At 40.6% G+C, this 461,830-nt stretch overlaps 14 protein-coding genes across 26 annotated transcripts; 4 read left to right on the top strand and 10 right to left on the bottom strand.

Moving 5' to 3' along the window:
• Positions 1-10,852: 10,852 nt before the first annotated feature.
• Positions 10,853-22,348, bottom strand: samhd1 (SAM domain and HD domain 1). Its single transcript, XM_075476886.1, has 16 exons — positions 22,007-22,348; positions 21,842-21,908; positions 21,608-21,680; positions 20,648-20,808; positions 20,258-20,373; positions 19,899-19,969; positions 18,812-18,970; positions 18,296-18,396; positions 18,081-18,189; positions 17,894-17,985; positions 17,677-17,792; positions 16,931-17,070; positions 14,759-14,854; positions 14,526-14,630; positions 14,238-14,375; positions 10,853-11,692 (listed from the first exon to the last, which is right to left on the bottom strand). The coding sequence occupies exons 1-16, from the start codon at positions 22,185-22,187 to the stop codon at positions 11,534-11,536; spliced, it is 1,884 nt and encodes a 627-aa protein (XP_075333001.1). The 5' UTR covers positions 22,188-22,348; the 3' UTR covers positions 10,853-11,533.
• Positions 22,349-29,550: 7,202 nt separating this feature from the next.
• LOC142390976 (deoxynucleoside triphosphate triphosphohydrolase SAMHD1-like) lies at positions 29,551-38,724 on the bottom strand. Its single transcript, XM_075476887.1, has 17 exons — positions 38,565-38,724; positions 38,072-38,115; positions 37,963-37,990; positions 37,190-37,350; positions 36,830-36,945; positions 36,247-36,356; positions 34,021-34,200; positions 33,836-33,936; positions 33,528-33,636; positions 33,348-33,439; positions 33,148-33,263; positions 32,148-32,251; positions 31,506-31,550; positions 31,357-31,428; positions 30,964-31,068; positions 30,708-30,833; positions 29,551-30,383 (listed from the first exon to the last, which is right to left on the bottom strand). Exons 2-17 carry the CDS (start codon positions 38,086-38,088, stop codon positions 30,369-30,371), a joined length of 1,497 nt encoding a protein of 498 aa, XP_075333002.1. The 5' UTR covers positions 38,089-38,115; positions 38,565-38,724; the 3' UTR covers positions 29,551-30,368.
• Positions 38,725-108,232: 69,508 nt separating this feature from the next.
• On the bottom strand, positions 108,233-122,430 carry LOC142390137 (deoxynucleoside triphosphate triphosphohydrolase SAMHD1-like). Its single transcript, XM_075475506.1, has 17 exons — positions 122,414-122,430; positions 122,302-122,329; positions 122,018-122,178; positions 121,704-121,819; positions 121,122-121,231; positions 113,764-113,922; positions 113,579-113,679; positions 113,288-113,396; positions 113,110-113,201; positions 112,883-113,025; positions 111,119-111,222; positions 110,927-110,959; positions 109,959-109,991; positions 109,810-109,881; positions 109,417-109,521; positions 109,161-109,286; positions 108,233-108,988 (listed from the first exon to the last, which is right to left on the bottom strand). Exons 1-17 carry the CDS (start codon positions 122,428-122,430, stop codon positions 108,974-108,976), a joined length of 1,524 nt encoding a protein of 507 aa, XP_075331621.1. The 3' UTR covers positions 108,233-108,973.
• A 10,483-nt stretch (positions 122,431-132,913) lies between these two features.
• Positions 132,914-146,442, bottom strand: LOC142390974 (NUAK family SNF1-like kinase 1). Its single transcript, XM_075476884.1, has 8 exons — positions 146,342-146,442; positions 145,828-146,224; positions 141,329-141,449; positions 140,283-140,434; positions 138,965-139,030; positions 136,964-137,083; positions 135,819-135,951; positions 132,914-135,688 (listed from the first exon to the last, which is right to left on the bottom strand). The coding sequence occupies exons 2-8, from the start codon at positions 146,149-146,151 to the stop codon at positions 134,478-134,480; spliced, it is 2,127 nt and encodes a 708-aa protein (XP_075332999.1). The 5' UTR covers positions 146,152-146,224; positions 146,342-146,442; the 3' UTR covers positions 132,914-134,477.
• A 4,034-nt stretch (positions 146,443-150,476) lies between these two features.
• LOC142390302 (bone morphogenetic protein receptor type-2-like) lies at positions 150,477-157,593 on the bottom strand. Its single transcript, XM_075475697.1, has 10 exons — positions 157,356-157,593; positions 156,975-157,139; positions 156,697-156,789; positions 154,627-154,730; positions 154,283-154,504; positions 153,683-153,797; positions 153,293-153,450; positions 152,748-152,904; positions 150,785-150,921; positions 150,477-150,690 (listed from the first exon to the last, which is right to left on the bottom strand). The coding sequence occupies exons 1-10, from the start codon at positions 157,579-157,581 to the stop codon at positions 150,574-150,576; spliced, it is 1,494 nt and encodes a 497-aa protein (XP_075331812.1). The 5' UTR covers positions 157,582-157,593; the 3' UTR covers positions 150,477-150,573.
• Positions 157,594-158,763: 1,170 nt separating this feature from the next.
• On the bottom strand, positions 158,764-164,023 carry LOC142390301 (kelch repeat and BTB domain-containing protein 12-like). Of its 2 annotated transcripts, none has more exons than XM_075475695.1 (10): positions 163,894-164,023; positions 162,684-162,977; positions 162,376-162,557; positions 162,106-162,238; positions 161,591-161,824; positions 161,124-161,482; positions 160,767-161,040; positions 159,989-160,136; positions 159,581-159,778; positions 158,764-159,177 (listed from the first exon to the last, which is right to left on the bottom strand). In XM_075475695.1, the coding sequence occupies exons 2-10, from the start codon at positions 162,852-162,854 to the stop codon at positions 159,029-159,031; spliced, it is 1,848 nt and encodes a 615-aa protein (XP_075331810.1). In that variant the 5' UTR covers positions 162,855-162,977; positions 163,894-164,023; the 3' UTR covers positions 158,764-159,028. The 2 variants fall into 2 exon arrangements, with proteins under 2 accessions (XP_075331810.1, XP_075331811.1); XM_075475696.1 differs by having other exon boundaries at positions 162,684-162,906.
• Positions 164,024-172,874: 8,851 nt separating this feature from the next.
• slc26a6l2 (solute carrier family 26 member 6, like 2) lies at positions 172,875-183,145 on the top strand. The gene is made up of 19 exons (XM_075475505.1): positions 172,875-173,014; positions 173,584-173,723; positions 173,946-174,056; positions 174,149-174,321; positions 174,446-174,610; positions 176,365-176,517; positions 176,730-176,812; positions 177,212-177,359; positions 178,507-178,620; positions 179,007-179,084; positions 179,165-179,260; positions 179,368-179,474; positions 179,599-179,668; positions 180,081-180,173; positions 180,324-180,434; positions 180,514-180,864; positions 181,003-181,057; positions 181,259-181,389; positions 181,498-183,145. The coding sequence occupies exons 1-19, from the start codon at positions 172,875-172,877 to the stop codon at positions 181,522-181,524; spliced, it is 2,346 nt and encodes a 781-aa protein (XP_075331620.1). The 3' UTR covers positions 181,525-183,145.
• A 44-nt stretch (positions 183,146-183,189) lies between these two features.
• LOC142390973 (sodium- and chloride-dependent creatine transporter 1) lies at positions 183,190-199,247 on the bottom strand. Its single transcript, XM_075476883.1, has 14 exons — positions 198,683-199,247; positions 197,125-197,427; positions 192,836-192,967; positions 192,388-192,724; positions 191,936-192,068; positions 190,636-190,770; positions 190,389-190,492; positions 186,474-186,598; positions 186,257-186,369; positions 185,105-185,245; positions 184,699-184,801; positions 184,509-184,609; positions 184,261-184,431; positions 183,190-184,163 (listed from the first exon to the last, which is right to left on the bottom strand). The coding sequence occupies exons 1-14, from the start codon at positions 198,711-198,713 to the stop codon at positions 184,035-184,037; spliced, it is 2,058 nt and encodes a 685-aa protein (XP_075332998.1). The 5' UTR covers positions 198,714-199,247; the 3' UTR covers positions 183,190-184,034.
• A 1,299-nt stretch (positions 199,248-200,546) lies between these two features.
• On the bottom strand, positions 200,547-212,452 carry LOC142390970 (transmembrane prolyl 4-hydroxylase-like). The gene is made up of 9 exons (XM_075476881.1): positions 211,731-212,452; positions 211,271-211,352; positions 205,982-206,178; positions 205,756-205,846; positions 204,726-204,888; positions 204,437-204,622; positions 203,064-203,154; positions 202,285-202,408; positions 200,547-201,548 (listed from the first exon to the last, which is right to left on the bottom strand). Exons 1-9 carry the CDS (start codon positions 212,094-212,096, stop codon positions 201,334-201,336), a joined length of 1,515 nt encoding a protein of 504 aa, XP_075332996.1. The 5' UTR covers positions 212,097-212,452; the 3' UTR covers positions 200,547-201,333.
• Positions 208,553-210,516, top strand: LOC142390972 (secreted frizzled-related protein 5). The gene is made up of 4 exons (XM_075476882.1): positions 208,553-208,770; positions 209,244-209,419; positions 209,498-209,584; positions 209,714-210,516. Exons 1-4 carry the CDS (start codon positions 208,592-208,594, stop codon positions 210,031-210,033), a joined length of 762 nt encoding a protein of 253 aa, XP_075332997.1. The 5' UTR covers positions 208,553-208,591; the 3' UTR covers positions 210,034-210,516.
• Positions 212,453-213,859: 1,407 nt separating the features above from the next.
• On the top strand, positions 213,860-254,771 carry LOC142390969 (cyclin-dependent kinase 17-like). Of its 10 annotated transcripts, none has more exons than XR_012770506.1 (19): positions 213,861-214,184; positions 219,488-219,648; positions 223,944-224,108; positions 235,239-235,372; positions 240,710-240,835; positions 245,344-245,400; positions 245,486-245,600; positions 245,760-245,854; positions 245,954-246,016; positions 246,121-246,244; positions 246,964-247,084; positions 247,520-247,617; positions 247,731-247,836; positions 248,114-248,156; positions 248,256-248,346; positions 248,439-248,516; positions 250,494-250,615; positions 251,082-251,128; positions 251,836-254,771. XR_012770506.1 is itself a non-coding variant. In XM_075476875.1 (19 exons), the coding sequence occupies exons 3-18, from the start codon at positions 219,519-219,521 to the stop codon at positions 250,595-250,597; spliced, it is 1,650 nt and encodes a 549-aa protein (XP_075332990.1). In that variant the 5' UTR covers positions 214,391-215,789; positions 216,909-217,109; positions 219,488-219,518; the 3' UTR covers positions 250,598-250,615; positions 251,836-254,771. The 10 variants fall into 10 exon arrangements, 8 of the variants coding, with proteins under 8 accessions (XP_075332991.1, XP_075332988.1, XP_075332994.1 ...); XR_012770505.1 differs by having other exon boundaries at positions 250,921-251,128; XM_075476875.1 differs by lacking the exons at positions 213,861-214,184; positions 251,082-251,128 and adding exons at positions 214,391-215,789; positions 216,909-217,109.
• Positions 254,772-257,004: 2,233 nt separating this feature from the next.
• Positions 257,005-260,078, bottom strand: parapinopsina (parapinopsin a). The gene is made up of 5 exons (XM_075475504.1): positions 259,847-260,078; positions 257,892-257,982; positions 257,552-257,789; positions 257,230-257,472; positions 257,005-257,130 (listed from the first exon to the last, which is right to left on the bottom strand). Exons 1-5 carry the CDS (start codon positions 260,076-260,078, stop codon positions 257,005-257,007), a joined length of 930 nt encoding a protein of 309 aa, XP_075331619.1.
• A 1,487-nt stretch (positions 260,079-261,565) lies between these two features.
• ddx20 (DEAD (Asp-Glu-Ala-Asp) box polypeptide 20) lies at positions 261,566-267,566 on the top strand. Its single transcript, XM_075476871.1, has 11 exons — positions 261,566-261,789; positions 262,879-262,973; positions 263,421-263,589; positions 263,686-263,800; positions 263,974-264,116; positions 264,401-264,539; positions 264,672-264,730; positions 264,996-265,078; positions 265,189-265,294; positions 266,013-266,114; positions 266,226-267,566. The coding sequence occupies exons 1-11, from the start codon at positions 261,594-261,596 to the stop codon at positions 267,356-267,358; spliced, it is 2,340 nt and encodes a 779-aa protein (XP_075332986.1). The 5' UTR covers positions 261,566-261,593; the 3' UTR covers positions 267,359-267,566.
• A 1,911-nt stretch (positions 267,567-269,477) lies between these two features.
• On the bottom strand, positions 269,478-379,010 carry LOC142390967 (A-type voltage-gated potassium channel KCND3-like). 3 transcript variants are annotated; one of them, XM_075476869.1, is made up of 9 exons: positions 378,921-379,002; positions 378,719-378,812; positions 376,698-377,877; positions 293,536-293,704; positions 277,797-277,898; positions 275,049-275,081; positions 274,802-274,894; positions 273,607-273,866; positions 269,478-272,755 (listed from the first exon to the last, which is right to left on the bottom strand). In XM_075476869.1, exons 3-9 carry the CDS (start codon positions 377,798-377,800, stop codon positions 272,581-272,583), a joined length of 1,935 nt encoding a protein of 644 aa, XP_075332984.1. In that variant the 5' UTR covers positions 377,801-377,877; positions 378,719-378,812; positions 378,921-379,002; the 3' UTR covers positions 269,478-272,580. The 3 variants fall into 3 exon arrangements, with proteins under 3 accessions (XP_075332984.1, XP_075332983.1, XP_075332985.1); XM_075476868.1 differs by having other exon boundaries at positions 378,719-379,010; XM_075476870.1 differs by lacking the exon at positions 378,719-378,812 and having other exon boundaries at positions 378,921-378,996.
• Between the last annotated feature and the right edge of the window lie 82,820 nt (positions 379,011-461,830).

Below are 461,830 nucleotides of genomic sequence, written 5' to 3'. Positions count from 1 at the left end.
TGTTATAAGGCTATTTCACTTGTCACTGATGTGAAGAATCCATGCTGTTTTGTTCTCAAGTACTCCAAGCAGAACAGCCATACGATACAAAACTCTTTATCTGCAAAAGACAGTTCCAAAATGCCAGAAGTCTTGCCAAATACATGAGGTAATATAGCTTAGCTTATGATTTTTGCTCAGGGATCATCTCTCCAGACCTTAAAGTTGGTGAAAGAAATCATTTAAAGCGATAAAATGATTATCAGACCTTTGAGGAAGACCCGCAGTTATTGAAAATGGATTTTCCTTTTAGCATTAGTGCGTGTGTTTGTGTAAGTGCCAGAGAGAGTCAAAGAGAGAAAGGGAGGGAGAGGTCAAAGCAGCCTGAAGGCCATTGTAAATTCCTCGCTGGCTAAACCAAAGACATTCTTCTCTGCTGTTTTTCTTTCTAATCTCTATGCTCAGATTACCAGCTAGAGGGCCCGAACAGATGAGAGGAGAACAGGGTGGCATGCATGCACACACATGTGCCAAAGCACACACCAGCACACACATAAATCTCATTTACAGGGAACTTACAAACTAACACACATCACTTGCTGTCGCTGCACATTAATAGAAGCTATTAGATCAGTCTGATGCTGCTATTTGTGCTGAATTTGTTTAGCACAAGTAAAACAAAGACTCACTGACACACTGAAATCATTACCCAAGATCTTGTGTTTTTGAAACCAAAAGAAAACATCACCCCCGTGGAGAATGCTGAGAGGATTCCCACACGACAGAGCCACCCCCTCCGTGCCACCCAAACACACCAAAAATACAGCATTTGGAACCAGAAGTTTCCCAGAAAGCCTTTCCAGATGTGTCCAAGTCAGTTCAACCAGAATGATGCCACATCTGAGATTCACCATCTCCGTAGTTAACAGAATGATGTTGCCAGAGTGTAAAGTGGGTCTGTGTATTTTACAACTTTATATTTCAATTTATGCATTTTAGTGTTATGATTAAACTTAAATTTATAGGAAAGAAAGTAACATTTTCAGTCTCCCTGACATTAATTGCTATGTGGAAATAACATCAACAAAGCCTGTAAAGCAGATGAAGCGTTCCGTTTTTGTTTAAAAATGTCACATGGAGGTAATAATATGTTTTATTTGTACACTAAATTGCACCATGTTGGCTTGTGCCAATAGCCAACAAGATACGAGTACAATTTACAGACTTCTGTGGGGGAAAAAAGGCGCATACATTGGCTTTAGCCAAAAATGTTTTGGAAACTATCATTGTATTAGCGAAAATATCTGATTCTTGTACTATATTAAGCAATAAGAAACTTGTGTGCACAGTGGTAACATAGCTGTGTCATACTGTCATATCTTGATGATGTGTCAGTAAATAACATACATCTTAACAGATTAAAAAAATGCTTTACAAATTTGTCATAAACCAAAGTTAAGAATTAAAGAACACCAAATGCTAATTTACAGAACAGTGTCCCTGCAAAGCAAAGACTTTGTTTGTAATGAGATTTTCACACTGATTACTTTTAACTGCATTGATGTCTGGGTAATTTTGAGGTTCATATGCTGTGCTTTTAAGGAAATAACTCAATCTTTGATTCTGATGTGATTCTGAAAGTTAAATGACAAAACTGTCACCCAATTTTAACTTTGAGAAAATGTTATTTTTTCCGAAATTCTCCTCAATTAACTACAGTGTAGCCCACATTGATATTTAAACTTAAAAAGAGAGGACAAGTGTAACAATAAATAAAGCAGCGCACTACAGTATAACTCAACTCCTTGGCAGTTATGTTACACAATATTTCACTTACTGACTTAGGCACTACAAATCATGGCTGTTTCTTTCCAACAACAGAACACTAAAAGGGGCAGTTGTGAGGGAAGACAGGTCTTTAGGGGAAAAAAAGAAGAACTATGGCTACAGGCCATTACAACACAAACTATCTGTCTTCATCAGAGTGGGAGGACTTGCAATTGAATGGTGGTTGATATTAAATGACACTGTCTGCCAATAATTAATGTTTGCAGCGAAGAGTCACTGTGGCTGGAATTACATGAGCTAATCTGGATAGCATTCAGGTTTTTGTATGGTATTAAACAACAAGAGGTTCATGTGCAGAGTGGTAACATAACTGTCTCATGCTGTCATATCTTGCTGATGCATTAATCTGTATAATCTCTTTTAATGTAGAACTGAGCAAATGAGATAAAATGCTTAAGAAACTTGTGTTTTAAGACAAGTTTAGACGTTTTAGTTGGATCAAGGAATCATAAAGATTTCCACACATCTCTGAGGTTATTGCCCACTGTTTTGTCTTTCAGTGGACCCTGATGCTCATCCGTAGAGCCATAAATCTAAAGTGAATTTTCTTTCTCCACACACACACACACACACACACACACACAAACACAGATCCCAAACAGCTGGGTAAATCTTGATCCCCTATTGTGGGAACAGACAGGGGACTTGGGGCTTAATGTTGGCCCAGCGAGGTGCACTACCAGGGGGCAGAGACCATCAGACCCCTCTGGAGTTGTCAGTCAGACGAGAGGAAATCTCTGGAGATTTGAGGCCTTTTTAGTTTCTATTGTAAGAGACCTGCAGCCGTCAGCTCTGAGCAGATGACACAGATGTAATGTAACAAGCTGCGTTCCATTTAGTTTTTATCCACGAGTAACCTTATAACTTACATAAAGGAAACTTTTTCCACTCCAACAAACTCAGCCCTGTCGCTCCCCCCTGTTTAGTCTGGCCTGATAAAAGACACACAACTAATCAACCCAAAGGTAACACCTGATATCAAAAGCGGGGACTGACAGGGAAGCAGAGGAGGGTGGGAGCAAAGCAGATAAAACCTACAAGTAATGCAATTATCCACACTTCAAATCAGCCCCCCACTGTTTTGGCAGAGCTCAGTGTTGGCTGAGCTGCTTGGGTGAGTCAGCATGAGTCCTTACTCCTCAACAGGTGTGGAGAGAAGAAAAAAAATGGTAAAAGAGTGAAGGATGAAAAGAAAGAAAGAAAGAAAGCTTGAGCACCTGTTTCAGCCTTCTTTTTGCAGGCTGGAACTTGCTCAGCCCCGCCCTAAACAACGCATTCATGTCTTAGTGCCTGCTCAGCTATTTGAAAAAGTGCTGGGGTCAGTTTTCAGGGGGTACACAGGCACCGAAATGGGAAAATAGTCACACAGGACTAGTAATTATTGTCGGTAACTACTGATGGCCAAGGCAGTGAATCAGACTCGTCTGTCGGTCATTTGCTTCATCTTCCCCTGCTGAGGCAAGTGCATATCCCACAATTTTGTGTTGAAACGAATGATTGAAGAATGAATTTGTCCTTTGATGTGTAGTTTATCCTATGTGCGTAAGATATCCATACTATTTGTTGCGCGTTATACATTTTTCATTCAATTTGAGAGAAGTCCCAAATCAAATGATCGCATACCAACACCAAAAGAATTTTTAGATTTATTTTTTTACGAACACGGATGGACAAATTCCACACGAGGAGCAGGTGCAGGTTTAAGAGTTTCAAAGATATTCGAACATAGTTCTGCACACCCAAACATACACATCGTAGTCATCTGATTCCGCCACCACAAGGGACAACAGTAGGCCTATCAGAGCTGTGGAGAAATCTAACTGCGCACACACATATTGCCAGCATGAATTCAGAGCTCACTGGAGGCTCATTAACCTCCTGGTGGGGGGTGTGGGGGTCAGGGGCATCAAAGTGGCCGGATCACTGCAGACTCACCCAGCAATCCTACCATGGGGGTCTGGAGCCGCAACGTCTCACCCCCTAATGAGAGGCCGTGACATGCACACATCCACACACAATTTGACCTCTTAGGACCAGCTGGAAAAGAGAGTTTGACATGCCTGTCCCCACCCTTCCTCTCCCCCCCTCTGCACCTCCTTCATTCCTCTCCAAAACTCGGTGCATTCCAGCTATAGTGCAGGAGCTCACAGTCACCACTGGCCTGCTTACGTCTCACCTCCCAAATGTACCCTAATCCAAAAGAGGAGAGAAAGATGTGGGGGAATGTACTTTAAATAGTTTCATGACTTCACTGCTGATCTGTCCGCCAGTTAATTTATCAGTTTTGTGGTTAATACTCTAACCAAGGATTACTGGAACATATTGGCCCGTGTGTAAACTTCTTGAATAAGATGTTTCTTCAGATTCCTTTTGTTCAATATATCATCGAGTTATTACACATGAAAGAACAGTTGGAAATCTTGGAAATCCATCAGACCAGAATGAGGACTGCAATAAAAGAATGTTTGACAGAAGCTATTCTGTCAAATAGTTTGATTTCTATAGTTGGAATTCTGTGTGACCTGAGGGATAAATGACACATCTAAACACAACAACCCTATCCAGAACTCCAACAAGGTGGTGGTTATGTGCATCATCACAAGTCTTTTTGCTCCGTTTTGGGTTTTCAGTTTTGTAGCATGTTTCAGTCCTGTGATGGGGTAGCTGAAGCAAAGCGAGAAGCTAAAATTCCCATGACTTCATCGTCGAAATAGGTTCATGTCAGTTCTAGTAAGATATCAACAAGACTAGACTGAAAAACACACCAATTTATCAATCAACACAACTGATTGCAAACAATCTAAGAGGCATGTGGGAGTGTGGAGGGTGTGAGTCAGGACATTGAACGGGACGGGACGGGAGGGGAGGGGGGCTTTGGATTAGCTTTCTGCCACAGAGGCAAGTGCACCACCACCAGCAGCAGCAGCAGCAGCAGGGTGAAGGGGGTGGGTGGGTTGCAGGGTCAAAGGAAGAGGCACCTTGCAACAGCTGGTCTCAATTATCCACGGAGGCACTGCTGAGTGTACAGGAGCAGTGCACATATGTGTGTGTTGGAGGCTGACTGAGACCACTGGCGCCAGGAGGGGTGCAACAGGTCAGGGAGGATGAAGATTATAAAAATACTTGCAGGCAGTTGGCCTTGGTCCTGCCGGTGCACAGTGCAAGTGTGTGGTGGATATGTCTAGCCTGCCACAGTGCCACAGGATATGGAAGAGTGTGCAAATGTGTGCCCCCCGTTATGGGTCAGATTGGTGTGTTTCTCCTGATATCCGTTGAGGTGATATTTCAGTGTGTTACCAAGGACTGAAATTAGTGACTCAGTAAATCAGTAATTCTGATAGATTTGAACAATATGTGGTATTCATTTATGGTTTTACTGATGATACAAAGTCTAAAAATCACACACACACACACACACACACACACACACACACACACACACACACACACACACACACACACAAATAAGAAATAAGACTTAATTCTCCCTTAGCAAAAAGACACAGCTTTGACAATTGAGTCTGTGATGCCCTCTGGTGCTACACAGAAGCCATTACAGGACACAACTTACAATTTTGATTGTTAACATTATTACCATCTTTTCATATTATAAGACAGTGATTCTGGATATTCACTGACCGACCAGCATTGCTTCGCGCTACAGAAGATGAAACGTCGGCTTTGTTTGAGTGACGCAATGTGTGAGCTGTGAATGTGAGACATGTATCAGTGGGCCTCTGAACTTGTGAGGTTTATGTGGGGTATAGTTCATACTGCAGACTCTACATACACACATTGTACATCTCAGTTGAATATCAAGTGTTTTGTCATTTAAGCCTTTATGCCCACCACTTTACTTTACTAGATTAAGTGATGCACTTTGTCAAAGCTTTCAAATCAATCCGTTTGAACTAAATCTGAACCAAAAATTAAGTGTCAGAAATTCCTACCCTGATAATTCAACAAAATGGCTCTGATGCAGGCTGAAAGCTAAATTTGGATAAGTGATGCAAAAAAAAGTGATCCAATGTTAAGTATGACTTAAGGATGCGTTTAAGTGTACAACTCATGTAAAAGACTTCTTTATATTCATCAGTTATTTAAAACGTTGGTTATTTTTTTTTATTAATGTTTAACTTACAGTTGTAAAAATAAGTTTAACTAATTTTATATAGCAAGTAAGCAATAAACTTAATCTCTTTTTTTGGATGGGTCAGTAAAAGGACGAAGTATAAGACTACTGAACACTTGGCAGAGGCCAAGTACCTATATCCCTGCCAAATGCAGGACCTGATCCAACCACTGACAAGAAAGTACTGTAGTTTAGTTTCTTTTTCTTTATCAGCAGATTGTGCGGTACTCTGCCGCCACCTACTGTTGACGCACTTAGTACTGCAGTCTGTGGCACAAACTACATCTTAGTTGGGCTTCCTGGTGAAATAAACAAACAAAATTGACATATCTATGCTCTTTTGTGTGTCCCTATTATACTGTAAAATAATCTGTTAGGCTTTGATTATTTGAAAGCTGCAGTTCCTGTCAGGAGGTGTCACCATGAAGTCAAACCTGGAACCACCATCTGCTTGCAGTATCTTTCTTTGCTGATATTTTACCTGCGTAGAAGTAAAGGTACTGCTGTAAAATTCCAGTTCATTCAAATTCAGCACAACACATTTATGGACACCTCGGACGAGCTGTGGAACTAAATTGAAAACATACAGAAACAGTACATATATGTATATATATATTTTATACTTTGAGGAATATCAATTCCAAATATAATAGATAAAGAAGGAACGTCACCCACTTACAGAATTGTGAGCATATCAATCAATTCCACCTTTGCTAATAAAGACATGAGTTTAACTTCTTTCATGCGCCCAAGATACACACAACACTAACCGAAAGAGTAAAGTTACATCCTCTCTGTTTTTTGTTTATAACCATCCAAAAAAGACCTAGTAGCGGCCAATTTCTAGTTCATGCTGGCGGCCACAGACTGCAGTGACAACAAAGTGAACAGTAGTTACGTTCTAAACAGAAACATGGACAAAGAAACACTTTTCCAGTTTGCTTCGGCATCTTAGTCACAGAAGCATGACCAAGATGCATGAGTTGCCGTCCTCTCATTTACTTCCAAAAGGCTGCTTGGTTACCACTGTCTGCTTATCTAATTTTGGTGACTGAAAAGTGGATGAAAAAGATTTTATGATTAAAACATGGTTTACATAAAGAAATAATGAGTAAACTGCTTAGGGGTAAATGTAGTCTCAATTTAGATGAGGACAGATATTTATGCCTGGATGAGGTACGATACTAGATGTATCATTGAAATCATGTCAAGGGCTCATTAATCCAAAAAAAGTTGCAGTTATGGGAATGTGTTGGTGATGGACAAGAGGCTGAGTACTGTGAACTGGTCGTCCCATACATGGCATGGAAACAATTAGTTTATCTTGAATGTCCGAGCCAGTGGCTCAAAGAAACTGAACTAACTAATAAAGAAGACTGACTTTGTGCTGGGTACTGCCCTGGAGCTGGTTGTGCACAGGAGAATGTTGCAAAAGCTGCTCAACATAAAGAACAACGCTACACGCTCTCTTCATAGTAATTAAAGAGTGACGTGCGTTCTGTCAGAGGCTTCTTCAGCTTTGCTGCAACATGGAACGATAGGGGCGGTGTTTCCTGCCAACAGCAATAATTTCATGCAATGAAACAACAACATTAGAATTTCACTCTTGTGTTGATAAAATATCATTTCATTCTATTCTGTTTTATTCTATTCTATTCTATTTCATTCCATTGCATTCCATTTCAATACAAAACTGGGTAGCCAGGAGGAAACTGCACAAAGGACTGATAGAAAGCTGGAAGTCTGAATACAACTGGGGATGATCAGGTACGTGGATGCAAGCATGCTGATTTCAGAACATGTAAAAAGTGAGGGAAGCGGCAACTGGGGACAGGGGAAGGAGACAAGGACAATGAAAACCTCTTTTAGGTGGAAAATAGCAAGACAGAAGAAAAGAAAAAGAATAAAAGATCATGACCAAATAGGTGAGATGATAAGCCACCTGTATCCTAACATGGTACGGTCAGAATGATCACAGATTGAATGGCTTTTGTACAAGAAAAGCCACTTTCAGTCACCTTCAGACAGAAATACTAATACGACACGGCTATCCAAAAAAAACCATCCTGCTGATCGTTGTTTTATATAGAGAAAAACAAAGTTTACGAGGACATACTTGGCTTTGTCTTTATAACAATAGAAGACTTTATAACAGTGAAGACCATAAAGATGCTCAAAGCTAAATTCAAGAAGTAACATTAAGGAAAACAGACTAATTTTCTCAGTTCTCTGATTTGAGTGATAATTGTTGTACTGACAAATAAAACGCGAGAGGTCTTACTTAAGAGTGGACTTAAGAGTCTTCTGAACAATAATTGAAGCGTGATGATGAATTGGCACTGTAATGAAGTTAGCCGGATCTTTACGACTACAAATACTAGTCATGATTGTATTTTAGTTCAATATTTTTAGTATTTCACTGAGCTGACAAAAGAGCTACTGTAAAGCAGATATCAGAAATGCACTGCTGATAAAGAGTTGTGTTGCATGAATTGTGACAATGACAAACCCAAGCGACAACCACACAGTAGTGCAGACTCAGTACTACTGAGTTTTCCCATCAAAAGAACTTCACTCAAATGCTTAGCCAACTTTACACCACATTTGCCATACAATACGTGCCTTAACACAGTACTTAACAGGACAAACAGATACGTGGGAAGTCTTTCAAAGCAGCTTCAGAGCGGCGTTCTGAGAGGTTATTCAATTTCAGCTTTCAGTACTATGGACAGCGCAAACAAACAGCGCTGTCCGTGGTTCTGCTGAAACCCTACTCCCTTGATCCGAATATCTAATAAATTACATGCAACATGCGCAAACATCTTTACAATAACCGAGGATAACCGATAAGAGAATAACAGTACAGATAGACACGAAGTTGGAATGGGGCATTTTGTTAGTAACAAATGAGCTTCTTGATCCTGTCAGACAGCGTTTATGGAAGGTCTCGGATCCGTTTTTTTTTTCCCCTTTTGTATTTTTCCCTCTAATTCCTCATCATAAATGCCAAAATTTCAGCAACAATAGCTCAAGCTTTTGGCTGCTTGATTTTCTAAGACCAGAGATGATATTGAAAAGTTGCATGCTCTGTGCCTTAAAGGGATACGCCACCCCCAGGCCAAATTAAGTGTATCCCCGCATTCCCGAGCGTTTTCCTGGCGACCCAGGCATTGTCCGAATCTCACAGCACTGACCACTGCTTGGTTGCGTGAAATACATACATGCTAGCGTCGCCAGCGTCGCCAATCGAAATATTTCGCCCAACGTGAATTAATTTACTTGATTTACCTTCTAATTACTGTGTGAGTGGTGTACTTTCACATCGAGTGCAAATGACTGTGTAAATCTACACAGAAGGTTTGGTTTGCTCATGTCGGTTTGGGAACTAGTTTCCAGTGCGGAAAACACAGCCGAAGCACACTCCCCGCTACGTCTTTGGGAATCCCCACCCCCGACTTCCTCAAACAAACCAGCGTGAAGCAGCCAGGGGGCTGTTGGTTGCATGGCCCCAGAAGTCATCCTGGGCCTCCCAATGGACGAAGGTATTGACTTGTGGTCTGTTGGCTGCGTTTTGGCCTTCTTGTTCATTGGCCAAAACCTGTTTCCTGGGAACACATATGGTGTCATTAGAGCTATTGTGCAGTGACTAGGGATGCCTCACAAGGATCTTCTGAATGAAGCATTGTACACAGAACCGTTTTTTACTGTGACCCAGAACTCTTGGAGGCTGAATACATCAGCGGAATATGCTGAAACAACAGGGGTAACAGCACGTCTGGGCTTTTGTGATAAGATAAGGACTCTAGATGAGCTGCCAAATCTGCACTTTGGAGTTGAAGATCTCAACAAGGACAAGGACACTCACGCTTTCATTAGCCTCCTCAAGCAGATGCTACATATAAATCCAAGGAAAAGGATCATGCCAAGCAAAGCGCTTGGTCATCACTTTATAACAATAAAACACCTTGCTCACGGCTTCGATGTAAGCCGAGCACACACAAACATGATGGAGTCCCAGCCAGAGAAAGCAACAGTCGAGTGTCATGTAATAGCCACGAAAAGTCTAAGTATGAACGGAGCATCCAGTACAAACTTGAAACGAGCATTTAAAGGTAACAGAAAGGTTACAACTGTCAGTAATGAACATGCAACAAAAGTTGAAAAGTTGAAAACTATGAATATCCCGCAAAGGAAAGAACCAAGGAAAGAAGCAGATTTAGGAAAGGCTAAAACTGATGGACACTGTAAGAAATCTCTTGCCACAAAGGACATAGACAAAATCACCCCTTCTAAGACAGAAGACCCCTCGCATCCTGTTGAGGTCAAATCCAATAGAAAGTTTGTCAAGAGGATTAGAAAATTCTTTTCCAGGATATTTAAGGGCATAACATGTGGACTGTCACAATGAACTGAAAACACAATGCTTTCTGCCACCACACAATTGATCTTCCATTTAAACTTTAACATGCCATTCCAGCTAAATTCTTAAAAACTAAATCTTAGATCAAAAGAAAAAAAAGACTTACCTGAATCTTTGTTGTACATAAAAAAAATAAAAATAAAATATGGTAAGCACTTTAAAGCAAGCTTTTCTGTGCTGTGGAAATAGGGACGTCTGGGTTTCTCTGCTCAAGCTGCTGCCCCCGCGACCCGATCCCCGGACAAGCGGAAGATGATGGATGGATGCGTACAAATGCGATTAATCGTGATTAATCAGGGAAATCATGTGATTAATTAGATTAAAAATTGTAATCGTTGCCCAGCCCTACTTTTTACTTACCTTACATATTCTGTACATCCATAGTCTTTATACAAATGCAAGGTGCCTTCTGGTGTTTACCAAAAATTTAAATCATAGATGATGTCAAAGAGTTCGCCGAGACAAGATCTTCTCAAACCTTTTAATAGGTTTCCACTCGCATCATTACACACTTTCAGAATCTTATTTTTCTTTTTCAAATACACATTGAGCAAAACATTTTGATGAGGATACACCATTTTTTGGGTAATAGGACAACATTTCAAAGATATATCCTAAATACCAATTCAAATGTTGTACAGACCTGTGAGGTGAAGCCAGCAAAAGGGTTTGCTGAGGTATGGAGCAATAAATAAAGCACATCAAAACCAAAAGACCAAAGAAACCAAAAGACCAAAGAAAAAGAGATACAAAGGGATCTGAAACCAAATCTTCCAAATAATCATAAATAAAAACTCTTAAAACATGAGAAATTGTTTAAATGGTAGCAGTCTTTGAATTGCTTATGAAATAACAACTGAAATATTTGTAACACATCAGCGGTACCAGTACAATAATAATAATAATAATAAAAAAAAAACACAATACCCATAAATATACTGTTTTTTTTTTTTTTTTGTATTTAGGCAGTGATTTGTCGTTTAGAACATAATCGAAGGATTCTGAACAGCATAATTCAAGGGGTAGGGGTTGTAATAAAAACAGTTTACTGTGCTCATCAACACAATCACCTCGTACAAAAATATACTCCTGACCTCACACTCATCTTTTCTATCTCTACATGTGCAATATGGGCTGTTCTCTCCGTCTCCTCCTTACTTAAACAGCTGAGTTTTGGCCTTCTTGTGTCCATTCACAAGAGCACAGTTTGTTATTTGGGAGCCACCTACGTCAGCCTCTTCGCCTTCGTTGTTGTTGTTGTTGCACCAGCTGGCTTTCAGAGGGGTCAGCTCAGGTGCAATTATGTCTCCATCCTGCATGTGAACAAAAAACAACGGGTGCTGGTATTGAGACAAGAAATGCGGAGCGTGCTCAAAGGCAAACGTAATATTACTCACAGAGGCCGTTACTCTGCAGTCACTGCTGATACCAACTCGGCAACAGCAGTAGAACATCAATATGAACAGCAATGATAAAATAAAGAAAAAAAAAGATCAACAGCTTGAGTAAAAGCTATATCAAAAAAGGTACAGTTTTAGCTTAGTCTTAAGAGCAGAAAGGGAGTTTAAATCCCGCAAGTTTAACCGTATGTTTAGATGGTGAATCTCTGAGGTTCTTCGGTCCAAACACAATTACCGCGGTTTTGTCGGAATTGAAAAGCAGAAAATCACTAGTCATTCAGGCCTTAATGTCTTAGACAAGCCTGTAACTTCAGCAACTGCTTAGGTTTCCTTGATAGAGCTGGGTGATATCAGCATAATAATTGGATATTATACGTCGTGCTTCCTGACGATATTGTCCAAAGGAAGCATGTATAGAGACAACAGAATTGGTTCAAGTTCAGAACCCTGAAGATTACCGACATTGTTTCGGGGGCACGTTAATAGCTGTAAAATAGTCAAAGTGAGAGTCAGAATGAGGGTTTTAATAACTTTTCAAAGGTCAAAGCATCTGCTGGAGGAAAAAGATTAGTTTTATCTCTATCAGACACATAGCTGTCGAGAGTTCAGGGAGCACAAGGTTCAACGAGTTTTAGTCCTTTGTAAAGTGTTTTTTTAACATGTTATAAAGCCATCCTTCCAGGCTAAGTAACATTCTTCGGCTTCAATGTAAGGTCTTTTTGTCTCCACTTTTCTCACCGATTCCATTTCTATACGCAATTGTGTATTCTACTACAGAGATCTGCTTTGAGTCAAGACATTCTTCTTAGATGGAGCAATAGTACTAAAAGTCAACCACAGAGAGGCTGCAGCACTGTCAGCCACACTGTCCAAGGGGGGGTGATAATTAGGGATGTCCCGATCCGATTCAGAAATCCGAGTCAGAAACCACGTGATCGGACGTTTCCTCCCGATCAGGGATCGGATATATATCTATATATGTATATTTATTCTCATTATTTATTTATTTTTTAATCAGAACTATAATATTTCAAAACAAATGGGAAAAAATAACAGCTTAGTATTTAGTGTTATGTGGTGGTACCGTCAGACCGTCTCAAACATAGACATAATGTACATAGACGCCTCGTAGACTATTGGAGCTGACATCAGCGCGGCCGCCATCTTGGATGGGTCTCCAATAAAAAAGCGAAGCAGAACACGGCAGCAGCTTGAAGCTGGGGGCGTCAATGTCCGCGGTGTGGAGGTATTTTAAAGTGGATGACAAAAATGTTGCGATTGCAAACTGTGAGATATGCAAACTTGGGATTTCAAGAGGCGGCAAGGACAACGCTAACATCCTTAATGAGAACAGCAACAGGCTCAAACCTGACAAGGTAGAGATGTTGGTTTTCATCAAGAAAAACGTACATTTCCTTCTGTGAAGCTAGGGGAGGAGAGTAAGAATGAGGAGTGCAGTTCCTAAAAGCACATTACTGGCCTTACTTTATAACACTGTGGCACTTTTATTTGCTTATTTGTTTACATGCCTGCCAGGTATTTCAAGTTGAGCTGCTGCTCCTTTTTTATATTAGACATTGTTGCACTAAACTACAATGTGAAGAATTTGTTTATTACTTGATTACTTTTTTTGTTCAAGCTACCTCATAGAAGTGCTGTTTATAAGTGTTAAATGATAAAACAAGTTATAGAAAATAAAAAAATTAAAATCGGGAATATCCTGGATCTGTTTCTTTTTTTAATGTACTGAAGAAGTATCGGATCGGGACTCGGTATCGGCAGATACTCAAAATCAAATGACTCGGAGGCAATAAAAACTTGATCGGGACATCCCTAGTAAGGTTGCAATATATGGGGAGCTGCCCTCCACAGTATTCATATATGGGAACAAAGGAAGTAAAGACGGTAATAGGCTCTTAAATCGGATCACAGTATAGTCAGATAGGCACCTGGGATGATGTCGTTGGCCTTCAACAAACTGCAGGGATTTTTGGGTCTTTTGATGTAGGTTGGAAAGACCGAGAATGAGACATTCCAGGGACTTGCATTTGCTTTTTGTTGTCATCCTTAGTGAAACAAAAGGATTTATTTGAATGTGTGAATTAGCTATGGCTGCCTCTCCTCCTCGGCAAGCACTACGAGGGTTAAAATGAAAGTAGAGGGACTAAAATCATTCAAAGTAAAAGTATTCAGAAAGAATAAATCTATTCTTTGATCCGTGACAAGACCGTTTGATATCAAGGGTTTGGAGGAAAGACATCTTATTTTGCAAGAGACGCACTGAATGACATTTTGGAACTGGTTGTGAGTAATTTTGGGACTGTGGAAACATGTACCTTGCCATTAAGCAGAATGATTTTGGGGTGTCTAGTAGAGGTTATTACAGGATTATGGTGAGTATCAACAGTAGGGTCTTAATTAGTATCTTTTTCATGTTATTTCCTTTCATAAACAATACCTGAGGCTTTGAGAAGTTTCTGTTCATGCACCACTGAACAAAGTGCTTCTTGGCAGCCTCCAGACTCTTATCGTCCGTCTTCTTGCAGTAAACCCTGATCAACTCCTCAGCAAATTGCTCCGGAAGAAGTTTAGACACCTGACAAAAACGACAACAGCATAACGCTTATTTTGAGCCTTAAAGGAAAGATAGAGGCAGTCTGTGCATTTCGAACAACAGGAGGAAATGAACATGTGTAGTTGGAGTTGACTCAAGACTGATTTCTGAAACCGGTGCTTCAATTCTGACCTGGTTTTTGCGTATCTGGATGGCTTTGGTTAGGTCATCCTTGCAGTAGAAGCGCACGTTGTTGATGGGGTTCTTTTCCTTCATCCCGTAGTCCATAAAAATGACCTAAAAGAGATGGAGATGATTTTAAGACCTGAAAGTGCAGTAAGCCACAAAGGAGAGGGAAATGCCTCACTAATCCAGAGATTAATATCAAAGCTAACGTCGCAGTGAAAGTTAACTCAAAAACTCACTCTGACGACAAAGTCCTCTGGTTGCAGGTTGACATCCTGAGTGCCACTTTGAGGGATGGATCGAGCCAGATCTGCCTCCCAGCTGTGAATGGTCTCCTATTCGAGAACGAGAAGTGGCCGAGTCACTTTCACTAATACTTATATACTTCTACAGCTCATAAATCTCACCAAAGCAAGTGGTATTCCACAATAATAACCAGGGGCCTCATGTACAAAATACACACAAAATAGCGGCGTACGCAGCTTTTCATGTCAACGATCAGATGTATCAAGAGTGAAATGACCGTGGAAATGTGCGGTGCCTCATGCCAACTTCAGGGCTGGCATACGCACTTTTCCACTTTCAAGTAAGCAAGGAGTAAGTAAGGAAATCCACGCAAGTCTTTGTACATGAGGCCCCAGGTCTGTTACAGCTAACAGCAGTTGTTTGATTAAGAGAGCACATCATTATTTAACAGCATTTTGGACAATCGCTTAGTTGACATGGCATGAAATTTTCACTTTTTAAGGTTGTCTAACATTAATATGAGTTCCTCTAGCCTGCCTGCGGTCCCCCAGTGGCTAAAAATGACGATAGACCTAAACCATGCAATGGAAATTATTCTCCGCCTTTGGAAATGTGACCATGCAGATGGCCTGATCGGGAAAGCTGCCGCTTATGACGTGGAGGTTGTTTCCTCCCAGAGCCCATATATGGCTATGCCAAAACTGCCTTTCCCCGCCCACAGCTCTTTGGCCAACTCATTGCTCTGTACATGGATGTAAAAAAATCGGTTTAGAGCTCCTGCATCAGAGCCTCTAAAGAGCCAGTGGACAGATTTTGTTTTTTTCTGGGAAAGTGATGACAGAACCGAAGAGATTTGTGTGTGCGCCAAATATTTCACCGATGAATGTTTCCAGAACTTGGGCTAATACAGAGTCCAATAAGGGAGAGCCCAGACACCCAGCGGAGGAAACTCATTTGGCCGCTTGTATTTGCGATCTCGTTCTCTCGGTCACTACCCACAGCTCGTGACCATAGGTGAGGGTAGGAATATAGATTGACCGGTAAATCGAGAGCTTCGCCTTCTGGCTCAGCTCCTTTTTCACTACGACGGGCCGGTGCAGAGCCGAGCCCGCATCACTGCAGACACAGCACCAATCCGCCTGTCAATCTCCTGCTCCATTCGTCCCTCACTTGGGGAAGGATCTCATTCCCGAGAGTAAGTAATTTAACGCTCTATTATTGTGTTGCTTTCCTGTATGTACAGTATAGTTACATAGCTTGTTACCACAGGAAAGGGTTTGTATCGTTAGCAGCTAACGTTAGCTAACGGTTAGCTATGCAGCTAATAGCATCTGCAAGCTCTTATCTCTGCCAACTGGGCTGTTGGAGGTGTTTGCATGCCCATGAGATGGTTAGCTCGCTCATTTTAGACCAAAACCCCCTACTTCAAGCTTCCTGAAGAAGAATGAATCCGCAAATTCAGTGCATTTCATCAGGATAATGATTCATTCATGGTTCCAGCGCTAGTGCTACGTGCTTCTTTGCAAACCAGAGCAATCAGATGAGAATGTCAAAATCCTCACTCCTGCTTTCCCCTTCACGCACGCCTTTTTTGCTGTGTCTTGTGTAGCACTTGCTTGATGTTTGACTGTGTTAGGAGAGTTGTTCAGTAACAAGTTCGTCATATTGTCAAAGTAAGCTCATATCAACAGGTTTCGCTAGTTTTACGGCATAGGGCTGCCATGCCATCTACGTGCCATAGCGATTCACAAAACATTTGCGCAAGGTACCACGGGCGTAAGTAAGGCCACACCCCCACTAAACAGCTCATTCTGAGGATCCTAAGGAAAGCTCATTTTTGGGACTGGCTGTAATTCTGCACCAAGGCAGAATTTTGGGGAAAAAAACTCAGATACAGTATTAGGGGATCACTAGAGCCTATAAAAATATATAAAAGCCTCCATTTATTTTCATGCCATAGGACCTTTAAATAATTGAAGCAGGAAATGGTTCATTTTCTGAAATTCACCAAGTACGGGAATACCTGAAAATTCTTCAAACACACACAAGGAAAAAATGTCTCACATAGAGACAAACAACACACGTCACTCAGAAACATCCACACCATCCGGAGTACATTTAACCCTCCTCCTTATAACGCGCTCATACAATCAGTAACGGGGTACCTGTGTGACATTCAAGGCTTTGTCTGGCTGAGTTTGCCCCAGACACTTGTAGAGGTGTCGACAGATGATGTTACGCAGTATCTGCCTTGCCTCAGCAAGTTCTTCAGAGGAGGAGTTGAGAATCTGTTCAAACACATGATCTACAGGGGAAACAGAGAAACAGAGAGAAGGTCAGTGAAGCAAAACAAGGACCCTCAAAAAACACAAATGATTCAGTTTCACATATCATATGACTTTAAACGTTAGAATACTGAGGGAAAGGAAAATGTATTTACGTAGCACAGTTAATACACACAGGTAAGCGATAATCTAGTAAATAACAATCGTCACCAAAAAAAAAGTTAATGAGATCTTTTAAGCTTATATTCCAGCAAATCATAAATAAGTCATCTCAAGGCACTTTCCACCGTTAGGAAACAGGTTGGTTTGAGCAGTAAGAGAAATTGGCTGTGATATTGAGCATTTTGGATTTGGGGGAATGCGTTTTTTCCTCATTAAAATGTCCATATTGTTTCATTTACCAAAACCAGCAGGGAAAACTGTACGTATACGCCGAGCCGATGACGGCAACAAGACCGTCAAAGTGGAGAGAGGTTGTTTATCACTCTTTTATTTAGACAGGCTTTAAAAAAAAAAAAAAAAAAAAGAAGAAAGTAATGAAAACATCCAGCATTTGTGTGGAGATGGAAAAAAAAAATATGCTGCAATCCTGTGTATCCCTTTGTCTTAATGTGCCGTTTACTGACCCGTCAGCTTGGTGTAGGCCACCATGTCATCTATGGCTGTGGAGAGGGTGAACATTTTCCCCCCAGAGCCTTCAATCTGGATGTGTGGATCTGCTTTCAAAAAGGCCTCAGTGATCCTGGAGAAACATTTCCAATATGTCATTCCTGGAAACATCTCTCTATGTACAATACAAGAAGCTACAGCCGCCGTGCTGCCGCAGCGGGATGAGCTACTCACATGGTCTCTATGATGCTGCCCACTTTGTGCTGGTAGGCTCTTCTGTGCAGGCAGTTCCTCGTGTGGAACATGTCATACAGATTGCCAACCTCCTGTTTAAAAGGACAATCTGAGTGTCAGTTGCGAGTTTTCACTTAAAAGGGATTGCTGCTTAACACTTGGCAAAAAAAAAAAAAAAAGTCGGCACCTTGTCTCTGGTGCAGATGAGCTTCTGTCCATCCACCTCACAGACCCTGGCAAATTTCAGGAAGCGTCGATAGTCAAAGTTGTTTTGAATGCCCAAGTGGTAGCAGTCCCTAAGAGAGCGCAGGAGGCAGAAAGGTGTGGAGAGTGGGGTGAAAGATTTCATCAGGAAATGGAAATCTTGGGAATGGAACAAACAAGCGTTAAACAACGCCCCACCTGGCAAAGTAGTCCCACTTATCCACGTCGATGCCGTTCCTTTTGTTGGCCACAATTTCATAGAGGAAGGACTTGTCTTCAGGGCGGCCTTTGTACGGCCACTGTAGAGACAAACAGCAGAATCAGCTGCTCTCATTGTTTTCACTAAACCAAAAGTAAATATAAAGCAAAGTTCAATATTGACAGAGCTTTTATGAACCCGTTCCCCTTTTGCATGCACGGCACTTATATGATTCAAATGTAAGAAGTTCTGAACATTGACATACAGTAAAGTAATACAATGTTGATGTTGTTTTCTTATCAAGACGGATGTGTCATAAAATTCTCATAACTCCCACTAATCCTAACGTCAGGGCTTTTTCTATTTCACTGTGAATGAGCAATCTTCCAATACATTGCGTGTATGTGTGAGGTCGTTTCAATCGGGTTACAAAAGGTGGAGGTGGAAAGTTTGTAGACAGTTTTGTCAGACATGGTGCTACTGACAGCTTCCACGCAGGCATAAACGATGGGTACCTTCTGGCCTTGAGCTGCATCCCTGTTGAGTGGTCCAGCGATTTGCTCTTTAATAAAGTCCAGGTCCTCCGGGAGCACCATGCCGTGTTCCTCCATCACTGGCTTCAGGCCGTTATCATCCACCAGGTAGTCAAACATAGCCAGCGAGGCAGTCTCGTGCTGAAAGGTAATGAGGGAAAAAATGAATAAATAAATGAAAATGAAAGCACAGTTGCTCCCGACTCAAACAGAAACAGCTCATCTCTGGTTAAACATGACGAATGTTGGCCTTATCGCTCACGTTTGGCAGACTGCAGGCTTGTGGTTACAACTTAGAAGTAGGACCTGAGCTGGCGTAGTGGTTCTTATCAGTTGTCATTATCGATAATAGCCATCTTATCTCAACTGTTTTCTTATCAAATCAAATGACGTTAACTGCTTTATGCAGAAGCTCTGGCTGGCAGGAATTTACACTGCCAATAAAAAAAAAAAAAAAAAAAAAAGTTAAGAAGATACAAAAAGAAAGTAACATTGTTCAGAGTTCTTATAACTCAGGATGTATTAAAAAAGAGTTCGTCTGAATATGTGATTTGCGATAAAAAAGAACTTTCCAGCATATTTATGGGTTTAGCACCTATTTTAAAGTAAACCAAGTCTTCCGGCTGTAGTAAGCCGGCACTCCAGCTTCACGGCATCTACAGTCCGCGGCTGAAAAGTAGCTAAAGGCTTTCCAGGTGATTCTCAAAAAAAGCCTTCCCAAAGACTGTCTCCTTTTCCAGACAGCACTCCTTATCCCTCAACCAGTCTTCTGCAATTGTTCCCTTATTTTATAAAAAGCAGAGACTGTGTGGAAAAAAAAAAGTTAAATGTTAAAAAAAAAAATTTTAAATAGCAGCCAAAGGCACAGAAATGAGGAAGGTGCCGCTCTTTGGCATGCAGGTCTCAGGCTAGTATGTTCCAGTTATTGTGTTTCTTTGCATCCTCTTAGTCAACAAATAGTTTTGCGAAGAGTCACAACCTCAACAAAGCAGGACATGTCAATGACTCAGACTTCATTACAGAAAAAGGATTTAGATGATTTGCCTTGGCAACTAAAAGAGTCTCTTACCTTCCAGGTAATTTCGGGACGTGCTTTTGGGATAAACATGCCATCAAACATATGGGAAAATGGTCCATGTCCTGAAAAGAGTAAAAAAAAAAAAAACTGTTAACTCAGCTTCGTTTTTGTGTGACTTTGGTTTTTCATGCCTGGACGCCTGACCCTAACCAACCCTTTAAGGCACAAATGTTAATAAAGGAGCAAACCAGCGGCTTCCTGTGTCATCTTGTGTATAAACCACTTTGGGTCTGCTGGTTTTGAAGAGAGCAATAAAACTGCTTCGCTCCTGCGTCTGACCTTTTGAGGCAAAGGACTGGAAACACTCTGACCGCCTCTCTGGAAAGCTGCGTTTCCGAGACTTAACTCACCAAGGTCGTGACAGAGTCCGGCGATCTGGACACACAGGACGTCTCTGCGAGAGATGAGGAGCTCTGGCTGCCTCTCATTCAGAGCTTGAACAAGTTGTCCGGCCAAGTAGCCCACCCTAAATCAGCAGAAACAACATTTACTCCATACAAGATAGAAAAAAAATGTGCAGGGATGAGCTCTCACATTGACCTGCTCAGCTACAGCGATAGAAAACGCACTGTAAGCAGAGTCACTACTCAGTAGCAGTTCGGTTTTACTCTTTACCCTCTCACATTAAAAAATTTCCTCACAAGCTCCTAATTTCCGGCCCTTTTACTGCCTTAAGTGTATCTAACAGCAAACTGAGATAAACCCGGGAGAATAAACGGTGAATCTAACTGATAGGGTACCCAATGCTGTGCTCAAAGCGGTTGTGGGACGCTCCCGGAAAAACGAAGTACGTCCCTCCGAGCTGCTTGAGGTTTCGAAGTCTCTGGAACTGAGGCGTGTCGATGATTTTGATGAGGAGCGGGTGCACCTCTATGTGCCCGTGGATGGGATCATTGAACACCTGACAGCAAGAAGAAGAGCAAGTAGGTTTGAAAACAAAAAAATAAACAAATTCACAATCAATACAGGTAAGTGCCAAAACCATCAAGACAACACAGATGTAAAAGAAACAAAGTTAAATCTTTTCCTTAGGTCATATTTTGAAACCGTTTTAAAGATGAAGGGAAGATTTAAACGCAAAGCAAACAGCAGCGTGTAAAGAGGAAATGACCCCTCCTCTTCTTTCTCTAGAAGTCCATTAAAATCATGGTTTGGGGTTGAGGGAACTTGTCTTTGTACATGTCACACCATTCTGTTCTCTTCATCTCTAGCCCTTTATCACGTTTAAAACCGTTCTTATTTAAAGTTGTGAGCAAAGAGGGCACAACACTTATCTCTATAGCCTTGAAAAGAAAGCACTGTGAGTAAGGCTGCGGCTACACGGAAACGTTTTTCACTGTAAACGATACTTTTTCTTATCGTTTCGCTGTCGCGGCCACACGGAGCCGGCGTTCCCACTACCCCAAAACGATAGTTTTTGAAAACGGGTTCCAGAGTGGGAAAGTTTGAAAACGGCCTCGTTTCGTTTCCATTGTTACAGCGAAAACGTTTTTGCGTCAGTCACACGTTGACGCTGTGAGCCAATTTTAACACTTCTCTATTGTCTCACAGCGTGGCGTGACACAGTGGCGTGTGTACTGCATCGTTTCATCGTTCTCGTCTGGACAGCAGCGCGTTTCCGTGTGGTCGCAATAATTTTCGTACCCGTTTTCAAAAAAAACCTCGTTTCGTTTTCGTGTAGCCGTAGCCTAAGTTCATACCTTGTTTGGCTCAGTTTCTATCTGCCACAACTTCCTGAGGCTGTGCAAGATCTGCAGGCGGTCACCGAGACACCTAAAACGGGGAAGGAGGTGATAACAAGATACTGTAAAGCAAACTGAGAAATATCAAGAGAGCCCAGTCCACTGGGTCTTTGAAACCACTTTTAGGGCTACCGTTTCAATGGAGAAACTGTTTCCCATTTCACTGTATTTAGGACGCGGTGACGCACTTACTCGATGCCAATCTTTTCCAGCTCAGCATCCTTGAGATATCGCAGTCCAACACCTGTGACTTTTTGGGCTTCTCGACAGAAAAGATAACTGATGTGAGATAAATTGTAACAGCAAGCATCAGGCTGATAACTCAGAGGGTTTTACATGTCAAACCAGAAAACAAACCTCTAAATGCATCCTCCCATTGTCCAAGACCTTGCCTCCGCAGATATTGGCACGTTTCTTCCACTCCCCATCGCATGAAGTCCGAGTCCGGCAGCCGGACCACCGACACCCCTTTTTCCGGCGTTCTGAGGCGGTCACTGGAGCTAAACACGTCCTTTAGTGGCCGCTTTCGATTCGACATATCGAGGTGACAAACGGGCGGTAATATAGTTTAATATACGGATTAAAGCCACAAACTATAAAAACGACAGCGTTTGGCAGCGTTGGTTGAAACAGCTGATCAGACAGTCCCGCACAGAGAGTGTTCGGGCGGTGAAAAACACCCGGGTTTTGTCTTTCCGCCGGGCGCATCAAGTCCGACATGAACACAAACAGTTTTCCGGTTTTGATTTTCAAACTAAAACTACACAATATCTTGTCGATGGTGAGGTTTTAATAGAAAACTACACGTTGAACATTAGAATTATTTATGAATTTTAGATTAGATTATGTGATCTATAATATCAGATACAGGGAGGGTTGGAAAGCAGTTTTAAAGCCGCAGAAATAGATTATGGTTCATGATAACGCCATTGTAGGGAATCATCGTAAATGGTGTCAGATTAAGGGCCTTCTTTCTTTTTTTCACATAAATATATATATATATATATATATATATATATATATATATATATATATATATATATATAATTTAGTTATTTATTTAAATGAAATAAATAGCAATGAATTATACATTATAAATAAATAAATTATATATATATATAATTAATTTATACATATGTATGTCTGAGTATGTGTGTGTGTGTAGATTTAGTTTTAGTAGGATAATGTTACATGTGTTGTGTCTTCAATTTTTATATCATATATCATTTTTATCCGCCAAATTGAACACTTCCGGTATTTTGTCTGCCAACTTGAATGACACGCGGAGCAAAATGTAGACAGCATGAATGCTGCATTCCCTGTAGTTGGGACATGTGAAATTCAAAATAATCTTAGGTTAAATCTGCATCGTCGATGCAAGGGTTGTAAAACACGTCTTTCTCCAGATTTATCTCACTGATTTACTGTCAACACGTTGATGTCGTTCACCGTTCACAAAGGAGACAGATGAAAGTTTACGCTAAAGGCAATTTGTCTAATTTAGTATTAGTTTAGAGTACCAAAATAAAGATTTAGCCTTTACTGTGTAGTCTGCCTTTTGTGAGGCTTACATAAAGGGCAAAAGTAAATGAAGCGCTTTGCCGGATATCAAGATTTATCGACGTTGCGATCGGATTGGTTTCGTTGATTTCTACTGGCGAGTATTCGGAAACCCCAATTTCACTGTTGTCTTCGAATGCAGCAGAAACTGGAGCTCTGACAGCGTTACATAATGTAACCCGTCATCGCAAAGCCTGTAAGGGCGGCTTTTTTAAAAGGTTGATTTCTATCAACATACTCAAATAGTTTTTTTAAGTTAGTCAATAATGGCCAGAAAGAGACCAGAGGTCCGTTTCAGGTAGCAGGTTTAGTGAAAACTCTGAGTTGGTTAACCCTGAAATGAGGGAAACCCTGAGTTTTCCGTTTCACAAAGGGAGGTAACTCAACCCCGAGAAAGAGGGGTAACTCTAGCCTGTTTCACAAAGAGAGGTAACTTAACCTCACGGTCAGTTACCGGAGTAACAGACTCTCTGAACCTAACCTGGTCGGGACCAGGTTTTATTCAAGAAACCTCGAGTTTCTTTCTGTCTCCGCCCTCTTTCAGCCACACACGCCATTTGATTTCCTCATTCATTCAGTCAGCAGAGCGAGTTCTTCTACTTCTATAAGTCATTAGGCACAGTAGGAGGCAACTTTTTTCACCAACATGTCCTTTTGACAACGATCCCGTGGATGAAGGTGCAGCATTATTGCGCAGAGAAATAAATATTCGTCGGAGATGGTTATCAGACCGCGCATAGATTTTTGCATTTACAGACAATTATCTTTTTGAGCGGCACCATCAGAATGTGTTGGGACAAAAGAAAAAAAAAGACATAAAAGACAAATAAATATTTGTATGAATAGGCTTAAAAAAGACATATATAGGCCTATTATATTTTATAAAGGCACTCGTGTCTTGGGGGTGGACTCCCTCCGGGGATTCCCTCAGCCACTGCCCTCCCGTTAGAGGTGGTGGCCACCACCCGTTTTACGGGCATCTGCCTTCTTTCTGTTGGCTCAGTAGAAGTCTGTGTTAGCTTAATTATTTAACAGAACATGATATAGATGATGACTCTAAATTGTCCTTCGGAGTGACTGTGAGTGTGTATGGTTGTTTGTCTCGTTTGTCTCTATGTGGCCCTGTGATGGACTGGCGGCCTGTCCAGGGTGTACCCCGCCTCAAGTCCGGATTAACTAAATGGGCCTGCGGCACAGTGCCCAGGGGCACCAACCATTCACAGCCAGTGGGGGGGCACCACACGACAAACTTTAAAAATAGTTTTTTCATGAATGTTTGTACACTTAAAATGATTACACTTGACATAAATATTCATATAAAATTCATTCTTAAAACTAATGTGATAAGAACAGCAACGATATATCATAATTCTGAGCAATAGTGGCCTAATGTGAACATTAACCCCCCTCCCTCAACCTGTCAGTTGAGCCATTCCACTTATGGTGAAATGCATCATGTTTTTTAAAAAACGCGGTAAAAATAAAAATAAATGGATAGACATCAATTGAGTGGTTGTGCGAAGAGAAAAATAAAAAGACTCCAGGCGTTTAGCGGCAATTAAAAATGTTCCAGTGTTAGATCGTTTCTTTATAAAAACATCGACAACTGCTGACAACCAGCTGGCTATTGCTACAGTGGCGGAACAAGTCAGAGCCGGGCCCGGGGGCGGGGCAGATGACCGGGCCCTTTATGAAACTCACCATAACATAATTTTACAACATACACATTGCCGCAACAGCGGGTCTTAAAGGATAAGACCGGTTTTTTGACTTTGGGCCCTTGATTTCACATTATAACATGATGTTCTACTCACCCCTGCTTGTTGTTGGTCATTTGGAGCTGTTCCGAAGATATTCGCGAGGCGTCTGGCTGCTCTCTTGAGATATTCGGCCATGAAACGGTTTCCTATGGGCAAGCTTATACAGGCACAAACTATGCTGTTTATAATTTATTAATTACTGTACACTAGCACTGATAACGTGGAGGTGCGTCGCTTACTTAAAAAAATCCGGGTTACTGTAATTTTGATTTTTTGTCGTAAAGTGGGTGTTACTGACGTCCTCGTCGTGCTACTGCCTCAGACAGCCCACAGACCTGCTGCCTATTTATTCATTCGGCTAAAATTCTAAATTAGTAACCCGGATTTTTTTAAGTAAGCGACGCACCTCCACGTTATCAGTGCTAGTGTAGAGTAATTAATAAATTATAAACAGCATAGTTTGTGCCTGTATAAGCTTGCCCATAGGAAACCGTTTCATGGCCGAATATCTCAAGAGAGCAGCCAGACGCCTCGTGAATATCTTCGGAACAGCTCCAAATGACCAACAACAAGCAGGGGTGAGTAGAACATCATGTTATAATGTGAAATCAAGGGCCCAATGTCAAAAAACCGGTCTTATCCTTTAAAAGCTTCAACGCCACGGAGAGCAACTACGTAATTTTGGGTTAGTTTTACTCCATCAAAACACTGATGGCATTTTGCAGAAGAGTAGATGCTTTCAGAATATCCGCGTCCCTAGCTTGCAGTAACTGTGAGGCAACGTTTATACATTCAAGAATCTTGGTTTGCATGTTGAACAAAAATATGAAAGAAAATTTGCTTATGGCATTCTTGAGCGCAATTGCTTCACCACGCTCATCTGTTTTGTCACTTGTCAGAGATATTTTTACGAGGCCTTTTATAATATCTCTATATCTGTGCCTTAACACAAAAAGCGCATCATGTCGAGAAACACGCTCTGACCCGCCCACAAAAACTCAAAATAAAGAGACATCTGTCGGCACATCAGAGTGAGACCTCTGTAAAATATGAGATCTTTGTCCGGGCTGCTCCACGGAAACTGTTCGTAGTGAGTCATCTCGCGGGTAAAGGATCTTTGATAGCCCTTCAGTAGAATGGCAGCAGGCAGCGTGTGGAGCAGCGGCAGGGCTTGATGTAGCATAATTTCTAAATATCGGCCAGGTCCGCCGCCGGCCCGGGCCCCGTAGGGGGGGGCGGGGGCACCGCTTGCACCCCCTCAAGCTCCGCCGCTGTATTGCTAACAGTCCCACCATCTACCACAACCGGGCGGCTAAATATGCAGCATCAGCACGAAACGACGGTAAGATAACCAGGTTTCTTACAAATGATCTCTTCCAATGCCAGCTGCCGAACAAACAGTCAGTGTCTAGAGATTGGCTAATATATTCCCCTTCAACCGGCATGGTGTATTGTTTTGCGTGTAAATGCCTGGCCGGGCAGCAAAATGCTTTCACCGAGGGGTACAGTGACTGGAAACACCCGGACAGAGTCACAGCCCACGAGAAGAGCGCAAGCCACCGCGAGTGTCTGCTCGCACTTCTCAGGAGGTCACGGAATGCGTGTACGGTTGATGTTGTTCTCATTGGAAGTATTGGAGAGAGGTGTTGCGACGCATCGTGGCCGTGATGAACAGGGTGCTTGCGCAAGTCTTGAAAGTCTTAATAAGTATGGAATTTTGAAGCACTGTTTTCCAGACCTTGAAAAGTCTTGGATTTTGTGTGAAAGTCTTAATAAAGTATGGAAAATAAATGTATGGTAGAATGTTACAGTATGCTCAAAGGCATTTTGAAATGAGAAATAGGAAGGTAGGCAATAAAACTATAATTTTACTAACTGGTCACTTACTGTATTAGTCTAATGGGATGAGATGTGAGTGAAGAGACTGAATTCTACATACATTCATCCATCCATTCATTTTTATAGATAGTTTTTGTGACACTTGTTTGATGTGAAATTCATGTACTTGTGATTTTCATGTTTTGAAACGTTTTCATCAGTAAAAGCACAATTTACTGTGAATAATGCATTTGTTCATTGAATACTAGCCTATGAAAATGAACATTTCTTATAAACACAGTTGGTACAATCTGAAGTAGGCAGTAGGCACACAAGTTACAAGTACATAAAGTTAAGGTCCTGGGGAAAAAAAGTATCAGTTTTAAAAAAGTCTGGAAAAAGTCTGGAATTTTGATTTGGAAAAAGAGCAAGCACCATGATTAAGTTTTTAAGTGTGCGTGGTTTGGCATTCCGGGGAGACAACTTATGGTGCTCTGGGACGGCTGTGGCAATGACGTCCCCCCGGATAATAGGAGTGTTGTTAGTGCTGCATAGGTGGATGCTCTTTGAATTGATAATATATTTCAATATAGACAAATGCTCTTCAAATTGATACACATTTTGAATCTGTGAATATATGGATGCTGTTTGGATTGATACTGAATTGAATTGATTGGTTTTAAATGGAGATATTTGAATAATCCTACATACTGTATATAGATGGATGCTGCTTTAATTGTTACTGATTTTGAATGAATACGTTTGAAAATGTAGCCTAGGGGCACTTGAGGTTTAGTGCCCAGGGGCAACACATTGACTTAATACGGCCCTGCCCCGCCTCTTGCCCATTGACCGCTGGGAAAGGCTCCAACCCCCCCTGCGACCCGACTGACGGATTCAGCGGTATATTATAGATAATGGATGGATGGATGGATGGATGGTATAGATGAGAAGACATAGTTTATGTGTGTGAAAACAGCATTATGTTGGGAATAAAATAACTGCACAGTCAAATAGCCACTTAATATTCATTTTACAGTGTAAAACATGATCAAAATGAGGTACCGCCATGCCGAGGTCTCACCTGTTTGAACAATGTTTTTATATTTCATCTTAAACTGCTGCCAAGAGCGCTTCTCCCCTGCGGGATTGCACCTAAATGAAATAAATGAATGGGCTACCATTCAAGCAGTTTCCCTGTAATATTATTGGGATTGCTAAGGACTACATTTAAACTTACACTTTTGCTGCTGCAGCGGTGTTGCACTTATTTCTAAAAACGTATTGAAACTCGTATGAGCGCATTAAGATTTCCAATTCGAGGTTGGTGAAAAACGTAGCCCCTCCTCTTCCCCGTTACCATGGTGACTCGTTGAATCGGGGCTCCATTGATGCTGGCTTTTTAAAGTTGTGGTGCACTCGCCAAACTCAAGGTGAACTTACTCAGAGTTGATTAACCTCACTCAAATCAGCGTTTCTGGAACCGAAAACTCAAGAGTTTTCTATCTCAGAGTAGATCAACTCAGAGATCAGGAATAGACTCAGAGTTGGTTGAACCTGCTACGTGAAACGGACCCCAGCACAGACACCGGTCCCTACCAGAAAATAACATGATAAGCAGTTAACAGAAGGGAAAAAAAGCTGAAAGATAACGTTGAATGACTGAAGTGAAACCCTTTTTATTAAAATGTGGGGATTTTTTTTTTTAACAAACTGTGTGGGAAAAGTTAGAGTCTCTGCAACAGGATAAATATAATCATTCATCTGTCCACAAAGTCAAACAGTGTAGTTTAGCTAAAATAAAGAGTCTGGGTCTGATAACAAAGCACAGTGACCGAGGTAAGGAGCAAACTACAAGCAAAATCAGAGATGATGGAAATGGATGGTCATCCATGACTCTCTGGCTCTATCTGTTCTGCTTGTACACTCACCGGCTAAGTTAACAAGACAGTGAGTTGAAGCAGGATGAATCCTGATTTTGTGTGATGGGGGATCATCACATAGCAGTCGCACAGTATACCCACACTGGTAAGAACCACCTGACAGACTGACAATGCAGATATAACAGATGGCCCACATTGTCATGATAATACCAAGAAAGTCCATGGGTACTAAATGGTAAGCTGCATTTTTTTCGGCATTTTTTTTTTTTACATGACTTGTGTTTTACTGTCTCTGAAAATACAGCTCTTCTCCAAGTCCTACACCTGCACACACTTTCTGACGGAACATGCCGGTATTTGCCTGCTCATATTGGAGAAATTTACAGTTTTAATTTATTAATTTTTATTAATTTTTTTATTTAATTTTCTTCTTTTTCATGTTGCTCCAGACTGACTACATGATGTTTGCCTCAGGGCTCTGTGAGGGTCAGGCTATCTGCTCCAGGACTCCTCTTCTCCATGCATGTTATGTGTGGCTGTCCTGCTGCAGAAGGAATGACAGCAGTACCTGATGGGGCTGCATGACTGATAAGAATTTAAACTTTAGAAGTAGTAAAGGTAGTACATTTATTTTATCACTCTTCCCTAATATGAATGAGGGAATTATTACGTTGGTATATTGTTTCATAGAATTAATAAAACACTTACACAGAGTTAAATGATTTCTAAAGAAATAAATCATATGAAAAGTAGAACAACAAGGGCGTAATGTAGTTAAAATTGGTATGCGAATGATCTGAGGTAATTTCATATAAGCAGTATTTATGCTGAATTACAATTTACCCTTTGGCAAAGTTCAACTCCACAAAGATGCAAAACAGAGAGAAAAAGAACTTTATTTAAAATGGACACCTTGGAATATGTTCACAAACCATCTAAACAGGAACACACTTCTGTTAACCTTTGCTCGGCTCCCATTAACAGACCCAATACATACAAGAATATAATGAATGTTCACACAATCAACACAACACCACAACACACCATCTCTGTCTTTGCCACAACCACCTAACAGCAAGTTTGAGTTATTTACTGAGACTACATGAAAATGAATCGTATATTTTGTGTAATTGTCGTACCTATAAATGATCTATTCCAAATGATTTTATATTGATTCAACATGTTTCCCAAGAAACAGATAAAAATGCAGAATATTCAAAACCAAACCACCAACATAAATGATTCTACCAGTAACCAGATGGACTAACCTTCCTTACTAACTAACATAATTAGGATTATAATTATGATAAGAAAACAAAATCCACTCAATATTCATAACAGCCAAACACACCATAAAAACCCATAAAATCAGTAAATGACAGACTTTTACTGTGGTTTACAGCTTCCACAGTCAGCTGTCTTTTAGTTTGCAGGTTTCATTTACTTCTTGAGAAAGAAACATGGAAGCCTAACCCTAGTTAACCCTAAATACATATGCAGATTACATATAACACAGCCTGAATATGAAACAATTAATTCGTTACACACTTGTGTCATCATTTCTTTCTGGACATACATGGTGTTGGTCACTATAGTCTGCTAAACCTTTTCATTAAAATTCACCACAGAGCAGCTGATTGTTTCCTTTCCTTTTAATCTTCTTGTGCCATCTTTTGCTTCATCACCATTTTCAATGCGTCACTCCATTGTGTGCTGAAATAAAGACAGCGAAAAAAAAAAAATACATAAGTAGAAGCAAAAAGTGTCCATTGAGAGATTCAGCAGGGAAAGACTTCACTGTCGCTGCTAATATTTGCTGTTGCTTTGTCTAAGAGTAAATAGATCATTTTGTGTTTTTGAACTGTTGGCTTGGAAAAAAACAGATATTTTATCAGATCTGAAATGTGAAACTGCTCTCTGCCTGTTCTTTTTACAATATTGCTTCTAAGTCACTAAAGCATTTCTGTTGAATCTAAATTCTAGCCTAAGTACAACTAACTCCTTTACTGTATTTAACAACTTTAGCCCAAATATTACCGTAAAGCCTTTGCTCTCACACCAGCCTTCAAAGAGTGTTTTAGGGACTGCAGTGTCATCATCCGGCTTTTTCCAGTAGACCCTGATGATCTTCTCAGAAAAGCGTTCTGGGAGGAGTCTTGACACCTGACAACAATGATGACATTAACATTTGAATTGTAACCTTACCCAAGGTTGTCTCACAAAGAAATACGCACAAGTGATGAACAGCTCCTGCCAACAAATACTAGCATCACATTTTTTCTGTTGTTCTGACCTGAGCTCTGGGGATCCTGGATGCTGTGGTCGGGTCACTCTTTGTGTAGAAATAGACGTTTTGGATGGGGTCCATGTCTCTCATCCCATAGTCAAAACGGACAACCTAAAAGAGAGGTGTTGGAAAGAAAACTGTTAACATTTACAAATGGATAATATCTCTGTGGTAGTAAAGAAACATCTTTCACATCACGTGCTAAATATAGCAGAAAGAGGCAATGATCAGGATTCAAGCAAGTGGAATTTGGATTGTTGAGAATTTCTTGACCTCAGTGTGCAACTGTGATTAAATCATGAAAAAATGAACTAAATCACATCATTCTGCTGGGATTGCTTTTGGGAATTAAAAGATTTGAAGGTCAGTGTCGTACAGCCAGTAAGACAGAAAACTCACACAAACTTCGAAGTCTTGTCTCCTGTCGGGGATGCCCGATGTCAGCGCAGTTTTCAAAGTTTCAATTGCTTCCTAAGAGATGGAACACTTATTTTATTGCTATTATTGTTATTTTTGTTTTATTATCTTCACTCTCTTCTTATTCTTACCGCTGTTATTTCTTCATTTTGCTCTCCTGGTTGATCTGGATTCCTCTTTAAAAGAAAAGTGACATTTTCTTCAGTTCAAATGTTTACTTTAATGATTGTAATAAACAACTTCCACTTTACCCAATAATGACCAAATTAAATATATGGACTGAGTCCGCATCCCACATTCTGCAATACATTTTCATACAGAAGAAATCCTTGAAACCAATTTTGAGATGTAATCTTTTGTCATTTCTGCCATTCCCTCATGGTGAAACTCAAACACGTGTCTCAGTTTTTAAGTAATTTATGTATGTGTTTGTGATTCACTCTAATTTTTTTAAATACAACCTATGTTGGGACATGGGATTGGGATATCAAAACAGCTAGGTAAACTGTGTTGTGTTTATGCATTTGGCAGACGCTTTTATCCAAAGCAACTTATACTTGTAGGCAGATAGGATAAGGGGGTCTTCTTTTCTTTCTTCATTTTCTTATTTGGTTGGTTTTCAATGAAAAGTGAAAAAAACAGTACAAAGATTTATTAAGTCTTAACAACACACAGTATATTCACAGCATATTATATATTATATAATTTCAGTGTGAACAAAAATGACTAGTGCAGGCGCAAACAAAATCTTTTCCTCCAAATGTTTGACCCACCTTGGCTTGACCCAGATACTTGTACAGTTTTCGAGAGAGGATCCTCTTCAGAATATCACTAGCTCCATTAATTTCTTCATGGAGTATTTTTTCAAACACTTGATCTTCAAAGCAAAAGAAAATACAGTGAAAGACAGGTCAGGATACATAAGAGCAGGTTAATATTTCTTTAGTGGTATAAATATAAGTATCATTATATTGCAGAGCAGTTTCCTAATAACTTGTTAGGGTAGGTGTAGGTATAAAAGAAACACTGACAGTATAAGGTGAGAAATAAAAACAATAACAACTGGAGAACAAATATTTCAGGCCGACCTTCCATGAAATCACATGGCTTCTAAGCATAAGCGTAGTTCAGCTTGAACACACTTTCCCTTTTTCATCCAGCTGACAAAATAAGTTTAAATGTTCCAGCAACAGCTTATCAGCCTGAAACTTCCCTTCTGAGAGAAACACAAGCAAGAACAGGGCGATTCTTTGGGGTTTCAGCACGAAATACAAGTCTAACAGGAGTTTAGAAGGCCTCAACTGACTGATTCTAATACAATTCAATAGTGCAAACAGACAAACACTTCAACACTACTGTTTCTTCATTACACAGACACAGAAACCTTGGTCTGTTTGCACTATTAAAACTTTATTCGAACCAGTGAAAAAATTAATATCAATGACTAATCTATTTACAAGGTGTGCCAGATACTTCATGTACACTGTCCATAACAAGGCCTTTATCACCTACTGGATTGAGAGGGCCAAGAATCAGAAAAGTACCGCTTTGATTCAAGTTGTCCAATCCATGGCTCAACTCTTGCCCCACTCTGTCTAAACTCACTCTATTTGATTCCACTTTGAATGTCCAGCTTGCTCCGTTATGTTCCTGAGGTCAAGCCTCTTTCTTGAGCTCCTGCTGCTTACACCTGCCGTGATACTTGTACTTACCAAAAACTTGTAAATAATCTATTCTTGGTTCAATTCATCTTTAAATTTGGCATCCACTGACCTGTCAGTTTGGTGTAGGCCTCCATGTCATTTTTGGCTGTAGAGAGAGTGAACATCTCCCCGTTTGATCCACTGATCTTGATGTATGAATCAGCTTTTAAGAAGGCATCCTTGATCCTGGATAGGAATCAAAAGCTTTAAAAAAAAAATTCAGGAACATTTTACTGCATAGTACCAACATTGGGAAGACTAGGTACTCACATAATCTCTATATTCTTGTTTACTTTGTGCTGGTAGGCTCTTCTATGGAGACGATTCCTGGTTTGGAACATGCCATACAGATTGTCCACCTCCTGTGAAGATTGTTGCCTTTGGTTAAGTAACATCCATTCAGATAAACCTCTTTGTTTTTTTCCTAGCTTAAAAAGCATGGGTATACACCTTGTCTCTGCAGCAGATGTGTTTCCGCCCATCCACTTCACACACCCTGACACACATGAAGTACCGCAGGTGGTCAAAGTTGTTCTTCATGCCAAGGTGGTGACAGTCCCTGAGACAAGACAGAGGGAGGAAATGCATTAATAAAATAACACTTTTACCCTACAGTCTTCAAAGACTGAATAGTCTTCAAAGACTTATCTATAGTAGAAGTAATCACGGTGATACTGTTATTGTTCTGGGGAAGTAATACATACAGTTGTAGTTCCTCACTCTACATCAGTAACTGTTTTAGTTTAAGCAAACTCCACCTGGCAAAGTAGTCAAATTTGTCCACATCGATCCCATTAAGCTTGTTTGCCACAATCTCATAGAGGAAAGACTTGTCCTCAGCTCGACCTTTGTATGGCCACTGTGGAGATGACAGCAGTATTGAGCATTAGACATTAGACCTCTGTAGCAAAAATCAAACTGATTGATTTCAGAATACTCATACAGGTTCATCTTTCGTAGAAACTGGTGCATCATTTTCCAGAGTGCTCAAAGGCTTTCCTAGAATCAGCTCCTTGATGAAGATCAGGTCTGTTTCCTCTTCCAGCCCGTCGTTTTCCATCTCTGACTGCAAACGATTGGCTTCCACCAGGTGATCAAACATGCGTATAGAGGCATCCTCATGCTGGAGGATACACACGTTCATCAGTATATTTATATGAGAAGCTGAATAGTCACAACTTTCAAGTGAAAATCTAATTTCTTACATGTTCACCTTTACCATTTCAGACACCACATACTCAGCATTTTTGTCGTCATCAGTCTTTTTAAGTGACAGGATTAGGGCTGTCGCGGTGAGGGAATTCCCACCGCGGTGACTCATAGCCGCTCAACAGCGCGGTATGCGGTGATATCGCATTTTTGTTCATTAGGCTACTTTCCACGACATGCAATGTTAGATGAAAATCGAGCGCATAATCCGTCTTTTTCCCAGCGATTCTGACATTTCACTTTGCTTTGCCTGTCATTTACTCGCTCACAGACCAACATAGCGGAGATCAAGCAGCGCATACCCCAGTTCTGCAACATTGTTGCCAGTGCCACATGGCAAATATCAACATTGTTGCAGACCTGCGCACATTTCTTTTAGTAATGACGGAGAAAAACGAAGCAGATCAGCGCAGCAGTTGAGCTCACGTGTCCGGGATACAGTTTTTTTTTAACAGACTGCCGCCGACCAACCAACCCCGGCACATTTTTTAAACTTTTTTTTTTTTTTAATAGTTTCACCTACACAGTTTTGTTGAAATGATCAGGTATTTCCCAACAGCAAATGTGCACACCAAGCTGTGGTTCTGCGGAAGCTAGTTTTTTGCTGATATTAGACGGTCGCATTTACAACGTTAAACATGGATAATAAGGAAAGATTCAAAGCCATAAAGTGTCCGGACTAGGCAGAGGAGTAAAGCCGAGATAAAGGTAGGCCACTGCATTTTATTTTAACTTCTATTGCTTCGACACTGAGTAGGCATATTCTTGTAATATCAGCTGCTGAGGGAGAATGAGACCACAACGAGTAGCATGCAGACGTGTGTGCGTGTGCGGTGCCTATATGCAAAGATGACGACAGAAACGCGGCACCAAGCTGTGTTAATGTGTTTCTCCTGCCTTGCGGGGAATATACAATGTATCATTATTACTGTGCTGGCTTAAAAAAAAGTATCAGTTCTTTCAGTCGCTTTGTATCTACTGTGCAGTCTTAAAAACTTGTTTAGTTTCTCGAGTTGTTCTGCGCGCGCAAGCGGGCGTGCGGTGGGCGGTGGCCTGGACACGCACCGCGGAGGTCCTCTCAGCACCGCGGTGATTGCATTTTGCGGTTATCGCGACAGCCCTAGACAGGATTCTGATATTCAGACATTCAGTGCTGCTTTAAAGTTGTTAAAACCCTTTAATCATTTCTGCAAAAATATGACATTTTCATGCTGCAATAATGTAAAAAAGTGGAACATTTAAGAGTGAATGTTTTCAGCGTCTGCAGTTAAGTAAAACTATTTCAATTTTTGAACTTCAATTTAAGTAAAGTAGATCAATATTTCAAGTGACGGATTTATTTGTAAATATATTTTTCCCTCAGCTCAGGTTGGTGACGAGATGTATATGTACCATTTATTTTGATAACTTAATATTATTATTAATTATATTGATAGTAATATTAATATCAATAATACAGTCTAAATGACATTAATTTAGATTATTAATATAAAAATTAGTATGAACCATAAAAACCAAGAACCTGACAAGTGCTTCACAAATTTTACCCCAAAACATCTCAATTTGGCCTCTTAAGTAATTATGAAAACTGATACTGTTCCAGTAATTTTTCCAGAAGACATTTTGAGTACAACACATTTCTATTCTCATCTTGTCACATTCAGCATCTCTTGTTCACCAGCTGCGTCTTGATAAAAACTGAGTTCAAGTGGGTGCTATATCTGCTATAAAAATGCACGAGTCTTGTGCTCAGTGGGTGAGACAGACGAGTTGATGGGATGGGTCCATATCCTAGATATGGGGAAGTTTGAAACAGCTAATCGGTGAACCTTTACTTTATTGCTGTTTTGTCTTTGGTGGGGAATCATACCCAAAGCAATGTTAAGGCCATATTTTATTAAAAAACAGAAATGAATGTTTAGGGGATTAATAGCAGCTGGAGTGGCACTTCATCTCTTACCTGCCATTTTTCATCCTTTGGGTCCTTTGGGTCTTTTGGGTCATCCTTTGGTTTTTTGAGTGCTTCTGGGATAAACATCGTATCATACAGATGAGAAAAGGGTCCATGTCCTAGATATGAAGAAATGTGAAATAGCCAATTGGTTAATTGGAATGACCTGTTAAAGTGACCAACAGAATATTGTGTAAAAGTTATGTGAGTGTACCAAACTTGAAATGAGTTAAAAAAAATTAACTGAAAAAATTAACAAAAAAACCCTTTGAATTCAATGTAGCACACAATTCAAATGAACAAATTGATTGGAAACTTTAGTAATGATGCGATTGTGATTATGAGAAAAAAATGTCCAAAATCTTGAGAAACCGCTGAGTGTGGAGGAAACCATTGAATATCTGATGAGGAAGTACATAATTAAATGAGGAAGCCATTTATAGATATGCAAGGAATTGAGTAAATGAAGAAAAATATGGTCATTAATTGTTTATTTCACTCTGAAAAGGTAGAAATAATTTGAAAAGCAGGGTACTTTGTAAATTCTCATGTAAGCTGAATCACTATAGAGGAAAGGATGTGTTCCACTCACCCAGGTCGTGGCAAAGACCTGCAATCTGCACACAGAGGATGTCACGATCATCGATTTTAAGTCCTGGCTGTCTTGATCTCAGAGATTTTGCGAGTTCTCCTGCTAAGTGCGCCACCCTGTATCATTAGATACAGCACACACATGCATCCGCATGCACACACACACACACACACACACACACACACACACACACACACACACACACACACACACACACACACACACACACACACACACACACACTGTTTACGTTAGTTTTTATTTTATTTATTTATTTCATTTGTTCATTTGGTGCTTTTCTATTATCTTTCCTCGGTCTATATGTTTTACAGTTTTTATTTTAATGAAATGAGAACATACCCAATTGAGTGTTCAAAGCGGTTGTGGGATGCTCCAGGGTAAACATAATAGCACCCCCCAAGCTGCTTGATGTTTCGTAGTCTTTGGAACTGAGGTGTGTCGATGATTTTGACAAGAAGTGGATGTAACTCAATGTTGCCATGGATGGAGTCATTAAACAGCTGGCAGCAGAAGGCAAAACAAAAATCACACACAGTCATTTCAGTGCTTACCCACACACAAAAAAAAATTGAAATAATTTTGCAATCAAAGGTGGAACAAAACTCAAATGAACAGATTGATAATAAACTTTAGTCATGATGCGTGATGAGAAAGTAATTTATGAATGTACAAGGGATTACAGAGCTGTAAATGGCTCTGGGTGAAACTAAAATCATATCTTTCATCATTTACTTGACAGTAATTGTTTCGTAAACACAGCTCCCTATGGCTCTGTGGGATATATTTCTTATTCAATGCTGAAGGTAATCTTTTTTCTTTTCCTTCAGCAAAACGCTTTCATTTTTAAACCCCAGCCAACTTGCCAGACTACTTTTGTCAACGCCAAAACTCACCTGGAACTCGACTCACAGTAAGCAGCAGGGGGTAAGAAAATGTTCATGAATGATATTGCTAGTTTGGGATGCCATACAACTTCATGTCAAAAGAGGCGAACTATCCCTTTAACTAATCCTGGCATCTTTCTTTCCGTTTGTCTGTTGATTTCTTTAACTTTGTATATCTGTAGCTTTTAAAAAGTTATAAAATGTACAATCAGAGGCAAGTTATATCACCTTTTTTGGGGGATCATTTCTGGTTGGGCTAAATATGAAAAAAAGGAGAGAAGAGAATTTGTAAATGAATCAAATGACAAATTAAACATAATTCAACCACAATACTTACTCTTCGCCAGTTGCCATCTTCTTTTGGTCAGCACCAGAGATTTTCTGGAGATAAGAGAAAGCAAGTCACATTAGGCCCATAATACATATTTACCCATGAAAGCTGTTATTTGAAGAGTTTGTTTGCTTATCTAGCTATCTCTTTTTTCAAATTTGCCTTTTTTAAAAATCATATTTTAAAGTAATGGCTTTTTATTTATTTATTTTTACTTTATTTCCATAGAATATTAATCAAAAAGATTGATTTTCTCCTCTATTTCAAAATGACTTCACTCTCATCATGTTCTCTTCTTTTTTTGCAGTCAAAGGATCAAACTGTTATTGATTTATTCTTTTGCTTTTTTTCTACTTATAGCAGTCTTGACACACACCCAAACTGTATCTGATCTGATGAATACAATCTAATTATTCAGAAAACTAACCTCTAAATATATATATTTTTAAATATAATATATATTCCCATACTTAAACTCCTTTATATTTAAGGGACTTACAGGCCTCCTTCACTCTGCAATCCTTGTTGTTCTCTGGCAGCGGCTGCAATATTGTCTTCTTTAGTCTGTTGAAGCTGTTGAAACGGTGATAAGTTTAACACGGAAATTCTAAACGTTGATCTGACAAGTATGAGTATGATACTTCAGGACTGTCACACAGCCTTTTATGCTGTGGCCACACCTATTAGATTTGGTTCCTGCCCTCTGATTTATAACCTTGAATACTTTCAGTTTAATTTGTGACGTCTTTTTGGACAGGAATTTGGATATGAACATAGTTTGAGGGAAGTCATGTAGAAAGGGAATGTGGCTCTGTAAATGTTCAAAGGAAACTCCTTCACAGTATATTTATATAAAAGTAAATAATCATGACTGGTATTATATCAAATAATATGCATCAATAAATTTGTTTTTATGCTGATGATCTCTTTTTTTTTTTAGTGCCGAAGAGACCAGAGGTCCGTTTCACGTAGCAGGTTTAGTGAAAACTCTGAGTTGGTTAACCCTGAAATGAGGGAAACTCTGAGTTTTCCGTTTCACAAAGGGAGGTAACTCAACCCCGAGAAAGAGGGGTAACTCTAGCCTGTTTCACAAAGAGAGGTAACTTAACCTCACGGTCAGTTACCGTAGTAACAGACTCTCTGAACCTAACCTGGTCCCACCAGGTTTTATTCAAGAAACCTTGAGTTTCTTTCTGTCTCCGCCCTCTTTCAGCCACACACGCCATTTGATTTCCTCATTCATTCAGTCAGCAGAGCGAGTTCTTCTACTTCTAGAAGTCCATTAGGCACAGTGGGAGGCGACCTTTTTCACGAACATGTCCTTTTGACAACGATCCCGTGGATGAAGGTGCAGCATTATTGCGCAGAGAAATAAATATTCGTCGGAGATAGTTATCAGACCGCGCATAGATTTTTGCATTTACAGACAATTATCTTTTTGAGCGGCACCATCAGAATGTGTTGGGACAAAAGAAAAAAAAGACATAAAAGACAAATAAATATTTGTATGAAAGACATATATAGGCCTATTATATTTTATAAAGGCACTCGTGTCTTGGGGGTGGACTCCCTCCGGGGACTCCCTCAGCCACTGCCCTCCCGTTAGAGGTGGTGGCCACCACCCGTTTTAGGGGCATCTGCCTTCTTTCTGTTGGCTCAGTAGAAGTCTGTGTTAGTTTAAACAGGCTTAATTATTTAACAGAACATGATATAGATGATGACTCTAAATTGTCCTTCGGAGTGACTGTGAGTGTGTATGGTTGTTTGTCTCGTTTGTCTCTATGTGGCCCTGTGATGGACTGGCGGCCTGTCCAGGGTGTACCCCGCCTCTTGCCCATTACCGCTGGGATAGGCTCCAGCCCCCCCGCGACCCGACTGACGGATTCAGCGGTGTATAGATAATGGATGGATGGATGGTATAGATGAGAAGACATATAGTTTATGTGTGTGAAAACAGCATTATGTTGGGAATAAAATAACTGCACAGTCAAATAGCCACTTAATATTTATGTTACAGTGTAAAACATGATCAAAATGAGGTACCTCCATGCCGAGGTCTCACCTGTTTGAACAATGTTTTTATATTTCATCTTAAACTGCTGCCAAGAGCGCTTCTCCCTTGCGGGATTGCACCTAAATGAAATAAATGAATGGGCTACCATTCAAGCAGTTTCCCTGTAATATCATTGTGATTGCAAAGGACTACATTTAAACTTACACTTTTGCTGCTGCAACGGTGTTGCACTTATTTCTAAAAACGTATTGAAACTCGCCGTATGAGCGCATTAAGATTGGTGAAAAACGTAGCCCCTCCTCTTCCCCGTTGCCAAGGTGACTCGTCGAATCGGGGCTCCATTGATGCTGGCTTTTTAAATTTGTGGTGCACGCTCTAAACTCAAGGTGAACTTACTCAGAGTTGATTAACTTCACTCAAATCAGCGTTTCTGGAACCAAAAACTCAGGGTTTTCTATCTCAGAGTAGATCAACTTAGAGATCAGGAATAGACTCAGAGTTGGTTGAACCTGCTACGTGAAACGGACACCAGGTGAATCATTCAATGATCTCCACTAATTGTCAGACTCCTTGGTGAAATGGAATAAATGAATGATCTCAGTGTATGAAACAAGGTATGCTGTGTCTCTGGAAGCACAGGTTTGACACACACATATGTACACAAAAGTAAACAAACCACAGACACAAAAGGCTTTGGATTGTGTGGCCTAGGTTTGATCATTATAATTATTAGAATAATAATAAAGCAAGTTCTTTGAGAGATTAAACTATATTTTGAGTGTTGCGTTTTATCATGTAAAAAAAGGTTTTAGCATTCCTTTTCTTAAGAATAGCCTGATATCTACAATACAATTTGCATTGTTTCACTCACAATTACACATTTTATCACACCCAACATCTAGAATACAAAAACTTGAACATGCACTTATGGAAAGGTACAGTGTTTCACTTATCCAGATGAAACCGCAATCAGCAGGTCTCGTAGTTTAAATTTTGCGATGTGACTGTGTCATTACTCATTTGCAAATATGATAAAGCTGGGACTATTTTTAATAATGCAAAATACAAGCTGTGCGTGTCAGGGTTTGGGATTGGGGGTGAAGGTGGGGAAGGTAGGACACGGATGCGGACTTCAAAAGCAAAAACTGGGTTTTATTATACAAAAACAAAGTAACAACAGAAAGCCGGATTAAAAAAACTACTGTGGAAAAAAAAGGACTTGGCATGGCAAGAATAAATAAATACTTAACTTAGCAAAGATGTGGAACATGTGAAGCAAGGCAGGCAGTGTAAGAATCTCACAAAGGACTGAGAAATAAATTGGGAGTGAGAATGATTGGGGACAAGGTGCAGCTGGTGGGGAATAAACAGGTGCAGTGAATGAACTGGTACGTGACGTGAGGGGAAAAGCAATGGCAAAACTAAAAACCAAGACATGAACCCAAACACAAAAACGTGACCTAAAACATAAAACTAAAAACAAGAGTCCATGGGGGTGACAGAGCCCCCCCCCCCCTCAAGGGGCGGATCCCAGACGACCCACGAGTCCGAGGGAGGGGCTCGAAGCCGGTCAGGCGGGGGACCAGAAACCCGGCGAAGTGGCTGCGGCGGACGAACAGGCATGCGGCTGAAGTACTGGCTTCGGGCAGCAGGAGGCGGTGGTCTGGCAGGCGGCCAGACTTCCGGCGGGGGGGAGCCCCCCCTTTAAGGGATGGATCCCAGACATCCCCAATGTCTGGGGTGGGAGGGAGGGGCTCAAAAAAGTGAATCCATGGGCCGGGGCCCCGTGGGCTCTGGGTCAGGCTCGTGGTCAGGCTTGTGGTCAGGCTCGTGGTCAGGCTCGTGGTCAGGCTCGTGGTCAGGCTCGTGGTCAGGCCCTGTGGCCTCGTGGTCAGGCCCTAGGGCCTCGTGGTCAGGCCCTAGGGCCTCGTGGTCAGGCCCTAGGGCCTCGTGGTCAGGCCCTAGGGCCTCTGTGGCTGGGGCCGCTGGGTCTCTGGACACTGTGGCTGCTGGGTCTCTGGACTGAGAATCTGTGCAGCTTATTTGTTGCCTCCAGCCTCTGCCACGAGGTGGTGGTCCAGAAATCATCCATTAGGTCCCAGAAACGGTCAGAGTCCGCCGCGTCCATAGCTGGTGAGATTCTTCTGACAGGGTTGGAATTGGGGGTGAAGGTAGGACACGGATGCAGACTTCAAAAGCAAAAACTGGGTTTTATTATACAAAATCAAAGAAACAACAGAAAGCGCGGCTGAGCTGGATTAAAAAAAAACTACTGTGGAAACAAAAGGACTTGGCATGGCAAGAATAAATAAATACTTAACTTAGCAAAGGCATGGAACATGGTAAGCAGGTCAGGCAACTTGGGTAAGAAAACATGGGTAAGAATCTCACAAAGGAACACAAAGGACTGAGAACTAAATAGGGAGTGAGAGTGATTGGGGACAAGGTGCAGCTGGTGGGGAATAAACAGGTGCAGTGAATGAACTAATGAACTGGTACGTGACTTGAGGGGAAAAGCAATGGCAAAATTAAAAACCAAGACATGAACCCAAACACAAAAACGTGACCTAAAACATAAAACTAAAAACAAGAGTCCATGGGCGTGACAGTGTGAGACAATGTGCTACTCAGTCCATCAACTTCCTGTTTCATGGGGAAGGACTTCTAACAGGAACCTATTGTTTATCAAGCCGTATTCACATCTTATGCAAACACTTCTGCCTGTACATTAGATCATGATATGGGTGTAGTTTCTGGGTACTGTCATAATTGTGCCAGCTGGTAAACAGCTGGTGGTTGTACCTGTATGATATTACTGTCAGACTCAATGAGACACTTAGATAAATGCAAAGACAGTGTAATAAGTGATGATCTCTATTACTAACAACAACTCTTTCCTAATAAATGGAGACATTACACCAAACCAGGAAGCAAATTGATTTTATAACCTAATGGAAAATTGGTGAATTTAATATTCTATTAAAAAAGAAAAAGTCAATTGAATAGATTTTTCGTTTCTTGAAGTTGCTTTTGTCTCAGGAAAAGTTTTCATTGCTAATCTGCCAATTACTAAGTGAATATTTCAGAAAGGTCATACAGTAATACAAAATGATTGAATTAAACTAAATCTAATTCAGCTGACATTAATATTTTGCATCTTTCTTATTGTCTTGACTAGCTGAATGCTGAAATACAGTGTTGAGTATGACTGCCAGTCCTGTTCAACACATGCTATAAGTTCGGGAACCTTGTTAAACTCAGTGCGACTGTGTTTAAGGCTAAGAGAAAGTATAACCAGCTTTACAGTAAGCCCATTAAAATATATTTCTAATGGTAATTAAACAGGGTGGCTCCATTTGTTGTTGGTATGCATCCAACAATCTGTTCTTTAATACGCCTGGTAGGACAAAAACTGTTTATGAACACAGACAGTGTGCCAACTAACACATTCTCAACAATCTTACTGAACAAGTTCTTCACTTTCTTGGGGTGTGTGTAACCGGTCTTTGTCTCTGTCATTGTGTGTGAAGTCCTGCTGTGTATGGGAATCTGAAAAAGTTCTTGTGTGTGAAAAATAAAGGTTCCAGCTCATCCCTGACTCTCTTCATTTTGAGTATTTAGGATTAAGAACACACACATAGTTTTGGTGAATATAATCGAAGTTCCATACACATTTGCACACAGAGTTAATACAACCTCTTACATATATAATCTTGGACTAAATAAAAGATTAAGCGAGTGCAGAGCCACTCAGAGTTGCTGCATTGGTATAATTACAGTAATGAGCTGTGAGTTTTAAATGCTGTGTGTTGATTTCTTTAAACATTGTGAAGTTTTATTGAGTGCGTCCTATTATTATTGAATTCTTTCCAGGACCGCTGTGATTTGTTTTGGGTTTTTAAATTCTGTTTTCAACAGGCTAGTTGGATTTGTTTGGGTTTCATGAGGGAGAGCGAGGTGCTGCGGGTGCACGCCGTTTGTCCTTAACATTTTTATGCTGTTTCCATACTCACAAATGTTTGTGTGTAATCACATTTTCTTTCTTTTTTTCCAGAGTACTACATTTATAATTAAAGTTTATAATTAAACTGTGATAGTTATTAGTAATGTGCTAATTGCAGAGTTGTTATCAGTCGAGTAAATGAGGGTTTCACGATTCTTAGAGGAGAGTTTCTGTCTCTAACCCATTGTTTGTCACGCCATTTAACGTGATTGTTGACATTCCTGATATAGAAAGTTTTTCGCTTATGCATCATTTCTGTATTTTTAGGTTTGTATAAAATATAAAATTGAAGATAAAAAGATAAAATTGAATTTCTTTCTCTTTCTCAAATTGTCACAGAAGTGTGACAAACGCCATTTTGAGTTGAAGAATAGTGTGTGTTTCAATTGTTATGTTTTGTTCATAAGATTACAGATTGGGAGGAGTTACGAAGAGCCTGGGAGGTAGGCTTAGAGGTGTGTTCACATTGTATTGGTCAGAATTTACGTGTTTCATTGGAGGTAGGCTTAGAGGTGTGTTCAGAGTTCATTTGTCAAAATTTTCATGTCATTGGTCAGAATTTACGTAGCTGTGACGTGCATTGTATCATCTGGATTGGTGGAGAGACATTGGCCCTCATTTATCAAGCCGTCGTAGAAAGCATCGTAGATATGAGCGGAGAACTCGTCGTACGCAGAGGCTCAAGTGAGATTTACAGAACATGCGTACCACACCAATCCCATCGTAAGACCGAGCGGCTGTTGATAAATCCGGCGGCTGAAATCCATCGTAATGATCTAACCACGCCTTCTACAAAAGGCTGCACCTCTAGAATTTGCGATATGGAAAGACGAAAGGCGGCGATGTAAATCGCAGACCGGACGAGTTAAAATATTAAAATGTGATAAACTCTATTAAGGAATTGAAAATCAACCACATGTCCTAAACTCCAAGATTGGAAAATCCTGATGAGTGAGGCCACCTCCTATGAGGTCATGTTAGCAAGGATAAGGAGTAAAGGTCCCGTGGAACTGGGGCATTGGGATTTTTTCATGGAACATCTTACTTCTAACTAGAGCCAAAACTGTGAAGCCTGACCTAAGAAATATTATTTAACTTTATTTCAGTCATTTACTGTATTACTGCTACATTTTTATCCCAGTTAGTGCTGAGTAGAGATAAAGTCATTGTTGTGGGTGACTTTAATATTCATGTAGATGTTGAAAATGATAGCCTGAATATGAACTTTAATTCTATATTGGACTCTATTGGATTTTCTAAGAGTGTACACAGACCGACTCACTGCCTTAATCACACCCTTGATCTTGTGCTGACTTATGGCATTGAGAGTGAACAGTTAACAGTGTTCCCTCATAACCCTGTCTTATCTGACCATTTTCTGATAACCTTTGAGTTTACATTACTTGACTATACAGTTTCTGAGAAGAAATTTACATATAGAAGGTGTCTATCAGAGGATGCTGTAACCAGATTTAAAGAATTAATTCCATCATCCTTTTCTTCAGTGCCATGTGCAGATATGACAGAGGACGACTACATAAACTTTACTCCAGCAGCACTTGACTCTCTTGTTGACAGCACTATAGTTTCAATGCGTACAGCACTGGACAATGTTGCCCCTCTGAAAAGGAAGGTAATCAGTCAGTAAAGGTTGGCTCCTTGGTATAATTCACAGCTGCGTGCTTTAAAGCAGACTGCAAGAAAGCTGGAGAGACAGTGGGGTTCCTCTAATTTAGAAGAGTCTCAGTTAGTCTGGAAAGATAGTTTAATAACGTATAAGAAAGCCCTTCGTAAAGCTAGAACTGCTTATTATTCATCATTGATAGAAGAGAATAGGAATAATCCCAGGTTTCTCTTCAGCACTGTAGCCAGTCTGACAAAGAGTCCGAGTTCTGTTGAGCCAGGTATTCCTTTAACTCTCAGCAGTGATGATTTCATGAGCTTCTTTATTAATAAAATTGTTTCTATCAGAGAGAAGATTGATGGAGTCCTTCCCACTATTATCAGTGATGTATCATCAAGTACAGCAGCTTTAGAAGTATCTTTAGAACCTGATTTGTATTTAGACGGCTTCTGCCCAGTTGATCTCTCTGAACTAACAACAGCAATAGTCTCTTCTAAACCATCAACTTGTGTTTTAGACCCAATCCCAACCAGACTGTTCAAGGAGGTTTTCCCCTTAATTGACACTTCCATATTGGATTTGATCAATCTGTCTTTGTTGACAGGATATGTACCTCAGACTTTTAAGGTTGCTGTAATTAAACCTTTACTTAAAAAACTTACTATTGATTCAGAAGTGTTGGCTCATTATAGACCTATATCCAATCTCCCTTTTATGTCTAAAGTTCTTGAAAAAATAGTTGCAGCTCAGCTTTGTGATCACTTACACAGAAATAATCTGTTTGAAGAGTTTCAGTCAGGATTCAGAGTGCATCATAGCACAGAAACTGCACTGCTGAAAGTTACCAATGATCTCCTCTTAGCCTCTGATAGCGGACTTATGTCTGTGCTTGTCCTGTTGGATCTCAGTGCTGCATTTGATACGGTCGATCACAGTATCTTATTACACAGACTTGAACATGTTATTGGGATTAAAGGAACTGCATTAGGCTGGTTTAAATCATATTTATCTGATAGATTTCAGTTTGTTCTTGTAAATGAAGAATCTTCCTCACACACCAGAGTAAGTCATGGAGTTCCCCAGGGTTCTGTGCTTGGACCGATTCTTTTCACTTTATACATGCTTCCATTAGGTAACATTATTAGACAGCAGGCATAAATTTCCATTGCTATGCTGATGATACTTAGCTGTACTTATCTATAAAACCAGATGAACCCAATAGGTTGGTCAGACTACAAGCATGTCTTAAGGACATAAAGACCTGGATGACTCAGAACTGTCTGCTTCTAAATTCAGACAAAACTGAAGTCGTTATCTTTAGACCTGAGCTTTTAAGGGAGAAATTGTCTAGCTATATAGTTACTCTAGATGGTATTTCCTTGGCTTCTAGTTCTACAGTGAGGAACCTTGGAGTTATTTTTGACCAGAACTTATCATTTGACTCGCATATAAAACAGGTTTCTAGGACTGCCTTCTTTCATCTTCGTAATATTGTTAAAATCAGGAACATCTTGTCTCAGAGTGATGCAGAAAAACTAATTCATGCATTTGTTACTTCAAGATTGGACTACTGTAATTCTTTACTATTGGGCTGTCCCACATATTCTCTGAAAAGCCTCCAGCTGATCCAAAATGCTGCAGCCAGAGTTTTGATGAGAACTAACAGGAGAGATCATATTTCTCCAGTTTTAGCTTCTCTTCATTGGCTCCCTGTTAAATTCAGAATAGAATTTAAGATTCTTCTCCTTACATATAAAGCTCTTAATGACCGAGCTCCATCATATCTTAAAGATCTCATTGTAAGATATTTTCCAAACAGAGCACTTCGTTCCCAAACTGCAGGTTTACTTGAGGTTCCCAGAATTTCTAAAAGTAGAATGGGAGGCAGAGCCTTCAGTTATCAGGCCCCTCTCTTGTGGAATAAGCTGCCAGTAAATGTCCGGGAAGCAGACACCCTTTCCACTTTTAAGACCAGGCTTAAAACTTTCCTTTTTTATAAAGCTTATAGTTAGGTCTGTTGAATCTGATAGTGTGTCTGCTAGTGTGTCTTGTCCTGCCTCCGCCTCTGGCACCCTCTATACTTTCATTACCCCCTACCCGAACCAGGGTTTGAAACCCTCTATACTTTCATTACCCCCTACCCGAACCAGGGTTTGAATCCCATTCCTGCCTATCTTACCTCTTTTATTTCTACCCCTACCCGAACCAGGGTTTGCATCCCCACCCCGCTGTGACTGGTGTGCAGTTGGTGAGAGTGAGTTGTATGGCTTTGTTTTTGCTGGTATTTTTAGTGATTATAGGACTGTTAAGGTGAGTTTGTCTGCTGAATCTGCTAGTGTGTCTTGTCCTGCCTCCACCTCTGGCACCTTCTATACTTTCATTACCCTCTACCCGAACCAGGGTTTGAATCCCATTCCCGCTTATCTTACCTCTTTTATTTCTCCCCCTACCCGAACCAGGGTTTGCATCCCCACCCCGTTGTGACTGGTGTGCAGTTGGTGAGAGGCTGAGGTAGCTTGTGGCTGTAAAAGATGGTTCTATATATGGATCTATATAGGGAGTATAGGGAATTACTCACTGAGTCTGGTCCTTTATTTATTTATTTATTTTCGTTAGCACAAGTTTCTTGTGTTTACCTTGAATAGGGATGGCTCAGGTGATCCTGAAACATCCCATAGTTAAGCTGCTATAGGCCTAGACTGCTGGGGGGCCTCATCTGTCACACCTTTCCTCACTTTACTCTCTTTATGTATATGTGATATTATTGTGGTCATTAACTCGTGTTTCCCTGTTCCAACAGATATCCTTTGAATGGTGTTACATTCAAAGGATGTAAGACCTTTCTGTCTTCTCAAACCCCAGCTGGTCGAGGCGGATGGCCACCCTTCCTGAGTCTGGTTCTGCCAGAGGTTTCTTCCTGTTAAAAGGGAGTCGTTTCTCTCCACAATCGCCTCAGGCACGCCGCTCAGGCCGGGAGATTGGACCGAAAAAACAAAAAGTTTTCAGTGCAATCTGTTGGTTTTCTTAGCTAGGAAATTGTTTTTGAATTGGCTCTATATGAACGAATTGGATTATTTTATGAATTATGATTATTATTAATTAATTGAATTCCAATTGGCTTGAATTGGACTTACTATCTAAGTGCCTTGAGATGACATTTGTTGTATTTGGCGCTATATAAATAAAAATGAATTGAATTGAATGTGCAATGTTGTTGATATTCCTTTCTATTTTATTTTTATTTTATATATTTACTTATTGTATTTCATTTTATTGGACAGGAACTACCTAAGCCTTTGAAAATGTGTCCTTGTAATGATGACCCATCTGTCTATTTTCTGTATGATGTACCACTGAAAGATGTTACTGAGCATGTTTAAATAAAAAAAATTGAATTACAAAAAAAAAAAAAGTGTGATAAACTCCAGATTAAATGAAATCTAAAATTGAACAATGTTTTACTTTTTCTCCAATAAGATCAGGAAGAAGTGGTCCGATATGAAATTTGCAGCTCTCCGACGCAGCATGTCACAAACGGGGGGGGGGCTCTGATCCAGGTTTGGATTTGAGTGCCTTGGAGGAGAGGGTGGCTGGCCTGATCGGAGCTACGTCTCTTTTCCTTGAATAACAAAATGCTTACCAAAACTCAGAATCGCTGAATAAGTTCCTCTCTCCTCCTGAGCGCTCTTGGCTGTGCAGGCTGGTGGTAGGGATCTCTGGGTACAGGGTCCTCTGGATGTACATCTGGAAATGGCACTCCATTTTTTTAGGCAATGTATGGAGAACCCAGCATGCAATAATAATATTGCATACCTTTTCCTGCGTATATAGAAGGGTTCCCCCCGCAGCCGAGAGACAGATCCACCTGCCCTTTAGGAGCCCTAACCTCTTCACCAGTGTTCGAACTATGCCGAGATTTTCGGGGGGTCCCATTTTCTCGGCGGCGGCGGCGTTGCTTGCGCTTGACTCATAGCGCGGATCTCGAAAACACATGACAGCGGTGCAAACGACGCGCCTTTTGGCGGATGCTGCCTTTTTCACAGCTTTCTGGGGGACTTGTGTGAATCATGCAGATCCGATGAGTTTTTTTTTTTTTAGGGGGTGGGGGGGGGGTGTTGTTGTAATGTCTGATTATAATTTCATCAAAGTTCAGCCCCGAATCTTTCTGGGCTATAATAGAGACCAATAAAAGAAGCGGGAGAGTATTTATTTTATGTTTGCATCGGTAAAGTTTAATGTTCCTGTTGCATTTGAATGCACCGCACAGTTCGTATGACACCACGTGGGGAGTGCCTCAACAGCCAGGTGAACTGCAGGCGCACGATTTTTACGTTATTTTCTGACCTTAACCAGAGAAGTAAAGCGCAGCTACTTGTGAAAAGCACAGAAAAAGGAGAAAAATCCCGAGTTACACTGAAAGAAAGTCAGAACACATACCGATTGGAAGTCCGGAGACAAGTACGCCGGTATGACGAGTCAGGCTAGGCGTCCACTATTCCGGCACGTCAATGTAACTCGCCGGATTGGATGCCTAGTTGTCGCCGTGTTGCTACTACAGTGGGTGTGTGGGGCGTGTAGAATGGCTCCGGGGGAAGGTAAATAACTTGTGATTTTAACCAACCAAAGTTTCTCCCTCTAAAAATTTGAGTTTTGGAGGGAAATTAATGTGTATAAATCGTTAGCAATGGAACATTATTTCATATTGTACCATGGATCCGGATCTGCGAGCGAGGAGAGCTGCTGTGCTGCTGCTGCTGCGACACAGGAGAACACATGATCTACTGTCATTGGGTAACGCACTCCGTCTGCCGTGGCAAATTTGCATAAAGTCCGGCCGAGCCCAACTTTTTGACGTGCCGCAGGTCCGCCGCTCGCCGTGCCGGAATCCCAGCATGCTTTGCGAGCACGGCGACAACGATCGGCCGGATTTCATTGAAAATGAATTGAATGCGTTGGATACGGCTTGACGTGCCGGAATAGTGGACGCCTACCGTCAGTTATCAAAATAAAGGCTTGTTAACGCTTACCGTCATCCATGCTAATACTAGCTCTGTGTCTAACAGGCTAAAGCTGGGCATACACTGTGCGATTTTTGGCCCGATGTCGACAAGATTTTCACTCGTGCGACTATTTTGGAGATCGGGCCGAGTTTTGGCTCAATCGTGCCTCTCGCATCGTGTAGTATACATGGGGTAACGACAAACGATTAAGCCCTCCCGACCACCTCCCGATCGATCGGATGAAAATCAAACTTGTTTGAAATCCTGGTCTCTCCTCGTGAGGCTCTCGCACAGTTGAAGCAGCTGGACGAGCCAATTGACCTCATCCTGTCACACTACGCATGCGCAAACATAGGCACGGAAGAGAAAAATGTCAACAGAGGAAGAAAAAGACAACAGAACAGCATGGCAGCGACCGGCGACCGAGTCCGACGTGTCGTGTAGTGTGAGCAGCCAGATCGCATCAGACCATCGGGTCGTACAGTGTGAGAACAGGAATCGTGAGCTGTGACGTTTTAACCCTTGCGATTCACTTGTACAGTATGAGCAGCAGCTGAATACCGCGATTGAAAAAAAATCGCACAGTGTATGCCCAGCTTAACGCTCACCTGTCACCTGTAGAGCCGCTGCAAGCTCCGATATCGGCGTAATTTGAAATACAGAGAGCAACGGTGAGAAACTTGTCTTTTTAGCAGCTCTGAGGCTATTTTTCTGTTTCTCGGTGTGCTAAAGAAAGTTGTGGTGATATAAAAGTCTATGAGAGTGAACTGAGGTTGTTAATGGTGTGATATTTTGGAACTTGTGTGTATTGAGTCATATTCAAAATGTCAGACTTTTTAAAAAAAATTGAAAAAAAGGGGACATGCCAAATGTTTCCAGCGTTGTCTCAGTATTCTTTACTTTTAAGAATTTCCAAGGAACTGGGACAGTGTATTTTCATATAAAGAACATTTTTGTGTGAATAGGGTGAGCCCTGGATGGCAGAGGTGGTGGCAAAATGTAATTATATGATAATTCCTGCGGGGGCGTGGGCTTCGATAATCTCACTCCTTTTTGACCATACCTCTGTTTGCACCCCTGCATGAGAAGCTGTACAGAATCATACGCGGCGGACAGCACAGCTTTATGCCAATTACCCACACAGGCTCCACACCTCCACACCTCCACACACACATTGCGTCTGCAATCATAACTCATCAGGGGAAATCACATTTTGCCAATATTTTAGAGACCCCCCAACATTTCCCAAATTATGTTTTCGGGGGGTCTCGTGTCAGTTTCAGGGGGTCTCGGATCCCCGAGTCCATCACTCTTCCAATCACGGAGTTGTACTTGTTTAATTTATTTAATTTGCATTTATGTTTATATTTATGTTGAAGTCAAATAAAACATGGGCCTTCTTTGAAGTGATAAGTCTGTAATTTTAACCTAGGGATTTGTTGCGACTCATGAGGCACGCACTAGTAACGCTGCTGTTTATGTATGCTATTGCAGTCACCGCAAGTCAAAATGGAAAAGTGCATACACGGAATCAGACCTGTCGTGGCGATTTCATCTTTCCTGCGCTCACGATGGATTTGAAAAATGCCAACCTTTGCGCAGAAAAGAACGTACACACGACCTACGCATGTTTTTCGTCTTACGCAAGTTTGATAAATGAGGGCCATTGTGTATGGATCTGATCGGAAGCATCTGGGTAGAGCAAAAGTTGGGGCAACGCCTTTAGCCTGAGTCACTTTAAACAGTTTAAGCATGAACTGAGTTTTCAATTAGCAATAAATGAACATAGTTTAGCATTAGTAATACAGCTAGCATTGATTAGCAATAACTAGCATTGATTAGCGTTAATTAGCATTTATTAGCATAATTAGCATTAAGTAGCATTGGTTAACAAGAAAGCTAGGATTGATTAGCAATAACTAGCATTGATTAGCATAATTGGCATTAAGTAGCATAATTAGAATTAAGTAGCATTGGTTAACAAGAAAGCTAGGATGGATTAGCAATAAGTAGCATTGATTAGCATAATTAGCATTGATTAGCATTGGTTAACAAGAAAGCTAGTATTATTATTAGTAATAAGTAGCATTGGTTAGCATTTTGTTAGCAATAATTAGCATTGATCAGAAATACAATTAGCATTTATTAGCAACAGTTAAGAAGCTAACATCAATTGGCATTGGTTAGCAAACATTAGCATTAGCAATAAGCTAATAGTAACCTAACTCCAAACTAGAAATCAAAAGAGCAACAAGCTAAATTAGCCTAACATTGAATTAACATTGGTTTAATTTTGAAACCAACCTAGAGCATAAGCTTTCAAAGCTAACATAGGCTAACATTAACACTAGCATTGACAATATCCAAGCCAACAATTAGCATAATTAGCAGCATCTAAGCTAAATTTAACCGAGCATTAAATTAGCAGTGTTTAGAGTTAGTTTAATTTCAATTGACTTTCAAGAGTTGTGAAAAATATTAATAAAATAAAAAAAAGGAAAATAATAATAAATAATAAAATAAAAAATAAATAAATAAGTAAATAAAAAAGTCAAAAGAAGGGAACTAACTAGGTGAAACAATGGATGAAACACCAACAATAACCATCAGCGCCAAGCATCCAGAACATTCCAAAGATATCTTTTTAATATCTCAAAAATGGGAAAAACGAACAAAAAATAAGTTCTCACCCTGGCCAAAAGGTGGCACTTTCAGTGTACCTGCCTGTAAGATTATGGAACAAAGAATTAAAGTTTACAAACCAAAGGACAAAAGCAAAAAGAGACAGGAAAAGAGAGAGCTTGAATTAAAAGTTTTACATTTCTTTGAAAATGCAGAGCTATATCCAACACTGCCAGGAGCAGCAACTATGCTGTTTCTAATTTATTAATTACTGTACACTAGCACTGATAACGTGGAGGTGCGTCGCTTACTTAAAAAAATCCGGGTTACTAATTTTGAATTTTAGCCGAATGAATAAATAGGCAGCAGGTCTGTGGGCTGTCTGTGGCAGTAGCACGAGGAGGACGTCAGTAACACCCACTTTACGACGAAAAAAAAAAATCAAAATTACAGTAACCCGGATTTTTTTAAGTAAGCGACGCACCTCCACGTTATGCCATATAAATAGTAGGGGGTCCCTGCTCCAACTCTCCATCAGTTTGGGGGTCCCTGGCCTGTAAAACGTTGAAGACACCTGAACTAAATGAATAAATAAATCAAATTAAAAATAAAACAATTCTGATCTTTTTGGGGAAGATTTTGCAATAAAATGTGCTTCCTCTGAAAGGAATCATGGAAAAATCCAAAGATCAAAGGTTGAAAGCACCACTGGAGAGGACAAACGAGGCTAAGTTAGCCTTTGAAAGTTTGAAACAAGATTTGCAAAAGTCCGCCAAAACGGGCAACACTAGACTATGAGAAGCCATTTTTCTTATATGTCTTCAATAGACACCATAAGATTTCAGAACTAATAAATCAGAGAAGGTATATTGTGACTCAGACAGGATGTTTGCAGATTATGCATCTTTTGACACATCCAGATGTGAGAATACAGAAGTGTACTACATCGGATCCTGCAGATGTCATTCCACAGGAGTTTGAAGGAGAACCACATGAGCGAGTAGCAGAAGCTGTGAGATACATTAAACTGAGACCTGACTTAGAAGCAACTCCACTTGTGCAGGCTGACATCACTTGTGTTGTGCATGGTTCGTGTTTTGAGATCATTTGGCTAATCATGCAAGTTTTGCAGTTATGAAACAGGAAGGTGGAAAACTTTGTGACGGTGAAAGCTGAGAAGGGTGAACAGCCATGTTCGGCACAGTTGGCTGAACTGATGGCATTAACGGAAGCATGTCTACTGGCGAAAGGTAAGGTTGCAAATGTGTACACAGATTCTGCATATGCTCATGATATTTGCTATTTGTTTGGAGAAGTTTGGAAGCAGAGAGGGTTCAGAAGGGCAGACAGGAGTCCAGTGCGACATGAGGTCCAAATAAAGGAGCCGATTGCAGCCATGATGCTCCCCGCGAAACTGGCAGTGATAAAGTGTCAAATAATCGTAAAGGTAACGAAGTGGTCAGTAAAGGTAATAATGCGGCTGATGAAGCAGCAAAAGTAGCAAAGTACCGACTTGCTGTTTTGGTACCGATGGTGTCACTGGAGCCAGATGTCACGCCACCACAAGGATATTGGTCATACATATTGGATAGACAGTCTATTTTTGGTAAGAGAAGTGATTCCACGGTTTGTCGTTCCATCAGAGATTAGCTCAAATAATGGTTCAGTGTTTGTTTAGAAAGTTGCAAAAGGCAGTCTGCAGCAGCTGCGAATCAAGCAGTGCTGTGGGGCCGTTTATCATCCGCAAAGTCAGGGGATGATTGAGAGAATTAATGGAACCTTGAAAGGGAAATTGAATTAAATCTGTGCTTCAACTAAACTAAACTGGATGCTTTGCCGCTTGCACTAATGAGCTACCGTATGCAGACTCATAGGCTACGTTCAGACAGCACACTGAAGTGACCCAAATCCGATTTTTTTGGCCCTATGCGACCTGTATCTGATCTTTTCATGACAGCATGAACAGCACAGATCGGATTTTTTCAAATCCGATCCAGGCCACTTGGATATGTGGTCCTAATTCCGATACGTATCTGATCTTTTGCCATGCGACTGCAGTCTGAACGGCCAGGGCGCATTTATTCGACCTACGCGTCTGAAAAGCCACTCACATCACAGTCCCACCACTCCTGGCTACGACGACGCACCCAAACGTGTCTTTGGATAGACGATGCCACTGCCACACAAAAGGCCAGGGCCAAAAGCCTAGCTCTTTTTCTTTTTAATATCCTCTTTAAAATTATGCCGTGATTAATGTGCTGGCTCCGGCTGGACAACAACTTTAAAATCGCTTGTAGATGGCCAAGTCCTGCACCGAGCCACAGCAGAAAGTCTTGTAAGATTCTAAAGATTTGTGACTTTTAAACTCCTGCATAGTGTAGTAACTTACACCAAAGACAAGAAAATTTACTATGTCCATATATGTGCACGGAGGTAACTGGTCCAGGTCTCTGTGCCTGTAAGGTCCCTTTTCTTTCGCCTTATCTTTCTGCATTGCTTTGCTTTCTTTTTTTTTTTTTATTGTATTCATCTCTGTCCTGCCGAAATGATAAATGCGGGAAATTTAAAGATATCTGGAATATATTGGCGCGCCTCCGTTAAGTTCTGATGGCGTTGCCCCTGGCAAGCAATAGCGTCTCCTGCCAACATGGCCGACCGGCTCACGTGACTCCTCATTCTCAATATGCATTCCTACTCTTACCATCCATGTTTACTTCCGCAAACACTGGGCCCGCTCATGACATATGACGTCATCGTACGCTCTTCTGCGCATGCGGGATAGTATGGGGGGGTAAGCCGTTCACACAGCAGGCCACATACAGGTCGCATTTAAGTCCAATGTGAACGACCTCACAAAAAAATCCGATTTCACAAAAAAATCGGAATTGAGCATCAAGGCCTGCAGTCTGAACGTAGCCATAGAGTCACGCACTTAACACCGCATGAAATGCTAACGGGTCGACCCATGCCGGCACCTCAGTTGAGAGGTCCCTTTAAAGGGCCCCCACTTGAGCAGTTGCAAACATAGTTGAAAGCTTACATGAAGCAACTAACTGCAATCCACAGAACAATCTATCTACAGGAGGAGACCAGAGACTCAGGTCTCGAACAGCTGGTTGAGAGACCAGTGGTGCCAGGCGACCAGGTGCACATCAAAGTGTTCCGGAGGAAGTGGCTTGAGCCAAGACGAGAAGGACCGTACACAGTGGTGCGAGCAACGCCGACAGCAGTTCAAATGGAAGGTAGCAACACATGGTACCATTTGAATCACTGCACTAAGGTTCGGACTAAAGTCACAGACGGAGTTAAGTCCGAGGGAAAGCATGAACAAAAGGAAGATGTTAAGATTTCTGACACTAATGAGCATCCAGGTGTGGGTGTTGGCCGACAGCATCGGTTCAGGAGAACAAAGCCTGGAGATGTTGGACGGGATCCCACAAACAGGAGAGGCTGGAAGGGTCCCGTCATGAAGCCACCCCGCAGGGGAAGTAGCCAGCCTGGGGCAGATGAGTATGATGCAACAATACACACCCACTCAGGCCATGCCACGCCACGAACTTGGCCAGCAATACACAATAGTCGTGAAGAGGTATCGGTTAAGCGTGAATTTAAGTACGTGGGAATAAAGGATGTTGGAAGTGTGAGGAGGTGTGGATCATGGGTCCGGAGGAGGAGACGACCAAATCACCGCAATCATGAGTAAGATTGCCAACCTGACTGCTGTCCAGAAGGCCATCATTGACACCCTCAAGCAAGAGGGTAAGACACAGAAAGAAATTTCTGAGCGAATAGGCTGTTCCCAGAGTGCTGTATCAAGGTACCTCAGTGGGAAGTCTGTGGGAAGGAAAAAGTCTGGCAGAAAACGCTGCACAACCAGAAGAGGGGACTGGACCCTGAGGAGGATTGTGGAGAATGGCCAATTCCAGACCTTGGGGGACCTGCGGAAGCAGTGGACTGAGTCTGGAGTAGAAACATCCAGAGCCACCAATGCCTGAAGTCCAGTGTCAAGTACCCACAGTCAGTGATGATCTGGGGTGCCATGTCAGCTGCTGGTGTTGGTCCACTGTGTTTTATCAAGGGCAGGGTCAATGCAGCTAGCTATCAGGAGATTTTGGAGCACTTCATGCTTCCATCTGCTGAAAAGCTTTATGGAGATGAAGATTTCATTTTTCAGCACGGCCTGGCACCTGCTCACAGTGCCAAAACCACTGGTAAATGGTTTACTGACCATGGTATTACTGTGCTCAATTGGCCTGCCAACTCTCCTGACCTGAACCCCATTGAGAATCTGTGGGATATTGTGAAGAGGAAGTTGAGAGACACCAGACCCAACACTGTGGATGAGCTTAAGGCCGCTATCGAAGCATCCCGGGCCTCCATAACACCTCAGCAGTGCCACAGGCTGATTGCCTCCATGCCACGCCGCATTGAAGCAGTCATTTCTGCAAAAGGATTCCCAACCAAGTATTGAGTGCATAACTGAACACAATTATTTGAAGTGTAGCACCTTTTGTCTCGACTTGAGATTTGGAGAGATACTCACATCGCTCTAGGTTCGGTAGGAGTTGCACCAGAGAAGGACTCAGAAGAATGAGTAGGTGTTGGCGTTTGAACATGTGACATTTTAATATCAATTCAATAGAAATAATGAACATTTACAGCTGGGTTGTCACTTAATTTTTTAAATACGCCGCCGTAGAAATAAAGAAAATAATAAAATAAAATAAACAAAGTTCAAAGGAAAAGTCCAATGGGAAACCAAGCTCTCCTGCTCGGTGTCCTGATGAGTTTAGTTAAAAAAGAAGGATCCAATAGTCCAGGCAAAGTAACTCATTTTTGAGCCAAAAATGGAACTAATTGTAAAAGATTTTTTTTCAGCATAAATCATTTCTATGGAGTGTCCAGAACAACATACTAAATGTCCTAAGAAATCCCAGTTGAGAAAATATGTTAAATTTTCATCAATCCAAGATGTGTGCCAGTAGGGCCAAGCAACAATACACCCCAATGGGGTTATTTTTTCCCCTTACTCCTATCAAAATGAAACTTTACACAATGAAAGTACCCATGAACAGTAACATTTTTTGTATTACAAGTTTCTTTGAAAATAAATTGTAATATGCAAATGAGCTATACACTAATCGAATATGCCCGTATCATGTATGCATGTATCCGATCAGGTGTTACTCCTGGTGTAACTGTACACTTCTCTGGTGACATGATCATCCAATCCAAAAAGGACCAGTTCCTTAACAATAAGGAAAACAAACAACGGTTCTTGGTTTATCTCAGTGAAAAACTTGAGAGGGCTGGATGTATCACAGACTATGCAAAGCATGACGCAGATGTGCTCATTGTTCAAACTGCCATTGCCTCTGCCAGAACAAAAGACACAGTCTTAGTAGGTGATGACACAGACTTGTTAGTACTCTTGTTGCATCATGCTGATCTGAATGCACAGGAGCTGTTTCTGGCAACAGAACCAAAGAAAGCAACAAAAGCAAGACGGATATGGTGCATAAAGCAAATGAAGGAGTTACTTGGTCCCAAGGTGTGTGACAATCTCCTCTTTATCCCTGCCACTTTAGGCTGTGATTCTACATCTCGTCTTTTTGGCATAGGAAAGGGAATGGCACTGAAAAAAGTCAAGAATGACACTAGCTTTCTTGAACAAGCTAAGGTGTTCAGCCAGTCACAGGAATATGTGGGAAAAGGCATCATTATTGCAGCAGGTGAGAAAGTTCTGGTATCACTGTAAGGGGGCGAAAAAGATGAATCACTGGATATGCTGAGATACAGGCGATTCTGTGAGAAAGCCACTCAGAACTCGTCTCCAGTGGAACCTCAAACTCTCCCTCCAACATCAACAGCTGCAAAGTTCCACAGTCTTCGGGTCTTTTACCAGATAATGGAGTGGAAAGGGGAAAGTGAACATATGGACCCAAAAGACTGGAGGTGGTATGTTTTGGATGGGAGATTTACGCCAATAATGACAGATCAGCCTGCGGCACCACCAGAGATACTCGATGTAGTCCGCTGTAGTTGCAGGAAAGACTGCAGCACAAAGAAATGCACATGCAGAAGACATGGACTCCCTTGCACTGCCATTTGCGGAGAATGTCGTGGTACTAGCTGCACAAACTCACAGTTGCCCGATTTATCAAATGAATAAGAAAAAAAACTAATAAAAAATAAGTAAATAAAAAAATCTAGAAAAACCAAAAAAAAAAAAATTAAATTAAATTAAAAAACACAAAAAAAAACCCTCCCCTGTTGTTGCTACCTTGTTGTGGTGGGGAGGCTTGTGTGCCTCCGTGACACTGAAGACTATACTGGCGGGGGTTATACCCCTGGCAGGTACTACCAAGCCAGGCAGTTTTCAGGTTAGAGGCCAGTCTAAGAGCAGCATTGCCATCACCCATTGGCAGTAGGATGATTGGATGAAGATTAGGCCGATGTATTTGTCATACATGAATGGTGTTTCTGCCTGTGCAAATTAGTATAAGGGTGGAGCTCATGTGCATATTCAAATTCATTTTCAAAGAAACTTCTAATACAAAATGTTTTACTTTTCATGTACACTTTCATTGTGTGAACTTTTATTGTGGTAGGAGTAAAAGAAAAAATTAGGCCTATTTGGATGTATTTTGGGCATATTCGATTAGTGTGTAGCTCATTTGCATATTACAATTTATTTTCAAAGAAACTTGTAATACAAAAAATTTTACTGTTCATGGGTACTTTCATTGTGTAAAGTTTTATTTTGATAGGAGTAAGGGGAAAAAATAGCCCCATTGAGGTGTATTGTTGCCTGGCCGTATTGGCATACATCTCAGATTCATGAGACTATAACATATTTCCCCAACTAGGATTTCTTAGGACTTTTAGTATGTTGTTCTGGACACCTCATAGAAATGATATAAGCTGAAAAAACTTATTTTACAATTAGTCCGTCGTAAAATGCTACTTTGCCTGGACTACAAGGGGTGTGTGTGTATTCAGTGTATCAATGTTCCAGTTTCTTCTTCTTCTTCGACTCCTTTCACTACTACTCCCGAGTAGGTGAGAAGTGTGTGTGTTTCTTATCTGTACTCAGCGTGTGAGATTCAGATGATCTGTTCAGATGATCCAGAGTCGTCAAGGTAGGTTATGCAGCTGGCCACACTGCATCTCCAACTCTCGTTCTCTCAGAATCGCTGGGCTGGGCTCGCCATCTCAATCAATCTTTATTCTCGGACAGTAGATCAGACTAGCAGGAACACAAAAAAACCAACCTACACAGAAAGTGCAAAGTTGTAATGAACTTCATCGGATTCTGTCTCTGTTTCGTATGAGATCTCATCAATTTCTCAGTACAAAATATATCACCAAAATATTAAGGAAATATATTTAAAACACAATAAATGAAATATTGTTAAAGAAAACCATTAATTTTAACCATAAATGTATTAAATTATTCATGAATTATCACAATAAACACTATTTGTAAACAGACACATGCTTAATGCATCTCTTTTTCACCACTATTTATCTTTTATCAACAGTTTTTAACCATTTTAATTCACTTTTTAAATATTTAACTTTTTAACACGAAATGAATTAGTTTTACATATTTAAAGGATAAGACCGTTTTTTTGACATTGGGCCCTTGATTTCACATTATAACATGATGTTCCACTCACCCCTGCTTGTTGTTTGTCATTTGGAGCTGTTCCGAAGATATTCGCGAGGCGTCTGGCTGCTCTCTTGAGATATTCGGCCATGAAACGGTTTCCTATGGGCAAGCTCATACAGGCACAAACTATGCTGTTTATAATTTATTAATTACTGTACATTAGCACTGATAACGTGGAGGTGCGTCGCTTACTTAAAAAAATCCGGGTTATTGTAATTTTGATTTTTTTGTCGTAAAGTGGGTGTTACTGACGTCATAGTCGTGCTACTGCCACAGGCAGCCCACAGACCTGCTGCCTGTTTATTCATTCGGCTAAAATTCAAAATTAGTAACCCGGATTTTTTTAAGTAAGCGACGCACCTCCACGTTATCAGTGCTGGTGTAGAGTAATTAATAAATTATAAACAGCATAGTTTGTACCTGTATAAGCTTGCCCATAGGAAACTGTTTCATGGCCGAATATCTCAAGAGAGCAGCCAGACGCCTCGCGAATATCTTCGGAACAGCTCCAAATGTTCAACAACAAGCAGGGGTGAGTAGAACATCATGTTATAATGTGAAATCAAGGGCCCAATGTCAAAAAACCGGTCTTATCCTTTAAGTGCAAATTCCTTTATCAAAAATGAAATAAACCAAACTTTAAATGGTACCTTTACCCACAATTAAGGGTTAATAACTCAAAACGAGTGGTTCAAATAACATAAAATAAATAAATAACCACACCTTTTCAATGCAAAATGCATGATAACCTAGCTTTAGCTTAGCGGTTAGCACAGCATTAGTGCAGACATCACGCGATATCTGACCTCGGGGTCAAAAGGAAAGTAAACACTAGTAGGGGAAAACTGCCCTCTACTGGGGATTTACTAGAACTGCCTAAATGACAAATATAGGATTAGTAACCTGTTTTTTCATGCTGGTTACAGAAGGTTGACTTTTTTTGTATTAAAAACACTTTTCTTTTATTGGTCGGATGAAATATGCTAATATTTTGAGATAGGGATTTTTTTGGTTTTTCTTTACTTTTTTGCCAAAATCATCAATATTAAAACAATAAAAGGCTTGAACTACTTCAGTTGGTGTGCAATGAATCTAAAATATATGAAAGTTCCATTTTTATCATTACATTATGGAAAATAATGAACTTTATCACAATATGCAAATTTTTTTAGAAGGACCTGTAGATGGGCATGGTACACTACAAGAGAACTGATAGCGACGGAGTGTCTCATATGCGCAGACGCTCCAGGAGCAATCTTGGGGAAGAGAAGATCACGGCAAATGCACTGTTCCCCTTGGAATGATGATGTTACTAATTGCTGGCCAACAACTCAGGAGTAACGTCCCGGTTGCCCCACACCCCAATATTACCTGTGCTGACTCCCATTTCACCCCGACTAACATGGTGTTTGAAGTTCCCTTACAGCATTCAGAGACTTGTGTTTGTTCAACATCATCATCAGGTCCTTACCTAGGCCAATCTAGTTGTCAAACTAGAATATTTATGAACACTATAGCACCTACCAATTGTTCTCATAGATGGACTAATAACACCCTGACGAAATTTGCCTGTCCCTTTAGACAACTGTCATCCCAACCAGGAATAATGTGGACTTGCGGTAAAAAGGCCTATCATGATTTGCCATCTTTGTTTCAGTGGTCTGGTTGTTGTCATCCGTCAATTGTTGCAACTGATACAAAAGTCTTCCATAAGAAGGCTCCTGCTACCAACATTCCATCCACCACCCATTTCCGAGCTCGCCGAGATATTGCTGGTGTTCCTTTCAAATATGATGGTTATGTGTTAGCTAATCCCCATTATACCCATTCTGAGAAGGTGGTTGCTGCAAGTGATGTTCAAACAAAGTGTGGAACAAACCAGGAGGCAGATGACCATGCGAGACCGGTTCTGAGGACCAACGTTATCAACGGACGGTTCACAAGATTCTTTCCTCGGGTGTGGAACCAAGTATAGCCTGACAGGGAGTGGAGATGGTAAAGATCTCTTTCATTGGGAGCGAAGTGCTGGCAACCTCTCCTCCCATGAGTTAGCTTAGCAGTTCCAGACCCAGCCGGACGGATGTTCGGCCAGAAGCAGACGACACCAGAGTACGGGAGATGGGACGGGACTGGAAGAGCTGCATTACATTGCATTTTATTACTATTGTTGTTTGATCATTCATAATTTTCTGTATTGTACTTGGTACAAAACTGTGATTTATTCATTTGATGATGGTTGTGAATTCATTCTATGTTTATTATCAATCAGAACTAATGACTAATATGTCCATTGCCAGTTGTGTCAGTCAACTGTTTGGAGTGCGACCTTTGGTACTGAAAAAGTAATTAAGTGGTCGGTCGCCAAGTGGGGTGGGGTCGTAGGAGAGTTTTCCCAAAAATAAGAACATGAGTTACAAAAGTAGCAGCCAGTGGGTTTTTCGCTCCTATGCACTGCGAACAGTGGACAATTTTGATGGCAATGTTAAAAATTTAAATGATTGTTGAATTCAGTATCATTTAATGTGATTTGGGTACATATATATATTCCTTTTCATTTATTCAATATGTTCCCTTTGACTTAGAATGTAGAATTATTAGAATAATTTAGTGTTGATTATGTTAATTAATTATTAATTAATTAGTTATGTTAATTATGTGGGATGATTTTCTTTCCTTTTAGATTATTTCTTTATTAAATCACTGATAAGTGATTTCAGGGGGGATTATGTGGGAGAGAAATGTCACGACATGGCCTAATTACATCGTGTGCCTTGTGGTCTGGTTCATATGAATATTGTTTAAGGTTAGAATGAGCTTGTTTACGATAATAGCGAAAGCCAGGCGCCTTCAGAGAAGATTTGGCTTGAGCCACGTACGCATTGTATGATACAGATCGGTATAAAGGAGTGTCACAAACTGAGGTCAAAGGGAATTTCCGGACATTCTGAATGCACATGTCTCTGTGATGGTTTGTTCAATAAAATTCCCCATGAGAGGCTGACGACGGCGCTTCTGACTCCTTTTTCTCCACAACAGTTCCAGCAAACCGACGTTTCAGCTGTAAATGTTCATAGTGTTGGCCAACCACATCAAATGGCCACAAGATGACACCATTGCTTGCGTTAAGGTCACTGATCCAATATTCTGCTATGTGATCAACTGAGTCCCGATTCTTCTTTTGACGTCCCTCTTTTGCTGAAACTAGATGGTCATTTCCGCACATTTGTACTCTTCTTAAATTACAACACACACCAACTTAACACATGCTGTAATGCACAGCATCCAGCATGACGGGACTGCAAAGTAAAACTAGTTGTGTTTTTAAATGTGCACAATTTTCTTGCAAATATATCCATATTTTTTTGTTACCTTCGCAGAATTTCAACAGACTACTTCAACTCAAACTCTGCTGTGTTTAACCACTTGTAGTACTTTTTGTGCATGCACTTAATTCATGGACTTGTAGCCACAGCAGGAGTGCAATTAGGGATTTAACTACTCTAATGCCACCGTTTCTGAACTGCCTGAGCCCCAGTAAGCACCCTTTTACAAGTAAAGTCTGCCTTCTTTTGTTCACTCATCAGTACCTTTATCCACACGTGAAGGAACACAAAGAAAAGCTTCTTGGCCTGCAAGACTTAGCTGTTAACTCTTTCCATTGTGTTTGCATTAGCAATTACAGGAGATATTTGGAATACTTCAACATCTATAAAGTCCTCGCCTATTAAACTGATGCTGCTCTGGGAAACGCTCAATAGGGCTGACAGGGGTCCCACACACTACTTTAATACTATATGTTCACGATGACACTCCTCAGTTATCAACTTCTGACTTTGGACAGCACTTGAGTCAAAACCTCTTTCGTTCAGAAAACCATGACTTGAATTATGTACCTAATGGTCAATGGAGGGAATATTTGAATAAACTGTTGATAATAATAAATTAATACGATTTCACAAGTACTGTTGGTTCATTTGACCTCTTTAAGGCTGCAGTGAATGAATTATTTCATTGAGATTATTCAAGAAGTTTGGATAGAAAATGTCAAGTTCACAAGGTAGGGGATGTTTTTTTATTGCCACAAGTGATAAAGACAAATAAAGATGTTTATCATGTCAATACTTCATTTTTGTTTATACTTTAGTCTTTTTGGAAGATTCCAACTCCAGCAACATTTACAAATGCAGAGAAACTTAGATTTACGTGTTCCCAAGTATCACGGGAACTGCAAGTAACTAACGGTTTGTGTTACAGTGCATTTACAGCCAGAGATATGTTGCCCACATTTGATCAGCATGTGTTAGTAAAAATAATATAAATGTAAACCTACAGCTTATCTAAGAATATACAGGCATACATCAGGAGTTTTTGAATAATGTGCTCTGGACAGATGAATTGAATAGATTGTCTTGTCAACATAGTAAAGAACAGCATCCATGTTTGGTGGGGATTTAAAAAAAAAAAAAGGCTTTTGTGGAGAGGACCTTCATGCCATGCTTGTGGAAATTTTGTGGATTGGGTGTGGTTCACTGTCTCAGGGACACCAACTTGCAGTCACAGATTCAACTCTGAATTCTTCATCACATCAAAGAGTGCTTGATAAAATTGTGAGCCCATATGTCTGTGAGCTGAAGTGCTAAAGACCTCTCAGCTGAATAATGATCCCAAACAAACAAACCAGCCAATGCCTGCTAATAACTACACAGGAAGAAATAGTATGTGAGGACTCTTAGAACAGCAAGAGGGCTGGTTGCTTCAGTTATTAGTTTCATTGTGCCTCAGTGAGGTATGGCTGTCATGTGGTTAAATATGCATGCACTTTCCGTTATATACTGTATATTAGAAAAATCCTGTATTTAGAGACACTCAGATGGAGCATATCTACTCATCTAGTTGCTTGAATTTCAAATGTTTCAGCCAAATTAATTCAAACTCTGCTGTAGGTCTTTCTTTACCTGACTCCCGCCCTCTGGTATTCGCATACCATCTGAGACGAGCCCACAACCAACAGGGTTTCAAATGGGGCTATTTTTTATAAAACTCGTGCATGTGATTGGATGAAGAATCTGTCCGTCATCTTGACTGACACGCCACTTCAGCCACTCCCAATGACTCAACCCGTGACGTAGCTCAGAGTTTACCTGACTCCCGCCACAGCCCTTTTACAGACAGCCGTTCCACTTCCTATTCGCCCCATTATAAAAAATTTGGCTGCAGTTCAGTTGATTTTCTCTGGGGGCGCTGGCGAGCGAGTGCAGAATGACCATTTTCCATAGGGCTGGCGCTAATAACTCAAAAAATGTCCCCGCTAGCGACTGAAACCTGAAAATATTACTGTGATTTCTGACAGCGGGATGTAGATTTATATCAAAAGTACAATAACCTGGGAGTTATATCTTTCTGTTTTCTTACAGGTCTGGCATTTGCGAGTCAGTCTCCGCTAGCATTTTGCTAACGGAATCTGATGAACGCACGGCAGATTACGACCGGCTGCTTTACGGCACTCGTCCACTGTGCCAGAGTGCTAACCTGGTGCTGCTAACAACAACCAAAGCTAAACCAGAGGCTAGTCAGAGAGTATGTAAAAGGGATGTGCTGAAATCTGTAACTATTTGAGCTAACACCTCTCTGCTAGCTCAGCGCTAGGACTGACCATGCCGTAAAGTGATGCCACATGCCTGACGTCACTCGTGAGGCAATACTGACAATAAATGTGTATTTTAAAAAGATCTAGCGAGTCTAAAAAAATCAAACCAAGTGCCGTTTGAAAGGATAATTTATCCTTCCTTTAGGAAAATGAAAATAAAAAAATATAAAAAATTCTATCCAAAGCAATGGCTGCATCTAAGGTGGATTTCATAGTACCACCATAGAGTTCGGCGTGCTCTGCACTGCTTCGTTGGCGCCCCTAGAGTGCAGTACCACCCGGAAATAGCCGCCAGTTTTCAAGTACCCCTGACCAGAGTGGTGTAAAAAGATTACTGTATTACTCTATAGCTCTGCCCCTGACTGCAGACCGCAGATCGGGGCGGAGATCAACGTTGAGGGGGCGGAGCTAAACATTGAGGGGGCGGAGCTCAATGACTCCTTTGCGGGTGCCATCTGGTGGCGGAGACCATGCAGCACATTCACAAACAGCAAGCAGCACTGAGTTAAAAAAATAAGGAATCAATTATAACTATATATATAAAACAATTATAATAATATATATTAGATATATAATTATACATATGAAACAATTATGTATATTAGATAGATAATTATATATATATATATATATATATATAAGCACACCGTTTGACCAATCAACTATCTGCAGACTGAGATCAGCTGATTATCTGAGTCAAGACTGTCATACTGTTGCCTGTTTGGGACGAAAACATGCAGCTGGTGATGGAAATTGAATCATTTTGAACCATTGTGTCATAAAGTGGTTCACTACCCGAAGCTTCATTCAATTCCCTTGGGTTACATCTACTGGCAGTAGCGATTGTTGCACCAAATAAAGCAAATATGATACATCTCTTCTGTATATAATAACACAATAATTTAAAAACAATGTGAAAATTTTTGGTTTGTCATTCATATTTTCTTTGGAAGTGCGCTTGGTGTAATAAAGAGAGTGCTTGTGTTACTTCACGTGTTTTTATTCAAGAAAAGTAGTTCACGCATTTCTAGATAAAGAAAATTGCCTTTTATGCCGTCGATTATTGAGATTGTTGACAATGTTCTTCAAAATGGGGAATACTTGAAAGAGTTGTGACTGGGTGGTATAAAGAAACCCCATTGTTTATGCTAGCCCTCTTCACATCTAAGCTAGACCTGCTGGCATGCTCTGCTTTTTTCCTTTTAGGAGCGGACCGGCCTGCAATACAAGAGGATTATGTTAAGGACTAGATTTATTTTTTATTTTTGCACAGTTGATTTGTCAATTCGTCTTTCTGCAAAATGAGCTGGAATGTAAACAACATGAAATGAAGTCAAGTTACAAGTTAAAAGCCTTTTCTCTCCTTTTCCATTTCCTAATTCTATTGAGGAACACAAACCTTAATGCAACCAGTCTGTGTTGTAAATACAACTCAAATGTTTACGGAGACACAAGATGTGGAATATAAGTTAAACAGATGGCTCGATGTCTTTCATTTGAAATGTTCCCTCAGTTCTCTATCTTGTGTCACGCTTTTTGGAATCCAAAGCTTGTGCATCTCATCCAAAGTACAAACTCTGGTTCACAGGAAATCATCTCTTGCTCCTTTCTCTGGTCACTCAGCAGTGAAACAACTAGAAACATTCAGATTCACATAATTTATTCCCTGCCCCCCAAGACAGTATGAAATAGTAGAACACACAAACAGAATCATTTTCTCACAGTATCAAAATGACAGATTTAAAACAGGAAACATCTACTGCAAACATCACCTTAAACTTCCACAGCAGCACAGGTGGTGTCACTGTAAAAAGCAATGCTATTGAACTGCTAGTCACACTGTGAGTGTCGGTGCAAAGGAGCAAACTGCGCACAGTACAAAACTGTGAGGAATAAATATACTTGATAACCAATAGTGAAAAAGGTAACACTTCAGCCTCTTTCTTCCCACAGCTGTTAACAGCTGTGGGAATCCACAATGTATGAACATTTGCAACACGGTGCTGAAAGAGATTAGAGAGGAAAACACAGTAAGACAGCTGTAATAAGATATAATGTCTTCATAACGTGTCCCTGTATCTACTTGCAACTAAATTTCAGTGTGCTGGAACCCATTTATCGATGTTTATAGAAGACTTATAAGAAATGAAGTATCACAAGTACCAAAGGTTGGGTAGCAGAATTTTCACCACAGTAGGACAGTCTTTCCCACCAAACAGCAAAATACTAAACTGAATTCCTAAAAAAAAAACTGTCAACAACAAATTGGAAGTTGGAATGGGGCCAATCCAGATAAACTATCCATGGTGTTTATTCTCAACTTCAGCGCAAGAAAAGCGTGCAACAAGATGGTGTAATTACAACAGCATCAGTCAAACCACAGGGTGTTAAAATGTGCGGGAAAAAAGGTGAAACTGTGATATTTCTAGTTGTTTTGTGCATACACTGAACATTAATAAAGTGGTTCGCTTATTGTTTTCTCACGTGCTTCATGCACAGTAGATCATGATTAATTTAATAAGCAGGTTTCGCATGCACCTTCCTGTCATCACTACACACACAATAATGAGTTTTCTTTTGTCTTAACCTTTCTAGTTACCTTCCTATTGTTTTATATCTGCAAAAAAAGCAGGTGGATGAAAACGCATATCTGTTTCACTCACTCGCTATGCATAGATTCATATTTCCAAGATGGTGCTTTCATTGATCACAGCATTGAGACAAAGATTTTCAAGGCTTGCCAGAGCAGAAATCAGCAAAATCCACAAAGAAGATCTATTGTATAATTGTGAGGGTATAGTGAGTCCATTAAACAGAGAATTCTGTCACAGTGGCAGATAGTGGGTCATGTTTAGTTGTGTCAAGAGTCACTTTCTGTATTGGCTTGAATCCAGAAGACAGTAAAGCCTTCAAAAAGCTATACTTTAATTTGTCAGTCAATGCAGGCAGCACATCAAGAAATGATGCTGTTCATTAACAGTGCAACGCTCAGAAGAGTCAGTGGACCTCAGAGTTCAGTCTTCACAAATGAACAGGTGATGTTTTATCCCAGAAATGTGAACAAAGGAATAGGCATTAAACCCGGCTTTTCACCACACTGTTTTTTCTGCCATTTCTTTTACTCAAACTAGCATTTTTTTCTGTCCCTCGCTGTCCTCACGCACCCCGTCTGCCTCAGTTCTTTGCTGCTCCAAATTCTCCTCAGAGTTGCAATTGCTGTGCTGCATCCCCCGAGAGAAAATCCTACGGCGTGACTGCTGAGCACTGAGATCCAGCAGATCAAAGGAATCAGAGGAGAAGAGGCTATCCTCGCTCACCACACTGGAGGGGCGGCTGCGGTGGCCCTCAGCGTCTCCCTTGGCCTGCAGGAGCTGCTGCAGAGCCTCAGGGAGTATTTTAGGGGAAGAAGAGGGAGATGAAATGGGGTTGTCAGGAAGATCCAGACTGCGAGAGAACTTGCCGTTACGTTTGAGGATACCTTTCCGTCTCCTTACTGCTTCTGTGTGCATGGTGGGACTATCTTGTGCTGCTGGGAGACGTGTGTGATGTTTGTGGGAGTCTGACTGACATGCATCACCCTCTTTAACTCCCAATCCAGAGTCTCTTCTTTCATTGGTTGAGTTATAACCCGTTTCCCCAAACGACATTTTGTACTGGATGTTCGTTGATATTACTCCGCCACCGCTAAGAAAATAGTGCGAGCATGAACGAGCTGCCAAATAAAACACGACAGAAGCAACTTTTCGCCACGAAATTTGATATGGATTACCAGTGCACACCAGTAACCACTCCGGTGAGTTGATTATTTTGAAAACGGACGTTTATGGTGCTTTTACGGACCTTTTAGGACATGCATATGACTTGCCATTCTGAAGCAGGTTGAGATTAATCAAAATTAGGCAAATACCGGAGACAGTAGTAAACATCAAAAAAGCGGCGAGGGGGGTTCTAAAACATTGCAGATGACTCAGAAAAGAGGCTTAATGTTGAAAATACCGGAGTTCCCCTTTAATGTTGAAAATACCGCAGTTCCCCTTTAACAGGAGATATGTGCATGTAACAAATCTTACGTTTCGAAGATTTCTTTTTTATAACATTTTCGGTCGAAATTTCGTCTTCTCCGGTACTGCTGGATGATCGCGCTGCTACTGCGGTGCTGTTTCTGTTTACCAGCTCAGCTGACATACCAGCTATCCGATTCGTCCATTCTGATGACGTCTCAACCGTGGCACCTCTCGCGAGCCAAACTGTTATTACGCCTGCCGAATATGAACATACGCCTTGCCAGGCACTAGTTCTTCCTTTAAAAGTTGCGAATAAAAAAAGTACTGTGTTCTGAGCGGCAAAACTTTTTTTTTAAACCTCAACATAACTCAATCTTTTTATGAGCTGAAGCGTGTTTGCTAGTGATGTCAAAACGAGGCTTTTTGAAGCATTGAATCATTTTGAACCATTGTGTCAAAGTGGTTCACTACCCGAAGCTTCATTCAATTCCCTTGGGTGACATCTACTGGCGGAGCGATTGTTGCACCATACGAAGCCCTGCGAATGTGATGCATATAATAACACGATAATAACACTTATGTATGTATGTGTGTTGTACGTATGGGTTTGTAGTACCTCATTAAAGATTGATTAATTTACCCATGAAATAATAATTTGCCCTCTCCGGGTCGGGAATGAGACCCTTCCCCAAGTGGAGGAGTTCAAGTATCTCGGGGTCTTGTTCACGAGGGACGAATGGACCAGGCAGGAGATTGACAGGCGGATCGGTGCGGCGTCTGCAGTGACGCGGGCTCTGCACCGGCCCGTCGTGGTGAAGAAGGAGCTGAGCCAGAAGGCGAAGCTCTCGATTTACCGGTCAGTCTATGTTCCTATCCTCCCCTATGGTCACGAGCTGTGGGTAGAATACAAGCGGCCGAAATGAGTTTTCTCCGCAGGGTGTCTGGGCTCTCCCTTAGAGATAGGGTGAGAAGCTCGGTCATCCGGGAGGGGCTCGGAGTAGAACCGCTGCTCCTCCGCATCGAGAGGAGTCAGATGAGGTGGCTCGGGCATCTGGTTAGGATGCCTCTTGGACGCCTGGTGAGACACGTCCCACTGGGAGGAGACCCCGGGGAAGACCCCGGACACGTTGGATCTCGGCTGGCCTGGGAATGCCTCGGCGTCCCACCAGAAGAGCTGGAGGAAGTGGCCGGGGACAGGGACGTCTGGGTTTCTCTGCTTAAGCTGCTGCCCCCGCGACCCGATCCCCGGACAAGCGAAAGATGATGGATGGAATAATAATTTAAAAACAATGTGAAAATTTTTGGTTTGTCATTCATATTTTCTTTGGGAGTGTGCTTGGTGTAATAAAGAGGGTGCTTGTGTTACTTCAGGTGTTTTTATTCTAGAAAAAACTGTTTTTGCACAGTAGAAGGGCTCAAACGGGTTTCTTTTTTTTGTCACAGGGAACAGAGGAGGCTGGTGTGCTGAAGGAACTGTTTAGGTCGAAATATTCCCACACTTTAGAACGCTTCCTCGATGGTTGCTCCATGAGAGAATAATCCAAAACTCCGAATATCAAAAAAACGAGAGCCGTTCGTAACGTATAATACGTGTAAAACGGGGACGTGAACCGGGGCTTCAGCCATCTTGAATACACTGAATCGCGGAAAATGTTCAAAGCTCCGCTATCAACTCGAAGCAGTTAGCTGACTCGGTCTGAATGAAGCAGTGAAGTGGTTCAAACGTCATCAGTGACGTCACACGAAGCAAGCTCCGGCCCCCTGCTTCACTATAACTACCCTGTCGAGTTTGAAGCGTGCTTCGGAGCTTCGGTGTTGGAGGTAACATCACTACTGTACAGGGCCGGTTCTAGCCCATTGGCTGCCCTAGGCGAGATTGAGATTTTGCCCCGGTGAGGGTCTCTGCAAAAATCTCTGTAGTGCACCTAGACATTTTAAAATATAAAATAATATGAGCATAACACACCACTCAACAACACAATCACATTTATTACAATTGTGAATTCACATGTATCTACTATTTACATGACCGTAGTGGATTCTATATAAGCCATTTTTCCATAAGATTTCCAAGCAAATTAACAAATTTCTGATTACTTTGAATGTTTACCTAGCTGGAAGGCCCGACAAATGTTAAATGATAAAACAAAAGAAAACTAGCTAGGGTATTTCTTAAAGTAGTTTGGCTTACAAGACTCCAGGTTTTTAGTTTCCTTTAAAAAAAACGATTTTTTTGCCTATGAAAGACAGCTTGTGGATTAAGCTAGCAGGCTAAACGATAGCCCACAAGCTTTCTAGAAATAGCTATTGCTAGCGGAGTAACGTTATGCAGTGATAGCTAGCTTCTACAATGAAACGTCAACCATGAACAGTGACAGAAAACACAATTTTGATTAAACTTTAGAACTAATGTCTGAGATGAAAATACAGACCTCTATACTGGGCTTTCTTCTCCTCCTCATCTTTTCTTCGTTTTTGCCCCTGTGCACCAGACAGTTTTTTCCTTTTCATGTCGCTAGTTGACCTTCTACGACCGTTAGCGTGATCTAGTTCTAGTGTGGCTGTAACTTGCAACTGCATTGTCATGACGACACCCATGCACATATTTTATGTAATATAATATTACATTTTCATTCGAAATATGGGTTGGGGCATGTTCATTTAATTCAATGAGGGTTTTATTGCCCATGCTTTTTAAAAAATATTTCGTTAATCAATGTTGTTAAAACAAAGATGTATGCTTAAGGGCGCCACGAGGGGGCGCCCCCTGCCAATTTGGCGCCCTAGGCAGCCGCCTTGGTGGCCTGTAGGAAGAACCGGCCCTGCTCTTACAGGTTCTAATTTATCAAAATTCAACTAGTAGAAACAAAAAACGCTCTTTCGAGGATAAATACCAATGGGTAAACTTGGAAACAGGGCTTGGATTTCAGGCTTGGAAAAAGGCGAGGATGATGCACTTCATTCGGACAGATACAACAAACTGGCACAAGACAGGGGGAGACACAGACTCTTAAGCACACCGGGGTAATGGGAAACAGGTGGAATCATTCATATGACAATCAGACTGGAGCACGAGAGGAAAGGCAAGTGACCTGAAACGAGAGGGAAGTCAATCTTTCAAAATAAAACAGGAAATGACGAAACAATACATGAAACGAGAAAAAAACCCAACTTGACCTCACCGCGGTGTGACACTGACAGTACATGTCAGTTTTTCCCTGCTCATATTGGAGAAATGTACACAGTTTTTAATCTCGGCTTCTGTTTTTTACATGTTGCCCCAGGCTGCAAAAGACACTAAGGTTGGAACAATACCAGCAAATTGGCTGTGGCCACACCTATCAAATTTGAATATTCTGTTAAATTTTTACTTGCAAATATTTTTTTGAATGCAGAAATTGGGACATTAACATAGTCTGAGGAAAGTAAAGTAAAGAAGGGAATGTGGATCTGTCAGTGTTTGAAGAAAATACCTTCACTACATGTCAATAAAATAAAATAAATAACCATTTCTGGTATTATAACAAACAGTGGGAATAATTAAATTTGTCTTTATGCTGAAGATCTTTTTTTTAATGAATTTTTTGCTAAATAGCCAAGTTGAATCACTAAATCACCTCCACTAATTTTCTGACTACTCATCTAAATGGAATAAATGAATTATCTATCCAGTACAAGAAACAAGCAGGTATGCTGTGTCTCTAGAAGCACAGATTTATGTTACCGTACAGATAAACACACACATAGACAATATTAGACAATATTATTGTTGAAAAACTTTTGCTTTTGTGTTCTGAAGAATAGCATGTTGTCTATGATTTGTGCATAGTTTCACTGACAATTACACATTTTATCCCACTCAGCATCTAAAATACAAAAACTTGAACATGCACTTGTGGAAAGGTACAGTATGTATCACTTATCCACATCATGGCAAAACTGTAATCAGCAGATCAATATGTCTGTTGCGGCTTCCAACACAAACCTTTTAGCCGCTCAGAGTTTGAGGTTGGGTCCTTAGGTTCCTTTATTTGTGACGCGCTACTGGTTTATGGCAAGAGATACGCTGAGATCCAAAATATGCTTTTGTTGCATTTATTATAATCAAACCGCACAGAGTTATCACAGCGCAGCAAATATGGATTAATGTAAAGATGAAAACCAGCGGATTAAACGGATACATAAGGTGATGAATGAATAAATGTGGCGTGGCGTGGCGTGGCGTGGCGTGGCGTGGCGTGGCGTGGCGGTCAACAAAATTATGGCTACTCCCAACCCTGACTCTCTCACACCTGTGTCACCTTTACGCACACACACCTCCGCACGCACACACGCCTACTCCCATGTGTACCTCCCCCTCTGCAACACACACACACTCAAACTCATTGTGCTCCTCAAATTCAACCTATATGTCCCTTACACACCAGCCCCGAATTATTAGGTCACACATAATAATTCCCATTTCAAACACAATAGGGGACATAAATAAATCACATAAATTTCAGAAAATGCAAAAATGTCTAATAAATTGTTCAAGTCCATGAATAAGCCATCACACAGAATATTCCTTCTTCTGGTCATTTCTATGACCGATTAGTACAAAGTCCAGTTCAAGTCCGGAAAACACAAAGTCCTTAGAGGTCAGCTAAAGCATGATTTATGGTCGGTGACGCAAGACGCAACGCAAGATGCAACGCAAGACGTAACGCAAGACGTAACGCAAGACGCAACGCAAGACGCAATGCAAGCCCTTGCGCGGTTGCAAGCCCCCCCTTGCGTGCTTGCGTGTGTCACCTCAAGTTTCTAAACTTCACGCAAGACGCAAGACGTGAGCCACTATCTACATCACATCCGGCGGCGTGTTCATCTTCCGGTTTCATCCCCTAATAAAAGACCGCTGTTTTCAAACGCCAAGATAGAAAGCGAAGAAGAAGAAGAAGAAGCATGAATCCACTCGAAGAGAGACTTGCCGATGAGGTCATGGCGGTGAATTTCCTTTCATCGTAGTAGGCTTGTCGCCGACAAAGCAAAATGAAGCATAAACGTCTCGAGCCATTAACGCAAGCGCAAGACGCAAGACGCAAGCGCAAGGGCAGTTAAAAGAGGTATAACTCAGCCTTAAGTCCTCATGCTGCCTCCTCCTTCTCCAGCAACAGACACACCTTGGATATGGGTCTGTCCAAGCAACTGGTTCTTGTCTTAATCCGAATTTGACGCACAAACCCCTTTCGATCCGGAAAGGTTTGCAAAACATGTCCCATAATCCAAGAATTACGAGGTGCAGTACTGTCCATAAGCAAAACTAGATCTCCTGCGACAAGGTTTCTCTGGACCCCAGTCCATTTCTGTCGTTCCTGTAACAGAGGCAGGTACTCCTTTGTCCAGCACTTCCAGAACAGATCAGATATGTACTGGACTTGTCTCCATCTTCTCTGTGCATACAGGTCTGCTGCTTGGAACTCTCCAGGTGGTAATGAAGGCCGGTTTTGTAAGCAGTAACAGATGGTCGGTGTCAGTGCTTCCAGGTCGTTAGGATCCGTAGAGGCCTTGGTGATGGGCCTGCTGTTAATAATGGCTTCCACTTCACATAGAACTGTGTGGAGTCCCTCCTCATCCAAGCGCTGTACCTTTAGGGTGGAGTTCAGGACTTTCCTCACCGATCTTATCAGCCTTTCCCACACTCCTCCATGATGTGCCTGGTTCCACTGCGCAATTGCTGTTTTTAGCTCACGTTCTGCACCCACAAAATTTGTCCCATTGTCCGAACACAGCTCACGGACCTGTCCTCTTCTGGCTACAAAACGCCTTAGTGCATTTATGAAAGAGTCAGTGTCCAGAGAAGGTGCCACCTCGATGTGAATAGCTCTCAATACAAGACAGGTAAATATGACACCATACCTCTTCACTGTACTCCTCCTGCTCCTCACTTCAATGGGTCCAAAATAATCAACTCCCACACAAGTGAATGGGGGTTCATCAGGCTTGAGCCGGTCTGTGGGCAAATCTGCCATCTGCTGGTAAACTGGAGTAGCATTAAGTCTTCTGCAGATGGTGCATTTGGACAGAACTCTCCTAATGGCAGTGCTTACTCCTGTCATCCAGTATTTCTCCCTGAGCTTGGACAACATGTGGTTGCGGCCGCTGTGTCCTACCTCTTGATGTATATTTCTCAGCAGCAGGGTAGAAATATGAAGGTCTTTCGAGAGAATAATAGGATGCTTAGACTCCAAAGGCAGTGCTGCTTTACTAAGTCGTTCTCCCACACGCAAGACTCCATCCTCCAGCCTTGGACACAACTTGTACAGGTGACTACTTTTCTTGACATTTTGTCCCTTTTCCAGACACGAAAGCTCATCCAAAAACTTTCTCCTCTGGCAAAACTGAATTATGGCCAGCTCAGCCTTGTCAATGTCCTCCACTGTAAGAGCACCCAGGACAGCTGCGCTTTTGCTCCTTTCCTTCTCCATTATTCTCTGTTGCCGCATGCTCTCTTCACTGTGATTGGCTATCAGCCTTTTTCTCTTCCTGCTACAGGACCACAACCATTCCTTGTATTTCAGCCACCACGCCACAGCTTTCTTTAATCGGATCCATGAGGAATAATGATGGATCAGGTGAGTAGTGGGATCCTCTCCAGCTTGTACAGCATTGACAACAGCACTTTTCTTCACCTCTGGATCGTCCTGGGGGAGATGGCTCACAGGCTCGGGGTTCACAGGCCATTCTGTTTCAGGTTGGCAAAGAAACGGAGGTCCCGTTAACCAGAGGCTGTCCTTCAGAAATGCCTCCACTTTGACACCTCTGGATGCCGCGTCTGCTGGATTTGAAGCTGTATCCACGTACCTCCACTGGGCAGGGCGAAATGATTTCAGTATCTCCGAAACACGATTAGCAACAAACACCTTGAACCTGGAGCTTTCGTTGTTAATGTATTTCAGCACAGAAGCACTATCAGTCCAAAACACAGATTCTTTAAGACTCATGTGTAGCTCTTTCTCCCACAGGACATTCATGCGGCTGGACATTGTTGCAGCAATCAGTTCCATTCTTGGAATTGTAACTGTCTTCAGTGGGGCAACATGAGCCTTTCCCATAATGAAAGCACTGTGCATTTGGAGGTGCTCATTCTGTAACAGCAGGTAAGTGACTGTACCATAGCCTTCCTCAGAAGCATCGCAGAAATGGTGTAGTTGCGCAGTAATAACATCTCCAAACTCCAGAGGTTTAAGACATCTGGGTAGCTCAAAGTTGTCCAACAGGTAGAGCCCTTGCACCCACTTAAGCCACTCTTTGGAGACAGTCTCTGGTATGGGGTCATTCCAATCAACTCCTCTTCTGCACAAATCCCTCAAGATCCTTTTTGCTGTCAGAACAAGGGGACTTAACATGCCCAGAGGGTCATAAATAGAACTTACAGTAGAAAGGATGCCTCCACGGTTGAGTGGTCTGTCCTTCCATACAATTTTGAATTTGAAAGTGTCTGACTTGATGCACCACTCTACACCCAGCACTCTTTCCATGGGCACAAACTCCCGGTCCAGGTCCAACTGCTCCACGCCTTTAGCTCTGCGGGGCTCTGGGATGGCCTTGAGCACTTCAGATCTGTTGCTGTTCCACTTGGTCAAACAGAATCCCTCTTTAGTGCACAGAGACATGAGCTCATGACTGAGGGTCAGTGCTTCCTCCTCTGTTGCAACTGCCACCAAACAATCATCCACATAAAAGCAGTGCTGCAGCTTGTCTACCGCCTCCTCCTTATGCTCATGACCAAAATCCTCTGCACATTTCCTGAGGGCAAAGTTGGCGCAGCTAGGAGAGGATGTAGCTCCGAAAAGGTGTACCTTCATCCTGTATTCACATGGTGCTTGGTTCAAGTCTCCTTGTCGCCACCAGAGGAATCGCAGCAGATCAGGATCATCTGGGGGCACTTGCACTTGGTGAAACATAGCTTCTATATCAGCCATGATGACCACATGTTCCCTCCTGAACCTGGTCACAACTCCAATTAGTGAGCTGGTTAGATCGGGTCCTTGCAACAGCTCTTCATTCAGAGATTGTCCTTTGTAACCCACAATCAAACACAACTCTGAGTTTTTCCTTTCTCGGGTGGTAAACACTATGGTGTGGTATATACCAGACCCTGCCATCATTTCTTTCCAGCTCTGAATCAGGAACTCTTTCAGCATAGCCTTTGCCAAGTAGATCCTTAATAAAGGTGTTATACTCCCTGTAAAACACTGGATCCCTCTGGAGCCTCCTCTTCAGATGGTTTTGACGCTGTTCCACCACTTTTCTGTTATTTGGCATGCTGAGGTTTGAATTTTTCAAAGGCAAGGCGACCTGGTAATGACCATTGACGTGTTTGGCTGACTTTGTGACCATGTCCATGAACCTCAGGTCTTCCCTGGACGGACCCACTTGTTCCTCCACAGTTGATTCTGGAAAGTCCATCTTAAATTGGTGTTGCCACAATTCATCCAAATTCACAATGGACACACGGTTCACAGTTACTGCCTGCTCACAGTAATTGGCCCTTCCACCGTTTCCTGTCAGTGGTCCATTTACCGTCCAGCCCAGCACTGTCTTTACAGCATAGGGTCCATTATGCTCACTGCGGATGACTTCCAGCGGTTCCATGGCTCGTGGGACATTCGTTCCAATCAGCAACTCAATTCCAGCCTCAATCTGTGGTAAGCAGATGTGTTTTAAATATGGCCACCTTGTCAGATCCTTATTTGTGGGTATGTTTGCTTTGTGTACTGGCATTGATAACTGAGTGCACGCTTTTGACAACTCAATGAAGCTGTCCTCTTCAAGTGCTGCCACCTCCAGCTCTGGTACATTGTAGCTACTGACCACCTTCTCCTGTCCCATGGTCCTGAGAAGAATGTTGGCTCTCTTCCCAGACAAATTGAGCTTCTGCTTCAGACTCTCAGTACAGAACACTGCAGTACTTCCCTGGTCCAAAAAGGCATATGTGAGAATGATTATATTGCCCTTCTTCGCCTTCACTTGGATTGGCACAATAGGAAGCTTGCAATCCATCTCACCAGCCCCTGTAAGCCCACTGGAAACCAAGGTGTCGTCCACTGTAACCTTGGCGCTTCTCTCAGCCGGTTCTGCAGTGACACTGTCCTTATGGAGCACAGTTGGATGTCTTTGGCCACACTTCGAGCAGGAAATCTTCCTTTGGCAATTTCTGCTGATGTGTCCTATACACAGGCAGTGAAAACAAGCACTATTTTCCTTTAGGAAGTCAATTTTCTCTTTGTGTGGCATTTTTTCCAACCGTGCACACACATCCGATGTGTGTCCTCCAGTGCAGCAGGGACAGATCTTCTTGGCTGGTGGTTTTATGTCTGTAGCTTTATTCACAGGTTGAGCTGTTCTCTCCACACGATTCACTGTGGTAGCGAAGCTGGTTCCTCTGATGCTGGAGCGAGGGTGAGGTTTGTGTTTCATTTGTTTAGTTGTCATAACAGTGTCCTGAATGTTTCCAAACACAGGGTCAGTCAAAATGTTCACCTGTTTTCCAACAAAGTTGGCAATATCCATAAACTTTGCTCTTCTGTTGTGACTTTCCTGCAGGTCACATGCGTGGCACCTCCAGCGATCTCTGAGTTTGTACGGCAGTTTTCTGATGATTTCCAACATGTTTGTGGGTGTGTCCAGATCATTTAAATACTGCACATCCTCCATAGCATTACAGCATCCACGCAGAAAGAGGCCGTACCCCTGGAGGGCCTTCACATCTTCCATTTTAATAGTGGGCCATGACAAGGCTCTCTCCATGTACGCTGCTGCCACCTTTTGCTCATTGCCATAGTGCTCTTTCAGGAGAGCCTTTGCCTTCACATAACCTCTACCCGACTCAATGTGCTGACAGCTCCTCACTAGCCCTTTTGCATGCCCTTTGGTGTGCTGTTCAAGGAGTCTGTCACAGTTGTTATTGGTGTTTCGCTCAACTCCATTTTCAAAAGCTTTAATAAATGAATGATACTTGAATGGGTTACAATCAAAAATGGGAATTTCCCTTTTTGGAAGTGCTGAAAGGCATTGTTGTTGCATTAAAAGTGTTGAGATTTCATTTTGTTTCCTCATTATGTCCAGCACACTGTCATTTTGTGATGCATCAGTTTGTGTAACATTGGTCATAGGATCTTCAGGAGCCATTAGATACCGTTGGAGCATGTACAAAGGACCTGGGAGATCTTTTATTTCAGGTAAGTGAGTGACTTTAGGCTTCACAGCTATCTGTGTGTTTTCAATTGCATTGGGTTTTAGTTCAACTGGCAGTGATGGGACAAATTCAGTGGCTTTGACATTAAGGTGTTGTTTTGAGCATGTCCTTTCATAGTATGAGTTCATCCCATCTGAAACCTTTGACTTTGCTTTACTGCCAACACCGCTTTGTGATTTTATAACACTTAGTTTTGCCATTTCCTCAGCAATTTCATTTTCCAGTAAATTTTGTTCTCTTCTTTTGCGTAGCTTTAACTCCTCTTCATCCAATGCATGCTTTTCCTTTAATGCCTTTTGTTTTGCTGCCAAAATTGCAAGATTTGTTTCCGTTGTTAAGCGAACAGATGAGCGTGATTTCTTGGTTGCATTCGAGATGCTGTCACAGGGCTGTAGTTCATCCTGAGGATCAGAAACAGACAAATCCTTGCTTTTTTTCGACAGGAATTTGTACTGCATGGTTTATTTCCTTTGTTGGTTGTTCAGAAGTATTTGTCTGTAGTGGTGTGCAGGATACCAAGCAGTACAGAGGGGAAGACACAGGTGTTGAGTTCAAAAGTGGGTTTTTTATTTACCCAAACATGAAAAAATATTAACAAAATCAACAACTGAACCGGCATGCCAATAAAAGAGGTCAAATCAAGATACCAAGTCAAAAAACATCACTAACAGGACTCAGACAGATAGACAAAAAACTGACCTAATGAAATGACACATAAAGGCCCTTAAATACTGTTTAGCTAAACCATTCACACACAATAGGGGAAAACAAAAAGGCTGCCACATAACTACTAACACAACCCCACTGAGATACATCTAAACACCCCCTTCAGTTCCCCCCACTTGACATGAAGCATTGGTTCAGTCCAATCAGACCATCAGCACATCAGGCCATCAGCACACCAAGCATAAAAACCTATATATGATAGGAAAACATCAGTCAGGGAAATGTGAGTGTGGGGAAGATGAGACAATTGAACATGTTATGTTATATTGTAGGAATTATCAGGCTCAGAGAAATTATTTAATTAGAAATCTTAGTAGGATGAAAATGAAATTGGATATAGTAGATTTATTGCAAAAAGAATCAGGAAACAGAGGATATCAGGTTATTCTTTATTATTTAAAACAGTGTAGGTTGTATAATAGAATTTAGTATATATAAAGTATACAAATGAGTGTATATGAGTAGTGACTATGGAATTAGGGATGCACCGATACCACTTTTTTTCAAACCGATACGATACGATACTTGGATCTGAGTACTTGCCGATACCGAGTACCGATGCCGATACTTCTACCACAAAAAAATTTAATGAATTTGAAGACAGGCGTCGGTCTTACTAGCCCAGTGGTTCCCAAACTTTTTGTGCCCAAGGCACACCAAAGGACAAGTAAAAATCTCATGGTACACCTATTGTGCAAAATAGTCCTTATAACACGTGTTATCACTCATATCATGTAAAATATCTGTAAATGTGCATAACTATTTACTAATGCCAAATACAATGTGACAAGACAACTATTACTCATGAAATATTTATTAACAAAATATTAAAAAAATTTATTTGAAACTTTATCAAATTAGGCTTCATCAAAGCAGCAACAGTCATTTAAACCAGACAGGTCACAAAATTAAAAATGAGGCAAAGGAAACTCAGCACGCAGAAATTTAGCACAGAGAACTGTCAATGCAAGGAAGCTGCATTGTCCATGGTCCTAAACTACAATTTATCATTGCAACATTTCAGCAATCAGTGAAACATGTGCTATTACAAATATTTAGCCTGTCCGATGCACAAGACTTAGCTAACTAGCAGTTAAGTTAGCATTAGCTAACTTCTCCCGACAGGACGAACTCGGGCTGAGGATTGCTGACACCCCCGGTCCAACTGAAGCCATAAGACGGGTAACTTTAATGATACTGTCGACAGTTTTTTTTCCTCTTTTCTATCAGTGGTGGGTTGTCAGCAGTCTCTGCACTGGTGGTTGGTGGTTTACTTCGCACCAGAAAGCGCTCCATTTTCCCTCTTTCTCTGTTTTCATGTTGTCCTTCAGCCTTTGATGTGTCACGGTCTCATAATTCCCACCTGCGCAACTGTGTTAACAACGAAATATGGGGTTCTCTGAGGATTTTATTTTTTTTTATATTCTTTTTAGGAATATAGTTTTCCTCTGTTTTATGAAACGAGTACATACAAAGTAGTGATATAGTAAATAAAAAATATATATTTTTGTGTAGTTGTATATTGCACACCAGGACTTGGACACCCTCTGATCGCGGTCTTCATGGTATCGGTTAACTTTAACGAGTACGAGTACGAGTATGAGTATGTTAGAATAGTATCGGCCCGATACCCGATACCAGTATCGGTATCGGTGCATCCCTAATATATATAAGTATATATAAATATAGGTATATATAATTGTCATGTGATCCACACTCCTTACCAGTTGGTGGCGGTAATGCTTCTATAAGTTGTTTGCCAACCGCCAATAAAAAAACGAAATAGAGAGAGAGAGAGAGCACACCAAGCACATTGAGTTGCCTGTAGTATGAAATGCGCCTTGCCTTGCATCAGGAGTACTTCATGCATCTCAGCCTGTAGCCACGCCTTTTGCCCATCAGGAAGGGGAACCCAAACACCAAACCCAGGTAACTCAAAGAAAGAAAGAAAGTATTAATACAACATAAAACTGAATTTACCTTGCAGTGTCAATATGTGTGCACTCCATACAAACCCTGCAAGGCAATAAAGTAACAAACTACAACACATTATATAATTAAAGAATATTCAAAGTAATAATTACAAAGTAAATTAAAGAAACCAAATTGTGGTAGGGTGTGGCTCTTACCCTGTGTGGCTTGCCATCACAAGTGGTAATTCATTTGATTTTTCATGCGGATTTTCCTTTATCCATTTTTCCACTTGTTCCTTGAATGAATCACTGTAATCCATAATACTAGAAAACCACTCATTTTGTTTTTTATCTTCATCATAAGGAAGTAGTGGCAATAATTCGTTGTGCAGTTCAGTAGCCTTTTTACACAGTGCAGTCAAGTTATTCAGTTGTGAGGGGATTTCAGTTACATTTTGTTTTGAGTTCATGTGCGCTTTTATTTGCGGGATAAGCTCTTTGATTTTATTAACGGCACTTTTGCGCTCATGCTGCAACCATGCGATTTTATTTTCCAAAGCTTTGACCGTCAGTTTGCTTTCCCTTTTTTCGCGTTCCATGTTTGAACATTCAGCAACAGCGTTTATTTGACTCATTTCCTTTAGATTGTATTTCGTATGAAGCAACACAATCACATTTCATTCAAGAGCGTATTCAAATCCATCAAATAGACATTGCATTTTAAATTCATTGACAGTGCAGATTCGATCCAAGCAATTTCAACAAGCAATTGGCCTTTAGACAACTTCAGCCGCCACTTATGCCACCAAGTCCCGACATCAGAATCCAATCAAGCACGAAGAAGTTGCGCCACCATCAATGCGTCTTGCAACCAGCGTAACATCCATTTAATACATTGTCCTCATTTCACACAATGCATTCCAATCGAAGCGGATTCCTTAATCTACAAACAATGAACAGGTTCAGGCCTACCTGTTCGCAGGTGAATGGATGGCGGGGTGTGGCACTCCTTTGTTCTCGGGGTAGTCGGTGTGTGGTGAGTTGTTTCCTTGGTTCCTTGGAGCGGCTTGATAATTTTCACTTTTTTCTTTTACGCCAGTTTTTGTTGACAAATGTTGCGGCTTCCAACACAAACCTTTTAGCCGCTCAGAGTTTAAGGTTGGGTCCTCAGGTTCCTTTATTTGTGACGCGCTACTGGTTTATGATCCAATATATGCTTTTGTTGCATTTATTATAATCAAACCGAACAGAGTTATCACAGCGCAGCAAATACGGATTAATGTAAAGATGAAAACCAGCGGATTAAACGGGTACAAAAGGTGATGAATGAATAGATGTGGCGTGGCGTTGTCGGCAGGATTATGGCTACTCCCAACCCTGACTCTCTCACACCTGTGTCACCTTTACGCACACACACCTCCGCACGCACACGCGCCTACTCCCATGTGAACCACCCCCTCTGCAACACACACACACTCAAACTCATTGTGCTCCTCATATTCAACCTATATGTCCTTTACAGAGGCAATGAGTGAATGAAACCAGATGTGACAGAGAAATCAGAAGTAATACTAACAGAAATTAACAGAGACAGGAATTACTTAAACAGCAAGCAAGGAGACCATACATTATAAACCATACACCAGCTAAATGAACTGCACAATGAGTTGAGTTGAATGAAACCTGATATTGTGTGATGAGGGATCATCACATAGTAGTCAAGCCCTATGATCCCATTGGAATAGGGGAAAAACCACCTGATATATTGACAATACAGGTACAACAGATGGCCCTCATTGTCATGTATCTCCCTCATGATGTCCATGATGCATCCCAAGACTGTCCATAGGTGCAATAAATGCAAGCCTCATAATCATTACATGACTTGTGTTTTACTGTCTCAGCGGATACTCGCTGCTTGCTTGATTTCTTTTAGAGAAGAGTTGCATAAATTGTGTTTGTACAGTATGTTAGATTCGGTTCTTTAATTGGAAGCTCAAGAACGGACTGGAGTAATTCAAGTGAAAATGAAGTGTTTATTGGTAGTCACACGTCAAAGCATATCAGCGCTGGGCTCAGTGGAACAGAGCTCCCGCAGGAAGTCCGTCAGACTGAACCTCGACTTCCGGTTATCATTTGTATTTATAGCCTCATAGGTTGGACTCACACTCGACCGAGTATGATTGGACATGAGTAGGTTCAACATGCTTCGTCATATTCTCTGGATCAGCCCAAAACAATGGGCCTCATGCAAGAATCGTTCGTACGCACAGATTTGTTCTTAAATCGTCCGTACGAGTGATTTAAGAGAATCTGCGCATTCACCAATCTTTTCGTATTTTACGTTTTCTTTCAGGTACGAACAGAATTTACGAGTGATCCAGACTAGAGTTCTCAACGGGTCGGGTCGGCCCGAAAAACCCGACGGGACCCGCGGGTTCGGGCCGGGTTCGGTTCGAAAATATAAGCAGATGACTCGGGTCGGGTCGGTCCTCGGGCTTAATCTTTTCCGCCCAGTGAAAAAAAAAAAAAATGTATTAATCATCGCTGCTGTTTACCGTGAATCATGGTGAATTTCCCCTTGGGGATCAATAAAGTATCTATCTATCTATCTATCTATCTATCTATCTATCTATCTATCTATCTGAAAGTCTGCATGGAGCGGGGACAGACATGACACCGCTGCGTGCACGCCTTTAGCGGAGAAGAAGATGGAGTTGAAGTTGAAGAGCAAACTTGCTGCAGGTGAATTCACCGTCGCTACAGGAGTGGGAAAATCAGAGGTGTGGAAAGTGTTTGGAGTGGTGCTGGATTCTGATGGAAATTCCACAGGTTATGTGCAATGTTCAAAATGCAAGGTGCTGTTAAAATATGACAGGAAAAAAACAGGGACGTCCAGCCTGAGCCGCCATACAGTAAGCTGTGGGCATTCGGCCACCACCACGACGCAGCAGCTGCAGATGTGCGGATGATTCTGCTTTTTTTTTTATAGCAAGAACAGTAAGTTTTCCCATTCATATCATGTTTCTATTGTGGAAAAAATATCGTTTCACTAGGTTTTTACGTGGGTTAGGCCACTGCACATAAGTGCCGTAACGACCCACAGCCCGTCAGTCTCCATAGGATAACATGGGAAAACTCGACCCCCGGCGTCGGGCCGTGGGCCGGGTTCGGGTCGATAATTCATATTGATGTGTCGGGTTACATCGGGCTCGGGCTTTGAAAGCCAAGGGCCGGGTTGGGTCGGGTTGTAATTTTCAGGCCCGTTGAGAACTCTAATCCACACCTGTCGTAGGAGTTTCGTAAAATAGTCCGCTGTTATTCCAATCAAGTTTGCTTGACTAATGGATTGTATATTTAATTACTTTGAAGAAAACATAAATAAATATATACATTATACCCCATAATTATGCTGACATTATTCTGTTTGACTTAAATTGTGCACTAATTGAAGGTTCATTTGAATCTGTAATGGGAAGCGCAGCGGCTGTCTTGCTATTTTTGGATGCCTTAGTGCGTCAGGCTCTTGGAAGAGACCGTGTGGAGACAGACGAATGGCTGACATCGCGATTAAGATTCCCAAGGACTGTGCTGCTACAAATATGCAGCTTGCTAGAGCCACGACTCCAGAGAAAAACACGCCGATCATACCCAATTCCACCACACGTCCAGGTCCTCACCACCCTTGGATTTTTGGCCACTGGAACCTTTCAGAGGGAGATTGGAGACGATCGGGTGTGTCCCAGTCCTCTGTCCCTCTGTGAGTCGTGCGTTCCCCTTGTTCATCAAAGCTCTCATCAGTTTATCACCCGTGGTACATCAGATTCCCATACGCCGCTGTGCAACAAGTACAATTTAAGAGGGACTTTCATGCCGTGGCTGGACTGCCAATCATAATTGGAGCACGAGCAGGCCCGTTTCTAGGATTGTGGGGGCCCTAGGCAATGGGGTTGTTGGGGGCCCTAGGGCTTTTTTTCTTACGGGGGGGTCTAGGGGTCCCCCATAAAATTTTGTATTTCCTACATGCAATTTCGTGCATTTTAATCACAAAAGAGGTCAAACATACTCTGAAAAGTAGCCTTTATTTTAAAAAAAAGTAAGTGTTTCATAGGGATGTGGCAGTCTTGAAATTGCCGAGATATTGGTCACATGAACATAGATCAGACGCACCATTACAAAGCCAACGGGGTCACAAGAAATGTGTTCACCAACTGCTAAAGACTGCTAACAAATAAAGCTTACCAGAAAACTATTAGCCTACCATGCAGTCCTGTTGTATAACAGAACTAAAACCGACTTAGATGGTAATAGGTGGTAATAGATTGGTAATATCTGACCATGGTCATAAACATATTTGCCGTTTGTTTAAAATAGTTATGATTGGCTCGGTATGGAACAATTTGAATGTGCCCTCGACACAAGACACAAGCTATAATAATGCACATAATGAATAATACCTTAGTTCCTATTGACATTTTTGATGAGCACGTCCCATGCTACAAGTGCATGAACTTTCCCATGCTGTGGGACAGCTCAGGTAAGCTATGCCCCTTTTCCACCGAACATTTTTGTACCAGTACAGCTCTACACGGTCCCACTCTACCCTGATAGGGAGCTTTATGAAGCTATTTATTATGAAGCTATATTATGGAAAAGTACTGAGACTTATTTAATTTATAATGTCTAAGAACAAAGCCAATTTTTACAATTCCCCCTTTTGAAGTGATTTTATCATTTCAACTAATTCAGTCAAATAACTGAGGTAGGAATGTAATCTTCTGTATTGTGTCACATCTGTTTTAGCAGCAGCAAGTTTTTAGCAGTCCCCCCAAGCTGCAAGAGCCACTTACCTTTTGAGATGTAGCACAATCAGATAGGAGATTTCTGCCATCTCCATTTTGAAGTGACTTCATGTGTTATTATGTAAGCTTATGTGTAAGCTGTTCTTCTTTGCAATTACAGCAGCAAGCAAGTCTTCATTGCACAGGCATGTGGAAATAGTAAAAATAATTCTAATGCTTTAGCTAAAATTTCTATATCAGGACTATTCCATCATTTTACTCGGAACAGAAACTCTTTCCGAGAGGGTTAAAACCTTCATAAGTCACTGATTATAACTCTGCAAATGAGCACATTTAGAAAACAATTCTAATGCGTTAGCAAAAAAACCTTCTATATCAGGAGTATTGATCAAGATTCTAGAAATATAGACTCTTTTCTAGTAAGTGTAAAACCTTCCTCACTCAACTGATAATAACTCTGCAAATGAGCACATTTCTTAATAGATTATATGTAGAAAATAATATTTTGCTATATGTATTGTGTGTATGTGGCCCCGAACCCATCCTCTGTGTGGACTCTTTGTTCATAATGGCCTAAAACTCTATGTGGTTTGCAAAGCCTTGCTCCCCCATAAGTATCATAACATCACAACACTGATTAATTAAAAATTATCACATCATTTCTAAACTACTGACACTCATACATTGCATAAGGCGATTAACATTACCAGCAGGCTCGTCCACCGCTTGCAGCGAATAGGAGCGAAAACCCGATGGCTGAACCGGGAAAAATTCTCCTATGGCCCCATTTCCATTTGGCGACCGACCAACTCATTACCGTTCAAAGTCTAAGGTCCCGCTCCAAACAGCCGAGTCACCCCACTGGCAATGGTCATACTAATGACTGGTTGATTTATAGCCACAAAATGATTAATCAGCTTAATGATTACATGAAATACAACAGATGAACAAATTTAATTTTTTATGATGTCCACGTGACGAGTCGTGTAGTCTCTTCTGGTCCAATCCTGTCACTGCTTGGTGCTCGGTTCTCCTCTTGGCTGAACGTCTGTTCAGCATTCTGATCCGGAACTAATCTTGGAAGGAGAGGTCACCAGTACGTCGCTTCCCTGAGGGATCTTTACCATCCCTCTCCCTAACTAATTTTCTTTTGGGATAATTTTGTTGTGTGGTTTTTCACCATCATCTTGGCATGATGGGCAAGGCCTCCCAGAACTCAAGCTTATGAGTCCTCCGGCCGTACGTCCTGTAGTGGTTCTGAATCTGTGGAATAATATTAGCAAATCGTGCAGCGCAGTAGTGCAAAATGTCATTTGCACTGTATTTTTATACTTAGGGCATGTCTCTTTGAAAGGTTCAATCCTAATGCCCAATTCATCATTTATTTATTTATTTTTTCATATGGACCCCAAACCAAAACAAAAGAAAATCAAATCAAATCAAAGAAATCATAAAATAAACATAAACCAAAACAAAACAACTGGCCAGTTGGTATAACCTTTGCTTTTAGGAACCAGAATAGGAATCAGAATAGGAACCAGAATCATCAAGCTGCTGTGCAGCCTTAATGAGAAATCCAGTACCATCACCTTATTTTGCTGTGAAAAAACTTCAAATCATTTAGAGAACACATCAACACAGATAACCCTTTTTTTTTAAGACAATACGAGAATTCTCACTAAGTTGCTGTCCAGCATTCATGAGAACTTCTGTATTATCCACTTACTCTGCTGTGGAAAAATCGTCAGACAGTTTTGGGATCATGACAACACACAAACAACACTCAACACCAGACACCACAGGTTAGGACAACAGATGACAAACACATATCGCATTTCTGGGTTTGCTCAAGCAAACCTCATGTTTTCATTGGGGCCTAAGTATACAAACAGTGGTCTGAGTATGATTCCATGTCTTCCTCTTCCAGGTCCGGGAAGTCTTCCAGAGCAATTGTCTCATCTAATTGTTGAATTGATTAATAAGAGGGCAGTGCAGGTAACTTATTATCATCCTATGCATCCTAGACAGAGCTGTTGAATACACGGTATGCGGCAACAACCACACAAGGTAAAATGCAAAAGAAGACAAAAACACAGAATTTTTTGGGAAAATTTGAGAAGTTTTAGTAAACCATGATTAATTGTTAATTAATTGTTCATTAATTGCCGAACTGCTCCACTGCAGTTTCTCCTCCTGTGTTGTTCTTTGCTGCAGGACAGAAATGTTTGTGGTTAGATCTCATCTTGGCAGCAGCACAGCATCAAGAAAGCAGACATTTCTTTTCAATGACTAACTGATTAACTTGTTTAGGATAAATATTGTCTGTCCTCTCTTAATTCAGGTCAGAGCGTTAAAAATAAAATTTCAGCATAATCTGCTTAATTCTCACTTATTAGTTAGTAATAATGTTGTTTAATTCTTACCAGTGGCTGTGTTTCGTGATGCTGAGCCGTCCACAGACAGTTCAGGATCAGCATTAAGTTTTTTCCGGTTCTAATTGAATTAGAAACACCTCATGTGGTACCAACGGTGTGACATCAGAGCTGTTTCTAACATCACAGGATACCATAACATGTTTCCATACAGATATTAAAAACATAGGTTCATTTTATTTCTTTATTTATCCTAATTCATCCTTTATTTTTTTCTTTGAGGTGCACGTTGTGGCCCTGTGCTCCTGACTTTCCTTCCAGTATGTGTGGCGTGTGCGTGGCTGTATTTGTGAGTGTGTTTTTCCCCCTTCTGACACCCAAGTGGAAGCACGCATTGCTGCGTGCCTGGCAGACATCTCGGGGTGGATGTCGATCCACCACCTTAAGCTCAACCTGGACAAGACTGAGCTGGTGTTTCTCCCGGGGAAGGGCTGCCCGTTCCGAGATCTGGCCATCACCATGGATGACTCTGTGGTGACATCAACCCGGACCGCGAGGAATCTGGGTGTGACCCTGGACGACCAACTGTCGTTCTCGCCAAACATCGCATCAGTGACCCGTTCCTGCCGATTCCTCCTCTACAACATCCGGAGGATTCGCCCCTTCCTCACCGACAAGGCAGCACAGGTGCTCATCCAGGCTCTTGTCATCTCCCGCCTGGACTACTGCAACTCCCTCCTTGCTGGCGCCCCGGCTTCTGCCATCAGACCTCTGGAGCTGGTTCAGAAAGCTGCTGCTCGTCTGGTGTTCAACCTCCCAAAGTTCTCCCACACCACTCCCCTTCTCCGCTCTCTACACTGGCTCCCTGTAGCTGCTCGCATCCAGTTTAAGACTCTGGTGCTGGCCTACAGGGCAGTGGAAGGAACAGCTCCTTCATACCTCCAGGCTATGGTCAAGCCCTACACCCCCGCCCGACCACTTCGCTCTGCGGCCACTAGGCGCCTGGCTGCCCCGTCACTCAGGGGTCCCTGCGCACGATCGACACGGTCACGGCTTTTCTCTGTTCTGGCACCCCGATGGTGGAACGATCTCCCGACTGATATCAGGACAGCTGAGTTGCTGCCCATCTTTCGCCGTAGGCTGAAAACCCACCTCTTCAGGAAAAACTACCCTGATCCGCCCTCTTAGGACAGCATCTGCGCCGTCCTAGTTCCTTACGCACTTATTGTTTCCTCCACCACTGGCACCCTCTATATTTTCATTACCCCCTACCCGAACCAGGGTTTGAATCCCAGTCCTGCTTTTCTTACCTCTTTTATTTCTTCCCCTACCCGAACCAGGGTTTGAATCCCATTCCTGCTTTTCTTACCTCTTTTATGTCTTCCCCTACCCGAACCAGGGTTTGCATCCCATTCCTGCTTTTCTTACCTCTTTTATTTCTTCCCCTACCCGAACCAGGGTTTGCATCCCCACCCCGCTGTGACTGGTGTGCAGTTGGTGAGAGGCTGGTTGGTTATCGCACTTACTCTAGCACTAGTTTTGCTCTTAGCTGTTTGGTATTAGAAGGAAATGCACTTATGATTTCTTGTGACCTGAAGTTCTTTTGCCTACCGATGTTGAACGCACTTATTGTAAGTCGCTTTGGTTAAAAGCGTCTGCAAAATGACCGTAATGTAATGTAATGTGTGCATGTGTCTGTATGTGGCCTTGGGTTTCACTGCTTTGTTTTATTTGAACGCTCTTTGTTCTACATTTTCTTGGATGAGAAGTGCTATAATGCAGTCCGAGGTAAGGACATGTCTATAGTTTACAATTATGCCATTCTTCAGAGATCGTATTCCTTCGCGCCGTTGTTGACGTTTTTAGAACCAATCAGAAGCAGAGTAGCTGCTGTGGCCAGAGCTGCTTCGTACGCTTGCTTAGCTGTCCGTCAAACACAAATAAGCCAATAGGAATGCCCCCGTCGAGGCGAAGGCAAATATTTTACACGATTTCAGTTTTTTTTAATTGCAATCATGTATTTTTTGTTTGAATTTGTTTTTTTTGTTTGACTTTTTTAAATTTAGTTTTTGAATTGATATATTTTGCTTGCTCTTATAAAAGTCTTCTTAAAACTTATTGACACAAAATAAACTCCATAGTTCTGCACGAACCATTTCCCTCATTCTCCGTTTCTTGTCAACATCAAAGTAATGATCCTTATATCGGGGGTCAAGCACACTTGCTATGCAGAACAGGGGCTCTGTGTCTGTCTGGCTAAAACGTCTGTCCAGAGCTTCTAAAAGTGCTTTATTGTTTTCACCCCGTGGTCGGTTTCCACTTCTTTTTTCAGCAGACGCGTCAGTGCTGCAAATGAGGGGATGACATCTGCAGCGGATGCTTTGGCTGAACTAATTTCTCTCGTCAGCTGTTCAAATGGCGCAAGGAGAGAGAGAACATTCTCAATTATTTGCCATTGGTAAGGGGTGAATGTCGCCGGCAGATCGTAATCTGCAATGTAGGCTGCCAGGGTTCGCTTTTGATCAAAAAGGCTCTGTAGCATATAGAACGTACTATTCCATCTGGTGCTGACATCTTGCTGGAAACGTTTAGGATACATGCCGAATTGTTCCTGGATAGCCTGGATGCGAGAATATGCTAAAGGGGAGTGTTTGAAGTGGCCTACGAATTTCCTCCCTGATGATACTATGTCAGCAATGCTCCGCTGGCTCAACACACCTTCATTGACAGCAAGTTGCAAAGTATGGGCCACGCATCGTATTCCTCTCAGGCCGCTATCATCCATGGCTTTAACCATATTATGAGCGTTGTTGCTGACAACTGCGTGCACTCTAGTGCTGTCTATTCCCCAGCGCTCAAACATACTGTTAAACACGCCCGATATGGCCACTGAGGAATGGGAGCCTTTGAATTCCTGGCACTGGAGTACAACACGCTTTAGCTGGAAGTCTTCATCCACCCACTGCGCCGTCAGGCTCAACATACTTGTTGGGCTGACGTCGGAGCTCCATATATCAGTCATGAAGCTAATGTAAGGTAGATCGCTGCCTTTGGCCAAGAGCTCGTGCACATGACTGGTGATGCTGTTGTACAGCTCTGGCAGGCAAACATCGGCAAAGTAGCGTCGGCTAGGTAAGGTGTAGCGGGGCTCGATGTGTTGAATTAGTCTCCGAAACCCCACATCCTCCACAACACTGAATGGTTGGTCATCTAAAGCCATGTATTCCATTACCTTCTCAGTAATTCCCTTTGCCTTGACACTGTCCTTTGTGAATTTCCTGCTCTTTTTAAAGATGTCAGCCACTGATGGAGTTGTGCAAGCCGATTTAGCTGTGTTAGCTTTCCTCTTGGTCTCCCTCGCGTACTTCTCATATTTTGAAGGATGGTTGGACTTCAAATGATTGATCAGACCTGACGTGCTGAAAGTTTTAGCACTGAGACCCCCTCTAGACACTTTAGTCTTACACTCCTCACAAACCGCAAATCTATTCTCGCCCTCATGAACTTTGAAATATTTCCACACCAATGACATTTTTAAGGATGCGCCAGTTTGTAGCTCACTCGCCTGTTTGCCCCTAGCTTAGTTCCCGCGGTTCTGTCATTGTACGTAAGGTAGGTAGGTGTGTGTGTGTGTGTGTGTGTGTGTGTGTGTGTGTGTGTGTGTGTGAGTGTGTTTGAGAGAGAGAGAGAGAGAGAGAGAGAGAGAGAGAGAGAGCTGTCTGTTTTACGCTTCACTCAGTCACTGCACGTTGTCTGCTTGGATAATTTTGCGTCACCACTATTCGGCCTCCGATTCAGCCAAATGTGTTTTTTTTGCGTTATCGGCCGAACATTTTCGGTTGCCGAATATTCGGTGCACCTCTACTTATAACTATAGTCAACCCAAGGAAGCACTACCGCAGCATGCGGTGCTGCACAAGCAGACTGGGAGCTTCTTTCCACAAGCCATCAGACTCACAAACACTGAAAAAACATATTACATATCCTTACATATTGTATCTACTACAATACTGAACATAACCTATAAGACCACCGATTGTACTTTCTGATGCTGTGTGTGTGTGTGTATTTATTGTCTAGTATGTATATTACTCCCCCCACCAACCTGGCGGGTCGGGAGACTGGTCAAATGCAATTTCAAACTTGAACTACAACAACTTAAGCTTAACTTCCTGTTTACTTTGTTGGAGGAATAATCAACGAGTGCCTTCTCTGTCTCTTAGTGGCAAAACGGTCAATTATTTTGCCGTCATTGACCTGACTGACTATGCCATTTTCAATGGCCATGACTGCAAGGTTATGAAGGCTTTTTTGCCCCATTGTTTTACGCAGCCAAGTGTGCAGTCGGCGCAGAGCACTAAAGGACCTCTCACATGAGCAGCTACTTACAGGCACAGTCAGAGCAACTTGGAGGACTTCTTTCAGTGAGGGGAACCTGTCTGCGCTGAAGAGATTGTGGACAGCTAGCATATCTTGGGGTGTATACCCAGCATCTGCTTTGCGAGCAAGAAAGTTTCTGGCAACAAGGACCTCCTCTGTTTTCAAGTCAATGTTATAGTGCCCAGCAAGCTCTTTCAAATTCACTTCATTCAAGAAGTTGTCAGATTTAGGGCTGCATGCCTGTATTCCTTTAAGGAGCCCTGCATCTACACTGGCAAACCTTTGTTCAAGTTCACCAACCATCCTATCCAAACAGGGGAAAAGCAAATCTCTTTTAAAGACCTCAGAGTTCACTAATTCAGTGCGCAATCCAACAGTTGTGTCACACACAAAATCTTCCATCTTTCTCTGTTTCTGCCTTTTCTTGGCATGTGGTTCTGGAATGTCATGTGTGAGGCACAGAGCCTTGGTTCTCTCGAACATTTCTGTTGCAAATGCATCAGTGCGTTTACCTTTAAGAGTGTCGCACACAGCATCTTTTCCAATCAGTGCTTCAGCCAGGTCTAATGTCTCCTTCTGAAGGAGTTTGTGGAGGCCTTCAGTGATGGACAGAAGTGTCTGAAACATCAGCAAAGCATAGATAGTCGAGAACCTTGCTAGCTTTGCTTTGATACCGGTGGCCTTGGGAGACCCGGTGGCTGACAGGCACTCAAATATGGCAGGTAAGGTCTCAAGCACAGCATTGATCGACTGAAGCCTACATGCCCAACGAGTGTTGGAAAGTTGGACTAGTTCCACTGCCAAACCAAGCTTCAGCTGAGCATGTTTGAATGTGTGGTGATGTACAAGGGAGGTGGTGAAAAAAGAGTACAGAGACTCCAACAAATCAAACAGCTCCACAGCCTCTGAAACAGCCCTGCAGGTGTGGCACAACACTAGATTGAGCTGATGTGCATAGCAGTGTATATAGATAGCCTCAGGATGAAGCCCTCTAAATCGTGCCTGCACGCCTCCCGTGGGTCCACTCATGACGGCGGCACCGTCATATGTCTGTGCCACACACTTCACATCAGCAATGCCATTGGTTTGGAGCTGCTCTTGTAGCTTGTCTGCAATAGACTGTGCTTCAAATGACATCAGCTCTGCAAGTGCCAGAAAATGCTCCTTTACCTCCCCCTCTGACACATATCTAACACAAACAGCCAGCTGCTCTGATCGACCATCTCTTGCCTCATCCGCCATGATGGCATACATTTTAGAGCGTGTGATCTCAGACACAAGGACACTTGTCACTTCCTGAGCACAACACTCAATCATCTCATTCTGAGAGACTGGTGAGATGTATGTGGAATTTGATGGAGGAATATGGTTTTGCAAGAATGGATCAAACTTCCTAAGAAGACCCATGCAAGCCAGAAAGTTGCCTCTGTTTGTGCTCTCAACACTTTCATCATCCCCACGAAAGGGTAGTCCCTGGGCCCCTAACATTGAGGTGACAGCAACAATTCTCTTCAGATACTCCCTTCTCGCCGCCATCTCATTTGCCTCTGCAGACATCATCATTTGCACCACATCTCCCTGCTGGGTAGTTGCCTGGTACCCCCTCCATGCAACAACACTGTCCTTATGGGACTGTGCCAAGTCATGTTTACTGAAGACGGCCAAAGCTTTTTTCCAATGTCTGCAACCACTGAATGAATGCAGCATTCCGGCTAACTGAATACTCTAACCAATGGTACTTAGCAAACCAGCTGTGGTTAAATGCCCTTTTCTGTGCACCAAAGCTGTCCTGTGGATAGCTATTCAGCTTCACCTGTCTGGGACCTGTGTCTTTATCACCTAAATCATAAAGGGGAGCAGCAGCTTCTTGATCATTTTCTTCCTCGTTGCCTGCTTGTTCACCTTCTGCCTCTCTCTCAGATTCCTCTATGTCTCCCTGCAGATCTATTTGCTCGACCTCCTCTGAATCTGGACTCCCTTCCTCACTCTAGTCCACAGTCTGTCTTTCTGCCTCACCCTTCATGGAGTTCAAAAACAAAAACATGGTTAAACCCTGAAGTTAATTTTATATCTGATCATATCAATATAATGTATGACGTCGTATTTTTCCGAAACTACAGCATAGGGAAGGGAAGTAAGTATATGGCTGTTAAATTAAATGATGTTCTAATAATTAAGTTCATATTTTGTTGGCATAGGTCAATTTCCACATCTATGTAAAGTTGGCCAGAATAAGGGCAAGATACTCTAAGAGGAAAAACGCCTGAGTTGAGTTTGGGATACATTGCACCAAGGGCGAAACCATAGTGAATTTAAAGTGAATTTTGTACAATTTTCATATAGGTCTATTGATAAAGATGTGCTTGTATAGAACATAGTTTTAAGCAATGCAGTATAATGACCAAAACGGGAGCAAGTATGAAGACATTCAACTTTATTTGCACCTATGCACTAGGCCATGGCTGCCACTCTCATGACTAACATTATCCATTAACCTCACCTGTGAATTTCCAGCCTCTGTCTCTGCTTGTCTTCCTCCCTCTTCAACTGTGGGTTCTCCTCCACTACCACCTCCATCCTCTCCCTCAGCCTCTGCTCCTCTATCTCTTCCTGCCTCTTTTCCTCTACCTCCTCTGTCCTCGCCTCCATCTCCTCCAGCCTCTCTGCTGTCTGTCACCTTACAAAAATATGTTGATGCATGGCATACAAACAGATTAGGGATATAATTTCATGGTAAGTTAAGTTAGGTTACCCGAGGTAACTTATTCTTTGGTGTGACAAATAACAGTAGTAGCATTAATTGATTGTATTTAAATGCAAGAATTTTCTAAAGGGAAAACAACAACAACAAAACTCTGGCTAGCAGAAAGGCCAAATGGTTGGTGACGCGGGAAAACCACTAGCCACAGTGGCCGGTGGGCAAAAAAGTTAACGTCAAGCCTGGCTTCAGACACTGAGATGCTGAACACGATTTAATAAACTACTATGGCTCTTAAAACAAAACAAAACAAAACAAAACAAACAAAAAAGTAAATGGTAACTTAGTGGCCACAACGTTCTGAAACGTCTGCAACGTCTTTAACTCAAGGAATGAGTTGCACAATGCTGTGGCCAATATACATCGTTGTTTGTAGCTCTTTACTGACCTCTATTGAGACCTCATCTTCTCCTCCTTCTCTCCTATCCTATTCCTCCGCTGTGCCCTCTTGATCCTTACTTGGTTCTTCTACTTTCTTAAAAAATCTTTGTGTATCCATCTAGCCAACGAAGAGACAGACAGTTTACACTTCCATGCCAAAACTAATGCTAGTACAACATCACGTTTTCCCGCTAAGTTTGTTCACCAAGGTAACGTACGTGCCAAATTTACTGTTGAAATAGACAAGCTACAATATTGTCTTTCCTCCCTTTACGTAGCTCAATATACCCCAGGTAAAGTTAAGCAAATGAAATCCGCTGACATCAAATTGCAAACTCACCGCGTGTATCTTCATACGATATCATAACTCTCTTTGCTTATCAAGCTTGACACCTCTGGAGCTTCAAAGGACACGCTGCTGCGGTGCTTGCTAGAACTATCCAACAACATGGTCCAACTGATGCACGCGTACCACGTGACGTGAGACGCTGGACGCGGAGCCAATGAGGAATATGAATAGGCCTAACGATAATTGCATTAAACGATAAATTAGTAAACAGGAACTTGTGTTCAGATTAACTTGCCTTCTTGGTGGCTCGTATTCAGTGCTTTACTGCATTTGTTTTTGAAAAAAAAAAATACATATAAATAAATTTAAAAATTGCAAAATAATTATAGGATTTTCTCAAATGAACTTGATTTGCACTCCCAACCGTAGCTCTTTGCTCACATCCACCATGTCATCTTTACTCTTCTTAAATCTTGTTGGACCCCCCCTGGCTAAATTCAATCCAGTCCCGTACGTGAGGTCCTGGGTGGCCAAAGCAGGACACAGAACTGCCACAGACACACGCAGTAAAAGCAGAAAAAAAGAGGTTGAGGACAATCCGGACATGCTCGTGATGTGGGGTGTTTTAAACAACTAAATATGGTGAGCAAACATACTGTCTATTAATAGGACGCCGTGCCAATCTTTGAATAATATTTTTTTTACACGTTAGACCTGTTGAGAAATTAATTGCTGGCTGTATAGGCCTACTGGAGTCCCACCTGTGGTGATGTGGGCATTTGCCTATGTTTTGCGTACTAGCCTTAAATAATTACAAATTATCGTCATAACATTTATACCATGGATATTATTTGAAATTGAGGCTTGTAAGTCCCACAGCGTTTCAAGTGGACATTTTCATGTTGTTTTCAGCACCTTTTCTGTATACGTTCCGGGACCTGTACGCGTCTCGTCATCCCTGAGCTGTCATATGTACTTTGCGTTCCGGCACCTTATGATTTACAAATTAAGCACTGTCTCTAATGGAACGTCTTCTGATGAACCAAAACACCTGATTTACACTGTTCTCACAGAACATTTCATTCATCCCATTCATGTCCTTTTTCTTTCAACCACATGTTATGACTAAGCACAGTTCGAATTTCCATCACGCCACCTATTGGCGTCCTCCTCCTCCCCCCTCAGGTAGCCCTTGTCCCCCAAGCCGTTAGTGCCCCCATTGGGATCTCCCCAGCCCCCACTCACCATGGCCATCGCTTGGTAACCGAACCACCACGGAGGAAAATGGGACAAACAGCCAAGACTTCCGGTTGCTGTCAAGGTAACATAAAAAGCTGGAGTCTGGAATGCGTGCGCGTGTGCCCTCACCTGAGATTCAGTATTTTCTGTTTGCCGTAGCTGCTCTGTGGGCCGGTCTGTGTGCTGCTCTGTGCACTGAACCACAGCTCGTGATGAGTCAAGAGAAGCCTGCACGCGCGTTCTCCAGTCCATCGGTTCCACACTTCACCCGGTGAACAGGCGGTGGAGGTGGAACGGCGTTGAGCTTCGAATTTAACCATACCTTTACACAATCTGATGTAGCTTCTGCTACCTTGTATGATCCCGTCCACAGAGGAGAGGACCAATTACGTTTGTTGAATTCATTCAGTTATTTCACACATTCACACAAGTCCTCATAATGTCCTAAAAAAGGGTATGGACAGGGTATTTTCTCCCCGTCCAGGCCTCATGTGGGACAACCTGAAAACATTCATATATAGGTCATATATTATATATCATATAAAATATTAGGTTAAATAATGCATAATACAATGCATAATAGGGATAGTTTCAGCCAAAGTTAAGTCTGTGTGTCTGCACAAATTTTTGTTTTGGCTCACCAAGCTGGTCTCTGCTAAATGCGCCATAAAAACAAACCTTGACTTGACCTGTTATTCTCCTAATGCCCTAATTTATTTAAACTTCTATGAAGCACTTTGCTGCTTTATTAAGTTAGCATATTAATTGTTTCATAAATCTGTTGCAGTTAAGTAGTTAAATGATTTAGTTAAATAGTCAAATGGTTTAGTTTGAATCTAAATATTGGTGATAACTATTGACTCAGAATTGGTGAAAAGAGGCAGAGGAAAACTATTTAGGGCAGCTAAAATTTTAAAGTCACGTTAATATCTCCTAATAACAATAAAGGCTAACCTTTAATAACTTTAATATGTTTGTCATCTGACTGTCTGGCTGTGATATTAAATCCTAAATCCTGATAGTTTAACGTCATGTCATATGGTCTGACTGTCTGATCTCAGTCCTGCTTCAGGTGGAAATCATAATGTTTCAATTTGTAGAACATTTTTTCAGATGTTTTTTTTTTTTAATTAAAGAAGCAAATATCCTAAACACTCTGCTTGTGTATTTGACTTTAGCTCTTTAAGAGAGCTGTTAAATCTTATTTCAGCAACAATTTGTATGAATGTTTTTTTTTTTTCTAAACCCAACCACCACCCCCCCTTATGGGGGACCTATGTTTTCTTTCTTTCTTCTCACTCTTTAATAATTTCTTCCATATTTTCCTTCGTTCCTTTTCTCTTTCTTCATACAATCCTCAAGGCACAGAAATAAGGCAAATTATAACATATATTAGAGGACAATAATTGGATAAAGAAAAAAAGAAAGAGAAAAAAAATACAAAAAAAAAACAATATGTGTCCCCCAACATTTCAAAACCATATATTAACTACCCCCCCACCCCCCCCCCCCACCCCCCACCCCCCTCCCCCTACACCACCCCAGGAAGGAATTGTGACATATGTTTTGTGTGCTGATGTACCTTGAAATTATACCTTAAACATTTAAGAAATGAAATGAAAATCAAAACAAAACAAAAACCTAAGGCCATCCTTCTCCATCTTTTATCTTAAACCACCTGTCTGCATAGATTATTTTACCTGTCTCCCATGCCATTGTACACTCTATTTTACAATAGTGTCTGACATAATTCTTAAAGGCTCTTAAATTGAACTGTTTTAAATCCATCATTTTATTTATAAAAACTTTTCCCAACAAAAGAATGATATTATGTATTGCCTGGCTTTCATTTGCCAACTCGCCCAGGAGTACTGTAGGGAGATCTAAACGCAAGTTGATATCATATTTTAACAGCCAACTTTGTAATTCAAGCCAGAATATAACAACTGAAGGACAGTACCAAAATAAATGTTCTGTGGTCTCTTCTTCTTCTAAACAAAATCGACAGAATGGATTTGCCTCTATACCCCAAATATGCAGCATTTTCTTTGTGTTTAAGTATTTAAAAATTAACTTGTATTGAAAAAAACATATTTTTATATCCAGTGATGCTTCGTAAAAATTATTGAATATTTCTTTCCATGGAAGAGGACAATCTATCATTTTTTCCCAGCTATCAAAAACTTTACATGGGAACTCCACCAATTTATCCGTTTGTAAATAAAATGTGTATATTTCCTTGTTAATTTTTGTTCGGTTTAGCCATTTGTACTGCTTTATATTTGGTCTGCACACTAAATTATTGTCACAGCTAGTTTTAATTTTTTGTCTCCAACTTAAAGGCAGAGACGCAATTAATTGATTATACTGTTGAATAGTACATACCTCCCCATACATAATTCTTACTTGACTATATGGAAGGATCTCACATTTTTCATTCAAAATGTCTTTAACAAAAATAATTCCTTTACTAAACATGTGCTTAAAAAAGATTACTTGTCCTCCACTTAATATATTTGAATTAAACCATAACATTTGTTGTAATATTTCTTCTGCTTTTTCAGGAGGGTAATACTGGAAATGTAGCCAGCTTTGTAGTGCTTCCGTTAAGAAGGTAGAAGCTTTATAACTAATGCTTACCATCTTATCAAAGTGTGTTGGGCTAATCTGTAAAAATGGGTACAGTTTTTTCTCAAACATTGGATGAATGTTTTCAAGTAACTTGCTTGAGAACCAGTCTGGGTTAAAATAAATTTTTTGTATGAGAGATGCTTTTAATGATTTGTTCATTGACCTCAGGTTCAACAGTTGCATACCACCTACCTCATAATCATTGTAAAGATATGCTCGTCTAATTTTATCTTTTTTGCCATTCCAAATAAACTTAAATATTTGTTTTTCATACTCTTTAAAGAAAACTTCAGGTGGTGAAGGAAGTGCTAACATTAAATAAGTAAATTGAGACACAACTAAAGAATTTATAAGTGTTACCTTACCATAAATAGTTAGATTTTTGCCTTGCCATGGCTGTAAAATAGAACATATCCTACTCAACTTGTTTTTATAATTAATTAAAAATATGTCTCCGATGTTCTGGGGTATGTGGATACCAAGAATATTAACAGCTCCACCTACCCATTCCACTGGAAGATCACAGGGAAGATGGAAATCACTATTCTTCAAATTGCCAAGTCTCAATATGCGACATTTCTCATAATTGGGTTTAAGCCCTGATATTTTTGAAAATGTATTCAGATCACTAATCAGATTATGGAGCGATGCATTGTCTGGTTCTAGCATAAAACTAGAATCATCTTTGTATGAATGTTTCAACCTCTATGTTCTTCCTGGATTTTTTTTATTTTTATTTTTTTATTATGATTAAACATTTTATTGTTTCTTATCTCATCACTGCGATTTTTGCATTGTAAAGCTGTTTTCAGTTTATCTACATACTTTGGTGTCTCTCCCAATCATATGCATGTTAAAATAGATGGATGAATTAATACTAATTGCTCTAGTACAAAACTATACCCCCATTATAATCATTATATCATTATAAATTCAGGCCAATGATCACTCAGAGTCTGTTTGGACTTTTTCTCACTCTCAGGGCTGAATGAGAGAAAAAAGGAAGCAGGGTTGAGAAGAGACAATCTTAGGGTGTGCACATTTATGACAAAGAGAACAACTATAAACTTAAATTGGGAATATTATGGCTCAAAAAGCGTTTGAAGCTTTTCATTATTCATTATTCATTATTTCCTGTAATGCTGCTGCACAGCTGATCCTTAGTTAGAAACCTCAGGCCTCAGGCCAAGCCTCCAACTGTTGATTTTTTTTCTTTTTCTCTTATAGGTCTTATTAGTGCGTTGATGCTGAAAAAAATTATTAATTTTTGTCAATGAACTTTGGGATCAAATATATCATAAACTTTTTCCTTCTGTATTATGCATTTGCTTGATTCTTAGTCTCTCGTTTGTTTCGAAAACATTTTGAACACACACACTCAGCCTCAGTGGAGCAAACTCGCACACTCTTTTTTTCTGCATTTCTCCAGTCCAATTTACAAATGTATCTGTCCCTCGTTTTTCTTCTCACCTCGGGACCATTTTCTTCCATCTTTCCAAAGTGTCAACAAGCATCGACCCCAACGAGCCGGGTTTACATTTTTTCCAGTCGTCAATCAATTTTTGTGACCTATTCAAAAGTTATACACGTGTTAATCAAAGTAGATGGAAGATGTATTTGCCCAAATGCTGAAAGCAGGTGAAGAAGCTTCTACGCAGAACCTATGCGTTCTGTGCGCTTCACCTCTCGGAGTTTATCCCACTTGTCAAAGCATTCGTGTTATTCCATCACTTTGCGGCACACCATAAAAATACTGTTTTCTCCCCCCTTTCTATCTATGCCAAACCCAAATATTGAACAGAAACCTCTCGAGATCTGCAGGAGCAGTCCAATATCTTCGAGCAGTCAATCCTCCCCACAGTTGCATGAAATTAAACAAATCTGACCCTGTGTCCTACAGTATAAATTTGTCCAGTCAACCCAACTCAATTTCGGGAATTATAGACCGCTTCGTAGCCCGGAGTCCTCAATCCTTCGTCCCAACTCCTGTCAGGGGAGAAGACCTTCCGTCCCGGAATTCCCCTAATTTTATTTATAGTCGACCCAACTCAGTTTTGGGATTTTATAAACTACTTCGTCCACGGAGCTCTTCGTGCACGGAAACCTCTCAATTTTGAAGACAAGTTCCCCAAATGGGATATTCATTTATAAAATGAATTCATCTTGTCTTTTATTTGTTCGAATTCACCTGTCAGGACACTTATTCACTTTCCCTGTGTGAGGCTATGTGTTTATACTTGACGTGTTACCATTCAATGCAAATATCAGACAGTACATTCACACTTGGATTTAACATGATCAGAGGACACCTTAATTCAGACAACTTCATTTAGGTTACCCAATATGCAGAAATTTCACATTTAGTCGTACAAGAGGTTTTCTGCTCACCTTTTTAGTTCTGGCGCCTCAAATTGTCTGAAAAAAGCTGTCCTTCCGATCACCTCCAGCCGTCCTCCCTCGCACGGGGGTCTATGAGTCAGCCAACCACGTGGTCACGGGACCATTTTGTTAGATTCGGTTCTTTAATTGGAAGCTCAAGAACGGACCGGAGTAATTCAAGTGAAAATGAAGTGTTTATTGGTAGTCACACGTCAAAGCATATCAGCGCTGGGCTCAGTGGAACAGAGCTCCCGCAGGAAGTCCGTCAGACTGAACCTCGACTTCCGGTTATCATTTGTATTTATAGCCTTCATAGGTTGGACTCACACTCGACCGAGTATGATTGGACATGAGTAGGTTCAACATGCTTCGTCATATTCGCTGGATCAGCCCAAAACAATGTGTGTGTGTGAATCTGCCCTTGCTTTCCCAGGCTTTCCCAATTGTTTTGTCTTCCTATTCCTGGATCACTTTAGGTCATCATGGAAAAGTACTGAGACTTATTTCATTTATAATGTCTAAGAACAAAGCCATTTTTTACAAGTATAACAAAGCTATGCATATGGAAAGTTATCTGAGAATACTTGTTGAGTCCCTAGTGTGAAAATCTTTGCCTTTGAAATGCAGCTGTTCTCCCAATTACACCTGCACACAGTCTCTGACGGTACATGTCAGTTTTTCCCTGCTCATATTGGAGAAATGTACACAGTTTTTAATCTCGGCCTCTGTTTTTACATGTTGCCCCAGGCTGCAAAAGACACTAAGGTTGGAACAATACCAGCAAATTGGCTGTGGCCACACCTATCAAATTGGAATATTCTGTTAAAATTTTACTTGCAAATTTACATAAACATAGTCTGAGGAAAGGAAAGTAAAGAAGGGAATGTGGATCTGTCAAGAAAATACTTTCACTGCATGTCAATAGAATAAAATAAATTATTTTGGTATTATAACAAACAGTGGGAATAATTAAATTTGTCTTTATGCTGATGATATCTTTTTTTATGAATTTTTTGCTAAATAGCCAAGTTGAATCACTTAATCACCTCCACTAATTTTCTGACTACTCATCTAAATGGAATAAATGAATTATCTATCCAGTACATAAAACAAGCAGGTATGCAGTGTCTCTAGAAGCACAGATTTATGTTACCGCACAGATAGACACACACATAGACAATATTAGACAATATTATTGTTGAAAAACCTTTGCTTTTGTGTTTTGAAGAATAGCATGTTGTCTATGATTTGTGCATAGTTTCACTGACAATTACACATTTTATCCCACTCAGTATCTAAAATACAAAAACTTGAACATGCACTTGTGGAAAGGTACAGTATGTATCACTTATCCACATCAGGGCAAAACTGTAATCAGCAGATCAATATGTCTCTAAGTTTGTCAAGCTCAGGTCCCCCATGTATTCACAGCTTATGCAAACACTTCTGTCTCTACAATGAATCATGAAATGTGTGTTGTTTCTGGGCGTATTGTCATACTTTCTGCAATCCAGCTTGTTCATTTGTTTGGAAAGTGATCACATTAAGGCACTTAGGTGTCAGCTGGTAAACAGCTGGTGGTTGTACCTGTATGATATTACTGTCAGACTCAATGAGACCCTTTGATAAATGCAAAGACAGTGTAATAAGTGATGATCTCTATTTCTAACAACAGCTCTTTCCTAATAAATGGAGACCTTACTCCAAACCAGGGAGATATTTGATTTTATTACCAAATGGAAAATTGCTGAAGTTATTTTTCCAAAATAAAAAACAAAACAACCTGTAAAGTGAATATATATTTTTCCTTTCTTGAGGCAGTTTTTGTCTCAGGAAATGAATTATTCCTTCTATTCCACCATCCTCGATGTTCAGTGTAAACAGCTCTAACTGAAGTTTTCATTGCTAATCTGCCAATTACTACGTGAACATGTCAGAAAAGTAATGCAGTTAAAATTGTCTCACATACTTTGTGAGACAGTGGTTTCATTGCAAGTTACTTTCTGTGAATTCCTTACAATTACCTTTCTCCTCCAGTCCATGTCTCTCTAGTCCCCTCTATCCGTTGTCCTGGTTTCCTCGTGCTTGCTTCACTATTCATGTTTAATTTCCTCTTCAGCTTGAGTCACCTACCTGCCCGCTCGCCCCACCCCTGTGACTGTTTCAGGCCAAAATGATTGCTCAACTTTTGTTTCATCCCATCCATTTTCTATGGCCACCTAAGCAAATTCAGGGTCACTGGGGTGCTGGAACATATCCCAGCTGCCATCAGGCGAGAGGCGGTATACACCCTGGATAGATATACGTTCTCCTCCCGTATTTACTTTAGTAAGCCTTTACATGAACCCTAAATTTTATTTTTTATTTTTTTTGCAAAGCAACAGGAAACATATAATCATTCATCTGTCCACAAAGTCAAACAGTGTAGTTTAGCTAAAATAAAGAGAGCACTTAAAAGTCTGGGTCTGATAACAAAGCACAGTGACCGAGATAAGGAGCAAACTACAAGCAAAATTCAGAGATGATGGAAATGGATGGTCATCCATGACTCTGTGGCTCTATCTGTTCTGCTTGCACACTCACCGGCTAAGTTAACAAGACAGTGAGTTGAAGTAGGATGAAACCTGATTTTGTGTGATGGGGGATCATCACATAGCAGTCGCACAGTATAGCCACACTGGTATGGGGGAAGAACCACCTGACAGACTGACAATGGGTTAGGGTTAGACCCAATGCAGATATAACAGATGGTCCACATTGTCATGATAATCCCAAGACAGTCCATAGGTACTAAATGGTAAGCTGCATTTTTTTTTGTTGCATGACTTGTGTTTTACTGTCTCTGAAAATACAGCTCTTCTCCAAATTACACCTGCACACACTTTCTGACGGAACATGCCGGTATTTGCCCGCTCATATTGGAGAAATTTACACAGTTTTTAATTTATGCCTCTGCTTTTTCATGTTGATGTTTGCTTCAGGGCTCTGTGAGGGTCAGGCTATCTGCTCCAGGACTCCTCTTCTCCATGCATGTTATGTGTGGCTGTCCTGCTGCAGAAGGAATGACAGCAGTACCTGATGGGGCTGCATGACTGATAAGAATTTAAACTTTAGAAGTAGTAAAGATAGTACATTTATTTTATCACTCTTCCCTAATATGAATGAGGGAATTATACGTATATTGTTTCCTAGAATTAATTAAACACTTACACAGAGTTAAATGATTTCTAAAGAAATAAATCATATGAAAAGTAGAACAACAAGGGCGTAATGTAGTTAAAATTGGTATGCAAATGATCTGAGGTCATTTCATATAAGCAGTATTTATGCTGAATTACAATTTAGCCTTTAGCAAAGTTCAACTCCACAAAGATGCAAAACAGAGAGAAAAAGAACTTTATTTAAAATAGACACCTTGTAATATGTTCACAAACTATCTAAACAGGAACACACTTCTGTTAACCTTTGCTAGGCTCCCATTAACAGACCCAATACATACAAGAATATAATGAATGTTCACACAATCAACACAACACCACAACACACCATCTCTGTCTTTGCCACAACCACCTTTAAGCAAGTTTGAGTGATTTACTGAGACTACATGAAAATGAATCATATATTTTGTGTAATTGTCGTACTATAAATGATCTATTCCAAATGATTTTATATTGATTCAACGTGTTTCCCAAGAAACAGATAAAAATGCAGAATATTCAAAACCAAAACACCAACATAAATGATTCTACCAGTAACCAGATGGACTAACCTAACCTTCCTTACTAACTAACATAATTAGCATTAAAATTATTATAAGAAATTAAAATCCACTCAATATTCATAACAGCCAAACACACCATAAAAACTCCATAAAATCAGTAAATGACAGACTTTTACTGTGGTTTACAGCTTCCACAGTCAGCTGTCTTTTAGTTTGCAGGTTTCATTTACTTCTTGAGAAAGAAACATGGAAGCATAACCCTAGTTAACCCTAAATACATATGCAGATTACTTACTGTAGAACAAAGCTGAATATGAAACAATTCATTCGTTACACACTTGTGTCCTCATTTCTTTCTGGACATACATGGTGTAGGTCACTATAGTCTGCTAAACCTTTTCATTAAAATTCACCACAGAGCAGCTGATTGTTTCTTTTCCTTTTAATCTTCTTGTGCCATCTTTTACTTCATCACCATTTTCAATGCGTCACTCCATTGTGTGCTGAAATAAAGACAGCGAAAAAAAATGCATAAGTAGAAGCAAAAAGTGTCCAGTGAGAGATTCAGCAGGGAAAGACTCCACTGTCGCTGCTAACATTTGCTGTTGTTTTGTAAGTACAAATAATTGTTGTATTTGTATTTATTGTATTTAACAACTTTAGCCCAAATATTACCGTAAAGCCTTTGCTCTCACACCAGCCTTCAAAGAGTGTTTTAGGGTCTGCAGTGTCATCGTCCGGCTTTTTCCAGTAGACCCTGATGATCTTCTCAGAAAAGTGTTCTGGGAGGAGTCTTGACACCTGACAACAATGATGACATTAACATTTGAATTGTAACCTTACCCAAGGTTGTCTCACAAAGAAATACGCACAAGTGATGAACAGCTCCTGCCAACAAATACTAACATCACATTTTTTCTGTTGTTCTGACCTGATCTCTGGGGATACTGAATGCTGTGGTCGGGTTACTCTTTGTGTAGAAATAGACGTTTTCGATGGGATCCTTGTCTTTCATCCCATAGTCAAAACGGACAACCTAAAAGAGAGGTGTTGGAGAGAAAACTGTTAACATTTACAAATGGATAATATCTCTGTGGTAGTAAAGAAACATCTTTCACATCACGTGCTAAATATAGCAGAAAGAGGCAATGATCAGGATTCAAGCAAGTGGAATTTGGATTGTTGAGAATTTCTTGACCTCAGTGTGCAACTGTGATTAAATCATGAAAAAATGAACTAAATCACATCATTCTGCTGGGATTGCTTTTGGGAATTTAAAGATTTTAAGGTCAGTGTCGTACAGCCAGTAAGACAGAAAACTCACACAAACTTCGAAGTCTTGTCTCCTGTCGGAGATGCCCAATGCCAGCGCAGTTTTCAAAGTTTCAATTGTTTCCTAAGAGATGGAACACTTAGTTTATTGCTTTTATTGTTATTTTTGTTTTATTATCTTCACTCTCTTCTTATTCTTACCTCTGATATTTCTCCTGGTGGATCTGGATTCTTCTGTGCTCCCCCGTTTAAAAGAAAAGTGGTATTTTCTTCAGTTCAATTGTTTACAACTTTAATGATTGTAATAAACCTTTACCCAATAATGACCAAATTAACTATATGGACTGCAGAATGGATAGTATAGAAAATGAATGGCAGAATGTGGGGTGGAGTCCAATTTTGAGATGTAATCTTTTGTCATTTCTGCCATTCCCTCATGGTGAAGCTCCACTTGCTTTTATATGTGTGGTGAAACTCAAACACGTGTTTTAGGTAATTTATTGTATGTGTTTGTGATTTTAGTCCAAATGTTCAAATACAACCTATGTTGGGACATGGGAATGGGATACTGGATTGGCATTTTAAATAAAAAAAAGCTAGGTAAACTGTATTGTGTTTATGCATTTGGCAGACGGTTTTATCCAAAGCAACTCACACTGGTAGGCAGATAAGGTAAGGGGGTCTTGCCTAATGACCCATATTTGATAAAGTACTTTTGATGCAGGAGATTTGAACCCAGGTCTCCCACATGTAAGATGGCAATCTTACCACTATACTATCCAGGCAGAGTTAACTACACTGTTCTTAATAAGCCTACAAAAGTCAAAAGTTTGTCTAGTTTTTATGTCAAGTTTTAGGGCCTGAATTGAAGAAGAACTTGTGAGTCATGTCATCGAGTGTCAGTCTCTAAATCTTTGAAAGTGTTCACATACACTAAAAGAATAAGTAGCAAAAGCAATTGGTATCCCAAATTTAAAAAAGTTGATCTTGATTAAGATTTTAAGATCATTGTAATACAGCCAATAAGACAGAGTTGTCTTGCTCTTGCTGATCTGACGTGGCCAAGTGTTCTTTCTAACTTCTAACTGTTTGCTAAGAGATGGAACACTTATTTTATTGCTTTTATTGTTATTTTTCTCTTATATTCTTAACCCAGTTCTTCTACTTACGTCTGATATTTTCTTTTTTGGTTGAGCTTCTCTCTTTTGTCAGTGAAAAGTGAAAAAACAATACACAAATTTATTAAGTCTTAACCACACACAGTATATTCACAGCATATTATATATTATATAATTTCAGTGTGAACAAAAATTACTACAGCAGGCGCAAACAAAAAATTTTCCTCCAAATGTTTGACCCACCTTGGCTTGACCCAGATACTTGTACAGTTTTCGAGAGAGGATCCTCTTCAGAATATCACTAGCTCCATTAATTTCTTCATGGAGTATTTTTTCAAACACTTGATCTTCAAAACAAACAGAAATACAGTGAAAGACAGGTCAGGAAACATAAGAACAGGTCAATATTTCTTTAGTGGTATAAATATAAGTATCATTATATTGCAGAGCAGTTTCCTAATAACTTGTTAAGGTAGGTGTAGGTATAAAAGAAACACTGACAGTATAAGGTGGGAAATAAAAACGATAACAACTGGAGAACAAATATTTCAGACCAACCCTCCATGAAATCACATGGCTTCTAAGCATAAGCGTAGTTCAGCTTGAACACACTTTCACTTTTTCATCCAGCTGACAAAATAAGTTTAAATGGTCCAGCAACAGCTTATCAGCCTGAAACTTCCCTTCTGAGAGAAACACAAGCAAGAACAGGGCGATTCTTTGGGGTTTCAGCACGAAATACAAGTCTAACAGGAGTTTAGAAGGCCTCAACTCACTGATTCTAATGCAATTCAATAGTGCAAACAGACGAACACTTCAACACTACTGTTTCTTCATTACACAGACACAGTAGTGTGGAAGCCTTGGTCTGTTTGCACTATTAAAACTTTATTAGAACCAGTGAAATGAATATCAGTAGCCCCTTTCACACTGCCGAATAACCCGCGTTTAATTCGCGAATTTAGCGTGTCCGCTGTTGTGTTCACACTGCCGACCCGGGCTGCCGCGTCAACTCGACTCGCCTTTCGACCTGCGTCGGACCCTAGTCTTTTTGCCGAGCCGAGTTTGATGTGAACGCAATCGACGCGGGTCGGACGTGGGCGTGACGTGAGGAGTTTAAAAGACAGAATGGACAGCTGATTCAGAACAACAGCGACAGGTGAGGACAAGTTTTACTCTGTTTTAGCCTACATCAAGTTCGAGACATTTTTTAATATGGCCAACTGGGGAGACAAGGAGGTCCGCGAGCTCCTCAGCCTCCGAGCAGAGGACGTTATTTACCGCCACATTTCGGGGACGGTGAAGGATGGACCTCTGCTGGAAGGGCTGGCGAGAAAGAGAGCGCGGTTTCCCATGCACCGTAAAGTAACATCTCCATGAACTGCATTGCAAAAACGAGTTCTCAAGGTGTCCCGCCATCGTTTGTTTGAAAAATTTGATGCAGACAGGTGTATTTAACCCTACCTCCGACGCATGGCTTGTGCCTACGTCATTGTACACGCCCAGCATTTTATGTGTTTCGTGTGACGCTCTGCCACTAGGCAACTCCCCCTGAACTCGGCTTCAGGCGACACGGGTCACCCTGACACGCCAAGCGTTCACATTGCTCGACGCGGGTCGAAGGTGCAATTTGGACCCGCTAAGGTAGTGGGTCGCAGTGTGAAAGGGGCTAATGACTAATCTGTTTACAAGGTCTGTCAGATACTTCATGTACACTGTCCATAACAAGGCCGTTATCACCTATACTGGATTGAGAGGGCCAAGGATCAGAAAAGTACCGCTTTGATTCAAGTTGTCCAATCCATGGCTCAACTCTTGCCCCACTCTGTCTAAACTCACTCTATTTGATTCCACTTTGAATGTCCAGCTTGCTCCGTTATGTTCCTGAGGTCAAGCCTATTTCTTGAGCTCCTGCTGCTTACACCTGCCGTGATACTTGTACTTACCAAAAACTTGTAAATAATCTATTCTTGGTTCAATTTGTCTTTAAATTTGGCATCCACTGACCTGTCAGTTTGGTGTAGGCCTCCATGTCATTTTTGGCTGTAGAGAGAGTGAACATCTTCTTTTCTGATTCCCTTCCATTCTCTTCCCTTTTTGATCCACTGATCTTGATGTATGGATTAGCTTTTAAGAAGGCATCCTTGATCCTGGATAGAAATCAACAGCTTTTTAAAAAACATTCAGGAACATTTTACTGCATAGTACCAACATTGGGAAGACTAGGTACTCACATAATCTCTATATTCATGTGTACTTTGTGCTGGTAGGCTCTTCTATGGAGACGATTCCTGGTTTGGAACATGTCATACAGATTGTCCACCTCCTGTGAAGATTGTTGCCTTTGGTTAAGTAACACACACTCAGATAAACCTCTTAGTTTTTTCTAGCTTAAAAAGCATGGGTATACACCTTGTCTCTGCAGCAGATGTGTTTCAGCCCATCCACTTCACACACCCTGACACACATGAAGTACCGCAGGTGGTCAAAGTTGTTCTTGATGCCAAGGTGGTGACAGTCCCTGAGACAAGACAGAGGGAGGAAATGCATTAATAAAAATAAAACTTTTACTCTACAGTCTTCAAAGACTTGGAACACCATCTATATTAGAAGTAATCACAGTAATTGTTCTGGGGAAGTAATACACACAGTTGTAGTTCCTCACTCTACATCAGTAACTGTTTTAGTTTAAGCAAACTCCACCTGGCAAAGTAGTCAAATTTGTCCACATCGATCCCATTAAGCTTGTTTGCCACAATCTCATAGAGGAAAGACTTGTCCTTGTCTCGACCTTTGTATGGCCACTGTGGAGATGACAGCAGTATTGAGCATTAGACATTAGACCTCTGTCGCAAAAATCAAACTGACGGATTTCAGAATACTCATACATTTTCATCTTTCGTAGAAACTGGTGCATCATTTCCCGGAGTGCTCAAAGGCTTTCCTAGAATCAGCTCCTTGATGAAGACCAGGTCGTTTTCCATCTCTGACTTCAAACCATTTTCTTTCACCAGGTGATCAAACATGCGTATAGAGGCATCCTCATGCTGCAGGATACACACTTTCATCAGTATATTTATATGAGAAGGTGAATAGTCACAACTTTCAAGTGAAAATCTAATTTCTTACATGTTCACCTTTACCATTTCAGACACCACATACTCAGCATTTTTGTCGTCATCAGTTTTTTTAAGTGACAGGATTCTGATATTCAGACATTCAGTGCTGCTTTAAAGTTGTTAAAACCCTTTAATCATTTCTGCAAAAATATGACATTTTCATGCTGCAATAATGTAAAAAAGTGGAACATTTAAGAGTGAATGTTTTCAGCGTCTGCAGTTAAGTAAAACTATTTCAATTTTTGAACTTCAATTTAAGTAAAGTAGATCAATATTTCAAGTGACTGATTTATTTGTAAATATATTTTTCCCTCAGCTCAGGTTGGTGACGAGATGTATATGTACCATTTATTTTGATAACTTAATGTGGGACCCATAATAATGTTGGTCATGTTGAGACATTGAAGAGAGTACACCCCCCAATATAATGCATTTAATGTTCTACTTTATTAACTGAATTTAATTCATTTGTTCCTGAGTTTATTTTTGTAATATTTTATTTAATTCACATTAGCAGCTAGATTTGGTCAGGTACATTTGGGGTGTCTATAAATGACATTTGTACAGGCACTGTGGACAGCACAGGGGTCCAGGAGAAGAGACAGGAAGACCGTGCGTGTCGAGTGAAAAATGTAAACAGTGAGCAGTATGCTAATGTGCTTGTGTGTACGTGAAGAACGAACCCAAGTAAAAGTTTAATTTTGAACTTATGCACGCCTGGCATCCCTTTTTTTGGTGTCCAAGTGTGCAACAAATATTGGAGGCACCGCTGGGATGATTAACGTCGTGCTCAGTGTGACAAACGAGGACGGAATTGCCTAAATTGATGACGACGGGAGCGCGCAGTGTCGGGGCTGCAACACACACGATGGATCTGGAAGAGTTTGCAGAAACGGTATCACAGAGATTGTGGCTTTTGCAACTTGATCAGCTCAAAGAGGTGTGTGTGGAAGTTAAAATCCCGAGTGGAGATGTCACAAGCAGGCGAGCGTTAATCCGACAAATAACAAAATACATTGACGATGTAATTAATGACGAAGAGAAGGATGTTTCAACGGGTTTTCTAAAGAGGATGCTGAAACTTGTTGAACAATTGATTGGAAATCCTGGAAACACAGAATGTGAAGAAAATACAGAGAATACAACAGAGACAACACAGATCAGCCAGGAAACAGAGGAAGAAATGAGCTTAGCAGAAAAATACAGACAGCTTCAGATCAACAGTCAAGCTCTGCAGGATGAAGTTAGGAGGCTGAGTGAAAAAGTGAGCAGTGCATCAGCAAGTAAAGCTTCAGCTCCTCAAAACGTGTTGCCTACTGCTGTGAACAGACTCCCTGAAGTGACAATAAGGAGAGAATTCAAGATTTGTGGTCAGATTGGGGAAAAGGGGCAGAAGGACAGACTGTCATACACGAACCTGATGCATCAGATCGACAGAGGCCTGAGTAAAGGACACAGTGAGGCTGAGGTCATGGAGGCCGTGATCAAGTCAATCAGTCCAGGTTTGAGTATTCGTGATATGCTTGAGATAAAGAGTGGCCTTACCCTTCCCCAGCTGAAAGGCATATTAAAGGGACATTTCAAAGAGGACAGTTCTACAGACTTGTACCACAGACTAATAAACATTACACAAGATAGTCGTGAGTCTCCTCAAAACTTCCTCTTCAGAGCTATTGAGTTGAAGGAAAGGCTGTTACTTGCTTCAAGAGAAGTGGAATCAGATGAACAGTACAGTGCCGAGCTCATCCAGAAGAAATTCCTGAGGTCAGTGAGTACTGGACTGTTAAGTGACCATATCAAGTTTCAGCTAAAGCCTTATCTTGATGATCAGAGGGTGACAGATGAAGTACTCATCGACAGAATGAATGAAGCTGCTAGTGTTGAATTAGAAAGACAGTCCAAGCAACGAAAATACACAAGCAGCAAGGCTCCAAAAGTAACTGAACTACAGACGGAAATGCAATTTAGTCAGCCATCTCAAGGTGCAGCTGAAGACAGAGTTGGGATCCAAGAGCAGTCAGCTGAGGTTGTGAAGCCCAAGAGCCGAAAAACACCGACAGTCACCAACTCAAGAGACTCGGAGCTCTATGAAACAGTCAGACAACTGAGAGAAGAAATGGCTGAAATACGGAAAAGCATGATGACCCGGCAAGTCAGGACAAGCGCTCGGAGAGGATGTAAAGTCTGTCAGGAGCAGGGAACAGGTGACCAGTGTGAACACTGTTTCAAGTGTGGACAATCAGGGCACTTCTCCAGGGGCTGTAGAGGACAAACGAGGCCGGCAGGCAAACCTGATGGCAAGCAAGTGACAATTCAAACAGTCACTCCACCAAAAATGTTGACTCCAAGCCAACCTGAACCAGACAACAAGGTGCACGAGCTTCTGTGTGAGAGAATCAGGCAGCTAGAGGCAGAGTTAGAGAAAAGTGGGAGCGCTGAACAGACTGTGGGTGACACCTACGCCAGCCACCTCTCATTACGTCGCCAAGCCAAGCTGAAAGCCCTCATCGGAAAGAAGTGCATGGTCGATTGTTTCTTTGAGGGAGTACCAACGCGAGCGCTGTGGGATACAGGCTCACAGGTAACAATCATAAATGAAAACTGGAGAAAATCCTGCCTCCCACACATACAGTTACGGAGCATGGATGAACTTCTGAGTGAAGATGAGACTCTTGTTGGCAAAGCAGCAAATCAGACACCAATACCGTTTGCTGGCTGGCTCGAGTTAAAGTTCAAGCTGAGATCAAGTAAGCACCTGCAGCCAGAGCTACTGGTACCTGTGTTAGTCTCTAATGAGCCAGAAGTAGCAGAGCCACCGATCATCGGCTACAATGTGATCGAGCAGCTGGTTATGAATGGAATGGAGCAACATCCAGAAGTTACGCCTGCTGTGGTAGGAGAAGCCTTTTCCATTGACTGTAAAAAAGCAAATGTGTTGGTCCACATCGTGAAGAGCTGTGATCAGGATGACAAGGAGGGTGTGGTGAAGGTTGGAAGAGTGAAGACAGTGATTCCAGCTGGCCAAACTAGGGAAGTTAAGTGTACTGTGAGGACAGGTCCACTCTCCACAAAACAGGATGTCCTCTTTGAACCAGCTGAGATCCCAAAATGGCCAGAGGGCGTGAACATCACAGAAACTGTACTCTGTTTGCAGAAAGGAAACTGGTCTAGGGTGGCTATCCCCGTCACCAACTACAGCAACCACGACATTACTCTGACCCCTCGCACAGTGCTGGGACAGCTACAGCAGGTCAAGGCTATTTACCCAGTGGATGTAAGACCTGTAGCCAGTTCCAGTGAGAGCACAGCCAGTGCTAGTGAAAACAAAGTTAGCATAGACAACACACCTGAAAATCAAAAAGAGGAACATGGACAGTTGGAAACATGCAAACATGACTCGTGGGACCCTCCAGTGTCAGTGGATCACCTCACTCCAGACCAGCAGAAAAAGGTGAAACAGTTGTTACGTGAAGAATGTGCTGCATTTTCAAAAGACGAGAGTGATGTAGGTTGCATTCCATCTCTGCAGTTAAAGATCAGATTGCATGACACAACTCCAGTAAAGCGCACCTACACCTCAGTACCCAAACCGCTTCACAAGGAAGTGAAGGAGTATTTGGAGGACCTACTGAACAGAGGATGGATTCAAAAGTCCAGGTCCCCGTATTCCTCACCAATAGTCTGTGTCCGAAAGAAGGATGGGAGTTTACGTCTGTGCGTGGATTATCGAGAGTTGAACCAGAAATCCATCCCTGACCGTCATCCCATCCCTCGAGTGCAAGATATGCTGAACAGCCTGAGTGGGAGTGCATGGTTCTCGGTGCTGGACCAGGGCAAGGCGTACCATCAGGGTTTCCTCGAGGAGAGCAGCAGACCACTTACCGCCTTCATAACACCGTGGGGCTTATATGAGTGGGTAAGGATCCCCTTTGGCCTGTCCTCAGCTCCAGCAGAGTTTCAGCGCAGTATGGAAGAATGTCTGACAGGTTTAAGAGATGAATCATCGCAGCCATATCTGGATGACAATCTTGTCCACAGCAAGTCTTTTGAGGACCATCTGCGTGATATGAGAGACGTGCTACGCCGTTATCAAGCACATGGAGTAAAGCTGACAGCTAAAAAGTGTGAAGTGTTCAAAGACAAAGTGAAGTTCCTGGGAAAGATTGTGTCCAAGGATGGTTACTCTATGGATCCTGCTGAGTTAGCGCCAGTCCAAGCACTCAAAGACCGAAAACCTGAGACTGTGGGAGACCTGAGAAAGATGCTAGGGTTCCTCTCCTACTACCGCCCTTACATTGCAAACTTCTCACGCATTGCAAAGCCACTGTACAATCTACTGTCTACTGAGAAGACTCCAGGTAGTAAAGTTAAAGGAACAAGTGTAAATAAAAGCAAAGGGAAACGCAAGAAGTCGGACCAGCTACACTCGAGCCAGCCAATCACCTGGATGGAAGAACACCAGAAAGTACTCTGCCAGCTTATAGAGTACCTGCTGAGTCCACCACTTCTAGGTTATCCAGACTTTGAGAAGCCATTTGTGCTGCATTGTGACGCCTCTCAGGAAGGGCTTGGTGCAGTACTGTACCAGAGACAACAAGGCAAGCTGGTTGTTATCGGTTATGGGTCCAGAACACTAACTGCTCCAGAAACCAACTACCACCTCCATTCTGGAAAGTTAGAGTTTCTAGCGATGAAGTGGGCCATCTGTGAAAGATTTAGGGAGTATTTGTATTATGCACCCTCATTCACTGTCTACACCGACAATAACCCTTTAACCTATGTTTTGACCACAGCGAAGCTGAATGCCACAACACACCGCTGGATTGCTGAGCTAGCGGACTTTAACTTTTCAATCAAGTATCGCCCTGGAAAAGAAAATGGTGATGCTGATGGCTTGTCACGTATGCCACTGGATATGGAGCAGTACATCGGCACATGTTCACAGGAGATGGAGCCAGAGGTAATCACAACTGTCACACAGGCACTTCAGCTTGAATCCCATGAACGTCAGCCCTGGATGTGTCCAGCCACCATCAGCACAGCGTGTGATGTTGAACAGGAGAGGATAACATCCCCGGTGGCAGAACTCTCCACAGAGAAGTTAAAGAAAGCACAAGAGGATGACCCAGTCATTGGCAAAGTGCGAGAATATGTCATCACAGGACAGTGGCCTAATCTGAGAGAGAGAGACCGGCGTGATGACACCTCTATTCTGATGAGAGAGAGAAACAAGTTGTATGTCAACGAAGATGGCATCCTGTATCGAAAGTCAGTGGGTCGAGCTCAACTGGTCCTGCCTACAACATTCCATCAACTGATCTATAAAGAGCTACATGAGGAGATGGGACACCTCGGAGTGGAGCGGACACTCAGCTTGATCCGTGACCGATTCTATTGGCCTCACATGCAGAGAGATGTCGACCATTATGTGACCAAGGTGTGCAGCTGTCTGAAACGGAAGCGTCCAAACAAGCCAACTAGAGCCCCGCTGGTGAATGTTGTAACGACATATCCGTTTGAGATGGTCTCAATAGACTACCTGCACTTGGAAAGCTGTAAAGGAGGGTATGAGTACATCCTGGTCGTCGTAGATCACTTCACTCGCTTTGCTCAGGCATACGCGTGCACCAACAAGTCTGCAAAAACGGCTGCTGAAAAGATCTTTGGAGACTTCGTGCTCAAATTTGGATTTCCTGCAAAGTTGCACCATGACCAGGGAAAGGAGTTTGAGAAGACAAGAGTTCAAAGTAGCATTTGAAGCTAAAGGATAATGTTAAATTCATGCAGAATAGTACAGTTAGTTAATGAGTAGAGCACCAGAATCCAGACCGCAGACACATAGGAGAAGACTGTGACATATGTGAAGCATACAGTAGTATATGTGGGTCTGTGTAATGGGTTATGGGGTAGAAAAGTGGTTAAAACCTTTCAGTCTGAGATACATTATCTGCTTCAGCGGCAGAGGAGCACGTCGGATATCACCTGGCCAGTGATGTCTGCGGCTGACACGTGGCATGAAGAGGGAGATACATGTCATGTCAAAGACTGTGGTTCTACAGACAGTATCCCAAAAGACTGGCTCCCATATAACCTACCGCTATGACTCAACAGTTTAAGACTTGAGAATTCTGGGAAATTGATAATGTCGGGACGACATTCATTTTGGAGGGGAGAGTGTGGGACCCATAATAATGTTGGTCATGTTGAGACATTGAAGAGAGTACACCCCCCAATATAATGCATTTAATGTTCTACTTTATTAACTGAATTTAATTCATTTGTTCCTGAGTTTATTTTTGTAATATTTTATTTAATTCACATTAGCAGCTAGATTTGGTCAGGTACATTTGGGGTGTCTATAAATGACATTTGTACAGGCACTGTGGACAGCACAGGGGTCCAGGAGAAGAGACAGGAAGACCGTGCGTGTCGAGTGAAAAATGTAAACAGTGAGCAGTATGCTAATGTGCTTGTGTGTACGTGAAGAACGAACCCAAGTAAAAGTTTAATTTTGAACTTATGCACGCCTGGCATCCCTTTTTTTGGTGTCCAAGTGTGCAACATTAATATTATAATTAATTTTATTGATAGTAATATTAATATCAATAATATAATCTAAATGACATTAATTTAGATTATTAATATAAAAATGAGTATGAACCATAAAAATACAAGAGAGGACAAGAACCTGACAAGTGCTTCACAAATTTGACCCCAAAACATCTCAATTTGGCCTCTTAAGTAATTATGAAAACTTATACTGTTTCAGTAATTTTTCCAGGAGACATTTTGAGTACAACACATTTCTATTCTCAACTTGTCACATTCAGCATCTCTTGTTCACCACCTGCGTCCTGTTAAAAACTGAGTTCAAGTGGGTGCTATATCTGATATAAAAATGCACGAGTCTTGTGCTCAGTGGGTGAGACAGACGAGTTGATGGGATGGGTCTATATCCTAGATATGAGGAGGTTTGAAACAGCTAATCGGTGAACCTTTACTTTATTGCTGTTTTGTCTTATGTGGAGAATCATACCCAAAGCAATGTTAAGGCCATCTTTTATTAAAAAAACACAAATGAATGTTTAGGGGATTAATAGCAGCTGGAGTGGCACTTCATCTCTTACCTGCCATTTTTCATCCTTTGGGTCCTTTGGGTCTTTTGGGTCATCCTTTGGTTTTTTGAGTGCTTCTGGGATAAACATCGTATCATACAGATGAGAAAAGGGTCCATGTCCTAGATATGAAGAAATGTGAAATAGCCAATTGGTTAATTGGAATGACCTGTTAAAGTGACCTACAGAATCTTGTGTAAAAGTTATGTGAGTGTACCAAACTTGAAATGAGTTAAAAAAAATAAACTGAAAAAATTAACAAAAAAACCTTTGAATTCAATGTAGCACACAATTCAAATGAACAAATTGATTGGAAACTTTAGTAATGATGCGATTGTGATTATGAGAAAAAAATGTCCAAAATCTTGAGAAACCGCTGAGTGTGGAGGAAACCATTGAATATCTGATGAGGAAGTACATAATTAAATGAGGAAGCCATTTATAGATATGCAAGGAATTGAGTAAATGAAGAAAAATATGGTCATTAATTGTTTATTTCATTCTGAAAAGGGAGAAATAATTTGAAAAGCAGGGTACTTTGTAAATTCTCATGTAAGCTGAATCACTATAGAGGAAAGGATGTGTTCCACTCACCCAGGTCGTGGCAAAGACCTGCAATCTGCACACAGAGGATGTCACGATCATCGATTTTAAGTTCTGGCTGCCTTGATTTCAGAGATTTTGCGAGTTCTCCTGCTAAGTGCGCCACCCTGAATCATTAGATACAGCACACACATGCATCCGCATGCACACACACACACACACACACACACACACACACACACACACACTGTTTACGTTAGTTTTTATTTTATTTATTTATTTCATTTGTTCATTTGGTGCTTTTCTATTATCTTTCCTCGGTCTATATGTTTTACAGTTTTTATTATAATGAAATGAGAACATACCCAATTGAGTGTTCAAAGCGGTTGTGGGATGCTCCAGGGTAAACATAATAGCACCCCCCAAGCTGCTTGATGTTTCGTAGTCTTTGGAACTGAGGTGTGTCAATAATTTTGACAAGAAGTGGATGTAACTCAATGTGGCCATGGATGGAGTCATTAAACAGCTGTCAGCAGAAGGCAAAACAAAAATCACACACAGTCATTTCAGTGCTTACCCACACACACACAGACACACATACACAAAATGTTGTGAAATGTAATGTGAAATCAGAGTGAAGTTATATCACCTTGCCTGTGTGGTTAATGCTGGATGTGCTAAAGAAAAAGAAAGAACAGAGAAGAGAATTATTAAATTGATCAAATGGAAAATTAAACATATTTCAACAAGGAGACACTTACTCTGTGCCACTTGCCATCTTCTTTTGTTCAGCGCAAGTGATGTTTTTTCTAGAGATAAGAGGAAAGAAGTAACATCAGTCCTGTAATATATATTCATAAAACCTATCATATAAAGAGTTTGTTTTGCTAAAGAAGTTATCTTGTTTTCTCTAAGTCATGCTTTGAAATAATGGCTTTCCATAGAAAATTAATCAAACTGACATTGAGCATTTTGAGAAATTATTGATTTTCTTTTATTTTTTTTTATCACTTTCTTCAAATCACGTTATCTTCTTGTTCTGCAGTCAAATGATCAAACAATCAATATAATGTAATAAATGAGAAAACTAACCTAGAATTTTATATATATATGTAATCCTAATCTTCTTTATATTTCAGGAACTTACCCGTTTTCTCCACTCTGCAGTCCTTGATGTTTTCTGGCAAAGGTAGTTATATTGTCTACTTTGGTCTTCTGAAGTTGCTGAAGGGGAAATGAGCTTCTCTTAGTGAAATTCTAAATGTTGATCTCACAGGTGATCAAATCAGACTGGTGCAAAAGATACAAAGGTTGAAACGACACCAGGCTTTTATGTTGTGGCCACACCTATTAGATTTGGTTATACCCTTCTCATTTTTAATCTTGACTACTAGCTTTCAATTTCACTTGTAAAACTTTCTCAACTCAACTCAACTCAACGTTATTTATAAAGCCCTTTAAAACAGCCGTGGCTGAAACAAAGTGCCGTACATGAATACAGCACTTTGTCATTCATGTTCTGAGAAAAAAACAACACATAATCTACAATTTGTGCAATGTTCCACTGACATTTACACAATAGATCACATCCAGCATCTTAAATGCAAGATATTATCCATGGACTTGCAAAAAGGTGAATATGTCTCTAAATTTGTCAAACTCTGCATTCACAGCTTATGCAGCTTGTTTGATGCAATCGTGAGTCAATACTGATTTGCAAATGTGATCAAGCCTGAAATGTTTGTCGTGCAAAAAACAGAATCTGAAAGGAAGGTGAGAACTGGAGATGTGAATTTAAGCTTTAATACGTAAACTAAATATTACCAAAGCAGGAACTGAAACTACAAACTTGATAGAAATAAAACAACAAAACCACAAATGAGACAAGCTACAGAATCAATACATACATGCAAACTTAAATTCCATAATCTGGCAAGGAAGACCTGAAACCCAGGAAAATGTATACTGAGGGAGTGATTAATAAATGGACAACAAGTGAGGCAATGAGTGAATGAAACCAGGTGAGACAGGAATTACTTAAACTAAAACAGCAAGCAAGAAGACCATACATTATAAACCATACACCAGCTAAATGAACTGCACAATGAGTTGAAGAAGAATGAAACCTGATTTTGTGTGATGAGGGATCATCACATAGTATTCAAGCCCTATGGCCACATTGGAATAGGGGAAGAACCACCTGATATATTGACAATACAGGTACAACAGATGGCCCTCATTGTCATGCATCTCCCTCATGATGTCCGTGATGCATCCCATGACTGTCCATAGGTGCAATAAATGCAAGCCTCATAATCATTACATGACTTGTGTTTCACTGTCTCAGCGGATACTCGCTGCTTGCTTGATTTCTTTTAGAGAAGAGTTGCATAAATTGTGTTTGTACAGTATAACAAAGCTATGCATATGGAAAGTTATCTGAGAATTCTTGTTGAGTCCTTGGTGTGAAAATCTTTGCCTTTGAAATGCAGCTGTTCTCCCAATTACATGTGCACACAGTCTCTGACGGTACATGTCAGTTTTTCCCTGCTCATATTGGAGAAATGTACACAGTTTTTAATCTCGGCTTCTGTTTTTTACATGTTGCCCCAGGCTGCAAAATACTAGCCTGGGCGAAAGCTGAACCAAGAGGAATCCGTTTCCATGGAGGGTGGGACCTTACTCAGCAACTTAAATTCATTGGAAACATGAACCGCAGCGGCCCCCTGCTGGTCATGTAGCGTAACTGACGGCGCTCGGTTAGAAAGGCGTGTGCTCTGACGAGTCCACAGAGTGAGGATCGAGCAGTTAATTAACGTCCCGGCAAGTGGTGTGTGCGTGTATGAAACAAAACCACACATGACCTAATTGCCTGCAAAGGAAAGAAATAAACCACCTGAGCCATCCCTAACCTGCCTATTCATTTGGACCATCTGGGAGTCTGATTGGCCTTAAGGTGTTCTGGCCGGCACCCCAGTGTGAACTTTGTGTTAACCCCTGAACTAACGCCTGATACAGTTTAGCCCAGTGTCTTCACTACACACACACACACACACACACACACACACATATATATATATAAATAAACACTAATATATGATAGAGAAGCAGATTGTGTACTACTCAGCTATTTTATTAAGTTGAAAAATGAAGAAATAATACATTATACATAGCCTATAAGATAAAACACAATAGACAGAAGTTATATATTAGAAAAAATAATATTTATATCAACATATATCTCAGAAGAAATGAAAATCTATATCTATATCAGGATTGATTCAAATTGTCTTTATTAGATTTCTCAGAATCTGCCAGCAGGGGGCCGCTCCGCTATGAACTGACCAACACAATATCTATAAACGTCACACTCTAAACATAACATGTCTCAACTTTGGAGCCTTTTCTACAGTGTGTGTGTGTGTGTGTGTGTGTGTGTGTTATATTTTATATATCGTATGTCTTTTGCAAAATAACCTATCTTACATGACATATGTTACCAGGGGTCCGTTTCACAAAGCAGGTTCAACCAACTCTGAGTCTATTCCTGATCTCTGAGTTGATCTACTCTGAGATAGAAAACCCTGAGTTTTCGGTTCCAGAAACGCTGATTTGAGTGAGTTTAATCAACTCTGAGTAAGTTCACCTTGAGTTTAGCGCGTGCACCACAACTTCAAAAAGCCAGCATCAATGGAGCCCCGATTCGACGAGTCACCTTGGCAACGGGGAAGAGGAGGGGCTACGTTTTTCACCAACCTCGAATTGGAAATCTTAATGCGCTCATACGGCGAGTTTCAATACGTTTTTAGAAATAAGTGCAACACCGTTGCAGCAGCAAAAGTGTAAGTTTAAATGTAGTCCTTTGCAATCACAATAATATTACAGGGAAACTGCTTGAATGGTAGCCCATTCATTTATTTCATTTAGGTGCAATCCCGCAGGGGAGAAGCGCTCTTGGCAGCAGTTTAAGATGAAATATAAAAACCAGTTTAAGATGAAATAAGATGAACCACCTGATATATTGACAATACAGGTACAACAGATGGCCCTCATTGTCATGCATCTCCCTCATGATGTCCGTGATGCATCCCATGACTGTCCATAGGTGCAATAAATGCAAGCCTCTTAATCATTACATGACTTGTGTTTTACTGTCTCAGCGGATACTCGCTGCTTGCTTGATTTCTTTTAGAGAAGAGTTGCATAAATTGTGTTTGTACAGTATAACAAAGCTATGCATATGGAAAGTTATCTGAGAATTCTTGTTGAGTCCTTGGTGTGAAAATCTTTGCCTTTGAAATGCAGCTGTTCTCCCAATTACACCTGCACACAGTCTCTGACGGTACATGTCAGTTTTTCCCTGCTCATATTGGAGAAATGTACACAGTTTTTAATCTCGGCTTCTGTTTTTTACATGTTGCCCCAGGCTGCAAAATACTAGCCTGGGCGAAAGCCGACTGTTGACTCCGTCAAACAGTCTGGAAAAACCCAAGAGGAATCCGTTTCCATGGAGGGTGGGACCTTACTCAGCAACTTAAATTCATTGGAAACATGAACCGCAGCGGCCCCCTGCTGGTCATGTAGCGTAACTGACGGCGCTCGGTTAGAAAGGCGTGTGCTCTGACGAGTCCACAGAGTGAGGATCGAGCAGTTAATTAACGTCCCGGCAAGTGGTGTGTGCGTGTATGAAACAAAACCACACATGACCTAATTGCCTGCAAAGGAAAGAAATAAACCACCTGAGCCATCCCTAACCTGCCTATTCATTTGGACCATCTGGGAGTCTGATTGGCCTTAAGGTGTTCTGGCCGGCACCCCAGTGTGAACTTTGTGTTAACCCCTGAACTAACGCCTGATACAGTTTAGCCCAGTGTCTTCACTACACACACACACACACACACACACATATATATATATAAATAAACACTAATATATGATAGAGAAGCAGATTGTGTACTACTCAGCTATTTTATTAAGTTGAAAAATGAAGAAATAATACATTATACATAGCCTATAAGATAAAACACAATAGACAGAAGTTATATATTAGAAAAAATAATATTTATATCAACATATATCTCAGAAGAAATGAAAATCTATATCTATATCAGGATTGATTCAAATTGTCTTTATTAGATTTCTCAGAATCTGCCAGCAGGGGGCCGCTCCGCTATGAACTGACCAACACAATATCTATAAACGTCACACTCTAAACATAACATGTCTCAACTTTGGAGCCTTTTCTACAGTGTGTGTGTGTGTGTGTGTGTGTGTGTGTGTTATATTTTATATATCGTATGTCTTTTGCAAAATAACCTATCTTACATGACATATGTTACCAGGGGTCCGTTTCACAAAGCAGGTTCAACCAACTCTGAGTCTATTCCTGATCTCTGAGTTGATCTACTCTGAGATAGAAAACCCTGAGTTTTCGGTTCCAGAAACGCTGATTTGAGTGAGGTTAATCAACTCTGAGTAAGTTCACCTTGAGTTTAGCGCGTGCACCACAACTTTAAAAAGCCAGCATCAATGGAGCCCCGATTCGACGAGTCACCTTGGCAACGGGGAAGAGGAGGGGCTACGTTTTTCACCAACCTCGAATTGGAAATCTTAATGCGCTCATACGGCGAGTTTCAATACGTTTTTAGAAATAAGTGCAACACCGTTGCAGCAGCAAAAGTGTAAGTTTAAATGTAGTCCTTTGCAATCACAATAATATTACAGGGAAACTGCTTGAATGGTAGCCCATTCATTTATTTCATTTAGGTGCAATCCCGCAGGGGAGAAGCGCTCTTGGCAGCAGTTTAAGATGAAATATAAAAACCAGTTTAAGATGAAATATAAAAACATTGTTCAAACAGGTGAGACCTCGGCATGGAGGTACCTCATTTTGATCATGTTTTACACTGTAGGCTAAAGTAAATATTAAGTGGCTATTTGACTGTGCAGTTATTTTATCCCCAACATAATGCTGTTTTCACACACATAGGGCCTAAACTATGTCTTCTCATCTATACCATCCATCCATCCATTATCTATACACCGCTGAATCCGTCAGTCGGGTCGCGGGGGGGCTGGAGCCTATCCCAGCGGTCAATGGGCAAGAGGGGTACACCCTGGACAGGCCGCCAGTCCATCACCGGGCCACATAGAGACAAACGAGACAAACAACCATAGGCTACACACTCACAGTCACTCCGAAGGACAATTTAGAGTCATCATCTATATCATGTTCTGTTAAATAATTAAGCCTATTTAAACTAACACAGACTTCTACTGAGCCAACAGAAAGAAGGCAGATGCCCATCACCTCTAACGGGAGGCCAGTGGCTGAGGGAGTCCACCCCCAAGACACGAGTGCCTTTATAAAATATAATAGGCATATAGGCTATATGTCTTTTTTAAGCCTATTCATACAAATATTTATTTGTCTTTTATGTCTTTTTTTTCTTTTTTCCCAACACATTCTGATGGTGCCGCTCAAAAAGATAATTGTCTGTAAATGCAAAAATCTATGCGCGGTCTGATAACCATCTCCGACGAATATTTATTTCTCTGCGCAATAATGCTGCACCTTCATCCACGGGATCGTTGTCAAAAGGACATGTTCGTGAAAAAAGTTGCCTCCTACTGTGCCTAATGGACTTCTAGAAGTAGAAGAACTCGCTCTGCTGACTGAATGAATGAGGAAATCAAATGGCGTGTGGCTGAAAGAGGGCGGAGACAGAGAGAAACTCAAGGTTTCTTGAATAAAACCTGGTCCCGACCAGGTTAGGTTCAGAGAGTCTGTTACTATGGTAACTGACCGAGAGGTTAAGTTACCTCTCTTTGTGAAACAGGCTAGAGTTACCCCTCTTTCTCGGGGTTGAGTTACCTCCCTTTGTGAAACGGAAAACTCAGGGTTTCCCTCATTTCAGGGTTAACCTACTCAGAGTTTTCACTAAACCTGCTACGTGAAACGGACCTAAGGTGAATCATTCAATGATCTCCACTAATTGTCAGACTCCTTGGTGAAATGGAATAAATAAATGATCTCCTCAGTGTACGAAACACGCAGGTCTGCTGTGTCTCTGGAAGCACAGGTTTGACACACACATACGTACACAAAAGTAAACAAACCACAGACACAAAAGGCTTTGGATTGTGTGGCCTAGGTTTGATCATTATAATTATTAGAATAATAATAAAGCAAGTTCTTTGTGAGAGAAAACTATATTTTGAGTGTTGCGTTTTATCATGTAAAAAAAGGTTTTAGCATTCCTGTTCTTAAGAATAGCCTGTTATCTACAATTTGTGCATAGTTTCACTAACAATTACACATTTGATCACACCCAACATCTAGAATACAAAAACTTGAACATGCACTTATGGAAAGGTACAGTGTTTCACTTATCCAGATGAAACTGCAATCAGCAGGTCAATGTGTCTCGTAGCTTAAATTTTTTGTGATGTGACTGTGAGTCATTACTCATTTGCAAATATGATAAAGCTGGGACTATTTTTAATAATGCAAAATACAAGCTGTGTGAGACAATGTGCTACTCAGTCCATCAACTTCCTGTTTCATGGGGAAGGACTTCTAACAGGAACCTATTGTTTATCAAGCCGTATTCACAGCTTATGCAAACACTTCTGCCTGTACATTAGATCATGATATGTGTGTAGTTTCTGGGCGTACTGTCATAATTGTGCCAGCTGGTAAACAGCAGGTGGTTGTACCTGTATGATATTACTGTCAGACTCAATGAGACACTTTGATAAATGCAAAGACAGTGTAATAAGTGATGATCTCTATTACTAACAACAACTCTTTCCTAATAAATGGAGACATTACACCAAACCAGGAAGCGAATTGATTTTATAACCTAATGAAAAATTGGTGAATTTAATATTCTATTAAAAAAGAAAAAGTAAATTGAATAGATTTTTCCTTTCTTGAGGTTGCTTTTGTCTCAGTAAAAGTTTTCATTGCTAATCTGCCAATTACTAAGGGAATATTTCAGAAAAGTCATACAGTAATACAAAATGATTGAATTAAACTAAATCTAATTCAGCTGACATTAATATTTTGCATCTTTCTTATTGTCTTGACTAGCTGAATGCTGAAATACAGTGTTGAGTACGACTGCCAGTCCTGTTCAACACATGCTATAAGCTCGGGAACCTTGTTAAACTCAGTGCGACTGTGTTTAAGGCTAAGAGGTGAGGCACAGAAAGTATAACCAGCTTTACAGTAAGCCCACACAGCAAAAACTGGAGTGTTGAAATTTCAGGGTTAAACATGTCAGAGTTTTTTTTAATGCATTAAAAAATATTTCTAATGGTAATTAAACAGGGTGGCTCCATTTGTTGTTAGTATGCATCCAACAATCTGTTCTTTAATACGTCTGGTAGGACAAAAACTGTTTATGAACACAGACAGTGGCAACTAACACATTTTCAACAATCTTACTGAACAAGTTCTTCACTTTGTTCCAGCAAACCGACGTTTCTGCTGTAAATGTTCATAGTGTTGGCCAACCACATCAAATGGCCACAAGATGACACCATTGCTTGCGTTAAGGTCACTGATCCAATATTCTGCTATGTGATCAACTGAGTCCCGATTCTTCTTTTGACGTCCCTCTTTTGCTGAAACTAGATGGTCATTTCCGCACATTTGTACTCTTCTTAAATTAACACATGCTGTAATGCACAGCATCCAGCATGACGGGACTGCAAAGTAAAACTAGTTGTGTTTTTAAATGTGCACAATTTTCTTGCAAATATATCCATATTTTTTTGTTACCTTCACAGAATTTCAACAGACTACTTCAACTCAAGCTCTGCTGTGTTTAACCACTTGTAGTACTTTTTGTGCATGCGCTTAATTCATGGACTTGTAGCCACAGCAGGAGTGCAATTAGGGATTTCACTACTCTAATGCCACCGTTCCTGAACTGCCTGAGCCCCAGTAAGCACCCTTTTACAAGTAAAGTCTGCCTTCTTTTGTTCACTCATCAGTACTTGTATCCACACGTGAAGGAACACAAAGAAAAGCTTCTTGGCCTGCAAGACTTAGCTGTTAACTCTTTCCATTGTGTTTGCATTAGCAATTACAGGAGATATTTGGAATACTTCAACATCTATAAAGTCCTCGCCTATTAAACTGATGCTGCTCTGGGAAACGCTCAATAGGGCTGACAGGGGTCCCACACACTATTTTAATACTTTATGTTCACAATGACACTCCTCAGTTATCAACTTCTGACTTTGGAGAGCACTTGAGTCAAAACCTCTTTCGTTCAGAAAACCATTACTTGAATTATGTACTAATGGTCAATGGAGGGAATATTTTAATAAACTGTTGATAATAATAAATTAATACGATTTCACAAGTACTGTTGGTTCATTTGACCTCTTTAAGGCTGCAGTGAATGAGTTATTTCATTGAGATTATTCAAGAAGTTTGGATAGAAAATGTCAAGTTCACAAGGTAGGGGATGTTTTTTTATTGCCACAAGTGATAAAGGCGAATAAAGATGTTTATCATGTCAATACTTCATTTTTGTTTATACTTTAGTCTTTTTGGAAGATTCCAACTCCAGCAACATTTACAAATGCAGAGAAACTTAGATTTACGTGTTCCCAAGTATCACGGGAACTGCAAGTAACTAACGGTTTGTGTTACAGTGCATTTACAGCCAGAGATATGTTGCCCACATTTAATCAGCATGTGTTAGTAAAAATAATATAAATGTAAACCTACAGCTTATCTAAGAATATACAGGCATACATCAGGAGTTTTTGAATAATGTGCTCTGGACAGATGAATTGAATAGATTGTCTTGTCAACACAGTAAAGAACAGCATCCATGTTTGGTGGGGATTTAAAAAAAAAAAGGCTTTTGTGGAGAGGACCTTCATGCCATGCTTGTGGAAATTGTGTGGATTGGGTGTGGTTCACTGTCTCAGGGACACCAACTTGCAGTCACAGATTCAACTCTGAATTCTTCATCACATCAAAGAGTGCTTGATAAAATCGTGAGCCTATATGTCTGTGAGCTGAAGTGCTAAAGACCTCTCAGCAGAATAATGATCCCAAACAAACAAACCAGCCAATCCCTGCTAATAACTACACAGGAAGAAATAGTATGTGAGGACTCTTAGAACAGCAAGAGGGCTGGTTGCTTCAGTTATTAGTTTTATTGTGCCTCAGTGAGGTATGGCTGTCATGTGGTTAAATATGCATGCACTTTCCATTATGTACGGTATATTAGAAAAATCCTGTATTTAGAGACACTCAGATGGAGCATATCTACTCATCTAGTTGCTTGAATTTCAAATGTTTCAGCCAAATTAATTCAAACTCTGCTGTAGGTCTTTCTATTCATTCACAACACTATGAAAACTACAGCTACAAGAGAGACCTGAAAGTGAGACTATTTGTGGTTTGATAAAGGATGAAACTTTTACAGACACTCGTCGTATAACCTAGTAGCCAGTCCTGCAGTCTGAATCACATATAGTCATTTTTATGCCTGCTTTACATGTTTTGTAAATGGCACATGGTACTTTTTACATGACAGTCGCCGCTTTCTTACTGATGGGATGTAAAAACCGTTTTGAAAAATCACCATTAGACATCTGCTCTGTACTTCACGCATTTCTAAATAAAGCAAATTGCCTTTTATGTCGTCGATTATTGAGATTGTTGACAATGTTCTTCAAAATGGGGAATACTTGAAAGAGTTGTGACTGGGTGGTATAAAGAAACCCCATTGTTTATGCTAGCCCTCTTCACATCTAAGCTAGACCTGCTGGCATGCTCTGCTTTTTTCCTTTTAGGAGCGGACAGGCCTGCAATACAAGAGGATTATGTTAAGGACAAGATTTTTTTTTATTTTTGCACAGTTGATTTGTCAATTCGTCTTTCTGCAAAATGAGCTGGAATGCAAACAACATGAAATGAAGTCAAGTTACAAGTTAAAAGCCTTTTCTCTCCTTTTCCATTTTCTAATTCTATTGAGGAACACAAACCTTAATGCAACCAGTCTGTGTTGTAAATACAACTCAAATGTTTACGGAGACACAAGATGTGGAATAAGTTAAACAGATGGCTCGATGTCTTTCATTTGAAATGTTCCCTCAGTTCTCTATCTTGTGTCACGCTTTTTGGAATCCAAAGCTTGTGCATCTCATCCAAAGTACAAACTCTGGTTCACAGGAAATCATCTCTTGCTCCTTTCTCTGGTCACTCAGCAGTGAAACAACTAGAAACGTTCAGATTCACATAATTTATTCCCTGCCCCCCAAGACAGTATGAAATAGTAGAACACACAAACAGAATCATTTTCTCACAGTATCAAAATGACAGATTTAAAACAGGAAACATCTACTGCAAACATCACCTTAAACTTCCACAGCAGCACAGGTGGTGTCACTGTAAAAAGCAATGCTATTGAACTGCTAGTCACACTGTGAGTGTCGGTGCAAAGGAGCAAACTGCGCACAGTACAAAACTGTGAGGAATAAATATACTTGATAACCAATAGTGAAAAAGGTAACACTTCAGCCTCTTTCTTCCGCTCCCTATTTAGCATTTGCGAGTGAAATAAAAACATATTAAAGTTTCATAACTCTTTCAAATGTAGTCATACACAGATGTGCTTATCAATGAATCTGTTAACAGCTGTGGGAATCCACAATGTATGAACATTTGCAACACGGTGCTGAAAGAGAATAGAGAGGAAAACACAGTAAGACAGCTGTAATAAGATATAATGTCTTCATAACGTGTCCCTGTATCTACTTGCAACTAAATTTCAGTGTGCTGGAACCCATTTATCGACGTTTATAGAAGACTTATAAGAAATGAAGTATCACAAGTACCAAAGGTTGGGTAGCAGAATTTTCACCACAGTAGGACAGTCTTTCCCACCAAACAGCAAAATACTAAACTGAATTCCTAAAAAAAAAACTGTCAACAACAAATTGGAAGTTGGAATGGGGCCAATCCAGATAAACTATCCATGGTGTTTATTCTCAACTTCAGCACAAGAAAAGCGTGCAACAAGATGGTGTAATTACAACAGCATCAGTCAAACCACAGGGTGTTAAAATGTGTGGAAAAAAAGGTGAAACTGTGATATTTCTAGTTGTTTTGTGCATACACTGAACATTAATAAAGTGGTTCGCTTATTGTTTTCTCATGTGCTTCATGCACAGTAGATCATGATTCATTTAATAAGCAGGTTTTGCATGCACCTTCCTGTCATCACTACACACACAATAATGAGTTTTCTTTAGTCTTAATCTTTCTAGTTACCTTCCTATTGTTTTATATCTGCAAAAAAAGCAGGTGGATGAAAATGCATATCTGTTTCACTCACTCGCTATGCATAGATTCATATTTCCAAGATGGTGCTTTCATTGATCACAGCATTGAGACAAAGATTTTCAAGGCTTGCCAGAGCAGAAATCAGCAAAATCCACAAAGAAGATCTATTGTATAATTGTGAGGGTATAGTGAGTCCATTAAACAGAGAATTCTGTCACAGTGGCAGATAGTGGGTCATGTTTAGTTGTGTCAAGAGTCACTTTCTGGCTTGCGTCCAGAATACAGTAAAGCCTTCAAAAAGCTACACTTTAATTTGTTAGTCAATGCAGGCAGCACATCAAGAAATGATGCTGTTCATTAACAGTGCAACGCTCAGAAGAGTCAGTGGACCTCAGAGTTCAGTCTTCACAAATTAACAGGTGATGTTTTATCCCAGAAATGTGAACTAAGGAATAGGCATTAAACCCGGCTTTTCACCACACTGGTTTTTCTGCCATTTCTTTTACTCAAACTAGCATTTTCTTCTGTCCCTCGCTGTCCTCACGCACCCCGTCTGCCTCAGTTCTTAGCTGCTCCAAATTCTCCTCAGAGTTGCAATTGCTGTGCTGCATCCCCCGAGAGAAAATCCTACGGCGTGACTGCTGAGCACTGAGATCCAGCAGATCAAAGGAATCAGAGGAGAAGAGGCTATCCTCGCTCACCACACTGGAGGGGCGGCTGCGGTGGCCCTCAGCGTCTCCCTTGGCCTGCAGGAGCTGCTGCAGAGCCTCAGGGAGTATTTTAGGGGAAGAAGAGGGAGATGAAATGGGGTTGTCAGGAAGATCCAGACTGCGAGAGAACTTTCCGTTACGTTTGAGGATACCTTTCCGTCTCCTTACTGCTTCTGTGTGCATGGTGGGACTATCTTGTGCTGCTGGGAGACGTGTGTGATGTTTGTGGGAGTCTGACTGACATGCATCACCCTCTTTAACTCCCAATCCAGAGTCTCTTCTTTCATTGGTTGAGTTATAACCCGTTTCCCCAACATATAAGTTCTTCAGTATCCCCTTCTTCGGCATCTTGGATGAAGGCTGGCTGAATGTAGAGGGTGTTGTAAGGCTTGTGGAAAATGCATCCACACGTGTGTGAGCCAGTGTTTGTGTCCGATAAGGCTGGGGATTGGTGTTACACAATTTGGAGGAAGAGTTCTCCTTAGGAGAGCTGTGGAAGACAGAATCTAAACTTCTCTGGTGTTTCAGTATGCCTTTGGGTTTCCTTCTTTCAGTGTTGGAAGTGGAGGAAATTGCAGTGGAAGATGCCACCGTTGGACAAACACCACAAGCCCCGAGTGATGTCTGGGGAATTGCATTCTCTTTGCGTGACTTCCTGAGGCTCAAAATCCCTCCACGTACCCTTCCTTCTTCTCCTCCTCCTGCTCCGCTGTTGTTCCTCAGAGGAAAGCTGAAGTAAAGTGAGCTACAATTGAGCTGAGGAGGACAGGAGTCTGACGACATGCACCCTGGGTCGACAGTCATGTTGCCAGGAGCAGTGACCCGATTCTGCCAGTCGATGTAGCGAGCCAGCAGAGGGGAAGGGCATTCTTGGTGAGGAGAAGAAGGGCAATCACACACACTCTCTTCATAACCCCAGTTCACCCACCAGTGGTTGGCCACATCCTCTATTGTGGCCCTTTCTTCTACGCGCACTGTCAACAACCAGTCAATGAGAGCACAGGCGTCTGGAGGAAACAGGGACAGCAGTTATTTAAAGCAACAGAACTGGCAAACACAACGTAGATAACACCCCAAGCAATGCTGTTGGGCACTATTTACTAAGTTAATCGGGGCCTGGATATTGTAAGAGTTTACCTGAGGGGGGGTTGGGTCTGCGATAGCGGCCTTGGGTTATCTGCTCTGTCAGCTTGGTGTGACTGGCCCCATCAAATGGCATGCTGCTGTACACCAGCGCATACAGCAGGACCCCCAGTGCCCAGCAGTCGACCTAGAACACGCACACACAAAAACAAAAACAAAACATAGACAGTGACATAGGATTTTTATTTACTTCTTAAAACATTGTGTTTTTAGTATTGGTGGCCTTGTAGATGTTTATCAGTTCATCTGACTGCTGTTTCATTGCTTGTTCTCTTTTGCACATTTCATTCACCTCCTTCCACTCACAGTTGGATGAATTTGACTGATTACCACTATTAGCATCAATTCTTTTAACAAGGATAAATATGTAGTGAAAACTTGATATTGTGACAACCAAAAAAGGGTCATTCTCCATTTAAGCATTGAACTCTTTGGGTGTTATTTGTTATGCAAGTAGGAGCTGATGAAAGAGATTTACACTTTCTAAACAAAACCAAACAGATGTGGTGACAACAGCAGATGATGTCATCTTAGTTAGAAAATTAATTAAACACACACTGGTCCCTATTCATCCATTATGTCACTGTGAGTACCAAACAATGAGATTTTAGGGTTGATTTCTTGTTGAAAAGTAGAAATGGTACTGGGTCCGGACATCTTTTAATGCCCTTTTTATCCAGATATAATGCAGTTACAACATCAACTTGTTCTAAATCTATGTGATAATTTTCACAGTTTGCTCAAGTATTAATTGAAAATGAGATGATAAGTTATGATGTGATCAGACATTACTTTAAAGTCATATAGCAGTTCAACATGGCAGCGGGCAACAATCTTTTTTTCTACATATAATACTTGTGTTTTATTTATAATATAATGTTGCGTTGTTCAGGATGTTGAGGGATCCTTGTATTAAGAGGGCTTTGGATTCAATTGAAAGTTGGACTTTTATATTTCATACTGTACATTTTTTGGACAAGGAAAAAACTACATGTGAGCAATGATTAACATATCAAACTAGCCAATGGGTAAAAAAAAAAAAAAACCTAGCTGTATTTTAAACAGAAAAAACAGGGGGAAAAACAACTTAAAATTCACTGTATTTGAACAGAGTTTTTCGAGCCAATGTGTTGACTCACCTCTGGCCCCTGGTATGGCAGCCCCTTTACTATCTCTGGGGCAGCATAGAGCGGACTTCCACAATAGGTCTGCAGAAGAGTGCCCCTCTGGAAATGATTCGAAAGGCCAAAGTCTGCCAGCTGCGGGTGAAAGAGCGTACAAAACAACTTATTTTGATTATACTTATTTGCATTCCTTCCCACTACTACTATACACACAAACCATATTATGGGAATGCATAGCGTGGCTCTGATGCCTATGAGTCTCCAAGTGATACGGGCAGTATTCACTACAGTTGAACAAACAAAAAGTAAATGAAAGCGATGGACATGCAAATGGCAAGAAAATGCGACAATTTGCAACCCAAATTTGAAAGAAAACAGCTGAAAAGTTTGTGACACTGTCACAGCTGACAGTACAAAACACAGTTCCAGCATGTGTATCTGTGAGTTCACACACTTGTGTTAAGTGAAACAAAGTCAGTTTAAGTCTGAGATAACTTAACACTAGGGTAGGACAGACCTCAGTCTGGGTCCTGGGTCTACTTCAGCTCCACCACAGAATGATTAAACTTCATGACATAATGGTTCAGGTAACAATGAGTCCCGCGTTGAATTCATTCCCTCACTCTCTTCCCCATGAAATCCGGATTCCTTTTCAGTGAGCATGTTCTGCAGACTTCAAGTCATGTGGTTAAAGCAAAACAACTCAAAGCTATTTCTCTTAAAGAAGCCAAAAATAGGTATGCTGAGCACTTGCCAGTGTGAGTGCAAGTGAGGAAAGTGAAGTGGAGCCAAAAAACACGAGGCTGCTCACGCTCACGTAACGGAGCAATCAGTCACTTCAGGCTGCGAGGAGCCACGCACGAACATACTGCGCCTCCTCTTTATCTCAAGAGATTGTTAACATGCACACCAGCCCACTATCAGAGGCTCTGGTGTTAAAAATAATCGCGATGACAGCTTAATTTCCATTGCACACAAGACAGAGGCCTCACTTACTCACTTGTGTACACAAGTCAGCTACTGGTTATTATTTATTCCAAGGCAGCAACTGTATCCAGTATGAACATACATCCTACTCCCGCTGTGCGTTTGTGTGTGTGCTTCTTGTAGCATGTACGGCCCATCTCCAAAACATTAAGTAATATGCAATATTTTTCAACGCAGCTTTGAGCTTCTCCAGTTTGCTCGGTTAAAAAAAAAACACGGTGCATGACTCAATACTTGACCAAGACCCAAAATTTTACATAAAATGTCCCACTGTTCCTATCCTCTTACACAAGCCATTTGGCAGCTTTTGTGCTAAAATAACGCACACATGCATTACAGAGAGCCTTGATCATTTCCTTGCAGTAGACGCTGTGGAGAAGCTGTGGTGATTAGGCAGGCAATGAATGAAAAGCTGCTGAGAGGTCTGCACATAGTGTTTTGTTTTGTCTGTCAGACTGAGCATATGTGTATATATATATATAAAACCTTCCGAATGGCACTAGCGCCAAGATGGCCTGCTGAATTCCCGGCATTCCCTTTTCACCATGCACAGTTCCCATATAAGGACAGTAATATCCAGACAGGGCTAAACTATCCACTGAGTCGTCCTTGCACTGTGTTTGTTCAGGTTCCGCGTGCATGGTTGGAAAAATATTATCATTACTGCGGGTAGAAATTGCCCCGATGTATGTTCTGAATGTGCACTGTGCAGTTTATTTTGAAGGTGTAAAAATATTCCTTGGACTGCCCTGTGGAGCTTTATTCTTGCAAACTAAACAAAGAAGCAATGCTTCCCGAAATGTATCAGTCATTGTGTTGTTATCAGATCGTTTACAAATCTCCAGAATGTAATTATTAATGATAAAAATATAAAAAAAGAACACATGATGTCTTTAACTCTCTGGCCCTGCAGGCTTTTGACAGAGGACATAAATAAGTCATAAATATTTACAGAAATACTTTGTTTTTGAAAGGAAACCCCAAAATAAGCATGGTTGGTGTTATGATATGGAGGCTCATCGGTCTTACCTTTACATTCAAATCTTGGTCTAAAAGTATGTTCTCCAGCTTGAGGTCTCGATGCACAACACCATTCTGCAAGAGATCGAATGCACACCATGAGGTTCTGTGTTGGGAGAACCTGGAGAAACATTTTCAGACAGAGAACCTGCTTTGTTTGAGTTATTTTTCATCTGATGATGATTTGATCCCCTGATGGCTTTAAGCACTTGTGTGCCAATGAGAGGCAGACAGCTGTGGAGCCTGCGGAGGCAGAGCTTAAGCTCCAACGGGAAGAAAAGTCTGTTGCCGGATCAGGTTTTTCCACTGATTCTGAGTGGGCAGTAATTCTTAAGAGGGGACAAAGCCCCTGTAGATAAATGTGGCCACCCAGGAAGTTGAGTGACACCGAGAAATCAGCTGTCTCAAAGAGCCTCCTTGTTGTATTAATCACATCCTCCTCGGGGCACTTTTGTGGAAGAAATGGCCCATGACTTCAGACACTGTCTTACACACCACAGACATAGACAAAATAAATATGTGTGGCAAATCAGATTGTAATTCTTGTTTGGTTTTCTTTCCTTGTCGTATGTTTGTTAGATTTTCTTTTGTGTGTGGCCTGGCTATAACCTGATTTGGACAACAGCAAAGTATTTTCATTCTTCTCTCATAGCCTTGGAAAGTTCACCATGTGTACTGCATGAGGCACATTCAATAATTCATCCATGACAGAACATGCATGTCTATTTTGGGACAGTATTCGAGGGCAGTAGGAGCAAAAAATCCACCTGCCCTCACACTACAGAGCTGCAGGAGATGGATAATAATCCTAGTCAAATGTTTCCCATCCATGAAGAATCCAAACAAACAAAACCCCATCAGTCACCCCTAGATCAGCTGACTGTCAGGCACAGCTCCTCAAAGCTAATGTGTAATAATAGGATTTATGCATTTCCTTGATAATTCTTGCTTTCTGGCACAGTGGTTGATTTTATGTACAAAACAACAATAAAAACAAAGGGGGGGAAAAAAAAGGTACTCCTTTGCCAAGGCTTACAGTAATTTGGAAGAAGGAGGCTAAATATGTCAGTGTGTCACTGTGAAGAACACTCAAAGCTTAATGCACTCTTAACCCAGAAAGATCTGAAAACTGAAGTCAAGTTTTTCAGCAGTATAACGATTGAGATTTAGTGGATTTAGCAGCACAGTATTTGCTTATGCTCAAGTGAACATTTGGCACGTGCCTACATGTGCTGCCCTAATTCAGACTGAACTCCAGTGGCATGTTTGCAGAGAGTACAGTGTGTGTGTGTGTGTGTGTGTGTGTGTGTGTGTGTGTGTGTGTAACCTTGTGGCAGTAGTGAACGGCGGAGGTGATTTGTCTGAAGATGCCTCTGGCCTCTGTCTCTGGCAGCCGTCTCCTCTCTTGTATGTAATCATAGAGCTCTCCTCTGCTAGCGTACTCCATCACTATCACAATCTTATCCCGGCTCTCGAACACTGTCAACAGAGCACATTTACAGTCTATCTTTACACAGATATCAGATAAAACACGGTTGTTTTGTTTGACACATCTGCAAAATGTACGTAACTGACACTCTTTTGGTGGACACTTTAAAGGGGGCTTTTTAAATGTCTTCGAATGTCCATATGTGTGGCTATGTGGGTCTTTTACTGATTTAGATGGTAAAATCACTTCATACTTCACCCAAGACTCTATTGCAAACATAAATAGAAATGCACTATCACACTGGGATGGCCAAATGCCAACCATGGATCATGGACCAACCATTGCTTCTAAGCGATGGTGTATTGCTTAGAAGACAGAAATCCCTTGAAGGGACAGAAACAGTTCCAAAACATTGACTTGAACTTATTTAGAAAATATTGTAATTTCCTTTAAATCAGAATAGCACTGACTGGGGACCATTTGCTGCTGCAGATTGACCACTTTAACGAGTAGTTTGATGGTTAAAACAGAGTTGGCCTAAAACAAATGACAGAACCCATGTTCGTTGTAGGGTCCGCACATGTCACCCATACAATGATGCGTCACTGATGTTCATTTTAATTTGTCATGGACAAAGAAGCAGATTTACTGCACAGAGCAAGAAGCCACATCAGACTTTAGATGCACAAAGAATACTTAGTTGGATTAAGTCACTGCTGGTTTTGGTCTTCAAATGGGATTTGTGAGCTTTGCCAGTGTTATCCCTTATTCTCGGGACAATACTCCTGTACAGTAAATGCTGTTGTGTGTGTATTGAGGGAATAGAACTCAATATGAATTAAGCACATATCTTTTCACGCAACTCTCTTTGTTGATTACACTGTGGAATAATTCATTATGATTTTTCCAGCTTGTGTGAAATTGCGTCTCTTTTGCAGTCTTACCCTCGTGGAAGCGTACGATGTTGGTGTGTCTGAGTGAGGAGGTGATCTCAATCTCTCGCTGGATGTGGATTCTATCCAGGTCGTCGGTGATGCGCTCTTTGCGGATGGACTTGATCGCCACCTGGGATTGAAAGAAAGCAGTTGAGTGTAAACATATATTACTAAGCCTTGTGTTCAATTCCCACATAAGATGATGAATCCAGTGATTGAGGGTGAAAGTTTAACAAGGTAAAAAAGTTCAAAAGTAAAACATAAATAAGTGCGGATTTCTTTCTGGAGAGCTCATATTCTTCATCTTGAAAAGAGTATTGGGTCATTAAAGAGGGGCGGGGGGGTACTTTGTACAACATTTGTTTGTGCCCATTATCACAGAAGACACAGTGCCACACAGACTCAGAAAAAAAAATGATACTGATAATTGACATAGTTTGTGTATCACTTGTGTACATCCCTACTGTTCTAACAGAGACATACAGTGCATACATACTGTTAATACAATTACACACTCATAGGCAAACCAAAGCTCTTGGGTATTAGAGGTGATTATGTGGCTTTTAAAGGCTGGTGTCCTGTGATGTAGACAAGTTCAGAGGCAGTAGGTTGACAGCTGCACTGTTAACACTATGCTTTGTTTAATCCCAGGCACACGCTGTACCCCAATATAACCCTCCAACCCCTGAGTACACACACCACCAAAACAGACATCTGGACATGAGCCCTAAAATCTCTTTGAATATAGAAACTGTCACAGAAATGGCATTATGCAAGAAAAAGACAGGGGTAGACAAACAGACATCTAGGTGTTCAGTTTAAAAAAAAATACTTCGGACGAAAGTAAATAATGGACAAGAAGAGACAGAGAGGTCTTATACAATAAGTCAGTGCAGGACATCCAAACATAGAACTGATCATATTGCTGTATAATCTTTTTAACCCTACAGGATCCCTATGGTTGGCTGACTTCTCCCAAAGGTCACAACTGCAGCATTCTCAGCTGCCGGAAAAACGTCTACAAGACACTTGAAGACACAATTCACATGCTCCATCAACTGCAGTGGTTACGCAACACAACACAAACACACACCAGTGAACTCCTGGGACTGGTCTGAACTTCTTTTAACTGATGTGGATGCTATGCAATAGATTTTCTTTTCTTTCTCTTTTTTTTTGTTGGAGTGTATTTTCCCAAATCATCAGACAGTCTAGTGCTGATGTGGCATCTCCTTGAAGCTCGGAGCCACTTTCTGGCACTCAGTGGGAGATGTTGTTTCTGCCGAGGCCAATACCCTCTCTAACAGTTTTAAGTGGACTTTTCTGGATCTTTTGGTTCTTTATTTGTCCATACAGTACCTCCCCCATACATTTCCTAAAATGTGGCCAGGTATTTTGGTGTAATCTTGCTGTCAGATTGACAAACAATCAGCATTGAAAACAAACTTCTGCCAAGGATTAGTTGATGCAAGAGGAATCTAAAAGAACAGATGAAAGGAGTGGATTAAGTGTGCATAAGTATGTGGAAGTATTTTACCATCACTCTAATCCATGATCAACCCCCCCCCCCCGAACTTCAGCATCAATGCATGAGCAGCAGAGCACAGAGAATAAATTAGACATTCTGGGCATTGCTCAACCACCAAGGCACTACGGACATTGTTTTAATGGAGCGAGTGCATGTGGAGGAAGTTTCAGCACTTGTGTAAATGCATGAGCTCACCCAAGTGTGTGCAAATATCTGAAGTATTCCTCTTACAAACAATGTCCCATTGTTTGGCCAAATAATGCTCAGCGTGTGAAATATTAACCTAAAAGCTGTTGCTTGACACATGTAGGAAACATGAGAAGGTGCATGCATTAGTCATGGGAACGTAATCAGATATTCTAGAGAGTGAGAAAAAGAAGAATCCACGGGAATCTTTTTTTAATGGTACAGAGAGAACACATATGCACATATGAGAGATGCACAGCCAAACAATGTAGAACATTTACACCCCCCCTCCTCCTTCTCCCCTTCATATTCATTGCAATAGCTCCGGGACACTAACTGTTTATTGACAATAACATTTGTTTCTTGTATGCCCAAATCTTTGGATAGCTGAGCTGTTGTATGCGTCTTCTACGTGAGCTCATGTGTGAAGTCATGAGGAGAGTTGATGATTTCCTGTTCTCTTACCCCTGTATACGCATGTAGACAGACACAAATATGCATCCCAAGAGATGCTAAAGCATCACTAAAGGTCTCTGCAGCATCTGTGAAAGATTTAGCAAAAGGATTGCATGGGTTGCTTGCCAAATAGACCCTGAACCTCAACACTCAGCCATACACAGAGTCGGAAGTTGTCCCTTTCATAGCCAGTAACTACAGAACTGTGTCATGAGTTGCTGAATGGGAACTGGACCAAGACAAAAAGCCATCTCAAAGAAATAATCTGACAAATTAGGAAAGTTGGATCTGCTTTAGATCGAAAGACTGATTCTACCCGCACACCTACTTTCATAGCACGTTCCGTATGGATCGAGTTGGAGCAAGCACCTCGTTATCTTGACTATACTAAAAAGATATTACTTTAAAAAAGTTAGTTTGTTGGTTTTTTTACAGAAAGGTTGCGTGATTGGTCAGACTCAAAGACTTCTCAGAGTCTTCAATGACAGGCTTTACACCTTTGAAGAATCCCTCTCCTAGAAATAAGTGCTACTGTGAGTACTGGTTCAAGAAGCAGTCCTCATGAAAATGTTGGGACCGCAGTTAAAGGCTAGGTTTGTACTGCTAAGTTTCTTTGACCTTTGATGAAGACGCCTCTTTCAACTGTATATCTTAAGGTGTCCCAGGCCAGCCGTAAGTTAAGCATTAGGGTATATGTGCCACAGAGTCATATCGACAACTTATGGAGGAAAAGGATGTACCGCCACCATGGCAGTTCAGTTCAAAAACACAAACAGGATAATATGTATAGTTAACCAGTTTACTCAGTCAATTGAATTTCTCTCTTTAGCTCACTTAGAGTAACCTTTTCTATCTATACTGCTGAAAAAAAGAGAAGTACAACTTTATGCACTGAAAGCCTGCTGAAGTCTAAACTCACGTATTCTTTTTTTTTTTTTACTATATTCCAACCTTTAGAGTTGCAAAAGATAAAAATCTGATATAACTATGGAATGAAATAAAAAAAAAAAAATAAATCAGCACAATGTAAACTGCACCGTACATATTGTTTTCATAATATGGTTCAGCTTTAAAGACAAAAGAAGATCGCAGTGAGGCAACAAGACTCTGCATTTCTCATCCCGTCCATCCATTCTATCCTATAAAGCAGTTATGTTCAACTCCAGTCGAACAACACAGAACAAGCGCTCAGACAAGTTTCTGGGACAATCTCAAGTCAGGCCCTTAATCCAAAACCGATGCTACTGCCTCCTCTTCACTTTGCTCTAAAACTGTTTCCTCCTCTGCCTCCTCCCCAAACTCAGACAACAGCCCACTAGTCTTGTTTCCAAAAATAATGTCCGTTTTGTTTCAAAGAATCTCTGGTATGCGCTGGCTAATAGCTCAAGGAATTCAGCATTTTCCCCTCGTCTTACCAAACCCCCTCACCCTGCAGACAAACACATGCAACACAAAGCTGCAATCCTGTCTCAGTGTATTCTTCCTTCAGTCTTTTACCTGTACTTTTCACTTACTTTCTCTGTTTTCTCTCTCATTGATGTAGGCCTTTGAGTCTCAGTAGAAGCAACAAGCAGAATAACTGTGAAAGTCTTGCTTCCAAGATCTGATTTTCTAAAAAAAAAGTATGCCTCTTGCCATGTGTTTGTTTACTAAAAGAGTAAAAGGGGAACTCGGTGCTCTTGAGGCCTCTCTGTCTTTGTGCTCGGATCACAGGAGAGTGAGGGATTAAGGCCTCACTGTAGTACATAAACCTACGATTATTTAAACTAATCTGACGCCACATTCTGTTTTTAACCCAGATACTCAGAACTAAACATTTTTATAAGAACATATACTTTCGACGTTTGTGCATGCACGCGCGTGCCTGCGCCTTTTACTGGGCTTTTGTTAAACGGGTCAAGCTGCTGGTGAAGGAGACCTATTGTAATGAATTTATCCCTTTCTTCAAGTGCTGAGTGAGTCAGGCAAAAGGCATCTCAGCCTGGCAGCACAGGAAGCAAGAACTGGGTTCAGCATCACACAAACACTAGCGCACACACACATGCCACCCAAGAGATTATCTCTACCTCCAAATCATCATTGAATAACCAGTGGGCAACATTCCTGGCAGCTTGGGCACATCACTCTTCGAGGAGAATGGCGAACATAAAAGCATGAGCAGCACATCACATTGTCTATAAAAAGGAAGCTTTTGTATGGGTGAGCAGAGTAGGTTAAGAGGTCAGTTATCTGAAAACTGGTCTCAATTTCCCCAAATAACAACATTTCATTAACTTGATATCATATGTCACTTTAGAGAAGAAGCCACATGGGTCATGTTCACCAGCACACGACTCACCGTCCTCAGACTCGCTCTCTCTACCGCTTTCTTCACTTTGCCATAGGTGCCTTTCCCCAGCGTCTCCATCACCTCATAACGGTGTTTCAAGTTGTGTTTGTGCTGGTGCTTCTTCACTTCCTCTGGCGCTGCTGTGGCAGTCGATGCCCTGCCCGTCGCGCCCATGTCTGCGTCTCTTTGCCGCCTCTCCGCGCTGCAGGGATGGCGGCCGCGGAGCTGCTCGGCGCCATGGTGGCTGCCGGACGCCGCGTCCTGCAGACAACCGAGCTCGGAGCGCTGGCTGGGGTTCATTGCGCCTCTGCTGTCGGCCTCACGTCTGCCCATCCTCCTCGCGCACAGTGCGCACCTGTCAGGAGCAGCCTTCACGGGAGCTGGATCCCCAAAATGTTTTCGAGTTCTGAGTAAAAGTTGCAACAAAGGAGCTTCACGTCTCCCATATAGAGCGTTATCACAGCAAGGAACTAATTGTACTGAAAACGAGGACACTGAGGAAAGCCACCCGTTGCATATTTACCTCTGTCCCGTTCTGCTCTGGGACGCATCAACAGGAGCGACGGGGACCACATGGTGCGGAGCGATGGGTGGAGCCTCCTCAGCTGCAGCTCTCTGAGCATCATCCCTGCGCGTCACACTCTCTCGGGATCATTTTGGGTTTTCCGACGGCACATATTTAACCGACTGAGCAACTCAAGAGACGGGAAGAAGGCATCCAAGGAATGTTCTACCCGGCCGATCAGACTCACCATGTTCTCTCCACTTCAGTCAGACATGTTTGTTGATGTTTTGCCATGCGGTCACCTCAGAAAAATAAATCCAGTGAAAGACGACTTTAAAGAATTTGGTGGGAAGTAGACTTTGAAGTCAGAGGAGGAGAAAATGATTCAAGACTACAAGATTACGCGAGACTACATAGAATCCTGTTTTTTAAAAGGCTTGAATAATGGGTATGTAGCACACTGCTTAGTAATTAGACTCGTCCTCTTATTTACTAGACTTAGATCCTGTGTTTTCTTTGGACAGGTGGTTGTATGATTAGTTCAGTAACGACTGGAGTGATACCCATAACCTTGCGGACACAATAATGTTTCCAGGTTTGGCTGAAATTGTGTCACCTTCACTTTCAACTTATTGATAAGAGTGTCTGGTCCCATAAATTCAAATAAAATCTAGACATGCTCAAATTGAAGCGCAAATGGCTGATTCAGTTAGGTCTGGTTTGCTAAAAAGCCCAAAGGTTATGCACCAGAGGCTGTTCATTTGTTAGGAAAAAATATGTAGAATTTTGTCCATGACTGGATTCAGATCCTCAAAGGTGATGTTGATCCAAATGCAGTATGGCAGTGTTGGGCCTACAATGAAGGGAATGAGATAGAGTAATACTGGGGCATCCTCTCTACGCCTTCATTCACAGTGTTTACTGTAGTGGCACAGTCAGCAGCAGTGATTTAAAAGCGGCTTTAGAGAGAAAAACTAAACATTTTACTTAATAATCTTTCAGAACAATTAAAGCAATAGCCTATATAAATATGTACAAAAACTACACTGCACAAATAACAATTCTGGACAATAGTAAGTCAAAGGACACCGGTTATCTCCTGGATTAACTTTCTTTCTTTTCTGGGTTGTTTAATATGCAAGGGTTGGGTTATAGGTTTGACCCAACATCCGCATACTGGGCAAAAGTTTTTTTTTACCAAAAAACGTGGGTTGAAATGACTAAACTGTACGCTAAAGGCTGCGAAACAGTGGGTCAAAAAGAACTCTGAAAACGTATTTACTGTGTTTGAATAATTGTGTTTGAATAATTAACAAGGGTATAAATTATTGACTGTCTTTCAGTAAACCTCTACATTAAGAAGTTAAATAATTACTGAAGCACATAAGAGACCACTTACGCAAGCAAAACAACCAAAAATTGAAGAAAAATACTTTTATCTCTTCATTTTATATGCCTGCTGAATCCAGTTTAGGGTTGCGGGGAGGCTGGAGTCTATCCCAGCTGCCATTGAGTGAGAGGCGTGGTACACTCAGGATGGGTCCAGTCCATCACAGTGCCAACACAGAGACAAACGAGACAAACATAATCTCACGGTCACGGAAAGAAAAATACTTGAGTGGCAATTTTATTCTCAAATATTTACATTTATGTCATCTGCATATCAGCCACAGACAGCTGGTACTGATCAAGCTTTTTAACACAGGATCATCAATAATCATGCTTTGAATTGGCCTTGTCAGTAAAACACCGCACTACAGAAAGGAATGTTGAAGTAATATATATATGTTTATTTATGATATGTATAGGCTAAATAAACCTTAATTTCTCTCCATTTCTCTTACTCTGGTTCAAGGTTTTAATTGCTAAAGTTAAGAATTGTTGCTTACATGTGCAAGATTTTATTGATACTCAAAGCTTTGCTTTAGTTGTGGCAGATATTACTATCGCTCATGTACTATCCTGCTGATACTACACCAAATAACATACAGAAACTTGGAATATCCAACATGCTAACAAGAAGTAACATTTTCTCAAATAAGGTTGATAGACCCACAGCAGAAAGGTGGCTTATTTAGTTAACATATGGCCTTTAATGTAACATCTTCCATCTTATAAAACATTGAAAAAAGTACTGGTAGAGCATTATCAACTTGTTTTTTCCTTAGGGAAGTATATAACTGCTGATATGAATTTGCCATTAATAGCAAAGCAAAAAATAAAAAAGAGTTCTGACTTCCCACTTCAGTGAATGCAGCATGATTTGAAGTTGGAGTGGAGGTAAATATGGAGAGGCTTGATAATTCTATTTTGAGCTGTGATGTAACTGTACCCTGCATATCTGAACAGCTCAACAAATGACATAATCCAGATCCAGGTAGTCACAAACAAACAGACAGGTTGGGTTTTGTCAGAGTTCTAATCACTTCAGATGAGCAAATTATGCTCTGAATCACAGAGAAAACTATTCAATTTATAATATGTCCCCTTTGACGAATAAACTCATGATATCTGAAGGGGAAAATAGTCGTTGTTACATTCTTGTGACGCTTTTGTTCACATCAGATGTGCCAGCAAAACCCATTTCATCACACTGACTCCATGAGCGTCTTACAGATTTAACAATGCTTTACTGTATTTTTGATGTGTTGTTTTAACCGGCTGTTTGCTTGTGCGAATACATTGAAATGTTTGTGTGTGACATTTTGTTATTGCTTGATTTGACAAATGAAATCTCAACGAATATCCAGTTTTTTTATTTTTTCAGGGTTGATTCATTAATTGATTGTTTGGTCTGGAAAACATTTTTTCACTTTACCCTCTAATTAGCCAAAACCAACACATTCTTGGAGAAGTTCGAACCAGTTGTGTCCCTTACTGTATTGACCACTGTCATTAGAATACACTGCCAGCCACAACCTTAAAACCACCAGTCTAATATTGTGTAGGTTCCCATGGAGCCGTCAAACCAGCTATGACCATAAGAGTGCTGAAATGGGGTGACTTGCAGTGTCTGGTAGCGAATCCTGTGGATCCTGTGGGTTGCAGGCTGAGGCATCTGATGTTCAGGCTTGTTGTGACACATCCTACATCACAGAGAGCCACTCTCATGGGGTGGGGGTGTGGCTAGTCTTTAGCTATGTTTAAGTGGGTGGTGCCTATCAAAGAATCATCCAGATGTATGCCAGCACCCGTGGATTCCCAACAGAGCATCACACAGAGATAATGACTGCTTTTCATGTCAGTGCTTTTAAAGCTTTGCCTGATCAGTGTGTTTTTGAAATTTTAAAGAAAGTTTCAAATTTAAATTTAATCACACTCACAATCTGGGACTTGACAAGTCCCATTTTTCAGCAGTGAGTCCAGTTCCTCGAAAGACTGTCAGAATTAGCTCACACTGTACCAAACCTTAGGGTGGAGCAGAGCATTGCAGAGTATATGCAAAGGTGGCACTTTATCAGCAAGTCAAAAGTCTGTTTATACAGGTGATCTATGTGAGTATTTCTATAGGACATCTGAGTCAATTCAGGCCCAGGTGGCAATAACTACGTACATGTGCAAAGTACTTTTAGGTAGGAATTCTTACAGGAGAGTTAAGCTAAAATCTACCCAAAACAGGGACTCCAGAGAAACATGTTTTTGCCAGCTAAAACAAAACAAACCTCAAAAATGTCATTGCGGTCGGAGCCAATGCCATATAGGCTTGAATATTTTACACTGTGTCACTTTTGCATCAGACCATTGTTTACTTTGTCACACGTTTTCGAAACCAAAGACTATCTGGGTTGCTCTGAGTCATTGTAGGCATGATAGCCAGCCAATTTATGGAGAAGTCCGCTGGTCTAATCCCAAAATTTCCAACCAAGAGACTGTGAATATAAGTGAAAAACCTTGAATAGCACAACCACTCACAGTATTTTAAATCTTGGCGAAAGTAAAATCCAGCAATAAGCTATCAAACAAGTCTTTAACAACTACTGATGGACTCAGCTGATCAGGGACAGGATGCAATACGCTTCTGATAGATAAAAATAAAGGTATAAATTGAGGCTGAATTGAGTTTAAAAAGATTTAGAAAACATTCTTTAATTGAATATTTTTGGAAGTAGAATACATAGACTCACAAAATGTCTAGAATGCAGTGTGATGGAAATTAAAAGCTACAGCATATAAAAGTGACATAAAAATAGTACAATCCAATTCTTATGTTGATATACAAGTCTGTCAAAGAATAGAACAAACAAAAAAGGTCACGGTGAGTAAGAAGACAGAAGAGACACTAATCTGTTCACAACACATGGAGCTGTCAATCTGGCGTCCATGTCACGATCCCAACAGTCTGTCAGGAGCTCCTTCAGCACAGATCCCTAAAATTGTTTTGTATTCAGTTAGCATACTTATAAAACTAACTGTTGCTACTCAGTCAAGACAACTGTGTGTGCAAGAGCACAGCCAAAATACCTGTGGCAGCAAGTCCCAGTGTTCTGGTATGAAGGGCCTCTTGTCCATCTCAGACACGTACAGGATGAGTCTCTCCCGTGTTACATTGGCATCCAGCTCCAATTCATAAGGCAATAGATGCTGTGGAACAATGGCACCTGCAGATTTAAGCGTTTATAAAAATAATTCTGTTAACGCTGATCTTAAATTTGCAGCATTAAAGACAAGACCTAGTGAATTCAAAGCATGGCGCTGCACTATTGAAAACTCTCAGTGGCTTGACAGGCCCCAGAGGCTGGGCCAGCCCTCTGTTCCATATGCCTTCAAGATCCTAAAAACCCAGCTATGCAGCTATGAAGCTATGCATGTGGAAGCATAGCAGCACTTTAGGCAGAAGCTCCTCGTCCACCACTGAACAGTTTTTGGGTTTCTGATTCAGATCAATAATGCCTTCTCAGCAACAAACCTTCTTAAAAGCTAACTCTTAAAAACCGACCTCCAGCACCCACAGTTACTATGTGGCGCCAGAATAATATTGTAAGGGGGTAATTCAAGTTGGTGGTAACAGCAAAAGATCACCATGATTAATTGTAGTTGTGCTTTGTCAAAACAGTATCAGACTACAGATTACTCTGTTCCCTTGCCAAGTCTGATCAGTGGTGATATTAAGATCCGATTTATTGGTCATGCATACACACAAAATTTGTCCTCTGCTTTTAACCCATCCAGGTTGGCACCCGTTGACACACACACACTCAGAGACAGATGCCAACCTGGAGCAGTGGGCAGCCATGAAGCATGGGGGTTACGGTGCCTTGCTCAAGGGCACCTCAGCCATGACAATGAGGTGGACTGACAACCCCTCCAGCTATCAGTTCCACCAATCCTTTTTTGAGTGGCGAGAGTGGGAATCAAACCGCCAACCTTCCAGTTATTGGACAACCGACTCTAACCACTGAACCACAGCTGCTCAGTGGTTGATCTCACGGTATGACTCCTAGATGATTAAATGGTGCTGGCCATGAAATTGGAAACATTCAAAGAAAAACCCAATCTGATTAGCATTAATTTGCATAATGTTATTCTAATATCTTGGAACATGGCTCAATCTATGTAATGTATGCCAGAATTGAGACAAGATGAAGTGTCTCTCATCAACTCTTACCAAATCCAAATGGAAAAAAAAAGTAAGTGAAGCAACAATGGTCTCACAAGGAACTCAAACCTCTGTCAATCTCCAGGGTGGAAGCAGGGTGATCTATGTAACCCCTTGAGGGTTGGCATTGAGTCGTGAGTTTTTATCAGCTCTGGCTCCATTGAGGAGAACACATCTCCCGGGTGCATACTTTTTGAGCAGGGCGCTGCTCTCAAGGCTACAAGAGCTGATGTGATTTTTCCTTCTCAGAAACACACTTTTACCAACCTCAGTGTCTCATAAGGAGACTTATCTTGGAATATTGTCCTACCAGCTTTTTCAATTCAGGTAAAACTATCCTCAGACCTAACTGTTAACGTTGATCATTTGAAAGCCTCCCTCCCAGCCTCTCACTTACTAAATGGAAAACACAAAACCAGTTCTATGTGAACTGTCCACAAATCTGTTACTGATTTTTACATGGATTTTATATTTTTATCTGAATTACTGCTACATAAAGATAAAGCAATAATAGTGGATGGTTTTGAAAAACTATTGTGTAAAACTCGAACTGAATATGATCAATCTAATAATTAATGCATTTAAGTTGAAAATCCCGAATCCTATGACAAGCATATATGAGTCACTGGCTGGATTGATGTTAGATGCATACAATTTCACCAACTATCCCTTCCCTTTGATATAGAAAACCTACAATATTTATTTGGCTGCTGTTGTACATTGTGCCATTGTGTTGTGTTTGGTTCTTAAAATCTAAGAAATCAACATCTAACCATGCAGTAATGGCATTGACCAGACTATATTCATTATCTAATCATGGTGACTTACCCTCAAATAAATCTGAGCAGCGCATCCAGATCTCCCACAATAGCAAACCCAAGGCATAGATGTCCCCCTGCATGAGAAATAAGCTGCTGCTCAGGTTTACGGAGCCCTCCAGGATCTCAGGGGACATGTAGTTCAGTGTGCCGAGCTGGGCATGATCCTACAGAAAATTGAACTGGTTTGTTCAATGTATTGGATTGTGCAATAATGCATGTTTCATTTCAAAATTTCATTCTAGTAGACATTTTACTGGCTACAAAAGAAGACTCCTTGCATTTGCATACTGTATAGAATCTCAACTCAACTCAACTCAACTCAACTCAACTCAACTCAACTCAACTCAACTAAAACTTTATTTATAGAGCACATTTAAAAACAACCGGGGTTGACCAAACTGCTGTACAGGTTAAAGCAGCATGGATGATAAGAGAAAGAAATTAAGATAAATTGGAAATCTTTTTCACTTCACTGGATTTTCTTTAAATGAGATGATTTCACTTAAACATAAATGACCAGCAGTGCTTTTCAATTGCACAAGAATGTTTTACCTTCATGTTTGTGGTGTGTTGCTGCCACAGGCCACGCCCAGAGCAAGAACGCAGGATGGTGGAGCATCCAAAATCACACAGAACGCAGGTGCCATCTGCTTTGACCAGCACATTGGAGCTGCTGAGGTCTCTGTGGGCCACAGGCGGTTTGTGCTTGTCTGCAAGAAAGACACACACACACGTTCACACATGAACAGACATATGATCAATAGTTGGGAGCGTTGGCCTGCTTCACACTATGGATATATTTGTGCTTTGTGCTTTCCTATAATCAGTGCATTATCACATATAAGTGTTAAATTCTCTGCACACACATAGCATGCTATCTAACATGGCTGTGATATGTAAACGCTCATACATAATTGTTTTGTGTATAATTCTGGCCAATACCATGGCTGTGGAGGTCACAGTGTAGATAGGAAAGTCCCTGCGATAAGGACTGGCACAACTTCAGTGTCTCCTTCCAGCTGGTGGTGTGTTCACACAGAAAGGAATGGAGAGAACCCTGAAATCAAAGGAACACTGATTATCCATGTCTGAGGTATTTGGCCACACAGGCTTTAATTTGAATACTGAACAAAGAAGGCACCAATAATCCAGCTCTTAATGGTCGAAATTAATCATCTACTATTATCTGTCGGTGTTTGAATGTTAATTTTCTGCATGGAATATTGTCAACTAACCGAAATAGATTGATTTAATGACTAATTAGATTCAATGCAAATTACATTCAAGAGAGCATTTAACTATCAGAAATGCTATTGTTGGAAAGGTCCCAGAGTTTGTCCCACTTTCAGTGACTCTTGCAAACTGCATTGCAAGCACTAGGAGGAGTCAGAGGAACTTTACTTACAGACCCATCTATCACCGTGAGGCTATAGTGACAATTTAATCAAACGTGACTCATTCATTTGATTCAAGTTATCATGTTCTGCTGTAATGTTAAACGTGTCATATAACTAACCTTAAAAAAAAAAAATTTTCACTCACATATTTAGCATATTCCAGCACAATGAACCAGCCGCTATCATCTGATTTCCTCCCAATTCCCAGGAAGTGGGTAATCCCACCATGTCTCATCAGTGGTAGCTCATAAATCTCTTTTTCTGTGGTAAATTTCTGTTTCCAGCCTGTGGGGTACACTTTCACTGCCACCTCAGATTCTTGGTATTTCCCTTGAAAAACAGTTGCAAAATGCCCTTGGCCCACAACCTGTAACACATATAAACAAACGTGTTATCAGGACCTTGCTGCATAGATTAAAACTACTTTAAATGCACAGGGACGACATTGCAATTTAAACAAAAATTTAAATGTAAGATCGTAGGGCTTACCTGTTGTATTTCAATGTCAGTTATGTAATTCTGGGAAGTTTTTGCCCCACAAGAACAAAGTGGTTGGAGGCTGTAATCATGACAAGAGGATTGCAGATTCTCCTCTAAAATAAGATATTATATTACACTCAGCAAAGTTCATGAGAAAAAGTAATACAGTCCTAAATCATATGAAACTAGCAGTGCTTAATATCCACTAAAATGTTGCAGAAGAGTTACAGTGGTAAAAGGGAGTTGTGTGACAGAGATAAAAAGCAAGGTCAGTTTAATGGAGTGAACACAAGCGCTTCAAGGTTAAGTAAAGAGATCATGAGAACTTAATTAAAGTTTGGAAAATGTTGCTGTCAACGTAAAATGTGAAATGGGTGATTCTATACTTTTTCTGCCATTAAAGAGCAACATTACAGTTAAAAGCTATAAAATTCATCGATCGCCATAGGATCAACTCAAGAAACTCTCACATCAAAATCAACACAACAACAGTTACCAAACTGTAGCGACTTTAGACTTATTCAGCTCTGCTAATCCATTCAATGAAGCAAACCAGCACATTGTCAACATTATTCTTTTTAAGATTATTGTCTTTATTTACTGTTAGATGAGATATATAAACAAAGTGGAGGAGCACATTGTCCAACCAACAATCTTTCACTATTCAAGAAAGTGATTTGGATCTTCATTAGTCGAAACTAACATACTTAATAATAAAGAGACATGGAAACATGATTTTTCAGAACATGATACCAAATTGCCTCCACTACTAAAACTTCAAAACTTTCTTTATGCAATTTTGTTACACGCAGGGTTTTAAGAAAATCTTAAAAAAAAAAGCATGATTGGTGTTGTAAACTGTTGCCTTAGCCTACATCTTGTTGACAACTTGGAAACAAATATTTACCTACATATTTGAAGTATATTTCACTTTAATAATCTACGTCTGAAACATACTAAATCTTTAAAATCAATGCACCAAAGTGTGTGACCCAAAACATGAAAGATTAGATAAAAGAAGGCCGGTAAACCTCCATCGTATGACAATGGATTTCCATACAAGGATCCTGCATCAAGATTGCTACCGTCAGCTCATTTCTTTGTCTTTTCTCTCCTGTAATCCACAATAACAACTGCAGTGTTGCTCTTTTACAATTATCAGTGCCAAACAACATAACTGTGAATGTGCACAGGCTTTGAAATTCCCATGAAAACAAATGTGAAGTTTTTGAAAGCCCAAGGTGTGTTCATCCAGGTTTTCTGAATCATCTGCAGTGTTAAAATGATGCATTATCTGCCTCGCCCCCTCAGCAAGCTTACAGAAATTTGACAAATAAGAAGACCATTTAGTCAAATCCTCTCCTCTCTGACCAATATCTGGCCCAGCACGACAAAAAAAGTCAATTTCTAGGTGTTATTCATGATATCAAATGGAGACTCATTCCCTCAAAAAAGATTCATGACCCATCCTGTGCTTAGGCCATATCAGAATTTGTGCATTCACTGAAATGCTTTTTCAACTTTCAGGAGAACTCCTACAGTCTGACAGGCAGTGCCTGATCAAGCGGATTTTTACTGGGTGTAAACACTGTGGCAGTCAGGCAGAACATCTGTTTTGTAATTTCAGTGTTAGCGGGAATCTGTATCATTCTATTTTCTAACTCAAGTTCAGCCGTAGAAGTTTTGCCGGAATGCCTGGAGAAGTTGAAAACATGCAAATACTAAAGACAGCTATCAGTTACCGTATTACTAAGCTAAATACTGTAAACACTAACAAAAGAATGCACCTGAGATCATATGCATCAGTAAAGTTGTAAACCTCTTCTCACACCAACCTTCCATGTGCTGTGGAACAGATACACTTACAAATGAGTATAAATGACCAAAAATCGATAGTGTCTCAGCGGTGGTGTGACACATTGAATCCGAGTTATTCTTGTTTGAATTAAGTATTTAATTAATTTACATGTCATGAAATTGCTGGCTGTATGTGATCCCAAATTTCCATGGACCCCATGGACCCTCTACATACAAACCTCAGAAAGCATGGTATGACCTCAAATACATAAAGGACCTTACTTTTCTTTTTACCGATGCTTCTCCATTTGATAGCAATAACTGCAAAGCCCATGACTACCACAATCCCCATCACAGCGAGTAAAGTGGTTTCAGCTAAAAGAGAAGACATAAAGGGAGTTTAGAATTGAAGGTGAGTCAAAGGTGGTTTGCTGGTAGATGATGGACAAAACTGTCGTGTTTTGTTACACTAACAATGTTGGGAAAAATAATACTTTGAGTGTCTTTGTAGTATATACAGGAATAAGTTAACAAAATAGTGCAAACTTCTATCGATATACCTGCAAAATAGGAGTTGGTGTGTGGAGGCTCTTCTGAATGTGGAGTCAACGTGATGTTGCTGTTGCAGAGGTCCGTGTTGCACGTACACACAATGAAGGGATTATTGAGGTGTGAGTGTGCCTTGCAGGTTGCATCTGGGCAAGACATCCCTACTTTATCACAAGCTACAACACAAAAAACAGTTTCATGATAACGATCAAGCACTAAACACCAACATGATCAAATATTGCATAGAATAGATTGTAGGAAATTATGTATATCAGCTAAAATTGGTTTATTTTAGACTTGAATTAAAAGCATTGCTGCTATGCTAAAAATGTCAATAACAGCTCAACTTTCTAACACGTATAGGTTCGGATTAAAAAATTCTGCTTTCTTACCTAGAGTGTCAACCTTTTGCTGGCCATTTATGATAATGTAAATGCCCAGACAGCAGGAGGTGTTCTCACAGACCTGCACTGACCCGCTAACATTGCCTGCAGAAGTATATCGGTGGCCTTCTTTGTGGGTCACTTGGAAAACACACCGTCTCTTCTGAAGTAAAGACTGCTGGGAGATGCATGTAAAGACGCATTCTAGGATGAGTTGGAAAAACAAAGGTGTCATATAACAATGTTGATTTATGAGTGAAAAGTATGGGGATTATGTGAAAAGCTTGAAAATATTTCCGTGATATTAAATTTAGAAAATTTAGATATATTCCCTAAATACAAAAAAGGACAAATCTGAATTTGTTACTTTACAAATAAATGATAAGAACTTGTGAATGTCTAACCTTTTCAAATTTGACAGATTCTTAAATTAATCTTTTCATTTGTAAAGAAATTGCTCCGTTTAAGTTAAATACTTAACTCCAATTTCTGTACGCAATTTGAATCCAGTATTAGACACAGTATCGAATAGGGTCGGTTAACTAAGTTCACGGTATCAACTGAGTTTCCATATACTGTCCCAGACGCAATCACATTAGACAAAGCCTTAGTTACACAATAACTAACAACAATTGGCTATGATATTGAAAATTAAGAATAATCAAGTCAACAAAAGTCTACCATGAAAATAAAAAGACAGTGTGAACACATGCAGGTTAACAGCTTAAAAAGAGGAAGCAGGTTTTAGTCACTCACGCACAGCCAGAACCAGCACCCACCGCAGCATGATTGTTTAGTGAGCCCAGTGCGGCCAAGCTGGTATCATTTCTGGGAATGTGAGGGGAGTTTCCCACGTTTGTGTACATCACTCCCACTGGCACACCTGCCCTCGTATTGTTGCAGGAGGACACTTGTTGTTTTAATTATGATTCAATTCAGATACACCCCAGTACATAGTTATACTTATACATAGTAGTAATAATATAGTAGATACACAATGTATCTACATTTGCATCTTCATCAAAGTCTCACAGAATCCCGAAACTATATCCGAAGAATTTTGCTGCGTTCTCACGTGCTATGTTTTTGGTCCAGGATTGGTGAACACTTGATAACATTGTTATGGAATCCAAAGATGTGAAAATGCGTCTTCAAAGCTTTTGGTTTAAAAAAGAAAAAAAAGACTATGTTTTTTTGTTTTTTTAACCAAATTTGTTTATAATCTGTCGTTAGAATTATTTGAATTTTAAACAAGATATTTTAATCTCTGTTTTGCTCCAGATTTATTTTTTTACCATTTGCATGAACTTGCATTGACACCATCCATCTCTTACAGTATGTATAGAGAGACAGCCTCCTTCCTGATCAGCGCTACACAGTACAAATGTGACAATGGGACAGAAGGAGAGACTGCTCTTTGATGAGGTGCAGCTCAGAATCTGCAGTTTGCATCCAACGTTTTTATTGTTTTCTTATTTTTAAGGAACATGAATACAAGAAAAGGGTGACAAAAAACCCGACACATTAACTGGAACCAAAAGAGCACCGACAAAACTACTGCTTGGAAGGCAAAAGGAGAAGGAAGGAAAGTGGATATTGGCAGATAATTTTTGGCAAAAAAAGAGAAAGATTTCAAAGGGAATATATTCACTTTTCACACTTATTTGTCATAAGGGGGTCCATTAGGGTGTGAAAAGGTCTCGAGGATTTAGATTAGCAACTAGGCAGACATCATAGCTGTCCTGCATGGCTGCTCGTCTCTCCACCACCGTCCACACATTGTTTGCAGGGTCCAATTCCAAGATCTCCTTGGTGATGATCTCATGACGGCCTGCAGCCATGAGAGAAAGTATGTCAGTGACGGCTGATCAAAATCTAATTTCCAGAGACAGTCTCATCAGTTAACTTGAATTTTCTAACTCTAACTCAAAATTCTTATGTTTGTGCAACAGCAGGAACTTCAACCTTTAGGGTTAGCCTCTCACTGCAGTCTACAGGAATTTGGAATTGGATCATCCAACTCAGTTCCCATAGAGTTCATTATGTTAACTTAGAAGCTACGCTCACTAACCCATAGCGCTGCCTCCAAAGCCTAACCAGACATATTGGATGTCAGCAAAGTTGCATGATCCAATTGCGTGTCATAGTCAGACATACTTGTACATACCACCTTCCCAAATCAATGTGGTGGAAATATACCCAGGGACTGCACTATATCAGCTGAATACACTGACCGGCCCCCTTGTAGTATCCACAGAGGTAGAGCCTTCCCTCTACCACTCCTGTGTTGGAGGCGTTGCTTCGAAGGGAAAGTAGGGATGTGGGGAGCGTCGGTCCTGTCCTCCAGGTGTCTGTATCTGGATTGTAGACCTCCACAGAGCTCAGACAGCAACGTGATTGTCCGTGGTCCTCTCCATCACACCCTATACCACCTGGAAAACACACACACCCACACACACACACACACACACACACACACACACACACACACACACACACACACACACATACACACACACACACACACACACACACACACACACACACACACATACAAAACACAGGTTCTCTGCTCACATGGGCAAAGCTTAATATCAATCAAATTGCATATTTGGAAATGTAACATAGTTTTGCAGTCTGACCTAATATGTAGATTTCTCCATTTAGGACAGCTGTGCCACAGCGGTACCTGGAGTATTTCATCCTGGCACACTCTGTCCACCTGTCTTTGCCAGGGTCATAATGAAACACTCTGTTACTCAGCTTGTCAGGCTCGTCATCTGGCTGATACTAATGGATGAGAGGAGAGATTTAGGGCAATGAAAGGAAGAAAAAGTCAAGACACTTTATAGATAATTGAAAACTCAGAAGTAGCACCAAATGTAACAGTGTCACACTGGACATTTCTCCATGTCTTTTTTAGGTCAGTCAGCAGATTTTACTGTGTTGTGTGTCGGATTTCTGTATAAAGTCCTTCATGAAATTAGCGTTTGAAAAGCTTTTTTTTAATGTTACCAGTAGATGGTGCCAAAGTCTTGCCATACCAAATTCACATTGTTAGGGAATTTAAAGTAAATGCATTATATTTCCTGCATTAAAAAAATATTGGTTTTACACTTTTAATACCACTGTTTTTACATGTTAGAAATGGAATGGTTCCTCAGGGCTAATCAGGACCACAAAATGAAATCCTTTCACATAGAACAAATCACAGAGAAAACAGAGCACATGTCAAGACATGGCTGCCCTGACCCTGTCCATCTGCAAAATATTTCAGCGGCATCGAGAATTGATGCTGCCATTGTAGAAAGACAGATTTTTTTATTCAATAATTAAGCAGCATTTCCTTGGTCATGGGCATAACTCTACAGCATTTATATGACCAAGAACAAAACTACATTCCTTGATGGGTCTGGGTACCTGTGGAGTCCAACCCCCCAGAACGTAGATATGCTCCTTCAGGCTCACAGCAGAGTGGCAGGCTAAAGGAAGTGGTAGAGGAGCGAAGCTCAGCCAGCTACCTCCTCTCTTCAGTGACCATCTGTCCACACTGTCAGTAATCATATAGTGATTACGCACTTTCATCTGACCACCAATCAAATAAAGGGACTCCCCTACAAGCCCTAACGCATACATGTCCCTGTAGGGTGCTGAACACAACTCCACCCAGCTGTTCTCCTCTGAGTTACTGTACCTGGAACATACACAGGCAGTACAGATTGTCAGAGCAGGGCTATTTAGAAATATGCATTTGTTTACCTATTAGCAGTTACACACCTGAAGATATCAACCCTCTTCATTCTGCGTTGATCTTCTGCCTCTACGGCCACCACTATGTTGTTATCTCGGGTCACTGCCCCTGCTGTGATCTGCGCCACACCTTCACAGCCTCTCAGTGGAGAGGAGATGTAGTAATTTTTTCTGCCACGAGGGGAAAAGCAAAAACTGAGGTCAGCAAGTCCCCCACGTCGAGATGGCACACCCTCTGTATTTACTCCACCCAAACAGAGCAGCAAGTCAGTAGTTTCCATGCCATATCGAAGTGGCGGGCGAGGTGGAGCTGATGTCTCACAGAGACCTGAGGTCTGCAGAGCAGCATCAGTCATCCCAAAGCACTCTGCATCCTGTAGCAGCACCTAGAAGGTTCAAACAGACATGAAACTATGTTTAATTCTCTATTTTTCTCTCTCTTTAGATGACAAATGTGGACAAAGCACTGTGACTTTGATAATTGGTTCTCTCACAGGGTTTCTCCTTCTTGCTTTCTGGAGAAATCCAGGGTCCACAAGCTCCAGCCGTACACGCCTGAGTAACTCCGCAGCCTGGGCTTCGCTCTGCGTGTCACCCCTGCGCCTCTCAATCCAACGCAGCACCAGTTCCAGCACAACCCCTTCCTGCGATATGTTGAGGTTATCTGAACCCAACAGATCCCCAAGACTTTGGGCATCCAACTCCAACACTTCTTCTTCCTCACAAACCTAAAGACAGCAGGACATAAATGCAAAAAAAAAAAAAAAAAAAATTGGTAAAAAAGTGGAAAAGTGAGGAATTACTACAGGTTAATAGTAAAGACTAATGGAGAGGAATGTTGTATTAAAAGACACTTGTAATTTCCAAAGTACCTGTCTCTACACTTGAGCATGGCAATATAAATCTGAAGAAGCAAAGTGATAATACGTATAAAACATGTTTTATCCTGGAGCCAGAAACTAAATTTGATTGCCCCAGTTGGGAAAATATTTGACACTGAATGTCAAACCTGTGCAAAGTGTTGACAGAGGTATTTCAAGGCACAGTCAGCGAGACCAGTAGCCCCAAGATCTCTGGCCCAGTGGTACAGACCGATACAGTTTGATGGGTCCATGCAAGCCTCCATGTGACTCTGACACAACCTTGAATAATCGACAAGATTGTAAAAAGGGAAAAAAATATATATATCATCACTTTCTAATTATGCTTAAACATTCTTTAATGTGTTTATTAGTTGTTGGAGAAATAAGTCACCCCACTTTAGAGTTTCTTTTCTCACCTAAAAGCTCCGTCTACATGGAGCAAGAAGGCAGCAGCAGCCACTCCCTGTATATTGTTGTTGGAAAGGGGAAGTTCAGCGCGGTACATGTAGTCCAGTAACAGTTCCAGGCTCTGGGCCGGTGTGTCCCTGAGAGGCACCTCTCCCCCTCGGGTCTCCCTTAAACCACATGTAAACATGGCCTGCACACCAAGATTAATCAGAATATAACGCACAATCTACATGCCTGCTTGTAACATGCTCTGCAAAACACAGGTTGTATCATGTATTATCCTCAATGATATTAGTATCCCAGAAGGGCATTTTACCTGGAAGTAAGGGCTGAATGCGGACAGCACCACCTTGTGGCAAGGAAAGGGAATCCCTTCAGCCAGCAGCACCACATCGGTCAGTTCCTTGGCTGCTCTCATTCTCTCCAGCTGCCTGAGAAGAAGTGAGCCGTGTTCTCCCTGAGCAGAGAGCTCCCCCCCAGTCTCCATGAATTTTTGTTCAGGTTGTCTGCACCACTTCAGTCTGCTCAGAGAGAAACACCTTGTGGTGGTGCCAAACACATCAGAGAAAGAATTAAGAGAGCCCCTGGGAGGCAGATACTCCAAACTGACCTGTGAAACATAAATGTATGACTCATAGAAATCATATAAAACCCATATCAAGTGGACAGATAAACATTCTGCTCACGACTTTGACACATTTTTTTATTGAACTGAAACTGATTTCTCTTTTAAATCTATTTCAAGAGGGTTCCTCAGTTTCCAAATGTTTTACTGTGTGTTGTTAAAGAGAGGGACGGAGCAAAGAAACACACAGGATTGCTGATGAACAGTTCTGTGTCTAGAAAACAACAACATTTATCATTTTCATTTAATTAAAGGGTTTGAATGTTTTTTTTTCCAGCTGAGTTGCCTGGTTGTTACCTAGGTAACGCAGGTGAGCTCTTTCGGTTGACAACACGGACAGCAGAAACTCACAGACAACAGTTCAACATGTAGGGTGCAGTCGATGCTCCTTCTCAATGACTCAGGATTGCACCATCTGTTGTTAACAAGCACTGCTTGTTATAACTGAACTGTTTTTGCAAGTTTATCTCCACTGACGGATATCGTTCCAAAACATGAACATACTGACGCACAAAACTTTGTGGAGACATGTCAGTTTACTGGACAATCAATGTGCTGCCAGAAATATTCATGGGGTCGGCGCCTCTCTCACTTTTCATTGAAGAAATCAAAAACGAATAGATGGTGCAACTGGGGCAACGCAAAAAAATGTGTTTCTGATACGTTTTATTACTGATATATTAACAAAAATTGGATTGCAAGGATCCCAAATGGTCTCCCTCATGCTGAACGCTATCTAAAACTGAATCCTCCCCTGAGCCGATAGTCGATCATGACACAGTCAGTGTGTGAGCTAAACATACGCAGATCACCTCAGAGGCATGCACAGACAGCTCAGTCTGAGAGATAGCATTTTAGCATGGACTTCAGAAAGGCACAAGCAGAAAAGCAGTTGTCATACCAGTTGTGTCCAAACGCTATCCAAGGCCAAGATCTAGAACTTTCCAAACTGATTTTACTTTAGATTTAATATCTTAAGCTGCATGGCAGGCTGGTTTATTTTCATGTGCTGGCAGATCTCTCTTGCGTTCTGTGCTATTTACTGTTAGGGAGTGCAGGAGGGGGGCAAATGCATGCCCCCAAGTAAAATAAGCTTAAAATAGAGCAGCAAGTGCGAGTGGAGCTGTTGGTCACTTCAGGTTTCTGGAGGTGGATATACTGTAGTTCCTCTCATTCAAACAGTTTGACACTCTGTTGGAATTTGAAACGTATTATTTTCTCCACAATTTTGTTTCACAAAAAATGGACAAATAAAATGATTTTCAAAAAGATTTAATTCATGAACAGCATTTAAAGATCCTCAAAAATTTGGTCAGTAGGGGGTCACACACACAAAAAAAGCAAGAAGAAAGAAAAGGAAAAAACATCCAACTCAGACCTCCTTCAAGTCCTCCAAGACTGTTAGAATATACAAATCTGGGAAACCAGGTTGGTATCAAAGTGGGTAAATGGAAGAAATATTTGAGTTTGATTATCACTTAGTTACAACATATTTACCTGTTTTCCATGTGTTATTTGATATGAAACCTGATAACCTCCTTGTTTCCAGTTATATTTCAAAGCCATTGTCTCAAGTTAATCAATTATTTCAATTTAATAGAGCTTCTATTTTTGCCACGACAAAGGGTTCGTTACTGTTATCAGACGTGCCATTGTTTGATGCCATGCTTGCGTCAAACAAAGCTAAATTTGTTAGCTGGCAGTCAGGCCTGATGTCACCAGTTAAATCTGCCACATTAGGTTTGATTTGAGCAGCTCAGCAGATAAGTAGTACTTGGTCAGCCATTCATCTTTGCCTACTATGTAGGAATGTTCTACAATAACTTGGAACAAGACAACATAACTGCAGAAAACAAGACATTCCTATTTAGTCCTACTGTTCAGTTATTAACCCTCCCATACATGATACAGATCTTGAAAGTAGAATGTGGTTTGATAATAAGTTCATTCAGCTGGTCCAATCAAAACTCTTTTGAGATGTGTTGCTGCCATCAGATTCAAGATGAGCCAATGTTATTTGGCTGACACTGTAAAATGAGCCCCCCCATGAGCTTTCACCTTACCATGGTGGGGGGGTTTACGCACCCCAATGAGTCTGGGAGCTATGTTTCCAGGGGCTTTAAGTCCCTGGTAGGGTCACCCAAGGCAAACAGATCCTAGATGAGGGACCAGACAAAGAACAGCTCACAAAAACCCCCTACGATGTATAATATTGTTGGACAAAGCGTTCCTTCGCCAGGACGCGGGTCATCGGGGCCTACCCCCTGGAGCCAGGCCCAGAGGTGGGGCCCACGGCTAGCGCCTGGTGGCCGGGTCTGTGCCCATGGGGCTCGGTCGGGCACAGCCCGAAGAAATGACGTGGGTCCCCCCTTCCGACAGGCTCACCACCCGTGAGGAGGGGCCAAGGGGGTCGGGTGCTTTGTGAGCTGGGTGGCAGCCGAAGGCGGGGACCTTGGCGGTCTGATCCTCGGCTACTGAAGCTGGCTCTTGGGATGTGGAACGTCACCTCTCTGCTGGGGAAGGAGCCTGAGCTGGTGCGCGAGGCTGAGCGGTTCCGTCTAGATATAGTCGGACTCACCTCAACGCATGGCTTGGGCTCCAGCCAGCCTCCTCAAGACGGGTTTGACTCTCTTTCACTCTGGAGTTGCCCGTGGTGAGAGGTGTAGAGCAGGTGTGGGCATACTTATTGCCCCCCGGCTGTGAGCCTGTACATTGGGGTTTACCCCGGTGGACGAGAGGGTAGCCTCCCTCCACCTTAGGGTGGGGGGACGTGTCCTGACTGTTGTTTGTGCTTATGCACCGAACAGCAGTTCAGAGTACCCACACTTTTTGGAGTCCCTGGAGGAGGCACTGGAGAGTGCTCCTCCGGGACACTCCCTCGTCCTGCTGGGGGACTTCAATGCTCACGTGGGCAATGACAGTGAGACCTGGAAAGGGGTGATTGGGAGGAACGGCCCCCCCATTCTGAATCAGAGTGGTGTTCTGTTATTGGACTTCTGTGTTCGTCACAGACTCTCCATAACGAACACCATGTTCAGGCATAAGGGTGTCCATATGTGCACTTGGCAACAGGACACCCTAGGCCGCAGCTCGATGATCGACTTTGTGGTTGTATCGTCGGACTTGCGGCAGTATGTCCCGGACACTCGGGTGAAGAGAGGGGCGGAGCATTCAACCTGGTGGTGAGTTGGCTCCGCTGGTGGGGGAGGAAGCCGGTCAGACCTGGCAGGCCCAAACGTATTGTGAGGGTCTGTTGGGAACGGCTGGCGGAATCCCCTGTAAGGAGGAGTTTCAACTCCCATCTCCGACAGAGCTTCAACCATGTCCCGGGGGAGGTGGGGGACATTGAGCCCGAATGGGCCATGTTCCGTGACTCCATTGTTGAGGCGCCCGACCGGAGCTGTGGCCGTAAGGTGGTCGGTGCCTGTTGTGGCGGCAATCCCCGAACCCGCTGGTGGACCCCAGTGGTGAGGGAAGCCGTCAAGCTGAAGAAGGAGTCCTATCGGGCCTTTTTGGCCAGTGGAACTCTGGAAGTAGCTGATGGGTACCGACAGGCCAAGCGGAACGCAGCCTCGGCGGTTGCTGAGGCAAAAACTCGGTCTTGGGAGGAGTTCGGGGAGGCCATGGAGAATGATTTCCGGACGGCCTCGAAGAGTTTCTGGTCCACCATCCGGCGGCTCAGGGGGGGGAAGCGGTGCACCGTCAACACCGTGTATGGTCAGGGCGGGCTCTGCTGACCTCAATTAGGGACGTCGTGAGTCGGTGGGGGGATTACTTCGAGGGCCTCCTCAATCCTACCGACACGCCTTCCGATGAGGAAGCAGAGTTGGGGAGCTCGGACGTGGGGCCTCCCATTTGGATGTTGTAGGGCTGTCTTGGTTGACACACCTCTGCAGCATCACGTGGACATCGGGGGCAGTGCCTCTGCACTGACAGATCGGGGTGGCGGCCCCCCTCTTTAAAAAAGGGGACCAGAGGGTGTGTTCCAACTATAGGGGGATCACACTCCTCAGCCTCCCTGGTAAGGTCTATTCGGGGGTACTGGAGAGGAGGATCCGCTGGATAATCGAATCTCGGATTCAGGAGGTGCAGTGTGGTTTTCGTCCTGGCCGTGGAACATTAGACCAGCTCTATACCCTCCGCAGGATCCTGGAGGGGGCATGGGAGTTCGCCCAACCGGTCTACATGAGCTTTGTGGACTTGGAGAAGGCGTTCGACTGTGTCCCTCGGGGACTCTTATGGGGGGTCCTTCGGGAGTATGGAGTGCCGGACCCCTTGATGTGGGCTGTTCGATCCTTCTCCCAGTGGGACGGGCCCGGAACACCTCACCAGGGAGGCGTCCAGGAGGCATCCTAACCAGATGCCCGAGCCACCTCATCTGACTCCTCTCGGCGCGGAGGAGCAGCGGTTCTACTCCGAGCCTCTCCCGGATGACCGAGAGCCCAGACACCCTGCGGAGGAAACTCATTTCGGCCGCTTGTATTCGCGATCTCATTCTTTCGGTCACTACCCAAAGCTCGTGACCATAGGTGAGGGTAGGAACATAGATTGACCGGTAAATCGAGAGCTTCGCCTTCTGGCTCAGCTCCTTTTTCACCAAGACGGGCCGGTGCAGAGCCCGCATCACTGCAGACGCCGCACCGATCCGCCTGTCAATCTCCTGTTCCATTCGTCCCTCACTCGTGAACAAGACCCCGAGATACTTGAACTCCTCCACTTGGGGAAGGATCTCATTCCCAACCCGGAGAGGGCATTCCACCCTTTTCCGGCCGAGGACCATGGTCTCAGGTTTGGAGGTGTTGATTCTTTTCTTATTTACATTTTACATCCCAATATTTATGGAACTGGGGTTTTAAAACGAATGACTGCAGACATGGGCAGTTTTGGCTTGCATAATTTAATCATGTGAATGTCTTTAGCTCTAATCTACAACATAGAAACAGTAAAATACTGGAAATCTCCATAATAAGTTGCTGTGTCAAAGACTGTCTTCTCTTTTCTTTTATTGCTGTGCTTTTTGTCCCCTGTTCAAAAAATCTAGATGAATCAGTCACTCGGTCAACAATAAAAAGGGTTTATACATTTTCATTCACAAACCATTGCATTCCATTGTTAACTGTTTCAGACAGTTTCAAAATAGCACAAAGTTTCAGAATAGCACAAAGATTACAGCTACTATAGATGCCCTGCCCCGCACTGATATAACTTCTAATCCCAAATCACAGTTTTATTCAACTTGAATTAACTCACCAACATGGGCATTAGAAATACCTGAAGTTACAGAACACTTCAAAGCAGATTTTATGGTTATATGGTTGTCTTCCTCTGATTATGATGGTGGATTTCGAAAAAGTTATAGGGTTAGGACAAAAGAAGAACACACTTAAAGATCCACAAAAGTGGATGAACACAAAGCACATGATGGGTGTTTATAGCAGGAAGTGTGTCTTCCTCCCAAGTGAGTTGTTTGGGGTTTTATTCAGTGTTATTTCGGGCTGATTGCTGTCTCACGGTGTTTTTATGCACAGTCAAGCATACTGCATTACACAACCACAGGAGCAAAGTTTATGGGCAGTTTATCGGCAGCGTAGATTAATCAATGACACATGTTCAGGTGGTGTTTCCGCTTGTGAAACGTGCTACAGGCACCAGTGGAACTGTCAAACCTGTCAGCTCTAAACCCACCCCTTCATTGGCACCTTTGGCCAAACGTTTACCTCAAGAAGATTTCAATTTCCACATATGAATCTCAGTGTACCGGTTGTTCCAGCTGAAAGGTTTCAGACATTTTCCAGTTTTTCAGATGTTTTGGTTTTAGTTCCCGACTACTTAGTCAAAGCACCTTTGGAAAAAAATGATCGTCTCAAGTCTTCCCGTGATTGATCATACGAGCATGGCACATTTTTTCTTTGCACGTTTCTCCAATATTTCTTTGCACATATTTTTACCTTCAGCTTGGTTGGATAGGGAGCATCAGTGCTCAGCCAGGTTCAGTTCTCTCTCTAAACGGCTCCACTGTCTTACATCCAGACTCTGGCTGGGTCTCTCCCCAACTTTCATTGAGTTTTACTGAAATGACTCCTGTGCTGGGCATTCAAACAGAGTAATGCCACCTTGCTTGACCGTAAGGATGGTTGAAATTAATTCCTGATCAAGGCCTGGCAAATAGGTCAGTGTGCTCAACCTGATTTGTTTATAAGATGGGAGGATTTTATTCTTCATGGCTTGAGAGTCATTGAGGAGGTTTTTGGCAAACTCCCAGTAGGACTGTCACATGCTTTCTTTATGTGGAATGGCTTCTGTCTGGTCACTCCACGCATGGAAACTTAATTACTGGAGTGCTGAGGGTTCAAGACACTTAGTTCCTAATTGCTCAATCCTTCTGGGAGGCCATCAGTAGTTCCAAACTTCTTCTGTTTAGTGTTTAATGATAAGGGGCTGCTGTGATTTTGATCACTGCAAATTCTAAAGAAATGTTCTTGCATTCTTACCCACATTCCCACACTTTCACACATTCCTGTCCTGCAACTGAGGACAGTTCTTCACAGACTTCTCTATCCCCTGCATCTCTTACCTTTTCGTTGTTTTAATCATCCTATGCCACAGTGTAAATGCTACATCTAGCTTTCTTTGCTGTTTTATAACATGAATTTGAATTCAATGTTGAATTTGGAAAATAAATTTTGGAGAGGAAGTTAAAAAAAGAAGAAGAACTGATTGATTTCCAAAAGGTTTAACACATAACACAAAAAAACTTTAGCTCTTCATTCTAGCAGGTGAAACACTTATCTCTCTATTTACTTTTTGATAAGAGATAATGCAAGCAAACAGGTGTGTGGCAGCATCCTATAGTCTGAACACTCAGACTGCTTCAATCTCAAGATAACAGGGAGTCCGTTTTAAGAATGTTTGAGTGTGTGCGTAACCCAGTTTTTCCGCTTGTTATTGGATCCAAAAGAGCAGTATATAGGATTATTCATGTGCCCTGCGTAACAATGTGTGTGAAAACAATCTTCAAGCTTACACTAGTTGTGCTTTCAACTGTGCTTGGTCATCAAATGCGTGTGTGACGGGGCCAAAGTTAATATGGAAGAGTGTTTCCTTCAACAGTCATCTATTGCTGTTAGTTATTTTTGTCATAGTGAAATGTCCTCCTTTGAATAAGTTGTTTCTCTTTGTAAATGCTGATACTGTGGCAGTCACAAGAATACACAAAAACTTAAGCAGGCATGGTGACAACAAGACAACACAGGATTGATTCTAAAGTGCAAAGTAATGCGTTCTGAACAGTGGGGCTGTCGGGCTGAAGCATAAAATAAATGTATTTAACAAAATGTATCATTATAGAAACTGTGTTCACAAGCTGCTCCATATAAAATGAAATTAAACCAACCATAACTTGGCTTTACAACTTAATTTTCTACTTATATGGATATGTTGTCACTGCGTTAAACTCTTATCAGTAAAAATTTCATAAAGCCTTTTAAGAATGTTAAACCATAAGCTGCTAACCCAAACCACATGCAAAGCCATGTGTCCTACCGAGCAGGTTTCACTGATACGCAGTGCTGCATTTGAGGAAAGCTGTGATCAAGTCAAGTCAACTTTATTATCAAAGCTGCCATATGTACAGGGCATACAGAGAATTGAAATAGCATTTCCCTCTTATCCCAGGTGCAAACAGCAATAAACATGAAAGAAAATATAAAGTAGAAGATAAAAAAATATATATTAAAAAATAAAACAATATATACAGCTAAAAGATGTAAGAAAAGACTGTGGCAAATCTTTAGAAGTATGGCACAAGACAGTAAAAGCAGAATTAACGGTATGGAAAAGTGAGCTATAAACAGTGAGCTACGTACAGTTAGTGTACAGCAAGTGACTGTACACAGTGTACAGCTGTAAAGATAAGTGCTCAATATGTTTGAAAAAAATAAAGTTTCATTGGATTTTTTGTTTGTTTGTTTTTGTTTTTTCTCTTTACAAAAGTAACACATTCCTGCAGGGAGAAAACATGCATGTGTTAGAATTTCAGCATGTATTTTCCTATTTTTAACAAGAAACTAGTCCATTTTCCAATCGTTTAGCTGGTTGTGCTGGTCTTGTTAAAGACTCCAGCATTCAGCATTGCTTTAAGTATGTTTCCTTTTACTTGTGGCTAAGCAGAGTCGTGTTTTTAATCCCGTTTTCTGCACAAAGATGCCGTTTTCACATTTCATGGTGTACCCAACTTCAGTCAACAAGGAAATTGGTTTTGACAAAGAATTTATCAAACATTAACTCACTCAACATAAACTTCAAATAGATTATCTTAAGCAGACCTGCCACCAGTGATTGATGTGTTTGTGTTTTAAGCTCACCTGATTTAAAGGTAATTGTCTTTTTTAACAAGCTCTTGTGCTACAGTCATACATTAGCCCCTTTCAAGTATCAAGCGCATGTTGGAGTCGACATGAAAAAGTGTAAGGTTTGAGACTGCTCTGTCAGCGACAGTGTATCAGTCAGCTAATTTCACCTGTTCATTTCTGATCTTTAGAATCAATTAAAGAGAAAATGACCTCATGTGTTAAATCATGGTACAGTTGTAGGCAAAGAATCGGGAACAGTTTCGTAAAATATGGAGATTTAAACAGATCTCCAAAAGGCATACATTTAAACATTGTATTCATAATGCTGAGCAAGATAAGTCAATAATCTTTACACTTGTTAGTTTAAAGGGCAAAACGAGAAAAAAAATGACATAGGCACCAACCAATGTCAGACAACTAAATAATTGTCGGTGTGTTTTGTTTTTTTCTTTTGAAATAGAAGAGGACGTCTTCGACGAGACAATCCTTTTGCAGAAATAGTAATTAAAAACATAAAACATGCCAGCCAAGAACAGGGCAACAGATAGCTGTCTTCTTGGAGTGTTTACAAGTTGTGAAATTAGCCAAATACATTGCATGCTATGGAAAGTAAAAGGTAATCTTGCTTAAAACATTAAAGAAATGATTGATCTTTAACTTTATGCTCTTTGAAATCAGGTCATCTCTCACACATTTGGCATTGGTACCGTAAAAGCTGCGTTTTAAACTTTTGCAAGAGAAACTGGGGCATGACTATTATCATTATGTTAGCTTAGGCTTCCATTTAAAGCGGTGGGGTTTCTCTTCTCAAAGTGACAAGTAGAAAGAAGATTTCTGCAGTGCAGGCGGACAGTAGATTTGGTAAAAGAAAAAAAAAAGTTCCCATTTTGATGATGAGTCAAACAGTGTGACTGTAGTTTGGGAAATTTATCTTGTTCAGGGTTACCGTATCAAGTTAAAGCGTATCACAACTGTGCTGCTGACAATGGAAATGCTATTACTTTGTGTCCTGAGAAAGAATGGTAGACAGCTGTAAAGATAAGATGCGTCCATGCTTACACACAAATAAAACCATCGTAGTGTGTCTGCTGCGCAGAAAAGAGATACTACAATATGCAGCAAAACTAGGCGATGATTACTACATGTGTAAATGCATATGCATTCAGTGTGTAAATGTAGACTATTTGACACGTGGTGTCTGTGTAAGGTTTACAAGATTTGAGCATTTATCAAAGTTTGGCCTCTCGACTTGTTTTCACCAAGTTAATTATATAAAGCCTACACACAAACACGTTACCTTAGGTGTGCACATGCAGAGCAGAGACGTGTGGAGTGGTGGTGTCTCTTAGAAGGACAGGAAAGGACGAGTCACTCCCACAGTTCAAAAAACAAAACAAGCGCTGTCAGTCAGTACAGAGCTACGCAGCAGTGTCACCTGCAGTAATCTCTTCCATATATAAGGACTTCAGACAGCAGCAGGAATTCAAACGGAAAGCAACTGTCCAGAGATCTGCTTAAGACAGACGTGGACATGGAGGAGATGGACTTGGCATCTGGGGAATATGTTGTGCGGAGGGAAGTTCTTGATGAGTTGCGCCTGAACGAAGTGGCACAGAAAGGGACATGGTCCACCAAACCAACTCTGAGTGAACAGATGAAGGAGTCGTTGAGGTAAAAGTAGGAATAAGAGGAAGCAGAGAATGGAGGCAAAGGAGAAAGCACAGGCAAAAAAAATAAAAGTTTGTGATGTCAGTACTTTGGAGTGGCTATAAGAGAATTTAGTTTTCTGAATGAGATGTTTTAATGTGTGTGTCACTGTGCACAGCCTATGAAAATTACTCAAGAGTCATTGACACGTGAAAGAGCTTTTCTTTGGATGCTTATTTATATGAGTTTTACCAGTTTTGTTATCACAGACCAGAATGACTTGAATAAAAAAAAGACCCCAAAGAGAGAAAAACCTTAAAACCCATTTTAATTGAAGAAAACAGAAGTGTATAAATATACTTGTGTTTTCCAGTGTTGCAGCTTTACAAGGCCAGCTGATAAAACTTGTAGCAGTTCACAAGTCTCATTTGTCTTCTTCCTTATACAGTGCATTGAAAAGCATGTTATATTATTCAGTGACTCATCAGCAGGCACATTTGAAACACAGTCTTCTTCAACTTGGACACAAAACAGAAAACTACAGCTGAAACCCCCGTAGCCTGAGTTCTGTATCTCTGTGATGACTGCTGCAGGTGTTCGGTGCCCAGGCTGAAGCAAACACTTCTGAGCTGGATTCCCGTTCTCAGCTGGTTGCCTAAATACTCTTTCAGAGAAAATGCAGTCGGTGACCTGATGTCTGGCTGCAGTGTGGGCATCATGCATCTGCCACAGGGTTTGTATTTATAAGTATGCGCTTTGGAATGAGTTTTTTCCACTCACCAAAAAAAAAAAAAATTTGCAGACTTTTTATTCAATCCTGTCCTGTCAGCCTCACAACCACAAAATGGGAATCAATTCCATAAACATTTTAACAGTCAAAACTGTGTCTACATTATCTACAACTGAAATGGTTTTGGTTAAGGGGCAGGCTGTCTCACTTCATTTGTTTCCTCAGGCATGGCGTATGCTCTTCTGGCTTCTTTACGCCCAGTGTTTGGCCTTTACACCTCCCTCTACCCAGTGCTAATCTACTTCATCTTTGGTACTTCCAGGCACATCTCCATAGGTGGGTGGAAACATGTGAGTGAGCAATGTTGGAATGGGGAATGAACTGCTTCATCCTTTCGTCTTTGTGCATGAACGTGTGTGTGTGTCCAGGTACGTTTGCTGTGATCAGCATCATGGTTGGGAGTGTGACCGAGAGGCTGGCACCAGACAGTAATTTTATGGTAAATGGGACCAATGGCACAGAAACGGTGAACATCGATGAAAGAGACGCGTACAGAGTGCAGATAGCCTGCTCCCTCACAGTCTTGGCAGGGATCTTTCAGGTGTGTGTTTCTCTGTGTGTCCATTCTGCTTACAACTTTAAGTCAATCTATTGCAGCGAGACAAAGTCTTCGGTCAAATTTCTCTGCTTTTGAGTAATTTGCCCTCTAAATTTCTCATCTCAAGATCCTGTTGGGGATAGTGAGGTTTGGCTTTGTGGTCACCTACCTATCTGAGCCTCTCGTTCGTGGCTACACAACAGGATCCGCATGTCACGTGTGTGTCTCCCAACTAAAGTACCTGTTTGGAGTGACACCAGCTCGCTTCACCGGTCCTCTCACCCTCATTTATGTGAGTATATCGCGGTTCATCAAACTCATACCTGAATTTCAGACAGATCCAGCACCGGCTAAATGATTCATTCAGTTTAACTAACCAAGTCCCAAAAACGAATGGAAAAGAAAAGGTGCAAAAAAAAAAACAATTAAAAAAAAAGAATATTAAAATAGCAGTGGCACATTGTCCTTCACTGCTACTATATTCAAGATCTGCAAACCAACTGGAGCATCCAGGAGTATAATATGTTAAGTGCTCTGAGGCTTAGCCAACATAAAGAAGGCTGAGTCACCTCTACAAGGATTCAGCCACCAGTTAAAGCCAATAAATAACTAAAGACATAATATTCTGAGGTGTCATAGACAGTTGAAACTGACTGATGGACAATAGGCACCACTTTGAATCAGGCAGCAGTGGGGTGGAGTATGTGTATTGATATGTGGTGCTATCATCAAGGACGAGCTTCTTGGATATCTTCAAGTTGAAAATGAACTCAAAATAAAACTCGTGCCAGATTCTCAAAGAGATACTTTTTTTTCAAGCTAAGTGAAACAGGAAGACGTCTGCATTATTCCAAAAGACCCTAATCATTATTAAGTACAAATCCTCTACATTTAACCAAGTTCTCTGCTGCTTGGCTAACCACCAAAAGGCACCTAGCTGATCAAATAATGATGTTGTTCTGTTTCTCACCTGAGATAAATCCTGTTGACAACCTCTAAAATTAAAGTGAGAGTAGAAAATGACCCCTTTAGACAGGAAACTGGACACTTTAGTAGCTGCTGAAAATGACAGATTCCATATATGTAATACTATAGAAAAAGTGTTTTTTGAGCTTACTTTCTAAAAGGCCAAATATGTTAATTTACTGTTGTTTTGCATTCCTTAATCATCTAATGAGCAAAAACAATAATAATTGAGGTGCTCAATAAATGCGCAAACTTATAAATGCATTGACTGGAGGGTGTTAAACAACAACAGTGGTAATAATAGTGCAGACAGTGTGATACTCATTCAAAGGCCCTACACAGCTGTTTTCTGTCTGATCTGATGGGTGCAGCTGAACATGTGAGTGCAAGTGTTTCCCTGATATTTCTGATAAAAGTGGAACTATGCATGCTCACACAGTTTTAAACAAAATCATATCAGGCAGCTTAACTACACCCACATGGACTACAGTATGCACAGTGCTGAGCAATCAATTTCTGTGTGCAAGACTAAGTGATTTACAGCACTGATCGCATTAGATGGTGTTGAAATATGATAGATTTCAAAATGTTCTCCTCCTACACTACAGCTAAAAGTTGCAAAAGTGACTCATATTACATTAGGATCCAACAGTAATTAGCAGTATACCCCATGAGTCAGCTTTGAATGGACTGCGTTTATTCACCACTTGTGAATGAAAAACTTTTCCTCACAGGGAATGAGCTCATCATGGTGTTGTGCTGCCCACCGGTTAGGGCCTGCTTTACCTAAAGTTATTTTTTTCCCACCCTTTTTAAAGAAGACAAGGTAACCAATCAATGGGAAAGCTGTATACTTGCAGCTGAATTGGTACAACAAAGGTTTTGTGGAAACCTGAACAAATCAAGAGAGACAGTACGAATAGTTGAGAGGCCTCCATGTCATATCAGCGAGTCCAAATGAACAAACATCAACACCCCCAGATACACATTTACTTTGCGGGTTTCACTCTGCATCAATTATTTGTTTTCTACTTTTTCACCAGTGGTGATTTCTTCTCTGTCGCACTGCTTTCCTCACAGACCCTGGTGGATATTTGCAGACTGCTGCCTCAGACTAGGGTGCCAGAGCTCGTGGTGAGCCTTGTGGCGCTCACTGTTCTCATTGTGGTCAAAGAAATCAATGCCTGCTACAGCAAGAAGCTACCTTTGCCCATCCCTATTGAGCTCGTAGTTGTGAGTCCTCCCTCTTCTTTTTCCTCCATTCTTTCATTTACACTCGAACAATAGACGTAACCATTTAGGCTTCCAGCAGAGGGCACAATAACCACAGTTATCCTACTGGACCCAAGGAATGATTGACTCAAAAATGTTTGAGTGTGGAAAATAATAATTCACCCAATGTGCTGATGCTTAATTAGAATCGTTATTGCCCTTTCCACTAACAGATCATAGCAGCAACAATCATAACACACTTCTGTGGACTCCACAATGAATACGGAATTGATGTGGTTGGAGAGATTCCCAGTGGGTGAGTCCATCTTTGTTGTTGTGAAATATACGTGTTGACAGAATAGTAAGAGAAAGAGAAGGAAATGGGCAGGGCAGGGCAGAGAGAACTTACTGACACACATCACCACGTTTCATAGCTGTCGGACGTTAAGGTGAAAAGAAAAAGTAACACGCTGCCCAGAAACACGATCAAAGTGTTTGTAAGTTTCTAATTAGACTCCTGGTTGAACTCCGGTGGTGTTGAAATCCCCAAGTGAGTTTCCTCAGAGGCTTGGCTTTGAAGTAAGATTCAGAGAATTCCATTTAGGCCTTTTTTTTTTTTTTTTTTTGGTGCAAAAAAGCAAATGTTGACAATTGGGTGTGGTTCTGTGTGTGAGTGATCAAAATCTAGACCATTTATCATTTTCTCCTGTTCCAGGCTCAAGCCCCCACGTGCTCCAGATGTCACTTTGTTCTCAGAGGTTGTCGGTGATGCTTTTGCTGTGGCCATTGTGGGCTATGCCATCAACATATCTCTGGGCAAAACATTTGCCCTTAAACATGGCTACAAGGTGGATAGCAACCAGGTGAGGAAAGCATGCACTCACACTCGCACTGTGGTAGCTTAAAACAGTCGATGCTCTTCCTGACTGAATCACTGAGTGAAACTTTGATCCCGATATAAGACTTTGCTCTCCAGTCACTCACAGTTTGTCATGACTGTCACGCCAGTGGAAAAATGACTCTGATCAAGCCACCCCTAGAATGCAGAGACAGGAACATCTCCAAAGAGTTATGCGCTTAGTGCTCAGTTTATTTTATATGAAAATAGTTCAGGTAATTCTTACTGGCCTTGAAGGCAAAAAGCAACACATTTAATAGTTTGATCTGATTGGTCAAAGAAGTATTTGGGAGAATACCATCACATGAGAAATGTTGCAGTTTATCTGAATGACAGCTGAGTTTTTGCCTCGGGTCACTTTTTATGCATCAGACAAAACAAATGAGATGTGAGTAAATAAGAGTTGATTGAAACAATTGCATATGAATGGAATCACAGAAGAACAAGTGTCCTGTCTTGCCTTGTTTCTGCACTGTCTTCTGATTTTGCATTCTTAATGCAAAACCAAAGCCTGGCTTTAAACTGCCCTTTGCTCATAAACCGAGTCATTTTTTCAGTTTGTTGTACAAATGATTGATGTTCTTTTGAGAATAGTTTCATATAAAGAAGCCACCTCAAACAAACTGTGTTTTATGAGTTTTTTCATAAAGATTTTGCTCCCTCTCGCTCATTGCTGTCATTGCTCATAGTTACATGCTCCAGTGTGTATGAGGCCTTTAACTGGGATCTTTGTGCGCTGGATAGACATCAGTTAGTAGCAGCCTGAACCTCCAAGAGCAACGCTCGCTAAATCATTGATGCCTAACAAGCTTTATGCAGTCAAGTGTATTAAAAATGCCGACAGCTGCTCTCAGTGTGGCAGCAGCTCAATGTGTTGATGTGTACACCATAAAGGTAATGAAAAATACACCTAGGTCATTGGCTCAAAAGTTACAAAATCAAAACAGACAATGTGCAGGGACTAAAGGCATGTTAAAATCAAGATCCAATTATAGTCCCTTCAGTGGACCTTTGTGCAATCAAATGTTGTTTTCACTGTCAAAGATCATCCGTTTCTTATGATTGAATCTTGACATCTCATTCAAATGTTGTTGCTGTTTTTCTTCTTCCAGGAGCTGGTTGCTCTGGGTCTTAGTAACACGGTTGGCGGCTTTTTCCAGTGCTACTCAGTGACTTCCTCTTTGTCTCGGAGTCTTGTCCAGGAGAGCACGGGGGGCAAGACACAAGTAAAAGCAAAACGCTGACACAAGACTTTGCAAAAGCTTCAGGCCCCTGAAGCAAAGGGGGGATGCTTTAAAAAAATAATGCTAGTCTAATAATAGCTTTTAATTCATCGGTCATCTATATACAAGTTGCATAGGAAAACCTAAATAAGGTCTACTTTTGAAAGAAAACAATTAACACAGTTAAGCCCTTTGCAGGCATTTTGCTTCTTTGAGAACAGACGTTCTGTTATGGAACTGGCACCAATCTGACGCTTTTTTTTTTTTTTTTGCAGAATGAATAAGGATTTCAATCTTCCAGTTGCCTGAAATTTTTGCAGTAGTTTACTTGATTACATCTGATTTGGCATTAGCTCATAGCCCATCCATTGTACTGTGTGTCTTGCCAGGTTGCAGGTGTGATCTCCTCTGTCATTGTGCTGGTCACAGTTTTGAAAATAGGTTCCCTCTTTGAGGATCTTCCCAAGGTAACGCTCTCTGCTTTCTGCACCATTTAACCAATAAAGTTGTGGATACGTGTGATTTAATCTGTGTGTTTGTTCCTCAGGCCGTCTTATCCACAATAGTGTTTGTGAATTTGAAAGGAATGTCTAAGCAGTTCATGGATGTGGCCATGCTGTGGAAAACCAACAAAGTTGACTTGGTGAGACTTAATCGGCTTTAACTGCCTTCCTGCTCAGCTGAACACTGCCTGGACTTTACTGCATTGACGAAGCCACTCACTGTCACATTCCTGTTCTGCCCTGTTAGCTGGTGTGGCTGGTAACCTTCACAAGCACTATCCTGCTGAACCTGGACCTGGGTCTGGTTGTCGCCATTGCCTTTTCCATACTCACTGTTATCTTCAGAACACAACTGTAACTACACGCCTCCAGTTATCAATTATTTAAGTAGAATGTGCACACGTTATGTAGGGCTTTAATGGGTTTTCATGGGGCTGCAGGGCTGTGCTTCTTGCAATGACATTTTAATATCTTTCAGACCCCGCTACTCTGTCTTGGGCAAAGTAGCAGGCACTGACCTGTATCTGGACACAGACACCTACAGGGAGGTAAGAATATTCTTTAAAATCATATACTTGTATATTCACAGTTAAAAGACTATGTTGACATATGTTGACTTCTTTAAGAACTCATGAAGTTAGCTTTTGAGTTATTTATCTTATATTCTGACAATTCAAATGGTAAAATGCTTTACAGAACAGTACATATTGCGGTTGCCTTTTTGCCCCAGAAAGAATAAAAATGTTTCCAGAGCTTTAATGTTTGGCAAACGTCTATCCTAACCTCACCTCAGTTGTACTCGGCCGATTCTAGCATGCTAAGTCTTCCCATTAGTCCTGTGTACATGGGGTTTCTTTATTTCTGTGACTACCACAGGAAAAATTCACATCATAATGGATGATGCATGTTGGCAATTATATATAATGTGCCATTTTTTTTGTCTGTATTTTTAAAATACAGTCTAAAGAAATTCCAGGAATTAAAATCTTCCGTTCATCTGCAACCATCTGCTTCACAAATGCTGACATGTACTTGGAGGTCCTTCAAGAGAAGGTGTGTGTAACTGTGTGTGTAACTGTGTCCATGAATGTGCGATGTAACCCTTCTGCCGTTTACAGCACCTTAAACTGCTTTCGTTATCGCTTCCTCTTGTCTCACTTTCTCTTCTCTTTCTTAACTCTGACGCTTGGCCTTTTTGCGCAGAGTGGAGTTGACATCGGGAAGCTGCAGATAGCAAAGAAGAAACGAGATGCAAAGCAGAAGCGTAAAGAAAAGAAAGAAAAAAAGAGAGCCAACAATGAGGCACAAAAACAGGTATGACATCTGAAAAGACACAGGAATGGTGCTAATTTCATTTGGTATGTTTCTGATCGTTATTTCCCCCTTTTGCCAGAAAAAATCCTTGAACCATCGGGCCAACGCCACAAACTCTTTGAAGGATTCAGAGCTGAATGAGGGGACGGACTACACAGCAACAAAGGAGACGAGTAATCAGAATGGCGTAGCTTTAAGTTCAGCAACAAATAGCCTTAGCAAAGGCCAAGTAAACTGGGCTTACCAAGCTGACACACCCATGTCAGACTCAGATTCAAACAAAGGTGGCCATGTTTATGAGAACATCCATGTTGCGCATTTCGGTGATGAAGAAAAAGGAAAGACCTTCAGATCAGACACGCACAGCATCATCCTAGACATTTCTACAACCAGCTTTGTGGACACGGTCACTGTGACGACGCTGAAAAATGTATGTGTCTGTAAAACGATTAACTGAATTATTCCATATTTAAATAATGTGAATCTTTGTGTGTCACTAGTAAGGAAGCATTTTCATATCTGATAAACAAATGTAAAGAATTTTATTTTATTTTTTTTCCCCTGCCAGATCTTCAGGGACTTTGGGGAGGTTGATCTGGATATCTATCTAGCTGGCTGCCAAGGTAGGGGACACGCCAGACAAAACTGAGACAGAGAATCAAGGCACTGCAGCTTTTGATAATGAAGGCTTCATGGTCTCAGCCTCAGTGGCGCCCCTTTGTTCCCTTTTGTACATGACAGTCAAACATAAATATATAATCATGCAATGCTTTCCCTCTAATCATCATGCACACTTTCCTGTTTGTTATGTGACCATATTTTAGCCTGTGTGGTGGAGCAGCTGGAAAGGGCAAACTTCTTTTCAGAGTCCATCCCAAAGAGCAGGCTCTTTGTCTCGGTTCATGATGCAGTGCTTCATATATTCAAAAAACTTGGCCAGACAGACTTCATGCTTGTAAGTGGCTGTTGCTGATATTTCAGAATCTTTACTTTTTCATCATCACTGGCGTACTGTACTAATTTTTTTTATCCTCAGGCCTGAGTCTTCTTTTTTATTCCACAGGATGTTTCTTGTGATACCCAAATGTGACCAGCAGGGGTCACCTCGTTCAAGCTCAAGCAATCTTCCTCCCCCTCCTCCTCTTCTTCCTCTCCAGCAGACGTCTGTTCCATTGCACACTATTGGCTGTCATAGTCTCCTCCCCTCTCCGTGGGGAGAATGCACCACCTTGACATGGCGGCTGGTTGCCATGGGAATACAGGGAGCCGTTGTTGTGGCAACAGGCTTTTTATGATATGGTCTAATGAGATGACCAGCATTACGTCATTGCAGCTCTCTCGCTCTGTGTTGTGTGTGAGAGACAGCGAATGGGCGGGGGTTGAGTGGGAGAATGTAACACTGGACTAATAGGAGTCTGTATTTATAGTCTGTTTGAGAGGGTAGAGAGTTGAGTGAAAGGCTCGGTGGCATACATATGAGGGGTGTTGTTGTTATGGTCATGCCTCAACAGTGGTGTCAAAAGTACACACATTTGTTACTTAAGTAGAAGTATAGATACTGAAGTTTACAAACACTCTGGTAAAAGTTGAAGTATCAACTTGACCTCTTTACTCAAGTAAAAGTGAAAAAGTATGTGCTCCAAAACCTACTTAAAGTATAAAAGTATAAAGTAACCTTTAAATGAAACATTTATTTATTTATTTTTTAAAAAAACCCACACAAAAAGGTAGATGCCACTATATGAATTGCAAGCTTAATTTGAAAACTGATTAGTTCTACACGGGGGTCTTGGGTGTGCAGAGTTTGCATTGCATTTTCCACGAGTCATTTTTGCACCCGACTATTTCGAAAAATTCTTTGAGATAGGGCCAAGGATGAGGAAGGTCTTGCTGGTCTCCGTCTCCATCTCCCGATACGCTCTCGCCTGTGTCCGACCTTTCAGACATTTTGCCATCTTTTTCTGAATCCGACATTGTGGCGTGGCACACACTTCACACAGCTTCACGTTTGCAGTTTGTAGAACACTTGCTTGCTTCTGACGATTTCCTTGTGTGTCAGCACAAATTTGACGAATAGCCTAACCAATGAGTGTTTGCGTTATATGATTCATCCAATTACACTCGTTCTCACTAGGTGTGGATGGCGCCACTGATCTGTATTGGATGGCGCACATGACGTGAAATACATAATCATTAAACTGAAGTCAAGAGTCACTAGTATTTGTCACTTATGTGGGTGTGCCACTCTCTCTTGGAGGTTCTCCTAATTACCCCTCATGTACTCCAAAGTCCTGTGAGAATCTGCTGAATGGCAGATAAGGTATAATAGCTGCTCAATCTAAATAGAGCATAACATGTGCGAGTCCTCTGACATCTTGAGCTTGAATTTTTGGGATTCAGCGTCATCGACCACTTCACCTATCAGAGGCTAAACACCGTTAATTAGGTACATTACGTATTAGATGGCACACCAACAGTAACAGCTCTAAGCTGTTTTAAAAAACAAAACAAAAAAACCACTTTTTTTTTACTTATTAAAAAAATATTTGAAGGCACACTACGCTTAGAAAGTCTTAAAGGCGCTTCTGTGGACTGCAAAGCCGATAACGTCACAGATCTATTTTTCTTAAAGGTGTAAAATATCTTGTGTGATTGAAGCAATTGTTTCTGTGCATATGCACAGTTTCATTTGCCATTTTCAAAAAATGAAACCATGTAAATAAATACCCTTAAAAACACATCAAATACATCTTCATCTGGTCATTTATTGCTTCTCTCTTTCCCCTCCCCACAACCCAGTCTCCAGCTTGTTACACAGTTCAGATGTTTTTCTTCTTCTCTTAATGTGGAAATAATGATCACCATCCCCTCCAAATATTAACACTAATTCACAGACCTACAATACACAGAATACTTAAGATAGTTTATAATACACAGCTGGAAGTCGTGATGCATTGTCTCATTGTGTTTGGATTCTTTTTCTTTTTACAAATGGAAGTTGTTTTTGTACGCTTAATTCAATGTCACATCTAAATGAGGATAACACTGCCATGGTCCAACACGCACTCCATTCAAACACATGCACATGCCCACACATGTACAGATATATAGGCACAGGCATACATACAGCGACACGCACACACATTCAGACGATGGAATACCAGCAGCAGATATGAGGTCTTTCATTTAAGAGCTTTAACCAGAATCTTTTAGGTTTCTGCTCATTCAGGACAAGATGGCAGATGGGACAAATGAGGCTGTGGAAACATTGACAAAAAGGTGAGGAGAGGGAGGATATTGCAACTACGGCAGACAAATCACACCCACAGGACCAGACAGGACGACGCAGCACGAAGGCAGGGGGTGGAAAGTGAGGGGCAAGGCAGCGAGGTAGAGTCAGAAAACAGAGCAGAGGGTATGACTGTATGGGTGAGGCTGTATTTCGTTTTTTTTTTTTTCCAGTGTATTCTTTGGTCCATTTGTCCAGGGATTTTTCATAGCTTTAAAGCTGTGGGGTGTGTAGCTAAACTCTTATTATTATACCGGTGTAGGGTGTGTGTTTTTTTGTGTATGTGTGTGCTGATGTCAAAGCTCAGCTCATCAGATGACACTCTCAAAGTGTAGCGTACTCTTGGTTCCTGCAGGGGGCAGCAGCTTGGCCTCACTCTCTGGAGCAAGGTACTCCAAGTGATGTCTGCCCCAAACTGGTGTATTTAAGTGCTGCCATCGCTGCAGAGGAAAAGATAAGGAGGTAATGAGCTATCAATCAGAAATCTGCGCAAGATAATACATACGAGCATGCATGAGCGCACACAGGAAAACTGACCTCCCGCAATGATCCTTTGCAGCGCAGCAGTTTGTAGAGAACGGTGAGAGGAATACAGAGCATAGAGGACAGGGCCAGCGCCCAGCCAAGTGCTTCACCCCAAATAGGGTATGTGTACACTGTGTTGTAGGTCAGGGGCTTGTAGTTCACCACGTGAAACAGGAACACTGCCTAAATGAACACAAAAATCTCATTACTTTTCCACTGGCAGACAAAGCTTACTGAGAAGAATCCAAAGCAGCACGTACCACGCAGACAAAAGGTGTGATGTAAGACCAGCACCACTTCATGTAGGGTAGGGGCTGATAGCCAATCATACGAGCCACGTCGTCCATGAAACGATCTGCGCCTGACAGGTGTGACACAAGGATGTTGTGATAAGTAGCTGTATTTTGCCGTTTGTATGGATTGTACTGTGATTGTCGGGTGGTCACTCACCATAGACCCACGCAATAACAACACACTCCCAGAAGGCCTGCCACAACAAAGTGATGCCACTGGCTGAGTAGTAGTCAAACAGCTGGAATACATACATCCCTCCCTGACAGAAACAGTGAGAGCAGTCAGCATCAACACCATCCTGGTAATACTTTATGTGCCATCTGTTTCCGGCCTTGTCTACTCTGTTCAGGCATGCAGTCCAGCTCATGTCAAGCATCAGTTTACTGTTTAAATTACAGCTTTAAAAATCAAATGCTTTTTTTTAAAGAAACATTCAAATGTAAACAAGTGTCAAGCTTTCAAGCTGCAGTCAGTCTACAAAGATTTATTTCATTATGATCCACAAAAAACAGTTGTCCGTCTTAAGTTACAAGGATATAACCAAATGACATCTTAACTCTACCTCGGTGACCATGGACATGTCAATGAGGAAGCAGATGAAGCAGCAGATGGCAGCAACCACCTCTCGTCGCAAGGAGCCCAGGGCAGATTTAGGGGGTAGCATGTCCATGATTCCTGTTATCAAACCTTCTACTCCTACAAACTGAACAGGAGAGTGAGGTGGGGGGGGGGGATGAATGTGAGTCCAGAAGACAAAAGGACACAAATGTGAGGGAGTGAGCTAAGCTATCAAACATGCTCCTTACTGTGTGTGAACGTGTGCGTGTTGGACACAGAAATTAGAATTTGTATCTAATCAACACATTTCACTTGGAGATAACTTTAATATGCTCAGAACCCAAAGTACTTTATACAGCTAAGAAATGGAAAACAAGGAACGTCATATAAACGATTAAGTGTTACAACATACACAGAGTTCTTTGTTTCAGCGCAGGGCTGGCTTCTGGATCAACCTGAACGATTACTCAGTAACCCTCCCTCTTAAACAGTCATAGATGTGCTGCAAGATGCATTTAATTGCAAAAACTGCTTGACACATAATTGAGATTTTGTTGGTAAACCACAGCCCTCCAAAGTCTCCCTATGAACATTTAGTGGACCTTTGAAGGACAATGTTTCGGCATTCGGACTGAGTTAAGAGAATAACAACGGCACGGCTATTCTAACATAATTTCACACAAGTGCCTGCATAGTCTTCAGCTACGTGGCAATTGCGGGAAAAAAAAGAAAAGAGAAAGATGGATGGAGGAGAAATGAGGCAGAGAACGGAAAGCGAGACTAAATGAATGAATTGGGGAGTAGACAGACGCTCTCTGTGTGAACCAGACAGAAGGTCATTGACAAATCCCTGGGCTGTGAAACAATGGATGTAGGCACTGGCTCAAACAGACACACAACAAACAGGGTGCTAAGAAATGCAATTCTAAAACTGGATATGATGTATTTCGCCTGTTGGTGTCCCCCTTTGGGTGAAAGGAAGTGAGTATCAAATGAGGAGACAAATCTAGATTTGTTTTGTATTGTTCGAAAATAACAAACGTGGCACAGAACAAAAATGACACCGAAATATTGAGGAAGGTCATATGTCACATCAGCACACATTCCGCCCAGGTTAAAATCTTTGTGCAATATTAAAAGTGGATCTCAGCATTACCTGACTGTCCAGGCCCAGTATGAGCAACATAAAGAAGAACAGTGCTGCCCAGAGCGGCGCCAGAGGCATTAAAGTCACAGCCTTGGGGTAAGCTATAAAGGCCAAGCCTGGACCTGCACACAAAGAAACAGTCAGAACGTTAAGAGCAGGCTGCTCTCACCTTCAATACTTTACTGCTTACACGGGGTGACGAATATTTGACAGGGTGTATTCTTACCACTCTCAGCCACCTTACTGATGTCCACTCCTTGTTCTGCAGCCATGAAACCCAGTACAGAGAACACCACGAAGCCAGCGAAGAAACTGGTCCCACTGTTTATAAGGGCCAGCACAAATGCATCCCTACAAAGAAATAAAGAGAATTGAAAAAGAGAAAAAAAAAAACAGAACAGGCAAAATGCACATTGTAGGATAATTTGCATAGCAATTTGATGCTACATGAGCTTATGTAAGATACTCAAGACAAACACATGCACAGAGGAGATGGACTGGGATAGTAAATTGGGGATCAATAACCATTTCTCTGAAAGCTGCAGCTGTCTTTTTAGTCGGTAGTTGAGAGAGAGCAGGCTGCATGCATCCGCCATCAGTCAGTCAAGTTGCACTTTGCATCCATGCTCCCATTTTGTCTATGAAGGAGAGCTGATTACCATCTCAGTCAAGGGTCTTAGGAATAGAAGATTTTGTTTCCTGTACAGATCCTAAAGCCCCTTGAGGGGAATTTTCTCATTCAATATAAAAGAGTGTGTGAATAAAATCAATGACTGGACTTTGTTAAGCTTTGTTGTTCTTGTTTATCTGTAAGTCTACTATGTCATTCACAAGATAATGACATTATTGCAAGACAATATGGATACTGCTAAATTAAAGCCTCACACACATATTGATCCCAGCAGCATCAAAGAGAGTTTCAGTACAAAGTCAGCAACGTCCCTGTTGTCTGTCTAGTTGGCAACACTCAACAAGACTCCAGTCTGCCATGAAGAATGCATAAACAGCAGATGGATAAGCTATTTTAATATGGCTACATGGATGTATTCAAAAGCAACCTCCTCCTAGTAAATGTCAACATCTATCTAAAGCAGCACTCAAAGGAATCTGTATGAACGTACATGATCAAAACAAGAACAAGTGTTTGACTTAAGACAGCAAATGCCAATAAAGAAACAATAAAGTCAACATTTTTGCTTGTCATTTTGGCTGCCCTATAAGGCTATAATGCTCATCTCAAACTCGATGATAAAACGTTTAACCAAAAGACTCCAGCTACCCTGATAATTAGACAGTATCAACTTTGAAGCAGCAACCATCTGTTTAAGTTTTCATGATGGCTCTTGTACCGTGCCGTGGACAGGGTCCAAACCCAAAACCTTAGTAATTACAGTTTTTTATATTAAGTTGCTGTACTCTTCAAAAACTAAACACAGTAGGGATGAGGTGAAGCTAGATTCCTGGCCTGTCTAAACTACATTCTGGTTGTTTAGATAACTCCTAAAAGGCCCTCCCCACAGACCTCTCAGATGCAGGATAAGCAGTGTCCGTACTTTGCTGATTGACAGGGCAGGTGTGTGGAAGCCAGAAAACAGGTAGGTTTCAGTCTTCTTCCTCAGACGTTGTTTTTTTTAATTCCTTTTGCAAGTTCTTGTTACATTTTTTGTATACAAATGTGAGCCCAACACCATGAATGCCCTTAAGGAGATAATGTCTGAGAATGTGTGCTATTATACTGGTTTATCATCAAAACAAGAAAGACTCACAATTCCCAGAAAGAGATCTGAGCTGAGTTGAGTCACAATGCCACAGAGAAATGAGAGAAGAGGATAGGAATTCATCTTTTTTCTTTTTGAAGAGGAAAACATGCTCTTAGTTAACAATAGTTCATTACAGTATCACTACAGTATGACTTAAAATATTTCACTTTGGCCCAGAGTACTAACAGATGGACAAATAGATATGATATTTGATCCCTGAAGCTAAACAGCCAACTTGGCTAAAGATGAAACTATCAGGCTGTTTGGCATTTAAATAAGTCTGATTACCCTCAAAACCGACTCCTCAATTTACTACACATGGAATTCTAAGAAGAGTTTAAAATGAAGACCTTCTTTCTATTTCCTGAGCTACTCTGTGTGTGAGAGACAACTCAGACCTAACTCAGAATGAACTCATCTTGTAACTTCCAATTTAGGTCATGGGAGTAAAAATGGTCTGATGATAAGATATTTATGAGGTCCCTTATATCGTGAGCATTCCAAAGATGCTGGCAAGTGCTGAGACTTCCCAAAACAAAGTACCTACTACCGCTTTGGAATTATGTAACTATCTCATAAGGCTATTGATACGTTTACATATCTGTTGCTTTGGGCCAAACACACAGAAGTGCATGAAGCAGCCAAACCAACTATAATGAGGCCAGTTAGAACCAGACAACTCTAGTCTGCACGTTTTCCGACCACATGCTTTGTACTCCCTGTCAACATGCATAATGTAATAAGCTTGGAAATAAAATAGAACTGCTATAGATTCAGAATATAAGGTGGAGACTTATGTCCTTTGACAACCATTCAGTGTATTCAGGTCTAATGGTTATTGTAGTATCTAGTTTAATTTAGTTTAGTTTAATGTTTATTTAACAGGGACAGTGCACAACATACAATTGAGCCAGATTATAGCCACAAGGCTAATTTTCATGTGTAGTCCCTGACTATCTAAAGCATAGTACAGCACTTAGAACAAAACATTCAAAGCTGGATTAGGGGGCTGTCTTTAGAAGAAAAGAAACTGATTTTTCTGTTGAGTCATGTGATCACTAGTTAAGGTAGAGTGAGACAGCGCTTCTTTCATTACGTATGTGGTGAAAGAAAACTGATTTCTTGCAAAAATATAAACATAAACATATTCAGTAGCAGCTGAATCAACAGTCCCATGCAGAAGGATTCACAGTAAGACCTTGTCAGTGTGTCCCACAGATGTGAAGGCAATGTGTGGTGGGCCACGGGGGGGGGGTAGGGGAAATAAAAATTCTTCGAAATAATTCCTTCGTTAATAATTGGTCACACAGAACTTTATTGTATTAACCCATAAGAGCCCAGACCCATTTCTACTAAAATGAAAATTAAAGGGGTTATAACACAGACTAAATAGACCACATAGAATCCATTTCAGAATTTTTTTCCAGAATACCACCCCCCACTGTCAGATCTGTAATGTCACATATGTCACATTGGGACTTAAGAACCTGGATAATTTCTCCCTCAAGGAAAATTATGGGGGACGTAAGGATGTGTGACACCTGTGTCACGGTGGGTAACACAGGTGCGGCTTATCTGCAGATTTTCACATCTTCATTGTAAACAAATTAATAGCATAGCTAATTACACTGGTCGGACTGTTCAGCTGTTTCAGACTGATACCTCCGGTTCAGGCTGGTCCTCATCCTCAACACGTCTCTTTTTCAATCGCGGAAAATATTTTTCAATACTCATCTGGATTGAAGCAGCAAACATTCAGTGTAAGAGTTTAAAAAAACTACTTTATTTGATTCACAGCTGCTAGTGTTTAGACCTTGACAACCCAACTACATTTTTTATTTATTTATTTTTACGACAAACTTGCGACTAGTTAACTTTATAAAGAAGGCGTAATCGCTTGTTTGCTATGGGTCGGGACGGGACAACATTGTATTCAAAATATAAAATATTTTTATAGGACTTTTTAATGTGTGATTTTATAAAGGTGCACGTGATACCAACCTTTCGTGAATTTCGCCAGCTGTCTTCTTTCGGTTGAGCCAGAGCTATAGAGCTAATCTAACGCGACGCTGAAGCTAGCAAGCTTCCAGGGAAGCACGGAGGGGAGGGGCTGTGTGTGTGTGTGAAGGCTATGCGAGAGAGACGCGAGGGACAGAGAGACTGAATGAGAGCAGGGAAAGGAAATGCAGCTTAACGAATACGAGTATTTTTTTAAATAGCGTTAAAAAAATAATAATAACGAAACGCAATATGTGGCGGCCGGTGTTTAATCTGTGGCGCACCGCCACAAATTAGTCTATGTGTGGGAAACACTGCTTGTGTTGATGTTGGCCTGCTTCCACTGACAGTGGTATCTAATTTTATGCTGTGTGTAAACTCACTGGTAACAGTTGTTATGGAAGCGATTGTAGCTGCCCAGCGCAGTAAGGGCACCAAGTCCGATGGCATAGGAGAAAAAAATTTGAGTGCCGGCATCAATCCACACCTGTCATACAAAAACAAACATGCATGAGTACTGTTACACACACTTTTGATCAAAGTTTGTTGGATACTGAAGTATAAATCTGTCACAACTCCTTGTCATTACGCTGCACTGACGCCAATGGCAAGCTTATGCAAAAGTTAAACCTGTGCTTCTCCAAGTTTGGACCAGTCTGGTTTTAGGTAGTAAATAATGCCATCCAAAGCTCCAGGTAGAGTGACTCCATGGGCCAGAAGAACAACCAGAACCAGGTAGGGAAACAGAGCTGTGAAGTACACAACCTACAGAGAAAGGGAAAAAGAGTGCTATGAAGTACAGTTCGATAATGCTGGGCCAGTTTGTAGGATTTATTTGGCTAGGGAGGTGATGTTTGTGTGCTATGTAATAAGTGAAGGAAGAAGATTGAACAGTTACCACTTAAACCCCTCACATTACATGAAGTAAGTACATCAAAATATGTGGTTATATGGTGAAGGCTAGCTGGTTTAGTGCTTATTGGCTACTGTCAAATTTAACTGCACCGAAGGATAGCCTAAGTATGGTAGTTATCACTTTGATTAAGCAATTACCTGCTTTGCAAATACTCAAGTCATAAGTAGAAGCCCATTAGGTCCTTCCTGTTGTAGATGTGTAATGGGGCCTGTCATGTAACTTTGAAGAAAAGGTAGCCTGTAAATGGAAAGCCAGACAATTTGTAAACCTCCTGCAATAGCAGGGGTTTTTGGCAGACCTCTTCAGAGGGTAGTCTTTGTCAAGATATGCTGAGCAATGCATCCCCTGCTATCAAGTAAAAGCATCAAGTCCCAGCCTCATAACTATGGTAAAAGTAAATTAGTGAGAAAGCACATATTTGTCTTGATCAAAGGGAACATGGGCAGAAAAGCCCCTTTCCAGCTCTCAAACATCTACATGGTGGAAAGTTACTAATCAGCTTACTGATGGCTGGCTCAGTCTCTTTCATTATTTTTCCTCACGCTCTATGAGCTTAAGCTCGTCTGGAGACAAAAGTATGCAAACACAGCCATTTTCACATGTTACAAAATTAGGTTTTGTTTTATTATGTCGATGTATCGATGCGAAGAGATCTAAAGAATTATGAGTGGTCACATTTCTTCGCTGAAAAATGTGAATGTAGAGTATTACACAATATCAAGAGATCAGTAAAAGATTATGGCTTTATTGAAAAAGAAAATATGGATATAAGTAGGCATTCACGTGCCCTTACTGTATATTGTGTTTATATCATTTGAGTCTAGACGCTGAGCTCTACTAAAGCTGATTTGGTCAGAGGACAGACTGTTGCAAATACTCAAATCTTTGCATGAAGCCATGCAAATATTAGTCAGCAAGCATGAGCCCTGACACAGTATACAAATAAAGCTGTAAATGATAATCTGTATACCACAAACCGAAAAAAATAAATCGATGTTGTGGGTTGTGGGTTACCTTGCCTGTAGATTTAACTCCTTTCCACATGCAGAAATAAACAATGATCCAGGTTGCTATAAGACACAGCACCATCTCGTAGCTTATGACACCGGGCTCGTGCAGGCCTGCAGACAGACGAAGCACTTTACGTCTAGATGGAGAAACAGAGAGGCGTGCTAATAAGATTTTTTAAAAATGAACATCACAAATGCACCAAATACTTATGCATGACAAGTAATATTAGTTAGTAACTTAGACAGAGCTGAACTTTGTTTTTTTGCAAGTCAAATCAGGCTTGTGTGTGGCTTTAAAAGAAGAAAATTATTAATTAAATTATTATTAATCATTACATAGCACACAGAAATCCTAATCTGGTTGGAAGTAAATGTTTTTAATCTGTTATAGCCTGGTGTTTAGATAATTAAATGTGTTTTAAAGAATGCAGATGCTCAAGTCAAGGGGTAACATACTCCCAGAACTCAATGACTGGAGAGCGCATGCCCTCAGCCTCCACGCAGCTGCCATTGAAGAGGAGTTGTGGTGAGGACAGGTTCAGCGTGGACATGGTGGAGGGGAGGTCGGAGGGGGCGGCAGCAGATGTCGGCAAAGCAGGCTGGGCAGCACTGTGGTTGTGGCAAATGCGTCGGAAATCCTGTGTACAGTTGGGGGTGTTCCAGGGGTGTCCACAGGTGGCCCAGGGTAGTGGGGTAGTGAAAGAGTGGAAGAGAAAGTATAGGCCCCAGACCAGGATCATAATATAGTAGGTGTTACAGAAGAACACTATCACCATTGATGCTAGGCCCAGACCTGACAGAGAGAGGGAAGTAAGTGGAGATGTTACATTCAAATAAAAATGAGGAAGAAATTTAAAAGCCATTTTAAGAGAAGTAACATTGATGTAGACGGCGGCATGGGTACCTTTAAAGAGGGGTGCGATGTTCCACGCAGAGACCCCTCCCTGCTTCATGAACTGGCCCAGTGCAATCTCCAGGAAAAAGACTGGGATGCCCCCGACGAACACAATCAGCATGTAAGGGATCAGGAAAACCCCTGCAATACCCAGGACATGCATTCATCACATAGTATCTGAAGTCATAGGCAAGCAGAGGCACGGTTTCATACTGGGAAATACTGTTCAGCATATGTATCAAATTAAACCACTGGCGCAGTTTCAATAACTCACAGGAAACATGCTACTTGTGAGTATAAATATTGTAAGAAACACATTTTCCTCAAAGTTTCAAGATGTAACTGGATATGCATGCATGTGGCTTTCATTTCTTACACATATACATCATTTTGTCCGTCTGCTTTCCAAACAAAAATCGTGAAAAATGTGAATGATAGACACAGCTAGGCTCTTTAAATGTTTGCTGAAGCCACATTACAACTGTGACACTTGAGCAGACAATAATTCTGTTTGAAGATTTGAAGGACAGAAGCATTTCAGACACCAACGTGGCTCTTTGTACTCAAGCACTCGACACAACAAACAACAAACAATCAAGAGGAGGAGGAAGCAATAAAGGACAAAAGACAAAACCCAGTTAGGAGGGAAGGCAAGGCTACAGATAAGAGACACATTGACATTTGATGTGGGAGATCACCCCTTTGTCTCCCATTCCACAAGCGTTTGAACATTTTGGCAAGTGCAGTGTGGGCCTTGAACTGGGGCCACAAAGGATTATCGAATGGAGACAATGACAGACAATACACTCAAGTAGAAAACAAAGAGATTGTTCATTTTGTTAGTTGGACTGAGTGGTTTGTGAGTTGCGTTTTCGCCCGTCTCCTTTTAGATGATCATACTGTGGCAGAGGCACATGCTGACCAGCTGAAAATCCCATAAAAGTCTGAGCCATTTCACTCACTAAATGGAATTTATAAAATAACTGAGTGATGCCACCACAGTGCGCAGATGGAAAGGAGTCATGTGACCAGCTATGACGCAGAGCAGAATGAGGCCAAGAAGAAAGGAGGGAAAAGTGGATAGATGGCAGAGGAGGCAGGTAGAAAACTGGGACTACACTGTGGTAGAGGAGCTTTGACAAATAACGCAACCGACACACCACGGCGTTAACCTTTTGAGCTCTGCAACAGTGTTGCCGCTTGAAAGCTTATGTCTCATTCAGCTCACCATTCTTTATGTCGGCCTGTGAGAGTAGAGAGCTTTAGCCATATAAGGAGACATTTGTGAGTGTGAGTCTAAGAGAGAAAGGGGTGGGAGAGCAGGAGATACAAGGAGGAGAGTGAAAGGGATAGAAAATAGAGAAAAATGCTTGCGCTGACAAATCCAAACATGTTGAACAAATCTAGAAGGAACAGCGCTCTTAACAGGCTTAAGTAAATCCTCTTTAATCAGAAGCGGTCAAGACACATCAGGGCAAGCAGCTGAGATACAGAAAAACAGATGATTTGTAGTGCATTAATTCCTTACTTTTAGAGCACTTTCACCTACTACTATCTTAACTGGAGTGTCTACTTGATCAACTTAGAACAGGTGTGGGTAAAAGTCCCAGCTCTTATATGGTATCTGCACTGTGCTTGTGTACCCTTGGCTGGTCAAGGGCATAACTAGTGCGGTGGATGAAACTGTGCTGATGCCGAGAGGGGAAAGGGATTGGCACAGTCACAGGACGGTTATTGTGCGACATATCCATGTGCCTCCTTATCAGGACAGTATCAGGACAGGAGGAGGGTTGCAGAGAGCACCTCTGTGTGCCTCATGAGTGCTGGGCAGGCGCACAGGGGGTGGACTGTGTGAGGCAGGCCATTGTTATATGATACCAGAAGGTGGGTATGAGTGCTACTGGTCACAAGACACATACACATGAGGGAGAGGGAGGGCTGGACTCAAGCACATTCACAACTAACGCATTCAGTTGAATTTCGAATGAACACCATAAAATCTGTTAAGTGGGTAGGGCCGTGATAAGAAAATCCAAGGCCAAAAGCTGCTGTCAGGTGAGGTTACTGTAGGATACAATGACATAGCCTATTAAAAAGAAGAGACGTAATACAGCTAAACGACCTTGTATGCCAATGAGAGCAGGAGGAACACCGCGGGGCAACTTGCACTAAGTCTGTCTGTTGAGCAACGGGTGACTACAATAAATAAAAAGCACCACGTGAGGAGGCACAGCGTTTGGAGTACGTGTTCACAGACACGCAGGCTGTGCTTACAGTACTGCGTCTCCCTACGCAGCATTCACTGTTGCCCTACATACAATCTGAGTTATAATGACTTTAAGGAAGCACCAAGATATATCATTGATGTTTAACATTTGTTTTAGTCATTTAAGGTCAGCATTTAACACAATCAGCTTTATTTATATGGTAGATAGGTTAAGTCCTCAAGGCTTCAGCTACAACCTGCTCTTGTGGATAGTGCACTTCCTCATCATTGGACACGGGACAGTTGGGACTGGCACTCGAAAAGGAGAAGTTATCGCGCTCACTGAAATGTGCAAGCTCCCAAAGTTGTTACGGTGGCTAATAACATATGACACAGATGGCTGCGGAGCCTCACTGCATCTACTAACATATAGGTAATTGAATCATTTTGTTTGCCGATGACATCAATATCAATGCAAAGATTTTAAAAAACTAATGTTGGATCAGAAGTGAAGGATCAAGGACCTTTCAGAACGCTGCACTACTGACACTAGCTGCCAGCTACTCATTGAAGTCCTCATATAAGTCCTACTCATTAAACTACTAATCTAAGGCTTCATTTAAAATGAACATGATTCTAATTAAACATTGGTATGTTTGGTGATCTCCAGTTCCCACTTCACAACATTTTAAGCACGGTGCTCTAAGAAACGTCTCAGACGCGATTGAAAAATAAACGCAAACTAATTGACAGCAAAGCATGTTAAGAATAGCATGGCCTCCTCAAACAGGTCCGTCATTAGGAAGACACAGGTGGCAGAGTAATAATAAATGCTTTGCAAACACCCACTAAACAAACTAAGATGTCTGTGTGATAAGAGCAAAATGTCAGTTGTTGAGAGTTAAAATTGTTGGTCCTAAACTCAGCAGGGACACTTCCCGAGCTCAGCATGGAGTCACGGATGATCGCGAAAAATGAAAAGGAAAAGTAGCGTCGATACAGTAGATTACTTTGATTTTGGTTAAGTTTTTTTTTAAATAAATTCACTATAAATCTAATGCAGGCAAGATAATTCATGTGAATAAAACAGCTCCTCTCTTAACTATCTTGCATATTCATTGAATAAGAATGCTTTCTAGCTGATACATACTATAGATCCCAGATGTTCTGGGATGGGTCTGCATCACTTGATGAGGTACACTAAGTACACTAATGTCATGTTCCAAAATGATTAGTTCAGCTCACTTTGGGAATATACTGAAAGACCGGCTTTTTCCATCAAAATATTTTCCTTCTAGACTGTTTTTCCCTGATGGAAATGTCATCCCAGCAATCTGTCCTGGCAGAAACAATGCCATGATTCATCAGGCTCAAATTGTGAAAGAGTGGAGCATGAGCTATCCTTTTCACACAAGGATTGGCCAAAACAGAATCCGGACCTTAATCTCACGGAGAATCTTCGGGACGTGCCGGAAGAGACGTGCCGGAGGAGACGTTAGTCGCGTCCAGCACTCCCATCATCGTCGTGAGAAGAAAAATGAATGCAACTTTGGATGAACATGAATACTGTGGGATTGCATGAGTTTATATGTACAATTCCAGAGCAAATGCACGCTGTAATCAAAGCTAAAGGTGGTCCAACAAAATATTAAGTGTGGGACTTTTTTTCTTTTCTTTTTTTTTGGACATGCGGCTTGTTCTGCAACGAATGTCGAGGAATAGAATAAATAGGGTGCAATGTTTCTTAAAGACAAAAGTTACGATAAGTTGGGAATAGATGTAGATTTAGGCATAAGTAGTTATCAATAGAGTGTGTGGGTTGAAAATCATAAGTGGCCTTATTCTTCTTTATAACAATTCCAAACATATTCATGGATGGGTTTGTAAATTCACTGCAATACAAATTCATTTGTAAAGGCATAGTGTGTATAAAATGTGTCAGAAGCCACAAGATTTGGTCTTTTATGAACAAAACTTTTCTCGGAGGGGGTACAGAACTATCACATTTGTTTGAAACTTTCTATATTGGTAGTTTTTGTCCATTATTGTCTTCATTTTTTGGCGCAGATAAAACAGTACCCTTAAAGCTCACCTCCTCCATTCTTGTAGCAGAGGTAAGGAAACCGCCACACGTTGCCCAATCCAACAGCGAAACCCACGCAGGACATGATGAAGTCCATCTGTCTGGTCCAGGTTTCTCTCTCCACTACCGGTCCTGAAACAGCCCCATTTCCGGTCGCGGCTGCAGCCCCGTCCTGGCTCTGCGGTGGGCCAGCTCCTCTGTTCTCACCACAACCGGGGCCTGCACCAGACACTGGCATCAAGGGGCGAGCTGACCCCCCGCCCTCCTCCTCAGACAGAGCCCCAGCCTCCAACTGGGAGACACTGATATCACCTGGGGGGTCAGGTGAGAGAGAAGAGATGAGGTGAGTCAAAAAGATTTAAAAAAATGTCGGAGTGCCACAAGTAAATATCCAGTACTTTCACATCAAAAAAAAAGAAAGATAAGCAGACAATACTATGACACTTCATACGTCAGCACTGGAGACAGACAAAGTCGTCTCTCGGTCCAGACTTGCATTGAGTAGAAATAAAGAGATGCTTTTCATTTATTGTGAAGAAATGCATCTGGCCGTAAACGTTCACTGGATTTTCTTATTGTTTCTGTGAAAACTACCCACATTGTGTTGCAGAATAATGTCACCACTGAGCCCTCCCCCGATTTTCATTCCCTCTGTCTCCGTCTCGCAGACAGAGTGATTAGTGTGCTGCACCACAACACAGTGGAGATCTGCCTTAAGGTACATACGAAGCCCCTTTGTTGCTCACAAAGCTCTCATTTCCTCTATCTAACTGCTGAAAAAAAATCGCAGACATTTAACGTCACGTCAGTTCATTTACGTCACGTTAGTTCATTTGTAGCATTCCATAATATCAGTATCAGCCGCTCTGTGATGGATGGACGGCAAGGCAGATGAATCCAGATCAGAGCAGTTTGGGGGTGTGTGTGAACCGAGGGGAAAAGACTGGGGAAAGGGATGCAAGTATCTATGGACCAGCTTAATAAGAGGATGCCTGTGGTTTCGGCTAATTTGTGTGAAGAATAGCTGCACACTGTATGCGATTTCTCCCTGATTATCAAAATAGGTCACAAGCCAGGTTAAAATAAACAAGACACCTGGTGTTCTGGAACAAAATGGGGTGAATCTCAACACTTAATAATGGCATGGATGTTGGGAGCAGGCTGATAAGTCACCTTATCAAAATCTGGATAAACTTTAATATAGATGCCCTGAACACCAAGTGATTTATTTAAGTAGAAAGTATCTTCTGTATTAAAAAAAAAACCCACCTGCAACTGTTCAGTAATGGTAGCTTCAATATGGCACTAGCACTAACTCTGGGCAGCTTCAGAGTTAGTGCTAGTGCCATTTTCATTATTGTTATATTCTGTCTCTTAGTGTATGCACGATGTAATAAGCAATATTGGAGGCTGAATGCAGGCTGAATGGAGCTGAGGGCTGTTTCATTGCCACTGTGGAAGCAGTAACAGGAAGACTTTCATTCACCAACATACGTACATATTTTTCCAATCATGTGGTAAGTCGAAAAGTAATCACACAGCACTGCAGATGCCACGTTAGACTCACCTTGGCTGTTCTCTTCCAACTCAGGGGACATATTCTTGGATAGCGGCACAAAAATACGATCTCAAGAGCAAGCTGGTGGTTTTTGTTGAGTCAAGGGGCAGCCGAAGTTTGAACAATGCCAGGCTACGGAGGGCACCCGGCGGGCTCGGAGAGGCAGACAGAGAGATGTAACCACTATATTCACTGCTCCAGTCGTCTTTGTGATTTTTTTTTCTTTGAGTTTGTTATTTCTTCTTTGAAATGGGGAAGAAAAAAAAAATCGCAGTTTTTTTTTTTTTTTTTATATCACACTCAGCTCAGCCAAGAGATGGAAAATATCACAAAGCGCCGCGGTCGGTTCAGCCGTTGACAGAGGAGATTCAAAAGCAGTCGACGAAGCACTTGAAGGTAAGCCTGAAGAATCTCATGGATAACCGTTAGATGAAAATGATACTACGCCTTGGAGTAAATAGTTTCTTGGGTTGTTCGATTCAACAGCCTAGTCAGAAGTCCATGGCCCTGTCCGGGATACCGCGGTTCGACGACCGAAGAATGTGATCTGCTCTCCTCAACGGTCCGGCCGTGACTGACGCTCCCCCCGCCTCCTACCTCCCAACCCCCCTCGACCCCTCCTCCTCCTCCTGCCGCTGCCCGCGGACACGATTGGCTGAGAAGAGCCCAGTGCGGTGCGCACAGCATCAGCAGCACGGTCCAAACGAGAAGTCACAAGAATGGCTGCATTAAACGGCACGTCCTTGACCTGAAATCACAAATAAATGCAGAAAGACGCACGGTGGCGTCAGATTCGCTCTGTTTATTTGTTCTGTATCAACAGGCGCCAGTGTTACGTAGTATCTGTCTGGCAATGGTGGAAGAAGCGTAGCTGAGGGAAAAGTACCAATACAACGCTGTTAGAATTTTTACATGACAAGTAAAAGTAAAAGACAACAACTTTAGAGTGAAACACATGCCAACAGCAAAATGTAGGCTAGTGAAAGCAAAAAGTACCAAACTGTTGATACTGTGGCTGTTTCAGCCTTTGACAATGTGTTGTATTTCAAGAGTTTATGTGCCATCTGTTGTGCAAAATCTGGCTAATGAAAAAGTGGCTACCTTTTTTAAAAGACAAATATCGGAGGACAAAGTATGTACTTCCCTTATGAACGTAGTTCAGTGGTAGTTTAAATCCGCTTAAATGGTAAAGTTTAAATAAAGTACCTAATACCTGGATTCCAGTACAAGTACCTAAATACTTTCCAACACCAGCAGGCAGGGTGGCGGGGAACCCTGATGGCACCAAAGTGCCCACCAAAAACACTGTACTGTATTACGAATTTAACTCATAAAAACGTATGATACAAACTTTTCACAGTATTCTACAGAATTTAGACTCCTTTCTACAGCAGGGCACTCACAATTACAGCAATGCCGTTGATGCACCCATCTGTAATGTACTCTTGAATCCACCACATCGTTCACCTTAATAGTTACATCACTATTTTACAGCTGCTAAAAGTGCTATAGCCAGATTCTAAAATGTAACTTAATGTTAAACCTCAATTTATCCATGTATGGGCACCATGCATTTAAATTTTGCTTACACGTTACTTACCAACACAGATCCAGCAACCATTTGTGATGATTTGTGAATGAGATGAGCCATCAAACTTTGTTCTTATATAAATTATTTCATAATACTTCTAAACTTACAGATATATTTCTCTTAATTCTTGTGCTCATTTTGCACTTAATTAAGGTCTCTTGAGTCATTGATTTTCAGTGCTACACTTGGTGTCGGGTGACATCTAGTGGTCATCGAGCACAACAACAGTAGAGGAAAACAATCACACAACAGCACTAATAAAGCATAGGTTTATACAGCATATTCCATAGCATTTCAAAACATGTAAGTACAATAAGACACAGTGACAGATCCAGTGCAACGTCAAGCTGTTATAAATACGCATTCCTTTAACTCAAATAGTGGCAATAAATAACATTTAAATAAATTAAACTTAAATAAATAGTATGAGACAATAAATATGTTTCAGTTGTGGGGATTAGAAACACACAAGTTCGAAAAAACTAAAAGTAGGTATAACATCTTGTTAAATAACACTTCACGATAAAAGTTAATTCATTCTGGAAACTAACTGAGGAACAGCTTACATACAAAGTCTCACAAAAATTCCCCTTAGAAACACATTTGTATGGGACTGTTGCGGCATGGCTTTTAACAAAAGGCTTTAATTCCCTAACAATAGATGCCTAGTGAAACTACATGGAAGGCTTGTAATCAGGCTCATCTCAGATATGACTACATCCTTAACAAATCCCATGATGGTGTCAACATATAGTATATTCTAAATATGTTTTATGCAATTAAGGCGCAGTTTAAAAAGAATGTCATTCATTCTGTTAGATAATGATATGTTACTCATGGCTTAACTGCGATGAAACTGGTCAAACCCTCCCCTTGTAGTTTATATCAAAAACTAAATCAAAGTTTTATTGAAAGGAGATGATATGTGATGCTATAGTGTGCAATTTTCATTTTGATTTCAACATTCGACATTGTGGAAATACCATCCAGACCTCACTGGATTCATTGATATAAAAAAGGACTCAGTTGTAAAAGTAAACTTGCTTTGTCATGTCAGTACAACACCTGGCTATAGATCTTGGTGGAGGTCACTGTGTGAAAGAGATTGATAATGGTCCTCCGTGTCAGATGAAGCTTGTTGCCTTTGGGCAACTAGTCTCTGGTAGCGAGCCTGCTGTTGGTAATCTGGGTCCACATTTACCCAGCTGTTGGCCACCCACTTCACCCCTCGCTTCATTGGGCAGTCGCCATGCAGGGAATACTCATCTAGCTCACCCATCCAACCTGTGGAAGCCAGGGGGAAAAGACCAAAAGCATTTACGGATGTAGATTTGGACAAAAAAAAAAAAAAAAAAAAAAAAAAAAAAGGACACTTTCTAATCTTGATATACGGTGGCTCTGTCTACCCCATGTAGACACTCAACACTATTCTTTTGGCCAAAAGCAGCTGCCTTACAGTATATAAGACGGCAGTGATACTTTAACCCTTGATTGTGACACTGGTACGCTTGGAGATGACATTTTTTGACTTTTTAATGGGATTAGACTTAGATTGCAGGGGGGACAGTTCAGTGTCTGAACTCTCTCGCTACACAACCATGCTAATGATGACAAACAATATGTGCAGAATTTACTATTGGCAGCACAGGTATGAGTAATATAGAAGGAATACTTCAAATGTAGATTTTTCAGGACAGGACAATTTCCCCCTGCTATCCGTCTAAAATCAGATTATTTTTTGTGTGTATATAGTTTTCTAAAAACTATCTGGTTCCTGAATAACATGACCTTTCAGTATTGGTTGCCAGCTTTGTCTGCTCTGTACAGATTCTACAAATATACTAGTAAATAGTTTTTTGTTTTTTTTTCCATACGCATTACGAGAATTTTCCTGTGTCCTGTCAGTATTAAACTCCAAATGAATATTTATTCAAATAAAAACTAAAAACACTGGGATAAAGAAAAGAACACTTGCATGTTTGGGTGCGCATATGATACAGCTAAAGCTTTCTATTCTTACCTCTACCGTCAGAGAGGTGGTTGTACCAGAGGAGGGCCGTCCCAGCAGTGGGTTTCATTCTCAGATTCCCTCTGCCGCATGTCTGCTGGGTGTCTGTCAAATCAACTCCATTCTGGACCAGTGCCTGAAACACGCAAAAACAACTAAAAGCTTGTGTCTGTGATCGTCGGCATCCCATGGAAACTGCTGACAAGTTCAACATATCCTGACAACAAAACGTTCAGTTCTTTTGTTTGAAGCATTGTACAAAAAAGAAAGAGTGTACACACGAACAACGCCAAAAAACGAACATTTCGACTTTCAATAATTTATGTAACGAAAATGTCAATTGAAGTGACTTTAATCACTGGAAAAAGTAAATGCACCCTCCGCTTCAGAAGCTAGTATATACCCAAGAATAACTTTTCTGTGGAGGTTAAGCACAAGTGTCTACCAGTCTTTGTCACCGACTCTTTCAAGCAAAACCTCTTTAGTTGTAAGATGCTGAAGTTCATTCGTTTCAAATGTGAAAATGCACGTTTGCAACAATGTTCTTTTTGAATGACAAAAGATTTTGTCCAGTATGAACCCCATAAAGGTAGAGCTGAAGGTGTGGTAAATGTATAAGCGTGTACCTCATTTTTACCTACAAACTCCCTATATTTCTATATATTCAAAACATGGTAATGTTTGGTCATCATATTACTGCATCTTCAGAAGCAGGACGGTCAAGTATAGTTGTCATGCTTTCAAAGTGGTTAAAAAAAAAAGAATATAACAGATCATGAAAGTAAATTCACCTGCTCTTCATAGGTGCGATTGTCTGCCACAGGGAAGGTGATTTCACCACCATCCTCTACAGAGCTGAGGTAGAATAAGACGGTCAGATATCTATGACGAGAACAAGAAGTAACAAATACGGGTGACTCTCAAATGTCTCCCATAACCAAAAGGGACATTGTTTTGTTAAAAGAAAACGTTGTTTTCTGATTCAGCGAGCCCACCCATATCTGGACAAAGCCGATGAGGACCATGTTCTTTGATTTCCCCGGTGCTTTTAATATCACTCAGTTTGTACCGTTATGTAAGAAACTCCAGAAAATACAGGTGGATGCCTCCACAACAGGCTAATGACTACCTCGCAAACAGACAGGTTTGTGAGAATCAAAGGTTGTGTGTCTGAGAAGGTGGTCAGCAGCACAGGAGCACCACCGAGGACTGAACTCTCACCGTTTCTCTTGACTCTGTACACCTCAGACTTCCAATATAATTCAGACTCCTGTCACCTCTGCAGTTGTTGGGTGTGTCAGTGATGGATAAAAGGCTGAGTATAAGTGAAATGACCAACCACTTTGTGGCATGGTGTGGGAACAATCACCTCATCTTGAATGTAAACAAGGTAGAGGAAAGGACTGTTGATTTTAGGAGGAGCAGGAATAAGCCAAACGGATGAGGTGGAGGTGGTTCAGGAATACAGATTCCTGACGATTTACCTGGACAGCAGACTGGAATGGAAATGAAACTCTGAGGCTGTCCTCAAGAAGGGACAGAGCAGACTAGTTCTTAAGGAAGCTTAGGTCTTTCAGTGTCTGCACCAAGATGTTGAATATCTTTTATAAGTCTGTGGTGGAGAGTGCAATCTGCTCTGCAGCCATCTGTTAGGGCACCAGCATTTCAGTCAGTGCCTCAAGGAAAGTTAAACTAATTTTAAAAAGAAAAAGCTGGCTCTGTGTTGGGGATTGCTCTGGAATGAACATAAGAAACAACACTGCCCACCTTCTACATAATATAGCGTTGAAAACAAACAAAAAAAAAAGAATGTGTTCAGGAAGAGGCTCCTTCGTCACCTCCGAAAGAGGAGACTGCTCCTGCCGGCCACTAATAACCGTACATAATGACAGTTTATACCGATTGTCGAGGCAACATTACAATTTCCCTTTGGGGTAAATAAAGTATTTTTCCTTTCATTTTATTAGTACTCAAACACTAACTTTCTAAAGCATGGCATTGGAATAAAATTACACTTAAAAGGAGGAAACTTAACAATGAACCCTACAACCTATTAAAAACACCTCACAATAATGAAAACAACAACAAAATATACATATGTATAACTTGAAAAGTAAATGGAATATGAAAAAAAATAAGAAAATAATGCATAAATCATAGATACCTGCAAGAGACCTCTGTGAGAGAAGATGTGTTTCCTGCCAGTCGTGTGTGCCCACAGGTGGTCTCTGAGCGGGAAGGGCTGCTGTCATAATGGGCATTGCTAAAGTCTCCGTGCTCATAGCGGATTACCTGCAGTGGTTCACTCAGTTCAGCCAGAGCAGAGGGCAAATGTGTCAAACCGATGACTCTGAGTAAAAAAACAGAAGAAAGTGAAATAGGATGTTTCATTTCAATTACAAGTTTATTGGTGACTCAGAGCTTGACAAAGTGGGAATAGGTACAGTAGTGACCTCTTCCTGAGTGTCTGCAGCACATGATGGGATCCGGGCCCTTGATAAAGCCAGGCATGCTTGCTTCTCTGTTTGAAGTGAGTGTGGAGCTTCTCACTTTGCTGCTCTCCTGGAAGTTGGGACACATCATAAACATGCCTAAAGTCTCCCAATGTCAGCATCCCTGTCAGAGATACAAAAGTAGAGAAAGCATTAAACCAACTTGTCCCGATTTAAACACAATAGAATGCACACTTGAGTTCTTGTTCAGTGAAAAATATTCTACTACAGCCTCTTTCTCCCCCTATTTCTTCCCCTTTTGTTCAGCCATGTGCTAGTACTCTCAGCTGAAATTGTCTGGCCTCCATCAGTTCCCCTGGGAGGCCGCGCCCCAGCCGCAACAATAGCTCTGGGGTGCCAAAGTAGAGATGGTCGGGGAGGGGGGGTGGGCCATCCAAAGAGAGTGGAGAAGGGAGTTGTGGGAGACAGGGTATCCGGGGGGAAATTAAGGAAGGGGGTTAGAGAATAAACAGGTTTTAATGAGATAGGACAAGGCACATCCGGACTGGGATGTGTAGCACGCCTGGCACAATAGCATCAGGTCAAAATGGTGTCACCCCTCTTCCTGCCTTGCCACTCACAAAGACTTGCACGCAACCACAGCCACCAGTCAGCAGTCTACTGTACACTTACCAGTACACAGCCATGGCACAAACACACACAGACACACACACACAAAGCTGAGGTCCACCAGTCTGGTAGATTCATTAGTTAAAAATGTAAGTGGTAGCACAGAAACACGAGGATGAATTTCAACCATCTTAAAAATGTGTCTTAATTTACTACCTGCATCTAAACTGAAAATTAACAAGGTTTCTGGACTGCTGGATAAGCATCTCAGAAAAAAAAAAACCTATTCAGCAAATTATGAAAACTTTCAGTTTTTGTTTTGTTTGGTTTCTCAAAATGAATTATACTCTTCCCTAAATGGAATCAGAGAGACCAGTCCCACCTGTATGTACAAACCTAAATGTACCGCAGGAGCACAGACCTGTAGGGCAGGCTTCCAGACCCGTCAGTATCTGCCGTAGGTTGTCTGGGCTCAACCAAGTTCCATCTCGAGAGCGAGAATGACTCACAATCTGGAGGAAAGACCACAATGTTTTTCTAATTTCACCAAAAAGTAAACAATGTTCTGACAGCTCATGAAATTTGTTCCAAGAAATCAGTTTTTCTCCTGGAGCTCTATGGGATGCTCGGTGTTTCTTTGTCGTCACCTCCTGCTTCTGAAGCAGCCCATCTTGATTGAGATCCAATAGACCGAAGACCTCCTCTGTGCTGAGAGAAAGTAGTGGCTGGTTAAATTCCTCTTGTCTCTGGCTCGGCGCTACTGTGTGGCTGTCCATCAAACCCTTGAGCTGAGCCAGCTGCACCACCACCCGGCACTCCTCTTCTGACAGGAAGCCAGGGATCTCTATCAAAAACATGAAACAAGAGCGGCAAATGCTGTGAGGGACTACATATCGGGCAACACGCATCCAAAAAGCAGACATATTTAGTTCATATTGTCACTGAAATCAGTGAAATCAACTGCGCAGATCTAGTTTTATCATTACAAATCCCATACAGTATAGTGGGATTTTTCCATGAGTCACCTTAACTCGATCACAAATCCCTAACTGAGATGAAAGTGTGGATAAAAGATTTATGATAAACCAAAGAAATTGGTTTAGAGATTAGGTAAGGCTAATCAAAACCAGATAAACTGCGCTTGACTTCCTGAGAGTTGCTGTTGTGCATGATGTCTCACACGTTCACACCTTGAGATTACACATGACTGTTAGGTAACAATAAAGCTACTTAGAAACATTTCAGCAATTATGAAAATGCCACTTAAATTCATTTTGGAACATTTTAGTTTGAAAAGTAACACTTAGAACTTCTGCAGACACGTGAGTAAAATGGTTCCTTAATGAACGGGAGCAAAGTTAATTGACTGATTAGAGTTAAGTGGATCAGAAAGATCTCTGTCAGCTGTGACTTGATCTTTGACTGATTAGAGTGTAACAAAACCTTTTGAGACAGTCTAATCAATGCAAGCTGATAAAAACCCAGCAAATCCCACTAGCCCTTCAGCACCTTTGATCAAATATAATAAAAAGATACATACAAACACATGTTGTAATAATTGAGCAAACTGGAAAATATAGGTAAACATAGGGCTTTTTTACATGATTAAAATGAACTGCCTTAAAACAAGGCTCAAGAATTGAATTGTATACGATGCACTAATACCTGTCCTCCCTGCTGTTTTAGTCGGTCTTTAAGCAGAAGAACTCCATAATGGCAATGTACATAGCTTTATGTAATAAATACAAGCTACTCCCTTGTGTCTATACATACTATTCACAGTCATTTGCAGTTCAGCCTGTCCCAAAGGCAGTTTTAATGAGAGACAACACTGGGTTTCTTCCACAGAGAGGACAGCGCAGTCCTCAGGGAGCCAGGAACTGCTAATATCATTTAGCACAAAGAGTAACAGAGTATCAGATTTTTGTTGTGCTTAGTCTCATTACACATTCTAAACTTACTGGAAAACCTGAACCAGTACACCCCACAGTTCTTCATCTTCCACACTTTACTTTTATCTTAAAGTGTGAAGATAGTACAGTTCCACGATTTTCCCTTTTTCATCGGCAATCCAACCGTGTCTGTCAGTCATGACCCCCTCTAATGAAAGGTTTCCGGCAGGTTGGCGCCTTGTACAGTAGAGGCCTTGTTTGTCACATGTGTCTCTTACACTGTACCCTTGGTTAATCCCCATTGTCCAGTCAAGCCTCATTAATCTGGACAACTGATATGAATGAAGAGGGACTGAACCTTCCTCTTCTCCCTCCCACCAACTGTCGGTCCTTCTCCCCCGGAAAGGAAGTGACCTGCTTGTCAGAACAGGAATCAGGCCATGTCTACACAGCAGGACAACACAAATTTTGTTTTGTATCCTCACACACATACAAATGCCCATGCAGTGTGCCCCTTTTTTCTACCAACGGGTCTCGCAAGTTTTGCTGTTTCAAGAGATATTTTGATTAACTTCTCTTGAAGGTTTATTTGACCTGGTGCGCAGATATTTGTTATCTTTACTACAAAAGGCATAAATGTGGGTTGAAAGGAAATGCTGAAAGGAAAATGTGGAGTTTCACGACATGAGGGAAAGCATCTTCCTCAGTCCAAGCGGTGGACAAAATTCAATTAATTCACTTAGTAAATCTTCAGCTATGTCAGATACTCATAAATGGAAGTGAATGCAAATTACTCTTAACATTACAATTTCTACCCCACCCCTTCTTCCTACGGCTCTTTACACCTCCCCTTTCCCCTTCCTATGCAAATCCGTTCACTGCCCACTATAAATACACCTATTCTGCCATCCTCTCCTCCACTGTCACACAGAGATCATTATTACTTCAGCATTTCTCCTACTTTCAGACTTCTGTCTCAAGACGACAACATTTCCTCATTCTATAACCAGAATGTCCTCCTATTCAGCCTCTCTGTTATTTCTCTTTCTTCTCGCTGGGCCTTGCAGCCCATCAGCACTGAGTCCTGGTAGAGTAAAGGGAGGGCTGGAGAGACACGTAAGGACAGAGGGCAGGAGTCGATCAGGACTCAAGGACAAAGCCAGGGACAGGACAAGTATAGCGAGCAGCAGTGAAACGGCATTGGGAAATACTCATCCATCTAAACCAGGAGCTGCTGCGAAAGATGATGGTGAAGGGTGGGGAGAGCTTGGTGCTCCAGCCAACTTCAGGTCGACACTTTCAATCAGTGACGGTGGACTATGGGAACCCCGCAGCTCCTCTCGCTGTGTGCCCATCCCGTCGGGCATGGCCTTGTGCCAAAACATCGGCTATGACAACATGAGGATGCCCAACCTGCTGGGCCACGAGTCTCCAGCTGAGGCTGTGCAACAGAGTGCAAGCTGGCTGCCACTACTTGCAAGAGAGTGCCACCCTGACGCCCGCATCTTCCTCTGCTCTCTTTTCGCTCCCATCTGCCTTGACAGGTAAGTTTGCACAAAACGGGTCAAAGTTAAAATAAATTTGCTTTTTGTAGAAAATGTGACCGTCGCAAGCCGTCACTTTTTCGCACTGCAGTCGTGCTGTAGACAGGGTCCCAATATGAGGATTCTAGTGGGAAGAGAACGACAGATAAAGCCCAGTTTTAGCTACAGAAACCTAAACAGTAAAATGTTACGACAATGTTACAAAGACCCACGGTCATCAAGGGACAAAACCCTTTTGACATCTCTCTAAATTGGTGCAAGCCTTGGTGGAAAGGCTCTGGTTTCACAGATTTCAGACCATCAAAGCACCACCACCTCCACAGGTCACATTGACACCTTTTAGTCGAGAGAAACTAACAAAAAACACCAAATGTTATCTACCACTAAGTTAACAATTCAAATCAGTTATCTAATCCTCCCCCTCCCACTCCCACTCCACCCCACCCCACCCCCGCCTATTGCTTCATTGTCAGGTTTATATCACCCTGCAGAAGTGTGTGCGAATCTGTGCGGGACAGCTGCGCTCCAATCATGAGTTGCTATGGCTACCCCTGGCCTGAAATTCTGCAGTGTGACCAGTATCCCGCAGACCATCTCATGTGCATCTCCTCCATCACAAACACCACTGCTCACACGGGAGGGCGCAGAGGTGAGAAGCTACAGAGACACACAAGCTTGAGTTGACTTCATTAAACTAGTCATCTAATGAGTGCTTTGACTATTTCAGTGCCTCAGGCAAGCTGCCGGGATTGTGAGCTGGAGGAGGCCTCTTCTTCAAGAGACACGCTGGAGACCTTTTGCAGGAGTGATTTTGGTGAGTACCCACATTCCTCTACCGATAACCCCTCTCTGCATCTATTCTTGTTTATAATTATCACACCAAAGTCCACCGCTCCATAAATAGATACTACTCAGGCATTGTGCTTATCTGATGTCTTCCCAGTTGTGAAACTACGTCTAACGAGGCTCAAGTACAGTCCAGTAAGTCTATCTCAATTCTCATTGGCTGGTGAACTGGATGTCCTGAAGCATGGGCCCCTGTTAGGTGGGCAGATTCGCTCGCGCATTGAGCTGTGGCTGGAGAGGGATGCCACCTGTGTAAGGAACATGACAAGGCAGCATCCACGAGGCGGTACCTTCTTAGTGACCGGTACGGTGCAGGGGGAGCGTCTGGTGGTCAACAAGGCTTACGCCTGGCAAAGACAGGACAAGAACCTAATGGCAGCCGCACGCAAATGGAAACGTCACACATGCAGGAACTAACATTGTGTCAAGTTAAAAAAAATAATAATCAGACATAACCGAAATAGAGAAACAAACTATGGTTAGGGGAAATAGCTTAGAATTCAACCATAGACCTCCAATTGTAAATAATACTTGCTCTGTTTTCTTTCCTAATAACTTTTAAAACAAGCTGCGATGGAGGAAATACTATGTTGGTCACAAAAGAGCATGCCAAACACCAACACATATGGCTTTGGAAGTTGATGTAATAATGAAAAAAAAAAAGAAGTTGTATATACTGTATTTGTAAACCTTAATTTAATATTGCTGGTCTTGAATTGCATGGGTTTGAATTTTCTGTTCTAAATGGGGTCTCGACCGTTGCTGGCACCAACCCCAATCTGGTACCTGTAGTACGCTCGATAATAGAGTTAAAAGAGTGCACACTGTTTATAGTCAACTCAATCAATCCACTGTTTCTGCCTGACATTTCAGTAAAACTGCAATGAATAAATAAAAAAATTCCTGGATTCTTTGTTCTTCCTATTGTTTTCTCTCACAAAGAAAGCAAACTAAAACATGTCTGTCTAAATAGCTTTCATCTAATCACCTCATGGGATAGTGGAGCTGTGATTTTGGAATTTTGGGTTACATTCGACATTCCACAATGACCAGGAGCAAAGACCAACAGCAGGCGAATCTCACAAAAGACCTGGAAGGTGGCCACCTTGTTGTAAAGGCCTTGGTGTCTGAAATGCAGGTATGACACAGCTGGGCACACTGTGGCTGGTGGCGATGGTTTGAAAACCTGAAGCATCAAACGGTTAGCCTCTCTTTAAAATTGATAGCCCTGTTGCTGTCTGAAGGAAATCTCCCTCCTGTTTAAAACAAATCCTCCAGTGTGTTTTGCTTTCAGCGCAGCCATTGCCTGAGTTACTGTCACTCACTTCCAGTGTTTTTTGTTTTAGGTGCCATATCGTAGCGGTATTATGGAACACGGCTGAAATGCTCCCTTTTGCAGACATCATCAATGGACTGCTGTTGTTTTTTTCAGATCACTGACAATTCAGCCGCGATCTACAGTCTACAACACCTGTGTGTCAGCTAATGTAAAAACAAAGGTTTACTCTTGTGCTGAAAATGACACAACACTGATCGGTTCACAAGATGCCTTGATCTGACTTTGGACAGGAGTATCCCTCCTCTTAAATCCCACTGAAATGCCATCCTGTCACGAAAAGCAGTTAATATAAAAAAAACATGACCCTGCACTTACCAAATAGCAGAGGCTTCAGGCTGAGAGTCTTCATTTCGTGCATCCTGTCTGGTTCAAGGGACACCTGCTGAACATGTCCAACCTGTAGAGAAGGCATTTAGAATGCATGCTGAAATTCGACATCTCTTAGTGGTTGTTTGTATGCAATTCAGGTTGTTGTGCATCCCTCAGCAGCCATTCTGTGACACTCCTGGACAATTTCCAATCTCTTTCTGATTGTTTTTTGTCTCACTGTGGATCTATTTGACCGTCTCTCTTGGGCATATCATTCTGGAATGGGACAAGACTGCCTGGCGGCCTCGTTCAGTAATCTCCCCGTAACTGTGACCGAATGACTCTTTAAGGTAATGACAGTTGTGCGTTTACAAAGTGAAATTACTGCCACTGCACTTCGGGACTCTTTCCATCAGGGAGGTAAAGTGTCATACTGATTCATACCGACGTTACGCCCGTCTCTTACCCGTATCCCCTCAATGCGAAGGAGGCTGAAACTTTGACTGTAGTCCTCCGCATGGAGTTCTCTTGGCGGCGGTGCAGGTTGGGGCAGGCTGTTTCCGCTGTCACTGACGGTTACCGAGGAACCTCCGTCTCCACCGACTAAATCCACGGGGCCGTTGTTATAGTGCACGTAGAGCAGTAGGGCGATAATGTTTATGATGTACACATGGAAGAAAACCATGACAACAACGAAATAAGCACGAGAGCAGACATTGCTCCTCTGGACGTGCAGTCGGGTGGACCGACCACGGGGATTATACGGTATTGATAGTTTGCCACTGCTGTCGAATTCTTCCTCCTCTATGAAATTTTCCAGAGCGTCTTCCATTTTTGGATCCCACGATTTCAAATCAGTCGAACAAGAAATGTTACAAGGTAAGCTAAAAAATCCAACGGACTAACCGTGTCTCCTGAACGTAGTCAGCCGTTTAGCGTTAGCAAATCTGAGCAGCTTGGCTAGCTACGGAGCACACCCCACTGCAAACCTTCGGCTGTTTGGATAGAAAGCGACGCTGACGTCTCTGCAGTTCTGACCCAAAGAAACGGGAAGGCTTCGAGCAAATGTGCTGACAGTAGATTTCTTTGATGGAAACATGTGTCATCATTATTTAAAGTCCCTTAATCCCGTGTGAGCTAACTGGTTGATGTGCTGCCCTGACAACCTACCTAACAACAAAGACAGACAAGTCAAGCAAACGACTCACAACCGCAGACGCCGCTGTTCAGGTGCTGCAGTGAATCGCTAGCGGCCTCTAGCGGTCAAAATTCAAACGATAACGTTAAACGAATTTTTCTCTCATATGTATTGCGAATTATTGCACGACACTCTTCAAATACGTATTTATTTGGATACAACTTTACAAGAAACTCAGAGGGAAAGGGTCTTGAACTCTGATAGTCACACTTGAACTCTGATAGCCCACATTACTTCGGAATAATAGACGGCATATGATGGGGAACCCGGACCGTCTTTATGGCTGTCAAACAAATATCCTCGATGTGGCTTATAACTTCACTTTTGTGGGCACTTTGTGTTAGTTCAATTGTCAAAGGATCGCCACACAGATTTAAAGCAGCAACGGCTGCATTAGAATAGAATATAAAAAATACTTTATTCATCTTGGTCGTATATTGCCGATAGAATAAATGCTGTCTCATGATGTTATTTTCTAGAAACGTCTTTTATTGCCTTCTAAATGGTCCATATCTCTTTAAAATAAGATGACGCAGCTAACGGGGCTTATCCTCTAATTTCATGTTAAAATGTCATCTAACTCAGTTGCTGAACTGGACCAGAGCACATCTCTGTCCCAGTCCCAAAGCTTCACAAACTTCTTCTCCCCCTATTCACCCGACCAGCTTTAACAGTCCCTCCTGTATTTGCTCCAGTGAATGAACTTGTCCTGTGAATGAAATTATCGTTTCAGCTTCTTATATCAACCACACGGTGGCGAAGAAGACCAGCAACTAGAAACTTCTCAAACTTTGCTGTGTCACCTGTGATTCCCAACATTCATTGTTGAGGAGTTCAAGTAATCCTCATAACAACGGCTTTACTGACGTCTTTTGACTGTTTTTTTTTTATCTTGAAAAGCTCTAAAACCTGGTGATGTTGGGATAATCTCATCTCTAGTCCACAGTATGAAAAAGAGGGCGATGTTATCTCGTATAACAAACTGTAAATAGCAACCACAGGGCCCAGTTGGACATCAGCATAAGGTTGGCCAGTAAAGTTGATCTATTGTATCAGAATATGAAACCCACTCCTTTTTTTTGTAATCTTAGGTTGGTTTGCTTTGACGGGCAAACCGAAACTTGGCAGCTACTGTGTTTTCTCCTGTTGGATCATGCTTAACACCCATAATTTCCATGCATCATTTATGGGAGTTTTCTCTGAACTGCATTGTGAAAAGGGAATGGATAATGAAAGATAATTTCCCCTGTGACGATGCCCCCTCCAAAAAAAAAAAAAAAAAGATTTTATCTGACCTCACATTTTACACGGGGGCTGTTGGAAGTGGGGGTGGATGTCAAATGGTCTGATACGCACACGGACACACACACACACACACCCCTTGCGGTGCTTTCCGGGATCACGCCACTGCTTCCACTTGGGATCCACACAGCGGCAGCGATATGGCTGATCATCACGGGACGGGACGGCAGTGGTTATAAGCGAAAGTTGCCACAAATAATGTTTTATTACAGGTCAGCAATGCACTTTGTCCGACGACAGGACACCGCGACATGCCGTGCAACACTGGGATGAGCGATATCTGACGGGTGGCCACTCAATCTGGTGTGTTTTACGGCGAAGTTGTTGGAGGAACTTGTCGCAGTGGCTTCATCCCAGCGTGCTGCCCGGATTACCACACACAAGTGGAACAATAGTCTTCTTCAGCAGGAACACTAGCAGGTCGGTGGCAGCGGTATGTTTGGTTTATGATCGACCTGTCTTCACTCCTGTAATGATAATGTTGGAATAACAAGCACCGAAACCCCGATTGTCCTACCACTTGACATTGCAGGTGTGCTTATTTTTGGACTCGCCGAAATAAGACGCATTTTACGTGTAACATCCCGCAAAGGAGCGTCTATTTGGAACTGACGTGAACACTCTGACTGGGACTCTTCGTGGAATGACGCGGGGAACATTAAAGCCACAACGGGGCAGATTGAGTCGATAAATGGCGATACAGGCACGAGAGTCCAATCCGAATCAAAGTGCATTCACAATGCGTTTGTAATTCTGCGACAATTTTCGTGTCCCGTCGCGCGTAAAATACACCGAAGCGTCGGGATAGTCTCTGAGATTGCCTCCAGCTCCTGTTTCCACGGAGTTTCTGAACCCGCCGGGCGGCTGTGCAACTTTTCTTTGCCCTGCCCGATTCTCCTCCTCCCGGATACTCGCGTCAGGAAAACACGGGGAGAGAGGAACTGACCTCAAACGCAAAAGGCCTGAAAGGTAGAGGAATCTCTCTCAGCCAGGCCTGGCGTCGAGCGCCGTGTGTTTGGTTTGTGTCCCGCGGGATTTTTCGTCCGGTTTGCTTCCCACTAATGTGCGCGCTGCCTCTGGTCGTGTCTACTTAGCTCGATTCTCGTCTGGACTTGCGCTCGTCAGTTTATACTACGGGCAGTCCAGTGCTGCGGGTCACGCAGTGCTGTCGATAGCCTCCTGCATTTCTGTGTACAAACGTCAAATCGTCTGAGCGGTGTATGCATCCGGACATGTCTCAGGGCATTCGATTTAAGCTCTGCGAGTTGGGAGTATCATTTAGTGGTAAATTATTTAGCTAAATCTCACTGTGGGATGCCTAGATTGCATGCGCCTCTGTCAGTTCCTTCGCCCTTGTGATGCACCACGACTAAAATATCAAACTAATCTCCCCTAAACAATAATAATCCGTATACACAGTGATGGGATATACTGGAATCAGGGCAACAGTTCTTTATTGCAGCCAAACAAGGTGTCAGGACCTTTGCACGGACATTCTTACTTTTTGTGTGCAGTTGCACGGGCAGCATCCTTTTGAATGGACATTAGCTGTACATCAAGTCACTTACATCACTGAGCTTTACAATTTCTTACAGTTGTGTCTTGGTGACAGTAGGCTAATGATGATTGTGATGTGTGATGTATGTAAATTATTATTGTGCTTTAAGGGGCTGCAGCTATAAAGGTCTGGAGATTGCTCCACACGTCACATTTGCTTGTTGTGGGGAGCAGACACCTCTGGAGTAACAAAGTCAACTATTTTTTACATTCTTAAAAAGAAGCACAGGCCGGTTCATCGACACAAAAAGGCCTCGACGACAACAGAAGATGACAACAACTCTCTCCTTATTGAAGAAAGCCCCACTTTAAAGAGCACTGCTCGGAGGTGTCGGCGCAGCATTGTCAAAGTCTGCCATCAAGAAACGCTGTCATGGATGTAAATACAAAGGATTTACCTCAATAGGCAAAACACTCAAAGACCAGAATAGACTTTGCTACAAAGCAAGAACTTTGGATGGATAAAGGGTCAGTGGTGTTTACTGATGATGTGATGTCTGACAGAACTAGCTTTATGAACTCTAAAGGGTGAAGATCTGTGCTTTCTACTCACAGTTGCTGTGAAATTGACAGGACTGTGTTCAGTACAGGTGGATGAAGTAATAAGTAACAGTGGAAGACAGGTTACTGCACTAAACAGAGGTTTGAGTTTTTCTCCATGTGGTCCATACAGCTGCCACTTATGCAATGCAAAATTATTCCTACTGTTGTGATTTTCATTGCTACAGTGCTTGTTCTTCGTCCAATCCACGCGAGCCAGGCGCGACCACAATCTTGGAGCCAGACACAACTATCTTTCTCTCTTGTTGTGGTGGAAAAATGGCATTTCGCAGCATGAGATTGGTTTTGACTATGGTTCTTCTGCTTGTTCATTCATCTTCCTTCCATTATTTCCTCTTTTCATCCAACTTTGGATGTTCAGGTTAAGTTGTGGAAGAGATGCTCAGGAGAAGCCACCAGGTTTAGAAGAAGAGTGGACTATTTTGTGGATTATCTGGTTATGTGTGTGGGATTCTGTAGTTGGGCAGACTTGTGCATTACTCATGCATCCTCAGGCTGCTGCGCAAAAGCAGTGTTTTGAGTGCCACTGAGTGCCCGTCCTACTCTGCCACATTGCATGTGTGTGCAAGCATGCGTATGATTCATGTGTCAGGGAAATGCAGAAGAATGCTTGTTTGTTTGTAATGAAAGGGAAATAAAGAGAGGTGAAAGATGTAAGACAATATGGCTGAAACCAAATGTGACCTTTGAAACAAAAGCTGTCAAAAAACATTAGTTTGTCTGAAAAGTGACCGTGTCATTTAAAGCTTGTGCGGTTGTGCTCGGCACACACACACATACCTTAGGTCCATTCATTCTTTTGCTTACCGAAAGGGATTTAATTGGCAGAGGAATCCCAGAGAGAGGCTGGCAAGGATTGCATGATGCAGTGCTTTGTGTAGTCTTAAGAACTAGAGGGGTGGAAGTTTTGAAAGCTGATATGAGCATGTTTGAGTGTGTGTGTTGGCATGCGGGACAGCTATTGAGAGATGTGAATTGTTAATTCTTAGCTCTCAGTCTCTTTTCTTCTTCTTCTCTTCACCTCAGAGACACAATCTGTGGTTCCAGCCCAGGCTTGTAACCTAGCAACCCAAATGGTGTGTGTCTTGAATAAATCAGACTGCGCTCCTCCTCTGTCCTCCTCAGGGGTGTGTCGCTTCACCTCACCTCCAAGCTACCACATCCGTGCAGCCAACCTGCACATGCACGTGCTCACAGGACGCTAACAGACCCAGATGACTAGAAGAGGTTTAATTCCTTTACTCTTACGTGTCACTTTAATTGACAGCCCATATTATAATCCTTGTGTATCAAGGCGTTGTGTTGAAATGCAACTGAAGCAACAGAATGCTGCCCTAGAATGTCTCACGGAGTGAGTGCAGCCTCCATCACATGTTGTGTGTCCCTCTGTTTAGTGGGAGCAATGTCTTAAAGTCATTCGTGGTTTGCCAAGTGTCTGCTTAGTGTGGCTTGCACATGTTGCAGCCTGGAGCCACATGTCTCATCCCACTCACCGATGTGCCTCTGCCAATCTCTTCACACTCCAAAGTCCATCTGCGCCAGACGAGCCGCAACATTCTGCTTACATTTATAACACCTCATTTCCTGAAACTTTTTGTAAAGGTGCCCGAACGCCCTCTGTGTAAACACCACACAAAGGTAAAGCTTTCCAACTACTAGTTCAACTAAAAGAAATGTGAATTCTACAGCAAAACGGGGACGCAAGCTAAGTAAAAGCCTTTTCGGGCTGATGTCAGAAAGAAATGGACATCCTTTAGAGATGCAGTATCATACTAAAAGTTTGTAGGTGTTTCTGCCACTTCATAAAGAATTTATAGAAAAGTAAGTAAATGTTTCCTAAAGTGCATGCTGTTTTTCTGTTCTGTGTTGAAGTTAAATAGGGACTTTAAAATCCTCATATCATAATCTCAACTATATATGTAATATATTGTCGCATCCTGAAGTGTTTTTTCCTCTGGGAAATGAGACTCCCATTACCGTTGGTGTTGGCTCAACTCCGATAGGATTTAGACTGTGAAATTAGTTATTATTGTGTGGCTGTGTGTGTGCGTGCATCCCTGGATATGAGTTTAAGTGTGTATTGATAAGATTGCTATGTATTAACTAGGTAATAAGCAGACTAGCCGTTTCCTACTTTGTGACACAGTTTTTCCTGAAAATATGCATATGATAGCTGCATTCAGAAGGTCTTCTCCCCTATAGAATAATTCTTCCCTAATGAAGTCTTGGAAAATATGCAGATGAGGGGGGAGGAAGGTTTGTAAGGGGCGATGTGAAATAAAGGAGAGCTGCTCTCTTCTTGCTCTGTTGTTCCCTTCTTCAACTTTTCTCTTGTCTCTGAGAAAGACATCTGAACAAACCCATCTGATCTGACAGAGGCACAGTGGTTATTCTCACATCTTTTGGTGGAGATGGGACAGTTGGCCTGAGTGAGGATGTTTGAATTCCCCTGGAGCACTAGTTGTCTGTAATAGGCCTGAAAGACTGAGACCCTGGAAGGATGAATGGCTTTTGTTGGAGCCTCCCAACGATGGACACAAAGAGAAAGGCAGTGGGTGCGAAATATATTGGTGCGTATTTCTGTGTGTGCGCTTGTGCACGTCAGTTCCAGAGACCTTATGGGTTAGATAGAAGGAGCAGGAAGTGGAACGGAGACAGAAATACTCTGCCATAGCTGCCTCTACCTTCAGGCCATGAAGCAGAGTGTTGAGGACCATGACAAACAAAGTGACTTACGCACATGAAAAGGCGCATGTACAAAGACACTTATACTGTACACTCCTTAAAAAGCAGATATTAAGTATCTGCTGAAGGGCACTCTAAAGAACTTTTGAAAGCTTTGTGATGCTAAACACAAATACACTATCTTGTAGTTAGGTCATCACTGAACACACTCAATATATAGGGCACTTAGCTGGAGAAACAGTGTATATGCTCACCCCAAATTATTTCAAGGATGTGCTACTTTGCTCTGCTGCAGCTGCATATATAATATACCATGAAGTCTTTGAAACCAGTTTTCCATCATAGTTTGGTTGTGGTCACATGGACACCAGCTTGGATTGGACCTCTTAGGAACAGACCTAAAATAGCACTTGTGCTGTAAATAGCATTTGGCTTTGAACTACTTCAACCTGTAGTTTGTATCCCCTGGATTCAGTATGGGTAGTGGATGTAACAGTCAGTGTCAATGTGTGTCAATGCCAACTCATTTGGGAAAGCTGCTCTTGTCTAAAATCTCCGAGGAGCTGCACAGTCAGCCATTTGCATGTATATTTTTGTTTGTTGTTCTCTTTCCCTCTCGCTCTCTCTGGCTCCCTGGGTTTGTCTGTCTCTCATTCTTTGTCTTTTATTCTGCAGTGTTTGCACTTGGGACACATAACAATGAGAACACACGCTGCGTGAGCAAACACAATCATCGGGAACCCAAAGAACTTTAGAAAATGCGCTGTACAATGTACAGTGAAGACTAACAAGGTGGTGTGGACATAGCTGTTGCTGCTTCTAATGAGAGACATGGCCCTGATTATGATGTTTGAGTTGTGCTTGTTGTGTACTTGATGATAATGATAACGCTGCTGGTGTTTTTTTTCCCCCCTACTTAGGCCTTTGGGCCCCAGTGGTGCAGTTGAGAAAATGGACAGGATGAAGATAATCAAGCGGAGACTGTCCATGTCTCTACGCAGCGCTCGGCCCGTCGATGACTCGCTGTCTGAACTTGCAGAACAGATGGCTTTGGATGAGCCAGCCGCGGCCAGAGACAACGGTGAGACATGTTCATTCACACATGTATAACCAAGCAGAGCATGTGTGAGGGGACATATTTTTCATTATGGAAAACAACCACATTTTTTAATAAAAATGTGTGCAATACACATTTAGAATACATAGTAGGCCTTATGTGCAACCACTTGCACGCTAAAGTTTGGGCTGGTCAAAAATGTTTTCAGTGACTAGAAGAGGAGCTGATCTGAACCGACCTGAAGGGATAAAGTAAAAGATGACACATTATTTGCAAAATTGTACAAAATGATGCTTCATACAATTTTCTAACGATAAAAAGGAAAGAAGCACTATAAAAAGGTCCGGGCTTCGAAAGAAATTTGAGTTCTCAGTCAACGTTTACAGAGGTATCAGACTGTAATTAGCCTGTTAGGACTGTAGCTTCTACACAGTAATGATGAGGTAAGGCCCAGTGATGCAAATTTCAAAGCTTTGGATAAAACCCTCAAACCTCGTCTCGTTAATCATCAAGCGTGGGCTCCTCTAAGCTGCCTAGCACTTAAAAAATTGAAATAATCAAAGCCCACTAAACTGGAGAAAGCCATGAGAAAATAGAAATACCTTTTCGGATAATCACAAATGACATTTGTTGTGAATTGGTGCTATAGAAATAAAACTCAATTGGATTAAAATAACATTGTTTTAATTTTATATTGTATTTAAAGATGTCTGTTAACAGGAATGGTTGAGGTCAATTTGAAGTCTGGAAGTTTAAGAAAAATGTTGAATAACTGCTAGAAAAGTCATGCAAAACTCCACGTTTGTATGCAAAAGACTTTGAGAACTATTTAGCAGCCTCTGAAATGTTGGTGTTCCATTTCACTGTGCACCCACACCTACAGAAATATCCTCTCCATTGAAGAATCATCAGAGGATGATGATGATGAAGGTTTTCCTCCACCCTCGCCTCAAAATTCAACACCAGAAGTGTGCAAATGAAACAAGCCTCATGTATTTTGGAAACAAGTGATGCCAACTAATGAAGGCAAAGTTATGTTTGGAGAAAACAGGTGCAAAATGAAAGTAAAAGAGCACCTCTAAAACTGTTAGGGATGATGTTGGATTGATATTTCTGTTGACTTCCGTTGCCATGAGTGCTACAGAAAAGTTTTCAATGGCAGGAGGAGGAGTGGGTTCAATTAAATATTAGAGAAGAAGCTGAAGAAAACGACATTTTCAAACTCTAAACATTGTAAATAAGAAATTCTAATGATTTTACATAAACTATTTGATTAATGTGTCATCTTTAACTTTATGCCAGCACATATTTTAGTCGAGGTATATTCAAGCCATGCCACAGTATACAGGAACAGTTTTCTGTAAGGATAATTAAAGAAGCTTTAGAAAAGGCAGAAATGCAGCATGTGACGCTATTATGTTCAAAAGTTATCATGTGGCCTCCATAAATACCCTGCAGTTACTCAGTGATTAGTTAGGGCTGTGTCTTCCCACACGGAAACCAGTTGGTGAAGATGAAATGTTCATGTTCTCTAACAGTTCAAGACCTAACAATTTCATTTGGAGACTTTTTTTCAGAAAGAGGCATCAATTACTGTAATGTTGCGTCTGTATGCTTTTTTAATGTAATATTTTGCTGCTTCCTGGGTCACCCCAGTAGATGCATAAGACTTATTCAAAACTAAGGCAGCAGATATTGTGCTGTCCTTCTCTTACAATAATTCATTTTCAGAGATAATGTATTTATTGTGCAACTTGCACATATGCATGCATCTGTTATTCCAAAATATGTACGTAAAACTGACACACATACAGAGAAAGTTTCACCTGGGCTTTCAATTTGCTGTAGCCATGCTGTCTGTCACTGTCTTTATCTCATCTTCAGCTTAAACGCAATTAACTTCACTTGTCACCAAGACTAAAAAGTGGCATATGGTGGAAATTTGACTTCCCCAAGTTTTTTGGTGATCCAGATACAATATTGTTTTCATTAATCTTCCTCTCTCTGGCATGTTTCTAGCTAAGTGAGATAACCTGGACGTATCTTAGTGGCAGCCAAAATGAGAGCCGGTTAAATTGTCTAAATGCTATAGAAACATGTCTTTTATAAACTCATTTGGAATAGGAACCACTGGAGCATCCCCAATGAGAGAAAAATCGACAATTCTGTCCCACCATTCTTTCCAACCACCACAGTAAAAACAATGCTCAATTATTTTAAATGCTATGTACTTACCGGACTTCATTTAAATAAAGGAGGACTGGAGGGTGAGTTGCCTTAATACTTTGGCTAATGATGCTATGCAGCGATTGAATAATGTTTGGTTGAGAGGTTGCTCAAGCCAGTTAGGATGGGCAGACAACCACTGATTTCATGACAAAAAGCCCAGATGAATACTAAAGAGAAAAAGCACAGTTTAAAAGAATGGACAACAGCTGCAGTGGATAAACTTTATTATCTTGCTTAGTTTCACTTACAAAGCACATCTTTGTCCACTTTGACTTCTGTCTTTCTATAGCAGAGCAAAGCTAAAGGACCAGCAACAGCACTGACACAACTAAAAGCAGCTGACAGCTAAGATCTTCCCAACAAGTGGCTGCAAAATGCTAAAACTTGTGTTTGTGAGGCAGGGAAAGTGCTTTGAAGAAGACTGTGGGAGGTCATTTTTTTCTGACTGTTTGACCATAACTAATGTCTCAGTTTCTAGAACAAAGTGAGGGAAGCAGTGTCATTGTTTGAAACTCTGGGTGCCATCTGCTGGGTATCTTAAAGGATTACAGGTCCAACGTCAGATAAATCTGAGACCCAGCACAGAGACAAATTTGATCATCTTTATGAGCGCTCGCATCGTTTTCTGTCGGGATGATGGCTTGCCTCTGCCTCCCGACTCAGAGAAAAAAACAGAAAACAAGAACAGAGCTATTGTTAAATTACGGCTAGTTTGGTGGGGTTTTTTTTCTGTTTGTTGTGGATTCAAGGAGTGATGATGTTTACTCCTTGTTGCTATTCCAGATCCAGGGCTGCAGCATCCGCACCTCTCCCTGATTAATTTTCCTCCCTGCCATCTCCCTACTATTCCTGCTATTTTTACATCCCTCTCTTTAGTCTTTAGTGTCAGAGAGCACAGGCAGCTGGTGAAGGAAGGAGAGGGGTGGAGGAAGTGATGTAGAGAAGAGGGACATTAAACTTTAACAAACGCTCTACATCACCATATTCTATTTCCACTTTTCTTCGCTGTATCACCACCTTGCACACACACACACACACACACACACACACACATGCGCACAAACACTCACGCACAGAGAGAGACTCATACGTGGATATTTCGGTCAGATTATGCAGAAAAAGGTGAAAATATTTCTCACCTTTTTCAAAGTGCTAATGTGAGGCAATGTCTGAATTCGAGTCTGTTATTCTACAGTATTCTTAGTGGACTTAAACTTGTTAAACTGCAAGCGAGACTGGGAGGGAATCATGTGAGGACTTTATGGGAACACTAAACCATAATCCTTCATGATCACAGTGGAATTTCAGGTGTGATGTGGAGTAAATGGAGGATTATTTGAAAGATAAGAGGGGGTCCACATTCTACAAAAAGAGATTAATTATTGCTAATGATTCTGAAATATAAGGGATGACGCATGCATGTTTACAGTGCTAACATTTCGACACATTTTGAAGTTGTGGGATTCTTTTTTGGAAAACCCAGTGAGCAGATGATTATCCATAACTCTCATCAGTGGCTACAGTCGGCTAAACCGTGTTTTGCGGCTCATCGTTCCCATACGTCTGTGGCCTGTTTTCTTCTGTTTGTGTGCTTCTTTCCTGTGTGCATGTCTGCCTATGTTCCTCTCTGCTCTTTGTAATCTTTCTTCATCACGTGTGACTCAACATATTTTTAACCGTGCAACCTCATACACTTTCCATTTCACTTTCCATTGCTGTGTGTGCCGCAGCTGTTCCATTTTCCTCTAACATAAAGACAACAACTGTATGCATCCCCTGCCTTTGATTTATGAAACATATAACTACTACATATTGTACTATTCCCACATGTTCTGCTACCTTTCTGTGTCTGGTCTCTGTGTGACTTTATATCGTCTTTTACTCCTCTTTCTCTTTCTCTGTTTCTCTCATCTTGTACTTCTACCCCCTCTCCTTTTCCTTTATACTCATAACGTTCTTCTTGCTTTTGGCCCTTTCTTTCAACCTGCTGCCCTTCCTTAATTTTCTTCCCCCCTTCTCTGCCATTCTTTTCTCTTTCTGCTCTCTTTTTGCCCCTTTCTCCGGCTGCCTGTGTGCTTTGTGTATCTCAGTGCCCGTGGTGGTGTGCTCTGTGCACCCTCCTGCCTCCCATAGTGCTCCCTCCTTCCTGCGTCAATATGCTGGTCATCTGGGCCGTACCGCCCTGCGCAGAGAGCCAGGTGGGGGGCTGGAAAGAGACAGAGCCTTTCTGAGCCTGCACAGGACTGGATCTCTGGGTATATGAACACACACACACATGCACGCACACACACAAACACACACGCTGGCATACCCGTAAGCACACAAAGAAACATCAAAAAACGGAATATTCAATTTCTCAGTACTCTGGGTACCATTATAGACCATGTTGTCTCTTTATAGCATTGCTTAGTTTTGCTTAAGAAGACACTATTCATTGTTTAATGCACGTGTATAAATGAACTTTCCTTTAAACAGCAGCACCCGACTGCATGCAGTGCAATGAAGCCGTAAGACATGATTCACAAGGACATTATGGGTTAGCACTCGGCGCTGGGTGTGCCTGACGTTTTACCATGGAATTATAGTGACAATCAGTCATGCGGTCACTTATGGTGCCTCCGCTGCTGCTTGAGAAGTTAAACTTTTCACAACTTTCCACTTCAAGGAATATTTACAAAGAGAAGCAGCAGACTCAGTTCGGCACAGCCCAATGCTGTTCCACTCACATGAGTGGAATGAGAACTGACTGAGGCAGCTGAAAGCTGCCCAAGAATGATCAGATAACTGTCACCTTGAAATGAAAAAGGTTCTGTCTGACATTTTTGACAAAACTGAGTTATTCACGCTCAGTAATTTTATTCTATGATAACTTTTTTCTTCTCCCCACATTAGATGGGCTGCTTCTTTTGACGTGGCATGCATTTATGGACTTTGTTGAGCTGTTTCTATAGCATTTCTAATGTTAGGAAATCAGCACAACAAACAACCTTTGTCACTGCAATGCTTAGTGAAAACAGGAAAAGGAACCGAGAAGATACAAACCTGTTGAGATTTTAAAAATGTCTTGTAAGGTGTTTGTGATAAATGTGATGATTGAGGATTTCATTGATCGATTAGTTTTTTTTAATTGCCAATCTAAATGTAGAGGTGTTGTTTATTGTTTTCATTTTAGCCATCATGCTAGTCAGCTAATGAAAGTGTTTTGGCATTCAGAGTCAACCGTTAATATTTTGACATTTATTCTTGCCACCTTCTTTTGGATCTAAGTTGCATAAAAAAAACTTAATTTTAATTGCAGTTTTCTTTTCTTCTAAGAGAAGTTATTTTTGATGTGTCAGAGTCAGCATTTCTGGTATAGAATAATTATTCTGCTTTTACTCTGACCTACTGCACTACTTACTTGCTGGGACATTTTCTTACCCAATACAGATTTTATTTGCTTACAATGTAATTTTCATTAAGTGGAACAAATTCCTGCCAATATTTATTATGGTAGCTGGCAGCTGAAAACCCCAAAAGAGACTTAAATGATTCCTGGAATAAAGTGTTTCAGAATAAACCATATTGACCTCTGCTGTGGACCAAATACATAGAAATATTTAAATATCTACTGTAGTTATCACTGATCTTTGAATAAGAAACAGATTATTTGTCTTAAAGCAACAGCGTGTCATAAGAAGGTTCCAGAAGACATTCATTGAACACAAAAAAAACCAAGTGAACTGATTGCATTCCGCTTTGTTCAAGTTATATAAGGTAGAATCTTATAACTGTCATCCAAAAGTGAACTGTTGGATTAGATTTAAGGGTTGTATTGCATTTGAAATCACATTTACAAAGATTTTTGATATATAATTAGGGTGCCTCTCATTTTCACGGATGTATTCTATGTATTGTTTTTGATTTTCTCAAAGAAAAAACCTTGAACCCAATTTCTCAAAACTACTCAGAAAGCAGATAGAACATTATGATTTTAACCGCTATGATAAGATTAACCGCATACAGACTCGGTGAGCACTGTTGTTTGAAAAGTTTAACTGACATAATTCTGCTCCAGTTAAAATGTGATTGCAAAAAAAATGCAATTTGAAAAAAACCTTTGCATGTTATTCAGTATTTCTCACTTTGTTGCTACAAGTGGCTACTTGCTTCTAAAAAAGAAAATCAAGTGAAACAGCCACTCTGTCTCGTGTACACAGCTCGTCCCCTACGGTTTGTAATGTTACTGTTGTAACATTTTCTGCCCACTGTCACTGCTTCTGTGTGTCAGCAGTTTGATCAACATGTCAGCATCTTTCTGTGCTTAAATTTATTGAGAATTGCGCATTATTCGGTAGTTTGTGTGTGTATGTGAATCACTGTTGGGGCTGATGGATGTGTACATTTTAGGGGGGGGGGGGCTTGGACAATACTGCCACCTGTGGGTGGAAAACACTGAGATTAGTGTTTTTTTTTACTAGAGGGAGGCATGTGCATGTGTGTGTGTGCATCTTAGAGTTTTTTTTCACAGAGCCTAAATCCGTATTTACAGACAACTTGACCACGCACCCAACATTTGCTACAAATGTGGAAGGATAACACTTAATCCAAAATACACAAACACACACGTGCACACACTCACATGCTCACACGATCACTTTTTCCTTCTGCCTGCGTTATGTAATGTTGTCTGTGGCTATATGGATCCCAATAATCTCATTTGCCAGGGTTGCTGGACAGCTTATATCAGAGGCAGTAGAGAGGGATGCAATGTGGAAAGGAAAGTCGAAGATGGATGTAATGAGAGGAACTGAAGATGATCACGCTGGAGATGGGTTTCGGATGAAATTGAGCCACTGGCAGAGTGGTACTGCAGGAGGACGTTTCACAGTCACGTTGGTGCTGTAGCTGTGCTGTGTATCTCTGTGCTATGTGCATTGAACGAGAATCAGAAACTTGGAGTTCACAGCAGCTCTGTGACTTGGGAATACTGTGTAAGTATGTTTGGATAAAACGTAAATGATCCCTGTGAAGAAATGTCGTCGACACTAGGACATGGATGAGTTTTATTTGTACTCTGCCACTCCTGTCCCCAGCATTATTCTTGAGTTGTGGTCCCCTTCCAGCATTAACTTCAGTGACCTTACGTGTAGAAAATGGGCTCTGATATTGTTTTTTAAAGTTGATTATGATAAATATTTTCATTGTAAACTGTGATCCTTATATGTGTTGTGTGGGGTGTTATACAATGAAAGGGTGAGCTTGTCAAGGCTTTCTGGCAGACAAACTATTGTTTTATGCAAACCTCATGAAGAAATACAAGTTATATGCAGAGATATGCGAATGTATCAATCATGAGCCCACAGATTGTTGGTCCGGTGAAGTGAGGTTGACATCCACAGCTGCGTGGAGCTATGCTCAGCAACGCCCCAAAATGACCAGAACTTGACTAAGAACCAAGAATAGATGCTACTCTATTATTAAAATTTGGATAAAGTGTAATTTGAAATGTTACGAGTTATGCTTTGTGTGTGTGCGTGTTTCCCACCGGTTGGTCTCGCTGACTCACTGTGTGCCACTCGGCAGTCAGAGCACGCTGCAGCCTTTGATAGAGGGACATGATGCAATCTCTCCTTCCTGCTGCGCTAAGGAGATTACCCACCCTTTCTTCTGTCTCTTACTTTCTCCCTCTGTGTTTTCTAAACTTGCTCTGTTTATCCATATGTGAGTACTCACCTAAATTCACTTGGAATCTGTGTTGATAGGCTGGAACTTGTGGTCATATATGTTAGAGGGGTTTGCCTTCCATCTGTTGCTAACCGGGCCAACACCCACATCCACTACACTGTACTTAACAGTGATGAAGACTGCACTTTTCTTTTTCGCTTTTCACCACAGTCTCATCTCTTCCTGTGTGTGTGTGTGTGTGTGTGTGTGAATATCTGTAGTTACACTGTCGAGCATTAGTCGGCCGTCCTGTCCATTTAAGAGAGAAAAGAACTCTGCTGAAAGCTGCCGGCTCTCCTCAAAACCTGCCGCAAGCTGCTATTTTCGATACTCTCACAGATGTCTCCTCGGGTTCCTTTCTCCCTTCTGTCTCATCCCTTTCACTCTACATCAAAACACTATATTTAACCCCCAGATAAAACCAGAATGGGGCAATGATTAAAGATGGTAAGCTTTTCTCTTCCTATATATTGCACACCATGAGAGACCTCGTCCATGCCAGGGATTTAATGTCATGCATTAACATTGCATTAATAGCCGTAGCCCCCCTCCCATACTCTCTGCTATCCATTTGCTCATTCTTGGGTTGGATTTAATAAGAACAATGGAGTGGACTCCTTTTATGTGGTTGGTCCTGTAAGCTTTTTATGTATGTCAGAGTGCTTTGCTGCTTCACAAGCTTATGCTTGAGGCTTAAGCAAGATGCTTCGAACAAATGCTTGTAATTTTCCGAACTCTTGGCTAAGGGTGGGGGGTTGTGGGGACGTATGGCATAAACAGATACAGTAGGCAATCTGGTCCCAGTAATTGAATAATAAGATTCCTGAGATGCAGATAAAAGGTTCAGTAATTACTGCAGTCTAAATTCTTCCACCCCCTCCCAGCCTTGTGAGTATGCTACCCTTTGCATACCAGTTCCTCAGGGATGGTAAATGCACTTTGATCTATATTTTTTAATTTTTCTGTTGGCAGACTGTCGTATTGTTCGTTTGTTTTTTTTATTTTATGTGAGAACACATTTTGGGCGTTAATTCACCTGTAGTGAAGCAGGTTTGACAGTGGACTTCTTTTACAAGATTTACAAGATTTATTGCAATAAAAAAATGACAGTGAAAGAGACCTTGAGGGAGGCTAAAAGCTGTGTGGGATGTCTGTGAAGGATGGGGAAATTCTTTGATGTATAGAACTTTGTCTGTGAATATAAAGTGTCAGGGCCACAGTGATGGTTGAATGGCTGAGTGGCCAACTTTTATCCTTGAAGTTCTAACAGCCAGAAGCTCACAGAATCATTTCTCTACATCAGCATGTGTTTAGCAGCGCACTGTCAATGACCAGTATTCTAATCTAAGTGAAAGTATGAGTTATGGGTTGGAATAAAGGAATGCTAAGTACATCTCATGTAGCTTTTAGCTGAAGGGAATGCTTGCAGTCCTCACAAATATTTCTTATAGTTCACCTTCCGCACCCAACCACATTAAAGGTGTTCTCATGATGGTTTCAGAGTAAAGAATTTGAATGAGCCCACATATTTACAAAGTTCAAGTCAATTCAGTTTATGGATGGGTGGATGGATGGCTCAATGGGTGTCTTTATGAGTAGTCTAATATTTAAGTTCATCATTATTGACAAGTAGGGTGTGAGCGTGTTTAGTTATTTAATGTTTGCAAGACAACCTCATGTTTAACACGAAGAGGGATGTAAAACTTTATCTCCTAGTTGCTGAAAACGTCTGTCTTAGTTCTTTAAAGTGTTAATCCGTTGTTATATTGTTATGATAAAAAGATAGCCTTTTATGGCCTTTTATATCTTGTTGACATTTTGGATGCTGTAGCTTTCCACAACCCAAGTTCCATGGTAAACCTAGAGCAACATATCTATGACGATGGGCAAAAGAGGAGCCAACAGCCTGGCAGTGGCAACACATTTCTCCAAGAGGACACTGCAGCTTTTGTCTTTTCAAAACTAGAAATCCATCTTGCTAAGACATCACACCTGCCACAATGGCAAAAAAGGATGTTGACACACTGACCCATGAGTACTCATTCATCATTACTACACTATTATGCGAGTCCTCTGCTCTCTTGGGTCAGATTACAGCCATCTTTGAAGTTGGCCTTCATTTTGATCTCGGTTACACACCTTTTGAAGTTTTGTGACTGCATCTTGGTGAGTGTTTGCTTTCATGTTGACATCTATCCACAGAGGGAGAAAAATGTATTAACACCTGCCAAAGTACTCGCAGCCACCTTTATGATAGTTCTCTTTTCAGTTGGTGTCAATTGAGAATAAATATACTTTTATTAGAGATGCTTTCTAAAAACATATTGTAATGATCTTCTAAATGGCTCAGCTGGCTTCCCCCCCCAGTGGTAGACTATCTTTAACATTACCTTGAAATGAAAAAGTGCAGATATGACATGCTATCATTGTGCAGAACAGCCGCTGTCTTTTTTTTTTTTTGTTGGATTAAGGTGATGTTCCAATAAGCCTGTTTTTGTTGCTCAAAATGTGAACAGTAGTTATAGATAATTGTGACGTAGCTCATTTGAACAGCTTCATATTCTATTTAGTAGTTTAATTTGTTTGTGGGATGTACATTGTGGGAATGTGCAGTGGCAGGTGTTAGGTAGCGTGTGCATGTGTTTGTTCGGTGTCCCTCAGGATGAGTACGAATAATGACCTGTGTCATGACCATGTGGAAGGACTGAGGGAGGAAGAGGAGAGAGCACCTAGGATGCCAGAGGCATCATTCAAAAAGCTCCAGGGTTTAATTTTCTGCCTCGGGGAGTGATAAGAACAAGGGAGCAGAGGGCGGAGAGGAGCGAGTGAACGTGAGAAAGAGAAGGCAAATTGAGACGGAGTTTGAGGAAGAGGCTGATCATGCAGAAAATGTTGTCATCGACTCATGAATAGAAAGGCTGCACTGATATTCAATGCCGTCTCCAGACCCGGAGCGAGGGAGAGAGAGAGAGAGAGAGAGATGGGGACAGGAGGAGGCGGAGAGAGAAAGACTGCTATCACATGAGAAGGAGGAGAGTAATAGCAAGGTGAAGGGAGGGAGCAAGCAGACGAACGACACTGAAAGCACTGATAGGGGCGCCACAGGCGAGGAGGAAGTAATCGAGAGAGGGGGAGTGGAAGGAAGAAAGCAGCACTACAGCCTGAATAGAGTGGTGCACTGATTAACAGTGGAAGAACAAGGAGGACGAGGAAGGACATCTGACAGGGAAGAAAAACATCAGGATAAAGAAGAAACTGTAATGCATATGGACTGAAAAGTAAAAAAAAAAAAAGGATAGAGGTGAACGGGAGATCTGGTTGGCAGTAAGGTCAGATAGTTAGGCACCTGACAGATGAAAGTGTTTTCCCCGCATGGAGCTGCAAGTTAAATGCATTCTGGGTCTTTTCACATGTTTGCGTGCTTGTGCCTGGATGCCACAGAAGAAGACAGAACACCTGTTATTCTGAGAGCTCCAAGCTCGCATGCATGGGACTGTCTCTGCAGCATTTTGCCTACCTGCACAGTGTTTGACCTTCCTTAGTCAGCAAGCCGAGTGTGACTGCAGAGAGAAAAAGAACGAGAAAGGAGGAGAGGTGGAGGGAGGGAGCGTCTACAGGAAAACACAGAGAGAGGGATAGAGTGTTCAAGTGGAGTAGCAGCCAAGGGAGTTGTTGCTTTGTGATTCGTGTGCTTCTGCAGTCTGCACTGTCCTCGCAATGTAAGACCTGCTCTCCTCTACTCGGGGCTCCGCTGGTGGTACAGTGGATGGTATTTTTCTAACACGCGAATCTCGAACCTTTAATCATCTACCTACGCCTTCTGAAACTCCGGTGCCACCCAGACCAACTGAAATGACGTCTGCTTCCTAAAAAGCCTCAGAATTTTTTTCCCATTTACTTTTTTTTTTTTTTTTTTTTTTCAGTTTGTGAAATGCATTTTTAGATTTTGCACATTTAAACGCCAGTGCTTTGACTCTTCTGCAAGAATGGATATGTCAGACAACCCTCAAGGCTGCTCTGCCCGTGTTCCCAGGGTGGGAGACTCTAAGGTGGGGGAGGCTAGGATGGGAGAGGGGATGAGAATGGGGGAGAGAGACACCCCACTGAGGCTGTCACCTTTTCGTATGCTTCGAATGCTGGACTCATGCCGTCCTCCAGGAAACCGGATCGGTGAGTGTCATTGTTATGGTCATCCTGAATTCATCTGCATTCTGATATTCAGATTTCCTCTAATCCAAGTTATTATCCAAGAATATGCTGATAATGGAAACATTTTTCAGATTTAGGTGAAATCCTGAGTTATACATGGATTGCATAAACACCTGCAATATGTTTGTAATGATAACTCCCTTGGGTGACATGAAATTGAGATCAATCAAATGTCCTGAGATTTTATTTCACGAAGAGAAACTTGTTCAGGCAAATAGCTTTCTATCAGGAAAGGCTAATCCTACTTCTTTTAAATATCAGAATCTGATTTCCTTTATGGGACTGATGTAAGATGAGAGAAGCAGTGCGTTGGCCTACAGCAACGTGTGCGCGTATCCACGGGGATCCCATGAGCTCATTAGAGAGGTGACATTTCTCATTTGAAATTTGTATCAACTTTATTGACAGTACAATGCGGTGTGGGCCTGCTGCTTTGGCCAAAGTCAGACGCTGACTTCCTGTGCTCAAAAAAGTTTACGAACTCCTGACCTGAAAGGGCAATAAAAGAGAAGTGGCCTTGAATAAAAGTGCTGGGCAATGCGGATGTGGACTGTCCTTTTAAAATTCCTATTACAGCCTTGAGCAAGCTACTGAATTTCACTGTCCAACCATGCCAAGTTAGGGCTTATTTTAAGATTCATTTCCAGATCTCTGGAGTCCATGCAGAGCTTGGTGAGGAAAGGATAGTTCTACAAGTACCCCGGTCACTCTTCTAGCAGGGAGACCCAAACTAGGCCAGCTTGGCTCCATGCAGGGAGGCAGTGGTACCTCGTGATATTTACTGTCTGCTCTTTGTCATCAGTGGAATTGTAACAGAGGAAACCTGCAGGTGCCTGCAGAACAAAACTGATTTTGTACTGTGGGTTTTCTGTTCTGAGGAGAAAAGGTGTGCTGGAGAAGCTGTTGTGCAGAGGCATCTGCGTCATAGCATATTATTTAACCCTACACTAGGCAAAAAACTTGTTAACACTCGCTAACATCGCACTGTTAAATGCAGTGGGAAAGTGTTCATTTGGTATTCAGTCCCACATCAAATGTCACCAGTATAGTACCGGCTCCAGCTCCTATTGACATTGATGGGAACACACATCCGGTGCTCACTCTAAGTGGGCACAGCTAGGTTTTTCTTTACAGGAACACGCATTTACTAAATGTAATGTTTCACACAGAGGCTCCGTGAGTGATAGTAACAGGTAAAAGAAAAAAACATTTGATCAATTTTTACCCGTCTGGATGAGAGTAGGTTTTATTTTCTCAGTCCTGCTGTGTGGTATTTCCATCCGCTGTTCGGTAAGAAATTATAAAAACTAGCCTTATAAAGTCAGAAATTGGAGCTTCAGAATCTGTGGTCCAGCACAGCTTGTAGGAAACAGTGTAATGCCATACCCTCTGACTGTTATAGCTTGTGTCCTGGGAGGTAGTTGTAGTTACTTTATAGAACTACACTCACTAGATATTTGTTGGAGCCTTCAGTGGACTGAGGGTAAACACTCTACAACCAGCAATGGGAAGGAACCTTTGGGTTATAGTGGGTGTACGTGCATTTAAAAGAAACCTGCTTAGATACTCTACTGTTAGAATAAAAACAGTGCTAGATTGTTTTGGGTCCCAGGTAATGGAAATTTCCTTCCAGGTGAGGAAACCCTGTCTCATCCACCCACATCTGCTTGACTATTTTTCTCAAACAGACTAGGTCAGGACATCTCAAAAAGTGAGACAGACTTGTGATATAACAGTCGTACTGGATACTCACCCGCCACAACTGTGTGGACCTGTGTGTGCATCTGTCACTGTGTAGATATCCTGGATCAATTTCCCCTGACTCTGGTGTCAGTTACCTACTGTTTAATGTTTCACCATTTGGGTTGTGAGGGTCTATTCCTGACATATGACTGACATATGACAACTGACTTCTCAGTTTTCTGACCGAACTGTGTTCTACTGTCTTCCTTTTATACCACAGGATAAACACCAGACTTGGATATTCAAACGTTATATTGAAACATATAAACCCTTGAAAATCTGAATGAATAGATAACACATCACAGCAAGGAGTTGCATTTGTTAACGTAATTTTTCAAAGGTTTCCGAGCACAGCACATTTAGTGTAGAGGTTTCTTTTGCACTAGAATGACTCAAATGGACGGAGCATTTGTTGAGCTTTCTTCTCTGCAGTGTAGAATTTAGTCGAGTGAGAGATCAGTATCCATATGAGTGCCACTGATTCATTTCTACAAGGCTGTTAACACTGTAATTGCACAGTTTTTACTTTGCTCAAACTCAAATCTAATTTTTTTTGCTGGAGTTTTTCAAAACTCACTCTGTTCTGTAATAAGGAAAATGAGACGCCATCACCAGGAGGTGATTATTCTGCAAATTAACCCCCTTTGATTATTTATTTTTAAAATTATTCAATTATTTGATCACTTTGGTGCTAAATACTGTTCATACCATTTAAAGCATGCCGTTTTTTTTATTATTTGTGTAAAGAACCATTTTTTTTCTCCATCTTTTCTACCGTCAAATTTAAGACCAACTCTGTGGCCTCTCTTGTCTTTCTTCAATCCTAACCCTTATATCCTAAAGAGATGCAAACAAATGACCTAGAAACAGCCTCTGCAGCTGTTACGCAGCGCACTATAACAAATAGCGTTACCTATCTGGCCCACAGTTTTTACACCCCACAGCTGCGGTGTCACAGTCACTCAGGGGACTTATTTTTCTTCCTACTTAATCACTTCTGCCCACCAAGACTTTCCTTTGCCCGATCTCCTAATCTTCCCTCTATCTGTCTCTCCTCCCCTACAGGGTGGCTGGTGGATATGTAAACACTGCATTCGATGGTGGTACATATATCTTACTTAACTTCTGTCAGTGCATTTCACAAAGAAGTTTTCTTGCTCAAACACAAGGCAGATGTGCACACAAAGACATAGGTTCAAACACACACTCTATGTGCTGCACATGACCCAGACTCTCGCACTGAAAGCCAGATACCATTTCACCCTTCCCCCACATTTAGTCACACACACACACACACACACACACACTGCATTGAAGGAGGCAGTCTTGTCAGCTGCACCGTGACTCATTAATCGGATGGATTCTGTGCCGGATGAAGGTGTGGGGGGTGGCGGGTAGAGATGGGAAAGCTCCCATTGCATGTGGTCATATTGATCTTCCACCTCATCTTACCAGTGGCATTTCAAACACACTCGGTCGACACTCCTAACATGGCTGGTGGTACAATCCATCATTTGGGGATTGAGGGACTGAGTCTTTTGTAGAAGAGTGATTTAGATCTGATGAAGACAAAAGGTTGTGTCCTTTGATCACACCATAGAGCGAATAATGGAGGAGGTGAACGGCTTGTATCATGAAACAAACAAACAAAAAAAACTTCTTCTCATGTTTTGTTCCTTCACCGCTACAATGTGCCGGAGTGTAATTGCTTTGTTTGTGTGTCACAGGTATCGTTCATGAAAATGTGAAGATGGGTTCAGATGGGGAAAGTGATCAGGCATCTGGTACATCTTCTGATGAGGTCCAGAGCCCAGTCAGAGTCCGTATGAGGAACAACCACCATCGGCGGATCTCTAATGAGGTACTGGAAACTGAGACAGACCTACAAACACAGCTTTTAAACCAGCCATGCTCCTCTCTGGGATGTACCCCGAAGAAAACATACCTGGAAACATCATTCATCAAGATTTGATAGTGATGCCAAAGACTGTCAAATAACATTCCCTTTGTCGCCATCCACTAAACATGATAAATTAGATTTTATGAAGAAAACTGTAAAGTGTATCAGATTGTAGAGCGTGACTGATAAATTGGACGGGTTCATAAATCAGCATTGCCTTGTTGGTGATTTATTGGTCTCCAGCCATATTTCACTCGGATGGCGTTATATACTGCCCGTCTGTCCAAATTCATGGCGTCACTTGACGACGCAGAGGATATCCAGTGAGTTTGCACCTCCAGTCATCTTATGAGTGCGTCATCCAGAATAATGTTTGCAGTATTTGCTGTCGGCATCTAATGCTGCTGTGAAATGTGTGTCAGTAACCAATGCTAGAGGGCACCTTGTGTGCATCTCTTAAACACCAGGAGATCTGACAAAATGGCAGTATTTGATGCCCTGGTAATGAGAACAGGTTGTGGTATTAGGGGGTATATACGCTGTCTAGTAAATCACAAGATATTTCAGAAAAAAGTGTCAGAGTAGAACCAAGGCAATAGAGACAGAGTTCTAACTGTTAGCTGTAAAATGAAAGAGGCGTATTTTTCAAGCTTGTGATTTTCTGTTTTAAGAAATTACAAATATATTGCTGTATGCTTGGAGGACTGGGTTAGGCCACATCTAGTAAAAACAGCAAATTAGCATCAGCCCACACAATTTTGGGGGCAAATAATACTTCATATGTTTAAATGATACAATATGGAGCACATTGGCTGTAATAGAATATCACAGCATTGATATATAATCTGAAAAAAGTATACATATTTTTTTTTTTATTTAATTTGTTTATTTTTCTTAACAATGACTTGCACACAAAACAGGAAGTCTTGGCCTGGATATTTGTTATCTGAACATCCGTTGGTTACACAGGAGGCCTTGTTAAGGCTTGATTTACTCTTCCATGTTAGATCAACTCAAAACTTATCTTGTACCCTTTGCAAGTGAGCTGTGGCGCTGTGAGCATATCTACCTGTGTGCAGGTCTGGGTTCGTTGGTCAGCAAGTAGACCACCAAAGCGCAAGTCGGCGGCTGGGTTTCTATGCAACAATACGTTTCTTAATGTAGCTCGAGGTCTATGAGTATGAGAGGAGCTTGAGATGTTGGCAATCCCTAGATTTACTGAAATCAGAAAAGAGGGAGGACATTGGATCATTTTACCAATCAAGTTTAAAGACTAATTAGCAGCCCGGAGAATATATCCTATTTCTGTAAAAGTAGAACAATGGTTAGTACATTAGCATTAGGCACACTTTTTTGTTTCAAAGAAGAATCCCCTTTGAGCTACGCAGTATGTAAGTAAGCACGGCTTACCATGCAGACTACCTACCATGTTTGTGGGATGCGTGGGAGCAACCAGTAGTTACACTCTACACATCAGGCACATCAGAGGCCTTATTACACTAATGTGGAAAAATCCAACAAGTCTGAATCATCTTACTGTAATCATTGGGTTGGTACAAAACATGGTTGTACTTGGCTTTCAGTTGGTACCTTCTTATCATTGCTGTCAGGTACAAACTTTATATTAGTTATCAGGAAATGAAAAGAATCCCGTGTTGTTCCAATAACTGAACATTTTGTTGTCAAAGTTGATGAATCAAGACATCATTGTCACTTTTGACACTTTGACAGCTCTGCTGTGTGCAGCGCCTCATCCAAGGATGGAGATTTGGGATTGAAAGCAGTTTTATGATCAAATAGATTTTAATATATGATATCCTGATTATACTTTTTAATGGTTGAATATTTGTACTATGAAAAAAATGAGAAAATAACAAAGTGTGATGATGCAAGCCATTTTGTGCACAGACCTGGCATTTGTGTTGCACCTTTAACACACCCTGTCTGTCTGTCTGTCTGTCTGTCAGTAAACAGTATAGCTTGAGTAGCAGTTTATTGCTTTTTTCTTTTTACAGTAAAACATCCCTGAGTATGTGCTCATGTCTTGGCCAGACTGTGTGTCTTTTTGCAGACTGATGAGCACAGCATTATTACTGGAAATGCCTCTGGATACCCAGCCTCTGACTGTTGTGAGCAGGGGAAGAGACTAATTTAGAGCATGTTTACCACACAGGGAAAAAAAGAAGGGGATGTAAGGGCCGTGCGCGAGAGGAACATGCTGGGGTGAAAGAATAATTACGTATGTGGGAATAATTCTTGGCATGACAAAGACAAGAAAGGTCCAGAAGACTGAAGCTTTGGAGATGATAGAGTGCAGAGGATGAAGGACAAAGTGATGGTCGGAACGAAGATAAAAGCAGTGTTTTATTTCTGCGCTCCCCCCCATTCACCCCTTCCCCCCCAATCTGCCTTTTCCCCTCAGGAATCTGCCCATTCCTCTCTCTTCTACTCGTGCTTCCCCTCCTCCTCCTCAGTTTTTCTCCTCCTCTTTTAGAGCAAGTGGATGGCACTCTACCACTGTGCCAGCCCTCTCTCTTTCTCTCTCCATCAGTGTGTGCGCGTGTGTGTGTGCAGTCATGTATCAGGGCAGAGACATGCATCGTTGAAAGCGCATATATGTGTGTGCATGAGTGCAAGTAAAACACGTTTAAGGAGGACAATGAGGGAGCTACTAGAGCTGTTCTGCATTGTGAGTATGGGGGACCCACGTGCATATTTGTGTGTGGGTCTTTATTTAATCTCTACCAGTGAATGAGAGGGCATGAGTGTCAGTGTCTTTGTGAACTTGCGATCATTGTAACCCCTTTGGAAAAGAGCATGGACCATGTGCTTGTATGAAAATCCTTTGTTTTGGTTATCAGGAGTGCTGTTCCCATCATACATGGTGTTGCAGTGTCTTTTTTATTTTATTTTTTCAAGTCTTAAGATGCAGATACTTGGGGGATCTCACAAATGTGGAAACCTCAGCCAGTTGGTCACGTGCTTCTGGCTTAATTCAAAATATTTCAGCATATGCTAGTGCATCATACAGAGCAAGACTTTACATGTTCACCGCGTGTTAGTGGATTCTAAATGTCTTGTGTGTAACTACACTAAGGGTTGTGGTTTGTAATAATGCATGTTTTCATGTTAGCCGGTCAGCTCAGATAAAACCCTAACAGGCGTAAAATCCTTCCACCTTTTATCCTCAGGCAACCGCACATCGCTCTGCCCTCCCTCTCGTGTTCATATGTAAACATACACATATGATTTTACACACTTACATCAAGAGCTCTCACTGTGGGGCTGTTGGGACCGGGCCAAGTCAGCCACAGCTGCCATGGAAACAAGGGTCGATTGACATCTCGCCACATGGGTAGAATATATTTTGGGAAATGGGGAGTTATTCCAGTTGTTGCAGAGTGTGCTGCATGCTAGAAACTGTCAACAAGAAAACCAAAATGTCAACCTGATGTTTAATTTTTGAAGAAATATGATTTTTAATCACCTGGAATGTGCCTTTTTAAAGACATTTAACACTTCTCAGTTGAAATTACAACTAATTACAGCTGCAATTAGTCGTTTGAAAGTATCAATCAAATTGAGAGATTTTATTATGTTCCTGAAAAATACAGCATGTGGTCATTCTGAATTTCATGCCAACTACATGTTTTAAAAATGTTGGGACGGAACATATTTACCTCTCTTTTAACAACAACCATGAATGTTTGGGAACTGAGGAAACACATTACTGAAAATGAATTATTTTCCTTTTCTTTGATAATTTTGGAGGTTGGCAGTTCGCAATCTTTGTTCTCATATTCCTGTTTCATAATGCACCAAATGCTTTGAAGGATGGATCAGCTTGGATTGCAGGCAGAACATTTTAGCAGTCACAGTCTGTGACTGAAGAGTCCTGCTGTTATTAAATGTCCTCATTATATCTGGGTATCGTTTAGCTGAAATAAGTCTTCCATGAAGGAAATATCTGAGGGGCAACGTATGCTGATCCGAAACTGATCAGCTGTAACGGTTTTTGGATTTTTAGGGATTGACTTTTGAACTGTATGTTGGTAGCAAGCTGAACGGTCCCCCTGCTCTTTAGCCAAGAGGACGCAGCATCCATATTTTCCAAAAAGAATTAAAATTTTTGATTCTTCAAACTACAACAGATTTACACCTCAGTCCATCTAAAACAAGCTCAGATTTATGTTCTTTCTTTTGTATGGTAGAGTTTTAACTTACATTTGTGGATAAATGTCGGAGCTGTGTTCATTGATGACTTTCAGAAGTGTCAATGCAATGGCTCCTTTTAATTCAGGTCTGCCTAAGAATAATGGTCAATATTGGTTAAAAAAAAGCATGATCCCTTGCGTTAAGATATTATATTGGATTCTCTAAAGCTTTTAAAGCGAAGTTGCACTGTAGACAATTAATTCTGCAAATTCTTTGCAATTTTCCACTGAGATTTTTTAACTCATCCTTTTCATTTGGCTGAGGCCACCCCCTTCTACTCCTTTCAGAGGTACACACCGAGATGTTGGTTTTTTAAGTCAAATCACACAATGATGTTGCCACTTAACCTAAAAAGACTTGACATGTTTCACCAAAATCGCTTTCACACGCGCACCGGAGTCATGAAATGTTCTAGAGCTCTTGAGTTCTGGAGCGCTGACATGTGAGAGCACAAATGTCCACAACAGAGATATTTCACCCAGCGCCCTCGTCCCCGGAACATCAGCAGTTGAACAAAATGTATGAGCATTCATGGCCGCTGTGCAAGTGAGCGTGTGTGTGCTGGAGAGAGTTTGTTCTTTATGCCGACTTGTACGCTGCTCTTTGCTCGCTATCCACTATTGTGGCTTTGTACAGATACATGCAGTACTCATATCAGCACATTGTCTGCTGTTCTCAACATGTTTCCAGTGCGTAATTTCAGCATCGCACTGTGAACTCTAGAGACAGTAGTTCTCCCGCAAAAGACCAGATCAGATTGTGCTCACATTCTCCTCAACATATCACAACACAAGTTTTTTTTTCACAGCTTTTACAGGTTTAACTTGTACTGTTTTCAAGTAAATAAAGGTTTCAAATCATTTGCGAGTATTTGTATGCCAACGTTTGTGGAAACAGGGTTGTTCAATTAATTGATTTAGAATTCCCAAACTTTTTTCAAAGTCAATCTTTATGGTTTTATTAGACTAAATAGACTTTTTTTAAATGGACTATTTATAAAACATGCCATTGCTATCATATGACAGTTGACAATTTAGATCTCATAAAGCACTTTTTGTCTCCCTCTGTGTTTTTCCTTCTCAGGACATAAACAAGCGGTTGTCTCTGCCGGCTGATATCAGGCTACCGGAGGGCTACTTGGAGAAGTTTGCCATGAACAGCCCGCCTTTTGACAAACCCATGAGCCGCAGGCTACGACGCGCATCTCTGGTCAGTACTCAATGGGTCTGTCTATACTTACATCTGTGTACATAATGTATGAAGAAGGTAGTTAAACAAGGAGCAGCTTTGGTCCAGACTCACCGTCTGTATTGGTCCCTTTTTGTCAGTTGATCTGGATGTGTGCTATTTTTCTGCTACACTGTTTGCAAACGAAAGTAAGATGAACCATCAGGGGCATTGTACACCGCTACAATGGTTGACGAAGGCTATTATATCATCTGAGACAAACATATAGAGCAAGCACAGTGACGTAGTCCGGTTTTAAACACACATTGACTTAAACTATAAAACGTACAATGGCTCAGCAGGGGGAGGCATGATGAATTCTGCATTATGTATCCAGGACAAGAGCATTATGGGTAAGAAGGGAGGGGTGCCAAAGAGAAGAGTGGTTCCCTGCGGGATGGATAAAGAGGGGGATGAAGGGGAAAAAAAGGCAAATGTTCATGAATATGCAACGTATTCCTTGACTGTACGCCTCTTTGTTGCTGAAATGCTCCTGATCCTGTTTGGTCACACTTCATTCAGCATAAACTTTTGTCTCTGCCATCACTCAAATTTTCAAGTTTCCCTTCATGCATTACTGAATAGAGCAGTAGTGCCCCGCTCTCTCACTCATCTTCTTCGTTTCATCTTTGTTCTGTTTTAAATCAACTTAGGTTGGCCTCACTGATGCAATTTCTTGAAGCAAGATTGCCTCGATATTCTACAGGAAAACTTAAAGGATTTGTTCTCCGTCGACCATTATTGCTGTAATTATTGAATACTGCCCTGCCTCTCGCTCTCTGCTTGAAGCAGTTTAATGACGCAGCTTTTCTGCAGGAGTCTCGCAGAGATGAAAGGAAAGAATCTTTGAAGAGAGGTTTGCAGGAAAAAACGAAAAGCTTTAGAAAATGACAAAGTGGAGCTGAGGAAGAGGACCGTCACTGGAATTGTTCTAAATCTAAATTAGCAGTGCGGACATTTTGTGGGGTCTTTTCTACCTGTCCTGATCTTTTAGGGTTGTTTTATGTCAGTGATGTAATAGATCTATCAATAATTCAGCAACAGTGTCAGACTCTTCTACCGCAGCTCCTCTCCTGCCTAGGATTACAGCCCAGGACACCTTGAAATGAGCTGGAGAGCAAAGATGAGAGAGCGGAAGATGCACCAGAAGTGGACGAGAGGAGAATATTTAGGGTTTTAATGACTTGATGTCACCATTTAAAACACTAACTGATCAAACACTCATAGCCAATGCACTGCTGCTAGCTTTAGAGATGGAGGAAAGAACTAAAAAGTTAACAAAAAAACAAAACAAAAAAAGCCCTGTTAGCAGATCTATTTTTCACTCACTTTTTGTTTGAATTCATTATGGTGTCACATTATATGCATCTGTCCTCCATGTCGGTTTGAGTACTCTTAACTGGAGCTGAAGAAGTTTGAAATATCATTAAAGATGCGTGTCCTCTTTTTTTTGTGAATTCGAGCTTGAAAATCTTTCTGAGCGTATTGACGTTATGGTCAGTGTGCTTGTCAGTTGTTACCGTAACGTAGAGCATGTGTCCGGTGTCCCGTAGCAGATGCTTGCATTTGAAACCATGTATTTGGATCCCAAGAGTTGTCTCATGTGTAATACAAGTGAAGTTGGCTGGTATCAGTTTTCGGTCAGGGCTGTCACCCATCAATAATCAATTATTCACTGCAGTACAATGAGATTCAGTGTTCCATGGTGCTGAGGGACCAGACGTCATTTTATCTCAAAGTGCAACACTTGATCATGTTACTCAACACTCACTTTTTTTCTAACCTTGCCAACGTCACAGTGACATAACAAAAGACTGAATATACAAGTTGGCTGTTTCCCTCGCCTTTGGTTATATCATGCTGTAATAGCATGACATTTACAGAAGAACACTTTTGTTTAGGGCGCAGTGTGTAGGAAGTGTGGTGGAAGTAGCTGCAGCCTTGAACAGCCTTGAGATACGGACGCTACTTTAATCAGGGCATGAATACATTCATGATTTATCATTTAATCAAATTATCCTCAAATATGTGAATAGAGACACTGCCAGAAAATGCCACAGCTTTGAAATGGTCCAACAAACAACCTGCATGAAGACGCGCTTTTCAGCCTCGCACATGCAGGAACTACTCGTGCCGTCAGTGGAGGGGACCTCAAAGAGACAAAGTGTCATCTGCTTAGTCACTTGCCAAGAGCTTCAACATGGTTGTCTTTATCGTTTCATTCTAGACTACCCTTCTTTCAATATAATTAATTAGTTTGGAGATGGAAACTGCGTTAAGGATATTGCAATGTACGGGCAGCGCTTAATCTTTCTCTAATGTTGAACCGACAGCCAACTGGAGGCGACACTGCCTCACAATTTGCTAATGAGCTACAAAAAGGTTATTGAGGAAAAAGGTGTGGGCTGGTGTTAGATGTTTAGCATGCATAGATTTGTCTTTGATATAATGTTAAAGTTTTATTGTTGTTATTTTTTTACAACTGTTATTTTGTGATTGACTTGTTTCTAAACCAACATTCTTACACCTAAAATCTACTGTGTCGGTCAACTCCCTTGGGTCACCCTGCAGAATTACCTGAAAAAAGGTGTCAGTGCAAGATGCTTGCTGGCTGATCATTTAGGCTTTAAGGATGGGCAACATAATGTTAATGAAAGGGCTTTTCTTTCCTCCCACTTCTCATTGCCTGCCACCATTTCTCTTTGCAGAGGGCTGTTATTTTCTCTCCCACTCAGTGCTCTTAATCCATCCTCTCTCCCAGCTTCATGCTTTCCTAAAGGCAGCACATAGAGGAACCATAATTGCAAATGAAATGTTGCTGATGGAACGTACTTATTTCTCAAGACATTTTTTTTTTGTCATAGCTGTAGACATTTCCATTCCTACCTTTCCATCTGTCTGTATGACTCTTCAGGCCCTGCACGAGCGAAACACACACTCATATTGTTTGGTTTTATGTTGCATTCATTTCTTCTCTGAAACTTGGTCTGACCTAGTTCTGCTGAGTAAGCTCACTGGAGCGTTGGGAATGAAATGAACCCGTTGCCCTCCACAGCATACACCTTCGCACACACATATACTCTCGCAAATCACACACGTATAAAAAGGACCGTACGGTTACGTAAAGAGAACTGTTGTATGCCATGAGCAGAAAGTGGGCCTGATGCTAGGAGCTTAGCCTTTTTATGTTTTAGTGACTCTTCAAGAAGGCAAGAGGCCACAGATTTATTTTATGAAGTGAGGTTCATGTGAATTGAAGCAGTGGTAACGTATGTGCTTTATATTATTAGATTTTTTTTATTCATTTGTATGTGTGGGGTGTGTGGTTTTGCTCATTTGACCAACTCCCAGCCAGCAATAACTCCTGACAAGCACCACAAACTAGATACAAAACTAGTTCATTAAGATGCACGTATAAGATTATGTCTGTTGATTAATTATGCCTTTTAATGTGCGCATTCACACGCTAACTTGTGTCAGTGTGTTAGTGTGTCATCCTGTGTCCAAATTTGCTTTGATGTTGTGTTTTTTTCCAGCATGCCTTTAAAGAGATCACATGCTTCATCAGCTAACTTGGTCACTGGATACCTTCTCCCTCATAGGCACACGCACACGGGCTCATATGAGTGTCAGAGCTCAAGATAGAAAAAGATGGGCGGATGCAGGGAGATGTACACAGTTAAAACATGGCTAAGACAGTGCTGAATGAGAGAGAGAAATAACTGAGGACAAGTGACAGAGTGAGGGATGCACACTGGCAAGCCTGTGGGTATCACAGCTTGACGTAGCTACATCCATTTATAATTTATGACCTCGAAAACCTGGGGCCACATACATTATAGAACTAAACCTGCTGTATATTAACTGAAGCCAGGGTTCATTTAGAATTCATTCTGCACACACAGATGTGAAGAATGTCCTGTGGATATATATAGAAATGTTTTTAAATGAATATTTAATGCCCATATTGCCATATTCACGTGTTGTTGTTGCATTTGACTTTCTCAGGCATCTGACAGAGGCAACACATAGTAACATTGAATAGACAAACATTGTTCAGTGTCATTTAAGGAAAAAGTGCAATACACTTGGATGTGAGTAGCTTTGTGAGAAAATGTGATGCCTACTCACCTGACCCGACAAACAATTCATGCAGAAAATGGTTTAAATAACACTTTAGAAATAGCCATCCATGTCATTTGTGTATGTTTGTGAGAGGATATTTGATGTCGAAGTTATTTTATTCTTTCATATTTAAGTGCGACACTAACTTCAAATTCATATGTTTGTAAATAACACACAGAATAATACAAGTCATGGGAATTCAGAACACATGTCAAAGATGGCACGTCTTAATTTTGATGATCATTTAATTCAAGAGATTATTAGCTTGAATTTGATGGAGTGTCTACAAATAGGCTTCACTTTAATGATAATGCCCAGTGATGTCACTGCTAACTTCGGCTGTCTTTTTTCCTGTCCTCCTGTAGTCAGAAATTGGATTTGGGAAACTTGAGACTTACATCAAGCTGGACAAACTAGGCGAGGTGAGATCAATAACAAAAATGGGTTCAGTCATTATTGGGTGTGCATTATTTTACTGAACTGTTCACATGTTCCCCATCTCTGCAGGGCACCTATGCTACGGTTTTTAAAGGCCGAAGCAAGTTAACAGATAATTTAGTAGCTTTGAAAGAGATTCGCTTGGAGCACGAGGAGGGTGCGCCCTGCACAGCCATCCGAGAAGGTACAAGTTTGTATCAGTTGACTCAGAAATCAACCCATACATGTTGTCAAGAAGCATCTAAATGACAGTGAGCCTGGTAGCTCATTGGTTATTAGTGAGCTGTGAGCTTAGTGCTCACTTGTTGTCTGTGACTGATCGTGTCTGATGTGCCTCTTCTAGTGTCTCTACTGAAAGACTTGAAACATGCCAATATTGTCACTCTCCATGACATCATCCACACTGACAAGTGCCTGACTCTTGTGTTTGAGTACCTGGTAGGTGTCATATAATCGTTTATAGTGTGCATGCCATGAAAGTATGCAATATACTGTAATCTGCATATCTGCACTGTATCTTCCTTCTTTCTACTTCAGGAAAAAGACCTCAAGCAATATATGGACGACTGTGGGAGCATCATGAGTGTTTACAATGTCAAGGTAATGTCCAACTAGTACATTTGCACAATACTGAAATTTGTTGTCAGGATGCTACAGATATTTTTTGAAAACTAATAATCATGCTCATCTATTGGCTTCTTCAGATCTTCTTATTCCAGCTTTTAAGAGGCCTGGCATACTGCCACAGAAGGAAGGTCCTCCACAGGGACCTTAAACCCCAGAACTTGCTCATCAATGAAAAGGGAGAGCTCAAACTGGCAGACTTTGGTACATCATCTTTTAATTAACTAGAAGCACTAACTAGAAGCACGACATCGGTATCCTTTGTTGTGTCGAAACTCCCCGTTTCTTTATTTGCTAGATAAGATGTTCACAACACACCGTATTACATTGAAAAGGAATTGTAACAATAACATATTTACCTCCTTACCATCAGAAAATATCACCCTTCCTTTGCAACCGCCGGTGTTTCAGAAGGATATCTTGCTCTTGAGGCGCAACCAGTTTTCTTGGTGTTTATGATGTACTGACAGTCTGTTTTCACACGTCATTGGATGTAGAAAGCGGGTGATGAGATTTTAAAAAATCTCCTGACTCCTTCAGGCCAGGCTTGTCCTTAGAGCCAACAGGACAGCATAGCTTGAAATAACTAAACACCCAATGCTGCTCTCTTCTGGTGTAGCTCCAGAAATGACCCACTGCTATTCTGTAATTATAATTCACAATATATTTGTGATTTCACTTTGGGATTTACCGCTCAATTATCTGTCATCAGATAAGAAAGCCATTTAGACCAAGTACACGATAAAAAGAGTCAGAGTTGCACATATTTAAAACCATATTGTATGAATTATAGTTGGTTAAACAACGATGATGATGGGGCATTTTTTTATGTTGACTTACGATACCATACAACACAAAGAAGAATAGCAACATTTAAACAGATATTTTAACTATTTACTTTCACTTCTTGTGTTGAAATGAAGGTTTGGCTCGAGCCAAGTCTGTCCCTACGAAGACCTACTCCAATGAGGTGGTGACATTATGGTACCGGCCTCCAGATGTTCTGCTGGGCTCCACTGAATACTCTACACCCATTGATATGTGGTAAGCAGGCACATATGCACAATTGTTACAGACAAAATCATAAACACTACCACAGCACTTATTTTTTTCTTTTCAGCGGGCTAAAATTTCCACCAAATCCTACCATTTCTACAAGGTTGACGTTTTGCAGTTTAGCTCTACAGAACTGATCGTTGACCCAATCTTTCCAAAGATTGAGGAAATGGAAAACAATTGGGTTGCTATTTGGCTCTAAAGCGCATTTAATTATTGAGCAAGACAATCACTATGTACTGTATAAAATCAAGCTGAATTTTGAATACATTTATTCACAACTCAGTACACCAGGAAGTTCCTTATTTGGACAGTTTGACCACCCCAAACAGTGTAACGCTGACTCGTGTGGGACATTTTGTTTGTGTCAGCCTATTTCTGTGCACTGATACTTACCTCCATTGTTTTCTGCCTTTTGTTCAGGGGTGTGGGCTGTATCTTTTATGAAATGATCACGGGCAGACCTCTCTTCCCTGGCTCAACTGTGGAGGATGAGCTTCACCTCATATTCCGAATCCTTGGTGGGACACCTGTAGAAACCCGGATGAGTGTTTGCTTGTCCTGCATTCCTGCCTTCATGTGTGAGCCCGTGCACGCTCTTTGCACGTTAGCTGATCCCCTTTATCATCAACAGGTACTCCTACAGAGGAGACTTGGCCTGGTATCACCACGAGTGAAGAATTTAAGACCTTCAAATTCCCCCGCTACCGCGCAGAGCCCCTCGTCAACCACGCGCCCAGGTATTCAGAGCTGGGTGTGTTTCATGCAGCTATGAGAGGATGTGTGTTTGCAGATTAGCTGAGTGTGATGTGTTCGATGCAATAAGAGTAATTGCAAGATTGATTTTTTTTTTGTTTGTTTTTTGAATGGACTGTGGTCAAGTATTTTTGCTGCTTTTGAAATGGCAGGAACGCTTAACTGCTCAGAACAGCTCAGATCAGCATTTTGCCTCACGGACACTGTCCTCTCGCTGACTCCTCATCGCACTCTTATTGTTTCTCTTGTTTTCCGTCACAGAATAGACAACGATGGTCACGACTTGCTCTCAATGCTCTTACAGGTAAATTATTTGCTGTTTACTGATAATGATTAGAACTTAAGGATTGGATGCCCAGTGTTTGGATGGTCAATGAACAGTTCCGTCTCTCTGGGTCTGTAGTTTGAAGCGAAGAAACGCGTGTCGGCCGAAGATGCTCTCGGACACTCATACTTCAGGTGTCTCGGGGAGCAGTTGCAAACACTGGCTGATAGTGAGTAAACGTAGCATGACATGAACTTTATCGTTTTATTGTGCAAACTCTGTCTCACTAGGCCTGTTTTTTGTTTTTTTTTCTCTTTGAAGCTGCATCAATTTTCTCTGTAAAAGGCATTCAACTTCAGAAAGATCCAGGGAAGAGATCCTCGATCCACCCAGAGTCAAGTAAGTCCTACAGGATTGAAAAAGAGAAGGGAAAACATAAAGAAATTTAGGAAGCATTGACGCCGATAGAACAGCGGTTAGGAGTTGTTCCCTGTCTTCTTCTCTTCACTCTTATTCTGTCTTTAAGTGTCGTTTCTCATTTCTTTCGACATCGTTTGGCCATGTCACAGACTGTTTCCTACCTTAATTTTCAGATTCATGTTTCTACCACACATGGAAACCCTAAGTCTCAATATCAAAGCATACTGCCATACTCTCTGCGGGGATTTCAAACCAAGGTCCTTGGTGCTTTGAGGTCCAACTACCACTTTGTGCTTGATTTACCTGTCAGTGACTTTGGTCTCTGCTAAAATGTATAAACATTTCTTCGATTGAGTTTTATTTCAAAAGTCTTTTAATAATTTAGTAATTGAAAACAACATATCCATGGGTTTCAGTAGACCTACTCACCCAAACGTGTGCACACACACACACACACACACACACACACACACACACAATAAAAGAAAAAAAACAACCAAAGTGGACTATGAAAGGAACTGAAATTAAAAGTCACAGATAACAGCACTGAAAGATATTTATAAAAACACGAGGCTGCTTTTGCAACACTCATGACTCCTAATAAAGAAAGCTAATGACTTTGAAGATCCCCCTGACTTATCCTGTGAGCTGTCAGATGCCAGGAAATTTCTACACACACATTCTTGTCCTATTAGAATAAATAATGTTCACTTTTGCCATCTCTTTGCTTTTTATTGTTATACACTGCAGTGCTTTGACTGAATACATGTTGAACTGAAGACATTTTCTTTTAACAACCTCAGCTCTACTTTTATTTTATTACTTTGCATGCTGAAACTCAAATAGTCATTGCACGCTTCTCAGTCTCCCAGAGAGCTGAGACTGGGACGGAGGTTCATCTTTCAGAATGACACTGAGCACACCGATAAAGCAACACTTGAGTGGTTTACGGCGACACATTTAAATGTTTTAGAAAGGCCCCGTCAAAACCCAGACTTCAGTTAGACTGAGAATGTATTTATGACCTAAAGATTGCTATTCGCCTTCAGAATCCATCCAGCTCGAAGCATCTGGAGCAGTTCTGTCTTAAAGAAGGGGAAAAAAAGAAGACTACATGTGCCAAACTAACCGAGACATACCCCGGCCAAAAAGAGGCTCTACGACATACTGAATTCCATAGATAAACTACTTCCCTTCCCTTTTTTTTTTTTTTTTTTTTTTTAGTATTTAACGTCACAGACAGCCTGCCATTAACATAAATAAGGGCTCTGTATATTTTTCTGTTTCCATTAGGAAGGGTAGAAAAATCTATGTCATCAAACTTTGAATCTGCATCACAATGTGCCGGTGATGCTTCCCCTCTACCCTTCACGCAGTTTGAATGGAACCACGTTTATATCTACTGCCTATGTCAATCAAACTATTTTTGATGGCGTGATATGTGCAGTGAATAAAGTCGTCCACCCAAAGTTTCTGCCAAACTCAGCATTGCTGTTAAATCTCTCACGTTCCAAATCAGTCATTAACATGTAAAAAAAACTCACATTTAACTGTAACAATTAACTATGTAGCTACTGAAGTTATTTATTTAACTAGTGAAAAGCGTACGGACCCATCAGGAAGTTACTTGAGGGCACTTGGAGAGTTTTACTCTTCTCTGAGCCAATACATACACAAACTCTGCATATCTATTGTGCTTCCAACATTGGCTCTTCAAAAATGACTTCAGCCTTTCTGTCTTTTATCGTTGTCCCAGTCTGTGTATGTGTCCTACTTTGGTTGCCTTTCTGTCGTGTTCTGATAAACTGTCCCCTTCTCTTTGGTACCCATACTCTCTTCTTCTGCTCTGTTCACCTTCTCCTTAATCCTTTTTCTAATCTCCCCTGTGTACCCACCTCCAACTCCTCCGTAATACCTCGATATTCCCAACCTATCCCTTTCCCTAACCCTAAAAAGCGGTGGCGCATAGGCTAGGCTCCGCACCCTCGCAGTACTTCCAGAGAGAGGCAGCCAATCCCAGGGCTCAGAGTCAAAATCTCTCCTCTACTTCCACTGGCTGAGTGGGCCCTACCATTCTGGTAAATACTGTCTCTTTCACTCTGTCTGTCTTTTGTCCATCTGTCCTTCTCTTTTCACTGTTTGGCTGACCCTTCTTTCTCCCTGTCAGCACCTTGTTGAAGCCCTACGTTACATATTGCTCTCACATATATTAAACTTCACTACATTTCATATTTCTCTTCCCTCTTTGCATTCCCCGAACCAATACGACACATCCGTTAATACCTGTTCAAGCTTTTGTCTTTTGTTCTTATTTCACAATCTTTTTTTCATCTCTATATTATCCTAAAGCCCCCTCCACTTCTTTTGTCTGCCACAATTCAAGCCTCACAAGCATCATCTCAGCTTTCACTTTCCTAATCCGGTTATCCTCTGAGTGAGGCACTCCCAGTGATCAGCTCAGGGTTCAGTGGGGCAACACTACATTCAGAAATGCAAAGATTGCAATCAAAGACCAGGAAGTCATTTGACTATTTTCGTTCGCAGTCCTGTTTCGGTTTCTTCAGCGAGAGATGTAGCCTTTTCATGAGTCTGTAAGTGAGGGTTTTTTGCAGAGTGGGCTTGCCTTCTTTTTTCAATGGCATGGATTTGAGTGTTTTACTGTTGCTGCTGTATGTCACCATTTCTTTTGGCACAACTAGATAACAATAGAATACAAATTACTATATATGCGACTGAAGTTTTTCTTTGCTGTGATTATAATAGACATGCACAATATGGCTAAAAGTATCTGTCCATACACATTTTTCTTCTTCTTGAGGCTCAGGTAGACAGTAGGATTTTCCTACATCCCAAAAAAATACTGAAGTCATGACCTCAGTATCCCAATTAAAAGTCTGGTTGTGTGATCAAAACAAGATCAGTTTGTCAAATGTGTAAAAAACTAAGCAACGTACTAATTAATTGGAATAAAAACAACTCCTTCAAAATGGGCCAAAAGAAAAAATTTAAAAGAGATTTTTCCACTCTTTTGTAATGTTTCCTAAGAGAATGCTTTGTTCAACGATTGATTTAGCATTTGTTGGCTTCATCATTCAATCGATTAAATGAGATCACCATTGTTGAAGCCTCAAAGGTGTGTGGAGTGTTTTTGGCCCTATATGTGTATAGTTTCTGTTGCCGGGCATGGAGTGAAGTTTGAAGGTATGTGGTGAAGTCAGTTTGTCCAAAGATAAAAAATAAAAACCTACAGATTTTCACATGTCTCTTTTTCTCCCATGTCTGTCTGTGTCTCTTTCAGCCCAGGGGAAGAGCAGGAGACAGAGTGTGTTGTTTTAGTGCTGGTTGGGGGCGATGAGATGAGGACGACAGCGACACGTGGAGCTGTCTTGTCAGACATACATTCACTGACCCTGCCGCACACAAACTGAAGGAGTGACACGTGCCCTGCCACATAAAGACACACACTAATACTCTAGATATTAAAAAGACAAACACTCATATACAGGAAAAATGACAACAAAACTAAGGCTGAAGAATTCAAACCTAGAAATAAAGACTCGGCTCAAGCCTAAAAGAAAAAGGAACAAAATAATAATTGCGTGATGCTGGAAGAAAAGTGGGAGAAAATGATTCTCCTTGCTGCTACTACTGCTGCTGCCCACAAGGGGGCAGCATTATGACGTTAGCTGACTCGGTTTTAATGCAGAACTTGCTGTATCAGTGAGCTCTAAGGAAGAAGGAGTCAAGGTGAACACGAATCTAAGGCAAAGAGAGAAAAAGGTGGCCTCTGTTGCTCTCTTTAGCGTTTTCTTTTTCAGACTGTTGTACATAAGTAGACCGATCTGTAGAGCTCTGCTTTTTCATGACACACTTCAGCCTGAATCCAAACTCTTAAGTATTGCACCTCGATTCTCAACCTCGTTTATGACCGTTTATTACATGATCTTTCCTTCTGCCTTTTCCTCTCATTCTCCATGCTTCTTTATCTCTATATGAAACACACACAGCTACACTTACTCACACTGGTGGTTCACTTAAAAATAATGAGTGTGTAAAATTGTTGGAGTTTACAGAGATAAACTTTTGCACCTTATTGTCCAGCTGAGGTTAGGGTGGCTGTCGTTACCTCATCAGTCACTTCAAGCAGAGTAGGATGTACCCAAATGAAGAAGCATCAAATTGACATACCAAAAGTAAATAATCAATTGTTAACCATAGGGCATGAACTTATGTGTTGCACTATTTCACTACTTTGCAGTTCCAAACACTCGTCGCAGTAACAGACCGTAATAGTTCTTGTTTACTGTGTGATATGCTGTAAAAAAAAAAATAATAAAAAAAACTCCACACTGCGAGATGCTGTCGGTCAGTACACAAAAGGGATAACACTGAAGGATGGAGAGATAACGGACGTGTACAAATCCTCACCTGCTTATTGTTAGACGCCCCCCTCCTCTTTTGCCTTGACTGAGAAGTTGTCTTGATTTTTTTGTTTTTGTCTGACGTACAGGTGTTGATGTTGAACCGGTCTTTTTGTACCTGATTTTACCTCTTTGACACAAGTAGATTATTAAAAAGCCCAGTCTTCTGTCAAACTTTTTTTTTTTTTTTTTTTTTACTTATTATCCTTTTTTAAAAAGAAAAAAAAAATCTGTACATATGATCATAAGTTTAACTTTGTTAGAAGCAATGATGATGCTGTTCTCAGTCTTAACAGTGGGTGACTGGCTGGGGACGTGTTGCACATTCCTTGAGCTCAGGACTAATGTCATTTTGTGAATGCTGTGAGATGCAGATGGTTGCGCGTGTCTCCCCAGTAGAGCAAATCTTGGTATGAAAACCTTTGCAAAGCTGGTTTAAATTGTATGTAAAGAAGAATAATTTCTCAGCATCAACCTGTCATTCTTTCTCTAGTAATTTGACCATAATATTGCTGTTCAGAGACTACCTTACCCGTGTCCTTTCCTGTCATCTCTTTAAGCATGTTTCTGTATTAACACATGTTTTTAAATTGGTATGTGAAATAGCTGCGGCGGGAAAAAGAATACCTCCTTTAAATTTTTGCATGGGACTTGATCTTATCACATGATTTTTACACCAAATATAACATTAGCGCCTGAAAAGGGTACCAAAAATAACACGACGACGATGACAGCACGCTGTAAAGAAGCTGGGATGTGCTGGCAGGAAACGATATACGTTGGATAACAAATCTGACTCAACTTCAGCAGCAAAACAGAAGCTGTCTCTGTAGCCTGTTTCCCTGGGTTATAAAATGACTTGAGTAATGTTGAACTCAGGCATTATGTTCCTTCATGCTGTTATTATTACAGGCTGCTAGAAACGCGAGGACCAAAGTCCGTCCTCTACGCACCGGGTGTCCAAGCACACAACTGTTTCACACACCAATCAGCTGACATGTCAACATGTACTGTATATGCGAGATGGCCTGTGAGTGTAGATTGGAGTTTTCTGTGCCCCAGGCACTGACCTCGGGTCATTTCTGCATCTTTCTCCAAAACAGATTTAGAATGAGTGAAGTGATCCCATGTCAGTGCCTGTCAGAAGGACTACTTATTTTCCCAGAGTGTGACAGTATGTAGCATGTACATAGATGATCCCTCACTCTGTATATACAAAAGTGTACAGGTTTGATACAGCTATTCACATTCTGGCTTTCTTTTCCTTTTTCTTTCTTGAAAGTCATAGCAATATTTCTGTAATCAATAAAAAGCCATGGAAATAGGATGACTGAATCCATGTTTATTTACAAAGTTGGGCATGAATGAGCGCGCAAACTGTGAGACTCGAAAACAGGGATGACTGATGCATCCTTTACCTGTTTAACACGCTGGAATGAAAAGTACTGGAGTTATCCATCATGATTCAGAAGAATATAAAGCACAGATTATTTAGATTTTTCTCTCCTGATCAATGAAAGCCATAACACTTATCTAAATGTGACATCATCTGCTTGTGTTGGAGGGGGTGTACATGCCAAGTTTGAGGACGGACCAGAGGGGTTGTGACCACCCGACGCTTTCTGCTTGTTATAAAATCCTGATGATTAATTACTATGATGAATTCACTGTTGTTTGTTGTTGTAGAACATTGTTTACATTTCTTGACTTGTTTTCCTGAAATCTATTCGGTCTGAAGATTAATAAACTGAGTGGCTACTTTATGAAGTACATTTTCAACATCTGATGTAACCCAATAAAACCACTCAGCCTGTGTATATCTGTATCTATCTCCAACTCGAAGTTTCCCGCGGACTCTTTGAGCCAAGTCAGCATCTTTTTTTTCAATTTTCATCGTATTGTAGTAACAATAAAAAGTTACAAAAAAAAGACGATTTCTAAAACTGAAACGATATGATTGAAATTGTTATATTATTGGAGAACAGAATAGAAGAGTATAATAGGAATATAAAGAAATACAATTCAAGACAACCTCAAACTAGATAACTGATATTATACAAAAGGGATAATAGTGAGAAATAATGATACTGCTGCATTTTTAGGCAAATGAACGAGCATGAAGAAACAGACACAAAAGGCTTGCACAATATAAAAGATACAAAAATGACAGAAGAAAAATTTTGATTTTGACATGACAGCAAAAAAAAGGTCCACACTGAAAGAACGAAAACAGTCATTTGCAGCTGAGTCTTATTGTTGACAAAGCTGTGTACTAATTAACCATTTCTTTAGATGAGCTCTTCATAAGTTGCATGTATCTAGTTCTCTAATAGCTAAGGAGTTCCATTTCAGTAAAATCATGGATAAAGACAGTCAACACAAAGATCACTGCGCCATAAATGAAGGCTAATTCTCTACCATGCAAAAAAAAAAAAAAAAGATAAACAACCTCATAAATAGATCAAAACTAACACCTGTATAAGGCCAGAGTTCCTTGAAGATGGACTGAGGTAAAGTGTAGTGTGAATTTAAAACCGATCTGTGGTATGATAAATCAAACAAATCAAAATGCTACATACTCCAGGCGTGTTATAAGCACACAGTTCAAAAGCCAGCATCCATCATTTGTTTATTGTTTGTTTGCACTTTAATAAAACATTACAAACAAGAGTATATCACATAAAAGAAAGAAATAGAATAATATATATATACAATAGATAATAAATGATAAGCTGCAATGAATCAGTGCTGGAGAGGTTAGAAACCCTGGGATGGCTTATCGAGAACCTCACCATTAGGATAAATAAACAAAATTAAATGTATCTTATCAGGATAAAACAAATAAACAAACAAATGGATTAATGAGAGAGAGAAAAAAAACTATAAAGAATAAAAACGACATCACAAAAATCAATAATCAAGCAATGAATCAAGAAATAAATTACAATAAATCAAAAGACTAAATTGCAATGGCAACTATAAACAAAAAAGAGAAGGAAAAGTATTAAGACAATCCCATAAAGTACAGGTGATCTTTTAATTTCCTTTTATAAATGGGTAGGGAGGGAGAGCTGTTTGTCAGGTGAATATACTTGTTCCATAAAGTTACACCTTTATATTTGATGGAAAACTGTGCTCTAGTGGTACTCATGATATAGAGGTGCACAAGTACATGTGACATTAAAAATGTTTTTTAACACACTGCTGCTGAACTCTACATACAGGCTCTCGAGCAATGCACCTTTTTTTCTAGACAAGTATTTTTCAGGGAAGGTCCTGCTTATGTCTGCACTGTACTGAGTATTCTAACAGCGTGGCTCTATAAAATGTGGTGAAACACGGTGGTAAAACATTTCTTGCCCCTTTTAGGCAATTTGTCACCGTCATCGTATTCAAATTGATCATAAATTTTACGCAAAACCTTTTTTACAATATGTTGTTTTGTAAAATTTAAACAATTTGCAGAACTCTGCATTCTGTTTTTGTCTTACATTTCATGTAGCACTATGATATCCATAAACAAACTGTGTGTCATCTTTTTCCTTATCTATACCCCTGTTTTTCTCATCTATAAAATTTAGAAGCGTTTTAGCAACCTGCCAGTTTCACTCCCATAATCCTGAAAATAAGAAGTTATACGGCCGCAAGCCATCAAAAATATCACTGGAAGTGAGCCAGACAGAGGGTGGTGTTCGTGTTGGAGTAAAAGAAAAGTTAGACAGCGTGAACACATGCATACAAACATACAGCAATCAGCTACAACATTAAAAGCACTAATAAACACTGCTTATGTTTCAAGAAACTGTTCTGTTGGGAAAACTGCATCCTGCCATCCACACTGATTCACATGGACGGTTTTACAAATGGCTTTGTTGCTTCATTTCTGACATCCATGTCAGTGTCAGATGGACATTTTGTTTTGTGTTGTGAAAATAATCTGTTCCCGCCGTTCATTGCAGACGTTGTCTAATGTTGGAATGTGGATGAAATTAGTTTGAGCTGCCTGAAGAATTAGACCAAAGACACACTTTTATTCTTTTAACGATTCATTCAGTGAGACTTTTTTTGCTCTTGTTAATTGAAGCTACAGTGGTCTCCCCCTCGGATATTTGTGGGTCTGAGGGACAAGGGTTCCACCCACACAGAAGCATGGGAACAGCATAGCTTCGAAACTAGAAACACAAGCACACGATTATGGTTAGTTACTGTATGTAACTTACAGTAAATTTGTGCCTGTGTGTCTGTATATTATGCCCGTGATAAAGGATTACCTGTCTGTTCATGAAAATATATATGATGGGATTGTAGGCGGTGCTGCTTTTGGCAAAATAAACAGGTATGGTAGCGAGGACGGGGTCCACGTTAAGACTGGAGTCCATGATGACCGCAAGTGACATTGCAGCATAAGGCAGCCAACAGACCAGAAAGGCCAACACCATCACCACTACCATGCGTACAACCTGCATCTCCACACGGCAAGTACTTCCAGCCTCCGATACCTGCACCTTGGTAACCTGAGACACCACCTTGAAGACTTTATCATGACATCAATGCAACCACTAAAAGTGTACGTCCAATCTCTGTATTGCTCACCTGGCGAAGGGTCCATAAAAGTCGTGAGTAGGACACCATGATGGTGGAGAAGGGCACAGCAAAGCAAAGGGAAAAGTAAATGATTATGTAGGACATGTTCCCAGCAACACGGCTGTGCCAGTTAGGAGCACAGGAAATTCTGACCCCTTCTAAATCATAACTTCCCCAACCAAACAGAGGTGGGGTGTTCCACACGAACGACCACACCCAGGACAGAACCACTCCTGCAACTGCATGCCTGAGGACAACAAGGACAGTGTCTCACATGCAGAAGAAGGAATGATCATTTTCTGATTTGTTTTCAATGTGTGGGGGAAATCTGTGGCTCACTATATTTTACCTGGTTTGGAACAGGACGGCACCCATGGGATAACACACCACTATGCAGCGTTCAACAGAAATGACTGCTATTGTGCAGAGACCCGCTATACCTGGGAAAAAAGAAAGAAGGAGTTAAGAATATGATATGACTTAGATATACAAACTGCTTGATGGCTTATTGGAAAAACCATGTGACATGCTTGTGTTTACTTTTCATGCCACTGTGTTACTACATTTGAAGGAGCAAATAGATACTTTATAGATTAATAGATACTTAATAGTTTGTTTTAACACTTGTGACTCTTTACAAGGTTTTTTAGACTTGCGACTCTTTGCCAAATTTGTGAGAGCATCCCAACTGGTTTTATTCACTGAAGTTTTTCAAGCCCAAAAAGATCAACTCTATCCATCAAGAGTAAAAGATTTAAGGAAAGTCTAACAAAATCTTAAAATGTGTTAGCACAGTCGAATGATAGGAAAAGCATGTGCCACAGTACTACCACACACGTGTACACAGAAATGAGCCATTGTCGTAAAATAAGACGGTTTGCTTTTGAATGCGGAAATGTCAGGTAATGAGCATCAGGCTGACAGAGGGTTTGTTTCGGGATCTGAAGACACCCAGTCTGTACCAGTACTTACAGCTGATGCTCTTAAAAACCTTATAAACAGGCAACAAGTCATAGATGCACCGGAAAACCAAACAGTTGGGAGTTAATGGACTATTTAAAAGACATGGAAATTTGATTTAGTATTGTACAGGGAGTCAGTGAAGTGAATGTTCAATCTTCTTGATTCAGATTTTTGTTGGGATGATCATGGCAGTGGAGTGTTACAGTGATAAAAGCTGCTGGAGGTTAATTAACCAAACTTCCAGACATTTCATGCCATCGATCTTCTAATATTTGATATCCTTGTAAATGATAAAACACTTCTGTAAATGTTGGTAATGTGATTCGAAAACAATATGAATACATAAAAAATAACTGACAAAAGTTTCTTAATTTCTAATTGTATTTCAGAGACAGTTTCAACTAGTGTGGGCAGATTATCTGTCTCTGATTTTTTTTTGGACAAACTACAAATATCTAATCGTCTTCTCTCTCCAGCTCTAAGAAAACATTGACATCCTATGATTGATATAATCAATACAATTTACTAGTATGTTAAGAGAACTGCGATTATCAGATGAAAGCGAGTCATATGACAGTGTATCCACACGCACAGTTCATCAAAGTGTTTAGACACTCATGCAGCACTTCTTATTATATACATGCACTGTATACACAGTATGCAGCGCTTTTTTTTTCTCTATAAACAGTGCATTCAATGAAACCCACATTGGGGTGGGCCGACCCCCTGGTGTAGCATCACCTGTGCAGCCAAAATCACCAACATCGGTGTAGCAGCAGTGTATATCAAGATACATGATGATTGATTATGATAGAGTCAAGTGGCAGCATTTGTAGGTTAAAAAGCAGTGGAGCAGGATCTGACCCTTGTCATATCCCACATAATCCTTTTTTTCCCTCTAAATTTCTCTCTTCTGGCTTTAAACGTCCCACAGAAACATAAATGCATTTCCATTCAGTAGCATGAAAAACAGTAAAAGATGACGGGCTTTGCTTACCTGAGTTGTTTTTAATTGAAATGCCATCATCATCATCATCATCATCATCATTATCAGCAGTATCTAAGTAAGCAGTGAGACCAAGCTAAACTAAAACTGTGCATCTTTGCATCAGTACTGACTTAAAGTTAGTTTCGGTATGTTTGCCTGAAATATCAGAAGAGAGTATCATAAACAGGATGAATTTAGAGGCCCAGGAAAATGCCAGTCAGCTGGGAAATATTGATAACCTGCTCTTTGCCATTTAAAAAGTGATGTAACACAACAATTAAACAACAATTCCACTGTTGAAATCAAATGTTACACCAAGCCTCGGGAAACACTGACACAAAATGTGGACTCACCAAAAAAGGCAACAGCAAAGCCCCCTAACACACAGCCCAAACGTCCCAGAATGAAGTAGCCCATTGCACTATTCAGTGTGGTGGGGAGGCCTCCAAACACAGCACAGCCCAGGTCACATACAGCGAGGTTGACCAGGGCATAGCTGAGTGGCTGCCTTAGTTTCCTGTGTCTCACTGTCACCACGATCACCAGGACATTGAGGATGATCCCTGCCACAGAGAACACACCCATGATAACGGCCAGTATCGTGAAACCCCTCCGAGACAGGAGTTCTGTGTGCCCCGAGCAATTAGATGGGGAGTTTTCATGATAGTCAACACACTCCATTTCGCTGTGTGTAGATCAGCAGAGGGATGGAAAGGAAGTGTGCAAAACCCAGAAAGAACTTCTTGCTGAAGCCACAAAATACTCCCTGGAAAAAAAGAAGTCTTGGTCCATCAGCTGTTCAGTTGTAAAATGTCTGAAACTGGTCAAAACAATAGGGAGCTGATTTGTTAGAGAATTGAATAAATAAAATATTAAAAGTTTGAAAAATTTTGTAGGAAATTATATGAACAGTCACAAAACTTCGGATCTACTGGTGCTGCATGTTGGATGCTCTGCAACAACTTGAGAGAGGACAGGGAGATAGGTCCACCTTAAGAAGCTGGATTTTAAATCTTGTAGACCAAATCCCGTAGATCCGGATTGTGAAGACAATAACAACAATATCCTCTTACGCTGCACTTTCCATGATTGCTGTCATAAAGAAGAGATTCTGGAAAACAATATAGGTTTAAGCATCTTTGGCTAAATGCATTTATGACATATAAGGAGCATTATTGCTTGGTCTCATCTTGCACTTTTGTAGACACAGACTTCCTCTATGCAAGTCAAGTAGAAACACCAAATATTGTAGAAATTAAAAAAAAAATCTGGTACTTTATCAAGACTTTTCTCTGTTTTTTAACTTTCACTGAGTTCAAAATGTTTTTTTTCTTCAAATAACCGAAGAGATGTTGGAGCCTGATGATGTTGCTTAACAACACTTTACTTGGAGAAACCACTGCGCTTCATCTAGTGTCGGTGTCTCTGACTGTTTGTAACTAACCCCAGTTATTACACAAAAGTCACAATTAAACATTCTCATTTCAAAGACCAAACATACAAATATTAATCCATCCCAGGTGCAACAATGACAAGGGGATTTGGCAAATTTGACATTTGATAAATTAAATGAGCAAAAATTATTTCAAAGACCTGAAGCAATATTGTTTTAAAATATGTACATATTTAAATATCAATTTATAGCTTATTGGAAACATGGAGACCCAAAAAGGTTAACAAGATTATAAAATAGATTATTACCAAATAGGAAGAATGGAAAGCTTTTTTGACAACCTGGGATCCCAGAGGTGGTTTTTAAAAGGATTACATGAAAGGATTATAGATTAACTACTAATATGTAAATAATTGAATAAAAGCTTTTTAAAAGGAGCATCGTGGATGGTTCTGGGCTAAATAAAAATCTTTACCTTTGTCAATTAAGAAAACTATTATGTGCAAGACCATAGTTTGACCATCTGCGTAGACCATCTCTACAGCTGTTTTTAATGTGCTGGTGATGCCTTGGGAAAGATGTATTCCCCTCCAAGCCACCAGAGGGCAATAAAGGCAAAGGTCGGCTGCTTCTCTGAGGAGCTTTCTTTTTTTTTTTTTTTTTTTTTTAAATCAGTGGCTCCACCGGTGGTAAACAGTCCTGTAAACATGGCTACCTCCGTGAGGAAAGCGGCACACGACATCCAAACGCGAAAGCGGACCGACGATGTGCTTCTGTCGGAGGGGATCGACTTCGGCTCGCTGCTGCTATCGCAGGCCGTGCTGGACGGACTGTCCGCCGCTGGCTTCCAGAAACCGTCTCCAATTCAACTCAAAGCGATCCCGCTGGGCCGCTGCGGACTCGGTAGGTTCTGTTGTGGGTTGTCAATAGCATCAGAAACGGATTGTGTATTTGGACCCTTTTAGTTAGAATGGTGCACGGCTCAGTCACCGGTTGTGACCCTCACAAACGTCAGTCGCAGAGTTCTACAAAGAATTATTTAAGTTAAGTTGGCCCCGGGTGATTGTAGTGATGCCTCAACAGGAAATGAAGACAGATGCTTCTATTTCGGAAGCCAGGCCCACCTGTCAGCAGATGTGCACAGATGCACCTTTGTTATTCTTCGTCTGTCATTTTGTCACAGGCTGCGTCCCCTGTGGCTCTATCCATGAGTGCAGAAATAGTGTGCTCTTTTAGGAGAGATGTTCATATTTAGTCATATTCTCACCTGGGAACGGGGAAGTCGTAATTGATCACCCTTTGTGTTGAATTGGCACAGCAAAGTTTGCGGGGTGATCTATTATTAAAAAAACCCAAACAAAATGAGCAGCTGCTCTTGTCTGCAACTCTTTAGTCAAGGGAGTTTTCCCAATCTTGTAATATTGTTACCAGATGGCTCACGGTGGTAAAAGGAATTATGATCAGAAAATCAGTTTCTCTGCCAGATTAAACCACAAGAGTCATAGTATGGTTGGACCTGACAGGAAGAGAAAGAAAAAGAAAAAAAGACCAGTTTGTTTCCATTTTAAAATGAAATGTTTTTGTTTGTAGGAGTTCATTTAGTCAAAAACAGTACAAACGTAAAAAGTCGTCAGAATAAACAAATTGGTTTGAGCTGTACTTGCAAAACCCATCTGTCCTGTGGATTACAGTTAGCGATACACCAGCGCTGTTTAAACTTATTGGAATTAGTTCCTGTTGCATTTCAGTTTTGCAGAAATGTTGTCCCTGCTCCTCTTCAGGGGAAAATGTTTGACAAGGACTGAGGTTTAAAACCCGGTTGACATTTAAACACAACCTATCTGCATTAACACTTGTGCCAGTTATGCATCATGATGTGGTGAATAATTCTGACGTACACATTTACCCTAAAATATGCAGCAGTATTTTTTTATTCATTAATTTTTTTGTCTAGCTTACTGTGCAGACCTCACTGTTCATTTCTCATTTCAGATTTGATTGTTCAAGCCAAGTCTGGCACAGGAAAGACGTGCGTGTTCTGCACCATCGCCCTCGACTCTCTGGTCCTGGAGAATCCGGCTACTCAGGTGAGCAGATTCCCTCCAGTGGAGCTCTAGATTAGGAGTCAAATATTGAGAAACTTATCTTTCCCAGTACTTCTAATCTCTGCCATTATAGGACTTTAGTTGGAACAAATTATTAACCTTTACAAATCTTTTGAAAAGAAAAGTTTCTTTTCACTCTGCTCCATTTTGTCACCAACAGATGCTCATCAGTAATCACTTTGGTTTTGGCGGTCTTAATCTGATGAGCTTAAGCTTCTTACTGTCAAAAGTATAGATGATAAAGATCAGATTTTATTTATTTATTTGTTTTATATAATGGCGAGGTGCACCTGCTCCATTTTGGTGCACTCCAATCTCATTAGCTGCAGGGGTCTAAACGATCAGGATCTATCCAGCACCTGCCCATTTTCAATCTGCTGTTGACAGCATAAGTTGCTCACAACTATATACCTTTCACATCTCCCGCAGGTTCTTGTTTTGGCTCCGACGCGCGAGATAGCGGTGCAGATCCACTCAGTGGTGATGGCCATCGGCTGTGCCATGGAGGGCCTGGAGTGCCATGTTTTCATAGGGGGCAGGCCTGTGAGTCAAGACAAACTCCATCTGAAGAAGTGCCACATAGCTGTGGGCTCACCTGGTAAGAGGGCGGTGGGATATTGACGACATAACCCGCCCATGTGATCGTCATGCTGTTGCGAGTGTTTGGCATCAACGTTCCTGTTTGCCTACGCAGGTCGAATCAAGCAGCTTATCGAGCTGGGCATGCTGTCCACCGACAGCATCAGACTGTTTGTCCTGGACGAGGCAGACAAACTGCTGGAGGAGGGCAGCTTCCAGGAACAAATAAAGTAAGGAGGGGCGGGGGGGGGCACAGTTTCTATCATCATACTCTTATTTAATATTTCAGGATTGTGAAGTGTGAACAGATGCCTATTCAGGCAGGTTTTTTTTTTTTTTTTTTTTAAATATGCACCAACATGTTTATTTATTTTTTTTTACCCACGTCCTCGCTCTTCCTCAGCTGGATCTTCTCCTCTCTGCCGGTTAACAAACAGATGCTTGCGCTGTCTGCCACCTACCCAGAATCCCTCGCTCTGCACCTCACTCACTACATGAATGAGCCCACTTTTGTCCGACTCAATCCGAAAGAAATGGGCCTGAAAGGTAACGGCCCTTTTTGAATGGTTTAAGCATCAGTTTCTACCACCTGACACCTGACTTGACACCTTCCGTAATAAGACACACAGATAGGCACAGATATTTCCCAGCAGAAGGCTGCGAGATGACAGTCAGCAGGAACTAATCATGAGACATTGAGGTTATGTTAAAAAAAAAAACGGCACGCACGCCTTGAGTTGACTTAGACCTCAGGCATTGAAATGCAGCCATTGTTTGGTCTTTTTGAATGAATAGTTTTGTGAACGTTGCTCTTGGGCTCCCCCTGCCAGGTCTGAAGCAGTATTACAAGTTGGTGCAGTCCCATCCGCTGCCGCACAGGGTGCTCGAGGAGAAGGTGCAGCACCTACTGGAGCTGTTCAGTAAAATCCCATTCAACCAGGCCTTAGTGTTTTCTAATCTACACACAAGGTAATAACAGCTTTCATGTTTTTAATGCTTACTCTCCTCCACAGCTGCTGGTCGTTAGCTTTATTTCCAGGGGGAGAAAAAGGGAAAAAAAAAACGATTTCATTAGCTGTGGAATTTTGTTTTCTCCAACAGGGCTCAGCACCTGGCAGACATCCTGTCCTCCAAAGGATTACCTGCTGTTTGCATATCAGGTAAGGTGAAAAACAGTAACATTCGTGTAATATGTAGTGATACGGGCCTCACTTGAGCTGCAATGCAATTAAGACTTTTGCTGCATTTAGTTGCTGCTTTTGATTTATTTTTTTTTATTTTTTATTTTTTTTTATGATTGCTGGGCATGCGTCTCTTTGTCTGTGAGATGGAAATGTTTTGGAGGTTTATTCAGATGTATGTAAGGTAACCGCTGGCAGCCTGAAGTGAGAACAAAATAATGGCAGTATGTTATGACTTGTACAGGTGGTCTGAGTCAGGACCAAAGACTGGAGGCCATGTCAAAACTGAAGCAGTACCAATGCAGGGTGCTCATCTCCACCGACCTGGTGAGACACAACTTTTCATGTCTCACTCATTGCTTGCGTCCTCTATTTCCTACAAGGTAAACGCGATCTCCGTCTGTGTGTAAATGCCTTCCATTTGCCCTCTCGGACAGACTTCCAGGGGTATAGATGCGGACAAAGTGAACCTGGTGATAAATCTGGACATTCCACAGGACTGGGAAACCTATATGCACAGAATTGGACGGGCTGGACGTTTTGGTGAGTCTCAAGCAATCAGAAGCAACCAAAAGCCGTTTGATATTCAACTAGTCACTCTGCCCGGGTTCCTGATGACATTGAGGCGGGAGAGGTCGTTTGTGGGGAAGTTGCATCACTGTTGCAGAATCCATCCTCTGTTTGGTTCACTTTTTTTTTTTTTTAAGGAAAACCATGTTTTTTTTTTTTTTTTTTTTTTTTCGTTTGCAGCTATTTTCCCCACCAGCTCAACTGGGACAAAAATAACTTGAGGACAGTTAATACCTGCAACTGCAACAGACTGCGACTAATAACTCCCATCTTCCGGCTCGATTGTATCATTTTTATACAGCGTATTTTTTGTTGTCCTTTGCTTTCTTTCCTGGTGCTTTAAGTCTTTCAGCTACTGCTTTATGTTCTAAATTTTATTTGCTAGACCAAAGAGGAAAGAGAAGTCTCTTCTTGACTCCATTCGCACCATTCTGAAGATTAGCTCAGGTCTCTTAAGCATTAGCAGCTTTGAAACACCAAGTAAGCTCGATAGCGTCTTATAGCGTGATTATCTTGACCTAGCTTGTGTGCTGTGCTGTGCTGTAAGGGGAGATAATTGCATCTAAGCTTGCATACATTGTCGATGGGGGGTGTGTGGCCCTGCCATAACACAATACATTGCCTTTTCCACCCTCTTTTACCACTTCCTGTCATTATATGGGTCTTAATCACAATCACATTTTGTTTGTAGGCACCCAGGGGCTGGCTGTGACCTACTGTTGCCATGGTGAAGAAGAGAACAAGATGATGGCCATCGCTCAAAAGTGTGGCCTCAAATTGTCTGCACTGCCCTGTAAGTCCCGCTGACCTGCTACATGTGTAACTTTATCTCCGCGTGTAGAGCTTTGATTCATCTGTAATGAAGAAAAGTAATTGTGGTCTCATCTGTCTGGTGTCCTTTTAGCCACTTTAGAGCCCGGGCTGATGGATGAGCCATGTGACTGGGATGTCTGCTCTGAAGCCTCCACTCCAGAGCCCGTTTCCCAGCTGTCGTCCACAACTCAAAAGAGGAGGCGTACAAAGACTGGAGTCCCTGTGTCTGATCCCATTGTGGATAAAACTGCTGAGCACAGCCGTCAAAGAAAGCCCGATGAGACGCATCCGGGACCGAGGAGAGGGCCGCATGTGGAAGAAAATGCAAGACGGATGTCTTCCAAAAGGGAGGCTGCGCCGCCACAGAGTCCTCCTCAAGCAACACCCACTCGGAAAGAGCTGCAAGATGCGCTGCCGAAGATCTCTCCTCTCAACTCATTCAAGAAATGCAGTTCGAGGTTTGTTTCCTTTGAGGAGGCTGAGCACGATTTCCAGAACTTCATCACCAGTGGGTTAGGGAGGTCAGTGGAGGTCATTAGGATTTTCAGAGGTGGAGAAGGTGGTGGCCCCAATGATCAGAATGGGTACAGGGAATCTGTTATTCTTGAAGATGACGATAATGCTTACAATTTGATACAGCACAGGGAACAGTTGAAGTCTGACTTTTCACCTCGGAGGTCAGTTTCTGGTTCTTGTAGCTCTCCGTCCGATATGGAGGATGATGTGACTCTTGGAGACTCAAATCAGACCGCAGGAGCTGAATCTAGAGAAGTCACTGTGCCTCAGACTGAAACTACACCCACTGTGCACAAATCCTCTGCAACCAGAACATACGACAAGACACCCTGTGCTTTGTCTCACCATGAGAGCAGTGAATCTGAGTCTGTACTGAGCACTAAAGCAAGCAGGCAACCGAATGAAATGGCTCAAGCACAGACTCGCTGGGATGAATCAAAAAAGATGAAAAAAGAGAGCAAAAAGCACTCCAAGAAGATGAAAGGGAAACCAAAGAGGGAAAGCGATGAAGAAGACTGCATGGAAACGGAGGAGGAGTGGAGCTCGGAGGAATACTGGGGAGCCTACTACAAAGCCTGGAGCGATTACTATGGCTCTAAGTCCACCTTTCAAGGGCAGGGGTACGAAAGCTACTACAATGCTGCCCACAGCTGGATGGCAGCTTATCGCATGAATGCAGTCTACATGAAAGAACTCATGAAACACTGACCCGTCTGTAGGGTCAAACGTAAATCAGCATATCCTATCGTATAGATTTCTGTGGGAAAATGTGTCTGAGTCCTACAATGACTTAGGTGCATGACTTATGCTTGTTTCACCTCAGGCTTTGACACATTGTACTCAAATGTATGTAGATTCAATTAATGTGTACCACATGTGGTGTCTGTTTCTTCTAATAAACACCTGGATTGTGCATGTACTGGATTACAGCTCTTTTGTCTTCATGTGATTTCAGTCGCTTAGGACACTGCTAATACCGGACTTGGGTTAAAACGATTCTTTGCTCAAGGTTGTGGTGTAAGACATGTTTAAAGGGGATGTGCACTACTTCTAGCCATCAGTGCAATGTAAAGTGTAGAGAGGAAGTGCAACCTGTGTCGTTTTCTGCAAGCAGGGATTATGAGGCCAAGCGACTCCACATGTGCCAAATTCCAGACTAATCACAAATGACATTTGTAGTATTTATGTTGCTAATTTAGGTAAGCGTTCTGTAGGACTCTGGTGTAGGCAGCTTCCAGGATACAGAAATAGTGCTTTATTATTATTATTATTATTATTTTTTATAATCTAAATGTCACATGAGCGGATGCACATGTGCTGGTGAGAGAAGAATCGGTCAACACTTGGGCCCAATAGAACCTGGATGGATACCACGTTTCCTATTTTTAACGGCAGAGTCGAAATCTTAATTTTACTTAGAAACTTGTCAAGAAACGCCCTACTGGTCAGCATGGTCTCCAGTCACTGAGAGTGAACCTAAGGTAGTGGTGTCCATCCTGCTACTTTCTCCTGTGTCCTGTGCAGCTGTGTTCCAGATGCTCATGCTTGTGAGCATCAGTGTGGAGTGCTACCCTGCAATCGCCCTCCCTTTCAAACCAAAAAAGGAAAGCTAGGGCTCGCTACCAGATCACCCAGGTTATGCCCATCTGGGCTCTGATTTTTAAAAAAATGATTTTTTTCTTGCTTTATTATTATTTTAAGATAATGCCGTTGGCACACTAGAGAGCACAGCTTCTACACTTCTTTGATACTCAGATCCATACCAGTGTGAGGATTATTTTTTACAGTGATTCAGATGGTGCAGATGTCTAAAGTTATAAGACAATACTGAGATTATGTGGTGGTGGTGTTCCCTCTTCAGCAGCATGGACAGCTCAGCAGGGCTCTTTAAGCTAGCGGCGTCCTTGTCACTTGTCTCTGTATGCGGTCAAATTCACTGAAAACCCCCACGGGAGACCTCCTGAGGTAGTCGGGACAGTGACTGTTTTAACAAAAGGCACAGATCGAGGGAACAAACTGATGGAAGGCAGGGTGCGGTTAGTTATTTTGTTCAGACAATACTGTAATGCAGTCCTGCAATACATCTGTAGTATTTGGACAGTTTTCTGGAGAAGCTGAAAATATCTGAAAACATCTTTTCAACATAATTCAGACTGAATAAACCATCACTTTCAGCCTCGGATCTCAGTTAACAACCAAACAAAAAGAAAACCTAACTCAGCATCTTAAGTTTTTATGTGCAATTTTCCTAATGAGTTCAAAGTGGAGAAAAAACTCCCAAACAACCCTGTAAACATACACTTTTAAGTGATGGCTAGAAAAATGATTATCTCACATTTTTTTTGTTTGTCTGGGACTGCTAACAGGACGAATCATACAAATACAAGTGGGATTTTGTAACTATTTTCTGACTTATCTCTAAATCATCATCCAAATAAGAAGCATTAGGATAATCACAAATCAAGATAATTGATTTTGTCCCTGAATGAGGTTGCACTTCAGCACAGCATTCCGTGTCCTTACATTATTCTAAGTTTAGTGTTTTCTCCTAAAGTTGCAGATAAAGTTGGAGACATCAGGGTTTATCAAGATTTTGTACTCTTCAAGACCCATTTTCTCCATCCCAGGGTGCTCCTTAAAACTGATGGCCTGAAGGCTCAGCACTTGGATATGAACATTTAGGTCAACACAAAGACTGCTCTTTTGGAAATAAAAACAGTCCTGAAGCTAAATATGTACAAACCAAAAAACTCGCGTTTACACACTTGGACACACAGAGCAATTTAAAGGCAAAGAAGTGAGCCCAAACACCGCGCATTTGTGGCAGATATAGATGTTTTATCCGGCGTTTCACAGTCGGGACACAAGACAAGGTCATAAATAATATTCAACACCTGACAAGATACGCACAGCAGTAGTCTCAACAACGACAGGTGGCATAGAGGGCAAAGCAAAGAGTGAGAGGAAAACTGAGTGAGTCCAGAGAGAAGACAATCAAAGAAGAGTACATAACAGAGAAAGACACAACCACAGACCTGTTTTTGTTGATTGTAAATAAAAGTGCAATCCCTTGACACTTTGAGCTGAATATATGCTTACATAATATTTCAAACTGTGTCATTTGAAAGTGCAGCTGACACAAAAGAACCTGTTGTAAAAACAGGGAAGCAGGAATCACTGTCATTAGCATAAAAAGAAAGGGAGCCTCACTTCTGCCGTCACCCATGTCATACTCCTGTGGACTTCAATAGACTCTTGACGTCAGACTTTATGCTGTGAATATGAAGTCAATGTTTTTAACCTCACTGTAAAAATTACCACTAAAAAAAGCTCTGTTTGCCTGTGCTTGTCCTCTTTTTTTTTTAATTTTAACCATGTAAATTTGAGCACAGTTTGACTAAACACTATTACTGGATCTAGGCAGTTGTTGTCACTTTGTACAGTACTAAGTTACCAACAATAGTACTAGACCACCACTAGGAATATCAGAGGTAAAACACATCCTGTCCACTCCCAACTCTGCAGAATAGTTTTAGTTTTCTCTGGGTGGAGCACAACAGAGGAGTCCAACAGGATTTCATGAAACGATGCTCTGATATGATACCAATATACTGTGTATATCTACATATCTCTCTCTCTCTCTCTCTCTCTCTCTCTCTCTCTCTCTCTCTCTCTATATATATATATATATATATAGATCCACCCCTTGGCTAATGTGATATGTGTTTTTTTAAAATCTGAGTACAAATGCATATGCAAAACTGGTTAAACTTTCCAGATGGCTCCGTCTCAAGCTAATTAAATACATACATATTTCTACAAGATTGTGATACGTTTGCTGCAAGTTTAACAGTTGTAAAATTGTCTAATGCTGCAGAGAAAAACCCCTAAAACAAAACAAAACAAAAGAAAAACAAAACAAACAAAAAACTGTTATCAGCTACCGGTGAACAGACATAAAATAACACCAATTCCAGTATTGCTTTTGAACCTGCAGACACTGCTGCGTCTGTAGCCCCGTCTGTGTGCTCTTGGTAATCATTTTTCTTCTATGCAGAGCATAAGTTGGTGGTCAGTCTGCTACAACTGAAACTGCCCTTCCCTTTTTGTACTATTTTTTTTTTTTTTTGGTGAAGCCCCCAGCTGTAGTTTCACTGACTTAAAGACAGACGGAAATGTCTCCAAGGCTGCTTAACCCAAAATGACATTCAAGATGAAAAAGGCAAATCGAGCTAAAATGTCACCATCCACAGTTACAAAGGTTGACTTTGATGGGAAGTGATGCTTAGGGTATGTTTTGGGAAGGTACAGATTTTTGATGACAGAGACCTGTTGATGGTACATCCAGTGTCCTCCGCTGCGTCTCCCTTGTCACCGTTACAACAGGAATCCCTGCTTTAAAGTCTCCGGAAGATAAAGTAAAAAGTGAAAAAAAAAAAAAAAAAAAAAGTCCTTTGAAACACCAAGGAGGACAAAAAGTACAAACATCAAGTTCCTAACCACGCAGAGTACATATATAATCAACAACTCTGAAAAATTCCTTCTGAGTTTGGGGAAGAAAAACATTGACAGCTATAAAGGCTACTAAAAGCATACTGTTGTTCACACAGAAGGTGGGGATACAACAGGACAACAACCAGAAAGTGAAGGATGAAAAGAGGAGAGTGAGAACATGAGGACAGCTTCACTGGGTCTGCCGAACGATGGTCAAATATTACAAAATATTCTATTAACAATATTCACAAGGATCACTGGCTCAGGGCGGATTTGTGTCAGAAATTCTCAGCAAACGCCTTGTGCTTCTAAATTGTAGAAGTGCGGATTCAAAATCAACTTTTTTTGTTTGTCAAGCAAGTTTAGTTCATTTTGACGAGCTGTGAGAACCAAAAGCGAAAAGAAGGGGGAGAAAATTCAGAACACTACAAAAACAAATGAATCTGTTTTTGATCTGGCAAAACAGGCACATGTCATGTAAAAGTCTCGCAGCTGAGAATTTTGGACAGAAATATGTGCAGTGAACCTTTCAGAGTGGCAGCTAGTCAAATATACCTTATGCTGAGCCATAGAGACTTCCAGAAGAATCGAAACAAGAGTTTTCAATCAACTGAGAGAAACACACACACACACACACACGCACGCACGCACGCACGCACGCACACACACACACACACACACACACACACACACACACACACACACACACTTCCTTTTCTGAAACGTTGCAATTTTCCTATCAAGCAAAGATTCACATACACTCTTTCATAAATATGAAACTCGTTGGTAAGGCCATCACAGAGACACCTACCACATTTCATATTTTTAAGTATTGATACTAAAGTGGAATAATATTGGACCTGAAAAGGATTGGTGGCATATTTATACGTCAACTGGTAAGTGGACCAAAATCCCATTAAACAAAAGGGCAGTGTGAGAAAAAGCTTTGATTATTTGTTTGTTTTGTTTTTTTGTTCTTTCCTATTGAGTTTTCTTAATTTTCCCTTCTATCTCCTGGTAAACAAAAATTGAGTGAAACTGAAACACAAATCCTCAAAAAAAACCAAAAGGTGCTTTGTGCACAGTGACACATGACTTACTCTGGGAACTCAGCTCTGACACTTGGAGGAATTCACTCGCTTCTTTATGTGAAATTCCTCCCTACTCATCCTCTCCACTCTTTCACTCAAACTCGCATACGAACACACATGTAGTCCAACCATGAACATTAAGATACCGTGTCTTACTGACATCTTCCATCTGTACAGGGAGCCCGTGCTGTTGCAGTACATGACCAGCAGAGGGCACGCGCCACCAGGGCAAGACTAGGACTCCGAATGCCCTCTCCTCCATCATTCTGAGTCCTCCTCTGTCCTTCAGTCTGTCTTTGTAAGTCTTTATCTGTCTTTCTCTGTGACATGCCTGCACTATAGTCTTCACAGTGCGGACACCTTCACAACATTTTGGTGAGTGGGGCCGGCAGGCAGATGAGCGTCGCCATCGGGAGTCGTCACCGGCGGTGTGGGAATGCTGATGATTGCTGTGGTGATCTGGCTGCTCTGGCAGTTCAGAGGTGCTGGCTCATCTACGCGCATGTTCAGACTGGAACGACTACAGGAAAAATGAAAGAAAATCAAGGATTAGGATAATCCCCCCGCCCCTAAAAAGAAATTGCTAAAAGGGGCACAGAGTTTCAGGGAAATGGATTTTTTTTTCTTTTCCCAGACCAGCTGTAGTTGAGGAAGAATTAATGGTAACTTCTTTCTACGCAGATTTTCATCAGTGCTCATGAAATCTTTTTTTAAGCAAAAGCGGGAGATCAGAGAAAACAGAAAATATGTTTTGGCCACAAGTATGTGGACCAAACCAAATATAGAAGGTTCATAACTATTCAAAACATTTTGTCAGATAGCCAGAGAAACAGCTCCACTGGGATACTTATGTCGTTTTGTGTTTTCTCTGTGTGTGTGTTAGGTAGGCATTATGTGGTTGAGTGGTGCTTTAAATTAGATTAACTCTTTAGAACCAAGTATACTTTAACATTTATCTATTGAAGGAAATTTGCTCATTTAGTACAAAATGCTTTTTCACAGATCTCTAAATGTTATGAAGCCTATCTGAGAGTAAATTGGCCAGCTATCGGATGTCATTAGTTATATAGTAGATGACTAAGCTAATGGTATTGGACAGTAGAGGGTTGTTAATTTCTGGCTATTATCCTGCACAGTGAATCTGGTTAGAACCTAGACATGAACACATGAAGATGTTCTGATACCAGATGAGAAGTGAAAGGAATAAAGAATATTCAACAAAAACATTTTTTTCCTTTTTTTATCTACCAGATAAGCTGGGGCAAATGTGCACAAGATTTACACGCTATCCATTGTAGCACAGTAAGAGAGGCTTTTTGTGATATCTTCTCTGAATCTTTTCGCCATATCCTTTGGGAATCCCGATCTTACCTGGTGCCGAGGGGCTGGATGTGGATGGTGCTGAGCTCCTGCAAGTCTTGTTGGTGTGTGTGCGAGTGTGTCAAAGGCTGCATGTGTGCTGGGGCACTGGCATTCGGTAAAGGGGCGTGGTGCTTCTTGCTTCGGCGGGTGCAGCACGTCCCTGTCACACCATCTTGGCTAGAGATGGAGGGGCTTTGAGACGGGTAATTCTGCAACCCTGACTCCAGGTAGCTCTGCTGATAATACTGTTCATCCACAAACTCGTGGTTCTTCAAAGCAAAGGCAGGAAGACAGAGAGTTACAAATCAGATCTCATGTTTAAATGTTTGCATTTGTGACCATGTACCGTGTATGGCTTGATTTTATGCTTGACTGCCTGAGTCAATAACTTCTCTAGGAATGCGGGACTATTCTTTATTTAGGTGTGAATGGCTGTGCTCAGCCATTTGTTATTGTGTTGGAGTACATGTACAATTTCCACAAAGCGGTTGTAGTCAATACTTTTCAAATAACAATGCATCACCGAACTACATGCACATGAGAGGGGGTCGGCCCTGGTGACGAGCCCAAAGAGAATTACACTGAACTCTGCTGTTCCCGTCAGTAAAGTTGGATGAGAGCAAAAGTGGAATGAATATTGGACTTAAATCTGTCTTGCTTTTTAGCTCAGTATGTTAACAGACAACTTGTTTACTAATGTTTGACCTACTGTACAAAAAAAATAACTTCCACTGGCCGCTGTGTGGTCTGTCTTCACAAATATGAACGGTGAATAATGAGATTTGGGTGGCTGTGCAACAGCACGTGCTAGATTCTTCTGTTTGTGCTTGGCTGAGAAAAACAGTGTTGTATGCCATATAGGCAGGCAAGCGTGTATCATAAGGGAAATCTAGTGTACTGGACATCATGCTACAGTGTACAGTATAGTGAGCAAGGATACAGAAGTACTGTACTGTGCAAAGATGTGGGTTATTTTCATCTAATGAGCAATGCCCACAGAGAACTGTGCTGTGGATGAGTGCAGTTTTGGATTTTACATTAATATTTTAGAACATACATAGTTGAGTTTTGGTGTGATTCTGAAGAAAAAAATACTTCACACACACACACACACACACACACACACACACACACACACACACACACATGTATGTATATAGATTAGTATGTGTATATACAGTACATATAACATGTGTGCACTCACAGTGGTTTTCTCCAGACAGTGCAGCAGGTGGTGATGCTGACTCTCCAAAAGAGAGGTAGACTTGCTTAAACGTTGCTCCTCTTCAGTGGAACTCTGAAGCAAACACACACACACACACACACACACACACACACACACACACACACACACACACACACACACACACACACGTATGTTACACAACAATCTCTTTCAGGAAGATGCTTATCTGATGTGGGAGGTGTGCTGCCAACTGCTGTCTCAGTACCTGATCTGAAAGGTTCATCTTGTATGGAAGTTGCTTGAGTTGGAGAGGGAGACAAAAGGAGAACAGACAGGTAGAGCTTTACTCGTGTTCATGGTTCAGAGCTGAGAGAGACAGCCGTCAGGACTGCCATCATGCCAGTCAGACACAGAGAACATTAACAATTCCGACCCTAAGAGGTATTTCTTCTAACGTCAATGGAGACAGTGCACTGATCCGTGCAGGGAGGGGGATTTCTAACACAGCTCACATCTGATAGATATTCAGCATACAGCTCATAAAAAATTTCCATTGTGACATTTTGCCTCCTTGCCTGTTGTTGCAAAGGTTCGCTATAGGCAACTTGCTAATGACTTGTTTTCCATATTCCGTTTCCTTTAGACTGTGCCCTGGTTATGTGTTTATTTGTGTATATAAGTTTGCTGAAACAAGTGGGTGCTGCTTCTAGCTCTGTTGTGGTTTGGAAACAGCAGTCATTTCTGGGCAGTGTCAAGGTGTGTCAGAGAGCTGGTGAGAAGCATACAAATCTGCTAACAAAGTAAAGCAACCATAAAATATCTAATTTACTTTAATTTTTTGTAAGATTTTTTACTCTGAATTATTACTCAAATAAAGTATAATGATGTCACAACCTGAAGAAGAATTAAAGACTATAGTAAGCATTTATTTAGTGTTGCCTAAGGCAATATATGGAACAGATGTCTATTCAAGTTAAAAGTCTCAGTTTTTTCTCAAAGATTTAGAAAGACGTTGCCCAAAAAAACCCCATTATTCAACATTATTTGCTCGAAAATTTGACAAGATGTTCTTAGTTTAAACCTGTGAAGCTGCTTCTTCTGTTTACAGCAGAATGTCATCAGTGTTCTTGTCAGAATTACAGCTGTGTCTCACTTGTAGACTTTCAATGGGTTGCATCAGTTTTCCCAAACAAAATCTGTAGTTGAGCTGTTTATGAAAAAAAACAAAGAGCCAAACAGTCCTGCCCTCAGCCTGCATGTGGCACAGCAGTACCAAGAGGCAAGCAAAATGCCATGTTAGGAAGATGTGTAGTAGCAATTTTCTGTTTGTAAAGCCTGTGGTGGGTGATGGGAGAAGAGGCTTCTTTGCTGACCGGGACTTCCTGTGCTAATGACTCAGTTTTCTAATGCTCACCTGAGTTCATGCTGCTTATGTGTAGCTAACAAAGCAGCAGAACACAGGTGTTTAGGAGAGAGCTATTTCTGGCCCGCTCTATACATGAACTGCGAGCCTGTATCAGCAATCTGTCTGGAGGCGGCTATGGCTCACCACCCATGTGGCCACCATACTGTAGAGTGGAAACAGCTTGATCTGCTGGGTGACAAAACACACTGTGTCGCTCTGCATGGTGCTGGGCATATTGTTTGTTAGAAGCCTACTCACAGTTTAACATTTGACAGTAATTAACATTTTTTTAGCCTTGCCCACTCATCAGCCACAGCATTGAAACCATCTGCCTAACATTGTGTAGGCCCCCCCTCATGCTGCTGAAATAATTCTGAAATGTTGTAGCACAGGTCAGGCTCTCCAGGGGAGTGGTGTTGATTCTGGCACTGAGATTTTAGCCACAGATTATTTGGATCATGTGAGCTGGAGGGTGGGATCAAGCTTGTTACAGGGAGGTTAGAGGACCTGTCAACACACTCAGGTATTTGTTGTGACAGGGGGGGTCCTGAAGCAATATTTATGTGAGTGGCATGTGTCAAAGTCCAGCACATCAAGATGTCGCAATATCATCAACTTTCTACACTTTACCTGTCAATGGTTTAATGTTGGGAAACTTGGGACTGACTGGTAAGTTGATTGGGGCCGACTGATTTATAAGCTGTTGACTTTAAACACAAGCAGTCTGTCACTTCATGAGCCCAATTATGCTTATTTTCGCTCATGTGAAATATTTACCAGAAAAGTGGTATAATTCCCACTGCAAGTAATGATGTTCGCTAACTAAATAATTCATGGAACAGTGAATCAAACATGGAATATAATCACATAAGCCAGGACTTTGAAACTGAGCTGTAAACATTGAGTACAGTATTTTCAGAGTGCAAAGAAAAGTCCTGTTAGTATGTAACTTTCGAAAAACACTTGTCTGTCTTTCCAATTTTGAAAAGTAATCTTAAATTTTAGGAGAAGCTTTAACGAGGCGACTTTATCCACCAGTGTTTACTGTTAATGCAAGCTGTATTCGTGACCCCTTGTTTATAATCAATAAAACGCTAAACATACATATGAAAACTAAAGATAAAAACCCCACTCTTCAAAGTTTACTGTCTCTGCAGGCATGGCTGTAAATTTGTTGCATTATTCAGCCCTAGCTCGAGTTTCACTGGTGCTGCTGAGGAGAGATAACGCAATGAAGACTCTTAGAGAATGAGTGAGAGGGTGGAGGAAGCACTTGTTTTTGTGCTGTGTCAGGCCCTGGGCCACCATGGTGCTTATAAACCGCAACATTTTGGTGAGGCAGGGAACATCCATGAGTTGTGTTTACATTTCCTGCTGCATTGCCTCGAGCCTGTTCCTCAGCTGGGCAGCTAGCTTCAGAGATGCTCACATTAAATGTGCTGCCTACCCAATGAGATCACAGTTAGCTGCTCTGAAGGGATGCTGGGATAATTAATGGATGGACAAGCCAGACTCAGAGAGGTCCGGGCTCTAGTGTAATAAGTTAAGAAAATGGACAAAAGTTTCTCTGTTGTTTGGTATTTTGTGACATAATGTGGCGAGTCTTACCGTGAGCTCTAAAGCTTCGTTGAACAGGCCATTACGCTTGCTGTGGAGGAAGGCATTCGAGCTCCCTTTCTTGGATATTCGTATCCTTGCCAAGCGGGCTTTCTGCAAAAAGAAGGAGAGCAAAGAAATCCCCTGTTAGTGAGTGCCTGTACCACATCCTCCACCAGGATGATTGGGATTCATCTGGACACAGTGCTGATTTGAACTTCAGCATGCTTGATATTTCAGTAGTCATCTTATGGATCATAGACAACATGGGCTACTAAAGCATTCTCTCTGATCTCCTGAGATAAGTTCACTCTGATCTTCAGATATACTTATGAACGATTTATGGACACTGCACGATAACACATTACTTGGGTTGAAAATCGGTTCGAGTGGCATCTTAGAGTAGAACAGGTAAGTCCTGCATAAAACAAGCAGCAAAATGTCATTCTGTAAAGTGTATCATTTAAAGCACTGAATTCAAGTTATTTGGGCTTCGCTAGAATTTTTCATCTATTTTTTTGTTTATGTATTTATTTTTTGCAAAATAAATCATGTAAATGTTAATTTATGCCAGCGTGACTTCTTGACTCCATTGTGACAGTGTTGACTTAAACACAGCCTTACTTATCAGGCTGGTACATCATGGTTAGTGCAATGTCTCTTTTTCTCAAGCTGTCGAAGTTCTTGTATGAGGCAGTCAGCTACAAAGATGAACAAGAAGAAGAGAAGGGATACAAGGAAGAACTTGGACAGAATTAGTTTTTACATGTGTAACTTTACGTGGTGAAATGATCCTGTGTCCACCAAAGGTTTGTGAAATGTGTCATTTTATGTTAGCAGAAGTTAAAAAGCTGGTCCTAATAATCACTAAGATACCTGGATAACTGCTTTAATTGGATAGTGTAATCAAACTCGTTCACTTTTTAAAGGCCTGCCATTTTCCCACCAAGTCAGGAGTTGGATTTGAAGCTCAGTGCAGCGACAAAGAGATCTTTCTGTTGCTCTCCTTTCTGCATTTCAATTAGAATCATAGATTCACTGAGGAAGAATAACTCAAGCTGTGTAATAGATGAGCAAAGAGAAGCCATGTTTATAAGAGGGCTGATTTACCACTGGGGGGGGGGGTTAATAGATAGTTTCTATGTATGTTTGCTTATTTCCATGTGCTTATGCATGTATGTGTCATTGTCACAAGCTAATTTCCATAAATATACATGCAAACTATATGCTGTGAAGTTGCAGCAGGAATATCAGCTTCAGTAAGAGTATGGTAATAAATGGTAATTCAAGCTCATCCTCTCACTTTGCATTTAAAACATGTTAATGTTTGCTGACCTGCAGATAGCTCATACTGTGAGTTAGTAATCTAAAGTGGGGAAGGACAGATGAACAAGAGTGCATGTGAATGGCAAGCAAACATAAGCAGCTCCCCTGAAATTGTTTATCGTCTCCTTTTCTCTGGTATTATCATCTCATCCTTCCTCCTGCTCTCCTTGACACGTTTTCCTCACTCTCTTTGTACCCTCACACTCCATGTACATTTGTGCTGGCACAGCATTCCCACAGGCCTTCAGGATAACCCCATCTTAACGCTTTACCAATAGAACTGTCTCACCAGGTCACTATGTAATCAGGAGCCTGTGACTGTCGCAATGGTTGCCAAGCAGCACAGAGATAATGGAGGGCGTGTAAAGAACATGTCTTGATAGACTAAATCTACTTTTGCATTTTTCTGAAAGACTCCCAGGGCCTCTGGGACCAGAGGTCCGTTTCAGGTAGCAGGTTTAGTGAAAACTCTGAGTTGGTTAACCCTGAAATGAGGGAAACCCTGAGTTTTCCGTTTCACAAAGGGAGGTAACTCAACCCCGAGAAAGAGGGGTAACTCTAGCCTGTTTCACAAAGAGAGGTAACTTAACCTCTCGGTCAGTTACCGGAGTAACAGACTCTCTGAACCTAACCTGGTCGGGACCAGGTTTTATTCAAGAAACCTTGAGTTTCTTTCTGTCTCCGCCCTCTTTCAGCCACACACGCCATTTGATTTCCTCATTCATTCAGTCAGCAGAGCGAGTTCTTCTACTTCTAGAAGTCCATTAGGCACAGTAGGAGGCGACTTTTTTCACGAACATGTCCTTTTGACAACGATCCCGTGGATGAAGGTGCAGCATTATTGCGCAGAGAAATAAATATTCGTCGGAGATGGTTATCAGACCGCGCATAGATTTTTGCATTTACAGACAATTATCTTTTTGAGCGGCACCATCAGAATGTGTTGGGACAAAAGAAAAAAAAGACATAAAAGACAAATAAATATTTGTATGAATAGGCTTAAAAAAGAAATATATAGGCCTATTATATTTTATAAAGGCACTCGTGTCTTGGGGGTGCATTCCCTCCGGGGACTCCCTCAGCCACTGCCCTCCCGTTAGAGGTGGTGGCCACCGCCCGTTTTACGGGCATCTGCCTTCTTTCTGTTGGCTCAGTAGAAGTCTGTGTTAGTTTAAATAGGCTTAATTATTTAACAGAACATGATATAGATGATGACTCTAAATTGTCCTTCGGAGTGACTGTGAGTGTGTATGGTTGTTTGTCTCGTTTGTCTCTATGTGGCCCTGTGATGGGCTGGCGGCCTGTCCAGGGTGTACCCCGCCTCTTGCCCATTGACCTCTGGGAAAGGCTCCAGCCCCCCCGCGACCCGACTGACGGATTCAGCGGTGTATAGATAATGGATGGATGGATGATATAGATGAGAAGACATAGTTTATGTGTGTGAAAACAGCATTATGTTGGGAATAAAATAACTGCACAGTCAAATAGCCACTTAATATTTATTTTACAGTGTAAAACATGATCAAAATGAGGTACCTCCATGCCGAGGTCTCACCTGTTTGAACAATGTTTTTATATTTCATCTTAAACTGGTGCCAAGTGCGCTTCTCCCCCGCGGGATTGCACCTAAATGAAATAAATGAATGGGCTACCATTCAAGCAGTTTCCCTGTAATATTATTGTGATTTCAAAGGACTACATTTAAACTTACACTTTTGCTGCTGCAGCGGTGCACTTATTTCTAAAAACGTATTGAAACTCGCCGTATGAGCACATTAAGATTTCCAATTCGAGGTTGGTGAAAAACGTAGCCCCTCCTCTTCCCCGTTGCCAAGGTGACTCGTTGAATTGGGGCTCCATTGATGCTGGCTTTTTAAAGTTGTGGTGCACGCGCTAAACTCAAGGTGAACTTACTCAGAGTTGATTAACCTCACTCAAATCAGCGTTTCTGGAACCGAAAACTCAGGGTTTTCAGTCTCAGAGTAGATCAACTCAGAGATCAGGAATAGACTCAGAGTTGGTTGAACCTGCTATGTGAAACGAACCCCAGGACACTTGTGTCTGAGGCCCACCTTTGCTTTCAGGCATTACCACAACATGGCAGATTGAGCCCGAATTGTTGCTGATGAATCAGCAAAAACAAAAAAGGCTTTTATCAGCACCTACATATATATACAGATAGTCATGTACAGGTTTAGACGTCAAAAACATCTTGCGTGGGCAGCACATCGCAACACAAACGATCACAGAAATGGCATAAATCCACCTCTTAAGACGTGTAAACACACTGAGGCTCAAGCTGCCAAATAATCTTAGATATCTTCACAAATCTAACTCAGATCTCAAAGCCAATGCTGAGTATCAGAGGACACCGCTCAAATACATAATTGGACGGATAAATGCAATTCAAATACTGAACATACTCAGTTTTATACATTTTCCATAAAATACACCCACATTGTTGAACGCATCTGCCTTTAGAAAGATTGACTAAATAGTTGATTTACATAGTTTAAAAATGACATAGAATATCCAACGGGCACCAACATAAACCCACTAAGGATTGTGGTCCTGGTCTTACAATCCCAAAGCACTACTTTCCATAAGATAACTCAATATGCTGATCCCTCTGAGGCGACCAATCAATAACTCTTCTTGGTAACTGCTGTTTTCCAGTGCTGTACAAATATATGAGCCAATTCAAAACAATTTACTTCTCAGGAATTCCTTGTAATTAAATAAAGAAAAAAAAAAGAAACAGTAAAATACTCATTGTTTCAATGTATCCTCCCGCATGTTAAAATCATTAATTTAAACCTGTACAGCTAGATGAGGCATTTCTTATTTGGAGGAAAAAAGATCTCTTGCATATCTCTACATTAATGATCATTTGGCATTGTTCATGATGTGACATGCTTTGTTTAACTGCACAAATTAAATTAGGCAATTTCTGCAGAGACCTTTGAAGTTTAATTTCATGTGTAGATTGCTGTGCACCTTGGAATTGTAGCTGCAAAGAAACTTCTCCTGAATATATGCAAATGGGGATATTTCACCTATACAAACCCAACACGCATGAAGAAGTTGAGAGAACATGGGGTTTGACTTCTGGCTCAGTCCCATATCACCCCTGGTGAAGACCTTGATTTGCCTCATTACTTACATTTAATGGGCATGAATCCTTGCTGTAGTCATTAATCTGTGAGGTTCATCCTAACTCTCAAGACATCACTCATGTTTCTCTTGCATATCAGCGGCTGTAGCTCAGAAGGAAGAGCAGTCGCCCACCAATTGGTTCGACTTGTCCTTGGGCAAGACAACTGAACCCCACGTTGCCTACCGATGCATCCATCGGTGTATGAATGTGTGTGAATGTAATTGGAAGCACATAGCTGTATAGACTAAAACTTGCTGTATGAGTGTGTAAGTGAATGGGTGAATGTGGCAGGTAGTGTTAAAAGCGCTTTGAGTGGTCAGCTAGACTAGAAAAGCGCTATACAAGTACAGTCCATTTACATTTAGTTGCCTTCTTCCTCTTCTTCTTGGTATGCTTGAGTTATTATTTTGTTTTGTTAGGCTGTATACATTTTGACACATCACATGGCTAAAATTGAAAAATGGAAATGAGATATCAAAAAGTGTTCAGTGCCATTGCAGAGATAGCTGTATTCAGAAGTGGAAAAGTATTTTCCTTTGCATTGAAGCTACTTTTGATCACAGGTTTACAGAAAGCTGCCCTGCAAATTGTTATGCAGCAGTTGGCGAATCACTCAAATGTTATCAACTTGGATGGAAAATTTGTCTTTATGGCTCAAAATGCTTAAAGGGACACTATGTAATTTCTTCCCCCATCTAGTGGTGCAATTTTATTTTGCAAAGTTGAATGAATTTGCTCTCTAGCGCCTCACGTTTTCAAATGTGCGCTGCAACTTCTTGAACTACGGCAAGCGGAATGTGTCAAGATTCAAGAAGCTATAGCTTCAGACTCAAGGTCCATACAAACAAAAAGAAATCAAGACACACAGTACAAAGGATTACATAACACACATACAACAACACTATGAATACAGATGACAGATAACATGTCAGATAACATAACATCTCCTTTGGTGTGCAAGCAATGCAATTAGTCATATTCCGGGAGTTACCGGAAGTGACGTCGACGCAGCGTTAGCATTAGCCTGCGTTAGCAATAGGAGCATTAGCAGCGGTAAATAAACTCCCGGTAAACTTACAAACTTTCTAATGCCTCGTTTTGTGAGTTAAGAGCCTATGTGTACTACGGCAGAAGTTTGGTAACAATCAATGCATTATTAGTGGGATCATTTACGAGATAAAATCTATTTAGCATTTTTTTTTAAACTTTATTATTAAATCAACAAAATAACAGTTTACAAATGTGAGCATAACGCCAAAAAGAAGATATCCAGGGGGAGCATAGGAATAATAATAAAAAGAAGAAGATGATGCACTTACAAAAAGAAAGCTAATGAACACAAAGACATATGTACCAAGGAATAAAATCTATTTAGCATTAGCGGCTGTAATAAGCCATTTGGCGGAAATGACGTCACAATGACGTAATTTCTGCTTGTAGGCCTGGTGGGGAAATCGCGATTCGAAGTGCTTTATGTCCCTCTCGGCACTTCGTCGTTTTTCATAGACCGGAAGGACATGGCAGCCTCCATAGAGCTTACCTGCTCTATGTAGATACAGACAAGTTATTCTTCACTCAGGAGGATAAGTGAGATTTTTGACAGAGATCATTTTACACCAATGAGGACTAATTTATGAATGAATATGTTGATTTGAGCTAATAAATGACTTAATTTATTACATAGTGTCCCTTTAAGGATTTTCAAGGATGAGTGAAATCATATTTCAAAGTCCCAATTCAGTGTGAGGATGCATCGTTAAATTTGTTTTTTAAAATAGCAAATGTAAAAAGAAAAAAAAAAGTTTTTGAGGAAAAATGAGACATGCAATTTTCTTCTTCATTTCAACCTGGAGGGCAGCCTCAGTGTCTGCATTTGATTGGTATCAGCTGGTGGGCCGTGCACCAGCTGGGGAGCAAGTAAATAACCTTGTGCTACAGTTTATAAGCCATGGATAAAGTGTGTGTTGTTGTGAATGGTACTTAAGGGTAAAGAAACAGCTTCTAAGCACATCCAGGTACATTTACAGGCTGTTTTTGTGCTACAACTGCCCAATTAATTAGCCTGGAAAATGACCTTATGTATGGCAAGAGCGAGTAGCAGGACAGCTTAGACTCAAAGGAACCAGAAATTGGAAATAGGGCATCACAAAACCAAGAAATTGAACCATAGTCATCGTAACAGGCCATATGATGTACAGTAGATATGTGTGTTGTAGACAAAAAAATACAATTAGATTCCAGCTTAACTTTAGATTTTGGTGAAAGCAGCTTTAAAAGAATCCAAGATATTCCAACAACTGCCAATCAATCTCAATAAGGATGCTCAGTATGGCTGACTTAAAAAGTCCAGATATTTCTATATAGGATCAATCATTTTTTAAAACAAAATTTTTGCTGCCAACGAAGCAATCTAAGCTGGCATACCATTGCATGATTAAAAAAGGCTACACATTCACACAGCCACAGAACACAGCCAGGAAGTTTTGTTAGAAGTTCATCTTTCATTTGAAAGTAGAAGTTAAAAAATGTATGGCACCTTGTGAGTTACAGCGGTGTTAGACTGCCTGTAGAGGATCTGACTGAGTGAAAAGTGGAGCAATCGAGCTATGAGACAAGATTAGGTTCTGCCTCAGGCCTGCCTTGGAAGCACACAAGTTAAAGAAGAGACCATTTTATGAGGAAGTACACCCCCACACCCACACAGAAATAACTGTGGACGAGTCTCATTTTGTTTGGCAGCTGCCACTCAGCTTAAGAGTTGCTTTTATACAGGCTGACAGCTGTGCCACAAGGAAATAAGTCAGTTACTTCCTTTGAGGTGTGTTGCTATAAGATAACATAGACACGTAAAGGGGGAAAAAAAAGTGAGACAAACAACAAGAGAGCCAAAGGGAAAAGAAAGGAGAAACTTGGGAAAATGGACCAATAGAAAATCCATCTGGGAGGAGAGCAGGAAACTCTGGACAATAGCGAAATTGATTCTGAGGAAATCAAGTCCTTGGCCTTGGCAAGTCCCACAGCCTTGGCCGACAGATATCTGTAGGAAAGACAGCTTAACCTCAAACTAACACCACTCAAGAAATTAACCACCTTTTCTAAGCCTGAATTACCTGCTCTTTATAGATAAAAGTATGTCTCTCTCTCTCTGCTAGCTCTTGCGATGCTGAGGTTTTCTTTTCTTTTTTGTTTTCTTTTTTTTTCATCAACATCCTCCTGTCTCCCTTTTTTGTCTATCGTCTAAGAATGCACAGACAACTTTATTGATTGCAGAGAAGGACAAAACACTCAGCCTGAGGTCATCTCCACATTTTAACTTCCATCTTCAGAGGGAAGGCTAAAACTATCGTGAGATCATTTAGAGCAAAGGGAGTGAGAAGGAGAAGAACTTGTTTTTGTTTTTCTGCCATGTTAGCTTCAGGCTAAAGTAATTCTTATGAGCTATGTAACTCGGACATTTTAACATTCGATAGGTTTGGAGCCAACAACTGGTTAGTGCAGAGACAGATTTTTTAGTTGAAGTGAGGGAAATGTTTTTCTTTTATGAGTATATCAGTGGGTAGACCAACCAACAAATGAATCAATGATTAACAAGCCATCCAAAGTGGCACAGAAAAGACGACGGCTGTATCAAAAGCTGATCATAGAGAGAAACTGGGCTTCATGCAAGAACATGATTATATTGCTATCATAAATCTCTTCATTTTGTCTGTAAGGTTTGCTTTTAAGAGAGCTTAAGGTCAGTTTTGTCAAGTTACCGCAGTGCACAAACCTATTAATCATTTGTACCAATTTGATTAATGCCATCTGCTTAATGGTAAAAGTTAATTTGAGAGATTTAATGAGGTTATTTAATTGATCTTGTTTTTTTTTTAGTTGTGGCAGATCGTTGTGTGTTTTGGAGCCAACATATTATAAAAATCTCCAAACCTAAAAGAACTATAAGGATATGAACAGGAAATATCGGACTGGATTAATACTGGATTGCAGTTTCATATTCAAACTTTGTGTCAATCTGATGAAGGCTTTTGACTGTCATGTGAAAAACAAAGTACACCATCAAACAATTCTAAAGTTCGATCTATAGGGACAAAATACAAAAATCCAATTTACCAGGTGTCAAAGTTAGGTTAATACACACTAAGATAAAAAAATTGATGAACTCTTCCGTTTACCAAAGTATTCTAGAGTAAAATGTGAGGCCATAGCTGTAAACCTCAACGTTGTTAAGAAGATTGATATGTAAAACTTTAGAATTGCAAGAGGATGATTTATATTCATTGACTCTTTTTCCAACCAGCGTTCTTCCACCAATAGGGAAGATAAAACTATCCACACTTTCATTTCACATGTCTAATCCTGGTTAATTTAATTTCCAAAAATAAGTGTCATAGATTCTCATATATTACTTGTAACTGCCTGAATGAATCAGGTCATTTGATGGTTCTTGCATGAGGCTTTTGTTTCTAAACAATCAATTTTGTCCTTCAGGTATGCTGAGAACCTTCAATACTAACTTGTATATATATCCATCCATCCATTCTTCCATGCATCATCTACCGCTTTTTCGGGTGCAGCAGCTTGAGCAGAGATACCCAGACGTCCCTGTCCCCGGCCACTTCCTCCAGCTCTTCCAGGGGGACCCCGAGACGTTCCCAGGCCAGCCGAGAGACGTAGTCTCTCCAACGTGTCCTGGGTCTTCCCCGGGGCCTCCTCCCAGTGGGACGGGCCCGGAACACCTCACCAGGGAGGCGTCCAGGAGGCATCCTAACCAGATGCCCGAGCCACCTCATCTGACTCCTCTCGATGCGGAGGAGCAGCGGTTCTACTCCGAGCCCCTCCTGGATGACCGAGCTTCTCACCCTATCTCTAAGGGAGAGCCCAGACACCCTGCGGAGGAAACTCATTTCGGCCACTTGTATTCGCGATCTCGTTCTTTCGGTCACTACCCACAGCTCGTGACCATAGGTGAGGGTAGGAATATAGATTGACCGGTAAATCGAGAGCTTCGCCTTCTGGCTCAGCTCCTTCTTCACCCCGACGGGGCGGTGCAGAGCCCGCATCACTGCAGACGCCGCACCGATCCGTCTGTCAATCTCCTGCTCCATTCTTCCCTCACTCGTGAACAAGACCCCGAGATACTTGAACTCCTCCACTTGGGGAAGGATCTCATTCCCGACCCGGAGAGAGCATTCCACCCTTTTCCGGCTGAGTACCATGGTCTCGGATTTGGAGGTGCTGATTCTCATCCCGGCCGCTTCAAACTCAGTACCGCTCCAGTGAGAGCTGAAGGTCACGGCCCGACGACGCCAACAGAACCACATCATCCGCAAAAAGCAGAGACCCGATTCTGAGGTCGCCAAAACGGACCCCCTCAACACCCTGACTGCACCTAGAAATTCTGTCCATGAAATTTAAAACAGAGTCGGTGACAAAGGGCAGCCCTGACGGAGTCCAACCCTCACAGGAAACATGTCCGACTTACTGCCGGCGATGCCACTGTTCCACAGCTAAGACAAAAACCACACTGCACCTCCTGGATCCGAGGTTCGACTATCCAACGGATCCTCCTCTCCAGGAGAGTTAGGTTAGGCTCATTTTAATTACATCCCAATCTTTTTTAATCCCTCAATCTCACTTGCTCTTTGTAATTCCCTATTTAAATATTTTCTTTATTTAGGTATGCTATCAGTCCTTCCTCAGGTTCTTATTTCCTTTATGCAAATAATGTCTGCGGAGAAACTAAAGTTGTTTCAGATCACTTTACGGATATAGACAGAGGCAGACAAAAAGTCATAGTTCAGTTCATTGCAGAACAAAAGCAGCCACCCGACATACTATAGTGTATGCAGAGTAGAAAATATGTCTCCGTATCTCCACTGTGTTTTCCCTGATGTCACAGGCAGCAACTGGTGGCATCCTCATGTATCTTTCCTTTGTGCAGTGAGATATATCAGGGGCTGTCTTTCAACCACCACCCAGATGGATGGCTAATTGTAATGGGAGCCCAGCACACAGCTAACAATTAGACCTCAATGAAGATGGATGTGAATGGGGGTTGGGGAAGGAAGAGAGAAGTGTGTAATAGGGAGAAAAAAGGAAGGAATGGGAGGGAGATGGAGGAGGAGACTGGAAAATGCTGGGGGAACTGATGCTGCACTCCCTTCAATAATTTCCCCTCCCTTTTGCCTCATCTGCTCCCTTCTTGTAGTTTTAGTACTGTAAAAAGCAATATAAAATGCCTATCCTACTTTACTCCCAGTTAAACATAGGCTTATTCTAAGAAATGAACTGAGGAGGAATGGATTTTCTGCAAAACGTAACTGTCAGTAAGCATTGAGCAAATGACGTTTTGCTACAGTAAATTACCAGTGACAGTTGCAAATGGTTGGTTTAATGACAGAGGAGGTCATATGTCATCTAGGTTATTGAGCATTAAAGAACACTACATGTTCTGCTGAGGGTAGTAATGGGGTGTTGAAGAATATGGCATGCCTGAGTAATTCATGGTTCTGGGGGGTATTAAAAATCGCAGCTGTCATTAGCAGCGAAAGAGCAGACCTTGCAATGATAATGGCTCTGTCATACGCTGAGGTTACCGCCTTGTCTGCAAGCCTTCAATCCAAAAAGTAACACATTAAAGTTATGTAGCGTGTGATCATGTAAAATAGCTGCGAAAGATCCATCTCACTTACTAGGAATTTACTATTCACACAAACATAGACGCTGATCTACTCCAATGACTCCAATTATAGCATGTTAATATTCAGCCCATTATATTCCAGAGGTTTTCTGTGGAACTTTGTAATGCTAATCAGCGTTAAACATGAAGTACAGCTGAGTCACGATCTCTAGTTTTGGAGTGTGTTTGATCGTAAAAAACAAAGGACAGTTTAGATTTTGAACCTGATTCTGGTGAAAAGTGGGTCAGCATTAGGTAATTTATTATAGTTTGTCTTATACAAATTTAAATATCAGAGTAATTCATCCAGGGACTTTAAATATCTACAAATAACATCCTCATGAAGATGCAATGGAAAATTCAGAAAATAAGAAAAGTCATAAGAGTTTAAGCTCCAAGAAGTTTAAATATTTAGCATTAAGTTAGGGGTTAATCTGTTAATAGTTTTAATGATTTTGTCTTGAGCGAAGTGGTGGAGTGACCATCTGCAAGTGATAGAATGATTTTACTTTATAGTGGATACATAGCAGAAAGGATGTTCTAGTTTAACAAACACTTAGCAATATAACTTCCACAAAAGCACAATGTGAAATTGAGGGCACACTTCACTGGTCTCAGGAACATAAGCATAAATACCAAGCAGCACTTAATCCTGCTAGCTAATTAAAGCTAGAGATGACACAGATTGCATCTCTTAAACGCTTTAAAGTATCATATTTGCAAATCCATCATCCTCTATGGCACTTAGATCTTGATTTGCCATAGTAATAACTCTCTTAAAGATCAAAGCATCCAGGTGTAATATCATCGTGAAGGCGATGATAAGGTGTTTTAGTCATGCTGTTATGAACGGGAGAAAAGCAATCCATCGGATATACTGGTGCTTGGGTAAATTGCTGACCTCACCTCAGGCGAGCCAAAGAGACATTCAAGTGCCTGAAGAGTCATTTAGCACTAGTTAATGAGGGCAGCTTTGTCATGCTACAGTGGTCCATTGGTGGGCACTTCTGAAGGTGTGGGTGTCTGGTACTGAGAGCTGGGACACTGCACCACACTGCATCTCAGAGAACCCGCATTAAAGTGAGACTGATCAAGGTCAAGACGAAACTGACAGGAAGCACAGTGTGTGCAAACGCACACGAACAGATGCGTACGGGGATAGTGACTCAACAGAAGCACAAACATACACAAACAAACAGGGAGATAGACATACACCTTCCTTCCAGCCAACACCTCATCTGGGTGATAGCTATTTCAGGAAAGAACACAGCATTAGGACACACGTTGCCTCAAGCTCTTTCCCCTCTTGACACTCTCCCTTCTTCTTCCCTCTGCTCCTTTCTTATCTTTTATCTCCATCTATACCCCTCATCTCCTCTTACCTTTATTCTCATCAAGATAATTTCCCTAACTTTCCAACACTCCTTTGGATCCCTCTCTGTGTCTTGAACTCCCTGTGTACTTTGCCATGTTACAAAAGAATCTTGCTCGGCAGACAAGGTTACGGTTAGTTAAAACTGGACAGCAGTCAGGCCACAGTTGCTGGACTTTAAACAGATTTAAACTGCAACCAGAGAGCATGTTCCAAGATGGATTGCATTAATCAGAGAGAGGGTGAGACGGAAAGCAGGGTAGGGAGGGGGTTGTGGTAATGGATGGAGGCAGAGGAGCAGAGATGAGGTAAGAGGTGTAAGAATGAGCCGAAGGAGTGAAAAAAGCCTCTGTCGGAGAGGTGTGAATGACAATGATGAGAGAGAGGAATGGACTCTGAAAATATGTGTCAGTGTGTGCATGTCTGCCAGCTCCAAGCAAACACTATCTATCTCCAGAGAACAAAAACTGTCAGGCTTGCCCTCAAACTATGATTACCAGCCCAGTTTTGTATGTGAGCCAGCTGATGCTGTTCCCCAGTTTGGCTCATAGAAACTGCACAAAATGATTTTTTAAAGGATCAAAGGCTGGGCTATTTACCCAAGGGAAGACAGGAACTTTAACTTCACACAGTTTAAACAAAAATTTCATCAGTCTCATTAAAAATCTGTGCCTGTTTGTGTGTGTGTGTGTGTTTCTGCTAGACGTAAAATCTCAGTAAACATAAACAAATTAAATTAAGCAGAAAAGGGGAAATGGCTGATATCTTCTTCTCCGACAGGCTATTTTCAGATATAGGCAGCAGAGTTTTGGATCAGATTGGAGTAATGAAAGCACTTAGCTTGCGGATTTACAGGAGTACTTTGGTTTGGGGTAATTTGATATGTTGCACAATAATACAGGTTTTTCCTAAGCACACAGCACAATTAGGAAAACCTAGTTCATCACTGACTGTAGGAGAGAGAGAGCAAATTATTGCAGCTTTAAATCCTCTGAAAGGTTGCAAATATTACTTTGGTTTCATCTGCAATATCAAAATTGACATTCCGAATACACAGAGCCTGAAATCTGTCTCTTTAAATTTATTTCAGTGGGTTTTTTTGTTTTATTTTTCTCTCGGATTTGACTGACAGTGGTCATGCAACCCACCAACTGTCAGATTTCACTCAGATGTCCAAATTTACTGTGGCTTTGTTATTATTTGTTATGGTTTTATAAAGTGTAGGTTCTGGCTTCATTAGCGGTCATAAATCCCTTCCTAACACATGAGCTTAATATTGGCAGGTGGTGGAAAAGCCTTTTGGCTTTTGTTTATCCTTTCCATTTGGTGATAATAGAATTAGATAATCCATTTTAAAATAATTGCCAGGTTTACCTTCTCCCACAGCTTTTGGAATGAGGTATGCGGTCAGAGGCAAAGCTTTCAATTTTCAATGCCCTATGATTATATAGTCATGAAATAGAAAGACTATGACCATGAGAACATGGGCCTGAATGACTTTTCCCAGTAGGGTGTTTGGGCTCAGCATTACAGACATGGAGCAAAGCTCCTTTGTTCTGAAAGGATTCAGCTGAGGTGGTTTGGGAATCTAATTAGGATGCCTCCAAAGTGCCCTTTTTTTTTCTGTGTGGGCACAGCTGGAATAAGAGTCCAGGGTAGATGCAGAACTCACAGGAGGGGTTACATGTCTCATCTGGTATGAGAATGCAGTGGAAAGCCCAAGGAGGAACAAGAAAAGATTGTGGAGGAGGGGGCTGTTTAGAATCGTCTGTTGTCACTTATTTGCTCGGGAACTTTTGAAAGCGGTAACCTGAGAGTTCTTCTTGTTGCATACCACCAATCTAAAGTTTTCTAATCTATGTTGACCTGAGCTCCTGGGTGTCCATGATCATTTGATAACGTGAAAAAATATGCAAACAAATATTAATGCCCCTAGACTAGCTTTGAGCTCGTGTAAAAAACATGACGCAGTGATACCAGCTGCGCAGTGATCTGTTGGCAAGCTGTCTAGAATTGTAGTCGTAAAAAAAAAAGTTACTGTTGAGCCTAGTTTAAGTGAGAGCAGTGATGAGAGACCAAAATGTGTGTTTTATTTGTGGTTTTTACTTGGCAGCCTTCAAAGTCATGGGACCAGGCAAGCAAGAGCATCATCTCACAATTCAACAAACACTGTGTGTTAGTGAATCCAGAGGGTGAGGGTCAATGCGTCAATAAAAGCTTAAATCCAAAAGTATAGAGCCAGAGATTTACTATGTTTCAAACAAAAATGATTTTGTGCTGTCATGAACGTAACAGTCACGTTTGTTTGCACTGTTTCGCTCTGAAGCACAGTGACAGTCCTCAGGGAACGTTTTGCAGTAGATGGTCAAAATATGCAGCAAAACTTCCTCAGCTGTTCAAATCAGCCCATCTGGTGAACATATTTAACAATCTAAGGCAGTTTATGATCAAGCCTGAAAGTCAGAGACAACCAGCCTTTTGAGAGAGAGGGAAAAAAGAATGGAACAGGGAGTAAGGCACATTTCCACAGCTGATGGATTTCTTCACGTTGGGACTGTCTGTGGACATAGAGAAAGATTCCAGCACCTCTCAGCTCACTGACCAGAGCCAGCAGCTTACATCTTTCTGAAATGAGCAAATATACATATGACTTTGGGACTAGGCCATGCTTTACCCAGGCTGTAGCTGCTTCAAGTGGCCTTGCTGATAAGGTAGAGTTGCAGCAGTCCTTTGGGCAGACTAAAAAGTAAGGTTCCAGCAAATGTCTCAAAAAAGAGTTAATTTCTTTAACAGGATTATCTGTCGGTCAATGGAGAATACAAAATGATCATTCACTGGCCAATGCAAGTTTGATATCTCTTGCTTTAAGCTGCATATAGAAACTTTACAATAATTATAAGAATATAGGGAGGTAAGTATCCCTCTAAAACTGCTTCTTTAAGCACATGGAAACATAGGAAGGTCAGAATTGTAGTTTACAGTTCAAATGAGAGAGTGGTGAAAAATAAATGGGTGATACTCAAAGGAAAGGCTGGTGACTGCAGACCTATTATTAATGTGAGACTGCACATTGTACACACTTTAATCTCAGAGAAGACCTGAACCCTGTGGAGTCCCCTCCTCTTGGAGAGAGAGACGTCAGAGCTCCCCTCTGGGCTAGAAACCTGTAGATCCAACCCTCTGAGGCTCATCTGAAGGGAAATAAAACCGTGTTCACCTGTACCTTCTGCGCCCGCCGCTTGTCAGCTCTCTGGTTCTGGTGATAGATGCGGCTAAAGTTGGACACGATGACAGGGACAGGGAGGGCAATTACCAGGACCCCGCTCAGAGAGCAGATTGAGCCGAAGATCTTCCCTGCAATCGTCTTAGGCACCATGTCTCCGTACCTGTTAGAGGGGAGAAAGAGACGGTATATTTAGCAAAACATTTTGTTATGAGGACACGCTCACTCTACATAATAATTCATTTCAATTCTCTGCACACTGATGCTTTCATCTTTTTTCAGGCTTCCCTTTGCTGCATGTATTAATAGTAACAGAATAAAACCTGATCAGCTGACGCTGCCCCCCCCAAAGAAAAGAGGGGGGCTCCAACCAAACCTCCTCTGTCACCTAATGGCACAGTTATGTCCACTGACTCACTAACTGGGAGCAGATACTATTAACCTTTACAGAGGAGAACAAAGAGGACACTGTGAATGCCAGGGACATTTCCCAAAAGTCATTTATCCCAATTATGTCTGAAATATTTGCAAGTCAAAAGCAATTTTTCGCGAGCTCAAAGACAGACAACACAATTACAATAACTACATTACATTGTATTCCTTTCTTAGGGAAGAAACCTGTGTGCAGGTATCACCAGAGGATGGAAAAGAAAGACGAAAAGAAATCCAAACGCTAAATGAGCACAAGTTAAGTTGGAAAAGCAATGTTTATTTCTAATGGTGTTCATGTCTTATTCATGAGATAAAAAAAGCAAGGGATTTGTTCCTGTTTTCCACCTAAACAAGAAGCTCAACTGAATTTATTAGACCAAATTCAAGTTAGCTTTTATATTAATGTGGAAAAAACAGTCATTTGCATTACATATAGCAGTCAAATGTAAAAAAAGGACAAATCTTTTGTTTCATACTGAGCTATATGAACCTGTAATTTAGTTAAAAATATTGCCTCCTCAGAGCTGAAAAAGACTGTTCCTTTGAATAAATTATTCATTACTATTAACCCACAAAACACCTCAATACAGCCAGTGGCAAATGTGGTGCATATGTTTATATCTTCATATTATAGATATTCACACAGACGAGTGAGATAATGACTCATGGCAACCCTTTGGGTTCGCTGAGACACTGAAAGTCAGCTGTAGAGACAGAGCCAGAGCCAGAGAGACAGCAACAGAACATTGCACGGGAATCTGTTTCTTCTGTGTCTCGTCACATTAACCCCAACGAAAAGCAATGCAAGGTGTCAGAAAACTGAGTCAGAGAAAACTGAGTGATACAGGCTTCCAATGAGCTGTGGAGGGGATATATCTCATAAATGTGGCATTACAGAAAAGTTACACTAAGCTGCTCTCATGGATAAATACTGCTGTCTGTTTAGGAAGGGAGTCATGGTGAGCATTGAGTTTTGCATGCACATTCATCAGATGTAAAGGTAACTTTAATTCTGTGGTAGTTACAAGAGTATTTCACACTATAATTCATTTCCATTTCCAACTTTAGAGTTACTTCTTAGTTTTAACCAGACCCCCTAACAGTCCTGCAAATGGAATTGGTTAGTTCAACTGCACACAGCTAGAATATGAAAATATCAAACATGGCTTGTCAGTATCAATAATATGACACTGAAACATAATCACCTAATTTTCCTGCACAATGTTTGTTCAACGAACTAATCTAAATTATAATATGTCTCATCTTTGATGTAGTATTTCTACTCTGATGTACAGCACTGTGCAAAACTCTTGAGCCACTCCTCGTTTCTTCAGATTTTACTCACAAGGAGCCAGACTTTCTTGTAATCTTTTTAAGCTTGAGCGATAGTTCTCTAGGCTTTCTGAATGTCCCTCAATATCTTCCACTGACTAATTTTTTTCTCATTTTCAGTTCAGTTCTGGTACCTGATCCTTTTCAGAGAAATTAGTTTTTTAATTGTCAAACCACTGACCTATGAATCATTCAAGTACAGACACTTAACTCAGGGAAACAATATCTACACGTAACACACAATTTAAAAACTATATTAAGTTATGTCTTTGGGGACTGTTACTGGCAGCCTGTCAAAAAGACACATCACTTGTTTTCACATTTATTTAACGGCATCAAGAAAAATGTCAAAGATAACACAGTTTGACAAGTTAAAATAGCACGTCAGCAAGGTGATTCTGATAAAGCTATTAGCTGTAAACCTGTGTTCTCAAAACATTTTCTTATCCTAATAATTCTTTCTCTTAATAATTCTTCCATAGATTCACAAAAAATGAGACAATACAAGGATAAAATACCATTTGGCATTGGTTCTCATACATTTGGAAAAATACAGTCCCCTGTAAAATTGGCAGAGGGAAGATCTTCTCAATCAACCAGATACTGCTGCTGGGATTGGAAGCATACTTATCCACATAGACACACCAATTTGTGTATGAGGAGCTTCAAGTCAAACATATTAATTATAATTATCAAATATCAAATCAAATCAAATGTATTTATATAGCACATTTCATGTACAAACAATTCAAACTGCTTTACATAAAATAAAAGCATTGCAGCAGGGAGTGGAAGAAGCATTAAAAATACATAAAAGAATATAAAGAGAAACAAATAAAATCGTTTAAAGCTCTGCTAGGTTTATATTCTCTGAACATATCAAAATTATCAAAATTATATAATATCAAATAATTCTTGTAACAAACCTAAAAATGAAAAGTAACAGTAGAATGAATGATGGAATTATTTGATCGCAAAAAGCATGATAAATGCCAACTGCTGAATTACTTTGTGGTCTACTTCAGCTATGTGTTTAACTACAACATTTAAATAAATGAGGGTGAGAGTTTTTGTGTAAAGCTATCCTTAAAAAGCACTACTAGTACTTTGAAAGAACTTCCAGCGCTGTTATCCCAAAGCAAGTAGCCAGACAGCACTTATCAAATTGGTCCCCTTTGACAGATCACACACAATAGCGCTGGCAGTTATTTGAAGACTTGGCGAACAGCACCCAAAAGGCACTCCAAATATTAACACTAATCTGCTTAAGAAGTTTGTTCATGATAGCCATTTTAGATTCTAATGAAGCACTTCTGTCACTGCTTGTTGGAGATAGTAAGAATGCAGAATGGTAACATGGATACACACATAAACCACAGAAACCCACTGCGTTTGTTTTAGAGGGGGAGATGAAACAGGAGATAAAACCTCAATGCTCATTAGTCACAGATTTTAGCAACAACAAGCCCAATATGAAGCCATTTAAGTGGAGGGTGGTACTCACATCAAAATAGTAAAGCGCTGCCCACACACAGTGAACCACTGGTCCACAGCCATAAATGAGAGTATATTTACAGAGACCATTCATGCTCCCTTCCAAGAACTTGGAATGGCCTTTCTACCCAAATTAGGCTATAACAATCCCATCAGTGGAAGAAGGGCCTTATCACTACAAAACATTTCATCTCCTACCCCACTTCAGAAGATGTTTCCATTAGGAAGAATGAAAAGCTAATCATATTCATCTGCAAGCTTTCTTTAATGGGATCCTATCAAGAGCGCCTGATAGAGGCCCTTCTCTGCTAATACTACAGTCAATTTGCTACTCCCATTTAGTCAAGCTGGCCTGTCTCTGATGATACCATCTCTGAGTCATTATAAGTGGCACAAAAATAAAGCCGGGCTTGCACACCTAAAAGAAAGAGAAGGCTTTAATAAGTAGTATAAAGGTTTGCCTATGTGAGTGTATGCATGTGATAAGCAAGGTTGGATGCAATTTCTTCCCATCTGAACGCAGGGGCAGCTTCACACTGTGCAAAATGAGGCAAATGTCTGTGAGAGAGGAAGAAGACTGATAAACTGTGAGAGGAAGTATGCTAGATGGAGAGAGATTTTCTTCGCAGTTGCAGCTCAGGCAGAGGTTTGTAGAGGTTTTTTTTTATTTCATTTCTCCATCTGCCCTTGCTCTCCCCTCCCACACACCTTAAAGGATAAGACCGGTTTTTTGACATTGGGCCCTTGATTTCACATTATACCATGATGTTCTACTCACCCCTGCTTGTTGTTGAACATTTGGAGCTGTTCCGAAGATATTCGCGAGGCGTCTGGCTGCTCTCTTGAGATATTCGGCCATGAAACGGTTTCCTATGGGCAAGCTTATACAGGCACAAACAATGCTGTTTATAATTTATTAATTACTCTACACTAGCACTGATAACGTGGAGGTGCGTCGCTTACTTAAAAAAATCCGGGTTACTAATTTTGAATTTTAGCCGAATGAATAAATAGGCAGCAGGTCTGTGGGCTGTCTGTGGTAGTAGCACGACAAGGACGTCAGTAACACCCACTTTACGACAAAAAAATCAAAATTACAATAACCCGGATTTTTTTAAGTAAGCGACGCACCTCCACGTTATCAGTGCTAGTGTAGAGTAATTAATAAATTATAAACAGCATTGTTTGTGCCTGTATAAGCTTGCCCATAGGAAACCGTTTCATGGCCGAATATCTCAAGAGAGCAGCCAGACGCCTCGCGAATATCTTCGGAACAGCTCCAAATGTTCAACAACAAGCAGGGGTGAGTAGAACATCATGTTATAATGTGAAATCAAGGGCCCAATGTCAAAAAACCGGTCTTATCCTTTAACATACATGTGCTCAAACATACAGCTCCATGTGTTTTTTTGTACAATTACAGCATGCCTGTGCAAATCCCACTTGCGAACACTCAGGTCAGGGGGTCAGGTGGGTACTCGGTCAGGGTTGTCACATCCCATCACGGAAGTGTCAGGTCTCGGCAGGTTATATTAGTAAAGTCGAGGAGGGATAGATGGGGGATTACAGACCTATCCCCCAGAAGGGAGGACAGAGTGCTCTTGTGAAGGTGTGTGTGATGAATGGTCTTAACAGAAACAGAGATACAGTTTTTAAATGCAGGTCAAGAAAGCACAGCCCAACCCTTTGTATATCTGCTGATAAAACCAGCTCTGTAACAGAATGTGACAATGGTATTAATGAAGAAACAGCAATTATATATTACATTATACATTAAATAATGACTGGTATTTGTACAATTTGATTCTCATTCTCATTACAACTCTTTTTTTCTGAGTCTGTAAAAGGCTCTAATCTGAGCTTCATAAAGAAATAATAAGTACAGATTTGTCGCAGACAGTTGATATACTTTGTGGGTTAATAATCGTTTTTTATCTATGTGCTGCAAGAACATAGTGTCATATTGATATTTGCATGACAGGAGTCTTAAAGGGACACAGACTGAGAGCCAGTGAGAAAAAGAGAGGCAAAACACTGACAGATCCCGAGTTGAGGATTGGCTTTCCATTTACAGAGCAACTCCCACGTGATATCTCTGCAATTTTCCTCAGGTCCCTTTAGATATAGTCTAACTGATTCTGTTTGTACCACAATTCTTTGTGGTGGCGTGAACCCCTGGAGGGATAAAATCACATGCTGGAGGTGCCAGTGCAGTCAGTGTTAGTGAGTGGGTTGGTAGGTAGGTGCCATCTTTGTGAGATGTTTAGTTTGAGGGTTTGTCAGGTAGTTTTACACAAATTTACAGCGAGACATGAAACAAAAAATAATCTGAAATACCTGTAAGTTTAAGCTGACACCGAAAAGCCAAAAATTACCCACTGCTAGTTTCTGGGAAACATTTTCCTCATCACTGATACAGAAAGAAGTATGTATGCAGCATTCAAGGGGAGATTTTTTTTCTCATGCATCATAGAAGTCCACTGCTTGACTAGCCAGTAAAGGTCTAAAGAATGACCACCTGGTCTTCTTCTTTACATTACCTAAATCCTCTTATGGGAGGCTGTGGTTACTATATATAAATGTATATACATATATAATGCATATATATATATATATATCTATATATTTATGTATATATATACACGCTCAACGCTCTTGCATATTTATATATACATATAAATATATATATATATATATGCAAGAAATGGTTTTCAAAGATCAAATTCTCAGATGTGAGTATTCTGGACTGCTGTTTTGATAAAACCAAAAACTTTTCAGAATTATACTTTGGCTTTAAAAAATCATAATAGGCATTTTCACAGTTCTATGACATTTTTTATGACAAGATAATACATCAAGATAATATAATTATAATATTTAACATGAAAATGTTCATCATTACAGCCTTGGAAACATTAAAACATAAAAATAAAAGAATGTAAAGTTAATGAGAAGATGAGGTTTAAACTGCTTTTAAATGTGTTTAATACTTATACAAATACTTGAGAGAAATATGTAAAATGGCAGCTTATGACATGCATCAAAACACCCACAGCTTTTGTTTCCAGTGTCTGCCTACATACAGGCACCATCTTGATGCCATACCAACACAGCTTGATGCTCAGCAGCACATTTCATCAAGCAATTTGAGTTCTTCTAATTTTCTAGAATTTCATAAGCGGACAAGCACCAACCCTGCTGTTTATGAATGACCGCTTTAAAGGAAAGTGTGTGAACAATAGCTACATTTTCTTTTGGGTTACTTTCATCGTGCGAAGATACTGCAACTAAAGTGATACCGGCAGAAACCATCATCAACAATCCCAAAAGGCAAAAACAAATGAACTGAAGAAGAAAAAATGTGTTGGGGAGCATTACTACTGGTTTAGTTTCAGATGCTTGGAGGTTTCAGCACCGTGGACAGCTACTACAGCTTGTACTTGTCTGCGCCATGGAGATTCCTGTGTTAGCAGTTTATAGTGGTCCTACTGTAAAGCTTTAACTTCAATAATAAACTTCGAAACAGAAAGTAAACACTGATTGTTTATCAATGCCACCAGGCCATGTCATGCATTATAAGAAAAATCACTACATGAACTGGGAGGTCTGGGTGATTTACAGTGTCATCACTTCAAAGAAAACTATCAACCAGTCTGAATAAAACAAATACTTCTCCTTTTGAGTTTGTCCTGTTCCAACTCAAGTGAGTGACTTACAATGTCATTATGCAGTCCTTCCTCCATTAAAACATTAAATAAGACTATGTTAATTAAGAATATACGGGTAATAACTTATTCATGCTCAAAGTTTGAATAAGCACGTGTTACAACAGAGGACATAAATAATGATGTCTCACATTAGAGTAGAGTTACATTTTTGGAGGGAAACCTGTCACAGACCAATGAAGCTTGACTCTTTTGGGTTCAACAGAGTGAAAGATAGTCTCTTCAGGCCACTAACCCTCAACCATCCATCCATCTGTACTCCCATCTGACATTTCATAGCCAGTCAGTCAAACGTAAGTAACTCTGGTGACATATGGTTCTTCATGGATGGGCAAAACATCTATAGTCACACCCACAAATGTCACCACAGGAAAGCAAAAAGTGGAGGAACAACAGGTAGTGAGGCAGATGGATAGACAGAATAAGGGGGAGAGGAAAAGAGTATGATGACAAAGAAATGAGTCAACAGAAAGATTGTTAACTAGATTGTGTCAAAGCTAATAATTAATAGAATCTCATATGTCTGATTAAATAAGCCTCAAAAGATGTTTTAATGTGGTTTAATCTGATACAGTGGAGCAATCGTAATCTCAACACACCTCTGAGACAGTTCAACACAGACACAATCTCTGATTGTGATCTTGATTTGTGGAGTTCGAACAAGCCTTAACTGTGACATCTGATTGCTTAGCAACTGTACTTGTAAAGAAATTCAAGAAAATTCAAAATAATAAATCAGCCCAATGATATTTCAATTTGAAAGTTTAGCTTTATTTTCCAAACTCTGCAGTTGTTAAAAAGTGCCACATCACAAAGGGAGCTAAATTCCACAGAAACAAATAATGAGTTTCTGGGCAGTTGACCTATAAAAACATAAAGTTTGAATTCAGTGGAAGCTACAGTCCTTGAGAGAAAAGCAGCTCTTTGAACAGTTTTGTGAAAGGTGGGAACTGCCAGCAGCCTAAATCTGAAATGCACTCAGTGAGAATAACTGTAAAATGTTGCTGGTAGCTGATGTTATGACAACTGCATTAATCTCTTGAGTTTATTCCACTAAAGACGGGTCATCTGGGCCTGGGAGATACTGCAAAGGCTGAAAGGAACGATTGTGTTGCTCTAAAATGAATGATCTACATGTATTATGTGAAATAAGGACATCCTGTCACAGTGTTTCAGCTACAGTTGTTCACATATGACTTCACATGTGACTTTACTATTTATGCACTTCTAAATACGTTTGTAACACTTTAGAATGGCTATAAAAGACAACGTATAAGTGTTTGGTGCTGGAGAATATGTAGTTGACAGTAGAATATTTTTTCGCCCGGAAGTAAAGAGAACCACAAAGTCATCACTTGGTATTTAGCTGGACTTTGTTAGAATAGGTAAACTAAAAAAAATAGTAACCGCCGGTACATAAATATATTGTAATGGTCATCTTTTTCTTTTTACACATGCACAAAAGACAAAAACTGGAAACAAAATCAACTATCTTCAAGAGCTCTGTGTGAGGCAGACATATAGCTATTTCCGCATTTACATTCATCAAGTGATGAGAAGAGAATGGGAGAAAGAAACACACAGATAAATTGATAAAGTAAAGGGAATTACTCTCACCCCGCACTGCAGGCAGAGGAAAGGTCATTATCATCAGTCACTTCGCAACCAATCTCACACTGAATCTCACTGAGGGATTGCCACATCTCTCTTTAACACATACGTTCAGTTTGCTACACTGTGACTTGGAATGGAGTAACTTTGACACCCTGCAGAGAATCATGCCATCGCTGGTTTTTCACAGCTTTGTGGTTTATTTTATTACCAGACCCAGGAGCGTAGCTGGTATTGTTTTGACATTGAGAGTCTGCCAGTGTGTGCATCATTATCGCATAATGTGGTCCTGGAGAGAACTAATGTGGCAAGATTAGTTTTTAACTACCAGAAAGACAATTTTTAAGCACTTTTGAAGGTTTTATGTCTGTCTGACTGATTTTGTTCATAAGACAACATCAAAACTATGCAAGATACAATTAGAAAATGTTTTCAAAATGAAGGCTAAGATCTAAGATGGACGTAATTCAACTTAAGTACAGAGTTTTCATTCAATATATCGCAATGACTTGACATGTGATCCCATTGCAAAATAGTGTCAGTTTCATTTAAGGGAATGCTTGACTTGCATTTGCTATGGTCTATAAACCACAAGTACAGAGCGCTGCATTACAACGATTAAATAATATTGCTGGTACTGCACGCCTTGAGTTTTACTGTACTATTCAATGGAAGATCCCAGTTCCATTACTTTAGGAGATCTATCTATACTACATTAACCATTTTTCATGTTGTTACTTAAATGATAAAAAAAAGAAAAAAGTCAACCTGCTGAGGAACATGGGGTTACTTTTTTAAGGATTAAGGAAGAGAACCATGACTCTACAATGAAGTTCCCCACAACTATATGAAGTTTGGATTGAGTATTTCAGCTCATTGTTTTTATATCACAGCTTGAAGCTGAAATGTGTTGATTCAGACTTGCTGGTCTCAAAAATCTCATTACTGGCCACAGCAGACAGCTGTTTCCAGCAAAAAAAGCTCCAAAGACCTTTAAAAATGCTTTCAATCTATCCAACAGCAATCTGCAGACAGATTTAAGTTGTAATCAGACAGTTCATAGATAAATAACCAGTTGGTGACATTAATAGGACTTTTAGCTGCTTGGACACCTGATATAAAACAAACAGAGAATGAGGAATGCCACTGTCTGCAAACACAATGTCAATAAGAAAGTTTTCAGTCATTCCTCCTGTGCTGTGACAATGCAAGGTCAAAAGATAAATATAACATGAAGTCATTCACACTAATTAACAGGTTGTTATAGAAATCAGAAGACAGTCATTTTCAGTCGTTTTCTCTACTGTAACTCATCTGTTTACCACCACACTGCAAAAATTTATTCCCTCTGATATTAAGTAGCCAGTATATCCCGGGACTCTAAATACACCTCACAAAGCTACATATGATGCTACAGATGTTGTTTTTCTAGAGGAGCCCATTAAGCACTGTGAGTCCACTTACTTGCCAGGATTGCAGTAAATAACTGGGCCCTGTTACAAGCTTTGCTCATTTGTGTGAGAGAATGTGTGCATGAATGATAGCGTGTGACTGTGGATGTGTCTGTCTTTGTATTAAGCGATTGCCAGACTGCTATCAACAGAACGCTTCAGTGAATCCATTTTGAAGAGAACGAAGGAAGTTGAAACACAATTATCTGAAGAGTTGAGCATAACAACAGTTAAATATGAATTACATCTGAGGAAGGAAGAGTCCCCAAAGCTTGCGCTATTGACTGCCTGCCTTCTGCTACTAAAAACAGTGCATTAACACGTTTATGTATCACGTGCATATTAATGAGATATAGTAATTTTCAGTGTGTGTGGTTATGTGAATACTTTCGATAATAGGCATGTCATTAGAAGCGGAAAAATACTTTTAAGCCTGGGAGAGCTGATAGAGGTCCCTGTATGAATAAAACCACAAATCTCTGTTGATAATTGAAAGAGGAACCCCTTTATCTCCGCGCCCATGGGTATGCTGAAAAACGTGTTAGTGTGGCTGAAGTAAGGAAGAGGGAGGCTGAGAAGCTGAGGCACAATTACCTTGATATAAGGTTCAATTAAGCTTCAAGCAAGAACTAAAGACCCTCAACTGAAACATGAATCTCAAGAGAAATGTTTGAATTCTGAGATGGATTTCCTTCATTTGATGCTAGACAGCAACAAAATACAATTTCAGGCATACATGTGAAAACATCCTTCACTTGGCGATCAAACTCTGTTATATATCCACAACAGTGTGGGAGATTATAGTCAGCGTTCTAAAGGAATAGATAGGGAAAGAACAAAAAAACAATTAAACCAGGAATATAAAAGAAAGTACCAACAATATACTAGATGCTAGACTATCACTTACAATACCCAGAGGATTTAAGATCTATTCTTATTCAAATGGTTTACCATTCTATAGCTATTTTCTCTTTAAACATATATGACAGTTGTGTTGGTTTACTTAAGCTCAATAAAGGCATGTATACTACACCCCTGTTTGCATGAAAGCTGGCATAGTGTGTAAAATGTAAATTAAAACAGAATGGAATTATTTGTAAGTTATTGGAGGCCTATAGTCCATGGCAACTAGCACAAAGTCAAGCCATCATTGGTTGAAAATATATGAAAATTCAGAATTCGATGCCAACAAAAACATTTTAAAAAAAGTAGTGGCAGCAAACAAACTGGAAAAGTAATTCTGAGTGAAAAAAAATGCTTGGTGTAACATCTCATAAATAATTGGGTAAGCCAGCAACAGGCCAGTCACACAAATGAGCACGAAAAAAAAACAAAAAAACATTTACTTTCAGAAGTAAAGATTTTGGAAATCCATGACTGTTTGAAAGACTGTGTGAGCAAGCAATGTAAAAAATTCAAAGAAATTGGGGAATTCATCTTCACTACATGATGTCATTAAAGATTTGGAAAATAAATAAAAACTTATCAGGACAAGTCTGAAAACCATTATCAAATGGTAAATGTTCTACAGTTGGATACTGCCTTTTGAAAACTTATTGAGGCTCTTTACAATGTTTTTTTCATTCACCCATTTACACACGATACTTTAATTACATGGATTAGTCACGACATTATGACCACCCAGCCGATACTTGGCAGGTCCGCCTCATGCCACTAAAAGAGCTCAGACCGGTCAGGGTATGGGCAAAGAACATCTGAGGGTGTCCTGGAGTGTCTGATGTTAGCGATGGATCCTTTGAACCTTGTGGGTTGTAGGGTGGGGTATTTGTGAATTGGACATGCTTCTCATAGATGCTGTCAGATCCCAACAGATTGGTATCTTTTGGAGGCCAAGGTGAACATCTCGGACTCTTTGATGTGTTCTTTAAGCCATTCCTGAGCAGTTTTTGCAGGACCTGCTTCCCTCCTGCTGGGGGACACTCTTACTGTTAGAGAAAACTGATTGCCAGGGCCCTCTCAGAATGGCTCTTAGTTATTTTGAGCCATCAAGCAACACTAAATGAAAAACATGATCTAAATACTTTATGTCTAGAATAAAAATGTGATTAATTCCATCTCCTATTTGTTTCTCCTTTTTTTGTTTTGATTTCTATTTAAGTGTCACATGGTCTCAGTTCACTTTAGCCATTTCATGGCCTTCCAGTGTTCTATCCATGATGGTGCTGATAATCACGGATGAAAAGAGGCAACGCTGTGTGAAGAGATAACGTTGAAACTGAGAGGAATAAAAGAGAAAAGTTGGAACATAGGAGTTTAGGGGTCACCTCTGCTCTGCAAGAAACCGATGATCATAAGAGCAAGGTGACCGACTGGTTGGTCCCAGTGCAGATTTCACACTACGATCAAAGAGAAAAGAAACAGAAACCGAAGATTAAAAGAAAAAAAACTTAAAGGAAGAGAAGGGAGAGTAATGCGAAATGTGGAAAAAGCGCCTGCGGTGAGGGGGAAAACAAAAATGAAGGTGGGATTGGAGCGTAACCCCCACAGACACAAACACCAAATAAGACAGAGGTAGGATGGAGAGATAAATTGATAGAAAGAGAGAATATTGGAAAGCACGTCTTAGAACGTCAGATCTGTTTTGACTCCCATTCAGGTCACAGTGATTTCATTTGTTTAACTTGGTAGGATCATTTCCTCCTGTTGTTGAGTCTGAGCCTGTGCTCATGTGGTGTGTGTTTGTGCAGAACAGAAAGTGCAGGTATTTTTGTTTGCATTGGCGTGTTTGCTTGGTTTTGTTTGCACATGTGTGAGTGTGTGTGTCTTAAGTCACTCGCATGAAAAGTAGTTACTGTCAATAAGTGCTGCTATTTTTCAATACTTCCACTGCATGTGACTGTAACACAATAACATAAAACTCAATGAAGATGCAATCATTTGTTCTTTTTTCCCTGCCTCAGCTTTCTATCGTACAGCTGCTGCCAGATTTTTACAACCTAATTTAATATCAGCATATCAATAGGTAGCCAAATGTTCCAACAAAGTCAATATAAGAAGTCCTGGTGGCACAGAAGGGCCAGAATGATTGACCTAAGTATTGAACTCCAGAACTATCCAAAAAGGTGATGGAAATTAATTAAGCTCTGGTCAACTGTTTGTGCCCTTGCTCCCATGTGACAGGTGAAGCCATTTTCCATGCTACCCATGCAGTGGCTGCAGATTTTTTTTCTCTGAATAAACTATTGCCTACCCAAACAATTATAACTATTATAAATATTCAATGAATTAGTTTGAGGTGAATGACCAAAATAGAATCCTTAAAAGTGTCTTATTTCCCGTTTAAATAAAAAAAACAACAACAACCTTTTATCTAAAGAAAATCTTCAAATTCTTCTTCTTTATCTAATATTTCAATTTCTCATCTGCCTTCTATTTGAACAAAAACCAAAGCTCTTACTCTCAGTTCTTTGATGTTGCCTGTTGTCATGGGGACCTTTTAAGTGCTGCAGTGCTGAGCAGCATACAGAGTACCATGTCATGTCACTGTGGTTGAAAGGGTTACAGTAACATTAGCAGCAGGTTACCTTAGAGTGGGGCCACGTTACCCATTAGTGGTAGCAAAACACATTTGTGGCAACAGGGCCAGAACCCTTTAACATTTAGAGCCAAGTTATCTGGGGTAAGCGTTCAACCCATTTAATTTAAGTGTAATTCATACTTGACAAGTTTCTGTGAGCCACAATATCAGTTCTAAACTACAAAACTATTTGCAAAGTTTAAAATATAGTTAAGATACTTCACAGAACAGAAGAATGCCCAACAAAGTTTAATCTCACTCCATCACAGATTCAGGAGGCAATACACACAATTGTTTTTCATCCCTCCTTGAATCAAAGTTTCCAGTTAAATTGTTTATCGTTGACCAGGAACATTGGCTGGCAAAAGGCCAAGTTTATCACACACTGTTTTACAACGCTTGACTTATTGACTGTGAACATAGCCAACATGGCTCTTCTCATCAGTGCCTGGTGCAACAGCAGCATCGACTGTACTGATCTATGACCAAGTCTGATGGAGCAGCAGTCAATGCAGCTAACTAAGGGTTGCTGGTACCTCTAAATCCACTTTAAGGTGGTCAATGTCGTGTTCGGTTTGAAGGGATCAGATAACAACATGTTATCTCATCTTGACCATGTCCATCCATGAAAATAAAGACTGGTTCCAATGAAACTAATGAATGATGGCTCAAAAGCTGCTTGACACTGAAATGCAGGAATCAAAAATGCCCATATTTTTTACATGAAATTCAACTCTACCAAACAACGATAAGATTTACTGTCAATCTAAAAGACCAACTGAAAATGAATGGCAACACATTCCTCTTTAACATGACAGATGGCATACCTGCAGCCTTTTTTGGTGTTGCAATTTGTACATTATCATCGTGCACTTGCTTCATTGCTGGCTGCACAAAGACACCAATTAGATTGTAGCTTAGGTTCTACTTTTTAGCAGCAGGGAGGAAGAGTATTTTTTTTTAAACATGATTTAGTTATTAATCCTAAAAGTTAAATATGTGAATATGTTGTAGCAGTTGAGGTATACTTTGTGCATAAGGGGAAAGAGCTGCTTTGTATTTCCAGCCCTCTGTATATACACTCATGCCACAAATCAGCCAGATAACTGTAATAAAATGCAAGCTCTGTGTCTTCCAAACTCCCAGTGAAAACTTCCACTGCAATAGCACGATATAGCATGTGAGGTTGTGATGTTACCGTCTGCACCGCTGTGTAGATATACACATGATGTGAGCCATCCTGTGGCTATTGCATATGATTCTGACTGACACATTGCCAGAGCTGGGCACTGGTCATTGTTGATCAAGCTAAAAACCATCTGATTCCTGTCACCAGTCTATCAGCCGGTACATCTTGAGCACAGACCAAGAGTGGCTGTAGTTACCAACAGTCAGGCTGTCTGCTTGGATCAGTATTTGTGGATGAAGGTAGCTGTCTGGGTGCCAGTGTAAGTGAAGAAAAGTAGGTTGCAGGAGAAACTAGGGCATCACAGACACTCAGGAGAGGTGTCACCAGCCCAGCCTCCTGTCCTATTTCGCTGCCTGGTGAGACTAGCATGTGTATTTGTTGTGTGTACATGTGAGTGCGCGTCCAGTTCAACAGAGGGAGTACCCTGGGCACTCAAGGGAAAGCTTCAGGTGCAGGAGGCAGAGAGATAAAAGACAAGCTGCAGGTATGCTACCTGTGGGAGAAAGAAGGCCCAGTGACATGCTTCTTTGCTGGGGCGAATGGTTGAGCAGAACCTCCCAAGGGCACAGACCAAATGTCAGACAGTCTGTGCACACACTAGAAAAATAATCTGAGCTTTATTTGAATTTGTCACCTGTGTGTATGTGCATTTGCCTCTAAGTGTGTGTGTTGTAAGTGGGCAGAGGACAGAGTCAAACAAGGCAGGAGAGACAGGTGAGGACACTGAGCATGTAGGTGTTTTTGTTTGGCTGTGGGGGTGAAAAAAAGATGTTGATGGTGAGTGTAAATAAGTGCTGGCAAAAATGATGGAATCACCATACTTGTGGGATGTTTATTCAGCTTTCTTAGTTAGCAAGAAAAGAAACAATACATAAATACAACAAAAAGTCAAACTAATAGCTGAACATTCTTGTTTTGTTAAACAGACTAGAACATTGTAAGAAAATTGTGGTTTTGTTTCCTCTTTTTTCAGATGAAGTAGAAGAAAAAATGATGGAATCACTCAGTTGTGAGGAAAAAAATGATGAAATCATGAACCAGAAAAATTAAAGTACACAGTACCTTTGAAATTCTTTGAGGCACCAACTTCAAAAATGATCACTACCAAACTTCCTTTTGACATGGATTGAGAAAAGTCCCCCAAATTTTAATGTCCATCTGTGTATTTACTGCAAAGGTAATGACTGCCATCTTGCTTGGTCATTTACCTGAGATCAGTCCCATATCATCAATGATGTGAAAATGTACTTGTTTTCTTCAGCTGGTCATTTTTATATGTTTTATTCGAACCTGGTATAAACAAAAGTTCTGGCATAGTGTTCTTGTCCAAAACAGATAAGTGATTCATCACTGAATATCACTTTCATTCAATCATCCACAGTCCACTACTGCTTCTTTTTAGGCCTCAGGAACCTATTTTCTTCTATTTAGCTATTTTTTATGGGTTACCTTTGGCTTTCCTGGATGTAAATCCAATTTTCTTGAGCTAGTTTCTTACAGTTCAGTCATAAATGTTTCTGCACATTTGTTTTTCATTTCCTTTTTTTGTGCATTTCTTTTTTTTAATTTGAAAGGCATATTGCTTTGCGTTTCCTGTCCGGACACTTTCACTTCATTTTTGCCAGGGTTGTACAGCACACTCACCCATAAAGAAATGAACTACCTGTATGGATAGGTGTTCAGTGTATTACAATAAGCATTGTTTATCTACGAGTTCCCAATTTATACTCATCTTGAGCTTTAAAAGGCATCACTAATTCATACCTGGAATTTCCCATCTGCTGAATTTGAACTGAAGTGAACCCTTTAGGTTTGGGCCAAGTTACATCCAAGGTCTTTCTGTAAGCCTATATCCTGGCAGGGCTCATCCCATACTGCAACTCTGTTCTCCAATGACTGGCCCTTGTTGTTGAATCAGAATAGAGATTCAGGTCAATGCAAGAATCGTGCACAGCTATTTGATCCTTGACCGGACAGGTTATTGGCTTTGCATAGTCAGGTGGTTGTGCGTGTAGTGTTAGGTTGCCAGGTTAGGTTTTGATGGGTTAATTAGCTGGTCATGTTATCCTGAGATGTAATGAGTGCTGGTTTTGTGTTACGGCAACTGTGGATACAGCACACTGTATACTTAATTAAGGCTTTGCCAGAATGGGAGCAACTGTTAGCATCTGTTGAGGTTTTATTCCATATGAATACCCATATAAAGAACTCAACAGATAATTGTACATCTTAGTGTTAGAGTACAACAGGTTACCTACACATCCATTTGATTTCAAAATGAAATTCTTTTCTGGGCTTTGATTTTCAGACTTATTCTTTTAGGCCATATTTGGCACGCGAGTTCAATAGCTGAATTTTTATCATGCAAATGGTATTCAATTTAAAAGTGTTCACATGTATGACACATTGTGACTATGTAGGTTATATCATGTTGCCATTTTTTTTGTAATGAGATTGCAACTATGTATTATCGCTCATATAAAAAGAACTTCTGGACCACAAAGCCCATTCAAGCTCAATGCACAGAATTTGATTCACATTGCAATGCTTCAGTGGTCATAAAAAAAGAGCAACAAATGATTTATCAAAAGAAAAAGTAACCTAACCAGGGATACCTCAGCTCTGTGCCACAGTGTCCATCCCCTTTGCTTTAGAAAAAAGATTTTTGTCACGATCTGCATCTTATGTTTTTGTCACGTCTGTGTTTTGTGTTTTTTGTCTTGCCATTTCCTCACTTTCTTCAGTCTCTCTTCTGTCTAGTCATCAGCTCCACTCCTTTAACCTGTACTCACTTATCCTCAGCTGAACTCAGTCACCAATCACCCTCCACAGTGTTTAGTGCTGCGGTTTGTCTTCAGCATTTGTCAGATCCTCGTCGTCACATGTCATATTTACTTGGTCTGTTCAAGTTCTTGTTCTTTGTGTCCAGTCAGGTCTGTTTGCGCTTCAGTTTTTGTTGATCAGTTTTGTTGTTTGGAATTACGGCTTTGCTGCACCTTTTTTTTAGTTTTCATTTGCAATCTGGGTCTGCATTTGGGTCCTCTCTCCTCACCTCGTCGCTATACGCCGACAATTTTGAATATCCCTGCACTTTGGTAAGCTCCCAGAAACATCAACACACCATGTTCCATGCTCAACCCTGATCTTATTATTTCAAATGTCATATAGGTTGGTCACCCAAATAGATAATTTTGGGAGCCATTAGAAACTGAGCTATTCCGTTGTTCATATGTTTTAAAAATCTGGATGTATATAAATCTGGATAAAAGTCTTTTTATATTTTCTCATAACAGTCTTATTGCAAATGTCTGGATTCCGTACAGTTAAAAGGCACTTGGGGCAAATCTGCTAAGCAGGCTGTGACGAACCAGTGATGAGGAGGCAGCTCTGTGTAGGAGTGTTCGTTCAGCCACGATTTTTGTCTTGCTTTCAATACCGTCAAGCTTCCTCTAGTACACGTTATGTTATCACACAGTGAAAATATGTGGCAAAAGTCAGAGACACAAACATTCTTCCATACTTTCATTTGTTTTTTCTTTAGTTATCAAGACCAAACTTGTCCATACTGCGAATGAACCCTCAGAATAAGATTTTTTTTTTTTTATAAAAAGTAACACAAGAAATAGCTGTTGTAGCACCTGTCAACACAGTGCCCAGACCATCGGGTGAGGTCTTCTTTTATGTTGTGACTCAGAGAGGAGAGGGTGTCTGAGCTGACCTACTCCTGCATTTCATGTATTGATTCAGTCTGATTGCGTCTTGACTGATCTGGGATTGCGTGTGTGAGTGAGAGGGAGTGAGCAGTGGGTGGCTGGAAGAAAAGAGGAAGGCTACACGGAGGAACGATTGAATTTTAATTTCGAAAAGGTCAGTTTTTCCTCAAGGTCACACGTAAAAATAATCTTCAGGACTCTGTTGGACTGCTGGGGATTAACCCGCAGGACAGAAAGAGCTATGTATTCCACGGTGAGAGCAAGGGACAATTTGAAAAGGATCGCTGTTAACATGCAACATAAGCCAGTTAGTAATCATGGCAATAAATGAAAGATGAAGGAAACAAGCTCTCTTTGACGGAAATAGACTTTCAGATTTGAGTTTGTGGTGCATTATATCATAACTTAGATAAGTAAGTCAGATGCGTAATAGCAGTATGCACGCTAAAAAAAAACGTTCATCATAAACATGCTCACACTGATACACATTAACCAGGACATGAAAAATGGTTTAAACCCTCTTTATTGTAGTGGGGTAACCTGAGAAAGATGGAAGATTATGGACTCCAGGCATCACATATCATTTCTATCACACATCGGTGCTAATGCTGCTGATACCAATCGGTCAGACAGCCATCTCTCATGCTGTACATAGCCAATCTATCAGATTGTGCAACCTCCTGTTCCTTCCACACATGTGCACACATGTGCACACATGTGCGAACCACATCCACAACATTTACCAAAGCACTTCAAATCAAGGTAGTCATGAGAAAAACTCCTCATTGCATCCAGGAAGCGTTGGTGAGAAGTATAACAACAAGATATGGATACTTCGAGACTGCATGTACAGAGGAATTTTGTTTGTGAAGATGAAAAGAAGGAAGGACACGATAGTAGACACAAATTGCATGCCTAAACATCAGACATTTCATGAATATTACAAGACTTTAACTGTTGAGGAAGCGATATCTGATTTGGGAAAATTTCAAGCAGAATGGTTGTCAGTTTATGATGGAGGTTAAGTCTACAGTGGGTTTCAGTAGATGACTTCTTTAGTCTCTTGCTCTCTTGATTGCCTCTTAACACGCTCTATGGTCACTTAAAGGGATTGCATTCAACCTCTGCCACTCTCTGTAGGCTCTGTAGTTGAGCTGCTCCCTTTACCTCCCTTTAAGCTTTGTTCTACTTTAAACTCTTCCTTCTTTGGCTGGGATTCCAGTTTTGGCCTACGTTCAAACACACGCTGAGAAAGCCAGGCACCGTTCAGTGTATTCTTGTATAAAACCTAAGGATTTTAACACTTCTCTGTGGATAGGTAACACTTTTCCGCCTTATTCCATGTTGCACCGTTTTGTATGGATAGATTTAAGGTGAAAAGAAAGCTTCAACAGTAAGTTATTGTTATTAAAGATATACCGTCAAACCTGCAATAATTCGACACATAACAGTTCCTGGCAGACGTGCACACATATCCAGCTTTGTTTTATTTCCTCAAGCATGACTGTCTTGCATTCTCTCAGGCCAATGCAAGTCCTCCCAGAAGTCTTTAAAGCTCTCTACGCACCTGCATCTGAAACTTGTGCAGATTGTCTGACAGCCGGCGTGCCCAGTCCTCTCTACCACTTGCTCTGCCCTGTTCTCTGCCCCTCGCCATCTGGCTGTTCTAGCCTTTTGCTCCAATCATTGCTGTATATGCACCCAAGCAGCTGGTGTGCCAGTCAATCTCTCAGCCTCTTACCAGCCCATTCTCCCCTTGACAAACTAAGAACGGGCACATTTCTCTCCTTTACGTCTGGTGCTTTTCTTCTGCTCCTTCATCCGTTTACCTTCCATTCACCCTCCTCTCCACTCACATGAGGACCCTTGTCTCCAAAGGATACGATTACATCCACAGCAATGTACCATTACTAACCCATTTTGAAGCTTTACGCTGAATAAAACACATAAATAAAAACAGCATTTTCAGATAATCTGAACCCCAGCAAGGTCATAGGTCATAAGCGACATGGAGTCATTTCAAATTGCATTATGTATACATGTATACAGTATATACTTCTCACAAAATTGCATCCTACTGGTATTTTATGACTGACTTTGGGCTTGTTTTTTTTTGTGCACAAATATTACAACAAAATACATATTTATTTATTTTTTTTTCCCCCATGTACTTGCTTGCAATAAATATTTGAACTTTTTCTTCCTGTAGCAGGATCTGTCAAAACTCTGCCTTTCCCTCCTTTCACCTTCCACACAGGTGGCAGTTAGTCAGTGAGACAACTCAAAACAGCACTACTGACTGAGTTTCTGTAGTTATTTGTTTACCACATACAGAAAAAGCTGGTAGAAAGACAGAGGGTTAAAAAATGTCTGCAGGTGCACCGGTACTTACAGATCCAGTAAATGTGACATACATGCGTGTCGTGTTGTGGAGTACTGATAAACATGTAAGCGTAAAATCGCTGTCAATTCTAAAGTCTTTTTTTTTTTTTTTTTTTTTCTTTATTCTTAAAATGAAACGACACATAAAAGCAAAAATAGAAAAATTGAATCATCACTTGTTTTGGGTTTGTAGTTCCAGATGTCTGTTTGTGTCACAAAATCTGATAATATAGGCCTTAGAAGAGTCAGCGAAGAACAGGAGAGCTGAGGCTACAAAGAAGACACACTTTGGGGATGAGGGAAAATCCAGAGTAACACTCTGTGCTTGAAGGGATATGGATGTAAGTTAGACAGTGGATAGGCACAAACATCACAATGCAGTAGAGGGATGTTAGAGGGCTGGTAATTAATTGGACTATACAATGTAAACTACAATGTAAATGGAAAATCCGACAAATGTTAACATCATAATTGGAATATTGACTTATTTAGTGTAAGGTACAGGTACAGTTGGTATATTTCTGTCCAACATAGCCATAGATGTTCCTCAAGTCTAGCAATAGCATGAGTTATGAACGCCTCCCTCCATGCATCAGCATGCACAGAGAAGACAAACATATGTGTGGCAAGGAAAATCATATTCTTAATGTTTTTTAATAGATACGAACAAGAACAAGAGCAATCATTTCAACTCTAAAAGTATTGCACCTTCTGTAGAGGCAACAGCATTGACACCATGCCCCCCGCATTACATTCAGCCATTCTTAACACCCACTTTTGCACCCTTCCCCAAACCGTTATCCACACTAATATGGAGAGCAGGCAGGAAAAACAGCTTGTTATTTTTAGTGCTGTTAATGCTCACAGCAGGCCCGCTTCATCAGTTAGCATATGGATGGTGGCAGAGAAAGATGCACAAACAGAAAAACCCACACAGACATGCACACACACAACATTACATATACATATTTGCAGATTCAAGCACACTGACTACAGTGCTGTTTCACATCCAGACATTCCTTCCACTAAACTGTGTATGTTGAGTCCAATTGCTCTGTCAAAACATTTCAGAACTGCTGGGGAAGGAATATACAATCCTAAGACTTGAGTCCATACATACACAAAGAAAGACACATACATGAAATACATCTCCATCCAGAGATACACATCACTGCTGTTTCTTTGGAAATATGTCTGTCTGAGAATGACAACTATAAGAGGATGGAAAGCACAGTAAATCTGCTTCTGCTGTACATTGGTGTCTTCGTGCTGAAAGAACAGGGATCAGCAGGAAGCCTTTGACTTGCTGCTTAAGAAACTCGTCTTCTCTCTTTTTTTCAATTTATTTTTTTTACATGCATGCACTGAGAGATACCCTTGCTAACATTAAGATAGACGCTCAACAGAGATTTCAGGCTAACCTAACACACCCTGATATAATCATTTCTCCATTACCACCCCTCTATGTTTTACTAAATAAAAGTTAAAAGAGAGCAAAATACTCATTTAAAGTCCTGTTTTAATTGACTCTCCTATGCAACCAGTTTAAGATGGATTTAGGTAAGATTCAATTAAGAAGTAAAAAAACAGAGCCTTCTCTATGGAGAGGTTTAAGCTTATCAACTAAATGAAGATATCACGGTTATTTATCCCATGAAGGAAACTGTGAGAGACTGCAACACATAAATGATGAGATCTCAATGATGTGCAGCACAACCTATTAAAAACAAAAAGTACAGATGGACATTCCACCCTCCTCTGTAAACATTTGGAGTTGAGCTGAAAGCTTTTCCATTTCAAAGACTGCACGTCTGCAGGAGAGAAGCGTGTAAATGTAAGTGTCTGGCTGTGCATGACTATTATCAAATTTCCATCTTTACATTTCTTATAATTTGATGCAACTGAAGCAGAAAGCCTCCCTGTTCCTCCTGAGTATATGTGTTTAGAGCATAAGTATATCAGTATGAATTTGTGTATGTGCTGTATGCAAGGCGGGAGTGCGTGCAGCGTTGCATGTGTGTATGCCTGGAGCACAGAAACAGCCTTTGGCTAAATACTCAGGCAAAGTTAACGTCTTTGTTACATGGCTAGGAGCAGGAAAGCTGCCTTGGATCTGCAATTATCATTGTTAGATACAGTACAGAGCAATGCTTGCATTTTCTTGCCTCTCATCTCTGAAGGAAGAAGCGTGATAAAAATGTCTAGAGTGATATTTCACCAATATATCACACTATTTTTTTGTATTCTTTTTTTATTTTTTATTGCTGTGGTTCCCAAAGAGATGAAGTGCTCACAGTAAGAATGGCCAAAAGCAGGATATGCTCTGAAGTCAAACTGTCTGCACTGACCTTTCTAATAGCCGAATTATATGTCAAGCTTCCTTCTATTCAAAACATTACCATCAGCCAAAACATTGGCAGTCAGCGCTTCTGTCACTGAACCAACACACTGCCCAGTCTGTTTGCTTGAAACCTTATCATCATGTCTGCTCGAGAATGGTCTTTCTCAGAGGACAGTCCCATATGCATGCACACAAAACCTGCCAAACAAGCATAGAGAAACAGATTCGCATGCACATCTGAGGGCTGCACTTGCCTGACCACAGGCTGTGCGTTTGGATGATGCTCCGTGTTTAGTTCCACACAATTACATTCAAAATAACCCTGAGCCCCTCAGGTTCCTCACAGCCAAAAGCTGTGTTCCATTACACAGCCCTGCTCCAAAACACTCATAATGGGCCTAAATGTACTGTTAATGTAATGTAATCAATTTACTGAGAACAGTTTGTTTTAAATTAACCAAGTCAGCAAGCGGTGCAAGGTTAAGCTACCATAAACTGACCAGTCACAGAGAATACCTAAAGCTTCAGGCCAACTGCTGAGACACTTCAGTTGGGAGAGAAAAAGTGTTTCTCGCACTGTCAAACACAATTAACTGGGGCAAAATGTGGTGCCTTTAGGGCTCCGATAACTCCTGGCTCATTTAATTTGCTCTGCCTTCAAGCTGTATCCCCCCTTTAGTGTGGTTTTAGGTTACAATTAGCTTGGGGCTGTGCTGGTCATACCCATCACAGGAAAACCTTTTGTGTGCAGAGAAGACACAAACTAAATAATTATCCGTGACTCCCATGGGGCTTTTTCAGCAAAGTTTGTTTATCTGCTACTTTTTGCTTGAAGGAGTAAAATGAGAAACAAATATGACTTATGAAAAAAGAATAGATGAAGAGAGAGATGTTCGGGGAAACAAGAGATCTGGCAGTCTGTAGCCCTTCCCTTGCATGAGATTGAATCCATGCGTTTCACTAATCCAAACAAAAAGACCACTGTGGTCTGTGGAGTAGCGGTGCTAAAAGGAGAGAGAGTACAGAACAAGTAATGCATGACATGTAAGAAGAAAATGACAAAGTGAGTTGATAGCAAGACTGAAATGTACAATGCAGCAGGACAGGGAGCAGTTACGCAGTGTGAAGGCAGTAAAAGACAGAGCAAAAGAGCTAAATTCAGCATATGGGGTGAGCTCCAGTGAGCCAAAGCGAGTGAGTGTTTAAACAAGTCTTGTGACGCCTACAAGGCCCACGCTGCATATCGAACATCAGTACACCACAGCATAGGTCCAGTGGGTCATCATCAGAAACAACAGGAGCAGCTGAGAATAGCCTTGTAAGGCTGCTGCTTGGACTCCAAAGCAGCAGGCACCAGCTGGATGCAGAGCAGCAGCGTGTTGTTTCATGTGTAGCTCAGGGGGCTGATGAGAGGTATGTGTAGGGTGTACGTAGGCTTGCAGGAGAGAACACAAACAAAGCAGGAAATTAAGAAGGAGGGAAACACAATAACATCAGAAGACAGAGATACGGGGTGGCTCAACTGCGGCAGAAGAATGATGCGCAAACGCACTGAATGCAGATATCATCTTTATAACATTGTTCTCCAAGTATAAAAACTGCTCCAAAATGACATCTTCAAAACAAGTGAGCAGGGAGTTCTTATTCAGGCGCATATTAATACAAGGTAGGGAATAAGCATGTCATTGTACATAAATGAGCAAAGTCTAAAAATAGAAGTGAGTGTATTTCCTTTCTTCTGTTTGAAGACAGTGGTGTATGTGGGAGCTGCAGCATGTCTGAAAGAGGATGACATCACCTGCAATTGCTACATTAAATTCATGCACGTCACGTCACACATGCACAAACGCACATGAAAAAATGATTTAGTTTGAAAAAGTGTTTGCACTTTAGTTTAAAAATCCCTCATTTCCCTTTAAAAATGATTATTTTTCTTTATGTAGTTATGTAAAAATGATCACATCCAATCATAATACAATCAAATATACAAACATTCATTATTTACAGTATATCAAAGCCTTACTGCATTGCTGTAAGGAGCTTGTCTAATTTTCTCACATTAATCTCACATTTTGCGTAGTGTAATTCTCAAAGCTCATCAAATGGAATAACTGAATATGTTTACAGAAGATAAATATAAAAACTGGCTACAGTCACATTAGTTTCTCATCTTTGTTATTTTTCTTTCTGCCTGTGCGAGTGATGAAGTGGAGTGGAGCAGAGGGAAGACTGGTAATGTGAAGATAACATTACTCAGATTGGAAGCAATTTCTCATGCAACTACAAGTGAAAAAAATCTACACATCCAACTAAAGCGAGATTGAGACACATCGACCTCAAGCATCTTAAAGTTAGGCCAAAATATCTGATATCGGGCAACAATGGTAAGGATATAAGGCTACAAACTCAGCCAGTGATGACAAGTATGTTCCAGCCAGATTACAAGATGCTGTCCTGTTAACATTACAGATGTATCCCAAAACAAAACTAAAAAGCTGTCAAGGATGGGACTCGAGCTAGAGGAAAGCCTGAAAAGCTATAACTGTAACAGATAACATACTCTTTTCAGTCTCTTTTTAGAATCATTTATCTCCTCGATGTCTTCACGTTGGTTCTGACATGATTCACTTGGCTTGGCTTAAACATTTACAGCACAATTTGTAGCACCTGATGTGACACAGAAAAGATAAAATGAGGTGAATAATTCATCCGAGCTTCTCATCCCCCTGGTGAAAGCGGTTTAGCTCCACATCATGGCCTAAGGCCTTCTTCTCTCTGTTGCTATAGCTAAAGTTCTGTGTGTTGCCTCACAGCTATCATGAAAGAGTAGGACTCTAATGTGAAACACACAGAATTAAACATAACTGTTTCACAACTGCTGCGCATCTGCCTTCATGTTATGTCATACGTCCATATACCGATCAGGACTCGAGCGGAGAGTGAGTAAAGTAGCCGGATGAAGTTGCTGAAAGATCATGAAGGACAAATACCAAAATCCAAGACAGAAAGAAAAAGAAGGAATTGCCTGGCAAAAGAGAATGATTCATCTGAATCCACTGAGAACAAGAATTCAGGATTATGGCTTACCATCAAAGAGGAGTGAGCTGGTGCTGATGTCCCACACCTCCTTAAGGCTAAGGCTCATAAAGCCTCTGATTTCTGTTGCCTACACTGTGCCTCAAACTTATACCCCACATGGTATGTAAGAATTTACTCTTTATGCATTAACCACAGAACAAATTTTAAAACCAAACAATGATGATGATTCAATGATGTTTCAGCTTTTCAAGCATAAAGAACAAAAAATTATATGAAAACATTATGTGCAGGTGTCACAAACAGCAATGCTCTGGCCACATGGCTGGATATTGGCCTGTTGGTGCACTTATAAAACTCTCCGCACCAATCATGAGTCAACAAAGACAACCCAAAGCTCCTACGGCGGACAATCTCCTACCTAATACATAAATTGAATGTGTTCCCTGTTACTCAGTGTCAGACTTGCAGTAGTCTTTACAGATATTTTCACTTGCTTCAATTGCAGTGTCTGAACAATCAAAGGGAAACCTTTTCTGTACCTGAGAGCCAGCAGGCCACATGTTATCCAACAGATGAACCTATCGTACAGATTTTGTGTCTGAAACAAACTACAGAAAAAGAAGCCATGACAGATGCATTCAGAAGAAGTCATGTGAAAGCTCTGGGCTCCTGCAGAGGGGGAGATAACAGGTGAACCCTTAGGGATTCCACCTATGTGGACCTTTTCTTGTGTTTGGGATGGCAGCATTGGAAACCCCTGTGGAGATGGCTCTTTTCCCTTGAGATCTGCAGCTCCAAACAACGTTGTGTTTCACTACAACCTGTGGCCACACACACACACACACACACACACACACACACACATACATTTGAGCGCTCACACAGAAAGTGACACTTCCTGCATCTGGTATCTTCCACATAGCCCAGAAATGACAGCGATGCAACAACGCAAATGTGCTATCGTCATTCACATCTCCAGCTCTCACTTCATTAGAAATCATTATCACCTGAACAACTGTGTTACTTCTCTTCACATCCTCTGTCACAACTTAACTTCTTTAGTGGAACCTTTATTCAGAGAGCAAAGTCGTGCTTTTATGTTCAGGCATGATATTTCAAATGAGCCTTGACTGAAAGGCTCTGGGTGACTACAGTAGCCTTTGAAGTCAGAACAAAGAGAATTCCTGCTCATCTCACGACCAATACCTCCCTTTCTTTCTCTCTTTATTTTTTTTCTTGCTCCCACCCCCTTTTTTAAATCTCCACATAGAACACCTATAATCACCCATTCCCTTTTAACACCCCTTCTCAGTGAAAAATTACAAATGGTAATTCATAACTCTTCCTTCAGCAGTAAGGGTTAAAAACATTAATCCTTGGTAATCTCAACATGTCTTTTCTCTTAGATCTTCTCCAAAGAGAGTCACTCTTGCATTAAAAAGGCTGCAAAAGAAGAGGTGATTTAGGTGGACTGCAAGGTCAAGCATACCATCTGTATAACAGATTGAATTGAACAGAAGCAAACCTGAAAACAGATGTGCAGAAGGATTCTGAACACACATACAAATACAAACAGGTGCACATAGAAGGCCCTGACACAGCCTCGGACACACATGATGTTCACACCATGAGATATGCAAACACATTGACCTCTTTTCAGGCCTGAGGCGACACACCTCTGTGCTGAAAGATATTTTTAGCCTTTTAGTCCTCAGACAGTTAACCCACAATGCCCTTACATCTCACAAGTGTATGCCCCCGGTGGGACATCTGCAGTGAGATAACACGACAGTAATAATCAAAGGCAACAGTGACAGTCACGCATAAGCATGCCCATACACAAAATTTATTGTGAGGGCTCAGCTCAAGAGGTGACATAAAAACACAGAGAGGTAGCATGGGAAGTGTAGGAGTGGGTGCATGGACATCTGCATAAAACACAAACATGTAAGCTGCTGCACTGTTCCACAAAAGCTTTCTGGCTACAAAGGTTTGCTTCCATTTAGCTATGGTTGGCGTTTATTAGGGTGGCAACTGACAATTATCATTATCTGTTCATTTAACTGTGATTTCATTGCTTAAAATGCATTTCATTGTTTTATATGGCGCAAGCTTAGCCAAAATTTAGCAACTCACCATGAGGACACGGCTTGACTTTGCAGCACCATCTGAGGGTGGGAGCGACGTAGAAAAGTAATTGTAGATGTACAGCAGGAGCAGGAAGGTGAAAGAACTGTGGAAAAGATTGCGTGGGTTGGGATTTGAGCATGCAATCTCATGCTTAAAAACCAAGGGGTAATCACCATCCTCCTACACCTTCTTCCCAGTTACATAGTATTTTTGGGGTTAGGGTTAACCCTAACTACACAATTTCCTATAGTCTTTACAGCAAAATTGCTACATACAAAAACAGAAAATTCTCAACATCAAATTCAAACAAAGTAAATATCCTTGTTTGTTCAAAAAGTTGTTGTGTCAAAATAGGAAAGAGACTTTCCTAAACTGCTGCAAAGCTGTGAGTGCACAATTGTTTAAAGCAGTATATCACTGCATGCTGGAGTGTCAGGCCTTAACTGATGCCACCAGAGGGTAGGTATAATATAAACATATAGGTATGTGTGCTGGGAAGATACTCCAATAACGTACACCCCAGCAGTAAATCACATTTCAAATATCTGATATTTGAGTATTACTATACAAATATTTATAGTTATTCCTTTATTGATATTCAAATCTTCAAGTCCATTAAATTATATCACCTGATCTATCTAATTATGCACAGTTGTGTTGTGCTAATAAAAGTGAACTGTATTGATTAAGAGAAAGGCTGTGCTGTCACGTTCCTCGGTCAGATCTCACATTGCTGTCAAAGTTTTGTTTAATAATGCATTCATCTCTCCTCCTGAGACCACTGCAACCATGCCTTTATGCTCCTCTCATCCTGCCCAGTGGGGGGGCATGAGCCTGCGGTCTCACCGCTCTATCTGCTCAGTGCCCTGCATTGTTGCCCAGCTTTCTTTGTTTTTGTGTCTGAGGCGCAGTCAGTTCTTCTCTCTCTCTCTATCTTTATGCATCCTCCTTTATGTTTGTTTTCAAGCTGCATTAACAGAGGAGAGAACACCGCAGTCCGACCTTTGTTTGCGTGAGCGTATATGGTAGCGTTTGAGCTTGTTCTGCAATTGTGTGAAAAAACTGACATGTTGTCTTGTGGGAATCAGCATATACCGTCAAATCCTCGACTCCTACCACTTTCTTCCACCAAAGATGCCTTTTTTTCTTAATGATGTGTTTTTGCAGAGGAGTCTCCACCCGTCTTCAGAGATAGTGAAGTTTCTAGAGGTGGAATAGTCACAAATCCTCCATGAGAAATTCTTGCACGTATATTCAAAAGTACTCTCTGGGGACCACGAGTGTTTGCTACATATTTCATGGCAATCCATGATTTAACCTTGACCTAAGTGCTGTGTTGACCATGATAATAGAATATCTGACAAACAAACTAACAAGGGTTATACAGACCTGAGAAAAGCTCTTGAATATTTTCAGTTTTTTGTTTTCTTATGGGGGCTAAATTTCTTCCTGTGGGTATCGGATAGACAGAGAGCAGGATCTAATGTACTGTGCATAATTAGATGAGAGAGAGTTCTAAGGCCACAGATCATTTTGGCAAGAAAACAGCCTGATTAGAGCATTGTGTTTATCATGGATAATGAAGCACAAGCAACTTTGAATGTGGCGAGGTTGTGCCGAAGAAAAGAAAAAAAATGCCACAGCATTCAGCCTCTTTTGAGAAAGTCCAAAACAACTACACTAACTGAGAAAAGAATTTACTGTTTAAAAAAACGTTGCTCATTTTGCTGACGGTGAGAATGTGTCGTGTTAATTGCATTTAGCTAAACCAAGTTCTTGATTTAAATTCAATGGCTTTTTCCAGCTTACACTGTAAAGACTACAGCTGCTAGAAATGCATAATCTGCACGGGAGCAGAACATGTGGTCTGACCTTCACCCAAGTCAATCAGTCAAACCCAAATGATTCAAATCTCTTCAATGAATACAAAAAAACACTGTTATTATTCACAGTCAAGGCAAGTAAGAGTATGTGATCCTCTGTGCCAACATCTCTTCAAAAATCTACCTGCAGTCAGGTTTTCCCTTTTAAGTAAACAAGATTTGAAGAGGTGCCCGATCCTAGAGGCATGCGAAGTGTAATTACAGAAAAATCATTATGAAATCTTTAGAACTTACTAAAACTTTTATTTCAGCATTTGCAAGGAATAAAAAAGATGCTGACCGAGAATTTGTGTTGGCATAGAATGTTACTAAAATGTCAGACCTTCATAACTGTGAAGGACGGCATAGAGAGCATCATGCTTTGAGGCTGTTTTTGGTGCCTCAGGAAGCTAATTTAGAATTTTCAACAACCATATCAAGGCAACAAGAAAATGACTGAAAGCACAACAGCAAATCAATATCAAAATGCTTGAGAAATAAGAAAATGTATGGGTTTTTTTTGGAGGCAAGGTCAAAGCGCTGAGCTTTAGACAGCTAAGATGCTATGGCATGACCTGAAGGGGGCTTTTCTACCAAGAAATCCTAACTAAACTCGACTAAAAATGTTATTGTTCTAATATTTCTGTTGCTCCAAGCACACAACTTTTAGGTATGACTAAATTCATGAGTTCACTAGTTTTTTTTTTTTGACTGGCTTGTGTTTATCTACAGCACTGTGGCTTAAAGTATCAGAAAATGTTTTTATGTGAAATGCATCTGTATCTTTTCAGCATGTTTAAAAGTATCAAACCATTTCATTGATGATGTGAGGACAAACTTTAGGATCTATACGACAATAGCAGGAATATTTAGCCCTTGGGTTGCACTGTGAGCATAACTTCCATGAATAATGTGAAAGTAAATTAATGTCTGTGCTCATTCTATACTTAATCTGAATAAGAAAAGTAATGCCAGGGAAGCCATTTCAGCTGAACAAAGTATGAAAGAGAGGGAGAGAGAGGCTGGAGAGTGAGGGCGGGGTTGTACAGACACCTATGCATGTATCAGCACGCACAAACTCACACTCATACAATTCTTTTCCAAACCCAATTAGGCTCTGTATGTCTGTTTGATCCATGGTACTGCAAGCGTGCAAAACTAACACAAACAAAACTGCTCCTCTTGAGATTACGTAACCCAGTATAACATACATACTCTTCTTTCACCTCCAGTTTTTCTTTCATTTCTTCATTTTCATTTTCTTTCTTTCTGATTCACTCTTATCAGGCTATGCCAGGTATGGGTGCTGTTTTAAATCTAGTTTTAATGCAACACAGAGGAAGCTGATTAGATGGCTTAGGGGAGGGAAATAACAAACCCTAACAACAAGAAATGAGTAATAGAGCAAAAACTGAATGAGAACCCCAGCCTCTCAGAGCCCCAAATACAAACATTCAAGGTAACAGCATTTTAGGCAAACAAAGCCAATATTAACTTCCATTCAAGTTATTTTGAATTTGAAATGCAGTTTCATAAATCAATACAGCCTTGAATCAGGGAAATAACTGCAGCGAAGTAAAATTATGTAAAACATCTCTGAAAATAAATCCTGGATTTGAGACTTAGAGAAAAGGGTTTCAGGTGGTGACTGAAATCATATCTATCTACTTTTTTTTTTTTTTATTAAAGCAACACTCTACTTTTAGGCCAACCACACACAAGTGAGAGAAGAATAACATTACATTTTTACTTTAGTTCAGGTAATTCTTATTCCGAAAGAGGTATGAATATAAAATAAGAATGTGATGAAAAGATAATCAGGCACAAGCAGAAATTAAGACTTCTGATTTCAGGACAGAGGAGTCACACTCTACATTGCACCAGGGCAGTGATATGACTTTATTTGTAAGTTCCCAGTTCTGAGTACATTCTGTTTCATAATCATCCTAACTTCTAAATGTCCACCGACAGCTGTTCTCTAGCACTCAGGGACCTGAGCAAAATCTATGGCCATTACCCCGGGTAGTTGGCAGGTAGATGGATTATGATTTCCAGTGTGGAAATATATCACGCAGGCAATAAAGGACTTCATCGTGCTCCAGAATTGTGGCAAAAAGCAGAGAATAACAGCCTAGCAGGAGCTGAGCTTAGACAGTTATTACAAACAGGAAAATGAAAATAAAAACTTCATTCAAATTTGTCTCAACTGAATCCAACTGGGTTTTTCCTGCAAATATTTCCCGTTTGACTTTTAAATTCCATACTAAATATAACAGAGATTAAATCATTAATGCTTTGAAAGGTAAAGTGTCCGTGCACCAGCATAAAGAAGATATAACTGTCAATAAAGTATCAATTGGTGCCCTGCCATTCTGCATTTGAAGCCGCATAGGGATTATAAGTGTCTCCCACGACTCACCAGACCATCTCCGGAGTTATTTAGTTTCCATAAAGCTCATTTTTATTATCAGGTCAGAGTGAGTCCTATTCAGTGTCCCAGTGTAGCCCTTTGGAGGCCTTTCTCCTCCGCCTACATTTCCGCCAGCTGATGACCCCAAGTGCTGAGACTAACTATATCACTTTTCTACCTTTCATTTCAAGCCATCTGAGGAGTTTTATATAAGTGAGTCACAAGTTATTATTTCTCAACAAGTACATGGAAACTGTTTGATAGAAACTGAAATGCCAATAAATAGCTACTCCAGTGACTTCAGAGTTGGTGATAAAGATGTTTGAGTCTAAGCTGAGAATGGAAGACGGGACAAGATGAAGCAAGCAGCAAGCACAGGTTGAGGATAAAAAAAACTGTAATGGCTTGCACTGAGGATTTCCACACAGCCACCAATATGTTACAGGATATTTGCAACACTTATTGTTAAGTGTTTAAGTAAAATTAAAAAAAAAAAAAATCTATTAGAATGTTTATCATTAATTTTCATGGCATTTAAACCAGTGAGTCAGAGGGTAAATAAAATGAAAAATAGGTAATTTGCTCACATTCTTGATCAGAATCCAGTATTCTAAAAGAAGACGATGTAGGATTATTTCAAAACATGTTTCCTCTCAGCAAAAGAGCTATCCCTTGTCACCCTCTCACTTCCATCTCACAATTTTCTCCCATCCCTTAAAGGGATACGCCACCCCCAGGCCAAATTAAGTGTATCCCCGCATTCCCGAGACATAAATAAGTGTATGGTGACCCAGGCATTGTCCGAATCTCACAGCACTGACCACTGCTTGGTTTCGCGTAATACCTCCATGCTTGCGTCGCCGATCGAAATATTACTCCGCTCAACCTCTGTTTCGAACACAGATGGGACAGTGGGGGTGGGGATTCCCAATGACGTAGCGGGGAGTGTGCGTCGGCTGTGTTGTCCGCACCGGAAACTAGTTCCCAAACCGACATGAGCAAACCAAGCCTTCCATGTTGATTTACACAGTCATTTGCACTCGATGTGAAAGTACACCACTCACACAGTAATTAGAAGGTAAATCAAGTAAATTAATTCACGTTGGGCGAAATATTTTGATTGGTGACGCTAGCATGGAGGTATTACGTGAAACCAAGCAGTGGTCAGTGCTGTGAGATTCGGACAATGCCTGGGTCGCCAGGAAAACGCTCCCACACACTTATTTATGTGTCGGGAATGCGGGGATACACTTAATTTGGCCTGGGGGTGGCGTATCCCTTTAAAGCCACCGAATACCTCCATAATAATTTATTACCGCTAACTTATTGATCCTTTCACTGACTCTGACTCTGCATATGAAACGGCCTCCAGCCAAAGCAACTGTGAATAGAGCCTTAGATGGCTGTGCTGATGACTGCAATGGTGTGAAATGCATTTCTCAGTGACGGAGTACAACCCAAACTGCCTCTCAAAACCACTAATGAGCACTGTGTATGATGAGATGCCAGTTTTGGACACAGAGAGGATTGTAGAAAGCATTAACTGAGTGCCTTGTGTACAAAGCAAAATGATAATAGAACTGAAGTCTTGCCATTGCCTCCCTCCACTCGCATGTATTGGGAATGCATAGAGCGCTACTACTCCCTCTGGATTGGGCTAATTGCAGTTTTTGTAGCAGTTCCATTGGAGAGCATTTTTTTCACACACAAGTTATTGTAATGTGATAGCAAAGCACAAAGAAACCGTGAGAGAAAAAGCTCCTACAGATTTCACTCTAAACAAGGCAGCTGAGCTACTCGGAGATGACAGGACAACAGGAACATGAGCACTTGATTTACAGTTCCCCTGCCAGACCCCAAAGTGTCACTGCAACAGGTTTTAATTAGTCTTGGGAGGCAAAATCTTTCTCACACACTGGGAGACACACACAGACAGGTGTATATATGGTCACAAACGTGCATACTCACACTCACGTTTGTGCAAACAAATGCTTGTATTCAAACAGCCGGAGACGTTACAGTCTGCTGTTCTATTTTTACATCCTGGTTAATAATAGCATCTTTTCATGTTCATCCATGTGGAGAGTATGAACCATGTCTGGTTTAGAAAGTACATAAATAGCAGCAGCCACATATACATCAACATACGTGCATATAAAGACATCCCCTTACATCAAAACACATATTTTAGCCCCACGACAGGCATGCCAGGTTAGTCATTGTGAGTGTGATGGCGGGAGTATTACTGCCACAGATAACATACATGATCTATTGACGGCTGATGGTTATTTTCATGTAAAAACACACAGTCATTTAAATTAGCTGTAGGTTCAGTTATAATCTGCAGTTTACAGGGCAATTTTCTGCATCAGAGCATGTACACTGTAGCTGATGTGCGATGTGTACAGCAAAGGGAATATGAGGTGCAACTGAGCAAAGAACATGCAGGCAGATGTTTTTGGAGCAACAAGTCAGATTGCTGTTGATGTAAGCCAAACGCTTCATATATTTCACAGAAAAAGCCAATACACCGCCGCTTGACATGTTATCAGATTTCTGGGACCTGCAAGAATTAAGCTGTCTAGCTGCAAGTATTTGCTATTCAATACAAAATGGGTTGAGGTGGCAACCAATCAATAACTACTGCAGTTCAGTAACAACATTTATTTTTAATCTAGTTTTGTCTCTGATTGACTCATAAAGTGAAAACCAGGACAAGAGGGAGGTTTAGTAATCTATGCAGTTATAGGACATGTTTATATCTTTTGCATATTGTGGGGGCAAACGTCCTCACGTCCAAATGTGAAAGTTTCACAATACAAACTAAAAGAGATAACAGTGTTTTGGTATGCAGCTGTTTTGTGTCAGGTAAAGTTGCTACATGCAACTGAATCTGTGACCAACGACTTTAAAACTACATAGTCCCTGACAATGTGCAGTTTTCTAACCCCAGCAATATATTTCAAACATCTAAACCTAACCATGTACATTGATTCTAATTGTAACCGTGTCCTTGTAACGCCTAACCATTAACATGTGGGAGAAAATTAGAAAATAAAGTGACAGTAGAAGTACAGGAGGAGAAAAAAAGTTCAAAAACAGTGGAAAAGATTGTGCAGGAAGGGATTTGAACCAGAATTCTCTCTCTTGAACATCATCAGTTATACAATGGCAACTGATCGCAGCAGAAAGCTGAGGAAGGAAAATGTACTTACTGTACAGTTTTTTTTTGTTTTTTTTTTCCATGGACCAGGAGAAGTATTTTACAATCTGTCATCTCTCTGTGTTACTACATCAGATACAGTTGAGCTCTTCGGGTTTGTAAGGCACAAATTTACAGTGCTAGCAAAACGTTTTCAGACTCAACAAAAAAAAAAAAAAAAGGAAAAAAAAGTTCAACTTAAAAAGGCTCTCAAAGCTTTCTTTTTTGGTATCTTATGTGGCAGTATGTGTGCATTTGACTCAACATGATACAAGTGCACAGATTTATATGCTCATCGCAAAGCACATGGCATTAAGAAATGCATACAAAAAGCACCGGCCTTGAGAGACAAAAAGAAAAGTCTAACTTCATTCATAGAGCACTTAACTTCAAGTGAAGATGTCATGTGATGGATACATAATTACGTCTTGATGTATAATCTGGGTTAAGGCCCCTCTGTGTGAATGTGCTCTGCTAGGTTGGATTTCACAAGGGAGCAAGGGCATGAAGCTGGAAATACACTGCAACAAGACCCTCAAATGTTACATCTGGAGTTGCCAAGGAAACCATTTCCCAAGAGTAAGCCAGCTGACAATCAAGTCTTATAAACGATATGAGTGCTAGTTTGTATTTGTGTGTGTTCCTGTCACCAGGCTGACAGGGCGAGACAGAGTTTAATCTCAGCAGATTAAGTGTGTCTGTGTTTATCATAAGACTCCAATAAAAGACAGCGGAGGATCACAATAAAACAGGATTTATAGGATTTCCACACTAATGACTGGCCTGTGGAGAATTGTGTGATAGAAACTCAAGATGGGGGAATACGAGGAGTGCGAGAGTGAGGGGAAAATTAGTTGAGGAAGAGGGAGAGAAATGGGACAAGCAAAGAGAAAGGGGGTCATGGGAAAAAATAAAAGAAGAAAGAAACAGAAAGAAAGGGAAGAAGAAACATAGTGCAAGGTTTAATTAGAGTGGCTATAAATAACCTAGTGCCTGACATTTGAACACAGAGACCTACTGAATGTCTCTCTGTGTTTTCTGCTAGATGTACCTGATGTTTGAACACATGCCACACATTTCTATGCCCCCCTCCCTCTCCTCCTGGTTTCTTTAGTTTCTCTTTAGTCTGCATTCTGTCTTACCCACTTGTCAATTCTCTTGTCTCTAACCACACATGCAGATGCAAGGGCAAATACCCACGCTTGCCAGTCGTGTCCCCATATAATCCTTGCTAAGTATGTTTCAGTAGAAAGTAAAAGTGACATGTCAAATTCAGGTTTTTTTATTAGCTGCCAGGAAGAGGAATAGCTGTGAAGAAAAACTTGGCACACAGCACGATGTCAATACCCAGCCACTTATAGCTCATCCTGACACCAAGCACCAATCTTTGAAACTGAAAAACATATCTGTCACTTTATGTTAACAATAAGAGATTTGGCAAAGTGTCTATTACATACTCCAGGTAGAGCCTTTTTAGTACATCAGAGCAAAATAGAGACATCCTCTGTAATATGTGTCTGTGTTTCCCCTGCTTAGCATTTGCTGATACCACTTTATGTAATAATGCCCATCCTCTTTTCTCCTTAAAAGCCGTCCTCTGTCTCTAGGAAGGTTGCTTTGGGAACTCTTATTGCTGCAGCACAAGGAATAGGCACAAAATCTAAGCTGGAAAGCTTTAAAATACAATGAGTGGCTGTGAGTGTTCTGAGTCCCTGTGTCAAAAACAAAGAGAAGGAAAGAGGAGGGGTGGGGACTGAACAGACAGGAGAATAGTGTTGAAGTTAAAAAGTGGACACAGAGCTTGTTCATCTCTGTCACAGCAGAGCCTACTAGATTTGCCAGCGATAAGGCCAGTCATTACTCACTGAGGCTAAGCACTAACACTTCTCCATCTCCCAACTACCTCCCTCTATACTCGTAGCCAACTATTTACCTTGTATGTGTGCACAGTGTGCCAAAAACACACACAGGGGAAGGAATGAAGGCGACCCTAGACACATGGACAGATATACAACAGAGGAGAGGACAGCTGATCAATAGAGTAGGAGAAGCTGTGACCAGATGAGATCACAGTAAGAAGGAGCAAAGTTATATAAGCCCTCTCAGGCAAAATCAGGTTTTATGGGGTCATTTTAAATTCCCTTTTTTTTTAAAGAAGGACTTTTAATGCTTCTATCCATAATCGGTACTATTTTCTACAGTCTTGTTTATTTTCCCAACAGGGAATATAATATAATAGAAATTAATTACTTCACCAGCTCTCAGAGTAAATGATGCAAAACCCCTTCTCAAAAGTTGTGCCTAGCTTTGTAAGATGTTTTATCAACGACTATGCCGTGGTGTATTTTCAGCTTTAAAAATGTGTGCTTTTGTTGTATATTGAACAAATGCTTGTGTGTCTTAGTGAAACTGGCTTGTTAACGTGTGACTATGTGTGCCTGTAGAAAACCTTTTTTCCCATTCAATAGGCTGGTAATAAGGTTTTATTCTGGCAATATGGTGCAGCCGATAAGCACAAAGGCCAATAATCCATACAAATATTAGCACAGGTTTCAGAAATGGCTTGAATGAAACAATTTGTGTATGTCTGTGTTAGCGTGTGTATATTGCCAGTTGTGAGAGCACTGTACATACACACTTATTAGACCATTTGGAAAACAAGATTTGTAATCATATTGGACAAACAAAAATAGCCTTATTGAGTGCCTGGAAATTTTCTTTGTTCAATGCAGATGCACGTCCATTGCTTACGGACTCAATAGAAGTCCTGCTGAGCTTCACATTTAACAATGTGTGTCAGTGTGAAACCTGTGATCTCTGCATTTCAATCAAATAGACTAAAGCACATTTCCACAACGCAGTGTGTATGCATGTGGTTTTGTGCGTTTGATCTCAGGCTTTTTATTTTCACATTCATCAATTTGACATGCCCAGTGTTAACCTATTTCTTTTTTAAGTGTTCTGTACTGCTACCTGACCTCATTGTATACTCAAACTATTATGATACTGCAAGTTGTGATTTTGCTATACACTAATCATAATTTTATTCACTCAATCAGAAGTCTCAATCAGCGTTGGGGGGTAGATATACTTTCTACATTTTAGAATAGTTTAGAATTCTCATTATCATGAGAAAGCCATATAATGCTCAACTGATATTTGCACACATTATTCCTTCAGAGCTGGTCAACAGCCTTTGAAATAACACGTTGACCGCAGGTCTTTACAGCTTCATGGTATGGACATTTCAAGTCCTCTAATTTCATTGCCTTTAAATCCTTCACCAAGTTGTGGCTGATACATTTGCATCTTGAGGATCAATAAGTCATTAACCCAGAAAAGTCTGTATGGAAACATACATTCAACATACCGTTAAAAGGTTTAAAGCAAGCCAGATGCAGAAATTTGTTCCACTTTGCTTCTTTAGACTCCATACTCAGGTCACATCCCACAGTTGTGAGTAAAACATTTAAACAACAAACTTTGTGATCAGTTTATACATGTACTGATACTCTGTAAGCTCAAAGGTCATGTGCATCTAAAAGTAGTTTTCAGCTTTGTCTTTTCCAAACTCCCTAAAGCTTTTCAAAACATTATGCAGTGTTGCTGTTGAACATCATGAATTCTTTCGGATTTTTCTTGAGAAATATACGTTTTCATCTCTGACTCAACTTAGTTTGGCAATAGGTAGTGATCCACAAACCCTTTTTGCTTGGAAAAGTTAAGCCTTTATGGGATGTGCCTTTTATACTCAATCATGACACCCTTACCTGTCAAATTTGTTTAAACAATCTAAATAAAGCACAACTTCAACATGCATTTTTGGTATATTTGTATACTAAAATCTTTCACTCAACTTGCCATACATGACAGCTTTCACAACCCTTTTCTTCCTCTCTGGTTCACCCAACAAATGAATTTATAACTGGCAGAGCATAATAATGCAAGTCCTTCCTAAGAAGCAAAGCTGTTGTGCTGACCTCTGGCCTCCAGGAAGCCACTGTAATGTGTCTGCCAAGCCTGATTGCTCTCTGTGCCCATTAATGTAGGCACTTAGAAAGACTGGAATCTGATTCAGTGGAGCATGGAGGCCACAAAGAGATACACATGTGAAGAGACTTTCTGGGGCGGAGTAATGTAGTAAATTTACCAAGACCGGGAAAAAGCAAAACAGGAAACAATACCTAATACTACATTTAACTACCACAGCTTCTGCTACCACAGAGCTGAACAATCTCCATCTGCTCCACCAAACACTAATGCATTCATATCCCGAAGCATAATCTCTGGCACATTAGAACTGTGGCTGAATGGTATACTGTCTTGGTGTCTTGGAGACTGCTATGAGCCATGTCCTCTTATGATTTGCTTCTGTATAGAACTATTTTAAGAGCTGTTATTGATCCATCTGTCTGCCACCACAGACAGTGTGCAAGGCCTATGTGACAGCCAGAAGATACAAGGGTGCATTACACATATCATTGAATGCATGGTAAACATGGAAGCAGTTTACTTTTTAAATACATTTTCACAACATTTGTGCATATTTAGGCACCAAATCCTCTTTGAAAAGAAGCCCCAAGAGGAAAGGCAAAAGCTAAACCAGGACAACAGTCTGTGCTGGTTTCCTTAACCCTGTTTTAAGATGATGAGGATTAGTTGATTTCAGAGATGAAGGCCTACAACATAAGCTTCTCTGCTCCCAACAGAAACAGCTGTGGGACAGAACTATCTTGCAACTCCATAAAATGACAAAATTGTGTATAACATTTGTAAAAGTGTATCTCTGTGTGCATTATCTGATCTCAGTGCATCAGCATGCTTTGACTGTCCACAGTGGTCTCAGCTGCTTGTAATTGGAGTGTTTGCGGAGTGTAGGAATGGTGATCCCACAGAGACTTAATTGACAGTGTTGAAGTGGCTCAAAGGACCACTGAATTCCAACAACAAACAGAATTACACAGACACAGTCACATGTAAGAGTGTTATGAGTACAGCAGAGAATAAAACACCTTTAAACTCAAATTATATGATAAGTTTTATGACATTTTGTGTCACTGTATGTCCAGCTATGAAGGCCAATCGTCCCAGAATATCATAGCTAATGGACAACAACTTGCGTTCTGTCAAACTGGTATGGGTGGAATGAGCATTTTATGACATTCTATGTCTAAGTGATGCATAAGTCCACTGAGCAGTATGTTGCAATTTTACAATAAAAGCTAAAATAAACTTTTTCCAATGAAAAAAAAAATGGACATTTAACATCTTTATACATCTCACTACATGGTATCACAGTATTTACGTTTGACATCTCTTTACATGATGATATGCAACATTGTTGATTTTGGGAAAAGGCTTAAAAGGAGAAGAGCAATAGGCAGTATCCCGTGCAGGAGAGCTGAGTTTGATACCAATCCTGCATGTTTTCCATTATTCACTTTTCAGCTTCAATCTCACTCGTGAGTGGGTAAGTTTCTGAGTAGAAAATGCATGGTTACGGTTAGAAATATTTTTTCTCTTGAATACAAGCCTCATACACATGGTAAGGGGCAACTTATCTTACTACTTAATACTTACTTTTATGGGTCAAGGTCAGCATCATGCTATGTGGAGCCTGCCTCACACACACAGAAAAAGGCTAGGGATAGGGGCTAGGGACTCTCTAAAAATTGGATTGTTTGTCAAATTTAATATACTTCAGACAGTAATTGTTTCTTTCACAAGGCAAACCATTTAATGCCAGATGGTGAACTGCATACTAAATTATTTGGGACAAATACAATTACCTCGCTACCTGTGCATACCAGTACAACATAACTTATAAACTAGTTAATGGGTCTCTATGGAGGCTTCAGAAAATGCTGTGTCATAAGTAAACATTTGAATGACACAGAACCACAACACCCTGGATTCAGATTCAGCAATACCTGAATGTCAAAAAGCCCGGTAAGACAAATAGCCATACATCTTAGCTTTTTTCAAAGTCAACATGATCAATGTATTTCAGGTACAAGTTACAGCCTTGCAACAGGCCCATGATCAATCCTGATTCTCTCTGTGACAGAAAGAGGGATGTGGCATACATCACATTGCCTAGCAACAGGGCAGACTGAATGCCACCTGCTGTTTCATTGTAGAGACTAAATTCGATTACCAAGGTGCTATGCAGCTTTTGGCCCCCTTGCTAGTGCATACAATCTTTGTCAATGTCATTTCCCTGGAAATTGAGGTGAGGGTTCACTGGGTCCTCTCTACCTATCACAGACAGAAACAACACAGGGATCAAGTCTGTTGAAGATGTTATGCAAAACTCATCCTGCTGACATTGCTGATAATTGAGAAAGCCCAGCAGTTAGGGTTAATGCAGGTTAAATTATGACAAAGACAGAGGGCTGTCTCATCATGATTGATGGGATTTCCCATTCTCTTATAAATGAAAGATGGCCACAGTGCAGGAGTTGGTTTGATTAACTGAAAACAAGCAGTGTATGTACTGTGTATGGTTCACAAATTTCTGTAGTGTGACAGACAAACTATTCATTTTTGATTACTGACCACAAGAAGGGACAAGATTCAATATTATGGTAATAAATTGGCTCCTCACTTAAACATCTCAGTCATGGGAGGAATGGCAGAGCTCAGACCGGGCACAGTGCCAGATAATCCAAGTAGTTTGCTGGTGTACACACACATACTCATTAATATGTAATATAGACAGAGGTGGGTAGTAACGAGTTACATTTACTCCGTTACATTTACTTGAGTAAGTTTTTGAAAAAATTATACTTCTAGAAGTAGTTTTAAATCACTATACTTTTTACTTTTTTCTTGAGTATATTTGTGACTGTGTTTCACCAATCAAACGTATCTGTGCAGTCTCGTCACATGACCATACTCAATCGCAGCGGCGGGACGGGTAAGCTTTACAATTTACAATCGTAGCAAACAAAAAAAGAAATAGATGAAAAATGTCAGAATCAACGGTCGGAAATGAAAACACATACGAGGCCTCTTACTGAAAGCATGTTTACCTTACAAAAAGTGCGAAACAGCAGCTACATTATGTGTCTTCTGTGTTAACCAAAACAAACGGACACTTCAGCATTCAGAAACTCAACATCTAACTTGATCAAACGTGTAGCTGTAAGTTTCCTAAATTCGTTTTTTTTCCCCATGGATAGGCAAATGTTTGTTTTTCAGATTCAGATACTTGAATTTACCTGGATTATTTTAATTTAAGATATTTTGTAACTAATTAATTAATTTTTATTTATTTTATCAATTGGATGAACTCTAATTTGCCTAAAGATGATTATTTTGTATTTTTGTCTGTCTGAATGATAACACACTTGTGTTACAAATAAATCAGATGTTACTCAACATTTAGTCAGTACTTGAGTAGTTTTTTTTTTTTTACCAAGCACATTTTTACTCTTACTCAAGTAATTATTTGGATGACTACTTTTTACTTTTACTTGAGTCATATTATTCTAAAGTAACAGTGCTTTTACTTGAGTACAATTTTTGGATAATCTACCCACCTCTATATAGATATGAGCTATGAATATCTCTCTGCCCATTGAGGTGTGAACAGAGAAATTGAGTTTAAGAAGTTTAAGACTCCAGTCAGCAATTATTATGATCACTGATAAATCTCAATATCACTCTCTTAATTAATAAATTAAAATCAAACGAAAACAAATGTATATTTCTATTCAACCGAAGCCCCCACAAATCTCAGACATGCAATTCGCTACAACCAAAAAAAGTTAAATAATATGATAATATTATAATAATATACTGCTTGTATATGTAAATAAACAAATAAATCAATAATAATAATACAAATAAAGTCATTCTTACATGTACAATTACTTTTATTTAATTTCAAACAGTATGAATCCAAAATGTTAAATTAAAGGCATAAAAAGCCCCCAAAAAAATACTTAAAACTTTATTTCTTAAAATACTTTATATCTTAAAATACTTTATTTCACTTCTTAATGCACAATTTTTGCATCTCAAACCTGCAACATTTTCCAAAAAATTGGGATCGGAGCAATTTAAAAAAAAAAATAAAGACTATATTTCACACAGGGCAAGTCAACAAGTTAGCGTAATATTAGGTACAAAAGCAGTGTCCACAAAAGGCTGTCTTTAAGGAAAAAAATTATGAACTGAGCATTGTCAACAAATGTGTGATAAAATCATTGAAATACTTAAAAATAATGTTACTCACAGTAAGATTGCAAGGGATTTGCATATTTCTCCCTCTACAGTGAAAATATCATTAAAGGATTCATGGGATCTGGAGTCATTTCAGTGCATACAGTATAGACTGAGGCACAAGCCTAAACTGGACACATATTTCCTGTCGGAAGTATGTGTTTGTCAGGTGTGGGTTAGGAGGGAGGACACGGATGCGGACTTTAAAGGAAAACTGAATTTATTTAACAAAAACAAAGTACCAACATAAAACGCGGCTGAGCCGGAAAAAACGTAGCTGTGAACAAAAACAAAGAACTTAACACGGCATGGATAAATAAATACTTAGCTTCGAAAACGTGGAAATCATGGGAAGCAGGAATCTTGGCATGGGTGAAAAACATGACAAACAACATACAACAAAGATCCGGCAAACTGACAGGGGAGGCAGGAAACTAAATAGGGAGTGAGAGTGATTGGAGAGTGAGTGCAGCTGAGGGAAAAAACACAGGTGAAGTGAGTGAACTAATTAACAGAGTGCAGGGAAACTAAGACATGACTAAACTAAACATGGACTGAACACAAAAACATAACCTAAAACATGAAAACTAAAAACGAGTCCCTGGGCGTGACAGAGCCCCCCCCTCAAGGGGTGGATCCCAGACAACCCTTAACAGTCCGAGGGTGGGAGGGAGGGGCTCGAAGCCGGTAAGGCGGGGGACCAGAAACGGGCATGTGGTATCGGCTTCGGGCAGCAGGAGACAGTGGTCTGGCGGACGCCCAGACTTCTGACGGCGTGACAGGAACAGGCAGTGGTCTGGCGGACGCCCAGACCGCAGACGGCATAGCAGGAACAGACGGTGGTCTGGCGGACGCCCAGACCGCAGACGGCATGGCAGGAACAGGCGGTGGTCTGGCGGACGCCCAGACCGCAGACGGCGTGGCAGGAACAGGCGGTGGTCTGGCGGACGCCCAGACCCCCGATGACGTGGCAGCAGGCGGTGGTCTGGTGGACGCCCAGACCCCCGATGACGTGGCAGCAGGCGGTGGTCCGGCGGACGCCCGGACCCCCGATGACGTGGCAGCAGGCGGTGGTCCGGTTGGCACCCAGACTTCCGTCTGCGTGGCGGGAGGAGGAGCCGGGGACCGTCCCACGGTCGGCCGGACATCCGGCGGGAGGGGAGCCCCCCTTCAAGGGATGGATCCCAGACATCCCCAATGTCTGGGGGTGGGAGGGAGGGGCCCGAAGAGGTGAGTCCATGGGCCGGGGCCCCATGGGCTCTGAGGCTTTGTCGGCCCCTGTAGTCTCTTTGTCAGGCTCGTGGTCAGGCCCTATGGCCTCTTGGTCAGGCCCTGAGGCCTGACTAAACTAAACATGGACTGAACACAAAAACATAACCTAAAACATGAAAACTAAAAACGAGTCCCTGGGCATGACAGTGTTATTGTAAGTCGCTTTGGATAAAAGCGTCTGCAAAATGACCGTAATGTAATGGAAGCTTTTGAAAAGGACTGCAATGCATACTTACATTTACAAATGCCACTTAATGATATATTGTCATAAGCATTAATGTTGTCCAGAGAAGGCGCTGATTTCTCTGTAATCTCTAGAGTAATCTGGGATGGATTATTATGTAATGGAAGCATTTATTGTAGTCAAACCAATCCATATTCGGATGTGGGATTGTACATTTTTTGTCAATGTGGCAAAACTGGGGTTAATTTCCAGACACTGCATGCTCCAGACTGAAGACAAAAAGGACCATCCAGATTGTAATCAGTAGAAAATTCACATGTCAGGCTCTGTGATGGTATAGGGCTGTAACAGTGCTCTTGGCAAAGCTCATTTACATTTTTGTGATGGTAATATTAATAAAAAAAGGTAGACTGACATTTAACAACAACATACTGTATGCTGCCATCAAGACGACCTCCCACAGTCCTGACCTGTTCCCAACGAAAAATTTGAGCTAAATTTTGTAACAAAAAAATTGTTAGAACGACGCCTTAGGATGTGTTTTCAGAGAGAAAATGTGAAACACTTTATCACTCTATATCCTAGGGTACCAGAATGTCTTTTAAGAGTTGTGACAAGGAATAGCAGGTTTTTTCTGTCAAAACCTTTTAGTTGGGAAGTGTTGCAGGCCTGAAAAGCAAAAGTTAACATAAGTTAGCCACATTAGGTTTAGAGTTTTTCTGACCCCTAATGAAAGGAAAGGAAAAGCTGTAATTCTGGGATTTAAAAAAGCTGGAACAAGGGCAACATCAATGTTTTTTGCTAAAAAATGTATAAATCTATTCTCAAAATGATTGCACATTTTCCGTTAATCATTGCTTTTGTAATCGTTTGCAGTTTCATTGCAAGAGCAGAAATTATACAGTGTGGCCAAACGGCTTGTAAGCAAATCAATATTTCATGCCATTTAAGGCAATAAACATAGCCTATGTTATAATTACTACCTGATCCATCTTGAAAATGATCTACTTCAACTTGGACCAGAGATTTTCCACATAATGAGTGATTATTGACATCTTATGGGTGCTCACCTCAATAAATGCGGTTAAAGCAATATAGCCAAAGTGTGGTCAACTTACAACATGTGTGACTGTGTCACACCTCACGTTCTTTAGCCTGCTAAACCTTGAATGATACCATTGTAAACCCAGTTTCTCAGCAATTCCCTTAGTGAGACAAATGTTGTCATGCAGAAAAGAAAGATCGATGGAAGTAAAATTCAACATTTCTTTAACACACGGACACACACAGATACAAGTGCAGATGTCCTGCTATGACACTATGAAGTTCTACACTGCAGTCTCATGTTAATGAATCCCACTGAAACCCCAGCACTGGCAGTTAAGCCTCATTGCCTCACACTGACAGCGTTGTGAGTGTTGTGTTGTCCCTCCCATCCATGCCATCTCTCCTTCTTTCCCTTCTATGTCTTCTTCCTCTTTACCTCCTTCGTTCATCTCCAGTTCTCAGAGTTACTCTCAGTGCAGAGAGGGAGCCATGCCACATCATTAACCACCTCTCGCAGCATGGTCTACCAAATGCAGAGAGTAGATCTTTTATGTGCCGTGGCGGCTGACGGACGGTCTAATTCTCTATTAATGGAGGCAATGCAGCCTCATTGCTCATTAAAAATGAATGGAGACAAGCTCTCTGCACTGATAATTACACATACACACCTGGGTACGGGCGACCCTCTGTTATACTGACAACAGTGGGCACTTAGAGAGACAAATACAGTGATGCAGGAAGACAGGACCAGACACACACAGTAGGAATGCAAGAATTATTTTAGAATAAGAACAAGGCTTGGCCTGATGGAATAACTGTCACGCTGAGGCAGTATGGAGAGATTTAAGCAACTGAGGCTGCAGCACTTGGTTAAGTAAAATGAAAAAGTAAATGTAAGCCAAAGTAAACACAATAAAACATAAAAACTGGGAAGGACAAATGGTTTTACCAGTAACTGTGGTTGTGTCAAAGCCACAAAAGATAGGAAACAATAAAATGTTTAAACAGTAAAGCAAGAGCTAACATGAGGGAGAGCACAGCAACAATATAGTAAATTCAGGTAAGTGAAGCAGAGAAAATGTGTTAAAGAAGGACAGAGTGAATACAAAGAAGACACTGGAGGTTAATGACTGTCTCGGTTTCAATAAAACAACTGTATGTGGGTGAAGCCATTCTGCTAAAGTGGGCAGATAATTAACTAGAATGCCTAATTAAGTTTAATGAGAGAGAGAGACGCAGATGAGTGAGGCAGAGGTTTGAAATGATGACAGCGAGACAGGAAGTGACAGTGAGAGAAGGAGTGAGAAGAAAAAGAGTTTGATCGTTTTGATCGTGCGTTGATCACTAAGTCGAGGCGGGCTGGGGTACAGCTCTCAGTGGCCTGTTTTCAGCCGTGCAAAATGCAACTGTTTGTTCAATAACAGCGAATTCATGTTTACACGAGACAGTGGAAAGTAACCTGAATGGGGCCAAACAGCCTCCACGGCCAAAACTATTAAGTAAAGCAGCTTTTTTTATTGATCGACTCAAATATTAAAAATGCAGCGGACATCAAGACCTCCTGTTTAACTATGCTCACATTAGACAAAGAGACAGTGATAAATTGCCCTGGGACAACGGGAGAAGCCTATTCCAGATTCTCGCAACACTCTCCCCACATGACACACTTTCACACAACAAGAGCTTTCCTTGGTTAAAAGTGCTGAGTCGTGACTTCTGCTGACTTACAATTAATCACTCAATCTGCTCAGAGCTGGAAAACGAATCAGCTCGACAAAAATACTTCAACAAACAGATAATCCTCAAGAGTCATTTATCAGTGTCCATGCAATAATAAACAACTAAAGCAAATAAGAATTGCTTCTATTATTTACAAATAGGATTTTTGTTGTGCCAATTGTTATGAGCATTTATTCCTGAAAAGTGAAACATTTCATTTAGAATTATCATATATATCTTGATAAACTACTTGAAATGAAAAGAAAGAAAAAAGAGACAACTAACAAAATAAATGAGAAAACAAACTAAACTTCATGCAGCAACAAGTAAGTGGATGATTGAGTCAAGGCTGTGAAGAGCACAGCTGCTGAGATGATAAGTAAAACCAAGAAAAACAGTATATTTCAGTTTGGTCTGAAATGTCATTACCTTCACCATTTTGCTTGAAATCAAGTAAATACTGTCTAACATCTTCCTTCTGCTCCTCAAATGAAGGTTCCAGGTTGTTATCTGGTCAACTTTCTGTAAACTCATGTGCACTGGAAACTGAACCCATTAAAATCAAATCCAATCAAATTATTGTCATGTCATGCTTCCATAAATCACTCTGCAACAGGCACATATATGAAGAAGCAAACAAACACTATTTGAGTGTATCTGAATCCCCTGAATCCAATTCACTGTTCGGTTAGGCGGATGCAACAAAACTGGTTAGCTTCAAGTTTAAATGCCTTGAAGCCTTGATTCAGTTACACTGAGGCCAAACTACTTGGTTAAGATTAGGAAAAGTTTATGATTTTGTTTAATGTGTATTCTTTCAAATCACAGCAATTTCCCCACAAGCACAATGTGAGGAGATGTGAGTGACTGTTTTTGCTCAGAGAAGTTTAGCGTATTGTAGTGTATTCATGGCCGAGAAACAGTAATATGACACGTATCCTGCTTCAATATAATGTAAAAGGATAAGATTTTGAGCTGTAGCCTAAATACAAAATGCAAATGTATCTGAATCTCTTTGGGGCATAATGGACTGTGAGCACATTTCAAAAGATGTCATGTTAAAGAGATGGACCAATTTTTTAAGCCAAATACAGAAAATTGTTTGGCTCTTAGGCTATAAACTCTTTTGAGGGTTGAGGGTTTTATAAAAAAATCCCATAGTCTAATGATAGTAATGATAATAATCATAATAACAGATGAAAGAATGTTTTCTATTTTTGACTGCATCTAATATTTTCCTGAAAATGTTCGTGGTGGACATGTGGATAACACCTACTTAATTATTCACTGCCCCAATATCTGTGCTCTTTAGCATGGTCTACCTGTAATAACTTTTAACTACATCTAATAAGCAAACGCTATCCTTTAATGTGTTTATTTAACTATTTAAGTTTTTTGGGGTTTTTTTCAGGAAGAACTCAGGAGCTGTCTTGTGGTTTTAGGTGTTTTTAAGAGTACTGCCTAGTTGGTTATCTACACACATAGTGGGAGAGGGTAAGACCACATAGATTGTGGGGGTTAAACACTTTCTCTTGTCTATTAGATAATTAGCCTATTAAGCCCAGACAATGCCTTCAACAGCTGAAGAGGAAAAAGGTTGCTGAGATTTGCTGCAAGCAATCAAGCTGCTGGTATTTGTTGCTTGTTGACCCACCCTTAACTCAAGCTTTTAAAATCAGCCTGTTTTTTTTTTTTTTTTTTTTTCATGTTTAGCATCTCTTCAGAAAGTTCATAAAAAGCCCAGGTGTTTGTCTTCATGCAAAAGTGAAGAAAACAAGACAAAGTCAGAGGATGCAGGTGTGCAGCATATTGAGCGCGAGGAAACGTGGCTTTGAATTGTATTATGCACAAATGATGTTGACTTAGTCAAAAGAAAACAAGTTAATCACAATGGCAGACAGAAAATGAAAGGGGTTATTTCCTCAAAACACCTGCATTTTCAAATATAATAAGAATAGTATTTCCAGTCGAGGAAAAACATACTTTTAAAGGACACATAATGCGCTACTCACTGTGTTATGAATTCACTGAGTTCTTAAAGAAGTCATTCTAACAGTATCACAAGTACATGCAATTGTTTTACCTCACAGACCAGTATTTCTATCTTAAGAATTGCAATGAATTCTCTCTGCTGGAGTGAATCACTTTGTGAAGAACATAATGAAAGAAAGGATAAGACGTTCTTCATGACACAATGACCGAAAACAAATGACAGCATTTTAGAAGAGATTGGAACCCTAAAATTGACATTTTTCTCAAATGGAAAGTTCTCCGTTCAAAATGAAACACTTCCTTCTACTTGTTTTTGTTTCCTGCAAAAAGAGACACACATGGCCATATGAATAAGCTTAATGTTCATTCATGTTGCTCACTTAAAAAAAAAAAACACGTTTAACTGATGAAACACAGGAGACAGAAGACTTTAGGGTCTGAATGTTGAAGTGGGGGGCCTTTAAATGAGGGAAAATGTGCGTAGGCACACACATTAACAAGCACAGACACACAAACATGCATACCCAAAAGCCTTGATTACCAACAGCACAAATGAAAAAGATACGGATCCCAAATGTGTCAGAGGCAGTCTGTGAGAGCCCTTTTGGCTGCAGGGTTAATTTGTCAGGTTTAAGTGTGGGTGTGTGTGCACATTTCGGTGTGTGCAAGAGAAAGCTAGGGAGAGGGATGGCCATGTCCAGCTGCTCTGCTGCACTAAACAAGCACAGGCAACGGATTCAGGATAATTCATCATATTCATTATTCCACTGACCATGAATAAAGAGAGAAAAGAGGGAAAGAAGGGGAGCAGACAACCAGCCACCACAACAAGCTCTATTTACCCAATCTCACAATCTGTTAGCACTGAAAGATTACCCCACATCATTGGGCCCAATATTGGTCTGTGACAACACATTCTTTGCAAGGATCCCCTCTCTTTCCTGTCCTTATGCTTATCCACTCCTTCCTCTCTATATCTTTCCATCTCTTGTGGCTTCCTTGGGAATCCAGACGGTTTAATATTTCCATCAGACAAAGATCTGGCAGATTTAACATCGGGTTTGACAAGACATAAGTAAGCACTAATTGAAGATTTAAAGAATGATTGTGCTTTGAAATAGGTTTTGACTTACTTAACCTTTCCATCACTGCTTTAGGCTGCAAATATATAAACAGAAAACAGCAGGGATCCGAAGTTGTGTCAGCCTAACTTATGTTCACAGCCTTGTTGAATAAAAGAAAATGGTGAGGAAGCGTCCCCAGGGGTGAGAGCTACAAACACAAGAGACTCAAAGCTCTTATTTCAATATGTTTCCCCCATGCCCACAATCGAGCCACATGATAATGGAAGAAATGACAATGTGATATATTAGTTTTCGGCAAAATGTTTTGCACTATGAAAAAAATTAATGAGTTGAATTGATGTATTTGGAGAGATCTAATCGCTCCCGAATGATTGGGGTGATTGTGCAGGTGGGAGCAGCTCCAAAGAAATAAACAGAAAAAGATAGAAAAAAAAAACCTACAGAAAATGACTTATTGCGCTGAAAACTATTCACTGGGAACTCAAATAATCAGAACTTTGATATGATACATCTGGTTTCAGTGCAGCACACTATGACACCCTTACATTGATAAAATACGCTAGTCAACTCAATTTTAAGTCAACTCTAACATGTTATATTGTTTTTGCTTTTGATGGCATTCACATTTGACTTCACATTAACCATACAGAGCTTTGTGTCGCTGATTTCAGTAAATACGTTTTGTTACCTCGTATTGTGGCAACGGCTGTAAATGTGTGCTGACAAGGCACTTGTTTTTCTTTTCTTTTCATGGCCAACATATTTCCACACAATTGATATGGTGCTTCTGCTTTACCAACAAATCTTCCTATTCTGTGCTTTTCCCATGCTTCTGCAGACTAACTGAGCTCAAACAGACCCTGCATGTTTGAGCTACAACAAATTCATCAAATGAAGTAGAGAAAAATCATTCTGGCTATCCAAGAAACCATTTAATCAGAAGAACAGAACAGAATTCTCTTCAGATCAGTTATAGGAAATCTGAGCTGTTCAAGTTGTTTTTCTCTTTTGTATCAGGCATCATAAAAATGGAAAAACAATGTGGATGCTTACACACATCATTGCACAATAGTAATACGCATACTTTACAAAAAGACGTAAATACATACATTAGTAACAACCGCACAGGAAGTCAAGCAGGTAAAACGATAAATAGACATAAACTAGATTCATGACATGTGCATTCATATGGCAAAAAAAAAACATTGAATACAGACCATCGTTATTCATCCTGCCATCCATCTTGATGACATCATGCTGGAACCATGTTAATTTCCAATTTTACTCTCCATCCCTCCTACCCAACCTCCCACCTGTTTCTTCACTCCATTCCTCCCCTCACCTCATCCTTCCATTCCACGTCTGCACCCTCCGACCTCAGAGACGGGCACCTCAATGTGGTTCATTATATGTCTTAGCATGAGGCTAGACTTTCCTGTTTTCCTCTGACTCCTTCCTGTGGAGATCCAATCCTCCCCTCTCATGAACCCCACTGCTAAAAGTCAGTGGTTAAGGCCTCCCTGTACAATGTCAGGTCTGCTATCCATCTGTCACTGCAGTGCTTGCCAGAACCACAGCGATTACCGAGTACAAAGCTATGATTGACGAAATTATCACTGAACTTGCTGCACATGAGTATAATACATCAATGACTCAATAGAAAGTTAAACCTTGCATACATAAAATACATTTTGCTGTAATTTTGAGTCGCTGATATGAGAAACATCCTTGCGTAAAGTAACCATATTGAAGACAATAATGAGCTTCTAAAGAAATGATACTATTAAACCCCTTCTCACAATAACTGCTTCATAGAACTGAATTAAAGGGACCAATTTCTAACTTTTGCCTTTTGTCTTTTGTATTTTGGGCATATCTTTATAAAAGCAAGGGAACGGTGTGTGTGTGTGTGTGTGTGTGTGAGTGAGCGTACTATGTTTGTGTGTGGTCTGCAGAAATGTGTAGAGTGCTGTGCTATGCCAGGAAACCTAGTGTGAGAGCACAGTCATCTAATCAGAGATCAAGCAGCCTTGGACACGTCCTCACTGTTTTTCACTGGGAAGACAATGAAAAGCTAGACTCAAAATCCATCCATCCACTACATTTGGTCTTCCTTCCCCTCTTTTACACATTTTGCTCAAGTCTATCTCTTTAGCTTTTGCTTAACATACTGATTTGAAGTACTTTTTTACTACTCTTCAATGTCCTGCAAGAAATACAGAATAATATATGTGGCAACCTTCACACAAGACCAAGAATATTGTATACTTGCTTCTTTATGGATAGGCCTGACAGTGTCTTAAAAAATTTGTCGCAGGCATTAATAGGGTCAGGTGACTTGTCGAGGCAGGTTGCATTTTGCCAGGGTGCAGGCAGATGAATGAGGCTATTTTCCTGTTGCCCTATGGTTAGTAAGGACTCATCACATGTGCTCCTGCAGTAACTTATTTCTATCATTGCATGCTCCAGCTGCTGTCTAAGCTACTACTCCCCACCTGAGGCAGGCTATTCATTCATCTGTGAAGACAAGATTAAAAAGAGAAAGGGGGAAAAGAGCGATAGGCTAACAAAGTGCTACCGGCTTCAGCTTATGTTCATGCTGTAAAAACATGATGCAAGGAAGGTCAATTAAAAGAATCAGTTTGACATTTAGGAACTGATTTTTTTCAATTTATTGTTGAGAAAAATTATTCATAATAGTTATAGGTTAGCATGACTGGGAGCAAGCTTGAACTCACAATTCTTGGCCATTCAAAGAAAACTGAACATTTTACTCAGAGAGCATTAAAGTTACTAGAAGGCATATATTTTCTTTTGCTTTTGGACAAAGGCTCACTGTTATCCATTGTAACTTACTTATGGCTATTACTTAATGGAAGACGAGAATATTTTTAACCAGTATCACCACTGTCATAAACTTAAATCTCAATTTGAGCCCTGCAAATATACAGTCATACACATACATTTGTTGTAATGTTGAAGAGGCTATAAAGACACAATCAAAAGCAAAAATATCAAGTGACCGTAAAGCAAGATGGTGTGATAAGGGGCTGGAAACCAAAGTCGTGAATTGTGGTATCTGAGCCCAAAGGCATTCTTGGGCAGTTTCACACCCAGGAATGTGCATGAATGTTCTTCAAAACGGGTCTGATGTACATCGTTTTAAGGATCACAAATTTCTATGGCGTTGGTCTCAGAGGCTTCTTTGTATTTTTCAGTATGTAATTATAGTCTATAGATTACAGATCATTCTTGAGGTGCGACTTTGACATTAAGGGTCATATGCTCACTCATAGAGTGACACTGAATGCAAAAAGTAACAACTCACGCTGCACCCCTTGGGTAACCAGCTACAGCATGACATTTTCAACCATAAAACATTTAATTAAGTGTTTTCATTTCCCCTCCCTGTCTACTCTATCCATAATCTCTTCTATACCCATCCAGCTCCATCTCTCCTGGGAAATCATAGTTTATCCCTTCTTTCACTGCTTCCCCGCACCTTTAACTCTGCTCCTCAATTTGTCTATTCTCCTTATCCTTTGGAGACAGACTATAACATTCAAAATCAATCAAATACTTATCCATCAACATTCCACAGATTAATCAATCAACCAAATGTTTCCTTGTTTTCTCTACATACCACTTCAACATCATTCTTCCCATTATTCTCGATCAGCTTTCTTTTAAAAACGTTTATGTTTGTTAATTCCTTCACTTGGCTCAGTTGAAGCACTCTTTAAACTAAAGCACTGGATAAAGTCAAGAAGGTGAGTAAACAGGCATGTAAGCCGCCAGCTTGTACTTTTCCCTACCACCCCCTATTACAAATACACAGAAAAAGACAGAAAAATACCTGCTACTAACTCCTCCCACTCATGAAATGACAAAGACTCATGCCCAGATATGCAAACAAGCAATGAAAAAAAAAAAAACAGCACACAATGGGAACCATATTGTAAGTACATATCCCATTTTGGTTATATGGGCTAATTCTCCACTCAGACCTAATGTCTAATGCACACTGATCTAAGAGGAAAATGAAGCCATAGACTTTAGTGAAGGTAATTCCATTTTCTTAACATTCCATGTCTGTGCTCTCAGCAGGGCAGAGTGCCACAGGGGACTAATAAATAAAAGGATGTGGAAATACGTAGGTATCGATCTTTTGCTTCTATACTACCACAAAAAGTTGCTATGATAAGGAAAATGCAAATAATTAAGGGGAAAAATAGTGGTTTTAAATTTACTTTGGCTTTTATTTCGTTCATGGGTTTCTGCGCAACATCATAGAAGGAAGTGAATTTGCAACCAAGAGGTGCAGAGGAGCACCAAACACAGCTTTTTTGGCAGAATCAAGCTCCTAAACAGAGATGCCAAGGGCAGTTAACTTTCCCAAATACATAGATAGATTAATTGAACATGTTCATGATCCCCAGCCTTTTGACAAGAGCAGAAGAGAGTTGTGGATCCTGGCCAGTAGAAGAGCACGCTGAGGTCCTGTGAATCCTGAAAGAAGTAGAGTCTGCAGGGCTCACGTTATCACTCAAAATGAAAATCTATGATTCCATGACATAAGACTTATCTCTTTAAGGGATCACTTACAAGCAGTTTTTACTTGTAATGCTCTGTGACCTTCACAGTAGTACAATGCGGGCAATGAAATTACTCAAAAATATAAACGTGGCAGCTAGTTTATTCTGGGCCGGTGGCTGAAATTGATTAGCGTGGACAGTGCCATTTAAATTAATGAGATATTTTATCAATGGTCATCATGGACTTTATGAAATCTAACTACGAAAGTAATCTTGAATCAAATATGCTGAGAAATTGGCCATAAATGGTTAGAGTTGTCTTGTACAGTAGATGTGATTTCTGTTAAACGTGGCAGGTTGTACAGTATAACCTGGCATGAACATTTTTACATGTTGAGTCCAGTGAAACTAACGTTACTACCATGTTGTTCTACAGTAGCGAAGCACTGGTGGCAGCCTGCTGGAGCGGCTTTGGATATGTTGATTCGCTCTTTGCATCTTTTTGATATTTTCTAATAAGCTGTTCCTGTGAAAACAGAGATTTTTTTTTTACATTTATTCTATGCTGGTTTGCAGTTTTTGATAATAATAATAATTTTGGCTTTTTTTTTTTACACATCTGTTATGATGGATAACCACGGCAACGGGAAAGTTGTTTGCATGAGCGAGCAGCTAATTGAGCTTTTCAGAAAGACTAAGTCACACCTGGAAATAGACCCCAAATGCAGATGAGCTGAAGAGGAGATGCTGTAGATACAGATCAGGAACAAAACAGAGAAAAAGGAGGAAGAAGTTTAAACCCTTTCTTCCCTTGATCTGAATGAGAAATGTGAGATCACAGGCAGAAAAACTGGACGAACTTGGCAATATTATTTGTTTAAATGGGACTTGGCTGCAGGAGCAGCTCTCAAAGCATCACAAGAGAATTTGGCAATTTTTGCTCTTTGGCTCTCCATACAGTTGTGGGATGTAACGCCACTGTTGTAAGAACAAACCTCTGTCCGAACCCTATACATGCACAGTTATACACGTGAAATTGTTTTCATGCTTCATATGCTGACAAAAAACACCTCCAAAAGCCAGCAAATATGTAAAGAGACTTAACAAGGATGAAACTTCAGATTTTTATACACTGATGATATATGTGGTTTTATGTTATATGTGATGAACAAACATGCACACAAAAAGACAAGTTTATCTGTAATACCCTTAGCTTATTATGATTTACATTTTTTAAGGCTTGGATAATGAACGCTGACTGGTGAGGACTGACCCTTCTGCAGAAGAGAATAAACACGTGGCCGGCCGGCAAAAACGACAGAGATTTCTATATTTCATTTCTCATCAGAGATATTACGAAGCAAGGGGAGATTTTTTCCATGACAATGTCAGCAAACTGTATACAAACCTTGTAAGAAGCATACTTACTCACAACTTCTTGTCATTGTCTTTTTCAAAAATAAAGCAACTGTTGACAAATGTAGCAACATTGAAGAAAAAAAACAACAGCATGGCACGCACACAGACTTATTTTTGATTTATTTTTTTAAATCTAAGCACAGCAATCATGATTTTCAGATGGTGTTGCAGTTATTTAATCAGTGACTAGTGGTATTACTATTACTATTGTAACTAAATGTAAAATATTTAAATATTAAACTTGCATATATATATATATTTAAACATATATCACAAACTTCACTTCTGCCTGAAATTACTTTACCAAGATTTGTTCATGTCACACAGTCCTTATTTACATGGAATAAAACTGTTGAAACTAAAGAGGAAATGTATGAGTTTGCGCAATGAATCCCAAAGGCAGATGTATTAAAAATTATTTTAAAAATGTCTGAATGTGTGACAGCTTGTGTGTACGTCCGACTTATGGCCCCTGAGGGATGAACTGCTGTCAGCGCTGATGTTCAGCACTGCTTCCACCTCAGGGCTCAGGCTGTTCATCTTATTTACATGAAATAATATAAAAGAGAATCCAAAGGATGCAGCTTGTACAGGCACCAAAACTGATGTATGCTCATGTTCAGAGTGGGAGGACATTTAAAAAGCAACAATGACTTTGAAAACTCAAAACAAGGAAGTTGGGGAGAAAATTAAAAATCTAGGAGGTAGCATCATTTAAATTCCTCAGTTAAGCAAATGCAGTTAGGGAGTATCCCACTCCATGTCATCTTCTCATAATCTAATTGCTCGAAAGATTAAGTGTGCCTCCAAACCTCTCTGAGTCTTTTTACATAATCAGGGCTACTTGACCCACCATCTATCTCTGCGCCTCCTCACTTACACAACTCTCCCACCTACGATACGCCGCATCTTTTATGTCCAAGAATCATGAAGCCAAGAGAGGAGAGCGATATAGCTATAATACTCTAAAATTCAATATGTATATATAGAAGTCTGCTACTTATGAGTAACAAGTAGCACCGGAGCTTATGAGTAATCCACCTTATGAGTCAGAAGCACATGCTTGTTCAGTACCTACAACACAGTTTGATTAAATGCAACAGTTCATAGGAGTTTTTGTTCTTCTTTATTGTATTTAGGCAAGTATCGTTTAACATACAGCAAATCTAAAAAAGAAGACTCAACCGCTGTTTTTTTAACAAATCATCATCAACTGCAGCATTTACTCTGATTTTCCATGTATCTAATTCATTGTGTATTTTCTAAACATTGAAGACAACATGGATACCAAAATAATTGTTAGCGCCTCCCTCTGCTTCATCAGGACAAGGGCTCATGGAAATGAGTCAAGGGGGTGAAAGTCAGCTCTCATCAATCTGGAAGGTTCTGTCAGCAGGTTGCTTGCAGCCACAGCTCCGCCAATGCTGGCCCTCCAAATGACTGTGCCTTGACAACCTTGCACCAATCAAACACTGTTCGTGTGAACCCCACAAGCTACCTACGGCACCAGTGAAGGTAAGAGACAGACAGACTGATTACACAGCCTGTCTCTAGGTCATTATACAGCCTCGTCTAATCCTGTCTGCCCTTTCATCTTTCTCCTCCTTGCCTTTTCTTACACCCTTTTCTTAAGAGAGAGGCCTTCGACCCCATCTCGTTTTGGTAAATAACACAGGCGCCCTTTCAAAAAGAGGAGTGATGGCAAAATGGGTGGAAAGTGAGGTATGATGGGGGCGGGGGAGCTGGCCTCTATGTGCTGTGAAACTAGCATCAATGAACTGGTAGAGAAGAAGAAGGTGGAAAGAGAACATGTGCTAGAATCAAATGGAAAGAGAGGAGGAAATGAAGGATGAAGACCAAATGCTCTGATGTACTTCTCTCAAAGTATATAATGTGATCGAAGCAGCGTTTACTAGGGACAGTTTACTAGCTCTTATCATCGGTTTTCGTTTTTTTGTTTTTTGTGTCACCAATTATCACCTCAGGAAATGGAACGACACAAATTTAAATGTGAATAATGCACCATTATTTCTCAAAGTTAATCGTAATTCATTCTGCTCATTTTAAGTAACTTTTCCAAACAGCAAGTCAAATGTGAGGCAAATTACTTTTCACAGCAGGAAACTACTGAGATCAGTGTTGCTTTAAGTTACCATACCCGTGGAACAATTTCTAAATATTCGTATTAATCAGTCTTTGGTTCCACATTGAGAAGTTAATGTTCACACTGAGCCAGTCAGCTTTGACACATTATATCACTGTCTTCCTCACTATTGTTGTTCTGAAATTTTTTTTTCCTGCCACATGGTGAGAACTATTGGACTACGTCAGCAGAGTAGTTAATATATTAAGTATCATAGTGAACCTTTGTAAACCTTACACCAAATGTGTCAGTAAATAAATGAAAACATGAAGAATTTTTGTAAATTTCAAACATTCTGATCAGTCAGGGGCAGGGCTGGTAATGGAAAACCAATGCTAAACTACATCTGATTGCAGACTTGCAAGTGCTGAATTATCAATAAGCTCAAGGACGAATGGCCCTGCTATCTTTATTTATTAAACATACATTCATTTTGATGGGTCCCCTGATAATAAAGAATCTGTCAGTATCAGACAGAAGCATTTTAATTACCAGCATGTTTACATTCTGTGCTCTTCATGGCCACACTGAGATGTAAACTAACTCCATGTGATCTAAAAGTAACAAAATGGATCAGAGGGTTTTTTGGTGTGAGGGTAACATCATGAAGCGCTTACAAAAAGAATGTTCTATAAATCTGGGGACCACAGATTGAGTGCTGATGAAATTTACTGATCTGAACATAAGACTGACCCGACAATTATGTAAATATGTCTGCAATTATTAATCCTAGTTAGCACTGGGTTTAATCACATCTAAGAAATGTTCCTCAATACTCCTGCATATAATGCGAGTCTGTTACCTGCGACAGCTTTGACAGTGGATATCAGAATTCCGATACCAAAAGATAACTCATCATTCATTGATGGATAAATAAAGGAGCTGTTGCCAAATTTATTCTGAAAGACTTGCAGCCCTTCACGCTGGTAGAGTCGACTTAGTTAAGTGATACTTTGTAGCCAGCTGCTAATTAATGCCAATATCATATCCTATAATTGAACTATTCAACTACACAGGGACGATGCTTCTAAAGAATGTGCGCGTTGCTACACTTCACGTTACCCCACTGATCCTAGTTTTGTTTGGCCTTGCAATTACAGCTATGCCCTGCACATCTGTATTCTTACCACAATACTGCCCCAAGCTACTGCAGGAGATGACAAGCTGAGCATTGTGAGGCTTTCAAATAGCGGTAGCAGCTCAAATAATGAATGCAGTTCATATAAACAGATAAAGTTCAAAATATATCGAGCAACAAAGTCTATGTAAATGCAAGGTCAGTATTTAAAAAAGCAGCAATTCAAGACAGTGACCTAACAGGAAGCAGTGAGTGTGTCTGATGTTATGCAAGTTCTAAATATATATATAGAATGTATGGTAGGTTTGAGTCTTATTGCTCACTGTGCTTCTGCCTTAATGCAATATTGATAAAAATAAAATAAATTACAAAAAACATTTTGAACTGCTTACAGCATTTCAAAATGTTAGAATTTTTGAACATATCTACAAGTTAAGTCTTCATGTTTTGCTTTCAGTTATAGAGCGGCATCAGTAAATACAGTTAGTACGGATTAAATCAGAATGACACCCATAAACAGTGAGAAGTATCCATGGATTTAAATGTATATACAGTGCAGGATCAAACACACAAGAGGCCTCATAATCCTGGAGATAATTCACCACGTTTACATTCAGGTCAGCGTATTTGGTGGAATATTAGCATTACAATATGGCCACCAAATTTGAGCTGGTGCAGACAGACTTTTTCTAAAGGAGTCATGCCACCAGACTCCTCTAACTTGTGGAAAGCACCGTATACATATTTATAAAATTACTAAATTAACATTAGTGCTTTTTTTGTTTTTATTTTGTACTTTTTTTCCCCTCTGTATGTACAAGGGGTAAATAAATCCCTGACCTACAATCTCTAGGGGCCAGTTGTTACAATGAATACTGTTGTAAGGTCATGTTATGTGTTTGGTGTGTGTGTGAGCATTATTGTACACAACTGTCTCCCTTTTTTTCACAAACGGTGCACTCATCATCGCGTGTGTAGATAACAGATGGTGGTGGAAGAGTTAGAATCAGAGACTGAGCAATGATAGATGAGTGTGTCACGCTGTCATTAGTACTTTATGTGAATGCTGACAGTATCTCCATGCTTGTCTACTGCTTTCACCTACTCTGTCAATGTAATGTGCATCTTTCATTTGCATTTACCTTTTACAAAAAAACTATATTTTCTCCAATCAAAATAACCAAACAATATTGAATTAAAATCCTCGCCTTTTATTATTGACACGAATAAGACCAGTTTGGTAATCTGGTGTATATGGTACGGATGCAGACAAGAACGCAGGGTGGGAGGTGGGTTCCATCCAAATAAATTCAGAAGGGGTTTTAATTTGATAGGGTGCAGGAAGAAGTGTGAACTGTGTGGTCAAAGCTTGTCATACTCATAGTTTGTTAGCCTGTGCATTACTTTGTTTATTTCACTTTCTTGCACATGGTGCAGTCACTCTGTACAATCTACTGCAAAGGTAAAAACTGTTTTCAACGTACCCGAGGCAAATTCTGGGGGAGGAGAAAAAAAAATGAAAATAAACCCAACAATGATGCTTTTCAATCTTGTACTGTGTATGAAGCTCCACATAGGATGACTGGATTTATGGTTAACTTGCATCCGAATACACAGGTAAGTGGAAGTGAGGTGCAAGTATTTATGTGCACCGCTCATTTCAAATTTTGTTTTGAGGCGTCTTAATAAGGTATTGTAGTAAAGAATAACAAGCTCACTAACTAATCACAACAAGAATCTGAAATGAAGGCATAACACCGGCCTGGTACACTTAGTTGTTTCAGCAAATAAAGAAGAACAGCGGCATGCAAATATTTCCTCCCTGTTCTCTATTCTCATCTTTTGATATTATACCTCATATTCAAGATAAAGCTACATACATATAAACATGAGTGTGTCTCTCATTAGCTGCTATAAGGTCCTTACAACTTCATTGCTGTATGCTAACATTAAACACAGCTCTTCACATCAAATATGACATTTCTCCTTTAACAAATAAAATAGTTAATTTTTGTAAGCAATGAAATGCAAACAAGGATTTTACTTAGTGTTTTAAATTTAGTAGCTTATGGTGGCTAATGCGAAACTTTAGATTGCATTTATTGTCCACAAGCTAACTCATGCCTCAGCTACATTTTATCATGTACCATCAGTGTTACTGTGATTTATCGCTGCTGTGACTGGCATTTAGCAAATGTATGTGGCTCGCTGCGGGAATCCACAACAATGCTTGCATGCACAGAAATAAACTGCAGCCACATTCTCCCATATATGCAGAGAAAACTGAGCGGGGACTATTGATTTTGTGGAAAAGAGGAGGCTGATACCGGATGTGTGAATTTGTCATCCAGGGAGAGCCTCAGAGGGAAATGGCCAATGCAGTCATCAGCAGCAAGGAGCCAGAAGGGAGGCACTCACATACACATAAACACGCATATACAATTATTTATAAAGAGAGACATGAGAAGGCATGATAGAAAGATATTAAGAAAATGAATTGAAAGCTTAGAACTAATGGGCCAACGAGTAAATGTCAAAATTTATTTTACACATAGATAGATAGATAGATAGATAGATAGATAGATAGATAGATAGATAGATAGATAGATAGACACCTTTATTTACACCAACGCAAACCTTGAGCAAAAGATGGCAGACAGACCCCACCAATATTTATTAAGGGTTGCAGCTGGTTCCTGCCTATGTTTCAGCCATGGGGATGACAATCCAATTGTAATAAACAGTCACACTGTACAATTAGAGCCACAACAGGTGTCTGAGGGAGACAAGGTGCATACATAATAGTTTGATTGACTTCTTTGTGCTCTTCAGGAGAATTAAGAGAGGGGGAAATTAAGGAAATGTGCACTTATAACACATCTGAATCAGGTCACCTTTGTAATTAACCACTTGCAGCTGTGGTTGCAAGAGAGAAAGAGTGAAGAGCGAAAGACTGTGATAAAGAAAACTGATGGAGACACTTAAATTGGAAAATTGGGAATTATGACATGAAAAAGGAGGAGAGGGATCTTAACACTATCACTGATCCTAGTGGGAATCTCTGCTACCGCAGCTCCGCTTTGTGCATTTATTAGAATTAAGTGCTCAACACACAATTCTCATTTACAGCCTCGGGTTACCACGGAAACACAAACAGCAGAGCAGCAGATGACATGTTTAAAAATAGGACCCCCTGAAATAAACGTTCACACCTCATATTACTGTGCGCTTTTCAACTATAGAAAATGCGGGACCATGGCTGTAGGTATATACATCAAGTTTATGTTCTACACAGTGATGTGTGAGAGTTGTGTGAATGTGGAGGGTGTGGGGAGACAGAAGAAGAGGGATGTGTTAAGAAGAAGGAGATAGTAGGAAAGAGAGGAGGTGGTGAAGAGGGAGGAGCTGATGACGGGAGTGTGGATGGTTTCTATTTTTAGACGGCATGTGTGATATATGCCAATAGGTGCTCAATCTAATGAACAACAGTGACTTTGAAACACTATGAAACACAGATTCTGTGTACATGTGTACTCTCACTTTTCGACCTCAACCCTGAAATTCTAACTGAGCGTGGTATCATTAAATTGCATTTCTGTGTAGATAAAGCCCCTATAACTAAACTAATATAACCCATCCAGCCCATTTTTCAGATGAGTGACTACAGATAACCGTTGCCCTCAATATTTTCTTACCCTGCCAGGAGGCAAAGGTGCTGAAAGCCTCCATAAAACCAACTAAATTGAATTGAGAGCACGATGGAAACAGCAGAAAGAAAGAAAATAAAAAAAATATCATCATGAAATCAAATTAGGATTATATCCATAAAGCCATTGAGTCACTTGTTAATCCCACAATGATTGGGCTTTGGAACGAAAGACGCAGAACAAAACACACACACACTCACACAGACACGCAAACACACACGCACACACACACACACACACACACACACACACACACACACACACACACACACACACACACACACCACAGATGGATTAAATGACATCAATCAATAAATCCCAATTGTGAGGCAATAACAAAACATTCCAACAGTAACAGCTTCGGATAATTTCTCAACACCAAACTAAACTCATTAAATAAACTCAGGAGTAAGACACTAACTCACTCGTGAGCGACTGTGGCAAAATTACAACAGAGCTTTTAAATGGGGCTTCCTGCTCTATGATACATCTTTGTTTGTAAGGCTGCAGTGCTGGGGCCACAGCCACTTATTGAATTATATGGCTATCATATCAATCACCCAGTGCTGTTACTGGCCTCCACTTAGTAAAGCATTTATCTGATGATCCTTTCATAAATGGCCTGATGAATTGCAACGTTCTGTGACTTTCTGGTTCCACCATAATTGCATTTGTCTCCAGCAGAGACCGGTTCTTGTCCAGTTCTGTCTCCATCTTTCCGAGTCACTCTCTAGATGGGTTTGTGGTAAAACAGAACTGGTGAGGGTTGAAATATTCACGTGAGTTATATCTTAACGTTCATTACAGTATGATCAACAGTCGACACCCAAACTAATGCCTCTGTCAGACTATACTCCAAACACAGCTGCACTTTGACCTAGCTGCTCACGTGCAGATACTTACAATCCTAACCCTCTCATGATTAGCGAGTATAACACATGGCTTATGCACCATAGTGAACACACCACTGAAGCTGCTGTGCTTGTCATTAGCAATCTTGACCTGATGTTGACTCTAATGACTAAAATTTATGGCAGACCAATACCTCCATAGCACCACTGTGGTCAACAATGGCCGTATTCATTTGCATTTAATATTGACCTTAGTCTGTATAGATCACATCAACTCCCTTAGGTCTTGTTGAGGTTTGGCTGAGTTGGAAACTAATGATATAATCACAGCTGTCTTGTTTTGTTTATCTATTTAATCTACAAAACCAATGGGGACAGGTAAAGTGCACAATATAGAAAGTACCCCTTTTTAGATTCTGCAGAAGAGATTTATCCACTTTGAATCTCACTTTGTATCTGAATGCACACATGTAAATCTCTGTATACAGTACAGGCACACAGAAAAAGGCCCGTATATGCAAAAAAACGCATATAGAGTACACACTTTGGAACAACAAGCCCTAAATGTGAGCCATCTTTGAATTTCTAAAATCACTTGGCCAGGTTTTTGGCATCACTTTCCTTGTCCATGGGATCTGGCTCAAATCTGTTACAATTTCCCAGCAGGCCTTCTGTAAAGAACACATCTCAATGACCTCGCGGCTGGAGACTAGAGCACAGGCCAAGTTTACGACTAAGAGCTGCTCTACGGGGAAGTAAAAACACACAGACAGACTTTTCTATCACTGCGCTGTCCTCCTTAAAACTTCAGTTTGCTTGCTGACCATCTTCAACCTCTTCGCTTTAGAACATCGCTCTCTGGGGAGCGATTTATTTCCTAACGCTCCTAATGAAAAGAGAATTAGGACACAATGATAAGATTCACTACTTATTATAAAGAAGAATGGTAAAACTCTGAAACAGCTAATAGAACACTCGTGAGTTCAAAAATTCAAAACCCAACCTCTGCTAATTATAGCAGCCCCGTCCTCATCTGCATCTGTTTAAAAGTCTGAGCTCCCCTACGGTACAGCTGGAGCACGACAATCATAGAAACACCGTTTCCACAATTCTCCAGCAGTGCGATGTGCACTCTTTCTTTTCTGTCAATCAATCAACCTCTCGGTTGTTCTTTCCTCTTGACAGTTTGAGTGTTTACTTCATGGATAACATTGTCATTGGTATACTTTTATGTATAAGGCATTACTTGGCCTACTGCCTTCCTATATTTATTCCTTAATTGCACAGAGAGGTGCTGGTCCTTACTCCTTCCGTTCTCAAGACTACGTGTTGCTTTCTGTTCCATATGCCCTACTGAATTGGGTAAAAAGGCTTTTGGCTACTCTGCACCACTAGAATGAAATATGTTGCAGAATGACTGGAAACTAACAGGGTTAATCTCTTTGAGTGCCTTCAAATTCAAACTGAGAACACTTGAGGCCGACTCCACTTCATGTACTTGGTTTTGATAATTTGCTTGTAAATTCAATTACTTTTTCTTTCATTTGTTTGTGTTTTTATCTGTGTAATTTGTAACTGTGTTTTGTATTTGCTGCTGCCTATCTTGGCCAGGTCTTAGGTTCTTAATCTCAATGGGATCTTCCTGGTTAACTAAAGGTTATAATATAATAATAAAAACATACAATTTGTCAAATTTTGCATGAATCCAGTGGAGCTCATGGAAACTTAGAGGAGAGTGTGTCCAAAGCTGTGTCTGGTCACATCATGGCTAGTTATGGGGGACTATTGGAAAGCCACCTGCTGCCAACCTGGCCCTGGATCATTCATTACGCTTCATAGCACCTAACCGAGTCATCCATCATAGAAGCCCGATCTATATCCACTCATTAGGCTGGCTATTATCACAATTCAACAATGATAAGGCACTCTGGTAATGTGAGTGGATAGGAACCTAGATTGTATAGATACATCCCCGACAACAGCAGAGGTTTTTCAGTTGTTCTGGACAACTCAACAGACGGAGTGCTGTGTAAACTGTAGGTAAAAGGACATTGAAATATTGCTTCATGTTGTGCAGCAAGCAGACACTTTGTATTGTTTGTATTTTTCATTTATTTTTTTGAGGTAGATATTGAGCAAGAATTCCAACCCAACATGGAAAGTAAACATGTGAATAGTCGTCAATTTCAGTTTTTACAACTCTTGAATATGTTGAGAAGTTCAACCACACGTGTAAAGGTTCATGTGTGAGAACATTAACATGGTGATAATGACATGCTGTCTGCTAGTAAGGCAAATTTTGATTGAAGTTATTAGCCAAAGGGAGATCCAGACTGCTGAAGATGCACAAGTCTGCTCAAATCAAAGAATACATTTATCAAACATATCTGCATGAGTAAAACTACATATGACTGGCTTGGTTGATACATTTTCCACTCTATCATTCAAGCACATATTGTGACTCTGATGTATATCAATATTTCTAATGATTTGGTAGCAACAGTTAACAGCAGCTGGTCATTTGAACCATGCTATCCAATGCCTGTTTGTTAAAGTCCAGTTATCATGTAGTTACAGTTCAGGAGTGACTGACCTAATACAGACCATTAGATGCTAAACTGTCCTGCACTGGACCACTGAAAAAAATCAGATCAGATCTGACAACACAAAAATGTCATAAAATCTAAAAAAGCTTTAAAGTTGCTGTACACTGCAAATCATTTTTCCTTACTGTACAATCAGCAACAAGTGTCTTTGTGATATACAGTTAGTTTTTATTCTACAAAGGCAGCAGAGGGAAACTTTTGTTAAAGTTTTGTTAACTTTTCTGAAGTAAAGGCTTTGAGTGTTTTTTCAGTCATTACCAATAGTACGCTCTGAAATGTGACAACCCTCTGTGAAATATGATTAGGTTGTGCACCAGTTGTTTCTATGCATTCATGTGCTATGCCTTTTTTATTGAGGCAAAAGATCAAACCAATGGGTTTAATTTGTCCCCCTGCTTTATCCCTCTTCTCTGCCTCCTTTGCTTTTGTAATATTAACAATGAACAGCAGATAATTTTCTCCAACCTCACTAACATGCTGGAGAGATGAAATTCCCCCACTGCGTGTCTGCACATGCCCAAGGCGATTGGGCATAGAACACAAAAAGTCTTAAATTAATTGTAATACAGACTGGTTTGAGTGCATGCCTGTGCACTGCAGCAGAGCAGCTTCAAAGTCACTGTGTGCCAGTGAGTTAAAGAGAGAGGGGGAGGGAGAGAAAAAATAACATTGCAGAGTATATTCAAGCTTTTCATGAAGTGAAGGACACTGCATTGCACAACAGCAAGCATAAGTCTTGAGGATTCCTCAAATTTGTTTCTACAACATCTACATCACTTTGAGGTGGGAAAAGAAAAGAGCTGATCAATAAAACAAGATCAGCTTTAGGATTATGGTACATGCTCATGAGATTTTCTGTGGTTTGCAGGCAAATTAAATTTCTTGGCCTTTATCTTTGCAGATTAGATTTTCAATTAAATATTTCTAGATTAAGTTAATGCCATTAAATCATGGAGATAAAATATGTATTCTGCACAAACGCATCACTCTTGAGCCGACACGGAATGTCACAGTCTTTTTGAACACAATCACATGGCCGCATAACAATATCTTATTTGTGGAATAAACCTAATTTATTGCATTGGAGTTATGTCCTATCAACCAAGACTGCAAAGAAGCTAAATCAATTTGCTGACTGTGCATGTGTTCAGTTGTCCCTTGTGGATAGGTTTGAAGTGTATTATTTTTTAATTCAATAGCAAGGTTAAAGCATCTCTCCTTAAGAGCTTGAGTGGTCTCCGTGATGTGCATTCAGCACGACAGATTTCCCGAAGCAAAAGCTCCACTTCAACTGTTTTGCATATCAGCTGAAAACTGGACGGCCCTGCAAGCCCTCAGTTTTTAACAGGTTATTAATGTCGTCTTAATGCAATGCTAATAAGATTACAGCATAATACGGATTATCTCATGCAAAAATTAAGCCTGTGAACATTCTTTGAGGACAGTTCTTTTTGAGCGGCAGTGGACCGTGGACGTGCTCCTCACGGAGCATAAAGGTAGAAGCTGGGTTGGTCACGAGTGAGGTTTATAAATTGAATTAACATCACCACCAGACAACCTCTGAAGCAAAGAACAGCTTACTGAAATCTATTAATGGTTTTAGTCCATGACTTGTCTTTTATGCTCTTCCCGATGCCTGCCGCTGTCATATGGCACACGGCTGGATTAATCCCTCAGCATGGGTAATCCCCCAAATACATCTGGATGAAAAAAAGTTTTGCTTTGTGGAGGACACATCCTGCATCCATACACACACATAAGATTGACAACAGGGTGGAGAAAAACACAATTTCTAACCACTAACTGAGGAGGTCTTTTCAATACACTGCCCCAAATAAAATGTCATGACATGAAAACCAGTAAACTCATTTTCTGTGAAGCCTGACAGAATGGAGAGGACAACCCTCATCCGCATTGGCACACAAATGTTAAAGCAGAGGGAAGAGCTCCAGAGACATGCATTAATCCCTGAAGATTTAGTGAAGCAGAACAATGGCTTTTGTCACCCTGGATAATCAACACAAAGTACAGTTTATGAATTGCACTAAGCTCAGAAAGACGCAAACACAGGGTGACAGAGAGCATATGAGTGAGAACTAATGCAAAAAAGTTAGCGTAAGAATAAAAGCACAAATAAATAGAACAATGATGTCTAGCTGTTCAAAAGCGTGGCTGCAAATCTGGGGAAATTACTTAGACTTATTCAGACAGGGTTTATCACATTTCTCTCGAGGGAAATGAGAGGTAATTTATTTCCATAACTTGGCCTACAACATGGAGAAGTATCCCTCACATTTCCCTCAGCCTCTGTTATCATGACAGTAATGAGGATGTCAGCCCAGTGGACACAATGCTGTCTCTCCAGTATTGTTTATATTTGGGTGTTTGCTGATGGACAACAAAATCAAGGGCCTCCCCAATAAAATGACAACAATGCTTTCCTAAGAGATGGTGTCACTGTTGCTTTAAATCGGTCTTTATTAACGGAAGTCATGAAGTTCAATATTTACACCACTTTATCAAGCACATGCCCTTTACGGGCCATTATTATCATTTTTTAACAAGAGAAACATGTTTATCTGTTGTTTTTTTTAATTATTTCAATGTTGCCCTGATTTATAATTAGCTCCTCATTTGCAAACCTGACATTAGACATATGTAGTGTTTACCATCCCTTTCTGCATGTGGTCAGCCTTCATCATATTAGCAGTAAAATGGAATCTCATCATTTCTGCAGGCATTCATCAAAATGAAAGTCATCGCACTTTATTGTCTCAAGACCATAAACAATTACTTGTTATACATACATCAAGTGTCAGCTCTGATGAAAAGCAATGGCCATCACTAGAGCCACCACTTTGGCTAAAGCATGGCAAAAAGTCCATCCATAGTACACCGCAAATATATCACATGAAAGGATCAAAATCCTTTTAGGAACTTGGTAGAGGCAGCAGCCATCAACTGTTCAGGATACACCTACACACCCTGGAAACTGATAATCACCAACTCATTTTGCTAGTAATTGAATTGGACTGGGCACAAGTGTTGTAAGCTTGGAGGGACCACAGCTGAAGGTAATCAGATGTGACAGACAGTGGAAGGGAGACAGACTGGGAAGGGGGACAGTTTCTGTAATGAAATATTCACAAATCTGACATTCAGTCTTCCTACCTCAAAACCTTGAGCATCACTCCAATGACTTTTGTCCAGGTAGTCAAGGATAAGTTGGCCTGGACATAATGTCCTATGACAGGGTAGCATCTGTATGCACAACACATCGATGATAATAAAGTGTGGAAAACAATACACGTTTGAACTAGCTCACTGAAAGACTCCGCCCAGTGAATTACCCTTCACAGTCACATTGGCCCCATTCCTCCCACCACCCTTCCATCCCTGGTTGACAGGTGGCCAGGTAAATGCATTTTCTCAAAAGCTTGAAAGGCCTGGCACTCAATATTGCTTTTCAAAAAATGGGCGACCATCCATATCTCTGCATGAAAAGAGGATGAAATATATGCCAACAACAGGGCAGGTGAGTCTGAACAAGGATCTAGCAGAGCTGAAAGTAATAATTTCAGATTTTGGAGAGCAGACTTGGATACGGTACTGACTTATGAGATCTCACACACATACAAGAAGGAACGAGTATATTGCTCATTTATTCTCCATCTAGAGTTATTGTGTTTATTGTGAAGTTTTTCATCAATTATAACCAGCTGAAAAACGATTGGTCACCTTTGAGCTGTTACTGCTGTCAAGGATAGAGTATAGAATCCCATGGATACATCTCTGTAAGATACCTAAACCCATCCAGTTATTGTCAGTCTAGCTACCTCTATAAGGTAATGACAGGTGGGACAGTAAGGAATTAGACTTATTAGGCAAGGCAAAGCAAGGCAATTTTATTTATAGAGCACAATTCGTACACAAGGTAATTCAAAGTGCTTTACAGCTACATAAAATCACAAGAAGGCAAGAAAATCATTAAAAAGAAATACAAAATAAAGAATAAAAAACCCATTAAAAATAATAATTAATTAATTAATTAATTTAAAAGTGAAGAGTGCAGATAAAATACTTTCAGGTGTCATATGTACACCTAAATATAACTTTTTTTCAGCCTGGATTTAAACATTGTCAGAGTTGAGGCCTGTCTCACATCTTCTGGAAGACTGTTCCAGATTTTAGGGGCATAACACTGAAACGCAGCCTCACCTTGTTTAGTCCTGACTCTGGGCACCAGCAGGAGACCCCTCCCTGAGGTTCTCAGAGCCCGAGTTGGTTCAATGGCTCTAACATGTCAGAGATGTACTTTGGCGCTTGACCATGAAGAGACTTGTACACAAGCAGAGCTGTTCTAAAGTCTATTCTCTGAGCGACAGGAAGCCAGTGCAGAGACCTGAGCACTGGACTAATATGGTCGTATTTTCTGGTTCTAGTCAGGACTCGAGCAGCAGCGTTCTGGATGTACTGCAGCTGTCTTATAGCCCGTTTAGAGAGCCCAGTGAGCAGGCCGTTACAGTAGTCTAACCTGCTGGAGACAAACGCATGGATCAGTCTTTCTAAGTCTGGTTTAGACACTATTCCTTTGATTCTGGAAATGTTTTTTAGATGGTAAAAAGCTGCTGATGTTACTGATTTAATGTGGCTGTTAAAGTTCAGGTCTGAGTCCAATATTACCCCGAGATTTCTAACTTGATAGTTAGGTTTTAGAGAGAGAGTCTCAAGGTGACGGATAACACTTTCTCTTTGTTTCTGTGGGCCACAGACAATGATTTCAGTTTTGTCTGAGTTTAGCTGGAGAAAATTGTTTTGCATCCACACACTGATCTGTTCGATGCAGCGACACAATGTATCTACAGGTCCGTGTTCTCCTGCCGTCAGTGACACGTAGATCTGAGTGTCATCTGCATAGTTGTGGTAGGACACATTATAGCTGCGTATTAGCTGGCCTAATGGAAGCATGCACAGATTGAACAATAGGGGTCCCAGGATTGACCCCTGGGGAGCCCCACAGGTCATAGCCATTTGGTCTGAGACACAGTTACCAATTTCAACAAAATATTTCCTGTCCTCCAGATAGGACTTGAACCAGTTTAAAGCATGACCAGAGATTCCCACCCAGTCTTCTAACCTCTATAATAAGATCGCATGGTCAACTGTGTCAAAGGCAGCACTCATGTCCAGCAAGGTCTGAATATGAGTGACCGTGATGATTTGCACATTTTAATCTTGTGTCATCAATAAGTGCTTTTTGACTTATTCCATTACTTTGTTCGGTTATTTTAAAAAAACATCTGCAAAATGTACAACGTTCAATATCTGCCTCATGTATACTTTGTGTTATTTTTGTTTATTAAGTGTCATCTCATTGTCATATCATTCATATTATAAAGACATAGTTTTTTTGTGCCGGGGTAAATCTGTGCTTGACATTGAGGAATACACTATGTTAAGTGTTAACTATTTCAAGTTTCAAGAAACAGTTCTAATTAGATACAGTATGTACATGTAAATGAATAAAATACACTTAGTTTTACATGACAAATTCACATATTAAATAAAACGTAACTCAACTAAAATGATGTAACACTCAATAACACTTACAGCTCACCTAGAACTCATTTTGCTCCGTGTACAACCTCCGCTTTCAATCCTGAGTAAATCTTTTGCAGAAATATTTGATTTTTTTCAGGCTGATTATGACGGCATTTGTGACAATGTTCTGCACAAAGAGAGAGCCCTCTTTGATGGTGTCAATAAGTACTGTGTTTGAAAAAGATAAGGCTTGCAATCAAAGTTACATTGCTAACCTGAGGACAGGCTTACATAGTTATCAACAGTCTCAATAGCTGTCGCCGCATTTCAGCGTTTGCTGTATGCCAAGATATTTGAATATCTTCTAGAGCAGTGGTTCCCAAACTGTGGTACGCGTACCCCTAGTGGTACGCGGAGGTACTGCAGGGGGTGCGCGGCGCACAAGGATTTTTTAATTTTTTTCAATTTTATTTATTAAGGCGTCACAATTTTATGGAGGACTGTTTATGAAGGAGACTCCAGTTTTGTGATGAATGTTACATGAGTTAGGCCTGTTAATGTATTCTTAAAAAGAGAGAGAAATGAGTTATGTTCATGTATTCTTAAAAAAAAGAGAATTGTTACTTGTTTAAGTTAGATAACAAAGGAAGATTATTTTGATTTAGTATTTATGCTATTTTGGTTAATTATTTATATTTCAAGAAAATGTTTTTTATTCTTATGTTGAATTCAACTGAGGTTAAAAAAAAAGAGAAAGAAAGCCTGAGAATTTTTATGTTCAAGTTAATCATATTAAATAAAATGATTTTCATGTAATAACCACTGTGTTGCTCTACTTTTGGAGAATAATCGCACGCGTTGTATGTGTGAGGGGGTACTCGTAGTGTGACAAGAAGGCTCAGGGCAAAAAAGTTTGGGAACCACTGTTCTAGAGAGAAGCTTCAATACGTTTGACCATATGGCTTTGGCCATTTTTACTGTGTTTAAAGTAACTAGCAGCAATTGGTTAGGTTTTGCCTGCACTTGTCTGTGTACATAGGAGGTTTAGGATTTGTGGCGCATGCTAGGATACTTCTCTGTTGTCCTTAACATCCAGTTTTAGAGTACCAGAGTACAAACCTTCAACCTACAATCAACAACCTGGAGTAACACCAAAGTACGCATTTCCACTTTGTCAGGTGCATAACAATTGTTTAGGAACCAATGCCAAGTTAGCTCTAAGCCTTGGTGCAAAACTATTGGCTCCAGGAAGATAAAAAGAAGGACTGTTTCCATTTTTTCAGATACATATTCAAAGCATGCATGATAGAATTGTATGATGTTATCAGCAGTCATACGTCAAAATACACTGTTTTATCTGAATTTCTCTTAAAAGTTAAAATGTCCCCACTAGCGTCTAACTAACATGGACATTCTTGGCATCAACAAAACCCGCCTAAACTTGGTCTGAGAGATTACATTTTCGTGCTGTGATTGGGTGTATTATTTGTAGCAAAGAGACTAAATCTTGTGGTTTCAGTAAACATCGTGCTGAGTAAAAAGACAGAAAATCTTGAATAATTCAAAATTCTGGGCAACTGTGGCTCAGGAGCTAGGGAGGAGCTAGTCCCCGGCTTCCAAACTAAACATATTATCAGCATTTGAATGTGTGTGACAGCAAAAAGCTTTGTATAGAAGAGGATAAAGAATAAAGTCAGTGACTGTGTGAATGAGTGACTTACAATACAAAGCACTCTGAGTGTTTGATGAGACTTAATAGTGCAATTTAAATGTCGTCCATTTACCAAAAGAATGTCTTGATTAAAAAAGGCATCACTAATGAAATGTGTAGTTTGTGTCTGTTTGTCACCTTTAAATCATTTCAAATAGTTTCTAATGTGTCCCAATAAAAGGCCTTGCTTTCTGTCGCTCTGAGGGGAATAAAAGGCCATACATGTTACTTATTCACACTGTCTTATCCGTTATCTATTGAGATATGGATGCTACAGTTAACCCTGCAGGGTTCTTTTATTCCCGTTACGCCAGCTGTTTTGTAGGTTACATGCAAGTAATTGCTGTTTCTTTACAGGACACGTTCCATGCCTCGATGCCGTTTGACATCATAAACCGCGCTTGAAAAGACCCCACACACAATTTACAGTAGATGTGCGATATCCTCTCTTATGCTCTGGTGCATCACAGTGGACCCAGCGTCCCTGACGGTAATTATGGCAGTTATATATTTTATTCACCTGCATGAGCGCAAACATGAAAATGCTGTGAGTTTACGCTGTGTACTTAGAAACTGCAGAAGTGGAAAATTGCTTTTGATTTTTTTTTTGCACTTATTACAAGCTCTGTATAGTCCGTACACAGCAGCAATGGACATTAAACTGAATGTGGAAATAAGTAAATATTATGGTTAGGTACGAAACAGATGGTGTTAAACATACAAATATATCTCATCTCAGTGGGACGTAAACACATCAAAAAGATTGTAAACATTATGACACTGCAGGCTTGCACACAATCCCGTGCACATAGCGTCAGAACACACATCAGAATAGAGGAGAAAAGGAGACAGGCTATGAGAAGGAGGTGGTGAAAGAGAAAGAAAAGTAAGATGAGAGAGGTGAAATGAAACTGACATTTCAACAAAAAGGAAAATGGCCCAGAAGGCTGGGTGTAGGCAGCATCATAAAGCACAAGTGTTCTTATATCACTACACCCTGGAATGGAAACTGATGTAAAGAGGGCAAGAAAAGACAAACTGAGAGAACAGCTTGGGGAAATCAAAGTTTGTATTCACTTTTCTGATATATGCTGTGATATATGCCATGAGAGTGTGTGAGTATGTGTGCATCTTTCTAATAAAGAATTATTGCAATATTAGTGAGATCAAATAGAGCTCAGTCATAGAAACCATTTTCAGACCAAAGATGACTGTTGATGCAACTGAGGCCTTTTAATACACTCACCATGTTTGTTTTAAAGACAGAACAAAGATTAGACTTTTTTTCTTATTCAGAGATGAAATCCGCTGTTGTCATGACTTAATCTTTAAGCTATGTTCTAATGCTGGGTTCCATCCACATCTGACAGCGTAGGTAAAGAGAGGCTAATAATCTATAATTCATTACAATACCTGACATATCACTCTGGAGCCTCTCGAGTCTATCAAGTTTTATCTGAAGTTTGCAGACGCGTGGCTGGATTTCTATTAAATTCTCACTGTACTATACCTGTAGAGACTGTTCACTGTTCCAGAAGAAAAAAAAGGGTAAAGAAAAATATTTGAGAAAAAAACTGCAGTAGAAAAATCTACGGACCATGCCAGAAACTAAATGCATGACATTCATCAGGTAGCCAATGGAGTGCGCCGCACTGTGAAAAAAGCATGTGCTGGTGCTCTGGCTTGAGAAAGTCGGTCACCAAAGGCGGCCTTTGATAGTATACATGTGGGCTCATGTGATTCTCCAATTTTTTCTTCACGTTATTAATAACATACGATCTTTATCTGTATTTCAACATCTGACACCTGGGCCTTGGCATTTGCTCTTGATATATGTTTTCTCATATTGTACATTTGATTTTAATAGTTATTACCTTCTTATTGCTCAGTTTTACCAACTGTTATATGTTTTTGCTGCTGAAGTAGACAAACTTGCACATTTTCTACATAGAGGAAAATGTAGTTAAGGCAATAAGCGTCATCTGGCTGCTATCTAAATGGTCAATTGTTTACTATTAAAACTCTGCCATTGCATAAAGTGATTCTGGAGTGGAGTATGGTGAAAGGATCTGTCATGGTGAATGCAAACACAGCTTGGAGCATCTCCATATAACCACTCCATTAAAAAATTATATGAAAACCTATGACGAACATTCTTTCCATTTTAATGACTAATTAATTTATTATTAGATGAATCTAGATTAATTAGGAAAATAAAGAAATGAAGGGGGTGGTAGTTGATTGCCTCAGTGCATGTAGTGAAGTGCTCTAAAAGAACACAGAGAGAGGACTGCTTGCTTTTGAATTATATTTCTACAGAAGGATTTTAAAACAGAGAGAAATACGCTCTTATCTTACTTTTCTTACATGTTGGTTGGAAGCAAGATACAGAGGCATAAATCATCCACTCCAAACCGTGTAGCATATGCATGTTTTGTACTAATGAAAGTCTTTGAATTTAGGTCAGCTCACCACTGATCATAGCCATGAAAAGAACAAATAACTGCTTTCCCAAATCAAAGACAACGTGTCTGTGACATTATATTCATTTGTACTCTCATAACACATTCTAATTAGCAGCTCTAACAACGTCTGTCCCATTTCCCTCTGCTGCCCAAATCTATACTCGTTCGTTTGCATTGATCATTGTTTTGCACAAGCTGCTGACTCTGAAAAAATGTGCCATAAATTTGGTGGAGAGGACGCGTGAAAGAGGGCAGTAACAGGTGCATAGTTTAAACATGCCAACAAGGTTACACAAGGTTGGCACATAAGCCGTTAAATGAAATCTCTGAATCACAGCCAACAATAATGTGAGTGAGAGGAATGCGGTTGTCTGGGTGACAGACGCCAGTGCACTGACACTCAAGGCCCAGTGATCAAAAAGGTTTCTGATAAACATAATAAATCACACACAGGGGTAGCCATGCTAATGAGCAAAAACAAAACACTCCAGCGCTTATCTAGACTTATTCAACTAGAACAGCCTAATGAGTCCACAAAGATGACAACACGAATAAAAAAAACAGCTGAAGTGTTTTGTTATGGGAAAAAAACCCAAAACAAAACCACCACAGTCACTGCAACATCTTTATTTTCCTCAAACACACACTGTTTACTCCATCAAACTGTTGCTGTAATTACAAGAAAGTAAATGCAAATGACAAAGTCTTAAACACAACAAGTGTTTATGATGCTCTGAAAAAAGAAGACAATCTTGGTGCTGAAAATAGCAAATAACACATTTTTTGTTGAGCAAAAGCTTTTTCAGGCACGCAATAATGGCCCAGTAGTATCAGTAGTAACAACTGAGGCACAATTACAGTGCGGCATGAGGACACCAAACACTTTAAATGAAGTATTGATACTGATATATTTGTAAAATGATCACTAAAAAAGAAAGTTAGTAAGAATGCTTCTCTTATCTTTACTCTCTCATGCATTTACATCAATGTCAGTTTCCATACACTTATCCCCTTATTGAACAGGCTGTCATCATGTCAGCTGCCACAAGTTCGTGGTCAAATTAGCTTTCCTTGAATTTGAAGAGCTTCAATATTCTCACTTTTATCATATTAATTTAATAGATTAGGTTAATTTAAATGAGGTCCTCATTTTCTTGTCTGCTGTGGAGACAACTAGTAACAGAGTCTCTGTTGTACAGATAATAGTTAAGGTTATAGGCAACATGGTTGCTAAGTGCTTGAAGAGGAGAAGCTGATATCAATGGGTAAAGTCCGTTGCACAGCTCTTAAATGACATTAGATGCCACCCATGTAAAAAAAGAAGAAATCAAAATGTAAAACTTTGCCATACAATATATACTTATCATTAATATTTCTTAATGGCCTGCCCAAGTATAGTTAATGAATGCGAAGCACTGGCAAGTTAAGTATCAATCCCACCATCAGACACAAAGGCCATGAGTGACATTAATAGCATTGGCTTCCAGCTGTTAACTATCTGCAGCTTTTACACATGAACAGCTGTCCTGACATTTTCTAAACATGACCTGCGTGTAACAATACAAATGTCCAAACAAGGTGGACATAGATTCTTTGTGTTTACACAGCTAGTTTTCTAGGATCAAATTTAAAAACCATCATTCATGAGGATTCATGGTGAGCTACTGCACTTCTGAGACATGTTGCTTCCTACTCTTTTCTTCAGGAGTGTACATTACAAATTAGTCTTATTTTTATTCTTCGTCTTGTCAACCTAGCACATAGGTCAACTTACTGTTCAATGTGGTGATAACATCAATGCTATGTTAGCTTGAAAAAGCTGTGGTGCAAACCTAGCTACCGGTTTCATTCATTGTGCTCCATTATTCTACTATCACAGAGCAAGGTGCAGCACACTTTAATCAGCCACAAAGTTTTTTCTTTCACACTGGGAGCATTTCAGAACACAAACTCATTGCCTGCCCAAATGTGGCTAGCTGGATAGTGATCATAAGGCAACCACATTGGATTTTAAAGCTGCGGTGAGGCTCCACCAACTGACTGAAAGTGTAAAACTGACTTCAAAGAAAGATACAGTTAAAATGAGAAATTCCACCTTTCCAGCTGAGAGGGAATGGTCCATAACTGCAACGATTTTTAGGGTGCTGCAGATTCAAAAGACTGATGGGGATCTTAATGGATTTTTTCTTTTATTTCCCCCTTAATTAGATAAAGTACTAATTCCAAAGCAGCAGAAAGAAGAGAACACAGAGACTTTGAGAAACAGCATTGGGTTTTTGTCTATTAACTAGATAATGCACATTCTATTTTCTACGTGGAGAAAATTGAGTTTCTCACGAGGTTCATTTCAGTAAAAAGTAAGATAAGATACAGGTACTAGGGGAGTATATCACTCTTACGTGACTGTATTAGCATTTTAATGGCTATGATGTCATTTAAAGAAAAAAGAAAACCACAGCGAGGTCATTTCAAACAAAATATTGGCATGACTGTGATTCATTGCTTGTGGCAAAATTATCTAGTTATTACTGCTGAGTGTTTTTATAAAACCCTTTTTTTTAAAAATGATAATCAACTCAACATATTGGGATTTGTGACTCAGCTGTGATGCTATTTCAACCATGAAAAACCACTGAAACACTATGGCCCAGAGCAAAACAGGAAAACATCTTAAGAGATCACTATTTGATCATTTATTGGCAAAAAATATTTTATCTTATCATGCAACACAACAAATTGCTGTGGTTCAATCATGCCAGCATAATTGCATCAAGTCTTTCCATTATTTTCTGGTCTCCTTTTCACAATACCCACAAAGGGGTGAATACTGAAGTCTAGATGGAGCAGGAATAAAAAGCTGACGTTTAGCAGTTGCTGTGTATCTCTCAAAAACCCACACAAGCATACTCCTATGTCCCTCCTCCAGTTTATAATCTAGGTTCAACTGAATATGAAAAGTGCTATAAGATATTATCGCCCGACAAGGACAGAATCAATTTGTTTAACAACCTAGAGAACAAAATCCCTCATAGGTCCTATTGGCTAAAAGTCTCCGATTTAGCTAAAGCCTTGGCTCATGTGTTCGCCTGCCTCATTTGCAGGATTTGATCAAAGCTTTTTAGCCTTGCTATCAAATGAGCACTCTATGAATGGTAACTGGTAGCTTACAAACTCACTTAGGTGGTTTCATGTCTTTTTGTCCAGTTGGTCATATTGAGTGGCACAGCATTTTGAGTTTGAATAGAAGACTTGCATCATATTTACACAATCATGGCTAATTCCTTCTGCAGTGTGTTCCCCACTACTTTGTTTTGCTACAGATGGCTTTGGATAAGACTGTTTCTACTGTGGCTTTTTAACTCTGTTCCAGATTTCATCATTCTCCATATGCCTTCTCACATACCACACAGTTGCCATTAAGGGAGCTTCAATTTCTAAGCAGAAAGAGCAGAGACACACTTCGAAACGCTGTGTTTTTTTTATTGCTCATTGTTAAAAGGGATTATGGATTCTGACTGAGGATGGATTACTTTCAGATAAACAAAACACTTACAAAGCCATGGTGGGCAAGACCGCATGTAGTCAGTAGCACAGGTGGGGCACATGGCAGTGTGTGATAGTGAACACAAAAGAGAAACAGAAACACCAACAGACACGTTGTTTTTCAGAGTGCATCAGGAACACAAGGGCTAAATCTTACAGGTTAGCAGTAAATTAAATTCAAGAGTGTAAACGATGCAAGTGTCTGAGTGAAGAAGAACACAGAAGAAGACGCAGCAACACAAGTATAAGCCCTGAGGCTCCCAGACAGAGAGACAAAAAAATCAAGGAAAACATTGTCTGCTGGAGCTGGCTTTCATCTTATCTAGTCAGATGAGTATAAATTGACACAGAGCAGACAGTTGAAATATTTTTTCTACTACTAAACTTAATGCTAAGGAAATGCTTGAGAATCTCAAACGGTGCTCCATATACAACATTTACCCTTGAAGAAGCGCCTACGCCATAAAACATGCATGCTGAGGAAAACACGCACCGATAATTGTTTTTATGTGTTACAAATTGCCCAAGTACAAAAAGAGATAAAATATATATATATGTGTGTGTGTGTGTGTGTGTGTGTGTGTTCCGACATACTGTGAGCAGAGACCAGAATGTGAGCAGATGCAGAGGGCCACATTCATTAGTCACTCCGATACCCTCTTCTGGCCCCTTCCTTATTGATGAGGCTCTCTTAACAAAAAAAAATACACACTGACCCTTTCCTTCTCCGAAAGCAACAAGAAACTGCTTTTGCGTGTCAGGTGGAAAGAGACATGTTATTGGCCAGGAAGGTGGAGCAACAGAAGCTGCTGTGTGTCCAAGCAATTAACAACAAACAGAGCAGAGAATGTTCACAGTTCAATGACTTATTTGTATGTCCGTACACCCCCCAACTGATCCAGAATCAAATATCTGCAAACACCAGATCTTCCGGGCAGGTTGTGAATGGCAGGCCATGATGACAGGGTGCCAAGTATGTCACAGCAATGAGCTCAGAGCCGTTTACGGCCTCAATGACTCTGACATTTAACAGGATGTTGCAATTCATCAGCTTCTCAGTCTGACTCACTCATAGACAAACACACACACAATATGGACACAGTCACAAAACACATTACCAATAAGTCTAATAGTTCTGCATCCCATAACTGTGTTTACGAGAGTGTGTGAATGTGTGTGTGTGTGTGGATGAGTGTGTGTGCAGTGTAAAATTAATGTTGTATCTGTGGTTCCCCTCACTATAATAAAAATACATGATCACATAAAAATGAAGGAAAACAGGGTGACAAACAAAACAAATCAATGTCTCAAAATGCTCCAAATGTTCACGCTGTAAATCTCAATCAAAGCCAATTCACAACTTTGTAACAGGATATAATAACAACGGCCCTGGGCTGCAGGTTAATTAGCCATTAAGTGAATAATGGAACGTGTATGTTTTTTTTAAATCTAGCGTTAATAACAATAATTATCTCTCCCTGTGATCTAAAATGCAATAACTGAATCAGTTACTTGCCTTGTGAAATGAGGTGCATTCTGATCTTTTGCATCACAGTATTTGTACTTAAGGTACATCAAGGCCATCAACTAATAACTGAGTAAGTTAAGTAGGAGGTGAGCTCTCTGCATGCAGACTCACTGATTGAGTTCATTCTGAAAGTTACTGCAGACCACAGGGCAAGTTAGAGAGGGAAATAATGGAGTAATCTATTTCTCCATTTCCTCTCTAATTTTTTCCCTCACTGAGATGCTTTCCATTCTCCTCTACATTTCTTTATGTCCCTTTTATCAGTGATGTATGAAGGGTGAGCAGTGACAGTGTCATTACTTAGGAGAGCATCTTGATGGCTGCTCTTCCCAGAAGAATACATCTAGAAAAAACACAGTGAGCACAGAGTGCTTAAAAGTGCTCTTTCCGTGTAGTTCCTGATGATTCAGTGTAAAGTTTGTATGTATTTCAAACGGCTTGACTTCTGACTTCTGAAGCAATTGCAGTTTATTAAGGCCACAATATCAGACAGACATTTCAAGTCAAATCTTTAACAAAAATGTACTCACTCAACTACAAAGAGGCACACACTAACAGATTTATACACACACACTTATACACAGACATGCACTTACACACACACACTGCAAGTCACAACAAGATAAAAGATGTGTCTGCTCTCCTCTTACCCGAGCGTTGTCATGGTAACGATGGTGTACCAGAAAGAAGCTGGGATGCTGGTGAATTTGCTGGAGCTTGAACCCTTCTCTGCGTAGAACATGACGGTGGCAAAGATAATTATGGCCATTGTGAGGGAGAAAAGCAGGAAGCCCAGCTCCGAGGCACAGCTCTTCAGCGTGTAGCCCAGGATGCGCAGGCCCTGCGAGTGACGGGAGAACTTAAAGATACGGAACACCCGGAAAACGCGGAGTGTCACAAAAGCGCCACTGACATCCTCGTTGTCGGTCATCACCAATCCAATGTAGTAGGGTAAGATGGCCACCACATCAATAATGCTCATGACGGATCTCATGAAGCGGTAGCGGTTTGGTGCAGCATACAAGCGCATCAGGTACTCCACGGTGAAAATCATAACGCAGGCTGTGTCCATGCAGAAAAAGGCCACAGTGTAGCGCTCTCCACATGGCACTTCCTTTTGGTTGGGCACTGAGCCGCATGGCACTGTCTCTACCACATTGGTAATGACAGAGATAGCAATGAAGAAACCAGTGACGTAGTAGAAGACCAGGGCCATGGTGGAAGTGTGAGGATTCTCAAAAGCCCGCCACATTGTCTCCCTGCAGGTCATATTGGGCAGCTTAGCATCTTTGTTGTCTTCCTGGTCGTCCATCAGACGCTCTGCATTCTCCCTCTTCCTGTCCTTGTACTCTTCGTAGCAGCAGTCTCCAATGATCTCGGGGATAATGCCAAAGAAAGACAGCTCCTCATCATAAGAGGAGATGCACTCATAGCGCGGATAGTGGAGCTTGCCTGTGCGGTAAAAGTTGAGCACACTTCGGAACACATCCGGGTCCCGGTCAAAGAAGTACTCTTTGGTCTCCTCATTGTAGAAGAATTCCTTCTCTGAGCTACCAAGCAGCGTGTCTGGATAGCGATCCAGCGTGTTCCTCCAGGTCTGGAAGCGTCGTCCACTGACATTAAGAATGATGAGCTCATCGTTCCTCTTGTTTTTTTCAGTGGGTGCTATTGGCATGGGCAAATTGGCCACAGGCATCCAGCCGATTGCTGCTGCCCGGGCAAAGGGAAGCCATGCCGCTACTCCCGCCGCCATGCTGTGTCCGGCTTGGGGCGTAGGGGGGGACAAGTCCAGCACCTTCACAACCAGCTTGAGTTCAGCTCATTCACCATCTGAGGGGAAGAGAGGGGGGAGTTTGTAAGGATAGGAGGCACTAGAAAGTTAATTCAATTACGACAGGGGAGGAGAAGGAGATCTGTTGATGAGAAAGCAGATAATGAGCCGATAGTTTCAGAAACCTAAATGTAAACGAAGTGAAAAAAGAGGACCAACAGTGAGAGTGGGAAAAGACAAGACAAAAAGACAGGGCGGTCCAACTGATATAGGAAAAAGGTATCTATGATGAAGATATATCCAAATATCATTTAGGTGAGAAACATTTACTCTCTTTAAAATACAGTTCTACTTGATATAGTGAACTTCAGTATTATTGAAGTAACAGGCTATGCGTCAATAAGCACCATTTCCCTCATAAATACTTCAAGGTTAAAGTCTTCATCGTCCCCTTATGTAGTTGCTGTTGAAAATAACCTTTTCAGAAACACAGTTCACTGCAATTTACAGATAAAAAATAAATAAATACTGAAACAAACCAGTACAAACAGCTTATATTGCCAGTTTTTTTGCTTAGAAAACTTAACTTAACTTAATTGAGATGCAGGAGATATCAAACCTGTTGAGTTCCAAGTTTTACAAAAAGACAGCAGATGCATCTTTAAATCATTAAACATTAAAGAAGCTAGGCAAATAAATATTTGGGACAAATACACAGTTTAAATGAACAACATTAGCCTGACATTTACCAATCGTGTTGGATTATTCTGATGACTAACTGGCTACTAAAACTGAGGGTTCAATAAGCTACGGCGACACGGAACATGTTGATAACAGTGTGTATCAGCAGCGTTATACTGACCATATCGACCAAAAAAAAAACAACAACCTACAACTCACCGATGCAAAATTCTCCATCCAAAGAAAACACGGCCGTCCCCCAGAGCAGTTTAGTTACAAGTCGACGGTTTGATTTTTATTTCTGAAAACGTGTCTAGGGGGGCGGGGGGACAAATACCAGGAAAGTAGTTATTTAGCGATTAAAGGAAGGACATTGATCAAAGCTGAGGCAAAAGCGGAAAAGTGCCATAGACCGACGTACCACAGCTGTTTTAATTCAGTTTCCATTGTGCGAAGGGAGAAATGACGAGAGGACTCCGCTGTGAGGACCGTATTACCTTGGCTTTTCGGGATGAGTGGTGGGAAGAGACGGAGGAGAAGGAGGAGCGCTCTTTCTCTCTCTCTCTCTTCCTCCCTCTCTCTCTGTGCGCAAGGTGGATTGTGAACCAAACTGCAGTCATGGGAACCAAGATTTAGAGTGATGCGCAGAAAATGGGAGTAAAGCGGTCGGCTTTAGTTTCTCAACTCAAATAAGCTCTCCAGTTGTACAGATTATTTCACATCCCAAAAGCAAGTTACGGTCAGACGAGCAATTGCCAAAGAATTCATCCCATCAGGGGCACAGCTAACAATCATCTGGCTCCTGGAAAAGATTAGCCTACTTTGGACACTTTTTAATTAAAGATTTAATACATGTCGTTTTTATTGTCCACTTGGGGGCAACAGAAACACGTCACAACTGCAGAACCATTGTCAAAATTTAACATAACAGGGCATGGCAAATTAGTTTAAAACAGTTGTGAATTTACACAAATTTACGAACCAGCTGCAGGTTTGGATGAGAAGTTGGTAGATTTATCCCACATTGCTGTGTCAGATTACGGTGAAATGTTCACTACAATATCAGACTGACATTTTTGGTAATATATCTAACATAATTTACTGTATTTTAACCAGTCTGATGTAATCTAATCTGAACATTTGGATTGCTCTTGGGTTATTTAGCTCTTTCAATACATTTTTTTTCTCCTTAGACATTTCAAAATAGATACAATGAAAATTAAATTCACTTTTGCATAGTCATAGTTTTCAATTGATCTGACACAATTGCCCTCAAAACTATTTGGATTCACAATTTTCAATCATTTATGGGATGCTGTGTCTTTTGTGTAAGTTTTTGTTGTGGATGTTTTTAATCAGGAGTCACCTAGAAAACCTTTCTCCTGTAATTCAAGAGGAACACTTACTCGATAGAATAAGTACTATAAGATATAAGATGATGAAAAAAATTGCAATCTGGGCATATCAACAGGGCTTTACAGGTAAGATGTGGATCTGTAGTGGCAAATTTTATGGGCCTTAAAATGTGATGCAAGTTTAGTCAGAAATTGTTGCTTTCCAGTGTTTAGGCCTGTGGATCATTGTTCGCCATCTGAAGGAGAGATCTTCACAGGCCTCAAATCAAAAATTATCCAACGTCAACCAGCCTTCTTGTCAATGCACAACCCCAAAAAAGCCCCACTTGCTAACCACCACCAAAACAAAACGAAAACAAGCTAGACTAACTAAAAAACTATTATCAAAATGAATAGGCTTCAAAGACAAACAGAAATAGTCAAATGCACCCCGTTTTTCACAAAGAGCAGTTAAATAAATACTTTCTGAACAACTTCATATCAGGAAATCACAGTAAAAACAAATGACTAAATCACTTCAAACTTTTTCATAGACCGTTGGTTTCTCCTGCGGTTATTATGTGATCAAAACTGATGAAAGTTCAGGTCCCTTTGGATTCAATTCCATTACACTGAGTATATTTGGTGGTTCACTGCAACGAATCTTCACAACAGAGACCCAATGAATCATACGGATATACTGTAACATATCACTTTTCACAGAAATGCTTCACAGTAAAAAGCTGACACATTAATGAAGACCATGAGCTCCAGCAAACCTGACATTATTTATTCAACGACTAGGATATCTACAACAAAAAAGGACATAAAATATTATGTCTCTTCAGCCCGCCGACTCTGAGCCACGGTATATCTCAGTCCTGGAGATTTTTTGTTTGAATTCTTTTCTTCGTGCCTGGGTGTCTACAATGTCTGGTAATAATCTCATGTAACTTTACGCATGAAAGCTAAGAGAAACAAAGGGGCTCCAATGGAAAAGCTCTCAGCAATCAGTGTCTTCCCTGAGAACAAGTAGGTGCAGCACATTGGGTAAGTTTGTGAGCTATGATAACAATAGACTGAGTAAGCTCTAGCTTACTCAGTCTATGCCTTATCTCCTTATCTTTTACACCTAAAATCACTGTGAGCTTCGTAAAAAGTTTTTGTAATTCCTCTGAGCGAGAAGCAGAGACCTGTTATCATCATTCTTAGCAACAGGAGTTGATTTACTTAAACTTTTGCAGAGCTTTACTGCAACATGTTAATCAAGTCTGAAGTTTGTAGAATAGCCTTCGATGCGAAAGCTCATACGGTAAATAGAGGGAGAATGGTTTATATGTGTATATGCTAATTTTTATTCAGACTCAGGCGGTGTAAATGTCTGTGTCCCCACATTAGTCAATGTTCTGCAGAGCAATATGCTGTGCTAATTGAGTCAACAGGGATCATATCCCTCTGATACATAGACATCTGAAATACCAACAGGCTCACAGCTCACAGGCAGACTGCAACACATCCACAGAAAAAATGTTGTCATGGAAATACATGTGCCCAATATGAGAAATTAATACTTCTGCAAGAACTATATTACCCACTATAAAGTCACACTGTGAGGTTTTATAGACCCTTTTTGGAAGATGACAAACTGCAAGTCACGCAGTCACGCACTCCCACAAACTCTGACACACTTGTTTATGCTTCTGTGCCCTTGTATAGCTATCCTTAGAGGCATTTTTTTTCATTCCCTTTCTACTCAATCAAGTCCCTGACTGTAAACTGGCCCCTTGGTAAAATACAAGACGGCCAAAATGGCCTCACCTTGTAAAAAATATATCCACTCCTTGCACTCAAACCTGCTGTCACAAGAAGAAGAGTTGAAGAAAACACACACACACATCAGTGCTTAAACACCTAAACTCACCGACACATACGGCACGGTAACTGGCCTTTTCATATCGGGAGTCTTTGAGAGATTCCAATGATTCAAATGTCACTGAAAAACAAGGTGGGTTGCATTTCATGGTCAACTGCCTTCTGTAATTATCTACAGACACTACAGTGACATTACATTGAAAATCCTTGCTGTCGTGCAGAGCTTCAAGAAAAAAACAGTCGCAAACATTAAGGATCAAGTTAGTTAACAGGAAAGGAGGAAAATCATTTCAAGTTGAGACATTATTAGGATATTTTTCTGAAAGTACAGATTTTTGTTTTGTTTCATGTAGTTGAGAGCTAGTTTCACACTCCACTTTATACAAGCACACCAACAAACTTTACATTCCTTAGTCAAATCTGTCTTGTAATCGCCTGATCATGTTTAATCAAACTTTGCATTTGACATTTTCTTTTAACTTGGCAGATGACCAACCATGAAAAAGACTATTTTGTTGCCACCGTGATGATATTATTATGGCAGCACCAAATTCAAGTGCAATGCGTTTAGTACTTGTTTTGCCATATCAAAATGCAGTATAGGTGAATACATACTTTATATACATACCACTGGAAATACTCAACACATGTTCAATATCTTATGGGATTCCTTTTTTCTTTTCTTTCTTTCTTTCTTTCTTTCTTTCTTTCTGCGTTGCATGCTGGGAGTGTGTTGGTGGTGGTGAGGCTGCAAGTGGTGAGTCTGAGAGAGTGAAAGAGTTGTCTCTAAAGTTTTGTTTTTCTGATCTTTTCCTTTCATGTGTTGGTTTTTCTTAATACTCTTTATTTATACTGATTCTACGTCGCGGGGTTATTTGAGTTTTGTTTAGTGCTTGTAGCGCTGTTTGCGGGGATGGCGTCCTCAGGGGCGCGGCCCCTCTCTATGAAGAATGGGATTCGGATTCAGCCTGACCCGTCAATCCCAGTTGAGACAGTTCTTTTGGCTGTAGGAGATATTGTTGGTCACATCAATTTAAATTATGCTTCGAGAATGAATAAGGGAGTAGTGATATTTTTGAAGGAGGAGCGATTTGTTACCCAGTTGATTGTCAGCGGGGTGACAATAGGCGGAGAGTACCTGCAGGTGTCCCCGCTGGCAGTGCCCTCCACCCGGGTGATTGTTTCGGGTGTACCGCCCTTCATTCCGAATAACTTGCTGGAAAAAGAGCTCCAGCGTTTTGGAAAACTTGCCAGCGGTTTCAAAACTGTGGGCTTGGGATGTAAGGATGATAAATTAAAACATGTTCAGTCTTTTAGGAGACAGGTGTTTATGTTTTTAAACTCTGCTACACAGACGCTGGAAGTGTCTTTCAGAGTTAAATATGAGGAAGGATCTTATATGGTTTACGCGAGCACTGGAAACATGAGATGTTTTGACTGTGGGGATGTTGGACATAAACGGGCCGCCTGCCCGCACAAAAACCCGACAGCTCAGGTTGAGCTAAATCCAAATGCAGAGGCGCCGCTGGCCGCTGGTGTTCCTGTGGTTGCGGAGGAGGGGGCGCCTCCCCCGTCAACTGCCTCTGATGCTGGGGAGGGAAGCAGTGGTCTGGATATACAGCATGTAAGGGATGACATTGAGAAAAATGGAATCAGGGTTCCAAAAGATTCCCCAATCTGTGGCCATCTTGACTCAGAAACCGATCAGACGGCTAATTGTAACCCTGTCGCTGCTGAGGCGGCGGTGCTGCCCGCGGGTGAAGCTGCTGAGGCGGCGGTGCTGCCCGCAGGTGAAGCTGCACAGGCAGAAGACATGGAGTATGACAGTGATTCAGACAACTTTTCAATAGCAGATTCCCAAACATACACTGGTGACTTGTACACTTTGGATGAAATCAACGATTTCCTTGATGAAACTTTTGGAAAACATGTTAAAATTCTTGATTATTTTCCTGATGCGGAAAAATTTATCAAGAGCGCACTAATGGTACAGAAAATGGTAGATTTTGAAATGTTAGACGAAAAGAAACGGTTCCGTTTAAAAAAGCACATGACAAACGTCAGGAGACAGATATTAGCTAAAAAAGGGAAAGGTTCAAAACGGTTAAAAATTCAGAAATAAGACTATGACTATACTACACTGGGTGGTCTTCTTTTTACTGTCTCTGTCTGTTTTCCCTCTCCATTTTACCTGTATGAATAATATCAGGGTGGGGTCATTAAACATCAATGGTGGTAGGGATCCACACAAAAAGATGGTTAGTTTAGAAATGATTACTCAAAAGAAGCTTGATGTTGTGTTTTTACAAGAGACACATACAGATCATGAAAATGATGTCGAGTGGGGTATGAGTTGGAAAGGAAAAATATTTTTGTCTCATGGGACCAGGTCATCTGCTGGTGTAGCAATTTTATTCTCACCAGGACTAGATACTAACATCATTTCCTGTACTGAGTTAATCCCAGGCAGGGTCCTGGTGATTAGAGTAGAAATAGAAAGTTTGTCTTTTTGTTTTATTAATGTTTATGCACCAAATCAAGGGGATGACAGGATGCAGACATTTGAGAAAATATGTAGTTTTTTGCAGCAGTCTAATAAAAATGACTGTGTTGTGATGGGTGGGGATTGGAACTGCACTACAAATTTTACAATGGATAGAACAGGAGAAGAACCTCATCTTCCTTCATCCTTTAAATTAACTCAGGTGATATCAGAGCTTAATTTGGTTGATGCTTGGAGGATTAAACACCCTCAAGCTAAACAATATACATGGGTTAAAATGACGGATGGGACAGTGAGTGGGGCCAGGTTGGACAGATTTTATTTTTCAGAAACTTATAGAAATAGACTATCTGACTGCCTAATTTGTCCAGTTGGTTTTTCTGACCATCATTTAGTCTACATGGATTTCCTTCTTTCAACCACTACTAGACGCAGATCTTATTGGCATTTCAATATTAAACTACTTCAAGACATGTTTTTTTGCCAAAGTTTTAGTAATTTTTGGAAGCTATGGAAGGCAAGAAAATCAGGTTTTACATCCTTAATTGACTGGTGGGAGGTTGGAAAGGCTCAGATAAGAGACTTTTGTCAACAATACACAAGCCATTCTACAATTAAAATTAAAAATGTGATTCAGAATTTAGAAAATGAAATAAAACGGTTAGAAAATGAAGTATTTACTGATGTTACTAATAATGAACAGCTTAAACAAAAGAAAGATCAATTAAGTTGGTTTTTGCATGAAAGGGCTAAAGGGGCTTTAGTTCGGTCAAGGTTTGCTACCGTTAAGGACATGGATGCCCCTACATCCTTCTTTTTTAATTTGGAGAGGAATGTCAGCCAGACAAAGCAGTTGATGTCCCTTCGGCTTCCAGATGGAACTCTGACCACTGATCCCACCACCATGAAGGAGCATGCCGTGGCTTTCTATAGTGACCTTTTTAGGCAGCAGGCCTGTAACAGAAGCTGTGTGGAGGCTCTACTGGATGGTCTTCCTCAAATTTCCGCTGCAGATCAGGCAATTCTGGATGCCGAAGTTTCATTAGAAGAACTGACTGCTGCTGTTGGACAAATGGCTCCTGGCAAGACTCCAGGTCTGGATGGTTTACCTGCAGACTTTTATAAACATTTTTGGAGGCTGTTGGGAGGGGACTTGTGGGAGGTACTCCAGGAGTGCACCTTGACGGGTATCTTGCCAACATCCTGCCGACAAGCTGTTCTTTCTTTACTTCCAAAAAAAGGAGACTTGACTCTGTTGAAAAACTGGAGACCCGTTGCCCTCCTTTGTGTGGATTATAAGCTATTTTCTAAAGTGCTTTCTAATAGGTTGAAGAAAATTCTTGAATTTATCATACACCGAGATCAGTCATATTGTGTACCTGACAGATCTATCATGGATAATCTTTTTCTTTTAAGAGACTTGTTTGACATTTGTACACTTTATGAAATTGATGTAGGTATTATTTCTTTAGATCAGGAAAAAGCCTTTGATAGGGTTGATCATTTTTTTCTCTTTTCAACACTAAGAGCTTTTGGATTTGGTGATGGTTTTATTTCTTTATTGGGTTTATTGTATAATGAAGTGTTTTGTCTTGTTAAAGTTGGGGGAGGATTAAGCTGTCCAGTTAAAGTTCAGAGAGGCATTCGACAAGGATGTCCCATATCGGGACAGTTGTATTCTATTGTAGTTGAACCTCTTTTACATAAACTCCGCTCTACCCTAACTGGTGTTATTCTCCCAGGTCTCTCAAATGATCCAGGTTTAGTGGTCTCTGCTTATGCTGATGATATAAACATTTTTATTAAAAACCAGAATGATATTATAGGTCTTCAACAATGTTTGGAGCTTTATGAAAAAGCTTCTTCAGCTAAAGTGAACTGGGAAAAAAGCTCTGCCTTAAAAATTGGTCCATGGACAAACAATCTCCCTAAATTACCAGGTACTATTCATTGGGTTAACCAAGGTTTAAAATTCTTGGGTGTTTTTTTGGGGACAGATACTTTTTTAGGAAAAAATTGGGAAGGTGTCATGGAGAGAGTGTGTGTCAGACTATCCAAATGGAAATGGCTGCTACCTCAGCTGTCTTACAGGGGAAGGGTTCTGGTGGTTAATAACTTGGTTGCTTCAGCCCTCTGGCATAAACTGACTGTGTTAACGCCACCAGTATCTCTCATACAACGTCTCCAAAAGACTTTAGTGGATTTTTTCTGGTCTGGACGACACTGGGTGAGAGCTGCAGTCCTGTACCTACCAGTAGAGGAGGGTGGACAAGGACTCATAGACATAACCTCACGGATCACGGCTTTCAGGCTTCAAACAGCGCAGAAACTGCTACATGGTGTTGGATTACCATGGCTGGATACTGCGCGTCTTCTTCTAAGGAAAGCAGGACGTATTGGATATGATAAGCATCTCTTTTTGCTACGACAAGGATCCTTGGACTTAACTGGTCTTACTCCATTTTATCAATCGGTTTTAAATGCTTGGCAGATTCTCACCTTTGAGAGGAAGGATGATACGACACCAGGGATGTGGGTTTTTGAAGAACCCCTGTTTGGAAATGATTTTATCTCGTCACAGCTGCTTTCATCTTTTACCTTAAGATCTAAGATGAGAGAAGCAGCCTGTGTGAAGCTGGGTCATCTGATGAAGTTCTCTGTGTCCAGTCTCACTGAGAGTCTTGATGTGCGATCCAACAGACTTGTGTTAAGACTGAAAAAAGAAGCCTGTGCTTCTCTGCCAGACTCCATCAGAGCGTTTGTTGCTAATAGTACTCTGTCTGACCAATGGGACGATGAGTATGAGTATGTGTTTCCTTCCCTAATTGTCTCTCCTGCAGTGGACCAATGGCAGGATGAGCCAGGAAAGCTGATGTCCCTACAAGATTCACCGCTAGGTTGTTTTGAAGGCTTGGGGAAGAAAGTATTGTACAATATCTGCGTGAAGGTTCTGAATTTACGCTCTCTGGCAGAGGTGAAGGTGTCGAAGTGGACCGAGTTTTTTGACACCAGCTCTACCCCAAGAGGCTGTTGGCGGTCCCTGTACAAACTCCCTATTGAGAAACGGGTGGGGGACCTCCAGTGGAGGATTGTACATGGGGCCATAGCTACAAACAGGTATCTGGCACACCTTAATCCTGACACTAGCATTACCTGTCCTTATTGTGTGCAGGAGGAAACTTTGCATCATATTTTTGTTGAATGCTCAAGATTGAATCCTCTTTTTGTCCTCTTAAGTCATTTGTTTGGTGGTTTTGGTGTAAAGTTTTCTAACTGTATTTTTATTTATGGTCCACGGTATTGTGCAAGAAAGAAATCTATTCACATACTTTTAAATTTCATTTCAGGGATGGCAAAGTTAGCAATCTGGATATCAAGAAAGAACAAAATTAATGGACATCGAACGGAAGACGCTTGTGTTTTATTCAAGCGACTGGTAGTTGCTCGTGTTCGTGTGGAATTTGAGTTTTTTAAGTTGATAAAGAACATGGATGGCTTTGTAAGTAAGTGGGGTATTAATGATGTTTTGTGTTCAGTGGATGATGCATCTTTAGTTTTTGTTTTTTGATTTTTATTATTTTTAACGTTTTTTGGTTTTATTGATGACTATTTAATGTATATTTTGGTTGATTGATTGTTAGAGTGGGTAATAAAGGTAATTTAAAACTCAAACTCTTTCTTTCTTTCTTTCTTTGTTTCTTTCTTTCTTTCTTTCTTTCTTTCTTTCTTTTTTGTCAAGTGGATGATCTACTTGGTAGAAGGCAAGTTGTAATGGGTCATGATGAGTGGTTCATAATGTTATGGATGATCTATGTATTTGCCCACTGCGTGTCTCTATGCACCCAAAAAAAATCCAACTGTAAGAAACAAACGAATGAAGTATATTCAATTGTGCAAAGTTACATTTTTAATTTGATTCAATCCACAAACGTACATAGCCATCAGCAAATCTATAAAACCATAAGAGATTTGTGTGAAAAAAAGTGTTTTATATCAACCGTAGAGCTAATCTCTGTTTACAGTTTGAGAAACTTTGTGCTCTTGCATTGTTCTTGTAATTATTTTGCACAGCCCTGTCTCATGGTAAATCATAGGCACAAATAGAAAACCAATTTATCCATGTAAGTTCTAAACTTGTGTAACGAAGAGTGAGAACTTGCATGGTTATTTGTCTCATTTGTCTTTGTGTTGCCCCTGTGACGGACTGGCAACTCTTTCCAGAGTATTCACTTCCGCTCAGCCAATGACAGTTGGGATATACTCCAGCCCCCAGCCCCCTGGCAAACCACACACATTGCACAGTTTTTATTTTGTTAATTAATAAATGAAAAGTTACCCACAAGCTTTAAAAGGAAGATGATCTATTTTATGCAAGTAATGATGTCTTACTTGCTCTAGCCAGGGAATTTCAATGTCTATACCAAATGTAGTGGTTTTTCATATTAACATGTAACCATGTTGTTCAGGTGACTAAACTTAATCAAAGTAGAAATTCAAAATCATTGCAAAGTTTGGAACAAATTAAACTGTAGAACCTGTTGGGCTTGGAATAAACTGTGGATTTTTTTTAAAAATCACAGTCATCTATAACTCCTATGCCACAGTTTAGAGTCTTCTCTGCCTTCTACCTTTCTTACAATAAGAAAACACTGCTTTTGTGACAGCTGCACCTAATGCTCTGAGACGGTATTCCCATAGATTTTTTTGTGTCCTTGTATTCCAAAAAAGCTCATAAATCAAAAGATTACATTTGATGTCAGTTTCGCAATATGTTGTGAAGCTGTTCTAGGATACAGCGGGCATTGAAGCAAATAATGATTTTCCACAACCTGATGCATTTTTGTGGATTAGTATATTAGCCTCAAAAGAGTAAACTGCTCCGATCAAATGAGCTCAGTATACTGATAGAAAAGCTGGACTAAAGGCGACAGGGAAATTTCCTTCCCCTATGGCGTTCACTGTTGTGACATGGATACCTCTGAACTCTTAAATGCTGATGGCCATCTCATGGAAGTCGTATGTACACACACATAAATACAAACTGTTTCAACGTCACACATTCACAGAGTGCTCAGTGAAACGAACAGTGTATTCATATGCACAACCCCTGTCTCTCAAGTATGCCCTTCTTCACATGAACAACTTAGAAGCTTTTGTTTTGACAATTCCCTTCTTGAGCTTTTGTTTGTTTATTGACTTTCTTAAATTAAATTATTCATAAATTCTAAACAATCTGCCTTCTTAGCTTGCTCAATCCCAACGAGGTAACTGAAATCTTCCCTGAGGGATTTACTTGTTGACTGTTGTAGAGTTTATCTTTGGTGTGCCAAACACAGACTTGCTGGCCCTGCTCACTGCTGTTTAAGAAGGAAGACAGTGGCCACAGGGGTGGTTATAGTGTGCTCTTGGCTCCGTTTCAGTACACAAAGAGACTAAAGACGGCAGATCTTGCACCCATTCCAACCCCATCGTTTACTGATGTCTGAACTGAGACCAGGGGAGCTGTGCTGGCAGAGCAGACTCCACACCTCTATCAGCTTTAATTTGACTATATCCCACAATGCTTAGTACAGGAAAGCAGCAAAGTCGTAAAGAAAAGTGGAAAACGTTTGGACGGGGAGGTGCTACAGTTAATTTTCACTTGTCTCACGTGTGCATTACGTAACGGCCAGGATTAAGTGTCCATTGAGTAAACAGGCTGGAACATTCAGTATCTATTGAGCATAGTTGGAGAAAAGCCCTAAAACCCACCCATGGCTTTACTCCCAATTTTCACTCCCATTACTCTGCTCTTCGGTGCAGAGAAATCAGAAGTGTAAAGAGGTTGTTGCTGTCCTACATACTTACCGTCACAGAAAATCAAGCAGTTAGACACATCTGAAGTAACCATGTATGTGCCTAAGAGTAGTATATAATAATAATAATAATAATAATACATTTTATTTATAACGCACTTTACATTTACAATAAAATCTCAAAGTGGGATAAAAGACAGATATTAGGTTCAAAAGCAGGGACAGTAAAATGCAAATAAAATACACAAATAAAAGTAGTGAGTCCTTTAAAATGCTAAAACGAAATAAATACAGGACAGAGCATTCAAAGGGAGATCATTAAAAACATTGGGTAAAAAGAAAGGTTTTCAGGCCTGTTTTAAAGTGTTCCACAGTCTGTGGAGCCCTCAGATGTGGAGGCAGACCGTTCCACAGCCGAGGGGCAGCGCAGGAAAAGGCCCGGTCTCCCATGGTGCGGGAGCCAGTTCTGGGAGTGTGAAGAAGGTTGGTGTTGGAGGAACGGAGAGAGCGTGAAGGACAGTGAAGGGTGAGAAGGTCTTTTAAGTAAGATGGAGCATTACCATGCAGGCAGTGGAAGATGAGTAGAGAGATTTTGTAAGTGATCCGGGCAGAGACAGGAAGCCAGTGAAGAGATTGGAGAACAGGGGTGATATGTTCATGTTTACGCACTCTCATCAGGATCCTGGCAGCACAGTTCTGAACATACTGTAATCTCTGTATGTTCTTGCCAGGAATCCCAACGAGAAGTACGTTGCAACAGTCAAGTCTGGAGGAGACAAAGGCATGGACGAGCCTCTCTGCATCAGAAAGAGAGAGTAAGGGCCGAAGTTTTGCAATATTTCGGAGGTGAAAGAATGAAATTTTGCAGATATGCTTAATATGGCTTTCAAAGGTGAGCTGTGGATCAAAAATAACACCAAGATTGGTGACCATACTGGAAAGAGAAATGTTCTGGCCAGAGAAGGTAATGTTGAGAATTTTTTGTTGTTGAATTTGATGTAAGGTACCAATTTGAATCATTTCAGTTTTTGAACTGTTAAGATGGAGAACATTTTGCTGCATCCATGCCTTTATCTCCTCCAGACAAGCTGTAAGTGTGGAGAGAGAGGATAATTGGTAAGGTGAGGGGGCTGGCAATGATGAAGATGGAATGGGTTGGGTCTGAGGTACATTGCTACCTAACTTAAGGTAAAGCTGAGTATCATCAGCATAGCAATGAAAAGAGACCCCATAGCTGCTGATAATGCGCCCAAGTGGGACCATATATAGATTAAAAAGAAGAGGTCCAAGAACTGATCCTTGGGGCACACCACAGGAGACAGGATGGCTCAGTGATCTGGCACAACCAATGGAGACAAATTTGGATCTGTCCATCAGGTATGATCGGAACCAGTCCAGGGCCGTGCCAGGGAGTCCTGCAAGGTGCTGTAGGCGGTGGAGAAGGATGTGGTGATCTACAGTGTCAAAGGCTGCTGACAAATCAAGAAGGATGAGAAGTGAAGAAGAGCCACGATCAGCAGTCATCAACAGGTCATTTGTGACCCGGACCAAAGCTGTTTCAGTACTATAGGCAGCACGGAAACCAGATTGAAATTTGTCCAGAATTCTATTGTCATGGAGGTGCTCTTGAATGTAAACTGAGACTAATTTCTCCAGAACCTTAGGGAGAAAGGGAAGGTTGGAGGTGGGTCTGTAGTTCGCTAAGTCCTGGGGGTCCAGGGTAGGTTTTTTAAGGAGGGGTTTGATTATGGCAGATTTCAAAGTGGGGGGAATGTGACCAGATTGAAGGGATGTATTTACTATGGTAGTGATGAGGGGACTGAGAGAGGCAATATGGGCCTTAACCAGGGCTGTTGGGAAAGGGTCAAGGGCACATGTAGAGGGTTTCATGGCCCTGACAGTGGCCTCAACTTCCTTCACACAGACCTCTGGAAACGAGCAAAAGAGGGGAGAGCTCATGAGCCGTAAATTGGTAGTAGGGCTAAGTGCTGGGGGGAGAGTGGTGAGGGCTGATCTGATTGTCTGGATCTTATTATGGAAAAAAGAAATAAATTTATCACATAGGTCATTAGTAGGGAAGATAGAAGCTGTTCGTGGCTGAAAGAGTTGAGTGATGGAGGAAAAAAGTACTTTGGAGTTACCAGGGTTATCTAGCAGACCAAAGGCTAAAAAGCGTCTCTCGAGCACTTGACCAGCTGTCTTCATTTTCCTCAGCTCAGGGGTAAACCAGGGGGCTGAGCGTGAAAAGGTAACTGTTCTCTCTCTAACAGTAGCATGATGGTCCAAGATGTTAGCGAGGCTGGTGTTATAAAAGTCAACTGCATTAATGGATACTGGAAGGGAGACAGGAATATGAATATTGAGGTCAGTAGCTAGAAGTTCAGAGTTGATCTTTTTCAGATTTCTAAAAGAAATCTTCCGCTTTGGATTAGTGGCACGGTCCAGAAAGGGAAGCTCCAAATAAATAACTTTGTGATCAGAGACTCCCATGTCATAAACAGAGAGATGTTGCAGAGTTAAGGAGTTTGTGATGACAACATCCAGAGTGTGTCCATGAGAGTGTGTTGGCAATTTGACATGTTGTTCCAAGTTCAAACAGTCCAGAAGATGAAGGAATTCAGCTGCTTGATGATTGTTGGGAGTATCAACATGGATGTTGAGATCTCCAAGTATGAGTGTGTTGGAATTTGTGGAACAGAACATTGACAGAGTCTCAAACATCTCAGAGAAAAAGGAGGAATGAGGTTTGGGGGGCCTGTAGATGAGGAGCACTGTCATTGAATATGGTGGTTTGGAGCAGAAAGCCAAGCACTCGAAGGAGGACAGCTCAGACAGAGTCACTGGAGAAAAATGATCTTTAAAAATGACAGCTAAGCCGCCACCATGACCTGAGCTCCGTGTTCTCTGGAGATATTTATGTCCAGGAGGACAAGACTCATTGAGACTAAAAAAGCTGTTTGGCTGATGCCAGGTCTCTGTAAAGCACATGATATCCAGATCCTTATCCTGGATGTGCTCTTGGATGAGGCATGCTTTATTGGACAAGGATATAATATATTATAATAATATAATGTTGTCAAGGAATGGAGTCATCGGTATTCTTTCATCACAGACAGCTGTATATTCTTTAATAGTTGTTTATGTACTGTCTAAACACCTAGAAATATACCTTTTTAACACATCTTCAGCACATCAATTTAATAAGATTTTTAAAATGGATATTTCAGTTTTGCTGATAAACAGCTTTTTAGGGAGGGAAATGATTCTAAAGGAATCGGGTTTCAGACACTAAAACAATTATGATAAAATAATCATATATTCGGAGATCAGAAATTAATTGTTGAGATCAATTTGGAGTGTTACACGCAGTACATTACATGCAATTTCTGAATCTGTAAAAACACTTAAGACTACTAAGAACCTGTATTAGTCCTGCATCTCCTCTGGCTGATTTTTGTTGATTTCTTGATTAATTGGAAATACATGAAATAAGTTCTTCCATCCGTTATCATAAACTCTTACACAGATCAGGGCCACAGTGACACCATACCAAGTGGACCTGCTTGGGTCTCTTTTTCCACAAAGGCCATGTCAGCCTCCTAACAGGAGCAACTCATTCAAAATGCTCACAGTCTAAGCGGAGTTCCCTCCCCACTTTATTGTGATTGACAGATGCAACAGCTGATGCACCTGATTACAAAAAGAGAAGAAAAGAAAAAAGAAAAGACTAACACAAAAACTCAACCTTCAACTGCATTGGACAATCTGTGTTCACATTGCATTGGAGTAAAGCCTGTCCCCACTAACAACGCATTAAACTTAACTGAACACAACTCTAGAGACGATAGACTCCCAAATACTTTAATCAACCTGAACCGCATCTTTTTGAGAGCAAGAGGATGCACTTTTCTTATCTGAAAAGCTTCCTTATATATTTAGAAGGCCTGATTACTGATAATTAAGGTTTTCAAATTCATGGTGCAAGACTTGGCAAACATACCCCAAGCATTTCGGTAGAAAAACATAACACATCGGCACACATAGAATTTAGGGTGAATTGAAAAAGTCTTAAAAAAGAAAGGAGTAACTGACACACTGCAGTGACTGGAGTGAGAATGCACTTTCCTCCTCTGTTTCTAGAAGGGAATAAAGTCTATTTCACGACTGTGGATGTTGCTCAGGATCATGTCTTCCAAAAAGAAAAAAAAAGAAAAATGAATTACACTCATAGCACCAACCACATGTCGTAGCCCCAGCACCACCTTTCCTGTACATTGGACAGACACAGTTTTCCGTTAATCAGTCACAGTCAGAGTTGAATAAAGAGTCCGAGGGGACCCACAGTGAGTGCAGTTTTTAGTGTAGCTCATTCACACACGTCCATATGAAAGCTTTTTCTTTACAAGGTCAGGAATGAAATATAAAACGTGATTTTTCTGACATTACATGGTACCTACACATCAATGCCATCACCCAAGATTTCCCAGCAGATTTTTGCATTTTAAGGGGACAGTCAATGTTATTCTGTATTGACTTGATACTTTGCTCCATTGTCTGCGTTTCAGCTTTTAGCCCAATGACCATAACATTTGCTACATACATTTGTCATAGTGTTGCCTCCTAAGTTTCACCAACACCAGAGTTAATGTTTGGTACCTCCAAAATGAAGAGATTCCGATAACAGCAGCTACAATTATTCATGAGCAAAAATGTATCATGCAACATGGCATGTCAGATACAATGTTTTACTGTTATTTTATAGATTCAGAAATTGCATGTAATGTAACACTACAAATTGATCTCAAAAATTAATTTTTGATCTCTGAAGAATGCTATGTAGAAAATGCTATTTAAAAAGCATATTATTCCGAAATTTAGAATACCTATAAAAACCTATTTAGAATAACAGTAAAACAATAAACAATAAAATTCACAGTAATATTACTGCTCCATTCAAACTATTTTTTAAATTATTTTTGGAGGGGGTTTATGCCTTTATTGGATAGGACAGTTGGAGAGAGAGACAGGAAACAGGGGGCAGAAAGAGGGGGAATGACATGCAGCAAAGGCCGTCCGATGCGGGACTCGAACCGGGGCAGACTGCAGCGAGGACTGTTAGCCTCTGTTCATGGGGGCCCCGGCACAACCCACAACGCCACCAACCACCCCCTTTCAAACAATTTTGACTGGATTTTCCATTCTGACTGACAGCAACTTCCACTCAAAAGTGCAAGCATGCACACACAATACACCTCTTTCTGTGACACAAATCTCCAGTGGGAAGAAGGTAAAAGAAAAAAAGATTTATGTTTCCCCGTTTGCATCCTTCCTCAGTATTTGTGACTCAAAGCCTCTAAATGAGATTAATTAAGAATGTTCAGTTCAGGCATTTCAGTAAAACCATTGCTTCTACTTATGTAGGTTAAACATTTGAGGATCTCACAAATCACTTTGCAAACATTCGGCAGAAGAAATCTGTTCTACATGGAGAGTAAAGCAACGTATGGACTTTTGAATTTGTTCTTGACACTCTTGCCAGTTCAGATATTCATTGAGGCTTCTGCATCCAGAAATAGCACCTTGTTTTTAACCCAATCAAACCAATCACTTTTCAAGAGGAGCTGTCTACTTTTCCATTTGTATTGGGAGTTGGGAATCTTCTTGGATGATTACTTAAGTACTCGGAACTCCACTTTATCCTAATGGTGATGATGAGAAGTAATCACTGAAGTTAATAAGGGTGCACGGCACTAATCAGGGCAGTTGCTGCCTCCTAGCCTTTTATTAACAAAGTCATCAACAAAAAGAGAATAAAACTCAAATTCCAGAGGCAAAATGCAAAACAGAACATCATAATGGAGGATGCTGATCATTTAAGCAAAAAATATAGCTCTTTTTATGACAGTAGAAGACATTCGGCAACCAGTTTTTTGTATTGCTTCCAATTAATGGAGTTCAGTTTTATCAGTTTGTGCCCAATTTTTATTGTATATTTCACACTTTTTCTAATTCTTTTTGGTTAAGATTTGAGGGACAACACATGCTGTTATGATGCTTTTCCCTTCACTTCTCATCTGTGTTATTTATAGATGTTTTCTCTTCAATTTGCTGTCCTCTAGGCATTAACCAAATGGTCCTGAAAGACTCGAAAAGAAAAGAAAAATAGTGCTGTAGACAACCTTTGTCAGTTTTAAGATGGCCTGTTCAAAATCTATCTGTCTATCTATCTACATATATAGAAATACATATATGTATATATATGAAGGTGTTCTGATGTAAGTGTGTATGGCCACAGAGGTTCCAACTGCTCACCAGGTGTGGTAATGCAGGGAGTGACTTTGACAAGATCAGCTGTAACTCAAGAGAGCTGGCTGTCCTTTTGTAGTAAAGGAGACATACTAATGGTTGTTAGGGGTAGAAGCAGACAGAGTAATAGTCTGAGGTGATGGCTGGTGAGTGTCTTGGCACAGATCACTTTTAGATGGGGAAGAGGCCAGTGCTTACCCAGTAACCATGGCAACACATGCCAAAAGGACAAAGCCAGACATCTGTTGACTGTGTTTGCAAAAATGTTATATGTAATAGAATAGAATAGAATAGAAAAGAATAGAAAAATACTTTATTTATTTATTTAATGTGGACATACATACATTTTGTATACATTGGCGGGGTCTTTATACACGTATGTATGTATGAATATGTGCATAAAATGGATAGAAATTAATCAGGGAAGGATGTGTGAATGTGGTAACTAAGATGTGAGGTTTTATGTGCAGAATTGTTGTATTTTTTTGAAGGCTGCACTTTTAGATTGCTTCTCTTTCTCTGCATATGCATACTGATTATTTCCTCCACATAGTTAATAGGGCAGAACATAACCCTGCCATGATATATCTGTGGACTAATGAATACATTACAGTCAATATGGGGGATTCAAGTGGGAATACTGGCCAGGGAGAGTTATTCTATTTTAGTATTTGGCTTCTGAATAAAATGGAGAGGACATAGTCAATGTCAAAAACCATTAGTGAGATTCTAGCATATCTTCTCTGAAGACTAGACATTTTGTTGGCAAAGTGAAAACGTTACTTTTTGAAAGATGTTTGGACAGCTGTATAGATAGATAGATGTATAGATAGATAGATAGATAGATCCCTGTTACATGTGACCCATTTTTATCTGTGTCTAGCCATCTACAGCCATGTGTGACATGTGTTCTGTCATCTGATTGGCTGAGACGTGTCTCAGGTGTGTCTAGGTCACTGTGGTTCAGTGGGGACTGGTTCTATTTGTAGCCCTCCTTCAAGCCTGTGGGAAAAGGAATACTGGCTTCATTTTATGTTGCTTTTCTATCTGGCGTGATAATGTGAAATAGCTTTTGGAAACTCATATAATGCTCCACTTACTGGAAGCTGCAGTGACCTGAAATTACAATGTTTAAGAAGATAAACCCTCAGACCTTAGACCAGTGTTCGAATTATCAACCGGGCTTCGGGGGGGTCGGACTATTTGCGGATCAATTGATGACGTCACCCCCCCCCCCCCCCAAAAAAAAAAAAAAAAAAAAAACTGCGAGTGCTACCTTTTTTCTTTAAGTGGTAATATACTGCACAAAATAAAATATAAAATGCAAAAACAGAAACTTGAACTTTGAACACAACAAACCCATAGGCTATGTAACATGATATGCAAACACAACGTTATCATTTGCAAACTCTCTGCTAAAGTGCTAGAGCCTTAAGGCCCATTTATACCCTACGGAACCAGACGAAATTCGTCTGTCCGGTCCATACGTTGCTCCCGGAGCTTCTGTTTATGCCTCCGTCCGTATTGCGCACGTCCGTAAGAAATCCTCTAGAGGGCGGTATATATTGAGTCATTGTCGGCCGCGGGTTTGAGAAACATGGCGTCAATTGAGGAAGTTGCAGTCATACAAATGTATATACCCCCTGACCATCTCACAAATCCTCTCCTCCATTACCTGGCATTTTTAAATCTTAAATTTTTTTAATCTCCTACTTTTCGTTCTTCTTCTTCCTCCATAACTTCCGGAGCCAACACGCTCCTCACTCTCTACTGCCCCCACGAATTCCTCTGGTATTGCTCCGTTTCGCCCGGAGCTCACCGGATTGCTAAGCTCTTGACCTACGGACAAACTGACGGATGAAACGCCCCCCGGAACCGGGTGAAAGCGTCCGTTTCCGTAGTTAACGTAGGGCATAAATGGGCCTTTAGGCTATAATATAGCCGCTATATCATATGAATCAAGTGACCACGTTCGCGGGATCAAAGCACTCGTCTCCGTAAAAATGTTGCCAGATTGGGCTGTTTTGGATTACCGTCTGTGGGTAAAAATGGGTATTGGGCGAGTTTTTCTGTAGCTTTATGGCCATAGAAATAAATAGAATTCAGTTTAGACAGGTTTAGTTCAGATTTAGTGGCTCCAGGCGGGTTTTGAGCATGTTTGGAAATCATCTGGCAACCCTGCAAAATCCGCTGCACAGTGGTGAATTTAGCTCAACTCGGCACACAGCACTGTCAAGTTCAACCACCTAGCCAAAGTTAGCTGTCACACAGGTTGCTGCAACAGAAATGTTTCCACTTTCCAGTTAGCAACTGCACAACCAACACATGCAGAATAATACATAAATATTAAAACTAGCAACGACCCAACTTCAAACAGCTGTATGGCTTACCAAAAGCCCAGCAAACTAGCAACTAGCCTACATTATGTAGTGCCCACGAAACGCAATCAAGAAACGTCAAACAGCAAAGTGAACCCAATGACGCATACAGAATCAAGCTGTAAATTATCAGACTACAACTGCCAAATTCAACATAGCTTGTAATGTCCGCTGTAAAGTGTGCGCTTTTCTTGAGATTGAAAAGTGCTATCAGACAGCCCCGTGGTGCTAGTCATGGTACACTGCTAGCTGCTATATGAAATGGCTTCAAACACAGTCAAAATTATAATTAATCCTATATTTGTCAAGGCGGACATACGTAAAGGAATCCCATTTTCCCTACCTCTTTGTGGGCATGCTATGCTTTTTGCCTTCTTGCTAGACACAGCTATCCTTGCTTCTTGCTTGGTGGAGTCACTGTCACACACTGTCCATTTGCCTTCTTCTTACTTAGTTAAATGCTATTATTCCAATTGTGCTTTAAACACATGACAAGCCTTGTACTTTATTTTCTGACATCTATGTTGGTTGGTGTATTCTGGATTAGAGCAGTCCGCCTCTGTCTTTGAACTGAGACTACTTGTGCATGTTGACTCGATGGAAATCTGATGTAGGCTATCTTTTTTTCTCATGGGAGAAAGGGAAGGGCGGTCGTCTTGAGTGTTTGTAAGTTCAGTGCTTTAAAGTTGAAATAATATTAGTTTGATTTGTTAGTTTCATTTAACAAATCACGGGAAACCTCCACCTTGACACCTGGCTTAGCTCCACTCACTCACAGCTCAAACACATAACTTCAATGGGCATCAACAGCCTGCATCTCAGTGCTGCCGATGTTTTGGACTATGCGCGAGCTGCCTGCGAAGATGCGAAACGTCCGCTGGTGGTACAGTCCATCGAAGGGGTGTTCCAAAACGCATTTTATTTGGTTATTCATAGTACACTACACGTTGAAAAATACTAAGTAACAAGACATTTTCAACACCTGATTTTAATAATAGATAATTTTTTCAGTACCCCCCAAAAGTGTAATTTAGTCCCATTTGGGGGGTATCAAGTCTCAATCGGGGAGGTCAGACCCCCCCGGTACCCCCCGTAATTCGAACACTGCCTTAGACTGTGATTAATCAGAGATTAGAGTCATCATTAAGGGGTATGGTGGATACTGGAGGATGGCTACTATCTGTTTTAAATTAGTTTCTGCTAACAGTCTGTGTCCAAAGTGATAGGAGTGTTTCACCAGTCTCATCAGAGACACTTTGTTCAATATCTTATTGATGCTGAATTACTTAGCGTACTATGTACAAATCCCTGTCTTGGGTTCCCTCCTCACGCACATGAATATTTCCTGTCCTTGCCACCGCACACCCTGAGGTTCTAATCTGTGCATGAAGTGCATCCTAATTCCCTTATCCTACAGCAAATGTGTGTGTCACAATTAGCCAACAGAAGCGTTAGGGACTTGGAGGGGTCTAATTAAGAGAACAGAGTAAACTACCCCAGGCCCAGTAAGGGAATGCACTCAGGTCTTCTGCTCTCATCTGGCTTATTTTCATTATTTGCAATCAAGATGCGCAGTGTGAACAGAATACATCTGCCTTGGTAAAGATAATTGCCAATCAATGGATAGATAAAAAGTTAGATATGTCACAATTAGCTCCAGGGACAAAGACAAAAAAAAACATGACTGGTGAGGATGTCTCTTAATTCATAAAGTGAACTGAAAATGAGACATTTCTGTAGGTAATCAAGAACTCCCAAAAGACTTATACTTTTTATTGTATATGTATTTATTACTGACCCTCTATGGTCTATCGTCTGTCTTCTTCTCAATTTCTTATTTTCCATTTCTCTACCCTTTATTATTTCATGACTGCCTTATTTTCCCTCATATTATTGTGAGCGTGTACTTCTTTTTGTAGTGTCAGGGCTCCTTCAATTAAGTCATCAATGTCTCCTCATCTATGTTTCCTTTGACCAACTTCTCCAACAAAACCTCACTCACAGTTGAACACTGAGGAAAGTCACATATGAAAATGTCAAGGGAGTGAGATATGATTCAGACCAACAGGATAGAACAAAGCCAAAATGTTTATAAGAAAAAGAAACATTGAGCTGATAGGTTGGGAAGCACAGTTGTGTGTTCTTATCTGGATTAATCCAGAACAAAATATCTTAAATAAATGCAGAGCCTTTACAACTACAGATGGCAATCATCTGTAATTCAGTCGTTTCATTATTTTTCTGAAGCCTCAGTTAACATCTTTTCCATAATTGATTAGATCCACTACTTATTTCAAAACTTTATCTCAACTTGATACCATCCAGTTTGAAAAATGAAATGAATATCCAAGATCTTGTCTTTCATTAAATGAAACAAAACCAACCGTTTGTATAAAGACGAGCAATTTGTAGACACAGTAGCTTTTTTGATTAAGTTCTATTCCACATCTGCAAAAAGTGGAACTAATAAAGAAAATGAAAAGGTAACATTTGAATCACAGTTTAAAAAGACCCTGACATTGATGGTACTTCCTCCCTGGTGATTTGGTAATTGAAAGTCCCAAGGCAGGGGGAGCTGGACTGTATTCAAAGCAGATGAATCCATGTATAATGAGATCTAATCTCATTTACTGTGTGGCATATGGTTTGCGGAGCTGTCATTGTTTTCTTGCTGAAAATGCACTTCTGTTCCAAAACCTGAAAAAAGAGAGGTGCGTTGCTCTGAGGAGGCTCTTCTGATGCCTCATTACCATAAACCAGACAGGCCTCAAAAGAGTTTCAACATCCAGACCAAGTATTCTTGGATTTATGCTGCTTGCTGATTCAGTGCCTTGCTACATTAGTCATGTGATGGGGGGACACATAAGATAATGATCTCGACCAGGAGTCCACTACTCGGAGTAATTAATAAAAATACAGCAACACTGGTAATATGTTGGATTAATGTCTAAATGAGATGTATGATATAAACATCTGAAGCATTTATAGTCCTCCAGACTCTTCACAGCATTTGCACCTGATATTTTTATCACAAAATTGTTTAGCCAAAAATGACAAAAACTTTCTCCTTTCAACAGCTTTTTTTGCAGTTAACTTCACTCACATAAATCCCTGTGTTTCTCCTGTGTCATTTCTGCTCTCAGAAGTCAGATAAGAGCTTTCTTTATGAAGGGTGAGTAAAATGCAAATGATGGTCAGCCTTCATCAGATGCTAAAGAAAGATGCCATCTCCTCAGCAAACTAGGCAGAGCCTAACAAGGAGGGGCGATATGTAGTTATTGATCACCACTGTCAGACCAAAGCTGGTATTCACAAAGGCTTATCCTCCATTCATTATGCCAATGATTAAGATGTGTCAGCCAGCCTTAGACACTCGTTACCTGGATGGAAGTTGATGATGGCAGTGACATGCACTCTGAATAGTGACATGCCTTAGTTTCTTTTTTTGGAAAAATTAAGACATTTTACACAGAAAGGCTTAGAATCACTGACACAGACTGAGATCTTTTTGCAGTTTATGTATTTTGAAAACTGAAAGGGGCTACAGACCATAAAACAGCTGTGTTTTGACCTGCATGCGTGCATGTATGTATGCATGTGGATCTGTGTGTGTTTGATGCCTCCATCTTTGTTTGCGTGTCTGCATGTGTTCTTCGTGCATTATTGCCCTGTCACATAGTAATTACAAAATGCACCTGCTCCACTTTTCTATCTAAAAAATATATATATTTTTTAAGAATCACCCTCTACTTCTGTTAGTCTAGACAGCAAAATATCCGATGTGGATTTCACCTATTGCTCTTAAAAATATTTGCTTTTCATTGAGCTCTCACTGCAGTAAAAGAAAAAAATCATTATCATATTCAGTCAGGGGAGCATGATTAGCATCTCAGTCCTACTCATTAGAACATTCTTTGCTGATTAATAATCAGTTGATTTGCTTTTAACCAGAGAGCATTCAAACGTCTCCCCTTTAAAATCAAAGTATTCTTTTGGTGGGGCACATACACATAAACACACAGAATGGCAGCTCTTTTCTTGAGTAAGGGCAAGGTTCAAAGTCAATGTGCTTTCTATACTGTGCTGCATGACTACCTTTAGCATGTCAACATGGCTGTTTTGTCCGCTGTACGTAACTTACATATTGTGCAAACCAGTTTCCTCAGCATCTTTGCTATTGGCATGAGATCCTGCAGATATACATGGAACAGAGACATGCATTATGCAAGTGATCTGCCAAAACAGCGCTGCTTTCTGGGACTCTCATCAAAATGGCACTTTGGAAACAGGGAATTAATCAGGGCCGCCAAAAAACACACACTTCAGACGATATATGCTTTGAATTCACATTTCAGTGGAAATCAATAGCAGGCAGCTCATTTAAGCAGAATATACCATTTGCTCTGAGGCTTTTTATCTCTTCAGCTGTCATAGTTTTAGTCGATTTTGTCAACTTGTGTATGAAAACAGAGAGAGAGACTTGGAAAGAGACAGAGGGAGATGAGGAGAAAGTCTTCAAGCAACACGAGCTACAGCTGAACACTGGTTGGCAAAGTATGTTAGTCCACAGCTGGTGGCTGCTAACAGCGTGCCGGGAATGATATTAACAGTTTTCTGGATTTAAAAATGTTAACAGGTGGTGTTATTCGCAGTTCGTACATACATTTTAGATCTTTGGAAACCACTGTTATGTATATATTCATCACTTCTTTTTTTTTTTTTTAAGTATTTTTTTGGGCTTTTTATGCCTTTATTGGATAGGACAGTGGAGAGAGACAGGAAGCAGGGGGCAGAGAGAGGGGGAACAACATGCAGCAAATGGCTGTCCGATGCAGAACTCGAACCGGGGCCAGCTGCAGCAAGGACTATAGCCTCTCGTACAGGGGGCGCCTGCTCAACCCACTACGCCACAGACTACCCCATATTCATCACTTCTAAACTGAAAAAGTTAGGGGTCAGTATTCATACAGGCCCAATATTTTTTTAAGGTAAATAATGGGGTTTTGCAGAATGTATTTCACCACATACCATAACCGTTTTCTACTGGCAACCCAGATATTTTGGTGCTTAAACTTAACCAATTTATAAAAGAGTATTACTATCTTTTAAATTTGTAGGCACATTAACAATGCAAGGTCTCTTCACAACTCCTCATTACAGGGTGAATGTGCATAGAGCCTGTAGGATGTCCAACTCAAGGTCGTACTCTGTGGTTTTAGCAACAGCATCATACTACATGTATCTTGAAATACATGATTAATGATGGCCTGATGAGATTTTTCTGTCTCACCACAAGTATCTCATCAGTTAATAAATATGACCCCTGCTGCTCCTGATGATATGGAATTCCTATTACTACTATGAAGATTGACCTATCCACGAAGCAGTTTAAATCTTTAATCCCACAGCATTTACGATAATAGTAATGATAAAAGCAAAACATATCATCATCATCCTTTCATCCACAAGTCATGCATAATGCCATCCTACTTTATATGTGATTGTGTATTCTTGAATATCTTTGATATTATTTTCTTCATAAATCACTTTCCAAAAAATTAATGATTTTTTTCATTCTTCCTACCAATCCCTTATTTTTGTTCGTCTTTCTCTTCATCCTGTTCTTTCAGCATGATCTGCTTTTAAAGAAAATAAAACAGTAAGTGTCCTCCAGTCCTTTCATCTGTCACCCTTCCTCTCCCGCATCGTCTTACCCTCCCTTCATCTTTTTGGTGTCTACGTCTTCATTCACCTTAAGCTACAGTTAATGATGAATGAGACAACCCTCGCTGGGGCTCAGACCTGGGTATCTCTGCGGGGTAGCGCTCAGCTACCCAGTGGACGTTTGGATGTAATTTCTTATTCATGGGCCATTTCAACACCAGTCGTAGCAGTTGCTGAATTCCGGAGACACATCACACTCAACACTCCCTATTTTCAACGTTAACACTTTACTATTCATTCTCACAGCCGTTTTCCCTTGGCTTTCTTCTTTTTCAAAGCAGCTTATTACTTATTTCCCTTAATTATTTCCCTTTCCTTCACAACGTCACCCTACTCAATTTGCTGGCTATTTTCACTGAATTCATCATCATATATTTATTTTCCCAACAAAGCCTATTACAAAGCAGTGAAAAATGACCTTCCCAATGGACTCTCTTCATCAAGACAAATTTCTAATGAATGTCTCATTTGTGATTCGTCAATCTTTCACTGAGTGTCACCACAACACAAAAATGAGAAGCAGACAGAAGACATTTTGATCGTTTTATACAGAAACTTGAAGACATCAGGATCATGTAAAGCTCAAGAATGATACTCCACATCCATTAATGGAGTGTTTTGGATTTTTATACGTAACACAGTTGTTACATTGGAATATGTGCCCCTGTGTCAACATAAAAGTTGTTAAAAATCCCTTTCCAGCTGAGGAATTGTTTGGGTATATGAAGCCGGTGTGAGTGTCAGCACTTCAAATCAACAGATTTGACTGAATCTAAAGGGTGGATATAGCCATGATAATATCCCCCATCAATATGTTGTTTGTTATCGTAATGAGGCTTTGGCACTACTACTTTATACACAGCCACGGTTGCATTACCCTAAGCAGGGCTGTACTTTACAATGAAATACTTCATCACAAAGTGATGTATTGAATTATTTATATTATATTATAATATTATATATTATTATTTTACTGTATTGAAATAGAGTGAGTAGAGTAACTGACGAATAGGGTCATTTCCTTAAAGGTCCCATAGCATGCTTTTCCATGTTTTCTGCCTCATCTGCAACGCTAAAATGATGTATATCTATGTATGTACCTTTTACATCATCCATGTGTAGTATTTTTATGCAGAAGGATCTGGTTTTATCTAGCAGTCAAAAACTCTCGCTTGCAAGACTTTTTTTCTACAACTTTTCACTCACACGTCACAGTAAATGAAAGTTAGGATTTCCTGTTAGGCAGTATGTGCCCATGGGAGCTAGAGAGTGCATGTTATCCACAGCGAGGACGAGTGATCTGCTAGTACTTTTCAGAGCGCAGAAGTTTGCTTTTGCTTCAGAGATGTCTTCAAGAAAAGTTGGTTTTGGTTGTGAGGGCAAGTTGACCATTTTCAGCCTCCCCAAAGACTCAGCTATCTTGGACCAGTGGATGTGGTTTGTTTTTCCCGGCCAGAAACACGATCAGGAAAAAGTTTGGATTTGTTTGCTATGAACAAGGCCCAGAACAATGCTGACAAGGGCACAAGTCTGAAAGCCATGCCGTGAGAGAAACTGTTCCAAATGTCTGTCTTGAGTTAGCATTGGCATTAGGCAAATCAGGAGGGAATTTTAGCACAAACCTCATTTTTACACAGAGTGGGAAGGCAGCTCAGGGGGCTAATTGTTCTTTGTGTTAATAAATTTATTCACAAGCCAAATTAACATTTGTTGCGTCTACAAATAATCAAAAACATGGAGTTACTCACCCAAGCAATTGCACGTACTGAGGATATTTACCAAAGACATCCTGCTGTAATCTTCGTTGTGATGGTTCGTTGTACAGCTCACTTTGATAAGCGGGATCTGATCTGGCTCATGTTTTGTCATGCTTGAAATTGTAGTGTTTTTCTCAAAGTTTCTTCTTGCGTATGTAATGTTGTCGCATCCCAGCTGGTAACTGCAGTTGTGTGCATTCTGAAGTCATCGTCATATCCTTTCTCACCATGTGATCTCGCCATGTTCACTTTAAAGACTTCTGAACAGTCAATCTTAATTTCCAAACAGATGAGTTGCTATCTGGTGGTCTTTGGAAAGAATGCAAGTTTTAGACTCTTGCACTTTGGCTTTACCTTTTTATTTTTCATACAGTCAGATTAAAATAGGTTTAGCTTTCGATTTACTGTACATCTCACATATGGCCACTGTCAGAGATACAGTGCCACATGCCACAGTGAATCAAAAAGTCTGATATGGAATTTAGACATGAGCAGCAAATTAAATTTGTGAAAGATAACAGAGGGGTCTAAAGTTCATGTGTTCATGCTAATGTATCGGTGAATTCCTTCTCACATAGTCTGGCTCACAATTAGTCCAGATCTCTATAAATGTATTAATTGTGATTAGGGGTGCAACTGATCAAAAAACTCACGGTTCGGATCGTTCCTCGGATCAGAGTCACGGATCGGATCATTTTTCGGATCAGCAAAAAAAAAAAAAAAAAGACAAGACAAATAAACATGTTTTGTCTTTTTGTTTATTAACACTTTTAAGTTATTAAATTGAAATGTATAAAATCAACTTAAAGTGCACAATTAACATCTTCTTTTCAACATAATCAAAGAAAAACAACTTAAAGTGCAACATAAAAACACACCGATAGCGTTTGTGATCACTTTTGCCCGGTCGGATTGTGAAGGAAGGGGCTGCTTAAACACCGCGGTGATGAGCAGGTTGTGCTCAACAACTGTTGTGTGGCTTTCTTGTGCCACAGTGCCTAGGCCTACACACCGTCACGGTTTTATCCACCAACCTCTTTCCTTCATTAAATTTGACAGGGAAGCCAAAATGCTTCCAAACGGGATTTAAATGACGTGGGGCGCTCTTCTGTTCCTCCGCTCGCCATGACCACGCTGTGTTGCAGGTTAGGGGTTTTCTTTATGTTAGCTATCGCTATGTCAGCTACGTGTTATGTCCGTGTGGTACCCTAGGCGACAGGTTTGTGTGGCAGCGCGAGTATATGGAAACAGACAGAGGCAGCAGTTATCGTTACAGTAGTCACCGAAGTCTAGCCTACTTTTATTTTCCATGCCCACTGTTCTACATGTTGTACGCTGAGAACAATAAATCACAAACGAGCCATAGGACTGTTTGCTTATTGAAGAGGGAACTGTTGCAGACTTTTACCCAGAGCGTGGAAAGTAGCTCTGTCCCTGGAACCAGATAGCTCTGCCTGGAACTAGCAGGAATGGTAACGGCTGTGTGAGCACTGAACATGCGCACATTTTTTTTTTTTTTCATAAATCAATCCGCGGATCATGTGTGTGCCGAACCGAAATAATTGATCCGAACGGATCACGGATCAATGATGATCCGTTGCACCACTAATTGTGATTATTTTTACATGTAGCTCATATCTAAAGGCTTTCCTGTGGTGTCACTACTCCATGTGTATCTAAATAAAGTACCTCACAGTTGCACAGAATTCCCAAATTCATTTAAAGACAACACTAAAAATACATCATATTGCATCGTGCTATGCCAGTGTGTGATAAAGATGATATTCACACACTCATTTATTTTACTTCACTTTACTTATACAGTTGTAAAAAAGGGTGGAGGAGGAGAGAAACAAGTAATATGGGGAATGAGGAAGAAAGGATGGAGGTTAGTGCAGCTTAGTGCTTTTGCCACGTTGAGCACCCCTTTTCCTTCTCACATGAATATTAACCATTAGTCACAGTTCATGGGAAAAAAGGCCAAATGCGACAAAATTATGCTGTAAGAGACTTGTGGTTGTCATAAGAGGATATGATATAGCAGAGAGTCAAGCTGGTGACTTGAGTAACAACCATTCAGCAAAATGTATTAAAGTTCCAATATTCAATACAGCAAACCTGACCAAACAACATCTTGAACAATGTTCTTACCAGAGAATGTAGTCCCTCTCTCTCTGTGTACCTCTTATTTCTTGATTAGTTTACACTCTCTAGGCTGGTTGCGTTTGAAAAACATAAGCATGTGACTCATTTGGAGAATAAAATGTCTGGCCTTTTATCCACTTTACAATACATGTTATTGAGTTAAAAAGACTCCTACAACGATATGGTTTTGAATCTGTCTCCAAAAGGATCTGAGACAAAGTAATTTGAATTGCAGCAGATCTTCTAGAGCTGCTTCCCATTTTGTAAAATATCTCTTGCTTAGAAAGCTTTTTCGGTTGGGTGGTTTGTTCTGGTCTCAGTTGCTGCAGTTTACAAGATTATATTATATTATGTATATTATATTATATTACCCCTTCATGATTGTAGCGATCATTCTGATTGTAATCGGTCAAAAGCACATTTCATGTACAAAAATGCTTCACATAAAATAAAAGCATTGCAGCAGGGAGTGTAAGAAGTATTAAAAATACATAAAAGAATATAAAGAGAAACAAATAAAATAATTAAAATAAATTTGAAAACAAGCAACAGTCCAGATAAATTAAAAGATACCGTGCAGATTTCATGCATCGACACATGAGAAAAGAAATGTTTTCAACCTGGATTTCTGTCCTGGGCCTCTTCAAATCTAGGCTAAAAAGCTACTTATTTAGGATTGCTTTTAATACCCAGTAGGTATGATGGCACTTTTATCTTGTTTTATCTTAATCGATTTTGTTATATTTTATTGCTTTCACTGTTCTTTTATTGTTTTTATTTGTTTTTACTCATTCTTCTCTTTATTTATTACCTGCTGTAAAGCACTTTGGTACATCTTAAGTATTGTCTGTAAAGGGCTGTATAAATAAAGTACATTTACATTTACATTTAAAAATGTCAACATTTGGTGAAAGTTTAATCTCCAATGGAGAGTTTGTTCCACTTGTTTGCAGCATTACAGCTAAATGCTGCTTCTCCATGTTTAGTCTGAACTCTGGACTGGACTAGCTGACCTGAGTCCTTGGATCTAAGAGCTCTGCTGGGTTATATTCTCTGAACATATCACAGATGTATTTTGGGCCTAAACCGTTCTGGGATTTGTTAACCATCAGTAGGCTTTTAAAATCTATTCTGTGACTGGAAGCCAGTGTAAAGATTTTAAAACTGTTGTGATGTGTTCAGGTCTCTTAGTCCGGGTTAAAACTCTAGCAGCAGCATTCTGGATGAGCTTGGTATTATATTCTATTACTTACCTACTTACCTGTTTTCTTTAATATCCAACTCACTGAAAAAAAGTGCTAAACCAGATTAACTGACTAAATGACAATATGCAAAAGAAAAAAAAGATTACCTGCTAAACATCAGTAGAGAGTAGCCACAGACAGAAGAAACTATGTTGCAATACATTCTGTACCGAAAACACGGCCCGTGCACAGTGTTTTTTTAATTTGAAATGAGTTTTTATTTGGATTAGTTTGCATGCTTTGGGTAGCCAGTTTGAATGTTTTTTTGTTGGTTGCGTGATAATTCAATTCAATTCAATAATTATTTTTTATTCCCTGAAGGGAAATTATATTGCTTCAGTATGAATTATTATTAAATTTATGCTACCATTATAGATAGATAACCAAAAATATATATAAATTCGCTGACAAAGATGTAGAAAGTTGAAGCATAGTAGAGAGGAAGGTAGAAATTCCCAGAGGTCACCATCAGTTTGTTGGGTTAAGAGGTAACACAGGGGATCTCTCTCAGAAGTAAACATGGACAGAAACTCACAGCCAACAGTTCAAAATCTGTAGTGCAGAGACACCCCTTCTCAGTGACATGTCCAGGATTACACCATCTGTTGTTAACAAGCTCTGTAATCCTCCTCCTTTCCTGTTACCTATCTGTTTGCAGTCTCTGTCTTACCATATAGTCTTAAAGCTGAGTAAAGAGGTGTTAAGAGTTGAAAAATTGATTTTGCCTTCCTGAGATTCCTGCTCTGTCATCATCAGGAGTCCATCTCTTGTCCATTTCACCTGTCAGTGATCTCACACTTTTCATTATGATCAAGGGAAAAAATGGTTTAAACTTTAAACTCTTCATTTTGTCCCTGCTCTGCATTCTAAATATCTCCTTTTAACTCATCATTGCATAGGCTTTAGAGAGCTTCGTTAGTTGTTCCAACAGGTTAACAACATTCCCGTTACCATGGTTACGCATCATAACAGATGTAAAAGAATTGCCAGAGTTACCAGCAGAAGTTTTTCTGGCAGCACAGCATCCAAGCCAACACAGAAAAATGTTTCAGAAATCTGTGTTTTCACAGAAAATGGCTCAGTAGATGATGCAAGAAACACTCAGTATGTCCAGAGCTGCTGCAGCAGGCTGCCTGCCTCTAGGGCAGCGCCATTCTGGAATGGAGTAAAAGGATTTTTAAAAATTTTAAGCATACAAAGCTCCACATTAGACTAGTCTAAAGGGAGCTTGGTTCCTGTTCTTCCCTAAATGCTTTTCCGGTTGGTTTCTTTTTTTTTATTATATTTTGTCCTCGCACAATAGTTCATGGGTCATGCAAAAAGTTAGCATGAGGGTGTAAAAAGCAGCCTGTCTCTCTGGTCCTCAGGTAGCAAGGCCTCCAACTGCTTCTTTTTCTTATTGTTTTCATTCATATTATTCCTCAGTGCTGAACTGATGGTTCTGTCTGGGCAGTTGTAGAGTAAATGAACTAAAATTCAGCCTGGAAGCAACCTACACGCCTTTTGAGTCTTTGTACATAGTGCCCCAGGCACTGTGGATTTTTTTGTTCATTACATGACTCTTTCCCTTCTTACATTAAATGAACAGCACTCTCTCTGAATTAATAGAGGACGTTTTCAACCCGTGCTTTTTAGGTGAAAATCTTAGAGGGTGTCATTTGTCAACCACAAAATACCAATATCTAATTTCATAAAGTCGTGTTTCTCGTTTTTCTGTAAAATCAGATCGTTGCCAACTCAGTAGGCTCTCAAACAAAAAATGTACGCTCACTGAATCATCACAGTAGTAGATAGTAAAAGGTAGACAAAAAATTGTAAGCACTGATGTAAATAAGTAGCGCAGTATACCACCTACAGTACAGACATAAGGATGCAACCTGCACAGTATATCCCAGGGGGCAACAACCTGGAACTCAATGAAGCTTATAGCTGAAAAAAATCTTCTCAACTAATGTTTAAGTGCAGTTATAATGTTGAAGTACTCAAGACCCACCTTGGTGTCAAAGCCACATTTGAAGACATTTGTCTTGTTTCTGAATTTTTTTCCTTGTCTTGTCTCGCTCTCTGAGTATAGTCAGGCTATATTTTCAAGACTGGTGAAGACCATGGCTGTTCACTAGAGACCACCATCTAACCCTGTATTTATTTCATTGCTATGTTTATTAGTTATAAACTCAAGAAATAGATAAAGAGGAAAGTTTTTCATATCCCAGTACATTGACACTTATAACTAAAGAAAGTTCTGCTTTGCCTGGTATTCTATCATTGAACTTTGTCAGTTGTTACACAGTTGAAAAAGTATTTAACAAAGGGTTCGTAAACTTTTTTTTTCCTGCAGTTTTGAAATCCTCATCCTGTTCTAACTGCTCCTTCCTTTGACGCTATATTTCTTGGGCATTGGCTATGTATGACAGGTAATGGCCATTTTGTTTGATGCCTGAAGTATTCAAAACTGAATGGAGGCAAAATGAATGACTTTTTGCAGAGAAAAACTGGGCAGCTGTTGCAGAGAAATGTTTTTTTTTTTCTCCCTGCCAGCAGACACACCACTCAGAGAGATGCAGTTAAAAGTCTCTGGCATAACAATATTTACATCTTGTGACACACGCCCATATTTAAAAGTTGCTTGACCCATGCATCATTCCTGTATGTTTTATTCATGTTCGCTGGCTTATGAATGTTTTATTAAGGCATCTATTGTGGCTGTACCTTTTTCCTTTCAAATATGCACTGTTCACTGGGCTCCTAATGTAAATATACAAGAATCTGTGTTGATCTCAGAGGTTTGCTCTAAGCTTTTCAGCTCATTGCCTTTAAGTATCAAATTAATTGTGAAATCATTGTGTATATTCCTGCAGGGACAGAGATATTTAATCTAAATGGCTTATCAAAATGAAATATTCATAACTTGACACAAAAAAATCCTTTGGTGTCCCATGGCAAAGTTCTGTTTCATATCAAAAAGCACTTATCAATTAAGAAAATATCAAAGATCTACATTTGCCTGTGCTGCCAGGAATAATTAAGGTTACATAACTCTCCCAGATAATATCTATTAAGGAATGCAAAATTTGAAAGATATCCTTCAGTGAAGCCTTGCAAACTGCCTAGAAATGAATTTTGCGTGAATCAATCTTGGCAAAAGTCAAATTAAAGGATTATCAATGGATTGGCTTAGATTTATCTTATTTGCTCGTTTATCAACATTTGAACATGAGTATTCATATCTAATATCTGCATGTTCAATTTAATGAGAGTGAAATGTAAAGCAACAGCTTTCAATCTGCAGAACACCACCCAAAGTCTAAGAAAGGTGAGGTCAGGCAGCATGTATTTCTTACAATTTGGAGGATCCAGAGCCAATCAATTCTGACTGCTGGTAAGGTGGAACAACTTGTTTGCAATTGCTATGAGGAACAAATGAGATATGAAGACAGCAATCGGAGGAGAAATTGGTACAGGCAAGGTGAAGAACACTGTCGAAGCAAAGCTGAGAGAGGAGCCATAACATTAGGCAATCTGTGAGACACAGTGAAAAGCTTGTATCTGGTTGAACAGGGACTAACTAAGGAAGCTATATGCTCTGGGTGCACTGGGCTTAATAGGATTAGGAACCTGCCTAACATGTTTGTAGGCATAGCAAATACAGCAGAAGCAAGGCTTAGCTTCTGGTGAGTTCCAGGCTCCTGCGGTTAGCTCATGGTCAAATAGTAAGCCCCCAGCTCACTCCTAGGTCACCGAGTTGGACGGCTAGCTATCAGTTTCCGTGCTTAGCTCCTGGTCAAACGGAACCCCACCAGTTTTTATTATAATCATTGTTCATTTCAGCAGAGGGAGCCCAAGTTCTGCAGATTCTGACATCTTGGAAAGATGTATTTCCATACTGAAGGCAGAATGGTTAATTAGCTGGTTGCTAGTCTGAGGCTAATAGTGTAATTATTCTTAATTTTCAAGTGTTAGAAAAAGTTGGCTTCTGCCACTTTATAAACAGCTTTGACAGACAAACTTCTGGATGTCATGCAGCCAAATGTAAACAGACGTTTGGACAGGCACATGTGCAACGCTTGAAGGATTATCTCGAAAATCCTCTGGAAACTATATATATTTATTATGTATCAGATATTTATTCAATTATTTATTTTTTTGCTTAAGGTTGTCACTGTCATGTACACAGTGGTCCAACACTGTCCTTAGACTCTTCAAAAGCTTTGTAGGGCCTTCTTCTGGAAATATTTCTTTGACATTGAACCAGGTTGAAGGTGAATGCGCGCACCAATTCTATTTTTTTAGCATTTAAATAGTTATTTATATCTTTTTACAACCTCTGTGGAGTGACGGCCTTGTGCATCCACATGGCAACCCCTGTGATCTTTGGTAACTCCCTCAGAGGAGTAGGAACCTCAGACTGGGAACCGCCATAGAAAGTGTCTTGTCTGTGCTGATCAGAGAGACAGTGCTACACTGATGGATGTCGCTTTAGTGGATGAGAAATTTCCATTTTGTCAACTCTCAAGGTAAAAAACATATCTTCCATCAAAGTTGATCTCTGCATTGTTGTCAGTTTTACTAGCCCAAAGACTAAAATGGCTCATCTTATAGAAACTGCTTAAACTAATTAGGTTTTGTCTGAAGGTCTAAAGATAAGTAAACCAATCACAGCTCGAGGGGTGGGGGGGAGTGTTAGAGTTAAAGACGGCACGACTTGGTGCTTTGTTATCACAGATTATCCACAGCGAACTGTATATAGGTACACTATTGTAAGAAAATTGATTTAGGAGAGACTATGGATTTAAAAGTTTAATGTTTCCCCATAAGCGTGGTCATTTATATAAGATCAATTTTATTTGAAAGACTATAAAAGGATTATAGCTGATTTATTTTTGAGAATTAATGTTTTCATTTCCTCCCAGGGTATCAATGTGTGAGTCAACCAATGCTTAGCTTGCCCACTTGCCCACAGGTGAGTTTTATCTTGAAAAAAACCAGAAAGAAATTACAGATCTGACACCCATAAATGTTCAGCCTTGCTAAAAGGTTGGCGCAACTAGAAATGAAACTGTTGACTCTAAATGGAATCAGCAGAATAAGCTAAATTTTGATACAGTAAACAGTTAAACTAATTTCCGATTTGGGCTCTTTATCATTATTGACCAAAGTGGCGGCAATTATTTATTCATTGGTCACATTTATTTTATTGTTACTTACACTGTCATTCAGAGAAACACTTGACAGTGACAGAGATCCATGGGGCATGCCAAAGTGCTAATAATGTCTTTGATAATCAAAATTTTCTAACAATGTGATTATTTCTTTTTGCCTAACACACCTGATGAAGTTTAATTAAAAAGTACTGAACTTTAAATTGTTATGTATTATGGGCCATATTGTAGGCCTTGGCAATAGAACATTTTATGTCAAGACATCAATACACCAGAATTTATGGTGTATTAATTTAACCAGCAGTAAGCAAGTCTTATTGTATGTATCTTATGACCATAAATGATGTAAGACCTTTGAAGACAAACACACACGCACACACATGCACACACACACACACACACACACACACACACACACACACACACACACATACAGACTTGTGACCTTTCAGAATATAGTGCATTGCTTCAGGTCTTTGAAAGCGCTGTGCTCTTACGTAATACTCCATCCCACCACGGACCTCTGCCCTGGTAGTGTCCCCACTGTGACACTCTTGGGAGAGAGCACACACACGCAGCCACAAACACAAATGCACACGCATATGCAGCACATCCTGGCCTACAGAAAGACATCTGGAGCAAACTCATCAGAGTGACACCACTGCAGATTGAACACCTAGGGCAGTGTCAGATGTGCACTGATATGCACGTGCACACGCTGCAGAAAATACACAGCTACAACAATGTTCAGCGTGAAAAAATATCTATTCTGCTTTGTGGCAAAGTCGAAACAGTTATGATAATCACACACTGCCGTCCCTCTCTGAGATTATAAGCAAGCTGTTCCATGGTGTTGATTAGCTGTAAAAATACCATTCTTGCTATAGCTAAAGTTGATTTTAGTGCAAAACACTATCTGCTCGACGATATATAACTGGATTAAGGCCAGTAACTTATCTACTTTACTAAAGCACTCAATGAATAAATAGATGATTATAATCATGCTGTGTAATTATACATTAAGGGCGTCTGTGTGGTATTTGCACATAATCATCCAATAATCCACAGGAATGTGCATACAGCACAATGTTTGAATGTCATCTTTAATCAGCTTGATAACAACAATAAACAGATTTCATAACCAAATGAAACAAACAGAAAGCAAAGCAACATAAAGTAAATCATATTACAATGTAAAAAATAAATGAACCACCTTAGTATTCTTGTTCAAACTAACTGAATATGGGGGTAACTGACATCCAAGTCTGTCAGGAGATCCATTTAGATAAAATGGCAATTAAAGACAAGCCAAAGGAAATCAGCTTTGAAGTTGAGTTTTCTTTAAAGTTTTCAACTTTTAACACTGATAGAGGCTTTAATGGTAAAATGTGATCTGCCTGCGCTCGTCCGTCTTAAGAAGTTTCCAGCTCTGCTTTTAAAGTTTTAAATTTGGGACCTAATAACTCCACATAGTTGATGTCTGCCTCTGCCTCCCCTTGAAAGCTGTAGACTTGTAAATTGCTTCTTGTATTGATTAACCATGAATTGATTATCCTTGGTAATTTCAATCCAGATTGATTATTTGCACTTTAAATGTATAAAATCCCCAATGCTGAGCTAGCCTTGAAAGATTAAAAACTTTATATGTATAGGTATATATATATCTATTTACATCGTGATTGACAGGCGCAAACCTTTTTGAAAAGAGGAACAAAATTGCTTACCATTTCCTACTCCATTGCTGTTCTTCCTGCTAAATTTTATTCCAGAAACAAAGCACACACTCCAACAAGGTGTACCAGAGAACTTTCACTTGGTTGCCTTTAGACAGTTGAGAAATAAGTAGCTGTCAGAAAAAAAGCAGATTACTCCTATCATCACTCTCTGCCCTATTCCTTCCCCAACTCATGTAGACTTCTGGAAAGTAGTTAGTGTTACTCCTCTGTCTACTTTTTTTTTAATGACCTTATTCAGAGAAGTGAAAACCAATGAAATGTATTCTTTTTTCAAGTAATTTAGCTGAATCTTCTCAGGTTGTCAGTCTGGATTTAAAGCAGCACTGACAAGGCTGGCCATTTTGGTGGCCTTGAACTACATTGGATAATCATATATATGATTTTGATGTAATATGCTGAAGACTGGTGAAGACAAAACAAGGGTAATGTTACAGGACCTAATTTAGAAGAAAACAGCTAGTTTTATATATTGGGAAATCGGTTGTGATCAAAATCCCCCCCCAAATCAAGCAATATATATAAAAAAATCCAATATTTTTTCATACCACCATACACAAATCATACTGATGAATTAAGACAAGTGATGACCAGAATAAAGAAATAAAAAATCATCAATTGAACATTTCTTTTTTCCTTTGAGGCCTGTTTAGTCAGGAAATCTGTGTTGTGGGAAATTTAAAATCGAGTCTCCCATCCGTGAAACAATGTCTATGTTGTGAATTTCAAACATGAATCAAGTCACAAGAATCAGCAGCAGCAGATGAGTTCAGCAGGGATCACGACTCCTGCTGAGGTAGCTCTAAAGTTGCATGTGTGTGGTGGGAGTCCTATATGGTTCTCGGATGAGAAAAAGGTTTCTGAAAGTCTGATGTCAATGGGTTGGCCGTCTATGTCGCTTTAATCAAGAGCTCTCGAGTCATACTCTTAAGATGAACCTCATCAAAAGCTTCTGTGAGAGCAAAATTTTAAATTGGGACCCTCTTGAAACAAAATGTGCTCATTTAAATTATGTAGCTGTGAATGAAAAGGATTCATTAGATAAACTCTTGGCTACTTTAGCAACTATTACATTAGTTTCAAAGTAATTCAAACATATTTCACCACGTTAACATACATATAAGGGCTTTAGTGATTCCCAACGGCTTAATTGTGGCCTGTCCCACACCGTAAATTCTCAGCCATACTCAATACTACATCATTTATTCCTTGTGAGGGCAACAGCTTTAACGATGAGTGGAAATGCTGTCCTCCTCAGAGACTAATCAGTTCCCAGTTTGTACATTTTTGCTTTGATTTATATAGGAGGAAGGAGTCAGTCAGTGGTTATGATGATCATTGCCCAAGGGCAGACTGCATCCAAACCATGTCATGTGGGTGTGATTTCCAAATGTAGAGGGGGGCATCCATTCCTTTTCAGGAGAGTGAGGGTCAGTTTGCCAACAAAACACAAGTTTTCCATTAAGCACGAGCAGAGCTGGTGTCGCCTGCGGTTGGATATTAGGGAAGTGGGAGTCCTATCTGTCACAATGCAGCGTGTTCCAGGTTTCACAACACTCAGCTGCCCCAGTACTGTCAACCATGAGAAAAGAATTGACCCAAAAAAAATGACTGTGGGGAAGAGGTATGGGACTGGGAATATACCATGGAGAAAATGGACTATGATTTCTTTTTTTTCTTTTTAAAAGAACAGAGTTGCAATGAAAGGCACTGAGAGAGCAGACAAGAGTCTTACAAGAATGAAACTCGATTCAGCCTACAGGCCTGAATATGCCAGAGAAGAACTAATTCATATGAAATGTTATTTATCCATGCCAGGAACAGCTGTCAGTATGAAAAACATATGCTGAAGAGTTGAACTTATAGGGATAAGGAATAGAAGAAAATTCAATAATGCAGTGGTTTATCTTGACAAAAAAAGACCACATCCTGATTGAACAACAAGAAAATAGAGTTATAGAGCAAACTCAAGCACAGCTTTCTAATTTGAAATAAAAAACTTAAGATATCATATGTGCTAAACTGGATGACAAAGGAATAATGATAGGAAACACTGAATCCCTGTCACCCTAACCCATGTCAATTTGTTCTTATTGAGATGATAAATGAATAAGATTAAAAAAAAAATACATTTTTAGAGCAGATGTAAATACTGATAATACATTAAAGAGGGAGTAAATTCAAATTAATATTGAGTTAAATGTAATTCTTTGCACTAACTGCACTCTTTACACTCTTTTTTTTTTGACAATGGAGAATCTGACACATTTTTCCCACTGGTGTATAATATACACCAGTATTATATATATATATATTATACTATTTATATTATAATAAGTTGAAAGGGCTGAAAATGCCCACAATTCATACCTTGTTGAATGTCACTTTTCAAAATATCCAATTCTGTTCTAGCTATTTCCTTAAAGAGCATTTCTTGACCATGTGAAGATTCTCATATGAAGATCTATGCTGAAGTGTATGTGTGTTATCAGACACTGTTCATCTCCCTTAGGACACTTTGCCTCAGAGCTTAACCAGAACCATCAGTTAATGTACTCATAGCTGATTATCTGAAATGGTTTATTCCATTGATAAGATCTTTCAGAAGGCTCAGGGGTCCTGCATTTTAGTTTTATCCGCAGGTTTAAAGGATAATGTTGTAGGCTGTAAGTGGAGCTGAATGTTGAATTTATTAAGCTATCATTGTTGGAGAAAAGCCTTGTCAATGAAAGTCTGTGATAAGCATAAATGATGACTTAAAGTTGGATTGATTGTCTTTATGCCTGTCTATACGTTTACTTTGAGAACATTATCTGTGCTCATATGTTGCCCATGTCACATAAATCCAAACTGAGAAGCTTAACAGTTAAGCAATTTAACATTTAGGGACTGACTTTCCTTTATTTAACTGATTTTACCTTGCCTCTGCATATTTCTTGTTATTTTCCACAAATTATGAGCAACTTAGCCAACTGATAGGTGACTTGACCCAGTCACTTGTTTCGGACTCATTTTCATAGATCGAGTTGCTTATTTCTCTCGCAAGATCAGGCAACACAGGCTCTAGCAGCAGAGTTGGTGCAGAACGGGATGACTGTAGGTAGAAAGAAGACATGCTTTTGGAGTGGGGAAGAAAACTGAGTGATGCTCCATGTTTTGAAGGATATGGATATCATAAAGAATTTGAGAGAGTCTTAAAGCATAGTGGGATGTAATGTGGGCGTAACTCATCAATATAACTTTACTTTGTGCTGGTGGGGTGTGAAATACAGAAGTTGTTGGAGTGCAAGCCCTGGAGGTTTACATGGACACGTCCATACCTGCCAGTACCACTCGCGTCCCCCATGCTTTTAGATAGATAGAGTTTCTGTCGAATTGAAAAGCTAAATTCACAAAATTCATAACCCACCATTGCTGAATTCTCCTGTGGACCATTGGTAGGATATAACTTGTAGGAGAATCATGGTACTTGCCCTAATATGAAATATTGCACATTGTTTTTCAGAAGATTTGCCTGAATCTCTACAATCAGTGTGCATGCTTTGTATGACCCATGGAGCTAGAATGGCCATGTTTATGGGAAATATGCCAGATTAGAATAAACTGGAATCTTTATGCATAAAGTTTTCTCTGAATCTACTGTGGTATGTAAAGCATACATTTAAAATGTTGCACTCATCATATATACAGAAACAGAGAGACAGTGGACTTCTGATAAAGATATTTATGCAACCACAGCTGCCTACTCACCGCTTCTAAGTGCCAACTTCAGCATGCACAGCACACAAGAGTAGCAGCAGAGCAATTGAAACTGGAGATACTGCTGGGTACTTGAAGGTACAGAGGCCACGCTTGTTCACTCATGTTACAGCAGGTCAAAAAAATATCGAGAAGTACTAAAGAATACAAAACAGTTGAGTGCTATCCATGAAACAGAGCCCATGCAGCTGTGTAACACTGTTTCCACATACATTTTTGAGAGTGTGAAGTGCATGTGGGTGGCCAGCTGCTTTTTAACTCGTAGGAGGGACTTTGCCTCTGAGGTTAAATGCCAGTAAGAGTGATTTTTGTTAGAATAAAAGGGTCAATTCAATCACAGCTGATGAGCATAAATGGTTTATTTGATTGTTTATTTGTTTATTTTTTTACTTTGAATACCTGCATGATGTTTGCTTTGTATTTTCTATTTAGTGTCATGGATTTGATATAATCTTTTTTCAAAGGAAAGTTTTGGTGACCATATATACCAGTGCAAATGAATATGATTATATGTTAGACTGTATTGGAAACATATGCTCTGTTATGAGAATACAATCCTTCTCTGAACCCCACTGGTTGACGCAATCAGCACACATAACACAGATCACACTCAGTTAGAGACTGACTTTTTCTATTTCATTAATGTTACCATACCTCTGCTAAAATACTCTTTCATCCCCTTTCATCATCCCACTCCCACAAGGTAAATCAGGACAGATAGTCAATAACCCAAATAATAAAATGGGATTTTCGACCAGTGGGATTTTCCCATTTTACAATGGGAATTTTCCCATTGTAACTTGTCTGTTACAATGGCTACTTGTGGAAATTGATGAGACTCTCTATGATAAAGTGTCAACTGTTCATTAAGTGCCATTTAGCAATAAGATTACGTATAGCCGGTGTCTGTGCTATGGAATATTATTACCTTACAGATCAAAGGCCTTCATAAATCAGTGACTGTTTTCAAATATAACCGTACGCAAGTAAAATGCATGTACTGTGCATCTTACTTATGTTTCAGTGCATAAGACCTTATTGTGGGCAATGTATTTAGGGAATGTAAATATGTGTATATGTATATATATATATACATAAACATATTAATTAAGAGGTCAGTCCTGCTCAAAACAATAACTCTAAGGAATTACGTTTTTGCAATGTCAATTGCTAATAACTTTTATAATTGTTTGAAAAAAAGACGTTTTCGATTTTGGATTAATAAAATCTTATTCAATTCAATTGCACCAGTTTACATCGGACAGGACCTGGCTGATTGTTGATTGAATATTGATTAAGATTAAGATCAGATTTATTGTCATGCATACAGTCATACACACGAAATTTGTCCTCCGGTTTTAACCCATTCAGGTTAGCACCTGTTGACACAGTCATGCACAAGGCCACACACTCATAGAGACAGACGCCAACCTGGAGCGGTGGGCAGCCATTCACAGCGCTCGGGGAGCACGGGGGTACGTTGCCTTGCTCAAGGGCATCTCGGCCGTGACAAGGAGGTGGACTGACACCTCTCCAGCTGTCAGTTTCACCAATCTTTTTGAGTGGCGAGAGTGGGAATCTAACTGCCAACCTGCCAATTGGACGACCGACTCTAACCACTGAGTCACGGCCGCCCTAATCTTGATCTTAATCTTGAAAAAGAAATATTGTATTGAAATAAACCTTTTTCCTCTTCAGTTAGCTTGTGATTCTTCCCTTGGCTTGGCTCATTGGTCAGGGAGTAAGAGTCCCAAACCACCTGCCAGCAGAATCAGCAAGGGTGTCTAACACCCCTGAGCCATTTGGCATGTTTCTGTCATTTCTGGTGAGGCAAAACCTTAGTTTAACTTGACAACCCCAACTTTGCAACTCAGTTAAGCTCACGATGAATGTTGAAAGAAGTGCAGCGTATAGTGCAATGTGTAAATGGGCATTATGCTGAAAAATGCTGATATTCCCTAATGACATGATTAAAACCCTAACCTCATGTGACACTTAGCTGCTGTGTCATTACCGGCCAATTGCATCTGGAACATCTTTCTGTTATCCCCTATTGTGAGGAAGGTTGAGCACATAAAAAGAGTGTACCTGAGTCATTCAAGGTCATTCACCTACTGCAGCTGTTGAGTTACCAGATTTTCTGGATATATCAGGGTTTAAGCTGTTGTGATACAGATGGTTAACACTTCTGTGGACACAGTGTATTCTTACACTGGACACAGCAGGATATTCATCAGTCATGCCTGTGAAACTGGGTGCCAAGTGCTGGCATGTATAACATGAGTTTAGCCCCCTTTCGGCACTGATGTTGCTTAACTCATTTGTGTGCCTACTGGCTGGTAATCAGATCTGTGTGTGACTAGTTGTCCGCATGATCTTATTGCAGGAGATCATTGGAGTTAGTTGGCTTTAATTGCAAAGAGAGCAGAATCCTGTTACTGGTAGTATTAAATACAGTTCATCGTGTACTGTCAGGGGTGCTTCAAACAAGCTTTTCGGATATTGGTAACAATTTGCAGCTTTATTCTTACTTGGCATAACATACAGTAGGTGAAATGGGTATGGAACAAAATCACAATTTTTGTGTTGATGGACATGAATCGTGTCTGTAAGGTGATGTATTTCATTTAGATTTTTTTAAATGAAAATGACAACGAAAAAATATTTTTGTGCATAAACCCTCACTGCGTTTTGAAGATGAAGTCTCTTCCCTTCTAAGCCATAAGATATTTCCGTTACCCTAACAAAATAGTCTTTCATACTTAAATCTAACCAGGTGGTCAGGTGATTCAAGCTACTCAAAAAAAGGATGAAGTCAATTGTGACAATAGAGAAAACAAAGGTGGCATTTAAAAGTACTCAATGTAGACAATACTGGATCAAAGGCATAGGCGTAGGAACCGGGGGGATAAGGGGGACGTGTCCCTCCCAATAATTAGAGACAGGCGCATTTGTCCCAATCAAAAATTATTTTATATCTGTCAGGTTTCCGATATGTGTGATATGTGTGATCAGATGCACTAAAGACCTGGGCTGACAGTCATGTCTAGAATTCAGCACCAAACCCCTCCAACCTTTCAGCCTGTTTACAGATTATCACAACTTTTGTGACAGTTTCATTAGATACAGTGAGACTTTATACCTAAGGAGTTGTTTGCGTATCCATATACACAAAAAATGAAGTAATTAGACACCAGTTTCATGAGCTTCTCTGAGACAGTTTTTGATAAGAAATTATTACAAGGCATTTACCAATTAATTCATGGATGATATAACACATTAATATATGGATCCCAAAGACTGAAATGTTAAATGCACTGTTCTTGTGTGTTGCACGGCCAGAAATAATTATATAACATTATCAAAGAGCACAATTACTTGAAAACCTTTTTCACCTATTGCTATTGCTATTGTTAGGAAAAAATCTGGAAAAACAATACAATTCTTAGGCATACAACTTCATTCTTCTTGCTGAGACAGAAACTGCTTGCTCATTCACTGCCCTTACTTCTGTAATGCATCAAATTGTCTGCTGGGTATGGATTTTATTAAAAGAAATCTTTATCATTCTAATATCTGCTGTATGGAGAGGAGAAGAAATGTTTGAAGTATAACACTTAACATTAATAAAACAGTATCATTGTAACTACAATTTAATCAGTGCAACCCTACATACCCCCAACCCCTTTCAAAAACAAGAGAACATCTTGAAACACAACGTAAAACAACTCCACAAATGGACTTAAATTTTTTTCATATCAGAGACTTTTTTTACAGTGGTTGAACTCTATTTACAAGCGTGCCATTATCAAACGTTTGAACATAAAGTCAGTATTCACAGAGCCCTATCCCCTCATTTTATTCCTCCTTGTGAGCCATATGCTAATTTTGCATGGTCTAAACTAAACAAAGCTTCCTACACTGTACTTTGCTGCACAATAATTAGGTCCCAAAATAAAAAGCCTGTCCCCTCTAAAACATAGCTCTCTGTGGGAGCTTTGTACAGGGACCAGAATAAAGGTCTTTCTTTGAGACTGGTGGAAAGTTTGACAGTACTGGTGCGTTGAAGTGTGTTGAGCTTTCTCCTTATTATTGTTTCTCCACTCCAAGTAATGGTGGAAATTCTGGTTGGAGATTGGATGATCCTCTGAGGAACATTTTCCCCTCTCCCTGAAAAAATTGGGAAGACCACTAGCCCCCTCCTCCAGCAGTTTGTCAAGGAAGCACGGAGACTTAACCAGTCTCCTCAATCAATCTTACACCAGACTTCCATCTCCCTGCTGATCTCAGCTCTGCAAGCTTTATCAACCGAGATCTTATGAAGATTCTCAGCACACTGCTTAAAATGAGCATCTTGCTTTGCATGAATGGGTTATGGAAATCAATTTACTTTCCAACATTTCCATAAATCTGTGAGGATCTTCTCTCCAAAACAGTTTATTTTTTTATATTTGGAGGACTGATTGCTAAAAGCAGGAAATCTCTGACGTATAAACACTGGTCAGATTGAGGAGAAAGAAGTGTTTGCCATAGGCAAGCCCCTGCACCCTATGAGGCTGCACAGCTGCTATCGCAGTCTGAAGCTGTTGTTTGAGGTATAAAAATTGCTATACAGTCTGGAGGTAAAAAACTGCAGTGCAGCTTTGGAGGTCAATCAGTCCCTGACTGCTCTCCAACACAGTTAGACACAGCACTGCAGATCTAATCCAGTACAAGCCTCCCCAAAGGAACTGTTTTCTGTATTTCTTTGATTATTCCACAACAGTAAACCATATGTGTGTGTATATATATATATATATATATATATATATATATATATATATATATATATATATATATATATATATATATGTGTGTGTGTGTTGTGTATATATATGTTGCTTTTACAACTAGAATTGTCTTCATCTATTTGATGAGCAGACTTATCTATTAAATATTAATGGCCTCACAAAACAGATCGCAACAGTTACATGTCTCGATAAGAGACAAAATTCAAAATGTTTTGATCTGCTCAGCTCCGTTAACCTGTCCCTTCCTTTACTGATAATTAAAGCTGCAATTTTTAAACTCTCAGTGAAGCGCTGAAAGAGAAGCAGGAAAAAAAAAGGTAAACAATCGTAGAAGAGAAAACCATCTGTGCTTCACACATTTCACACATTATTAAATCATAATTTTTGGGGAGACTTGACCTTCTTTCGTCTTCCTCAGTTTTGTTATTTTCTTTCGATGGAACTTCTTCTGTTCATTAAGTTGCTAGTAACCAACCAGTCGTCTTTTATAAACAGGTTTAATTATTTTTTTTATTATCAGGAAAATAGTCCTTGATTTCCACATACTGCCTACCAAACGTTTCATGAAGGAAAAAATGAATGACTTTCAAAGAATACTAGCATCGATTGCCCTGTGACTACTGGCTGGTAGTTTCAGAATATTGTGACAAGGAGTTATCATCTAATACATCATTATCCTCATTTTCCATACTGACAATGTCTGATCCACCTGCTGTCACGATCAAAACCAAAGGGTCAATCACTCCTTCTGTCTGCCCACAGCCCACATCTTCTTTTACAACCTTACTATTACCAGTGCTCCCGTCTCTCCCTTTACAGTACTCCTGTGAAATCTTGCTTTTCTTCAATACTATTTAGTTCTGGCTATGAGTGTCCGGGACTTCGGTTACGATTTCCCCTGCTCTTTGCTAAACGATCTGTTCATAGCTGCTGACAACGTTACCTTCAGCCCTCTGCTCATTGTCACTGCTTTTCTCACCCTGCTGTTCACTGACACTATTGCCTGTAGCCTGCTGTTCAACTTCATAGCGGCCAACAACCTGCTGCTCACCATCAACTGAAGGCCATTGTTCACCGCTTGCAGTGGCACCCTCACCTACAGCTTGCTCCTTATGTGGACAAAACGACCACTATCACCACACTCAAAACACTTAATGCTGCCAAAACTTGCGTAAACAGTATAGAAAAAGAATTCCTATTTTACTTGAAATGACAATGCCCAAGTTCATCATGATGCAGTAAGAAGCTACTGCTAATGCTGGTGCTTATGCTTACTTAACAGCACAAATATATCAATTCAATTGCTCAAACCTTATTCAAAGAATTGTGTGAAAGACTGAGAACTTAAAGAGGAGCAGTGCAAACATCCCAAAGACCACTCAACACCTCCATATGCTCACTCATGACAGTCACATGTTCTTACACAAACTCCCAGTAAACAGTGCAGATGAGCAGAGTAGAGCATTCAGATCAATGACACACTGTTGGAAATATTGCAGCCTAACCTTTGGGTAAAACTACCTGATTCACTTAATTTCTTTTTGTTACAATTAGCCTGATATTTCAAAACTTCTGTTTAATGCTGTCTTCTCTCAAAATGCTTCTGACATTCAACTTTTACTAGTTTTTCCTTCCCCCCAACAAAAGAGAATCTGTAACTGACTAAGTATGTTGGGGGAATTGTAGGATCAAACATACTGAAGCTGAAAAGACCATAAATAATTTTTAGAAAAACGCCTTCGCATCCCATCAGTGTTCATATTTCTACAGATTTTCCTCGGGCAGTTTGCAAATCAACACCGACTATGCAAGGTTGGTATGAGTGCTGGTTCTCCAGTGTGTTACAGCGGGTTACCTTTGTGTGGACTGAATAGAACATCTGTGATCTAATAATATCCCTTCCACCATGCATATTTAATGTGTTTTTACAGCTATTTCTCAAACCTGCTTTGGTGAGTCATTTGGTCTTACATTTGGATGTCACCACATACCTTGGCAAATCAGGCTCCATTTCCTGCTCAAATTACAACTCATGTTTAATTCACAGCCAATACATACATTCTAATTTGACCTTATTAAATTATTAAACTAAAAGATGATAAATGATGATGGAGACATTAGTTCTGTGACGAAAACATATCAAACAACTGATCGTAGAACATAAACTGTAAATTTTACTGATCACCAGAGGAAAGTGATGAGGTTTTATGTTTTAGCTTTAAAACTCTAATTTGTTCATTTCCAAACCCAACAGCTCCAATCTCAGTTATTATTATTTTAATTATTGTTTTTGTATTGAGACATTTTGAAAAAAAATATATATAAAAAGTCCCCACCAGACCTCAAAATTAGGTTAATGCAACCTTCACCAACCTTAAACTATCTGGAAGTAGAACACTTTCAAAACCGTTGACAATCTTCCCAGATATTAATGTTCCAGCAAGTTCAGCTCAAGGTCAGACCGTCAGCGAAAAAAAGCACAAAAGAACCACTCCTCAGACTCAACAGGCCTAAGTTAGTATGTTAAGTGTTAAAGTTAATTAACACTTAACATACTAAATTAAAGTACATACATATTAAAGTACAGTTAGAAGAAAACTGAACATGTGGCTTGTTTGGAAGGGCTGCCAGTGAAAACCTCCCCTCTCTAAAAAAATAACGCAGCAGCACCTGAACAAACCTGCAGAATGTTATTTGGACAGACAATTGGAGATTTGATCATAAAGCATCACCATGTTTGGTGGTTTCGGAAACCAAAAACAAGATAGCAGTAAAAACACTTCAAAACCACAGTGGTAGAGGGTGATGTGCTGCAACAGGACCTGGGCACCTTGCGGTCATTGGGTTGACTGTGAACTCCTGCTGGCCACAGTACTCTAGAGACATATGTGAGGCCATCTGTCTGACAGTTAATGCTTGGCAGACATCGGGGTACTCAGCAGGACAATGATCTCAAGCACAGCAGCAAATCTCCAACAGAATGGTTGAAGAAAGTAAATGTTGTTGCAATTGTCTAGTAAAAGCCTGAAATTTTTTCTAAACATCTGTTGAGAATTCTGTCATAGGACCCTTGGAGACCTGTAAATAGATTCATGCCTGCAAGTGTCCATGAACTGAAGCAACAATGTAATGAAGAATGGAAGAAAATTCCTAAGCAATGATATGAGAGACTGATAATGTCATCCAGAAAAGTGATAACTTCAAGTTACTGCAGCTTATGGTGGTTAAACAAACCATTGAATCGCTGGGTGTGCTTAGTTTTTCACACACACTTTTTATATACCATATTAGCATAGTTTTTGTTCAATAAATATTGCAATGCTTTATATGCTCTTCTTCATTCAGGGTTATATTTACCAAATTTAAGACCTGTTAAGGACCAGATGATTCTTTATTATGTCATGGCACATAAAAACCTTGGAATCTAGATGGATGTACTTCTGGGTGTACTTCTTGTTCTTGTTCATCTGGGATGTGACATGTCACCTTTTCTTGTGAATAGGCAAGGCAAGTTTATTTGTAGAGCATAATTCGTAGTGCTTTGCAGCTACATAAAATCACAATAAGGCAAAAAAAAAAATCATTCCATGAAACATAAAAATAGCTGTTTTAGACCATGAAGAGACTTGTACACAAGCAGAGCTGTTTTAAAGTCTATTGTCTGAGCGGCAGGGAGCCAGTGCAGAGACCTGAGCACTGAACTAATATGGTCGTATTTCCTGGTTCTAGTCAGGACTCGAGCAGCAGCGTTCTGGATGTACTGCAGCTGTCTTACAGCTCGTTTAGAGAGTCCAGTGAGCAGGCCGTTACAATAGTCTAATCTGCTGGAGACAAATGGATCGATTAGTCTTTCTAAGTCTGGTTTAGACACTATTCCTTTGATTCTGGCAATGGTTTTTAGATGGTAAAAAGCTGCTGATGTTACAGATTTAATGTGGCTGTTAAAGTTCAGGTCTGAGTCCAATATTACCCCAAGATTTCTAACCTGATTATTAGGTTTTAGAGAGAGTCTCAAGGTGACTGATAAACAGAGACAATTATTTCAGTTTTGTCTGAGTTTAGCTGGTGAAAATTGTTTTGCATCCACACACTGATCTGTTTGATGCAGTGACACAATGTATCTACAGGCCCATGTTCTCCTGCCGCCAATGACACGTAGATCTGATTGTCATCTGCATAGTTGTGGTAGGACACATTATAGCTGCGTATTAGCTGGCCTAATGGAAGCATGCACAGATTGAACAATAGGGGTCCCAGGAATGAATAGTGGCATTCTGCATCTGCTGAGTCCCCAAAAGAGTTCAGGATGACCAGGTAGCTCAAAAGCACACAAAAAAATACATTTGGATCCTGATTTTTTTTTTTTCCATTGCATGGACTAATGATGGGACCTCTACATTTGAAATAATTAAAGTTTATCACTGTAATAAACCTTGTGCAACTACAGCCAAGAGGAAATTGTTGGTGAGGATAATTAAACTCCTTATTTAATTATATTAAAGCTTATTTTGTTGATAAAAAATGTAGATGAGCCAAAATAATTTTTAAAAAGGGTCCAAACTGTAAATGAGCATTTGCATTAGAACAGAACAGCAGGCAGAGGTTTATCAGATTGAATGGATCATCTAACTGTAGACGGTTAAATACATGTATCGAGTTCAGGGGGGCATCTCATGTCAATTATTGTTATAAAATATATTCCCTACAAGTAAACTCAAACACAGTATGGAAGAGAGTGGTAGTAGCTTTCTTTTTCTAGCATAGACTCTGAGCTCAAAGATAGATACTGGGGTTGAGGTGGATATTTTAAAATGCAATATGAACACCGGGAGAAAGTGACAGCATTTTAAGTGGTGTGGTAGCAGGCCTGTTGCAAAGGAACCTGTCATCCCAAGGAAAGCAGCACTGTCCATCTTTTTAGCGAATTTCCACAAACAACACATGCATAATTTCCCTCCAGCATAGAAAGCAGCAGGAATTATGGTACTTGCAAAGTGGAAGCAAAGGAAGATCTTTGACATTGATACAAAGCCACACAGTTTGTAAAGTGGTGGGGGAGACAGAGTGTTGTACATAAAATAAATAGCCGATTGGAAATTTTGTAATTTCTTTCATTACATGGCTACAATAGCTATAAGTGACCAGCTATTTTATCTGAACTAAATAACTCATCTAAACTGAACACCACAGTTTTTTCCAGCTATGATTTATAAACATTTAGGCAAATGACTGACATAAGATCAGGAATTTATTATCGTTCAGACAAGCAAAAACTAAATATGTATGTTGTGTGATTTACAGGACAAAAGAGCAGAGCATGAAGATTGTAAAGAACGTACTGAACTTCTTTTTAAGTTACCACCTGTTTGAATGGATTTTACCCACATTTACTCTCTGAGCTGCCTTGATTCTTGGTGTCATAGATCCAACAGGGTACTGGAATCATTCCTTTGAGAATTTGCTCCATGTTGACATCTTAGCACCATTCAGTAGCCACAGATTTGTGGGCTTCACCTTTAAGATATGACTCTACGATTCATCACTTCCCAAAGGTGCTCTGTTGGATTAACTTCTGGTGACTGTGGAGTGCCAAGATACACAGAAAGCCACAGAAAGTCATAAATGATATGAGCTTTGTGACATGGTGACGTGACAATCCTGAACTTGATCAACAGCAATACTCAGGTCAGCTGTATAATTTAAACAGTGTTAATTAGAGGTTTAAAGGATCAAGAAAATCTTCCCCCCTACCCTTACATCACCAAGAGCCTTAGGTGCTGATTTTTTTGGCATGATTAATCTATTCCTCTATGACATTTGAAAATCAGTCAATAACTTTCCAATATATCCTCACCCAGTGATGGTAAGCCTGTATCCACTGGAGCAGGAGTTCTTTGCTGCAAGGAATGACACCTTTTTGTGGCCTGCTGCTGAAAGACCATCTTCTTTAATGTCTGTAGTGTTGTGCATGCAAATAGACTTTTTTCATATCTCATAAGTGATTACTGTTCTTATTTTTCTCTGAACTCTGCCATCAGCAAGAGCTTTGGCACAGGAAACTTCTACTCATGGAGCATTTTCTGGGCCATTCATTGGAGATCAGCAGTTTGTGTAATGTTCAAACCTGACTGACGTACAGAATTGTGTGGCTTGCCTATTGTTTAATATCTAAACTAAGTGAATATATTTTCAAAAGAGTGCAGTGGTTGTGTGTTGGATTATGAAATTAAGTATACTAATGGTCTCATTTTGACAAACTCCAATGGTTTCATTAAATTTAATAACTGCAAAAATTTACATGTCATAGTAGTACAATAACCAAGACGTATTTTACAGATGTCAGATTTCTAATGACTGACACTGCTAAAGCAGAAAAAATTAGAATGTTGTGGATGGGATCCACCATCACTGCCTTTTGGATAAAATATCTGTAACTTAAAGTCTTATGTCTCTAGCAGCCATGACAAATGATTAACTCTAATCATATGTCTCCCAACTCTGGGACTCATGAATCATCCTGCATAAACAGATTAATAGATCATAAATCTTATGAAGTACATTATATCTCTGCAATTAGAGCAGCCGAGCTGCTGCTATCTCATGGTATATTCAAAATGTTTGGTGAATATTAAATCGAAAAGACCAGTTAGGAATAGAGATCTGAGCTCACAGAGGAACTGACTCTCAGTGCAGAAATATATCATGACGGTCGAGTGGGGCTTTAGTAATGACAGAGAGAATACCAGGAGGGGAAATTACAGCACTTGATGTGAATGATGCGCTAGTTCTGCCACAGTTATCAAAGTACAGAAAATCTCCATTAGTTCATTTATAGATGATGGTTGCTGTTAAAGGATGTTGTCATTATACGCCATTCATCCTGAAGAATATGGCCTCACAGAGGCTCAATGTAACACTGTGAATGACAAAGATACTCTGTGAGCCTCAGCCTCAGCATGCAGATACTTTCTGAAACATTCAAGAAGACAGTGAACCAACAGAAATAGTGAAGATCGTGAGACTTCCTCACTTCCTAAGTGGCCAGCATGGCAACAATCTTTTTTTGTAAGCTTCACTGATTACAGCAGTGTGTGTGTTCCCAGTGATAAAAACACAGATTGTCCTCGGGGTATTGAAAGAAGGTCTTGCATTCAGCACAGTATAATCATAATTTGGTGATCTCAGATTGTGTGAATCTGTTTCGTCTGGGCCATTAACTACTGAAAAGTGAACTACACTATATTAAGTCCCAAAGAATCCAAAAGAATCTATTGATACATTTTCCACAAGGTCCTTAAGTCTACGTGCATTGCTATCTTTTTTGCTCCAAAATGTTATCACTTGATTAATTCAGGAAGTTCCAAATCATCCCTGTATGTCTAGAAAACTTTATATAATGTGTCTCTAAGTTAAACGTCTTGAAATAAGGTTCACTGGATGAGAGATGGTGTCTGGTGAGCATGTCTTGTTATTAAAAGCAGTTTGTAAACCATCACTGACAATTGGTCTTTTTTCTTGCTGTTTCTTTAAAACGATAGTGTAGCATGCACCTGTGGGCTCCATTATTAAAGTTTCCCCAGAGGATGGTTTTCTACACTCCCTGCTTTTCCTTCAATTGACTGTGAAATGATGTTCACAGGCAGTGATCAAAACGGATCCTTCCTCTCATATATTTTCCAAGTTTAGCTGAATCAAAATGTGCTCATTTGTGTGCTCTTATCGGGATTCTTTGTATTTGTGAGTGTGTTTGTGGAGTATATTACTTTTTCTTTGTTATTATCTCAGCGTTCTAATTTACCAGAAAATGTATTCTTCTTATTGTCTGTTACCATGATAATACAGCTAAAAGGATTATTCAAACTCTGATTTTCTATATAAGAAGACAGCAGGAACTGTTTATCCAAACAGTCACCAAGTGTTCTGCTTTGGAAATGAAGATGGTTTTTGTGGCATGAGTGTGACAGTCTCAGAAGTTTACAGAAGTTGGTTTAGGCACAGTAATAACTGGGATAGGATTTGTGGTGTGGCTGTAAAAAAAAGACTATTTTCTTTTCCTGTTATTTAAATCCCTTAAAACTATCCTGTTCATTAGAATTGTATATTTATATTACTACCAAAGAAATAATTGTCCTTTTAGTATGCATTGATCTACAAATATGAAGGTTAATGGAGCTTCATCATGAAAGTTTAGATAAAAGCATTATCATCAACGTCATAGAATGATTGCCGTCATAGTTAAAAGAAGTCCATCAAACGGAAACATAGATTGAACACTAGTCTCATGCGTCCTGTGACCAGACATTCATCCCAAACTCATAGCTGAAATATCTGATAATGTTACCTAACTTCCTTCTTTGGTCAGTCTTAGGAGCAGAGTCCCTATTACAAGCCATAAAAGGACTTAGCCACATTAAATAAACACTGCCTTATCTTGGAAGGACAATCAGCAATTAGATTAGTGTTTGGACTACTTGTAAAGGAAGTAGTCAATTCTAAAATCTTGACTGCAAGCTTATAAAAATATAATGGAAACAATTACCGTGATGTTCCAAATGTTATTCATACAATTCAATATTGTAGTGACAGTTATTATAATGGCTTGCTCTGTTTTGACATCAGGAGGACAATCTAATTCTTTACAGAACTGTTTATATCTTACTACATATACCTGTCTGTATGGCACAGTACAATTGACACAATAAGGTCTCATTTTCAGTAATTCTGTCAAGTTTCTTATTTATGGACATGATACAACAGTCAACATATGGCTATTTCACAAAATCCTGTGACATCCTGTGATCATTTTTTTCTTTTGCTGTACTCAGAGACACAGGCATCAGCAAAGCCGAAGCCCACTGGGCCAGTGTTCTCATCACAGTTTGCAGCACCATTGTTTATCTTTTCATGATGATGCTTGAAAGGAGAATTTAAAGAAAGAGGGGGAGTGAAGAGAGAGGATAGGGGAGAGCATGAAAAGATAAGTGACCAACAGGCAAAAACCGGGTAACCAACTGTTGCATGTGTAGAGAGAAAAGAAAGCAAACTGCCGCCATGTAGAGGATCGTCAGGAGAACCAGCAGAAACATAAATCGAAAGAAACACACAACAAACAAAGAAACAGCGACAACATCGCCAGCAGCAAGTATATGCAAAGGAAAGTCGCTGTAGTTACTTATTATTATTCAAGCCAAAAGTCCCATTGTGACAGTGGGGTGAGCATGTGAGTGAATGAATGCTTGTGCATGTGTGTGTGTCAATTACATGCCAAAGGCTTTACATGAATCGTATATAGTATGGGGGAAGGGGGGCACAAGCACACCCCACTCCAGAGATTAGGGGCCAACAGGAAAAGCCCCCGGACCCAGGCAACCAGTAACCCCCACGAGGCAAGGAAGAGAGAAACCAGGCAACCCTCTGTGGTACTTTATGGCCATAATTTTAAATTCTGTAGCAAGAAAAAAATGTGAAAGTCATGTCTGTGGACTCAACTCAGTAGATTAAATTTACATGACTATTTCCTGTTTTTCCACGAGACTGAGTTGTACAGACAAAAGTGTATGTGGAAACAAAGCATAAGAGTACTGACAGACGACAGGAGTCCATATCATTGCTAAAGCCAGCTACTGGTTTTGCCAGTGATAAGCCAGCAACATTACACAATTGGCCAGCATTAAGAAATGTATCAGCTATATGTACTGCATCCGCTAATTATTAACACGTCTCATCTAGTTATTGGTTCAACTTGGGTGGTTATTGGTTCAACTACCACAGCTAGCCAAGGAAACCACTAGAACAGCTACTGCCTCAGCTGGTCAACAACATGCCAACACTATCAACTCATTAGTAGGGACTGACAAGTACCCCAATATTCACATCTCAGTGGTTAAACCAGCTACTCTTAAATTTAGAGCATCCCTTTTTCATACATTTGTGACGAATACAGTGAAACAGAACAGAGAGAATTGACATGTAGTGTTAGATACATAATGTCCTGTACAAAACAACTCTGTTCCAGCTTTTAAACGGAGAATTTCTGAAAAATAAAACAAAAAAAACCACATTGTCATATTTTCTACTTTTATGTAGATCAACTTGTTTAGCTGAGTCAGACAGTTTGCTTTGGTCGTATTATTTTATTGTTTCACTCGTGTTTATGGCGGAAGGTTAATGTGCATATTTTATTGTTGTAAGAAGCTGTTTAATATGTCTCCTAAAACAAATGTCAAGAAAATGTGCTGTGAATTTCAAAGAAAATACAATATTTTTGAAATTTTTAAAAACACAAGTTCAATAACTTTGAGTTAAAAAGTTTAGTGACATACTTGATTTGATGACATCAAGTGTTGACTTAATGAACCAATGTATTGCTTGTGCATTGTGTGAGTGAAGGGGAGAACAGTGTGCTGGTTTCCTTCATCCATCTCTCCGCCCTTTTTAAGGGGACAACAAAATCACATTGGATTGTCAAAGAAAATAGGATTATACATATGCAGATACAGCCACTTTGAATGGCTGGCAGCATCATGAATTGACCATTCACTTCCCATTTGATTTTCAACGAGGTCTAGGGCTGAAACAGACTGGTCTGTGATGGGAGGGGCAATTCTAAGTGGCCTTATCTGTATTACTATGTATGGTTTCCGATACAACACAAGTGTCAATACAAATTTTATACAGTAGAAATAAGAAATGAGTTCCATTAAGGTTATCCAGTTAATGTTATTACATTACATGGAAATTAGATTTATTGGTTGACATTCACAGGAAGGATCTGAAGTTTCGACTGTCTTGTCAGTAGTCTTCATTTTTGTCTGCTTGACTGTGCCTTTAAGTCCATAAACTTCATATGCAGCAATAACTTCAAAACAGTTAATGTTGCTTTACACATTCTCTGGATGTTGCAATTTAACCACTCTGTGAATATTAATCAATGTAATTTATAAGATTGCAGTTATTCGAGGGAGGCTAGCTTTACTTGAAAAATCGTTAGACTCAGCAGATTATACCAGCCAATGAGTTGTATGTTTTATGTTTTTGTCATTGTTGTTGATGTTTTGAAGAAATACTATTATTGTATATTTCAATTTCTGATATGCTACATAGAACATTTTAAATGACTGAAAGAGTTGTCTTTATCAGCCTTGGAAATACCTTTTTTTCCTACTGTGGTTTTTTCTGTTTGTTTGTTTGGCTTCTGTTGTGACCACATAACACAGGGCAACATACTGAGAATGACACAAGCCCCCTTTTTTCATACAGACTTCATCTAGTCTTTTGTACACTATATACCAGCATCAGTAATCTGCTTCTCCATTCTTCTTCCCTGTTTATTATAGCCATGCCTCTGCATGTCTAATAGCTGACACGTGAGCCCAGATGGAAACCTAATAGCATAGGGTGACTTTACTTTTTCACATCAGACCACTTTTGTGCTGTGTGCCCTCATTTCGCTAGTGTGTAGGTATAGGAGAGGTGAAATTGAATTTTCCCCCTTCTCTCTCCTGTTTATTGTGTTAGGCCAAAGCCTCTGTACACCCCTACTGAATGACAAATAAATGAAATGCAATTCATATGTGTGTTTGTAAAATAAAGCAAATTGGAAAATATGTCCCTGTGTGTGAGACTGTAGCAGTACATGCTTTCAAATAATGAAGCTGCTTTGCTTTTTGTGGTACAGTGGCAACATTTCAGGGTTATATTATTGCATTAAAGTGAGGACTGTACCCTCTTTTATCTCAATGCCCACCCACAACCACACAAGCTTTTAACCTATAAATATTTTTGTTCTACGTGTCACATCGTAGAAATATTCTTTCTGAAACACAACAGACTTAGTGCAAGATTTGATCTACTCAGTACATATTTGTAATGCGTCAGTAATGCTTCAAAGCAATACAAAATAAGCAAATGCTGTTTTTATTATTAGAAGATAACGTTTGCTTTATATTCTTTATGCCAATACTTAATTTAGCCTCAGATGATGCATTATTCTACCACTCAGGAAGTAGATTGGGTGAGAGACAGTCATTCAGTGCCAGGATTGCTGGCTGCCAAACAGAGCCCTGACCTGCCTTAAATGGTTATAACATGGTTGTGAATATTCATAGAGTTTTGGAGCCCATATCTGTATTTAGAGCGAAGCAGAGGGTAGCGTGATTACAGATTACAGTCTGTCTAGAGTGGTGCTACCACAGCAACAAAAAGTAATTGTTCACCCACATAAAGTCCGCTTGTAGAATCTCATTCATTTGGGTATAAACAACTTTGTGTTTGTCCGTCAATGCACTCTTTGTGGACTATATTTTGGACCATGGGGAAATTAAATCATGATCCACACAGGATCAGTCTCCCTCTGATTATGTTTCCCCTTAACCCTCCCTGCTCCCACCCTCTGGAACTCTCTCCCCAAACACATCCGTGACTGTACAGATCTCGCCACATTCAAATCACATCTCAAGGCCCATCTTTTTAGATTTGATTTTAATGTGAGATTAATGTCCTGTGTCAAGTACTTATGTGTTCTGATTTCATGATCATTATCTGATAGCCTGTGTTATGTAATTTAAGTATTCAGATTTTATGTTCGTAGTCTTATACTTGTAAAGTATAAGTAAAAAAGAGTTTTTTTGAAAAGTGCCTCCCCTTGAGCTGTCACCTTACCGTGGTGGGGGGGTTTGCGTGCCGCAATGAGTCTGGGAGCTATGTTGTCTGGGGCTTTAAGCCCCTGGTAGGGTCACCCATGGCAAACAGATCCTAGATGAGGGACCAGACAAAGAACAGCTCACAAAACCCCTATGATGAATACTATGTTTGGACACCGTGTTCCCTTGCCCGGACGCGGGTCACCGGGGCCTCCCCCTGGAGCCAGGCCCAGGGGTGGGGCCCGCCGGCGAGCGCCTGGTGGCCGGGTCTGTGCCCGTGGGGCTCGGTCGGGCACAGCCCGAAGAAATGACACGGGTCCCCCTTCCGACAGGCTCACCACCCGTGGGAGGGGCCATGGGGGTCGGGTGCAGTGTGAGCTGGGCGGCAGCCGAAGGCAGGGACCTTGGCGGTCTGATCCTCGGCTACTGAAGCTGGCTCTTGGGATGTGGAACGTCACCTCTCTGCTGGGGAAGGAGCCTGAGCTGGTGCGCGAGGCTGAGCGGTTCCGGCTAGATATAGTCGGACTCACCTCGACGCATGGCTTGGGCTCCGGAACCAGCCTCCTCGAGAGGGGTTGGACTCTCTTCCACTCTGGAGTTGCCCGCGGTGAGAGGTGTAGAGCAGGTGTGGGCATACTTATTGCCCCCCGGCTGTGCGCCTGTACATTGGGGTTCACCCCGGTAGATGAGAGGGTAGCCTCCCTCCGCCTCAGGGTGGGGGCACGGGTCCTGACTGTTGTTTGTGCTTATGCACCGAACGGCAGTTCAGAGTACCCACCCTTTTTGGAGTCCCTGGAGGAGGCACTAGAGAGTGCTCCTCCGGGAGACTCCCTCGTCCTGCTGGGGGACTTCAATGCTCACGTGGGCAATGACAGTGAGACCTGGAGGGGCATGATTGGGAGGAACGGCCCCCCCGATCTGAATCAGAGAGGTGTTTTGTTGTTGGACTTCTGTGCTCGTCACGGATTGTCCATAACGAACACCATGTTCAGGCATAAGGGTGTCCATATGTGCACTTGGCACCAGGACACCTTAGGCCGCAGCTCGATGATCGACTTTGTAGTCGTATCGTCGGACTTGCGGCCGTATGTCCTGGACACTCGGGTGAAGAGAGGGGCGGAGCTGTCAACTGATCACCACCTGGTGGTGAGTTGGCTCCGCTGGTGGGGGAGGAAGCCGGTCAGATCTGGCAGGCCCAAACGTATTGTTGGGAACGGCTGGCGGAATCCCCTGTAAGGAGGAGTTTCAACTCCCACCTCCGGCAGAGCTTCAACCATGTCCCGGGGGAGGTGGGGGACATTGAGCCCGAATGGGCCATGTTCCGTGCCTCCATTGTTGAGGCGGCCGACCAGAGCTGTGGCCGTAAGGTGGTCGGTGCCTGTCGTGGCGGCAATCCCCAAACCCGCTGGTGGACCCCAGTGGTGAGGGAAGCCGTCAAGCTGAAGAAAGAGTCCTATCGGGCCTTTTTGGCCAGTGGGACTCTGGAAGCAGCTGATGGGTACCGACAGGCCAAGCGGAACGCAGCCTCGGCAGTTGCTGAGGCAAAAACTCGGGCTTGGGAAGAGTTCGGGGAGGCCATGGAGAACGACTTCCGGACAGCCTCGAGGAGATTCTGGTCCACCATCTGGCGGCTCAGGGGGGGGAAGCGGTGCACCGTCAACACCGTGTATGGTGAGGGCGGGGCTCTGCTGACTTCAACTAGGGACGTCGTGAGTCGGTGGGGGGAATACTTCGAGGGCCTCCTCAATCCTACCGACACGCCTTCCGATGAGGAAGCAGAGTTGGGGGGCTCGGACGTGGGGCCTCCCATTTCTGGGGCTGAGGTTGCCGAGGTGGCAAGGCCCCGGGGGTGGATGAGGTCCGTCCTGAGTTCCTCAAGGCTCTGGATGTTGTGGGGCTGTCTTGGTTGACACACCTCTGCAGCATCGCGTGGACATCGGGGGCAGTGCCTCTGGACTGGCAGATCGGGGTGGTGGTCCCCCTCTTTAAAAAGGGGGACCGGAGGGTGTGTTCCAACTATAGGGGGATCACACTCCTCAGCCTCCCTGGTAAGGTCTTTTCGGGGGTACTGGAGAGGAGGATCCGCCGGATAGTCGAATCTCGGATTCAGGAGGTGAAGTGTGGTTTTCGTCCTGGCCGTGGAACAGTGGACCAGCTCTATACCCTCCGCAGGATCCTGGAGGGAGCATGGGAGTTCGCCCAACCGGTCTACATGTGTTTTGTGGACTTGGAGAAGGCGTTCGACCGTGTCCCTCGGGGATTCTTGTGGGGGGTGCTCCGGGAGTATGGAGTGCCGGACTCCTTGATATGGGCTGTTCGGTCTCTGTATGACCGGTTTCAGAGTTTGGTCCGCATTGCCGGCAGTAAGTCGGACATGTATCCTGTGAGGGTTGGACTCCGTCAGGGCTGCCCTTTGTCACCGATTCTGTTCATAATTTTTATGGACAGAATTTCTAGGCGCAGCCAGGGTGTTGAGGGGGTCTGGTTTGGCGACCTCAGAATCGGGTCTCTGCTTTTTGCGGACGATGTGGTTCTGTTGGCGTCGTCAGGCCGTGACCTTCAGCTCTCACTGGAGCGGTTCGCAGCCGAGTGTGAAGCGGCTGGGATGAGAATCAGCACCTCCAAATCTGAGACCATGGTCTTCAGCTGGAAAAGGGTGGAATGCTCTCTCCGGGTCGGGAATGAGATCCTTCCCCAAGTGGAGGAGTTCAAGTATCTCGGGGTCTTGTTCACGAGTGGGGGACGAATGGAGCAGGAGATTGACAGGCGGATTGGTGCGGCGTCTGCAGTGATGCGGGCTCTGCACCGGCCCGTCGTGGTGAAGAAGGAGCTGAGCCAGAAGGCGAAGCTCTCGATTTACCGGTCAATCTATGTTTCTACCCTCACCTATGGTCACGAGCTTTGGGTAGTGACCGAAAGAACGAGATCGCGAATACAAGCGGCCGAAATGAGTTTCCTCCGCAGGGTGTCTGGGCTCTCCCTTAGAGATAGGGTGAGAAGCTTGGTCATCCGGGAGGGGCTCGGAGTAGAACCGCTGCTCCTCCGCATCGAGAGGAGTCAGATGAGGTGGCTCGGGCATCTGGTGAGAATGCCTCCTGGACGCCTCCCCGGTGAGGTGTTCCGGGCCCGTCCCACTGGGAGGAGGCCCCGGGGAAGACCCAGGACACGTTGGAGAGACTATGTTTCTCTGCTGGCCTGGGAACGCCTCGGGGTCCCCCCAGAAGAGCTGGAGGAAGTGGCCGGGGACAGGGACGTCTGGGTCTCTCTGCTCAAGCTGCTGCCCCCGCGACCCGATCCCCGGACCAGCGGAAGATAATGGATGGATGGATGGATGGATGGCTATACAAATAAAATTTATTATTATTATTATTATTAACCGTTTAATTTTACATTCTCATACACACTTTTACAGAATACCTACTTCAATATGTTTTGAAAGAGTGCGTAATCTCAGTCATGAAACAAATTAAGCCTGTAGCTCCACCTGCCATGTTATTACACACAATCATAGAGAGTGTGTGTGGGGTGGGGGTGTAGCAGCTGACATATGCAATGAGATGCATGTAATGAAAAACATGTAATTCTCCTATATAGTTGCCAAAGCAGAAAGCTGAGAAATAATTTCTACTCTTCATAACTGCCAAGTAACAGTATTTATCGGATAATTGCTGAGTGTATCTATTGTTTTCTGGAGAGCAGCTAGCGCACAACAGGGGTTTATAGTTTTGGGGGGGGTTGTGAATGGAAAACAGCTGCATGCTGATACTGAGAGTTGTGGATAACTCAATGATGAGTTAAAACTTTGAAAGTATTTTGGCAATTTTCACTTTTGATATAAATAAAATGAACAAGATCTGATGCTTTGAAGGGAGAGGACTTCAGAATATGGTCACTGTAACACAAACATGAATACATTGTTTGGGTTTGAGGTTTAGCTAATTCAACTACTAAATTGAGTATGGTTATTCAGTTAGGTCTTGATGTTTGCAACTAATGTCTGTAGTTTTTTTAATAAAACTTTGATACACATTTGGCACTAAAACAATCATTTGAAAAAAACAATAATTAAAGGGAAGATCAATCTTGGGCTGTTGTCATAATTTCTCATATCTGAATAGTAAGATATGTGACCAACTGCCATGATTTGGGGTTTCCTATTTTAGTCATTTCCAGTTTTGGAATCACTATACACCTGTAGCACCACCTGTAGTCTCAGCAGCCCATATGTTCTAAGTCGAAGCTTGGCAGAAAAAATACAGACTGCTTACTGGGTGAGGCTGTACAGCTATTTGCATGCCCTGTGAGGAACCAAATAAATGAGAGGCTGACACAAGCTAGGAAGGAGAAGTTAACGGGGGGCTAACAAACGGAGCTTGGCTCCTCCGCTGGCCGTAGACAGGCAGAGGAGATGCAGGCTCAGATTAATATGTTCAGGAATGCCCATTCAGTAACTAAGAAAAAAGATCTAGTCATACATAAGCCATTTAAAGGCCATGAGAGTTGTTTTTTTTCATGGACAAAAATGTCAATATGTACAATTTCCAAGAACAAAGATGAGTTTTTAAGGGAATAATAACAACCTGAGTGGGGCTTCAAGCGCTTTTGGACCTTGCGTTTTAAGAAAAAAAATAAAACCACAGTAAATACATGAACTTTTTACTTCTTCCTGGAAAGGACTAGCTATGCTCTGCAACTGTGTCCTCATTTCAGTCATTACACCATCCATCCATTCATTTTCTATACCCGCTTAACCCGTGGGTCGGGTCGCGGGTCATTGGGCGAGACTCATTACACCAGTCAGACAAACATACAAACCAACATAATGGAGTTAAAAAGCAATTTTTTTTCTTCAAATGTGGTAAACTGAAGTGTAATTCAACTCATAATGGAAATATTATTAAAGCACCTTTGTTATTTGCTGAATATGATAAGGAGCGTATGAGTGAGGTATGCATGTTCATGTTTGTACGAGCTGTGCGACTAGAGTGCAACAACAACCCTTACCCTGATTTATTCGTTATGACAAATTTGTCATAATATTCAGTTTTATGTATTAGATCTCATGAATTGTACAGCACATAAGGCCCTATACCTGGACCCAAGCATTGACACATTTTCTTTTTCTCTCATTACCACAAACTATATGTTTTAATTTCCTCTCATTCAGGAAGGTAGTTTGAAATGAGCTGGGAAACTTACAACTCTGCCACTTCTGGAGGGCAAAAAGAAAAAACTGTTAAGATAAAGTACACTACTAGCAAGTGATGAGGGAGATATTGAGTTGGCATGTGTTGTGTGAATGGTTTTCATCATGAAACAGCAGTGGAAAGCTGCAGGGCAGACACTTTTGTGTGAGGGAGATTCACATTATATTCAATACCCATAAAGCTCAACCGTTCTCTCGATCGATCTGCACGCTTAGGAAATGACACAAAATTGCCATACAACATCTGACACGAGCACAATGGAAGCTAGTTCTGCTAGTACTGTGGGAAATAAAGGGCTGCGTGTGTCTCTTGCTGACTTTAAAAATGACTGATGTGTACCGAAACCCATGTGTCTGAATATGAAATCGTTCAAAACAATATAATACATGGTTCCCAAAGCATGCCCTAAAGTGAATAAAGCCTCATTGAAAATGAATGAAATGGAGGAAAAATGGTCAATAAAAGCAAATGACAGTCCTCTGGTTGATTTATAGCTTGAAAGGGGTGGTGCTGAGCAAAAGTAGGTTTTTCATCTAGCTGCTAGCTTCCAGCTATATTAGAGTACAAGTCAGAAAGCAAAGAAATAAGCAAGCTTTATCAAATATTAAAGTATGTCAAGTCTAATTTTCCAGAGTCAGGGCAGCAGCAATGACGCCACAACAATGCTCACTCATGTGATGAAGCAACAGGAGACCACTGAGCTGTATGACTTACAGTTATGGTTATTGGGTGGGACAAAGGAGTGGATATGTGTTTGCACACAAAACACACAAACAGTATAAATTGTATATGAATGAGAATAAAAGATGTCAGCAGAGGGAGCGCATGGCTGACAGTTCTCATTGACCAACAGACTTTGTGAGACGAGATGTATTGAAACATGTCATGGATTGAAGTGACGAATATCTCTTTTGGTCTGAGCAGCTGCTCCCACAGAGAGACGAGGTAGGTGAGAATGGGGAACGGTGAGGTGCATCTCATATGTTGCGACATAAATTATAGCCTTTATGTAAAAGGTCAATGCTACAGCAACACCACTGTTTCAAGTGTTACAGAGTAAACCTGATGGCAGTCAGGTCAACAAGTGTCCCCAGGCAGTAGTGCATCATTTAATTACCTTCTGCTGCTGCTCAATGTCTTCTTTGGAATGGTCCTGTAAGAATGGCACACCTCTCCTTTCGAAGTTTCTCTCCTTCTCTTTAGCATAATTTAGAATGATTCTAGCTTGATCAGGTTGGATGGGAGGCTTCATTGTGCAGCTGATTTCAGCTCTCTACAGAGATGCTCTGCATAGAACAGGTTCAGACTCTGAGTTTTTGAGAAATCTCCCCCATGCTGTTCTGAACAGAGTCCTCTGGGTTATTGTTTTGCCGAAGTGAAATTATTTTGTGCTTCCATTTTCTATCTATTCTGACTATTTTGTACGTTCCCGTTCCCATCTCAGGAAAAAAAAATCAGAATGATGGAGGTATCGCATCTAATTTTCTTGGGGTCTGATATTCATTCGGATACTCTTGGCAAATTCTGAGTTTGCTGCCATGTGCCTTTTCATGCAAAGATGGCTTCTGTTAGGACACTCTATAAAGGCCTGATTGGTGAGTGTCTTCAGCGATAGTTTTGCTTCTGTAAGGTAATCTCATCCCCACAGAGGAACTCTGTAGCAGGTTTTAAGTGTTTTTATTTCAGTTTATTAAGGGCTCCTATGTTTGATTCGTTCCTTGTGCCTTCACACATTTCTGTCTCGCTGGTCTACAAACAACCCCAATGACCCGTTTTCTTGTTGATAACATGATCAACTGTCAAAACCTAATTTAGACAGATGTGTGCCTTTCCTAATTATGCCAAGGGAATGGAATCAATCACAGGTGTACTTCTTTGAAACATGTTCTTGTTTTGATAGTGGAGTATTTTGCAACTGAAGTGAATTCAGTCCATTTTGAGATTTCTTTTAAGAACTTCAACAAGTAGAAAACCTTCTCTTGGCACACTTTTTCATTGCAGTCTACAAATCTTGTGTGCCATTATTAACCTCGTAAATTTCCATCAATATGCAGGCCTAAAGCTGTTACTATGATTACTACTTTTTGTCTTTTATCTAACCCTGCACCAAAGTAATTAGCCGGTGTTACTACCGAACCGAAGCAGCACCATTTAGTCATGCAGTCATGTGCAAAACGTTACATAAATATTTACAAGCTGTACTTTTTTTCATTTCAAATTTTCAAGTACTGTTCGATAATAACAATGTGCTTTTGTTCTTTCGCTGGTCCCTTTCACATTTACATTCAGTGGCAGGGTGTGTTTCTATCTCGCTGGAGCTACTGCTGCATTGGGTGAAAGTGTTTATTGCTCAACTGAGCTCACAGCCATCATACAGCCACACTGCAGGGCTAAAATAGTGTCATCTTGTGTGCATCGGGATGGGTAGAAATAAGTCCAATGATTTGGACAAGAGCTGTGCACAGATGGTACACTGGTTTACTAAGTTAAAACATGGCTTGAACCCCTCAGTGCTGAGTAACAGTTGCTTCTTGTACTGAATATTATGCTCATATCCTTACATTTACAAGTTAATGTTAGCTTTAGGTAATCGTAGCCAAAGCTTGATTCTATCTGAATTGATCATCACTCAACTGTTGTGAGTGGGGCCACAGCTGTGAGCATCTTTTCCTGATCACTATTCCAAATTAATGTTTTCCATTCATCTCAACCGCCAACTTTTCACTTATCACAGAGGGAAAAGTCCAGTATCCATCAGCACTGGGATCACACTCCTCAGTGGAGAAATATTCTCTCTTCGGCTCTTGCATTTATCATTTATTGATGACTGTAATTGTTCCTGGCACCAGTGAGCAGAGCAGCCCAGACAGTGGATATTAAATCACTTTATCACCCTGAATCAAAACTGCAGTTTTCCCAACATCAGATGTCATGTGACACTTTTCTTGCTGGTGCTGTTTATGGTCATTAAAGTAGCTAGTTTGGCATTTTTTCATAATATCTCATCCGCAATGGTGTTTCTTGAAACCACATTTCTTCTCTGTATATCTGTACAAGGATGAGCAGGATATTGAATGTGTCATTTGCTTTCCACAGGTAGATTGTTAGAGTTGACTGTACCTGCTCTGTCTTTAATGCTTTTTGATACCAGTAAGTGGGCTGAAAATAGACTAAATTACCTGGTTGATTTGTAGCTCAGCTGCAAGGACTTACAGCAATTAGTAATAGTAGTAATAGTAAATGAACATGCCGTTTCAAAGCATATTCCTACATTTTTTGGACAGATTCTATTTTCAGAGTAACTTTGGCTTTAGATTAAATCCCAAATGGCTACAATGCACTGCTTTTTGTACAGTAAAAAGTCAGATGGCAAAAGGGTGGAAAGTAACTCGTCTAATATTACATAAGATAAAAAGTGAGCAAGAAATGAAGAGAGCACAGATGAATTTCCAACTGATCCCTGAAAGTCTCAAAATACACTGGAAATGTCTGATTAATTAATTTGTAAAACTTCAATCCTGAACTATGTATGGCTTTTAAATTAATTTTGAAAAAAAAAAAATAAATCCTTTAAATCATATCATTATAGTGAGCTGAAAAAAATATTTTTAAGCTCCAGTGATTCCTGCTGATGTCTGCTTGTTTGTTTGACAGCCTGCTAAGAAAGGCTGGGACGTAATTGTCAATGGAAAAAGTCAGGACGAGTCATAGTAAAATATTTATTTGAAAATAAACAAATCATTTGAAGAAATTTCACCTAAAAAAAAAGGAGCTTCAACATAATAAAATAACATGTATATGTGATTTTATTTGTCTCAAAGTTCTTTCCGATCTGCTGGTTGACGTCCTCCTCTTTTCGATCGCAAGTGTGTTAAACCAACTGTGCCTCAGTTTGAAACAATTTTTGGCCACTGCTGCATGTTTTTTTTCTCTTTCTCTTCTTTAGCGAATTACCCATATGTGGCTTAAACTTGTTGTATTTTATGAGATTTATGAGAATTTTCCCAGTTCTTTTTTTAGTTCATTTTGGCCCTGTGTGTGTACTTGGGTAACAAACAGCATCAGAAATAAAGTTTTGTGTCTTGAGTATTGCCAGGAGACGGAAACTGAAAAGAAAAAATAGAAAAACAGAAAAAGAAACACAGAAAAAACAGCTTTCAGTCACATCACTGCCAATTATTCTCAGCAGTTTAACTTTGAAATCATCTATGCCATAAATATTTTCTCGTTCATTTCCAAGCGTATCTGTTCAAAAAGCTGTACAGGCGACGGAGAGGTCCTTCAAGGCTGAATCTCACATGAGAATGGAGTGATTTGAATATCAACTGTGATGCCCCAAGGACATGCATCTTGGGCCAATAGCTTTAAGTGCACGAGGAGCAAGATAAACCCGGTGACTGAGCCGGAGAGATGAGAGGAGATGAAAAAGAAGTTCAAATGCCAGTGCAATCTGATAAGAACCTGATAAGGAATCAATTAGCGGTACTGAATATTAGCTTTGTTTATCACAGTCATCTAAAGATCTACATTTAATTTAATAGTGTGCAAGTATTCCAGAGGTGTGCTAACATCCATCTTCAAGTGGATGCATTTTCCATCCTCTCAGTTCACAGGAAATCATTTAGACTCATCCAAAAAAGAAAGAAAATCAGAAATCATAAATGTGTTGGCCTAAGTGTATGATGAAACAAATAAAGCAATCTTTATGTAAATTATTTAAAAAAGGTTGTTCTCAACAGTCCTGAGAACGTATTATCTCGAAGTCCTGCAACTCTATCAGATTTCTAACACTCAAGTATAATAAATGTCTGTCGAGCTATGCTGCTTCAACATGTCTTTTTAAACTAAATAAACATATCAGAAATCAATGTCTCCTAATTTATTACTGTGGCCAATAATTCATATTTACTGTGTCAAAATCATGAAATGGTTTCCTTATTGTACATTCATTAAAACATTTAATATGTAACTATTATTTTTGAGGGTGATTCTAGAAGTTCAGAAAACTGTTTTCCTGAGATTTGTATTGTGCAGAGGTGGTTTTACTATTCAGGTCCTTTTCCTAAGTATTAGGACCAGTACAGCCATGTAAATATACAAGTTTAAGCGCCACAAAGACTGAATGTAAGTTTATTGGCTGCAAAAAGTCCTTGAAATATTAAAGCAATAGCTGTGATTTGGTCCCTCTGATTGATATAATACAGAATAGAATGAGATTATCACCAGAAAGACATTTCTGTCAAAGCAACATCTTACTACTGTGTCTGTAGGAGTTTCATAGAAGGATGGCACACAAATTTGAGGGGTCACCATGAATAACAAGATAAGAAAGATAAAAACAGTTCTGATGCATAAATTTGTTTTGGTGAGAATAGTAGTGATGTAGGTTGTTACATTTGCTTCATCGTCCACTGTTTCAAATTCTGAATTTGAGTCACTAATTAAAACATTTTTCTTCTGTGGGATTGTAGAATGGAAGAATAAAGCATTCTCCAACAGAAATACTAAAGTATGATTGCACAGTACATGGGTAAATGCGCTAGGCTACTTTCTGACAGTGGATTTCTGAATCAGCTTTAAGGAATTAAATTAAATTAAATGAAGTTCAATAGAGGCTCCTCAATCTCTGCCGCTGACAGGTGAAACACTGTCTGGCAGCAAATCCTTCCGCTTCAGAGATACTGCTTTTAAAGAAAGTGAAGACTCAACTCTACCCATCTGTCAGGAACACAACATGGTGTGGTGAGCAATACTATCTCGGCTGTTACAGATAATAGTTGGCCGGATTTCTGATCAAGGGCCTTGGTGCCATGAGCAACTGAGAAGGTTCATCTGATTCCAAAATGCAGCTCTCTTGACAAATCAATTACACCATCTCCCCCATGCCACCAGTGGTATGTGGGTTGGTTGAAAATGAAAAGCAGGCATAAGCCCACAGATGAATAGCAATTTGCAAGTCTTTGAGGTTGACGGAAACAGCAGTGGAGACCAATGCTGAGGTGTGTGAGTGTGTGCGGGCATAGGGTTACACATTATTGTGTCTTTGAGAGGTAAACAGAGGCTGAATGGAGGAGCCCTGATATCATTGGTCCTATCTTCTAGGCTATTGTGTCTGCATCAGTGTGGTGAATGCATGGGGACAAGGAGAAGTATGGAAACATCTGAGACATGATCTCTGAAAGACAGTTGATACTAACCTGGGAGAAAGAATGACATTCAGGGTTTGGATGTATTCAAGTGGTGACAGACAAATGTGCATGTGTATGTGAGGGTTTTGGTACCTGTGTGTTTGCATGCAAATGCAAGGCCATGTGATGACGCCAGACTCTATCTCTCTCTTTCAATCCTTGCCAGTGTTGGGTTGGTTGTTGAATATTTCATCAGTGCTGGTGGTGCTGGGTTCTCCTGAACAGATGTGGTTTTGGTTCCTACCCCAGGTGGACTTCGGCTGCATGGTGAAATGAAAAGAAATACAAACAACATTTTCTCAATTAATATTCCAAAAAGATTTTTAAACAAACCCCTATAGATAGATAGATAGATGTTGTTGAGTTGTCCTTATCTAAACATGACCTTTACTGTGTCCCGTCCAGAGATCTACCCCGGAGCCTCTGCCCGTGATAATTACACTGTATCACACCCTGAGTTTGTGTTATTAAAGAAGCTCCAGACTGATGTAGCTTGCTTTATTTTTAGAGCTCAGGTTGCCCTTTTGTCCTAATGCTCACTGCTATTGGGATGATGGTTTTATATCTGCAGCTGCTAGGGAATGCTTTCTGTGGAAATGTTTGGAAAGAAGGCATTAAAGGGAGTAATAGGAAAATGCTGGCAGTGTCATATTTCCTAACACCAATTTTTATTGTACATAAATATGTTTGGCGCTCACACCAGAGCATGTTGTGTGGATGTAAAGATAAACTGAGAAAGCAAGGAGGGCTTTGACAACCACAGAAATCTTCCCAATGACACATTTGGTGGGAGGACATCTGCAAGAAAAATAAAATAACCCAGTATTTCTCGTAACACGCTAATGTCACAACTTGTATCATCTGAGATGCTTCAGGCCACAGGTTATCAAGAATATTCATGATTTTTGTGGACATGTGGCAATTCTCCTGGTGACAAACTTGACATATTGGTCCATCAATGCTCCCTTCTGGATTCAGTAATGACAGACCAGGACAGGATTCATAAATCAGAAGTGGGTAGGTAGGGTGGGTGACATTGATGCATTGAAAACATAGCAGAGGGAGAGCTAAAGACAAAGGCCATGCACAGTGACTTTGAATGCACAGAATAGTGGTGAGTTGTGCAGGAAGCACAAAAACGTGTAACACTTATCTCGGGTCAATTATCATGGATGGAGGTTTATCATGCTCTACCATGATACACACATATTACAGTTTCCATGCATGCATGCAGGTACGTTTAAACACTTTTGTTGTTTTGCCTTAAACGTCCAAACCAATATGAGTTACATAACCATGAAAAACTAGTTTGAATGGTTACACCTCCACCCTGAAGGATCAAAGAGAAGGTAGACTACATTATGTTAAAGGCCAGCCTTCTCCTCTCACCCTTTATTGAGATGTTGGCTATAAAAGATCTAAACTGGCACTCAGCACTGGGGTTTCATGAGGCAATAAATACCAGTGGTCTTTTTTTTCCACTGTTGGAGGACTTAGACTGACACTTCTACTATTTAACTATAAGGAACTCTTTAAGCATATCTCTGCTATGACCCTGAAATTAAATGAAGGGGGTGGTGAATGGATAGATAGAGAAGATCAGATACTGCTGCGTCATGCTCTGTAGACACCTGCGACTGTTATTGAACTGCTGTGGCAGGCTGTAGAGGTCACAACATTTGTGATTCAATTCCTGATTCCTCCTAGCCTGGCTGACGCGTCCACATCTCGATGAGATGGTGGTCTGGGAACTAGGTGTGCATTTTCTCGTATTTGAAGCGTGGTTTATGAATGCCTAGAGTCGTTTATTGGGCGCTACGATTGTCTATCAAATGGTGTCTGGTTCTTCCCATGCTGCTTTGCGCGCGATTCATAGCCAATTGTATCACTTATACCAGATGACGTATGTAGAGCGACAGAAATTGGACGAGGAAGAAGGTAATGAATTCTTTCAACGCCAAATGTTGCTCTTTTTTAAAAGTAAACTTGCGTTCTAAGCTACTTAAAACACTTTCTAAGGCTGCATCGAACGGTAACGTTGTGTCCGCTGCCATGTTGGATTGACACTCTACAAGCTTCGGTGTTGCGCATAGACGTCGTCATCGTCTTGCTGCCCCCCGTTCTGTGATTAGTTCCCTAAGTCAGGCAATGAGGGCGGTGGTTTCCAGGCTGCCTTTGCAGTGTGAATGAAATCGCGCGCAAAGCAGCATGGGAATTCCCAGGCTAGATTCCTCCTGTCCATGTGTCAAAATTTGAGAGTGACAGACTGAATCCCATGTTGCACCCCAGTGAATTGCCTGTGTGTAACTGTTGGTATCAGTGGACGAGACACAAAGAGTGGACGTTGTGTTCACACAGGCATTGTATCAGCGTGGGCCATTCAGTATTTTAAAGCAATGATGGTCAATTCCCAACTTTCATTTACATTTCTGTTGCGTTGATAGTGATCTGTAAAATATGCTGGTAGTGGAAATGGACTATACAAAGAACACATTTATTGCCTGTTCCAAAAACAATCCAAAAAAAGCATCCTTACATAATGCAGTTTATACTGATAACTAGATGTTGGATCATTTTGACTTTGGAATTGGGCTGAAAACACCTTTGCTTCCAGATTTCAATTTAATCCATTGTGCCCATGTAAGTGCATAACATAACATAATATTTTGCATGTGTGGCCCCAATCTTCTATTTAAATTCTTTAACTATTATATAAAAGCAACCTAAAGCACAATGCCTGGGTGGAAAGGCTTATTACATACAGAAGGGTGAGAGCATCCTATTTGTGCCTCAAATGCTAGGGCACAGTTGAATATCTCATCTTCTACCATAACACGAATCCTACAGTTCATCCCCAGCAGTAAATGATGTTGGTGGATGTCTAGAGGTTAGAGCCGCCCTAACAGATTGGCCCTGGTTCCACTCGCAAATGATTGATTGCCAGGTAAATAACATTACCATTTTAAGTCTGCCCGCGGGGTTGTTAGCAACTGTTTCCTGGCTGGATGACTAATTGAGTGAAGCCGCAGTGCCAATTTAAATCTCCCTTTTCCATTAAGATCAAGGATGAGCTCTTAACAAGGACGTATTTTGAGCAGCTGGCTCTGATGGACAACTGCTATAATGTCCTCCGGGCATAATGCTATATGTATATTCATGTTGGCAAACAATATGGTAACACAAAAATCGGAGAGAAATTAGATATCTGTGGCTTTGAATATGCAGCAGAAGATGGAAATAAGGTTATGCTGTGCAGAGGCGTAGAACATCTCTGCCCCTCTTCAAATCACTGTGTCACTCTGCCACATAGAAAGAGCTGCATAAGATATTCATGTGTGCCAGTAACCTAGATTTTTAAATGTTTTATTTGGCAGCTTGTGTCCTGTTGCTTAACAAGGCCAGTGGGGCCTCCTCTCATTGCTTTGATGTCTGGACTAAGGCTGTGTATGTTTGCATGTGTATTCCTCCTTAGATTGCAACAAGAGTGAACATCATGATGCCAGCCACAAAAGGTATTTCTTTTGCAATGCAAATAACTTGTCAAACTAGGACACTGGCACAGGCCTGCAGGCAGGCAAGAGTGGTTCTGTTTGAATGTGTGTATGTGCTGTAGGTGTATTTAATGACAGGTCAGACTTAAGATGTGGTCAAAACACAGCTAATCTACACCACAGCTCTACGCGCATATTGCATTACAAGGGAACCGACACTTGTAAGGATCAAAATCTACCCAACTAAAGGGACAACTCATTAATGTCAGAGTCTCAGTTGCTGATCAGATGATCAGCCAGAAGCTTAACAGACACTGGTGTCATCTGAATCCCTGTCATCTGCTCTGAAAAGAGGAGAGGATGCGATCAGGTGTGCAACAGGCTGTCATTTAAGTAAGACAACAGATTATCACTTCCCATTAACATGCAAACACCTAGACAGACACAAACTACATATTCAAGTGCCAAATTCCACAAATAAATTGAGCCGGATCGACACTGGTCTGGTGGTATTTGTGGGATTGCTGAAAATCTCAAATGTAAATTTTTTCACCGTCACATATTTATCACAGCAATGGCACTCACCTAATATGCCAAGTTGTGACTTTCCCACTGGTCTCCATCTCACCCTTTAATACAGTCTGTTTTTACCTTCACTTTTACTTTATGATCTAGTTTCAAAAGACAGAATAAGCAGAGTTCCTTAAGTATAATGTTTCTGAATCCTTTCATGAGAGAGAAAAATTCGGAGTTGGGCTCTGTCAAAATCAATGGAAATTAATTTTGCACTTGAATGATGTGCCCTGTCTGCAGGGTGGGCCTGTTGTTAACACTGAACATGTCGGATTGCTTGTACTGTGGTCTGGTGCTGTGTGAGTGAGAAATAAGAGAACATGGGTGTGTCATAGTGAGCTACAATGAGGGGAAATGAGAGGATACTGAATATCAAAATCAAGTTTTTCTAGTCTTCTCCTGCAGTTCAGACTTACTCAAGGCAATATATAGCATTTACAGAAGCTTTTTTTGAAAGGTTGAAATTATATTCTGCCAGTAAGCAGAAGGTGCAATACAAACAGTTGGTTTGCCATTCAAACCATGTACTGAAATTAGCTCTGGTCACGTTAAAAACTACCTTCTACTCTCAGTGGAAACTCAATTTACTTTTAAATAATTTGTTTAGCAAAGCAAAGGAGTCATTTTGTTCAAGTAATGAAATAGATGCGGTTTGTAGAAGGTCAAAACAACCAAATATTAAGGCCAAACCAGTCTGAAATTCAGACATATTGACCTTGCTGTTTCCAAATTACCTGCTAACTTATTCAATCTTTATTCCTCGGTTTCATGGCTTTCTTACATAATTCATCCTCCTCTGTGAATTCTCTGCTTCTTTCCCCAATTCATGTTCCTTTTACTTTTTTTTCTTTCTTGTCATTTGAAAAAAGTAATTTGACAATTACACAGCATGTCAGAACAACATCGTAATCCTTTATAAACCCCAGTGAGGTATCATGGTACAAAATACATCATGACTTGTTTTTAGATAAATCCTTCCACAATCCATGCTGCAATTGTGTTTTCCTTGAAATACACTCGTTTCAAAATCTTGTAGGATGTCCTGAATTTTCCGTAATCGTTCATCGTTTCCACTTTTCTTTTTTTTTCTTATCACACTTCCGTGACTCAACCCTTCTCTTGTTGTGGAGAAAAAAAACAGACAAAGTGGTCGGGAATTTTGTTTGCAGCCTTTTATCAGAGATACATGTCACACAGCAGCATATGAGGATTCCCAAAGATGGTAGATTGTTGGATCCTTAAGTTGATAACATTTGTGCACATGTGGCCAAAAACATCCTTGACCTGGTTCCTCCATGTCTGCCTCTTGCACAAACATCTTCTATTATTTACTTTAGCAGAGAACACCCTGACCTCAGTCTCGACAGACTTATCTTATCGTGTGAATAAGATACCGATTTACTCCCACACCCTGTATCCCAAATTACACAAAGAAGTATGTGTCACTTGTATTCTTTGATTATTGTTGAGTCATCGGTGACATGGCAAACAGCACCCACTATGGTGTAGATTAGAACTAAAGTGCTGAGTCAGCACTAGTTAAAAAGCATTCCCCTGTGCCAACATGGAAAAAAACAAAAACAACTTTCTTTTAAAGAATAAGAATCCTTGTTTCAAAGAATCACGCCAATGTTGTATCAAAGCTTTTCTCAAGAGCTATCCAGCAGAGCTTTTCATGTTGTGCAAAGGAGATAAAGTGTAACAGAGCACAGCTAGGGTCAACAAATAAAAACTAAATGGGAAACTGGAAAGCATCTTGCGTCACAGCAGTTGTGACCTATGAGTTACAGAACCATGGAGTTTTATGACTCAGTCTTGCTCAGTCATGACACTGTTCTGTTGACAAAATCTGTCCACAAACATCCAGACAGACATGTAAACGCCTGGAAAAGTATTCAATTCCATCTTTGTAGTAGTTCTTGCCACAGTAGGTGTCTCTTGGAATATGTTACCATACCTTGAACCTTTGTTACTGAATATGTTACTGTTACTTTTACCTTAAAGCATTTCTCCTCTTTACCCTTGATCTAAGTGTTTAGCCTGAATAGGTCAGTTTAAAAGCAGAATCTTACTAAATGAATCTACATGCATCTGTGGATGCACATGTTCTGTCTACTGATGAGTAAGGAAATATCCTTTTCTTTAGAAGTTAATTTAGCTACTTGAGTTGTCCCACTTACAAGTAAGACCTAGCATTCAGTGATATCATACTTGGAAAAATGTTTCTTTTCTTGATTTTCAATATATTCGAAGTCCAGTTGCCTTTATTCAAGCTTTTAGAACTACCAATGACCTGGGTGACTGAGAATCTACACCAGCTTATCTAACAGAAGAACAAAAGAGTCTCCCTGGAAATTAAACAACCACCCCCTCCCACAGAACATGGAGGCTAGCACTCATTAATAAAAAAAGAAAAAAAAGTGGGTAAGCCAACTTCAGTTATGTAACAGATACTTTTCTTGCAAATGATTTGTTCAATTAATTTTGTCTGTCAACCAATTACATTTTCCTCTAAAACCTTTGTGAATGTTATCCAACAATTTAGCTGCTTTTCTAAAGCTGGAACCAAACACTGAACAGAAGCACTTCTGACACAATGATTCTTTCCATCCTAAAAACTGGGATGCTGATCAGAGGGGGTGAGCGACACTTTGGTCTGAGGTTGTGGTTATACTGAGCAGTGACAACTGGGGATGGTGAGCAAAGAGAGTCAATTTGTTTTGCTACTGCAGAGTGACCTGGACCCTGTGCAGACTATACAATAAGAGTCTGGTAAAAAGGTAAATTCTGCCTTTTCCTCTGAGCTCATAGACTACAAAGGGGGTGGCGGCTGTAATGACAAATGGTTTCAGCGTTGCATTTGACTTTCAAAGAGAGTCTTTAACCAAAGCTGAACCAAAATCAGGTAACTGGGTAGGTATTGTCAGTAACGCCTGGTTACTGTTTAAAGAGTTATCTGATGGTCAAAGTGACATATATAAACTAGGGCTGGGCAACAATTAAAATGTTTAATCTAATTAATCACATGATTTCCCTGATTAATCACGATTAATCGCATTTGTACGCAAAATCCAAAAATTAATTCAAAAGTAGTGTATAGCTTTTAGCATTTAGTTTTATTTTAAAATGCTGCCATATGAAAGAAAGTGCCATAACATTTTTATGTAGTTTTTATGTAGAAGCCTCGCTCCACTGTCTGTTTCGTTGAATGACTTGCTGGTATCAGTTGTGTGTTTTGCCTTTACGTGATATTTTAGACTGGAACTACTACGGTGATAAGACAATTCAACTTGGCAGTGTTTACAGATGACTTTGGTTCTGTCGACTCCGCCGTCTGGAAGAACTTTAAAATGAAAATGGCCGAGTAAAAGTTCTATACCCTTTACCATGTTTGGTGGATCCGCCAATTACTTTCTTTTCCGGTTCCGCATAAGACAGCAATACTTTTTACAAAATAAAAGCCTGTGAGCAAAAGACTTTTACAATAATAAAATAGATAATAAAACAGGGGTGGTCTGTGGCGTAGTGGGTTGAGCAGGCGCCCCATTTACAAGAGGCTATAGTCCTCGCTGCAGCTGGCCCCGGTTTGAGTCCCGCATCTGAACGCCCTGTGCTGCGTGTCGTTCCCCCTCTCTCTGCCCCCTGCTTCCTGTCTCTCTGAACTTCTCTATCCATTAAAGGCACAAAAGCCCCCCCAAAAAACCTGCGTTGATAAAATATTTATCGGCGTTAAATAATTAACGAGTTATCGCGAAAATAACAAGTTAACTCGCCCAGCCTTAATATAAACATATGTCTTCCATTGGAAAAACCTTATATCATTCAAACCCTAACAGTCTGTTTTTTTATAGATTTGTGGGCAGGAGGGACCAGTGATAGAGCAAGAAAACCAGGAAGGTGGGATTTAATGCCCATGTGGAATGTGGAACCGATCTGCTGTTGCCTTTTTGGCAATTTTCATTTTCATTAAAGCCTGGTCTCACACTGATCCATGAAAGGAGCACGGCTTGTTATAAACACAACTTTAGTACATGCCAAATAAAGTGACGAGGCTGTCCTCCTCTTACTTGGTTGCTATGGTAATGACTCCCACCTTAGTCATTGAGCTTGTTTTGAAGTTATCTAGTTTTTTGCTGTTTTGAGTTTAGGGCACCAAAACTCTTGGTAAAGTTAGGGAAAAAATATAATTTTAAAAGCCTGACTTCACTATAATGTCAGAAGGCAGTGAAGTAAGTAGGATTCTCAACCTCCTCACAGATGTGCTGGGACTTGTCCACCAGTTGGCCAAGACACTGGAGGTGACGCTGCTTTCTGTGGTTTTATCAGACTGTCATGGCTAGCTAGTGACTTAGCCCAAATGCAGAACACACACACAAGACCAATATAAATAATAAATGTTTATTGCAAGTACGAATGGATGGTCGACAGCTGAAGATCCTGGAACTGGATGAGCACTGTACAATTAGCAGGGAGTCGTTTAAGGATACTAGAAGGTGAAGAGGATAACGGCTTACTGGTGAGTGAACGAAATCCGCCAGGGAGGACTCAGTGAGGTTCTTGAAGAATCCGGAGATGGACTGCCTTTGAGGGTAAACAGCGTTCGGTCAGGATAAGTGTTGAGTTGTAAATACATTTTATGTTAGTTATCCCATATATATACTCTGTTTTTGTTATATTGATTAAGAGTTTTGAGCAAAGTTGTGCTTTGCTCATTTGTGTGAAGGTCGTAAATTCCACTGTTAGGAATGTGGTCTGGTCCGGCCTGAAACTGGATCCCCCTTCCCTTCTTTGAGAGTTGTTTGTAAGCAAGACACACCCACTTCCGAATAAAATGGAGGAGGCGTGAGGAGATGGTTAGAGTGATTGGGATGAAGCTGTGAAAGAAAAAAATCCTAAACGTCTCTCTCTCTCTTCTTTATGAATTTCTAGGTATTTGAACCTGACAATAAGCTTTCCAGAGGGTTGGCAGAAGGTTTCCTGGACGAGGGTAATGCTCTCGACTGAGTTCCTTGGCTTGATCCAAAAAGAGGGAAGTTCCGGAAACACCTGATGTAAAAACAAACGGACAAGATACATGAGCAAGATCGAGAATTAACTTGGTCGGGGTGGTAACGAACGTACCATACGTGTGAACACTCCAACGAGGAACTGCTGACAAGGTGGTTCTTTTAAGCTTCTCCTGATGACTGGATAACAGGTTGCACCTGTTGCTGGCGCCTCCTGAAGCCAGACGCCACCTCCTGGAACAGAACTGTAAGCAGCAGCCAAACCCAACCAAGCCTCCAGAACCTGACACAGACAGATATAACACATTACGTTCACCCACCATAAATACCCACCATAGAAAATAAAGAACCCACAGTGATTTAATATATTTCTTTAGGACCAAGCTACACAAAATCTTAAAGCTCATTCTGATGGTCATCAGATATCAGCATTAAAGTCAGAGGCCATTGTTGCCATATGGTTGAGATTAGTTACTTAATTAAAACTCTTTAAAATGTGTCACCTCTTCTCTTGCTTTTTGTTTTCTGGAGTGAAGGTTGTGACACATATATTCCATCTATATATTTATTTATATCTGGTAGCTCACAACCTTTTGAGCAAAACTCTTGTTTGTATTTTCTCTGCTGTTTAGAAAATCAAAGACATTTTTCAAGCATCCCACAAAGACATTAAAAGTTTAAAAGAGCTGAGAGACTTTTGACCCTGGATATTTTGTAAACTTCTATCCTTGTGACATTGATTAATTCCAGACAGAAAATACCAGGTCATGAGGCAACAAAAATGTGTTACTTGACATAAAAAGATGGGTACAACCAAAACCTGTTCCTTGTTTCAGTCTCTGATGATGTCGAGTTCAATCAGTATATCATCAATACAATACAGTAATCTTTGTCAAGGACAATAAAAACACTTGAAGAGGCTGATGTGGCACATAATTATGCAATACATAATGTTTATGTTCGAGCACTTTCAATGATACCCTGCCTTGATTACTCACTTAAGATAAAACTTTTATCTCCAATTCAATATGCTTTCATCCTATGTGCCTCTTCCAGGAATGAATCTTTACAGAATGCCCAGAAGGTCATGCAGCACAATGCAGCGAGCATGTGTGAGTAGGTGCATCTAACCTTTGTCTGTGCATGTGTGTTTTGCTAGCTTGAGAGGTGAAAGATAATTAAATGTGAAATAAAGGGCAGAAGAAGAGCGCTGTTCCAAAATGAGAAACCACCATCTGAAAAATGTGACAGCTTCTCTGACACAATGATCGCTGACGTGAAAGTAAAACTCATTACGGAATATTAATGAAGATATTAGCCATCAAAATAGGATCATTTCTGATTAGGCTATAAATCACACGTGCACTTTACATATTGTGCTAAATATATTTCAAGTAACATTTACTGTGCAAATCAAAAAAGATAATATTTATTCGATGAGTGGGATTACAGTCCAGGCTGCTCTGTGTATGTGCTCTATCTGGTCAATAATCTGATCAAAGCATTAAAAAAGAAAATGAATCAAAATCATTCAAAGTTATACGACTGTATGTTCAGATTTGATAGATTACGACTAAAGGCCAGTGATGCTACCACCCGTGACACTGTCAGTAACATGCCCATGATGCATTAGTGTCAACGAAGGGGCAAAACCTAAATTTCCTTTCAAGCTTAGATTAGGAAGACATATGGCTAAGCTTTATCCAACAATCCCAACTCATTTGTCTCTGTCTGAGGTTGCATATCATGGTCAATTGACATTCACAAGATAGCTAGGATGATCCCCCTCCACACATACATATTATTTCAGTTTGTGTAAATCCACTCACATATACATTTACTTTCAACTATTTAAACTATTTACCGGTGCTTGAACATAATGTCTCATCTCCTATTTACTTATCAGTTCCTCTACTTAAGTTTTAACTTTTAATTATACTCAAGCATTCAATACGTCAGAAGTCTTTTTTAACACAAAGTCAACATTGGACATAATGGTAAAATTGATCATGGATTATTATATTTCATGTATGTTCAAGCACATGTAATCACATGTAGTTAAAAGCAACTCTTTGATGGCATTAGCTGAACTAGGTGCTCGTAGTCTCCTTCAGTAGAATGTGTTGCAGGCCATCCAATGGGAGCTGTTCTAACAGAGTAAATGCAAAGCAGTTTTCTCAGGCAAGAAAATTAGCACTCTTCCCATTGCTTCAACCAGGATGGATAGCATTCTGTGATGCTTTGCAACAAACACAGTGACCTTATGAATAACAGCTGCACAGCTCTGTGTGGAAAACAGCAGAGATACATCAAACACATCACTGATGGGTGAAAATAAGATAATATTGTCATCATTTGGATGTAATAAGAAAGAAAAAGCTTTGAAGTTTCGAGATATTTCTTATTCAAAGTTAGCTTTATATATGTTTATGCTGCATGGATAAAGGCATCTTTGTTTGCTGGCTGAGGAAATGTATGCTGGAAATATGAATTATTTATATTTTAGGAAATTTGATTTTATTACAGTCATATGCAGCCTTCTTATGTTTTTTTTTTTCCAGCATCTGAATATACAGCATTTCAAATTATTACATAAGGGATATAAAGTTCTTTACAGAAAGCATATTAATGTTACCATAAACCTTCAAAGTTAATGTCTAGATGCAGACTCATGCTTTTGTTCTATCTCTAATTTGCATTTGCTTCCAATGTTTCCAAAATGCTTCCAAAAAAAAAAGAAGAAAGAAATTTTGTGACCAATAAGAATACCAATTTCCTTTTATGGCTATTTTTACCAACACTTTAGTGATATTTGTTAATTGCTTTCAAGGGTGTTGTTAATCTTTTAATCTTCTACATTTCTGTTTAATCCCACACTTGGGTTTTTTTCAAATTTTTTGATCTGTCATCACTTTTTTGTTGCACTTTTTCCTGAAAAGGGCAATATCAATAAAGCTGAGCTGTAATACATCCAATACCTGTCAAGCTATTTCATTAAAATCCCCAAATTTGACCCTATGGTGCCACAGAGGAAATTAAGGGGGATCAGTCAGTGCACAGACTCATAACTCTGGATCCCGACTGTAGAAAAGTTCAGTGAAAACCATCCAGCGCTTGTCAATGATAAATGGATGAATATTTCAATTTTCTCCAAAGTGGTGAACAGATTTGACACATGAATTGGACATTTGGACAATCGGTGTTGGAGTACATGCTTGTGTGTTCTCTTTGGTCAAAAAAGGGAGTCCTACATAACAATCGACTGCCACTGTTCTCTGACACCTCAAACAAAAAACGACCTCTGTGTTACATCACAGCGAGACACTTATCTTCCTAAATCTGCAGTGTAGGTGTCAACCGCCATACTTAAAATGGCCTTTTTCACACGGGGTTAGAAGCTAATCTCACTATAATGACTATTCTTGGACAAAGTATCACACATACACAACACTAATATACCACTCTCGTGTATCGCAGTGTGTGTTTGTGTGTATGCATCGAGTCAAAGGCTTCTGACAAACTCAAATACCCCCTTCTTTTCTGTTTCTGCATTGCATATCTGACCCTATCCCTTTTATTTTCCGTTTACCATCTAAAATAGACCATTTGAAATTTTGTCAGACCCACAGCTGCTATAAATCTTCTCTCTCTGTCTTTGTGTCTGTCTTTTTTCCCTCTCAGTGATGAATGAAAAACACTTCTGATCAAAGCTGACATCCAAAACCC

Source organism: Odontesthes bonariensis, chromosome 10, assembly GCF_027942865.1.
Source record: "Odontesthes bonariensis isolate fOdoBon6 chromosome 10, fOdoBon6.hap1, whole genome shotgun sequence".
Classification (NCBI taxonomy): Eukaryota; Metazoa; Chordata; class Actinopteri; order Atheriniformes; family Atherinopsidae; genus Odontesthes; species Odontesthes bonariensis.
This window is presented reverse-complemented; position numbering and strand designations above follow the sequence as displayed.

Excerpts from the sequence above, each read along its gene's own strand:
- LOC142390302 (XM_075475697.1), bottom strand. The coding sequence starts at position 157,581 with ATGACACCTTTGTTTTTCCAACTCATCCTAGAATGCGTCTTTACATGC. Across the intron at positions 156,790-156,974 it reads CACCAACTCCTATTTTGCAG|CTGAAACCACTTTACTCGCT; the intron begins GTATATCGATAG and ends CTTCTCTTTTAG. Across the intron at positions 150,922-152,747 it reads CTGCTCAGATTTATTTGAGG|GTGCCATTGTTCCACAGCAT; the intron begins GTAAGTCACCAT and ends TTAAATCTGCAG.
- LOC142390974 (XM_075476884.1), bottom strand. The coding sequence starts at position 146,151 with ATGGGCAGACGTGAGGCCGACAGCAGAGGCGCAATGAACCCCAGCCAG. Across the intron at positions 140,435-141,328 it reads CATCGTACGCTTCCACGAGG|TGTTCGAGAGCCGGGATAAG; the intron begins GTAAGACTGCAA and ends CTCTGTTGACAG. Across the intron at positions 139,031-140,282 it reads CCGTTCACTACTGCCACAAG|AATGGTGTTGTGCATCGAGA; the intron begins GTTACACACACA and ends GATCTCTTGCAG.
- parapinopsina (XM_075475504.1), bottom strand. The coding sequence starts at position 260,078 with ATGGGTGTGTTCTCTGTGGCAGGGATCATCCTCAATGTCCTGGTGATC. Across the intron at positions 257,790-257,891 it reads GCCGTCCTGTTCCAAACCAG|GCATGCAGTTGCAGGAGTGG; the intron begins GTAAAATATAGT and ends TGTTGTCCTCAG. Across the intron at positions 257,131-257,229 it reads ATATTTTCATGAACAGACAG|TTTCGAAGCTATGCTGTTCC; the intron begins GTAATCCTTTAT and ends TTGTGTTTCTAG.
- LOC142390970 (XM_075476881.1), bottom strand. The coding sequence starts at position 212,096 with ATGGAAGACGCTCTGGAAAATTTCATAGAGGAGGAAGAATTCGACAGC. Across the intron at positions 204,623-204,725 it reads CTGCAGACACTCAGGAAGAG|AGTCATCGGTTTGACACATT; the intron begins GTCACTACTGTA and ends TTTTTTACTCAG. Across the intron at positions 202,409-203,063 it reads ATCGCACCTATGAAGAGCAG|GCACTGGTCCAGAATGGAGT; the intron begins GTGAATTTACTT and ends TGCGTGTTTCAG.
- samhd1 (XM_075476886.1), bottom strand. The coding sequence starts at position 22,187 with ATGTCGAATCGAAAGCGGCCACTAAAGGACGTGTTTAGCTCCAGTGAC. Across the intron at positions 17,071-17,676 it reads GGCCTACACCAAGCTGACGG|ATCATGTGTTTGAACAGATT; the intron begins GTCAGTAAACGG and ends TTTCCCCTGTAG. Across the intron at positions 14,631-14,758 it reads CAGAGGACTTTGTCGTCAGA|GTCATTTTTATGGACTACGG; the intron begins GTGAGTTTTTGA and ends CATCTCTTTTAG.
- slc26a6l2 (XM_075475505.1), top strand. The coding sequence starts at position 172,875 with ATGGAGGAGATGGACTTGGCATCTGGGGAATATGTTGTGCGGAGGGAA. Across the intron at positions 179,261-179,367 it reads AAACCAACAAAGTTGACTTG|CTGGTGTGGCTGGTAACCTT; the intron begins GTGAGACTTAAT and ends CTGCCCTGTTAG. Across the intron at positions 180,865-181,002 it reads CTGTGACGACGCTGAAAAAT|ATCTTCAGGGACTTTGGGGA; the intron begins GTATGTGTCTGT and ends TTCCCCTGCCAG.
- LOC142390969 (XM_075476876.1), top strand. The coding sequence starts at position 219,519 with ATGGACAGGATGAAGATAATCAAGCGGAGACTGTCCATGTCTCTACGC. Across the intron at positions 219,649-223,943 it reads AGCCGCGGCCAGAGACAACG|TGCCCGTGGTGGTGTGCTCT; the intron begins GTGAGACATGTT and ends TGTGTATCTCAG. Across the intron at positions 248,157-248,255 it reads TGCTCTCAATGCTCTTACAG|TTTGAAGCGAAGAAACGCGT; the intron begins GTAAATTATTTG and ends CTGGGTCTGTAG.
- LOC142390137 (XM_075475506.1), bottom strand. Across the intron at positions 121,820-122,017 it reads CGCTTTGAACACTCAATTGG|GGTGGCGCACTTAGCAGGAG; the intron begins GTATGTTCTCAT and ends CTAATGATTCAG. Across the intron at positions 121,232-121,703 it reads AGGTCTTTGCCACGACCTGG|GACATGGACCCTTTTCTCAT; the intron begins GTGAGTGGAACA and ends CTTCATATCTAG.
- LOC142390976 (XM_075476887.1), bottom strand. Across the intron at positions 36,946-37,189 it reads CGCTTTGAACACTCAATTGG|GGTGGCGCACTTAGCAGGAG; the intron begins GTATGTTCTCAT and ends CTAATGATACAG. Across the intron at positions 32,252-33,147 it reads GGCCTACACCAAACTGACAG|ATCAAGTGTTTGAAAAAATA; the intron begins GTCAGTGGATGC and ends TTTGCTTTGAAG.
- LOC142390972 (XM_075476882.1), top strand. The coding sequence starts at position 208,592 with ATGGCCTTGTGCCAAAACATCGGCTATGACAACATGAGGATGCCCAAC. Across the intron at positions 208,771-209,243 it reads GCTCCCATCTGCCTTGACAG|GTTTATATCACCCTGCAGAA; the intron begins GTAAGTTTGCAC and ends CTTCATTGTCAG. Across the intron at positions 209,585-209,713 it reads CTTTTGCAGGAGTGATTTTG|TTGTGAAACTACGTCTAACG; the intron begins GTGAGTACCCAC and ends ATGTCTTCCCAG.
- LOC142390967 (XM_075476868.1), bottom strand. The coding sequence starts at position 377,800 with ATGGCGGCGGGAGTAGCGGCATGGCTTCCCTTTGCCCGGGCAGCAGCA. Across the intron at positions 275,082-277,796 it reads ACGAAGCTTTAGAGCTCACG|CAACTTCCATACAAGATGAA; the intron begins GTAAGACTCGCC and ends CTCCAACTCAAG. Across the intron at positions 272,756-273,606 it reads ATCCAGCCCCTCGGCACCAG|TCGTTCCAGTCTGAACATGC; the intron begins GTAAGATCGGGA and ends TTTTTCCTGTAG.
- ddx20 (XM_075476871.1), top strand. The coding sequence starts at position 261,594 with ATGGCTACCTCCGTGAGGAAAGCGGCACACGACATCCAAACGCGAAAG. Across the intron at positions 262,974-263,420 it reads TGGAGAATCCGGCTACTCAG|GTTCTTGTTTTGGCTCCGAC; the intron begins GTGAGCAGATTC and ends CATCTCCCGCAG. Across the intron at positions 264,540-264,671 it reads TTTTCTAATCTACACACAAG|GGCTCAGCACCTGGCAGACA; the intron begins GTAATAACAGCT and ends TTTCTCCAACAG.
- LOC142390973 (XM_075476883.1), bottom strand. The coding sequence starts at position 198,713 with ATGTCCCCTGAGTTGGAAGAGAACAGCCAAG. Across the intron at positions 184,610-184,698 it reads TGTTATTGCGTGGGTCTATG|GCGCAGATCGTTTCATGGAC; the intron begins GTGAGTGACCAC and ends CACACCTGTCAG. Across the intron at positions 184,164-184,260 it reads GCAAAGGATCATTGCGGGAG|CGATGGCAGCACTTAAATAC; the intron begins GTCAGTTTTCCT and ends TTTCCTCTGCAG.
- LOC142390301 (XM_075475695.1), bottom strand. The coding sequence starts at position 162,854 with ATGGAGACTGGGGGGGAGCTCTCTGCTCAGGGAGAACACGGCTCACTT. Across the intron at positions 160,137-160,766 it reads TGGGGGGTTGGACTCCACAG|TATCAGCCAGATGACGAGCC; the intron begins GTACCCAGACCC and ends CTCATCCATTAG. Across the intron at positions 159,178-159,580 it reads TGGATACTACAAGGGGGCCG|GCCGTCATGAGATCATCACC; the intron begins GTCAGTGTATTC and ends TCATGGCTGCAG.